Raw genomic sequence first — 517,919 nt, 5'->3', positions numbered from 1 at the left:
CATGCATCCGAGATTCTCGCCTATTCTGGCAGAGTTTACCATTCGGGTTATAACTCTCGCATCCGAAGTCCGATTGAGATGATTCAAAATGATTCGGAAAGCTAACTGAAAGATCTACAACTTTCATGTTTTGAGCGAAGAGATATTCGAAGTGGAACAGTGTCGAAATTGAGCTTTAATTGCATGCACGTGCACAGCCCAATGTCGCGAGATTAGAAGGGTGATCGAGAAGCCGACTTGAAGATCAAGTTATTTAGTTTACTTATTCACGTTTTTAATTTAGGTTTTATTATGTTTTTATTATTTTAGAGTCTTTTATGGTTAGGATTTGCTTATTTATTTATTTCCTTATTATAGTTTAGGTAGGAGTCCTTTTCCTTGTGAAAAAGGAGTCTTTTTAGACCTTATAAATAGGTTGCCAATTTGGCTTATTTTCGAAGACGAATTTTAATGAATATTTGAGTATTTTGAGAGTTAATTCTCCTTCGCTGTTCTACAGCATTCTTCGGGATTTTACAAGTGGATTCTTGTAACTTTCTTAGCAACATAATATTGGTTTCTGGTTCTTTATAATCACGGGGTCAATATTCCACCTTGATAATAATGGTTTCTAGCTCTTTATAGCTATGGGGTCATTGTTCCTTGCTTCCGCCAAACTTGAATCTTTGTTTTTGGGTGTTTTCGATCTTGCTTCCGCGTAGGGTATTGGGTCTCGTAACAAGTTCTACGGGGTTCGTATCAGTTGGTAACCAGAGCCAACATCCAAAACAGGTTTCACCTATCTTTATTTTTTTTGTTGTGTCTTCTAGTATATCTCATCTTTTCTTGAGTTGTGTTATTTAGAGTCTTCGTCAAAAAATACAAAAAAAATCGAATTTTTATTTTTTGTTTAAATTTCTTTTCAGCCAAATTAGGGTTTGTTCGTGTCAAAAAAAAAATAAAAAATTCGAAATTTAATTTTGTTTGAAGCTTCTTAGAGTCTAAGTTAGGTTTTGTCTTGAGTCTTTGTCAAAAAAAAAAAAAATTCGAAATTTATTTTTGTTGAAGCTTCTTAGAGTCTTAGTTGGAGTTTGGTAGTGTCTCAAAAAAAAAAAAAAATATTGCTTTGATCATGTCCGAGAAGGCCGGTTATTACGGAGAAAGAATTGAGCTGCGTAGGACGTCAATGGACAAACGCTTCCAAGAACTCCAAGATCGGATGGAAGGAATTGTTACCCAACTAAAGGAATTACGCAAAGATCAACATGTTCGAGGGCCATACGTACGATGTGATGTTCACCAACCAGTTATACCTTATCCCGATAAAGAGGTAGATCGTGATGAAAATTTTGGTGTGAACGCTACAAAATCAAGGAAGGAGAGTATGGGACGATGGTCTGGATTGGATAGATCGAGCCGAGGATATTTTGGTCGAGAAAGAGATGGAGTTTATCAAAACCGTAGCTCAATGAAATTGATTATACCACCCTTTCAAGGTAAGAGTGATCCCGAGGCGTACATTCACTGGGAAAGAAAGGTTGAGCACGTATTCGATTGTAATTATTATTCCGAAAAGAAGAAAGTGAAGCTCGCCGACGAAGCGTTCATTGACTATGCAATTAGTTGGTGGGACCAATATGTCTTAACTAGACGGCGCTGTGGTGAACCACCAATTGATGATTGGGAGTCCATGAAGGCAGTGATGAGGAAGAGGTTCGTTCCCGCTCTTTATTATAGGGAATTGAAGATGCAAAGCTTGAGGAAAGTTACTAAGTCAGAAGAAAGGAGTTCGCCGAGGTGGGAATCGCAAAGGAGTTCTCCAGCGAGCATGGTGAGGGAATCGTTGCAAAAGCCTAAAAGAGAGAAATCAAAAACCGAGCAGCAATTCAAGACTAAGAGAGGAGAGTGTCCGAGCAAGCAATTCGTGAACTTGTGGTCCAACATTGAGGATGATTCTACAAAGGAGAAAAATATCATTTATGTGTCACCATCTCAGAGGAATGATAACCTTGAAATTCCCATGGAGAAAAATGTTATAGACATCGTTGAAGGCATTGGTGCAAAAATTGAAGGGATGCAAGACGATAATGTTGAGTTGCAGCCCAAGGAGGATGAAAAGTGCAAAACCGCCCCACCACTCGAAGAAGAAATTGAAGATTCGGATTCGAGGACGAATCCTTTTGAAGAGGTGGAGAATGATACGAGCCAGCCATGCATCGAAGTTAAGGATGATGATACAATCCAGCCCTGTGACCAACTTAATGTCGAGCTAACTGGAGCACAAACTTCCGTTATTGAAGTTGATGAAGACGGTTATGCAATACTTGAAGACGGAGACGGTTATAGTAATGTTAGCAATAATTTGGTGGAAAACTTGAGTTTATCGATGTTGGAGTATTCTAAACCATATGAGCTACAATTGGTTGAAGATGATCGTGAGAGATGGCTTCTATATGCTCCTTTTTATATTTGTCCGGATTCGAGGACGAATCCTTTTAAAGAGGGGGAGTATGATACGATCCTCTCGAGATCGAAGACTAAGAATTGGAATATTTGTCCGGATTCGAGGACGAATCCTTTTAAAGAGGGGGAGAATGATACGATCCGCACAAGCTCCAAGACAAAGAATTGGAAGAAGAGAAAGCGAGTGAGATTAATGGAGCTGTTCGTGTTGAAGTTGAAGAGTAAAGGCTTGAATCAGGCCTTTGAAGAGTCTATGGTTTGGAATTGGAAGAAAAGAAAGAGAAGAAGTCGTTGGACAAGTCGAATTCCATGCATCCGAGATTCTCGCCTATTCTGGCAGAGTTTACCATTCGGGTTATAACTCTCGCATCCGAAGTCCGATTGAGATGATTCAAAATGATTCGGAAAGCTAACTGAAAGATCTACAACTTTCATGTTTTGAGCGAAGAGATATTCGAAGTGGAACAGTGTCGAAATTGAGCTTTAATTGCATGCACGTGCACAGCCCAATGTCGCGAGATTAGAAGGGTGATCGAGAAGCCGACTTGAAGATCAAGTTATTTAGTTTACTTATTCACGTTTTTAATTTAGGTTTTATTATGTTTTTATTATTTTAGAGTCTTTTATGGTTAGGATTTGCTTATTTATTTATTTCCTTATTATAGTTTAGGTAGGAGTCCTTTTCCTTGTGAAAAAGGAGTCTTTTTAGACCTTATAAATAGGTTGCCAATTTGGCTTATTTTCGAAGACGAATTTTAATGAATATTTGAGTATTTTGAGAGTTAATTCTCCTTCGCTGTTCTACAGCATTCTTCGGGATTTTACAAGTGGATTCTTGTAACTTTCTTAGCAACATAATATTGGTTTCTGGTTCTTTATAATCACGGGGTCAATATTCCACCTTGATAATAATGGTTTCTAGCTCTTTATAGCTATGGGGTCATTGTTCCTTGCTTCCGCCAAACTTGAATCTTTGTTTTTGGGTGTTTTCGATCTTGCTTCCGCGTAGGGTATTGGGTCTCGTAACAAGTTCTACGGGGTTCGTATCAGTTGGTAACCAGAGCCAACATCCAAAACAGGTTTCACCTATCTTTATTTTTTTTGTTGTGTCTTCTAGTATATCTCATCTTTTCTTGAGTTGTGTTATTTAGAGTCTTCGTCAAAAAATACAAAAAAAATCGAATTTTTATTTTTTGTTTAAATTTCTTTTCAGCCAAATTAGGGTTTGTTCGTGTCAAAAAAAAAATAAAAAATTCGAAATTTAATTTTGTTTGAAGCTTCTTAGAGTCTAAGTTAGGTTTTGTCTTGAGTCTTTGTCAAAAAAAAAAAAAATTCGAAATTTATTTTTGTTGAAGCTTCTTAGAGTCTTAGTTGGAGTTTGGTAGTGTCTCAAAAAAAAAAAAAATATTGCTTTGATCATGTCCGAGAAGGCCGGTTATTACGGAGAAAGAATTGAGCTGCGTAGGACGTCAATGGACAAACGCTTCCAAGAACTCCAAGATCGGATGGAAGGAATTGTTACCCAACTAAAGGAATTACGCAAAGATCAACATGTTCGAGGGCCATACGTACGATGTGATGTTCACCAACCAGTTATACCTTATCCCGATAAAGAGGTAGATCGTGATGAAAATTTTGGTGTGAACGCTACAAAATCAAGGAAGGAGAGTATGGGACGATGGTCTGGATTGGATAGATCGAGCCGAGGATATTTTGGTCGAGAAAGAGATGGAGTTTATCAAAACCGTAGCTCAATGAAATTGATTATACCACCCTTTCAAGGTAAGAGTGATCCCGAGGCGTACATTCACTGGGAAAGAAAGGTTGAGCACGTATTCGATTGTAATTATTATTCCGAAAAGAAGAAAGTGAAGCTCGCCGACGAAGCGTTCATTGACTATGCAATTAGTTGGTGGGACCAATATGTCTTAACTAGACGGCGCTGTGGTGAACCACCAATTGATGATTGGGAGTCCATGAAGGCAGTGATGAGGAAGAGGTTCGTTCCCGCTCTTTATTATAGGGAATTGAAGATGCAAAGCTTGAGGAAAGTTACTAAGTCAGAAGAAAGGAGTTCGCCGAGGTGGGAATCGCAAAGGAGTTCTCCAGCGAGCATGGTGAGGGAATCGTTGCAAAAGCCTAAAAGAGAGAAATCAAAAACCGAGCAGCAATTCAAGACTAAGAGAGGAGAGTGTCCGAGCAAGCAATTCGTGAACTTGTGGTCCAACATTGAGGATGATTCTACAAAGGAGAAAAATATCATTTATGTGTCACCATCTCAGAGGAATGATAACCTTGAAATTCCCATGGAGAAAAATGTTATAGACATCGTTGAAGGCATTGGTGCAAAAATTGAAGGGATGCAAGACGATAATGTTGAGTTGCAGCCCAAGGAGGATGAAAAGTGCAAAACCGCCCCACCACTCGAAGAAGAAATTGAAGATTCGGATTCGAGGACGAATCCTTTTGAAGAGGTGGAGAATGATACGAGCCAGCCATGCATCGAAGTTAAGGATGATGATACAATCCAGCCCTGTGACCAACTTAATGTCGAGCTAACTGGAGCACAAACTTCCGTTATTGAAGTTGATGAAGACGGTTATGCAATACTTGAAGACGGAGACGGTTATAGTAATGTTAGCAATAATTTGGTGGAAAACTTGAGTTTATCGATGTTGGAGTATTCTAAACCATATGAGCTACAATTGGTTGAAGATGATCGTGAGAGATGGCTTCTATATGCTCCTTTTTATATTTGTCCGGATTCGAGGACGAATCCTTTTAAAGAGGGGGAGTATGATACGATCCTCTCGAGATCGAAGACTAAGAATTGGAATATTTGTCCGGATTCGAGGACGAATCCTTTTAAAGAGGGGGAGAATGATACGATCCGCACAAGCTCCAAGACAAAGAATTGGAAGAAGAGAAAGCGAGTGAGATTAATGGAGCTGTTCGTGTTGAAGTTGAAGAGTAAAGGCTTGAATCAGGCCTTTGAAGAGTCTATGGTTTGGAATTGGAAGAAAAGAAAGAGAAGAAGTCGTTGGACAAGTCGAATTCCATGCATCCGAGATTCTCGCCTATTCTGGCAGAGTTTACCATTCGGGTTATAACTCTCGCATCCGAAGTCCGATTGAGATGATTCAAAATGATTCGGAAAGCTAACTGAAAGATCTACAACTTTCATGTTTTGAGCGAAGAGATATTCGAAGTGGAACAGTGTCGAAATTGAGCTTTAATTGCATGCACGTGCACAGCCCAATGTCGCGAGATTAGAAGGGTGATCGAGAAGCCGACTTGAAGATCAAGTTATTTAGTTTACTTATTCACGTTTTTAATTTAGGTTTTATTATGTTTTTATTATTTTAGAGTCTTTTATGGTTAGGATTTGCTTATTTATTTATTTCCTTATTATAGTTTAGGTAGGAGTCCTTTTCCTTGTGAAAAAGGAGTCTTTTTAGACCTTATAAATAGGTTGCCAATTTGGCTTATTTTCGAAGACGAATTTTAATGAATATTTGAGTATTTTGAGAGTTAATTCTCCTTCGCTGTTCTACAGCATTCTTCGGGATTTTACAAGTGGATTCTTGTAACTTTCTTAGCAACATAATATTGGTTTCTGGTTCTTTATAATCACGGGGTCAATATTCCACCTTGATAATAATGGTTTCTAGCTCTTTATAGCTATGGGGTCATTGTTCCTTGCTTCCGCCAAACTTGAATCTTTGTTTTTGGGTGTTTTCGATCTTGCTTCCGCGTAGGGTATTGGGTCTCGTAACAAGTTCTACGGGGTTCGTATCATTTTGTAGTTGTGTAAATTACTGCAAACAGAGTTCAACGAAACAATAAAAAAACGAAGATGAAGAGCACTCAAGATTATGTGGTGACGGACCAGCGTAATCCTACATCCATGTATAGACATGGCCATGGGCCGGTTCCGTTTCCTGAAAAAGTGAACCCACGGGTGAACCATATGGTCTTACAAATTATTTACGCAAATTATTATTTTACCCTAACACAAAAAAACGTAATAGATTAAGATTTTTTTATGCGAAAAAGGCATTTATAATTTCTTCAATAACAACAAAAATGCATGATATATATAATTACTTCCCCATGACCCCTGAACCGCCGGATCGACCAAATGGTTCACCCGCCCGTCAATTCTAACTGGCCCAAAACCGACTAATGCGAGGAGATAATTATAATTCACAAATAAGAAAAAAGATTTTTATAATTTAGGTATATATACCTCAAAGGTTATTTATTATAGTTTACCCAACAAATGATAATTGAGTTGCATCAATATTTTTATATAAATCTTTTAATATAGATGAAATAACGTGAAAAATACAGTTTTTATCCCTTAAGTTTATATAAATTTCACATTTGGTCCTTCATGTTCACAAAAAATACATTTAGTTCCTCATACTTCGTAAATTCAACACATTTGGTCATTTCCGTCAATTTACGGTTAGTCCGCCAGTTAAGGCAGTGAAGGGAACAAACTCGATTCCGTTATTTATTGACATAAAATAGAAGAAAATGGCACGAAAGTAACCCTACTGAATAGATTTTAATTTCAGCCGTTGATTTTATAAGTCGTTTTTTAATAAATTTATTTCCATGCATGTTTGGAGAGAGAGAGAGACCAATTCGAAGTATACATATTGTTAAATCTCACCCAGCCCTCTGCAAGAAAAAAGAAGAAGCTTAAAACATTTGTTGAGAGAGAGAGAGAGAGAGAAATCATTAATGGAAGGGATAAGAGAAATTGCGAGATCCTACTAAGTGAAGAGGAGAAGAAATCCGTAAAAGAGTTCTTCGAAAACATAGTGGTGAACGAACACGGAAAGATAGGCCACGCGGAGTTCAAGAGGTCCGTGAGCGCGTGCTTAGCGGCCAATGCCATCTTCGAAAAACTCGACACGAACGGAGACGGATACCGTGAATAAGTTGAACGTGCCGAGGTGCGCGGGCTGCTACAATTTGCTCATTTCGTGCCTGCTGTGCGTCGGAAAATGCCCGCGCACGTATGATCATGGCTGCGGCTGTTACCGCCGGAGCGGCGAAGATTTATCGCTCCACGGACCACGAGCACTCCTCCAACTACATGATGGACAATCATTCCCTCGTGGCGGTGCTCAAGGATTGAACCGCTGAAGCAGAAGAAAAAAAAATGGAAGGTAGATTATCATTTATCAGTCATTACTCTGTATTCAACAAATAACAAATAGATTGATTTTAAGGTAAATAGCACTTAACTCCTCTATAAAACCATTTTTTTTTGCAGATGACCCCTTGTGCTCGTAATATCAGGGATGACAATTTTTATCCGAGCCGCAGATACCAGCCCCGACCCACCCAGAAATTTACGGGTAATGCCCGCGCCCCGCAAATAAATAGGGAGGGTATGAGTTCTATTTATCCCCCCAAAACGGGTTGGGGGCGGATTTTTCTATACCCGCCCCATAGACCTGCCTCGTATCCGCCCCGCATGTAAATCTATATTATTTTATTATAGTTTTTTATTTTATTTATTATAATATTAATATCTTAAAAAATAAAAAATAAAAAACTTTCAAAATCTTATTTCTTTATTTTTATTTTTTGTTCAAAATTTTCGAGATTCATATTATTGATATTAAACTTGAAGTTTTACAATTTTTTTATTTATAAACATAACTTGTTTCTTAATGGGCGGGTGGGTACCCACAGATTTTTTGCGAGGCAGGTTAATGAAATGTGCACCCGCTGCAGGTTGGGTGCGGGTTTAGTATGGGCGGGTGCGAGGAATGCCAAACTCGCCCCATGGTCATCCCTACGTAATATCAACTCATAACCTCCTTATAGTTTATGGGGTAGTTTTCGTTAGTTTTTTCGTCAAACTTAATCGCGTGTGTCATTTGCAAAAAATATTGCTTTAACATTTGATACATGTGCTTAAGTTTAATGGAAAACTAACAAAAACTACATACATCAACCACAAGGGTTATGTGCTGAGATTACAAGCGCAAAGGTTTGCACCCCGGCCCAATCACACGTGGGTTAAGTGCTATTTACCCTTAATTTTAATATTTGCATAAATATCAAAATAGATTGATTTTAGATGAAACGTTTCATTCAACATTATATCAGAGTCAGACCGAATTCAATATCGTCTATGCACCCATTAAAAAAAAATTTACTTGTAGGGCTTCAAGATCAAATGATTCATCTCACTAAGAGCTTAATTTGTTAATTTTTGATATTATCTATTCGACTAATATTGAAGAAAGAGATGGAGGAGTTGCGCCAAACTGCGAAAGACCATTATCGAACTGGATCTCCAAAAGTGCAGATCTTGGCATTTGATTTCTTCAAATCGATGGATACAAACAAATATTCCACGGTAGATCTTTCTGAGTTCCTAGCGTTCATGAGATCGCACGAGGGTCGTTATTCGAACATGCTCAATCGCTGCTTCTTTGATGATGTGGGTTTGGATTCTAATGGAACCCTAGATTTCTCCGAACTGATGGTGTAGGAATTATTTCAATAATTATGTGGGCTCATATATGTGACGTAAATGTGTATGGCTCTAAAAGAAAATCCAAATTAATTGTCATCTAATAAAGATTATTGGGTTGGACTTATGGGTATTAGACTATAATTATGGGCTTAATGTGTTAAGACAATTAGAGTTTAATTGTGATTTATTGATGGGCTGAATCACAGTCAGGGGCGAGTCCACCCAAGGGCTAGGGTGGACTCAAGCCCCCCCTCACTTCAAAATTTTTCTCTACTATATATATATATATATATATATATATATATATATATATATATATATATAATATGTATTTTTTTTAATTTTAGCCTAATCAATTATATTATTTTATTCGGTAACTTTTACTCTATTTAAGCCAATTTATTCAAAGTTCCCTCAGTTCTCAAAGCCCCCTTCATGTCTGACTTGTCTATATTTTCTATTTCCCAACTTCGTTCTCGTTCTTTGAAAAAGGAAAACAAACTTTGTTTTATTGTATAGTTGTACTAATGGCGGTTAAATAGCTACCCGCAACTGATCAAACGCACACCGGCGATCAATTAACGTTTGACGTCTTTTCTTTCATCTGAATTTTCATAATGAATATTAATTAAAAGTCCATTGTGTAAATTTCATAATCGAGTTGATATTGATGTTTCTTAGAATTTTATAGCAATTTAACTTTTGCGATTCACTTTGGTATTATTTTCAGAATATTGAAAATGGAGGAAAAACAATTCATATCAAATTTTTATCTTACATTTCTTTGATAGCAATGTTTAAGCCCCCCTCACAACTTTTTCTGGCCTCGCCACTGATCACAGTTGTAATATAACTGGACTCTATAGTTATATAAATGGTCGTGGTCTCCAAAGAAACGTAACCATTCCGTCTCTTCTAAAATCCATCGTTAGAGAGATAATTAAGAAACTGCGGATTCTTTGGAAGACCTGTTCCAATTCAAGCGGAGATTCGAAGATTTGACGAATCGATTCCATGATGATGTAAGGTACACTTCCGTGATTATGTTTCTGTATAATTCTCGTTGATTCAAGCATGTTGGTTCTTGGGATTTGTATATGTATGTACGATAAATTTTCTACAGATGGCCCTCTATTACATCATCAAGAGTAGCCGCCCGTTTTGCGACTTTTGTGGGAAATTTATACCGGGAATATTCTTCTCGTGCGTCGAGTGCTTCAACAATTCTCAAGCGACACCATTCGCTCTATGCCCGGGTTGTTACCGGTCTAAAAGATGCAAACACCATTATTAATATATATATATATATATATATGCAAATTGTCAATTATTGATGGTGCAAGTGGCTACTTAATCACCAACATTGTCTTTGCAAAATAGCATCGATCACCACTCTTTGACTCGATCCATATTTCTGTTTTTTTATTTTTATTTTGTCGCGTTCGACACTTCTGTAGTTTTCCCTTTACGATCGAAAATCGAAGGAAAAAATGGAGCTAAAGAAAATGTAATAATACTATTGATAATTAACTATCTCCTTAATATATTTGTGGCAGCTATGGGCTAGTTCTTCATAAAATGCAATAGTTCCTGTACAACCGAGTAATAATCCGACTAATTATTATACGAATATCGTCGATTCTCCAAACTCGGGCCCTAATTATTCGAATGCAATAGTTCCCGCAACATCTAATAATTGCTTTGACTGTATAATGTATGAATTGTATTTGCATAGTGAAAAGTTGTATTTTCAAACGTTTTGTTCGAAAACTCGTAATAAAAGTTTCAAATTAAGTAGTCTACGTAACACTTACCAACTCAACATCAATTATTTTATATTTTCAAATTTAAAAAATAACAAACATAACAATATAATAATTATTGGATCATATCAAATTAAAAAATAATTAAACTTCAATTATTAGAAAATAATTAAAAAGTAGTATATATTGTATAATAATAAGTGAAATATATCTTAAGAAATTAATGAGCTAAAATAAATTCAAATACTTAAGATTACTATTATTATGAATTGATTTCTTAGAATTTATCGATATTCGATTAATTGGTCGAATAACAATTAGATGTTATTTATTTAATATCTACCAAACGCAAGATAATATTTTAAATTTTTATATATTGCATTTTTTAACAGATAATTTAATTATTCTTTTAGTTATGCCTTTCATAAAGAAGAAAATTTTAAGGTTTTAGAATTTAAAATATAATTTTTCTTAGGAGTGTTTGGTTGACGAAGAAACCTCCGCGCATGTTTTGTGTCTTTGTTTAAAACAACTTATTTGAAGGATATTTGGGAATCTGCCTGGTTTCTGCTCAAGCCGACGAAGAGTTGCTACCAATCTTTTGGGTCTTGGTTCGATTTTTTGAGCCGTTGTCTGTTTAAGAAAATTTCTTTTGCCTCTCTTTATTCCGTCACTCCGTTTCTATGATGTCGTTGTTGAGGACTGTCTCTATCTCACAAATTTATTTTCTTCTTGCTCTTTTATTTTTGTTAATCATCAGTGTAATAAACTGGCTCATTCTCTTGTTTCATTGATTGTTAATGACTGTTTGAATGGATGTTCCCACCCTCCGTTTTCGGTCACGTGTGCCTAATCTAATTCATATATTCCCCTAAAAGATGAATTTACAATACTAATTAAATTGTGCTTAGAAGGGCAATCGTTACAAATGATACTTTATGGGGGTAAATACTACATAGTGTATAGTTTAGGGGTGTAAACTGTATTTAATCCTAATTATTATATAATTCCAAAATTTCAATAATCTTATGGCTTGTGGTACTTTCCTGGATTTTGTGTCCGTATTCAATAAAATCAAAAGCGGGCTTCAATTTTGACACAAGTTTCAGCTTCTTTCCGCTTTAGCTTCTGGCGGGAAGCACCACACACGGCGGTGCTCCACCTTTTCGTTTCCCCCTTTCCCCCCTTTGTTTCTCTCACTAAAACTCAGCCACCATGTACTGGCTTACGACCAAAAACGCCGTCGTTCTTATACCCCGTTGGCGCTCGCTCTCCTTCCTCATCAGCCCCCATCTCCACCGTCATTTCTCTCCCTCCGCCCCTTCCCCACTGTAACGAAACCACTCTCTCTCTCTCTCTCTCTCTCTCTCTCTCTCTCTCTCTCTCTCTCTCTCTCTCTCTCTCTCTCTCTCTCTCTCTCTCTCTCTCTCTCTCCTATGTAATAACGCGAAATTGTTGTTTATTTTGTGCTGAAACTTTATTTTAAAATGTGGGTTTATTATTCTGTACTAAATTTTGGATTCCCACTAGGTTAATTATGCAACAATGGTGTAAAAATTGAATCTTGTAAATTGTGTCTGAATTTTAAGGTTTCTATTATCAAGAATTTAATATCTTGCTTGTAGTGTGATCTCATTGGTGAAAGCACTTAGTTTCAGACTTATTGGCAACTGACTTAATATAATTTGGAATCGGTATTAGCTCATTTATGTTAATCCCGTAGTTTAATGGTCTTTCGAAATAATATTTCTCCGGTTTTCGAATTTCTGCTACTCGCATACATATAGTTGTCTCTTAGAACAATATTTTCCTCTCCCGACAGTATAAGGCAGTCGGAGCGCGTTTTTTGCTTCAAAGAGAGAAAGCTTTACACCAAACCTATTAAGAAACACAAACAATCAAAGATTTCCCTTGAAGATAAAGATTACGCTCATGTTATCTGGTGGAAGGAGGTTAGATATTCATATACATATACATATATGATAAATCGCTGTTTCGCTTAATTTTCACACATTACATAATTAGGAAAAAAAAATTCAGCTTATTGTCTTCGTGCGGACCTCTTACGTAATTTCTTGCAAGTCTAAATGGAGCGTGTTTATTCTTGTTACAGAGAATACAGCTGTGCAGAAAGCCTTCTTCTGTTGTGCTTGTTCAGCGGCTTTCGTTTTCTAATTTACTAGGCGTCGATGCCACCTTAAGAAATGGAAGGTAATCTCCAAAACTCTCGTTTTACATCACCGGAAAATATTTATTTTTCTTGGGTTACGATTGAAAATTTATTGGGGCAATAATTATACGAAGCATATTCGGTAACTTTATAGTTGATATATTGTAGCCTCAAAGAAGGAACTCTTAATTGGGAAATATTGCAATTCAAGTCGAAATTTCCCCGCGAAGTTTTGCTATGCAGAGTATGTTTGCATCGTTTATTTCATTTCGGTGCCTTAATTTCTTATTTTCGTACACCTCAACAAACCCAAAATTTCACTAATACGAATGTATTTATGAAGGTTGGAGAGTTTTACGAGGCGATTGGTGTCGATGCGTGCATTCTCGTGGAATATGCTGGATTGAACCCCTTTGGTGGTTTGCGTTCAGATAGTATCCCGAGAGCTGGTTGCCCTGTAGTGGTACTTATTTCCCATATGTATTTTCTTGAGTGCAGTTATTTAAATAATTATTTAAAAATTAACTGATTCAAACAAATTAATTATTATATATTATTGTTTGGTTCTCAATGTGGAATGTAATGAAATTCCCATACGGATAACAGAAATTCAATTCGTGAAAGATCGGGAAAGCCAGAAGAATTTTCACTTGTGCAATTTACGATTCTGTAAAAAAGTATTGACCATGCTTTTCGCTCGCCTGATGACGTTTGACTTTCTTATTCATGCAGAATTTACGACAGACATTGGATGACCTAACACGTAATGGTTTCTCCGTTGTGAGTACCCCGACACTCAATATTTGATGTTTTAGCATTGAAATTTGTGATTTATTTATGGTTTCTCTTACTCGATTATTTTTCTTAAATACTACGTAAAGTAGATAATTTGGAAACATTGTTTTCGTTTTTTTTTACTTTGCAGTGCATAGTGGAAGAAGTTCAGGGTCCGGCTCAAGCTCGCACACGTAAAAGTCGTTTTATATCTGGGTAAATTTCCATATTGAACTAATTTTTAAAATTCACTAGCTCGATTTTTTGTTTGGTGATCATTTTATATCGGTGAATCTAGTCCATTTTTAAACTGGGTTTCGTGAAATTGCGATGCTTATAATACCAAGAAAAATCTGATTTCTTAATTATTGGAGTTATTCAGACATGCACATCCAGGTAGTCCATACGTGTTTGGTCTCGTTGGAGATGATCACGACCTCGATTTTCCCGACCCGATGCCCGTAGTAGGTATGAGCCGAGGGTATTCATTAATTATATTCTGATCTAATTTGCTAATTGATAAAAAAATTTCGCATGGATTAAAACTTGATTTCTTCTACCTCAAGGAATATCTCGTTCGGCGAAGGGGTACTGCATGGTAACGGTGTTTGAGACAATGAAGACCTATTCTGTAGAGGATAATTTGACCGAAGAAGCCTTGGTTACCAAGCTTCGCACTTGTCGGTGCCATCATTTGTTTCTGCATACATCGTTGAGGAACAATTCATCAGGTTATAACTTGTGATGCACTCTACGTAAATCGCTTGTGGTTAAAATAGTTCATATTGTTACAGAAATGACTATTTTTTTGAATATATACTGGCTATTATATTTACCCGTCTTTATGATTTACCCAAATATGATTTATAAAGAAAACGAATATTAATGATTAAGTTTGTAGGAACTTGTCGGTGGGGAGAATATGGTGAAGGTGGGCTGCTATGGGGAGAATGCAGTGCAAGACAATTTGAATGGTTCGATGGTAACGCGGTGGACGAGCTTTTGTACAAGGTTGTAATAAAGTCGTTGATCGCTTTCACATAGATACTATGCTTTGTTTACATCACATTTTTATTACATTACCTTGTGAAAATTCAGGTAAAAGATCTTTACGGCCTTGAAGATGACATCGCATTCAGAAATGTTACAGTCGCCCCAGAAAGTAGGCCGAGTCCGTTACACCTAGGGACAGCCACACAAATAGGTAATACAAAAAAAAAAATTACCGTTTGCATGTTGTTTGAATCTAACCTCCTTTTTGCAGTAGTATTTAAAACAGGGTAAATACTACTGAGGTAAGGTCAAATTACGAAAAAACCCCTCTTGTTTGGGTAATTACAACCACCCCTCAACTATGGATCTTCTTACAAATCCGCCATTTGCGGTGTCAAATTTACTGGAATCTTCTAGATTATGTGAAATATTTTCTCCAGTTTATACATCATAAGATGTGTCTCTTGGCTTGTAAATAGCAGATTGTGGTGCATCAGAAACTGCCTTTTTGCACAGAACGAGTACAAACTAGAGAATATTCCACGGAATCTAGAAGATTCTATTGAATTTGACACGATAAAAGTGGACGCGTACGAAGATTCGTAGTTGATGGGTGGTTGTAATTACCCAAACATGATTTTTTTTTTTGTAATTTGACCTTACCTGAGGGGGGTGACCGTAATTTACCCTATAAAAAATCGATGATTTCAATTCGTGCAATTTAACGTGATATTAATTCCTTCGATGCATGTTCTCAGGTGCTCTTCCAACTGAAGGGATTCCTTGTTTACTGAAGGTGCTGCTTCCGTCAAATTGTACCGGCCTTCCTGTTATGTGAGTGAAAAGTTTGTTATGTATCTATACTTACGAAACATATATTAGATGTGCATGTATACATTCGGTGTCCTACTTATTTCTTTTTCCGGCAGGTTTGTCAGAGATCTTCTTCTGAACCCTCCTGCGTATGAGATTGCATCAACAATTCAAGGTCGATCGTTATATATATGCAGTAAATATTTATACCGTGTTGTATATGATCACTACTATATTTGTGTGATATCTCCCTTGATAGTTTTTAGACAGTAAATGTTTCGTGTCTGCTTATAGTGGTAATTAGAACATATAGTGGTAATTAGAACAGAATTTCCGATTTCCGCCGATTCTGATCCGAAATTTTCCAATTTTGGAACAATATTTTTCAATCTGAACCCCGACTTTCAATTTTTCCAAAAGTATTTGGGTTGGAATTTGAACATTTACAACATTCCGATTCCCGATCCGATTTTAAGTTCCGAAAAACATTCCGATGTCTTCAGAATATTACACTTAAAACTACCAATATTATTGTGTATTATATATTTTAGGTGACCAAAAATTGGAAATTTCCGAATTCCGCCGATTCCGATCCGAAAATTTTACCAATTTGGAACAAGTTTTTTTCGTTTCAATTTCCGAAAACTCCGATTTTCGATTTTTCCAAATTTTTTTTTGGAACGGATTTGGAACTAGTTTTTCACTTCCGAAAAAATTCGATTTTTTCCAAAAAGGCTAATTCCGATCCGATCAGTCCGATTTACAACCCTTAGTGGTACGGAAAATCCTTTGACATTAGATGGCTTAATAGATGTCAATGTGGTGTTATTATGATATTCTAGCAGAGATTGCATAAAGAGAAGATAAATCTACACCTATTTTGTTTTTTAATATATTATTTTATTAACCTTACGGTGCATTTTTTGTGTCTTTTCAGAAGCCTGCAAACGAATGAGCAACATAACATGCTCCATTCCGGATTTTACATGTGTTCCTCCAGCCAAGGTTCAATTCTTGATCGATGACTTTTTAGTTTTATTTATTTATATCTAGGTTCTGTTTTGGAAGCAACCGGCTTCGATTACAACTCATGTTAATGAATTATAATGTAATTTCTAATATCTTTTTGTTTATTTGGTATTATTTCTTCTGAATTACTTACTTCTACTTATACTTTAGTCGTTATATTTTCTATCTGCAGCTCGTGAAGTTGCTAGAGTCGAGGGAGACTAATCACATCGAGTTTTACAAAATAAAAAATGTTCTTGATGATATACTGCAACTGAACTCAAATTCCGAGCTCGACGAAATTCTCAAGTTATTAATGGATCCTACTTGGGTATCAACTGGACTGAAAGTCGAACAAGAGACTTTAGTAAGTCAAAATTTTCTAATGTTGGTTTTATCTTTTGCCGGTGGAATTTACATTTTGGGCAAATTACGGCCCACCCCCCTAAGTTATGGTCGAATTAGGAAACCCCCCCTCATGTTTGGGTAATTACAACCACCCCCCTCAACTATGTATTTTCTTACGGAAATACCCCTCCAGAGGTAAATTTAGGGATGTTAAATCGGTAAAACCGAACCGAAACTTCGGTACGCCGACATTTTATACCATTTACCGAACTGAATATACGATTTGGTTCGGTAAATAACCGAATTACATAATTTTTATGTAAAAATATTTAAAAGGAGGGGGTGGCTGTAATTATCCAAACAAGAGGGTTTTTTTTCGTAATTTGGTCATACCTCAGGGGTGGCTGTAATTTGCCCTTTACATTTAAAATAATATCTTTTTTCTTTTAATTTCAGGTGAATGAATGTAAATCGGTTTCCAATAGAATCGGAGAAATTATCTCGTTGGACGGCGAAAATGATCAGAAGCCTTCTTCATATGCCGTAATCCCGAACGAATTTTTCGAAGACATGGAATCTTCATGGAAAGGCCGTGTGAAGAGAATCCATTTAGAAGAAGAATACACAGAAGTTGATGAAGCTGCAAAGGCCTTATCCACTGCTGTAAGTCTACTCGAGACTAAAATTTTGCACGGCTTTTTAAATTAGATGTACGCATGGATATTCGAAATAAACGTCGAATATTATTTATTTACCAGATTGAAGAAGATTTTCTTCCGATAATATCGAGAATTAGAGCAACGACAGCTCCTCTTGGAGGACCAAAGGGAGAGATACTATATTCCCGGGAGCAAGAAGCTGTGTGGTTCAAGGGAAAACGTTTTACGCCGTCGGTTTGGGCTGGTACAGCTGGCGAAGAACAAATCAAACAGCTCCGACCTGCCTTCGATTCCAAAGGAAAAAAAGTCGGCGAAGAATGGTTCACTACAGTTAAAGTGGACAATGCATTAACCAGGTATTATCTTTTTTTTTTTAAATATAAAAATAAGGGTAAATTACAACCACCCCTGAGGTATGGTCAAATTACGAAACCCCCCCTCATGTTTGGGTAATTACAACCACCCATCAACTATAAATCTTCTTACGCGTCCACCCTTGCGGTTTCAAATTTAGTGGAATCTTCGAGATTATATGGAATATTATCACTTTTGTACCCATTTTATCCCATTCGAACTTCACATTTTAAAGCAAGATGTTCATAATATGTGTTTTTTGGCTTGTATATATCATATTGTGGTGCATCAGAAACTGTATTTTTACACAAAACGAGTACAAACTAGAGCACATTCCACGAAATCTAGATGATTATGTTGAATTTTACATTATAAGGGTGGAGGTGTAAGAAAAAATCATAGTTGAGGGGTAGATGTAATTCTCCAAACAAGAGGGTTTTTTTCGTAAATTGACCATACCTCAGGGGGTGGTTGTAATTTACCCTAAAAATAATATTTCTTCGGTTATTGCTTTGCAATAATTTGTTTATTGTTTCAGGTATCACGAAGCTGGTAGCAAAGCAAGAATGAAAGTTCTAGAACTATTGAGAGGATTATCTACCGAACTTCAAGCAAAGATCAATATTCTAGTGTTTGCTTCCATGTTGCTCGTAATCGCCAAGGCATTATTCGGCCATGTAAGGTTGGTAACACTAACAATTAATATATTTCTTCTCGATCTAATTATTTATCTTTTCTAGATATTTTTAAGAAGCGAGAGTTTTTTTCCGACAATTTATTTTACAAGGAAGTGTCTATCTCCATTTGAACGTTATCCGATTGTTGTTTAGTTTTTCCTCTTTTTCATAGACGAGTTTTCAGGCACCGTCAGTTACATTATTACAGGGAAGTCTCAATCTAATGTTTTGTAATAAGAAAACAAGTTTTCTCAAACACATTATTTTTTTAATTTTTAATTTTATTTTACGGAGATTTTGTATTGATATGCAGTGAAGGAAGAAGAAGAAAATGGGTTTTCCCGACTCTCACTCAAAGCCACAGTTCCGAGGTTTTCGTCCACAAAGCACCAAAATATTATCTAATGTTTCATTTTATTTTGTGTTGATTTAGTTTTTAGTTAATTTATTTACGATTCTTGATGGGATTAATATGCAGGATATAGATATCCTGCGCGGATCGGAAGGGATGAAGATAACTGGTCTATCTCCGTATTGGTTTGACGCGAACCAAGGTGGTGCTGTAGTAAATAATGTTGATATGAAGTCGCTGTTTCTCTTGACGGGGCCAAATGGGGGTGGAAAATCGAGTCTTTTGAGATCAATTTGTGCTGCTGCTTTATTGGGAATATGTGGATTTATGGTCCCTGCTCAATCAGCTACTATTCCACATTTCGACTCGATTATGTTGCACATGAAATCTTATGATAGTCCTGCTGATGGAAAGAGCTCGTTTCAGGTGATTATTTCTCTCTCTCTCTCTCATAATAAGATTCGAACAAGAAAAATCGGAATTAAATGTTACCATCTAATCGAATTGCTAGTTGTACGCATGCGAGACGATTTTATCTCTAAAATAGTACAAATTATGATATCGTTTCCAATTTCACAACAATATCTTTATTCCAAATTTCGAAAGTTTGGATTGCCGATTTTTCAGATATCAATTGGAACGGAATTGGAATACATCTTAGATTCCAATTTTCAATCCGATGTCAATTTTCAAGCTTTTTTTTTTTTACGAAAATTAATCTAATAATATCAGTAAAATATTATTATGTATTTTGTATTAGAGGTGATGAAAAAATTTGGAAATTTTTGAATTCCGCCGACTTCGACCCGATAATTTCCGATTTTGGAACAAGTTTTTTTGTTCCAATTTACGAATTTTTTTTTATACCAGAACTGGTTTTCCACTTCCGGAAAAATTGGATTTTTTCCAAATGAATAATTCTGATCCGATGCGTCCAATTCCCACTCCTAACCTTAGTATAAAAGAATTGATGGATCTCGTATTTTTGCACTCATATTAAAATTTCTCAGGTCGAAATGTCGGAGATTCGTTCCATTATTACAAGAGCCACATCAAAAAGCCTCGTCCTAATCGACGAAATATGCCGAGGCACCGAAACAGCAAAGGGCACATGCATAGCTGGCAGCATAATCGAAACCCTCGACTCAATCAGCTGCCTCGGCATAGTGTCCACACACCTCCACGGAATCTTCGATCTACCCCTTAGAAGAAAAAACACCGTCTTTAAATCCATGGGAGCAGAATTCATCGAAAATCGAACAATGCCAACATGGAAATTAATGGACGGTATTTGCAAAGAGAGCCTCGCTTTCGAAACAGCTCAGAGGGAAGGAGTGCCCGAAGAACTAATCCACAGGGCAGAAGAATTGTACGTCTCGGTTTACGCGAAAGAGTCGAAACTAAACGGCTTCGCTTCTCCTAAAGTGGTTAACAAGTCCGAGAAACAAGTTTGTCTTAACGAAGTGAAAAACGCCGTCATTAGTATTTGTCTGAAACGATTAAGTGATTATTACAAGAAGATTAATGGTAATGTATTGGAGCCTTCGGAAATGAGATTCGTTCTGATTGGTGCTAAAGAGCAGCCTCCTCCATCAACTATCGGAGCTTCGAGTGTTTATATTATTCTCCGACCCGACAGAAAACTTTACGTTGGAGAGGTATTCTTAGTCTTTAACTGAGTTTATTGCATTTAGTACCCCTGTATTATATCGTATTTCTCAAAAAGTCCCCCGTATTATAAATATTAGCAAAAACTCCCCTATGATGGATTTTATTTAGCAATCAACCCCCTAAAATGATGAGATTTAAGTAGAGATTCGTTTTTTTTTTCATTTTTTTTGTCAGACGGATGATCTTCAGGGTCGGGTGCGTGCTCATAGATTGAAGGAGGGAATGCAGAACGCTACGTTTCTATATTTCTTGGTACCGGGGAAGAGCATGGCTTGCCAGCTGGAAACTCTACTGATAAATCAGCTACCTGATGAAGGTTTTCAATTAACTAATTTAGCTGATGGAAAACATAGGAATTTCGGCACTTCTGATTTCGTAGAAACGGAAATGTCGGCTAGATAATAATTATAATATTCGACAGTTTTTTTGAAGGTTGAAAAAAATGTGAAAGAAATGTATGTATGTATGTATGTATGTCTGTAGTGGTTGTGGCAATTTTGGATTGATTTAAGCTGCTCCACTGTGACAGACTATTGGAAGTTCTTAACCCAATTTTTGGACACCCTTTCTTAAACTGTATAATTCTAATATTTATTGGGAAAAATACAGTTTTGGTCCCTCAACTTTGCAATGCTTTCAAATTTGGTCGTCCTTGTTCACAAAAAAATTACATTTTGTCCCCCATATTTTAAAAATTCAACACTTTAGTTATTTCCGTCAATTTTCTGTTAGTACTAACTGAATCAAGTTTGGTGTCCGTCACTGCCTTAAATGACGGAGTAATGGTAAATGATGAAAATGACCGAAAGTGTTAAATTATTAAAATCTAAGGGATATGTGTGTTTTGTGAACATGAGGGACCAAATGTGAAATCAGTACAAACTTGAGGGATGAAAACTGTAATTTTTCTAATATTTAATCTATTTAAGTTATATACATATAAAATAAAAGGGGTCATTAGCATTTAGCCTCTCTTATGGCTAAGAAATGGTGATATGTTATCGTCTTTTAAATCTTCATTTGTGATAACATTTTAGCACTATTTATTCCAATAATACCCTTCACTTACATAATAAACATTAACATTATTTACTGCATTTATTATTTTCCAAGTCTTTTTTTTTTTTAATATTTTTTTTTTTAAATTTCTCTGGTTTTTTTTATAAGTTTACTACGTCGGATATGACAATGTTTGACTACAGTTATCTCTAGTCACGTTTCTTCTTTATATGTACCATTTTTTGACATTTTGAATCCAAAAAATTGTAATATTCGTATTATCACCAATTATGTATAATAAACGAATGTAAAACAATTTCAATTCACGACCACAATATATTCACACATAATCACGTGCATTTCTTCAATAAAAACAATCATCAGTATCATTATACATCAGAAAAAGCTACAGAGCTTATATATGACGACTATATATAATGGTATATGTAACTATTTATATGACTTCGTGATTATAGAGATATAGGGCTATCATAGAATCTTGATCATGTAATCTGGTTACATCAGTTGATGACTGTTGTTGATGCTACTCAAAGCTAAAAGCATTCAAAGAAAACATCAAAAAAAATGGATAAAATGTAAACGGTTGACCGATACACATGCTAAGTGGGCAAAATATATGCAAATGGTGTGAAATATGCAATAAACACATTATATGACTATATGTGATTCTGAGCACAACAGTTTGCAAAATATAACATGCGTAGTTACGCGACTATATGTGACTATTATTGTAGTGATTGTTACGGTATTATACAGTTGAAATCCATAACAACCAAATGATACCTACACATATACATTCTCAGATAAATGAACGGAGTCAAAACAATATGAAACCCGATAAAAGTATAATCATAGAGTGTCAGTGCATACAATCATGCTCTAAGATCCAAAATTTAAAAAAAATCACAAAAAACAATAAAATGCAGAATAATTGAAAATCGATATATGCATTCATAACAAACAAATAATAGGACTGAAAATTCAGATCCATAACGTGTTTTGTTGCTAGTTCGACAATTCGACAAAAAAAGAAAAAGAAAAAAAAAAGAGTAAAATTTACCAATTAATATTGTAGATATTATCAATTAAAATTTACCAATACCGAATATGACAATAGCCTATATTTCTTCAATAACAGTCACTTTAGTGTAACTCCAAACCCTTAAAAAAGATTATTAGAAAAAAAAGCTGATAATCTGTTTGTAACAGCATTTGCAAACACCACCTAATTATGAGATTATCAAGAATAAATTGATTTTTTTTAATAAAATTATTAATTTTGTTATAGCTAAATTTATTTAATAAATCAAACAACGCCTATATAATAAAATAATAAACTGAAATGTTTAATGTCGTTTCAATTTTATTAAGGCAAAATGAGCTTTTTAGTCCTGTAAGTTTGCTAGTTAAGAGTTTTAGTCCACCATGTTTTAAAATCAGAATTTTAGTCCTGTAAGTTACAAAAGTTGAGAATTTTGGTCCTATGACCTGCTATAACAGGTAATGTGATGGTTGGTTGAATGTGTTGGCATTTAAAATATAAAAATAAATAGATTAAAAATAAATTAGGTGATGTGGCTAATGAGTTGGACGATTTTGGAGGGAAATAAAATATACCATCAAATTACTTTTTTTATTTGATGAATGAAATCAACATTTTCGTAGTAACTATTTTTTAATTAATATTTTATAGTTTTCAATTGATAAAAATAGTAATTATATTTTATTACTCGTTATAGATATTTGTTACTCTTGGTTTGATGATGTATTTTATGTTTGGAGGCTCTAGAATACTTTTTTGGTACATTTAATTTAATAGAGTTTTGAATATATTTTATTATTTTTTCGGTTAATTCATAAATGTGTATTTGATCTCTTATACTAATTATGATTGTGCATGTCATTTAACTTTACAACAAGGTTTAATAAAATATTTTTTTTTCGATTTTATGTTGAATTTGATTGTTGGTTCAATTTCATTGTAATCGCTAAGTATAGATTTGTAAAAAAAAATGAAATATTTAGATAAATATGAATTTAATTACTATTTTATCAAATAGAAACTAAGAAATATTAATTAAACATTAGTTAGTCTTATTTCCTTCATAAAAAATATAATTGTAGATTTTATTGAATGGGTTTATTGTGGTTCTTTATTGCAAATATAACAAAAAAATTAAATATATAAATTAATATTTAATATGTTAAAATTTCGTCATTATTTTGGTGAATTTGACATTGAGGATCAATTTTTTCTCCAAAAACATCCAACTCATTAGCTACATCACCTAATTTATTTTTAATCTATTTATTTTTTTATTTTAAATGCCAACTCATTCAACCTACCATCACATTACCTGTTATAGCAGGTCATAGGACCAATATTCTCAACTTTTGTAACTTACAGGACTAAAATTCTGATTTTGAAACATGGTGGACTAAAAGTCTTAACTAGCAAACTTACAGGACTAAAAAACTCATTTTTCCCTTAATATCGTTTTGACTCCGAACCTGATTTTGACATATTTCTATTTTGATTTTGGCAAAATTCGTAACACGAAAACTGTAGTCCTTTGGGTTAGCTTTCTAATCCAACTTAAATCCACTAGATTGGATGCCGTGTGACAAAGTTATGCATGAATGAGCCACATTTTGAATTTTAGATAGCTCAATACATTAAAGTTGTGAGCAATATCCATTAATTCATGTATATCTTTCTCGTCCCATATCTAATTTTGGTGATTCAAGTTGTATTAGAAAACTAACTCAAAATACTACAAATTCTATTTTTCTGATTTTGCAAAATTTGGAATTAAAAATAATCAAAATCACGTTTAAAGTCGAAATAAATATTGAACGAACATTTATCACATCCCAATAATAAAATAATAAATTAGCAAGCACCGAATTGTTTTCGAAAAACAGTGTCGATTTTCGACTAAATTTCATTTGTGTGCGACGCATTCAGTTTATATTCTTCTTCGCGCTGCCATTGATAAATCGTTCGAGTTCCTGCAAATCGTCTACACACAGCTTCGATTTGGCTCAACCAATTTCACCCCGATCCGAAATTCATTTTCCCGAATGGATCAAGTAGCGGAGGAAGTGGAGAGAGTGAAAAAAGATTTCGAAGAAACGTACAATCAGACCCTCAAACACATCGATTCCATCCAAGATTACGGTAAAACTTCCAGAATCGGAATCGAAGAAGCGGAGAAGAAAAAATCGCTCCCCAGATTGAATGGGTTAGCTCAAGATGGGATGAACACGCTGCAATCGCTCCAATTCGATCTCGATCTTCTTGCCCCACAACTCCCCTCTGTTGATGATGTTGAAAATGCCCAATCTTTGGCCCTGTCTTGGAAAAATCAAATCCAGAGGTGCCCCATAATTGATATCCCACTTTTAATTTTTTTATTTTTTTATTTTTTATTATATTTCTTTCAGTTGTATCCAGTAATTTTGAATGTCTGGTTTGTGTTAAATGTTATGCCTGTGAAGTGTTTGTTGATATGCGTGTGTCAATAATAGGATTATAACAGAGAGAGAAAGGGCAATAAACTGGTTAATGGGATGCCTTGATTTTTAATCGAATATGTTCGTAATTGCAAAAAGGAGTCCGTTAATCTGGTCCTTCGTAAATTATGTTTGTATCGAAGATCACTGATTTTGGTGTTAGTTTGGATAAGTTGATCTAAATCTTTCCGTAAGTGGCACAAGCAGTAAACTATATGTTGTCTTTCGTTTTATCTTCGATAATGTCAGGCACGAAAATGATCGATGGGAGGTGAACTCTTTATTTTTCATTACTGCATGTGTAACATATTCAATTAAGTTTCTTTAAATTTACTTACTCATATTAATCTGAATTGAATTATAGTTTGCGGCTGAGTTTAAGGAATGCTAATTTGCAAGCAAAGACAAACATGACAAAAGCTGCTCAACAAGAGGTAACGAGTTTATATCAGCATATATATTTATTGACATGATATACATAAACTCTGCGTGTGCCATTTGGATGGATGCGTGTCGTAATTTTTTTTTTTTTAATTTTTTTTATGTGACTGATTGCAGAGAGAGCTCCTTTTAGGAGGTGGCGAAGAGTCTACAACTCGAAGGCGCAATCTGCAGTACGTACAATGCTTTTTGACTTGTCATTCGGAACATTATTCAATATCAATAGCAAGGAAATATTTCAAGATAACTTGTGATTTTCAAATAATACGACCTACCGTTGAATAAGTTTGTTTCGTAAAATAATTGTCAGGACAAAAGCAGGAATGACTTCTGCTGCTGAGAGCATCACAGAAAGCCTTCGACGTACTCGCCAGCTCATGGTTCAGGTTGTCAAAATTTCGACTTTTTTTTTTAATTTCTGATGTTGATATGCATTTTGGACTTTTATGTAATTTTCGTAATTTTCTTTTTCTTCTGTGTCAATAGGAAGTTGAACGAAGTGGAAGCACTCTCATGACTGTTGGTATGATCCTCGATTTCCTACAACAAGTATATATATATTTTTTTACCGATTTGTTTCCAACTAGCAAAAACGAACAGAGAGAAATTGCTTAAATTACTATTACTATTTGCCTTCAGTGAGTTCGCCTATCGATTTATATTTTGGTCCCTAGTCTTTATTCAATAGAGAAGCATAACTTTTAGCTTATCGTATCGGCAAAAAATTGTGATGCACGAAGAGAAGTTTTTCTTGATATGTTTTTCAATAATGTCAACGAGAGTTAAGTTAGGTAATAATTTTTCATGAGATTTTGTATGTTGGTACAGAGGAATCAACGGGAGTATTAAGGAAAGCCGAAAGCGAATACAAGGGCCACCGCTCGTTATTATCTAGGACCCGTAGCCTTCTCTCCACAATGCAACGTCAAGATGTTCTTGATAGGTATTAATCCTTAAAATAGAGAGTTAATTGCATTCAGCACCCTTTTGTTTACTCTAATTGCTAAAAGAACTCCCCGCGTTATAAATATTAGCAAACCCTCTCTATGATTCACTTTTATTAGCAAATTACCCCCTAAAAACGCATCATTTATTGGTTTTGTGCTAAAATTAATGCATCATAGGGGCGTTTTTGCGGATATTTATAACAAGAGGATTTTTTTAGCAATTTGATACAACACAGGGTGCTGAATGTAATAAACTCTTATAATAGTTGTAGTAGCCCCCCCCCTCTCTCTCTCTCTCTCTCTCTCTCTCTCTCTCTCTCTCTCTCTCTCTCTCTCTCTCTCTCTCTCTCTCTCTCTCTCTCTCTCTCTCTCTCTCTCTCTCTCTCTCTCTCGTCTAAAGTGGAGCTTGTTTTGGCAGAGTAATACTAATTACAGGATTGGTTCTCTTCTCATTGGCTGTACTGTACGTCGTCTCGAAGCGTGTCGGTGTACTAAAGTTGCAGAGAAAGGTAATTGATGCAGTGAAAGCCGGCATGGCAGCACAACAAGAAGAGATAGGTGGCAGAGATGGTATCAACGTTGCTCCCGTTAATCCAGTCGTTGTTCCCGAATTAAATATCCCATTAGAACACCCCATGCACGACGAACTTTGAATAAATTATATCCGTCTTTATAAACAGGCATGGTACATTTTCTTTCATTTTTTTTTTGTTTGTCAAGTGGAATTTATACAGTTAAAATCGGTGGGAAATGTTTTATTACTTACAAGATTGAACTGTGACGTGAAGTAGAAGATGAAACATTGAAAAGGAAATAGATATAAAAGAGAGTGACAAGATTAGATGACTCGTTCGTTTGTTCGTCCCCTACGCGAGGAGCCAGAAGTTTTTATGGGTTTTGCTGGTGAGGAGATAGCCTCCATGTTGGCCCTTTTTCTGCACCGCTACGCATGTACATTTGCTGTTCGTTATTATATGGTCCGTGTCTAGTCCTCTCAGTGAACCCCCTCTTCTCGACCTGCAATTTTCGGATTAATTTATACGGTGATTATCGGAATTATTATGATTTAGTTATTAATTAGTTTGTCATGTTGTTATATATATATATATATATATATATATATATATATATATATATATATATATATATATATATATATATATATATATATATATATATATATATATATAGATCAACACAAATTCTGCAATTTTATATGGACGGAGTAATTATTTTACTAGACTGAAGGTTTTGTTCTTTGGGTGCAATTAGAAAGAAGTATTTGTTGGCAAAGGAATTGATTTTTAAGTGTTTGCCAAAGCTTATTTAAAAGTATAGGTCAGTAAATGTGAGTTAAGTTGATTTTAAGGTGGTGTTTGTAAGAGCTTTTGAATATTTTTTTTGCTTTTAGGTGCTTGCAGAATTAACTTTTACTTTTGTTTCTCTTAAAAATAAGTTGCTATTAAGCTATAGACTTAAAAGCACATATAAACAAATTTTTATTTTATTTTATTTAAGTGGGTTTTTCAAAGCATTTGTAAACACCTCCAACTTTTAAAAATAAACAATCACTAACTTTTACTTTTAAATAAGTTTTTGCAAATATTACCTAAGTGCTTATTTTTAAAAGTTAATGGTATTTACAAATTCACTGGTAAAATTAACTTAAATAGAAAAATCAGGTCTATAAGTACTTATTAAATATAGTTTAAAACAACTTATTTTGAAGAAAACAAAAGTTTATTTTGCAAAAACATAAAAACAGCAAAATCTATTTTCAAAACATTTTGCAAACACCACTCGACAGGTATACAATTTCATGAAAAGGGTTTCTCGCAAACAAAAGCATGAGTTGATTACAATAGAAATTCAAAGAATAATAATTGAAGAATATAATGATGATGCTATATATGCATAAATTTCACAAAATATTAGGAATACTTGAGATGAATGAAAATACTTTTATGCATTATATGGTATTTGTGACACTTTCAAGATTTTCATATGCAATTGTTTGATAATATAATAAAATAGTAAACTCACCCTAAAATTGCATTGGAAAGACTTCTCTTGTGTCCAACAATAAGAAGATCAATCTTAAGCGCTGCGCTTTGCCCAAGAATCACCGAAGCCTTATCCTTTCCGTCGGCCATCTCCGCCCTCGCCACCACCACCGACACCTTCAGCTTCGGTTGTGCCGCCCCGCACGCTTGCTTCATCGCATCCAGAAAATCCACCTCCACCCCTCCTCCGCCACCCTCCGCCGAAGCCGGAGGCAAGGAATTGGACGCGGCGGCACCACCGGCACCGGTGCTCGGCTGCTTTCTAAATAACGCGCCAAAGGGATTCCTCCATGCATTGGGATTCTCGACGTGGAGAAGAACCAAGGTGTCGTTGTCGACGATTGCGTGCGAGAGGGCGTACTGGAGGGCACCCGCGGACTCGCGTGTGGGGTCCGCCACCACCATCACCTTGCGTGCGCCTTCCATGATCATCAATGTACGGCCGCCACCTCACCGGGCCACCACCACCACCACCACCACCTCTTTTTCTTTCTGGCCTTGATGGCATATTAGGATATTTGGAAATGGCAATGGAGAATAACTGGATGTTACAAAAAATATGAGGATGTAATTTACCTTTGATTTTTCATATTAGTTTCATGCTCTTTCCTATATTTAGGAGATTTATTTGTCTTTTTTTTTTTTTTTAAAAAAGTCGCCATGCACAAGAGCAAAATACAGTTTTCATCCCTCAAGTTTGCATTGATTCATATCTGGTCCCTTGTATTAAAAAAAACACATTTGGTCATTCATGTTTCAAAAATTCAACTCTTTAGTCTTCCGCGTAGAGGTGGTAAACGAGCCGAGCCGGCTCGCGAACTCGACGAGCCGGCTCGAAAAAAGCTCGAACTCGAGCTCGGGTTTTTCGAGCTCGAGCCCAAAATTAGTTGTTCGACAGCTCGCGAGCCGGCTCGCGAGCTGCCTTTTTTTTTTTTTTTTCTCTTTTTTTTTTCTTTTTATTCTTATTATTATTATTAACTAATTAGTAAATAGTCTATAATAATAAACATATCTAGTAATTAAATAGAGACAAATCTATATTACTTAAATAATTCATAATAATAGAAAATATTATAATAATAATAATAATAATAATAATAATAATAATAATAATAATAATAGAAAAAATAAAAAAATATATAACTAGAGTTCATTATTTATTTTATAATTTTTTTATTTTCCTATGAATAATTTTTAATAAAAAATAAAATGATTTTAATAAAAAAATTAAATAATAAAAAAAAAAAAAATTAAGCCTAAGCCTGAGCTCGAGCCAAAAAAAATTGGCTCGATGAGCTCGAGCTCGGCATCATGGACTCGAGCTCGAGCTGGCCAAAAGAGCCAAGCTCGGCTCGAGCTCGGCTCGTTCCCACCCCTACTTCCGCGTCAATTTACCGTTAGTACTAACGGAATCAAACTTGTGCCCATGACTTCCTTAACCGACGAACTAACGGTAAATTGACGTAAAAGACCAGAAATGTTAAATAATTGAAACATGAGGGACCAAATTAGTAATCAGTGCAAATATGAGGAAAATTGTATTTTTCGCAAACTTTGAAACGGTACGAAAATAAATAAATAAATAAACAATCAAATCAAAATTTTGGCTATATTTATCATCATTTATTGGTAAAAACCCATTTGTTATATTGAATAGTGAACAAATTATTTTGTATTAAGATAAACCTCTATGTTGTGTTTTCTTTAATTCACAACCCCTAGTCGGCACAAGGACCTTTCTTTTAGCAATTAAGGTAAAAGACAAGGTCCCAAATGCAATAAACCAATTTTTATCGTAGCCAATCGAAAGTCGAAACTGTAAACCTCGACTAAGCCTAAAACAATAAAAATGCATGTGTACTTTACTCCATTTTTCGGATTCCAAGAATAAATATATCATAAGTATTATTCAGTGAAAATATAAATCTAGAGCAAGAAGCTAGTGAAAAAGAAAGCATCAGGCTTTTGCATTCAATTTTTCGAGAAGTATCTTGTTCAAAATCCCCGGGTTTGCTTTCCCTTTCGTTTCTTTCATTATCTGGAAATTGTTCGTAAGAATGTTAGAACGAATCTCTTGTATAACACACAAAAAAATAGAGAAAATAAACGAATGTCGTTTTGGTAAATAATCACACACCTGGCCTGCAAAAAATCCTTGTAGCTTCGTTTTACCCCCTCGATACTGCTCCAACTGCTTCGGATTTTCTGCAAGGACTCTATCCACTATTTTCTCGATCTCAGACAAGTCCGTAATCTGATTAAGGTAATTAAAAAAAAAAAAAAAAAAAAAAAAACGTCAAGCTTTGTGTGAAGGTTCTTATGACAAAATTATAAATACGAAAGAACAACGTGAAACAACTTGCCTGAACCAAATCCTTTTCTTTAATAAGTCCTTTCACAGTTCCACCCTTTGCCATTAGCTCAAACAGTATCTGCACGTTTCATGCAAATAAAAATATAAAATCTCAAAACAGTACCGAAAACGAATCGTAGTACATAACTGTTTTTATTTTTATGCTTGCATTTATTTTTTAATATTAGGTATAAGAGGAAATGTGGATACCTCTTTGCCAATCTTTCCACTAATTGTTCCACCTTTAATCGAGGCTATCAGTTCGCCTAATTCTTGAGGGGTAAGCTTAATCTCGTTAACGGACAATTTCTCGTTTTTCATATAAGCAGCAATATCACCCATTATCCAATTAGCGGCCAGTTTTACATCGGCACCCGACGCTATTGTGGCATCGAAAAATGCAGCTACCTAAGACAGACAGACATTTCACAATAGTTGGATGCCACACTAATTGCACCAAATTGCAGGCAAAAAACTGTAGACAAAAACCAACTTGAAAAGGGCTTACATTTACGTCATTTGCAAGAAAAAGAACGTCCTGCATGCTAAGTCCCATGTTCTCAAATCTCCTACGCTTTGTTTCTGGTAATTCAGGTAACGAATTACGAATTTCATTAACGTATTCCTCACTGAGATTAACTTCCGGAAGATCAGGCTCCGGGAAGTACCGATAGTCAGCAAGTCCTTCCTTTTTTCTCATTGTAACAGTTTTCTGATTTCCCAAGAAATAAAAATTAAAAAAATAAATAAAGCAAGAAAATCATTTACGAGATAGTGTAAATGATAGTACGAAGAGAATGAAATATGACCTGAGCACCTTCCTCCCAGAGACGAGTTTCCAGTACGATTTTCTCAGCCTGGCCTTCATCGATATGTCGGACTTGCCTTAATATCTCAAAATCGATGGCCCTACTTACCGACGAGAACGAGTTCAAATTTTTTATTTCAACCTGTTTTATGCAAATTTCGATTTATTTTATGAAGTTACTACATAATCCGATAAAATCAAGAAAATTAGTGAAGAACAAAAAAAAATATAATAACTATGTGATTCGAGTTCGACTCGATGATATAAAGATAGTTTAGCTGCTATAAATTTACACGTCATTCTTGATAATTAGTTGGTACAAATAGAAATCATAGAAAAAATTAGCAGAAGTTGAACCGATACTCTCAAATTTATTAATATATTACGGTTCCGCATGTAAGCTATATAATAAAGTGAATAAAGCACTAAAAATCACCTTCGTGCCAAACTCCACCTGCCCAATCGGGCGAACCGATATATTAACATCGCATCGAAGAGACCCTTCTTGCATATTTCCGTTACTCACTCCAAGATACCTAACTAATCTCTGTATCTCTGCAGCATATTCTGCCGCTTCGACACCTGTTCTCATATCAGGTTCAGACACAATCTCGAGCAACGGAACTCCTGCCCTATTCAAGTCAACCTGTCAAAGAAACAAACCCGAAACCCTGAAAATCATTAAAAAGCAGAACACAACTGAAATAATGGTTGTAAGTCATCATCAAGAAGCAATTCACAAACGAGAAGATTGGCCAAGATAAAATAGTTACTGTCACACTAAATTCCAGCTTGTTCCAAAGATTAAGGCTCGTTTGGTTGTGGAGATTAGCCATGATTAACTAAATAATTGAACTTTGTTTGATGTTTGGTAAACCCAATAACTTCGTCGAGCCGGGAATATTATTTTATTGTGGCCTATCTTATTTATTGGACATTCCATGGTCCAATAAACCAATCTTAATGAAACAAGCCGTAAAAACAAGAAAATTTGATTGGAGAAAAAATCTCGACCTGAGAAAAATTGCCGTTTCCAGTATGAAGCAACTTTCCGGCATCTTCTTCCATATGAACTCTGGTGATGCCGAATTTTCGATGCCCACCACCAAATTCAATTGGAAGATCGATATCAACGTAACCATCAGCTGCAATCGGGATATCAAATTGTGATATCTGGTACCCTTTTGGAAGGTCCGGATAAAAGTACTGTTTCCTATCGAACTTCGAACTAAGAGAGAGTTTGCAGTTTAGTGCAAGACCAACTTTTACTGCACTCTCTATAACCTTTGAGTTGAGAACCGGCAAGGCTCCAGGCAACCCCATGCAAATCGGACAAACGCTCGTGTTCGGCTGCGCCCCGTAGTTATAAGGGCAGCTGCAAAATGCCTTTGTGAGAGTCGCCAGCTGGACATGGGTCTCGATTCCTATGACTGCCTCGTAACTTTTTAGGACTTCTTCTAATTTTTTCGAAGGTTCTCTCCTTGGCACGTCTTTGAGTTGGGTGTGCTGCTTTTCTTGCGTTGCGGTTTGTCCTTGTGCACTGCTCATGCTACAATGTAATACGCCATGTTTTCTAGTAATACAAAGTGACGGTGGGTACGAACGGAAACAATTTGATCTTAAGCCCCTGAATAATGTCAATGCCATATCATATGCTGTAAACCTGAAGCAAAAATACGTATTAGCATTCGTAATTATTAAGATTGAATTTAAATTCGAGCTAAAAAGTAAAGAACTAATCAAGTTAGTAACAACAGAACAAAGCAATAAAGATTCAGGCTATTGGTGTTCTAATTGTACTGATTTTATATTCCAGCATTCTGTATAAAAGGGAGACAAGGATTCTCAAATGCAAGCAAGAAAAATATAATCTTTATCGAGGAAGAGCACAAAAATAAGACAGACTAGACATTTCTTCAAACACCTGGTGGGCAACCCGATTCAAGAAACATTCAACTTTCAAGAAACCCTCCCCCAAAAAGAAAAAGAAAAAGCAGGCTAAGGGTTCCAGCAAAAATAGGAACATATAAAGGTAAGGCATTTAAACCTGCAGGGATTCTCATACCCAGAAATATTTTTGCAGTCAAATCGTTCAGCAATCAATCGAGAGCATAAAGAATACAGTTCTTAAATGAAACGACAGTAGTTTCAACAATGGCGCAACGTTTTTTAAATAAATGCAAGTAAATATTTTACAGACCTCAAACATGGAATGGGGCTGCAGCAAACTACCACCGAATTGAAGATAAAAGGAGGTAACAAAAGTTACAGGTGGAATTAGATGATTGGACTTAACTTATCAATTGTGGTCGTGCCGGAGTGGTTATCGGGCATGACTAGAAATCATGTGGGCTTTGCCCGCGCAGGTTCGAATCCTGCCGACCACGATTCCTTTTAATTTTTTAATATGGGTAAATTACGGCCAACTTATGTAGAATCTTCTAAATTATGTTGAATATTTTTCATTTTGTACATGTTTTAACCTATTCGAGCTATATATTTTGAAACAAGATAATCATGAGTTGTGTCTCTTGGCTTGTAAATATCATGAGATGAGACTATTGTGTATTAGAAACTGCATTTTTACACAAAACGAGTACAAACCAGAGAACATTCCACGGAATCTAGAAGATTTTATTGAATTTTACACCATAAGGGTGGTCGTGTAAGAAAGATCCATAGTTGAGGGACCTGGTTTTAATTGTCCAAACATCAAGGGTTGCTTTGTAATTTGATCTTGTCTTAGGCGTGGCGGTAATTATAAAAAAATCCATAATGTTTTTGTAATTGCAACTTCGCCCTTCAACTATGAATGTTCTTACATGTCCGTCCCCTTATTGTGTCAAATTTAGTGGAATCTTGTAGATTATGTGGAATATTCTCCAGTTTATACCCATTTTACTCCATTCGAGCTCTACATTTTGAAAAAAAAAATTAATCATAAGATGTGTCTCTTGGATTGTAAAAATCAGATTGTAGTGCACCAGAAACTGCATTTTTGCACAAAATGAGTACAAACTAGAGAACAAACATTCCACGAAATCTAGAAGATTATGTTGAATTTCACACTGTAAGGGTGGACGTATAAGAATGTTCATAGTCGATGGGGTAACTGTAATTATCCAAACACCAAACATAAGGGACTTTTTTGTAATTTGACCTCACCTCAGGGGTGGCCGTAATTGATCCTTTTAATATCTTTTTTCATTTTTTTCTCATGGTACTAAAAACGGCAGCACGATTTATGAAAACGTTGAAGTAGCTACCAAATTGTATTATTCTTTTTCTGGAAATAGCTCAAAACCCATTTTCCTTTATTTCGAAAATGGAGAAAATGCAGGTGCAACAATGGTGGAGGTCGGTCAAATCACGATTATCGTACAAGAACGCCACCATAATTGTCTGCTTATTCAATACTATCACCGTTCTTCTATTGCTTCAAGGCTTCTTCTTCTCTTCTTCTTCTTCAAACATCGCTTCCTCTAATAAAGGTCTCAACTTTACTAATTCTTTTCTTCAATTTTCTTGTATGTACTCTTTTTTATGGGCTTTTGTGAAAAAAAAGGATGAATTTTCAATACTGTAATAAAACTTGAAGCAATTAACAGAGTATTGGAAGATTCAGTGTTAGAATTTGATTTTTTTTTTTTTTTTTTTCTGTTCTTTAGTTTTAGATTTTCTCTCCAAATTTAGGGCCTTGTTTGGCTGGGAGTGATTAGCCATGATTAACTAAATAATTGGACTTTGTTTGATTTTTGGTATCCCTAACAACTTGCCGGGTCGACCCGCAAATATTATGTTGTCATGGGCTTATCTTGACTTCTAGACATGGTTGTTTATTGAATCATCGAATGTCCTATAATATAATTGGGTTTACAGTAGATTATTTAATCTTATCTTGGCTAATCTTATCTTGGCAACCAAACGAGGCCTTAGGGTATGTTTTAGTTTACAGTGTTATTCTTTTGAATTAATCAAGTTGTATAATAGTAATAAAGATCCGTCAACTGTCTGGGTAGAATTTAGAAACAATGACAAGTTTAGCGTTCTAGATTAGTAATTGGAGTGTTTTGAGTTTTGTCGTCTCCGTTTTATTTATGGTGCTTATTGAGGGTTTTTGTTGCTCGATCGGTCTTCAAAATTTTTGAGAATGAACTGATCACCCACGCGTTAATTTGTGCACACTTTCTACTTGTGTAGTTGCAGTGCATAGGGCCAATAGGGGCCATGGCCCCTCAACAATTCTCGAATCCCTATTTTTTATGTAAAGATTTAAAAAAAATCGTGTATAATTAGCATTATCGGGGCCCCTTATAAAAAAATTAATGCATTCGACGCCCACAAACTTAAAATACTGGCTCCGCTAGTGTGTGGTTGTGCATAATCTTCATGGAAGTTTCAAATTTCTTCGTAGTCGAACTTCGTAAAAACTATCATGGTTCGACATTTGTAAAGCAATAGTTTGTGTTGAGCTTAATCAAATAATTTTGAGAATTACTACTCGATCATGGTCCTCGTGGATTCCTTTTTACGACCACTTTCATGATAGGTTCAACATTATTAGATGATTCCACCTATCGTAATTCTTTATGATAAGTGTGTTTGCTTATGAACTTTGTTCCGTTACTTTTTTTTTTCTTTCGTGCACAGCTCTACAAAGACATATAAAGGAATGTGAAGAGATACGACGCGCTATGGTTCCTGTGGATCTAATCAGAAGAGTGAGTATGCCCAAACAAGGCTGATTATTTTGCTTAATTTGTAGGGCAAATTACAGCCACCCCTGAGGTAAGGTCAAATTACGAAAAAAACCCCTCTTGTTTGCATAATTACAGCCACCCCTCAACTATGTGTTGTCTTACGAAAAAACCCTTTTAGTTGGTAAATTTAGAGGTGTTCGTTCGGTAAAATCGTAATTTGGGTGCGCCAAATTTTCTTACCGTTTATCGTACGATTCGGTAAATAACCAAGTTATTGATTTTTTATTAAAAATATTTAAAAAATTGTTTTATTTTTATTTTTTTTAATTAATTTTTGTTTAAATGCTAATATTTCATATATGTATATATATATATATATATATATATATATATATATATATATATATATATATATATATATATATATATATATATATATATATATATATATATATATATATATATATATATATATGAAATATTAGCATTTAAACAAAAAATAATTAAAAGAAATTTAAAAAAAAATTATTAAAAAAAATTAGAAAAAATCAGTTGAGGGGTGACTGTAATCACGCAAACAAGAGGGGTTTTTTCGTAATTTTATCTTACCTCGGGGGTGATCGTAATTTGCCCTGATTGTATTCATCCAAGCTTATTATGATTTTATTAAATCATATCCTATATGATTTTTCGAGCTTGTGCCTTAAAGGTGATTCGTGGTCTCAGTAGATAATTGTAATCTTCTTTTTAGGTTAGAGAAATTACGGAGGATGAATATGTCGGAACAGAAGAAATCGAGGCTAAAGATGTAAAGCAGACAGCTGCAATGGACCTCGTATCTAGGTTGAATAATTACCGTTCTTATTCAGATTCCGGCAGCACTAAAGGTTATTTTCTTATCCGTTTTTCTTTATTGTTTCTTGGTATAATGCACAATATTGCTTGTCATTGGCTTATGTGGCATGTTTGTTTGATTTTGAAAATAAGATTAGACATTAGTCGAGATAAGCTTATGCAATCTTGCGCAGCACAATCCACCGATTAATAAGGTGGAGGTGGTGTTTGCAGAAGCTTTTAGAAATAGATTCTGAGCTTTTTTGACTTATAATATGTATTTTCCAGCCTATTTGCAAGCACCCCAACTTTTAGAAATAAGCACTTCATACTGAATTTAACTCACAATCACTAACTTCTGCTTCTGCATTAGCTTTTGGAAACACAACCTAAGCCAAGCCAAGATAAGAGCCCATTTTTCATAAGTCGGCCTGAAAAGATCTTTGTACTAACCAAACATGAAATAAGACCTGCTTATTTTATTAATCATGAATTATTGAAACGAGACCTTAACAGTTCAAAATGTGACGTTTTTTTTTATAATAAGGTTGTAGTGAAGAAAGTAATATTGTTGAAGGAAAGTTCAAAATGTTAAACCATTTTTTCAACTGTGGAAAATTTTGTAGCTCTGGAAGAATGGCGCAAGCGGAAGATGGAGCGAGCCAGACAACGTTCCGTAGGGAAGAACGGGACATCCAATTCGGAATCATGAAAATGTTTTGATTTTTTTTTTTTATATATATGTTTGATTCCTTCTTGCGCGATCGGTCGATGTTCATAATGCATACTCTGATCATTGCAGTGTTTGTATTTCATGAGATCTTGATATGTTGTAATCATGTAAGTAAGTAATTTTTACGGGTTTATTGCATTCAGCACCCTTGTGTTCACTCTAATTGTTAGAAAACTTTTTCTGTTATTTTATTAGTAACCCCCTCCGTATTTTTTTTTTACCAAACTACCCCTTAAAAACTCACCAAGTTCTGTTAAAAATTATCTACCAAGGGCATTAAAATAGAAACCCTAAATGGTTGTTAAGAGATTATTGAGAATGTAACATTCCAAAATTATAATGAAAAAAAAAAAACTCGAAATAACAAATCAATCTAATATAGTAATGTTTTTTTCAGGCAGGGCAGTTGCCGTACCGTAGCCTCTCTGAAACTATCTTGCAAGAACCTCGACATTGTTAAACAATTTTCAATTTTAAATTATCATAATAAATGTTAAACAATTTTCAATTTTAAATAAGAAAAAGAAAAAAAAAACAAAATGAAATATTAAAGGAAATAAGAGAGGAAAAGCTCTCGATTTGGTGTGATGAAATATTAAAGCTCCATTACATGGGCGGAAAAGGGTGCGGGAAAGCCCTAAAACAAACCAAATTTCGTTGGAGAAAATGTTGGAGTGGTGAGGTTGAACTGGAAGCTGAGGGTATAGAGGGAGGTGAGGCCGGAGAGGTTGTTCTCCGGAAGGAGAGCGGCGGCTCACCTATGTTCAGTGTATTTCTGGAAAATTGCAAATCAGTCACTGACTTAAGGAAGCCGAGGGCCTTTCTGAAAATGAAAGGGACTGAACTGGAAATGGTGAAAACTTCATTTTAGGGCTTATTTATAAAATTTCTAATTTAAAGGGTATTGTAGTATTTTCAAGTCAAAAAATCAACCCTCAGTCGCATTTGTGGCGACTGGCGAGTGTATCGCATCACATAAACCTTGTTGACTTTGACTAACTTTATAAGGGGTCTACGACTCTATGCTATTTTTTTTTAGTACATGGACTTTTGTGACAATTAGAGATTACACGAGGTGGTTAGTGCTAAGAGCTCGAAATAAATACATGAGCCCGAAAATTGTTACAATGGTATTCTCAGTGTTTGGACAGTTTCTTTTGCGTAGAAGATTAAGGTAGCTATTGCAAGCTTCAGCTTTTACGAATTTACTTTATTTACAATTTCTCAATATTTCAGTTAGCAATTTTCGCAATTTCACATTTCACTAACAACTTAAGCTTTTAGTTGAGATGGTCATTCAACAAGGTTCTTATCATTTCACTTTAACTTATAGCGCAAAAGTATAAATGCTCAACAAATAGAGATGACACTTAATAAAATTTGCAATCAATCAAAATAAATAAACACCCTTGGACGAGAAAAAATTACAGGAAAATCCAACTTATTGATACGCGGAAAGTGTAATGCAAAACTCAATAAAGAACACAAGAAATCACACAATGCAATAAAATTAATTAAAACAAGGACACGTAGTCGGTGTTTTTTCAGTAATCGGGGTTGGCATGGAGGTGAGCCTCGATAGCCTTGAACATAGCCATTGCTTTCTCTTTGCCTTCCTTTATTTTGTCTTCGGTTATCTCATGACCATCTCCCTTCACATTGTAAATGCTTCGGTTCTTGCAGATGCAGCCTCCATCTTCGGTCGGAACAATCTTAATATGATAAGTGATCGATTCGACAACTCCCATCAAAGCATCTCCTTCAATTATGCTGTAGCTGTGCGTCATATTCTCCGCATCGAGAGCATCGACACGGTGCTTGACGCTCTTAAATTTGCTGCCTTCTCCAAAATGGATGATCTTGACCGTACCTGCACAAGTACCATCTCCCTCCAATATCTCGACATTTTTTATAGCATGTGGCATTATCTTCGGAATGAGCGTGTCAGCATCAAGAACGATGGCCTTAAACATCTTCGAAGCCGGGATCGAAGAAGGAATCTCCATATCGTAAGTGATGCCACCCATATTATCAAACATTCACAAGTAAATAAACTAGATAAAATTGAAATCAGAGAAAGATTAATTGATCAAATGATCACTTAATTTGTAGTTGTTGTGAGATATGTGAAGCTAGAACAAGGCTGGCATTTATAGTGTTGGCAAATATTCAGATACTAGAAATTATTTCAATATTTGCATGCATGTGATAGCCCAGATTTGTTGACCCAAAATCATTTATTCATGTGAACTTAATTATGATTAATTTGTCTACGTACTAATTTATGTAATAAAGAAACACATTAGATTGTTTAAGGCGTGGCCTAATAGAGACAGTAGGTAGGCATTCCCATATTGACTAGCCAGATTTCTTCTAGAATATATATCACCTGGTGGCTTTCTATTTCTTTATTTTGTATTCATCATATTGTGTTATTATTAACCTAATTACATAAACATGCAACTCCTAATTACAATTGTATAATGAACAAAAATAAATAACATAATAAATAAAAAAAAAAAACCCACATAACCCCATCTTTGTATTACATTCTTGTCTCGAGATTTTGTATATGTAGCCAATGTGGGATAAAATCGCACCTTCTCCACATGCGTAAATTTAATAATGATAGTATGATACTACTAATTTACTATTATACGGTGCGCAGGCGCGGCTTAATTTTATACGGTGCCATCGATGTTGGACGATTCAACTCCAGAGGCATTCGTTTATATCTTAACATCACCAAGGTTTCAACCCTCAACAACTTTGCTCAAGGAAAATTTGTTCTTCCCATTTAATGGCAATGTACATCAACTTTATTCAACTCTGATGATTGTATTCTCATTTTCGTATAGATCTTCTTCGGGTGTAAAGGAATACGCAGAGCTATAATGGATTAATTATCGGACATATTCGAATCAAATTTTACGGTTAAACATTAACTTGTAACAAATCCAATACATATTTTAAGACATAGCCTTCAGTTTCCCTTCCTCTATTTTATCTTCACTTGTCTCATGAGCATCTATCTCCCTTTACATTGTAAATTATTCTGTTTATACTGTTAGCAAATAATCAAATATAGAAAAAAAATATTGAATAATGGCATGTGCTAGCACAAATTGGTTGACCCAAATTCATTTATTCATGTGAAAACTTATGATGTTTTTGTCTTTGTTTAGAGCACTACATCATAGACCGATCTTCTATTTCTAGCAATACTTTCCTCTGTATTTGATATATATAATAAGGGTAAATAGCAGTTTGTTATTTGTATTTTTCCTGTTTTTGCACATTGCCACCTTTTTAAAGAAAAATTGCACGGTCACGTCCAAACTCGTTATTTCGAGCCACTTAACCACTTACGTCTAATTTTCAGGCGAATATTGGAATAGTTCGGCACACGCGCGAGGCACAAGGCTACGTCCATGGGCTTTTCGTCTCTTCAACTTAAAATAACTCGTCGACCTAATTTTTTATTTTTTTTCATTTACATTTTCATTTATTCTCCCTCACAAAGGGAAAATTACAGTTTATGTTCCTAAACTTTACTACTAAAACGATTTATGTCCTCAAACTTTTTCATCCACGAAATATGTCCTCAAACTTGCCCCTTTTTAATAATTTATGTTCTCCCGTCAATTCCGTCAGTCAACCTGGACAGAAATATCACGTGTGGTGCACGTGATGTCGATCTGGTTGACACCTCGAGATGCTGTGGCCGAAAAAAATGACGTGGAGTGACATGTGGTTCTCTCCCTCTATTTCAATTTTAAAATTTCCAATTTGTCATTGAAATCCCCAATTTCTCATTCCCCTATTTCATTGAACTGAATGCAGAAACCTTAACCCCCAAATTCTACTCATATTCTACACTACAACATACAATTTGATTGAAATCGAAACTACCACCTCTCAAATTCCCAAAACGAAGTTCAAAGATATCAACTTTGAAGAAACTTACCAAAATCAATAATTGTTGCTTTATTTTGATGTTCCAGCTCCACAAATGTTTGAAATTTGCGAAATTATGGTTGGGCAATCTTGTTGTTGCGAATTTCATCTCAATTCGATGCTTCGTACGAGGAATTTAGGAGGTAGGGTTTATGCATTCGATTCAATAAAATAGGTGGAATGATAAATTGAGAATTTTAAAATTGAAATAGAGGGAAAGAACCACATATCACTCCATGTGAGATAATTACACTTTTCGTCCCTATAATTTGCCACTTACACAATTTTTGTCCCTAAACAAGATGAGGTTACAATTTTCATCCCTAAACATGTCACTTTTATATTGGTTATGTCCCTCTGTCCACTTCTCCAGTTAGTATGGACGGACGTGCACCGCACGTGACCCACAAAATAAACCCCCCTTAATAACGTTCAGATTTTTACAATAATTTCATAAATATCCAAATTCTCTGCAAAACCCAAAGCCCCAATTTTCGAAATCTCTCAATTCCTTTTGAATTCATCATTGAAAGCACAATTAGAAAGTGGGCAATTCAAATTTTGAAGCTTCTTCAATGTAGGTAGCTAATTCCAGCACTTGCGGTCGCGGATTCGAAGTAAATTTCATTATCTCTTTATTTATCCTAGATTTTTAATTTGAAATCAAAAATTAAGAATTTTTGTTGGGAAATGGAGCATGAAGGACGAGTCAGAACAGTGGTTCTAGCTACAATTCAAGATCTGCTGCTAGAAATGAAGTGTTTAATTGTAAATGCGGAGATGAGATGCAATTGTTGACCTCATGGACTTCTAGTAATCCTGGAAGAAGATTTCGTGCTTGTCCAAACTATGAGGTAATATTTTTTTGTATACACATACACACACACACACACACACACACACACACACACACACACACACACACACACACACACACATATATATATATATATATATATATATATATATATATATATATATATATATATATATATATATATATATATATATATATATATATATATATATATATATATATATATATATATATATATATATTATTGGTCACACACAATTGTGTTTCTTTTGGAACAGAGAGTTAAATACTATGATGTATTCAAATGGCATGATCCTGAGATGTGTGCTAGATCAAAGAATATTATCCCTAGATTCATAAGAAGAAATGACCGTTTGAAGATGAATTGACTATCTATAAGGAAAAAAGAGATATAATGGCAAATGAAGAAGATATGATGGCAAAGGAAAATAAGTCTTATAAAAGAAAAATAAAAAAAATGGAGAATTTAATTGCCCAGTACAACAATAGAATGAATATCTTGAAAGTTTTTTTGGTTCACTTAGGTTGTTTTCATTGTAATGATTAAAATTAGTGGTTAGAATTTTCAATAGTTAGTGGTTAAGCTGTAGTTGTTTGTATTAATGATTAAGATGTATTAATGGTTAAAATTAGTGGTTAGTATTTTGTGTGTCACGTGCGGCGCACGTGCGACTTTCCATCCATACTAATTAGCAAGGTTGTAAAAGGCGGTAATCGGGTCCGAGTCGGTCAGGCACCGACTCACGATTAATCGGTGCGGCGGTGATTAATCGGTGATAAATCGGAAATAAATCAGTTTTTAAAATTTAATATAATATATTTCTAAATATTATTTATAAATACTCCAAACATATATAAAAAGATATTTAAACATAGTTATATCTCCATCATGTATATATCTTAATAACATAATAAAAGTTTAATAATTATAATTAGATCATAATACATAAATATCCTTATATAATATAAATGAAAAAGCAAAATTTTTGAATTAACATTTATTTAGTTCTTTAACAATAATAATTAACATAAACAAAATAAGGCATAAAACCATATTTTATTTTATTAAAATCCAACTTTTATTTTGAATTAAAAAAAAAAACCGATTTTTAACCGATTTTTGACCGGTTTTTAACCGATTTTTGACCCGCCTTAAAGGTTTGACCGCCTCAGAACCGCCTCGGACCGCCTCAGACCGCCTAAAACCGCCTCACAGGCAAAAAACCGATTTTTCAAACCTTTACACTAAAATCGTAAAGGTTTTGGACCGCCTCGGCCGAGTCGGCCGATTAATCGGCCGCCTCGGCCGATTTTTAGAACACTGCTAATTAGAGAAATAGACGGAGGGACATAAACTGCATAAAAGTGATATATTTATGGATGAAAATTGTAACTTTATCTTGTTTAGAGACGAAAATCGTGCAAGTGACAAAGTATAATGACGAAAAGTGTAATTATCCTCACTCCATGTTATTTTTTTTTCCACATCATCTCAGTGTATCAGCCATATCGGCATTTAACGGTCAGATCGACATAACGTGCGCCACACGTGATATTTCCGTTCAAATTGACTGACGGAGTCGGCAACAAAACATAAATTATTGAAAAGTGACAAATTTAAGAACATATTTCGTGGATAACAAAGTTTGAGGACATAAATCATTTTAGTAGTAAAGTATAGGGACATATAGTTAAATTTTCCATCCCTCACAGACACACACAAACGTCCTTCCACTACAAATTCTATGCTCACCCACTCTGCAAATCCTTCTCAAGAAGAATGGACATTGTGGTGGTGGGAACCTTCATCCAAATCCCCAGATTCCTTTTGCGGTCCTGAAATTATCACAAATTACCCCTACGAAAAAGAAAACGACAAAAAGACCCAATATTTTGGGGTTGATATTAGATGGATGCTTGGTTGCTATAGGGTTCTTCTTGATTGGTGAATCGAGTTAAAATCATGTCTTTTGCGCCGCTTCCAGTGGCGGCGGCATCACGGCTTGAATTCGCAGTTTAGCGCTGAATAATGTTGAGCAGATTGCATAACCATATATATCACCGGTAACCGGTATTGGAGATATTAATATTAATATATTTCACTAACAGCTTAAACTTTTGATTAAGATAGTGCTGATAGTATCGTTTTAACTGTTAAGGGTCAATCCGGATGTACAAATTTTCGAAAAATAGAAATCACTCGGTAAAATTTGCAGTCACTCAAAATAATGATACTTTTAAGTACACCAAACTTATAAAATAAAAAAAATGCCCTTGAACGAGAGAAATTACAGCAAAATCCAACTTATTGATACGCAGAAAGTATAACGCAAAATTCAAAAAGCCAAGAAATCACACCATGTCACACAATGTAATAATAATATTAAAACCAAGGCCAAGTAGCTGGTGTTTTAGTAATCGGGATTGGAGTGGAGGTGAGCCTCGATAGCCTTGAACATAGCCATTGCTTTCTCTTTGCCTTCCTTTATTTTGTCTTCGGTAATCTCATGACCATCTCCCTTCACATTGTAAATGCTTCGGTTCTTGCAGATGCAGCCTCCGTCTTCAGTCGGAACAATCTTAATATGATAAGTGATCGATTCGACGACTCCCATTAAAGCATCTCCTTCAATAATGCTGTAGCTGTGCGTCATATTCTCAGTGTCGAGAGCATCGACACGGTGCTTGACGCTCTTAAATTTGCTGCCTTCTCCGAAATGGATGATCTTGACCGTACCAGCACAAGTACCATCTCCCTCCAATATTTCGACATTTTTTATGGCATGTGGCATTATCTTCGGAATGAGCGTGTCAGCATCAAGAACGATGGCTTTAAACATCTTCGAAGCCGGGATCGAAGAAGGAATCTCCATATCGTAAGTGATGGCACCCATATTGTCAAATATTCGAAATAATTACAAAGTAAATAAACTAGGAAAATTGAAATCAGAGAAAGATTAATTGATGGTGTGAGATATTAGAAGCACAAAGGATGGTATTTATAGTGTTACCAAATATCATGAATTATTGAATATTGACATGTGCTAGCACATATTTGTTGACCCTTATAAATCATTATTTATTCATGTGAAGTTGTTTGTGTACTAAATTATTTAATAATGAAACTACTATAGACTGTTGAATGCAAGGCCTAATATAAACATTAGGCATTCCCATATTGACTAGTCAACTTTCTTCTAGAATTTCACTAGCTTGGCGGCTTTCTATTTGTTTATTTATATTCATCATATTGTGTTAGTATTAGCCTTGTCGTTTGGATTAAGATTCTTTTCGAACTGCGCTATCAAGACAAGGTAGCAAGTCGATAAGCACCTTGCATATATCTACGATTATTTGGTGATGGATTCGTTGGATTCGAGACATCAGGAGGGGAGGAGAATTAGGGAACCACTAATCGTCCTCATTTTGTAAGATACAGTAGAATCTCGATAAATTAATAACATCGTTTAAATGATAATTTCTTACGGTCCCAACTCGGTAAAAACGTATTAAATTATTATTTCGAATTTTGGCTAGAATTTTGGGTTTCAATATTTTTTTTATGAGAGGGGAGGGATATTTGTTGTCATCTTTAATTATTTCATCAAGAAATCATCTCACATCCTTGTTTTTTTCTTCTCTATAATATTTCTTCATAAAAAAATAAAAAAAAAAGAAAAGAAAAAAAAGGAGAGAGAGAGAGAGAGAGATACAAATGGAGAGAGATGAGAGATTAAATATATGGTGAGAGAAACGTGAGATTGGAGAGAGAGGGAATAAATGAGATTTTTCTTCTTATTAATTTAAGGTGTTTATGTCTACATACTAATTATTTTAGTTTATTTATATTATTTTTTTGGGTCAAAAGACCTATGCCTATATTCATCTAACAACTGGGATCTCTACCTATATAAATCTAAAATAAGGGATGTTTAGCAAATTTCCCCTTAAAATTATAGGAGTATAACTATAAATATGCTATATAAATCTAGGGCAAATTACGGCCACCTTCCTAAGGTAAGATCAAATTAGGAAACCCCCCTCTTGTTTGGGTAATTGCAACCACCCCCCTTAACTATGTATTGTTTACGAAAAAACACCTCATTCAATATGTAAATTTCTACATTGTGAGGGTGGACGTGTTAGAAAAAACATAATTGAAGGAGTGTTTGTAATTACCGAAACAGAAGGGATTTTTTCTCGTAATTTGATCTTATTTTAGGAGGTGACCGTAATTTGCCCTATAAATATATATAAGTTTTATTTATGTTAACTTCTCTTTGTATTTTTTCATACAAATATATTCAAACAATATTTTACTATCAATTTGCAATTGATCATTAAATGTGCAAATAACTAGAGAAACAAAAAAAAAATATTTGAAAAATTGTTATTCAAAAATGTTTATAACTTAAAGAAACTATAAAAATGGTCCATAAGGTGTTCGGCATGTGTACTCAAATATCCGGAACAAAACTTGTCCAAAACACAAAAACATTAAAAAGTTGAAGTTAATGAACTACATAATTATCATGTCCATTGGAGAATTATTAATGTTCAACACACTCAAGTGTGAAATACATTTATGGAAACATTTTGTGATTGGTATTCATAAAATGATAAACTCCAACTTAAGTGATCAAAAGCAAAGTATAATCTAAAAGGGTGTTTGGCTAAGCTCATAAGATGTTAAAATGAGCTTATAAGATGTTTTAGAGCTTATAAGTTCTTCCAAAGTGTTTGGTAATTTTTTAAAAAAAATATCTTAATTTTTTTAAAAATAAGCTGTTGGAGACAAAATAAGATCTTTTTAAATAAGTACATCTATCCCACCTTTTTATTTAAGATTTTATAATGAGTAAAAGTAGGAAATAAGCTCATTATCCAAACACTCTAAAAATTAATCATAAAAATAAGATATAACAGCTTATCAGCTCTAAAAACATAGGAAATAAGCTCATTATCCAAACACTCTAAAAATTAATCATAAAAATAAGCTTAGCCAAATAAGATGTAACAACTTATCAACTCTAAAAACATCTTATCAGATGTAAGAGCTTATCAGTTGTTTAAAATAAGCTTAGCCAAACACCCTCTAACTTGTAGACCGCATCAAAATTATTTAAACAACAAACAAAATATACGACTAGAATTGGTGGGGTGCGCCAGGCCCGTGCAATAGTGCAACGCATGAGCGACGCGTGAAGGCCCAGGCAGCAAGCTACCTGAGTGGGCCCTCCCCCTAAAAAAATGAATTTAATATCGTGTGAGCCGATGGCTCACATATCAGATATTAAACTGATAAGAACAGATACTACACTTGATCTTAGCCAAAAGGCCGAGAAAGGTATGAGCTTTTCTTTTGCTGATCCTCCCTTTTTTGTACCGCACCATCTATACCAGCTTTTGTATCTTTAACCGATGTGGGATACAATCACACCTCTTTTCTAATAGATGCATTCATTTCTCTTTGCGGGATTATATAAACCTGCAAACAGTTACGGTTTGTTGTAAGAATTTTTGACAGCTTTCAAACTTCAATGCAAACTAAAACTATAAAATTCAGACAAGCTGAGTATGTTATGAATCCAACAGAGTAAGCCTTTTTTTCACGGGAAATGACGAACACATCTTATTACCCTAGTTATTTTATCGGACTCTAGGTCGTCCAACAGTTTAAAACTTATAAGATAAGTCATGATTACATAATATTTACGGGTCGACCCCGGCAAGTAACATCCAACAAAGGACAAATTATTTAGTTAATAATGGCTAATCTCTCCAACCAAACGAGGCCTAAAAGTGTAGTTCGGAATTTTAGAGATAAGAAAAATAAAAAATAAAAGGTTCCAAAATTGAAAAGTTCTGAATTGGAGGCGAAATTTGAAATTACATGCCGATTTTCACCCCCAATCTCGGCATATAACATGTATCACATTATCCTTCTGGCCGTTCTGATCGATAAATTATCGACATAGGTGGTGACAGCGGTAAAGTTTAAACATTGTTTGGACTTGAATAACATTCTACGTATTTTTTTTTTCGTAATGACGAAGGAACCCACAGTCAACCATATAGATGCACCAGGTAAACCTATATTCTTCTATAATAGAACATTTTGCGTGCATTTGAATTGGCACCTTACACCAAGTGGATTTAAGATTACACATAATCTCATACACACTTATGTATTTATACGTTTAATGGATAGTTATTTAATTAAATTTATGGTTCAAATCCACTAAGTTATATATTCAGGTGTAGCATCTAACTTCTCATTGACACCAAGAGACGCATTTGGAGGTGAAAGAGTTTGAGAAGCCACCACGTTTTTGGTGGTGGAAATTTAATAGTCGTTACAAATGTGTTGTACGGTAGTAACAATTATTAAAAGAATTATAAAATAAATAATATTACATGCTACAATTGTGGGTCAACCATAGTGCATATGATAGCTTGATGTCACGGCCCGCTAGTTTTGACCCAACCCCTTGCCGATTTCCTTTGGGTGGGGAGGTTAAAGAGTCTAAGATGTAGCCCAAATAGGGTTAGGCCCAAGTTGGCCCAATTGTATAGTGGTAGGTAGGGATTCTTTGGTAGGTAGAGGTATGTGGTGGTAGGTAGAGACATTTAAGGGATTCTTTGGAGTGTTCCACTCCTAACCGTTAGATCATATCGATCTCCACCGTCCATTGAGGAGGTGGTCTTGTATAAATAGAGGTGGAGTCCTCATTTGTAATCATCCAACACATATCCAACAAATCCAATCAATAAAGTACTTTCATACCTTCTTACTCTCTTGTCTTCTTAATTTCTTTCTTCGTTTCCATCACTTAAGTATTCGCAACACATTCGGGAGAGGCTGACTTAGCTATCGCGAGGGGCGAGAAGGAACCTTCTTACTCTCTTGTCTTCTTAATTTCTTTCTTCGTTTCCATCACTTAAGTATTCGCAACACATTCGGGAGAGGCTGACTTAGCTATCGCGAGGGGCGAAAAGGAGCTAAGGCCGCACGGTTCTTTGTTAAGGGAACAAGTCCGTGACATTAAGGCTGGTGGTTTTGAGCGTGATTCTCGAGATGCTTCTTTTTTTTTCTTTTCTTTTTATTATTATTTATTTAATTTAATTTTTCATTTGTTAATCATTCACTAAGACGGAGATTAATTAGTTTCTGTATGGAAATTAGATGTTACACCTGATTATTTACACTGTGTGTATTTGAACCGTAGATTTAATTAAGTAATTACCCAAGCACACATATACATGCAGGGGCGGTACTACATAGGGGCAGGGGGCAGTTGACCCCCCAAGAAAAAAAAAAGAATTTTTTTTTTGCTGTTTTGGCATAATATTTTTTGAATATTACTTTTGGCCCCCCAAAGGTTTTGTAAATATGTATCTTAACCCTTAATTTTTTTGTTTATTCTCCACAATTTTATATAAATTATAGATATATATTATATTTAATATAAAAATATAAAATAAAATGGTTAAAACTTGTACTATTTTAAATAAAATTTATGAAAATTTACTTATCGATCTTTGATTTTTTATATCAATGTCTCTAAAAAAATAATACGAGACGTGCCATGAATCCCATTAAGTGCAATATATTATTTGAATAATTTAGATTTTTTTGTCATACTTGAAATATGATAAAATTATATATATATACATACATATATATATATATATATATATATATATATATATATATATATATATATATATATATATATATATATATATATGATAAAACCTATTTTTTTAATGTCTTGTGAACCTAAAATTTTTTCGGGGCGCTGCCCCGAACTCTTAAATTTTAGTTAGCCCTCCTACTTTCTAATCCTGGCTCCGCCCCTGTATACATGGATGTGTGTGATTATGTGCAGATTTACTGTTCAAATCCAGTCAGTGTAAATAGCCAGATGTGACATCTAATTTCTCGTTTTTTTTAATGTGATATTATAAAGGGGTGGATCAATTAGTAAGCATTTGCACACCCTTGAGTTAATTACACTTAAAATAAAATACTCTGCATTTTTCTATTCGTGGAAAACCTTTGATTTAGGGTAATATTCCAAGTTGTTTTCTGCATGTTTTAGCAGTAGTATGATAATGCTGCTAATTTTCTTCTTGGCTCTGATAATCATTTCGTTCGTTAGCGTCTTTCTCCGGCGAAGAAGGGCCGCCAATGAATTATGCCGGCATCCGCCGGGCCCACCACGGCTCCCGCTTATCGGCAACATCCACCAAGTTCTCAACTTCAAAAGCCTCCACTTAACCCTACGTCAACTATCAAACAAGTACGGCCCCATCATGTTCTTGATTTCGTCGCCAGAATTAGCCAAACAAGCCCTAAAGAAGAACGACCTAGCGTTTTCGGGCAGGCCATACACAATCGCCTCGTCGAGACTATCTTACAACAACCTCGACATCATCTGCTCTCCCTACGGTTCCAACTGGAGGGAGATGAGGAAAACCATGGTCACTCATCTCTTCTCGCTCAAGCAAGTGCGCTCCTTCCGGAACGTTCGGGAGGATGAAGTCTCCCGCGTGATAAACGAGATACGCGGTAAGGGCGAATCTAATTCGGACAATATTGCGGTCAACCTAAGTGAGGTCATAATCTCTTTCATAAACAACTTCATGTTTAGAGTTGCATTCGGGAGGAGGAACCGGGATGTAGGGTTGGACAAGCTCTTGAGTGATCTTTCGTTGATGGTTGTAGAAGTTTCCGTCGGCGATTATTTCCCTTCGTTGTCATGGATCGATAGGCTTAGTGGTATGAGTTATGAACTAGAAAGGGTTTTAAAGAACTTGGATTGTCTTTACCAAGAAATCATCGACGAGCATCTATGCCCGAATAGACCGAACTCCATGGACGGAGATGTTCTTGATATCTTGATTGAATTGATGGAGTCTTCTTCTGGTAGTGTCACTTGGGACCATGTTAAGGCAACACTCATGGTATATATATATATATATATATATATATATATATATATATATATATATATATATATATATATATATAATATGTTCTTTTTTTTTTTTTGCTTTTTTTTTTGTTGTCGAACGAAAGAATAATAATATTGTCTGGGTTATTATTATTGATGAATCATTTAATATTTATATCTCTAATAATTATATATATGGCTTCTGCACAGAATGTACTGGGTGCTGGAACGGATACAATTGCAGTTTCATTAACTTGGGCAATGACGGCTCTAATGAGGAACCCTAGTGCAATGAAGAAAGTTCAAGAAGAAATCCGGAGTTTGGTTGGAAGTAAAGGAAGAGTAGACGAAGACGATATCGAAAAGCTCAAGTACCTCAGGGCAGTGGTGATGGAGACTGTTAAAACTAATGAACAACGAACATAGTAGAATATTTTATGTGTGTGTATTCTTCTCAATAGAGGTATGAGTATTTATACACAAAATAATTAGCTAAACAAGGAAACCTAATCAAATCAATTCCAAAATTACATTCTAATCAAATCTCATAATTATGGTACCTATATATATTAGTATCTAATCATATCCTATAATTATGGTACTAATATATCTTAACATCCCCCCTCAAACTCAAGTTGGGTCAACACATATCAAATTGAGTTTGGTAACAAGGGTGTTGAACCGACTGGTGAATGCACTTTAGTAAAAAGATCAGCAGTCTGAGCAGCAAAACTTTCACAAACAAAATTTCCTTGATAGAACTCCCCTCAAATTAGAGGAGTATGCAGTAGACAACTCGATAAATCACGATCACAAATGGAAATTTTCACCATTCTCGATAAATTTGCCACAAAGGGCAGAGGAAAAGGCTGCCAACAAAGGTAGAGGAAAAGGCTGGCACCAAGGGCAGAGAAAAAGACTGCCAACGAGGCAGATGACTAGGCTGCCAACAACGACAGAGGCTGCCAACGAGGCAGATGACAAGGCTGCCAACAATGGCAGAGGCTGCCAAGCAAGGGCAAACAAGACTGCCAACAACGGCAGATGACAAGGCTGCCAACAAGGCAAATAAAAAGGCTGCCAACAATGGCAGAGGAAAAGACTGCCAACAATAGCAGAGGCGGATTTGCAGTAGCATGTCAAGCAAAAAAAACACTTTGTAGAGAGAAAAAGTGGAATAAAATCACCAGGAAATCTCAAGCTAACCGAAATAGCAGATTACCAACCACAAGAAGATTTGCAAGAGGCCGGCGCGCGAATTGACGGAGAAAAAGACACCGAAAAAAATGAAGGCCGGAGGAGGCTTAGTTAGGTGGAGGTGGAGGATGGAAATGTCCTCCAGATTAGCGGCGAGCGCAGCCGTGACAAGGAGGAGAAGAACGACACAAGGAGGAGGCTTAGGCGATGGTGCGTGGGTTAACGGTGGCGGAAGGTGGTGGCGCGTGGGTTAACGGCGACGGAAGGTGGTGGCGCGTGGAGTTAACGGCGACGGAAGGTGGTGGCGCGTGGAGCTCACACGCACGATTTTTCGGCAGCAACAAGGACGGATGGCGCAGATCGGCGGCCGACGAAGTGAATGGAAGGGGCGGTGAGAAGAGAGGCGGCTTTGAATGCATTTTTGAGAGAGGAGGTTTTGGACAGAAGGAGAAAAAGCCTAGGATTTTATCCCGGCTCTGATGCCATGTTAAAACTAATGAACAACGAACATAGTAGAATATTTTCTGTGTGTGTATTCTTCTCAATAGAGGTATGAGTATTTATACACAAAATAATTAGCTAAACAAGGAAACCTAATCAAATCAATTCCAAAATTACATTCTAATCAAATCTCATAATTATGGTACCTATATATATTAGTATCTAATCATATCCTATAATTATGGTACTAATATATCTTAACAGACAATGAGATTGTACCCACCGGGTCCAATGTCAGTGCCCAGAGAGACAATAGAGAAATGTACGATAGACGGATACGAAATTCAACCGAAAACGTTTGTTTTGGTCAATCTTTGGGCAATAGGTAGAGATCCAAAGTACTGGGAAAATGCGGAGGAGTTTTTGCCCGAACGATTCTTGAATAGTAATATCGACGTTAAAGGCCAATGTTTTGGGCTACTCCCGTTTGGATCGGGTAGAAGAATGTGCCCTGGAATCACATTAGCTTTAGCATCTGTGGAATTGGCACTCGCGAATCTTCTTTACTCGTTCGACTGGGAATTGCCTCGTGGGATGGGACCAAAGGACATCGACATACAAGCATTACCGGGTGCCACCTTGCGGAAGAAGAATGATCTTTGTCTTGTGGCCAGGAACTATGTCTTTAGTTAATCAATTGTCATGTGTATGTATCAGTTTCATATTTCTTCTGTCTCATATTGTTTGTCTTTTTAGAAAGTTTTTCTTGTCGCATATTATTTCTTGCATAGTTGAGCATTGCGATTAAATCGTAAATCATAACGAATCGTGTATCATAAGAGTTTTATTTTCTTATTGAAAATTGTTATAAATATAAATATATGTGCATATATAAGAGGTAAGAACATTATAAAAAAATCACACACACACACACACACACACACACACACACACATATATATATATATATATATATATAAATTAGATTAGCATTCTAATCTAATTTGAATCGCCGAGATTGGATGTCGGTTGAGAAAGTTATGCATGAATTAATGAACACTGGCCACAACTTTGATATTTTAAATTATGTAAAATTTAAAACGTAACTCATTCATGCATAACTTTGTCACCCGACATTCAATCCAGGTGATTCATGTTGTATTGGAAAGCTATCTCAAAGGACTACGGTTTCTGTCTTTTGAACTTTGCCAAATTCAAAATAGAAAATAGTCAAAATCACTTTCGAAGTCAAAACGGCATTAGTAAAATTAAAACGATATTTATCATTTCATATATATATATATATATATATATATATATATATATATATATATATATATATATATATATATATATATATATATATATATATATATATACACACACTTGGGTTAGAAGTGCAAATACATATTTTTATATTGAGCTTATAAATATTTTTGAACTCCTTTTTTAAACAACTACGTACTTTAGTATCTTATTTTATGTTTCATAATTATTTTTGTTTATTTTATTTTGAACATAGGATACCTAGTATTATATGTTATTATGCGATTAGTATGTCAAATAAAAAAATAAAAAAAATTAAAGAATCTCCATAATACCATTTTGAAAAGGGTCAAGTTGAAATTGTGTGATGATATAAGATAAAATAAATTGGCCTTTTTGATAAATTAAATAATAATTTTGATAATTAAATAATTTGTTTTATGAAATGCTTTTTTACGATTTGAAAATTGATATTTACGGTTTATAACAAAAAACACTTTATCTCTCTAAAACCTCAAAATTTCACAAAAAAATCCAAAAACCCCCCAAACTGCAAATAGCTAAAAAAAATTCGAAATTCGAAATCAAGCTTGAAGAAGAGTTGGGCTTCGATTTTTTGAGGTAATTTCGACTCTTTCATGTGTAATATGCATAGGGTAGGCCGATTACGGAACCAATTTCATGTTAAAAGTCCTACAAATTATTTGTAGGGCTTTTTTTTCGCAAAAACATGTTGGAACGCCCAAGATGGGCGCCCATCTTGGGCGTCAGTTAAAAAAAGAAAATTGCACTGGACGCCCAACTCGGGCGCCCAAATGAAGCTTGCACGTCCAACTTGGGCGTGCACTGCATGAATGCCCAAGTTGCGCTTTTACGCGTTTTGGGTGACTTTTTAATTTTTTTGGAAAATTTTGAGATTTTAAAGAGATAAAATGTTTTTTGTTATAAACCGTAAATAACAATTTTCAAACGGTAAAAAGCAAGTCCCTTTGTTTTTTTAATAATGAGTTAGACTTGATCGCACAATTAAAAGAAAAAAAAAAAAAAGAATATTATTCGATGAAGTATCTTCAAGATCTCGTGGACTATGTTCAAGATCTCCATTTATCCAAGTGACATGGTTAAACACAAAATATAAATTATAATAATCGGATCCAATAATAATTCGATAATTAAATACTGGGACCGACATTAATTAAATCGTTGACCAAGAATATATTACTACTTAATTATGTACTCCATTGTACGTGTAATTAAAATTAAAATCATCGGAATCTCCGAAGCCAACTGTCTCGAGAACATGTTGAACAAGCTTTAAACGATTGCAAAGAGTAATTTTTTAGTTAATTAATTATGTTTATTTAAATGAGCTAACAGCAGAGACCACCCCTGTGTTATTCTTAATTGGCGAAAGTCCCGCTGTATTATAAAAATTAGCAATGACCCACCTATATTGCGTTTGATATAGCACACCACCTATATCTCTATTTGGCGGTTAACTTAGCTAAAATGACTATACTACCATAATACATAAAAAAATACGCCCAAACGTACCTTTCTTCTCCAACTCATATTTTCCACTGCCCCAAATGTATGCCGCAGTTTCTTGATCGGTAGAATGCCGACTTAATCGTTGGAAAACAAAACGGTGCCCTCTTTTTTGGGCTTTTTCTGGAATTTTTGGGCTTTGTTGTATTCCAGGAAAAGGCTTAACGCTCAGATCTTGCATAATATTCGACCTCTTTTTTTTGTTTGATACAGGAAAGAACCTGAAGCTCAGAATGTTAGTTGGTTTATATTTTTTTGGTTTTTTGTTGGAGAAACATGAAGGGAATGGTCAGTCGGAATTTTCCGCCGGAAAAAAAATTATGTCGAAAAAACGGACGGGGGAAAAATATACTGGTCTATGTCCGACAAAGGGGCGCCGTCGAGAAGCATTTTGTGTGATCGGGATGAGATGATTTGTAGAGAGGGAGTTTTTGAAATTGGCAAGGACTGAATTGAAAATTCTGAAAGCTTCATTTTGGGGTTATTAAAATTTGGGGCTAATGCGTAATTTTTGATTTTTTATTTATTTATAGGGTATTTAGGTATTTTCAGGTCAAAACAAGTACCCTTGCTGCACAATTCGCGCGTGCAGAACACAATAAGCCGTTTAGGGCCTTATTGGGTTTGATTAACTTCCATAGGGGTCCTTGCTAATTTTTTAACACGGAATTTTTTTCGACATTTAGAGATTACACATCGATAGTTATTGAAGAAAATCTTATGTGAATACAGAATTTGCCCAAAATAAACTTTTATATATATATATATATATATATATATATATATATATATATATATATATATATATATATATATATATATATATATATATATATATATATATATATATATATTCTCCTATAAAGTGTAATGCACTTTTGTTAAGTTTGTTTGCAAAATCACATTCTTAAGAGCTACTCCACTAGGTGTGCTAAAAATTGTCACTTCTTATCAAATTATACACAGTGAACAATGTTTTAGTACATCACTTTTTCTGACTCATTCGAACAGTGACTGTTTATATTTTAACACATCACTACTCCTTCCAATATACATTTTAATACATAATTTTACATTTTATTATTATATTTTATATATTTGATGATATAATAAAAAAATATTAAAATAATAATAATTTAAATTTCAATTAAATAATTATATTTGAAGTATTATGAGTTGAGAACATGTGCAATTGTACTGTGATTTGATTTTTTGACAAAAGTGATTTTGCCATTTCATCATCTTGGTGTTTCAAATTTGACGAACGGAATTTATAATATGCTATATGGTCTATAATGTAAAAGAGCTGCTAGAGCAATAGAAGTTGTAAAATATGCTAAATATGCCATATAGCACAACTGCTGGAATTGCTCTTAAGTGAATTAGGTCAAGACCTATTTTTTGCTCTTAAGTGAATTGGGTCAAAATGACTCAGTTTGTTTAAGTGGAAGTCTGATTTTGACCGTCCATTTGTTTGAGATAATTTTGACCACTCTTTTTCAGCCACTTAACTACCGGAACCAACTCAAACCTTAATTCCTTTGCCGCTCCTTCTTCTATCTCTCTCCTTCTCTTTATCTCATTATGTTGTACATCTTTACTTTTCCATGTCGTTTTCCAACGAATACTTTTGCAAGTCTCGTCGTACATGGAGAGCATTAATGTGGAGAAAATGCGGAGACAACTTTGTTCCTATACTGTTGCTTCTGTGGCTATATACACAACACTGTGAGAGAGAGAGAAAGATAAAAGTGTTCATTTACTCTTTTATTTTGTGTTTGCGACTAAATTTTGTAGGGGTGTTTTGCTAGTTTATTCATCACAGCACAAGGGGTGGTTTTCTACTATTTTAAGATTACACAGATTTATTTTTTGCAGTTTACTCGAATTTTAAATCTACAATAGTAGAGTCATTGAGTTCCCGGGTGCAACGAAATTTGTCGAATTCTTAAAAATCTAGCCCCCTTTGACCGAGGCCTTAAAAATTCTCATATTTGCAATATCTAATTAGTAGATTTCCTTTATTTTGCTGATGATGAACATGCACTGCTCAATTTCAACAATCTACATTGATATCATAAACAAGTCTTTGTTAATAATGTCCTGAATATTATTGATTTATTGTTTTGCTCGTCTTTCAAACAACAATTTAACGCAATGAATGGATCAATAGTTGAAACCAGGAACAAATTTTACGACTAGATTTGGTGGGGTGCGCCAGGCCCTTGCAGTAGTGCAACACATGGGCGACGCGTAAAAGCCCAGGCAGCAAGCTACCTGAGTGGGCCCTCCCCCTAAAAAAATGAATTTAATATCGTGTGAGCCGATGGCTCACATATCAGATATTAAACTGATAAGAACAGATACTACACTTGATCTTAGCCAAAAGGCCGAGAAAGGTATGAGCTTTCCATTTGTTGCCCCTCTCATTTTTGTAACACTCCTTCTCATGAGATTTTTGTGTATCCAAACGATGTGGGATAAAATCACACTTTCTTTTTCCTATAGGGACATCATTTCTCTTACACGTTCACCATTACGTTGTCATTTTTTACATATGGGTATTCAATCATCAGTCCGCAAACCGACCGAACCAAACCGAACGAAAATTCGGTACATGCCGAGTACCAAATCGGTAATTCGGTTAGATATATATTATATGAAATATTAGTATTTAAACTAAATTTAATTAAAAAAAATTAACGGTATAAAAATTTGGCGTACCAACTGAAAGGATTTTTTCATAGGACAATACAAATTTACCAACTGCAAGGATTTTCTTCATAAGACAATACATAGTTAAGGGGATGGTTGTAACCATGCAAACAAAATAGTTTTTTTTCGTAATTTGACCTTACATCGCTCAGTAATTTGCCCTATATTATTCGCTGGATTCAAGCCTATTTTATTTTACGCACATACATCGAATGTAGCAACAACATGACAAGCTCATACGAACAAAAACCGTCAACTTAATATATGAACTCTGCAGTTCTCTCTTTCAAAATCAAACCCTTTTTGATTCGTATATCTCTCTCTCTCTCGATATCTTGTTAATACAATAATTGTTACTCAACATTCGCGTATCAAAAACGGATACGTGATGTATACATACACGTTAGTTTCGCTAAGTCAGTTTCATCGAAAAGCTTTATCATGTACAGGCGATGGAATTAATTTTCTCCCTTTTGCTCGAATGCTCGAATCAGCTAATGTTGTTCTGCCTTTTGCTCGACTCTCGTTTTTGTGCTCGGCCGATTTTTTATTGCATTCTTGTGAGGGTGCAAAACTCTCGGCAGATACAGATTTTGGGAAAATCTTACACAGCTTGTGTCTGTTGTGATTTGAGGTTTGATTTTTCAGACCTGGAGATAATAGCTCTGTTCTTGCCTGTTTTTTGCTCCCGATTATGCCGTCGTTGTCTGAATTAAATCAACAGAGAAAAACAAAACACTTTTTTTAGTAATAATAACTTTTAAGTTAGTAACTATTGTACTTTATGTAACAACAACTGAAATTAAAAGCTCATGATACAAACGTTTAAGTTAGTTAAAATCCCGATTAAAATCCTAAAATCCTAGAATTTTACGATTTTTTACTACCCTAAATCCTAGTAGAATTTTAGTATTTTTTTTATATTATCAAAAACAAGTGAGGCCAACGATTGTGCTAGAATTTTTTTATGAAATGTTTATTTATGACGGAACAATTGTGCTAGGAGATGTTTCATATATGTTCATACATAAAATTTTGGATGCTATTTAAACTTACAAGATATGTAAAATCCAACGACGATTTTAAATCCCACTTTCAATTACAACATTAAGTAGAACCTCGATAAATTAATAACCTTGTGTAAATAATATTTTTTTCCGATCCCGACTCAAGAACAATATGTTATAAAATATATCGCTAAATTAATAGAATTTGGCCTGTCCCAACTGTATTAATTTATAGAGGTTTAACTGTAATATACTATACTAGTTACTCGTGATATTTTAAATAATGTGTATATTTTTACAACTGCAAATTTAATATCTAAAGGAAGCATAAAAACGCTACAAAAAAAATATTTGAATCCACAAACATAAAAATTAATGGAAACTAATAGTAGGAAATCGATTTACCTGGACTTGATAAAACAGCACGGGGGCGTGGCCGTGGGGCCGAAGTAGCTCTAACGTTTTTTTGGTTCTCTTCCACTACCGCTTTCTTTTTGTCGACTGCTTCTGTTGACAGAATTAGTAGAGTTTCAAATTTTAATTTGTTATAATTAATCGCACAAAGTGGCATTTCAGTAAATAAAATAAATAGAAGTGGTGAAAAATCGAAACCTTTGGATGCATAAAAGCTAGGGGGTGGTGTTTTCGGGGCATACGAGCGAGGAATTCTCGCAACTGATCCTGTCGATTCATCTGCACATTCAAACATCAGAAGACGGATAATCGAAAACTAATAGCCTCTAATTTTAAAAAATGCAAATCGAAGCGGAAAAAAATGATTCGACATTGCAAGAATCCCATAACTTATTTTCGTGGAGATGAACTCGAAATCCGCCACTCGAAAAAAATAAAAATAAACTTAAAATAAGAGCTAAGGGATTCGAAATTAATGTAAAATAAACCAATTCAGACAAGCTCAATGAATTTGTTAATCCTTATATCCAAACACAGCCTTATATGATTACAACCACTTAGTCAAGATGATCAATTAACCCTAGAGAGGAATCTAAATAGAAAAAAAAAAGGGCAGAAATTCAAGAAAAATAAAACAATAAATAAGAAAGTCAATGCATTTGAATTAAAAAAAAAAAACCTAACCTGGAGAAGAAAAATGATGTGGAGAGAGCCAATCAAATGCCTTCAAAGATTGTAAGGAACTCTTCTCATAAGCATATTGATCAGCTTCTTCTCTCTGTACCCTCACCTTCACCTTTGGGTACACTTTAAAAATAAATTAAAAATAAATAAAATAAAAATAAAAAAACCCTTTTCAGAAAACAACAAATTAGAGCAAATAAATGTACAAAAAAAAAAAAAAAAAAAAAAACTTACTGTTTTCTTGAAGATGCTTCCCAGATTTGAGTTATTCAGACAGAGGGTTTTTGTAGGTGTTATGAATATTGGAAACTGAAAAACAATATTAAAAGATGTGAGAGAGTATTTCAACGGTTCAAATGAATGATTCTTCAAACAAGAATGTTTAATAAACCAAAATAATAATAAATAAAAAGAAAAAAGAAAAAAGTGAAAAAAAAGTTGTTTTTTCTGTGTCTTTTGGGAGGTTTGAATAATCACGTCTAATTGAATAATAAGTCAAATGTTAGTAGTAATTAGCATTTTCCTTTTGTTTTATTTAATGAGGATTTTGAGATGGGCACGTGTGCAGCAGCAGTGGGTCCCACAGATGCACACTTTCGGAAAGTTCTATGTGATCAGCTGTCTGAGAAATAATTTTTGTAAGTTTGTTTTAATTATTTATATATTTATTTATTTATTTTTAGATAGTTTTATTTATTTCAATTTGATTTTTCAATAGTATTGGATATGTAATTTGAATGCTTTGCTTTAAAGGGAGTCCAAATCACGTTATTCTCTCATGAACTCTGCAGATTCATATGCCTTTGCCTTGTGGAATAGGAGAAACTAGAAAGTAAGAACCAAAATGCCTTTTTGTATATTAAAATAGTTTATTTTGTTCTTTTAGATTTGTTCGACCCTACACCCGGTGAAAAACACCGGGTGGGTCTTCTGCTGCCACGTGTCTCTTTTTTGTATTTTATAATAGATTCCCCGCTAGGGTTTACCTTTAGGGGTTTTAGAAAAATAAAAAAAAAGAACACGTGGCAGCAGAAGACCCACCCGGTGTTTTTCACCGGGTGTAGCATCGAAGGAACCGTTCTTTTATTAATTTTATGGTAAATTACAAACACCCCCCTGAGGTATGGTCAAATTACAAAACCCCTCTCTTGTTTGGATAATACATCTACCCCCTTCAACTATGATTTTTTCTTAGACCTCCACCTTTATGGTGCCAAATTCAACATAGTCATCTAGATTCCGTGAAATGTGCTCTAGTTTACTCTTTTTGTGTAAAAAATACAGTTTCCGATGCACCACAAACTGATATATACAAGCTAAAAATCACATATTATGGTCATCTTGCTTCATAGTGTAGAGTACCACAAACTGATATATACAAACTAAAAATCACATATTATGGTCATCTTGCTTCATAATGTAGAGTTTGAATGGGATAAAACGGGTACAAAAGTGATAATATTCCATATAATCTCGAAGATTCCACTAAATTTGATGAATTGAGGGGTGGTTGTAATTATCCAAACAAGATGGATGTTTTTGTAATTTGACCATACCTCAGGGGGTGTTTGTAATTTACCCTTAATTTTATGGTAAATTACAATTTGCCTCCTTGAGGTAAGTACCTACGAAAACCCCCATTCTTTTTAAACTGTTGGGAAGTAGACGTAGTGTTTCTAGTAGGGGTGTAAATTGGAACGGAATTTCCGAATTCCGCCAATTCCAATCCGAAAATATCCGAATTTGGAACCCGTTTTTTCATTCCGATTTCCGATATTCCGATTTCCGATTCTTCCGATTATTTTTGGAACGGAATTGGAATTTCATATAAAATTATTGAAAATTCCGATTTCCGATCCGATTTTATTTCCGAAATATATAATGTATGATATATATATATATATATATATATATATATATATATATATATATATATATATATATATATATATTGTATTTCTGAATTGTTTTTCTATTCATGTTTTGCAAGAACTATGTGTTAGATAAAAGGGGCCCAAATGTTTATTTGGCCCAAAAACTGCTAACCCACCTTGTGCAGCCCACTCCCTTGGTGTCGGCCCAGCAGCTCACCTAAAGCCCAAGCAGAGTCAATCTGGACCGTTGATTGATAAGTCTCGATCTCAGCCATCCATGCCACATATATATATATCTTCTCTCTCTCACAAAGCCTCCAAACCCTAACCTAGCAGCTGTACCTCTCTCTTCTCTCTTCTTCTCAACGGCCGAATCTTTCGCCGGTTTCCATGGCGGTCGGAGATTCGGTCGATTCCCTTTCCTTTCTTGCTGCAGCTGCACGAGTATATATACATCTCTTCTTGACGATGAAGAGAACAACGAGAACAACGAAATCTTCCCATCTTCTACCTTCTTGTCTTAAACCTCTCTGTGGTGAGTGGTTTCGTGACCTCTGTGAGTGAGGGTACCAGATCTGGGGAAACACTGTGTGTGTGAGTTCGATTCGTTGGGGTTTTGGGTTGGGTTGAGACTACAGTCGGAGTGAGGCTGAGATCTGAGCACTCGGATGATGTTCTGACTGCTGGGCGTGGATCTGTGAGCTTGACACCGGGAGTGTGCTGGCTGCCGCCGACTGGACTCCGGACGTGGACACGGGAAACGAGGACTGAGCCGTTGCTGTGTCATCTTCTCCACCGGAGCCGAAAACGGGCAGATTTTCGATCTGCCCCAGATTCGTTCTTATTATTATTTATTTATGTAATTTATTTGTTAAGTCTTAATCCCCTTCCCCTTAGGCTTATTAATCTGTGTAATTCATTTGATTAAAGGTCTGTAATATTAATGCTATTTGAACGGCCACCCAACAGTGGTACCAGAGCATCGTCAAGTTGGGGGTGCTCGTTCAAATAGGGCGTACGGAAATCCAACCGGATTCCGCTCAGGTATTTTACCCTAAACCCCCTATGGTTGGGATTTAGTTTTTCTGCTGTGATTGGTACTGCCTTACTTTTAGATTCTGTGGTCTGTGAGCCACTGTGTGTGATTTGTGGTCTGTGTGCCACTCTGTGTGTTCTGTTGTGGTCTGTGTGCCACTCTGTGTGTTCTGTTGTGGTCTGTGTGCCACTATTGCTTCTGTGTGAACATTATTCTTCCGCTGCATATATATAAACTGTTCACTTATATATATAAATATTAAAGGGTGGTATAACCTGGATTCTCGACCTCACTTGACCGGACCGCAAGTGCCCTGGAATCCTGTGAGGGAGGGTCTCCAAGATTGTCTATCCTTGTTGCATATGCACCTGTCCCAATTTTGGCCTATTGTGAAAAATTGGTCTAATATCTTGCTTTGTGCTGAAATTTGTATGGCTGCCATGTCTGTCTATTCTATGGCTCCTTTTGATGGTAAGGGTGATTTTTCTATTTGGAAACAGAAAATGAAAGGTGTGTTAATTCAACAAAGATGCTATGTGGCTATTGATGAATCTTATGCTGCTGAAACTACTGCTTCTAAGAAAATAGAACTTGATGAACTTGCTTACTCTGCCATTATTTTAAATCTTTCTGACTCTGTGATTAGAAAGGTAGGTATGCATGATTCTGCCAAAGGTCTGTGGGAAAAGTTAGATGAGTTGTACACTGAAACCTCTCTGCCCTCAAAATTGTTTTTACTCGAAAAGTTTTTTAGATTCAAATTGGATCTAACCAAAGATATTGATGAGAACATAGATCAGTTTACCAGATTAGTTCAGGATATTAAACTGACGGGAGACAAAAGTATTGATAACTATACTCCCATTGTTTTGTTAAATGCAATCCCTGATTCTTACAACGATTTGAAATTTGCTATTAAGTATGGCAGGGATAATATTTCTCTTGACACTGTCATAAACGGTTTAAAGAGTAAAGAACTGGATTTGAGAGTTAACAAAAGCAATAAGAGTTTTGGTGAGGTAAACTTTGTGAGAGGAAGGCAGCAAAACCGGTTTTCAAATAAGCTTTCCTCCAGTAACCAAAATGTTTCTCAAAATAGTTCTCATCAAAACAATTTTCAAAAGAAAAAGGGCAGGGGCAGGAGTAAGTCAAAAACTCGTGTTAACAGTCGTAAGTGCTATAATTGTGGTGAACCTGGTCATTATGCTCAGAACTGTACTAAGCCTAATAAGCACTCTAATGATCAGCATGCTAATCATGTTTCTGATAATAATCTTGGTGATGTGTTTATGGTTGGTGAACATGCTTGTGTGAATTCTGTGCTATCATCTCTTGGTGAAAATGATTGGCTTTTAGATTCTGCATGCTCACATCATATGACTCCTATGAAACATGTTTTCTCCCATTATGAATCATTGAATAATTGCAATGTGACTATGGCTGATGGCACAAAACGCCAAGTTCATGGAATTGGAACTGTTTGCTTAAAGTTTGAAACTGGTTATGTGTTAACTTTGCAAAATGTGCGGCATGTTCCTAATTTGAGTGAAAATCTGATTTCATGGGCTATCTTAGAAGATGATGGGTTTCATGGTGGTTGGGGAAATGGTTGCATGAAAATTATGAGGCCTTTTGGGGAAATCCAAGAGCAAAACCAGTTGGGCCCGGCCCAATCTGGATAATATCATACCAATGTGGAGTTCGTGCTATCCCGACGGGGCCCAACAGTGGTATCAGAGCAAACTCGTGTATGCAAATTATGAGGGGTAATCTTCTATGTTTTAAGGCCATGAGAATGCAAAATATGTATGTATGTCATTCTGAATCATCTGCTTCTGTGAATGCTGTCCAAAGTGATCATTCTATTCTGTGGCATAATAGACTAGGTCATATTAGTAATAAAGGCCTCAGCATTTTGCATAACAATCACTATTTTGGCAATGATAAAGTGTCTGAGGTTACTATGTGTGACTCTTGCATCGTTGGAAAGCAAACTCGTGTTTCTTTTCAACCAACCCCTTTCCCCAATCCCTCTAAAAGTTCTGATATTCTTGAGTATGTGCATGCTGATGTGTGGGGTCCTGCCAGTATTCCTACACATGGTGGGAACCGTTACTTTATGTCCATAATTGATGATTTTTCTCGTAAGGTGTTTGTCTTCCTGTTGAAACAAAAATCTGATGTTATTGATAAGTTCAAAACATGGAAAGTTTATATTGAGAACCAAACAGGAAAACGGATAAAAACCCTTAGGACAGATAACGGCACAGAATTTTGTAATCAAGAAATGGATGCTATGTGCTCTGAATCTGGTATTAAAAGGCACAAAACTGTTCCTTACTCCCCTCAGCAAAACGGAGTGGTTGAACGTATGAATCGAACTCTTTTAGAGAGGGTTCGAGCCATGCTCGCCACTTCGGGTTTACCCACTATGTTTTGGGGTGAGGCTGTTTTGACTGCCACCTATTTGATTAATAGGTCTCCCTCTGTGCCTTTAAATGGTGATTTGCCTGAATGTGTTTGGTCGGGTAAAAAGGTTGATTTGTCCAACTTACGTGTTTTTTGTTGTGTTGCATTCATGCATCATAAAAGTGATAAGCTTGAACCTCGTTCTGTGAAATGTGTTTTCTTGGGTTATCCTGAAGGGGTTAAAGGTTATAGACTTTGGGTTAAAGGGGAACATGGCTATAAAACTGCTATTAGTCGTGATGTGATTTTTAATGAATCTGTTTTTCCTTGCCTTGTTGTGCATAATGCTGTGAATTCAGAGGCTGCTCCAAATGAGGTGGAGCTGCCTACTGTTGAATCTGAAAATCTGCCTGATATTGAATCTGAAAATCTGCCTGATATTGAATCTGAAATACTTGAAAGTTTGCATGACCAAAATGTTCAACATGACTTGCCTAATGTGGATGACTTGTCTGATTATCAACTTGCTAGAGATCGACCTAGACGTGAAAATGCTAGGCCTCCACAACGTTTTGATAGCTTTCATCTTGCTTCTCATGTTTTCAATGTGTTTGAATCTATAGATAGCAATGAACCTAAAACTGTTAGGGATGCTCTAAAATCTGATAAATCAGCTGAATGGTTAAATGCTATGAAAGAAGAAATGAACTCTTTGCATGTTAACCAAACTTGGACTCTTGTTCCTAAACCTGCTAATTGCTCTTTGGTAGACTGCAAATGGTTGTTTAAGGTTAAGGATGAGGTAGACTCCATTAGGTATAAGGCTCGTCTTGTTGCTAAAGGTTTCACGCAAAAGGAAGGTATAGATTATACTGAAATTTTTGCTCCCGTTGTTAAATTTACCACTGTTCGTATTATGCTTGCATTAGTTGCGCATTTTAATTGGGAATTGAAACAAATGGATGTAAAAACTGCTTTCTTGCATGGTGAATTAGATGAGCATATTTACATGAAACAGCCCGAGGGCTTCGTAGATGCTAAAAGGCCTGAATATGTGTGTTTGCTGAAAAAATCTTTATATGGCTTGAAACAATCACCTAGGCAATGGAATAAGAAATTCGATTCTTGCATGCTTTCATTGAAGTTTAAGAAAAGTGATTATGACCCTTGTCTTTACTTCAAAGATACTCGCTCTGTGCCTATTTTCTTGTTGATCTATGTCGATGATATGCTCATAATCAGCCCTTGTGTGAAATCTGTTGATCATGTGAAAATACGTCTAAGTGAACAATTTGACATGAAATACTTAGGGGATGCTAAGAAAATATTGGGCATGAACATTGATCGCAATCGAGATAATAATTTGCTATTCTTGAATCAAATTTCTTATGTGAGTAAGATCTTAGAAAAATTTGCCATGTCTAATGCTAAACCTGCAAACGTGCCTTTAGCTGCCCATTTTCAATTAAGTAAGGATCAGTCCCCCAAGACTGAAACTGAAATTGACTCTATGCAAAATGTTCCTTATGCCAATGCGATAGGTTCTGTGATGTACTTGATGGTAAGCACTCGTCCTGATATAGCTTATGCGGTAAGTTGTTTGAGTCGCTATATGTCGAACCCAGGTATGCCGCATTGGGAAGCTTTGAAATGGCTTCTTCGTTATTTGAAACATTCTTTGCATATTGGCCTAAATTTTTCTAAATCTGAAACTGAAATTGAATTAATTGGCTATGTTGACTCCAACTTTGCGAATGATAGAGATAGTAGGAAATCATCCACTTCTTATGTTTTCACTTTGTGTGGATCATGCATTAGTTGGAAATCGCAACTGCAGAATATTGTAGCCCTATCTACAACCGAGGCTGAATACATCGCTGCCACCGAGGCAATGAAAGAAGCTATATGGCTTAAAGGCATTCTGCGCGAAATTGGTTTTCTTAAAAAGGATGTCACCGTTTTCTCGGATAGCCAATCAGGAATTCAATTATGTAAAAACCCGGTTTTCCACGATCGTACTAAACACATTGAGATTAAGTATCACTTTATTCGTAATATTGTGGAACAGGGTATTATCAAGCTGGAAAAAATTCCATCACAATTTAATCCAGCAGATATGGGTACTAAGTGTCTACCGCTCGAGAAGTTTCGCTCTTGCTTGAAAAGCTTGAGCCTAATCTCTCAATCCTAATTACTGTGTGTAATTAAAGGGCTGTCTTCGTGACTGCCCCTACTTTTTTAATCTGTGTGATTAATCTTTTAATGTACGGTGCTGACTTTGTGTGTTGTTGTGCAGGTACATTTAAAACGGCAATGATGACCTCATATCCCAATTTTGTCCCGATAGTCCATTTGGGCCCAGGTGGAGATTGTTAGATAAAAGGGGCCCAAATGTTTATTTGGCCCAAAAACTGCTAACCCACCTTGTGCAGCCCACTCCCTTGGTGTCGGCCCAGCAGCTCACATAAAGCCCAAGCAGAGTCAATCTGGACCGTTGATTGATAAGTCTCGATCTCAGCCATCCATGCCACATATATATATCTTCTCTCTCTCACAAAGCCTCCAAACCCTAACCTAGCAGCTGCACCTCTCTCTTCTCTCTTCTTCTCAACGGCCGAATCTTTCGCCGGTTTCCATGGCGGTCGGAGATTCGGTCGATTCCCTTTCCTTTCTTGATGCAGCTGCACGAGTATATATACATCTCTTCTTGACGATGAAGAGAACAACGAGAACAACGAAATCTTCCCATCTTCTACCTTCTTGTCTTAAACCTCTCTGTGGTGAGTGGTTTCGTGACCTCTGTGAGTGAGGGTACCAGATCTGGGGAAACACTGTGTGTGTGAGTTCGATTCGTTGGGGTTTTGGGTTGGGTTGAGACTACAGTCGGAGTGAGGCTGAGATCTGAGCACTCGGATGATGTTCTGACTGCTGGGCGTGGATCTGTGAGCTTGACACCGGGAGTGTGCTGGCTGCCGCCGACTGGACTCCGGACGTGGACACGGGAAACGAGGACTGAGCCGTTGCTGTGTCATCTTCTCCACCGGAGCCGAAAACGGGCAGATTTTCGATCTGCCCCAGATTCGTTCTTATTATTATTTATTTCTGTAATTTATTTGTTAAGTCTTAATCCCCTTCCCCTTAGGCTTATTAATCTGTGTAATTCATTTGATTAAAGGTCTGTAATATTAATGCTATTTGAACGGCCACCCAACACTATGTTTGCTTTGATAAGCTGATTATGTTGTTTTTACAAGTGTTGACATTTCATCTTATTGACCTTTGTTTTGGATTCTTGCATTTTGTCGAAAAATTACGAAAATATTAGGAAATAAAATCTTAAAATTACCATTATTTTCGATTTTGGAACAAAAAATTAAGAATTAATGCAATTTCCGAAAATTCCGAAATTCCGCCGATTCCGAGGTATTCCGAAATTGGAATGGATTTTGAAATTCCGATTTTTTTGGAACGGAAATTGAAACCTATTTTTAACTTCCGAAAAAAATTGGAAAATTTCCGAAAAAGGTATTTCCGATCCATTCCGTCCGATTTCCACCCCTAGTTTCTAGGGTTAATAAATTAAAAAGGGTAAAACTGGGTTATGATAAAATAATTGAGGTATGTCAATTCATAATATCATCGTATGAGGATAATTCAAAATGCAAAAAAAGAGTTGGGCCTGTAATATTAATAAATGTGTTTTGAGGGGTTATCCATAATTAAACATTTTTTTTAAGTTTACCTAGTGCACTTATATGATTGGCTGCGAGTAATTTTTTAAAATGTTATATAAAAATTGACCAATTACATAATCAAAAATATTACGAGTAATTTATTATGAATGAATTTTTTTTAGAAAATCAAAGATGAATTTTGAATGTTTGAAATTGGAAAAAATATGGTTTTCACCACTTAAGGTTGCATCGATTTCACATTTGACCCCATGTTCACAAAAAAAAACACATTTAGTCCCTCATATTTCAAATATGTAATACTTTTAGTCATTTCCGTCAATTTTCGGGCTAAACAGTAAATTAACTGAAATGACAAAAAATGTTAAATTATTGGGATTATTTTGTAGACCCCCTCATTTCCAAATTATATAGAACTAACTACCAAGTGGATTACACTCTAGGTGAAACCCCCCTCATTTCGAAAATATTTTAACATACCCCCCTGGGCTACCCTGAAGTTCCTATAATACCCTTCTAAAATCAGTTTTAACCCTAGCCACTCACGGTCTCTCTCTTCTTCTCCCAGATTCAAAATCCCGCCGCTACAAACCTCTCACCGGCGAAATTGCTTCCCGAAGCCATAACTCTCTCTCCGGTGGTCGGAATTCGATGGTTTAACTACAGTTGGATTCCTCTCGTCAAGCTCTTTCTTTTGGTGGTGATTTCATTCAGTTTCGAGCGCGGATCTGTTTCTGCAATTTTTTTTTCATTCGAGTACGGTGGTCTTGCCGGAGCTTTATTTTGTGTTCCACCCGTCGAAATTTGACGGGTCATCCACCGTTGGATTCCTCTCGTCGGGATTTATATTTTGATGGTAATTTCGTTTATTTTTATCTTTTCAGATTTATTTCTATATTTTTTTGCATTTCCCAGCAATAACCTCTTTCTCTATCTCTCGATCTCTTAATGTTTGGTGATTTTTTAGTGTTTTGATGTTTTTATTCAAATTTGTTGATTTGCACTAAAGTAATTTCTTTTTGTTTTGATTTGCAATTGCAGCTTAATGAAGGTCATTGATCCTTTCCTTGAAGGTGTCAATTTTTTGTTTTTTTAAGTTACATCAGATCTGTTCAACAGACTGTATACATTACTATACATTACTATAGTAACATGTAGTTACACGTAGTTACATATGCGTATATTTATGTATTTTCGATTTGTATTTTATTGGTTCTGATGTGATTTATAATAAAAATATTTAAATTTGTAAATTTTTTGTAGGGGTTTTATGAATTTATTTTGTATAAGTCAGTATTCGTGTGTGTATACAATTGATCGACTAAAAATATGGGGAAAAAACGAACATAACTATGAATTACTATAGGTACTATAGTTACATGTAGTTATTTTCAGTACTGTAAACATATTGTTTTGAAAATAAATAATAAAATATATATATATATATATATATATATATATATATATATATATATATATATTTAACAAAAAGATTTATAAAAAATAAAAAAAATAAAAAAAAAAGAAAATAATAATAAATAAATCAGCGAAAATGATAAATGCAGGACCATAAATGCTGAATGCAGTCTGGCCGAAAATTGCACATAAGGGTAGTATAGTACTTTCACTACCCCAGGGGGTATGTGAAAGGATGATTTGGGCTTGAGTTTATCCCTAGTTTATTTGGTGGCTAGGGGATGTAAAATAACCCCTAAATTATTAGTACATGAGGAGGGACCAAATGTGTTTTATGAATATAGGGGACCAAATGTGAAATCAGTGCAAACTTGAGGGGTGAAAACTGTAATTTTCTTGTTTGAAATTTGTTCACTTCAATTATCAACAGTCAATCATAAGTAGACGATAATTAAAGTATTAACCAAGTCAAAACCTTAAACCCTAATATTTGCTTTCAGCCTGGGCTTTTTGTGTTCAACCAAAACAGTTATTTCAATAAGCTTCTGATTACAGAAATGTTCAATTCGGCGAGGCTCAACCTAAAATCAAGCCTCCGCCGCTACTCGACGGCGATTAATCGCCGCCGTATCGAGGACGAAGGCGACTGGTTTTACTCCTCAGAGTGGTGGGACAGCGGCTCCTCTAACAGCCGCACAGTTTTCCGAGAAGTTTCCGATACCGGAAACGGCGTCGTTTCTGTGCTAGCTCACCCTTCTTCCAAACCGGTGAGTTTATATATGTAGAGTAAAATGCACTGCTTGTTTTTATAATCTGTTTTGACTTTTTTTAATGTTGAATTTTTTATGAACGGTATATTCTTTAGTATGAAGGAATCAACTGCATTTGAATTTGAGTACGATGTTGGTAATATTGATATTTGATAGTGTTAGTGCAGTTGTATGATGTTTGGAATATCTGGTTAAGCTCTGATTTAGCCCAGATTAGTGGTGGAAATTGGACGGAATGGATCGGAAATGGCTTTTTCGGAAATTTTCAATTTTTTTCGGAAGTAAAAAATGGAAAAAAATTGGAATGCAAAAGATCATTCCTATTTTTTATAATCTCTTGTTCCAAATTCGGATATAATGCGAATTTTCACAATATTTTTCTATCTTTTTTGAAATTTTGCAGGAAAATGCAAGAAAATATAAAAGAGGGACAAAACGCAATAATTAAAACCACATTTAGGAACAACAAATTGAAACCGAGATTTTCTGAGAAGGAAAAATGCAACAGTGAGTTTTTGGTACCAATTATATTTCTGAGGTTATAATTTACTTGGCCGTTCGCTATTCATATTTTTCATATAAAATATAACATAAGTTATATTATGGAATTACAAAATATATCAGAAAGTTATATTACATATTTCAAAAAACAATAGAAATATTCAAAACTAAAATCGGACTGGAAATCAGAATTTCTAGTAATTTTATATACAATTCCGATTCCGTTCCAAATAAATTCGGAAAAATCAGAAATCAAAACTTCAAAATCGTAGTAAAAAATACGGTTCCAAATTCGGATATTTTCGGATCGGAATTGGCGGAATTTAGAAATTCCATTCCAATTTCCACCCCTAGCCCTGATTGATTTTAATTCATAAGCTTAGTTTGATTATCAAATTAATGTTACTGTCATCTATCCAGTGTTTAAATCCTCTGGTTTTCATTGCAGAGTAATCTATAACTTGATCTATTATTGCCTTTCATCTCATTTAATTTTTACTTTTAAATAATAGTACTTTTAAGTTTTAATCGAACTTTGAAATTGTTTTGTATTATAATAGTCACTAACCTAGTATAAAATTGATGCAGGACAGATCGTACTGGCCAAAGACTGAAAAATGGCTTAAACAGAGGCATGCAGAGTTATTTCCAGATTCTAAAGACGAAGGAGAATTCCGAGTTATTGGTTACGAGTGGAGAACACTTCACTTTAATGACTATACTCGCGAAAGCACCGTTAAAATTTTGGCTGCACGTAATGAAAAAGAACCTGGCTCGTTGTGCTTTATGCAGCAGGCACACTGTCTAGCTGTACCATGTAATTTCCATCGGACTTTTTCCTTTCACAATTCTTGTTCATAAAATTTTCCCGCAAATGTATAGATGCTTTCGTATATTTTGGAAAAGTTTTCGAAAGAAGGTGTTTATTTCCCGCAATTCATAGAGTTTAATGTCGTTGGATGCCAGCGGCATAATATGAACGAGATTATTTATTTGGACGTTCTCTTTCGAACTTCGAAGACTATACAAATGTTCGGCTCTGTTTTATTGGTTTATATGTTTGTCTGCAGATGTGAAGAGCATGGTATCTGTTGGATTGGCTACCATCTTATTAAGTAGCGGGGATTTAGTCAAGAATGCTGTACGAGGCAAGCAAAATATGAACGTTTTATGCATCGGCCATGGTGGTGGAAGCCTGCCGTTGTTTCTCGCTAGTAAAATTCCAGGTTCGGAAACTAAACAAACTTCTGCATTTGATGATGATGCCATACCTCTGTGATATGGTAAAATTACAAAAACAAAACCCTCATCTTTGGTAATTACAACCACACCCCTCAACTACGAATCTTCTTACACGTTCACCCTCGCAGTGTTAAATTTAGTGGAATCTTCTATATTATGTGGAATATTCTCCAGTTTTATCCCATTCGAGCTCCACAATGTGAAACAAGATAATCATATGATGTGTCTTTTTGCTTGAAAATATCAGATTGTGATGTATCAGAAACTGCATTTTTGCACAAAACAAGTACAAACTAGAGCACATTCAACGGAATGGAAGATTATGTTGAAGTTAACACTATAAGAGTGGACGTATAAGAAGATTCTTAGTTGAGGGAGGTGGTTGTAATTACCCAAACAAGAGGGATTTTTTCGTAATTTGATTTTACCTCAGGTGGCTGGCCGTAATTTACCCTATATATATATATGTGTATATATATATTCTTCTTTCCAAATATTGTAAGATATGGCATATCATTCTTTTGTTAGAAAAACGAATTAACTGGTACAGTTTGCTATCGACTCTTACTGAAGTGGTGGAAATGGAATCGTTTTCAGGTGCTATAGTTCACACAGTTGAAATAGACCCTACTGTAATCTCAGCTTCAATCCAAGCAATGGGGTTTCCTTCTTACTCAGTCGTGACATCATCTGGTAAACGGGCTTATCCAAAACCAAACCCTCTCGACAAGTTACTCTGGAAAGGCACCCACGAAAGGCTACTCTTGTTCAATTCCGATGCCGAGAAGTTCATTCTCGAGAGCACTGATATGTATGACATCATCTTTATCGATGCCTATGACGGCGAAGACATTTTTCCACACAAGTTATGGGAACCCAATTCTCCGTTTTTACGGAATCTGGGTGATAGGCTTCACCCAGATCATGGAACAGTTGTGGTGAATCTGCACACGGATGCTGATTTCGTTGAAGACGACTCACTGAGTCAACCGGGTTTATCCTCTTTGCCGATGGGAAGACACGTGTCGAAAGTGTGCGGTGCTTATAAAGATGCTCTGTTAGGGAAGGGTAGTTCTGGTAATGGTTTTGCTTACACGGTTTCTGTGCCTTGGGTGTGTAATACTTCTCTTGTTGTGTGTAGAGGTTTTGTGGGGCCTGAGGAAAGTTCGATATCGAATTTGGTTTTGAACAGTCTAATGTGCAAAGCTCTTGAAGTTGAGAAACTTGTTGAAATGCCGTTTTCGTGTTTGCAGTATATAAAAGGAGGTTTTACTCTCGTGTGACTAAATCACCCGTGAAAAGTGGCTCTCGAGTATTTGTAGCACATTGCATGCGTGTTGTCGCATCTGTGTTTTGAGAACATGGAAGCATTGGGTTTTGCCGTTTAGGCTGAAATCTAGTATATCTACATAGAGAAATGTTTGATATTATCTATTTATTTCCCTCGTACACTGTGTATATATCAATTATGATAAAGAGAAAAGAAATAAACATTTTGAGGAAAAATTGGGTAAAAAACTCGAAATGTGCACATCAACGTTTGGGGTAAAAAAATCTGGAATGGCATTACATAATGCGTCCGTGCGCATTTTTTTGTCCTAATGTAAAAAAACATTGAAACTAAATATTTCAACACTAAAGTCCGGCAGGCGTCTACACGAAACGTGTCCGGAACATGGATACATTAGAAAGTTGGAGTGTCTGTGTAACATACATGGGAGACAACCTTGTGTGACATACTTAACATATAAATTAAAGCGTCGATAGGGAAATTCAAACTCAGGATATTTGATTTCTGAGGAAAAAAAAAATCGGAGAAGAGGATGTTGAATTTTGATACATAGCTAAATACAGAAAACCATTTACTGTGTAACTGCTAACAACAACAAAAGGCTGAGAAGAACCACCACAAATGGTAAACTATGAATTGTTAACGTTAACTAGGAGGTGGTGGTGGTGGTGGTGGTGGTAGTGGTGGTGCGTTTCGGTGGTGATATTCATAAATCGTATAAAAAGTTTGAAGAAACGTAAGCACGAACATGACGAAGAAGCTGATGACAAAGGTGATGAGGATCTTGAGAGATTTCTTGAGATTCCCCCACACGGCAGGTCTGGAATAGTGTGTCGTGAGCAGCCTCACAGTGTCGAGTTCCGATGTGATAAACCCTTCGCAACCGGTGAGCCGGCCTAGAACTCCAGGCAAGTTATCCTTATGTTTGAGGTCGCACGATGTAATGATTCCTTGCTTCTCCAATAGCTTTACGTCTTCCCGGCCACGAACAAGGTCCTTCATTAGCCGCACGTATGAGGAGACCCCCCATCTATTAATAATCTTGCTGTTCGTCGGAGATGAATTCTTCTGGGTTTTCTCGTAATCTATCAAACTCTGAAACACCAGCTCCGTGTCATCGCCCACCGCGAAAACAGGCAGGCGAAGAGAAGCCCCGTGGAAATTCTCCGAAAACTGGATATCTTTCGCTCCCCGGCCTCTCGTTTGTCTCTTGAAGCTAATGCTAACTTGTTCCATCTCGACAGCACTGGGGAATCTCTGGCCGTCTTCAATCGGAACAATACCGTGTTGGCCCGATTCGAAGTCCACGTTGCTAGTACTTATATTTATCTTCGGTTTCGGTACCGACCCGAGAACCATGCACTGGAGGCCATGGAGTAGGTCAGTTGTGTTCTCTCCAAAAAAATCATCATCGTTATTGTAGATTATTACTCCTCCTTGGCTCGGCGGTAAACCGAGTAACTGGTACAGGGCCAGCCGGAATATACCTCGAGGCTCCTCCCATTTTCCTTGATTATTTCTAACCAGTTGCTGGAAAAAGTTCTGCTTCATCAGTTCCTTGATAACTATGGCCGGAATCTGGTTGCCGACAAATAACATGGCCTTCATCCAGTCGTTGATGTCCTTTGCCTTCTGTCGGCCGCCGAAGATTAAATGGCCGCTAGGGTATCCCAAGTGGTCGGAGGCTCCGAGGAGTAGCAGTGCCAGGTGGAGGAAGAAGCATCCGTCTTTGATCATCATCCAGATGAATTCAGACTGCAGCAGGTTATTCGCGTCGTTTACGTAGCTACCTCTTGCAGCTTTTTCTATGTCTGCTCTCCCCATGATTGTGTAGATATCGTTATTGTTTATGCCTCCCGATTGTTCTACAATGCTCCACGCTTCCTCCTTAAAGCTCCAGTAAGATTCTCTTGTACCTTGGCTGTAAAGCGGGCCGAATCTTGGCAGCGCCTGGAGCTCGCTTGGCGACGGCGGCATCGGAGTGTTGATTAACTGTAGTATCTTCGGTGGCGGGTTATCTTTCTTGGCCGATCCAGCACGTGGAACGGATTGGAGCTTGGCCGGGTCTCGTCTCCGGAATATATTCAGTTTACGATGCATCTCAGAGAATTAGCGGAGATATCTTACATCAATGGCCGGTCGGAAAAGGGACAAAAATGGTAGAAAACAAGGAAAAAAATTATATTCTTCTGATGTGAACAGCTGGGAAAAATAAAACTGAAATTTAAATTTATAAGAACACATTGTATATAGTAATATATTGGTATTAATATGTAGAGTTAATTGCATTTACTACCCCTATGAAATTCGAAACTGCACGATTCCCCCTCTGTCATAAAAAAATTAGCAAATACCCCTATGCTTATTAGTCAGAGGCGAAAACCCCCTTGGAGCTGATCGTGCGGCTCACCGCTCACTCGCCGCATTTGCGATTTTTTCTTCCCTTTTGCTTATGAAAGGACAAAACTACCCCGTGGTTATTTGCAATAAAAAAATTCAGCCCTTAACCATATAATTTTTAAAGGTAAGGAACTAAATTGAATTTTTAAAACAAATCCAAGGGTTAAATTGCAATTTTTCAGAACTTAATTAAAATCCTAAACCTATCCCCTAATTTCTTTCCTCGTTTTCTCTTCTTCCTCTCCAAAATTTCTGAACCTGAAGAATTGCAGAAGGTGGTTTTGCAGCGTTGGAATTGTCGGGTGGAAGGATATGTGTCGGAGGTGAGGAAAAAATCCCTCTTCGTCGAAGATGAACGAAGTGCGGGCAGTAGTGGCGGAGCAAGAGCGGCTGATGGGCAGAAATGGTGGATAAAGGACTGTGGGTTTGAATGGGGAGGGTCGGTTGGGGGGCTCTGCGGGGAAGACGACTGTGTTTGCTGGGAAGGTGGTTTTTTTTTTGGGCAAATTACGGCCACCCCCTTGAGCTATGGTCAAATTACGAAAACCCCCCTCTTGTTTGGGTAATTACAGCCACCCCCCTCAACTATACATTTATCTTACGAAAAGACCCCTCCAGAGGTAAATTTAGGGATGTTAATTCGGTAAAACCGGACCAAAATTTCGGCACGCCAACATTTCATACCGTTTACCGAACAAAATATACGATTTGGTTCGGTAAATAACCGAATTACATAAATTTTACGTAAAAATATTTAAAAGGAGGGGAGTGGCTGTAATTACCCAAACAAGAGGGGTCTTTTCGTAATTTGACCATACATAGGGGGTGGCCGTAATTTGCCCTTTTTTTCTTCCTTTTTATATATTTATATTTAATAATATGTTGTGTATTTTATTTGTTTAAAATAGAAATAAAACATAAAATTTTATTAAATATAATGAAAAAATTTCCAACGTATAATATAACAAACTTACTCAGGGTATTTTGGTCTTTTCACAGCTAGTCAATGGGAATAAAGTATATGGGTCGAATGTGCATTCTAAAAGTACGCATAGGGGGGCATTTACTAATTTTTTTATGCAGGGGATCGTGCAGTTGCGAATTTTACAGGGGTAGTAAATGCAATTTACTCTTAATATGTAAAATATATCCCACAACGTAACCGGTAAATTTTAAGACTATATATTTGGATACATTACGGCCACCCTTTGAGGTAAGGTTAAATTACGAAAACCCTTCATGTTTGGGTAATTACAACCGTCCATCAACAATGAATATTCTTATACGTCCACTCTTGCAGTATCAAATTTAGTGAAATCTTCGAGAGTATATGGAATATTCTCTAGTTTGTGTCCGTTTTACACCATTCGAGCTCCACATTTTAAAGCAAGATGGTCATAAGATGTGTTTTTTGGGTTATAAATATCAGATTGTAGTGCATCAGAAATTGCATTTTTGCACGAAACGAATACAAACTAGAGAAGATTGCACAAACTCTAGAAAATTATGTTGAATTTAAAACATAAAAGTGGACGTATAAGAAGATTTATAGTTGATGGAGAGGAAGAGTTGTGATTACACAAACATAACAGGGCTTTTCGTAATTTGACTGACCTCAAAGGCGTTGTAATTGACCCTTATATATTATGTTGTATGTCAACGAGTAAACAAAGGGAAATGTGTTAAAACCGTACTGTTTCCAACCTGGAAAATACATTAAGAAATGATAATTTCACTTTGCACCTTCAAAATATAGTATTTTGCACTCTGCACCATTGAAAGGTAATAAATTATGACATTACGCTCAATTGATATTTGTTTAGAAACAATTGTGGAGAAAAAAAAATATTTAAATTATTAATTTTCAACCTTTGAACTACTTCTTCACCAAATTACATAAAAATATATATTTTCATTAAAAAAAAAATGAACGAACTTTTTTAATTATCAATTCCAATGAAAAACGTACCGATCCAATAATTTCATGATTTTGTATGAGAATTCTATTTTTGCAATTATATTTGCATACTAAATAAAAAATTATCCTTATTAATCTTGAAACTTCAAATGGGGAGCAATGTGAATTATTTATTACTTTTCGATGGTGCAAAGTGTTATAAAAAAATTTAGAGTGCAAAGTACTTAAATGCTACATTCAAAAAGGTCCACTCTTGCAAATGTTGGATTCATTTGCAAAGACTTCCTTCCTTGGAACATCTACATATACCTGTGTATATATATATATTTTTTATACTTGTATATCTGTTTATTAGTACTTGTATATTTGTTTATCCCACAAATTACGCCACGAAGATATATATATATATATATATATATTTTTTTTTTCCCCTAAAAAAATTGTACTTTTATTCCGAAAAGGCACATAGGAGCCTCGTTAAAAATGTCGACCTAAAACAAGGAAAAGGATACCCCCTATTTAAAATGTTTACCAGCAGACATATTTATATATACAGACACATAATATATAGGCCACTAGATTATGGGACGTCACCTTTTATTCCATTTTTTGGTTTTTTGATGTCATATATTTTGTTTCTTGAGTTTTTCTTTGAACTCTTGATTTCTTATTAGACAAAAATACTTGACGTTTTTAAGACATAATTCATGTTTTTATATTAATTTTTTATTGTTGTATTTCACAATGATGCAACCAGAAAACAATAAAACATGAAAATATAGATCTACGTTATGTTGGTTTTCCAACGCAACTTGAATAAATGCAGGAAGTTTAAAATGCCAGAGTTACAACCAAAATATATATATATATATATATATATATATATATATATATATATATATATATATATATATATATCTTATTTTCTGTTTGTGTTCGGTAAAACTCACAAAATATAAACGTTGTAAATTATTTGTCTCATAAATTATGCGTTATCGTAGTTCATGTGAAAGAGTTATTACCAAAATACCTTATTTTAACTAATGTCTCCATAAATGGGAAAAGTACACGTTTAGTCCCTTAAGTTTACCTCGATTTCATATTTTCTCCTCTTATTAAAAAAGAAATGTATTCAATCCCTCATGTTTCAAAAATTTAATACTTTTGGTCATTTTCATTAATATTCTAGTCATACTAACAGAATTAAGCATGTGTTCATATACTATTTATGGTTTGACTTGGTCAGGTCATAATTGATCCATATTCTATTATTGCGTGACAAAGACACCATATTTTCTTCTTAGGCTTGATTTTAATTTTACTATGTTTTTTTTGTTCAAGTTGCATAATATAAAATTAGAGGATTTGTATGACTTAAAATTGTCAAAAGTATTGTTCTAAAAAAAAATTAAAAAAAAAATTGAAATTGAAATTGTCAAAAGTATCTGTATAGCACACGACCTTTCAATGCTTGAAAACGTATAGGACTTAATGTATGATTGACTTCAAATTATTATTGAGCGTTTACTTATTGTGGTTATTTCAATTAGGCCCTCAAGACTAAGTTTCACTACATATTAGTCCATCCATTCCTTTTCATTTTAAACAACCCCTTATAAATTCATATTTTGAAAACATCCCCTCAATTTTTGATTAGGGAGTCGGTGACAACTGACAACCGAATAATCAACGTCCATTTTGGATGGAAGGATTTGATTTGGGGAAGGAATTTAAAGGAAGTATTTGAAATTAATTCAATTTGGAGTCATTTAAAATCTACCCCAATTGCTCAAAAAACACCAAAAAATGATGGGTGGGGATTTGAAATCCATCCCCAAATCCCTCAATCCAAATTCCAAACAAGTACAAGAGATTAGTTATTATTGATTTAAAATGCACCCATAGTTTTTTTTGCCATAAGTAAAAGGCACATATATTACGCATAATCTATGCCAAATTCTCTTCAAATTGCTTCAAACAAAGTTGATTTTGTGATCGATACGGAAGGAAACGGGGGAAAATTTTCTCACTTTTCTTCTGATATGTTCGAAAAATTGGGCAAGGGACAAAGCAAGAAAATGCCTATTTCTATCAAATAAAAGTAAGGATAAAAAGGTAACAACACTGTACAAATTGACAGTGTTAGATCGCATTTTATAGTACATGCGGTTATATATATCATTTAATATTAATATCTCCAATGAACCCCTCAAGTGCAGTTAAATTACATTTGAAGCCTTGCACTTGAAATATTTAAAACGGGTGACGGCAGTGGCGGAGTCAAGAATTCGAGATAGGGTGGGCTTATATTTACAGGGGTTCGGAGGCAGAGCCCCCGAGATTTTTTTCATTCATTCGTATAAAGTAGAACAAATTTTATTATCTTTAACTAAGAATGCATAATTTTTGGTGGATGGCCTAAACTAAATTACTTGGGTGGACTAAATTAAATTATTTGGGTGGACAAATTACATATAGCTATAGTATTTAGATATATGTAATTAGCTCACCCAAATAAACTTTCCCGTATGGGTATAGCTCAACTGGTTCCGGTTGTCGGCGGTAAGTTGGAGTAATGACCTATGATTGAATTATGGCAGCCGCACTGTGGGAATTTCAACTCCAATGAGGGTTGGTTCCATTTGGGCACCAGGTCAGGTCCGCTTCCCTAACGGGCCATTGAGTCACAATGAATTTACATCCCTCCATCAAATATTTGTCGGACCAAGGAATGGGGGCCCTGGGGCGAGGGATTTCTCCTTTTGGAGTTAGTATTTAGAAGAAACTTTTTTTAATCCACAATGAGTTGGAGCCCACCCTTACCGAAGATGGCTCCGCCACTGAGTGGCGGTGGGATTCGAACTCAGGACCTTTCATTTGGCCTGACTCTAATACCTTGTTGAATGACCATTTCAACCAAAAGCTTAAACTTTTAGTGAAATGTATCATTTAATATTAACTAGCATTTTTTCCCCGTGCGATACTCGGGATATTATTTCAAAAGTGAAAAAAATAATCAATTTAATACAAAATAAGAAAATATAGTACACTAACATGGTAAAATTTAATAATATAGTATTATTCATATTTTATATAACATTAATTTTTTTAAATTTTACATATTGAGATTTATAATTCAAATATATAGATTAAGATTTAACCATTAGGGTATGATTCTTCGCGGTTTAGTTTCAATTTTGATAATTGTTAAAAATTATAGTTAGAAATTAGTAGAGAAAAAATATTAAAAATAAATATTTACAGAAATAACATTAGGGTTTTGTTAGGGTTGCACAACATTTCTTTCTTTTATATATAAGATATCTGCAATATATACAACAATGTTTATTATATTGTCATAGCATTGGGATGCAAATACATGTTATCAAGCAAATTGTTTTCCAACAACAATAGTATTATCATCTTCATTCAGTTGAACCCCATAACAATTTCAATGCAAACCTTTATGCTCCCCGATAGTCAAGGAACCGCCGGCGAATACGCCGAAACGGGCGGCACTGCGAGTGTCGCCTTGTGTGATTGAAATTTTCTCCCAACAAATAGTTACAAATTTTACAAGTCACAACAAATAATTCACATACATTGAATGATAAGACACACTTTGAAACACATCTTCTACATTTATCACAATCAGTAATTTACAACAAAGGGAGAGAATTATAAAAACTTTTATAATACATGAACGATGAAATAAATAATGTAATATTTTACAAAATTATTACAATTTATAGGCTATGCCACTTATTCGGACGCTTTGCTGGATCATATCGATATTTGCCGATGAATTTCAAAATATCTGATGAATATGTTCGGCACAGAGGATCCAAATTCTCCCGTCGCACTTCTCCGATTTCCCACACTTCGGTTGAAATAAAAGAAGGGAAACTAAGAGTTCAAGGGTCCATCATTTATTGCAACCTTACATACTTCACACCCTTAAGAGGAGAAATAAAAAAAAAAAAAAAAAAACAAAAAAACCTTTCTTTTCTTGAAAAACCTTTCTTTTTTTCAAGAAAATATTTTACTGAATATAAATTGGGGCCTCGTTAAAACCTTGTTTGGGCCTAATAAGGAAAGAGTACCCCTAGAGTTCACGAAAATGCTATCAAAAGCTAAGAAAATATATATATTACACGTACTATCATCACTTACTTACGTGGAGCTGACGATGACGATACGAAGAACGTGATTGACCTTGCAAACATCTTCACCTTCTATTCCTTCCACCACTTGTACCCTCTTCTCGAATTCTTTAGGCATCGACACAACCTTCAGCTCTCGTAGTGCATTCAGATATTTTAATCCAACGGGCAACATCGTCAATTTCCCACAATTATTAACCGATAAGCTCATTAGTTGCGGCATCGTTCCTTCTTCAACATCCCACACTTCTAAGTTGCGAAGGTTCTTAAGTTTGAGGGTTCTGAGTTGCGAAAAACCCGTCTCGAGGCAATCCATTTTCTTCCTAACACACGCGTCGTTGCTGAGGGTGAGGCTTCTCAGGTTCGGGATCTCTCCAAATACCGGCATTGGATCATCTTCCAGCTCAGCGCCACTTAGCACGATTTCCGTCAGGTTTTGGATTGATCTCATGTGATGTACCGGCAATTTCTTTATATATCCTTCCAACCGCAACGAGCTGACACGCCGGGAATCCAACAGTTTGGCCAGGACGGACCGTTTCTCCTCGTGAAAACAATTGAAGTTCACAACGTCAATCGAGAAATAACGCAATGCGGTGAAAACCACTTTGGCGAATTCCAAGATTATCTCCAAGTGCTTGTGGTTCTCCTCTACAATAGCACCAACGTGCTGGAGTTTCTTCATCACACCCAAATCGAGAGCATCGCATACGAGCGTATTGAAGTTGACTAGAACTTCGAGATCTTTCAAGCCCCTCAAACTCAACCTGCCGCTCCCAATCTTATCATCGACGACAACTACACACTCAAATCTCGCCGGAAGATAAAGTCGCTTGAGCTCCCTCAGTTTCCACAGGACATTAGGTATGCTCACCACGCAACCTGCCTCCACTCGTAAATCGAGGGTCTTGAGGTGAGTTAACTCACCAATAGACGCAGGCAACTTTCCCAGGTAGCACCTCTTGAAACTCAGGTACCTCAAACATATCAGCTCCCCGCCAATCCCTTTCGGTAGGTCCCACCCGCGGAAGTCAACCCCGTTGAACTCCAAAACCCTCAGCAATTCCAGCTCCCCAATATCCGGTTGTGGCTCGAACGTCCCGAAAACGAACAGAGACCGTAGACGAGGGCTGGCTTTGGCGCATTCTCTGGAGGAAGATCCATCTTCGTAGCTCTTGGTATTTATTGAAAGTCGACGGACCAAAGACCTAACCGATCCAACTCGATTTCCACGACTCGGAATGACCTTATATAGTTCTTCCTTTTCTGCTTCGACAATGCAAAATTCTCGTACAAGGGGATGAAGCTTGCATGATTTGGATCTCCGGCCATCTTCTTCTTCTTCGTCCACCGCTTGGACGAGATTCTTTTGAAATAATTCCTCTAAATAACGTTGTGCAACCTGCATCGGATCCTCGTCACTTTGTGGCGATATCAGTCCTTCGTCGATCCACATGATGTAGAGATCATCGACTTGTATCTCTCGTTCGACGGGGAAATGACCAAGATAAAGAAAACAATCCTGGATTTCGTGGCTTAGCTTAGAGTAACTAAAATCTACTACATCTCGCACGATTTGCTCGAGATCGTTCTCTTCCTCTCTTAGATGAGACTTTAGATCATCAGCAAACTGGCTATCCCAATCGGATAAGCTTATATCGATGCTGTTGAAATATCCCGTGAGAATCGCTATCGCCAGCCTCGAGCCTTTGCATAGACTTACTATGTTCATCATTGTCTTCTTCGTGTTTTCGTCGAATATGATCTCTAGAAAATAACAAAAGTGTCAAACTTAATACGATGCAATGTGAGGGTGTTTGTGATCAAGATGAAATAGTTGAAGTTGTTAGTGAGTGAATCATTTAGATTATATTTCCAAAAGATTTTACATAAGTGCTTATTTTTAAAAGTTGAGCCGTTTGCAAACACTTTCAAAAATAAATTTGAACACTAATCGATTCCCAAAAACAGTTTACAAATATTTAAGAAAATGTAATTGAAGTTCAAATCTTATATACAAAAGAAAGAAACGCTGGGCAACCCTAAAAAATCCTAATGGTATTTCTGTAATTATTTATTTTTAATATTTTTTCTTTACTAATTTCTAACTATAATTTTAACAATTATCAAAATTAAAACTAACCCGTGAAAAATCCTACCTTATTGCTATTTATGTAATTATTTATTTTTAATATTTTTTATGTACTAATTTTTTAATATAATTTTCAACAATTATTGATCTCCTAATTTTCATCAATGTATCTCAAATCTTAAGAGATAAAGCTAGAAATTCAATATAAATAATACTACATTATTAAATTTTACTATATTAGTGTAGTATATTTTCTTATTATGTATTAAATTAATTATTATTTTTTTTACTATTTAAATAATATCACGTGCATCGCACGGGGAAAAAATGCTAGTTAAGGATTATTTAGACTTGCAAAATCTTAAAAACTTAAGATGATTGATTTATTTCACAAATGGTCACTTGTCCCCATTTTTTAACCCATTCGTCTATTGTATCTTAAAAGGCAAATTACGGTCACCCTGAGGTGAGGTCAAATTATTAAAAAAAAAAAACCCTTCTTGTTTGAATAATTACAACTACCTTCAACTATGTATTTTCTAACAAAAAAAACCCTAATTTAGTAGGTAAATTTGAGACTGTAAGAATGGACGTGTAAGACATTACATAATTGACTAGTGGTTGTAATTTCCCAAACATGAGTTTCATAATTTGGCCTAAGGTGGTAGGTAACATATATTTTCAATCATCTAAAACATCGAACCCTTCAATTTTCCTTTATCCTTCGTTAACTTTTGAAGAGATCGAAGAAATAAATGATAAATAGCGTTTAACTCCTTATGATATGAACTTTGTGCACATAACTCACTTATACTTTTAATATGAGCATATAACCCTCTTGTATTTTAATATAAGAATGTAACCCCATTTTACTTTCAAAAATTTCTTCTTCTTAATGAGTATGATTTTCCAATGAACATGATTACTTAATTAGCAAATTGAATACCATATGGGGTTGTGTGTTTATATTAAAAGTACAATGAGGTCATATGCATGATGTTCAAATTACAGGGAGTCATATGTATAAATTGAAATTACAAGGAGGTCATGTGTAGAAAACTCAAACACAAGGGGTTTAAATGTTATTTATGCAAAAATAAATAAAAACAATCTTTAATTTGCATTCAAATTGCAGCCTAAAACAACCACCCCCTGCCAAAAAAAGAAGTGCAGCAGCAACAAATATCAGAGGGATGATAGCACAATTACTGACCTTCAAATAAGAGCCCACAAAATAGACGAAGGTTGTAACGTTCATTATTTTTTCAACTCGATTACCTGATCATCTCGAGTATATTATATAATTAGGAAGGGTAAAATACACTTTCTACCCCTGTACTATAGCCATTGTCGCATTCACCCCTTATAGTACCGTAAAATACAAAATGCCCCCTTGCCGCTAGCAAATCCGTCGGTCAAAGCTCATGTGGTGTGTTGACTACATATGTTTGATTTTTATGACAACCTTACCCTTTTAGTATACTCAACAGGCTTTTTCCTCACCATACAAATGGTAAGGGCAAAAGTGTAATTGCATAGTGATTTTTAACACCGTCAAAATTCTGAGCATTGACTGTTAAAACTAGGGGGCGCTTTGTATTTTCCGGTAGTATAGGTGGTGAATGCGACAATGGCTATAGTACAGGAGTGGAAATTGTACTTTACCCAAAAGAAAATTGTGCCACCGGTTTCCATTCGAATAACCGTAGAAAAGTTTGCAATTCTAGACTGATTAACACCCAAAGCTACAACCGCGTATCTCAGTTTCAGTCTTTTTACACAAAGGAAAACAAAAAGATTGTTGTTGAATGACCATCTCAACTAAGAGTTTAAGCTGTTAGTGAAATGTATCATTTAATAATATTATCTCCAATAATTCTGAAAAAGGAAAAAAAAAAGAAGTCAAGTGTGGAAAACCTGTTTTGCTCATAAATAGTTCCCAGCTTTCTTTCTCGTGCAAGGGTTTAATATGGTGAGCTTCACCAATCTCTTGTGCAAAATCGCGTTGATCGGTCGTCAGCAAAATTTTGCTTTGGGTGCAATGTTCGGCCGTCGGGAAAGCCACGGTCAGCATTCCCCAGTTCTCCTTCCTCTGTACACCGGACAACACAATCAGGCATTTCTTCTGTTTCTGCACGTTGTGGAGTTCCCCAATCAGCTCCACAACCGACATCTCCGCGACCCGTTTCTTTGACATGCTCGGCACTAGCTGCTCTAGTATCGACTGCATGACGTTTCCTGCTTGGAAGTCCTCTGGCATTTCCACCCAAGCGAAACACACAAACTGTCGACGAATTTCAATATCTTCATTGTACAATTTCTTCACAAGACTAGTCTTGCCCATGCCCCCTGGACCCCACACTACAACGATGGGGGGCCCACTACTACTACTGCTACTACTACTACTGCTATCTGAAAGTAGTAGTCGTCGTTTTATTACTTCCTTCTGATCCGGCACCAGGAATTTATTATCTTCTTCCATCAAAACAGTAGTACGACTCGGCGAGACTGCTTTCGGCGAATGAGGAGAAGCCACATCGTGCTGTGCAAGACGCTCGAGAACCGATTGGATTTCCAGTTCTAGTCTCCTCCACCTAGCACGGCCATAGCCAAGGCTCGTGACCTTGAAAGCACCCGATTTCTTAACGCTCCCCTTCCAGATTATGACGTCGATGAAATCATCAATTTCGTAGGGTAGCTCGATTAGGAGGAGTTTCCTTAGTTCGTGATTGGCTTCTTCGACCAGATGAAGCAAGCCGACCGATCGGTCCTTCAGCTGTTGCAGCAGGCTCTCCAGATTAGAGCTATCCCCACTGAAGCTCTCTCTTCTAATCAGTTGCAGATGTTTGTACGTGGCCGCTGGGGCGGCCGCCCAAGGCCACCTCAGCGACCGGGCTTTTCTGACGTACTTCAACTCTGCATCCACCTGCTTCCTGAACGTGTGGATGAGATCTCGAAAACTGTTCTCGAAATCGGTTAGCGTCTCCTCTCTAGTTTGACGAGGAGACGCCATTCTTGCCTTTTTTCGAATGTTTTTTTTTTTTTCTTTTCTTTTTTGGGAACTTGGTACTTTACCTAAAGAGAAGGCGAATGAGATGGAATAAGGGATTATGGTTACAGAGCTCACTTCTTTGTGTTTAGTATTATGGACTAGGACATTTTATAGAGCAATGGTTTTTTTGTGAATTTGACAGGTTCCCAAACACCTTGGTTGCCAATAGTACTACTTTAGTATCGACAAACCTGTGTTTGTAATCAACAATTCAATGAATTTCATTGTAAGTGGTTTTCTGGTAATCAACGTTTGGATTAGCCAGAACGATATGTTTGACTTGTTCTTGTTTGAACTCTTCTCATTGGTTGTGTTTGTCTACGACGAATACTTCTTCGACCCTACACCCGTTGATAAATACAGGGTGGGTCTTTTGCTGTCACGTATTATTTTTTATATTTTATAATATATTTCCCTATTAGGGTTAACCTGTAGGGGTTTTAGAAAATACAAAAAAGGACACGTGCCAGCAGAAGACACACCTAATGTTTATTCATCGAGCGTAGGGTCGAAGGAGCCTAACTCGGTCATTGTCAAAACACTATTTATTTCCTTGTTAGGCTAAATAAAGATTAACTTCCAGTGTTTGAGCTTTGTGCAAAATAAGCTCTTTACATTTTTAATATAAACACATAATCTCCTTATATTTTTATATAAACACATGACCCTATTGTACTTTCAAAAACATCCTCTTGCTAATGAGTATGATTATTTGGCAAGTGAAATACTACAAGGGAAGTATGTATTTATATTAAAAATACAAGGGATTCATATGCTTATATTGTAAATAGAAATGAATCATGTGCAGGGGCGAGTCCACCCTTAGGCAAGGGTGGACTCAAGCCTACCCTCAATTTACAAAATCCCCCCTATATTATATCATATATCTATTTAGTCTACCTAAATTTTATTAATTAGCCCCCTCAAAATCCAAATTAACTCAAAAAAAGTCATAAATTTTGTTAATTAGCCCACCCAAAATTCAAATTAATGCAAAAAAAACTCTAAAATTTGTTTTTATTTTATTTTATTTTTTTCCGTTTCTTCTTTTCCTATTTTCTGATTTTATTAGCAAAAAAACCTTAAAAAAAATTCGGGGGCGCTGCCCCCGAACCCCCAAAAATTTAAGCCCATCCTCTACGCAATTCCTGGACTCGCCACTGATCATGTGTAAAAAGTTCAAATTATAGGGGATTAAGTGTTATTTATCCTTCTTATTATTCAAGGGACGGGAAATTACCGTCAACAGATAACACCTCTAATGACACGACACGATAATCAAAGCCTTGAATAATGTAACGACTCATGAGCAAAAAAAAAATGTAATAACTTATAAGCAAAGTGAGAAAAATGTACTATTTCACGTGTGTGGATTATGTGTAGAGTTATAGTTGAAATTTATTCAGTGTAAATAATTAGATGTAACATCAAATTATCCCAATAACTGGATATTATAATATTTAGTAAAATGTATCATTTAATATTAATATTTCCAATACACCTCTTAAATGTAGCGGAACATTTGAAGCATTGAATTTGAAATATTTGAAATGGGTAGCGGTGGGATTCGAACAGGCCCGTTCCTGAGAGTTCGGGGGCCATAGGCAAGGTTTAAAGAACAACTGAAAACAGGGGCCCTTATTTGATAAAATAATTTTTATAGGGTAAATTACAACTACCCCCTGAGGTATGGTTAATTTACGAAAAATAGCCCTCTTGTTTGGATAATTACATCTACCCCTCAACTATGATTTTTTTCTTACATCTCCACCCTTATGGTGTCAAATTCAACATAATCATCTAGATTTCGTGGAATGTGCTCTAGTTTGTACTCGTTTTGTGTAAAAATACAGATTTCGTGGAATCTGATATATACAAGCAAAAAAACACATATTATGATCATCTTGCTTCAAAATGTGAAGTTCGAATGGGATAAAACGGGTAAAAAAAAGTGATAATATTCCATATAATCTCGAAATTTTCACTAAATTTGAAACCGCAAGGGTGGACGTGTAAGAAGATTTATAGTTGAAGGGGTGGTTGTAATTACCCAAATAAGAGGGGGTGTTTTTATAATTTAACCATACCTCAGGAGGTGGTTGTAATTACCCTTTTTTGTAGTAATGGGTGTTCGAAATTGAATGTATTAAAAACTATAAATAATATTTTCTAAAAATGATGAAATAAAAGATTACGGGGTTCGGGGGCGGTGCCCCCGAAATATGTTTTGAAATGTATGAATATAAAGTAGCTAAAAATATGGAAAAAAAATTCAAAATTAACAATATGATTTGCTGGTTCACTTCCTCCCGTGACGTATAATCTTTATAGCAAATAGACTTCATAAATATTTAAAAACTTGAATACACTAATGAATATTGATTCTGTTTTAGAATAAAAATAAGTAATTGAGATATTATAAATTTAATATTTAGGGGCCCCAAAGTTAAGAAAATTGCAAAAATATTTATTGATTATTTTGCTTAAATTTATTTTAGAACCGATGTTCCAAAATATAATATATATTATTTTTAAAAAAATAAGTACTAATATATAAAGTGTAAATAAAATAATTTGGGGGCCCCAAATTTTCGTAAAAAATCGGGGGCCCTAGGCGACCGCCTACTTCGCCTCCCCTCAGAACCGGCCCTGGATTCGAATTCAGAAACTTTTCATTTTGTCTAACTCTGATACCATGTTGCATGACCATCTCAACAAAAAACTTAAACTGTGAGTGAAATTTATCATTTAATATCAATATCTTCAATATTTAGCTCAATTTCTTTGGTTAAAATTATTATAACTTTGCTTCGACTTTTTTTTTTTTTTTTTTTTTTTTGTGTGAGCACAAGTGTACAGTTTTATAATAATAGTAACAATGGCGTGCAAGTTGCATTCCATATATTTTTATTTCGATATGACTTTTCTCATTAAATTGTGGATGCAGATGGAAGAAAACGCAATTGCCAAAATATCAAAACTAAAAAAGTTTAACCTCACTTTACACTCTTAAAATATATTTAATTAGTATTTTGCATTCTCGAAAAAATCAATTGCACTTTTCACCCTTGAAATACTATAAATCATGCACAATGAACCCCGAATGAATTAGCTTTTTAGTGGTATTTTTCTAGGATGTCAAACTGTCAAATCCAAGTTTCTAATTTTTATATTCATCAATTCTTCGAGCCAATTCTTCTAAAAGATATATTTTTTTATCACAAAAAATATTTAAAAAAAAAAAGGAAAAAATTGTTCAGTTAATCTTATATATAAAAGAAAGAAACGTTGGGCAACCCTAAAAAACCCTAATGGTATTTCTGTAATTATTTACTTTTAATAATTTTTTCTACTAATTTCTAACTACATTAAATCTTAGTAAATTTATTTGGATTATAAATTTTAATATGTAAGATTTAAAAAATTAATATTATATAAAATATGAATAATACTACATTTTTAAATTTTACTATATTAGTATACTATATTTTCTTATTATGTATTAAATTGATTAATTTTTTTCACTATTTAAATAATATCCCGTGCATCGCACGGGAGAAAAATGCTAGTTTATTATTAAGTTATTTGAAAATTATATTCCGCGCAAGTTATGGGAACCCAATTCTCCATTTGTTACGGAATCTGGGTAACAGGCTTCACCTAGATCACGGAATTGTTGTGGTGAACCTGCACATAGATACTGATTTCGTAGAGGATGACTCACTGAGTCAACCGGTTTCTCCTCTTTGCCGATGGGGAAACATGTGTCGAAAGTATGGGTGCTTATAGTTTATAAAGATGGTCTGTTAGGGAACGGTAGCTCTGGTAACGGTTTTGCTTACACGGTTTCTGTGCCTTGGGTGTGTAATACTTCTCTTGTCGTGTGTCGAGGTTTTATGGCGGGTGATGATAGTTTAGGGCCGAACGAGGTTTTGAATAGTCTAATGTGCAAAGGCGTTGAAGTTGAGAAACTTGTTAATATGCCGTTTTCGTGTTTGCAGTATATAAAGGGAGGTTTTACCCTCGAGTGAGACTTACGATGTTCGTACGAGCCTCATTTTGAGGAGTGATTGAATTACGATTGTTAGATAACCACTTCATCTAAAAGCTTAAGATGTTAGTGAATTGAGTGTGAATTATTCAAGATTTATATCTCCAGCACTTTCTTTCGTAAGTGCATATGTGGAAATTTTTAAATGCGTCGAACACAAGACTTTTCATTCGAATTGACTCTGATCTCGATGAACTTCCTAGCTTGAGTTGTTTGTTTGTCAATCTTAGTCCCGATGAAGTGTGGACACTTATTTAATGATAAAAAGAAACCGAAAAAGATGTGATACTTTATTCCAATTGTAAAGAAGCAAAGAACCCTAACAAATAACAACACATTCAAAGTACAGATTGATATCAGAGTTAACTTGTTTGAGGTTTTCATAAAATTGTTTGTTATTATTAATTTGTCTGGGTTTGTTACTACACTAGTTAAATTAGAAGTAAGTTGAAGAATATATTATTCAATGTAGACTATGTAGTACTTAGCGGTTGGAACAAGTCAGCTTGTGTCAATTGACCCAAGTTCGAATTCATTTGCCAATAGTCGGTAGGTCGAGTTTATCATATATGGTTAGTCTAGTGGTTTACGTATCTCGTATGGTTTGTAAGTTATTATACGGGAGTGTAGGTTTACACGATACACCTATATACTGTGGTTCCTTCATTTAAAAAAAAAAAAAAAAAAAAAAAAACTAGTAGCATTATTTTGATAGGAAAATACTTTTTTTTAATTATTATTATTTATACAATTATTAAAGTTATATGACAAATCATGGACGCTAACATAACAATAATAATTATTAAAAAAAAAAAAAAAAAAAAAAGGGAAACAGAGTCATTGTTTTGTTACTTCCACGCAATGCTTTGTTCTTTTCAAATAGAATTAGTAACGAGAACGACAACTGAATAATCATTTAATTTATGTTGAATAAACATAAAACATATAACATGTAACAAGTTTCGTGCTTTCCACGAGGCAATTATCGTGCTGCACAGTTTCTCTCTCTCTCTCTCTCTCTCTACTATTTTTTTGGGGTCAACTAAAAACTGTGGGGGATAATTGTTTAAGAATAAAGCCGTCACAAATAATAAGCGAGGGGCACACGATGCAATAAGTTAAAGGTGCATCTTGCAAATATTACTTTACAATGGAGTGGACGAATAATTTTCCCCTAATTTTAGGTATGCAAAGTCATCTAAACAGGGATTTGTAAATGTTAATAATTCGCATAGATTTATAGTGTAAAACCACCCGATGCTTTTTCATCAGGTGTGCCATCTCATAGACCATTAAACAACAACCGAAAAAGAAATAGTCAACTTAACACAAATTTTATTTATTTATTTTTTAATAAGAAACTGAACACCAAATTAAAATAGAGTAAACTGCAAAAACTACATATGTGTAATCTCAAACTAACAAAAACCCCTTATGTGATAAATAAACTAGCAAAAACCACTGTGTGACTGGACGGTGACCGGACTTTTGGGTGCAACTGTTGGCGGAGGTGGAGTCATGGTGGTGGAGTTGGTGGCATAAATTAGCATAAATTATAATTCAACCTCAAATTTTGTTTTTTTATTCAATTTGGCATGTATTTTATGTTATTCTAATTTATATATTTTTTTATTGAAGAGTATATTTGCCATTTTACATTCGGTCAACTACTGAAATCAAAATAGATCGATTCTGTTATTTTAATAATTGTACAGGGATTTTTGCTAGTTTATTTATCGGAGAATTTTCTGCTAGTTTAAAATTACACAAAGATACTTTTCGCATGTTACTCAATTGAAATAATACATTAGTGTTTTTATAATGTTAGGTTTCGATTACCATTGCTAACTCCAATTATATTATTTAAAATTAGGTCTAATACAAAGAACCGCACATCTTACTAACTCATTAACTAATTATCCAGTAGAGAAATTCCAACTACATGAAAAAACAAATTCCAATTCAAACCATATAACTGAACGAGGTCTTAATTAAAAAGTGTTTGATTAAACTTATAAACTCTTAAAAATAACTTACAAGATATTTAAGAGGTTATAAATTCTTTAAAAGAGGTGGGCAATTGTCTTAAAAAAAATCTTAAAAACCAAAAAAAATAAAAATAAATAAACAGCTAGAGAAATAAGCTGATTAATCAAAAACTTTAAAAATAAGACTGTAACACTTTATCAACTCTTAAAATAGTTAATTAGATTTTTTAAATTAGTTTAACCAAATAATCTCTCAATCATTAAACATAATCATGTGGTGCTTTAATTGGATGAATGATGATACATTTTATATGTTTCTCTACATATAAAAATAAGAGGGAACCGCCATATGCTAACCAAGTAGAAAACTTCAACAATATATATATATATATATATATATATATATATATATATATACATTGTCTTCTCTTTGATTATATTTCTTGTGGTGGGGTTAAGTTGAAACACGCAGGGAGAGATGGCAGAGATAACAAGTAATATTGCTTCGGGCTCAAATAATCCCGCAGACAATCAATCCTTGGAAGAGAAAGCCCGCGTTGTTAATAACAAGAACACGAAGCAGGCGAGTCGATTTTCCATATTCCGAACCGGATCCCTCATGAAGAAGCTGATAAACAATCACAATCTGCAGAAGCAAAAAAGCATGATCAAAAAACAACTAGATATCGAGCAACAGCACGAACACCACGTGGCCGTACAAATACAGCGGCCGCAAAGATCGATGAAACACATTCCACCCACCACATCGCCGCTAGTCGAAGAGGACGAGTTCTTCGGCCCGGAAAAGGAAGAAATTACGAAGAAGCTGCTCCTCCCGGAGAGCGGCGCCCCTGCTTCGGGCTGGGCCCACGTGATCTCCGTGTGGGGCCCGTGGGGTCTCGGCAAGATCAGGCTTCTGAAGAAGCTGTACAACGATTTCGAGATCCGCCGGCAATTCCAGTGCTTCGCGTGGGTTTACATGCCGGCGGATTTCGAAACCAGGAACATCATGCAAACCATAGTGGTGCAGCTTGTGCCGAGCATGAGGAAACGGGTTACGAAGATGTCGTTCCTGGAGCTGGCGGAGGAGCTCATCAGTTTGCAGCTGGAGAACAAGTGTTTGATCGTGTTGTCGGATGTGCGGGATCTGAAGAATTGGAGGATGCTGAGCGTCGCATTCCCCACCGCCGATAAAACGCGGACCCGGATTTTGCTTACGACTCGTGAGAGGGAGTTCGCGGAGAGGATCGGCGGTGATGTACTGGGGATTAGTCCCTTGGATGACAAGCAAAGCTGGAAACTCTTTGAAAGGATAATAGGTGCGTAATTTATGAATCGTCTATGATTTTCATTGTTTTAATCATTTTTCTTAAGATCCGAGAATTCGAAGTGATATGATGAAATGATAAATCCCGAAATTTTGGGATAAGCGCGCAATTCCAGTTGTATTGGAGATATAAATATTAAACGATTCACTGCAACAGCTCAAACTTCTAGACTGTGTTTAAGTTTTTAGATGACGATGTGTTGTCTTTTAGCAAATTCTCCCGTCTTCCTTTTCTAGTACAATTAGTAGAAAATGACTTTTTACTATGAATTTTTTTGTTACCGTAAACAGCAGTAACTTTTATTATTGGACAATCTTGGAATCATAGTGAATGCTAGGATTTACTGTAGTAAAAAAAATATATTTGCTGCAAAGTGTTTGTTACGCCCGTACATGCTGCGGGCCAAATTCGTAGCAAAAACCTTTTTATTACGAATTTGGTACCTTTTACTACGATTGATGGTTCATGATCGTAGTAAAAAGTCATTTTTCTACTAGTGTACTCTGATTTGTATTCATCATATCGGTATATAAGAAATCTTCCATCGTGTTGAAACATTTGCTCGTTTAATTTGCATTGTCATTCTCCAGATATTAGCTTCAACCAACACGCCAAGAAGACGTTGAAGGAAATAGTGACCGGCCGATGCAAAGGGTCGCCGCTGGCAATTGCCATCCTTGCCGGATATCTGAACAACACCGACACTTCAAACTCATCGAACAGTGAAATCGACTCGCTAAAGTCCCATCTACAAGACGAACAACCCGACATTACGCACGCGGTGCAAAAAATAGTATCTATAAGCTACGCACACTTACCGGACAAACTCAAAGAATGCCTACTCTATCTCGCGCATTTGCCTTCGGAAGGAGAGTTACACTTGGACGACCTCTACGTACGCTGGATTTACGAGGACACGATATCGAAAGCCGAACAAAATCCGATGGAGGTCGCGGAGCACTACTTGGAGGAATTAGCTCTAAGAAACCTAGTCCAAATGCTCGAACAAGAGCAAGACGGTCCAAGTATCGGAACTTTCTTGTCGTGCAAACTCCACCCTCTCGTAAGAGAATTCTTCACGAAGATCGGAGATGCGGATAAAGTAAACACCAAGGAATTCATGTCCGTGACGGTTCCTAGACTCCCGTTAAATTCCAGGGCTTACCAATTAATTGACCATCCTAATTTACGCTCCCTCACATTCGCCGGCACATTCGAGCCTCCACCGGAGATATTGACTTCGAAACAGCTCCTTGTTGACTTTACGGAGTTCTATCTGCTAAGGGTGCTCGAGTTCTACGGAATTGACTTCCGTGGGTGGGACCTACCGCGAGGGATCGGTCAACTCATTGAGTTGAGGTACTTGAGTTTCCAGAGATGTTACCTCGAGAAATTGCCATCGTCGATCGGCGAGTTAATCCTACTCGAGACTCTGGATTTACGCGTCGAGCCTAATTGCATAATGGCAATACCGAATGTCCTCTGGAAAATGACGAAACTCGAGCGTCTTTACTTTCCGGCAAGATTCCAATGTGCCGATAGTAATAATAATAAGAAGAATAATCGGTTGAGCCTCAAAAACTTGGGAGAGCTTCAAGTACTAGTCAACTTCGACGCGCAAGTGTGTCATGTTCGACACTTGCAAGCGATGACGAAGCTCGAAGAAATGAGTGCCGTTGTGGTGGAGAGTCACATCGACTTGGACGCGATCTTGGACTACACTCGCTCATCATTAGTACGTCGTTTATCGCTCGACGTACGAAACTTCAACTGTTATTCTGAGAACACACGGACCGTTCTAGCGAAACTATTCGGCTGCGAAGCGCTCGTCTCGTTACACTTGGAAGGGTATATCAAGAAATTGCCGACGGATGTCGCTTTAAGCTATAAACTAGTAGAGATTGTGCTAAGTGGTTCGGAGCTAGAATCCGATCCGATGCCGATATTCGGACAGATTGCGAATCTGAGGAGCCTCGTACTCTGCAAAGACGCGTATGTCGGTACCGGCATGAAGTGCGGTAGGACGAGTTTCGGTGAGCTGAGAAGCCTCAAACTTCGGAGCCTTCGCAACTTGGAGACGTGGGACGTGGAGGAAGGAGCGATGCCGCAGCTAATGATTTTGTCGATCGAAAAATGCGCGAGATTGGAGATGCTGCCAGCTGGATTGGAGTACGTGGCTCGGCTTCGGGAGCTGAAGATCGTATCGATGCCTCCGCGATTCGAAGAAAGGCTGCAAGGAGAAGAAGGTGAAGATGTTAGAAAGGTCAAGCAGTTGCCTCGTATCATAATCTGCAGCTCCGTTTAAGTTAAAGTGACCATGATCACAACACACACACACACACATATATACATATATATATATATATATATATATATATATATATATATATATATATATATATATATATATATATATATATATATATATATATATATGTGTGTGTGTGTGTGTGTTTTATTGTAATGTTTATCATTTACAACTATGTCGATTGTGATTTTTTTTTTTTCGTTTATGAAATTTGACCGTTTTACTAATGTAGTATAAAAACCATATGATAAATTATGGATTAAACTGGATGTAAAATTGAATACGTTGTTTGTGTAATTGATTTATTAATTGACTGTAGTTGATATAAATATTAAAGCGTATATTATATTAGACCTAAAACTAATAAATCGACTGTACAAAAGACATAGTTGATTTGTAAATCAACTATAGTCGATTATGTAACTGTCACGTAACAAATACTAAACTCGATGGCAAAAAAACCGAAGTGTATCGAAGGAATGGGAGAAGCTCTGACATTATAATTGTCTAACTTATATTACTCTAATACTTTCTTCTGAAAATTTTATTATTATATTTACATATTACTTTATTTCAAATAAAAAAATAATACAAAATTATATATTAAATAAACTAAAATATTTTTTTATGTTGATATGGTATTTGACTAATCTTTAAAAATACAATTAAGTGTAAAAATAAATAGAGAATAATTTATTGTATTATTATTATGATATTTTTTATAATTATAATTCGAAGTAGTTATTGATATTAATCTTGATTACAAGTATATATTATTTAAAGAAATTATCTATTGGTATTCATGTAATATAATAAAGTATTTAAGTCTAATTTGGTATTTTTGATTTAGTAAATAACCAAATAAAATTTTAAATAAAAAAGATGGGATGTATGTTTTTTTAAGACAGCTTATAAGAACCCTAACAACTTATTTAAAAAAAAATTAAAATACTTCTTAAAAATTATTTGAAATAATTTTAAAGTTTATAAGTTCTTAAATATTTTATAAGATGTTTTTAGTAGTTTATAAATTTAGCGAAACAGACTCTTAAAATAGCTTAAAACCTCATTATCCAAATACTTTGAAAATTAATTCCAAAAGTAAGACATAACCTTATTAACTCTTAAAATAGATTTCCAAATGAAAATAACTCATTAATTATTTTGTGGAAATTATTTATTAAAATGAATTTTTATATGCCATGGGATACTTTTTTAAATTATTCTAATTTCGTGTACGCAACTGAACCCGCAAAATAATATTGTTATTGGTGCCTACTGAAAGAGATAGTATAGAATCAAATTGTTTTATTTGAAGATAGATAAATCGAGTAGTCGTCCATATTTAAATTGAGACCGTTCTGACTTCTATATGTTTTTTTTTTTTAAATTATGCCGTCCTTCGAATTAAGGTTAAATTATAAAAACTATGAATTTTCTAACATGTCCACTGTTATGGTGTTAAATTTAACTTTTTTAATCTTGTGGAATGTTGACTAGTTTGTAATCAGTGGATGAAAAAACAGTTTCTGATGCACCACAATCTGATATTTACAAATTAAAAAACACATTTTATAATCATCTTGTTGTAAAATATAGAGGTTGGGTGAGATAAAACGGATACAAATTAGAGAATATTCTCCATAATCTAGAGGATTCCAAATTTAAAACCACAACGATGGACGTGTAAGAAGGTTTATAGTTTAAGAGGGTGGTTGTAATTATTAAAACATGAGAGGTTTTCGTAATTTAATCTTATTTCAGGGACCGTCGTAGTTTTCTTTTTCTTTCTTTTTAGGGAAGACCATTCGGTATATTGAGAGATAAGAAGTGGAACGCATGTATATAGCTCGGTTCAATTGACTCCGTAAATAGCTAATTAATTATTTATATTGGAATTTCCACATCAGAAGAGTTGACTTTCCAATCGTGATACAACATTTCTACTATATTAGTGGGATTTTGATACTTCCATTGGAGGAGATTATTTTAATTTTGAGGTATTAGTTTATATGTTTGATAATTCATTTTATACTCTCATTAATAGGATTGAATAAGTACAAGGGTGTTTACTTTTTATACGAAAAGGTCCAGCCAACTTTGATTTATTAATCTATGTTTAGCCATTTAATTTGTTCACTTTTACAAATAAATCCACTATCATCTACTCCCTCCGTTTCGGCTTTTGAGATCCTACACCGGGTGAAATACACCGGGTAGATCTTTACCATTAATATACACACAAACACACACACACCCACATTGGTGTGTGTAGATCAACGGTGAAAAATCACCCGGTGTAACCTTCACCGGGTGTAGGATAGATAAAACCCTCCGTTTCTAAATAAGTGTCTTTTTTTTTTATTTTTCATAAAGATTAAGAAATTCAATAAATATATCTTGATTTTAGAAAATCCATATAGAAATGACTAAAATAACCTTTATTACTTAATGATTTATAAGAAAAAAAATAATGATTAGAGTTTCATTAATAAGGTTAAAACAGGAAAAATGACTTTAATGCAGTATTAAAAATCTAAAGTGACAGGTAATATAGAACAAAAATATTTATAAAAAGAGACAGTTATTGTGGAACAGAGGGAGTATTATAAATAAAGACAACCCTAATGTTCATGTTAAGAGTACCATCAATGCTTTAAATTAGATTCTTGACTTCAGACCCTAGTTTACAAAGTGTTCATGAAAAAAGTCAATCGTGGCAGAAAGAAAATCGAAAGGAGAAAATAGTTATTATCAACGACGGTGGCAGTTAAAATTGGGGTAATTAGTCAAAATCAGTCAGTTTGTGAAATTAGAGTTTTTGGAAATGAAATTGAGCATATCAAAACTTTTAAGGAGATACTTTTGCCTTCCGTGAACCTGTAGCCCCTATCTATTGTTTTATAGGCGGTTATATGCAAGCCCCTTTTATTATTAGTTCAAGACCTTCAATGTAAAAATAATAATTTACCCTTAATAAAATTTAAAATTAAATAAAAAATACAAAATATTAAAAAAATAAGAAAAATCATTTCTTTTATGCAAGACCAAATAAAGAAACCCCTCTTTCTTATTTCGCGATTTAAAAATCACCTCCTTCTTCTCCTTTTTTTTCACAAACCCACCAAGAAATCCTACACACCAAAATTATCAAATACATATCAAACATTCACGATGGAACCAGAAAACAACAATATGGTGGTTTACGAGGGTGGAGAACACAATGAAATATGTTTTAACCGTTTATTTTTGCTTTTTGGTCGTTTTTTCTTTTGGAAAAAAAATTCGACGATACCAAAAATCGGTCTGCAAATACTAACCACATTCCGAATAAAAATCGGTACTTAAATACCGATTTTTGTAGTACAAATCGGCATGACAACACCGATTTATTTTTGTATTATCGGTATTGTCATGCCGACTTGTACTACAAAAATCGGTTTTTAAGTACCGATTTTATTATATGTATTTTTTTAAGACCGTTTTTCCATACTTTCGTGCAGCAACCTAAGGGATTGATGGAGGATTATTCAAATGAATTATCTAACGAATAAATATTTGAGACACGGAAAGCTCTACTCGATTGGGTTAAAGGAGTTGGTAGACGCCACCGAATGGTGATAAACATTTTCGTTTCAAATATTTAAAAAATATCAATTAACCAAATATACAATGTATTATTTAAAAAGAATTTGAAAAATATCGGTATCCGAAAACCGATTTTGTACTCAATAATCGACATTAGAACGCCGATTTTGACTTGTAAAGTCGACATTGTGTCGCCGATTTGGTTAACGAAAATCGGCATTATGACGCCGATTTTCATGTACAAAATCGGTCTGGGTAAACCGATTTGGGAAACCAACGAAAAAAAAAAAAAAAAAAAACCAATTTCAATCTCAATTTTTTTTCCAAAATTGGCCAAAGCATTGCAACCCAACAAGAAATAAGCATAGATTTATGTTCATTCATACATATTTATTATGAATCGATGCTCGATTAGTATTTTCAAATTTACAAACAAAAGTTTAGTAAAAAGGACATCGGTGCTCGATTAATGTTTTCGAATTTACAAACAAATGTTTAGTAAAAAAGACTTACTTGTTGGTGGTGGTGCGGTGGTGGTAACGGTGCGGTGGGTGGGACGCTGGTCATCGCCGGTGTGGTCGAAGTCTCGCTGGTTGGCGTCGCGGCGGTCTGGCGGCAACAGTCGTGATATTTTCTTTTTGTTTTTTTTGTTTTTTTTTTTTGTCTTGAACAAATAAAAAATAGGATTTATTTATATTTGAGTATTATTTGTGGATAAAGGTATATTTGTCCTCTTTGGTCTTGATGTAATAAAATTAGATTAATTTAGGGACTTGAACTAATAAACTCCTTTATGTGGGTTTGAACTAATAAAAAAATGGGCTTGTATATAACCGCCGCCTTTATATAAATGTATTTTTGGGTATATTTATTTGTTAATAAGTAGTCCATTATGAACCTACAGCTACATGTAAATGCCCTCGAAAAATAATAGGGCGAATTGGATATAATCAACTGAAGAGAACTTAAATGCACATATGTTTATAAAAAAATAGTTTCACATATAAACTAATCTGCATTTTTTTTTTCTAAAAATATTCCTTAAGATATAATTTAAATTACTTCCATCCATTAAACTCTAACTTCACCAATATTTTACATTAACCTCATATTTAACAAATATATCACTTTAACCCCATTTTCACATTTTTTTTAAATAATTTTTTTTTCAGAAAATAATTTTGTTTTTCTGAACTTATTTTTCCAGCCGGTCTCTGGCGCTGATTTTTTTTAACGACTAACACAGTAATTTTATTGTCTCACACCGTAAAATCATTGTTCCAGACATTAATATTGCACTGACATAGTAACATAGTAACAGTACAATTACTAAAATTAATGTCCCTCCAACGAAGTATACGGGGAGAGGAGCAGTCCTTCCAGGTTAGGGAAATTAGATGTTATATCTAGTTATTTATATCGGGTGGACTTCATGTTACAACACATCCAAATGGGTGAGTGTGATTGTCGCTAAATCTATGATTACAAACACTAGTAGAAAAATGGCTTTATACTACTATCATTAACCATAGTAAAATGTATCAAATTCGTACTAAAAAGGTTTTTGCTACGAATTTGCCCCGTAGCATATACGGACATAGACAAAAGTTTTGCTACGGTAGATGGCCGTACCAAATATTTTTTTGCTACGGTAAATCCTAGTATTTACTAAAACTTCAAAATTGTTCCGTAGTAAAAAGTACCTTTTTTGTTACGACTTTTTACCGTGGCAAAAACATTTTTAGTAATAAGCAATTTTTTTACTAGTGAAATCCACATGTCACCTATTGAATGGCAATCATATTTTCTACTTTTTTGAATGTTTACTCAGTTTGGAATACTCCTATGTTAGTAACAAACAATATGGTGAAGCACTATCTTTTGGAACTAGCTTCTTCTTTGTCCTCCTCCTCCACCTCTGTTGTACTTGTTCTTCCAAAACAAGAACAAGTACGCACGGTTTGATCGATTTTTTTGTTGTCCTGAAATAAGAATGGGCATCATAAATATATACAAAAGTTTAATTCATAGAAAGCCAATTCAATAGAAGAATATATGGCCAACAACGTGTGCGGTGTCGTCCAATTAGTGGTGGACAAGCTCGGCTTCGAAAAAAGCCGATCATTCAAGGGGGTGTCGGCCTCCACGGTAGAGAACCTCTCGCAGGACCTCATCGTATCATTACGTTTGGTTGCCTCCGCCGAAGCGAAACATTTCACCAACGACGACCAATTCCGCCATTTCCGAGATTTCCTCTTCTACTTTTCCAAAGACCTCGACGATTACATCGAGTTAGTCAAATCCGGCCTTGAACACGTGAACCCGATAAACATCTTAGAGTCGAAGCTCGAGACTTTCATCTCCAAGATCACCGATTCTCTCACCCTGGTTCGCCAGAGCCCTCTGCTCGATCAGGGTTCTCAATCCAGGCCCGAAGAAGAAGAAACGTTCTTGTTCGGGCCGCCAGAGAAAGAAATCAGGGAACTCTTGCTCCAGGAGAGCATAGAGTTCCCTGTCATCTCTTTCCATGGCATGGGTGGCATGGGAAAGACGACTCTGGCGGGCGCGTTGTACAACGACGCGGGTGTACGCCGGAGTTTCCAAGCGTTTGCTTGGGTTAATTGCGCCCGGAAGGAATTCTACGCCATTACGGTGGTGAAGTCTATACTCGGGCAGCTTCTTCCACGCCAGAAAAAAGTGGTCGCGGGGTTGTCATTTTTGGATTCGACGAGAATGCTGTACCGGCTGCAGCAGAAGGTCAAATGCCTGATTGTGATTTGCGATGTGAGGACGAGGGAGAATTGGAGAAACATGCGCGTGGCTTTCCCTATCCGGGACGAGACCCGGACCCAGATCCTGATCACGACCCGGATCGAAGAGGTGGCCGCTGACTGCCGGCAGAATGGCAAATTGTACGGAATGAGACAGCTGGATGCTGACCGGAGCAACCGACTCTTTAACAAAATTGCAGGTTGGGTTCTGTGTTTCTGATCATTTGTTTTAATTTTATTTTCTTACTACACAATTTTCAAAAGTTCGTTTTTATTTGTTTTACTAGTTATCCTAATTTCATATATAAATTAGTGCACATTTTGGAAGATTTAACAAGTACTCCCTCCGTTCCTAAATAAGTGTCGTTTTTCACCTTGGTACAAATCTTAAGAATCTCAATAAATATGTCTTGATTTTAGGAAAATAGATATTGATGGACCAAAATACCCTTGTTTATTAATTAATGCAGGAAGAGTGCTATAGAGTTAATGAGGGCAAAATTTAAAAATAAGCAATTAATGCAACATTGGAATTGTAAAGTGACAGATAATATGAAACAAAAGAAATCCTCAAAAGAGACAGATATTATGGAACAGAGGGAGTATTTGCAAAAACTTTTACAAATAGCTTATGAGCCGATACTTTTTTTTTCTATTTAAGTTTATTTTTATATAAATTGCGAACACTCTTGAACTTTTAGAAAAAAATTCAAAAAACAATCTTGTACTTCCAAAAAAAAAAATCTATAAATCCTTTAAATAGACATGTCTAGTCGATGTGGGAATTTGAATAGTAGATGTTGCACATGGTTATATATACGAGGTGAATTTGAATAGACATGTCTAGTCGATGTGGGAATTTGAATAGTAGATGCTGCACATGGTTATATATACGGGGTGAATTTGAACTGTAAATCTATACAAATCACACACAGCCATGTGTATGTATGGTTACGGGTTAGTTATTTAATCAAATCTACGGTTAATATTATATTCAGCCTGTATAAATATCCAGGTGTAGCATCTAACTTCCCACTCATTCTCCAGGCGGCACTACCAACCTCATCCCGCACTGTGTCGACAAGCTTCGGAAGGAAATACTGAGCCGGTGCGGAGGCTCCCCACTAGCCATTACCATCGCCGCCGGATATTGGAACTCTATTACGAACAAGGACGATACGACTTTCGATCCAAACAAAGCGTTCGACGAAATTAACTTGCATCAAGATGAAACTGCAGACCCGGAGCGTAGCCTTAGAAGTATGCTGCAGTTATGTTACTCCAACTTACCCCTCCGCCTCAAGGCGTGTTTTCTCTACCTAGCACAGCTCACCCGTTCCGACAGATCGGAAATACGAGTGGACGAAATTTACTTACGGTGGATCGCTGAAGGCCTTGTAGTAATATCCGAAGATGAGTCCGCAAACACGACGAAGACGGACATAACCGAAAACTATTTGTTGGAATTGGCTCGGAGAAATATGGTCCGGCTCAATGGGGAAGAATTAGTAAAATCCTGTCAGATTCACCCTCTCGTACGTGATTTCTGCGTCGATCAAGGAGAGAAGGAGAAATTATTCGAGGTCGTCGCGGGCCGGGGATTCGCCACGGCCGTAATACCGAAATCTTTGGCTAGTGGACTAACAATAGAAATGAACGCGTATTGTGAAGATCGAGCTGCCGTACCCGCCGTCGTCCCGCATGGCGGAGGGAATAGCAGATGCTCCTCCCTCTACTTCATGGACACGGTCGAGCCGGTAGTGGATTACGCGGCCGCTGATTGGAGACGCGTGGAGGTATTCGAGGTTAAGGAGTTCATGAAGCGGGTATTAAGAGTGGTGGAATTCGACGGAGTCGATTTCCGGTTATGGAAGCTTCCGAAAGGGATGGGGAACCTTGTGTTCCTCAGGTATTTGAGTTTCAGGAGATGCCACCTGGAGGAGATTCCTTCGTCGTTGGGGAACCTGTCGGAATTGAGGATTCTTGATTTACGCGTACGAGGACACTGCCGAGTTACGATACCGGATTTACTGTGCAAGTTTGCGAAAATCGAGCGTTTGTATTTCCCGGCCAAGTACCGGAGCGGCGCCGATCACGGCAGGCTGAACATGCGTGGGTTGACCGAGGTTGAAATACTCGTCAATTTCGACACGAAAGTTTGCTACACCGACCACCTCGAGGACATGAAAAAGCTGCAACGGTTCGACGTTGTCGTGGAGGACGACCACAAGGCGTTGGACAAGGTCGTCGACTTTGTCGACGATGTTGTATCCACGACGAGTTTCTCACTCGACGTCAGAAACTTCACCTGTTATTCGGACGAAAGAATCTCCGTCCTGAGAAAAATGCTGGTGTGCGAATCTCTTCGTAAATTGCAGCTAGAAGGGCACATCAAGAAGTTTCCGGACAATGTGGTCGGGATAATGTTGGCAAATGTGGAAGAAATCGTGCTCGACGGGTCGGAGCTGAAAGTGGACCCCATGCAGAGATTAGGGAAGCTTTCGAAGCTGAAGAGTCTCGACATGCGCAACGACGCATTTATAGGGAAGGAAATGGTATGCCACGGATCCGATTTTCCCAATCTGAAAAGCTTTAAATTGGTGAACTTTCACTACTTGGAAAAGTGGACTGTGGAACCAGAAGCTATGCCAAAAGTTTCGACTATGTGGATCGAAAAGTGTTCGAAATTAAGCTCGACGCCCGCCGGCCGGTTCGAGTTTGCTCATAATATCAATAATGAATTGAATATCGTCTGCTGATCATGTAAGTTTCTTTTATACATTAGTGAGTGTGTGTGTGTGTGTGTGTGTGTGTGTGTGTGTGTGTGTGTGAATAAATGGTTTCTGTACTATATGTTTGGGATTATTTGTTGATATGTTGTTTTTGAGTTTGCATGCATGCAGTTGTGTATCATATTGAATAATACTGTATTCATTTGAGCAAATGGCTTTGTAATAAATACTTATACTTGATTTGTTTGTTAATAAATAATTTTTGAGGTTGTATTTATTCACAGATTGATGGATATAGGGGTACAAATCCGAATGCAATTTTCGAATTCCGTAAATTCCAATCCGAAAAAATCCGAATTTGAAATTGTATTCTTCATTACAATTTTTCTGAACTTCCAGTTTCCGAATTTTCTCGAATTTGGATGGTATATAAAATTACCGAAAATTATGGGGATGTTTGTTTTTATTTCCAAAACCCATTTCCAATTTTATACTATTTATAAAACTGAGATCATGTTTGTTTGATAATTTTATCCAGAAAATCTTTTTTTTTTTTATCAAATTTCTATTGAAAATACACTATTCATATTTTTTTTCAATTTTCAAACCTACTAAAACCTACTAACTAACCTATATATTTTATTCCACCAACTCATTAATTTCTCTCTCCTTCTATTCATTGCTCCTCATTAATATTTACCAAGGTTGTAAAAATCGGTAATCGGGTCCGAGTCGGTCAGGCACCGACTCACGATTTATAATCGGTGCGGCGGTGATTAATCGGTAATAAATCGGAAATAAATCGGTTTTTAAAATTTAATATAATATATTTCTAAATATTATTTATAAATGCTCCAAACATATATAAAAAGATATTTAAACATAGTTATATCTCCATCATGTATATATCCTAATAACATAATAAAAGTTTAATAATCATAAGATCATAATACATAAATATCCTTATAAAATATAAATAAAAAATATTTTTTTTGAATTTACATTTATTCTTGAACATTCGTGGCATACATCATTAGTTCTTTAACAATAACAATTAACATAAACAAAGTAAGGCATAAACTCGTATTTTCTTTTATTAAAATCCAACTTTTATTTTGAATTATAAAAAAAAAAAAAAAAAAAAAAACTGATTTTTAACCGATTTTTGCCACCGAGTTTGACCCGCCTTGAAGGTTTGACCGCCTCAGACCGCCTCGGACCGACTCAGACCGCCTAAAACCGCCCCACGGGCAAAAAACCGATTTTTCAAACCTTTACACTAAAATCGTAAAGGTTTTGGACCGCCTCCGCCTCGGAGACCGATTAATCGGCCGCCTCGGCCGATTTTTAGAACACTGATATTTACACACTCTCTCTCTTCTCATTTCTCTCTCCTCATTAATATCTACACTTTCTCTCCTCCCAAATTATCTCTCTTCTAATAATAATAATAATAGTAATAATAATAATAATATTAATAATATTAATAATAATAATAATAATAATAATAATAATAATAATAATAATAATAATAATAATAATAATAATAATAATAATAATAATAATAATAATAATAATAATAATAATAATATTATTATTATTATTATTATTATTATTATTATTATTATTATTATTATTATTATTATTATTATTATTATTATTATTATTATTATTATTATTATTATTATTATTATTATTATTGTTATTGTAAAATATAATACTATAAATAATAAAATAATAATAATATTTATAATAATTATAATAATATAAGAATATAAACAACAACAACAACAACAATAATAATAATAATAATAATAATAATAATAATAATAATAATAATAATAATAATAATAATAATAATAATAATAATAATAATAATAATAATAATAATAATAATAATAATAATAATAATAATAATAATAATAATAATAATAATAATAATAATAATAATAATAATAATAATAATAATAATAATAATAATAATAATAATAATAATAATAATAATAATAATAATAATAATAATAATAATAATAATAATAATAATAATAATATTAATAATAAAAATAATAATAATCATCATCACCATCATCATCCTCAATCATTATATTCTACTTTTGCACGTACTTTCGTAGAGAAAATTTACCACAACCAAACATATTCTTATTTCTACACCTACATAAAACTAAAAATACCACTTCATCCAAACATATTCCCATTTCTACACAAAAACCAATACGTCCACTTTTTCCATCAGAAATTTTGAAAACTAGAAATTCTCATTGGAAACATAACCAAACATACCCATAATTCGATCCAATTTTAGTTCCGAATATTTATATGGTTTTTCAAAAATATATAATATAATTTTATGATATATTTTGTACTTCCATAATATAACTTGTATTTATTACAAATAAGTCATCGTGCGCTACTTATTCATAAAGGGGTCAAGACAAAAAACTATTTTACAAAAAAGTCCAGACATTGTCCAGAGGTGGTGTGTAAAAGACTAAAATACCCCCTCAGATTTTAATATGCTCAAATTTCATTATTTATTTCAATTTAACCTTGAACCTAAATCTCACCAATTATTCAATTTTGAGTATAATTTCGCCGGTCACCGCCGTTGACTGCCGGCCGGTCTCCGGCGTTGACTTTTTTTTTCTGTCTGCTTTTTCCGCCGGTTTCCGGCGTTGAGAATATTCTAGTTATATCCGATTGGAACAAGATACTATAAACTAACGAAATTTCCAAAAATTTTTAAATTCCGGCGATTTCTGAGGCATTCCAAAATCGGAATGAATTTTTGTTTCCGATTTTTTTTAATGAAAATTGAAACCACTTTTTACTTCCGTAAAATATTGAAAATTTTCAAAAAAAAAACCATTTCCAATCAATTCCGTATGATTTCCAACCTATATAGATATTGCAAAAATCTAAGCGTCTAGTCCTTAATTAAGCACAAAGATTGAAGGACAATTACGTATAGGCCCATAAGAATTAAAGTCCTAGCCATAGGTTTGGACTATTTATAAAATTAGTTTTACCTAAAGGTCCACTAATGTTCGTTTTGGACTAAATACTCGTAACTTATGTAGCACGTAAATTTCAACTTTTTAATGTTTCGGCGTTTTGCAAATATTTCGTGTCGGAAACTCGAAGACACCTGCAAGTGCCATTTTGCAATTTATAAAAAGTTAGTAACATATTTGAATAGCAAATTAAAAAAAAATGTTGCTTCCCTAATTATTTTCATAATTTAGTGATCAATTGTAAATTGATAGTTGATAATAAAATTTATTTTGAATATGTTTGCATGAAAATATAGAAAAGGAATTTATATATAAACAAAAATATATATATATATATATATATATATATATATATATATATATATATATTTATAAATATACCCCTATACTTATTTACACGTTTTTCGCAAGTTCTTGTATCTCCGTTTTCGGGACATGCATTTTCCCGTGTCCATTTTCCTGTCTCTCTATATCACCGTTTCCGCATCCTATATAGCTCATAGCCCTTTCAATACACCAAATATATCCTCAAACCCTAGTTATACTACAATTTAATTCCTTGACCGTTTGACCGTTGACCGAATCATTGACCCTCGCCTACCAGCGTTGATGGGTTAACACCGGCATTTACTTTTCTTTTCTTTTTGTCCTTTTACATTTTTTTCTTCGGCATGTTGTTGTGTTGACCGACAATAGCATTAACTTTTCCTCATTTTCCTATATCGTCGTTTCCCTGTCCGTGCTATATAGCTTGCAGCCCTTTCAATACACCAAATTTCATATCCTCAAACCCTAGTTATACTACAATTTAATTCCTTGACCGTTTGACCGTTCACCGAACCATTGACCCTTGCTCACCAGCGTTGATGGGTTAACACCGGCATTTACTTTTCTTTTTTTTTTTCCTTTTACATTTTTTTCTTCGGCCATGTTGTTGTGTTGATCGACAGTAGCATTAACTTTTTTTTCCGACAATACTATTGTGTTGACCGACAATGTTAATGTTACACATTAACATATCAACAATTTTATTTTTCAATTATTCTTCTAAAATACATTTTTCCAATCCATATAAACATAATTGAACTACTACAATGCATTTCGTCTCATCTCATAATGTAAACAAACATTGCTTTCATTATCAAATACATTCCCTAAAATAATTATATTTTCCCAAAATAAAACAAAAAAAATAACTCCCAAAACCATCCTAAACATTTTTACTTCCAACAAAATAACTTAAACTTTTTGCTCAAATTTATAGCCACACATTACAAAGTTGCATAAACGACTTCATCCAAACACAAGTGCGCAAATTTATAATGAATTCTTTTTTTTTTTTTAAACAATAGCTACAAATATCCAACATTTAATTACAAATTGACTTACTGTTCCTATTAGTCAATTATTATAGTGGATATATATAAAATGTGGGAGAGTAGGGTGCACGTAATTTCTATTGCATAATTAATTGGTAAATAAATATTATTTTGTTCTAATTAACAATTTGCTGCATATATCACATAATACATGACATGGCATTTAACATTAATTGGAATCATTCAATTGAGCAAATTATTCGAGACCGAGTGACCGTTATATGATATATGTTAGTGGATGATGGTATGAGTTTCGTTAATGTCAAAAGCCATTTTTTTTTGTATTGAAAAATAGAAAAAAGAAAGAGAGAGGAAAAAACGGAAATTTGGAGGAAATAGAGGAGAGAAATCAGAGGGTTGAATAAAAAAAAATGAAAATTGATCGTTTCAAATTGAGCGTGGAATAAAATCGACTACTTTTTCATTTTGTTTTAGGGAAGTTCACGTTCAGCCATGTGTATGTGTGCGTAGTAAGTGATTATTTATGTAGGTCTACCGTTCGAAACTACATAGTGTATTTCACTAGGTGTAGGATCTCATAAATCGTGTCTTAGGTTGTTCAGAGATTTGCATGCCATAAGTAGTGTTGATAGTCGTGAAAAGTTGTGAGAGCCAGCCGTTTGGTCGTCGTATAATTTGAAATAATCGTCAATTTTTTTTATTTTTTGTTTTTCCTCCATCACTAAGTTTTGAAAAACCAACGATTAAATATTGGCCAAATTAAATATGAATGAACGTTGAGGTAATTGTGTTTTTAATTAATTAAAGGGTATTTAAATTCATATATATATATATATATACAAGTATACCTAATAGAGAAATGATGGTGTAATAAGAAATATTGGGAATGAAATAAATATTTGTATATGTAAGTCAAACATCAATGACAATTTTATTTAATTTCCAATAGGAGTATAATTGTAATTTATTCTTGGATGTAGTTCAATCCTATTGGCCTTACAAGAATTCCATATCCATTGTTCTTATTTGTATCATTTGTAAAAATGTCTCATTGCCTCAATCTATCCAAGTTCCGTCGCCGGAGGGAGGCGCCGCCCCAGCTCCACCCCAGCCCACTAGTCCAACTGGCCACCGCGCCGGAAAATCTGCCACCCAAGATACTGAAAAAGCTAAACGACGACAACGGTAGCCCCCCGACGTTCGAATCGCTCCCGAGGTTCGGGCCACTCTACGGCGAAGACGAAAAAATCTTCGCGTCCATGAAGAAGGACGCGTGGAAACTCGTCAAAGAGAAATCAGGAGCCGCCGACAGTTTCGTAACCAAAGAGACCTACTTCTCCGCCATGGGAAGAGTCGAACAGGACGCAAGAAACAGTTACGACGACCCCTCGGTCGACCTAATGACTGGATCCCGGTTCCGGAAGATGATGATCGTCGACGGATGCTTCTTCCTCCACCTGGCGCTGCTGCTCCTAGGAGCCGCCGACCGTTTGGGCTACCCCGTCGGCCACGGCGTCTTCGGCAGAGGCCGAAGCAAAGGCGACGTCAAGCACTGGATCAAGGCGATGACATTCGTCGGTAATCAAATCCCAATTGTAGTACTCAAGGAACTCATGAAGCAGACATTCTTCCAGCAAGTAGTTACAAGCCAACGCAAATGGGACGAGCCGAACGGAATATTCCGACGGGCCTTGTACGATTTTCTCATTTTCCAGGCGCCGTCGCCCAAATCAGGACGACGAATAACAATTGACTTACTCCATAGCCTCCAGGGCCTGGTTCTCGGGCCCGACCTAACAGACGACGACGAAGATATCGACCTGGAATCCGATACTATTACAACTGTGGTGGTGAATATCGACGACGACGGGGGGCAAGGGTTTCTGAGCGCCACCCATATGGAACGTGTTGGCATCCGGCTGAAGAAACAAACACGCGGGGGAACCAAAGGCATCAAATTCACCACAAACATTTTCGGGGCAACGCTTTACCTACCCGGTTTCGTGGTGGACGACGACACGGACCTGGTGTTCCGGAGCCTGATAGACTACGAGAAACGACACGTGTCGTCATCGAACAGGCCGCTTGAGGTGATGTCTTACCTGCGGCTGATGAAAGACCTGGTTCGATCCCCGGAGGACATACGGCTGCTCGAGAAACGAGGGATCGTTACAACGTGCGATCTCAGGCATAAGGAGAAGCTGCTGAGAATACTGGGGTGGAAGCTCCACGGTAACTGCATCACACCGGAACTCGACACCGTCAGGCTGCTTACGAGGCATTACTCCAGCCCCGCGGTGTGGGGGAATCTGATACGATATATATTTAATATATCGTATATTTATTCATTAGTTATTATTTAATTATTTAATATATATTATTTAAGTATTAATTTAGTTAGAGCCGTAGGTTTAATGATTATAGGATAGATATTAAGTATTTTATTAGTTTAGGTAATTATCTTTCCTAGTTAGATTAGGATTCTAGGGTTTTATTCTCTTTAAATAGTCGTACTGTGCTAGGGTTTTAGAATGCAGAGAGAAATATTAAATAATAGATCTTACGTTTCGTAGGAAATATTTATGATACACAAGAGATCGCATCAATTGGTATCAGAGATTATATCAAAGCTAAGCTGGAGCAAAGTTGAGATCACATCAAAACTTTGTGAAAATCATGATGTCCGAAACAAGACGGTTAGAGCGATTGGAGAAATCCGTAGAGAGATTACGGATTGATTTTCAGAAATTGCTCGAACAAAGTCACAGACGACGTCAACACCAACACAAAAGTCGAAGGGACCGCCGCCCATTACCGCCAACGCCACCGCCGCTGCCGCTGCCGAGCCTATCGCCGGAGGAAGAGGAAGAGGACGACGATGAATTTTTCAAAGAGCCACCGCCGCCGCCGCTGCCGAGCCTATCGCCGGAAGAAGAGGAAGAGGACGACGATGACTTTTTCGAAGAACTCCAATTTTTTGTGAGTTCGCCAGAAGAAGAGGAATCAGATTCAACTGAGATGAAGTGGGACGAAGAGCCGAAAGAAGAAGAATCGGAGTCAACCGAGATAAAGTGGGACGAAGACGAGAAATTAACCAGAGAGGAGAGCGAAGAGTTACTATGGATATTGGGAGATTTCCATGGTGTTCAAAAGAAAGGAGAAGAAGAACCGATGGTCAGTTTGGAGGAGACAAAATCTACAAAGACGATTGAAAAAGTTTATTTATCGGGAAAAAGATTGGATATTTTCGCTAAAGTAGCCTTTGGAATTTCGATGGATCAGCATGAACAATGTATTAAAAAGCTCGGTCGTTCATCGTGTTTTTCGGAGTAAATCGTGAAGCAAGTCAATGAAGTCAAACATAGGTGGAAACGCAAAGGAGAGGGATCAAATTGACTCGAACCTTGAGGACAAGGTTCATTTCAAGAGGGGTGGTTTGATACGATATATATTTAATATATCGTATATTTATTCATTAGTTATTATTTAATTATTTAATATATATTATTTAAGTATTAATTTAGTTAGAGCCGTAGGTTTAATGATTATAGGATAGATATTAAGTATTTTATTAGTTTAGGTAATTATCTTTCCTAGTTAGATTAGGATTCTAGGGTTTTATTCTCTTTAAATAGTCGTACTGTGCTAGGGTTTTAGAATGCAGAGAGAAATATTAAATAATAGATCTTACGTTTCGTAGGAAATATTTATGATACACAAGAGATCGCATCAGAATCTCAAGAACTTTCTCGGCATCGTTATCAGCTTCTTCGTCAGCTTCGCGCTCATGTTCGGGCTCACTTCCCTACAAACTTTCTACGCTGCTTACGAACATTATCACAAAAACAGTACCGATCATCATTGATTAATCTGTACGTCCATGTAGGGTTATTAACAAATTTTTTGATTTTTTTTTTTTGGTTCGACCTTAATTTTGTTGTTGTTAATTAAATTAACAATTAATGATTACAAATAAATAAAAACGGCTAGTTATTCGAGCATTAGCGGAGCCAGGGTTTGAAGTCCGGGGGCGAATGCATTAACAAAAGTTTTGAGGGGATCGTTAATGTTATTATACACAAAAAGAAATTATATTTATATATATATTAATAAAGATTTGAGAACTGTTGTGGGGGTATGGCCCCCAGTCCTATGCTGGCTCCTTCACTATGGGCGAGGCCATCAGGAACCTCCTCATCGAAACACATTCTCTTGAAGCGTTACAGTACCGTTTCTCTCGAGGAAGCTGTCGATGTCGTCGCCGGCGGTGGCGGCTATTGGTCCGGTGGGTTCCTCGTTTTGGATATTGGAAAGGATTTGATGTGATGTTGTGGAAGATGTAATTGAGTCAAGAATTATGGTTATCCATTAAGTTTGTGTAGTTGCATTCACATTTTAGTAGTTAATGACATTTGTTGTACCTATTTTTACTCTTCTCAATTCAACCCTTCGAATAAATCATAAATTTTATTTTGGGTAAATTACACCTACACTTCTAAGGTATAATAAAATAATTTTAAGGTCTCTGTACTGTCGGTAATTACAATTACCCTTGAAATATTGTTAGAATCCCTAACATAATAATGCATTGAATAAGTTATTTCGTTATGGTTGTAACGGACTATTAGTTTTATACAGTGGTGGAGGTGATATGGTTCTCCTAACATTTTTTAAATATTTATTATTTTATATTGGGTAAATTACAACCACCCACTAAGGTATGGTCAATTTACGAAAAAACCTCTCTTGTTTGGATAGTTACATCTACCCCTCAACTATGATTTTTTCTTACATCTCCACCCTTATAGTGTCAAATTCAACATAATCATCTAGATTTCGTGAAATGTACTCTAGTTTGTACTCGTTTTGTGTAAAAATACAGTTTCTGATACACCACAATCTGATATATACAAGCCAAAAAACACATATTATGATCATCCTGCTTCAAAATGTGGAGTTCGAATGAGATAAAACGGGTACAAAAGTGATAATATTCCATATAATCTCAAAGATTCCACTAAATTTAAAACCGCAAGGGTGGACGTGTAAGAAGATTTGTAGTTGAGGGGTGGTTGTAATTACCCAAACAAGAGGGGGGTTTTCGTAATTTGACCATACATCATGGGTGGTTGTAATTTACCCTTTTATATAAGATTTATAAATTTTCGTTTATCGTAGCATTAACGGAGGGAAACAAATATAATGCATATCAGTCCCCAGGACATGAACTCTTTGCTCCGGTAATTGTTTCAGGGATGACGATATAGTTACCAATACCACATGGACCTTAACATTATTTTAGCATACCTCATGGTGTAGGTGTAATTTACCCTTTTTAATTTTATAGGTTTTGACTTTTGAGTAAAGATAACGGCGTTTGCCACGGGCCCACATAACGGAATTATGAGGTGTGTTGCAAACACACCTCTCAATCACGAAACATACCAATTAAAGGGTGTTTTTGCGACACACCCCATAATTCAGTGGTGCAAAATAAACTTTGTCCTTTAAAATTTTAAAAGATACTCAAATACAGAGAAATTCATTTCTTCTATCATTACTTCATTAGTTCCTCCAAAACCTGCATTTGTGGGAATAGAGAAAAGAGCCGATGAATCTTGAAATACACTGACACCCCTTTTGTTGACCATTTTGTTAATTGCATTTAAGTCAAATGTTTGACTTAACCAAAGCCCAAAAAATACATACACTATACATACAAAACACACACACGCAGAGGAGTGTGCTTTTCTACCCTCAAAAGCATAAAAAACTTTGAAGAAGATGAAAGAAATATTCCAAGACAAAACTAAAAACAGAGTTCACATGCCAAATAGGACAAACAAAAAAAAAAGAAAGGCTAAAAAATAATTAGGGTTGTATTCTCTACTCAAAACTAGTGGTCATAACTTCTTTCTCTTCTCTAACTTATCTCTACTACCCGAAAAAAAATTAAAAATAAAAAAAGAAAGAAGAAATTGTTCTTGAATTTCCGACCAGTAATAACACGATAAATACATTGTTGTGGTTGAATTCGGAATCGGACAATGCTCGATGTGGAGTTCAGTTGCTCTCGTTCAATAATCTGCAAAAAATCGAAACACATCGTTACAATATGTAGGAAAACGCACGTTGAAGCGGAGGGAATATTAATTACCGTCTTTCTTCTTCAATAAACCTCTTGCAAAGAGAAGGCAAATGACCAAAAACCCAACTCCGGCTGCCCCTCCTAATATTATCGCCACTGTTTTCCCCGTGTTCGGTCCCGACCCTATCGTTTAATCAAAGCACAAGTTACGATTTTTAATAAATTCAAGATTATTAATACAAATAAATCGGGAGAGAAGGCCAAGCAAATCGATCCACCCCAGACAATTATCTTGTTTAAAATGTCGAATCTTAAAAATCGACGTATAAAAACATCTCCCTTATCGAATATGCATTCGTCTAAAGCTAACCAAGAAATAATACTTACTCGCTCCCGTTTCTTGTAAGTGTCGTTTAGGTTAGATGTGAACCAATCAAGAAAGCTAATTTAAACAATCTTGATTTTAAACGGGAAAAACCGTTCTTATTTGACAAAATTACCCGTCATTCTTGTTATCTTCATTGAAATTGTAAAATCAAAGTTGGACAAAACACTCAATTTGTATCAGTATCAGTAGTATTAGTGTTACAAAATTTCAAGAACGAAAAAAAAAATGCATCATAAAGCAAAGCAAAAGAAGTACTAATACCTGAAGAAGAAGAAGGAGCCGAAAACGAGGGAGAAGACGATCTTTTCGGAACCCCATTCGGATAATAAGTGTAACCAATGTAGCACTTGTGGAGATAAATTTGTCCGGCGACGGAGTTCCCGCACTCAACCTGCGCTCTCTGCACCGCACTCTTCACACACTCCACGCAGTCGGCGGCTCCCACATCCCCCTCGCACTGCCCCAGCGCGTAAACCGCCTCGTAGCTCGTCGCGAAGAACCCGCCGGCGGCGCCGCCGATCCCGTTCTCGAGGGTGGACAGGGCGGTGTCCCTCCGCTCCTCGAACCCGGCTCCGGCGGCGGCGTTCGCCCCGCCGCAGCTCTTGTACAGCATTTCCATCCCAGATATCTGGGCGAACCCGGAAACCTCGTACATCATGTAGCAGCCGAGGAGCTGGATTCTCGCGGCGATTTGCTTGCCGCAGAGCTTGTCGGTGAGAACCGGCAACCGGCTGACGCAGGTGTAGCAGTCGACGTTAGTTAGGTCGCCGCGGCATTGGAAGAGGCCGGTGATTGTGGTCTGGCCGCCGCCGGCGGTGGTCTTGAAGAACTTCGCCTTCGACGACTGGGCGACGAGCGTGCCGAAGAGGGAAGACAGCGCCTGCGAGTAAACCCCTGTCGGATCTGATAAGGACTGCTTCGAACAACCCTTGTACACTAATGTAGTGTAGTCTGCTGCAGATGTGGATTTCTTGGGAAGTTCGAAAATGGCGGAAACCAGCAGGAAAACAGACAAGAACCAAATGGGGTTTCTTCTGGGCAAACCCATTGGTCGGAATTCTTGATGAATCAAAGCATTTTTTTTTTTTTTTTTTTTTAAGGATTCTTGATTCTTGATTCTTGATAAGATTTTCTTGATGGTTTTTTTTTTTTTTTTTTCTTGGGAGATGGTTTTTATTGGTGTTGAGATTTAATTTCTTGGTTTCCACCACTTTATTTTTATTTTTTTTTCACTCGAGGAAAATAAAAAATAAAAAATAAAAAATAAAAAATAAAAAGGGGGGTGGGGAGGGGGGCCTCGATTTTAGGTTTTGGTGTGGTACTCCATTTGGGGGAGTTCACTTTATTATGTTGAGAAAGATGAGTGATGTTTGTCTATCTATGGGTTTTTGCTCAGGTGAAGAAGAGGGCATCTTTTCTTCCTCTGTATAAATAGAGCTGTACGAATTACTTTTAAAATATATATATATTTTACTATTTTTCATTTTTCTCTATAAATTTTAGGTTAAATTATGTAAAAAACTGAAGTTAGGTTAAATAACGAGAAAAAAAACACCCCCACCTATCCATAATAACCAAAATCCCCCTCTGGTTAACAGTTGGTCGAGTTTTTTAACAGAGAATGTGTACAGTCTATCTATTATACCTTCCGTTAAATAGGTGAGGGATAAATGAAAATATCTGAAATTGTGTAAAGTCTATTCCCTAGAATCAAAAAGAATCCGTAAAAAGTCACAATGCAAGGGATTGGCGTATGACGGAAACAAACCTCAGGGGATTTTTGGTACTTAGTAACTACAAATATGTGGGGGTATTTTTCGTTATTTAGCCTAAGTTCAGGGAATTTTTGTAATTTACCGTATATTTTATAATATATTTATATTGAAGGTAAATTACGATCACCTTAAGGTAGTGTCAAATTACGAAGAAAAAAAAAAAAAAAAAACTCATGTTTGCTCTCAACTATGCATCTTCTTACACGTTCACCCTTACGGTGTCAATTTTAGTGGAATCTTCTAGATTATGTGGAATATTCTCTAGTTTGTACCCGTTTTACCTCATTCGAGGTACGCATTTTGAAACATGATCAAAAGTTGTATCTCATTGCTTGTAATTATCAGATTGTGCTATATCAGAAACTGCATTTTTGCACAAAATGAGTACAAACTACAGAGCATTCCACGGAATTTAGAAGATTATATTGAATTTAACACCATAAGGGTGGATGTGTAAGAAGATCCATAGTTGAGGGATATGGTCTTAATTATCCAAATATCAAAGATTGTTTCATAATTTAATCTTATCTAATGAGTGGCCATAATTTACCGTAAAATTTAATATTTGAGGAGAATGGGATTTTTTTTAAATAAAAATATTCAAAAGTGGAGGAAAACATTCTTCACTGGCTGTAGCTTGTGGGGAAGAAACTAAATATAAAATTAAAAAAAAAATGGGGAGTTCCTAAGTGGTTTGACCAAAGTACTTAGATTATTACTATTTATAATTGGTACTCAGAATATTTGTCTTATTGATTGTTGTGTTGTATTAAAAAAATCAATAATACATTAATTATAATGAATAAAAAATAGGAAGTGGCCAAAATAATTTTATAGATCATATTAGAGTTGTAGATTGATTAATAATTTAGAACAAAATAATTTCTCAATTAAAGCTAGAAATAATTAATTTGACAGTGAGGGGAGTTGTATTTAATTTGAATAACTGGCACTGTGACAATTAATTAATTAATTAATTTATTATATTTTAGAAGCCACAGTTAAATAAAACTGTACAAAAAATCTTGACTGACACAAACAAGAGAAAGGTGATAGTATTTATTATTTAATTAAGACTAGGAAATAGGAAATTGGAATTTAATATTATTACACATTAAATAGTATTAGATGCCATGGCAAGATTGCTTCATCCAATGAGGCTATTTTAAATTAAGAGCGGGAATTTTAAATTTATTCAACATTATAATGTACTGTAGTACACCTCATTGGACACGTCACCAATTAAATCTTCAATTACCTATCAATCAGGTTGATGAAGCCTGAATGGTCCTAACAATAATAATGAATTGAAATGGGCTTTGGGGATAAAGAGGAGTCCGAAACGAAGGAAAGCTCGATCGAGAAAAAGTTCAGCTGACCTAAAAGACCTGTCAAAAAAGAGTGTCGATGAAGGTTTTTTCGGTGTTAGCACTCAAACGGTCCAATTCAGTCGGGTAAATTGGGAAATGATATATCTCTTAGAGAAGTAAATAATGGTGTATTGAATGCAATATATGAAGAAAAAGAACATATGTTTCACTGTGTTTCACGGTTGTATTTATACATGTCATGTGGATGAGTCTGATGGGACCCCTATCTTATCAAGATACGATGCACGTGCAGGGTGTGTTGACTCCGTTGCGAGTTCATTTTACCTACTGAGACCTGGGTCGCTCCGAGATTGCTCTTTAAATGCCATAAACGTGCTCGTTGTTGGTTAAAGCCTTTTTTCAGTCCACGTCCAAATGCAGACTTTTTGCCCGTGTTTCAAACTTTAAGTTGAATGTAGTCACACTCACAACTTACACATACTCCATATGTGGAACTATTTAGTAGGTTTTAAAAGTTGTAATGGATGAGACGACTACGAGTCTGGGCCGCCCTTACACTTTATGTAGACCTTTGGACAATTCGACCCGTATCTCCTATTTATATTTCTGCTTATTCTTTGTTTAACTTTATTTATATTTTACATCTTAATAGGCGTTTACTTTCAAGATAAATAAAATACGGATATTTTTGAAGAAAGTATATATATTTATTAATCAATTGAATGCATTACGTCTAGAGGAAAAGATCAAATGTCCAAGGGACCAAAACAAAAAGGAAATAGTTGGAAATATGGAGTTCACAAATTTTCTTGTATATTCTTGTTATTAAGTAAATGACATTAGACACTAAAAACAAATAATAATAAAAAATAAAAAAAAGGCCTAGCATTTTTCATATAATGCAGAAATAATTAGTAACACCAGCAAATTATATATATATATATATATATATATGACGAAAACAACTAAAATTCAGATAAATAACCGGAAAAACACTCCGATTCGCCACGGTAGAGCATTAGTTAGTTCCTTAAGTAAGAGCTCGTTAAATAACTAGCTTAAAAAAGTTCATAATTCAAAACAAAGATTTAAAATTCATAATCCAATCAATTAAACAACAAGATCCAGATTTAAATCGAGCACATTACTAATTAATTGCCTTGGGTCGGAGACTTCCCGTTTGAAGTACTTGTTGTTGGGGTTTCTGCTGAAGGACCCGACTCTTTGCTAATCAACGCGTCGAAAGTCGCTGGATCTAAATAAGACTGGTACGGAGGCAACCTATACAAACAATTTGTAAAATTAGGCCTTGTTCGATTTTCAAGATAGTAATAACAGACGAGATCAAATTATGTAATCCTATAAATATAATTAGACTTGGGAGAGGTCCAATAGTTAATAAGATAAGAGCTCGTTTTTCAATAATTGCAAGTCAGCCAGAAAAACAATTATTGCACTAATCGAATAACGATTATGTATCGAAAAATAAAGAAGAGGGTTTTGTAATGTGTAAAGAGACTTATATTGTGTACCTGCTAGCTGTGATAGTTTGTCCGTCTATGTTCATTTTCACATCGAATATATTGCCTGCAAGAGTGGAAAATATAATTAATTATATGATGTAAAAGTTATAGGATAATATTTCCGATATATCAGTTTTTGTCTAGCTTTTTTATGGTGCTAATTAACTAGCTAGGGGTGAAAATCGGACCGATCAGATCGGACTTGGCACTTGCAGAAAAATTCCACTTTTATTGGAAGTGAAAAACTAATACAAATTATGTTCTAAAAAAATCAGAAAAATCGGAGATCGGAATTTCGGAAATTGGAATTAAACTTGTTCAAAAATCGTAAATTTTCGGATCGGATTCGGTGGAATTCGGAATTTCCAAAAATTTTCAGACATCTATAATATAAAATACATAACAAAATTGAATTTTCGGTAGTATTTTTAATTTAAAATCGGATCGGAAATCAGAATCTAGTATGTATGTATTCCAATTCCGTTCCAAATAAAATCGAAAGAATCAGAATCGGGACTTTTGGAATTTGGAATGAAAAAATGTTGTTCCAAAATCGGGAATATTCGGATCAAAATCGGCGGAATTAAAAAATTTAGTTCCGATTTCCACCCCCTAGTTCTAACAGAGGTACAAATAGCAAACGCAGAAGAAGAAAACAAGGAAAGAAAAGTCAAGAACCTGATCTAAAATCAATTATAAAGACTTTTTACCTCCAAAAATATTCTTGTCTGAGAAATACTTTGACATCAGATATTGTCTGAATTCAGCCTCGTATCTCTTGAATTTCTCGATATGTTCTTCACTGTCCATAATGCTGCAGAAAAACCAAGAAGACTGTTAAAAAACATGCTCCACAAAAAAAAAAATCGAAACAATAAGAAACATAAAAGGGTAAATTAGCACGACAATCGAATTAGTAAAAAAACTGATATAGAAGGCACAGAGGACTTCTATAATCAAACATTATACCGATAAATATTATTTTATAAAAACTCATTACAAACTTCGGTTTTTCAGACAGCTTCTTTGATCGGAGAATTTAGAATAGAATGTTTCTAATGCGTTTTTTTTTTCTACAAAAACATCTACAACACCAATCAATATTTAAGATTTGAGTTGATAAATCGCCATTTCTGATTTCAAGCAGAAAAGGAGAAAACTAATAAAAGCAGTCAAATCCAAGACAAACAAGAGCCAAGATTCAAAATCATCTTCAATAATGATTCCTTTTAAGAAACCACCTTTAAAATAAAATTAAAAAAGAGGAAGAAATGCGGCAGAAGATCGAGGAGGAAAATAATTAATCCCTAACGAGTGGCGATAAAAATTCTTCTTGGAAAAATGGAACAGAGAATAGACATAGAAAATTAGATCAATACCCGATTCGGTACATCAAATTAAAAGCAAATATTCGTAACGTTGCATAGAGAAGTTGATGAGTTATTTTACCTGCGGCGGATAGGCAAACGAGAAAACCCTAAAGAACACTAGAATTGCCTAGAAATGAAGAAGAAAGGTGGCGAAAAATAAATTTTATGACTCCACCAAAATACACTTGTACTTCAAATAGTAAGAAACGTGTCACTGCACATTTCTTGCAGAAAGTACAAAAATGACCCTCGTTTTGTGTCAAGTCATAGACGTTCAGTGATGGCATATCCGTCATATATCGACGACTCTCCGTAAAGTCCGGAATTTTCCAATTTTAACTTTTCGGGGATTTTAATAGGGGTGGATTTTCTTTTTCTTTTTCTTTTTTTATTACCAAAATACCCTACTGAGCCATACCGATTTTCTACCGAAATTGATATACAACAACTATTGCTACTATGCCGATATCCTTTTACCCTCGAGAATAAATATCTTACATTGTCCTCAATTCCTAGAAACAACTGCATATTATAACGACTGAGTATAGTTTGTGAACCCAGCTGCTTCCTTCGATTTCAAAGAAATTTCTAGTGTATCTTTCCCATGAAGTATTTCCACTTTTTATCCTTCAACACAAATCTTGAAAACTTTTGTTTACGAAGGAGGAAAGAAAACGTATTTAAAAACAATCAAAAGAAAAAATAAAAATACTATTCATCGTGATCACGAGAGCCTGAAATTTGTTACCAACATTAAGCTTCATTTTATAATCACAAAGAAGTTAAGCAACAAGCCGTAAAATCTTTCGAGATCTTCTAGAAAGAAAAAAAAATGAAACAAACATAATTTACTTTTATTTAATATCACTTCCGATATAGGTCAATTTATTTACAAGCCAATCACCGAGACAATTGCCACATGCACGTATTTAAGCAATAATGATGTGTGCCCCACGCAAAATCCGAAGTCATATTGAAATTATTTAAATCGCATTCAATAAAATACTACCGAAGCAAATGCCACAATCGTATTAAAAGACACAGCCAGAATTTATTTCGTTTCTCTTTCTTTTGTTTATAACAAACAGTTCAGTTATTCACTTACTGCATACACACTAAATGCATCACGAGTAATCATAAACTAAACAACTATTTACGTAAGCTAGTATCCAGTAGTGAAAACATAATCTAACGCAGCTACACATGAACACTAGATTTTGCATAGATTTTCAACCGTTTTTTCTCCGAAAATCATATGCAAAATCATTGCTCAATGCATAAAACTATTTACGTATGTTCAACTCATTACGTTCCTTAGCTACTAACTACAACTTTAACCTTATAGAAACACTTAAACAAATGAGTCATCATTACATTCAACTTTAAAAAAATGCCCTCGGGCATCAAAAAAACTTCCAATTAAAATGCTATTCAATTTCCTAAATCAAGGTTTTTATTGATTTATTTATTTTATTTTTTGGAAAAACATACAAGAAAAACAATCTATCCATCCATTTACGAAAAGCATGCTAATCTTGCACGAAAACAAATTCAAGTCGCGTGAAAGCCCTAGCATGCATCTAATTGAAAGATAAAAAATTGATGCGAGATCATGAAAATAAATGGTATGGAAATAACTCACTCAATTGGTTCTTCCTTGGGTTCTGTTTTCACCTCCTTAGAATCATCCATTGGTTCTGTTTTAACCTCATTCGGCGGCGGCTCCATGATTTCACTTGAAACATCCTAAGAAAAACCCCAAACAAAAGGGGGTGAAAAAGCAAATTTAATCAAAACCCTCATAATTTTCAGTGATCACACAAATCACAATTACCAACTCTAAATAAATAAATAAAAGAGGGAACCTGTGGTTGTTCTTGTTTGACTGCATCAGGGAGACTGGTGGAGCACTGGGAGTTGGTGGCAGAGTTCGGCGATGAAGCGGCGGCCGCCATTGGAGAGGGTTTCCTGATTTTTTTTTTTTTTTTTTTTTGAGGAATTCAGGAGAACGCAATTCGTTGAATGACCTTGTTATATGAAATTCATCGAATAAATTTGTTTCCCTAATTGGAAGAAAATCGTCTGCAATAAATGCAATTTGGGCAAATTTAATCGATAAATAGTTTCCCAAAACAAATAAATTAAGAAGAAATTAATCAGTATTTATAGGCAAGTTTTCTATACTTCCGAAGTGAGGAGCACACTTTTTATGCTGCTGAGTGTTGGTGGGTAGTGGGTACCTGGCGCCAAAGTAGAGACACAACACTATGGTCGAAATCGGACGGATTACATCGGAAATTAAACTTTCAAAAATTAAAATGAAAAATTTTATTCCAAAATTGAAAAAAAAAAATTTGATAGGAATAGGAATAAGCGGGGATTTTGTAGAACCTACACATAGTGAAATACACTATGCAGCAGTTTTACACAATTGATCTATACATAAGAACACACACATATGTGTATTTGTGCTCAGTGGATAGTTATTTATGCAGATCTACGGTTTTAAATCACATTATGTATTTCAATGGGTGTAGGATCTTATAAGCCGAATAGGCGGAGTCGGAATTTGAAAATTCCATCTTTTAAGTCACATATAATATAAATTTCCGATAATTTTGATGAGTGTAATTTTCGAGAAATAAACGAATATTTTCCACAAATAAAATCGTATCGTAAATTGAAATCTAATGTGTATTTCAATACTGTTGTAGAAAGATCAAAAATTGGGACTTCCAAATTCGGATTAAGATAAAAAGTTCCAAAATCAGAAATTTTCTAACAGAAGTCGCAAAATTTCATTCCAGTTTCCACCCCGACAACAGAATATTTACCAACATGCGTTTCCAAAAATAATTTGAAATGAAATTATGTATAATGTTCAAAATACTCCCAACTTCTAAAATAATAACTATCATTATTTCTTGAAGTACTGGCACACACACTTTAAATAGTTTTAGTCGAATTCGACTAACTATTTATTTTTCGCAAATTTTGGTTGGACGATTAAATCTTTTACGTAACTGTGTAAACAGTATAACGCGTATAGATATAGATATATAACTGCATATCACGCTATGAAACTAGTCAAACAAAGTGGTACACATAAACTGGTCTGAACATATAGAAGAATTTGATATTAGCAACTAAAAGCAGAGATCCTACATCAGTAAATACTTCAGGATGGAATTTTCCTACACAAGAACCACGTTTTCTATTGCAAAACCAAGAAAATAAAATGCCGCATCGAGTTGGTGTTATTTTTAGCTCACTAAATAAACCAGGATTTTGTCGATTGAACGAAACTTCGTAGGATTCCAACTATGGCCAACTCCTTTTGAAAACACAACCCAGAAACGGCAAATTGCAGCAGAAAGAATAGACATTAAATAAACCGCAAAATACAGATTCGAGTGTTTTTGCTTTCAAGACTCTGCTGATGGACCAGCATCCTCCTCTGGCAGCCCGAATATTCTGAGATTTCTATCCATTGATCCAGCAGCAACGTATTTTGCGTCGGCACCAAATTTGACACAGTTTACTTTACCTGCATTTCGTGGGAGTGGGCATTATTCACCCTAAAGTTTGAGCAAGTAAAATACTATAGAAGTATTTAAAAAAAATATATAAGCAAAGGCTGTAGTAGTGTCGTGGAAATTAGTGAAAATGCGAGGCGCCGGAAAAAAAAGTCCCAAGTTCAGGGAGAAACATCTCTGTGCAGGCTTGTGAACATACTCAAAGTGCATGTTGGATGAGAGAGAGAAAATTTACCTGTGCCAGACAAGTCGGGTAATATTTTGATGCAATTCCAATCAGATTTGACGTTGGCAACTTGGTAAACTCTGCAATATACCATAAATTAAATGACACCCACTCGCTATAACAAAAGAAGATGAGATGCACACACACACACGCACACACACACACACACACACAGAGACGCAAATCAAAGTCGTAAATGGTACTTCAAGAGAATTAACCTTATATCTGAGCCACCTAGCGCAAGGTAACTTCCACTATGGTCAAATTCCACTGCAAAACAACGTCAATATTATATCAGAAATATATTAGACAGTTCTCCACAAATCAAGGATGATAGAATTTATTTCTCATAACGACTTATTTACTTAAACCAATTAAAGTGCAGTACGGCGAAATTTACAATTGTAAAACGACCCCCTTAAACATGAAATATTTTGGTAGTCTTTCTTTTTTGTATCAAAACTAGCATAAAATCAGTCTGCTTACAGAACCAAGTACTTCAAAAAGTAAGCATCTCAAAATCCCAAAGAACAAAAAATACCAGTCATGATAGAAAAAATTTACCCGACTGCGTAGCAGTATTTTCATCATAAGGAGACAAAGTCCGGAAGTTTCTCAACCTGCGCAGATCCCAAAGCTTAACACCATCGTGAGCTGCAGTCTGAAAATTCAAACAAGATGATTATAACATGGGAACTTATGTGCGTTACATTGATCATTTGCTAAGGAAGGAAAACGTACCGCCAGGAAGTAACCATTCTCCGAAAATGAGATGGCAGTTACTGCCCCTTGATGCCCATCAAACCTCGCGACATTGTTCTGCACATTGTCAGTGAAATTCAAGATTACTTGATGTATCAAAAGTGACAAAAAGGGATAAATTAATTCATAAATTACAATTTAGGATCTGCACCTGACTTTTTACATCCCAAATCTTAACAACAGACCCAGCGGTACCAGTTCCAAGGATGAGACCATCGGGATGAAAAGCAGCAGAAGTGTATCCTCCCTCCGAAGATCCTGAAGCCTCTTCAACCTGCAAAACCCTTATAATTTTTTCAAACCAAGTTCAAAAAAAATAATAAAAAAATTCATTGCATGTAAGATAAAAACTGAGTTGTGACCTGAGCGAGGCATAAACCAGAAGCAAGATCGTAAAAACACCATGTGTTGTCGAGTGAAGCAGTGACAAAGTATTTATTGGTCGCGTGAACCGTAACAGCTTGCACCTATAATGAAAGAGAAGCATGCTAAGAGAATCAGATGCCAAGCATACAAGACTAGAAAGATCCACAACAATTAACAAGCTGAGAAAGAAATTCGTATAATGAGTAGACTTTTTGCAACTGTTTTCATATTTTCTACAATAACATAACAAGTCTCTAGATTTTCTGAATTTGAGTGAATGACTTAAATCTTGAAGATCATTTTTACTTGGTAACTCAGCTCAAATATGCATAAGGAGATGGTTTGACAAACTTAAAAGGCAAGAATAATATTAGCCACATATGTACAAGGTCTTTCTTATAGCCCGTATCTGCTTCCTGCTACTCAATAATTGAGATTGTTATATTGCATTTATTCTTAGAAGCAGCAGAACTAAAGTTCACATATATCACGCACCAACTACTGCATGAAGAAAAAAGAAGAATACAAAATGAAAAAACACATGTGGAGAGATGAAATGAAAATATGAACTGAAGAAGTTGGTTGCTGTATTTCAAAGATCATTATGTAACAACTTGCGGCCATATACTTGACATTTCAAAATTCACCAAGAACTATCATCACAGCATATACTCAGAATATCTCGATAAGAAGAGACAAAAAATGGAAGAGATAGTTTAGGGAATATTTTTTGGTAAAAGAACAACCAAGCCTTCTAACTAATACATATAAGAAATTTCAATAAAATGTTAAAATAGATCAGAAGAAAAAAAAATTCGAAATGTTTCCACAAAATGCATGAACAGGATAAACATGTCTTGGATTAACTGAAAATTGATGTTATGATGCATTTACACCAATTAATTCTTCAACTTTAATCTCTAAGTATCTTTGTTATTACTTATTATGATGCCAATTAAGTTTGATGTGCCAAAGTTTTATTCAACTCTTATTTCAATTACAGATATTCATCAATAACTAGAATACATCACCAACATTCTCCAGTGATGTATAATGCAAAATTTCAGAATCACAAGTTCACTTGACAGTGCCACGATAACACAGTTAACGAAGGTGCTTAATAGAAAAGTATAAGAATCCACGACTAGCAAGTTAATTACCTCAGCAGTATGATCCTTCAAAGTGTGGCTACACTCAAAACCTCCATCTTCGGATCCTCGCCATAGACGAACTGTCTGCAAAAAGCAGAACAATATACTTTCACAAATTCAACTACCTATTGAAAACATTAGTAAAGCAGAATGATATACATAATGTGAAGCAAACAATTAATAGTAAGTTAACTATTAGGCAAACAAAAATTACTGGTTAAAGTGGAACGAAAATAACTTTCAGCAGCAACTAAATTTTTCAAATCAAAGATGACCCCAATTAGTACAAGTTTAAAAAAAATAATATTAAGTTCATTTGACACCCCAACCAAGGAAACACAATATTTATGAACGGGTTGAATTTGCAATATGGCTTGTGAATGAAAAGGTTCCAATTACTATTTAGTATTTCTGAACAAAACAGACGTATTATTCTCGAAGCAAAGCTAAAATAAACCCTGATTCAGTTGAGAACAAATAAAATTTCCAGCTCTCTTGTTACATAAATTTCCAGTTGAGAACCAAAGGTTCATGAATCCAAATCTCCATGTAAGGAGATGTACATAAGAATGAAACAAAACATTCAGGAAAGGTAAATCTTTTTTAACTGAGTGGTCTCCAAAAAGTACTGAAGCACTATCGACAGACTTTAAGATTATAATTAAATTAAATAAGAAACATAGAAAGATACAAAAGCACGCCGCAGTTATGCCAATCTATGATTATATAAGCAAAAGGGGAGGGAAACTTTTAGGAGTATTCATTTACCTTATCAGCAGAGCCAGTAACAACAACTTCACCCTCAGCAGCAAATTTGATACTCGTAACCTACACAGGGGAAGAAAAAGGGATCCAACTTAACAGGGATCGAGTTCAATAAATTTCTCCGAAGGAGACAGGAAGTAAATTATGTAGCACCAGTCTACCTTCTTTGAATGGCCACTAAGAGTAGATACTACTTGGCCTGAAGGTCTATCAAACACAACAGCATTTGAATCAGCCCCAGCAGTCGCAATTATATCCTGAAATAAACATATAAGAGCAACATACTTAATCCAATGAATGATTTATGTTTAGAATCAAATCAATGATTAACAGTTGATTGACCATTATAGACCTATTCTAGAGCCAAATGACGAGCACAACAGAAGAAAACAGGTTAGAAACCAGCTATGAAGTAAAGGAAAATATTAAACTAATATCTAATCATATCATTCATTCTCAATGAGTCCTTTCTTCAAGAAATTATTTTAGATTATTTGTGCTCTTAATATTCTAACAAATCACATACATTGTTTCCTGAATGCTTAAGTTATCTGAAGCAGAGACATCATAATTCAAGAATAGCAGTCATCCACTCTATTAAACTGACTGAAAAATGGAAGAAGGAATCTGATTGAACCAACAAAGAGGCAAAAATCACAATCCACTCCCCAGTAAATGAATGAAACAACCTTGGGATACACTAGTGTTCATCTTCAGCTGAACCTATGTTGCTGAGGATGAAATAAATTTCATTAATGTCAATATATCATGTGGTACTTCATTCCAGATTTAGGTACATCTGAAAACAGTAGTTTATGTTCTAAATGGAAGGATATTTCCCCTTGAAGCTTTTCTACTAATAAAACAAAGGACCTCGTTCAATAAAGCATGTCAGAAAATTGAGCCTTCCATTTTTTTTTTTTTCTCTCTTTTGTTTTTTGGCTTTTTTGGACAGAGCCCAAAAACGCGAGGAAACCCACGTCACTAATAATAGAAGAAGAAACACATCTATGCATGAAAATCAGTTACTAACGTTATAATGCCTGATGTTACAGGTTGAACATACATCCTAAGCCAACATGATAAGTTATGCATTATTGGAACAGTGCTCACAGTTCACCATCAGTACTTAACTTCTCAAATTGAGATGTGCTAAGAGACAATGAAACAACCATAAAGGAAGAATAATAGATAGAATACCAGAGAAACTTCCTATACCTTGGAGTACAGGATGTCCATAGCCAATATGCCAGGTTTGTTGGTTCGATGAAGAGGATTTACAGTGAGCTGAGTGTACCTCTCCACATCCTCAACTGGAGCCAATGTTGAAGGTATCTGGTATTATAAATATATATATATGTTTATTATATATCATAAACACGATAAGCAGAAGAAAAATCTGATGAAAAAATTGGATCCATGGCCAATCCTATGATTCCTATTTCATCTAGAGATGCTATGTTGTTACTGACTTTACCTGTCGCTGCTTCCTTTGTTGTGAAAGAACAGCATTACAATCTGTAAGTTCAGAAATGATACTACTTGAGATTCCTGGGCGACTTCTTTTGCCATCTGGGCCCGTTTCACCATCCTCAATAGCTGCAAGGACAACGGAAACACGAATTGACATCCTGTACAAGAACTAAGAACTTCAAATAGAATGAACTTAAATGTTCAGAAGTCAAGAACCTCTCTTCCCATTGGCCAGAGCAGCAGCATTGACTGCATCAGGCATGGCTTCTGATGCGGGTACATGTCTTTCAGCCTGTGCTAAGAATGCCCATGCCTCATCCCTTTCCTTCTTCAACCTCGCGATTACACGACAAGCAGCATCATGCTGAAAGGAAGAGAAGGAAAATTAGCAATCACAGAATATCATGCCAGAAAATAAAAGATTAACTTACTAAGCATCTAAGTAACTTGAAGCTACCTGATATAGGGCATGGCTTAGCTCTTGCCTGGCAGTATGTAATTGTTGTTCCAATGCAAAATTTGACAGCATTAAGCCATCCCATTCCTGGTTTAGAGAAAAAAAGTTAGAAAAAATTAAACTACAAGTTCTTATTCTACTTTTCCCAAGCTGATGAGACGGATAAGTTAGAGCAAACAGGAAAAATGCAAAAAAAATGAAAAGTGAACCAAATTTTGGTTCAAGCAAAATATTCCTACAGTACCAAAGGACATCAACTAAAGAGACAAAAGGAGAAGATAATCGGAAGGAAGTCAGCTAATTGAGAATTGGCTCTTCCCAGAATAACAAATTCAAAGTTTTGATGATTTACAGATTTACAGCTTTGCAGTGAAAATTCTAAGTCAAAAAAAAGTTACACCATAAAGATTCTCTGAATGCAAAAGGTAAAGATTAAAGATCAAAATATAAACAAATATTTGACATGTTGAATTTGGAGCATTGTATACAATCTAGTTTTTCTATGCAGTTAAATCGGCACCGTTTAAATTTGTATAAGTAACTGATAGGAAAGAAGCAAGGGAACAGGACATACAATCTGAAACATTCCCAGCATCCCAGGAATACTTGCAGCCTGCACCGGTCGGGGCTTCACTATCTGCAAAAAATAATGAAGCTCTTAATTTCTTCGCAATTTTTTTGTGACCCAAAAGGATGTGTAATCCCAGAAATTTACAAAGGGGTCAAATATCAAATCCCAAAATATTAGACATTAGAATAAATTACATACCTTTCCAGTCTTGATTGGGACAATATCATCCACTGTCAAAGGCTCTCCAGTAATTGGACACTTTCCATAATCCTAATTAGATCAGAAAAACATAACAATTCATCTTTTATCACGGAGAGATCCAAAAACATTAAATATTAGATGGATGCTTCAAGTTATTGAAACCATGGACGGGTCTTTTCATCTCATGAAGCAAATAAAAAGAAACTAAAACTATGATAACAATCATTACAAGAGATCAAAGTGTCGCCACTTACAGAAATTCATCGAGATCAACAAAAGAAGCTATATTCCGATACATATTTTCACCATATTACATACTCCTAGTTTACTTTGGAACACAATGATAGATCTAGGAAATCACGTCATGTCATCTAAGCAGTGTAGCTAAAAATACAAACTACTATGCTGCTTCTGAGTTCAATTAGAAGATTATTCTAATTTTATCTTTGTAGACTACAATCCACTAAACATTTTCACAATTCTTATATTTCAACCAAGATTTCGAAACATATAAAAAATGGAAAAATCAAACATCATGCTTGAGAAAACTTTATTTTCTCTTTAAATTCAAGGATTATTCACATACTCTTTAACGGGCAAAATTTCCTATACATACTTTCACCAACTCAAATAGTAATACTAACACTTAATACTACAATGAGAGATTTATGAATCACACCTAATTTCAGCAAAATTTTCCTATAGCTGCCTTAAACCACATTACAGAAAGCTATTTTCACCAATCAATCATTACCACTTAAAATGAAAATATTCAAGAAATCAAACAACCTCTCTTCAGAAAATTTCACCTACTCTTCATACATTACCTCAGAAATCGGCCACAATTCAAAAACAAATAACTCAGCCACATAATGAAATTTACAAGTTCAACCACACACTATACGAAGCAGTATTATTATGCAGTAAAAAGTGACGAACCAAAATGTGGCGCTCAATTAAGCGCTTCTCGAATAGGAGACCGGAAGTTTTCGAGACGACGGGCTCCTCCGGGACCTCGCCGGAAACTGTACGGTCAAGATTCAACATAACAGATCAGATAAGCCAAAACGCCCAATCGAAAAAACACACACACACACACACAAACATACATATACAGAATACTAATTACATTTAAATATGCTGGTAGTAGATGAATGAGAGAGAGAGAGAGAGACTTACTTGAACAATTCATGGTGGTCTCTCACTGTGTGTTCTGTGTGCGCTAGGGTTTATGCTCGAGAGTGAGGATTGGGGAGAAGAGAGAGAAAGAAGAGTGAGAAACGGAGGGAGGGATGAAATATAAAATTGAAAAATAGTAAAAGAAGTAAGACCCGACCCTAAGATTAGGGCAAATTGGTAATGCCAGATCGCTTATCATAACGCCAGAGCAAAAGTCCCATCTTTCCCTTATTTACCCTTTGCTCGTTGACCAGTGACCACTAGTCCACTACTACCTGTACCCCGTAAATTCACTAACATACAGTGTAATTCTCAAATATCCCTCAAATATACCTAAATTACAAAAGTTTCCATCTTATTTCTAAAATTACAATTATCCCATCAAATTAATAAGGGCACCTCCAACAATCTATATTCTATATAAAACTAAGATACACAATCAAAGTTTTCTAATTGAGGAGATTGAGTCCATAATATTTTATAAATTTCAAAATAACCCCACTTACCATATTCACCCATATTAGTATATTACTAATGAATTTATTTCACATTATTAGTTTTTAATTTTTTATCTCTCCTACATGTCAAAATGGTGTCTTTTTATTGGTTATTGATTTTCCTTTTTAATCCATTGCTTCATATTATAAAAAACGTAAATATATAAATGGACATTCCACTTAATTTGGGTTAATTAAATTTTATGCACAATATTATATTAATTGCTAAAAAAAACCCAATTTTCAAATTTCATCTATCCTACATGGCAAAATAGTGTCTTTTTATTGGTTAATGAGTTTTTTTTTATTATAATATTTTCATTAAAAAAATCGTGGGACTGAAATGCAATTATGTTCCACCACATATATCACATATTATTATAAATTTCAAAATAACCCAACTTACCATAGTCACCCATAGTATTAATGAATTAATTTCACAATAATGATTTTTAAATTTTATCTCTCCTACATGTCAAAATGGTGTCTTTTTATTGGTTATTGATTTTCCTTTTTAATCCATTGCTTCATATTAAAAAACGTAAATATATAAATGGACATTCCACTTAATTTGGGTTAATTAAATTTTATGCACAATATTATATTAATTGCCAAAAAAACCCAATTTTCAAATTTCATCTATCCTACGTGGCAAAATAGTGTCTTTTTATTGGTTAATGAGTTTTTTTTTATTATAATATTTTCATTAAAAAAATCGTGGGACTGAAATACAATTATGTTCCACCACATATATCACATATTATTATAAATTTCAAAATAACCCAACTTACCATAGTCACCCATAGTATTAATGAATTAATTTCACAATAATGATTTTTAAATTTTATTTCTCCTACATGTTTATTTTTAAAGTAGTATAGATAAAATAGGTAATTACATCAATTTATATTAATTACTTTTTTTGTTACCTTTTTTATATTCCCTAACTCTACTATAAATTAACATTCAACATGATGTACATTCTTCAACTTTTTCACATACTTTTTTTTTTTTTTTTCTGTTTCGGAGATATGGAGAGAATTCTTGAAAAATAATTGCATTGGTATCACCTACATGCAATGGTATATTCATCATAGTCTTTTTTTTAGTGTAACAATGAGTTATTGTTTTATTTTGTATCTGATTTCTTCATTCAATTTTATATGTAGCCTTTAAAGAATGCTTTTGTTGAGGCTTCTCGGTTGACCGGATTGTCTACTATCAATATTCGATACGAGGAGGGAAATCATTTTCAAGTTGCGGTATCTTCGCGCCAAAAACATGGAAAAATGTATATGTTGTTGACTAAGGGTTGGATAGAGTTTTGTTACGCACATAACATGGTTTGCGGCAACACGTATTCTTTTTTTTTTTAACCAATGGGATGATGTACTTGAGGTGTGGCACGACCCAGCCTTTCCAACGATATGATATGTCTTCGCCCTCCTTAAAGTTTTATTATTAATAATATGAGTTGCATCGATTTATAAATAATTTCCATTTTTTTAGTGTTTTTATTTATCATGTTGAAAGAGCATTGTATACCATTAACATAATTGTGCGCATCCACACGAAAACGAATACCCATAAGATAATTAAATAAATATGTAGAAACGATAAAACAATTATAATATATTACAAAAATAGTCACAATATATATCACGTATTTTTAAATAAAAGAATCCGTTAAATCAATAGAATCAATATACATATTTAAACAATAGATTCCGTTATTTTTATAAGCAATTTTAAATGTTCAAAAAGCATAACCATTATATATAATAGTGTGTAATTAACATGTTTGAAATTTATATTGTTTTTTCCCTAATCCGTTATATATATATATATATATATATATATAATGGTTATGGTTTTTGAACATTTAAAATTGCGTATAAAAATACATACATATATATTTTTGTAATATATATATATATATATATATATATATATATATATATATATATATATATATATATATATATATACTCTCCTATATAGATATAGATATAGATATATAAAATCAATAAAATATGTATACTTATTTTAACAATAGAATCCGTGTATAATATATTTAATTTTTATGGATATATTCAAACAATATAGATTTTATTTCCTTTATACTAATTAATATCGATTTAATCTTTCATATTTATGTAGGTTATCTATAATTAATATAAATTACGCATATAAATATGTTCCTAATCGAAAATTATGCAGCTTATTTATAGGAAATTGCTTATGGATAGTTCATTACATGTAATATGAATAGTTATTAACTATAATATACTCTAATTATAGAACTATTAATTAATTATATTCCATTTACTATTATGATTTACGAAATAATAGAATCCGTATACACAATATATATATATATATATAAATATATATATATCCGTAACAATAGAAACATGTTTTTTTTTATGAAGATGTAATCTTTTATATTTATGTAGGTGATCTAAATTTAATATAGACTAGGCATATAAATATATGCCTAATCGTAATTTATGTATTTTATTAATAGGAAATTGCTTAATTTTAGTTAATTACTTAATTACATGGAATATGAATATTTATTAACTATAATTTACTCTAATTTCGGTACTATTAAATATAATTGTATTTTATTTACTATAATTACGGAACTAAAATTTAGGAATTATAATTTTACTTCCATGATTGTATTTCATTTACTATGATTTAGGAATTATTAAATATCATCATATTATATATACACGGTTCATTTCATTGTTATTCTAAACTGCAGGATAATATTGTTCTCTAGATACTTCATCAGCCGACCATCGTTCTCTTTTTGTGAATCGTGAGTATAATATTATTTTAGAATAATCTTTTACCTTTTTTTATTTTATTTTTTTTCATTCACGATACCCGAGCATATGAATTAATGTAACTTTATCATATAGATTATATATTATACTTTATGCATATTTTGGAATATATATAATTCAAGAGTTGTTATCGTATATTCATCTTTTATTGTTTAATTTAATTCACTAACAAAATTTTAATTACGTGTATTAAACACATATAGATGTCAAGGCAAGTAGATCTCATTAGAAACTTGGGAGGTGAAAAAAAGTCTTGGAATCTCAAAATCCGTGTTTTGCACATTTGGGAACAGCCAAATTATTTTAAGAAAGATCTTCAAGACATGGAGATGGTATTCATTGATGAACAGGTGATTATTTTATTTTAAAACGTCAAATATGATTGTTAGGAAAATATATTTTTCACATTTGTTTTTTAATTACGCAGGGTGATACGGTGCAAGCTTCCATTAAGTATACACTGTTATACAGATTTGAGTCTAAGATCAAAGTGAACAGATGTTATGTAATGTCAAACCTATCTGTTTTTTTTAGTGTCAAGACCTACAAGCATGCCTTGAATGACTATAGAGTAACTTTTGAATATACATCTACTGTGAGAGAAGTTGACGTTCCGTCCATTCCAATGTATTCATTTAAGTTCACACCTTACGCAGATATACAACAAGCGTCAAACAACAATGAGTATACGATAGGTATTAAATTTTTCCATTGATGTTTTTCTTAATATTTAGCATTTATTTACTGGATGTATTCTTACAATTGTTTAATATTAATTGCAGATGTTATTGGTTCGCTTTTGTCGATAGGTTCATTGAATCACCTATCGGGTGGAACAAAACAAAACATTTCATTTGAACTTGAAGATATTGAGTATTTTCAAAAATAACTAAAATATATTTTTTTGGATTTTAAATCATTTATGTTTTCATGTGTTTTACATATCAATTATCATTTTATTTGGTTCGAAGGTCAACTGTTTGTTATGGGGAAAGTTTGCTGAATACATACTTCAACGAATTCAAGATATTGGTGTAGGGCCGTATATTGTTGTAATACAATTTGCAACGACTGAGATAAAGACTGGTATTAGTTTGTTCAATAATTTCTTTTATGCATCATGTATAATTAATGTTAGGGTCATTTATTACATTTCACTATTATTGTTATGTTTTCGTAGGTGAAGTTCAGGTATCTAACCATTGGCATTCATCACGCGTGCTTATAAATGAGGAAATACCTGTAATTAATGAGTTCAAATCGAGGTTACAATTGTATATTTAAATGCATTAATTATGTTTTTTTAAAATTGATTTTTTCGTTACGATTTATTTGCATGTAACTTTTCATTTTAGTCTCATTCGGAGTAAACCAAATAGTGGTCAAGTGATCAGTCAAAAATCGTCGCAGTCTTCTTACTCGATGGAAGATGATTTTATACGTAAGACTGTCAGAAAAATTTTGGACGAACTGAGTGACACAAATGAGGTAATAACGATGTATTTGCTACATTATTTATTCGTACATTTTCAGTAAAATACTAATAGGAATCATTTATCAAAATTGATTATAACTATACTTAACTGATGGTTATTTTCACATTTTAGCCTGGCAAATACGTTGTATTGACCACTATTAAGGGTCTTGTGAAAACATCAAAGTGGTGGTACAATGGTTGCATTAAGTGTAATAGATCTGCTAGACAGGATTCAAAAATGTGGTATTGTCACGTTTGCATAGCTCATTGGCCTACTGCTAAACCAACATATGTACTATTTTTTTTTTCTTTGGGTTAATTATATTACTATTCTACAAATACTTTTCATTCACATTTTGTTATTCTCTTTAGTTATAAAGTTGAAGTCATTGTCATGGACGATACAAATTCAGCTTCGATGATTGTATTTGGGAAAGAAGCTGAAAGGATGCTAGATATTCCTGTAGAAGTATTAATTCAAACAGTCCAAAACAGGGTACATTGATCAACCACTCATCCTTTTTTTTTTATCTAAAATATATATTTTTTTAGAGTAATCAATTAATTTTGTATTTTTATCATTTATTTATTTTTAATGCTATGAAGGGAGAAGAACTTGTGGAGTATCCTATGGAACTTGAGGGGTTAATTGATCGAAGAATGTTATTCAAAATTGCTATCAAGGGTGATAATGTTGCCAATGAAGATCATAAAACTAAAAACGTACAATGTCCAAAAAGTTTGCACAGATGATGCTATCATTGCTTCATTTTTTAAGCATTACGAAATGGATGCGGTATTGATAATTAACTTTAATATAATTCTTTCTTTTTATTTTAATACGTGGTTTTGAATGTGTATGTATCTTATAATATTGCAGAAACATGATAATGGTTCATCGTCGCTGAGTGTCAATTATGACAACGATGGGTGTGTCTTCTCATCAAAGGTTGACAATTTATTTTTGATTAATTGTCCATATGTTGCACTGCACGTAAGAGATGTTTCACAAATACACAAATATTTTACGTAATTCTTTGCTAATTTATAGGACTCTGGAACGTGTTCTAATTTTAACGATGGCGTTGTGGATGGTGATATCACAACTAATGCTATTGTGGATGATGATGTCAACGCTATTACTCCAATGAAGCGATCCAACGATTGTATTTTGGATAGTATTCTCAATGATCCTACCGTCCAGCAATCATCCACCAAATTATTGAAAAAGATCAAACAAGAGAAAATGGAGTAATGTATTATTTAAATTTATTCGTCATTTTTTGTTATTCATTTCGATTTTCTTTGGTATTTCGTATTTAGAGACACAATATGTTTTTCTATTTTGAGACAATGTCCTTAATACTTTTGCATGAAGCTTATTTCAATAAAGTTACTTATGTTTTTTAATGCGGCAAACGTATTTATTCATTTATGCCAAAATGAATTATGCATATTAATAAAATTGTTTATATATTTGAACATTAATTGCGTTACAAAGATTATACATTGACATACGAAAGAGAGTACCCATATAGTCATATAGATAACATTGTTATTTTTACGTAAATATTTGTATTTATAAATATAATAATTTATATTATATTCTACGATCTACGTAATATATTTTATGAAACATTTACGTATGAATCAGATTAATCACCCATGTGTTAATATATTTTCAAATAAAATTGATAAATTAATACCGGTTAAAATACTTTTTATAATTACATGTATTAAATTAACAATAATAAATTATTATAACATGTTTAGTAACCAACTTATTCACACGTAAATGCCTCTTTCAATATGAAAATTAAATATTTTACATTCTACTAAAACCTATTAATATTTATGTTTTTTAATCTCGCGTTGTGTTTATGGTAATATGATCCGATATTTTCAATAAAATATACATTATTTAAGGCAAATATATTAATCATCTATATAAGATTTTTAGTCTTTTTTCTATTAACTTTGACATTAATTATGAAATCCGTGGACTGTAATAATTAAATATTGATATGAATATAGTGTGTGTGTTTTCTAACTTTATTTTAAATACTCATATATTTTGAAATATTTTGATTATAGAAAGAGTATTAATTTATGCAATGTTAACTTAAATCAATTATATTTTTAAAATATCACTATATATCATTTATTCCTAGATTAAAGCTCATTTTAAAATTTGAATTTTTAATTTTTAATCTACTTTCCAAATTATGCGTATATTCCAAACTATATAATCTACCTAACCCAATGTTATTTTCAATAATCAAGCCACATTCTTCAAATTATTTTTTAATACCGTATGTTTACATTTTTTATGCAGATGTATGCACAATAGAATTTCAGAAACGAGGTCTACCGCATGCACATATTTTATTGTGGTTGCATAATGACGACAAGCCCAAGAATCCAGAAGAAATTGACAGGATCATATGTGCTGAAATTCCTGACGAAGAAAACGACAGAAAGATGTACCAGTTGGTGGAGAAGTATATGATACATGGACCGTGCGGTCAGGCGAATTTGAAATCTCCATGTATGAAAGATAGAGTTTGCACGAAGCGATTTCCAAAGCCGTTTGTGCAGCGCACTGAATCAGATGCAGATGGGTTTACAGTGTATAGGAGAAGGGAAGATGGCAGAACAGTTACGAAGAAGAAGACTACTCTTGATAATGGGTTTGTGGTCCCCTACAATCGTATATTGTTGAGTAAATACCGAGCTCACATTAATATCGAGCTATGCAACCAAAACAAGTCAATTAAATATCTGTTCAAATACGTAAACAAGGGGCATGACCGAGTCACAGCGGCATTTTATGAGACACGCAATACAGATGGCGGTGCTGAGATTCGTGATGAGATAAAGATGTACTACGACTGCAGATATCTTTCGGTGTGTGAGGCAATGTGGAGGTTGTTTAACTTTGATATTCATTACAGAGACCCATCCGTAATTAGGCTAAGCTTTCATCTCCCCGATCATCAGCCAATTGTCTTCAATGAAAACCAGTCGTTACAAAGTGTGTTGGATAGGCCATCTGCCAAGCAAACTATGTTCCTGGCGTGGTTTGAGGCCAACAAGAACTATCCACATGCAAGGGACTTGAGGTACGGAGATTTTCCACAACAATTTGTGTATAAAGAGGATTCTCGAACTTGGGTGCCAAGGAAAAAAAGATTTTCTATCGGTAGGATTGCGAATGTTCCCCGTGGAAAGGGGAAAGACTATTACCTTAGGTTGTTACTTAACATTCAAAGGGGATGCACGTTCTACGAGGACATCAGAAAAGTTTTTGACATCGTCTACCCTACGTTCAGGGATGCATGTTATGTGTTGGGTTTGCTAGATGACGACAAAGAATACATAGATGCAATAAAAGAAGTGAATACTTGGGCATCGGGGGATTATATAAGAAGGTTATTTGCGGTTATGCTGCTTTCCAATAGCTTAAGTCGGCCCGAACATGTTTGGCAAAGTTGTTGGTTGGATTTGGCTGATGGTATTGCTTACAAACAATAATGTCTTCATAAAAATCCAGGTATGGCAATTTGTATGGCATTGTATTCAATTAGATTTTACGTATTAATCATTCTTTTAATATTGTCTCTGTACGATTTCAACTAGATGCACATAATTTATCCATTTTTTTATTGTTGAAGATTTACATATATCGGATGAAAGCTTGAAAAACTATACTCTCACCGAAATAGAAAAAATATTGCAAAGCAATGGTAAAAGCCTGAAAAATTACGCGCCTATGCCAGTTCCAATCGAATACTCATATGAGGACACATAAAACATATTGGTGTTAGATGAACTGGATTACGACCGGTTTGAAATGGGTAGAGAACTTCAACAGTGTCTTGCTTCCATTACAGATGAGCAAAGAAAGGTTTATGATGTAGTCATGGATGCAGTAACCAATAACAGTGGTGGAATGTTCTTTCTATATGGCCATGGTGGAACGAGAAAGACGTTTCTATGGAAAACTCTTTCGGCTGCAGTTCGTTCGAATGGAGAGATTGTAATTAACGTTGCATCGAGTGGTATAGCATCGTTATTGCTCCCCGGTGGAAGAACAGCTCATTATCGATTCGGACTACCCATAAATGTACATGAGAGTTCCACCTGCAGCATATCGCAACAAAGTCCACAGGCAGAGTTGCTCATAAGGACAAAGCTTATTATATGGGACGAGGCTCCTATGATGCATAGATACTGTTTTGAAGCCCTTGACAAGACAATGAAGTCAATATTACAGGCTGACAAACCCTTTGGGGGTAAGGTGGTTGTTCTTGGAGGTGATTTTAGGCAGATTTTACCAGTTGTGCTCAAAGCATCAAGGCAGGACATAATACATGCTACGATAAACTCCTCTCCGCTGTGGAATTTCTGTCGTGTCATGAAGTTGACTAAGAACATGAAATTGCAGTCATGTTCTTCTCCATCTAATGTGGATGAGATAAAAGGATTTGGAGACTGGATACTGAATGTTGGTAATGGGGATGTTGGGGAAGACAATGATGGTGAAGCTTCGATAGAGATTCCAGATGACATGTTGATTGGTGATTCAGAAGATCCATTCAGAGACCTACTCGAATTCGTTTACCCGGATTTGTTGAGTAACATGTACGATCGAGATTATTTTCAAGGGAGGACAATTCTTGCACCAACTAATGAATGCGTCGAGTCTGTGAACGATCACTTAATGTCTCTCCTTCCAGGAGAGGATAAGGTGTACCTGAGCTCAGATAGTATGTGTAGGGACGAGCACACAACGGAGGATAATGCAGAAATTTATTCGACTGAATTCCTCAACACAATAAGATGCTCCGGAGTTCCTTCTCATGCGTTGAGGATCAAGGTTGGTGCACCCGTTATGCTAATAAGAAACATCGATCAAGCTAGAGGATTGTGCAACGGTACCAGACTTCAAATTATTAGAACTGGCATTCACGTTATGAGTTGCAAAATTCTTTCCGGAAAAAATATCGGTGACATGGTGTTCATTCCTCGGATGACTTTAATACCATCTAACTCCGGACTGCCAATTAAATTTCAGAGAAGATAATTTCCGTTGATTGTTTCTTTTGCAATGACGATAAATAAAAGCCAAGGCCAAACTCTTTCGCATGTTGGTTTGTATCTTCCTAGGCCTGTCTTCAGCCATAGTCAACTATATGTTGCAGTGTCCAGAGTTAAGAGCAGAGGTGGCATTAAGATATTCATCAAGTCGGATTCGGGTGAACTCACCAATGTTACTAGAAATGTCGTGTACAAGGAAGTATTTCATCGAATTTGAAGGTAGAAAATATTTTCATATTTATCATTTATTCATGTAACATGTTTTTTATTTTATTTTTAAAGAACTTATTCTTTTGCAGGTGTTTCTTATCTATATATTTTCCCCGGTGCGATGTTATTTTCAGTCATTTCCCTATGGTGCTCGGTGCAATTCTTATTATCTTTAAGATTTATTTTTGACGATATACTAATATTTAATAGTATTCTTATATTATAACTATGAAGAACATGACACTTATAACATATTTTTATTATCGTTGGTCGATTACGTTATGTACTTAGATTCAGTGACCGTAATAATTGTTATCTGCTTAAATTTATTTTTGAGACATGTATTTTCATTCAAAAATATGTCGCCCCGTGCATCGCACGGGTGAATACTAGTAAACTATAAAGGGGTTATTTTACATACCCCTAGCCACCAAATAAACTAGGGATAAACTCAAATCCAAATCATCATTTGACATACCCCTGGAGAAGCGAAAGTACTATATTACCCTTATATGCAATTTTCGGCCAAACTGCATCAGCATAATGGTCCTGCATTTATCATTTTCGCTGATTTATTTATTATTATTATTTTCTTTTTTTTTTCTTTTTTAAACCTGTTTGTTAAATATATATATATTTATTTTTTTATTTTTTTTATTTTTTTTAAATTAAAAATAATAATTTTTTTTTTTTAATTTTTTTTTAATTTTTCTTTTTTAATTTTCAAAACAATATGCTTACAGTACTGAAAATAACTACATGTAACTATAGTACCTATAGTAATTCATAGTTATGTTCGTTTTTTTCCCATGTTTTTAGTCGATCAATTGTATACACACACGAATACTGACTTATACAAAATAAATTCATAAAACCCCAACAAAAATTTACATATTTCAATATTTTTATTATAAATCACATCAGAACCAATAAAATACAAATCAAAAATACACAAATATACGCATATATAACTACATGTTACTATAGTAATGTATAGTAATGTACAGTAATGTATACAGTCAGTTGAACAAATCAGATGTAACTTCAAAAAAAAAATTGACACCTTCAAGGAAAAGGATCAATGGCCTTCATTAAGCTGCAATTGCAAAATCAAAACAAAAAGAAATTACTTTAGTGCAAATCAACAAAATTTGAAGAAAAACATCAAAACACCCAAAAATCAACAAACACTAAGAGATCGAGAGATAGAGAGAGAGTTTATTGCTGGGAAATGCTACAGATTTTAAATCAAACAGACAGTGACTCCTCACCCCCTCGCCTCCTACCAAAATCCTAGACGCCGCTAATAACCACCCACGGTTCCGCGCGCCCACAAATGCAAAAAAATATAGAAATAAATCTGAAAATATAAAAATAAACGAAATTACCATCAAAATATAAATCCCGACGAGAGGAATCCAACGGTGGGTGACCCGTCAAATTTCGACGGGTGGAACACAAAATAAAGCTCCGGCAAGACCACCGTCCTCGAATGAAAAAAAATTGCAGAAACAGATCAGCGCTCAAAACTGAATGAAATCACCACCAAAAGAAGGAGCTCTACGAGAGGAATCCAACGGTAGTTAAACCATCGAATTCCGACCACCGGAGAGAGAGTTATGGCTCCGGGAAGCAATTTCGCCGGTGGGAGGTTTGTGGAGGCGGGATTTTGAATATGGGAGAAGAAGAGAGAGACCGTGAGTGGCTAGGGTTTAAAACTGATTTTAGAAGGGTATTATAGGAACTTCAGGGTAGCCCAGGGGGTATGTCAAAATATTTTCGAAATGAGGGGGGTTTCCCCTAGAGTGTAATATACTTGGTAGTTAGTTCTATATAATTTGGAAATGAGGGGGGTCTACAAAATAATCCCAACTATAAAACGTAAGATACTATAAGTTTTTTATCTGTTCAACAGTGTTTTAAACAAGCTATTTTTTACTGCTCCAACCACATCATTTATCCTTTAATATTTTATTTTAGTTTATTATTTTAGTATAAAATGGCGTCGTTTAACAATAGAATAAAAAAAAAAAAAAAAGAGATATGCTTAGAAGCATTTAGACAAAAATGGAGAAAAAGAAAAGAATGGGAAATCTCTCAAGGGCGAGAAAACAATTTCGTCGGTGATATGCCTAATTGGGCCAACCCAATGGGCCTACAATTTCTTTACCTACTGGGCTACGAGCCCAATATCGAAGACCAATATCACCGAGGCCCAAACACCTTCAAGTAAGGCTTGGGCCCAACAAAGCAAACCCAACCCAATAAACGACATATAAATAGAGGTTTTACTCATTTTATTAAGGTACGTCCTATTAACTGAGCAATACAAAAACGCGTATTCTCTGGACTATTTCTATGATCAGCACGTCTGACTTGAGCGTCGGAGGGGTTTCCGCCGGATCAACCCCCGGCTTAGTTCATGTGTTCTATGGTCGCAGGTACCTCAGGATCATCAAGTTGTCAAGCTACTGATCTGCTTTGCTCTCCCAGTTCATTTTCTACACCACCCTAGGTGAGCTATATTTTAGCATCATCATTTTGGCGCCGTCTGTGGGAACGATGCAAACCAGATCACGTAGCCAACAAGATCCTCCTGAGGCGTCTGCTCTGAGAGAAAATGACACAGCTAACGACCTCCCACCTCGCGGAGGCTCTGGCTTGCCACCTCCTCCACATCCCATGGATCCGCCTCGCGAGGTTCAGGTGATCCCCCCTCGGGACCCACCACTCGCCGATCCACCACTCCCTGCTCCTCGAATGGTTCAAATAACCGAGGATGCGCTTCAACGCATGATAGCAGAAGCTTCAACTCGCGCTGTCACAGAGGCCGTGACCCAATATATCGCCACGATGGGAGCAGATGCTCCCAACGCGATACCAACACTTGCTCCACATGTGGAGCCACCTATGGCACCACCGCCATCGACTCCATGAGGGCTTACATCGCCCCCAAAATATTTCTTTCGCCAAGGGTTATCGACTCCCTGGGGGATTACATCTGCCCCCAAAATATTTCGCTCGCCAAGGGTTATCGACTCCCGGGGGCTTACATCTGCCCCCAAAATATTTCGCTCGCCAAAGGTTATCGACTCCCTGGGGCTTACATCGCCCCAAAAATATTTCGTTCGCCAAGGGTTATCGACTCCCTGGGGGCCTACATCTGCCCCCAAAATATTTCGTTCGCCAAGGGTTATCGACTCCCTGGGGGCTTACATCTGCCCCCTAAATATTTCGTTCGCCAAGGGTGATCGACTCCCTGGGGGTTCACATCGCCCCCAAAACATTTCATTTGTCATAGCAGGAGCCAACGCTCCTCCTCGTGAGGCCCCACTGGGTCCTCAACATGATCAATTTCTACTTATTTCTCGAACGGTTCAGATAACCGAAGAAGACCTTCAGCGTATGATCACGGAAGATTCAACTCGTATTGCCACTGAATCAGTGGCACCATATATCGCCAAGGTTGGGCATCTCACCCCAGTGGTTTGTGATCGCCTCATCCTAAATGGGGGCTATCCCATCCTAAAGTTGGGCATCTCGTCTCAAGGGTGGTACATCCACTTACCTTTGAACCCCAAGGGGTTTCACATCCCATCAAGTGTTTCACGTCCCTACTTCAAAAACAGAAAAATGGTCTGACGCACACGCGCGAACCAATAGCATAACCGTGCGCATCCACCTAGAGCGCCTCATCCTACAGTGGGCAGATATCTCCATCCCAAGGTTGAGCATCGTCCATACCTTTCAACCCCAAGTGGGTTCACATCACATCTCAAGAGACGAGTATAATCTCCCTACTAAAAAAAAAAAAAAAAAAAAAAAAAAAATAGAACATCCCCATGGGGGTGCACATCCATCTCAAGGAACGAGGATATCTCCCTACTCAAAAAATAGAACATCCCCAAGGGGGTGCACATCCCATCTCAAGGAACGAGGATAATCCCCCTACTCAAAAAATAGAACATCCTCAAGGGGGTGCACATCCCATCTCAAGGAACGAGAATAATCTCCCTACTCAAAAAATAGAACATCCCCAAGGGGGTGCACATCCCATCTCAAGGAACGAGAATAATCTCCCTACTCAAAAAATAGAACATCCCCAATGGGGTGAACATCAACCACGTAAAAAAAAAAAAAAAAAAAAAAAAAAAAGAGGGTAAAATCGCGCACGCGAGACCCCAGAAGAAGATGAAAAAAGAGAAAAAAAAAGAAGAAGAAGAAAAAAGAAGAAGATGAAAAAGAAGAAGAAGAAAAGAAGAAGAAGAAGAAAAAAGAAGAAGAAGAAAAAAGAAGATGAAAAAATACAAGAACAAGAAAAAAAAAAAGAGTAAAAGAAGAAGAATTAGAAGAAGAAAGAAAGAAGAAAGAAGAAGAATTAGAAGAAAAAAAGAAAAACAACAAAAAAAAAGAGAGGAAAGGAGGCGCGCGTCAGCAAAAGCGCAAAAAAAAAAAAAAAAAAAAAAAAAAGGGAGAAGAGGCGCGCGTGGACGACACGCGCCTGACGCGCGCTAGCTGACGCGCGCCTGCGTCAGCGTCAGAAAAAAAAAAAAAAAAAAAAAAAAAAAAAAAAGGGAGAAGAGGCGCGCGTGCACCGCACGCGCGCGTGGACGACACGCGCTTGCGTCAGCGTCAGGAAAAAAAAAAAAAAAATTTATTGGAGCGCGCGCGCGCACTTTCCAAGGAGCCTTGGACTGCTTGCTCCCATCAAATCGCGCTCAACTTTCACCGTCCTCCACCAAATTGCGCGTAGATTTTGACTCGCTTCTCCAAATCGCTCGAGAATTTCAACACGCTCCACCACATTCCGCGAGCTCTTTAACGCACCTACTAAATACGTTCGTTATCAAATGGAAAATAAAAAAAAAATTATTTCTCCACCCCATGCCAACGATTAACGCAAGACAACAGCACCGATCTACTCTCAATACGATCCGGTACCCCTTTCGACTTGGCTCCCACATCGTCTCGAGAGTGGGGGGCTTGCGAGACAACTCCCACGAGGAGCCAACTCCCTACGAAACCATAGCGAGTTAACTCCCACGAGGAGACTACTCGCTCTGTCCTATAACCCGTTGCGAGACAACTCCCACGAGGAGCCAACTCCCTCGGGTCTCAACGCCATAGCGAGATAACTCCCACGAGGAGCAAACTCGCTCGGCCCTACACACTCGTTGCGAGACAACTCCCACGAGGAACCAACTCGCTCGGAACTACAACCCGTAGCGAGACAACTCCCATGAGGAGATAACTCGCTCCGTCCTACAACCCGCAGCGAGACAACTCCCACGAGGAGCCAACTCCCTCGGATCTACGAAACCATAGCGAGATAACTCCCACGAGGAGACCATTCACTCCGTCCTATAGCCCGTTGTGGGACAACTCCCACGAGGAGCTAACCCCCTCTAGTCTCAAAACTACAGCGAGACAACTCCCACGAGGAGTCCACTCGCTCAATCCTACAGCCCGTTGCGAGGCAACTCCCACGAGGAGCCAACTCGCTCGGTCCTACGAACCCATAGCGAGACAACTCCTACGAGGAGACCACTCGCTCCATCCTACGACCCGCAGCGAGGAAACTCCCACGAGGAGCCAACTCGCTCGGTCCTACGAACCCACAGCGAGATAACTCCTACGAGGAGACCACTCGCTCCATCCTACGACCCGCAGCGAGGAAACTCCCACGAGGAGCCAACTCGCTCGGTCCTACGAACCCACAGCGAGATAACTCCTATGAGGAGACCACTCGCTCCATCCTACGACCCGCAGCGAGGAAACTCCCACGAGGAGCCAACTCGCTCGGTCCTACGAACCCACAGCGAGATAACTCCTACGAGGAGACCACTCGCTCCATCCTATGATCCGCAGCGAGATTACTCCCACGAGGAGCCAACTCGCTCGGTACTACAACCTACAGCGAGATAACTCCCACGAGGAGACAACTCGCTCGGTACCCCAACCCGCAGCGGGACAACTCCCACGAGGAACTAACTCGCTCGATATTACAAATCCGTTGCAAGGCAACTCCCACATGCAACCACCTCGCTCGATAATAAGACTCGCTGCGAAACAACCCCCACGAGGAGACAACTCGCTCAGAGCAACCTCAATCCACACGCGCCTAAATCGCGCATCATCCAATGCTCCTACAACTTCGCTCAAGACAACTCTCTCGAAGAGCAAACTCGCTCGATACTACAACCCGCAGCGAGACAACTCCCACGAGGAGTCAACTCGCTCGACACTACAAATCCGTTGCAAGATAACTCTCACGTGCAACCACCTCGCTCGATAATATTACTCACCGCGAGACAACTCCCATGAGGAGACAACTCGCCCGAAATTCACCATATAATCGCAAGCTCAAGTTAGCACGATTACAACCCTAGAAGCACTTAGAGATATTATGAGAATCTATATAGCCTGGCCAGCTTGATTACTCAAATTTATCTACTTGTTTTCTATGGGTCATTCATTAAAACGTGGCCACGGTCCAAACATACTTAAGACCCACGAGGTCTAACAAGGGGCACGACCCCCATATAAAAAAAAAATCTTGAGAGCCTGATCCCCTCATCAAGTACATCACGCAGAAGACTATATGTAAACACATACGAGCAACGCGTCAAAACATTGAAAATGTCGAAAAATAACAACTCCCACGAGGAGAATACTAGCTCCGTGCTACTACATTATCAGGAGACAACTTCCACGAAGACGTAACTCGATCAACTCGATTACCCCAGAGACAACTCCCACGAGGAAATTACTTGATCCGTGCTACTACATTATCGCGAGACAACTCCCACGAGGAGATAACTCGATCAACACTATTACCCCGCGGCAAGATAACTCCCACGAGGAGATAAATCGCTACTACATCGTCGCGGGACAAAACCGACGACTCAATTAATTTATATCGCGGCAACTTTGTCGCGCTATGCGCCAACGCGCATTCACACCCCTCCGACACACGCTCCAACGCGTTTTCGCATACCATTAGGCCATACGCCAACGATCGACTTCTACAATTTTTACTCTCGACACGATCTGAGACCCATCACAACATGGCCCCCACATCGACTCGAGAGTGGGGGGCTTAATGATATGCCTAATTGGGCCAACCCAATGGGCCTACAATTTCTTTACCTACTGGGCTACGAGCCCAATATCGAAGACCAATATCACCGAGGCCCAAACACCTTCAAGTAAGGCTTGGGCCCAACAAAGCAAACCCAACCCAATAAACGACATATAAATAGAGGTTTTACTCATTTTATTAAGGTACGTCCTATTAACTGAGCAATACAAAAACGCGTATTCTCTGGACTATTTCTATGATCAGCACGTCTGACTTGAGCGTCGGAGGGGTTTCCGCCGGATCAACCCCCGGCTTAGTTCATGTGTTCTATGGTCGCAGGTACCTCAGGATCATCAAGTTGTCAAGCTACTGATCTGCTTTGCTCTCCTAGTTCATTTTCTACACCACCCTAGGTGAGCTATATTTTAGCATCATCAGTCGGCGTTCATTGACGAAGAAGACGATTTCACCTTGGAAAAAAAAATAACAAAATCGAATTGTTATTCACGTAGGAACTTGTTTTATTGTTATTAATATTATTTATTTTCTTGGTTGAAGATTTTTTTATTTCATATTATTATCTATGTTAACCTGGGTTTGGCAGCAATTGTTCACATGGTGGAAGTCCGAGTATGGGCGGCCCACAATCGAATGTCGTGAGTGTTTGTGTGTGTTGAATGCACTATAAGGCTAGGGTTTGCGCCTTTCCTAATACCAATTAGTTGTTTGCGCTTTTCCTAATACCAATTAGTTTTAGGACAACCGGTAGCGCCTGAGGTCCTACAATCTACAATACGATTAATCTCATTACAATTTGAAGGAAAAAATAACCACCTAATTCCATTCCTATCTACGGGGACTACCTTATTAATTTAATATTTTTTAGCGGACGAGTTAAATGATAGATGACATGTTGGAGCGTATTTTTTGGTTTGTAAATAGTAAATTTGACTAACGTTAATTTTTTTTAACACGTAATTGACACTTTACACCTTCAAATTTCATGTCATTGACACTTTTCATTCTTAAATTAAAAAATGGCAGAATGCACCCTCCAATTGCAATTTCTTTGCTTCCAAAATGAAATCAAACTGTAGAAAAAAGGGTGACATCAAATTGAGAATATGAGTAAAATAATGAAAAGATTATTAGGTGATTAAAGATTTTTAAAATTTTGAAAAACTAACCCTTTTCAAATCCCATAAATAGGTAACCGGTCAAACTTCTAGCTAAAGGGGTGAATGATGGTGCAAAGTGTCAAATAAAATATAATTAGAGGATGCATTCTGCAATTTATTTAATTTAGAGGTGTAAAGTGCCAATGCCACGTAATTTAAGAGTGCAAAGTGTCAATCACTTCATTTAAAAAGTCAAAAATAGCAATGGTTGGAGATGCTCTAACGAAAATATGAAATCTCAAAATTGTCCTTAAATAGAAAGAAAATGAACAAAAAATAGATATTTTAACTTACAAATAACCCCTTGAATTATGTTTATATTACAACCCCTCCCCGAATTTGCGAAATTACATTTATCCCCTCAAACTAACAACCAATTATTACAAACTCTACCGAAATTTTTGAAATACCTAAATTGCTCCAAAATAAGAAAATAATATGCAAAAATATTTTAACAATAAACGTATAATATGCAAGTCCCATCATTTTTAGTTCAATTTGTCCATTCTCTTTTATGAATATATATATTTTTTTTTTCATATTCATCATTACCCATATAAAATATTTATGTTTAAAATTTATATTATAACTAAATTCTATAAATATTTTCTATTTTTGGCTTTTTTTATGAATATCTCTAAAAAAATCGGAGGCGATGCCCATAGACACCCAAACCTTTAACCAAAAAAAGAAAAACATTGTCGCCCCTGCTACTGGCCCCATTTCAACAAAATCTATAAAGTTCGCATTGGGCCTCGAAAATCGTAATAACGGGCTTGCACACAATTCGAGCCTTTGCCACGGGAAAATTACAGCCCGAAAAAAGTTTAAACAATATTAGTGCTAACTTTATAATGAAATGACATAAATCAACAAAGTGTTAGTGCATAAAATATTAGGCTAAGTTGGTGGAACTGTATTCCAATTCCATGACAAAATCAATTATATTCCACTAGAAAATAATAATCTTACCTTGTTGGCAAAAGCCAATTAATCCACCTTATTGCCATCATTTCACTGTTTGGAATATGTTTTGTTCTATGTAATAATGGGACAATTAAGGATGGATTTATTGGAGTTCAACAAGAAACAGAACATAATCTTATATTCTTGCTCAGCTGATCTTTCACTATATACGATATAAATTACGGCCAATCCCCAGAGGTAAGATAAAAACCCTATCATATTTGGATAAATACAATCATCACCTCAATTATATGAATATTCTTACACGTCTACCCTTTCGGTGTCAAATTTAGTGAAATCTTATAGATTTGCGAAATATTCTTCAGTTTATACCCGTTTTACTCCACTCGAGCTCCACATTTCGAAACAAGATGATCATAAGATGTGTCTCTTGAGTTGTAAATATCAGATTGTAGTGCATAAGAAACTGCATTTTTATAGAAAACAAGTACAAACTAGAGAACGTCGTTCCACAGAATCTAGAACATTATGTTGAATTTGACATCATAAAGAATGGACGTGTAAGAAGATTCATAGCCAATGGGTGGTTGTAGTTACCCAAACATTAAGGGATTTTTTCGTAATTTGACATTATCTCGTGGGTGGCCGTAACTTACCCGTATATGTATATGTATATGTATATATATTTCTTGGATTCGATTGGTGAGCAAGTGTTTAAGGATAAATGGCATCGTTTGAATGTGGATAACATGAATCAAAAATACCTTTACGAGATTAGGGTTGATTCTTTTTTATATAACGATTTGACCTCTCTTATATAATTGTGTCACAATTAAAGCATGCCTTTAGTGATAATTATAATTATGCTGATGCAGTTTTGAACTAACATGTGTAATAAATAGATTAAGGAATAAAAAAAAAGTTAATTCAGAGAACAGTCAAAAGGTTTGGCCAGGTGTCCGATGCAAGAGAGAACAATTAGACTCCGAAACTCCATAATACTTGTCCGAAACATTTTAGGGTTGTTTTCGTAAATATTAAAAAGTTTTAGGGACGTTTCTGATTATAATAAAAAATGAAAACGTGTTTCCATAAAAACAAATCCAAAATTCATTTTAAACACAAACTCGGAACTACATACGCTTAAAGAACAATGGGTAAATTACACTTATACCCCTGAGGTATGCTAAAATAATTTTAAGATACATGTAACAATCACCCCCTAAAACATTGTTAGAAACCATAATGCAAAAATACATTGGATAAGTTATTCGGTTAGGTTCTAACGGAGTATTACTTCCAGACAACAGTGGAGACAACATAGAGCTAGCGGGTAACATAAAGCTCTCATAACATTTCTTAAATCTTTATTATTTTATATAAGATATATAAATTTTCTTCTCCAAGACATGAAATCTTGGCTCAGGTAGTTGTTTCAGGAGTGTGGTTGTAATTACCAATACGACAAGGATCTTGAAGATATTTTATCATACCTCAGGGGTGTATGTGTAATTTACCAAACAAATTAAATTTCATGTCTCTTTTTCACTTCTAGCGGTGTTCTTATATTTTTTGTAGATGCTAATTCCTTACTAAAATAAATTTATATGCCCCGAATATAATTCGTAGAATGATAATTCAGATTGGAACTTGTAAAATTTATATATTTTTGTACATGTAATTGATGATAAGTATATAAGTTAAATGTTATAATATTTTTTAGAAATTATTAATGTAACCTATATTTTAATTTTTCATGTTTCCCCACATTCTCGTATCCATCTTTTAAAAAAACAAAGTTTTCCGGTGTTCTCGTTCCGGTGATCAGATCAGATGTAATATCTATAAGATTCAATCTTCAATAACAAATGATCCTATTTTCACGTGCAGTAAAGGAAGCTCCACAAACAAGGGAAGCATAGTAGAGTAGAGTAGACAACCGAATTTGAATTTGAATTTGCAGTCAACAAAAGAATCCATCTATCAAATTATCTTTTCAACTAGATTTGACCATTATATCCACTTTATTCTATTCATATCATTTTTTGTTATTTATTCAAATCAATGTTAGAGTAATTTGCTCTATTTTAGCTGTCATTATAAATCGTTTAGAAAAAGTTTCAATTTTGGAACAAAAATATTTAATTTGAATTAAAAAAGAAGAAGTAATTTATGGTATTTTCATATTTTGAACTAAAATTAAAATATGTATGAGATTCAACTTTTCGATCGAATGTTAATTATAAAAAATAATTCAAGAAGTTGCGATTTTTTCCCGTTAAACTTATAATATCAAAATTATGATGTATTTTATATTATAGAGAAGTAAAGAATTGAAATTTATGAATTGCACCGATTTCGATCCATAACTTTTCTCTTAGCAAGTATTTTTCTTTCTGATTTTCGAAATTTCAATTTCTATTTTCTTTCATAGTTTGTTTGGAAAGAAATTAAAATTAGTTTTCACTTCCGAAAAAATTGAATTTTTTTCAAGCTATTTTCGATTCAATCCATTCAATTCGACGCAGTGATGATCATATTTGGAGTTCACTATGTCCTTATATTTGAATAAAATGTGGTGGTATTTAGATCAAGCTCAATAAATACCTAATAAGTAATATATCAGGTGAAAACGTAATTTCACCACTTATTTTTGTATTAAGCAATAGTGTGTGCAATTAGTATCTAGTGTTCCTTCATGTGTACCTAAAAATGAAATATATATAACCTAAATATTAAACAGCTAACCATTTCTGTATATATGACTTGTCTCTACAATATGCCTACAATTTTTTGGTATAACACAATTGATTTTACAAATTGAACTAAATGACTAATACATAACCATTAAGAGAGATAAAACATAATTTCACCTATTAGATTATTTCTATAATACACCCGATGAAGAGTACACCGAGTGAATTTTTATCGTTGATCTACACACAACAATATGAGTGTGTGTTCGTCTGTATATGAATGATAAAGATCTACTCGTTGAGATTTTTTCTATGATACACCCGGTGAAGGATACATCGGGTGAATTTCTGCGGTTGATATGCACACAACAATGTGAGTGAGTGTTCGTCTGTATAGTAAAGATCAACTCGAAGTATTTCACTCGATGTACTGCATAGTATATAAACCAGGTGATGTCAATGGTTGAAACCATCAACATTATCTATTTTGAGTATTTCTTTCGTAAAGTTTTTTTTATTTATAATACCAATTCAATAAATAAAATCGAGAAAATCGACTATCAAGTTACGTCTTGATGGAAGCACTTATAAATTTGAGGGAACAATTTATACGGAAAATATATAAAATCGGAGTTCCATAAACTCGAACGAAAAAACTTGTCCTCAAATTGATTTTTTTTTTAGCAAAATAGGAGGAACTGGAAAATTCAATTTCCACTCGCTTATAATATAAAATACATAATAACATTAATATTATAAATCAACATCTACTATATATATTCCTTTTTACTATAAAAAAAAATCGAAAAAAGTAAATGATTTTTTTTGGAATTTGATTTTTTTTTTAAATTGATATATATCGGCAGAAATCAGAAATTTTGTTCGAATTTCCAACCCAAGTTTAAAAAAAAACAAAGATCCTTGTTGTACACTTACATATCATTAAAATCAAATAAATCCATATTATATAGTACCAAAAATATTGGGAGAGAGTAAGTCATTGGCCCACCGGCAACCTCGGATTGACTCCGATGTACGGACATCCTCCGAGCTTATATATTATAACCAACTTTTATTTTATTTCACTTAATTTCTTAACTTCTAAGCAAGAGAAAATAAATAAAAACATCCACCACATGCTAAATATAGTGAGTTCTTTTTCTTCATCCTCATTCTAATCTCTTCATTCTTCTCATAATTAATTCTCGTTCGATCTAGATCGAAAACAAAAAAATTCTTTCGGTTTGTTTCGTTCGTCAAAATTTTAGCCTCAGAAAAAAAAAATGTGGTGCTTGAGAGAAATGATGTGAGCCGTACGATCGTCTTTTCTTGGCGTGTGAGAGGGATGAAGCCGATCTAGATCGATCCGATCCCTTTTTCGTTCCACGAAAAAGAAAAAAAAAATCGATTTCCATTGTCTTTTTAGAGATTAATGAACAATGTTTCATAACATGGTTCATTCTCATGATCTGCAGCTTTCGATTGTAATTATTTTCGCATTTAACATGCATTCGTGTTATGCGTGTTTGTTCATACATGCATGCATGTTTATTTTGTAGAAAAAACAATCGTGTTATATACAAAAATAACCATGTTTAAAATTATTTTCCATGTGGTGATTTGAATTTATGTTCGATCTTTGAATTTTTTTTTTTTTTTTTTTTTTTTTTAATATTTTGTGGGTTTTTGCCGTTTAAGATGTTTTCGTTTTTTTTTTTTTTTCGGAAATTATTGCCATTTTGTTCTAGTAAAATCTTGTTGTTTTATTGTATGTATTTTTCTTGAGCTATAAGTTTATATCCACAAGTTTGTGTTTTTTTTTGAGCTATTAGCCCATTTAATTCCTAAATGCCTCAAGAAAAATACATACACATATACATACAAGTTCTTATTCCTTACTCCATTTTTTTTTCAGCTTATTTCTCAAGTTTTTACCAATGTTGATTCCTTCATTCAGTTCTGATATATCAAGAACTCTATATATTATAGAATATTATGCTTCAAAAGTTCCCAATGTTTGTCCAAAAATAGATATTATTCCATCTCTTCCCACAAAATTAAAAAACACCATAATTAACTAAATCTCATCCATAGGTATTTGTCATTCACAATTTTGTTCAATTAATTCTACGAAAACAAGAAAAATATTCCGAAATACTTACCCGAAAAACCATATATATATAAATTATTCACTTAAATGTTCATGCATTATATACATTGATCAAGCAATATTTATTTTCTCTATTTTTATTTTCTCGGCGCAGGAAGAAATTTCGAGCCCTCTTGGAGCTCAAATGTTCGATTTCTGCGAATCCGAATTATTCCCCGAGACTTTTCATAGTTCCGAAGTTGTATCGAGTTCCAATAATTGCTACTATAATGAAGACCTTTCCTTTACATCCATTAAAACTACAACAACAGAAGATCATACAAACGATCCGTCGCCACCGCTCGCCACAGCCACCAGCCCGCCGCCGCCGCCCATCGCCGCCACCGGAAACAACCACCTCTCCATAATCTTCGATGAAGATGATCTGGAAAACGACATCTCCGCATCCATAGACTTCACCGCTTCTCCCTCCTTTCCGACCCCTCATGATCACTATTTCAGCAATAACAACAACAACAATAACAACAGCAGCAACGACGACGACAACAACAACAACAATAATAACAATAATAATAACAACAGTAACAATAACAATAATAATAATAACAACAACAATAATAATAATAACAATAATAACAATAATAATAACAACAATCAAGAACCGTTATTCGACCATTTCTCTCTAACCAACCATCTCCCGTTGGGAGACATAGCGATCGGGGCCCACCACCATTACGCTCACGAAAGCTGGCCGATGTTGACGGCGGCACCACCGCCGCAGGCGGTGGTGCCGCTCATGGCTCCGTCGGCTTATAACGAAGATGATTGCTTGCCTTCAATAATGCCATCTACTAATTACCTCCGGTTGAGATCTTCTCAACCGGCGTCGTGCTCTCTTATGGTGGACCCCATGATGGCGGCCGCATATCTGCCGCCCGGCCCGTTTGAAAATTCGGGCTTTTTCACGGGCGGCGGTGGTGGTGGTTTGATGATGGGGGGTGATATTTCACATCAAGATTTGGATTTTCAAGGTGACGGCGGTGGAATCTTTCTGAATGATACCATGGCTAGGGCCTTTAATTGTTCCAATGACCTTCAGGTATATATATACATACACACACACACACATGTTTTAAACATGCAAATTAATCTATGTTATTTAGTTCTTTTTTGTTTTATAATTTTTTTTTATTATTTCTTATTGTTAATATAATGAAGGGAATTAGTGGTGAAAACCAGCATATGGTTCATGGAGGAGTGAGTAATACTAGTTTGTCATCAGAAATTTCAAGTTTGGAAGATCCAACATTTAAAGTGGGAAAACTCTCTGCTGAAGAAAGGAAAAAGAAGATCCATAGATACATGAAGAAGAGGAATGAGAGGAACTTTAGCAAGAAAATCAAGGTTCTCATCTCTCTCTCTCTCTCTCTCTCTCTCTCACACACACACACACATAACAATGTACTTGCATCTCTGCATGGAAGACCATGAACATGCAAATTAAGATGGGAAAATTACAACTACCCCTTGAGGTATGGTCAAATTACGAAAAAACCCCTCATGTTTGGGTACTTACAACCAGCCCCTTCAACTATAAATTTTCTTATAGGTCCGCCAAATTTAGTGGAATCTTTGAGACTATATGGAATATTCTCAATTTTGTACCCGTTTTATCACATTCGAGCTCCACATTAAGATATGTTTTTTGACTTGTATATATCAGATTGTGGTGCATCAAAAACTGTATTTTTTGCACAAAACGAGTACAAACTAGAGAACATGCCATGTAATCTACAAGATTATGTTAAAAATTTGACACCATAAGGGTGGACGTGTAAGAAGATTTATAGTTGAGGAGTAGTTGTAATTATCCAAACAAGAGGGGGTATTTTCGTAATTTGACAATACCTCAGGGGTGGTTGTAATTTACCCAATTAAGATCTTTAGCTAATTTAATGCTCGAAACTTCCAAGGTGCAGTATGCTTGCCGCAAAACACTTGCAGACAGCAGGCCTAGGGTTCGAGGAAGGTTCGCGAAAAACGACGAACTCGGAGAACTTTCTAGAACACACAACCATGATGATGACGTGGATGATGATAGCCTCTTTTCCAATTCAATCTCCGATCACCAAAGAAAGGTATACAAATTGTTCAATATAATATTTTTGAGTTTGTTGCAATTCGTACTCCCTGTGTTATGGAATTGCTGAATTACTATCCTATGTTTAATCTATGGGTAAATTACGAAAAAACCTCTAAACCTAGGAAAATAGTGGAAAACACCCTCTCCTATTTGTAATTACCAAAAATCCCCTAATGTTTGTTTTTATCTTACACCAATCCTTTACAGTGTGACTTTTCACGTATTTTTTTTAATTTTATTTCAGGTAATAGACTTTACACAATTTCATATATTTTCTTTTATTTTTCATCTATTTTAACATAAGGTATAATAGACTGTACACATTTCTGTAAAAAAAACTCGATCAACAGTAAATCAGAGGGGGGTTTTGGTTATTATGGACAGGTGGTGGTGTTTTTCATTATTTAGCCTAAGTTGAGGGGGTTTTCGTAATTTATCCTTAATTTATTGGCAAAAATCTCACTATGATTTTTTAGAGGCAATTAGTACCTTGTTTAGGGGGTTTTGTGCTGAAAAAATCGAATCATCGGGGAGTTTTTGCTAATAAAATAACAAGTGGTAATTTTTTAGCAATTCGATATAATACAGGGATACTAATTGCAATAAACCTTAATTGACATTGTCTTTATATTTATTCTTCTTCCTTTTTGTTTTTTCATTTAAGGTTGGTGTGAAAGAAGAAGATGACATGGAATCAGCAGATATATTAGCACACATAAGTGGTGTGAATTCATTTAAATGCAACTATCCCATCCAATCTTGGATTTGATTGGAGGCAATTTTTTCATCAGATGAAAAATAGTGTTAAAAAAAAGATTAATAGTTATGTATATTTGTAAAAAAAAATAAAAATAAAAAATAAAAGAAGTCCGTTGTATTCGTAGCAATTAAGTCGACCGGGGACGGTTGAATGTCAGTTTTATATAGAAGTTATAATTTTTTCTTTCTTTTTTTGGGAAAATTGGCTGAAAGTCCCTCGATACAAAAGTTAATACACATGCGAATAGTTTTCTTTTTAATAACTAAAAGTCCTCGTATCTTTTGTAGCTCACCATTTAAGGTGTTGCATGCTAACAAAAATGCAAAATAGGGCCTTTTTGCCGGTATTAATAACAACACAGGGACCTTTTTAGCAATTCAATATAATATAGGGCTACTATGTAATAACCTCAAATATGATTATTATTGGTAGAAGGAAAATCATAAGCCCAAATGTGTATTCGTTTGTGAATTGGGCAACTCGCTTCACTTGGGCTCAAATAAATTAAATGCACAACAACAATTTATAGAAACCTATATATGGGTTTCAAAAAGCAAACGGTGGAGGTCGATTTACGCAATACACATTGATGAAGGTCGATTTAACCCGAACCAAAATTGGCTCTTCTCGAACACCTTCATCCGATCCGACTATCGATCGTAGAAAAAATGCTTCGGGTGGACACTTTGACGCTCAAGTTGGCTAGGAAAAACAGTTCAAGAAAGAGTAATTTAATAAGAAAACGAGTAGAGAAGACGATAAGATGTTATGATTTGATCGTGTGTTTTGGTGTGTGTAAGATTACATCGTGTATAAAAGCTTACCTTTTTTGTGGAAGATAAACTTGTATCTGGAGTCTTTTATGAAATTTGACTTAATTTTGAGTCCCTTAACTATAATAAAATAGGGTTACGGTCAAATCTCATGAAAGACTCAGATATTTTTTAGTCCCTCGTGTCAAATATTTACACGAGGCTAATAAAATGTCAAATTGACTCCATCGTATGTATGCATGTTGAATTTATCTAGTGCACATATGTGGTTGCAAGGGCACATTCCTTGTATGATTTGCATCAGTACAAGGAGAATAATTGTAAAGCGCATACTCAAGTGCACATATGTAACTGCGAGTTTCTATCGACAAAAGATATTGTAAAGCGAAATTGCGTTCAAGATAAAATAATTATGCTTTTTTTTCTGCACAAGAAAGTTGTAGAGTAACTCAATTCAACTATCAAAATTATAAAACTAAAATCCCCATTTTCCCATTTATATTTTATTGATAAATTTCCCTTCAAGATTTGATTTTTGAAAATCAAATTTTCAGATCAATCTTTTATGAATTGGTATATGTTGTTCCCCACTTTAGATATTAAAAAAAAAAAATTGCTCCTTGCTATATCTTCTCGTAAGTCGTATATCTTTTCAAATATTAAGAAATAACGGCTCTAATGTTTGAAAATCAGCAAATGGTTGACATATTTTAATGTTAAAATAAAATATTTAAGATAATAATAAAATAATAAAATAATAGTAAAAAAATAATAATTAGACGTAGCTGCAATTATTAGACCATTCAACTTATTTTTGGAATGAACCAAAAATCCAACTCCTTCCAATTATTTTTATCCTTTACAGAAAAGTAAGGATAGAGAAAGAAAAGAACCATCTTCATTTATTTATTTATTTCATTTATTAATTTTAGTTTTTAATTTTTAATTTTGTTCTACATCTTTGCCTACTAGTACATATTGGTCTTCTAGTTTAGTCCATAGATTTCAACATTTGACTTTTGATTAAATATAATTATCATGTACGTATTGTTAATTAAGATTTGTTTGGTCCCACTTTCACAGAAATTTGAATTTTTGAATTTAAGGAGAAAAAAGCATTTAAGACAAGCTAATACGACAAAAACACTAAAATAATAGTATGTGAAATGAAAAACAAGTGGGAACAAGATAGACTAGGAACAAGATAGACTAGGAATATATGTAAAAAAAAAAAATACTAATATTCAGTTGTCACAATATACTCCCTCAGTTTCTAAATAAATGTCGTTTTTTTTTTTTCATTTTTGCACTAATCTTAAAAAAAATGAATATATCTGATTTTAGGAAAATTGATAATATTAGACCAAGCTACTTTTACTTACTAATTAGTAATTACTGCATAGAGGTAGTCATTTTTGCACTAATCTTAAAAAATGAATATATCTTGATTTTAGGAAAATTGATATTATTAGGCCAAAATACTTTATTTACCAATTAATGAGAGAGATAGTCAAGAAGTTAATAAGACTATAATTAAAAAATATGTAAGTAATGCAACATTGTAATTCTAAAGTGACAAATAATATTAAGAAAAGATCTTATTTTTATTATGGAAACATAAAAAGTAATATTCTTGAGTTAAGTAATTTCAAGATAACTGCAATTTTGTAAATACACTTCAAGATTAAGACTTAATATTGTTCTTCACATGTAATGGTTATAACTTATAAGAGTATTTTTTTAGAAAAAGAATGTAATATTTGGAAATTGGAATTAGATCGAGAGTTGGAATTTTCTTATGTATTACAATTACTATATAAGGAAAAAAATTCAATACTTTTGATATTCAAGGTGAAAATATTGGTTAATATATATATATATATATATATATATATATATATATATATATATATATATATATATATATATATATATATATATATAATATGATTCATAAGTTCCATTTCAATTTACCATCCAAGAGATCTAAGTAATGAATGTAGTGAGATATGGATAAGTACATATATAGTGTATATAGTGATCATCACTATCAAAGTGGAATTACAGATAAAACGCAATAAACCATTAATCGTGCAATGAAACTAACATGACCAAATTAAAATAAGTTCCAATTATGCAGCTCCCCCAACAACAAATTAATAATTCTTGCTCTACATCATTGTACTTTCCAATATTAATAATTCATAACCATATGATAAAACTATTCAAAATTTGAATCCCAAATGTAGTAAAAAAATGTCACAATTAAGGAGATAGAATAGAGGCTAAGTAAGTATTATTCACCAACAAATTTAATTATACATGGTTGTTTGATATTATTGTCCCAATTATAATAGCTCATGGTAGATTGTGATTAAGTTTAAATGCCCCTAACAACAATAATAAAGCGCAATGGGCTTTGGGGGGCAAAGAGAAGTCCAAGACGAAGGACAACCTGATCGAGAAAGAGCCCATCTGCCAAAAAAAGAGTGTATGAGAAGGTTTTCTCGGCGTTAACACTCCGACGGTTAATTCAATTGGGTAAAGTCGAAAACGATATATCTGTTAGAGATGTATTGAATGTAATATATGAAGATAAACATGCATTTCCTTGTATTCCACGATTGTATTCATACATGTCATGAGGACGAGTCTGGTGGAACCCATGTCTTATCAAGCTACGATGCGTGTGCAGGGTAATATGACTTGGTGCGAGCTAACTTTATATACTGAAGGCGATCTGTTTCCTCTCTCTACGACTTGAGTCGCTTCGTGGTTGCTCTAACTGGTGTAGACGAGCTCGTTGTTGGTTGGTTTGCCTTTTTTCAGTCAACGTCATTGTGCAGGTTCTTCCCATTGTTTCTAACATTGAGTCGAAGGTGGTCATATCAATTCTATTTAATAGGTTTTGGCAGTTGTAGCAGGTAAGACGACCTTGGACTTGGCCCGCCGTTGGGCTTTGTATGGGGCTTTTAACTAAATATGAACCTTTAAACAATTGGATTTGTATCATATTGCATGTTGTATTTTTTTATGGATAAAAATTAATAGATTATTGGGTAAAAAGGTGAATCGTGAATAACCATAATTATATATGTATTAATTATTATTATCATGTGTTCCTTTGCTCACCAGATATAAATATGCATGTCTTTATAAATAAATAATTAAATAAATACTATACATTCAATATCACTCTCATTCAAATTTATTATCTCCATCACTATAAAAAAAAAGGTAGGTATTAATAGATTTCAAGACAACTGTAACGAATCAATTTAATTTGAGAAATTGGCAGGAGGTATCTGATTCCCATACCACAAAATAAAATAAAATAAAATAATTAAAAAATATAATAATAAAATAAAAATAAAATAATGTAACTACCATCAATTATTATGGCTAGGGATGTATATTAGACTTCATACTTATGGCCCCATGTTATGCAATTTTTATTTCCATTAAATTGAACATTTCATTTTATTACAAGTATCCCCAAATATTTCATTTTACAACACCCCACCCCCACCCCCACCCCCACTCAAATAAAATAAAATAAATAAATCATAGTATTTCATACAAAGATGTGTCATCTTTTAAGAGTCTAATATTTAAATCTTTTTGAGGACTATAGTATAATTTTGTAGTGTATATTTTTCATCATTAAGATAAAATGTTTGCTCCAGCAATATATAAGCATATGTTATAATATAAATTACAATTTTTTTGAATTATTTTTAGAAATTTAAATGCAGTTGGAAGCTAATATATATATTCTAATTTCAATAAAAAAATGTCGAAACTCAAAACTTTCGAATCTTAAAAATGAAAACATCAAATCAATATCGAAAAATTATAATAGAATCGACCGAATTCAGAATTTTGAATTTGACCGTATACATATGTGATTGGTATTTCATCCATGGCCATAATAACACACCTACAGTACCCTTTTCATCCAATACCAAACAAAACTACAAAGTTTATTTGTTCTCCATTTAAATATCTATAAATCAATACAGTCGAGACCAGTAAATTCTATTAATTAAGTCGAATATTTAATCATCTAATTAATAATATAGCATAGTATCACCAAGTCGAGACCTGTAAAAATTATTATTTAGACAAAATTATTAATTTATCGACCATTAATTATCAATGTTCCACTATATAAAAGTCGAAACCCCAAACTAACAAAAACCAAAATGCCGCCACTAAAATCGAGTATCGATAGCTGCAATCTTGGAATTTCAACTCCAATGAGATGAGTTGGTTCCTTGCGGGCACCAAATCCAAATCTACTATCGTTACAGACCGCTGAATCACCATAATTTACATTACTCGATCAAAAACCTGTCGAGTCAGCAAACCGAGGCCCTGAAGACGAGAGATTTCGCTTTTTCAAACAAAATGCCACCACTAAATCTACTAAACATGACAAACATCAATACTACCCACTCCAATTTTGAAAAAAAAAAGTGAAAAAAAGGGGTGTGCCCATTAAATATCACCCCTCATCATCACATTAAATCCCAATGCCACAACAAAAACATAACACTTCCAACATTAATGGTCTTGTGTCCTACAAATAACCGAAAACTACACAATTCAAACATTTAATTTCTCAAAAACCTAATAAACTGAATTTTCTTTTTATTTAAAAAAAAACAATAATAAAAATCCAATCTTTATTAAAATGTCACATGTTTGAGAAAGAAGACAATGGTCCACTTTGCCTTTGGGTTTTGGTCTTCCCCCCTTTTATTTTAATGGCTGATCTGTCTCTCTGTTCATATGCACTTGCCTTTTGCTACTCCATCGTGCATTCCAGCTAATCTACACTTCTTTCTCTCTCTACACTTTCTCTCACCTCCTATACATACACACAAATCACCAGTCTTCTTTTTTTTTTTTTTGAATACCTAAGGTGTATATTACAATCTGTGTATTCGCGGGAATAGGAGGTCAGATGTCTGATTAGACCATGAAAATACAAGATTTTCTGCTACGCGTGGGGCCCACCATGCAATTTTTGGTAATTATACAGTTTTTCCCCCATTTCTCTGTGTATGTATCATGTATGTATATATGCTTGTATTTATTCATGTGGGGTTTCTTCTTTTTTCAAATTTTGCTACTTTTGTTTAAGCTTTTTTGCAAAATCAGTTATTTTGATAAGATTGGAGTGGTGGGTCGGTGAAAAAAAGATTGAATTTTTATCATCCTTTTGAAAGTTGGTAAAGTGGTTTTTTCCCAACCCCATGTGTTCTTGTTTCTGTATGTATATGTGGTATGTGTATATATATATGTATTGATTTTGGAGTGGTTGATTTTTCTTGATGATTTATGGTATGACTTAGAACTGAAATTTGGAGGGTCTTTTTCTTTGATGGGGGTTTGCGGATGAAATCAAGAAGAGGTGTTGCTTCAAATCTTGGATTAAATTGTTTGTTTGTGTTTTAAGGTTAGAGCCCACTTCTTTATGTAATCAGACAATCTGATTTTGTGGATTTTGCAATTGAATTTTAATCTGATTTCTTGTGTCTAATTAATCTCGGAGGCTATTCTAGTTCGTCGGAAAAAAACAAGGTTAATGGCTTTCCGCTTTTGTGATTCCGAATGTTGCGAAAATATTGTTAATTTTGTTGTCGACTATGTTTCATCTTTTATGCTGTAATAATCTAACTGACAATTTTTTTTTTCGTTTTTCTTCTTCTGTGTTTCGTTTCTTTACGATGATTATACACTGGCTAGTCGGCTATTTCGATATTCAGACAAGAATAGTGGATTGGGAAACTTGTAATTAATTAATCTTAACGGCCCTTCTATGTTGCAATGATGATTAAGAAATCATTTCATGTTTTTACTTATTTGTCGAAGTTTCGTATCCGTGGATATTTTTTTCGGTTAAGATTGCATTCTATTTATGATTGCTTTGTTAGTATTCTCCGGTCGAGCTTCTCGTTATTCGGATTTTTTCTCTTTAAAGGAGGGGCCGGCAGTACTGAACTATTCGCAAAAGAACAAATCTTGTCGTAAAATACCATGTTTTCAAGATGTGGCGAGGGGCCATGGCCCCCCTAGCCGAATGCTGGCTCCACCACTTTCCTTGATTCTTACTAATTAATGTTTCAAGTGAACGTTTTTCTCACTCGACTCAAAGAATTTCGTTGTTCTTTAGTACCTTTTCCAATGCAAAGATGATTCAGTTTACTTCTAATTCGCTTTTCGTACGAATTTGTACTAACTTTATATATATATTCCATTCATTTTCTAGATTTGTTCGGAGTAACAGAAGGTGAAAAGAAGCAGCTCCGATTCTGCCATTAACGAAACTCTTCTCCATCAAAGGCGAAAAATCGAGAGTGAGTACAAGTATGAACTTGACAAAAGACGTAAGAGAGGAAGAAAACACACCCGATTTACAATCCGAACAAGAAACTCGAACACCAAACAATTGCCAAGAGTTGTACCTTCGTAACAATATCCACAGTCTTCATAGTACAATCCCGAAGCATATCACAACCGTAGACGAAAAGTACATTCTCCACTGCCTTCAGCTGATACGTAACTGCGCACTAAGAGCGGCCGCTCAAGATTTCGCGTCAAAAGTGCACGTTTTATCAAATGATGTCAGCGTTTTAGCCGAAGGTGACATGACTAGGTTAGCTATCGAATGTCCGAATTCGAGTGATGACTTGGCTAGGTTAACTATAGGCAGCGTTACCTCTAGCCAGAGCATGATGAACATATTGAATAGCCCTTTACTCCAACAGACTCGCCCCGTAGATTTCTTCGAGCCCATTTATTCTCGTAAGAATTCTGCACCCGGGCAGCATAAAAGGGCTGCCTCGATATCGAGCACAAACTCGAGTTTTTCAGACAAGTCGTCTTCCTCGGCATCTAATACCTCGTACCAAGCAATGATGCAGTGCACGTGGAGAGACGGGCTGCCGCATCATGTTTTCAGCGTGGACGATAAACGGGAATCCTATGTGGCGAATTTGGAGCCGTCGGGCGATAAAATTTTTGATTACGTCTACACTTTCCATTCGAGAAAGAAAGAACACGAAATTCAAGAACTCGAGTCGGAAAATCTTGGCACAATGAGAGTGTCCACTTCGATCACGTTGTGTTCGAATAATATGGAAGTGAGAGAGACGAATTTTGTTCTGTCTCTTTCGAGCGACGAAAATCCCACGAAAGATCAGCTGCAAAATTCGAATCTTGCCCTAAAGAAGAACAAGAGATTATTGACAAGAAAGGTGGCAAATGTTTTTAGGTCAAATTACAAAAAAAGACCCTCTTCGAAGTTTACGGGATCGAGTGCTATTCTAGAAGATTCTCCATGGGAACCTTCCGGAAACGAGGACAACAACAACACTGCCGATGAACAGAGAGAATATTCTTCGCCGAATCTTGAATTGGCCGCGGTAATTGTGAAGGACGTACGCAAGAATCCTGAAATCGGAGGATGGGGGTTGAAATTCTTGAAAAAAACAGGGGCAAATGCGTCTTTAGAAGCATCCGCACGTGGGCTTCCGGAATGTTCTAGAAGTAAGGGCGAATGCTCGACGAGCATGGATGTTTTAATACCTGCAGGACTTCACGGTGGGCCCCGAGCGAGGGGGGGCGGTGGCCCCTCGAGCCTTACCGAGAGGTGGATTTCCGGTGGGCAATGCGATTGTGGTGGATGGGATATCGGCTGCCCACTAACAATTCTCAAAACAAAATCGAGCAGTACAGATTCTTCGTTTTCTGCTGATAGTTCGGAGGAATGCAAATCAATTGATCTCTTTATTCAGGTTTGTAGATTTTCGAATGATCTTATTCTTCATACTACTTGTCAAATTTTGTTATGCGTTTATTGCATTTTGTACCCCCTGTATCGAATTGTTAAAAACCTCCTTGTAGTATAGATATTGGCAAAAAACCCCTTTATAGTGCATTTATTAGCAGATAGCCCCCTAAAAAGGGGGTAATTTGCTAAAAAAAATGAATCATACGATTTTTTTGCTAATAAAATAACATGGAGAGTTTTTTAACAATTAGAAAAAACACAGGGGTACCTAATGCAATAAACCCATATTCTATTTTCCCTTTGTTCTTTTCTTTTTAAATTTTAAATTTAAAAAAAAAATGCAAGTCGATTGATCTCGGTATTCAGGTTTGCAGATTTTCGAATGATCTTATTATTCATAGTACTCGTAAAAAAAATTGTATGCAAACACCAAAAGTATATAATTTTAATGAGTTTATTGCATTTAGTACCCCTGTGTTGTATCAAATTACTAAAAAACTCCCCGTACTATAAATATTTAGCACACGAGAAAACAGAAGGGGTACCTAATGCAATAAACCCCTATTCCTAGTACCCCTTTGTTATTAATTTTTTTTTTTTTTTTAATTTTTAATTTAAAAAACAGGGTTCAAAAGAAGAAGATGTGGCAATGTTGAAGATGGTGAAGATACACGAGGGTTTGTACTATATCCACTTCCAATCGACTCTCTCGAGTTTGCAGTCTTTCGCAATTGCTGCTGCGATTTTTCATTCTCGTAGTCCGCTTCTTCGACCAAAAAATATACAGTAGTGGAATTAAATTAGTGTGTATAAAAAAGAACAAAAAAAATCTAGGACATGAAATTTATATGAGTTAAGGTTCATGATTTTTTTTTTTAATAACATGTATCATGTTGGCTTTTTCAGGCATGTTATTTATTCTGTTTGTTATATATATATAAATCTTTTTGAAGGAGGCAAATAAGTTATTGAAATCCTTTAATGAAACTTGAGCTGCAAATATTCTTGTTTGTTTTTTTGTGCACCATATCTTGTTTGATACGCATTGAAATTTATGTGACATTTCTAGGGTGGAAATCGGAACAAAATTTTCGATTTCTGCTGAATTTAATCCAGATTTTTCTGATTTCTGTACTATTTTTCATTCCGAATTCTGAATACTCCGATTCTGGTTTTTTTCCGAATTTATTTGGATCGGGTTTGGAATATATACGAGATTCTGTAACTGATCCGATTTTAAATTTTCGGAAATAGTTTTGAAAATTCCGATGTTTTCGGATATTACACTTATATTTTTTATTAAATAGTATTATGCATTTTATATATTGGTTGATTTAGAAAATCTCCGAATCCCGTCTATTCCGATCTGAAATTTCTCATTTAGGAACTATTTTTTTTTTCAATTTTGTCGATTTTTTTCCTGGAACCGAATTGGAATTAGTTTTTCATTTTCGAGAAAAATCAGAATTTTTCCGTAAATACTAAATTCGATCGACCCTTCATATCATTGCCAAAGAAAAAAACAACATATATTTTGGGTGGGCTTTTTTAGATATCCATATGTTAAGTGGGCTTCTAGGTGAATTATGCATTTTTTATTTTATTTTGGTGTAATGAAATAACTCACAACCAACCATATATGTGCATTGGATAAATATATAATTTCGTTACGAGATATGTAAATTACACTAGGCAATCAATATGTGACAAGGTCGGACTAACAACTATTGGCAAATAATTTCAAAGTTGAGTCAATTAATAGAAGTTCACTTGCTTCAATCGCTAGGTCATCGTTCCGTGACGTCAATTATGCATTTTATATTTGAAATTTGAACCCATAAATTTGAGACATCAAAATGGATATGCTCTTTTTATCGACTCATTAAAATGGAAAAAAATATTAAATTTAGAGCTGAAAATAGTATAACAATTACAGGTTTCATTTAATATCCCCTGAACTTATATTAAATTATGAAAATCACCTCCACCTATTAGTAATTACCAAAAATCCCCTAATATTTGTTCCGTCTTACACCAACCCCTACAGTGTGATTTTTTATGAAATCTTTTTTATTTCAAGGAAACGACTTACACAATTTCGGATACCTTCTTTTATTTCTCATATATTTAACGGAAGATATAATAGACCATACACATTTTCTGTTAAAAAACTTGGTCAACAGTTAGTCAAAGGGGGATTTTGGTAGTTACGGATATGTGCGAGTGTTTTTCGTTATTTAGCTTAAGTTCAGGGTTTTTTTCGTAATTTACCCTTAATATTATAATGCTGCACATATTGAAACATGTATTATGTATATATAATGTGTATATATTGTTGGAGCACAGTGCACAGTTTCCTAAATTGATATTAAAACAAATAAATAATGGAAAAGAAGGCCTGTGCCACATACGCAAACATTAGTCCTGAAATTGACCTTTTGCATTCTCTTTTATTTATGTATGCCAATTTATTTATTCAAATCTTATCCAAAAACCTTTCAAATTTACTTATTTAAAATTGATACTAAATATTTTGAAGGCCAATGAAGTGTGACTGTAAAATAAATAAGGTAAATTACGGCCAACCGTGAGGTAACGATAAATTACGAAAAAATCCCTATTTTTTGGTTAATTATAATTAATCTTCAACTATGAATCTACTTGCATATAATTATTCATTCTTATCATCTCAAATTCAGCGGAATCTTCTAAGTTCCGTGAAATGTTCTCTAGTTTGTACTCGTTCTGTGAAAAAACGCATTTTTTTAATGCACCACAATCTGATTGTTAAAAGTCAAGAGACACATCTTATGATCATCTTGTTTCAAAATATGGAGCTCCAATAGGGTAAAACGGATACAAACTGGAGAATATTCCACATAATCTGAAAGATTTCCACTAAATTTGACACTACAATGGTGAACGTGTAAGAAGATTCATAGTTAAAGGGCTGGTTATAATTACCCAAACAACAGAGGGCATTTTTATAATTTAACATCACCCGAGGATAGCTGTAATTTACCTAATAAAATATATAATGAAACGTGCTAGATTTTCCGTTATTATTATTATTATTATTATTATTATTATTATTATTATTATTATTATTATTATTATTATTATTATTATTATTATTATTATTATTATTATTATTATTATTATTATTATTATTTAAAAAAAATGCCGTTTTAGAATATAACAATTCAAATGAAGTTTTATATCATACTTAATTAAATAAATAGGATTTATTCCTTCCTTTTCCTTTTTTAAATTTTTTTAAATTTATTTATTTTAAAGAAGTGCCTTTTATCACTTGCAGTAGTTAAATCATCTTCTTTACATTTCACCCTTTTCACCATTTCTTTACCTGTAAATTTTCTTGCTTCCTTTCCTTGCAAGAAAACCCTTCATCCATCAACCTTTGACGAATCAAAGGTATATTTCTTTCTGTCCCTTTTTTCTCATTATATTATTTGCAAAAATAAAAATAATAGCACTTGGGATATGTGTAGAATCTGGGGTTCCCACATGAAACCCAGTTAAATATTCATCTCTTTCATTTTTCTATGCAGAGTATTTTTATTTATTTTTTTTTTGAGGTATGAGTATGACGTCATCTAAAATAAGCTCAAGGTTGAATTTTTGAGCAAATGTTTTTTTTTTTCCTGCAACTTTTCTGTGGACAATGATTTTTGGGTTTTGGGTTTTGTTTCTCTTCTTGAAGCTGTTAGTTTCTATACTTGATGATTAATTTTTTTTATTTTTTATTTTTTATTTATGTACGGCGTTTGGTTTTTGTCTGCCAAAAAAAATTAAAAAGGGGGGAAAATGATATAAATATATATTTGTGAGTGTTCTTAGCATTTTTCTGAAAATATTGAGATAACGTTTAATGGCATGTTCGAGTTTAAAGAAATTCCGCGTCTGAATACTGCTGCATGTGAAATTATATATTCTAAATGTTCGTCGAAATTGCAATTTGGTAAAGAAGGTTTTAATTTCCATGGAATCATTTTATGTTTGATAGTATTTATTTGTAACCGCGATTTTCCGTCGAAGCATTTCGAAATGTAATGCTCTGCTCTTATTTTGTTGCCGCTTATCGGTTCTTGATATAGACCTGCACGACGAAATGAATTTAATTACTACATTTTACTAAAAAAAACAGTTGTTTATTGAACGTTGAAGGTACAATCGAGCTTCTACTAAATCCAAATTTTAGCTCTTGAAAAATGGCGCCAAAGCCGACGAAACTCACAAAGGCCTTGAAAGAAATGAAGAAAATGGGATTTTCAGAAAAGATTGTGCGACCGATAGTGAGAAGTCTTCTCAGTACGTACGATAATAACTGGGCTCTCATCGAAGGAGACGAGTATCAAGTTCTTGTTGACGCTATTTTAGATAGCGAGGACAAAAAGGCGAGTTGAGCTGTCTTGTTTTTGTAAATCTCCGATTTTATTTAACTTTATTAATCGCATTATAATCATAACCGACGCTCGATTTTTTTCTGTTCAGACAAAGGATAGTGAGTTGGAACAGCTGATGAATGCTTGGTCTGAAGACGAGGATGAAGAAGAAAACGAACCACTTATCAAAAGACCTAAACGAAGCGACTTGAAAAAGGGTAAATCGACTTTTCTCGAAGAGCACCGTAATAGGGACACTTCTTGTCATGTAAAAGGGAAGGGTATAGTAGTGAAACAAGAAAAGGGTAGTAAAGTAATTTCCGATGATGATGATGAGAGAGATGAGTCGAAGTCGATTGTGCCCCTTGTAGACTTGGGAAGTAGTGGTGATGAATCGTTCAATTGTATTTCGGAGAAAAGAATGATAGTTTACGAAAGAGGTAATTGTAAAAAATTATCTAAAGAGAATGATCTTGCTTTAGTGGAGAAGGTAAATGATGAACACGACGAGGCAGCTTTTGAAGTTCCTCTTGCTGTGGTTACTACTCCAGGTGCACTTTTTATTTCGCGGAATCTTTTTCACGTTAAACGAACAATCGAGTATCGATTCTTTTATCTCTTCATCTATGTTAACGAAATGGTTTGTGTTTTCTGAATAAGTTTTTTTTTGTTTTTGGCTTCCTATGTTGTATGTCCATTAATTGCAAAACCGAAACCGAAAACCGAAAACTGAAACATGATCTTTTTCTTGATCGTTAACTTTTAAAATTTTATTTGAATTCTTGATATTTACCGTTTGTGGTGATTGATATTTTTTTTTTGTACATAGATTCTGTTGTGCTGTTATTGCAAGGAAGTTCACAGGAAAGTTTTTCGACTCCCAAAGAAAATATCTCACCGTTTGCTGAAGTGATGGATCTTGATGCAGAGGATATATGTAAGCTTATATTTTCGGTGCAGAAACGAATTTTTTTTATTGGTCTTTCGAAGAAAGGCAGAATTGTTTATAATGTAAATTAAACTAATTAGTAAATTGATTTTCTTTTTCAGCTCCTTGTCTGCTTCTTAAAGAGCCTTCTTCGGTAGAAAACAGTTCCGATATGGAAGAAAATCATCAAGAAGAATCCACTAACAACGAAAAAATCGAACCGGAGAAAAACGAAAACGGGGTTCAAGATTCGATGAATCTAGACATTGCCTCATCGTCCAAGGGCGAGGTGAAAATCTCTCTTATAATCAGTTCTTCCCTAAAATCGGGGCTTCACATTCCGACTCTAGAGGCATTGTTTGAGCAGGTTGAGGAACATTGCCTAAAGTCGTACAAAATCCCGCGAACAGATTTTTCCATGTCGAAACTAATGGAAGAAGTGTGCGAATCCTTCTTGATTTCCGGTACAACCTCAAAGTACAACGAGGATGTAAGAACCGAAACTGTGCCAGCTGGCGAAATCGACAATCAGCTCAGTCTTCACAGTAAATCGGCCGTTTCGAACGATCCAATCAAGATAATTCAAATTCCGAAATTTGTGGGGTCCATTGGCTTGGATTTGAGCCGTTGTAAGATGTATTTAAGTGAAACAGAGAGAAGTATTTTCGAACTCAGCACTAAAACGATGTTTCTCCAAAATCATTTTACTTCAGACATAACTAACGGTCAAGAATCAAACGAGATTTCTCTGATAAACGAAGTAAATGAGGATCAATGTCCTAAATTTAACTACATTTCCAAGAATGTAATTTACCAAAATGCAAATGTGAGGTTTTCTCTCGCTAATATATCAGAACAAAATTGCTGCTCGAATTGCTTTGGCGACTGTTTGTCTCTACAAGTCCCGTGTAATTGTGCTGGAAAATCCGACTCGGAGTTTGCTTATACGCCAGGTGGCGTATTGAAGGAATCTTTTCTTGATAACTTTGTTTTAGGAAACGATTTTGTGCAAAAACACAATCTTTTCTACTGTCAAGACTGCCCATTAGAGAGGCCGAACGATACAAAATTATCTGTCCCGTGCAACGGCCATATAACGAGGAAATTCATTAAAGAATGCTGGATCAAATGCCGATGCAGCTTTAAGTGCGGAAATCGAGTTGTTCAAAGAGGAATAACTGCAAAACTGCAGGTATAATAATTTTTATTTGAATTTTTTTTAACATGTGCAAGAAATCGAGTAATTAATTCTTTTTGTTGGGAATGGATTTTGGGGCAGGTTTTTATGACGGCGGAGCGAAAGGGATGGGGTGTTAGAACTCTCGAAGAAATACCGAAAGGGGGTTTTGTATGCGAGTACGTCGGAGAAGTCGTCACTACCAAAGAGCAGTTCGGACGAGACGTGCGGAAAAATAGCGGCGACTCGCAAACATACTCGGTTCTGTTAGATGCTGGATGGAGTTGTAAGGGAATCTTGAAAGATGAAGATGCTCTTTGTCTCGATGCTACCGTTTATGGAAATGTCGCAAGGTTTATTAATCACAGGTATGTAAATTTAGTCGGAGTTAGACGTATAGTTCAGCTGTTTGCATGAATAATTCTCGTAAGCAAGAATCTTTGTAATTTTTAGTACATTCAATCCGTATAATATTTCCATCTTGTTCGACAAACATGTTCTCGATATTTGACCGTCGAATTTGACTTTGCTGCTTTGTGACGTAGGTGCTTCGATTCCAATCTGGTCGACATTCCCGTTGAAGTGGAAACTCCAGATCATCATTACTACCGTGTATGTGAAATAAACAGTTACATTTCATTCGGACTATACGTGCCGTAACGATTCTTTTTTAATATTATTATTAATTTTTTTTTTTGACAGCTAGCTTTCTTCACTAAAAGAAAGGTTAATGCTTTGGAAGAGCTAACTTGGGTTAGTTGCTCGCATTTTATACGATGCTTTATATACGTATGATAATAGTTATACGATTCTTTTGCCAAATAATATATGTTTTGGAGGTCGTAAATACTTGGTAAACGCATTGCAGGACTACGGGTTTGACTTCAATGATAACGATTTCGAGTGCCGTTGTGGTAGCAAATTATGCCGGGACCGCAAAACTTCGAAGAGTAAGTTAGTTACCTTCTATACTTTGGTCATATGAATTATGAACAAAATATTAAATTTATGACCCTTTTTTTTTGAATTAAATGCTCAATTTATTTTAAGAGTCGAGATTCGGAACACTTCGTTCTTTCACAAACAGAGGATAATTATTATTTTTTTTTTTTGCCTTTACTGCAGGAAAGTTGATCTCCCTATAAAATCAAAGACAAGCTTTCTGAACATTGAACTTTTGAAGCAAATTATTTTGTGCTATTTTGAACTTCACAATATTTTGGTGCCCATTTTGAAGAACTAGTTAAGATTTTTTTTAATTTTTTTTAATTATCAGATCTGGTTAATATTTCAGTGGTAGAATTTTGTATTTAACGGAATCATGCACGTGTTGGGCACGTGCGACATTTCAATCAATTTAAGGCAAAACCATTGAGGGACTAAAAATATTTTTGTTTAGAACAAGAGGGACTAAAGATGTTTTAGTCATAAATATGAGGGACCAAAAGTGAATTTTTTCAGTCCTCTTTGGCTAGATTTCAACACCAGGGGTGAGTAAGTCGGACCCATCAACTCGTTGAACCCGTTAAATCAGGTAAAAACTATCTTGTTGGGACCGGACAGATAGATCCATCAATAAGACTGAGTCCTGAAATGGAGACGATCCGCGGGTTTGTGTCTTAAATGGGTTCAATCTTTTTTAATACCCGTGAAAACCGTCTAGCCCCGGCATACAAAATGACTTCGTTTTGTTTATATTATGTAGTAAGATGAATTAATATTATATAATCCATGAATAAAATATCTCTTGCATGTCAAAACTTATATATATAACACCAATTTTGTCTCGTTTTGTCTATAGTTATTTATTTTATTTTAAATCTTCTCTTATCAAGCTTTGAGTTTAGTTACTCTTTTCAAAATGGATTTATGGTTAAAACTTATTAATTTTGATCTTACTCTTAACATTTCTCATGAATGTTATTCACGTTGATTTCTTTAGGATTTTACGTTTGGTCTTCATATTACTCCCTCCGTCCCATATTATATTGGGTGGCTGCGCGTATCTTAAGATACTCAATAGATGTGCATAGATTCCAAAAATAACATAGTAAATAATAAAATACACTTGTCATAATTATTCTTTAATTAACTAATTAAGAGTGATAAGGGACATAACTTATAAAAATACAATTAATGTTTTATTAAAACTCTCATATGACAAATAATTTTGAAAAAGGAAAACCTAGAAAAAAATATTAGGTGAGACAAATGGAATATTTTTTAGATAGTTTCGCGTAAAACTTATAAATTATTTATAAAAAAAATTAAATGGACCCATGAAAGCTGGATCCTACTATGAACCCCCATATCCTAAATCCGTTGAAAATCTATAAATTTGATTCCTTAAAATCAAGAATCGTTGTTTGACCCGAGGAGGGTGTGTTTTGCTTGGCACCTGCACATTAGTTACATGCACAACCACCACCCTAACGACTATCAATTTGTATTTATTTATTTATTTATTATTATTATTATAATAATAAATTTAACGTAGAAATTTGATTAAACTTTTATATTCGTTCATCGGCAGTCACAGTTGACCCAAGTGGAATAGTCTTTCTTAACTGCCGTTTACTCATTTCCTTGCATCTCTCTCTCTCTCTCGAATCACACATTCTCTACTGCAATTTTTCTCACCGGCGATTCAAATCCAACAATGCATTCAATCAGATCCATGCAGAAGAAACCAAGCAAATCAGAGCTCGCACCCCTCGTCGAATCCACGCACAAGTTCGCGCGTGGGATACGCAGGATCCCGACCAGCGTAAGCGAATCGGAGGAACGCAGCGGCGGCGGTGGCACTTCCACCGGAGCTACGGAAGAATCCGGCCACTCGACCACCGGAGATCCAACACCAGTTGCAAATGCGGTGAAGGTACTTGTCAAACTGGAAGATTCCCACCCAAGATTCGGCCCTGTGTACAGAGTTGACCAGCCATCGATTGAGGCCACCAAAGTCAAAGCGTGGGAGCACGTGCTCAAGAAGTCGTTGGAGAAAGACTCATCTCTAGATCAAGAAAAGATCAAGGAGATTTACACGTCAGCGATAAGGAACGTCGAGCAAGAAGCTAAAGAAATCTACACCGAGAAACTATCCGGCACGGAGTCTAGTTTCCGATTGATGATGATCAGAGACGGATGCTTCTTCCTCCAGCTGGCACTGCTGATTCTCGGATGCTCGAATCAGCTCGGGTACGCGGACAACGACCCGATTTTCGGTCCGAAGATCAACAAGAAGGATGTCAAGAAGTGGATCGAGGCTATGTTCTACGTCGGCAATCAAATCCCACTTGTGATTCTGAATGAGTTAATGAAGCAAACTTTCTTCCAGGAAGTGATTAAGAACGCGAAATGGGACGCCCCGCGAACGAGTTTGTGCAAGAAAGTATTATACGAGGTTCTCGTCTCGCCCGCGCTTAAAAGAGACCGAGGGTTGTCTCTAGTGGAAAGGGTTATGGGGAAAGGCGATGATGAGCATATCCTGGTGGAGCACCGTCACCAGTCTTCCGATATCCTCCACGGTCTCCAGAACATGGTGATCGGGCTAGCGGAACCGCTCGATCGTCCGTCGAGCGAACGCAAAGTCGTCGACGATGACCAAATCGACCTGGAAGCCAACGACGAGGACGTTGGCGATGACGAAAGGATGTTCCCGATCGAAATTGACGACGGGGATGGGGATGGCGATGGCGATGGCGAAGGGGCTTCCTCAACCGAAGGCCGGATAAGACTTCTACTGGACGCGATTGGCTTGTCGAGTTCCGCCAAGGATAGGAAAAGAATATTCCCAAGTGCCACCGAGCTGTTGCGGGCCGGCATTCGCATCAAGAAACTCAAGAGTGGAGGAGCTAGACGCATTCGCTTCACAAGCTACCATTTGTGGCCGTGGGCGTATCTCTACTTGCCCGTTCTCTTCGCGGACGATAACGCGGAGACGATTCTTGCAAATCTAAAGACTTACGAGCTCTCGCACCAGCAGCAGCAGCAGGTCGGGAAAAACAGGAGAGAAGTGGGATCTTACATCAAGGTTATGAGCGACATAATTCAGACGGCAAGGGACGCGAAACTGCTGGAGAGAGAGGGGATAGTCCGAGCAAATTCGGACAACGATATGGAGAAGCTGCCGAGGATACTTAGCCGGCTGAGTCACGAAGATGTAAGACTCACAAACGAGTTCGTATCTCTGCGGCGCAAGATCAGGGATTACTCAAGCCCATGGGTACATTATAAAGGAGTTGTTAACTTGGTTGTGTTTCTTACTCTGCTTCAGACTTGCTTTGCACTACTAGCCTATTTCAAGCCTCCTAAGTCATAACTTTTTAGTTTTATTACCAAGATATGTGTTTTTTCTTACATTCCTATGTTATTATTATTATTTTTTTTTTGTATTCTTAAACTATTATCATCATCATCATCATCGAGAGTATCAACATTGATTTGTCCTTCGACGCGGAGTTAGATTATACATCTGGTTATTTATGTATATCGGGTGGATTTGAACCGTATATTTAATTACATAACTACTCACTAAGCACACATATACATGAGTGTGCGTGTGATTATGTGTAGATGATGGGTACGCGTTTGAACAATCCATAGATTCTTACACCACCAGAAAAAAGAGTAATCAAAGCCCAAATACAACAAAAATTGATGGATATAGATTTATATAGATATATATAGAGATTGTTAACATATCCAATTTCAATACATGAAATTGTTATCAAACAACAACGGCTCAATCTCCTTCCAATCCAATCCACGTCCAGAATCCAGTTAGTGATGGCACCACTCTTTCTTCTTCTTTCGGGCGACGATGGTGGCAAGAACTCCGACTGACAATGGTAGCAGTAACTTTGTGAAAATAACCTTTCAAATCACATTACCACATCATTTTCTACAAGGGTGATTATTTCTATGCTATACCCGATGAAGACTACACCGGATGAATTTTTACATATATGATAAAAATCTACCTGGTGCATTTCAGCTGGTGTAGCATAGAAGAGCAACTCCAAGAGCATAATCAAACGAGGCATCAAAGGCCTAACTGCCATTTTGATGCCCAAATTTCATTTTTTTCGACAGGGTAATCAAACACAGGGGCTATTTCGGTGCCAATGGTTGGTGGGTGCATTTTTGGCTGCCAGAAATTCAATACTCAAAAAATTCCAACGGTAATTTCACACCCCTACGGTCATTTATTCTAAACCAAAAAGTTGATTCAAAAAATCAGATCCAGCCAACGGTAAGAAATGAGAAAAATTATATAATCAGATTCACCTCATCATATTTCTACAACCCAACCAAATAATTTTCTCAAACCTTCTATTTGACTCCACACTAAAAGGAGAGTAGTTTCTTCCGAGGAAAAAAGAGAGAGCAAGAAAGAGGTGAAACAGAGAACGAGTGAGACCGAAAAGGAGAGGCGAAGCAGAGGCATGTTCTCTGTTTGTTTTTTTTTTTTTTTTTTTTTTTGCAACGGCAGTGTGATGAGAGAGGCGATGTGGAAATTATATTTAGTTTTATGATCTTCATATTGATTTAAGTGGATATGGTTGGGTGGGTTGGGTTGGGCTTAGTTAATTTATTTTAGTTAAAATAGCTTCACTTGATTTTCGTTAGTTAATTAACTTTAGTTAATTTGCTTTGTTAATTTATGTATTTTACTCGTAAATTTTTAATTGTAGTTTTTGTAGAAGAACTTTTATTACTGTGGGACTTTTACAAATCTTCTTAGTGACGATTCGTCGTTGTATGATGAAGGCTATAATTTAAATTCAACCGTAGAAACCGAAAATATTGTTAATGTTGTTGCTCTGCGTAAATAAAAAAGATCGACGAATTTCACAACCGATCAAGATGTTTGTATTACCTCAATATGGCTAAATACAAGCAAAAATGTCATTCACGGAACCGATCAAAATGCAATGACATTTTGGGGGAGGATTTACGATGAATTCATAATTAATATGGGTCAAAGCGAACGCGCCGAGCAAACCTTACAAAATCGTTGGCAAGATATTAATGCTCAGTGTGCAAATTCATTGTTTATCTTAATCAAATTAACAATTGGCATCAATCCGGTCAACGGATCATGATAGGGTAAATTACTTGTTTAGGTTTTTTTTTCATTTATATTTATATTATTATACTTTATATTTGAATCTTTTGGTTGATAGTTGCCAGAAGTTAGAGAACTAACTATATGCTGCTGAGAACGGGAAAAGCCAATTCAAATTTGAACATTGTTTCAATCGTCTAAAGCAGGAGAAGAAGTGGTTTGATACTTCAAATAAGCAAGCAAATGCATAAGATATTCCTATATCTTCAGAAGGTAACAATGAATCTTGTGTCAATAAAGATCGGCATTTAGGTAACAAATCATCAAAATAACAGCTCAAGGGAAAACAAGGAAGACCTGAAGGCGGAACCTCATCTACAGTGCCGATGTCACTTATAAATGAGCGTTTGGAAACAAAGATAGCGATGGAACGCGAAAGATGTGATCAACGCGAGAGACTCATAGCATTACATCAAAAGGCAACAAATGACGACGAAGAGCGTAAATGTATAGACGGACACCGAGTAGAGATTGAGATTGAGATTGAGATTGAGATTGGAAGAGACTGAGGCAACTTATTGGAAAATGAAAAAAAATGAAATATTGAGAATGAATGGTTTAGTATAATCATTTTAGGTATTTCACATTGTTAAATATGATTTTTAATATGTCTCTAGATTTTTAATATGTATTGTATTTTGCGGCTTTATCTATAATAAAAAGTAATTTTGAATCCATTATGTTCTTTTAATTATTCAAAATTGTAAAACATATGAATAAAATGGACAAGAATTAGATAAAATTTGCATCAATACATGAAATTCCATAAAGATTTAGTAGATGATAAAAAGAACTAACTCTTAATAAAATGATACATACCAAATAACATTGTACCAGACTGATGATGCTAGAAATAGATCACCTTAAGTAGTTGAGATAGAGGGAGCTGGGAGAGCAAAGTGGATTAGTGCTTATAGGAAGAATAAAATTTGAGAAAGAGAGAAATAATAATACGTAATATAAACCCCCATTGTGTTATGGGTTGATTTACTACATGGAATATATATAGAGAAATAATACGAGGTAATAGAGTTTCACTAGGTAACTAAATCCTAACTAATTTAGGTAACTGAATCATAATAGAATTCTAATATCCTATAATATCTAATAATATAATATACTCTAACATGCCCCCGCAGTCGAAACGTGACGAACGTGAAGACTGGACAATCACTTGCTAACACGCTCTCGCAGTCGGAACAAATAAACTCCAAAAGTGAAAACTGGGCAGAAACCGCGAAACACAACGCTAGAGAATTCTTCTGTGAAAATACCTGCCCAATTGATAGAAAAAAAAAAGAATAAAAATAATAACAAGAGAGAAAAATAAGCATTTTTTTTTGTATGAATCGAGAGAGATTGGGAGAAGATATGAGAGGGGGAAGAAGAATAATTAAAAGAAGGATAGAGATGAAAAAGAGAGAAAATAAATTAACCGACTAAGAAGAAGATGTCGGAAAATAATATAACTTAAAAAAGAAGAGTAGCACCACCGGGGGAATGAGGAAAATTGGGTGGTGTTCATGGATCTGATAGAAAAAGACTTATAGAGAGAAGAGTACCACCAGTCCACCACCGGGAGGGAGAAAATTGGTTTGGTGGTCGCCGGCCATGGAGAAGAAGAGAGGCGGCGGCTAGGTTTTAGGCCATGGAGAAGAAAAGAGGAAGAAGAAGAACGGAAGGGAGAAAATTCGGGTGGTGTTCATGGAATAGATAGAAAAAGAAAGATATTAAGAGTACCACCACCAGGGAGGGAGAAAATTGGGTGGTCAGTGCCATGGAGAAGAAGGGCGGCTAGGTTAAAAAACCTGGTGCTCTGATACCATATATGAAGAATAGAATAGGAGAAAGAGAGAAATAATAATACGTAATATAAACCCCCATTGTGTTATGGGTTGATTTACATGGAATATATATAGAGAAATAATACGAGGTAATAGAGTTTCACTAGGTAACTAAATCCTAACTGATCTAGGTAGCCGAATCATAATAGAATCCTAATATTCTATAATATCTAATAATATAATATACTCTAACATTGCTCATGTGCCAGATGACCCTGAGATACATGCGAACAGAGAACACGTGAACTAGGCCGGAGTTTGATCCGGCGAAAACCCCTCTGACGCTCAAGTCAGACGTGCGGATTGTATAAATAGTTGAGAGAATATGACTCGTAGTATTATTCAAATAATAGGGCGTACCTTTGATAAATGAATTAAAACGTTATTTATACTTTGAGATTGTTGGGCTCAAACCTTATTTGAAGGTGATTGGGTCTCGGTGGTAGTGGTCTTCAATATTGATCTCGTGACCCAGTAGGTAAATAAATTGTAGGCCCATTGGGTTGGCCCAATTAGACATATCATTAAGCCCCCCACCCACTCTCGAGTCGATGTGGGGGTCATGTCGAAATGGGTTCCCGATCGTGTCGAGAGTAAAAATTGTTCACGATCTGGCACCTCTTTCAACTTAGCTCCCACATCGAACCGAGAGTGGGGGCTTAATGATATGCCTATTGGGCCAGCCCAATGGACCTGCGATTTGATTATCTACTGGGCCACAAGCCCAATTCAGAAGTTATTACTACAAAAGCCTAATCACCTTCGAATAAGGTTTGAGCCCAATAAATTGATATCGACCCAATCAAGGAACTATAAATAGAACTTATATTCCACTCGAATATTTCACGATCCAAATATCTGACTTAATCATTGGAGGGGTTTTCGCCGGATCAACCCCCGGCTTAGTTCACGTTTACTTTCCACACAGGAATCTCCAAATTATTAAGGTGTCCCAAAGCTATCAAGCACGTGATCAGTGACCCGATTCATGTCCTCGAATATATTTAGGTGGTTATTACGTATCATCATAGACACATATTTTAGGTTTATAATGAAATACAACAAAAATAAAATAATAAGAACATTGGTTGCAATTGACAAACATTACTATTTTTTACCGTCCAATTCCACAAATGCTCAACAAGATCATGCTTGAGTCGGGAATGAGTAGTAAGATCCCGAATTTGGTGATGAGTTTGAATAAACTCCGTAAACTCATTTGTATGTTCATGTGATGGTGTAACATTTGGAGTAACATAATCAAAATCAATGCTACCGGGACCTCTTTAATCATCAATGATCATGTTATGCATTATAATGCATGTCTTCATTATATTACGCAATGTCTCCTTATCCTAGAATCGTGTCGGCCCATGCATACATTAAAACGAGCTTGTAGTACCCCAAAGGCCCGCTCTACGTCTTTTCTCGCAACTTCTTGGGATTGTGCAAAATATTTTGCCTTTAAATCTATTGGAGCTGGTATTGTCTTCACGAAAGTAGCCCATGATGGGTAAATTCCATCTGCTAGATAATAGCCCATGCGATAATCATTTCCATTAACTGTAAAATTAACAGGGGGAAAACGACCATTTGCTAATGCCGAAAAGATTGAAGATCTTTCAAGAACAGTAATATCGTTAAGTGAGCCGGGCATTCCAAAAAAGGCATGTCATGTCCAAAGATTGTGTGATGCGACCGCCTCTAATATAATGGTTGGTGTACGAAAATGACCCGAGTACATACTTTGCCATGCGGTTGGACAATTTTTCCATTCCCAGTGTATACAATCGATACTTCCGATCATTCCTGGAAATTCACGTTGCTCGTTGAATTGGAGCAGCCGAGACAGATCGACCGCATTCGGTGCTCTTAAATATGGTTCACAAAAAACGGCAACAATTGCTTTTACAAAATGACGTAAACTCTCAATAGTAGTGCTTTCACCTATGTGTATGGTGCCATCCAGTAAATCGGCAGAAACTCCATAGGCAAGTATTCTATATGCAGCAATTACTTTTTGAAGACTTGATAAACCATAGACCACTGTAGCATTATTTCTTTGGACGAAATAGTGATTGTATGCTTCGATATTAGAAATAACTCTACAAAATAGAGGTTTGGGCATACGAAACCTTCTCCTGAAATAAACATCATGATATACAGGATTATCAGCGAAATAATCACGATAAAATCTATTATGACCTTCAACTCTGTTGCGATGAATAACCCTTCTACCCGGAACTGAACCACGACGACGCTTGCGTTGTCTTTCTCTCTTAACTTCCTCCTCTTCCATTGCTTCTAAGAGCATTTCAAGATCATCTGAATCAGAGTCGGTTAAGAAAGCATTTAGAACGCGGAATCACAATGTATACTGAAATAAATTGAGAAAATATGATAAAAATTGTAAAGGAATGTGAGTTTTTAAAGATACAATAAATATATATATATATATATATATATATATATATATATATATATATATATATATATATATATATATATATATATATATATATATATATAATAAATCTTATTGAAAATCTTGACAATGAATCATAAGTTGACACGTGGCAACAAAAATATTATAGATATGAAATCTTATCAGAGATATATATTTAAATTGGTTAAATTGGATAAATTAATGTATTCAAAAATTGACGGTCCATTGATATTGTATTATTGGAGTGGAAGATCTTTATTCGATAACGAAAACACTGTAGCAATAATCAAAAGACATTTGATTATTCATTTTTTATTACCACCGTTGAATTTGCCCTAATAAACTAGCAAGAGTTTGGTCTAAGACATCTGCTGATTAAAGATCTGTTTTTCTCTAAGATATATATTAATCATATATGTTAATTAATACTTATTGAGGCCAATCACATAATTTTAATTTGTTGATTATAGAAATAGGATTAGATTAGTGGCGCTCAAATCGAACTATTTAGATTTGAACCTGCAAACCACTCAAAAACTAAATTAATTAGGCCTCATTTGCTTACTGCTATTAACCTCTATTAACTAAATAATAGGGGTTAGTAAGATGTTTGGTTTATGAGATTCGTATTTAGTCAAGCCCGCTACTACACTCAAAGTCCGCAATTAAGTGCTATTATTTGGTTAAATTAGTAGCACCTCCCCCATGCGATTAATTTTGTAGGGGTGATTAAAAGAGGAAAATACAATTTTATCCCTAAAACAATATCTTAATTTTTTTAATTAAAATATTTTTCAGACAATTCACATTAAATACCAGAATTTAACAAATTTAATACAAGATTTAGTCTAACGAATGAAACATCTTACTTACTAAATAATTAATTTAGTCAGTGGGGATATTAATCCAATCTCATCTAATCCAATGTAATTCGATATAGGTAAGCAAACGATGAAGTTTTGAAAGGTTATTTCACGAAGACAGGGGTATAATTGGAAACAAAAAAAATAATTGGGGGTATTTTCTTGAGAGAGTAAAAAAGGAGATATTTTAAAATTCAACGAACGGCTCTCTCTCTCTCTCTCTGAGGGGAACCAAAGTCTACCAAAAGTCAACGATGAGCACGTTCTCAGCGGTGTCTTCAACGGCGGAAAGGCTGGACCATTTGCTTCTCGCCGACGGAGCTCCGGCGCCGTGCGAAGGCGATTTGCGCGCCGGAGTTTTGCAGCTTCGGTCAGAGATCAAGCTAATTGAAAACAAATTGATGTCCGACGAAAATGGAAGGATCAAAATCGGCGAAGAGGAGAAGCGAAGAATCACACAGCTAGCGTACGACGTCGAGGATGCCGTGGAGTCTTACGCTTGGAGACAAGCGGCGGCGGCGGCGGATTCGAAATGGAAACTAGGTAGCGTTTTGAAGTACCCTACGGCGAGGAGTCTCCGGAAGGATCTTCACGCCTTTAGTAAGAGGATCGACGAGATCAGAAGTGTAACGGCCGGTGGAGGAGAAGGATCACCTAGATCAGGAGTAAGATCTGTTGTGGTTGTAGAGCCGCCGCCGCCGCCGCAAATCCTCCGAACGGAAGTTCGTTCCGGCGGAGAAGATGTAACGGAGTTGACGGCTCGATTGGTAGGACCGGAGTCAAAGTTATCGGTCGTCGCGGTATGCGGTATGGGCGGCATAGGGAAGACGACTCTCGCGCAATCGGTGTACAACAACCGATTCGTGATCGAACATTTCGATACCCGGGCTTGGGCATACGTTGGCCAGAATTTCCAGGCGAGGGGCATTCTGGAGAGTGTGTTGTCTTCCCTTCGGCCCGAACGGAGTAAGAGTGAGATTGCGGCGATGGAGATGATGGTGTTGATGGATCAGCTTTACAAAGCTCAAAAGGGGAGGAGATACCTTGTTGTTCTGGACGATGTCTTGTCGTTCGAGGCCTGGGACACGATGCGGTTCGCCTTTCCGGACGACAATAACGGAAGCAGAATCGTCATCACCACTCGGGACGAGGAAGTGGCAAAGCAAATGTCCACATCCGTTCTAGAAATGAAGCTGTTGCCCGAGGATCGAAGTTGGGAGATTTTGCAATCGGCATCTGGAGTGATGGATGGTACATTTCCAATTTTTTAATTGATCTTCCAAGCATGACCACTTTTTTGAATCGTTGAATAAATCGTAAATGTGCAAAAATCGGTTAAATCTTACAATTCAAAACTTTTAGGCCTCGTTTGGTTGTTTGGTTGGTGAGATTAGCTATGATTAATTGAATAGTTGGACTTTGTTTGATGTTTGGTATCCCTGATAACTTACCGGGTCGACGATAACTTACCGGGTCGACGCGTAGTATGTTATCATGACTTATGTTGCCTTTTAAGCATGTTTTTTGTTGGACTTTCCAAGGTCCAATAAAACTAGGGGTGAAAGTCAGATGGATCGGATCTCGGATCAGAATTAGCCTTTTCGGAAAAAAATCCAAAAAATTTTGGAAGTACAAGTCAATTCCAATTCCAGTTCCAAAATTCTCGTAATCTAAAAATTCATTCCAATACCAAAAGGCCCGAAAATTTCGGAATTTCGGAAAAAATCAGAAATCCCATAAGCTTTAAAATTTCAAAACTTAGCGGAAATTTTCTTAATTTTCCAAAAATAAGAACATCCACTTCGATAAAAGTGAAACTAATAACTACTCCCTCTGTTCCTCAATAACAGTCTCTTTTTTAAATTATTTTTGTTCCATATTATCTGTCACTTTACATTTCCAATACTGCATTAATTGTATAATTATCAATTTTACCCTTATTAACTATCTACAACATTCTCTCACATTAATTATTGGCAAGGGCATTTTAGTATAAAAACATATATTTTTCTAAAATTAAGCAACATTTATTAAGATCCTTAATCCTTGTGCACAAGCTAAAAACGACAATTATAAAGGAACGGAGGGAGTACTAAATTTGAGTTAAAAAATAAATAAAAATAAACACATCTAGGGGTGCAAGTTGGAACGGATTTTCCAATTTCCGCCGGTTCCGATCCGAAAAGTTCCGATTTTGGAACAACTTTTTTCGTTCCGACTTCCGAAATTCCGATTTCCGAAATTTTCCGATTTTTTTGGATTGGAATTGGAATTATCTAAAATAAATTTGGAATTTCCGATTTCCGATCCGATTTAATTCCGAAATTAATTCCGAAAAATTCCGATTTTTTTCCGTAAAATACACCTATAAATAGTATATATTATATAATACTTATTTTCCGAAAAATACACGTATAAGTTTTGTTTTAGGATTTTGACATAATGAATTGTTGTTAGAAGTTTTATTGGATATTATGCGGTGTTTATTTTTATTTTTATTTTTGAACTGAAATTTAGTAGTTATTAGTTTTACTTTTATCGACGTGGATGCTCTTATTTTCGAAAAAGTATGAACATTTTAGAAAATTTCGGCTAAGTTTTGAAATTTTAAAACTTATGTGATTTCCGATTTTTTTCCGAAATTCCGAAATTTCCGGGCCTTTTGGAATTGGAATGAATTTTTAGATTCCGAAAATTTCGGAATTGGAATTGGAATTGATTTTGTACTTCCGAATTTTTTTGGAAATTTTCCGAAAAGGCTAATTCCGATCCGATCCATCCGACTTTCACCCCTAAACACATCAATAAAACATCTAACAACAATTCAATATGTTAAAATCCTAAAACAAAACTTTAAATCAAATTACTGTTTCTTGAAAATAAATAAAAACTTAAAATAAGTATTATGTAATATATATTATTTATAGGTGTATTTTCCGGAAAAAAATCGGAATTTGTTGGAATTAATGTCAAAAATTAAATCGGATCGGAAATTGGAAATTCCAAATTTATTTTATATAATTCCAATTCCAATCCAAAAAATTGGAAAATTTCGGAAATCGGAATTTCAGAAGTCGGAATGAAAAAGGTTGTTCCAAAATCAGACCTTTTGGGATCGGAACCGGCGGAAATTGCAATTTCCTTTCCAACTTGCACCCCTAAATAAAACAATTGGGTTTCATTAGATTATTTAGTCTTATCTTAGCTAATCTTATCTTGGCAACCAAACGGGGCCTTACGGTTTAAAGATATGAAAAAAAACGACTATTCCAGTCATGAAAACATGCTGATTTAATGTAATTAGTTTACTCAAGTCTTTGGTTTTCGGCAGGGACGGAATTTAACCCGGAGATAGAGATGGTGGGGAAACAAATAGCCAAATATTGTAAAGGGCTCCCATTAGCTATAACTGTGATAGGTGGTATTTTGAGGAAGAAGAATTTGAAAGAATGGAAGGAGGTGCTAGACGTACTGGTTGCAGGAGACGGATGTTCACAAGAAACGGAATCAGTTTTGCCTCTAAGCTACAATCACTTACCGTTACATTTGAAGCCGTGTTTTCTTTATTTGGGACATTTCCCCGAAGACGAAGCTATACCGGTGGAAAAGTTGTACTTACTGTGGATGGCTGAAGGGCTGATATCAACGAGGGCTCTAGACAATCGAACACAAAAGGAAGTTGCTGAAGCTTATTTAAAGCAGCTCGTTGATAGAAGCCTGGTGTTTGTGGTGGAAAACGAGGTGTCTGACCCCACAAGGTTTAAATCGTGCCAGCTTCACGACCTGATACGTAAACTGTGCATATCAAACGGAAAGCAGGAAGAATTTTTCGATGTCATTGATTTTGGAAACGGAGGCAAAATAAGCTCTTCATCTCGCAGGCTTGTCATATACCTGTACAAGTTTAAAGATGTCAACGACGATCCTCTTTTGAACATACGCGATGCCAGAGATATCAGATCGATTATTTTCTATGATAGAGACGAATCTCACGTCAAACCAGCATCGTCTAGCAACTTGCCTAGAGCATTCTCCGACCTCACCGAGTTCCAAGGGGCGAGGGTGTTGCACTTTGACGGGGTTGATTTTCAAGTTAAAAAGCTCCCGAGAGGTATACAGAAACTAGTTTACCTCAGGCACTTGAGCTTCCAAGGATGCCATCTCAAGGTGTTTCCGTCGTCTTTTTGCAGCTTCCCCTTTCTGGAAACGTTGGATTTGCGTGTAATAGATTGTTGTGTAATGACAATACCGAATATCCTGTGGAAGATATCAAGCTTGAGGCATTTGTACTTCCCTCTGGCATTTCGAGTTGATACTAATGATAAGTTGAAGCTGAACACCCTGAAGAAGCTCCAAGTACTCGAAAACTTCAACGCTAGCCTTTGTGAAGCGAGCGACCTCCTACAGCTAGAAAACCTTCAAATCCTGTCAGGGGTTGTGGAGGGCAACGCGGATTTGAAGAACATCATCGGGTGTATGAGTTCGAATAAATTCCTACGCCACTCGTCACTTGATGTTAAGAAATTTGATTCTTACTCAAAAGAAAGGCTCGCGATTGTGGCAGAGTTGCTGGAGTGCGATGGTCTTCATAATTTGGACTTCGAGGGGTATCTGGGAGTGATGCCACCCCATGCGAGCATCGGTTCGAACATCACTTCTGTGGTGTTTATTGGATCCGAATTTGGTGAAGACCCCATGCCGGTATTTGCGAAGTTTCCTAACCTCAGGAGCCTCGTCTTGTGCAAAGACGCGTTTGTGGGGAAGAAGCTGGTGTGTTCCGAGCCAAATCACTTCCTTCGACTACAAAGTCTTAAACTAGCATCTCTACAATATTTGGAGGAATGGGAGGTTGACAAAGCTGCCATGCCAATGCTGGTTGTTATCACTATCGAGCGGTGCAATAAATTGGAAGCTTTCCCTTATGGATTATCAGAAATACAAACTCTTAAAAGATTTATGATCGGATCAATGCCCAAAGAATTTCAGGAAAAAGTTAACCAAATAATCGAAAAGCAGAGAAATAACGGCAATGAAGAGCTGACTGTCACATTTTACGATTGCTGATCCCACGTTTTATTGCGCACGAGGTATTCTTCTGATTTATAGCCATAGTAATAGTGCCCTATTATCTAGATTTGTTCGTATTATTATGTTTTCTCCATTACATACACTTCTGAGGAAATGGTGCATGTCTGAGAATCTTCTCAAACTTATTACTCCTTTTTATTGTGTAGGAATACGAATTTCGGGCGAAGGGCATATAGGTTATATGAATTTGGACTAATAATATGTTTCCGAGAACTGTGAAGCGTTGTTTCGTGAACTACCTACTCTGTATGTAATGGAGTATATATTGTGTGCTTATGTTAAGTTGTGTACTGCAATGTAATTTGTTTCGTGTTTGATTGTTCGTGTGTGTACTGCAGCTGCAGCTTGCCGGTTTGTTTTCATTTTGATTTTCGTTTGGTCTTCATCTAATAAGATGTTGATTCTTGGTTTTGCGTCCTCTTCTGGTTGGAGTTGTGACGATTCCATTTCTCTGTAATTAAACTCAATCAAATAATGTTTTTTTTATCTTTACTAAATGTACCTATGAAGACAATTATTGTTAGAGACAAAATCTAATTGTCATAACTCCATTGTTCTTTCAGACATGCATATTAGATGATAATTTCACCTAAACCAAAACAAATAGTAGATGCTATATTAGGTTCAATTATTCAATATAGGTAAACTATCGGGCTGAGACCACACGTAGTGGTGGAAATTGGACGGATCGAATCGTATTTGACCCGTTTCGGAAATTCCTGATTCTTTTCGGAGTTCCGTAATTGATTATGATTCTGATTTTTTTTGGATATTTCGGAAAATTATAATATTATTAAATTTTTCCGGATTATTTTTGGATTTTTCACGAGTTTTTTTCCAGAAAAAAAAAATATATATATATATATATATATATATATATATATATATATATATATATATATATATATATATATATATATATATATATATATATAATATTCGGAACATGTCGGAAACAATCGAAACTATTTCGAATTGGAATTCAAAAATTTCCAAAAAAAAAATTGATATGTATTTCCGATTTCACTCCGATTTTTTTCAGGGATTTCGGAATTCAAAACTGAAAAATGTTGTTCCAAAATCGTAATTCTTCGGATCGGATTCAGTGGACCCCAAACCGCAATAGTTGAGAGAGTGAGGAAAAACAATAGGTAAATTTATAGACCAACAACTCCAATTAAAAATAAACTACACATCTTCAGTATCTGTCAGGATAACATAATTTATTCCCAAATTGCATTTAAAATTTTGTTAGACAATAGTAACGGTGGTAGGCATGTTCATGCAATTTTTCAATAATACACCTAATCTATCAATAGCTGTATTTAAAAAAAAATTAATAATAATAAACTAAAAAAAACAATAAAATCACAAACTCTTGAGTAATAACTATATAGACTTCAATGTCAAACACCAATAATCCATATACTAATTTCAGGTAAATTACAACCACCCCTCAACTATAATAATCTTACACGTTCACTATTACGGTGTTAAAATTTAGTGAAATCTTTTAGATTATATGGAATATTCTCAATTATGTACAAGTTATATCCCATTCGAATTCCACATAAGAAATTGCATTTTGAACAAAAATAGTACAAACTACAAAATATTCCATGGAATCTAGAAGATTATGCTGAATTTGACACCACAAGGGAGGACGCGTAAGAAGATTCATAATTGAGAGTAAATGTAATAATCCAAACATGATGGGTTTTTTCATAATTTGACCACACCTCGGGGTCGTTGTAATTTACCCGTAATTCCAATTTCAGTTGCCAATTAATATAATAATCTAAATATTAATTTGCCAGCCTCAGTTTGCATGTGTTTTAGTGCATAATCATTCACTCCTTCCCAAAACAAAATTTCCACACCCCATGTGAGAATGAAATTTTAATGGGAAATTTACAGTTTACATCCCTCAAGTTTGGACCAATTTCACATTTGAACCCCTATGTTCAAAAAAACACATTTGGCCCCTCACATTTCAATAATTTGACACTTCGAATCATTTCCATCAACTTACCATTAGTCCGTCGGTTACGGTAGTAATATACTCACGTTACGTTTGATTCTGTTAGTTTTAACGAAAAATTGACAGAAATGACCAAAAGTGTTAAATTTTCGAAACATAAGGAATGAAATGTGCTCTGTTTTTAACATGAGGGGGCAAATGTGAAATATGTACAAACTTGAGGGATGAAAACTGTATCTTTTCAAATTTTAATACACACCAATTTCCTATAAAAACCCAATTAAGATCCAAAATAAACTAAAGAAAAAATATTCAAATTCCACCCTCCTAATTAATTATGGCAAAAAGCAATCATTTTCTCTTGATCTTCATCTATGGCTTTCTCCTAAGCCATTCATCTGCAGATTGGGATATTCTCAACCAGAAGAAATCGAAACACGGCCTCCTAATCACGTTAAAAAACTACTGCGAGAGCTGGAGAGTAAACGTCGAGCTGCACAACATCCGAAACTACGAAACTGTACCCGAAGAATGCGTGGAGTACATTGGCAAGTACATGTCGTCGACTCAATACAAAATCGACTCCCAAACGGCCATCGAAGAATGCACGCTCTATCTCGGCACGAGCTGCGGTCTAAAGAAAGACGGCAAAGATGCGTGGATTTTCGACATCGACGACACTCTCCTTTCCACCTTGCCTTATTACAAGAAGAACGGTTACGGGTAATAATCAAAATAATATATATTTACTTAATTTTTTTTACTATTTTTTTGTTTTTTTATGAATTGATGGTTCGATCGAAAAACAGGGGAAAGAAGGTGAATACGAGTTCGGTCGAGGAGTGGATGAAACAAGGTAAAGGGACTGTGTTGGAGCATTCATTGGGGCTGTTTAACAAGTTGAAAGAGGAAGGAGTACAGATAGTTCTAGTATCTTCTAGAAGGGAGTGTATTAGATCTGCTACTGTTGATAATCTTGTTAGTGTTGGTTACCATGGATGGACAAGTCTCATTCTAAGGTTTCAATTCTCTCTTCATTTTCTCTCTCTAAAATACCTGTTGTAGGGTGGAAATCGGAATGAAATTTTTAAATTTTACTGATTCCAATACGATTCTTTTTCTTTTTTCGTGTTCTAGAACGAATATTATTCATTTTTTATTTTGAAAAAAAATCGTTATCCCATTTTTCGATTTTCTTTTTCTTTTACGGATTTGGGATTCATATTGAATCTTAACTGTCGATTTGACTGCAATTTTCAAAATTATTTCGGGAAATTCTAAATATCGAGTTATTATGTGTCTTTTATACTAAAGTGACTCTGAATAGAGGTCTAGAATTCGAATCATACCACTCAGACCTAATTTATAACAAGATTTGATTTTAGTTATTTAAAAAAAAAGCCGACTAAAAGATGAAATTTTCGAATCATCCAATTCCGACCCGAAAATTTCAATTTTAAAACAAGTGATTCCATCCCCATTTCCGAAATATCCATTCCCGGTTTCACTTCCAAAAAGAAATATTATGAATAAATAAATCGTAAGTGCCAATTCCGATCAAATCCGTACGATTTCGACCCCACCACGTACCCTCTCTAGTTATTTGTTTCCTTAGATATCCCTCAAGAAATTTCATTTCAACTAGGAAATTGGTTCTTGAAAATGAAGGAGTAAGAGTTTTTATCGGAATTTAAATTGCAGGGGTGAAGACGACGAGAGCAAGGATATTCAGAAATACAAGGCCGACGTAAGAGAGAAGTTGATTAGCAACGGCTACCGCATTTGGGGCATATTAGGTGATCAATGGAGCAGCATCGACGGCCTTCCTGCACCTAAAAGAACCTTCAAACTCCCTAATCCTATGTATTATGTTGCTTAATCACTTCCTTAATTAGTCGACACCTTTTTCATTTTCACTGTAATAAAACTCTTACCAGAAAGATCCCGATAAATAAACTGTTTATTCAAATTCAAGAACCAAGGTTTTTCAGACAAGCTAAAAACATTTTATTGTTCATAATAAACAAGAGAGACTCGTACCATAAATATTTACTTCGTCGTCTCTAGAAAGTTAGATACGCACGAAGGTGTATCTATCGCTGTACTGCTCTTTTCGCACTTTACTTCACCTTGTCTTCGGCTCCCCTTTGCATCTTCGCGCAGTACTCGAACAAACTGCCATCATAGCTTCGCCTTATCGCCTCCTTCGACAGAAACCCGTCTTGGTCCCTTGCGAGTACGTACAGTGTGCCCCACTCCACTTTGCTCGCCAGCCTGCAGATCATTATTTATTTATTTATTTTGAATTTTAGATGAAATTACGAAAGTAGCCTTGAAACTGCGATTTACCAGCCGAATAAGTCGAAGGCGTCTCTGTTGGCCTCGGTCATGTTCCACAGCTCTCTTAGTGTGAGCTTGTCGGGATAAGTTCGTGCGTGTTTGCTGAATACATTCTCGAAATTCACCGGCAAATACCTGAAAAAATCCGATTTATATGTTCCCGATATTACTAGAAACTGTGATGCATATATATATATATATATATATATATATATATATATATATATATATATTAATATGTGTGCACCTTCCTTCATTGTCGTAAGTTTTCGTATCACTTCCATGCTTGGCCTTGTGAATGTTGTGAAGGTATATAGGGAGGAGTGGATTCGGAATCCAACCCTGTTTACGAAGAGCAAATTACGAAAAACAATATCACAAAGACAGCAAATTTAGAATGTCTATATATTACTTGTATATAGGGGTAGAAATCGGAGGTATCGGATAGGATTAAGTACTTCCAGAAAAAAAAAAACTAGCGATTTTTTTCCAGAAGGAAAAATTAATTCCAAAATCGAAAAGCTACGGATTGGAATAGCCAGAATTCAAAAATTCCAATTTTCCGTAACAAAAATCATAATTTTCGGAAATCAAAACCAGACCGAAACTAGTAATAGTGCCAAGAAAAAATCGGAATTTTGAAATCGAAAATCTGGATAATTCTGGATCAAAATCAACAAAAATCGGAAAGTTCGTTCCAATTTCCACCCCGACTTGTATATATATATATATGTAATATCATCCCTATATTTTGCAGGCGAGGAAAAAAAACTTGCCGGAAGTGTGGGATAACTCAGCCCCAGATTAATGAAGACGGCTAATACAAGAGAAGCAATGATATTGAACCCCATTTGCCGAAGCCCTGCGAAAATTACATACAATAATTAAATCGAATAGACACGAACCATAATTCTTGAATCTCTCAATAAAAGAAAATTAATTTAATTAAAAATTTTACCAGCATAAGTCTCCCATGGATAAACAATCCCATTATCGTCTTGATCGAAGAAAGCACAATGCTGCTGCAGCACACTCAGATTGTTGTGGTTATGCCCCGGCGTTCCGTTCGGGTGGTCCATATCGGGTGCAACCAACCCCCTAGCCATATCTAATATTAAAAAAAAAAGTCAAGTATGATTTTGTGTATGCCATGCAAAGCTCTCGTTAATTCGGATTAATTCCCGTGAAGATCCCGACTAATCCCCTTGCCATATCTAAGATGGATGATGTATGATCCAACGGTTATTATATCCACGGGAGTGCAATTATGCAAAAAAAACAAAACAAATCCCAATTAGCCCTTACGGAATTTTTCCAATTTTTTTAGAAAGTGAAAAATTAGTTCCAATTCCATTCCGAAAAAAGGGAAAATTGAAAAATCGGAATTTTAGAAATTGAAACAAGTTCCAAAACGGAAAATTACGGATCAGAAACTGCGGAATTCAGAATTTTCCAATTTTCGCTCACCTTGAATATAAAATACATAATAATAATGGTATTTTAATTATAATATTCGTGAAAAAGGAATCAGAATTTTTGGAATTATTTTCGAAACTTTAATCGGTTCGGAAATCAGAATCTCGTATATATTCCAATTCTCATACAAATAATTTAAAAAAAATCAGAAGTTGGAATTTCGGAATCAAATTGAAAAATATCATTCCAAAATCGGAAACTTTCGGATCGAGATCGGTGAAAATCGAAAATCCGGTCGAAATTTGCGCCCCTACTGTAAAAAGTAGAAATGTGCTTGTGATGAAGGTTATGAAGCACCTAAGTATCCCAAAAATTTCCGATGAAATCGCAGAAGCCAAGGAAGGCTAAAGAAAAGTAATTTCGACTAATTCCGACCGAATCTACAATCACAGCCTATATACATTAAAAAATTCAACTCATTTTGTTACAATGGTTCCTATATTCTCCTAATTAAGAACCCTAATTTTTTTTAAATAAGCTAAAAATCCAACAATTCTCTCCCAAACCCAAGCACAAATTCGACATTGAAAAAATTCAAAAAAAAAAAGAAAAACGTGCACCAGTCCTGGAACCCTAATCCCCAAAACATATATATATATATATATATATATATATATATATATATATATATATATATATATATATATATATATATATATATATATATATAACAACTCACATGGCTTTGGAATAGAGGTTTCCAAGTCGGTCCGAACCGGTCGATCCTCAGTCACCGGAGCAAGCGCCGCCTCCGGCGACAACGCCGCATTTCTGTCCACTCCACCTGCCACAATAGTCGCCATCTCTCTCTCTAGAAATCAGTCTGCAAAATTGAAAAGTGATTAACTGAAATTAAGATTGGTGGGTATATATATATATATATATATATATATATATATAGAGAGAGAGAGAGAGAGAGAGAGAGAGGCCGATGGCGAAGCGGTGGGGATGAGAAATCGACGCTTGTTTAAGTGCGTGGCGGGCATGCAGAGAAGCGGCAGCACACGTGTCCATCGAAATACTGATGCTTTGAATCTTTGAATTTGAAATGGTGTTCGAGATTGCAGCAAGTATATATGTGATGGAATCTATTTGGAAAAATTGTTGTTTTGGTCCTCTATATTGGTCTATTTAGAAATTTAATCCTCTAACTTTTTTATTTTTTATTTTTATATGGAAATATAGTATTTTTAATCCTATTTTGCATGACTTATTAAACGACGGCTAAAATTCAAAGTTCGAGTGAAATAAGACTAAAAATATTAATTTTGCATAATTATTACATGTAAAATGAAATATGACAACTTACATGACTAGATCCCCAAAGAAACCAACATGTAGGATCAAAATTACAATTTTCCTTGTCAATTTATAATGGGTCGAGAGATTGTAAACCATACTAGGCTAACCATGTATGAAAGTTCGACATAGCGACCATTTGGCAATAGAATTTGAACTTGAGTCAATTAATATAAGTTCACTTGCTCCAACCGCTAGGTCATTCCTTACGTGACAATATTTGACCTATTAAAAATAATGTGGGTGGGTTAATTAACCCTTAATTTAATCTAATTAAATTTACTTATCATGCTTCATTATTGAAAATATTTCTATTTCATGTTTATTTAATATATGTCTATTTTATATTTTTATATTTTTATTATAAAATTCCATAAGAAACAATATTTAATTAAATTATTATAATTCCTACGAGCATAATAAAACCCAGTTTTGATCAACCCGACCCGCATCGCTTTGTAAAGCGAAAAATCTCTCTCCAGACCAATTTTATTCGGAGATTTGATTTGTTAAGATGTCAATTGAAGTAGCGGCGGCGGCGGCGGCGGCGGCGGTTGAACTTCCGACGGAGGTGGCCGAGAAGCAGCCGCACAGGCTGGAGAGGAAGTGGTCGTTTTGGTTCGACAACCAGTCGAAGCCAAAGCAGGGGGCAACGTGGGGCGCTTCTCTTCGCAAAGTCTACACTTTCGACACTGTAGAAGAATTCTGGTGGTACGTCTTCACGTAAACCCTAAATTATTTTTCGCTTTATGTGATTGAATTTTGTAGCTTAGCTTTATTATTGTGATATTTAATGGATTGTTTAGTTGAAGATATTTTACTCTTTGAATGCTTGTTGCTTTGCCAATGTTTCGTTTGTTCTGCCGTAGTTCGTGTTATTTAATTCACGGACTATGTTCCGATTTCGATAAGGGTGTATGGGGGATTCTAGAGGATATTCGGAGGTGTGTTTCTGGTTTGGGGTGGGATATTTATCCTTTGGATTCGTTGAACTTTAACAGGCATCGATTAGGTTAAGAAATTTGAATTTAGGTGTCAAAATCGATGTTGAAAATCGTAATTTTTGAAGTTGTTTGAAAGAATGTGATCAAGAATGGAGTGGAGAGAGGTAGGGTGAATAACTTCTGACTCTGTTAGAAGAGAGAGATATAAGTAGTCGAACTAAATAAATTCAACTAGAATTAATGTTAAGGCTCCAAGCAAAAAGCTCTTGATTTGGTTGCAAGATTATTTTTACAATGCAATTGAATATTTGAAATACGAAAAAAAAGGTCACGTAGAAAAGTATGGCAAAACATATTACACGGATCTTCCGTTTCCGTACAAGTGTCGCTAAGGGAAATATATATCATATTCCAAAGGATCTGAAACCTCTTTCATTTGAAATCATAGGTTAGACGAAAAGTTAGGTAGTTCGAGCAATTGTGGATGGAGGTAGTATTTATGAATTTCCCTTGATATGATTCACTATATTTTGATTTTGGTGCATTGGTTACAATCTTGAATTTAAAATTATTTTTTAGGTGATAGGATTGTAAATTCCTTTTAAGGTCGATTCACTACTAGAAACTACCTGTCATCTATTTCTTACCGTGTAGAAACATAATTATAGAGGAGTTTAAAGGAATAAAGTTGAGGCTAACACTTGTTTGTTCAAACTTGTTGAATTTTTTTATCGAGCTTTCAAAGTTGTGTTTGAGCTTGGTTTGATAACTAATTGAGTTGAGCACAAACGAACTTTAATCGAGGTGAATATGAATCGAGCTTGAGTAGCTTGATTTTTTGTACATATTTTATTATTTTTCTTCTTATCGAGCTATGTATTCAATGCTTGGTTCGTTATGTCATCAAATCAAGCTCAAATAGGATTTTAAAGAACAACTTGAATCAAGTATCAAATAGTTTGGTTTGATTTTTCAGCCCTATATATGTCACTATATTTTTTCAAGTTAGTACTTTTACAGTTTCAATTAGGCCTTTAAGAATTCTGAGACAGAAAATCGCCATTCAGGGACAGGGTGTGTTTCTGTGGGGACTTGATTTTGTTGTCTTTTTCTTGACTATATTATATTTAATGCTTCAGAATGTATTAGTTTTGGAGTAATATTTACAGTAAGGATTTCCGTCTAAATTTAGCAATTTTACAGACTAAAGATTATGTATAAATACATTTTTAAATTTCTACTGAATTAAACGACCCAAAAAATGAGAACCGTTTTCATAAAAAAACATTGCCTGTTTGTCATGATGGAATGGCTGTGGTGGAATTAATTAATTAATAATTTCTGATTAAGAAGCAATTTGTTATTACTCGGTCATGATTTTTTGGTTTTAAAGCAACTCTGTAGAATTTTGAACTTTTCTTTTGTTTTTTAGAAGGTCAGAAATTTTATAGTTACTTGTTAAATTTTGGTGGGTGGATTATTTGCTTTTAAGGCACAGTTATTATGGTCTTGAATGACTGTGAGATTTATAAAGATGTGTTAGCGTAATTGTGGCAAGAAATAGAGATGCCGTAATAAATCGTAATCTATCTTTCAAATACCAATAATGAGATTTTACGTTTGACTGGATGTAGCACAATGCATTCAATGTGTTATTTGTTGCAAGAACCCTTCGTGCGTGTGTATAAATTCGTGCCCCCTCTCGTAGAAAGCCTCATCCCTTTGTCTTCTCCCCTGTGATTCACTTTGTCTCATGTTTGCAAATTTGATTTTTTTCAAACTCTCTCCTTATTTTTCTCAATTAATCTTACATTGTCAATGGCCCGCTCTTGGAGCGAGTTGAGTGTAGATCATAAACTTGTCTTTTTACTCGAAGGTTTAGCGAGAGAGCAAGATCGTACAACACCAATTGCTTGTCGCATATGTGACCAAGTTTTCTTTAGCAACACACGCCTCGTAAACCACTTCCAGACTCATTTTAATAAGGACAGAACTTTTAATCCAGCATCACTTCTTGGAAGACCTGTGTCACAGAAAAATATTACAAAAAAATTTTCGAGTTCTTCGCAATACACTCATTCTTCGTCGGTGCCAATGAATGTTCATAATAATACTGCTGAAAAAAGCGTAGAGCCATTAATTGCCTCAGAACCTATTGGATCACAAAATTCCCGTTTTCCCATTAGGCCTGTAGTTCCTCCTATCCATGCTTCAGAATCTAGAAAACTATCGAATTCCCAGTTTCCGAAAGCATTCGGTGCTTCTGCTTCACAATCCATTCCAGGTAATAGAGATCTTGCTTTCGGCACAACAAACCGAGGTTTTCCAGAAACAGCTCCGAAAAATTATGTAGAGGGTTCTTTCACAGACTATACAAAGCCATATATCATGCAACTAGAACGTTCCATTGAAGAGGTGATGGGCGGAGGTAATGACGTTAATAACCCTGATGAAACAGACATAGACCTAACCTTGAAGCTTTGATAGCTCTGATTTGTACTGCAGGGGAAAATAAGTGGACTAGATAAAAGATTTTTAACTTGAATGTTGATCTCTTCGTTTTGTTTTCGATATTCGCCACATTTAGACGTTCGTATATCTAAGTATTTGTGATTCAAGTTCTCAATTAATGAGCATTATTTTGAGGGTTTTAATGTCGACAAGAGTTTAGACATATGTAATAAAGTGATTATTTTAGTGAACTTATGAATTTTTCATCAAGAGTAAATGTGTGTAATTCTTATTCTCTCAGGCGTATTTTGTCTGTTCACAAGTTCTAACCCGAGCAAGTATCGTCTTATTTTCACAAGGTTTTTGTTTTTTGTGGAATATCTGAGATTGGGGTTTTCCCTGCTTATTACGTGTATTATAATGTTGTCTGGATTATCTATTATCTATTTATGTTATATTACAACTCAAACGATGACTACAACTTCGCTCCTAATTTTTCAAAAAATAATGAATCTCCGTTCTGTATAATTGGGTTCTGGTTCTTCCTGAGATGATATTTATACTATTTACCTCAAATTAAGGTTCTCTATGGGAATAAAAAGGTTCAACTGGTCTTGGAATATTTAAATTTTTTCTTGGCAATAGGTAGCTTCGTTAAAATTTATCGGGACGTTTTACCACCACCACTATATCTATGTATATTGTGTGTGTATATATATCACTAAAGACAATATGCTATTATAAAGTCTTTTTTGCATTGATACCATTTGAATAATACTACGAGTATTATATACCTAAAATTAGCTCCTAGTTAGTACCTCTTCAATTAAATGTTTGGAATTATATCAAGAAATGTGCATGGTTCTCTCTTTTTTTTTTCTTTCTTTTTTTTTTTTTTTGGGAGAATTTGTCGGTGTGAATGTGATGGAGAAAGTTGTTTTTCTAGGCAAGGTATAATCTATAGAAGATGTAAACATATTTTCTACGATTTTGTCTGGTTTGTAATGTCACGTAATTGTTTTATAATATTATACGATGTCTTTATCTTTAATGTCATATGACTGGAAGATGTAGTAAAACGATGGTCTCAATTTGCAGTTTATACGATCAGATATTCAGACCAAGCAAGTTTACAGGAAATGCCGACTTTCACTTATTCAGAGCTGGAGTGGAGCCTAAATGGGAAGACCCCGAGTGTGCCAATGGAGGAAAGTGGACTGTCAATAGCAACAGAAAGGCTGATATGGACAATATGTGGCTTGAAACTGTAAGGACAACCGTTACTTCACTTGTTACTGAATCTCTTATTCTCGATTTTTTTAATTTTTTTGTTAACGAAGTCATTTATTTGTTAATTAATTTATGGTTGTTTATGGGTAGTTAATGGCTCTAATCGGGGAGCAGTTCGATGAGGGCGATGAGCTTTGTGGAGTGGTTGCTAGTGTGCGCCAAAGGCAAGACAAAGTCTCGTTATGGACCAAGACTGCAGCCAATGAAGCTGTTCAGGTAAAGATCTTACTATTTCACAATTTATTTTTTCAATATTTCATTTTATTTATTTAATTTTTTTTTTTGATTATTTGATTTATGCTTCTGTAGATGGGCATAGGAAGGAAGTGGAAGGAGATTATCGATGTTCCGGACAAAATCTCTTACAGCTTTCACGTACGTTTTTGTTGATACTATAATTAGTGTCTTCTCCGTTAGGCCTTCATTCCTAAGATCATTTTCTTTATTAACTAATTCTTTTTATCCTGGATTTTTGCAGGACGACGCCAGGAGTAAAAAGTCGAGCGGTCGATACAGTGTGTGATGCTCCTCACATGATTTTGTCGACAACTTCTATGTTTTACCGGACCACAATTTTGACGTGAATTTCCGGTATTAGTTTTGTGCTCTTTAACTATTTATTTTGTCTAATCAGATGTATACTGAAGAATTGACAAAAAGTTTTGAACTAATGAATCAAAAATATGCTTCTGAATGTTAATCGGTACAATCTTTAAAAACCTATATATACCGAGATCAAGCAAGAAATCCGAGTTTCTCTCCGTTTTTCTTTGCGAGTCGAATGAGCCCTTGTCGTTGCTTTGAGTCTGCTCCTATCGATTTACAGAACTCCGTGATCACCTGAATTTAGGGTGGGGAAATTAAACAGTTAGATAAATAAGTGATGATTCTATGGGAAAATTAGATAAAATATATGTTAGGTGGAAACATGTACAACTCACAGAGGAATAGTTTTTTCATAGTATATGATAATGTTAGGTGTTGCAGAAAATGTTATCTGTTACTATCATTTATTCCAAATGTACTTTCAAAATATCAAGAATGGGTAAAATAGTCATTTATATGTCTTTCCTACAATCGATATATATCAAAAAGAAAATGGGTAGATTATGGCCACCCCGGTAAGGTCAAATTACGAAAAATTTATCTTGCTTGGGTAATTACAATCACCCCTCAACTATGAATAATTTTACACGTCCGCCCTATATAGTGTCAAATTCGACATAATCTTTTAGATTTTATCGAATGTTCTCTAGTTTGTACTCGTTTAGTACAAAAATGCAGTTTCTGATGCATCAAAATCTGATATTTACAAGCTAAAAGACACATACTATGATCATCTAGTTTCAAAATGTGGAGTTCGAACAAACGGGGTAAAACGGGCACGGACTGGAGAATATTCCACATAATTTAGAAAATTTCACTAAATTTGACACCGTAAGGATGAAACGTATAAAAAGATTCATAGTTGAGGATGGTTGTAATTATCGTACCATAAGAGATTTTTTCATAATTTGACATTTACTCGGGGAGGTGGCCGTAATTTAACAAAAAAATATATATATGTGCATGAAGCCATCAAGAAAAAAATGGCATAAACTAGTATAGTGGAAGTATCATTTATTCTAAATGTAAGTTTTAAACATTAAGGAAAAAGAAAAGTAAACCTAAAACTAAAACTCTCTTGCAACATGCAAATCACACGAGCGATGTAAATCTTGAAAATACGAGTTTGAATTCACACCCCTTGAAAATCTTGTTAAGTACTTTCTAAACGTTTACGCAAAGTTACACTCACCCAACGATAAACACAATTTGATAGGAATTACCGAATTAATTATCACTTATCGAACTAAATTAAAAACAAAATATAATAAAAGATAATAATTAAAAGTGATTTTTTTTTTTTTTTTTTTTTTTTTTTTTTTTTTTTTTGAGTGAAAATGAAAATTAAAGTGGACAAAAAGAATTAAGAGATTATATATGACCTGAGAGTGAAGAGCAATGGCTTTCCCTCTAAGCTGGTTGAACCTCTTCTTCCCAACAATATTGCGCGTGACTACAACCGCCGGAGCGAATATACCTTTCCCTTCATTTACATTCTTCATCATCGGCTGACATCTAACCGCCCTCGCATTCGGCGGCGCCGCCGCCTTTGCCTGCAGCACGGCGTAGTCTTCGCCGGCAATGGAAGTACCCCAGCTCCCAAGAAAAGCAGAAGCAGCCATTGAAATCAAAACTAGCTTATAAGTTGCTGAAGTAGCTTTTATCTTGGAAGAAGAATTCTTGAAGTTGGTTTTTTTATCTTTATATTATTATTATATATTGTTTTTTAATGCTACAAATCTTTGAGACTTGGTGTTAATGTGAGAGCCTCTGGTTTTTTTTTCTTCTTTTCCTCTCCATTTCGTTAGGGTGGTGGAGGAATGCTGAGAGCCACAAATATTATATGTGGTTGGCTTTGATTTATTTTTATTTTTTATTTTTATTTTTTATTTTTATTTTTTATTAAAAGCGTGTTGAATTCTTTAAAATTCCACGTGGAATTGAAAAAATAATAAAAATCTCTGCATTTGAAGAGTGTTCGAGGAACATTCAACTATCATGACTTATATGGGACAAAAGTGTAAATTTTAAAAGAGTTGTGCTTTAAAATTAGTAGAGATTTTCCAGTTAGAAAGAAAATTTCCAGAGTAATTAGAGAAAATCTCTTCCCTTATAAACTAACACTACTCACAAATCTGAATTGTCTAATATTTTCTTGAAGAACCTTAATCTCATAATTATTTCATTATTCCTCTTTTCACATCTGTTTCCTCTCTTTTTCTTTGCTATTTTTTTTTTCTCTTTTTAAGTTCCCATCTAAATCTCTGGTTTTTAATCGCTCGATCAGGAGGCGAAGAACAAGAGTCGCCGGTGCCGCTAGAACGACGCTCCTTCGCTTCTCTTGGAGATGACTTTTTTCGCCGCGTGTTACCGAAACGAGTGCGAGGAAGATGATTTTTTTGTTGATTGTTGCCGGAATCGAATTTTTGATGGATGGTGGTTCTGCTTTGGTTGGTAGTGCGGGTTGTGATTTACTTTATTTGTAATAAAAAAAAAATAAAAAAAAAACCGTCACAATATCAAAGTGGGGTGATGATTGTGCGGTGTACCGGTGGTGTGGTGACGATGGGAGGCAAATCTAAAGTTTTTTGGTACGGCGCAGGTAGAGAAATTCCCGCAGACTGAACCCTTAATCAACTACGTTTTTTGTAGTCGATTAAGTTAACCGCCTACGCTTTGGTAGTCGATTAAAGTGTTAATTGACTGTTTTGGTAGTCGATTAAGATTACTCTACTTCATTTTTAATTCTTTTTTTTTTTTGTGAATTGATTCCAATTTATTATATTATTTGTTTTCTAAGAAAAAAGGTTCATTTTTGCTTTTATGTAGTTGTGTTTTTTTTAGTAGTCAGTTTCATAATCGACTATGCTTTATAGTCGACTAATTTACCTGATAGAGGAACAAAAAAATTAAAAAATGAAAAAACAAATTAAATATTTTTTTTGTAAAAAAATAATAAAAAAATGGCTGATGAGGTAGGTGCATTGCGCGTGATAGTGCTGATGAGGTGGGAGGGGAATAATTGAAAAAATGGTTGGCCGAAATTAAGATTGAATTTTTCTCAAAATTGTGCAAAATAGTTTGGGTCTCTCCCTATTAATGATAAATTTTGAGGGGTTTTTCACAAAATGGCAAAATATACTTGGGGAAAATCCCTAATTTAAGAAAACTACACATAGACTTATGCGTAGGGGTAGAAACCGGATGGAATAGATCCGCATTTTCGGAAGTAAAAAATGGTGTTTCAATTTTATTTCCAAAAAAATCGGAACACAAAATTCATTTCGATTTTGGAATGACTTGGAATTGGCGGAATCTCGAAAATTTTGAAATTTAGATTAGTTTATAATCTCTTGTTCCACATTCGGATAACATAGATTTTCACAATATTTTTCTATATATTTTTATTTTTTTCAGAGAAATGTAAGAAAATCCAAAAGAGCGTTCGACAAAACGCAATAAATAAAAACACATACGTAGGACCAACAAATTGAAACATATATTTTCATAAAAGGAAAAATGCAATATAAAATTTATGATACCAATTGATTTTTCTAATGTTTTATTTTACTTGACCCTTCGTTATTTATGTTTTCATATAAAATCTAACATATATTATATTATCCAATTAAAATTATATTATATATTTCGAAAAATCATAGAATTATTTGGAACTAAAATCGAATCGAAAATTGGAATGTTCGATTAATTTTATATACCATTTTGATGATGCTAAAGTTAGATCACCTTAGATAGTTAAAGTAGGATGAGCTAGAAGAGCAGAGTGGATCACTGGCTCACGAGTTTGATGAATTTGAGATACCTGCGATCATAAAACACTTGAACTAGGCCGGAGGTTGATCCGGCAGAAACCCCTTCGACGCTCAAGTCAGACGTGCGGATGGTAGAAATAGTTCAGAGAATACAAATTGTAGTTTTACTCAGATAATAGGACGTACCTTAAGCAATAAGTTCAAACCTTTATTTATAGGGGTTATTTGAGAAAACTCACTCATTATTTTTTTTAATGGAGAGAGGCCCAAAATATTTCTCTCCATTTGAGAAAAGCCCACAGCCATTTTCAGCCATTATGTTTTCCAGCTTTACCCCCGTCCGCCACCTCATCACTGGGTTACGCGCTCAGCGATTTTTTTTTTTTTTTTCTGTTTTTTTAATCGACTATGAAGCATAGTCGATTAGTCTTAATCGACTATGCTTCATAGTCGATTAAGGAAATTCTTTAACTTTTAATTTTTTTTTGTTTTTTAATTTTTTTTTATATCAGATATATTAATTGACTATGATGAAGCATAGTCGATTAAGAATCTGCTACTAAACATAGTAAATCACAAGTGCGAAAAAATACAAAATCAACTATATTTTACAAAAAAACAAAAAATATACAAACATTATAATTGATTTATATACTTAGAATCAATAAACCAAAAATTCAAAAAAAAAAAAAATAACCTTAATAGACTACCAGAGCATAGTCGATTAAGTTAATCGATTATTGAACATGTACATAGTCGATTAAGCGTCCACATTGAATTATATTTTTTTGTGGTCATCATCATCTTCTTCTTCTCTCACTACCTCTCCTCCTGCCTCTGCGCACAAAATTCAACAAACTCTTCAAATAGTCAAATGACTCAACACACCCCATTCTCCAACCTCGAGTCTCCCACCATCAATTCTCTCTGCCGCCCATTTCCCCCAACCCTCAACTTCACTTTGACTTGCCTTCTTCAAAGCCCATAAAACCCAGCAGATTTTGTATCTAGTCTCTGAAAGGCTCAGTTTTAGATCCGCCCCATTTGGAATTGGCCAGGAATCAGAAGCATGTACTCGTCAAGGTTGCGAGAACTGTTGGTGGAATTATCTTCCGTTAGCACCCCTTCGACTCTCACGCACGACGGATCGCCGTTGGGGATCGGCGTTCGCTTCGCGGTTGACTTAACCGGAACTCCAGGCCTTTGCTTCAACGAGTTTGATACGAGGTTTTCTGTTGATAGGCGCCGACGGTTAGACTCTATGCATTTCTTCATCTTCCGACGGCGGCGGCGGCGGCGAGGAAAAGATTTGTCGGAGAAAACAAAAAAAAAAGAAACAAAGAAGAAAGAACAGAGAATAGAGAAAAAGATAGAAACGAGAAACGAGAAAGGAAAATGGTAAATGAAAAATGAGATTAGGGTTTTGAGAGAGTATATTGAACAATTAAGGGTAGTTTTGGAATTATGAAAATAGTATTTGGGTGGAATATTAACTAAGGAGTTTTCTCTAATTATTTTTAGGAGGGTGTGTATTCTTAACTACATTTACTAGATGATGGGGGTTTTGCTGATAATCTCATATTTATAACTTAGTTGAGATTGTCGGGCTCAAACCTTACTTGAAGGTGGTCTCGGTGGTAGTGGTCTTCAATATTGAGTTTGTGGCCCAGTAGGTAAATGAATTGTAAGTCCATTGGGTTGGCCCAATTATGTATATCATATTCCAACTCCGTTCCAAATAAATTCGGAAGAATCGGAAATCGGAATGAAAAATACTGTCCAAATTGTGATATTTTCATATCGCAATTGGCGGAATTCGAAAATTTCATTCCTATTTCCACCTCTCTTTATACGGGAGTTGATTGTAATTCTCCAATACTAAAGGGGCCAAAACACAAATAACTAAACTTTGCAGGCGCACAACTCGTTTTTCCAATAGTCAACCTCCTTCTCCACAAAATTGCAGGTCACAAAAACCAGAATTTTCATTTTCAATCAACCAAAGTATGAATCATTCAATTCCATCGTAAAATTCTCATCAAGAAAAAAAAAAAAAAAAAATGGCTTCGTTGGCCGCCCATTTGACCGCCTCCCTCCTCCTCTACCCCGTCGGCGTCCGCCGCCTCCTCTGCTCCATCTCCCTCTACCTCAAAAACCCATCTCTCTACAGATCAAGAATCTGGTACTTGTCCGAACCCAAGTGGAGAAACCTCGATCTCTACACCCTCCTCGTACTCCTCCCCATCGCTTCACTCTCCCACATCTCCATCTTCCTCGTACTCTCCGAAAACCCCACCTACAGATTCTCCTTCCTCCACCAATCCCTCGTCGTTTTCATCTTCTGGGCTCTCCTAATCTTCGTCGTCTTGAGAGAAAGCTTCGATCTTTTCTCACTCCCCGAAAATCTCGCCTTTTTATTCGCCGGCATTGCCTTTCTGATCGAGTTCCACCTCACCGGCAGAGGAATCGCCGGCCTCGGCGGCTGGGTGTACCGAATTCTTGGCGGGCTAGCGATCCTCTGCTCCGCGTGCTGCGTCTACTTGTCGATCAGGCCGTCGGCATTTTTCGCCGATTTTATGCTGTCTTCGGGTCTCGTCCTGAAGGGGACGTGGGTTCTGCAAGCGGGGTTGTCGTTGTACACGGACGCGTTCGGTTTGAAAGGGTGCGATAAGATCACCGGGGCGTCGGTGACGAAAGGCGGGGCTGATGTTAGGTGTGAGCTTGATGATGATATGTGGAGGGGTGTGGTGTTGATGAACTTGCTCTTTGTTGGGCATGTTGTTTTCGTTTTTATAACGGGGTTCGTTTCATTTGGAGCTTTGAATCGGTGTACGAACACGGCGAGTGGCCGTTTGTTAGCTGAGATTGGATCGGAGACGATGCTGATGCATCCGCTTCCTGAACTTGAAATGGATTGACGGGGTTTTTTTCGTTTCGTTTTTCGGTTCTTGTGTTGTCTGAATTTCGATCACAACGTTGTAAGAATTGAGTTGTGGTAGATAGTTTATTTATTAGGTGTTTCGTCGTCTTTTCGATCATTATAATGCAGAATACAGAAGTTTTTTTTTTATGCTTCGTTCGAAGTAGATGGCTATGTTTTCGAACTCGATGCATTTGAAAGATTTTTCGGGCAACTCCCCACTAAAAAGATTTTTTGTGTGCTTAAGATTCTTATCTAGAATTTCTTTTATACTGCATAGCTAGAATTATGGCATTTTTTTCTATGGAGATTTTGGATGCTGAGAAGCTTTGATTTTCGATCAAGAACCCGATCTAATTGTTCTTTTTACGATGAAAAAGAAAAATAAATAAAACAACTAACAAATTAGCATATAGCAGAGGGAAAAGAAATAGGCAGATAGCAATTGATGAAACAACTTTTTAGCATTTTGATCTATAAATATCCAAAAGAAGCTTCTATTTCTTGAATGTTTGCAAACTTTGCATTAGAACAGAAAGATATGAACAAAAATAAAAAAATAGGGGACAAGAAATATTTACAAAATAATCATTTGTTACAATTTAAGCACCTTTCGATCGAAGATCTTCAACATCCGTCAGCTGATAATAGTGGGGGGCTAATTCCACCAGCCATTCAGGTTTAAGTTCGGTAATCTGCCGCATGTATCCTTTAGTCGTTAAAACCAACTCGTGGTAAATAACCCATCTCGGAAGCGACTCGGCAAAACCGGAGCTAGGGTGAATATGAACAGTCTGCGGATGTTTGATGGTTCTATAAGACCCGTGCTTTTGTAGCCTTGCAGAGTTCGGGAAAAACCCTGCAGCTATGGATTTCTTTATTGGGTCTAAATCATTACTCGGATTTGCCGTCAACTCAATCTCGACTCTTTCTAGAAGGCCCTCAAGTTGTTCCCGGATATCTCTAGCCCTCTTCATGCTTCTGACCTGGATATAGTTTTCGTAGCACCATTGACTAGAGAAATTGGCTTCCTTCCACGAGGTGTACACCTTGAGCAGGGCAATGTGATCTCCGACGTTTCCCGTGTGAAAATTCATGCGAGCATTGTCCGCGTGGAGTTGCTTGTCCTTTGGGCGGTAAAAGATTGAATTTCCGACAGACAGCATTGCAGCGATAGATATGATCTCGTCGGAGCAATGGTATTTATCGGAAGCAACAATCATCTTCGACAGCATAGGGTCGAGCGGGAACTCGGCCATCCTTCTACCGAGTTTCGTCAACTCACCGTGCTTGTTGAGTGCACTCAGAGCGTAGAGCAGTTCCAATGCCTTCAGAAGAGATTCGGATGGTGGAGGGTCCATAAAGTCAAAGTTAAGCAAGTCATCGATTCCAAGACTCTTGAGAGTAAGCACTACATTGGCCAAGTTGGTCCTCTGTATTTCAGGTACAGTGTTATCGTCCATGTCGTTATGGTAATTATACGCGGTATACAGCCGAAAGCATTTTCCAGGCCCCGTTCTTCCAGAGCGACCCGCCCGCTGTTCGGCAGATGCTTTCGATATCGGAGTGATCAGCAAAGATTCCATACCCGTACGAGGGTTGTAAGACTTCATCTTGGAGAAACCCGGGTCGACGACATATTTTATACCATCAATCGTCAGTGAAGTCTCGGCAATATTTGTTGCAAGGACGACCTTGCGGGCCCCATCGGGGGTGGGTTCGAATATTTTAGCCTGCAGTTCTGTAGGCAAGTTTGCGTAAATAGGACAGATGACGAGTTCTGCTATTTTTGGCCCCAATAAACGAGCCCTGTGCTTAAGAATCTCCTGCACAGTTTCAATCTCCTCTTGCCCAGTCAGGAAAACTAGAATGTCTCCGTCGCCAGGTGGCTGGTTAACGTGAATTTGCAAAATGGTGACAACGGCAGCGTCCAAGTAATCAGCTTCAGGGGCGGTAGTGTAGTTAATTTCGACAGGGAATCTCCTTCCAGGTATCTTGAAAATCGGAGCACAATCAAAATAATCGCTGAACTTTTCGGCGTCAAGAGTAGCACTTGAAATAAGCAATTTGAGATCGGGGCGAAACCGAGCGATATCCTTAAGCAATCCAAACAGAATATCTGTTGACAGTGTTCTTTCATGGGCCTCGTCCACCATCACCACACTGTAACTCGCAAGGTCAGGTTCTCCGAGGAATTCACGCAGCAACATTCCATCCGTCATATACTTTATAACCGTCTTCTCCGAAGTACAGTCTTCAAACCTAATAGAATAGCCGACCTCATGCCCAAGTTTTACTCCCATTTCTCGAGAAACTCGAGCAGAAACACTCATAGCAGCCACACGGCGTGGTTGGGTACATCCAATCTTTCCACGCTCTGTGAATCCTGCCTCGTGGAGGTACTGAGGTATCTGAGTAGTTTTCCCTGAACCCGTCTCTCCAACAATAACAAGAACCTGATGCTCGTTGATAGCTTTAAGCAACTTATCCCTGTATGGATAGATTGGCAGCGTCTTCCTCTCACTCTCGATTTTTTCCATTGCTGTTTTGGCCGTAGATTCCGATTCCTCCAGCACAGAGGCATCCTGCTCGACATTTACACCACCCATAACCGATGCCTTTACGAACGCTATCTGGTCTTCGAAAACAAAGTCGTAATCGTCATGTTTTCGCTTTCTATCCTTTGATCCAAACTTAAGAGTTGCTTTTCCAATCTGGTGTTCCTCCCAAGCTTCTTGTTCGGCGAACGGTTTCATCTTTGCTTCTGCAGCAGGATCCCAACTGTAACGCTGTAACGCCACAGCAAATCTCTTTTCTTGATTCACGACACCATCCCGGTCATAAGCGTCGGGCATCCTATACTCGTTTGCGCAATCAAACTCTTCTGTCCTCCTATTAACAAGCTCGTATACTTCCTTCTTATATCGTTGCCCGCGTTTCTCTGCTTCGGTTAGCTTCACACCCTCGAATAAGTAGGGCTCGTCTTCTATATCATCTCTGAGCTCATCTAGTTTCTTTCGCTCCCTTTTCTTCAAATACTCTCGCCTCGACACTTTCCTTAATGTCTCGATAGCACCACATCTCCGAATCGACTCTTCTTCTTCTTCCTCCTTCTTTGTCAACTTCTGCTCGGTTATCGTATCCCTTTCTCCGAGACGTCGTTCATTCAGAATTAGTATTTCTTCTTCTGACTCAGAGACATGATCTCCATCACGCGAAATCCTTCGTCTCACGCGCCTGTCGTCGTTGCTTCGAGTTTTTTCCTTCTTAGCCAACGGAGCAACAGTCGATTTACCAGAAACCCTAGTCTTCAAATCACCCATGATAAAAAACACCCACGATAAACGGCTAATTCACCGCCGGCGAAGAGATATTCACCGTCGTAAACGGCTTGTTTTTTTTTTCTTTTTTCTGCTGCTGAATAAAAACACTTGATTTGGGGGTTTTACGATTTTCCTATCAATCGACGAAGGTGTTTGTATAAAATTTCTATTTTATCGTTATTAAATTAAGAAAACCTAATTGATAAATTACTGGGATTTACTTACATGAAGGGCGGGGACTCGAATTGCTGGCGGCGGAGATAGAGCATGGGGAGGACGGAGAGGAACAACCGTGTGCGGCGGCGGCGACGGCGGCGGTGTAATGAGAGATGAGTTTTGGGGAGGCGCGTGAGAGGGTTTATCAAAAATTCTTGCTTCTCTTCTTTTTATTAAGCGTTTAGTATTCTATTCGCTCCCCTTTATTACCTATTTATAATAAGGTATGTAAATCTAATTACAATCTAATTGCAATATATTAACATATAAGTCTAATTGCAATCTAGTTAGAACTTTTAATCCATATATAAATCTATATACTAATTTTATAGAAAGAAACGTCGGGAACCCTAAAAATCCTAATAGTATTTCTGTAATTATTTGTTTTTAATATTTTTTCTCTACTGATTTTTAACTATAATTTTCAACAATTATCAAAATTGAAATTAAACTGTGGAGAATCCTACCATAATGGTACATCTGTAATTATTTATTTTTAATATTTTTTTCTCTACTAATTTTAATTATAATTTTCAACAATTATTAATCTCTTATTTTTCATGAATATATCTCAAGTCTTAAAGAGATAAAGATAGAAATTCGATTTGTTCAATTTTAATATGTAATATTTATATACTACATTATTAATTTTTTCTATGTTAGTGTACTACATTTTCTCATTATATATTAAATTGGTTATTTTTTTCACTTTTGAAATAATATCCCGTGCATTGCACCGGGAAAAAAATGCTAGTACACATAATAATCCTATATAATTATTATTATTATTATTATTATTATATAGTTATATTTCAATTTAAGAGTTCTAATTAGAGTGTAATTACTAATTAGACTCATATCCCTTTTTATAAATAGCTACATGGAATAATGCGAAAATCAAATTTATTATGGTATTCTTTTCAAGTATTCTAACTCAAATATATTAAATTATTAATAAACTTTTTTCAAAATTGAAATATTTCGGATCAAATTTGGAAGTTTCATTTTCCTAATCATCTATGAGATTAAAAAAAATATAATAATATTCATATTATAGCCTATAGGTGGAACTTTAGAAAATAATTGGATATTTGTTTAAAATAAAATTGGATAGAAAATTGGACTCTAACATATATACCCACTCAACGAGGAAATAAAAAAATGGAAATATGGAAATCATAGTTTTAAAATTCGAATGAACATATTCTCAAAAAAAATTAAGTACGAAATTCAAAAATTCAATTCCAATTTCAACCGTTTCATCTTGCATAAAGTATGATAGTAAAATATATTTAAAAAAAAAAAAAGGGAAAAATAAAATATAAGACTGTGTTCAGATAAAGTCAACGACCTATCAAATTAAAGTCAAATTTATTAGATCGCATTGGCTCATCCAGTGGACCCCACAACATGCCCATTTTCAGAAACAACTTTACATTAACATTATCATCATCGAAGCACCCAAAGGCCAAAACAGAGTATTTAGAGGCTGAATTACGTTTTGCTCCTCAAACTTACACTATTGATGATTTACACCCTGAAATCTTAAATATTTGCAAAGTTCACCGTCAAATTATGTATCTCGTGCAACATTACATACACCTCACATCTAATTTAAAGTGATTTTCAATCTTCAAGGCATTTTTCATTTCTTATTTGGTACTCTCAAATTATTAATTTTATAACAAATAAAAAAGAATAACTAATAATTTTGTTTTATTAAAATTTTGAATTGAAATCAAGCTTATATATATAAATACATAATTTTTTTACCCTTTCAATTTAAAAAAAAACAATTCAAAACAATCGCATTAAATACAAAACTCCCACTAACTAACTAACTATTTAGTTGGTAAGACATTTAATTCTTTATATTAAATGTTGTACTAAAGTTATTAAAATTCTGATATTAAATATAAATTGTCTAAATTAATAAAATTAAGATATTATTTTAAGGATAAAATATTTTTTTTTTTGCTTTTTCAATCACCCCTAATTGCATGGGGTACTACTAACTTAACTAAATAATAGCAGTTAATTACGGACTTTAAATGTAGTAGCCTTGACTAAACACGAATCTTATCAACAAAATATCTTATTTATCCCTACTATTTAGTTAACAAAGTTTAATAACACTAAGCAAACGCGGCCAAAGTATCTAATTACCTTTTAAAATAAGATTCCATCAAGTATCTCAACTATATTTTTTCATAACAAATTTAAACTTCAAAAAAAAAAAAAATCAACAACTAAAAAGTCAAAATAATTTTTGAAAATTCTACATGTTATAACAAATTAAAAAAAGGTAAAGGACAGCCAAAGAGAAAATCAATCCAAAAATTAAAATATTAGAAACAAATATTGTTTTTTCTTTCTTTTCTAATTCCACAAAAAAAATGGACATTGGGGGGATTTCGCCACGAATTACATCATTTGAGGTAGATTTCGTCAATTGTAAAATACTAAGGTGCCAACTACAAATCAATTTTACAATAAGGTACTAAATTGCAAAACGCAATTTTACAACCTCATTTAAATAATAATAATAATAATCCGACACAAACACGAAATCCAGCCTTCTACAGCAAATCAAAAAAATAAGACAAAACGTAAAACTCACACAAAAACACAAACTTTCTCTCTCTACCACTCTCTCTCTCTTCTTTCTCTCTCTTCCTCAAATATCACCAGTTTCAGGTTTTTTCATCTGAATTTTCATTCCAATCTCTGTAGCCTCTACTGATTATTAGTACATAATATATACACTCGCTGTTCGGTCAAACCCCTAGTTTGACTTTTCATTGTTCTTAATTGCCCAATCAATATATGTTAGATTCCTCGAAATTCACTTCAAAAGATTGGGAAATTCTCTCTTCTTGATAACTCTCCACATAAATACGAGTATAAAGTTTCGATCTTTTTTATTTTTGGGTGGAATAATATATTTTTTTTAATTTTATTTTTATTTTTGGTTTGATGGATATGAATAATGGAAGTTTGAGGAATGATTTAAACACCAAAAAATTGCACAGCTTAGAAATTTCGGAGGTTGTAGTAGTAATTAATGGGGAGTGCGAAGGGGGCGATGAGTCGGAATCGGAATCGGAATCAGAATCACAGTCATTGTTATTGCGGAATTCCCAGGAAAATGGATTGTCTGAAATATCGGAAAAACCTAGGAGAAAAGTTCAATGGTTGGATAAGAATGGCGATCATAACCTCGCAGAAATCTTCGTCTTCGAACCGAGGTAGTTAATTTCGATTCTCCGTTTTCTGTTTATATATTTTTTTTATTATGAGGTTGAAACTTGTACTTCAGAGATTTGACGAAGTTCGATTTTAATATCATGATTAATTAAACGAATCGAAATTTAATTTGGTGTTTGGTTAGTCCGATAACGTTTCTCATATTTCGTCGTTATCTTGCTTGGAATTTTGCGTATTGGACTCGTTGGACTAATCCCATTATGGCAACCAAACGAGGCTTTAGGTAGATTACGATATCGAGATAGATTCCGATTTTGTAAAGAAACATGCCACTGTTGAATTATATTTTTCGACATTCTCTTCTAAAAAAAATATAGTTTTTTGTTTTCGTTTTGCAGTGAATCGGACGAGGAAGAAGAGGATTCTTGTTTCTGTAGAATAATGTAGACCACATATTCGTTACACTTGTTTCTCAGTAACTTACTTACTGATCGAGTATTGAAAAGCCCGGTTTTTTCTCGGAACAGAATCGAGGGTTTCGATTTTTTTCAAAGAAACATATCAAGAAGCAGGTCATGAATAAGGTGATCACAGCTTCTGATACTCTGTAATTAATGATTATTTATGAAATTGACATATAATTAATTGGTTATTATAAGGTTTTTTTAATGATCACAGCTTCACAATTTATGGTGCTAAAAATGCATTATATGGGGGATTTTTGCTAATATCGATAACATGAGGAGCTTTTTTAACAGTTCCATATAATACAGGGTGTCGAATGCGATAAACTCGTATTTACATTATAAACAGAGGAAGAACAGTTACTCAAATAATCAAAGTTAACACTAACAGATAATGAAGCCACAGTTCTTGCATTGCGTGTTTATGACATCAAACGTCAACATTTGTATTCCTCGTTTTTTATTTTTTCGATAATTTTTTTTCTCGATTTGTTGCGCTGCTGTTTTAGCCTTAACTACTTTCCACTACGTAAAATTATCAACTGGATTAAGCACTGAAAGCGCATACTTTCTTGATTCGACTCCCTTTAGCTCTGCAAATCAAGAAAGTTCTCAAAACTTCCGTTTTTACCCTCACAAATTTGATTAACCGTAACTTCACTAAAACCCCATCGCAGATTTTCTTCATTATCGCTTTCATCGCTATAAACATCATTAACTTCTTCATCATTATCAGCAATCTCATAAAAATCCGAGTCTTTTTCCACTAGTTCCAACTCGTCATCTCCATCATCATAGCTTCTCATCTATAGTTTGTGTTACGAGAAACTTTGAATTCCCATTTTGCCCACATATCATCATCGTAGTTGTCGTCTATAGTTTGCCAGGTTTTCGATTTTTTTTCTTACTGTTTTTGATTTAATGAAATTCCCCCCTCAACAAATTTTGAAAAATAAGAACGTTGGGAAAAGAATGAAAAATGTTGGTGTAGTAAATAATAAGGGTAAATTACAAGCACCCACCCCTTAGGTAAGGTCAAATTACGAAAACCTCCCTCATATTTGGATAATTACAACCAACCCCCAACTATGATTCTTCTTACACGTTCACCCTTGCGGTGTCAAATTTAGTGGAATCTTCTAAATCATGTGCAGTATTCTTCAGTTTGTACTCGTTTTATCCCATTCGAGCTCAACATTTTGAAACAAGGTCATCATAAGATGTGTCTTTTCGATTGTAAATATCATATTGTGATGCATAAAAAAACTGCATTTTTACACAAAACGAGTACAAACTAGATAACATCTCACGGAATGTAGAAGATTATGTTGAATTTGACACCATAAATGTGGACGTGTAAGAAGATTCATAGTTGAAGGATGATTGTGATTCCCGAAATATGAGAGGTTTTTTCGTAATTTAACATAATATCAGGGAGCATGGCCGTAATTTATATGATTTTAATTAATGAAAATATTTTTTTGGTAATTAAATCAAACATGAGGGAGATAACCGGTAATTCGGCTACTAATAAGCATCCAGTAATATTCTAGTACCACCAAAACCACGCTGTACCTGTACATGTAGTTTTACTTTCTCTACCAAAAGAACAACGAATCTCAGCCGTCCATTCTCAGCCCCCCAATTTAACTCCTCAAATCCTAGCCATAAAACTCTCTCTCACACACACAAACACACACACTCTCTCTCTCTCTCTCTCTAATCCCCGCCTCAGCCGCCGCCTGGCTTTCTTCAGAAGCGAACAACTCAAACCCTCGTTTTTCCGAAGATTTACGCCCCCAAACCAAACCCCTCCTCCACCTTTTTTCGCGCGCAGGCATCTTCTTCTACTGATATTAATGGATTCAGATCAGGGGAAGCTGTTTATTGGCGGGATTTCATGGGAGACGAACGAGGAGAGGCTGAAGGAGCATTTCCATGGCTACGGAGATGTACTGCAGGCTGTTGTCATGAGAGATAAAATAACCGGCAAGCCTAGAGGCTTCGGATTTGTTGTGTTTGCCGATCCGAGCATTCTCGATAGGGTTCTAGAGGATAGCCATGTTATTGATGGCCGCACGGTATGATTATTGTTAAATTACTGCAATTTTGTTTCTGTACCGCTAGATTTTTGTGTCAATTTGTTTTTTTTTTTTGGATTGTTAGGGTATTATTGTTAGTTTTGCGTAATTGAACTTTTTTTTTTGGGATTTGGGGGTTGAGATTGCAATCCCTGTTTCCTTGCTGCATTTTGCTAGTTTATGATGTATTTGTGTACCTCAGCTTACTTCGTATTAGACTGTGATAAGTTTGTCTTCTTGGGTTTCGGTTTTAGATGTTTGATGTTCTTCTGCTCTGTTCTAATTTTAGCTGTTCAATGTTTGTTTTTTTTTTTTTTTTTTGATATTTTTCTTTCTGGCCCCTCTCTTGAATTATGTTCAATAATTTGTGAGCTTATGTCACATCGATACGTGGTTATAGATGCATATCGGGATTTCATCAAAGGCACCTACACAAGTGACTAATCACCTTTTTTGTTCAGTTCTTGCTTGATTTTGGGTTATTGTGGGCCCCTTATGTGATTTTAGTTATTGTTAAAAATTATGGGTTTCTGATGTCGGGCTCAATTTACTCTGCCTAGCTACATTGTTTTCCCGTGGGTTGATGCTTTTCCTGAATATTTCTTGTTTGGTATCTCTTAGCGTTAGATATTATGTTGTGCGGCTTTAGATGGACTTTAGTTTAAGACTTGTTAACTTCAGATTTTGGTTCATGCTGGTTGTTGTAGAAAATTGGGTAAATATGTTTGCATTTATGTGTCTTACGCAAATCTTATCTTCTTGACATAATTTTTTGGGCTAAAACCTCTGTATGTTAATTCCCATGACCACAATAAGCTGTTAAAATCTGGAAATTCAATGTTTTATGGTCTGTGAATGTTGCTCCCATGTTTCTGCATAACCGCAAGATAATTTTCCATTTCCCACCAAACAGGTTGAGGCCAAAAGAGCTTTATCGAGAGAAGAGCAACAGGTTTCAAAAGTTGGTAACGTTGGTGGTCAAAGAAACTTCGGTGGTAGTGGGAGTACCCGGACCAAGAAGATATTTGTCGGGGGTCTGCCACCGACACTGAGTGAGGATGGTTTTCGCCAGTATTTTGAATCTTACGGCACTGTGACTGATGTAGTAATAATGTACGACCAGCAGACAAACCGACCTCGTGGATTCGGGTTCATTTCTTTCGATTCTGAGGAGGCAGTAGACATGGTTCTACACAAAACCTTCCACGAGTTGAGCGGCAAGCAAGTCGAAGTCAAGCGCGCTCTACCTAAAGATTCCAATACCGGCGGCGGCAGTGGGCGGTCTATGGGCGGTGGTGGTAGCAGTGGAGGATACCAAGGTTATGGATCTTCTATCGGTAATTCAAGCGCTTATGACAGTCGGGGGGAATCCAATAGGTACACACAGTCTCAAACTGCTGGTGCTGGCGGATATCCATCTTATGGTATGTCCGGGTATAATGCACCGGCTTATGGGTATGGTGGTCCCACTAATAACGGTATGGGCTATGGCTATGGAAGTTATGGTGGTGCAAATCCAGGTTACGGAATCCCTAATGCCCTAAATGCTCAAAGAAATTCGTGGGGCCCGCAGGCTCAGTCTGGATATGGCTACGGAAGCTCTCAGTGGGGTGGAGCTGCTAGCGGTGGCATTGGTGGTGGTGCCGCCCTTGCTGGTCAGTCTCCAAACCAAGGTTATGGTTACGGTGGTGGATATGGTGGGACCGATGGTGGGGCCTACGGAAACCAAGCCGCTTATGGTGCAGTTGGTGGTCGTGCTGCAAACGGTGCAGGTCACTCTGACGGTGGTTACGGTGATGGAAGTGGTAATTCGGGGTATGGTAATTCAGGTTGGAGATCAGATCCATCACAAGCTTCTGGTAATAGCTATGGAGGTGGCTATGGTGGCGCTTCGACTTGACAGGCTCAGCACACTTTACCTTGTTGGAGCTTTCTACAGTTCGAAACTCTTCTCGGCTCTCGTGCAGTGTAAGGTGGCTCTTGCTGTAGATGTCACCTATATTTAAGTGACTGGTTTGGATTGCATTTAGTTTGTCAGTACTACCTTTTTCTTTTTGTAAGCCCATAATAATTCGTACTTGAGGAATAGAGTTAGCTCATTCTATCTTCTGTCTGGTCGACTGTAGTTTTAAATTTGGCTTTCTTTATTGCTTTTTTATCTGCTCTAGAGTCTTTCTTTACTCATCGTTGTGCTCGAGAATATAGTGGCTTGTGTTGCTCTTTATGTGAGTTATTAATTGATTAACCCTCCATCCTTACTTTGCAGGGTCGATTTAATATCGAACATATTTGTGATTGTTATTTTCTTGGTACTTCACGAGAGACGACTTGGTTAACCTTTAGTGGAAGGAACTTGACCATGAACTATATATAGATTAGTTCTTTGTATTATTAGGTATTGAAGATCTTGCGGTTAGTGGAAAAATCGTCCAATCATATCCTTTTGTTGTGTAGAAGTGAATTTTAGCAGCGTTGCTAGATGAGGTGTCGTAATGGGTAGAGATAATCTTTAGTGGTAGATAAAATTATGGCAATGGAAATAATCTGTCTCCTCCTCTATTTGGCCTTGTGTTGTACAGGAGTGAAGAAGATATACTCGTGTGCTGAGGTTGGTGAAGTGGGGCCCACTCGAGCTAATAGAGATTGCGATTGCGCACACACGATGAAACATGCAAACTGGTATGTTTGGTCTCTTATAGAAGTCACTTTGCTAATGTTGTTGGAGTTTTAGCATTTCTGGAAAATGTGACTGATAGGGAATAACAGCCGACTTTGATTGCAGTTCGTTCGTTTATTTGGGGAGACTTTTTTTTATTTTTAGACATAATTAGTTTTTAAGGTTAGGTGCATTATAGTTATACCTAGATAAATGTCTAGTTGTTGGCCTTTTTTATGAGAATAATTGCAATAAAGTTATATATCTGGTTCATTTTTGTAGGCATAGATGGATTCATATTAATTTGAATTAATAGTTATATATAGTCAAAATGTTCTTTCATACATAGGGTGATTTAATAAACCAAAGAATGGATAGGCAAATTGGTTATCTTTTGTCAACAATATAGAGCACGTAAAATTTGTTTATATTGATCTTAACAAATTTTCTTTCTATGGTTGTACAGTTATCTATAAATTAATACAGTCGGGATTAATAAAATATATGTTAATTTAATGAAATATTAAATTATCGAACTAGTAATTTAGTCGGGACGAGAAAAGATAATTATTCAAGCAAGGTTATTAATTTATTGAAGTTCTAATGTACGAAAATATATTAAACTAATTATCAGAGTTTGTTCACTAAAAGCATGTTTGAAAACAATTTGTTAATAACTCGAGCTCGATCCAATTGCTTATTAAATTGAGCTCAAAATCAGCTCCCAAAAATCAAATAAGTTTATCAAATTGAGCTCAAACCCAACTTCCAAAATAAAAAATCAAACAATATTTTCAGCTCGATTTGATTAGTTACATCTAATAAATTAGTAGTAGTCAAGAAGTTATTAATTTTCTGGAGAAAATAAAAATGAAACCAAAATCGAACCATACACGACATAATTAAATATATCATCTAATTTCAAAACGAAAAAAGAAAAAGAAAAAAGAAAAAAACTAACCAAAGAGTCTAATTTCCTCTCCCACCAAACCAAAAGAATATCGAATCAGCAAATCTGAACCCTTAATTCCTAATCCCCAGTTTTCGTCCTCAAATCCTAGCCATCCATTTCTCACCCTACATAAAACACTCTCTTCTCTCTCAACCCACCAACCCTCTCTCTCCTCTCTCTCTCCTCAGTCCGTAGTACTAGGCTTTCGCAAAATCAAACCCAAACCCTCATTTCTCTCGGGACTGTCACGGAAAACCTCTGTCTCTCTCTCTCTCTCTCTCTCTCTCTCTCTCTATCTCTCTCTGCGCGGATAAATCGATGGATTCCGATCAGGGGAAACTATTCATCGGAGGAATTTCATGGGAGACCGACGAGGAAAAGCTCAAGGAGTATTTCCATGGCTACGGCGAAGTACTTCAGGCTGTTGTGATGAGAGACAAAATATCTGGCAAGCCCAGAGGATTCGGCTTCGTCGTTTTCTCAGATCCGGACATACTCGATAGGGTTCTCGAGGATAGGCATGTTATCGATGGCCGGACGGTACGATTTGTACAAAAGAGATTCACTTTTTTTTATTTTTTTCTTTTCTTTCATTTTTTGTTGTTTCTATGTTTGGTGTGAGATACAAATTTTAGGTTAAGTAATTTAGTATTCAAAGCTCGAAGCTAACATTTTTTTTTGATCTAGAAATTGATGAGTTGGGATTTTTTTGTCTCGCACTTAGTTTCTTATTGCTGTTTCTGTTTGATCATGCCAAAAAAAAAAAAAATCATGCAAATAGTTATTGTGTTTCTGGATTTGATCTTGGATGTGAGTTAATGTTTTTTAAGTTCGTGCTTATCGCTATAGAATTATGTACTTATTAATGAATTTAAGAATGTCGGTGGACAATGAATTTGGCTAGGTATTGATGGGTTGCGCCTATTTTTCTTGGATGGAAGTTATTTCGAGAACGGTGTGTCGATTAGCTGCATTGCCAGTAGTAATAAATGCTGCTTTTAAGTAAATTTGTTGTATGAGCATTAGCCTGATTTATTTGCAGTTGAGTTGTTGACTTATATAGTTGAATAATCGAATGTTCAGTTTTGACGAATGTCGAAAATGTTTCCTTTTTTTTTTTTTCCCCTTCCGTGTAACCTTTCATTATCTATTTTACGATGTCCCGCTCCTCCCATTATGGAAAGTTGAGGATTTTACAATGTAGAATGTTTCATTTTTTTTGCGTAACCTCATAATTTTTGTTTTCCCTAACAGGTTGAAGCTAAAAGAGCTTTATCTAGAGAGGAGCAACAGGTTACGAAAGTTGGAAATCCTGGTGGTGGTGCGAGAAATTTTGGAGGTGGTGGTGGAAGTACGCGAACCAAGAAGATATTTGTAGGCGGTCTCCCACCAACTCTTAGCGAGGATGGATTTCGTCAGTATTTCGACTCCTATGGTGTGGTAACTGATGTTGTAATAATGTACGATCAGCAGACCAATCGTCCTCGTGGATTTGGGTTCATTTCCTTCGATTCCGAGGATGCAGTAGATAGGGTTTTACACAAGACCTTTCATGATTTAAGTGGTAAGCAAGTGGAAGTGAAGCGTGCTCTTCCTAAAGATGCCAATCCTGGTGGTGGGGGTGGGCGGTCTATGGGCGGTGGTGGGGCGGGGTACGGTTCTTCTGCTGGTAACTCGAGCTCTTATGATGGTCGAATGGAATCCAACCGGTACATGCAGTCACAAAATTCTGGTGGTGGGTTTCCATCTTATGGCTCGTCTGGTTATGGTGCCGCTGGTTACGGTTATGGTCCCACTAATACCAACATGGGTTATGGCTATGGAAACTATGGTGGTGCTAACCCTGGTTATGGCGGAGGAGCTTATGGAAACCCGAATGCACCTAATGCTGGATATGGTGGTCCTCCAAGTGCTCAAAGAAGTTCATTGGGTTATCAGGCGGCATCTGGATATGGCTATGGAAGCTCGCAGTGGGGTGCTCCTAGTGGCGGTATTGCCCCTGGTGGGGGTGGAGCCGCTAGCGGTCAATCTCCGAGTGGTGCGTCTGGGTATGGAAATCAGGGCTATGGTTATGGTGGGTATGGTGGGAGCGATGGAGCTTATGGTAACCAAGCCGCTGCATATGGTGCTGTTGGTGGTCGTGCTGGAAGTGGGCCAAATGGTGGGGCTGTGGCGGGAGATTTGCAATCCGGTGGTGGTGGTGGTTATGCGGGAGGTGGTGGTTATGGTGACGGAGCTAATTCTGGATATGGAAACTCGGGGTGGCGATCCGATCCTTCGCAGGCTTCTGGTAACTACGGCGGGGGCTACGGTGGAGCTTCGGCTCGACAGGCTCAGCAGTGATTATGTATGTTGCGTCGATCGACCTATTTTTGTTTGTTGGAGCTTTTGCAGTTCAACGTGCTCTCGTTTTCTGGTGCTGAACGGGGCTGCTCAAGATGGTACCTGAGTTATGGGACTGGTTGGATTTCGCATTAGTTTGATAAATTATATTAATTTGCCGTACCTTTTTTTTGTCTTTTTGGTAGCTCAAATTCTGGAGTAGCGTTACTCGTTTTACTCTTCTTTGAACTGTTAGCTTTAATTCGGCTTGCTTATAGCTTAGCTGTCTTTGAGTCTTATCGTATCGTTACGTCTTGAAATAAGTAGTCTGTTTGAAATTTGTGTGACTTTTAGCTGTTGGAGCCTGAAAGTTATTTGATATACGATATGTGAAATTACCGATTAACCCTAACCCTTATTTCGCAGGTTTTTATGTGATGTAGAAAGCTGCATGATTATTTTATTTGACAACACTGATTCATTGTCCCTTCTGAATTTATACGATGAATACTGAATGTGAGTTCTTGAAATAGTATAGCAAGTGAACTAGAGACTTGTTCGACTATATCGGAAGGGATTTGGTTTATACTTATCTCGGGTAGTGCAGATCTTAGTAGTAGTAGTGTTAGTTAAATAATCATTTGTTGTGTAGAAGTTTAGCATTAGCAGAATGTGGTAGATCAAATCTGGTAGCGTAAGCGATAATCGTAGCGGTAGATAGATAAAAATTTTGGCAATGGAATAATCTTCCCCGTGTATTTTGGCCTTGTGTTGTGTACAGGCTCGGAGATTATAGAGGTGGGCAATTGGCTGAGTTGAGTTGATGTGACGATTACGCTTTACTCTTTGAAAAGCAGGACGGCCTCTACCTGCAGCTGTGTTGAACTTGGAATATCTCAATCTTGATAAAGAAGAAAGAAGTTTTTTTTAGTACTTTGAATCGAAGATTGAAAGCACGAACTTTGGTATGTTTGTTTTGGAGGGCAGTTAGTTGATAATAGTAGTTCTCGTCATATTTTAGTGAAATGGATATAGAATTAGGCTCTTACGTTTCCGAACAAATATTGACGAATTGTCGTAAAGGACACGGTAATCATTGTCGGAATAAATAGGTGATTCCTTCAAGGAGAACAAAACTGGTTTTTAGTTGCTTGTCATTTATTTTGTTCGAGTTCTTTTTTTCTTCTTGTTTCTTTCTTTTAGGTGGATATATTGCAATTGTTTTTACCTTGTGATTTCTGGTGATCTAATTTTATTATATTGGCTGGCTGGCTAATCTTGATATGGCTACCAAGTATCGGGCCTCTGTCGATTTTCGATTTTTTTTTTCTGCTGCAGTGATCGTTTTATAAGGTTGGTTGTGTTAAAAAATAAGCTCGAGTGGGTTCATATCGATTATCGGACGTTGTTGAGTTTTTGGGCTGATTAAATTAAATTAAAGAATTCAGTGTTAGCACGTAATGATACCACTCTTTGTTTCAACAACAAAGAAACTGAAACCGAATCCGAACTCACGGTACATTCTTTAACGGATCGCTCCAAGCGACGGAACATCTCCAATTCTCGTGAATACAATCTGACAAGAGGGAGAAAGACGACTAAACGTTATATGCATCTCCGTTTATAACTAGTATCCTCAACCGGAAAGTGAAATGATACGGAAGAAAACTTTTTGTCTGGACTTCACGATAAGCTAATTAGAACACAAAGAAGTCGTTTTTTTTACGAAGTTTCTTAATAGACATATCAGATACACGTCGAATTAGGAGAAGATTTTCATGTCGAAATTAGGTTAATTAATCATTCCAGCAAAGGCAAATAACAATCTCTAGTGTTTATTTAATTTTCAGCAACAAAATCACACATAATGAGAATAAAAATTCCATCTTTATTTCAACAGTAAAATTCCATTACAGTAACTTTTCTTTGTCTGAGGTTTCTTTACTACAAAATTGTAATAAAGATGTGATCAACACTTTATTCCAACAACAACAAAATGACATTAAAATAAGTTATATATATAATTATATATATATTTTGGTTACTAGGAAGAATTTAGTGGATCGTGGCCGAATGCAGCAACATCTCCAGGTCGAGTGAATACGATCTGGCAAGACGAAGATTTACGAAATAAATTAAATAATTTTAGCATTAATAATTTCTGATGAATATATAAAAGAGAAATAAACGGCGAGACGAACTAATTAGTACCTGATAATTTCCCATAATAGACATTTTAAAACCAGCAGCAGTGTAGCTAAAATAATATTCCCATGTTCGTATGAACTTCTCATCGAAACCGAGAGCCATGATTTTACTACAAACCGACGAAAGTCGTATTAGTTAGTTCTAGTACACAAAATAAATTAAAATAATGCGCAGAATCGTATTCGAGATGGGAATCAAATAAAGCATATTCTTCCTAGCTTACCGTTGGTTTCGGAGAAAGTTTTCCCTCCAGCATCGGAGCGTTTGATAGTAATGACTTCCTATATCTTCCGCGTGCACCACACTGTATCGTAACAAGAAATTCGACGATCGAGTTTAATATTATTTTTTTATTTTAATAGCAAAATCCCCCCCTATGATTCGATTTTTTTAATTGCACTATAAGTTTTTTATTTTTTTTGCTAATATTAATAATAAGAAAAGTCGAAAACGAGTTATGTATAAGTAAAAAAATAATTTCGACTTTACCAAAGTCTCGATGCACTAGCCATTGTCGATGTTATTCGGCTAAGTGAAGGCAAGAATCCACCGGGGAATATATATTCCTTAATGAAACCGTGGCTGAGACGAAACTCGTCGTACTTCTGATCCACTATCGACGAAGTCTAGAGAAAAAATCGATTTTTAGGATAATTTTTATATATATATATATATATATATATATATATATATATATATATATATATATATATATATATATATTGAAAAATTCGATACTAAAATTAATGATTTTTTTTAATTATAAGTTACTTGAAGAACGAAAAGTCCATTTTCTGCTAATGCAGATTCACAGCACATGAAAAATTCTTCCATGTAATCGTGCCCCACAGCTTCCAACATCTCACTACAAAAATTCGATTCTTCGATTATAAAATAATCTCGTTGCAATAATATCATATGTATGTATATATATATGTATATATAAGCTCGATCACCATGATATTATCCGGTCGTATTTGCATCCGCCGGGCAATTGGCGATAGTCGCATAGAAGAAATTTAATTTGATCCTGAAATTGCAAACGACAACAATTCAACTTTTGAAATGAATACAACCGAAATTTGTATTAATCGAATAAAAAAAAACACGAGCAAATTATAGTATTACCTGCAAACCAGCTTCCTTAACTTTAATTTCGGCATACTGCAATTGTTCGATCGAGAGTGTGATTCCTGTATATTTGCATCCGGTCCTTTTCACTACTTCAATTGCAAAACTTCCCCAACCGCATCCGATTTCTAGAATGTGATGCTTCTTATCGACTTTCGCCTATATTTATCGACAAAAAATTAGCTACAACTATTATTTATTTATTTATTTATTTAAAGACTCGTATATATGTCATGTACACAAAAATGTCACCTTTTTTATCAAAGAATCGAGTTTCCTGATTTGTCCACTCAACAACTCTTCACCCGAATCCTTCGAGTATCGACATTTACACGATAATTAATAGTGAATTCAAGAATTATTTAAAAATAAAAATAAATAAATAAATAAATAATCCGAACCTGGAATAGTGCACACGAGTAGGTCATTGTATCATCCAGAAACAGAGAAAAGAGTTCGTTGCTCTGTAAAGAACAATACGACGAGTTTCGATTTTATTTATCCGTATATTATATTTCATAAATTACATATGTTTTCCTTATTTCAACGAAGAAAAAATACTTACAAGATCGTAGTGCTTCGAAATGTTTCGACGCGCTTGAGTTAGCGTATTCTTCTCCGAAAGAAGCTTACAGAAATTCCTGCCGGATGCTATTATAGAAGTGAAAACCAACGGCGTCCACCATCCCCTAATTATAAATAAGCAAAAATGTATATTAATTTTTCGAATAATGATTAAAAAGACGATTAAGATAACATCGATATCGAAAATTTGATAATGCATCACCTTTTCTTGTTCAACTTCGACGCCGAATCATTCAACTCAATATTGCCTATAAATAACTGCGCATGCATATTCGAAACGACCATTGTTATATATTTATCGTAAAGAACTAAAAAAAATCGTAAAGAAATATTTGATCGATTTACGTACGTACCATAATAAGGTTGACAAGACCTTTGTCCTTATCCACGAACGAGAAATCACCATCGATGTACGCATCGGCGAGTCCTAAGTCACCTTCTATTGCAAGCTGTAACACAGTAGTCCGATTTCGAATCGAAATAATTTTCTCTTACGAAATGAAAAACATTAATTACTTTTATATTAAGGAAAAAATCGGGAATTAATTACCTTCCAATAAAACTGGGGATTGTGTACTCTCAACGAGATTTTTAAATCGCTCGTCTTTCTAGAGCCTTCAAACGTGAATACCGTACCTCCGTCTTCCGCTAAACTGTTTCGCGACGGGTTTAATTAGTTCTTATCGTATAACCAACCGCTTTTGATTTATCGATATTTGATAAATTGTCGAAAGAATTTCGATTTAAAAAAAAATGCATTAGCTTATTCAACGAAATGCATTGGACGCGAAAAAAATAAGTAGCAGCAGCTCAAAATAACATGCACAAACCATAAAAAAAAAAAAAAAAAAAAAAAAAAAAAAAAAAAAAAAAAAAAAAAAAAAGAAGTTAATTTTCGAGAAGAATTAATCTGACATTAAGCAGCCTGCAACGATGAATCGTCGAAGAAACCGAATCACAAAGATCCGTGCCCCTGCTTCGGTCCACGATGGTATCATTTGTTTCGGATTTTTTCGTAAAGTAAATACTTTTTTTCCGAGCAAACTGTTTGCAGCAAGTAAACCTGCCTGTAAGAATCGAACATTTCTTACTACCACCGTAAATAAATAAATAAGAAACAAAATTGCTTCAAACGTAAAGTCAACCGACTACATTTGTTTTTCACATTTTCGTATGCCGATTAAAATGACAGAAAATATGTAATAGTCCACGTGCGAATACGAACGCATGATCTGGAACTCGAATTTTCTTTATTCCCTTTTTTATTCGTTTCGAAATATATAAATAGTTCTGGTGAAACCATGTTAATAGAGACAACATTGGAATTTAACTCGATTCGAAATTATATTACGAGCACTAAAGAAATTAAGAAATTAATTACCTGAAGTCCATCCTCATGGAAGAAATAGTCTGAAAAATACGTAAATACGAGCAAAAAACCGTTAGTAAATTTCATAGACTCGATTTATGATTTTTTTTACCGAGGGTTATAAATTTAATAATTCACCTTGATAAGCTCCACAAAACCATATTCGTCTCTTTCCTTGGATGAGATTAAGCTCGGCTAAAGCTTTCGATGCAGCAAGTGATGGGATCGGTTGACTAGTTGACCACTTTCGCAAAGTATTTTCGGGTTTATGGGGTGGATTAACAGTTAATAAATACGGAAGTCCCGTCTCGCTAATATTCTGAAATATTCACCATTAAAAAAAAAAAAAAAAAAAAAAAAAAACAGAGGAGTTAATAGAAAACAACGATTTAAAACGAAGAATGTCGGTTATTGAACATGCACAAACCTGAACTGCATTGAGCCAATAAGTTATATACACTTTATTTTCGATAGTTCCTAGAAAATTCGACGAGCTCCAAGCTGTTGGATTCTTCGGCATTAAATTTTCGTCACGATGAAGGAAAACGTCGCTGCGATAAATGTTTAAAAAAAAATATCAAGAACAACAACTTTCTTCGTAAAAAAAAAATTTAAAGAAACGAGCGAGACAAATATTAGAACCTGTCTGCGTATTGAAATGCGCCGAGTATTCTTGATTCGTCGTGCGTCGCTTTATTGCCTAATATTTTCAGCGCATTACGAGTATTTGTAGCAATTATGCACCCGTCGTATACTTCTTCCGAGCCATCCTTACAAGTTATAACAACACAACCTACATTTTGTTTTTATAAAATTAAATTACAACTAGACGAAAATAAATACAGAATCGGAAGATGAGAAAATGCTCTCGTTTTACGTATATATGCTCACCCTCGTCATTTGTCAAAACTGAATACACTTCAGAATTGGTTTTTATTAAGCAACCTCTAAGTTCCAGCTCTTTCTTCACCTGGTTTTCGAATTTAATGCAATAAATCAGATCCCGAAACTTTTATATATTATATAGATGGTTGTTAAATCGTAAATCGGATCTAATTGTAAATCGTAATATTTGTAATTCTTTCAAAAATAAAATAGATAATAATTATATACAAGCTCACTTATGGCTAATACAAGCTCACTTATGCTATTAAAATCAGTGTCGTGTGAGAAATTCGAGTAAAAAAAATACAAATGTCTCTTGAGAACTAATTAAAATAAAATAATATTTATTAGAAAAAATAGAATTCAACTCATTCTAATTGATTTTGTGCAACAATAGATGAGGAATATATATAAGCAAAAATAATACTATATTGTGATTTTCTTTTTATATATACTTGATTTAATAGTATTTCGGGTGGATAAAGTGTTGACAATAACGTAATAATCACATTAACTATTTCTAGTTACAGTCTAATGTCTTTTTAATTGAAATTTATTATAAATAATATAATAAAATAAGATTTTCTTGAATCGTAAAAATTGTAAATCGTAAGAATCGAATCATAAATCGTAAGATTTGATCAAATGTTTGACATTTAAGATTTCTTTTAAGATTTGAATGGATTTGGGTATGAATCGAATCGTAAGATTTTAATAACCATGATTATATATATGTATGACGATAGTCGAAAAGTGAAAGTAAAAGAAAATATATCAGAACTTACTATATCTGCGTAATTTTGCGAACGGAGTTTCGGAGTTACCCGTTGAGTGGGACCAAAGAGCTACATTGAAAATCAATATATGAGCTAAATATTTCGTGCGCGCCAAAATATAAAAATAAAAATTACGAGGTATATACCATAATGAATACAAAAACCGTACCTGCAAAGCGTGGTGATTACACAAAAACAAAAGTGCGGAATAAGCGGAGAGGCTCTTTAAGCTTGACGAGCATGACCATATCGAAGCACAAGTCGGAATCTAGAAATTGAAAAATAAATAAAAATTGAACAATAAGTATACGTAAAATGAACAAATGAGCCTACAAATAACTCGGAGTCTCCATTGAATAAGTATATGTAAAATGTCGAATCAAGTATAATTTTTTTTTTCAACAGTCTCACAAGAAAAGCTTTTTGAAATAACTCGGAGTAGCCCCGTGATTGAACAAAGTGATCGAGCGTCTCGTTTCTATCGACGTCTTGATTGTTTTCTAGCTCTGCAATATACCTAGGAAACACAATCGAAAAAATTCTTGAATTTATCGTTCAACAAAAGCATATATATATATATATATATATATATATATATATACTATACTGAATTGTGATCTTACTTACTTTATTGCATCATCGTTGAACTTAGTGATTTCTCTAACCATTTTCCAAAAATACGGATTCAATAGATTCTTCTTTTGTGCAAACAAACTCGAAAACCCGTTCCGATTCCCCCACTCGCATCCTTGCCCGTCGGACAAGCTCACGGAGAATGACGTGTCGGTGGGCCCCATTTCGATTCCGAGACTCTCTAACAACTCAGTCGTGTTAGGATTTGTAACCTGTTCAATGAATCAATGGCATAGCCGTAAATTTGTGTTCACAATTCATACACAAATCTCGATTTCGACAATGCATATTTTAGTAACATAACTTCATGAAGGATAAAAATATACACCACATTTACATTTAAGATCTTATAATATAATGGATTTTTTAAAAATAGCTTATAAGTTCATTATCCAAACACTTTACAAATTTAATTCAAAAATTAAGACGTAACAATTTATCAGCTCTTAAAACAACTTATCAGACGATAGAGCTGATCATCAGCTGTTTAGAACAAATTCAGCCAAACAGGGCCTAAGTGATGAAGATAAACGAACATAAATAAAAAACAAATACTTACATTACAAAAGCCGGTTAATCCAATATCCAACTCAGTACCATCAGTAGCAGTAACAGTATTAGCATGGCCGCCGCCTAAGCGAGTTTCCTTCTCGTACAGCACCACTTTCACCCCTTCTTTCGCCAGAATGTAACCGGAAATCAGCCCGCTAGTGCCGCCACCCACCACCGCCACCCTCATGTTCGACATCTCTTCATAATCAAATCGCATTATTATTAGAATATATATATGCACAAAGGTGATCGACACTAGTAAATTAAGTTCATCTTCATGCAAATGTTCAAAAAACTAAATGCACGTACCTGTAATAAACAAGAATTCCTTTATTTTCACTGTATTTTTATGCTTTGCACAATTGAATGTTTACTTCTTGGCCATATATATACTAGCAAGTTTGGCGCAAAAATTGAAAAAAAATAAAAATTAAAAAATTAAAGAAAAAAGTTTGGCCAAAATTAAAAACTGCAGCATAGAATATAGGGTGGCGGAGTGTTTAATTGAACAGTCACATATGTATCATATATGGTATCATATTGTGTAGAGACTAGAGAATAAATAGCCTTTTCAAATTGGATAATGTCAAATAGGCCCATGACAATGGCACTTAATTAAAAGAGGGACACCCAACTTTTTTGTCTTTCAAATAAATCCAACCCATTTAAACTTATTTGCAAATAAGGAAAATCCTTTTATATATACCAAAATTACCCCCAATTCATTGAAACACAATTTAACTCTAATTTCATGATTTACACCCCAATTTAGCCCAATTTCATCAATTAACCAATTTTAACCCTAATTTCAATTTTGACCCCAATTTTGACCCGCCACCATCGGAGACCGCCGGTCGCCGGCGTTGACTTTTTTATTTTTATTTTTTTTTTTGAATTTTTTTTTTCCTGAAATTTTTTTCCTGAATTTTTTTTGAATTTTTTTTTATTTATAATTTTGTTTTTTCTTAAAAAAATATTTGAATTAATATTACTGTCTTGGCTGCTAAATTACTGTCTCCGGCAGTTATTTAACTGTCGGAGACAGTAATTTAACTGTTAATTGACTCTTTTGTTTTTTTTTCCTTCAAAAATATTTTAATTAATATTACTGTATTCGTTGCTAAATTACTGTCTCCAACAGTTATTTAACTGTCGGAGACAGTAATTTAACTGTTAATTGACTTTTTTATTCTTAAAAAAATATTTTTAATTAATATTACTGTATTCGTTGCTAAATTACTGTCTCCGGCAGTTATTTAACTGTCGGAGATAACTGTTAATTGACTTTTTTTTTTAATTTAATTTTGTTCCTTAAAAAAATTATTTTAATTAATATTACTGCCTTGGATGTTAAATTACTATCTCCAACAGTAATTTAACTGTCTTAGACAATAATATTAATAATATTACTATTCGGAAAAATAATATTCATAATATTACTGTCCCAAACAGTAATATTACTGTCCCAAATAGTAATATTACTGTCTGAGACAGTAATTTAGTAGCCAAGACAGTAATATTAATTAAAATATTTTTTTTTCTAAGAAAAACAATTCAAAAAAAAAAAAAAAATCAACGCCGGAGACCGGAAAAAAAACATTTCAGAAAAAAAATTATTTTCTAAAAAAAAAAGTTTTGGGGGTTAATGTGATATATTTGTTTAAATCCGGGGTCAATGTGTAATATTAAGGAAGTTAGAGCATAATGGGTGGAATTGATAAGAATTATATTATTGAGGGTATTTTAGACTAAAGACATGGGGATGAGCTTAATTGAGAGACTGTTTTTTTTGTGGACCAAAATGCATTTACGTTCCATGTGATGGGCCTTTTTGCCATTTGCCCATATATATATATATATATATATATATATATATATATATATATATATATATATATATATATATATATATATATATATATATATATATATATATATATATATATATATATATATATATATATATATATAAATATAACAAACAAGTTTATTATTATTTAAAAAAAAGAAAAGAAAATAATAATAAATTAATCAGCGAAAATGATAAATGCGGGACTAGAAATGCTGAATGCAGTTTGGCCGAAAATTGCATATAAGGGCAGTATAGTACTGTCGCTTCTCCAGGGGATATGTCAAAGGATGATTTGGGCTTGAGTTTATCCCTAGTTTATTTGGTGGCTAGTGGGTATGTAAAACAACCCCTAAATTAATATGGTGGGTGCTACTAATTTAATGAAACAGTAGCATTTAATAACGGACTTTGATTTAGTAGCGAGTTTGAAGAAGTGTGAATCTTGTCAACTGAAGAATTTGAAATGAATCACAATTTCTCAAAAGCAACTCGAAAGTAAAAACGAGGGGTATTGATTTGAAATTTCTTGTCAAATCGCTCAATTCATACAAGCTCAGTGAATTTTATTAATAGATCTCAAATCCATCCATCAAATAGTTCCATCTAAATGAACCCTAAAAGTATTGGAGTCTTTGGTTGCACCAATTTGGCGTCACCAAGAATGATCTTCTTCCAAACGCGATCTTCCCTCTTATTCTCGAGCTCCTTTCAATTGCAATACCGAAAACACTTCAACACTCAAAATTGGTTGCACGAACGTGTGTAAAATGTGTATGAATCGATATACACGTGTATGATAGAATATACTACGATGAATTCATCGGGTGTATTATAGAATACAATGTAAGAAAGTGGAAACCTAAATATAGTTAGGCATAGAGAATATATATGGAGATAGGTTACTCCATGGGTGGAACCAGGATCAAAATGTAGGGGGTGCTAGCTAAAATAAATTTAGGTTCATAAGACATTGCAAAAATAACTTTATATTGAATTTTTTTAATTAAAATGACATATATATTATAATTTTATCATATTTTAAGCATGATAAAAAATCTAAATTAATCCAAATTATTCTAATAATGTATCGTACTTAATATTTTGGGAATTCATGACATCGTCTCATATTATTTTGTAGAGTCATTGATAAAAAAAATCACAAATAAGTAAATATTCATAAATTTTAAAATAATAGAAGTTTTAACCATTTTAAAAAAAAATTATACTTAATAGTATATATATATATATATATATATATATATATATATATATATATATATATATATATATATATATATATATATATATATGGAGAAGAGAAAAAAAATTAAGGATTAAAACACATATTTACAAAAACTTTGGGGCCAAAAATAATATTAAAAAAATGCAATACCAAAACACCTAATTTTTTTTTTTTTTTTTTTTAAATCTTGGGGGTCAACAGCCCCCAAGCCCCTTAATAGTTCCGCCAATGGCTTACTCCTAATTAAATAGGACTAGCTAGCCAATGAATATTTGATTGCTTTTAGTTTTATTACAATTTTAATTTTTTTATTGATAAAATGGTAAGAAAATTTATTTGTATTAAAACAATTTAAGATACTATCAAATGTTAGGAAAAACAAAATTTTCAACTTAATCCTAGGATTAGATGTCATAAAATAGCTAGAGACATCCTAGTGGACGCATTATATGTGGACAAGAAGAATTATGATAATACATACATACTATCTTGAGTTGAATTTTTTTTTTTGAATAAATATGCTACTTGGCCAATATGGGCACATATGCACCTTACACTATAGCAACTATTGATCTACTATTGCCAAAACATACAACTTGCAAGGGAAAACATGCATTGTTTTACTTTTGTGATTATACATGAAACTGAAAAAAAAAGTTTGAAGTTCAATTCAATCTAAAAAAAATTGATACGAGATTTAACTTTAAAAAGTAGTTAGAGTTATCGATGGAGTAGAATCTGCATCCTCAAGACCTCCCTTTAAACTTAATTCACTTGATCGTTGGAGAGCTCAACCGAAGCCGGATCTAGAACCGGCGGTGATGAACAAGCGATTGGAAAATGTTAATAAGAGAGAGAGAAATTCAAGAAAGTGTGTAAAAGTGTATTATTGATCTTTAATTGTAACCCTACTAGGGTTTTTCATATTCGTTTATGTAAAAGATTATATATAACTATTTCCTAATTAAGTTAAGATCCCTTCGTGATCTCTATATTTACTTTGATTGATCAATTATCGATCCTAATTTACATATTTTTGGTATCTATTTACGAAAATTATGCTAAGGTCTTCCTCCCCAACGGATATCTCCAAGCTCGTCACCTAACATACTTGTGTGATTTGTTGTGTTAACGGGTCTATATGCGGGAATTGCCTATTCAGCGATCTCATTATCCCTAAATCTTCTCTTAGCATCAGTCCGGCTCATCCTAGTGCTTACCCTTTAGGGGTTTCTTCCTCCTCTTCCTCCTCCCTCGTGCTTACCCTAAGATTAATTTTTTTTTTTAATAATTTTGAATAATATTTTTAAGATATAGTTTTTGGATCCCCCAATCTTGTGTAAATATAAGTTTTAACCCTTCAACTTTTTAATTTTTCTCCATTCTTTCATGTAAATTTATACAATTTTTCATATTTATTATTATATAAAATATTATTGTTAAAATTATACCTTTTTACATAAAATAAATAAAATATTACTTTTTTTGCTTCATTATTTTTATGAATTACTCTAAAAAAATTCGGGGACGATGCCCCCAAACACCCATAAAATTTAATCTCCATCTGTTTTGTCATTTCATAAAAGCCTATCCCCGTAATCAAATTTTCTGGTTCCGCCCCTTATCGAAACCATCCTCGTCTTGCAGAGGGCCGGCAAGCTCGAGAAGGTTTTGGTCCAAATGGTTGGTTTGAGGACTTCACCGACTGCGAGGACGGCGGCAAGACGATGGTGAGGAAGATGATTCCGTATGAGGTTGATACCATTACACTCAAATTGCTGAAGCAGTGGATCCAGGAGAAGCTCAAATTGGGGTAGGAGAATCTCCAGCGTGCAAAAGAAACTGAAGTCAGCTTTATTTTTATTTATTTATTTATTTATTTGTTATTATTTAGACAAAATGCACTTCATCCCCTACAATTTTTTTTTCATTTTCGCACTCCCCCATAAACTGGATAATTCCCGTTCAAAATATTATTTTGGTTGCACTTTGCCGAGAAGCAAATTTTTGGTGGGCATTATTCAACGAAAATAACATTTTAAATGGGCAATGTGCAAAAAAAAAAAAATTTTAAGGGATAACATGCAACATAAATAACATATAAAGGAGCTTGCTTGGCAGAATATTGAAAGCACGATATTATCCAAATGTACATTTGTTCGAAGCCACACTAGGTTCAAACGCATCATACCCCAAGAGGAGTTTATGGAGTGCAACCAATATTTGGGGGAACCGGTGGCTGCCAAGAAAAACTACATTCCAGATTATTCCCCCAGAGGAGACCATATAGTGGACATGACACGTGAGCTCATATTGGAAAATGGGATGTAGAATGACGAACTTATCCGTGGATTACTTTTTGAGGAAGATTGTGAGTCTATCATGTCCATTCCATTAGGAAGTGGAAGAAATGAGGATTGATATATCTGACATTGTAATCAGAATGGGAGATTTTCAGTTCCGAGTGCGTATAACATTGAAGAGGTTTACCCTCATCGATCAAAAAAGAAAAAAAAAGAGGTTTATCCTCTGGTGAAAGAAAGTCGGCGGAAGGATGTGGAAAGGAGAAGAAGGAAGTGGAAAGGAGAAGAAGGAAGAGAAATTAAAAGAAAAGGAAAAAAAAACGGAAGGGGCCCACGGGATGTGCACGATTGCGATCGTACAGGGCAAAAAAAAAAAAGGAAAAGAATTTGAACTGTGAAATTGGATAAATACACCCAAACGGCGCCGCTTTACAGCCCGCATTGCTGAAAGAAAAGAGAAAATAAATTGTGGAGAGTAAAATCATAACACACACACGATACTAGTTATTTATCAACAAGAATCTCACATTAGACAGCCTGCAACAATAAACCGTTGAAGAAACCTAGTCACAAGAATGCGCGCCCCAGCTTCAGTCCATGATGGTACCATTTGTTTCGGATTTTTTTGCAAGTAAGTCTGCCTCCACGGACTGGGAGGTTGTTAGCTGTGTCATTTTCTCTCCGAGCAGACGCCTCAGGAGGATCTTGTTGGCTACGTGATCTGGTTTGCATCGTTCCCACAGACGGCGCCAAAATGATGATGCTAATTACTTAGATAACCTGGGGTAGTGTAGAAAACGAACTGGGAGAGCAAAGCGGATCAGTAGCTTGACAACTTGATGATCCTGAGGTACATGCGATCATAGAACACGTGAACTAGGCCGGGGTTGATCCGGCGGAAACCCCTCCGACGCTCAAGTCAGACGTGCTGATCATAGAAATAGTCCAGAGAATACAGTTAATAGTATTGCTCAGTTAATAGGCCGTACCTTAAGGAATGAGTTCAAATCTTTATTTATAGCTTAGTTGACATTGTCGGGCCCAAACCTTACTCGAAGGTGATTGGGCCTCGATGATAGTGGTCTTCGATATTGGGCTAATGACCCAGTAGGTAAATAATTTGTAGGTCCATTGAGTTGGGCCAATTAGGCATATCAAATATCCTATGATCGATTCATGGCAGCCGCAGCGTGTGAATTTCAGGTGCAAAACACTCCTTTAATCGAAAGTTATACAAAACACTCCTTTAATTTTCATTTAAATTATGTATCTAATCAAACTAATAGTAACATATAACTAACAAATTATTTGTGTTATGGTGTAAGAAAAATAAATAAATAAACTCCACCATCAATTAATTAATTAATTATAACCTTATTATTTAATTTGTAATGAATTTAATGATTTTATGAGTGCTCTAACAGCCATTGCCTTTATCGTCTTCTTCGCATTATAGCTTTTAATGGCATAAATCAAAACCAACCATCAATCCTCTCTCTTTCTCTCTCTAAGTTCTCTCTCTTCTTTCTCTGTCATCTTTTCGTTTGGGGAAAAAATAAATAAAAAAAAAAACTGAAATTTGTAAAAAGTTGATCAGAGCTTTTTCTCCGATCCCCTCTCTCTCTCTCTTCTCTCTTCCGTCGTTCTCTTCTCGCCGGAAAAGTGGAGCCTCTACGCTGATGGCCCATCATCATCTCCGCCTATCCACCACCACCACCTCCTCCTCTCCGCGATCCGACCCGCCGCATCCACCGCGGCACGACCTGGTTTCCCCGTTCGGCAAGCTCGACGGACTCGACGACGACGACTTCCGGGAAGCGGCGTACGAGGTTTTCTTCACGGCGTGCCGCTCTTCGCCGGGGTTCGGCAGCCGGAGCGTGGTCGCGTACTACAACGCGGCCTCCTTAGACGATGGAGGCGACGGGTCGTCGAGTTTCGGGTCGGGTCCCGGGTCGCCGCTGAAGCCGCCTGGGGTGGGGATGGCGGTGACTAGCCGGGTGAAGAGGGCGTTGGGGCTGAAGATGATCAAACGGCCGCCGCCGTCGAGGCGGAACAGCTTGTCGAATAGTAATAATAATAATAATAATAACCCGTCATCGCCGGGTGGTGGCGGGAGCCCCAGGGTGGGGTTCACGGTGCCAGGGGCGGCGGAGGCGGGGAGGATGAGGCGGCCGAAGACGTCGGCGGAGATAATGAGGCAGCAGATGGGGGTGACGGAGCAGAGCGACAATAGGCTACGTAAAACTCTCATGCGAACCCTTGTCGGCCAGGTACGTACTCTGCATGCATGCATGGCTGTAACATAAAACTTTATGAAATTATGATAATATATATATATATATATATATATATATATATATATATATATATATATATATATATATATATATATATATATATATATATATATATATATATATCGGTGTTAATTTAATACATTCAATTCTCAAAGAAAAGTTTCTTGAATTTTAAATTTGGAATGAACCGAAAAAAATAGAATTTTAAATATTTCAAAAGCTTGTAATTAAGTTTTGTAAGATTTTATACGTAAAATAAAGAAACGTTAGTACAATCTAAGAAATCCTAATGGCATATTTGTAAAAATAAATTAATTTATATGTCCATATATTATTTTTTTATCTTCTATTTTGCAGTCTTCCTTTTCTAATTATTTTCATACAAAATTTGATCTTCAATTTTCCATTCTATTTTTTTCTTATTTTTCTCTACTTCATTTATTTGATGATCTATTTCATACTATCACAATTAAGATTATATATTTTTTTTTTCCGAAATGAGTTTGTATTATTAAATTTGTATAAATGTTAACGTTATCGATATCACTAATAAATTTTATTACAACTTTAAATGTCATGCATTAAACTAATAATTATTTTAATTTTCAAATACTATCTCGTGAAAATACTAGTGTTTTTTTTTTCTTTTTTCTTTTTATACGTCAAATATTTGCAGATGGGGCGGCGGGCAGAGACGATCATCCTGCCACTAGAGCTCCTCCGCCATTTAAAACCATCAGAATTCAGCGACGCACACGAGTACCATCAATGGCAGAAGCGGCAGCTCAAAATACTCGAAACGGGGCTCATAATCCACCCTTCAATCCCGCTCGACAAATCCGACACGTCAGCCGCAAAGCTGAGGGCCATCCTCAAATCCGCCGAGACAAAGGCGGTGGACACGGGCAAGAACTCCGAGACCATGCGGGCCCTCTGCAACGCCGTGGTTGCACTTGCATGGAGGAGCCCGGATGGCGGGCCCACCGACATCTGTCGGTGGGCCGACGGGTACCCACTCAACGTCGAGATATACCTCTCTTTGGTCCGCTCTATATTTGACACGAAAGACGAGACTTTGGTGCTCGATGAGGTCGACGAGCTGCTCGAGCTTATGAAGAAGACGTGGTCGACTTTGGGGATGAATCGGTCGATGCATAATTTGTGCTTCGCTTGGGTGCTTTTCGAACAGTATGTCGTGACGGGACAGGTAATCAATCATATATGATCGACGCTTTTTCGATCGTGTAACTGTTTTCAATACATAACGAATTTGGAAAGCAGATTCGTTATGTATCTGGAAATTGGACGTAATGGATCGGAAATCAGAGTTCTGAATTCTTTAATTTTTTTTTCGAAAGTGAAAAATATCGTCACTTGTTACGAACATTAATTAACGACAATATCGATATTTTTTCATTGTAACTATGTAACTAACACCATATTTTCCTACGTAAAAGTGCGAGACCGATCTCCTCGGGGCGTCACTTACGATGTTGGCCGAGGTAGGTAATGATGCTAAAAAAGTCGATAGAGAGGAAGTTTATGTGAAGATGCTTGCTTGTGTTTTGAGTGCAATGAAGAAGTGGTGCGAGAAGAGGTTGCTCGATTATCACGGGAATTTCGACAAGGGCACGGTTGGAATTATGGAAAGTATAGTCCCTTTGGTTTTCTCAGCCGGCAAGATACTTGAAGAGGATGTTCCGTGCTATGTTACTTCACCGCAGGAAAAGGGAGACGATTATTCGAGCGGGAACAAAGTCGATTATTACATTCGATCGTCTTCACGAAACGTTTTTGCCAAGGTTCGTCGCTTCCATGCTTTAGTTCTTTTATCTATACCTTTCTTGGTTGCTTGAATTTTTTATACATACAGACTGCAGTAAAACCTCCATAAATTAATAAATTTGTTTAAATAATAGATTCTCACTAGCCCGACTCGGTGAAAATATATATTAAATTATTAGTTCGATAATTTAATATTTTGCTAAATTAATAGAATTTTGCTAGTCCCGACTGTATTAAGTTATATAAAAAAATCCAAAATTCGTTATAAAATCATAAGAAAATGACCGTTTTACCCTCCTTCGTTTTACATCAGATGCTCGAGGACCAAAACGCAAACGGTACGACAATAATCGAGGCGGCGAAGGTGAGCGAGGTGCTGATAAAACTGGCAAGAGAAACCGAAGAGCTGGCCTCGAAGGAGAAGGACATTTTCAGCCCGGTTCTGAAGAAGTGGCACCCGGTCTCCGCCGGCGTCGCCGCCGCGACACTCCACAGCTGCTACGGGACTCTGCTGAAGCAGTACCTGACGGGGGTTTCGTCTTCCTCCTCCTCCTCCCTCATGAACGAAACCATCCTCGTCTTGCAGAGGGCCGGAAAGCTCGAGAAGGTTCTTGTCCAAATGGTCGTGGAGGATTCCGCCGACTGCGAGGACGGCGGCAAGGCGGTGGTGAGGGAGATGATCCCGTACGAGGTTGATACCATTATACTCAAATTGCTGAAGCAGTGGATCCAGGAGAAGCTCAAGTTGGGGAAGGAGAATCTCCAGCGTGCAAAAGAAACCGAAGTAAGCTTTAATATTTTATTGGGAAAATTACAGTTTTCACCCTTAACTTCGCACCGATTTTATATTTGGTCCCCATGTTTCAAGAATTTAAAATTTTACGTGTTTTCCATCAATTTACCATTAGTTTGTTAGTTAAAGTAATGATAGACACACGCTTGATTCCGTTAGAACTAACCGAAAAATTGACGAGAATGGCTGAAAGTGTCGATTTTTTTAAACATGATGGACCAAATGTGTTTTTTTTTTACATGAGGGACCTAATGTGGAATCCATGCAAACTTGAAGGATGAAAACCGTAATTTTCCCAAAACCCCGATTTTTTTTTTTTTTTTTCTTATTCATCCTTTTTCTGATTGTGTGAAATTTTAATTTTCTTTTTCTTTTATGATATAGTAAAATTATCTTGTGTGTGAGAAATTCTAAATTGACGATAATATGTAATTTAAGGAGACATTTAAGAATATGACTGTGATTCATAATTTCAAACAATACCAAATTATTTATTTATTTATATTGAGAGAAAAAAAAAGACCTAATTAATAGGATTACTATAAAGCTTGGGCTAAATGAGTACATATGTTATATATTTGTGAACTCCTTAATTTTTGCAGACATGGAATCCCAAGTCCAAAACAGAGCCTTATGCACATTCAGCTTCAGAGATGGTCAGATTTGCCAAGGAATCTATTGAGAGTTTCTTCGAGATCCCGGTCAACGTTTCCGAGAATTTAGTCTACGACCTCACCGACGGCTTAGAGCATCTCTTCGGAGATTACATCACGTTCATCGCATCGTGCGGTAAGAACTACTAATCTCTTAAAACTAGCATTTTCACTATTTTTACTCATTGTTTTATTTATGGGTCGAAATTGGAACGAAATTTCTGATTTTCTTTTCCGATTTTGAGACGATATTTTTCATTCCGAATTTCTGATTTTTTTTTTATTTTTCCGAAATCTTTTGGATCGCGATTGGAATATAGATAAGAATCCGATTCCGGATCCAATTCTAGTTTACGAAAATTCCGATTTTTCTTTTCTGAAAATTACACTTAACATATAGATATTATTATCATCATATTATGTATTTTTTATTTTACGTGACTATTTGTTTTTTTTGGAATTCTCCAAATTCGGTCGATTCCGATTCGAAAATTTCTGATTTTGGAACATGTTTCTTCGGTTTAATATTTGACATTTTGATTTCCATTTTTTTCTTGGAACGGAATTTCAATTAGTTTTTCACTTCAGAAAAAAAATAGGAAATTTATCCGAAAGTGCTAATTCTTCTCTGATCCGTCCGATTTTCACCAACTTTACTTGATGCAATCACATCCTCAATAACAACTTATCTATTGATTTTTTTCAGGATCGAAACAGAGTTATCTCCCAACGCTTCCTCCACTAACACGTTGCAACCGCGACTCGAAGTTCCTAAAACTATGGAAAAGAGCCGCATGCAAAGTCGGACTAGAGGATCCAAGCCATAGCATGCACGGAGAGTCCGACCAAGCCAACCACCCTCGCCCCTCCACGAGCCGCGGGACCCAACGCCTCTACATCCGCCTCAACACCTTGCACTACATCCTCTCCAAGCTCCACTCCCTCGACAAAACCCTATCCCTCTCTCCGAAAGTGACCCCGCCAAAAACCCGCTTCGGGAACCGGCGGCAGCTCGGCAGTTCCTACTTCGAGCACAGCCGTTCCGCCATAAAGGCCGCCACCCAGCACGTCTCCGAGGTGGCGGCCTACCGGCTAATATTCCTCGACTCGGGCCCCGTTTTCTATAGCAGCTTGTACGTCGGAGACGTAGTGAACACGCGTATAAAGCCCGCCTTGAGAATACTCAAACAAAATTTGACTCTTTTATGCGCAATAGTGACCGATAGGGCTCAACCGTTGGCTTTGAAGGAAGTGATGAGGGCTTCGTTCGAGGCGTATCTAATGGTTTTACTGGCCGGTGGCGGATCAAGGATTTTTTCGAGATTGGACCATGCGATGATCGAGGAGGATTTCGAGAGCTTGAAGAGGGTTTTCTGCGCGTGCGGCGAGGGTTTGATGGGGGAGGATGAGGTGGCGAGGGAGGCGGAGACGGTGGAGGGGGTGGTGGCGTTGATGGGGGAGTCGACGGAGAGGTTGGTGGAGGATTTTACAATCGTGGCTTGCGAGTCGAGCGGGATGGGGGTGGGGGTGGCGGGGTTCGGGCGGAAGCTTCCAATGCCGCCCACAACCGGGCGGTGGAACCGGACGGACCCGAATACGATTTTGAGGGTGCTTTGTCATAGGGATGATAGGGCGGCTAATCACTTCTTGAAGAGGACGTTTCATCTTGCGAAGAGGGGTGGATCTTTAGGGTGATCGATCGGTGGTGATCTAAACGACTGCGTATTGAAAACGAATCGAAAAAAAAGGAAGGGGATTTCTTGATTTATTATATATATGGAGGAAAAATGTGCAACTTATATGTATGTATGGTTTTGTGAAGAAAAGTTTGAAGTGTTTAACACATGTTGATATACATTCTAGTGGTAAAGTCCAAGACAACTATAGAGATTGGGAAGACCACTTGTGCTATATTTTGTGTCTTCTTTTATTTAGAGCTAGGTTATATAGTTGTGTGAATATTGCAATAAAGTGGGATTTTATTTTATTTTGTTTTATTTATTTATTTTTACATGTTGATACATTAGCTTCTTGAAATATAGTATATTTGAAGTGTTTTGTTTTACAAATTGAAGCAATTTGTGTTTGTGTTTATATGCAAATGGATTTTTAGTCCATCTTCGTGCTAATTTTACGAATGTATATGCGGTCGTAGAGGACGGTGGAGGCAAGCATACTTACGGTTAAGGCAAATTCCGAGTATTTATTTTTTTAAATTCGTAATCTACATAAAGCAAGGAACTTAAAAACGTGAAATTTACCTCAGATCTCTTGTTGTATGCATCGGGATTGACTCCAGAAATTTTCGTAAATCAAAGAGTTTGGGAGTATTTGAGAAATTGAAATAATAAATGAGACGTGCCTGCTAGGAGAAATTTACGGTGGAGTTAGATGTTACTCCTGATTATTTACATCGGATGGATTTGAACGGTAAATTTGATTAAATAACTAACCAGTAAGCACACATACACATGAGACTGTGTGTGTAATTATGTGTAGATCTACGGTTCAAATTCAGCCCGTATAAATAATCGGGTGTAACATTTAGTTTCCCGTATGTCTGCACAAATTATTTCATTTCATAATAATACTTGGGAGTAAATTGCAACAATTAATTATCAACCGGGGTAAAGTAGTAAAATCGTGTAAGTTCGGCGGCCAAATTAAATACCACACGATTTTTGCTTCCACTGTCTGCTTGCCTTTTATTATCCTCATTCGTCATCATCGAGAAGCAGCTGACAGCGGAAGAATCCAAAAGCCGGCGAGCCGAAACAGCTATGGAAGCGCCAAGCGGCGGCGGCAGCAGCAGCAGCGGCAAAGCCCGGATCTCGGCTGAACTCCAAGCCGTGAAACGGGAATCGGGGAAGACGTACAGTCAGATAGCCGACGAGACCGGCTTGACCAACGTCTACGTGGCTCAGCTCCTCCGGCGCCAAGCTCCGCTCAAGCCGGAGACTGCCCCTTTACTCCGGTCAGCCCTGCCCGGACTGACCGACGCGCTCCTCCGTGAGATGATGCTGCCCCCTATGCGTTCATATGACCCTAACTTAATTCAAGAACCCACTGTTTACAGGTTATTCTCTTTTTTTTTTCTTTTTTTTTTTCCTTTTTTTTTTCTTTCCTGAATGTTTCCTTCTTTAGTATTGAAATAATTTCTGGGATTTTTATTCATTTTCTTTATTCTTCTCTAATTTTTAATTGGGAAAATTACAGTTTACACACTTCAAGTTTACATCGATTTCACATTTGGTCCCCATATTTACAATAAACACATTTGATCTCTCCTGTTACAATAATTTAACAATTTTGGTCATTTTGGTCAATTACCGTTAATTCATCGATTAAGGTGTGATGGGCACAAGTTTGATTCTGTTAGTACTAACAGAAAATTGACGGAAATGACTAAAAGTGAATTTTTAAAATATGAGGGATCAAATGTGTTTTTTATGAACATTGAGGAGCAAATGTGAAATCAGTGCAAGTTTGATGGATAAAATATTTTCAATTTCTGGGATTGTGTTTGTTTGATGGGTTTAATTTTTTTTAAATATATATTATTTTGCAGGTTGCATGAAGCAATTATGCATTTCGGGGAGAGCATTAAGGAAATTATCAATGAAGAATTTGGCGATGGCATGTAAGTAACTATTGCCAATTTTTTCATAGTAAAGATCCTATCTTTAAGTTTTAGGGTGAATTACGACGATCCGTGAGGCAAGGTTAAATTACCGAAAAAATCCTTCCAGTTTGGTAATTACAACCACCCGCGACTCTGAATCTTCTTACACGTCCATTCTTACGGTGTCAAATTTAGTGTAATCTTCTAGATTATGTGGAATATTCTCAAGTTTGTACCCATTTTACCCCATTTGAGCTCCATATTTTGAAACAAGATGAACATAAAATGTGCATCTTAGCTTGTAAATATCATATTGTGGTGGATCAAGAACTGTATTCTTACACAAAACGAATACAGACTAGAGAACATTCCACGAAATATAGAAGATTATGTTGAATTTGACTCCATAAGAGTGCACGTGTAAGAAAATTCATAGTTGAGGGGTGTGGTTGTAATTACTCAAAAAAAGGGATTTTTTCATAATTTGACTTTACCTCATGGGTGGCCGTAATTTACACTTAAGCTTATTTACTTGGTCTTTGGAGAGCTAGTGATCTTTTTGCTTATTGTCTTCTTAGATTATACAAATCATATGAAAATTAATTTAGGATTTATCTCTTATCATTATTTATGAAATGAAATTTGTTAACTATCATGTGTTTAAGTGGTGTGTGCGCGTTTCCGAGACAAAGCGAAGCATGTTTCGAAAGATATACTCGTGTCCTCGACGAGCTGTATTGTTATGATTCTTTATTCGTGTTCCGTAGGAATTCTTTTGAATTTTCTTCGAACATTTAAAATGGTTTTTTGAAAAGACTCAATTTTTTTCTACAATCTGATTGACCTATATTTTGTTTTCTTTTTCCTTACCTTAGAATGTCGGCCATTGACTTTTATTGCTCAGTCGATAAAGTCAAAGGCGTAGACGGCAAGGATCGTGCTGTTGTGACATTCGACGGTAAATATCTGCCGTACACCGAGCAGGTTAGTACTATAACTCCGTCTTTCATTACAGTTTTTTTTATTATTAAAAACCGATACATTTCTCCGATATTCTGAATTAAAAAAAAAAAAAAAACATTTTAATATGTTATTTGTTCATTTTTTTTTTTTGTAGATTACTGAGCATATGATGTCAAGATTAAAGAAGCAAGATGGCAAACCAGAGTGAACTTAGTTTACCTCTTAAATAAATACCCTAGCATCCTTTGCTTTACTTTCTCCGGGGTTTTGTCGATAATGTTGTACAATGTGATTCTTGTTTATCGTTTTATTGTGTTTATTTGACGATATGAATTGTTTGGAAAAATAAACACATTTGTTATTTAGTGCCGATCGGCCTCGACGGTTAAACAAAAAAAGAAGGTTATTACCAGGTAATTAGCTAGCTTGTGCAGAAGAAGTCACTTACAGACCAGATTTGCCAAATAATTTTGTTAAAATAAAGGGTAAATCACGGTCAACTCCTAAGGTAAGGTTAAATTACGAAAACCCCTCCAGTTTGGGTAATTACAACCATATCGTCAACTATGAATCTTCTTACACATCCACCCTTGCGGTGTTAAATTTAGTGGATATTCTCCAATTTGTTCGTTTTACCTTATTCGAGGTTCACATTTTGAAACAAGATGATAAAGATTTACAATCCTTCGAATTGAGTAGTTATAAAGATTTACAACTTCAATTTTCTGGGAATCAATATTTTTGTAAAGATTTGTGAAGATTTATGTTTGCGATTCTTTCCCGCGAACACAAATTATGTTGCAGTTTTTTTTTTTTTTGATAGGAAAAATTATGTTGCAGTTGGGGAGATAGTTTTTGCGGCAGTTAATGTAGAGGACAGGGACATGTTTTATTTATTCTAAATTAGCTCTAGAACTATCAAAGAATTATAAAAAGTGCCCTAGGGTTTGGAAACCCTAAAGTGCCACGCGTCAGCAAATGAAGCAAGAATTGTCTTTTTATATATATATAGATAATATTTTTTAACTGAACCTATTTAGTAATAAGTAGTCCTAGACTGCCTAACTCAAAAGTCCATTCCAATTGGAGAAAAATACAGTTTTCATCCCATAACTTTGTATTGATTTCACATTTAGTTCCTTGTGTTCAAAAAAATTACATTTGGTCCCTTATGTTTCAACAATTTTACATTTTTAGTCTTTTTCGTCAATTTTCTGTTGGTACTAACGGAATCAAGCGTGTGTCCGTCATTACCTTAACTGACAAACTAAAGGTAATTGACGGAAATGACCAAAACTATTAAATTATTGAAACATGATAGACAAAATGTGTTTTTTTGTAAACATGGGGACCAAATGTAAAATTAGTGCAAAATTAAGTGATGAAAATCTATAATTTTCCCAATTATAGTAGAACCTCGGAAAATTAGTACTCGATAATCCAATAACCTCGCTTAAATAATAAATTTTCCCGGTCCCGACTCGGTATAAACGTACTAAATTATTAGTTGGATAATTTGTACCATTCATAGGGAAAAGTATTTACGGAGGGCAAAAGTGTCATTTAACGAGCAGCAAATATCTTCTCGTTTCTAGGTCTTGTTTTTCAAAAGTTCACTCTCCACGTTCGCTCTTCTGTAAAATATCTCCGACGACGATTCTGTCTCCGGCCACAGCTCCGGCGAATCGCATTTTCAAATACACGTACGCGTATTTACTTTTCTATGCCCACTCCGCCAATTCGAGCGCGATGGCATTCTTTGTATTTAATGATTTTTATATTTTTTTTAACTTTATACATTTAGGTTAGAATGAATTCGATTCAATATCGCTCCACTTTTTCAATGGAGCGGAAATCTATAATTATTTCATTTATTGGAGGTTTATACAATCTTGAATACATTTGACAATTTTCTGCTGATCAGTTGGAATTCAGTGATTGTTTAAACTATTTATACTTGGGAAAGTGAAATTTTGTTGTATCTAAAGCAAGAGATTCTATAAACCCTAGAGTTCAAGCTTTCAGTACTTGCAGAACTTCTTGTTTCAAGCACCTTTATGAATCTAAGTAGGGACCGAATATCGTGAATTAATATGTTGTGCAATAAGGGAATTGAGAAGATAACTCGTTTACTGAATCTTGCATTCGAGTGTGTATTTTGAGTGCTTTTGATATCAATCGTATTTTGTTTTGGGAATCGCATAGAACTAGAAGAGACACCCTTTCTCAAGATTTAGTGCATGTTCGATCGTTTTCTTTCTTGGTAGAGAAATACTAGTGATTGCCGAATTCTATAAGCCATTGCACCATTTCCTTCTATATAGTTCTTTCTGAATGTTGCTATTCTACCAGGCTAGAAGTGTACAAGTGCCATGACCAGATCCCGTCCACACAGAGAACAATCTCGAAGTAATAATCGAGCGTCTCAGGATGATTTCTTGGAGGGAACTTCAGCAAGAACCAGGCCGTTAAGTTTTGATGACATAATGCTTAGAAGAAAAAACAAGGGAAAGACAGCTACAAAAGTTAAAAACGGCACTGAAGTCCCTGATTTTGAATTAGCACAGGAAAACATTGAGAAGGCTTTTGATTATCCAGAACTTCGTAGAGAAACAGAAGAGGGTTCTGAACCTATGGAAATAAGGCATACATCAAATGAGTCTAAGAAGTTACGTTCTCGAAGAAAAGAGGAAGGATCTATGGATCTTGATGCCAAGTCAAAGGGTGTAGGGGATAAGAATGTAAGCAGCAGGAAAACGACAGAAGGAAAAAATGAGAGACGAGATCACAGTGGCAGAAAAAATGATGTTCTTTCAACTGTTGATTCTGGTAATGGATCTAATAAGAGGGATGCCATAGATTCGTATAAAAAGGGTCGAGTTTCTGAAAGAAGTAGAATCAAATCGGAAATTGATACGAAACAGCCTCGTAATGAGAACAGGGAGGTTTACAGAAAGAGGAAACCTGATGGGTGGAAGGGCAGTGATTCTGAGAATGATTATAAGAAAAGAAATGCAAAAGATGTGATGCCAACAGATAAATTAAGTGACAGAAGCAGAGAGAAATCCGAAAAAGACACCAGGCACAGTTGTCATAATGAAGAGTATAAAACTAGAGGATGGGGTACCGGTAAAAAAATTGATTCGGAAAGGAAAAGACAGGAACCTACACGAGTTCATCTTGAAGAATCCAGGCCTAAAAGGAGAAGATCACGGAGCAGAGAGCGTGACAAAGGAAGAAGCAGAAGGTCTGTTTCACATTCACCAAAGGGGCATAAGCACACATCAGATAAAAGGGAGCACGGGGAACCGTCATCTCATCCTGCAAAAGACAGATTGGGAAGAGAACATTCGGATGTCGACAAGAAACGGTTATCCGTTAATGGATCTAGTAGTCACCTCAAGCGAAACGATGGCCCTTTGAGTGGCCTTGGGGGCTATTCACCCAGAAAGAGGAAAACCGATGCTGCTGCTAAAACTCCTTCCCCAACTCATCGTTCTCCAGAGAAAAGATCTGCTGGATGGGATTTACAACCTGTCGAGAAAGAGAATAACGCAGCTAGTTCATCTCTTTCCGGTGTGCCTACTACAAGCCATAATTTATCGTTGAACGTAAAGGAGTTCCCAAGTAGTACTCCTCCGACTCCTGTGGTGGTGAATCCTATTGGAATTCCTCATCATACCTTATCTTCACAGATGCATGCCATTGAGTCTATTCAGCTAACTCAAGCGACACGACCTATGAGGAGGCTCTATGTAGAAAACTTGCCCGATTCAGCGTCTGAGAAAGAGTTGACGGAATGTATTAATAAGTTTTTGCTGTCATCTGGTATTAACTACATTCTAGGAACCCAACCATGTATCAGCTGTATAGTACGTCCCAACCTTTTCGTTTAAATTCTGTCTCGTCTGTTCTCCTTGTGCATATTCGGTAAAGAAATTAACGTGCTTCGACTATTTTTCAACTGCAGATACACAAGGAGAAGAGCCAGGCTCTTCTGGAATTTTTGACCCCTGAGGATGCTTCTGCTGCTATTTCTTTGAACGAGATGTCCTTTTCTGGGTCTACTCTTAAACTCAGGCGCCCTAAGGACTACACTAATGTAGCTGTAAGAATTATTGCCATGCCTTTCTTTTTTCTTATAGTACGTGCATTGTAAATATTTCACTTTGACACAATGGGTGCTTGTTTTGATGAATAGTGTTTGTAAAACTAGAACGACGAACTTCATCTTATAATTTGACCATCATTCATTTCATTTTAGTTTGATTCAATTGCCTTCCTTAATATTGTGTTATTGTGTTCATGGATCACAATTTCCACCATTATTTCCTAAACTTGAGTCCTCTTTGTTATGGAATTTATGACTAAAATAAGGGTACCCTGCTCGTTCAAACAGTAGAGAAACTTGAAATAATATCACGTGATGTCGTATTGTGGGTATATTGTTTAATGTATGAGGAAATGAAAGGAATCAAAGGTGTAGTGCCATTTTCTCTCAAGCTCAGAATTTCATTCAATCTCTGTTATCGGATCACAATTATCCCGTAATTATTTATCACACATGGTTGATTGTTTTTGTTTTAGGTGATAAAATTATGCCAGGGTTATTAGAACTGATTCTTTTTATAGGACAGTGAGCAGGTGGAGGTGATTTTCTTGAGATGATAGACAATTTATAACTGTACCTTAGGTGCGATAGAGCTCACTCATGCGTATCTTAAAAATAAGGCTTTATATTCTTTAAGGGTTTAATTGCTTGTAAATGAACCAGCATTTCACTCTCCTTTTGAAATAATTGTTTAATGTTTCATAAATCTCATCATAGTGTATTGGGTGGAATTATCCTGTCAATTTTATTTTTCATTTTTTCCCCTGAAAAATGAGGGTGACTATCTCACATTAGGCATGACGATTTTTAGAAAAGTAGCTTATTTAATTTGGATATAAATATTTTATTAAGTATTGATATATGTTATGTCTCGTTAGGGCAAACTTTTTTGGTTGACGTTGTTTTTATTGTGTGAAAGACATCTTCACATTCTCGAGATTGTTACAACTTACAAATCGTAGGTGCATTTTGGTTGTAATAGAGCTTGATCTGGATATAAATTAATGTTAGCATTTGTGTTATTTATGTGCTCTTATATTTTTCTTTCAGCATTAGGAAACTGGACTTATTATATTTATCTGCTGAGGTTTGTAGAACTTATTGTAGGTTCATTGTGGAAAACGTAACTCGTTTAATATTTCAAGTAACAGTTGTCAATCTTTATGCCCTTCACCAAACCTTTTTATATCCCGTTCAAACATGAATCTTAGTTCTTTTCTGAGTACTCCCACTGTACATTGACCAATCCAATTATCCGTGTGATCAGGATTACTCTGTAGCGTACCTTTCTCGACATATTGGTTGTTATAGTTGAAATTTCCGTAGATGTAAGAACTAATTAAACGATCATGTTATTCTGCTTTATTTTTCACTACCCCTGCTTATTATTGCACAAACATGATTATCATTGTCTTTGAGCTTTCTAGGAGGTATTGTACTCAGCCAACTACTTTTCCATTGAGACAGTATTTTCTCTGTATAATTTCAATATCTGAGGTATATTGTGGTTATTATTCCATGTAGCAGGTTTTCAGACAGTTGCTATTTTCATGCAGACTGGTCTTTCTGACAAATCAGTGGCTGCTGTTGATTCAATTAGCGACGTTGTAGAGGATTCGCCCCACAAGGTGTGTTTCTTGAATGTTATTCAGTATGTCTGAAATTTTGTTGCTTGATCTTCAGTTGACGATCAACATGACTTTGCACATTTATCATATAAGCTATCCTATGGTTTCTCATTTAGCTGTAATCATGTAAGCTTGTATCTCTGTATTGAGTGCCTCGAGAGAAATGTTTGCCTTCCGGCCTTCTCGCATCTGCTCCTAAAGAAAATTATAGAAAAGGAAATTGGTATATGTTAGCAAATTGGTTAATTCATTTTCTGTTTCTAGTTAAGTCAATTTCCTTTTGCTGAAGTTTCTTCTTTGACGAGCTTTCACCTGAGTTTTCAGATCTTCATTGGTGGGATTTCAAAACTTATTTCTTCCAAAATGGTAAGTTAACTCTTGACTTTGGTTATAAATCAATTGCGATTTGCACCTTTATGTCATATCTTAGTATATCTCCTAATAATGTTTGCCTATCTTCAGCTTTTGGAGATTGCCAAAGTCTTTGGACACGTGAAGGCATTCCACTTTGAATGTATTGCTGAAATTAATGAACCGTATGCATTTCTCGAGGTACAAATTGTAATTTTGAAAAGTTGTTTGGAATGCATATATATAGTTTTCCAGAGAATGATGACTGGACATGCAATATTCTTGTTTGTTGTCTTTTTATTTTATTCTTTTTCAAATAGATGCCCTTTGAATCCACTGTCAGAAACTAATTGTTTATTACCTCAGTATGCTGACCATTCAGTTAGTTCAAAGGCCTGTGCTGGTCTTAACGGTATGAGGCTGGGTGGACAAGTCGTAACTGCAGTATTTGCTACTCGAGAAGCTGCTTTGGAGGTATGTCGTCCCCTTGTGAATTGTTAACTTATTGAACTGAAGGTATTCATTTTTCCAATAAATTTTTCATTAGGAAAATGTTGGAGAAATGCCGTTATATCGGATCCCCAAACATGCCAAGCCACTTCTTGAGAAGCCCACGGTTGTTTTAAAGCTGAAAAACGTGGTATTGCTTCTTTGTTACGCTTTCATTTTGCTTTCTCCACTCTCTAATTCATCTTTTTCGTGTGTAAAGCCACTAACTTATTCGTGTAAATTCAGTTGGATCCTGAAGGGCTTTTGTCAACGTCCGAATCGGATCTTGAAGAAATATTGGAAGACATAAGGCTGGAGTCTTCGAGGTTTGACATCGATAGATTGATCGACTTATTTAATTTCACCGCTGGTTAAATATTTTTCTTATCTCTTCATAAATGCTATAGGTTTGGTACAGTGAAATCTGTCAACGTTGCAAAGCCTACAAACACTATCAGCACCATTGAAGCATATGAAGAAAAGTACACGGGTGCTTCTACTGATGCGTGCGACTTAGGTGATAGTATTATCGACGGGGTCGAAGAATTTGACAGGTCAGAACCGCTAGAAACTCCGAAAGAATCGGAAGATAGTGGTTCTGGTAATAGTCCTATGGAAGATGAATTATGTAAACCGCCTTCGAATAGTGAAGATATTTCTATGGAAGATCCTCCCAACCAGGAAAACTCTGGTGGTCTTACAGAAGAATATGTGGATCAACAAAATGCCTCGGTTCTTGATTCGGAAAGCAATGAAAAAGTTTCCGGTTCTATTTCAATCGATAAAGAAAACATACCCTTAACCGACAAAGAGTTGGAATCAGAAGAAAATCATGCAAAAGCGACGAGTCCCGAGGAAGAATTGAAGTTGGAAGCAAACAATGCAAAAAAGGCGACATCTTTCGAATCGGAAGGCGATAAAGAGGATTTTCACATTGAATTTGAGGGTTTATTTGAGCCGGGCTCGGTTTTTGTAGAGTATAGAAGAGCAGAGGCTGCTTGTATGGCTGCACATTATTTAAACGGACGAATATTCGATGGGCGTGTTGTGACAGTTGGTTACGTTGACCACGATCTTTACCTAACGAGGTTTCGCAGGTAATTAAGAGAGATTAATTAATGTTAATTAGTTGCGGGTATTATTATCGCAGTTAAGGGAGAGTTAGAATGTTGTTGAATGATAATATTATGTGCATTAATAGATGAGATTTCCGAATAGATTATTACAAGTTTGAACAATTTACCGAAAAACCTCTGATTTTGGTAAGATTAGTTTTAGTGTAGCAGCCTTTTCGGCTAATGTGTAGTAGGGATGGATTTTACATCTAAAAACGAGCACGGTATGTTCGTTATCTTGACCTGTAATAGCTCGATTTTTGTTTTTTGTTTTTCGTGCTAGCTGAAATATAGAGCTCCATTTTGTATCTGTAATTTGAAGTTATAAACCATCATTAAATTATTTTCGTATTTTATCAATTAACTCGTCTATCGACTTGTTTGGATCGATTCCTTCGATAAATAATTTCAAATGATTATCTCTCGTCGTTATAAATAGAAATCTATCTATTTCGGAGTAGTTTATTTTATTTTATTTTTTTAATTTATTTAATGGCGGCGGTTATATGCAAGCCCATTTTTTTATTAGTTCAAGACCTCCAACATAAAAATACTAATTTACCCTTAATGAAATTTAAAATCAAATGAAAAACACAAAACATTAAAAAAAAAAAATTCCTTTGTGCAAGACCAAATAAAATACATTAATCGAGAAATCCCTATTTTTCACGACTTAAAACTCTCCTTCACAAACTCACCAAGAAATCCTACACACCAAAATTATCAAATACATACCAAACATTCACGATAGAACCAGAAAACAATGATATGGTGGTTTACGAGGGTGGAGAACACAATGAAATATGTTTTAACCGTTTATTTTTGCTTTTGGGTCGTTTTTTTTTGTTGGGAAAAAAATTCGACGATACCAAAAATCGGTCTGCAAATACCGATTTTTGTTACTAAAGTCGGTAACCACATTCCGATTATTTTAATAAAAATCGGTACTCAAAAACCGATTTTTGTAGTAAAAATCGGCATGATAACACCGATTTGTATTATCGGTATTGTCATGCCGACTTGTACTACAAAAATCGGTTTTTAAATACCGATTTTATTATCTGTGCTTTTTTAAGACCGTTTTCTCATACTTTCGTGCATCAACCTAGAGGATTGATGGAGGATTATTCAAATGAATTATCTAACGAATAAATATTTGAGACACGGAAAGCTCTACTCGATTGGGTTAAAGGAGTGGTAGACTCCACCGAATGGTGATAAACATTTTCGTTTCAAATATTTAAAAAATATCAATTAACCAAATATATAATGTATTATTTAAAAAAAAAAATCCAAAAAATATTGGTATTTGAAAAACGATTTTGTATTCAATAATCGACATTAGAACGCCGATTTTGACTTGTAAAGTCGACGTTGTGTCGCCGATTTGGTTAACAAAAATCGGCATTGTGATGCCGATTTTCGTGTACAAAATCGGTCTGGATAAACCGATTTGGGAAACCAACGAAAAAAAAAAAAAAAAACCAATTTCAATCTCAATTTATTTTCCAAAATTGACCAAATCATTGCAAACCAAACAAGAAATAAGCATAGATTAATGTCCATTCATACATATTTATCAAGAATCGATGTTGAATTAATGTTTTCGAATTTACAAATAAAAATTTAGTAAAAAGGACATCGATGCTCGATTAATATTTTCGAATTTACAAACAAAAGTTTAGTAAAATGAATTTACTTGTTGGTGGTGGTGCGGTGGTGGTAATGGTGCGGTGGATGGGTCGCTGGTCATCGTCGGTGCGGTGAAAGTCTCGCTGGTTGGCAGTCGTGATATTTCTTTTTTGTTTTTGTTTTTTTCTTTTTTTAATTTTTGGTTAAAAATAAAATTTATTTGTATTTGAGTATTATTTGTGGATAAGGGTATATTTGTCATCTTTGGTCTTGATGTAATAAAATTAGATTAATTTACGGGCTTGAACTAATAAACTCCTTTATGTGATTTTGAACTAATAAAAAAATGGCCTTGCATATAACCGCCGCCTTATTTAATTCCGTAATGAAATCCAAAACCCACCTTAAACCTTGCAGTCTCTCTTCTTCAATCATTACCAATTCACTATTTCACTTGCCGAGGGACTCAAATGGCATAAAAGTAAAAATATATAGACCAAACTCTAAAACGTAAAACTTGAAGGGGTGGAAGTTAAAAAAGTAAGGGTAAATTACGAAAATCCCCTAAACTTATATTAAATTACAAAATCCACTTCCACCTATTCGTAATCACCAAAACCCCCTGAGGTCTGTTTCCGTCTTTACAGTATAACTTTTCACGGATTTTATTTTATTCTAGGGAATAGACTTTACACAATTTCAGATAGTCTTTTTTTTTTTTTTCTCACATATTTAACATAATGTATAATAGACTGTACACATTTTCTATTAAAAAACTCGATCAACAATTAATCATAGGGGGATTTTGGTTATTACGGATAGGTAGGGGTATTTTTCATTATTTAGCTTAAGTTCGGGGTTTGTAATTTACCCAAAAAATAATTATAATAAAAATAATAAATAAATAAAGTGTTTCCATTATCCACACTATTTCACTCCCACTCACTTCTCCTCCCCAAAAAAAGAAAAAAGATTATCTGAAATTTCCGCAACAATGGCGACAATCACAGCTACATTAGGGCCGATGATGATGGGTGTTTCAGTTTCAAAATCCCAAAACAATGGCAGATTATCACTCAAAACCTCCAACACTTGTTCGGAGATTGGTTCCGTAGCGTCTCAATTGAGCGGCATGAAGATATCGACGGCCCGTTTTCAGATACGGGCCCCCGCTCCCGTCTCCGCCCCTCTCCGCCCTGCTCTTCAGCCCGTTGCCCGTAAGTTTCTCTATCCTCTACCTCCAATTTTTTTTTTTTTTTTTTTTTTGCTTATAGTGATTTTAGGGTTTCGATATTGGTTTTTATCCTAGTAATTGTATCTAATTTTGTCCATGTGTATGTATCTCTGCAAAGTGTGATGAATTAGTCTGTATTTGATTATTTATTGCCCCTTGTGGGATGTAGTAGTACTTTGGGCTTCTGTTGTTGTACCTTGTTGTACTTTGAAGCTAGTGAATTGATGGAATAAATATATAGTGCTCGTTCGAGAATGTTAATAGGATCTCGTTAGAACATTTAGAATCGATAAGCGATTTGAAGTTGTTGACATATATACATGCATACATACATACACGGAGCTAGTGCCGAGTGGGAGGAAGCAATGTGGAGGGGTATTTCGGTCTTTTTACTTGATGGATGTTAATACTCGAACCCCTTGAATTGGTAATAGGATCTCATTAGAACATTTAGAATCGATAAGCGATTCGAAGTTGTTGACATAGATACATACATACATACATACACGGAGCTAGTTCCGAGTGGGAGGAAGCAATGCATAGGGGTATTTCTGTCTTCTTACTTAATGGATGTTAATACTTGAACCCCTTGAATTTTGCTGCCATATATATATTAAGGGCTCGTTTGGTTAAGCTTGTTTTAAAGATAAGCTCTTAGATAAGATATTTTTAGAGCCGATAAGCTGTTACATCTTAAAGTGCAAACCGATAGATAAATCTTGCTGCATTATTATGTATGGCTTCACTTCAAGGTCTTTAATCATTTGTTCTCTGTATTCGTTTAGTTAAATATCGGCAATAATGTTATAATTTTGCCCACCGTAATGTTTGTATACTCAATGATTCAAGATTAAAGGTGCTTAATTCTTACTTTATTATTTTAATTTTTTTAATCACGAAAATTCATGCTTTCTTGATTCATTAATTTGTATTAAACTTGCATGATTGTTTAATGTTGTATATACTTTTCTTATGTTTTGTTTGTACATTTTTAAGGGAGAGTGTGTCCGTTAACGGGGAAGAAATCGAACAAGGCGAATTTGGTTTCACATTCGAACCACAGGACAATAAAGAGGCAGTTTGTGAATTTGCAGTATAAAAGAATTTGGTGGGAAGCCGGAAAGAGGTTTGTGAAGCTGCGTTTGTCGACAAAAGCTATCAAGACTATCGAGAAGAATGGACTCGATGCTGTAGCCAAGAAAGCTGGTGTGGATCTCAGAAAAAAGTAGTGTCGATAGCAATTTTTCTTTTAAGTTCGAAGGACAAAAAACATAGATGATTCTGAAAATTTCTACTATGTTTTTGTTGTGTTACGATTTTGTAGATTTATTCTCCCCGGTTTTTTCGTTTGTTTGCGACAATTGACAAGTGAATGATTCAATTTCCATTGAAATGCTTATTACCTGCATCTTGGTATAGAATTTAAAAAAAAAAAAAAAAAAATATATATATATATATATATACATTCAGAAAATCGGAGAACGGAATATCCAAAATCGAAATAAAGAGAAATATTATAAAAATGAAAAATTAAAAAAATCTTTACTAATTCCTTAACGATGAGATCATCTTCAAATAAAAAATGAGTCATATGTATGTGTATATATATATATATATATATATATATATATATATATATATATATATATATATATATATATATATATATATATAATTATATATTACAGAGTATATAATATCATCATCTGAAAGGTTCAATTGGCTCAGATTCTTGGAGGAGAGCCGCCGCCTCGAAACACTCTGCCGCCTCAACACCGCTCTCACTCTTGTACACCAAACCAAGATTGTACCACGCTACCGCATTAGTTCGTTCGAGCCTCAATGCATCGGTCAGAAAACTTTTCGCCACCGGCATTGATTTATCACCGAGTTGACTCAGAACAACAGCTGTTGATATTAAACTCGGTACATGATTTGGCTCAATGTACAGCGCCTTCTCGTAACACTTCAATGCTTCCTTCTCAAACCCTTTCGCTTCATACAATAAGCCTACAAAAACGGGGGGGGGGGGGGGGGGGGGGGGGGAATCAGTTTAAAGATGCAATTTTTTTTAGCAAACTACCCCTAAAAACTCGCTATTTAGGAGATGTGTCATGGGGTTTTTTTGCTAATATTAATAACACGAGGAGTTTTTTAGGAATTCGATATAATACAGGGGGGTACTAAATGCAATGAAGTCAATAAAGATACGACGTACCTGCAGAATGTAATCTTGAAGCCGAGTGAGGATTAATAGCTTCCGATTTCGAAAGACATATCTCAGCATCGCGCCACTGAGACAAGCTCGTGTACACATTCGCCAGATCATGCCATATTTCCATTTCCAAATTTCCGTTGCTCTTCGTCTTCCCCTGTGGATTTAAAAATTGGTTAATTTGATTATAAAAATTTAAACAATTCATGAATAAAACTAGCAGTGCTGGAGCCAAGGCAAAAAGGGTATTTTATTGCATTTAGTTTAGCACCCTGTATTTACTCTAATTGTCAAAAAAACTCCCCGTGTCATAAATTTTAGCGAAAATCCCCAAAAAATCAATTTTGTTAGCAAACTACCCCTAAAAACGTGCCATTTTAGCGGGTTGTGTGCTAAAAATATATGCATTATAAGGGTTTTTTTGCAAATATCTATAACACGACGGGTTTGAAAAATTATGAATTTCTATATTCGAGAAATTGTCACAATAATATAGGTTTTATTGCAATTAGTACCCAGTGTTATATCGATTTCCTAAAAAACTACCCGATGTTATTTTATTTGCAAAAACCCCGTGATTCATTTTTTTTAGCACACGACCCCCTAAACATGGATACTAATTGCTAAAAAAAATTAAATCATAGAAGGGTTTTTGCCAATAAAAATAACATGGGGGTAGTCTTTTAGCAATTCGATAAAACACAAGGGTACTAATTGCAATAAACTCCAATAATATATGTAGCACATACTTTGAAGAGATTTTCGTGGACCCCACCGAAACTCTTTCTTCGAACTTGAACAACCGCGAGAATCTTCGTGTACGTTTCGACCGCATCAATTAAACACCCCTGCACAATCTGCAGCTTCGCTTTCATTCTCAACAACTCCCCTTGTTCCCATTTCCCCGATTCCTCCAAAGCAGCATCTATTATATTCTCAGCATCTAAATACCTCTTTTGAGCCGACAAAATACGAGCCAAGAGAATCCACCCTTCCACACTCGAACCGCCTTCCAATCTCAAAAGCTCCTTCGCATAATAAAGCGCATCTTCGAGTTTCCTCTGCTCGGCATTTTCAAGACTTAGAGAATAAAGCACCCTCGAATATTTCCCATTTGTCATTCTTCGAGCATTCTCGAGATATTTCAACGCCTCGGATTGATTCAATATTCTCTCGGAATCTGATCCGACGGCCCTCGATCGAGCCGAGTGTGATAAACCTAGCAAGTAGTTCGCATAACTCACTCTTTCTTGGCATTTTTCCGATTTTTCCCACTCGTTGTTAGCAAGAAGTTTGTGTATATACCTCGTCGCTTCTTCTGAATAATCTCGTTCGGTACAAATCTTCGAAGCAAGCAATAATTCGAAATCGCAGTCACGGTTATTATTCTCTCGATTATTCAAGAAATTCCTCAATAAATTCAACGCGATTACATCGTCGCCTTCCGCATGGTAGCAAAGAGCTAAAGAATTGTACTTTTCTCTACTCCCGACTGTACCTTGCGGCAAATCCTCGATCTGACGAGCGAGCGATTTGCACTCGCCACCTGTCGACAGCGCAAACGCCAGGTGGTCCAATACAGATGGGTCCCACTCAACTCTCTCGAGCACAATTTTCTTCAACACAAGCAGCAGAAGGAGCACAGCTTCCTCCACGTTGTTTTTCGGAACAAAATTGCCCTCGATTTGCGAGCGGAGGTCGGGTGGTGCCGCCTCGTTGCCGCTGTAGAGGAGGAATATCGCAAAGTCTTTTTCAATTTTGGTTCGAGTTTCGATTTCGAGGATCCATTTGTAGAGTAGGGCTCGCCTGTAGGATGAGATTGCTTCTTGAGGGGAGTGCGAGAGTTTGTATAGCTCGGGGAGTAGTTCGACTGCTTTGTTTAGGGTTTCGAGGAGTTTATATTCGGAGGTGAAGTTTTCGGGGAGCCCGTTGGGTATTGCGGTTTCGAATGTTTCCAATATTGCCTTGCATGATTGAGCTGCTTCTGCAAAAATTACAATCGAAAAAATTGATAAATATTATATATAATATATATAGTGAAAGTAGGGGTGGTAATCAAACTGATAGGATTGAAATTAGCGCTTTCGGAGAAATTGCGCAATTGACGGAATTAGGAAATTCCATTTTTCGAAACTTTCGGAAATTGGAATGAAAAAACTTGTTCCGCAATTGACGGAATTAGGAAATTCCATTTCTTTTCTTTTGGAAAAAAAGATGGAATTTTTAAAAATTAATATCCGATCGGAAATCAGAATCTAACATGCATTCTAATTCAGCTCCAAAACATATTGAAAAAAATGATAATCAGAACTTTCGGAAATTGGAATGAAAAAATTTGTTCCGCAATCAGAGGAATTAGGAAATTCCAATTTTTTGGTCACCTATAATACGAAATGCATAATAATATTGATATTATAAGTTTAATTTTTTGAAAACAGACAGAATTTTCGGAAATTAAAATCAGATCGAAAATCGAAATTTAACATGCATTCCAATTCCATAAAAATCGGAAAAAAAAAATCAGAAATAGGAACTCTCGGAATGCGGAAAGAAAAATCTCGTTTCAAAATTGGAATTTTTTTTTATCTAAATCGGCAAAATCCAGAATTTCTGTTTCAGTTTCCACCCCCACGAAAAAATGCTAAATTACACACACACACACACACACACACACAGTATGTATATAAGCTATTATGTATATAAGCGAGAGACATTTTAAAGTACCTGAATATCTACCAAGGGCTTGTAACGATTTTGCTTTGAGAAAAATAGCTTCGACAAGCAAACTAACGGCATGCATCGACATCGGTGGAGTATTTTCACTTTGAGAGTGACGTCTCGAAATCTCGCATCTTCTAACTATAGTTATTTTTATTCTTGGAATAACCGCTGCAGTATCGATTCCTTCGAAAACACGAAGAGCAGCTTCCACATTCCCCTTTTGATATTCGAGTCTTCCCAATAATGCCCTTGCTTCCTATAAGTTAGATAATCATATTTTTTTAAACAAAATTCATTTACCGTTTCTTTGAATATTTTATTATACGTATATTTTTTTACAAATCATACACTTAAAGTCTATTAATTCAACAATATTCAAAAAGAGAGAAATAATCGAACGAACCTCGTAATTCAAAAAGCCACTCTCTCGAAGAGAAGATTCCGCCTCTTCTATATTACTCGTGTCGGCTTTTTCAGTTTCACCTGCTCGAGAGGAATATCCACTCGCCGAATAATCCCGAGTGGCCAACGACTCCGAAGAGTGAATTACTTCGTCTTTTCCCAAGTGCTCGCCCGAGCAGATACATTTCATCATCTTCCTCAATTTCGATTTTTGTTTGTGCAGCCAGTATTTAATGTTCATCACTTCTCATCACAATTCTTGCCCACCTAAATCAAAATCGAAAAAACTTCGATTTTAATTTTTTTTTAAAACAAGAGGAAATAGTGAACGAAAGGAAGACAATTGAACATGGGCATCATAAATATCGATCGCTTTTTTCATTCAAGACATTAACCGAAAATTCGAACAATAAACGAAATACAAGTCCCACACACCAACCAACGAAAATACATCAATTAAACATACATTTAGACATAATTCAAGTAAAAAAAGACACTAACAAATTACCTCTTTTAGGACAAAATCCCCAAAACCCAGTTCAAAGAATCTCAAATTTCATCGAAGAAAACGAAATTGAGAACTACAAACGACAAATTCACAGCAGAAAGCAATTAACTCAGCAGACAATTGAACATGGGCATCATAAATAGTGATCACTTTTCCATTCAAGACTTAACCGAAAAAATTCGAACAATAAACGAGACAAAAGTCCCACACACCAACCAACAAAAATGCATCAATTAAACATAATAAAAAATTAACAATTACCTCTCTTAGAACAAAATATCCCCAAAACCCAGTTCAAAGAACCTCAAATTTCATCCAAGAAAACAAAATTGAGAACCACAAATGAAAAAAAAAATTCAAGTAAAAAATTCACAGCAGAAAGCAATTTACTTAGCACCAGACAAAAAACCCAAGAAATAAAAGTCAAAAGAAAGCAACTTTCCGACAGGTAAAAAGGAGAAGAGGAGAAAAAAAGAAGCAGTCCATCATACCATCATCAAAGTGAAAACAACAGGAAATTAAATATATTATTAAAAAACTAAAAAAATGTAGATTTATAAAAACAAAAAAGAATAAAAAAAAAAAAAGGGAAAATATATGAAATGATTAAAGAAAGGACCTTTTCTTGGTGGCGAAAGCCCACAGCAGGAAGCTCCCACAAGAACCCCATTCTTCATCTCCCACCAAATAATAATTAGGGTTTTTTTTTTGGGGGGGGTTTCTTGATTTTAATTTAATCAAGAATCGAAGAAATGGAGTAGGTGGTTTTGGTGTGAGAGCATTAAATATTATAATAATAATAATATCTAACACAGCAGCAGCTGCAGCATGAATCTTCTCTTTCAGAGCCCTAAATGCAGCTGCAGCAACTATGCATTAATTTAATTTCAAGAGTTTGATGATTTCTATGATATTAAATTTAATTTAAATAAAGAAAGACGAAAAGAAAGCATTTTTGAGACTTTTGGTAGAGTTGAATTTTGTTTATCAAATTCCCACTGTTTGGAATTCACATAGTCTTGGAAGTGGTGTGGGTGGGGGCCACTACTACATAATTAACACTACCATAATATAAGTCTTTTATGAGTTAATATAGATTTTTATGAGTAAATATAGATGTGGAAACGTCCGGAAATTGGAAGGATCGGATCGAAATTAATAATTTCGTAAGTGAAAACACTAATTTTAATTTTGATTCGAATTTTTTTTTTATCTGGATCGAAATCGACAAAATTTTAAAATATCAATTTATTAGTCACCTAGTATATAAGATACTCTCTCCGTTCCTAAATATGTGTCGTTTTTCACCATGCCGCGAGTCTTAAGAATCTCAATAAATGTGTGTTGATTTTAGAAAAATAGATACAAATAGACCAAAATATCCTTGTTTACTAACAGAAATAGTGTTGGAGAGTTAATAAGGATATAATTGAAAAATATGTAATTAATGCAGTATTGGAATTGTAAAGCGATAAATAATATGGAACAAAAAAATTCTTAAAAGAGACATATATTATGGAATGGAGGGAGTACATAATAATATTGTTATTATAGGTACAATTTTCGGGGAAAACAAAATCGGAATTTATGTATGATATGCCTAATTGGCCCAACCCAATGGGCCTACAAATTATTTACCTACTGGGCCACGAGCCCGATATCGAAGACCATTATCACCAAGGCCCAATCACCTTCAAGTAAGGCTTGGGCCCGACAATCTCAACTAAGCTATAAATAAATGTTTGAACTCATTCCTTAAGGTACGTCCTATGAACTGAGCAATACTACAATACGTATTCTCTGGACTAATTCTATGATCAGCACGTCTGACTTGAGCGTCGGAGGGGTTTCCGCCGGATCAACCCCCGGCGTAGTTCACGTGTGTTCATTTCGCAGGTACCTCAGGATCATCAAGTTGTCAAGCTACCGATCCGCTTTGCTCTCCCAATACATTTTCTACACTACCCCAGGTGATCTAAATATTTTAGCATCATCATTTTGGCGCCGTCTGTGGGAACGATGCAAACCAGATCACGTAGCCAACAAGATCCTCCTGAGGCGTCTGCTCGGAGAGAAAATGACACAGCTAACGACCTCCCACCTCGTGGAGGCTCTGGCTTGCCACCTCCTCCACGTCCCATGGATCCGCCTCGCGAGGTTCAGGTGATCCCCCTCGGGACCAACCACTCGCCGATCCACCACTCTCTGCTCCTCGAATGGTTCAAATAACCGAGGATGCGCTTCAACGCATGATAGCAGAAGCTTCAACTCGCGCTGCCATAGAGGCCGTGACCCAATATATCGCCACGATGGGAGAAAATTCTCCCAACGCAATACCAGCACCTGCTCCACATGTGGAGCCACCTATGGCACCACCGCCAAGGGTTATCGACTCCCTGGGGACTTACATCTGCCCCCAAAATATTTCGCTCGCCAAGGGTTATCGACTCCCTGGGGGCTTACTTCTGCCCCCAAAATATCTCGCTCGCCAAGGGTTATCGACTCCCTGGGGTATACAGTGCCCCCAAAACATTTCGCTCGCCAAGGGTTATCGACTCCCTGGGGGCTTACATCTGCCCCCAAAATATTTTGTTCGCCAAGGGTTATCCACTCCCTGGGGGCTTACCTCTGCCCCCAAAATATCTCGCTCGCCAAGGGTTATCGACTCCCTGGGGGTATACAGTGCCCCCAAAACATTCCGCTCGCCAAGGGTTATCGACTCCCTGGGGGCTTACATCTGCCCCCAAAATATTTCGTTCGCCAAGGGTTATCGACTCCCTGGGGGTTTATAGTGCCCCCAAAATATTTTGCTCGCCATGGGTCATCGACTCTCTGGGGGCCTACTTCCGCCCCCCCTCGAACGGTTCAGATAACCGAAGATGACCTTCAGCGTATGATCGCCGAAACTTCAACAATGTCAACTTCTATTTGCTCCTCTAACGGTTCAGATAACCGACAAGGACCTTCAGCATACGACCGCGAAAGCTTCAACTCGTGGTGTCACTGAAGCAACGACACAACCGTGTGCATTCACCTCAGACCATAGGTCTCGAGCGCCTCATCCTACAGTGGGTGGTTAACCCATCCCAAGGTTGGGCACCACCCTTACCTTTCAACCCCAAGTGGGTCCACATCACATCACAAGAGACGAGTATAATCTTCCTACTCAAAAAATAGAACATCCCTAAGGAGTGAACATCAACCACCAAAAAAAATAAAAGGGGGTCAAATTGCGCGAGCGAGACCCAAAAACAAAAAGAAGAAAAAAGAGAGTAAAAGAAGAAGATGAAAAGAAAAAAGAAAAAAAAATGGAGAAGAAGAAGAAAAAAGAAGAAGAAGAAGAAAAGAAAGAAGCAGAAGAAAAGAGATAAGAAAAAAAAAAAAAATATATATATATATATATATATATATATATATATATATATATATATATATATATATATAAACAAAAAAGAAGGGTCAAATCGACCAAAACAAAAAAAAAAAAGACAAAAAAAAAAAAAAAAAAAAAAAAAAAGCTAAAAGCATGTCTGCACAGCAGGCGTGTGACGGCCAAGTGCTGCTGTACTGCGCCCTTCCCAAGGCGTGACTGACGCGCCCCAGCCCACTCCCGCGCGCGCAATACACGCACGCACATTCCCAGCACCTCGGGCGCGTCATCACAGATAAAAAAAAAAAAAAAATTATTAATTCGCGCGCGCAAGCACGCGCGCGCCCCTTGGACCGCGCGCAATTTTAACTACTCTCCACCAAATTGCGCGTAGATTTTGACTCGCTTCACCAAATCGCACGAGAATTTCAACGCGATTCACCAAATTGCGCGAGCTCTCCAACGCGTCTCACCAATTCGCGCGCGCTCTCGAACGGATAAATAAAAAATATTATTTCTCCATACCACACCAACAGTTATCGGTACACCACGACACCGATATACTCTCGATACGATCCGGTACCATTTTTCGACTTGGCTCCAACATTGTATCGAGAGTGGGGAGCTTGCAAGACTACCACGAGGAGCAAACTCGGTCGGTACCCCAACCCGCAGCGGGACAACTCCCACGAGGAGTCAACTCCCTCGAGTCTCAAAACCACAGCGAGACAACTCCCACGAGGAGATAACTCGCTCCGTCCTATAACCCTTTGCGAGGCAACTCCCACGAGGAGCCAACTCCCTCGGGTCTCAAAACACAGCGAGATAACTCCCACGAGGAGACCACTCGTTCGGTACTACAACCCACAGCGAGAAAACTCCCACGAGGAGCCAACTCGCTCGATCCTACAACCCACAGCGAGATAACTCCCATGAGGAGCAAACTCGCTTGGTCCTACAAACCCGTTGCGACACAACTCCAATGAGGAGCCAAATCTATCAGTATTAAGCACCCGCAGCGAGACAACTCCCACGAGGAGCCAACTCGCTTGGAACTACAACCCGTAGTGAGACAACTCCCACGAGGAGATAACTCGCTCGGTCATATAACCCGTTGCGAGACAACTCCCACGAGGAGCCAACTCCCTCGGATCTACAGAACCACAGCAAGATAACTCCCACGAGGAGACCACTCGCTTCGTCCTATAACCAGTTGCGAGGCAACTCCCAGAGGAGCCAACTCGCTCGGCACCACAACCCGTTGCGAGGCAACTCCAACGAGGAGCCAACTCCCTCGGGTCTCAACACCACAGCGAGACAACTCCCACGAGGAGACCACTCGCTCCATCCTATAACCCATTGCGAGACAACTCCCACGAGGAGCCAACTCCCTCGGGTCTACGAACCCGCAGCGAGACAACTCTCACGAGGAGCCAACTCGCTCGATACTACGAACCCGCAGCGAGATAACTCCCACGAGGAGCCAACTCGCTCGGTACTATGAACCCGCAGCGAGACAACTCCCACGAGGAGCCAACTCGCTCGGTACTACGAACCCGCAGCGAGATAACTCCCACGAGGTGCCAACTCGCTCGGCACTACGAACCCGCAGCGACACAACTCCCACGAGGAGCCAACTCGCTCCATACTACAACCCGCAGCGAGACAATTCCCACGAGGAGCCAACTCGCTCGACACTACAAATTCGTTGCAAGACAACTCTCACGTGCAACCACCTCGCTCGATAATATTACTCACCGCGAGACAACTCCCATGAGGAGACAACTCGCCCGAAATTCACCATATAATCGCAAGCTCAAGTTAGCACGATTACAACCCTAGAAGCACTTAGAGATATTATGATTTATGAGAATCTATATAGCCTGGCCAGCTTGATTACTCAAATTTATCTACTTGTTTTCGATGGGTCATTCATTAAAACGTGGCCACGGTCCAAACATACTTAAGACCTACGAGGTCTAACAAGGGGCACGACCCCCATATAAAAAAAATCTTGAGAGTCTGATCCCCTCCTCAAGTACATCATGCACAAGGCTATATGTAAACACATATAAGCAACGCGTCAAAACATTGACAATGTCGAAAAATAACAACTCCCACGAGGAGAATACTAGCTCCGTGCTACTACATTATCGTGAGACAACTTCCACAATGACATAACTCGATCAACTCTATTACCCCAGAGACAACTCCCACGAGGAGATTACTCCTACTACATTATCGCGAGACAACTCCCACGAGGAGATAACTCAATCAACACTATTACCCCGCGACGAGACAACTCCCACGAAGAGATAATTCGCTACTACATCGTCGCGGGACAAAACCGACGACTCAATTAACTTACATCGCGACAACTTGGTCGCGCTACGCGCCAACGCGCATTCACGCCCCTCCAACACACGCTCCAACGCGTTATCACACACCATCGACTACTACAATTTTTACTCTCGACACGATATGTCGTCCATTTCAACATGACCCCCACATCGACTCGAGAGTGGGGGGCTTAATGATATGCCTAATTGGCCCAACCCAATGGGCCTACAAATTATTTACCTACTGGGCCACGAGCCCGATATCGAAGACCATTATCACCAAGGCCCAATCACCTTCAAGTAAGGTTTGGGCCCGACAATCTCAACTAAGCTATAAATAAATGTTTGAACTCATTCCTTAAGGTACGTCCTATGAACTGAGCAATACTACAATACGTATTCTCTGGACTAATTCTATGATCAGCACGTCTGACTTGAGCGTCGGAGGGGTTTCCGCCGGATCAACCCCCGGCGTAGTTCACGTGTGTTCATTTCGCAGGTACCTCAGGATCATCAAGTTGTCAAGCTACCGATCCGCTTTGCTCTCCCAATACATTTTCTACACTACCCCAGGTGATCTAAATATTTTAGCATCATCAATGTATATTAAAATCGGATCAGAAATTGGAATCTCCTATATAATCCAATTCTTAATATATAAGATAGATAATAATATTGTTATTATAAGTGCAATTTTCGAGGAAAACAAGATTGGAATTTTTGAATATCAAGATCGAATCAGAAATTGGAATCTCATGTATAATCCACTAATTCATTTCCGATCTGAAAATAATATAGGAAACTTTCGGAATCAGAGTTTTTTTGATTCAGAATGAAAATATTATTCCATAATCGAAAACTTAGGAATAGAAATCTGCAGAAATTGGAAACATAAATATAAATTAATAATCTTAGTGTCTAAAACACTATGTTTTAATTTTTGCTTGCATAGTTTTCTTTTGTATGTTTGGACCTAGACAAAGCTAAGTTTTTGGCTCTTGCTTGGATTTTCATAGTCTCTTTCAAAGGTGCTACAAAATAAATTGTCCATTGCTATTTTCAATCTCAATTGTTTTTTATTACAAACATATTCATTTTATTTCGTATTTGTAGGATATATTACACATATTCTAAACTTTTACTCTAAAGATAAAAATAATCTAAATCTGATTTGACTCGTTGACCAGTCAATTAGTCAAATAAACTTATATACATATAATTATATTAGACTAGAATATATTTTTTGTGATCGAATTATTCGATTCTGGCCACTAAGTCTCATCGACTGACTCAAAACTGTCTACTAGAATATTTTACTTCGGTCTCTTTCTGAAACCTTACTTTATGCTCTCTCTCTCTCTCTCTCTCTCTCTCTCTCTCTCTCTCTCTCTCTTCTGGCCGTACCATCGCATTGAATGCATCTTGGCATTTATTTTTTGGCGACACACACGTTTGATTGTGACGATGGTTGTACCGTTTATGTTTTCTGCTTTAGAGCCAACTTCTCTTTTCCATCTACATAGTAAACCGTTCTTTCAGAGAGCGAGATAGAGAACACACACAATTTGAATTTCGTCCTAATTTCAAGTTTATGTTCATTGGTGAGCGAGTGAGATAAATATATGAGTGAGTGAAACACGAGTGAGAGTTCAAAACTGGTCAGGCTTGGAGTTGCGGGTGAGAGCATTGACTATACGTAGTGGTTTTTTGTCCGATCTTGGGTTTGTGGTTTATCTGTACTTTATGCTGAGTTGTTGGAGCCACCGCCGATAGAAACTGAACAAGAAAAAGGTGACAAAGAAAATTGAGCCTTAATAGAAAGCTAAACCCTTTCATTTGTTGAAGCGGTGTTGCTCATAACTTCTCGATTTGCGTTCAATTTGTTCACATGGAGGACAAGTGTTATTTACCCTTCTTTGTTATGACATTTTTTCCTCTAAATTTAATATTTCAAGTAAAGCAATAAAAGTGTTGTAAATAAAAAAAAATTAAAAAAAAAAACAAAAAAGGAAAATGAAGTATTGGGCCTAGAAAGTTGAACCATATCGATCTATTTTCAGCTTTCATTAAATAATAATGAAAATTGACTATTCTTTAACATACCAAATTCCCTACTTGCCCCAATATTTAAGTCAACAGTCAATGCGCTCTGTTTCATCATGGACTAATGAAACGGCCAATTTCCCTTTTTACCCTTTCTCTTTTCTTAGTTTTTTTATTATTTATTATTTTTTCAGTCACATTGTTGCAAATTTCTGATTTTATTACAAATATATGTCCAATTAAACACACTAGCCATATCAGAAATATATAAAAAAAAACATTAATTTAAAATAAAACAAATAGAGTCGTATTGACTTATAATACGATAATAATTCACGATTAACTAATTTCGAGAAATCAAAGAACATTAATTAATTCATTATAAAATAATTGTGTAATAATAATAATAATAGAGCTTTGGATTTCAATGCTCATAATAATGTTTTGAGCCACTCCCAAGAGAGAGTAGATTAGTGATGATGTCCAATTCCTCCACCACCGCCACCGCCGCCACCCTTGCCAAAACCACCGCCTTTTCCGATGCCTCCACCAATTCCAAATCCTCCACCTTTGCCAATACCACCACCAAAGCCTCCGCCTTTTCCGATGCCTCCGCCAAGACCACCACCCTTTCCAATACCTCCGCCGAGACCACCACCGCCAACAATACCTCCGCCAATGCCTCCGCCCTTTCCGATGCCTCCGCCAAGCCCACCACCGCCGATAATGCCTCCACCAATAATCCCACCGCCTTTTCCAATGCCTCCGCCAAGACCACCACCGCCGATAATGCCTCCACCAATGCCGCCGCCTTTTCCGATTCCTCCTCCTAAGCCACCCCCTTTTCCAATTCCTCCACCACCACCGCCACCTTTTCCGCCAATTCCTCCTCCCAAGCCACCACCGCCGCCACCTTTTCCGCCAATTCCTCCTCCCAAGCCACCACCTTTACCAAATCCTCCACCAACGCCACCACCTTTTCCAATTCCTCCTCCCAAACCACCACCTTTGCCAATACCTCCACCAACGCCGCCACCTTTTCCAATCCCACCTCCTAAACCACCACCTTTACCGATGCCACCACCAACGCCGCCACCCACTCCACCACCAAGACCACCACCACCACCACCTTTACCAATACCACCTCCAATTATCCCACCACCTTTCCCAAACCCTCCACCAACACCACCTCCAATTATCCCACCACCAAAACCTCCGCCGCCGCCACCCTTTCCGATGGTCAGAAACTTCTCGTCACCACCATCAGCCTCCCTACCAAAAACAACAACACTCACTAAAACAACATTCAAACAAACCAACCACAAAATCCAAACACTTCTCATTTTAATATAATTAATTAATATCATAATAATTGCATGAACCATGCATTAGGGTTATATTTATAATACACAATATACATACATATATATATATTATATTATATATATAGCATGTGTTTAGGTATAATTGCATTAATAAATAATTAATAAATGAGCTCAACTGCCACCTGTTTCGTTACACACTAAAAGAAACAGAACGTGCTCGTTGAAGAAGCTCTTTAATGGCAGCTGATTTATCTTTCCTTTTTAAGTAATTTTCAATCTTCCCGCGCTTTATATTAGGGATTCATCATGCTGCAGCATGTCATAATCTTAACAGCTGGCATGTAATGATTTATTTAAAACGGTAAATTACGTCCAACCCCCTGAGGTAAGGTCAAATTATGGAAAAACCCTTCTTGTTTGGGTAATTACAACCACCTCCCTCAACTATGAATCTTCTTACATGTCCATCATTGCGGTGTCAAATTTAGTGGAATCTTTTAGATTGTGTGGAATATTCTCCATTTTGTACCCATTTTTGTCCATTCAAGCTCCACATTTTGAAAAAGATGATCATAAGTTATCTCTTGGCTTGTAAATATCTGATTGTTGTGTATTAGAAACTGCATTTTTGCACAAAATGAGTACATCTAGAGAACATTCTATGGAATCTATAATATTATGTAGAATTTGATAGTGCAAGGGTGGTCGTGTAAAAACATTCATAGTTGAAGGGTGGTTGTAATTACTCAAACATAAGAGTTTTTTTGTAATTTAACCTTAATTACTTCAAGGGACTGTCTGTAATTTACCCTATATTTAAAACTTAATTTATCTTTCACATTATTACATACCTATACTTGCAGCTGGATATTTAAAGCTGATCAACTGAAAAATAAAAAAATTAAAATGGTTGTTTAATTTGAATATAATAATAATAATTATTATTATTATTATTATTATTATATTTCACACCCTTTAATCTGAAATTTAATTAAGCTCTCCTTGCTAAAACTAATTTTTAATTTCGAAAAATAACTTTACAACTTACAACTTACAAGTCCATTGAAACGTGCCGTTACAATCTTACCATTGATTCCAACTAGTGGGGGCCAAGCTTTTTTCTGAAGACTCCGAAGAAGTTATGGGATGTTTGGTTTCATTTCCAAACCCACTTTCCAGTTTTATACTATTCATAAAACCGAGATCATGTTTGTTTCACAATTTTATCCAGAAATTCCCATTTTTTCTTATCAAATTTCTATTGAAAATACATTATTCATACTTTTTTCAATTTTCAAACCTACTAAAACCTACTACTAACCTATATATTTTATTCCAACAACTCATTTCTCTCTCCTCATTAATATTCACACTCTCTCTCCTCTCTCCTCATTAATATCTACACTCTCTTTCCTCACAATTTCTCTATCTACTACTAAAAATATAATAATAATAATAATAATAATAATAATAATAATAATAATAATAATAATAATAATAATAATAATAATAATAATAATAATAATAATAATAATAATAATAATAATAATAATAATAATAATAATAATAATAATAATAATAATAATAAACAATAATAATAATAATAATATTGTTATTGTTATTCAAAATAATATTCATCGTAGAAGTAGTAATAATAATAATAATAGTAATAGTAATAATAATACTAATAAATAATAAAATAATAATAATTATAATAATATAAGAATATAAACAACAACAACAACAATAATAATAATAATAATAATAATAATAATAATAATAATAATAATAATAATAATAATAATAATAATAATAATAATAATAATAATAATAATAATAATAATAATAATAATAATAATAATAATAATAATAATAATAATAATAATAATTATTATTATTATTATTATTATTATTATTATTATTATTATTATTATTATTATTATTATTATTATAATAATAATAATCATCATCATCATCACTATCATCATCATCAATCATTATATTCTACTTTTGCACGTACTTTCGTAGAGAAAATTCACCACAACCAAACATATTCTCATTTCTACACCTACATAAAACTAAAAATACACCTTCATCCAAACATATTCTCATTTTCTACACAAAAACCAATAATCTACTTTTTCCATTAGAAATTTTGAAAACTAGAAATTCGTTTTGGAAACATAACCAAACATCCCCTATAAGTTTCGGTTTCGCCCAACAACGAATTTTTGGCGCCATTGACTCGAAGAAGTTACAAGTTTCGGGCATTCAATTGTTTTGTTCAACAGGACGAGTACGTTATAAGAGGTTCAAAATTGAACGCTTTGGGTATTTTACTTGTTTGGGTAAATTATAATCAACCCCTGAGGTATGGTCAAATTATAAAAAAAAAAATCCTCTTGTTTGAATAATTACAACCACCCCCTCAACTATAAATCTTTTTACACGTCCACCCTTGCAGTTTCAAATTTCGTGGAATTTTCGAGATTATATGGATTATTATCACTTTTGTACCCGTTTTATCCTTTTCGAACTCCACATTTTAAAGCAAGATGATCATAATATGTGTTTTTTAAGCTTGTATATATCAGATTGTGGTGCATCAAAAACTGTATTCTTACACAAAACAAATTCAAATTAGAGCACATTTCACGAAATCTAGATGATTATGTTTAATTTGACACCATAAGGGTGGAGGTGTAGAAAAAAATCATAGCTGAGGGGTTAAATGTAATTATCCAAACAAGATGAGTTTTTTTTGTAAATTGACCATACCTCAGGGGTGGTTGTAATTTACCCTACTTGTTTTCATTAGTATTTTTCCCCTCATGTTACATATTTCGAATGTGTTCTTACTTTTTTTTTCCATGAAATTTACAATTATATTATTACCCTCATATTACATATTTCGGCATTCCGATATTCTTTTACAAAATATATGTAATTTACAATTCTTTTTAAATATATGTTTATTCTATATTATCTGTCACTTTAAATTTCCAATACTACATTAAAAATATTTTATTTTCTATTTTAACTTTATTAAATCAACGGGGCTCTTTGATATAACCCCCTCAATACTTCTTTTAATAGGGAGAGGCCCAAACTATTTTGCATCATTTGAGAAAAACTCACTCCTAATTTCAACAACTCATTTTTCCAATTATGTCCCCCCTTTTTTGCCACTTCATAATATTATCCGCCCTTTTGCCACTTCATCAACACTATCCGGCCCATGACCCAGCTGTGTCTTTTTTTTTTTATTTTTTTTTTATTACTATTATTATTATTATTATTATTATTATTATTATTATTATTATTATTATTATTATTATTATTATTATTATTATTATTAATAATTTTTTTTAATTCAATTTTTTTTTTCGTTTAAAAAAAAAATCTGCATCAGGTATATTAATCGACTATGAAGCATATTAAATCGACTATGATGAACTATAGTCGATTAAAGAACCGACTACTAAAAATAACAAATCACAACTACAAAAATGCAAACTCAACAATATTTTACAAAAACAAACAATATAAAAATATTATAATTGATTTATACAATTGGAATCAATAAACAAAAATTCCAAAAAAAATTAAAAATTGGAGTCAATGAAGCATATTAATCGACTATGATGTGAACCATAGTCGATTAAGAATCTGCTACTAAACATAACAAATCACAACAACGAAAAAAATGCAAAATCAACTATATATTACAAAAACAAAAAAATATACAAACATTATAAATAATTTATACAATTGGAATCAATAAACAAAAAATCTAAAAAAAATAAAAAAATTGGAGTCGATCAACCTTAATCGACTACCAGAGCATAGTCGATTAGCTTAATCGACTATTGAAAATGTCATAGTCAATTAAGATTACAGTATGCGCGAATTTCTCTACCCGCGCCATCCTCTGTCTGATCCACAAAAACACCCTAGATCCACAAAAAAAACATTAGATCTGCCTCCCCATCGTCATCACACCGCCGCCACACCATACTATTCAACCAATCCTTAACAAGAATTAAACAAAAAACCCAAACAAAAAATTTAAAGATTGGAGTTGTTTAAAAAAATTAAAATTGTCGTAGTGTGAACTGCTTTGTGTGTCGATTGTGAAAGAAAAACGAGTGGTGAAATCTCCAAATTTTTGGGACCCCCAAAGGGGTACCTTTCAATTGTCGATGACTCGGCCAATGCGACATAGATAGCCGGTGTTGGTGAGCTCGATTATGCCGACGGAATTGACGGTGTCGCCCTGCCGACGGAATTGACGGCGTCGCCCTTGAGGAGTACCAGGTTCACGTCGGAGCCGAACCTCAGCAGTTGGAAAAAGCTAAAAAGGCAGGAGAGAAAAAAGTAATAAAGAAGAAGAGAAAGGAGAGATCGATAGGCGTGAAAAGAAAGAAAAGATGCGTGAAAAGAATAAATGGATTAGGGTTCTTTACTTTAAGGGTATATTAGACAATTTAGATTTGTTAGGAGAATTGTTTTAAAGGAGGGGGTTTTCTCTAATTATTTTTAGAGGTGGTGTTTCCTTAACTACATTTCCTAGATTACGGGGTTTTCTCTAATTTTCCCTAATTGAACTCTAAGTAGTACTCTCTTATCACATTATTAAATGTTCAAGGTTATTTTAGTATTTATAATGTATTTTTTTCTAAAATTATGACACATTTATTAAAATCCTTAATATTTGTGGAAAGTTAAAAACGACAACTGATTAGCAACGAAAGGAGTATATTTTCTAAATTACTTTGTGCAATAAAACCAAATATTCTTATTTGACATGATAATGAATGTGACATGGATTGCAATATCTAATCTATCATCTTTTTTAGTACATATCATAATGCATTTGATTTGTGATGGTTAACCAAACATAATTTGTCATTATTTTTCCACCTAAATTAATCAACTCTGAAAAATGTAGGTGTTGCTAAAATCTATAGGTTAAGAGGGTGTTTGCTTAAACTTATAAATTGTAAAATAGCTTATAAAATCTTTAACAACTTATAAGTATTTTGAAAATATTTTTAATTTTTTTTTAGCATAAGTGTTTTATAATTTTTCTAACAAAGATCCTAAAAATTCTAAAAATAAGTTGTTGGAGAGCTTTTAAAATATTTTGTAAGAAGTACCTTCGCTCTACATTATTGTTTAAGATCTTATAATAACTAAAAATAGCTTGTAAGCTCATTATCCAAACATTTTAAAAATTAATTATAAAAAAATATAATAGTTTATTAGCCTAACTCTTAAAACAATTTAAAAAGGGAATACTAGAAAAAAAAAATTAAATAAATTTTGTTGGATAGTTCTGATTAATGTAATTTTCTTAATATGTGTGTGTTTATCGTGTCACATATTAATAATTGATGACTTATTTATTAATTTTAGGAAAATAAAGTGTGAATTATACTCTTTTTAATATTTTAATTGATGATAGTTACTGATTTCGCAAATTATCATCGATCGAATCCATAATGTGGGGCCGGAAAGGTGCAAACCTAAGAATTTTAAAATTTATTCGGCGCCCACGAAAATAAAATTTTGACTCCACTTCTTTAACATGAACTCATACGATTAATTCGACGAGGCTTGTATCAAAATAAGTTCGAATTTATTAGCATATATTATAGCCATAAATCAACATCTTTTAATATAAGATCGTTGTAGAGCTCATGATAATTAATTTCATATCTAAATAGTAAATACAATCAATGATAAAATATAATGATAATAATAATATATTTAATCTAATTCGATATTTAATTGGATTCAGATCTTGCATTTAACAAGCCTGGGCCTGGCCCAATAGATGGAAAATCATTAAATGACTAAAATACCTTCAATATCCTGAAATGCTACCCTACTTAAAACCTCACTATAAGGGTATAACAGACATTTTAGTTTAGCACAACAAAATTCGATGGTCTTTTTGTAAATACCACACAAACCCAAGGGCATTTAAAAAACGACATTTGCTATAAAATCCAGCATCGCACATCTCCACCCCTTCAGTTTCTCATTTTCTATAAAATCTTCTCGCCATTCTATCTTTTGTTTCCCCTTTTATATTTCCGCCACCGTCCACGGCGGCGCCACCCCTCCTACCGCCGTCTAGATCCATCGATTAAACACCAGATTTTTTTAATTTTTTTTTCTCAATAATACCGTCTGTCTGTCTAATCTGCCAATAATATTTTTGTACTTTTGATTCCTTTAAGTTTTTTTTAATACCTTTTTCACTTTATTTTTGTTTTTTGTTTTTATTCAATTAAATTAAAATTTTAAATCGTTTTATTTGAAACATTTATTGTAAAATAATTTTTTATTTATTTAACCGACTGGATTTTAAAGAATATCTCGCTGACGTGGCTTTCAATTTTAATTTTAATTTTTTAATACTAATAAAAAAAATCCAACGGCCAGGATGAGTTATCACTCACGGAGATTACTAACGCCCTGGGAGTCACGGAAGCGGAAGGAGAGAGGGGATTTGTATTCCTCCACGTCACCAAAACCGTTAGTTCCACCAACGGCCGTTAGTCGTGCTGTTAGTGGGTCAGATCCAGCAACGACGTCGTCCAACTTAGCCGAGCAGCCTCTTTCATCCAACCGGCTCTTAGCCGGTTGTATGGCTTACGAGTTTCTGAACAAGGGAACGCTGTTCGGGCAGAAGTTCGACCCGGCTCGAGCCGAGGCGCTGCCGCTGAACTCAGCCGACTGGAAAAGAAATAAGCAGATCCAGAGCCACGCCAAGCAGAGTGAGGAAGCCGAGCCGAGTGGGAAGTCGAAGCCGCATAGCTACACTGAGGTGGCCCACTTGCTAAAGAATGACGTAGCACACATACCCGGAGTGGTCAATCCCACGGAATTAGCCAGGTGGATTCAGATGTAAGACACGTGGAGGATTTTCATTGGCGCGCGATATTGAGCTGTATTTGTATATCGTGTTGCCGTCCTTAGCTTATAGAATTCCCCTCCCTTCTCAGGTGATTTGTATCTCGATAATGCATTGTTGTAGATTTCTCTCTCTTATTTTATTTTATTTTTTTTGTTTGAATAATATATCAGCGAAATTCTGTTAATCTGTGTACGTGCATGGATTTGCATGCATCAACGTTGGGACAAAGTTTTACGTAAAATATTCTCCAAAATTGTCCTGAAAATAGTTGTCTAGTATATATATATATATATATATATATATATAGGCAATGGTGATAAAATTAAACAGATTACTTTTGATGTATTGTAATTTGTAATATATCAATCATAGACCCGACCCGGGTTTAATCTTAAAGGGTCGGGTTCGAGTGGGTGACGCGTACTCAATCTTAAAGTGTACGCTTCGAACCGAAATCAATCTTAAACGGTCTTGTGGTTATAACGGCTGATTAATCGTCGATCGACGGGTTGTTGACCGGGATTTTTAATTGCTCCGTGGGAAGATGTGTGTTGAAGGTTGGATTTTTACCTAAATCAACAAATAATTGTCGGTTCATTACAACATTTTCTTTTAGCTTTTTTTACGGCCAAGAGCGTGTGAAAGTTGGAGATCAACGGTCACTATCAAGTCTTCGTTGAGAACCACCGATTAACCGGAGGTTCAACCGTCTATATTGTAATACAAATAAAAAGTTAAGGATGATCATGCAACGCTCGCTAACAAGATCCAACATAAAAGCCATTCGATTTCGACCCTTGATCGTACCGTGATTGTATATCGAGGTATGTTAGAAATACTTATCCAAACAATATTTGCCTTTTGATTTCTTTCACCAGAAAGAAACCATTAAAATAATTTGTTAGATGAACTAAATAGTAGGACTTAGTAAAATGTTTGATTAGTAGAATTCAACATTACTAAAACTTGCTACTAAAGTTAAAGTCCGCAATTAAGTACTACTACATCATGAAATTAGTAACACCCACCACACCTGCGATTAATTTTGTACGGAGTGACTAAAACAAAAATTTACAATTTTATCCTTAAAACAGTAACTTAATTTTGTTAAATAAAATACTTTACACACAATTCACATGTAATAACAGAATCTAACAAATTTCATACTACTCATAATCTAAATAGCCAAACATATTATTAACAAATTAATTAGTTAACCATTAATAAATTAATCCAATCTAATCTAATCCGGTCTAATCCAATATAGGTAAGCAAAGAGGGCCTAGTAGGTAATTAAATAGTCTCACATAATTTAACTAGAACACCAAAAGATGGTGAAAACTTGTCGCAAAAGTACCTATACAAAATGGAAATTAAAAAATCACCATTTACATAGATTCTCTAATTATTATTATTAAAAGTTATTATATATTCTCAACTTTCGGTATCTTTTTGGTCCTCTTCGGTGGAGTCTTGGCCAAGCCGTCGCATATTTCTCGCCTTTTTTTGTTGTTTCCGTTTTGATTATTTTCACCGTTATTGTTGTTATTAGCTCCCGTGGTCGTTGCATTCTTCATCTGCGTTTGTAATGTATCTTTCACGAAGAACTTCAGTTTCCACAAAGTGGATTCACTCTGCAAAACCGAAAAAAATTCCATCTTTTTTTTAAGTATTTGATTTTGATTATATATAAAATTAATTAAAAAAAAAAATTCAAACCTGAGCGTCGATGTCAACTTCAACGGTTTCTCCAGCTGCTTGGAAAGTAGGGTCATTTTGGGCAACTATTTCCAGAGCTTTGTTGATGTCATCGGGGGACAATCTGGTAATAGCAGTTCCGAGCCGTTTCTTCTCATCGGTTGTCATTTTCCTGATTCGGAAAAAAAAAAAAAGAAAAGAGAAGTGCTTATATTTATGCCCGGAATAAAATAGCGAGGAATTTGATCAAAATCGGTAAAAAATGATGTCGGTTACTAATAAGCATCCACTAAGATTACGACAAATCAGCTTGTAATCACCGGTAATATATTATATTTAATGAACAATAACCTAAGCAGGCAAATTCGAATTAAAATGAAATCCACGTGAATTAATAACTAAGTGTGAAGGAAACACGGGCAAAAGAAAGTGCTTTATAGCACGTTTTGAACGGAGAGGGATGGAAAAATTACTACAAAGTCAACTCACATCCGATATTTTATTTAACGTGCACACAAAAATTAAATGATTAAAATAATCATCCCAAATAGCTTCGATACTATTCTTTCTAACTTACCGTAACATTAATGAAGTGATAAAGAGAAAATAAAAAACCACAAATGGGTAAATATGTCAAATAAGAACCTTTAGAAGGGCATTTTAGTCAATATTATTTCTACGTGTTGAGATATAACAAACCTGCACTTCTGAAGTACCATTTCTCGGAGTTCTTCCAGATTCGTATCGACCTCATCCAGCTGGAAAATAATCATGAACAGCTTTTTTCAGATAATAAATAACTACGTCTACGAGTATCAACGAGTTCATCAAAGTAGATAAAAAACGAGTCTTTTTTATCGAAATTACCTGAAAAGTTAAATCTCGAGCCATTTTAGCATGAGCAGCCTCTTGAGCAAGCTGCATGCCTTGTTTTAACTCAGCTTCTTCTTCTTTCCGCCTTTTTTCCTTTTTATTAAAATAGAAAAATTTACTAAAACACCCTTCAAATCCAAGAAACGAAAAAAAAATAATAATAATAATAATTATTATTATTACCTCTTCATCAACTTTTGGCAAAAGTTGCAGCCATTTCGTCTCGAACTTATCCAACAAACTTTTGGCCATAACATGCACATCGTCCCTTTCGTCGTTATATTTCATTGCGTTTTTAAATATCAGCCGCACATCTGAGCAAATCTCTCGAACATTTTTGTAACCAGTTCCATCTTTGGCCTCCATTTTGCTTTTTATTGTACTGAAATCCATCGGTTTCTCGATAACCTAATAATAACACGTGTCAATAGATTTAGTAAAAATACTACCAACATATTGGCAGATGTAAAAGGACGGAAAAGTCCTTGGGCGACTGATTTTTACTTGATAGTAGTCATGCAAGCCAAGACCTATCACGTCAACGGGCTTCATAAACGGGTCCGCCCACTCGTGTTGAGTTATCTGACAAAGTTAAAAGATCAAGTAAAAAGATAATTATAGAGTACTGATAAATATTTCCGATTTTTCCAAATTCTTTTTTGAACGGAATTGGAGTACATATTAGATTCGATTTCCGATCCAACTTTAATTCCGCAAATTCCGAAAATTACACTTATAATATCAATATCATTTTGTGTTATACACAAATAATTGGAATTTACGAATTCCACCGTTCCGAAAATTTCAAATTTAGGAACAAGTTTTTTCATTCTATTTCCGAAATTCCGATTGCTTCGAACTTTTGTGGAAAACTTTTGTGGAACGGAATTGAAATTAGTTTTTTACTTCCGAAAATAAAATTGGAATTTTTCCAAAAGTTCTAATTCCGATTCGATCCTTCCGATTCCCATCCCTAACAGATAGACATGAAGAAAACGGACCCCACGTTCATTTTACGGTCTGTTAAAAAGCACTAAAGTAGGAGAACATATAGAGGTGTTAAGATGGAATTTTAATAGGAATCCAATGCATAATCATCCAATTCAAGATTTAAAAAAGTTCGCATAAAATTAAAAAAAATTACAATCTTGATTTGAATTACCTGACGCAATAGTGTACCGAACTGGCGCATAAGCTCTTGCATTCTCTTAACGCCAACCGCTTCCCTACGAGCCGAATCTTGTTGCCTCTTTTTGAGGTTCGTAACTAACTTTTCCTTATCTTTCTCTTTCCCGTTGGAGCCGCCTTTTTGAGCATTAGGTTGCTTCGTGTTTGAACTCGAGTAAAATTGTTCCACCTCAGTCAGTTGTTGCTCGAGCTGCAAATGCAACACAAATTTTAAAAAAATCACGTTTGTTATAGTCCATGTGATGTATCGAGTTAAAACTCTAAATCACGATTCGATACGGCTTATCGTAATAAATGTAATAAATTCATGGATTATATATACTACACAACGTAAGTAATCATTTACATTAAATGCTCGATCTCCCTTTGTGAGGAGATATCCACAAACAAATTCCGATTTCCTAATTTCTCTCAAACGAACCTTTTTCACTTAAAATGACGACGTACGTAACATCTTTAGCTCAATAAATTAACCGGGAAACGAGTCAAATTACCAAAATCTTTTAAATCTTCATCTCTCGCTTAAAACTCGATAACCCTTAGAAACGGGACGTTGCGATTAGGGCACAATCCACCATAAGAAATTCCACAAATGCTACTACCCAAAAATAAATTGAACATTCAATAATAAAATTGGAAATTCTTGAAAAGCTTCCAACAAGTTCTACCTGGTCAACTCTTACAAATATTTCATCAACACGTTGATTCAAGCTTTCGACTTCGTTTGTTTCTTGCGGGGCAACAACGGGTACATCAAGAACCGGCGGCCCATTCATTCCATCCATCACCTACTCAATAAAAATCTGTTCATGGACAAAATCAATAAACTATTAATTGAAATTAAAAAAAAAATAAAAAATTAACCCAAAATTTTGAAAAGATACAACAAAGGATCATCTCAATTTTTTTTTATTTCCTCCGAAAAACCCACCATAAGAACCCTAATTTTTTTTACCGTTAAACGATTACAAAATTGGGATAACACAAAATCGAATCACAAATTTTTTTTTTTTCTGCGAATAATCACACCAGAAAAAGATGCCCACTACAGAAAAAATTGATAATTAAAAAAAAAATTAACGCTTACCATTAATAAATTAAAAAAAATATTGGAAATTCGTTCAGTAAAGCAAAATTGAAGAATTAACTTACCTGGGTTTTCTGGAAGATTGAAGAAGAAGCAGCAAAATCACGGGCGAGTTTTTGATTTGATTGCTACTGTATACTTACTACTTGTACCTTTTGCTTTTCTTGCCGGGTGTAGTAATTAATTTCTACCCAAAGTCGCGTTTATGATTAGCGACTTTAATTAATTGTAACAATAAACACGATTTATGGATATGTACTGTAATTTTTAATTTTTTATTTTTAATTTTTCCCCCAAATTGTTGTAAACTTGTAATCAATGTTGAGATATATTAAAACTGAAATATTATTATTTTTTTTTAAAACCCAGGAGACTTTTGTCAAATTCAAGAATATTTTAGCTATTAAATAATAATTATTATAATTATAGAATTGTATGTAAGTAATTATATATATATATTGGAAAATAGTAGTAGTGGTAATTAAAGGAATTCTACCAAGTTGCGAATTCGAGTATTTACTATTAAGGAAAGTGTAAAAAGGATATAAATAAAGTCGATATTTAGCGAACGTGTTTATCGTTTTATTTTCTTATACGAACGTCTGTGGTGGTGGTTAATTACGGAGTGTGAACCGTTTAGTTTTTAAAAATTGATATCGATGGAGTTCGTGGGTTTTCTTTTTTACGATACTTAAATTTTGAATATATGAAAGTGTAAATTGGAAATTTTAAATTATTCGAGAATTTGTTTTTTTTAGAGAATTCATGAAGATGAAATTGTCAAACTTCCATATTAGGTTTTATTCAACACAATGAATAGTTTAGCAAATCTAATTTATTTAGTTAAATATTCAACATGCTTTCTAAAATCTCACAAATATAGATCTAATATGGGATAATCTCTATTTTACTATATGAAATTTTATATTAAAATTGTTAAAATTTGGTATTAAAAAAAATTTCTCCGTAATCTAACAATAATCAAATCCTATTTTATAAATTATAATACTTATAATAATTAAATAAATATATATTAGATACATAAATTAATTAGGGTAAATTCCACTTTACCCCTTGTACTTTGGCTGGATATCATTTTACCCCCTTGTACTCTTAATTGCATCGATTTGCCCCCTTGTACTTTGGTTAGATATCACTTTACCTCCAACTCTCAATTCATCGATTTGCCCCCTTGTACTTTGGCTCGATATCAATTTACCCCCTTTTACTTTCAACTGCATCGATATGACCCCATGTACTTGAAAAGTTATCTCAATATGGCCATCGCCGTTAGTTTTCATACATTTGACCTTAACACCGTTTGATCTAAGTTTAAAATTACAAAAAAACCACCCCACCCAGTTTAAGTAATTATTAATAAAATAAAAAAATTGTGGCTGGCGTCGTGTACTATGTTTTCTCGCTGTCTTGAATTTTTTATTATTTTACTTTTTGTTGTTTTTTATTTTTTATTTTTTTAATTTTTTTTAACAATTATCTAAACTGGAGGGTGACATTTTAGGAATTTTCATACTTTAAATCAAACGGTGTTAAGGTCAAAGGTCTGAAAACTAACGGCGAAGGCCACATTGAGACAATTTTTCAAGTAAGGGGGGCAAATCGATGCAATTGAGAGTAGAAGGGAGTAAAGTGATATCGAGCCAAAGTACAAGGGGGCAAATCGATGAATTGAGAGTAGAAGGGGGTAAAGTGGTATCGAACCAAAGTACAAGGGGGCAAATCGATGCAATTGAGAGTACAAGGGGGTAAAGTGATATCCAGCCAAAGTACAATGGGGTAAAGTGGAATTTACCCAATAAATTATTCCGGCCCAAAGCCAAATTATAAATGGGCCAAATAAATGGGTTCAATCAAAACGGGCTACTCTATATGAAATCAATAGTTATTATATGGAAAATTACAGTTTCCATCCCTCAAGTTTGCACCGTTTTCATATTTGGTCCCTCATGTTACAAAAAAAAACATTTGGTCACTTGTATTTTAATAATTTAACACTTGTTTTCATTTTCGTCAGTTAGGGCAGTCATCGGCACACGCTTGATTCCATTATTACTAACAAAAAAATGACAGGAAGTAATAAAAATGTTGAATTTTTAGAAACACGAGAGACCAAATGTGTTTTTGATAAATATGGGAGATCAATTGTGAAATCGGTTCAAACTTAAGCTATAAAAATTAAAAATTATGTTGTTTCCGAATATTAAAGAAACAACTACAATAAATTAAACAAAGAATTAAAAAAAACTAAGAATATATGCATGTGAGTGAAATTGGTTTTTTTTTTCTGTTTTTTTTTTTATAAAATAATGTTTGTTCATTGATAATTCGTTACTTCATACATATGTTGGGCCAAGAATAATTTCAACCCTTCATTAATTAAAATTATCTCACATTAGTGCTTTGTACTGTGACATTACATTATATTTCTCTTTTCTTTCTTTTTTGTTCAATGGTTGAATCTATAATATTTTTTTTATTTTGATTTTTTATTTTCAATTAATTTTGCATTTAAGTAGAGTCCCTATCGATGTCTCAAAAAGCAACCACTTGAAAATAATAATAGAGATGGCTTTAGCTTTTCTTTATATATATATATATATATTAGTCATTAACACACTAATGCATTTCAATAATACCCCCACTTAAAATTTAGCCTATTTTAGTCTTTTTTATGTGATTTTATTAAAATCAATTCACATTTATTGAGTTTTTTAATACTGCAGATGTGAGCATTCGAGAGTTACTAAACTAAAATCAATTCCCCTTTATTTTTAACTATTCTTGAATTTCGGGATTTAATAAGAAAAAGAAAAGGAAAAAATTGTTTGAAAAAAATCAATCTTTAGATATATATTAAATCCAAAATATTTTCTTCGGATACGAACAAACCCTCGTCAGGAGAATCGGTACATTACCTTGAGTACTATTACTAGGTCAATGTATAAGATCGAATCAATCCCTCCCCTACTTTAATTTCACATGATTTAAATTTCTTAAACTTGAGAAACAAATGTATAGATGCATACACCTCTTAATTGTAACCATACAAATTAAATATTTCTTTATACTTTCCATCAAAATAATCAAACAAAATAATTATGAATAAATTTTTGCATTGTGTGCTTGTGAGCACCAATAGAGTGTATAATAGTGTATTAGTGGGAGAAATAATGGAAAATGTAAATGATTGTAAGAATAAAGTAAAAAAAAAATATAGATGATGTATGCTAAGTTGTCCTCGATTTGGAATATACAGTTCGTCGCATTTAAGCTGTTAGTGAAAAAGACCGTTCAGTAAAAGCTTGAATTCGAGTTTAGTAGCTCAAACTTCTGATGAATCATACAAAGTTCACAAGTTTACTCATGAACTGTAATTAATTATTCATTAATTAAAAGTATAGAATTCATACTAAAAAACACCGACCTTGAGATCAAAGACTGCGGCAGTTATATTATAATCAAGCTCGAGCTTAAAACAAATGTAATTGAAAATTTGCTCGAACTCGAACTCAAATTCAAACTCAATTACGAGCATGGATCGAGTTCGACTTATTTACATTCTACATTTTAAATTCAAACACAATTACGAATACTTTTTTTGTACTTTTTTTTTAATGTATTTACTATTAATTACATTTGTTTTTTTATTGAAATGCGACTTTATCTAACCCACTCCCTAAAAAGCCTATAAGTTGTTGTTTGATGAAACTACACGACTCTTTGGCCAACGTGCATTTATTTATTTATTTATTTATTATTTATTTACTTATTTCTTTTTTTTCCCAATTGTATGCCTATATTTTACGTATAATTACTTAATTAGATACATTTCGATTTACTTCAATTAACATACATAATTGTAAAACCCATTTCACGCGTATCTCGCGTCGAGGTACTGCAGAAGAAAAAACAACAAAATTCGATCCAATTTATCGTAATCAATTAGTTAACATGTTTGGTTAACCGTATTTTGTAACACGAATGAAAAAAATCACTGGCTTATCAAATTATCTATCGAGCCGTGAAAAAAAATCAGCAAAAGACAGAAACAAATCCACTATCTGTTTTACGTCAAGCAATACGTGGAGTAACTCTCGATATGGCAGTAAAAGTTCCCATTGAAATATGATCCACACAAGGAAATGTATTTGACATTCGTTGATTATTAGCTGCATCCCAAAAACCCCCGAGTCGAAATTTCACACTAACTAACGAAATAAATCGGAATATTTTATCAATTTTTATATATTGATGGATCATGTGCGCAATGATTTGGATTAGCATTGGAGATCAAATGAATTAACAATATAATTAAAGAAAAAAGTTTGCTCTAATGCATGCAACACGTATTGAATTATCTCACCTTTAATTTTTTTTATTATTATTTTAAATGCGAAATAATCTAATCATCAACTCACAATCTTAAAATCTAAGTTGTAGTTTTACTTTAGCATACGACTCTAATCAATAAAATTTAATTGTATATTCGGTTTAATTTACGTATAGGGAATTAATTAACCCTTAATTTGACTGCTTTGTGACTAGGAATTGCATTTTATTTATATATATATAAAAACAAACAAATAAATAAATAAATAAAATTATTTCGAATCTTTCGTCATTTGCACTGCACCAAACAGCCCCTTAAACAGCTTCCCCCATAAAATACTAATAATTGGGTTTCTTGTTCTAGAAGTCAAATATAATAATCCGTTTTATTGTTTATAATATAAAGTCAAATTGTAGTCAATTCATGAATAATCTTTTAACTGTTTTTACGACATTGTTTAAATAACTTTTGGCATTTTTTTTTTTATTTTTAAGATAAATTTCTTGAAATAAATTATAGTGGTTGTTTAATTGACTATAAAAATTGATTATTTCGAATGCATATTGTTTATGTAAAGAACTATTGAAAGATCATCTGAGTTAAGGTTTAATTACGAAAAAAAGTCTCATTGTTTGCATAACTACGATCACCATCCTGGTGAGGTATATATTATTCATCTAACGAATTTATCCTCCCAGAGTTAACAATAACAGAATCAAATCGATTTATGGAATATCTATTTTGTAATGACCAAAATAACCTTAGGAGTCTAATTGTAAGGTTTGTAAAATAACTCTAGTTTATTTTTATAATTTTTTTTAAACACTTTTTCTTAAATTGTTATTTGTTAAATGTTAACTAACCTTTATTGTGTCATAAGGAGTTATGTGTAAGGTTTTACATTGCATAGGAGGGCAAATGTAAGAAAATCAGAAAATTGAATATATGAGTGTTTCTTTCTCTTTCATTTAATTATTTTAACACATGGGTATTTCAGACAATTACTACGTTCTGTTAGGGTTCTTCGCAGCCAATCACGTTAGTTTCACGGGCATACTCGTAATTAAGCAAACAATGAGCATTTTCTCGTAATTAATCCTTACCTCAGGGAGTTCCTTGTAATTTTCCCAAATTTTTTAGACGCCCACATTTTCCTTAAAATGAAAAGTAAAAAGGCTTCTATCACGACCTAATTGCATGATCTACGCATATGAACTATTGAAGAAACTATTCTAAAATATCAAAAAATATAAATTATAAAAAGTAAGAAAATAATTCCAACTTTTGGAGAGAGATATTCTTTTTAAATGAAAACAATAGGAGTACATATGAGGTTTTAATTTTCATTGCGATTTTAATTTTGAAAACTCGTGCATAAATCATAATAATTTTCTCAAAAGTTACACTTACGGCATTTTTTTCTCGAAAGTTGCACTAAAAAAAATCGTTTTTTCCTAAAGTGTTAAGTCAGATCTGATCCATTCCGTTCATCTTCCACCTCTCCGTAGGATGTAAATTTTAGATTGTACTAGTGAAGGATGATTGGGTCTCCAATAATATAGTTAAATAAATTTGGTGATTAGCTTAAAAAAAATAAAGTAACCATTTAAATCACGTTTAAGTGCTTTAATCCCTAGAAATATATAGTGGGACTAATTATTGAATTTTTTTCTTTTCTTTCTTTAATTGTTATTTTTAAAGGAGGATTGTTACTGCTTCGTAATTTCCAACGAGTGACTCGAGCGGATGATCGAATAGGTCAATTATTGAGATTTCTAATTAGGCCCGCATGAGTATATATAGGTCAATTGGTTCCGAAGGTTGTAAGTTGGTGTAATGTCGTATGATCGAGTACTGATAGCTGCAGTATGAAAATTTCAACTCAAACGAGGGTTGGTTACTTGTAGACATCAAATCTATGTCCGTTACCCTAACGACGGTTGAATCATCATAATCTACATTCTTCCATCAAAACTAATCGGAATAAAGAATTTGGAATTTGGGACGAGAGATTTCGTCTTTTTTTAGTGCAAGATTTCTTAGTTAGGAATATTCCAATATTCCCATTGTAGACTACTTTTAGATTAAAAGAATGATTCCATTTTTTGATATTGCAGTGGGATCTGTTGCACTGACACGATGTCTGAAATCTCACAAATCACAAAATATAGAATAGATAAATATTTGTTAATAAAATTATTTATTCTCAATAAAAAGATATAAAGCAAAAGTCGATTTATATGTATATATTAATATATTGTAGATTTAATTGAAAAATATATAGATGTATTAATATATTTCAGTCACTTGCAGTTTTATAGCCTTCCACAATTTCTTTTTTTCTCTAAGTTATATTTTCTACAAATGGGAAATTAAAATACCTACCATATCTACGAAATTATCTTTAATTATTGAACCTCAATACAATAGCTCTAACTATAAATGAAATGTAGTAATAATTAATGATTAATTTTCAATAACAAATATTGAACCTAAATAATGAATTGGACTTGGCAGCATATGTGACAAATTATATTGTTAATGTTACACTATATACGGTACAACTTCGATAAATTAATAATTTTGCTTAAATAATAATTTCTCTCGATCCAGACTCAGTGATAATGTGATAAATTATTAACTCGGGAGTTTAATAATTCGTTAAATTAATTTAAAAAATTAGTTACAACTATATTAACTTATCGAAGATTGACCGATTGACCGTAGTTAGCTAGTATAAAAATTGGATAGTCATTGATTAAAGATATTTGTATATCCGAAATAATGTATGATGCGGTTTACCAAAAATGCTTAATTACTTAAACTCGTTTAAATAATTCAATTGTTAGTAGTTACTAGTTATGCACAATAATTAATTTGTGATCAAAATAGATAGATAAATGTGTGTGTGTGTGTGTATATATACATTATTCTTATAGTTAAAAAAAATGATGTTTTTATAGCAAAATACTTTTATAGACACTAATACATGAATTGTACATAATTCCGTGCACCTATGCTTTAATTGGTTAAGTAAGAGAACTCCTAATAATCTGATTTGAGTGCAATTTTTTAAACAATTTCAAAGTTAAGTTCGTCACGTATTTTTTTTGGGGTTTACTGTTCATAGTGCAATTTTTTCCAGTTACAGTGCAAAATAATTCATTTATCAAGAAATCCTTTAACTTTTTTCCAAATTCTCTCGACCTCCGAATTCTTAAACTTTCCAAATCGTCAAAATTTTCCGATAATATCAATTAGAACACAATAATTATCAATATGAAACAAACCTACTTCGATTTTGAGATAACGAACATATTTTTTTATCGAATTTTGACATTTTTTATGCATTTCGTGTTGTATTGCACGAAATGGAACACTGCATTTCGTGCAATACAACACGAAATGCCTTTTTTTTTTTCATAAATTTGTTTTATTTCGTGTAAATTTACACGAAATGCAAGTTTGTATTTCGTGTAAATTTACACGAAATAAAACAAATTTATGAAAAAAGGCATTTCGTGTTGTATTGCACGAAATGCAGTGTTCCATTTCGTGCAATACAACACGAAATGCATAAAAAAACATAAAATTGTGGTTTCGTATATCGTAAAAAAACATTATTGCGTGCTTCTTTACACGAAATGCCTTCATCCATTTCGTGTTAGGGAATACGAAATGTTCACGCACGAAATATAGTTGGGAAAGGGTTTGAGAGCAGGGACGTACCCAAGCTTGTGGCTGGGGTGGCCCCCGCCCCCCCCAAGTAAAAAAAATTAAGCTTTTTCTTTTTGGGTATTTATGTATTAGTTAATGCACTTTCGCCCCCCAAACTTTTAATTTTGTACACTTAAGTCCTAAAAACAAAAAAAAAATTCTTTCTTAAATTACCCCTATATTTCAGCCCCCCAAGAAAACCCCCCTGGGTCCGCCCCTGTTTGAGAGAATTGCGGGTTTTTTCTTTAAAAATTACAAATGAAATAAAGTCGCACTGCAAGGTGGTAAAATTTGTTCTATGAATAGCATTTCAGTTATTTTCTTTAGGTGATTTTTTTTTACTTAATGCACATATACGATCAATTGGAAATTCATTCATTATATAAAAAAACAAAATAATAAAAAAAATACTGATTTTAATTAGAAGTAAATTTAATAAAAATATATATAGGGTAAGTTGCAACCACCTTTGAGATATAATCAAATTACGAAAAAAATCCCTCATGTTTGGATAATTACAACCACCCATCAATTATAAATCGTCTTAACATCCACTATTGCGGTGTCAAATTTAGTGGAATTTTCTAGATTATATAGAATATTCTCAAGTCTGTACCCGTTTTGCCCCATTGAACTCCGCATTTCGAAACAAGATGATCATAAGATTGTGGTGCATCAGAAACTGCATTTTTGCACAAAACGAGTACAAACAGGAGAATACTTTGTAGTAATTTATGGTAATACTTTGTAGTAATTTATTTCAAAAATAAATAAATAAAAACAATTGCAGTAATTAACTAATTATTATCTTATTTTACGCATGTACTAATACACCTCCCTATTTATACAAACCATCTAATACAAAACTCTCACGCTTCCTCTAAAACTCCATTTAACAATTTCTCTTTCCTCCTCCATATCCATAACCGCCACCCTCCGGCCGCCGCCCCTTCCCCGCCACGGCGGCAGCATGGTGAAGTTCTCGAAGGAGCTGGAAGCTCAGCTCATCCCGGAATGGAAAGACGCATTTGTGAATTACTGGCTGCTTAAAAAACATGTCAAAAAGGTTAAGATTTCAAGAAAACCAACTAAGCACGTTCTTCTTACACACGAAAGCAACTACGATTTCGGGCGGTCCATTTTCGACCCGATTCGAGCTCTTATGGGCAGGATATCCAACGGGTCGGGTCATGGTAGTGTGGATAACCGCGAAATCATTCAGGTAGGTTTTTTTAATCAATTACTTCTTGGGGGTTAGTTAATTAATATAATTAACGGGTGTTTAGTTAATTAAATTATTTATTATATTAATAATTGCAGGTGAATAGTAGAATTAGCGGCGGTGGAGAAGATGGAGAAGAAGAAGAGGTTGAAGTTTATGAAACTGAACTTGTTCAGCTCTTCTCCGAAGAAGACGAGGTAATTTAATTAACGAAGATATATATATATATATATATATATAACCTCGTACACGTTTATTGCACTTATATTATCTTGAATTTTGATATATTTATTGTTCTTTCTGCTGAGTTTTTTTTGGTTAGAAGTATACGTAAAAACTAACTCTGATTCTTAATCGGAAATCAGAACTTCAGAAATTGTAGCTTGTTCCAAAATCGGGATTTTTTGGATCGAAATCGGTGGAAATAATTCATTTTATATTTTTGTGATCACCTATAATATAGAATAGGTATAATAATATTGATATCATAGTAAGTGTAATTTTTTGGAGGGAACACAAAAAAAAAAAAATTCAAAATTTAAATTTGGATAAAGACAAGGATCTCATATAATTATATATATTATTCTCAGAAATAAGGTATTTGAGAAGTTAGAATGAAAAATAGTTGTTCCAAAATCAAACTTTATCGATTTTAAATCAGATAAAAAAAAATTATTCCAATTTTCACTTCTGGTATAGTCCATCCCTCCTCTTAGTTGTCCATATATATAATTAAACCTTCATAAATTAATTAATACAGTCGGACTTAGCAAAATTCTATTAATTTAGCGAACTATCAAACTAATATTTTAATACATTTTTCCGAGTCGAGACCAGAAGAAATTATTATTTAAGCGAGGTTATTAATCTATCGAGTATTAATTTATCGAGTTTCTACTGCAATAGGATTTGAATTAATTTTGCAAATAAAAGAAATGAATACTCTAATTATTTTTATTGATTTTACAATTAACTAAATATATTAATTGTGCATGAAAAAAAAAAGGTGAAAGTGTTCTTTGAGATGTTAGATGATGAGCTGAACAAAGTGAACCAATTCTACAAGACAAAAGAAACTGAGTTTCTCCAAAGAGGGGATTTATTAAATAAGCAACTCCAAATATTATTGGACCTCAAGCAAATTCTCAACGACCGTCGTCGGAAAAACCAATCGGCCTCCACGACCGGTGGCGGCATCGCCTCCTCCGGGTTTCTCTCCTCCCGGTCCAACTCATTTCTCGGCCGCAACTCGGATTTCTCCGGTGAGTAAATATTTTATTCATTTAATTATAATAATGGGTTGCTTTATTAAGAACTATAATCTCTAATTAATTATTATTATTATTATTATTATTATTATTATTATTATTATTATTATTATTATTATTATTATTATTATTATTATTATTAGTATTAGTATTATTATTATTATTATTATTATTATTGTTGTTGTTGTTGTTGTTGTTGTTGTTGTTGTTATTATTAGTATTATTATTGTTATTATTATTATTATTATTATTATTATTATTATTATTATTATTTATTTATTTGTTTATTTATTTGTGAGGAGTCCTACACGACATTGCACTAAAAACATAGGAAAATTTGGCTGTCAATAAATATTGGTGACAGATTTAAGTGGCCATAAAACAAGCAATATTAAATTAGTACCAACATAAATGATGGTCTAGAAAGGTCTATCAGAGGCTATATGGACCAAGTATAAATTGGTATAATAAATAAAAGAATTATTCAATAAACTAAAATAGAATTGATACTAAGAAAAGATACATGTCGACCCAAATATTGTTACGTTTATCGATAAATCAGTGGTGAAGTCAGCATAGGTTAGCCGGAGGCCGAGGTTTCTCAAAATCCTAATATGCTATAAAGAGATTTGTTATTTTTTTAGTATTATAGTTTTGCATGGTCCTTAATCACCAAATCTTACATATTTATTTGGAGTGGAAATGGAACAGATTAAAATTAGGATTTTTTTTTTTTAAATTCTAATTTTTAAGAAGTGTAAAAGTAGTTCCTATTTCGTTCACCCCAAAAAAAATGGTAAGATCGAAAATAAAAAATTCTGAGAATTGGAATGAAAAAACTTGTTCCAAAATCTGATTTTTTTTATTTGAGTCTTAGAATTCGAAAACTCCAATTTCTAGGTCACATATAACACAAATTACATAATAATATTGATATTATAAATGTTATCTTCGGACCAAAAGTTGAAATTTCCAGGACAGAAATTAAAATCGGATTAGAAATCGGGAACTAATATATATTGACATTATGTAAATTGAAAAAAAATGGAAAATTCAGGATTTTCGGGATTCATAATGAAAAATTTTGTTCTAAGACCGATAGATCGTAATAAATAAAATTTGAAATTCACGTTCCAATTTCCAGCCCTAATATTTATTATCAACAAAGATAAAATCTTGGTTTCGCCGCCGAACAAAATCATATTTTTTCCTCATCCTCCTCGTGTAGAGAGCCAGAGCGATTATTGTGATAGTCCAACAACAGATTCACAAACAGACGAAGTAATAGCAGCTTTAGAAAAAAATGGAATTAATTTCGTTAATTCGGCGACGAGGGCAAAGACGAAGAAGGGAAAGCCTAAGATGGCGATGAGGATAGATATTCCGGCGACAACTCCGACAAGGACGATAGCCGCCGTGACATCAATGCTTTGGGAGGATTTAGTAAATAACCCAAAGAAGGGGGGTGGAGAATATATTAATAGAAAGAAGATTCAGTGTGCTGAAAAGATGATAAGAGGGGCATTTGTGGAACTTTACAGAGGACTTGGCTTGCTGAAAACATACAGGTACTATGCTTTATTTATTTAAATTATTTACCTTTTTTGGAAATTTATTGGAATCGATTATATAAAATACATAATATAGATTTCTTTAATATTAATATTATAATATGTGTTTTGTTATATAAATTTAAAAAATAAGTGAAATTTATTTTAGAAATTTATAACAATAGAGTCATAAATCAATATTTCTAGAAATTTTATATAATTTTGATTCCGATTTGATCTTTTTATTATTTATTTTTTGAAGTAAGAAATCAAAATTAGAAAAATAAGTATTTCAAAAGAAAAAACTTCCTATCAAAAATCGACGGAACTATGAAATTAGTTCCATTACGATTTCCCGACTAATAGACGACAACACTAATTTAGAACGACACGAAATTTGATACACCAAACTCCGTATCAAACATACTTATCAAACGTAGTTTGAGATATCCGACCTAATATTTGAAATATTTAAAGCTAAACAAAAGGGAAAAAAATATAAATTTCTCAAAATTGAATATACATTTGGACAATATGTATATATAAGTGTCACATGATTTGTCACGCCCCCTAAAACAGCATGTTTGGTACCGAAAAAGTCGTGCTTTTTTCGACATGCTCTCATGCTAACCAGAAAGTGCGAAAACGGAGAAAACATGAATACGTATGATTTTATGTAAAAAAATAGTTCGTTTTAAATGAAATAAATAGAAAGAATTTATGTTTATTTAATGAAATAAATATATATTCAGTTTTCAAGAACTGTCATTTAAACCTACTTTCAGTTTCTCCATGTATGTAATTCTAATGATTTCAGAATATTTTGGCAGCTCACTCAATATGGTGGCCTTCACAAAGATACTCAAGAAATTCGACAAGGTAATTTATATATAATATATTAAAAAAAACTAATATTCATATATATAAATTTATTATTTTTCGAGTATTAATTATAATTATTATTGTTTAAATTTGTTGTGGATTTCGATCAAACAGGTAGCAAACCAAAAGGCATCAACGAGTTACCTCAAAGTAGTGAAGAGATCTAATTTTATTAGCTCCGATAAGGTAAGGATATATAACACGAAATTACAAAATTAAAATAATAATGTATTATTTAATAATATATAGTTTCTGAATTTTATATGAATTTGACACAAATGAAAAATGTTAGACTCCACTTAACAAATTTTCTAATGTTAGTTTCTAATTAATACATAATATTGCATTCAAAGTATTTTGTATATATATAGATATTTATTTATTAATGGGAGGTTATAATGTTTTCGCCCCTTAAGTTTTTTTCAATTTCACATTTGGTCCCTTATGTTCACAAAAAAACACATTTGGCCCCTCATGTTTCAATAATTTGACATTTTTGTCATTTTCATCAATTTATCGTTAGTCCGTCAGTTAGGTAGTGATGAAAACACGTTTTATTCCGTTAGTTTTAACGGAAAATTGATGGAAATGACTAAAAGTGTTGGATTTTTAAAACATGGTGGACCAAATATGTTTTTTGTGAACATTTGGGGACCAAATGTGATATTAAAGAAAACTTGTGTGGTGAAAACCGTATTTTTCTCAGATAAAAATTCACTCGATGTAATCTTTAGCGGATGTAGCATATAAATAACCGTGATCTGCTTTGAGTACATATATTTAATTTGATTAGTACTTGTAGTTAGTATCGATTGATCAACGTATTAGAGATCTGCAGCTTTATTATTCTATATCCGATGAAATACATCGGCTAGATCTTTACCATTTATATATAAAAAAACAAAGAAAAAAACATACACTAGCTTTGTTGTGTACATCAGCATGTAAAAATTCAGTCAGTGTAGCATAGAAATAACCTTGATCACATATATTTAATTTGAAAAATAAGTGTAGTTAGTGGAGTAATTAAGGGGGTAATTAATTAATTAAATAATGGTGTACTTTGTGTAATGGAAAAGGTGGTAAGACTAATGGATGAAGTGGAGTCCTTATTCACACAGCACTTTGCCGGCAATGACAGGAAAAAGGCTATGAAGTTTTTGAAACCCCAACACAACAAAGATTCTCACATGGTCACTTTTTTTGTTGGTACAATTTTTTTTTTTTTTTTAATTATTATTATTATTTTAAATTGAAATTAATTAATTTATTTTATTGTGAAATTTTGGATATTTAGTGGTAATTAATTAGTTTTTTTTTCTTATGTAATGTTGCAGGTTTATTTACAGGTAGTTTTGTGACATTGTTTAGTGTGTATGCAATATTGGCACATCTAAGTGGAATGTTCTCACCTGGAATAGAAGCTTCTTACATGGAAACTGTCTACCCTGTTTTCAGGTTTTTTTTTATTTTATTTTTATTATTTTTTCCCCTAAAAAAAATCTTTTTCTCACACTATTGTCATTTTCACTTTTTTTTTCCCCTCATAAACATGCATTAAAAAAAAAAAAAAAAAGAAGAATTTTTGTATTATATGTATATAACAACACTAGAGATAAATATTTCTCAATAAAATCTTATATATAAAAGAAAGAAACGCTAGGCAACCCTAAAAAACCCTAATGGTATTTCTGTAATTATTTATTTTTAATATTTTTTTCTCTACAAAATTAGCAATCTCCGATTTTTCATCAATATATCTCAAATCTTAAGAGATAAAGATAGAAATACGATTTTTTTAATCTTAATCTATATATTTTGATTATAAATCTTAATATATCAGATTAAAAAATCAATGTTATATAAAATATGAATAATACTACATTATTAAATTTTACTATGTTAGTGTACGATATTTTCTTATTATGTATTAAATTGATTATTTTTTCCACATTTGAAATAATATCCCGTGCATCGCACGGAGAAAAAATGCTAGTACTCATTAATAGTAGGTTAAATTATGGAAAAACCCCTTAGACAAAATAAATCCGTGATTACTAAAAAAAAAAAACCATGACTAACTATTGACCGAGTTTTTAAATAGAAAATATGTAAAGCCCTTTATACCCTTCGGTTAAATACGTGAAAAATAAAAGAAAAAGACTGAAATATGTAAAGTCTACATCGGGATCTCGAGCAAGACCATGAATTTTATGAACAACTTCATTAATGATATCTCCGAGAAAATGATGCAGGAGGTAGAATCGACATTTTTTTGCGAATATCCCTCAAACCAATAAGATTTTGTGAAAAGTCACACCATAGGGGGGGCTTGTGTAAGACATAAACATACGTCATGGGGATTTTGGTAATTACGAATAGGTGGGGGTGATTTTCGTTATTTAGCCTAAGCTCAGGGGAGTTTTCGTAATTTACCCTTAATAATACCAAAAAAAAAATCAAACAAGATTACATACTAGTATACTACTAAAGTTTTAGAATTAATTTTAATAAAATAAATGTTAGAGAAATATATATTAATAATTAATCTAATTAAAGTAAACTATGTGCTGCAGCATGTTTGCATTGTTGAGCTTGCACTTGTTCATGTACGGATGCAACTTGTTCATGTGGAAGAGCACAAGAATCAACTACAACTTCATATTCGAGTTCCAATCTTCAACTTCGCTCAAATACAGAGACGCGTTTCTCATATGCACGTGTTTGATGACTTCCGTCGTCGGTGCTATGGTCATCCACCTCATCTTGCTCTCCACCGGCTTCCCACCTCATCAAGTCGACTTGATTCCCGGGATTCTATTCCTGGTAAATAAATCAGACTCTAATTAGCCATGATTAACTAAATAATGGGACTTTGTTTGATGTTTGGTATCCCAATAACTTGCCTGTTGACCCGCAAATATTATGTTATCATGCTTTAGTCTTTTATTGGATCTTCCAAGGTTCAATAATACAATTTGGTTTCATTAGATTATTTAATTTTATCTAGACTAATCTTATCTTAACAACCAAATGAGGCCTTACTATACATATAAATGCTATATATTATTTAATAATATATATTGATGGTTTCTTGTACTCTCATTTCAGTGTTTTGTCGTGCTTTTGATATGTCCATTGAACATCTTATATCGCCCGACGAGGTTCTCCTTCATCAGAGTCATACGAAACATAGTTTGCTCTCCGTTTTACAAGGTAACATATGATTCTGTAAACTAGTTTAGTACTCCGATCCATCTGTTCCATAATAACTGTTTCTTTTATAAATAAAATTGTTTCATATTATCTGTCGCTTTATATTTTCAATAATACATTTTTTTCCTGTTTTAACCTTATTAATTCAAATCTAAGTATTAAATGATCAAAGTTATTTTAGTCCTTTTAATTTGTTCTTTTTTAAATTAAGACACATTTATTGAGATTCTTTAAACTGTGATTTCAGGTTTTGATGGTTGACTTCTTCATGGCTGACCAACTTACTAGCCAGGTAACTATTTATTTATTTTCATATGACGAAATTACCCTTCTTTCAAATTAATTTATGCCTCACAATTAGGAAATAACACTATTCTTGCACAATTTATTTATTTTATCATCAGATTCCATTGTTGAGGCATATGGAATCAGCGGCATGCTATTTTACCGCCGGAAGTTTCAAAACGCACCGTTACGAGACTTGCAAGTCCGGAAAGATGTACCGCGAGCTCGCCTACGTTATCTCCTTCGCCCCCTACTATTGGCGTGCCATGCAGGTACATACATTATATATATAAATACATTCGTTTAGCCAAATGACGAAAATACCCTCGGATGAAAGCAAAACACGCTCGTAAATCCACAATTCAATATTGTTCGATCTCTTCTTCATAGTTAATTCGCTCGCTTTTTCGACTTACATGCAATCTTCAAAATTCTTTTTACACTAGTGCGCTAGGAGATGGTTCGATGAATCCAACGTGGACCATTTGGCTAACCTAGGAAAGTATGTCTCCGCCATGGTGGCAGCTGGCGCTAGGCTAACGTACGCTAGGCAGCCGTCGCAGTTTTGGATGATCGTAGTTTTGGCCACTTCTCTTTTCGCCACCGTTTACCAATTGTATTGGGATTTCGTTAAAGATTGGGGTCTTTTCAATCCGAAATCGAGAAACCCATGGCTTAGGGACGACCTTATACTAAAAAACCGAGGCATTTACTATGGATCCATCGTGAGTCATTCCTCAATTTTCTCGCAATTTTATTTGTAGTTTTTTTTAACGAAAAGAATAAAAATAAACAAGTATGTGTGTTTGCGTAGGCCTTGAATTTTGTCCTAAGGGTTGTATGGGTGGAGACCGTGATGCGATACAATATCGGGATTTTCGAGTCGCGCTTGATCGATTTTTTGCTTGCTTCGTTGGAGGTCATTCGCCGTGGACATTGGAATTATTATAGGTAAGAATATTAGACAAATATATTCTAATTAAATTCCCAAAGTAAGTAAATTAAATTAATTCAAAAAACATAGTACTAAGTATATGATTTTTTTTTTTTTGGTGATTGAACAGATTGGAAAATGAGCATTTGAACAATGTTGGGAAGTTTAGGGCAGTGAAAACAGTCCCGTTGCCGTTTCGCGAGACGGACTCCGATGGCTGAAATTACGCTAATGCACCTGTGCATTAGCACGAGGAAGGGCTTGAAGGGAGGGGCATTCTAGACTTTTCACGAAGCACGTGCTTGAGGGATTTTGGTGAAGAAGTTTTTGTTTGGAGGAAAAAAAGTTCATTTGATCAACCACTTATTCAGAAGTTAATAACGAAGAAGCTAAGTGAGAGCCACATAAGGTTCGATATAGCTCGACGACACACGGCTATATGTTTAATTTTGTCGTAAAATTCAACGATTTTCTAACGAAGATCTCGTGCATTATTAATGTATCTTCTGCTTCTATATATATTTTTTGGCGAAAATCAATATACCATGCGTAATTACCCAAAACTCCCTCAAATATTCATAATTATCAGAAAACGAAGACTTCTCTGATTAACTTACGCCCAGACCAAATTTCTTAACAGAAAAATATGTAATGTCTAAACTGCCCTTACACAAATACAAATTAATTGAGGGTTCTCTTTTTGTAAATTAGCCTCATTTAAGGAGATGTCTCGTAATTTGCCCGTAAAAGAAATGTAAACTGAGTGAAGAAGCAATTAAGGTGGTGTTTGCAAATGATTATTTAAAAGCAAATGTTATTGATTGTGATTTAAGTTAGTTTTAAGTGCTTATTTCTAAAAGTTGGGGGTGTTTGCAAATATTTCGGAAAATGAACTAAAATTGAAAAAGCAGGGTTAGGGGTGCTTTTAAAAAAATAGCTTAAAGCAGATTATTTTAAGAGAAGCAAAAGCAAAAGTTGATTTTGCAAACACCTAAAAACAGATTATGAGCAAAAAAAACCGCATAATCACTTTCAAAAAACATTTGCAAACACCACCTAAGAAGTCGGATAAAATAATTATAAATTATAGGGTAAATTACAATCACTCCTGAGGTATGGTTAATTTACAAAAAAATCCCTCTTGTTTTAATAATTACATCTACCCCTCAACTATGATTTTTTCTTACACCTCCACCCTTATGGTGTCCAATTCAACACAATCATCTAGATTTCGTGGAATGTGCTCTAGTGTGTACTCGTTTTGTGTAAAAATACAGTTTCTGATGCACCGCAATCTGATATATACAAGCCAAAAAATACATATTATGATCATCTTGCTTCAAAATGTGGAGTTAGAATGGGATAAAACGGGTACAAAATTGATAATATTTCATTAAATTTCGAAGATTCCACTAAATTAGAAACCGCAAGAATGAACGTGTAAACAACAACACCTCCGCCTCCCAACTCTCCTTCCACATATCCACCGCCCCCCACCTCTCGTCAACCGCCATTATGCAACTCCACATCATTTTTCGGCAACCAAACTCATTAAACTTTTTTCTCAACCTCCATTTAACAGAAAAGAAAAAAAAAAAAAACTAAATTAGTATTGCAAGAAATAAAATAAATTAAAAACACACAAGTGTTCGAGTAAAGGTAGGCGAACAAATGTGTACCAAGCTTGTGTGGTTTCACGTGAATTCAGTCCAACTGTTCGCCTTCTATTACACTAACAACCCTAAATCTATAAAATAAAAAACTTGAAAAACACATATGTACAACTCGCCTAGAATCACACGAACACGTGACCAATTGTTTTTTTTTGGTATTCATTTTTAAATTAAAAAAAAATACAAACTCAAGCACTCGCGTGGATCCACACGAAATCAATACTGAGTTTGTGTAGAACCACACGAGCTCTACCAAACATGTTTTTTTCCTTAAATTACGTAACGAAACAATCATAAACATGTAAAAATTACCTCCAATCTATTGTCGTCTCGGTCGTGATACGAGAATGGCCAAAAGCTTGAGAGAATTTGAAAAAAAAAAAATAGGTTCTTGATTTCTAAAAAAAATAGTAAAATACACAAATCATTTCAGTTTTTAAAATGTAATATAACTATTCATTGATAAATCTATCCTACCGTAATTGTTTTTAATATATATGTATTGAACTAATAAATTATCCTGATGATTTTAAATATATTGACCAAAAAAAAAAAAAAAGGCAGCCCATTATTAAGTGTGATGATAAGAAGAGAAATAGGGCCCGGCCCAACAATTAATGGCCCGGCCCATCCACCAGAGCAGCTGCATTTTAGGTCAATTATTTATGTTTAAAAATGCTAATTAGGGTTCCCTTCCTCCATTTTTGATCCGAAAAGCTTCTCCGGTTGACATAAGCCCCTAACAATGGCACCAAAGGTATCGAAGGCCGAGAAGAAGATCGCTTACGACAAGAAGCTCTGCAATTTGCTCGATGAGTACACCCAGGTTTTGGTGGCGGTGGCGGATAACGTGGGCTCCACTCAACTCCAGAACATTCGGAGCGCACTCAGGGGAGATTCGGTTGTTCTGATGGGTAAGAATACTATGATGAAGAGGTCTATCAGAATCCACTCCGACAACACTGGAAACAAGGCTATTCTTGCCCTAATTGATCTCCTTGTTGTAAGTCTCGAGATTGCTTTTCTCTCTGTTTTCTCACCTGTTTTTTTACTGAATGATTATGTATCAGAAAATAGGAAAAGTAAAAAAAAATTAGAGGTCTCGAGATTGCTTCTCTCTCTGTTTTCTCACCTGTTTTTTTACTGAATGATTATGTATCAGAAAATAGGAAAAGTAAAAAAAAATTAGAGCTTTTTTTGGCATTCATTTGAATTTTGGGTGGGCTGGTTAATAAAATTTTGGGGCTTCATTTGCATTAATTTTGATTTTGGGTGGGCTAATTCATAAAAAAAAATGGAGCTTCTTTTGCAATAGTTTGAATTTTGGGTAGGTTAATTAATAAAATTGGGGCTTTTCTTGCATTAATTTGGATTTTGGGTGGGCTAATTAGTAAAAGTTGGGTGGGATAATTAATAAAATTGGGGCTCCTTTTGCATTAATTTGAATTTTGGGTAGGTTAATTAATAAAATTGGGGGCTTTTCTTTCATAATTTTGGATTTTGGGTGGGCTAATTAACAAAAGTTAGGTGGGCCAAATATATATATATATATATATATATATATATATATATTAAGGTAAAAATTATCAATTGACCCTTGCCCAAAGGTGGACTCGTAATATTGTATATTGGTCGTATCAATTTGTATTTAGTCGTATTTAGTCATGTAAAATAATAGATCCAGGAGTTGATGATACGCTCTCACTGTTAATTTTGCGATGATTTGGACAGGGAAATGTTGGATTAATCTTCACAAAAGGCGACTTGAAGGAAGTCACAGAGGAGGTTGCCAAGTTCAAGGTGAAGTTTTTATTCTTACACATTTTTTACTTGTCTGTGCGTTAGCTAGTTATGAGTTCGGTGTGATTGATCGGTTTTAGTGTCTTGGGAATCTGTTTTGTACTGTTATCCAAGAATCTAATTATTCTTGTTATGATGTTTATAGACGTTGAGTTTACGTAGTTGAATATGTCATTGCCGATAACTGCTCGTAAATGTATCAAATGTACATTAATTCTTTGCACTTGTATCTCTTGACTTTATGGAAGGTTGCGCTGGGATTTTGCTTACGAACCTATCTAGTTTACATATCTTCTTGTGTTGTAGTATCGGTGTAATAACGTATTAGCTTTATCGAAACAGGTTGGAGCACCCGCTCGTGTTGGTTTGGTGGCTCCGATTGATGTCATCGTCCCACCTGGAAACACCGGTCTCGATCCGTCGCAAACATCTTTCTTCCAGGTACCTATAGACGACTGTATCACTGCTGTTTTTTTTTTTTTTTTCCTTGTTTTTTTTTCTTTCCGTTCTATAACGTGTACGGTAATATCGAATGCTGTATTCGTGTAGGTTCTAAATATCCCAACCAAGATTAACAAGGGTACAGTCGAAATCGTCACCCCTGTTGAGCTCATCAAGAAGGGTGACAAAGTGGGTTCTTCTGAAGCTGCACTTCTTTCGAAGCTCGGAATCAGGCCATTCTCTTACGGTCTTGTCGTCCTCAAGGTTTACGACAATGGTTCCGTTTTCAGCCCCGAGGTGCTCGACTTGACCGAAGATGACTTGGTTGGCAAGTTTGCCATGGGTGTTTCGATGGTCACTTCGTTGGCACTAGCCATCTCGTACCCAACCCTAGCCGCTGCACCTCACATGTTCATCAACGCGTACAAGAATGTCTTGGCTGTGGCCGTTGCAACTGATTATTCCTTCCCGCTTGCCGATAAAGTGAAGGAGTATCTTGCTGTAAGTACTATTATTATTATTATTATTCTATTACATTTATTATCTACTGTCTGTTTTTTTTTTTTTTTCCGAATTTGTTGTCTGATATTTTGATGGGGTTTATATAAACCAGGACCCGAGCAAGTTTGCTGTTGCAGTCGCTGCCCCATCTGCCGCTGCTGGGTCGGGTGCTGCACCTGCTGCCGCTGCCAAGGAAGAGGAGAAGAAAGAAGAACCTGTTGATGAATCTGATGAGGACCTTGGTTTCAGTCTTTTCGATTAAGTTTAGTTTTGGCTGACGTTAAAAGATTTTGAATACGAACTTCTAGGTTGACTATATGCTGTCGTTGATTTTAGTTTTCAGTTTCCCGACAGCTGTTCAGACCGTATTCCGCAGTTTTTTGTTAGAGATATTATTTCCTTTTTTGCTTATTTTATGCATATGTTTTCGATTAGCGGGGTATAGAAATGCGTTGAATCCTTTTATTTATGCCTTAGCTTGAATTTTGTTTATTTGAAGTTGCTAATAAAAAGTTAGGTAAATAGCACTTAATCCCCCCTGTTGTCACAAGCTTTTGCAGATGACTCCCTTTGTTTTGTGCTCTTAATATCATCACACAACCCCCTTGTGGTTTAGGGGTAGTTTCGGTTAGTTTTTCCCGTCAAAAGACTTAACTTTTTGTGTTAAATTTCAAGGGGGCCATCCGTAAAGATGTAAGTATAAGGGGTCATCTGAAAAAAATTAAAAATACGGTTGATTTTTCTAATTGGATTATTATGGAATAATTTTACACACAAATAATAATCTCTCAATCATTTTAAAGTAAATTAAACAATATATAAATTCTTAATCATCATCACTTCAACTTCTCAGCAATCTTCTTGGAAAGACAATAAGCAGTCGCCTGAACGGTGATCATCGGATTCACCCCGACCGCCCCCGGCAAAACACTAGCGTCGCAAACAAACAGCCCCTCCGCCTCCCAACTCTCCCCCCACGTATCCACCGCCCCGCACCTCTCGTCAACCCCCATTCGGCAGCTCCCCATCTGATGCGCCGAGCAATACGTCGACCACTTCTCCACCATCGATTTCGGCCCCTCGGGGGCCACCACCCCCTTCAGAAACTCCTCCACCCCCTCGCCCCCGGCCCCACATTTCACCCTCTGCCCGTCGCTCTGGTGGGTCCCGACTTCGACCGCCCCCGCGGCTATAAGTATCCTTAACGCTCGAACCAACCCTATTTTCATGTTTTCTTTATCCGAAGAATCGAGCTTGTAGTCGATTCTTCCTTCAGACAATACCGAACCGCTCCCGGTGTCTTTGATCATCGAAAAGAGATGGCAAGTTCTTGAATATTTGATGATTCGATTCTTTAATTCGATGCCGGATTCAAACGGTAATAAAGCGGCAAAAGAACCCGGTCCGAGAATCGGAGACTCTATAATAGCTCTCACTTTATCTTGTTCCACCACTTTATGCACTGAGGTTATTATGCCACCTTCATAAGCTTTTCCCTCGACAATATCGGGCTCTGGAAAATACCCCCACGCCATTAAAACAGGGTGGAGGTGAAGATTCCGGCCAATATTCCGATTCTTGAGTCCGCTATTGATCAACAACGGCGGTGTCAGAAGTGCACCGCATGCAGATATTGTTACTCTGGCCTCGATTCGGAGGGTGATTTTTATGTCTTGATTTGTGAATTTCGCTATGACACCGTGGCATTTTTTCTTCTTTCTTTGGTTTTTGTTGTTTTGGTTAATAACGAACCGTACGGCCTTAGCTCCTGATATGATAACCGCGTCGGAGTTGACTGCATCGACCAGCCAGGTGGTGTCGGTGCCTTTCTTGTCGCCCCTGATGCAGCCGTAGCAGCAGGAGCCGCAGTAGTGGCTTTCGGAGGAGTTTCGTGGGACCGGGTCCGCTTTCAATCCGAGGTTTTCGCAGCCTTGCCGGAGGATTTGATTTTGGAAACCTTCTTTTGTGCACCCGACGGTGACGCCAATTCTGTCACAGACTTTATCCATGGCGTCGAGGTATTCCGGGCCGGAGAAGAGTGGGAGGTTTTGGCCGTGGGCCCACTCGTTGATGACGTGGTCGGGGGTTTTGAAGCAGGCGGACCAGTTGACGGCGGAGCCGCCGCCGACGGTGGATCCGGCAAGGAGCATGGTTTTTCCGTCGAGGGTGGAGAGGATTCCGCCGGATTCGTAGAGGCGGTCCAGCGACGGGCCTTCAAGGGCGGAGTAGTCGCCGCTGGTGAAGTAGTCTCCCTTCTCGAGGACGACGACTTTCAGGCCGGCGGCGGCGAGGACGGCGGCGGCGACTCCGCCGCCGCAGCCGGAGCCGACGATGACGGCGTCGCATTTGACTGTGTAGGTGTCTCTGGAGGCGGGGTTTAGTGTGGGTTTCAGGCCTTTTCCGGCGAGGGCGGCGGCGAGAGAAGAATCGGTTTCGAGTCTGGTTTCGATGATTCCTTTGTCGAGAGGTCTCTCTTTCCTCCTCTCTTCCGGCGAGTTTTCTCCGATGACGTCGACTTTGTAGTCCATGGCTTTCCATGCAGGATTGCTTGAATCTTCTCCTACCTGTTGAAAAAAGTTGGGGAAATTACATTTTTTAACCCCTCAAGTTTGCACCTATTTCACATTTAGTCCCCACGTTCACAAAAATAAACCATTTGGTCCTTCATCTTTCAATAATTTAACACTTTAGGTCATTTTCGTCAATTTACCGTAAGTCCGTTAGTTAAGACAGGCACATGCTTCATTCCGTCAGTTTTAACCGGAAATTGAACATGACTAAAAGTGTTGAATTTTTGCAACTAAATGGACCAAATGTATTTTTTGTGAATATGGGGACCAAATATGAAATCAGTGCAAACTTGATGACAAAAACTTTATTTTTTCCAATAATTTAACACTTTTGGTCATTTCCGTCAATTTATCGTTGGTCCGTTAGTTAAGACTGTGAAGCACACGCTTGATTCAGTTAGTTTTAACGAAAGATTGACGGAAATGACTAAAAGTGTTGAATTTTTTAAACATAATGGATCAAATACGTTTTTTTGTGAACATGAAGGACCAAACTTGGAATCCGTGCAAACTTAAAGGATGAAAAATGTATTTTTCGCATAAAACAATCACACTCAAGATAACATTTGTAAAGTTGTTAATAAATATATAATAAATACAAATTAATAGTAATTATTTATGTACGAAATACACGAATTGTTAGGTAACCTGTTTAATCTAATTAATGTTTACTACTAATTAAAGTAATTAGATAACTATATAATCAAGTGCTAGGCCTAATTAAGGGACACCTAATTAACTTTTAGTGCCTATGTAATTAAAGCCGGTTAGTTGGTGAACTTTGAAGTTAATAATTTGTAAACTCTTAATTTGAATAATTTAGTAAATGTAAAATTTGTACACAATTAAACCTCTATAAGTTAATACAGTCGGATTAGAATATTTCTAGTAATTTAGTTAATATTATATTATTGAACCAAAAATTTAGTATATTTTTATCGAGTCGAAATCGGAAGGAATTAATGTGATATTTATATACTTTAAATTGTCCCTACAATATAATAACAGTTAACATGTCAAAGGTTCAATTAATCTCCAACTAAATGTCAATCCTCCATGACAGCAGATTTTCAACTAAAAAATCTTCTATTATAAACTAATACTCTCTCTGTTCCACAATAACTGTCTCTTTTTAAAAATATTTTTGTTTCATATTATCTGTCACTTTAGATTTCCAATACTGCATTAAATGCATTTTTCCTGTTTTAACCTTATTAATGAAACTTTATTCATTAATTTTCTCTTATAAATCATTAAATAATAAAGGTTGTTTTAGTCATTTTTATATGATTTTTCTAAAATCAATATATATTTATTGAGTTTCTTAATCTTTGTAAAAAGTGAAAAGTAACAATTATTTAGGAACGGAGGGAGTATTATATTACATATTTTATTACTGCATTAATTATATCAATTAATATATGCACAATATAATTAGTAAACAATATGAGATGAAATATTATTTTACAAAAAACATCAACTTTAATTTTGATGCTTCTGTTTCTTATCCTCCATTTCCTTTAAGTGTAGTTTAAGATATATATATATATATATATATATATATATATATATATATATATATATATATATATATATATATATATATATTTATATATGCAAGTAATTAATAATTCTAATTAATTAATAACAATAATTTTAGTAGAAAAGGACAAAAATACCCTTTACACATATTAACAAAGTTATTAAATAATATTTTCTATCCACATAAATTCAAAGGCAAAATTGGTAAAATGAAAAAGAAAAATCTGCTTAAAACTCTAAAACAACACATATAATATGGATTAAGATAAAACAAAAATCCTTTATTCGAATAATTAAAACAGAGTGATCGAATTTATTGATTTTATTTAAAGTTTCTTTTTTTGAGGAATAAATATCAAATTTCAAGAAAAATTGAGACTAAATAATCGTCTTCAAAATTAATTATATTACCTGTGTGAAGAACACCAAAAGAACCAAGAATTTGAGGAACACAAAGGCAAGCCTGACAGGTGTCAGCAGCCAATTCTTGAACCATTTCTGCACAACTATTTCTCTATTTTCCAGTGGAATTTCAGAGAATTTCTTCAAGAAAGGCCACTTTTTGCTAACTCCAGAACTCCCACATATTAATAACGTCCCCACCCTTGTTGACAGGACCCTCACAATTGCTATTACCAATATTTTTGCTTCAAAAAAAGCCCTTTTCATTACAAGCTCAGCCACCTGCAAAATAAATAAATAAAAAAACATCCACAAAAATATAAGGGCAAATTAGACCACAAAAGGTAAGATTAAATTATGAAAAATTCCTTCATATTTGCATAATTACAAGCACCTCCGATTATGTATTATTTTATGAAAAAATCCTTCCAGTTGATAAATTTAGAGGCGTTCATTCCGTAAAAACTGTACAGAGGTACGCCAAAATTTTATATTGTTTAGTGTTTGGTTCGATAAATAACCGAATTACTAAAAATTTATTTAAAATATCGTTTTTTTTTATTTTTTTAATTAAGTTTAGGTTAACTACTAATATTACAAATATATATATATGAAATAAAATACAACTGAATACCACACCGAATTAAAGGTTCGGTAATCGGTACGTACGAATTTTCGTTCAGTTCTATTCGGTCGGTTTACCATTCAGATGAACACACCTAGGTAAATTTAACATTGTAAGGGTGGACGTGTAAGACAATACATACTTGAGAGGAGTGATTGTAATTATGAAAATAAGAGGGGTTGTTTCATAATTATACCTTACCTCAGAGGTGGCCGTAGTTTGGCCGGAATAAAATTGAGGGAAAAAAAATCATGGGTACCTCATCAGGGACTGGATATTGAGAAGCAGAAGCTTTATAGAAAGCCTGTACGACGTCGTTTTGGGGGTTAATGTTTTCATGAGGAATATAATTATTATTAATTAATGGCGTTGGAGGCAATAAAACTTCACAAATACTGGTGAGTGTTTGTATCTGTGATGAAGAAAAGCCATGGCTGTATTTGGTTTCTCTTCTTCCACCTTTCAGTAATGGATGATGACAATCTCCTCTACCCATAGTTTCTCTCTCTAGATCCTTCTTTCTCTCTCTTCTTTGATTTTTTTTCTTTTCTTTTTATCTTTTGGTGGAAGTTATAATGAGATTGTATTTGCATGAGAGAAAATATCATCTAGGCCTCTTCTTATTTTATAGAGGCTTGAAAAAATAAATTGATTAATTAATAAATTTAATTCTTGATGTCATTTATGTAAATTATAGATGTACATGATTATGTAAACTCAACCCCACCCACCCCCCAATCTAGGCCCCCCTCAACTCAACCCCAAATATATGCAAACCCCAAAATAAGTGGGGTTTGACTAACTGCAATTGTATTTACCTTTTAAGTAATCAGTAGCGGAGTTTGAATTTTAAGTTCGCGGGCGCTGAATGTATTAAATTAATTTGGAGAGGGTTAATAATGCTAAAGTACATAAAAAGATATAATTTTTTTATTTTAAAATAGTATGGTTTTGAGAGATGTTGGGGGGTCATGGCCCCCTTGGTTCTATGCTAGTGGAATGGATTGATCAACGACTGTTGATCTACACGCACCAATATTGATGTATGTGTTTGTGTACTTATGAGTGGTAAAGATATGACCTGCGTATTTCATTGTTTGGCAATTGTGAACTTTATTATAAGAAAAGTAATTAGCTAAAAGACATAATCTATATGGTTAGTTAATGGATCGTGTGAATGTATGCGTAAACGAATCAAATCGAATTGAATGCGCAAACTTATTTGAATTTTTATCCATCTTTTAAAAGTTTTATTTGAGTTTGTTTTAATACCCAATTGAATCGAGATTTAATTTGATGAGACGAGCACAGAACGAGCTCCACTAGCTTTATATTTGTACAATTTTTATATATATCATATATTTCTTCAAAATTCAGGTCAAATGACAAAAATACCCCTCTTAGGAATTTTAGGAGAGACCCTTACGTTTTGAGCCTTCCTCGTCCGTCCTTCGGAACATACTACAGTAGAACCTCATTTAAACAATATATTTTCGAGGTCCCGATTTGAAAGCAAAGTGCTAAAACATATTTCGTTAAACTAATACAAAATTAATTTATAAATATTTAACTATAGTACAAATTACATCGTTCATTTAATTCTGATAATTCATCAAGTTGTTTCGTGACCTGTCAAATTTGTGGGCCTTGAAATGTAATTTACATGATATGTAATTGTCATGAAATTAATATATATGTTAAAAAGAAAATTAAATGAAATTTGCAAATAAAATAAGCCAAGCAAAAAAACAAAAGAAAAATCTTCATCATTGTGTAATGTGTATCACGTTTATTATCTCTTCTTTATTCTTTTTTCTTTTTCTTTTTCTTTTTTTTTTTTTGTTTTTTGAGAAGAAGGTTCACTTGGCTTGTCCAATGCATTTTATTTTCTGTAATATCTAATGATTTATTTTAAATATTCGTAAATATGGAATTTGGTCCCCTTCATTTTTCTTCCCATACTCTTATGTAAATTTATATATTATTTTTCATATTTGTCATTACATGTAAAATATATTTAAATCTATAAGAATTTATTTGTTTTTGTAATTTGTTTATAAATATCTCTGGAAAAAGAAATTTTGGTTGGTTTCCAAAATTTTCAACTTACCTATCTATCATTGTATCTTTGGAGATGAATATACATTTTATCCATAAATGCATCTCTTTCAGAAGTCTGAGTTTGTTGTACGTATTAATTCTATAATTTATTGCAGCCATATACTATCAAACAAACTTTTCATCAAAAGCATTGGGAGCGACTAGTGCGGGCTGGTGCCACCCGACGGTTTCGGCCGGACTCTCCTAAGGTGGTCAAACGTCTCGCCATCTAATTAGAATTAGTGACGCTCATGAATTGATTAATTAACGAGATTTCCACTGGTCATGTCTACAATTCGATCGCCCTTTGTTGGGGTAAATAGAGAGCAAACGTCTCGTACCCACTCACTCAAATTTTCCGCATTCGAGAAATCGAGCAAGCTGCAGTGCGCCAAATAAATCACAGTAATATTCATAAGAATATTGTGGTATGCCTTCATTTATCTACTTGCAATTTGCTCAGGTCAATTTATTCATATTAATTGTGTAGTGTAAGTAAAAATTACAACGTCCAAATTTGTTAGAGACAACTTGCCAAATAGTAGTAACACTTTACCTACAAATCTAGTAGGTGTGTATGATTTTTACATAAATAAAATAAAATAAAAATATTTCAACAACTTGTTCATAAGTCTTTGATAGAGATTATTATTTATTAGGAACAACTTGCCAAATAGTAGTAACACTAGACACGGCCACGGGCCGGTTCGGGCCGATTCCGGGCCGGTTCAAACCGGTTCACGGTTCACATTTTCCGGAACCGGAACCGGCCCGTAGTATGGACGGTTCAGCGGGCCGGGTCGGGCCGCCGGTTCGGGCCGGTTCCGGGTCGGCCCGGAAATTTTGAATTTTTTTTTTTTTTTTTTTTTTGAAATATTTGATGAATAAGTAAATTATAGGAAAAATTGGGGTGTAAGGGTATTTATAGGAAAAATTGGGGGGAAAAAACAAATAAAAAAAAAGTAAATAACGGCCGGTTCACCCGGGCCGGTTCACCGGGCCGGTTCACCCGGGCCGGTTCACCCGGGCCGGTTCACTAGCCGTTATTTGCTTTTTTTTTGATTTTTTTTTTTTTTTTTTTTTTTTAAATCCGGGTGAACCGCCGGGCCGGCCCGGCGGTTCACGGTTCACCATTTCTGAGAACCGGGCCCGTCCCGGGTAGGACGGGCCGGTTCACGGGTCCGGGCCGGTTCACTCGGTCAACGGGCCGGTTTGGGCCGTCAACGGGCCGGTTCGGGCCGTCAACGGGCCGGTTCCGGGCCCAAAACCGGCCCGTGGCCGTGTCTAAGTAACACTTTAGTTATAAATCTAGTAGGTGTATATGATTTTTACATAAATTAAAAATAAAAAAATAATAAAAAAAATCAACAACTTGTTCATAAGTCTTTGATAGGAGTTATAAGTTGATGTTGAGATTTGAGAAGTCATATGACTTTCCCTTTCCTATATATTTAGGGGTTCCTTCGACCCTACACCCGGTGATAAACAACGGGTGAGTCTTCTGCTGCCACGTGTTCCTTTTTTTATTTTCTTAAAACCTCTAAAGGCAAATTTACCGGGGACTCTATTATAAAATACAAAAAAGAGACACGTGTCAGCAGAAAACTTACCCGGTGTTTATCACCGGGTGTAGGGTCGAACAAATCATATTTAGGGGCATTTGTTTGACAGTTCTTTTCGGCATAATTTTGTACGTGTTATTTTTCACGTATACTTCTTAAGTTCCCTTTTATCTGACATTTTTAGCATTACACATAGATTATGCAAAAGCTTTTTAAAAGTGATTATGAGCTTTTTTTTGCTCATAATCTGTTTTCAGGTGTGCAAAATCAATTTTTGCTTTTCCTTTTCTTAAAATAATTTGCTTTAAGTTATTTTTTTAAAAGCACTCATAACCATGTTTTTTTCTATTTAAGTTCATTTTCCGGAATATTTGCCAACTTTTAGAAATAAGCACTTAAAACTGACTTAACTCACAATCACTAACTTTTGCTTTTAAATAATCATTTGCAAACACCACCTAAAAAATATAATTAATTTTTAGAAAAATATATATTTTTTGACTAAAATGCCCTTATATTCATTAATTTATCCTCAATACTTATCACACTAATCTCTCTCATCCCATTAATTAGGTGGGGTCCAACAATTGTTATACAAATTTCTTTTTTCTTTTCTTTTTTAACATAACTACACAATCATATTTCCTTTTTATTTTTCTTTTTTGGTGCGAAAGAAACTAATTTCATTAAACAATAAACAAATGAAGATAATCATACGAGAGACGTGATTGATGTAGATTTTATTATTTAATCACTTACAAATAAATGGCAAAGTCCAAAAAAACTACTTAATAAAAACATTGACAATTTATATTATATTCAATACTTATATAGTTTTTCTTCTGACCCTGCTTTTTTTTTTCTTTTGTTTATTTGTTTGGTGGTAGTTGTCAAGATAATTTAATTATTATTAACAGGAAATTAATAAATTGTCACGTCAAGTGGGTTTATTTCAAATACTAATTAAATGCATTTGCATGAGAAAAATATCTTTGTAAAGCTGCGGCATGCGGCTGATGACTACCCAAAGTTGAAGGCATTAAAATTAAATATGCATCCTTATAAATAATAAAATATAAAATACGTCTGCACGGATACGAAAACAGTGATACGGAAAAATATGGAAACGAATATGGGGTACCGCATATTTCAAAAATAAGAATACAGAAGCTCGGAGAAAACGTGTAAATATTAAAATTATAAGAGTATATTTATAAAATATTTTATATATTTTTCATACAAACTTTTATTATCAACTATCAATTTCCAATTGATCATTAAATCGTGTAAATAATTATGAAAGCAACAAAAATATTTGAAAATTTGCTATTCAAACATTTTTATAACTTTTTATATATTGCGAAAATAACCCATAAAGTGTCCAGCAGATGTACTCGAGTGTCCGAAACGAAACGCGTCCGAAATGTACGAATATAATTTATTATTTTAAAGGAAAAATAATATTTTATTAGCAAAAGGACCCCATCATTCAATCTTCTTTTACACACAACCCCCTAAACAGGTTTACTAAATTCTAAAAGAAATCACAAGGGGACTTTTGCTAATAAAATAAGATAAAACAGTTTTTCAGCAATTCGATATAACACAAGGGTATCAGTTGCAACGAAAACGATTAATCCAAGAAAATTTAATGCCACACAATCCGTCGAGAATGCCTATTTTGTTCTAGAAAAGATCAACCGAAATTCGAAAAACATTTTTTTTTCGATATCCATAAGAACAAGAAACTTACATGAGCCAAATTTGAACTTAAGACAAGAACACAACATTTTTCCAAAGGTCCTAAAAACAGCATTTCAGACACTAAACCAAGAAAACAAATTTAGCAGAGCTGTAAAACACTAAGCAATAAGTTACTGCATACCTAAATGTGTGTGTATATATATATATATACACACACATACTATAATAAGTACCTCCAGCAAGCGGGCCCGTCTCTAGATACGATTAGAACCCTCGAATCCAAATAATCAAACGAAGGAGAACACACATCATCCAATCCAATAGCTTCTATCGCCTCATTCTTCAAAGAATCGAAAACGAATAAACCGATGCCACATACTCCCATCACAAGATCCGAATTTCCCCACACTTGTGTCACTGATGTGGATTTATTACGAGCGTCCGATTCTGGCAAAGAATATGTGGCTAAAAGGCTCTGTTTCCTCAATGAGAAGTGATGTATTTGTGACGAAGACTGATTTTTTAGAGAGGAACTTGAATAATTATTGCATCCGATGTATATAGAGTCGCCGCGAGAGAAAACCGATTGTGCGTTTATATTGTGTTTGGGTATTTTGAGACCGATACCGGATGGTTGTCTGAAATCAAGCACGTTGATTGAATCCGGTGTGCAGAAAACACCGTCGTTTCCTTCGGCTTCCGATGAACTAACTCTGTAGAGAATTAAATATGTGTGAATTAGGATTGTAATGTGTTGATACGATTTACTCGGAACAAACTGAGGATTTAGACATATTTATGTCCCGAAGTCGGAAGGATTGGATCGGAATTACTACTTTCGGTAAAATTCTATGTTTTCGGAAGTGCAAAACTAATTCAAATTCCATTCCAACATAAATTTGGGAAAATCGGAAGTTGGAGTTTGGAATAAAAAAATTGTTCCATAATTGGAAATTTTTGGATCGAAATCGGTGCAATTCGAAAACTTTCATGTTTTTGGTTACTTGTAACACAAAATACATAATAATATTGATATCAAAAAGTGTAATCCGAAGAAGAAAAAAAAAGGAATTTTCTGAAATTAAAATCGAATCGCAAATTGGAATCTAACATATATTCCCCAAGTCTTTCCAGAAAACATTGGAAAAATCGGAAATTGGAACGAAAAATTTCTTCCCAAATCAAAAAAATTGGATCGCAGAATTAACATACTTCAATTTTTCGGTAACCTATAATTAAAAAATACACAATCATATTGATCTAATGATGTGTAATTTTCAAAAAGAAAAAAAAAAGAATTTTCAACAATATTTTCGGAAATTAGAATTGGGTCGGAACTCGGAATCTAATATGTATTCCAATTCATTTCCAAAAACAATCAGAATTCAAACCGAAAAATATTGTTCTATACTCGGAAGTTATCGGATCACAATCACAGAATTCGGAATTTCCCGTTCGAATTTCCACCCCTACATACATATATCATAAAAGAGAAATCGTATATTTTTTTAGAATAAGTGAAGACATAATTGGGTTACCTCTGTCGAACACCTCCACCTAGTTCGGCATCAGTGTTGTTCACATGAAGAGCCGATATTTTCTGACCAGACGAAGAAACAGACAACAACGCCTTCGAAGTGAGAGAATTCACATCCCACACAGAAACACCATCCACCTCAGCCACCACCACTTTTCCTCTGTTCCTCCATTGCAAAGGGCTCGAACAATCCATTGCCGAAACGGGCTTTTGCAGCTCCCATTTCATTACACGCTCGCCATCTCGAATATCGTAAATATGGACACTTCTCTGACAGCTGGCGGTCGATGTAATAAGCGGCCCACAGGGTGTGTACCACCTCAGAGGATTTTTTCCATGATGCATGGTGTTGTTGGATAAGGATGCGAAAGCTGTTCTTCTTACACGGGCATTCGTTGCATCCTCGAAATTGAAAGCTTTAACATCTTTCGTGTAGAAATCCCACGAACAGAAACCTGATTCGACGGAATTATTTCCGGCTGATGCTGCCACTACGTATTTTCCCGAGCACCCATCTGCACTAGGGGCGCGTATTATCCAACAATCTCTCCATATGTTCGGTGAGACGACACCTGGCGGCTTGTATTCAGCCTTCTCCTGTAATAACAACAGAAAAAAAAAATCGATCTTTTTTCACTTAACCAAATATATATAAAGTGCAACTTACACGAACCAATTTGAGAAAACAATAACATATACCTCAGAGTTAGTAATATCATAGAAAGAACAAGAACCATCACCATGCGCAAGAAGAACCGATTCGCCTTCCGACACAAACCACCCTCCAGTTGATGACTTCGATCCGATAACATTCAACTGATACGTACAGTTGTCTTCTTCATCAGTCTCAAGCATCACAGCTGGCACTTTTTCTTGATAATCATCAAACTCGTTCAAGTTTTCGTCGGCAAATAGCAAAGATTCAAGATCACATTTGGCATTCGGCGCATTCAGAGAAGAGCCCGCTACAGAAGTTACCTCTTCACCAACATTTGTTTCCTTATTACTCGAAAAAGCCACGATTTCTAAATTCATTGCATTTTTTGATTCTTCATATGCTGTTTTCGATAGCGACCGATCTCGAATCAACTTATGATGAGGAAACAACCTCGCTTCGAGCTCCTCGTCATTCAGACATTTAATCGAACACTTTGCATCCATCGCGTTCTTTTCTTGGCCCTTCTCCTCATTTTCACATTTCGCGGACCCCACATCGGTACCCATTGCCTTCTCGATACCCGAATGATCTTCCTGAATATCGCACAATATTATCGTCGAAGAATCCGGATTGTTGATATCCAATATCTCTTTAGTCCTCTTTATATCGGAGGCTATCCTCTTCACTTTCCCTTCTAAAAACGCAAGCTTTTCGTGTAGCTTACTGGGGTACTTGTTAACACTATTCTCTCTGGCAGAAGTACTCGCATTTTTCACCATCTTCGACTTTCGTTCCTCTGAGGCTTTAACTCTGTTGCCATTGACGGGATTGGATTCCTTTGAATTATTCGAAACCTTGTTTACAGAGATTGAAGTCGAACTCCCAATTTTTTTCCTAATACCACCATTTGGCATAAATTTAGCCCCAATTTTCTCGTTTGATTCTGAGTTTCGATCCAATTTATCCAAAGCTACCCTAGTTTTTACAGTATCTTTTGAAACCCTTTTCTGAAGATTACACCTTCCATCGGTTTTTTCGTTCGAACGAGAAGTATTAACTTTTATCTGCGATGGGCCCATCGAAACCCTAGATTCCTTCCTCAATTCAGAAAAAACCCTAGTAAAATCAGAGGGGCTAGAACTCCTACCTCTGGGCACCGATGAAGTGGACTTCCTGACACGTGGCTCCACCGCCGCGGATTTGTCGATCCGGGCCATGAGAGGGATACTGGGCTTTTGAGTGGCGGCTCGTATGCGAGAAGTGGGCCTCGGATTCTCCTTCCCGGTGGAGGCGGACTTGCCTGAGAGCGGCGTGGTTTTTGCCGCCGCCGCCGTAGCGGCGGGGGCGATTTTCTCCCCTCCGCTGCCGCGTTCTCTGACCTGCCGGGCTGATGTTGTGGACATTTTGTGCGACAAAAATGAAGATAGTTCAGTTTTGTTGATCTCCTAGGATTTATTACAGTGAGGAAATTGCGGTGGTGGGATGGGGGTGGGTGGTGATGAACTTCATAATTCACCCTTCAGATTCTTATTTTTGGTAATTAATTACTACTCTTCTGATTCTTGTGCACAGGCGCGGGAAAATGATTTTCTATTTCGGATTTTGAAATTTTCAAACGACGAAGAAATCGTGACCAAGGGAAATCGAATTAACGTTTTTTTTAGGGTGTTTGCTATTGCAGCGGGTCTTTTACTGAAATTTGCGTATTTGCAGTGGAACTTTTTTCATTTTTTTTTTTTAATTCTCTCTCCTATTCCCAAACTCTCTCAAGGCATTCGAATTTCGGAAATTTTTTCGACTTTGAATCCGTAACAAACGAGGCTCGATTCCGGTATATTTTCAATATTCGTGCTCTGTAGAACAGAGAATTCAAGTTTTTTGAACTTTCCGTTCTGCTGAGCACGGAAACTTGAACTTTCTTCAAGTTTTCGTGCTCTGTGAAACGGAAAGCTCAAAAAACTTTTTAATTTTTTATTTTTTGATATATATATATGAATCCCCGTGCTGAAGAACACATGAACTTGAATAATCTTCATGTTCTCGTGCTCTGCAGAACGGAGGACTCAAAAAACATGAAGTTCCCGTTCTGCAGAACACGGGAACTTGAAGATTATTCAAGTTTCTGTGTTCTGCAGAACGGGAACTTCATATTTTATTTATTTATTTTTTTTTTTTAAATATCGAATTTTGTAATAATTTGATGAACATGATAACACATATTCGAATTATTGTACTCGTTTGTATATTCATCATCAAATTTTTCGTCAAAATCACCCTACCAAATAATACTAAAGGAATAAAGTAAACCAAAAAAAAAAAAAAAAAAAAAAAAAAAAAACTAAACCTATATTCCCTTCCCCTAGAGGACGGGTAATTCAAATTCTTTTTTTTTTATACCCTACGTGCTGCACAGCACGATCTCCCTTCTTCTTCTTCTTCTTTTTTTTTTTTTTTGTACCTTATAAAAGTAATATGAATCGGCCATAAAAAAAATGTTGTGTTTGGTTTCGAATTTGTCGAACGATCTTCAGATTCTAAGTTTTCGACTTTTTTTAGTTGAGAGAGTTTCAATTTTTTAGAAAGTTAGAAAATAGACAAATGAGACTACCGCTGCAAATAAGCCAATTTCAGTAAAAGTCCCGCTACAATTAGCATTTCAGTTTTTTTTTTTATTTAAACCACCCTTTACAATATGATAATAAATTAATCAACGTTAGAGGTAATACGGTACGAGTCCCTCGTATGAAACTTAATTTGAACTAAATGACAATTCTAAATCCAAGTTTTTAATTAAATCCTTAGTTTGAAATAATATAAGACCCACATCCTTAATTTTTTTCTAATCTCTATTTTTCCCTTACACCCTGAATTTTACAACCCACATATTCACGTTTCTCTCGCAGTTCTACTTTTCCTCTTTATTCTTCTCTCTTTGTCTCACTCTCTGGTTCACTCTATCTCTCTCGCTCGTTTTTTTCTCTCATTCTCAAACTCTCTCTCTCTCGCCACCACTCCACTCCATGGTTTAAGGGGAGATGGTGGCTAAGACGATGGAATCGACTATGGCGCTGGAGGCGGCGACATGGGGCGGAGGGATGGCGATGGCGGTGGCAGCGCGGCTCGGGGAGGAAGCGCTGGTGGTGACGCGGTGTTGGGCATGAGGATGGCGTTCGCTGGGGGATGGTGCCGGTGACACAACGATATTGGGGTGGGGGATGGCGACGACAACGTGGGTGAGGTTTGTGATATCTTTAGCGGCGTAGGTGACGTTGGCGTCGCGGATCTATGTTTTGATGGAGGAGATCTAGGGTTTTTGGTGGGGCAGATCTAAATTTTTTTGATTTCATGTCTACAATTGTCTGTGAGTGTCTATGGGTGTCTGGCGGCTAGGGTTCAAAGAAGGAGTTAGAGTTTTGAGAATATGTGACTACGAATTACTACGGTTTCCTACGAGTATCCATATGTGACTACGGACTACTACGATTTCCTACGGATTTCTATAGATGACTACGGCCGAAAGAAATAAAAAAAAAATCATAATTTTCAACACTAGGCGGAAAGAAAAAGGAAAAAAATACCAAAATGAAAAAAAAATGTTCTACGAAAAAAAAATAATAACAAAAATGTGAGATGCAAGAATGAAAATTGTTAAATGCATAATGGTAAAAATAATAAATACTGTTTAAATATTACCTGATGCATGTTTTATTTTTTGTGTGTGGAGGCATTTTTGGAATGAATGTTTTAAAGGATGTGAAGGAAATGTTTAGTTAGACTTGTTATTTAGTTCTAATAAGTTTTGTCACCAGGGACATATATCTTAAGGTCCCTAAACATTATTATGAAGATAAAAAATGATAGCGATGGTTTTTAATTATCTTTAAATATAAAACTCCACATATTTTTTATTTCCGGTCTTTTCGATTTGTTTGATTAATATAGTAATATATAGGGTTTTTGGCACCTTGCACCCTTGAATTACACTATTTTGGCACTTTGCACCCTTAAATTGCAAAATTGGCAGATTGCACCATTTAAACATAAATTGTTTGGCATTTTGCACCCCAAATCACTTTTAGCTTAGAAAAATTACCTGCAACTTGTTGAAAACCTGAAAGATGGGCGAATTCGCAATTCTCTAATTATCTATCTTCTCCCCCCGATTCTTAATCATCGTTCCACCATTTTTATATTTCGTCCTATTAATCAAAAAATCATAAATTCTTCTTAGCCGTTTCTATTTGCCATAATATGTAAATTCTTAACTAAAACTCAAGAATGGTCGGAATATATAGACAAGAGTCCGATAACACACCTTTAGAAAATCAAGTTTTATTCCATGGTAACGCTATTTTTTTTTAATAATTTTGCAGATCCAAACTATTCAATGGGAGCACAAAAATCTTCCCATCATGAAACTAATAGGCACCACCTTTCTACCACCAAATAAACTTCTCAATAGCCTTATTTTGTCATTGACTATTAAAAAAAAAATGAGGGATCAGCCTAAAATTTCCAGTTACATTATTTTTCATACTCAAAAGAAAAAAAGAAGTGATTTACTATTATTGTTTAGTGTTTATATCGATGTTACCATTGAAAGAAATGATTAAAAAGATTTTAGGATTTTCTGATTTTCTGATTAAAAATTGTGGAACGGTGATTAAAAATTGAGGGAAGAGGATAGATAATAAGAAAATTATGAATTTGCCCATCTTCCAAGTTTCCAGCAAGTTGCAGGTAAGTTTTCTAAGCCAAAAGTGATTTGGGGTGCAAAATGCCAAACAATTTATGTTTAAAGGGCAATCTGCCAATCTTGCAATTTAAGGGTGCAAAGTGCCAAAAGGGTGTAATTTACATATATATATATATATATATATATATATATATATATATATATATATATATATATATATATATATATATATATATATATATATATATATATATATGATTTTGATTTTCAATTTGAATTTAATGTTCGGAAAGAATTCTAGAAAATCTAAAAAAAAAATCGAAATTATATTCATATTATCATGTATTTTATAACATTATGTATTTAACTTCAATAATTAATATGGTAATGGTAAAAGTCAGACGGATTGGGTCGTAATTATCACTTTCAAAAATTTCCATTTTTTTAAGTGAAAAACTAATTCCATTTAAATAAAACAATCGAAAATCGGAATTTCGGAAATTGGAATAAAAGATTTTTTTTAAGTGAAAAACTAATTTCAAATTCCGTTTAAAAAAACAATCAAAAATCGGAATTTTAAAAATTGGAATAAAAGAAGTTGTTCCAAAATAGGAAAAAATCGGAATGGGACGGATTAAGCAAATTTTTAGTCACCTTTAATAAGTAAAAAATACATAATAAAATTGATTATGGGTATACTTTTTGAAAATTGATTGGAATATCCAAATTGATTTTAAAAATTAAAATCAGATTGGATATCAAAAACTAGTATATATGTATTCCAATTCTATGAAAGAATTTGGAAATCAAAACTTTCGAAATTCAAAATGAAAAATATTGTTCCAAAATTGAAAATATTCGGATTGGGATCACTCGAATTCGTAAACTCCATTTCAATATCGACGTCAAGAAGAGTGTCCGTCCTAAGACTATCTTAGTCCAGTTATATCATATTTAAAAGTAAACACAATATACTAGTATTAAATTGAAAAAAAAATACAATTTTTATTCTTCAAGTTTGCATTGATTCCACAATTGGTTTCACATGTTAAAAAAAAAACATATTTGGTTCATCGTTTTTCAAAATTCAACACTTTTAGTCTTTACCTTCAATTTTTCGTCAAAACTAACGGAATAAAGTTAAATTATTAAAACATGAGGGACTAAATGTGTTTTTTATAAACATGAGAGACCAAATGTGAAATCGGTACAAATTTAAAGGACAAAAACTACAATTTTTCCAGTACTAAATTGAATGATATATTCTTCAAACTTACTTCCAATTTAACTAGTGTTATAAGTAATAACTAATCCAAACAAATTAATAAGAACAAACAATTTTATAGCTTACATAGATTTTTCTTATTCATTATTCTTTGTTGGGCCCAAACCCGGCCCGAATAGTAGTTATACGAATATAGACGTTACGAAACGTAACGGCTACTTTTGAGTTTTGATTTCAAATCCAAAATCGCTCTCTCTCTCTCTCTCTCTCTCTCTCTCTCCTTTTCTTCTTTCTTTCCTATTTCCAAACAAATCTTCTCAATTTTTTTTTAGCTCTTTTCACAGAAAAAATTCGTATTTCTTTCTCTCTCATCTCTCTCTCTCTCTCTCTAGATCTTCTTCACAATTCATCATCTTGTCCAAACATTCGAAAATTTGTTGCATTAATAAAAATTGATGTTAATGGCTCCTACACCATCATCAAAATCCAACCATTCGACACCTTCGTCGAAATCAAGCGCATCTCACCACCAGCCCAAAACCCCTCATTCCTCCAAGCTCCGCCTGAATTTCCCCAGAGAAACCTCCTCCGCCGCCGCCGCGGCGGCTCCGCCGCCGGATCACCCCGTGGAAGTCGTCGGACGAATCCGAGACCACCCGGAGCACAGAAACAGCAAGCACACCGCGAATCCGCCGTCGGCCCTGCATGCCAACGCCGACGGGAAATCCCTCCGGGTCAGAACGGAAACCGGGTACAGGGATTTCAGTCTGGACGGAGTTTCGCTGTCGGAGGACGACGATCTAGATGGGTTCTACAAGAAATTCGTGGAGTCGAGAATCAACGGTGTTAAGATGGGCCAGAAATGCACAATTATGATGTACGGTCCCACCGGCTCCGGCAAGAGCCACACGATGTTCGGCAGTTCGACTCAGCCTGGAATTGTTTACAGATCGTTGAAGGGGATTTTGGAGGAGGAAGAAGACGATGACGTGGCGAAAGTCGGAATGGGGATGTTTGTGCAGGTTACTGTGTTGGAGGTTTACAACGAAGAAATTTACGATCTTTTGTCGCCGGCTAATAATGGCGGCGGTGGTGGAGGGTTCAGTCTTGGTTGGTCCAAAGGTGGCTCTGCTTCTAAGGTGATAAACTGTTATATTTTTTTATGCCTTGTAAGTGTTTGATTTAATGCCTGAAAGGGAATTGGAATTGGAATTGGAAGGCCTTTATGGATGAGCTTGTTTTAATTCACGTGATGAACTGATTTTTTTACTAGCAACAGGGGAATTAAAATAAATCGATAATTAAAGAATTAATCGGTTGAAATAATACGAGCCTTTTGATTTATTGTTTAAGATTGTATGTTTTCTGTCCATGAAGTATGTGTGATACTTGTAAATCAATACGAAACGTAATAAAAAAAACGATGTTGTTTCATAGTTTCGAGCCATATTTTTCCTGAACCTCGATTTGGAGAAACTATTTCAATTCTTAGTGGTGATTATTATTGACTTCGGTTTCGGTTTCGGTTAGTTAAGGGCTTATGAACTAGAACCGCAGTCTTCTTCATGTAAGATATTTACTCATAAATTTAATTTCATGAATTGCAGGTGAGATTAGAAGTAATGGGAAAGAAGGCGAAAAACGCTACCTTCATCTCAGGAAACGAAGCTGGCAAGATGCTGAAAGAGATTCAGAAAGTGGAGAAGAGGCGAATAGTTAAAAGCACCCTCTGTAATGAAAGAAGTTCGCGAAGTCATTGCATGGTAATATCAATTTCAAAAACTTGCATTTTTTCGATCTTTATTAAATATTATTTTCAATTAAATATATGTTATATCTTCTTCCACACTGTTCTGTTGCAGATAATTCTTGATGTTCCAACGGTCGGAGGAAGGCTAATGCTGGTGGACATGGCCGGTTCCGAAAATATCGAACAAGCCGGTCAAACTGGCTTCGAAGCAAAAATGCAGGTGAGTTTATTTTTCAAGATTTCTTCGATTTAAATCATAATATTTATTTCTCAACCACTTATTATTATTTCTATTGGTGTACAGACTGGAAAAATCAATCAGGGCAACGTAGCACTAAAACGAGTGGTTGAATCTATTGCCAATGGAGATTCTCACGTACCGTTTCGTGATAGCAAGCTCACCATGCTTCTTCAGGTCTGTATAGATGTATATATATATATATATATATATATATATATATATATAGACACATATATGATGTATTATATGCTTTGATGGTATTTCTGAAATTATTCCGACATTTACTTGAACAGGATTCTTTCGAAGACGATAAATCCAAAATTTTAATGATACTTTGTGCAAGCCCAGATCCTAAAGAATTGCACAAAACAATTGCCACCTTAGAATACGGGGCGAAAGCAAAGTGCATAGTTCGTGGACCCCACACACCGATTAAAGAAAAAGACAACGAAGATTCCGTTATTTTGGGATCAAGAATCGCAGCCCTTGATCAGTTCATATGCAAGTTACAGATGGAGAACAAGCTCAGGGAAAAAGAGTGCAACGAGGCACAGAAGGAGCTCAAGAAGAAGGATCTAGAAGTTTCTTCACTAAGGGCCAAACTGGCAAGTAAAGAAGCAAGCGTGGAGGATGTGAACTCGAAAATCAACGAAAGGGTAGAAATCGAGAAGAGGAAAATGGAGGAGAGAGTATTCCAACAGCAGCAGGAGATTGAAATGCTGAGGCGGAGATTGGAAGAGATCGAAACGGAGCTGATTCTCTCTAGGGGTACGAGTGGTAAATCTGCAGAAATTGAAGGGGGCAGTTTCATGAGGAGGCTTTTGGATGTTTGTAACAACGACGATTCGGATATGGTTAAGTCAATGGATTTGGTTCAATCGATCGATATGGAGACGACGAATGTGCTGCCAGGTGGCGGTTTGGGTGGTTACTACACGAACAATAATTTCGGTGAAGGGAGCTTTTCGAGCAAGGCGTTGTGTTTGACCACGGTGTTTGAGGAAGAGGAGTACGAAAACGAGGATGAAGATAGTAAAGAAGAGAGTATTGGTGAAGAAGAGGAAGTGCAGAAGGAAGTTATTGAGGAGAAAAAGTTCGACTTTTTTAAAGATAATATAAGTGAAGAAGAACAAGATGGGAATCCTTTGGACGAAGAGTCGCGTAAAATGCGAATTCGGAATATTTTTACTCTGTGCGGAAACTATCGGGAGCTTCCTCAGCAAAATACCAACGTGTCTGCTGATAATCTTGATGTGAAAGAAAACATTGGAGAACAAAAATTAAGGGGCTCCGATGAAGAAAATCTCGGTTTCCTTGCTCTTGAGGTAATTTTCCGATTTCACACATCTGTAATATTTGTTGTAAATCATTATTCAGTTGGCATTCAATTTTTTTTTATTTTTTTTTTCGTCTGACTTAACGCGTATGATATTTTTATACTAGGATTCTTGTCTGCATAAGGACAACAAGCCGATTAGGATTCAGGCACCCAATCATTTACCGTTCAGCTCGCTGGAGAACAAGATTAACACCAACACTACTCCAAATTCACTGTTGAGAAAGAGCAAAGATGATTATTGCCTGTCGCCTGTTTCGACGCCTTTTATTACTGTCAGAAAAATTAAGTAAGGTGAGTCGATTTTTATATGTTTTGTAGAAGTCGAATTTATAGGTATTAAAAAAAAAATATAGTGCCTTGGATGTTTATGTACTCCTGGTGCATGGTGTTGGTGTAAGTCATTCTGTTAAATACGTTCGAAGCTCGATTTAGTTACATTTTTGAATTTTTATTTGTTGCTTTTTTTCTGTAATGCTATCATCTTGCACTATATTTGTACAAGAAACTTTTGTCGAACTGTTCGAATGTTGTGAAATTACATTTAATTTTTCGTTTAGTTGTCTCGAGAAAAAAAAAAACAAAGAAAAGACAGTTGCACATAATCACAAACGTTTCGAAACCGGGGAAAAACTTCATTAGAAGAATTAAAATGGGAACATCGTTGAGTTAAAAACGGAACATTGTCGGATTAAATACCTACTGTTTAACAATCTACGGAAGATTAAAATAAATAAATAATTGTAAAATCATAAACATGAGATTCAAATGTGAAGAAATTAATGTAGACGAAAGCTAATCGAGAAGTAGAACTGATTCCATCACGAAGATTTCATACTGTCCAATCCAACACTTGCCTGCACCAAAACAATTTATTTGTACATAATTATATATATATATATATATATATATATATATATATATATATATATATATATATATATATATATATATAAACAATTAAAAAAAATCGGAAAAATAAAATAAGTTTCGTTACCAGAAACTTATGAATCTGTACTAGGATCGGAGAAAAATCGGTGCAAAACTTTTGCATATCATCGTAAATGTCGCCATCTTCGATGCCGATAACCTCCATGAACTTCTTCCTATCTGGTGCAAGCTTAATAGCAACCTTTTGTAATACAAATTAAATCCCATTATTATTTCAATAATATTTAATGGTTGAATATATGATTATCTGATATAATTAGAATGCATTATTAAATTAATTATTTTTATTTTACCGCGAAACTCGAACTAGCAAGCCAACCATGCCATTTCTTTAAAGTCTTGCTGTATGCATCGTTACAGACTTGCGACATCGACCAATCATGGTGCTCCGCTAGATTACGGAATAGCTCGACTAAGAAATCCATTGCTCTGCAACATATTATTAATATTAAATCGTCAAATTTGAAAAAAAAAAATCATTTTTCGTATAAATGTGGAATATTTTATATTTAAATACCTGGTCAACCAAAGAAGCCCGTTGGTACAGCTGCACGATGACTTGGCAGTTTTCGTCTCGACTTCAGCTTGTACCAAGTTGTAGAGGTAGTTGAATCTGGAAGGATTTGAATTGAACTTAGATTCCAGCCTCTACAAAAGTTGATCATCAAAACACGAAAAAATATTACACCTCGAAAAATATTTTTAAACAATGTGAAATTAAAAATTGAAAATAAAAAACACGAAAAAAAAACAAGTTCTTAACCAATAAATTCTCAATCCAAGTAGCATAAGAAGTACGAAACTCAAGAATTGAAAAATTAAAAATTAAAAAAAAATATAATAATTCAAGCTTGAACGTAACATATATGTCGAGAACGGAAATCTTACCGATATATTACCGCTGATATCGGATTTTACGATCGTCATAGCAGCCCCAAATTTATCTATTATTAGAAAAAAAAATTATGAATAATATTTAAACACGATACTCTAATTAAAATTAAATAATTACGGAAAAAAAAATCGAAAAAAAAAACCTAATAGGGGCAGAATAAGTTTGCAGACATCCAAGAATGGCTTTGTCAGCATATCGCCTTGTTCGCATTTGATACTCTGTATTCCTTCCAGACAAGCCGTAAACACCGTTTCTCCCATTTTTTTCCGACTTTCTGCAAATACATTAATAAGCACAAATTCATATATACCGACATTTCGATTCTTTTTTTTTTTTTTTTTTGCCATTTATTACTTTCCAATCTCTAATCTTGAAAACGACACTAGAATATCGAAAAACGGGGTTTCGAAATCGCATTTATAATAAAAATGAATGACATGCAGATGATCAATATATATATCTCTATATATATATATATATATATATATATATAATTACAAGAGGATGGTGAAGAAGAACCTGAGATTAGGATGTGGATGGAATTGGATTGGATTGTACCAAGTTCTTACATCAAAATTATGTATGTATATAAGATATATATACGTATGTGTGTGTGTATATATTCATGTCTGTGTGGGTGTGTGATAATTCAGATTCAGGTTTTTTTTTTCTTTTTAGTGTTGAGTGAAAATGAGAAAGAAAGGAAAAAAAGAAGAAAAAAAAATGAAAGTCAACGGGAGATGAAGTAGTGGGTCACCACGTTTAACTGATTTTCAAAATTCCCGCGGATTCTGCGGTCTGTATGATCTAGGATACCATTTCCATCCGATATTTGTACCTTTTATTTATTTAAATAATTCATGTGTAAATATTCCACCAAACATATTATGAAATATTTTCCCCTTTCCTAATTTTTTTTATTGGGTTAATGGCATTTTTTACCCCGAATTTTTACGAAGCAAATATGAAAGTGTCTCAAGTAAATTTGGTGTAGTCGGAGGGGGAGTGAGATAATAAACATGGATATTTACGTTAGGTGGATTTCAACCGTAGATCTGATTAAATAACAACCCACTAAAAACACATACATATGGGTGCTTATGCGTGTGATTATGTGTAGATGTACGGTTGAAATCACCACAGTCGGACTGTATGTAGGTGTGTAATTATGTGTATGTGACTGTATAGTAGAACTTCGATAAATTAATACTCGATAAATTAATAACCTCGATTAAATAATAGTTTATCCCGGTCCTGACTCGGTGAAAATGTGTTAAATTATTAACACGATAATTTAATAATTCGCTAAAGTAATAGAATTCCCTGATCCCGACTGTACTAATTTATAGAGGTTTAACTGTATGTGGTTGTGTGGCAAATGTTCGATGATGGCAGCAGTGGAGAGGGGGGTTGGAGCATATTTGACGGAGCGTAGCGGGGTTTGACGGAATTTGATGGAGAACTGTTGAGGCAGACATAAAATCGTGTGTAAAGAACAAATGACTTTTAACAAACTGCAAAAGTTTGAATTTCTTGCCAACAGTTTTTGTGTGGTTTGTGAGTTGTTGCACCAAGAGCGAACTCAATAGAGTTAAAGTAGTTGCATGTTCTCTTATTAAAAAAAAGGGTCAATAGCACCTAACTCCCATGTGGTTACAAGCTTTAGCAGTTGAGCCCCTTTTGCTCGTAATACCAGCACATAACTCCCTTGTAGTTTGGGGATAGTTTCGTTGCTTTTTCCGTCAAACTTAACAACACGTGTCAAACTTTAAAGTTTTTTTTTTTTTTTTTTTTTTGTAGATGACCCCCTTGTGATTACATTTTCCATTTCATTTTTGCAGATGACCCCCTTGAAGATTGACATATGCGGTTAAGTTTGACGGAAAAATTAACAAAAGGTACCCCTAAATCACAAGGGGGTTATGTGCTGATATTACGAGCAAAAGGGGTTCATCTGCAAAAGCACAGAGGGTTAAGTGCTATTTATCCTAAAAAAATATGATTTTATTTTTGTTTAGGCCTAGTTTTTGGAGTGGAAAAGAATGTTGAATGACTCGAGCTTGAACTCGTTGCACTAGACATTCTATTTGACGAGAGGAGGATTTATCCGGTGCATTGCAGTTCATATCAAATATATAAGATATTATTATATTGAAGATTGAGTTACAGGCTATTTAAGTACGTAAATATAAACGTGATCCAAAATCAACATATATGAATGGATCTAACGTGGATCGGACTTGGACAGATCAAGATCGTATCCACATGGATGATTGCATCTTTAACTCAACTTGGGTGATATTTTCTTCGAGCATGTATATATTAATTTTTTTCGGGGATAATTTTCGACAATTACTGTTGATGCCTAATTGCACCTTGGGAACCATAATTTGTACCATGAGTTTATTGTTTTTCGGACATTCTACGATCCAGCCCTAAAAACGAAGGTAGTTCAAAACGGAACGAATGCTTATTTTAATCGACGAATAATTGACTATTAGTAGTATATTTAGTTAAGGATGTACAATGATCTCTGTTCAGATGAGTTATCGCATTTTAATCATAAAATAGAGTGCATAAATCAACTAGTGTCGTAAATCAGCTGAATTGTCAAGCCTCGATCGACATCTTGAGAATTCTACGATAGTCGTTTCTTTTCCTTTGTTTTGCTCCGAAAAGGCGATAACAAAGAGAAATGGCGAGAAACTGTAGCAAAACAGGCACGAGAACAAAGAGTCATTTTAGCCACATGAACCAAAGAATGTAACGGGGCGCGATCTAGTGTAACCGAAACACTTACTCTTTTGAGAAGAATTACTAGCACTAGAGGTTTCATCCTGCCTGATTAGATTCTTCAATGTGCCAACTGAGAAAAAGCCCAGAAAAAATAAATAAATCAGCAATTTGACGATTTATATTAAATTGACTACCCAATTTCGGAAATGCGTCAACGTAAATGTCACAACAAATACAAGCTAAATACGATTCATTACAGCGTACGGAAAATGTATCTGACCTTGACTTGCATTATCGTCATGGTCAGCGGCATCAACACTCGTACAGTCCGAATCGAAACTTTCATCCACCAATGACGAAGTATGGTTTTTCTTTCCAAACATCAAAAGTCGCCTCAAACCTCTTGATGATTCCTTAGCAGGAGTCTTGTCCGAAGTTGCTGCTTTTTTGTCCGATTTAGGGGTTTTTACGTCAACGACATGAACTTTGACCGATTCCTCGGTGCAAGGGTCTTGATAAGATTTTTCAGCAGTGGTATTGTTAGCAACGCTTGGATTATCCTTCTCTGGGTAGGCGGCTGTCCTAACCTGGTAAGACAACATAGTACGTCACGATCCAACGTAACTATTATTACGTTAATTAATCACTACTTACAAAAAGTTGCAGTGTCAAAATACGCTAAAACCATTTTTTTCGTTTGTATGATACGAACACAGATTCTTGGTCTTATAAATCTTACCTCATTAGAACCCGAATGCTTTTGGAGTTGAGAAGATATGGGAACTCTATCAACTCCATCCACGAGTGAATCGAACATCGCATTCCTTTTTTGTTCTTTATGCAGAATCGGAGGAGAAGGGTTCTCATACTCGAGCATCACTACATTTTTCTCAACGACCGGGTTTTCATCTGCACCAATCTGAAGTGACGTATTAGTTATTATAGTTTACTCACATTCAATTCAGCATTTTCGCAAAATTGTGGATGGCTTTATTCCAGTTACCTTTTGATCATTTACAGCTGATGATGTGTTCTCACCTGCATTTTCGTGCGACTTCGACACTTTGATCTTCAGTTCAGGTAGAGTTGCAGCTTTAATTCTATCAAGGTTTATGATAGCGGATATTTTGTTCATCTCGGGTCCTTCATACAACTTCCTTCTCGGTCCCGCTTCAGCACTTCGAGTCTTCACGGAACTAACAAGAGGATTTTTAACTACTTTGGGCTCTGATAATCTTCTAGTTTGAACCGTGGAAGCCTTCGAATCAGGTTTACGAACATTTCTTTCAATTTTTATCTCGGACAATGATGATGAGGACCTGGTCAACCTATCGCCTGCCATGTGGCTACCCTCGCTTAATTTACTAGCTTTAGAGGCCTTAAGAGGCTCAGTCGATCCTAGTGAAGTTCTGATTTTGGATCTCTGTAAGGGTGACGATGAACCAGGCTCTGAATCACTGAACTTGGAACTTCTATTAGTTGCAGGAGAAAGTTTTGCTGGAATTTGCTTCGTCTGAGGCGAGAGTACAGATGGCTTCACAGAATTGGATCTGCCTCTGGCTGCAATTCTCTTTTGTCTCTCAAGCTTTAATGCTTCAAGGCGCTTTGCATCGGCCTCTTCCTACAAAGAGAAAAATAATGATCCTCAATTAACTAGTGACATTTATATGTTGTACAAACACTGTAACTGTAAACACGTTGTGCAAATGAAATTTAGCATGGAATATGGATACTAGTGTAATGTGAACAAATCGCGTGTCAAGTGCAAAATCATTTGCCATACGAGTGGATTTGGTGCAATGACAACAGGCGACGACAAGATTTTCATGTGTACTATACCTGCTCTTTCTTCATTTTCTGGAGATCAGCTTTGTACGATCTTAACCTCTCAGCACGAACTCGTGCATTTTCTGAGGGACTCATCTTTGATGGTTTTCCCTTTAACGGGCCTCCACTTCTGTGCTTGTGTACAGAGTCTAAAGTAACCTTTGGCTTTCTATCTTTATTCCTTAACCCTTCCTTCATTTCAGTAACATCTTTCCCATCTTTCTGAATCGACCCTTTTGCCGAGACCTGCATTTCATAGTCCAAAGCAGGGTCATATCCAACAGGCCTACTTTCTGTTCCCCGTTCAGGAATCAAGCTTAAAGCATCAGGCTCATAAAATAGTTTGTTTGTATTTCCGTCCGAATCCAACTGAACCTCGGAATCTACATCAATGGCAGCTCTATCGGCTAGTCGAACTTGATCCATGGAGACTGACCTAAATGGTACAATGAAAGTTTCATCGGCCATACCATGTGTGGATTCTCTATCCATCTTACTGGTGGCACCCTCGAACAGATTAACCGCAAACGGATCCGAGGAACTCCTGAAAATTCCCTGGTTCTGTTGACTGCCAATTGTGAAATCTTCATGTGTCGTCCTAGACAAGATCTTCGTTCCATTGGCTTCTGCAAATTGACCATCTGTTTGACCATTGGATCCCCTGAAATCACGATCCCCTCTGTATAGTAAACCATCTTCACCTAATTGATCATTGCTTGCAGTGTTTACGCGTCTCTTTACTATAGCATCGTTCTCCATTGCAAACATGCCCTCATTGCCAGCTTGAGCATCTTCATCACTTCCTCTCAATAAACAATTCTGAAATGCCTGCCAATTTCCATCAAGGGCGTCCTTTCGGGAATTAGATACTCTGTCATTGCTGAAATTCAATTTATCCACAGACTTGACATGATTTCCTTCAATTCTCGAAGAACTATTACTATTACTAACAATTGAGTCCAGATCACCCGCCTTCAAATTTTCATCTTCTGTGTCGAAGTCGGAATCTGAACTCGAGTTGGATTCGCTGTCAGATTTCTTCTCTTTAGAAGTGACGTAATTAACATTCCGTATTACAACCATGCCTGGTTGCTTCTTTTTAGATCCTCCCGCTTTTTTCCGTGGTTTCTCATTGTGTGAAACTTCTGCACCCGTATTAACATCCCTAACATCATAGGTTTGTATCTTTTGTCCTGACTGATCACTAAGATTTGATGGGAAATGGTCGAGCGGGTGGTGAGGTGGCTGAAAGAAAGGACTACTGCCTGCATAAGTTTGATAGTATGGGATTCCCACGGGGTATGGTTGAAATACTGGTTGGGCGCCAGGTGGCGCATGCATAGGCCATGGCGGAAACGCAATATGAGGGAATTTCCCTTGAAAATATTCTTGCTGACTGATTGGAGCTGGATTATCTGCTGGAGACCAAACAAATACACATGATATCTTTACTATTCCATACGGGGGGGAGGGGGGAAGAGAAAGACATTTCGTCATATTTTCAAAAACTGGTATGGATTTTACTTGGAAAACAATATTGAGAAATTCTAGGATACATGATACATAATGAATTAGCAGACATCGACTCAGTGGTTAAAGCAGGATTCTGGGCTAAGGAAAGGTTTAGACAGCTATTTGACGAGCATGCATCGCAAGTAAGTTTAACAAGTGAACTGCGTCATTCTCGGATGCTTTAAGAAACAAGCCTAGCTAATAAGAAAGAATCTAGAAAGCTACTTTGTGATGGCATGATCATATTGCTGACTTTAGATCTCCAAGAAAGGGAAAAATAAATCTTAAATAGATCACATCGAAACCTCGTCAGGTAAGAAAACATGGAAAAAGCCTACCGAGCTGAGTTCCCAGACATTCAAAAATGAAACCATATTCTGCATGATATCTTCACCCTTAAGTGCAAAATTTAAAGATTATGAACCGACGTTGCCGAACAAAGACATGAGTAGCACGACGAACTTGATGAGTTTTTTAAGTAATGCAAATAATGACAAAATGAATAATTTTTGGTTGACCCCGATAGGTATTTTTATTGCAGACGTTCAGAGAGACATGATCTAACCTGCATTATATGTTGAGCCTGAATTGCCATTGTCCTCTGAAGCCTGCTCGTGATTGGACTCGTCATTTTTGTTGTGTGTGGCAGAGAAAATAATACCAGACGTGTTCATGTTTGAGAAGTCTGGTCGCGAGGATAATGCTTCCGATGCTTCAATATCAAGCCATTCCCCAGTTTCATGCTTTTTCTTCGACAGGTCAATGAACCGAAAGCAAGCTTCCCTGTTCAATAGATACAGTCAATTAGAAAACAATCTCGAAAAAGAACCTCTCTATACGTAAGAGAGTCCCAGGTCAGACATCACTTTTCAACGAGAGGGGCATAAGAAGGAGCTTACATTAAACGCAAGGCCCCAAAACACTCAGCAAAAGACACGAGTGATGCCAAGTGATCAATATCGAAACCTGCAGCTGCAGCGCGTGCAAAGGCCATTCCTTGTTCTTTCTGTAGCATTGTCTTGCGGGTTTCAAAGACTTTCAAAAGCTGAACTCTGGTTCACCATTTAAATAAAACACGGTGTTAGCTCTACAAATATTGCTAATAACCAAATTTGTAGCTCAATGGTCAAATATTATTTGTTGTATAAAAGGATTCTTGGTTGAGGATTCACCTAGAAACACAAGAACTTTCTACTGAGACACTCTGAACATTAACTAATGCTAGTAACCAATTTTTAACTCAATCGTCAAATATCATCATTGTTTAAAAGTGCTGTCGGTTGAGTAAGTAAATATGCAAGCAAAAGTAGAGGTGCCAGAAGATCACATATCAGGTCCCTTAAACAAAAGCAAAACACTTGTGTAGGAGGAAACTGCTCATTTTCTTTCAGGTGTGCATTAGGGATCTAAAGAACGAGTGTATTTAGGCATTTTCCTTCTTATGTAATCTTAGGAGTATCTTTTTGAATTTATTAAAATATACAACGTAAGAGGTTGTTTCTGTCAGTAAATGGCCTAAACATTATCTTGGAGGCCTAGAGATATAATCCCATCCCTTCTTGAGAATTTTTCGGAACTCCAGTTGAAAATGGTTTGGTTGCCAAGATAAGCACTTATGTCGAAGGAAAAAAGACCCTCAACAGAAACATAAAAGATGCAACATATTGGCAGCATATGATCACTTTCTTCTAGGCAAGAAACGAAGCCAACAAAACTAACATGCTTAGTTCATCTACACGTATAAAAAGTGCCACCATGAATATCCTCTGTGCATAATATATACTGTTCAGTTAGAATGCACAATTTTTGCCTATTTTAAACAACGGACAACCTCTAAAAAATTGGACTTAATCTACCGGATGAGTCATTTGGGCATAAATACAACGCCCAATAGAACTGAAATTTCAAGTTAATTTAAGAAGACAATGTAAAACATACTTTGAATTTCCCTCCTGCAAGCACAACCCATTAGCTTCAGGCACTGATGCTCCAGGCTGTCAATAAAAAAAACGAGACAGTGTTAAAATACGTAATGAAGTATATCAGAGGAAGAAATGCTGAGGGCTTACTGACCGTGTAAAGGACTATTGCTTTCTCTTCATTATCATTGGGCGGTGATCTGTTAACTGCCCATAGTTCAAAATTATTTAGTGCTTTGTTACTCACACGACAAGATCAAAATGCAGTACCATTTTACACAAATTTATACATCCCTTCTTAAATTAAAAAATGAATTTAGCAGAGCCAAATGAATACAAAATTTTGTCTCTTCAAGTCTCAGTTGAAATTAATTGAAAAAACAATAGGCAAGATAGAACATACAAAAAACAGGACGGAGAAAGCATGGTTAAGGAAAATCATCAGGATTGATTAGAAACGAGACAAATCAGAAGAACAAAATAGCCCCCTTTTCAAGTACACAATTCTGTTCTATGTACCTTCACAGTTTCCGTGAGGTTTTCCTTCATGATCTTCCAACTGTTTAGAAAAAAGGGGGGTGGAAACAACATCAATTATTAAGTAGGCTAACAGATATGGATAAATTATCAATTGCTTAGTCACTTACAATGCTTTGCTCTATATCATTGTTGCTCTGCATGGCAATTGCCTCCTCAATCTGTAAAATCTCGGTTTCTATCGTGTACACACGTTCCAAGATCTCTGGGGTGCTCACAAAACGGACAAACCTGATTACGTAGAAACTATTAGTTACAGAGATATATTTTTTTATCCTTCCAGGTTAGAAGCACAGCTTCTGCTTTAGGAGGATATTCTGGATTTCGTATTGGTCATCTAGCACCCGATATCCCAAATTGAATACCACCATCAATTTTGACATATTACTAAAATAGGGCAAGAACAGGAGCCACTTAAACTGACTTCAATTATAGCATCAGAAATGTGCAAGCACGTAGATTTGATACGAGGTACGACATTATAGATTAGACACACCTTTCTAAAGTGGCCTTGGTGAACCATGCTGCATCAGTGCCATTCTTCGGCTCAAGCAAAATCGAATAACCGCCTTTAGCGATTTGATCTTGAGCAGTCTTCAGGTGGGCAAGAAATGGATTTAGCAATCCCGAAGCGATTTTCTCTTTTTTATCATTTGCTATGATGATTAAATCACACCTGATAATTGGAATACTGTCAGACTAGAAATTCAAAATTTCAGATGGAAACTTAAATTACTACGGGACATTTTGTCTCAACTATGTCGGTGCTTCCGACAACATTAAATGAAGACCATATTCACCATACGTACAGAACATTTTAAAAATAGTCAAAAGAAAAAAAGCAATTTCACATGTCGTCAAGGATATAACCACTATTTTGCGCATTCGTGTTTTTCTATTCATCAACATGTATATAACTTTTCACAAACGATCAACTGATGAAAAGTGAAATCTCGGGAATCCGTCTTTCCGATATTCGAACATTTAAAAGACAAACGAACATTCACTATGTACTTCTATTTATGGTACAAATACAGAATATACTAATACGTAAAAGCGAAGAGAGCTTTAATTAAAGTTCTACATAATGAATGCAAACGCAGGACAAAATTCCCAAACAATACGACACAAAAAAAAAACACTACCCAAACAGCCAAAACCTGAGAATGATTAATTACACGTCATCAACTATCACCAAAAAACTGAAAAACACACACACAGGCATTCAAATCAACTCAAATAAAAGCCAAAACAAATTAGTCCAGCTAAAAAAAAAGTACAAAATTAAGTAGTTCAATCATATACCTAGTTCGAGTTGGAGTGAGCTGAAAAACGGCCGAGCTGAGTCGAGTGCTCCGTTTCATTTTGTGCTTCAGATCTCACCGGAAAAAAAAAATTGCTGACAGAAATTAAATAGACGATTAGAATTCAATTTTGTTTTTCAACGCTAAACAGCTTCAACATACATTATTAGAAAAAAAAACAAAAATGAGAACACAGAAAAGCTTTCTCAGCTGAATGGTGAAGAGCTTACCGGCTTTCTGATTCACGGCCTGCATTCGCATATGTAGAGAGAGAAAGAGAGGAGAGAGAGAGAGAGAGAGAGAGAGAGAGTATCGCCGATTCTGTGGGGAAAAAGTGTTGCAGAGAGTGCAAAGGATATATACATACAAGTTGTTGTATGTATATTTTTGCGACACTTCGGATACTGGGACAGGAGGGAGTGGAGACATATGGGCAAAAATAATAATCATAAATAAATAAATAGTACCTATAATTTTAAAGGTAATTTACCGCGGTCCACGAAGTATGGTCAAATTACGAAATAATACTTCATATTTGGTTAATTACAATTACCCCTCAACTAAGAATTTTCTTACACGTCCACTCTTGCAGTGTCAAATTTAGTGTAATCTTCGAGATTATGTGGAATATTCTCCAGTTTGTACTCGATTTGTTCAAAAATGCAATTTCGGATGCACCACAATCTGATATTTACAAGCCAAGTGTTTCAAAATGTGGAGTTCGAACGGGGTAAAAGGGGTACAAATTAGAGAATATTTCACATAATCTAAAAGATTCCACTAAATTTGACACTGCAAGGATGGACGTGTAAGAAGATTCATCGTTGAAGGGGGTTGTTGTAATTAACCAAGCATGAAGGATTTTTTTTTGTAATTTTAACATTAGCGTAGGGTTGGCGGTAATTTACCCTAATTTTATTTTAGATTGCAAGTAAAGGAAATTAATTAAATGAGAGAAAGATGGGTAGTAGTTTAAGAAGTTCACCCCTCTTTAAAAGTGACAAAAGAAATACTTATATATTTTCAAATTAATTAAAAATATTATCTAAAGTATCAAATGAACATTTATTTTAATATTTATGCATTGAAGTTGATTATTATTTTTTTAAATTTGATAGTCGAGCTCCATTAAACTTTACGGAATTTTCGAATATATATATATATATATATATATATATATATATATATATATATATATATATATATATATATATATATATATATATATATATATAAATTAAAAGTTTATTTATAATCCAAAAAACTATTTGATTGATTAATAGGCTGATTAAAAAGCGGACAAGCAGCATTGGATGCCCAAACGGCTACTTTGTTCCCCCACACAACGGCTACTTTTTTACATGGACTGTGTCAACCGTCTGTTGCGGTAATATTTGTTTATGGCTTCTATTTGCAACAAATAAAATTCAATAAAAAGATTTTTTTTTTTTTTTGTTTTTCAGGATTTTCAATAACCTATGATGCATGGAAACTTATTATGTTCGCACGCCTTTTCACGTATGGGAAACGTTTTGGGGTCGTTTATATATATATTTACAAGTTTCAAGGACATTTCTGGTAATAATGAAATAATGCCACCAACGAAAAAAAAAATCCAAAACTCATTTTAAATAGAGAGTTATCTGCCCTAGAAATAAACTTAAATCTTATTTCTCTTTTTCACTCGGTGTTTTAATATTTTTTGTAGATGTTAATTCAATAATAAAATAAATTTAATAAAATAAATTTATATGCCCATATGTAATTTGTGGGATAACAATTCAGATTGAAATTCGTAAATTATATATAACTTGTGTTATACAAATATGTGACAATAAATAAGTAAAGTTAAACGTTATAATATTTTTTTTCTGAAATTATGGATACACCTCTATATTTTTAATATTTACACATTTCCCACCACATTCCCGTATCCAACTTCTTAGAAAATGGAGTTTCTCAGTGTCTGTTTTTCCGTTTCATCGTATCCGCGTTCCCGTATCCGTGCTGCTGCGTAGCCAATAGGAGTTCAATTGGAGAAGGCTGGCTGACTCTATCTTTATTAGTCAATGTGAAATTAGAGACCAAAGATGTGCCAGAAATGGGCTAGCAATATGTGGGGTTGGAGTTTTGGATTTTTCTACCATCTTTGTTTTCTACCTCATTTTTTTAATAATAAAATAAAAGCTTATCCAATTCATTGAACCTCAATAAACTAATTCTGCGTAAATTAATAACCTCGTTTAAATAATAATTTATTCAGGTCCCGACACGGCGACATCATCGCTAAATTAAGTCGAACCCGACTGTATTAATTTATAGAGGTTTAACTGTATTACCACAAAATCGGCTGAGCCAAGAGGTGCAGCAAGTTCCAAATTTTGTAGGCTTGTGACATATTCAATAGGCTATATTCATTGTATGCAAGAAAGAAAAATAAAATTGATTTAAATGATTTTGAACTATATATGCATAAGTTATGATTTTCGATGCTCCCCATCCCTCGACACGGATCAATCATGCTGCATGTATGGTTTTGTTTCGTAGCCGGTAACTTAAAAAGAAAAGCGGAAAGACCATTTTATCCTTAAAACTATATCGTAATTTTGTTAAGGAAGAGGTTTTATAAAGAAATCACATATATAGTACAAGAATATGTTAATGTAGTATAAGATCTAATCTAAGGAACCGGAAATCTTATTAACTAAATAATTAGTTAATCAGTACTGCTTAACCCAATGTAGTCCAATATTGATAACCGGACGGCCTAATACTGAGACTCCAAACGAGCAAATGTAAACTTCAATCTGTCACCATATGTAAACTCGATATCCATCAAACATGCCACTGAACTTATTTTTGTTCGAAAATAGAAAGAGAAAAAAAAAGGGCCCGAAACTTCCGAAAAATAAAGCAATACCAAAGATTCATAGGAAGTAAGATTTTACCTGTGGATAGTGATGGAAGAAGTCGCCATACGAACCATGCTTTGTACCAGCTTCGTCCAATCGAACAATTTTCTCTACATGTAAGAACATGGAAAAAGAGAGCCTCGATTAATAACCTTCGTACTGTTGTGAACTTTGACGATACATATAGTTTCAAGTAGCCTTTCTGCAAGGTAATTGTTAATTTACAGTAATTAGAGTTTAATTGTTACAAGAACAACGTAACGCAGCTAATCCTAGCAATTAAAGCTGCTGGCTAATCAGCTATTCACTACAAAAGTACAATCCCATACGAAACTATATAGCTCTACCACCATATTTAAAGTGGATTATCCCACAATTTAATGGGACCATGGCTTCCAATTTACAATTAAACCTTTGTAAATTAATATACTTTGGAACTAGCAAAATTTATTTATTTAGCGAATATTAGTTAATGAATACGTCAATATCTATTAAGTGTAGTATTTAGATGAACCGTTAGATAATGAAGGCACTCAAGAAATGGAAATATAATCACATAGTTGTATTATTATAATGACTACATGTCAAATATCTCTTTCACTACCATGAAAATAAATAAAAAAACAAATTTAGCGAAACATTAATCGATCGATAAAATTACTATCTATTAAATGCAGAAATTAGATGAATCATTAGATAACGAAGGTACTCGGAGCACTGCAAAAATATTCAAATAGTTCAATTATCATAATGAAGGAATGTCGATATCTCTCACTACCATAAAAAGCAAAAAAAAATTAATTTACAAAAATATTAATTAATCGAGAACTTAATATCTGTTAAACATAGAATTTAGATGAACCATTAGATACTCAAGGAACTCGAGAACTGAAAAATATTAATTATCATTGATATCTTTACTACCATGACAACAATTAAACAACTGTATTGATGAGTACATAATTGAGAATGTCCATGAAATTTCTTGTCAAATGACTCAATCCAAACAAATATAAAATTCTTTCGTAGCCATATTATCTTATAAATTTAGCAAATTATCAATTTACCATATTGTCCCCAAGTCGGGACCGACCAAAAAATATTATTTAAGCGATGTTAATAATTAATCGAGTATTAAATTAACAAGGTTCTACTATACTCCCCCACACCTATTCCCGAGAAATATATTTAATATGTTGGTCCATTTATTTTGTAGGAAAAAAATACAAATAAATGTGCTTGTAATATGAGCTATTTTCCTACAAATGCAATAAAGTTGGATTCTATTTGTAGAGGCTTTTTCGACATACCAATAAATGGTTTTTATTTCCCACAGACTGTCTGTTTCACACACATTCCACATTTTCTATCTAAGAATTTACTCAAGGAAAGAGAAAAGCAAAAAGCAAAAAGCACAAACAGTCAAAAACTCATAATCCTCCAAAATATTATTTCTGGAAAACCCCAACAACTCATTTAAAGAAAACATGTAAAATCCAGTCGACCGTCACGGTAAGAAAAACATGAAATTAATAGCACAAGACAGTCCAAACTCTAAAAAACCATTACAGCCTAAGGGTCAAGTCCAACATCTCCTTAGGGTTCGACTTGTCATCGCCGTCATCATCACTAATAATGACTACATTAATAGGCCTACACCGCATCGCTAAATGCCTAATCTGCGGTTTCCGGTAATTAAGCCTTCCCTCATTTTTGTTGTTTGACTGAAAAGGTACAACACCTGTCGTTCCATTAGGATTAGCAACCACCCTTCTTGCTCGAGGATAAAACAAAGTCCGGCTCGATGATGAATGCTGCAAAGATTTCATTCGAGCATCAAAAGATGGGCTTAAAGGTGGCATCGAATTCAGCACCGGTATCTCTATAAGACCAGCATCCGTTAGAACAACATCGGTTCTGTTGTCTGAACGAACAGGAAAGGAACGAGGAGGTTTAGAGCGGTTGTTTGTTTTCGGAACTTTATTCCGAGGAGACATCTCTACAGAACGACCATAAATTTTTGGAGGATTTAAAGATTGAGGCTTTTTCTCGTTTTGAATGGATGGTGGTGGGGTATTGGTGTGGGGCCCGGGTTTGTAGAGATCTTCTTCGAGGTGACACTCGAAGTGCAAAACAAGGCTGACGTTGTCGAAAAAGATTCTGTCACAGACACGGCAGGCAATTGGGGTTGAGGGAGAAGTTCTAGGCCTTCTCCTCGGATTTTCAGACCGGTCATTGTTTTTGGAATTCGGCTCGTTTTCAGACATGCCATGAATGAATGTGCAGTAAAAGACGACAAAGAAATTAAAACCTCTAGAAATGAGAGACATGGCTGCCGCTAAGAAAATGAGGAGAGTTAGAGAAGGATTTGGGGTATTGAGAAACGAAGGGGACGCATCACATTTATAGGGGGGGAAACGGGCAAGCCGTTTGGATGCTTAGCTGTGTTTTCGATACAGCACATTATGCGTGCAATCCGCACTGTAATTATTGCAAAGTTCATCGCTGAATAATGGCGTGGGGCGGATTAGTTAGAGACATTTGTATTTATCTCACCTAAACAAGATTCTATTTTAAATTCAAAATTTTCAGTCCGTCTCGGAAATACAATTTATGTGGGAGACTCCAAAATATTTCCGCCATAGTAGAATGTTGTGAAGGCAGAAATTAAATTTCTCCATGATACCACTATTATACCTAAAGTTTGGGAAAATGTGAATGTGGTAAAATCATAGAATAGTTATCACAATTTAGGAGCAATATCAAGCTATGCATGGCTCCCGATATAATTAATGTTCGTTCTATAAAAAGATAGTTTCAATAAATATATCAGGCAATAATTTGGAGCATGCGATATAAGTTTATCAAGTAAAACTGAATTTGGTGAAGCATTTTAATAAAAAGTATACTTACTGTAGAAACTAATTTAAAAAAAATCTCACCAGCCAATAATAATTGTTTGCATGTCAACTATTTAACCCTCATTACAAATACATAAATATAGTAGCTCATCTACAGAATTTAGGCGGCATTTTTACTATTTCAAGAGTATTATTTTTTATTTAAACCCGGATCTTAATAATCGTCAAAAATCCTATCTATTTGATTTAATCGTTTCAACTACTAAGAAATTTTGGCTGGTATTTTTTATTTTTTTTTGAAGATTTTATTCACAATTAACAAGTAAACTTATTTTCAAGAAATACAATAAAGTAATAGTTTTAACTTTTAAGTGAACAACTATTATCAGCTAAAATAATAATTCCTACTAAAGTTTTAACATGTATTATTATCATAACTAGAAACTTGCCGACCACTAAGATATTCTTCTTAAACCTTAAAAACCCATATCTCCTACTCAAATCGACTCGTATCTAAAATATAAATCGAGGCTTCTATTTTGTAGTAAATTGAACATAAACTTCCCAACAAGCGACTGTTAGAAGGAGATTAATCTTGGCTCCTCATCTGATTTCAGACGCAGTTGTAGTTCCTTCACGCTTCAACCAAAAGCATATTCAATCACTAACCGAAATTTAACGTAGAGGAGTTCAACATGCTTCTCCTACTAGGTGACGGAAAATTAAATTTGAGATTAAGGTATAATGGTGAAAGACTACTCCATCGAGAAACTACGAGTTTAAAACTGGCGGCATTTTCTATATCCATAATAAGAGTTAAATACTTCCTAGCTAAGAACTAAGGCATATATTTCGACATAAACTTCGTATCTACATCGAATTTCCTAGGGTTAGTTAAGTACTCAAATCTCCTTGAGTAAATAAACAATAAAAAAATATGGGGAAAAACAAATTCCCAACAGCAAGATCGAGTCTTCGAGTAATATCTCAATGTCGTTAATCGCTAATTCAGTAATTTTTCATACCAATTTCCACCTCCAGGAATGTAATTGTAACATCCAACAAATAAAAACACACACACACAGCACACACTAAATTAGGGTTCATATTCTTGTACACAGACATTTACATTCATAATAAAAATTTCTCCTACCAAAGACTGATTAACTAAAACTACACACAGACACACACACACACACACAACACGTAGGTGTAATCTACTGCTCAACATAACACACAAAAAAAAAATAGCGTAACTTGGATTGAGAATTTTACCTTTTTATTAACGAATTCATCGGCAATCGAAGATCAACAGCACGTAATGATTTACCCAGAAGATGAGCCGCCGTCATTCTGAATTCGATTCACGAAAGTAAAATCCCTCGCTCGTAATTCGCCGAGAGAATTGTGAATTTGATTTGATTGTTCATCCTAACAACTGGCCTTTTTTTCCTCTTTTTTTTTTTTTTTTTTTTTTTTTTTCCTTTTCCGGTTAGGCTTCTGAAATGGTGGGAAGATCAGTATATTGGGAACGCCATGGAGAGGGAGAAAGGGGGGACGTCAGTGGAATCGAGCCGTTACTTGATTAATTATTAGAAGGGTGTTGCTTACTTGCAGCTTTATTCTCAAACTCTTTCAAAAAATTTGAATTCCGAAATTTTTTCGACTTTGAATCCGTAGCAAACGGGCTCGATTCCGGTAAATTTTCAATATCCGTGCTCTGTAGAACGGATAATTTAAGTTTTTTGAACTTCCCATTATGCAGAGCACGGAAACTTGAACTTTCTTCAAGTTTTCGTGCTATGTGGAACGGAAAACTCAAAAAACTTTTTAATTTTTTATTTTCGAAAAAGAAAATTAAAAAATGAATCCCCGTGCTGAAGAATTCGGAGACTTGAATAAAATCTTCAAGTTCCCGTGCTCTGCAGAACGGAGGACTCAAAAAACATGAAGTTCCCGTTCTGCAGAATATGGGAACTTGAAGATTATTCAAGTTCCCGTGTTCTGCAGAACGGGAACTTCATGTTTTAACTATTTTTTTTTAGTTTTTATAAAAAATTTAAATATCAAATTTTGTAATTATTTGATGAACATGATAACACATATTTGGATTATTGTACTCGTTTATATATTCATCGTCAAATTTTTAAAATCACCATCATCACCCTACCAAATAATACTAAAGGAATAAAGTAAACCAAAAAAAAAAGTAAAACCCATATTCCCGTCCTCTAAAGGACGGGAACTTCAAAGTTTTTTCCTTTTTTTCATGCCCTACGTGCTGCACAGCACGATCTACCTTATTTTATTTTATTTTATTTTTTATTTTTTTTTCTTGTAAAATTAATATGGATTGGCCATAAAAAAATGTTGTGTTTGGTTTCTAATTTGTCGAACGATCTTTAGATTCTAAGTTTTCGACTTTTTTTAGTTGAAAGAGTTTCGATTTTTTAGAAAGTTAGAAAATTGACAAATGAGACTACCGCTGCAAATAAACCAATTTCAGTAAAAGTTCCGCTACAATTAGCAATTCAGTTATTTGAAGGCTAAATTACACACACCCCTAACGTATGCTAAAATAATTTTAAGGTCCTTATAGTACCGGTAATTACAATCACCCCTGAAGCATTGTTATAACCTCTAATAGGATGATGCATTGTGATTGGGTACGTTAGAACTCTATCGGAACAACGTCTCCAATGCATTATCTCCGTAGAGTTTCTAACAATGTTCTAGGGGTTGATTGTAAATTGTAATTACCGATACCACATTGACCTTGAAGTTATTTTAGCATATCTAAGTGGTGTAGATGTAATTTACCCTTTTTAGAAAGATGAAAAAATTAAGGTGGTTAATAGCACTTTGCCCCACCCCCCATCCCCCTCCCCCTCCCCCAAACTATCGTCTATTTTGCACGTTACCCCAGAACAAATTTGTTTGACAAACTTTTACCTGAACTTGTTAATCTATTGCGCGATGCCTCAAATTCGCTATTTCCGTTCATTTCTTGTCGGAATCATCGGCACATGCATCGCATGTGAGTTTTCTTAGGGTAGTAACTTGTAAGGTCCATTCACTTCAAGTGTAACCATATCCCCCTCTACTTCTATACCATACCCCCTCTACTTCTATTTTTCCTTCTTTTTAATTTTGCCTTTTTTTCCTCATTTCTTTTTGGCCAACAAACGCCTCATTGTCACCTGCGCCCAAACCGAAACACTGTCCATAAACAACGTCAAAATCTCCAAATTCCCAACTTTCGACTTCAAAGTTCTTATAGTCAACGCAATGGATGACTTCTTCAAATTGAAATTCACCATCGCACTCACTAATTTGACCTAGTACAAACCCTAAATCCAATTTTAAAATGCCTGATTTGGAGACGGCTTCTCCTTTCGCAGATGTGTCTGACATGTTCAAGTCTCGAGACAACTCGAGTATGAAGTGGACTGTTTTTGTGTCTGTGGATGAAGAATTGGTGCAATTTTCTAGGGATTTCCCATAGTGTTTTTCAATGTTCATGAGGAGTATTTTGCTGGCCAACTATGAGGGGAAAAAGAATAAAAAAAAAGGAGAAAAATTTAGAAGTCCAGGGGTAGGGCACATTTAAGTGAATGGACGATTATAGTGCAAACATTTATGGGGAGAAATGAACAGAAATGGCAAATTTAAGGCACCGTGCAACCATTTGACAAGTTGAGGTAAAAGTTTGTAAAACAAAATTGTTCAGTAGGTAACGTGCAAAACGCACGATAGTTTGGGGGAAAAAAGGCAAAGTGCCATTAACCCAAAAAATTATATACATAATAATAAAATTTATATTAAATTGAAACGCTTAAGTATTAAACTAAAAAAGTAAGAAATTATAAGTAATGTTAGATACCAATGTTTTGAAAACCGGACCGGACCGGCCGGTCGGACCGGTTTAACCGGGAACCGGAGCTTGATCCGGTCCGGTTTGGTGCAGAAACCCGAAAGAGCCAAAAACCCGGGTGAAAGGCCAAAACCCGGAAAACTGCTTGGTCGAACCAGGAAACCGGAAACCGCTCACAAACCCGGTTTTCAGAAGAAAAAAATGCATTTTTTTTGCAAAATAGAAAAGGATTTACTGATTCAAGGATGAAAACTTACAAATTCGAGAATTATGAGCAAAACTTGAATATTCACTTGAAGTAATGGAATAAAAAATCTATATTTCATATGGGTTTTGAGAAACATCTCAAACCCAGATCTGATCGGCGGAGTGAAAGGCACGGATTTGGGGGGTGCGGACTGAGTTACGTTGTTTGCCGGAGGAAGATAAAGCAGACGAAGAAGGGGAGGGGAGGCGGCTCTTTGATTTTGCAGAGGATGAATCTATATTTTTACCTTTTCTTATCTTGGTTTTTGTTGCCTAAAGAAGCATAAAACCCCCTGTGTAATTTCGAATTGTCAAAAAACTCCTCGTGTTAAAAATATTAGCAAGGACCCCCTATGTTTTGTTTTACGAAGCACACCGCTCCTTAATTCGAAATTGATGGTTGACTTCCTAATAGTTTTTAGTGATATTTCAATTTTAAACAATAAAAAGAAGAAAAACATATCACACAAATAAGCAAACCTGCATCTTCTCTCCGACAAAGGTGTGCGGAGATTTTTTTGGTTTCTTTCGGATAGAAAGAAAAAAGTGCAGCAAAACAGTTTTCGGTGGACGGAAATTGTGGATTCAGAAACTATAATAGTGGTGGTGGCATTCAACGGCAGCGGCGGCAGTGTGGTGGATCCGGAGAGTCGGCTTCGAGTTTGGGTGGAGTAGCTGTGGAGTGACGGCGAATATTCTTCGAGTTTGACATTCTTCTTCTTCTTCTTCCTCGGTATACGACTCAAGATTCACAAATTAGAAAAAAAATGCTATGGAAATTGGAAGAAAATGCTTTGAAGAATGTTTGTATTTTTCATGGGTTTTGGCAGGGATGTGCCGAAAACGCTTGAGACGCCATTTTTCTTCCCTTTTTTTCTTGGATTTGGAATATGAATGAACATCATGCTCAGATTGGGTTTGGTTGATGGGTTTTGCTGGAAAAAAATCATGGTGAAAAAGTGGAGGGTTGTTCTTGAGGTTGGAGAAGAGGGCTTATTTGAATATATAAAGGACTCAATTGAAAATTTTAAAAACTTCATTTTGGTGCTTATAAAATTTATGGGGGCATTTTGGTATTTTTGTGTCAAAAAAACGAACCCCCACTCGCATTCATGGCAAGTGAAGCACACGGCCAGCCCTCAGGGACCTTATTGCCTTTGATTATTTTTCGTAGGGGGGTATTTGCTAATTGTTTTAACACAAGGTCTTTTTCAGCAATTCGAGATTACACAGGGGTGGTTTTTGCAAAAAACCCAAAAAATAATATTATACCAGTACAGAAGAGTGATGAACTAATTAATTGTTGTTTTATTATTTATTTTAGCAAAACATTATGAATTAAAGTGATATGTTAGGTTTTAGTGATATAATTTTATTTTTATGTTAGTTATGTTTAGTTATTTGATATTTATATTTAGTTTTATAATGAAAATGTTAAAAAAAATAATTAAAATATGTATATATTTTCAACATAGTTATTTTATAACTATTTAAGTATTTTTTAATAATTAAAAATAAAAATAAATCAAAAACCCGGTTCAACCATGGTTCAACCGGTTGAACCGTGACCCAGTTGTCCTTCCGGTTCGATGTCCGGTCCGGTTTTCAAAACATTGTTAGATACAGTTGGACAAAATAATTTTATTTTTTATTAAACTTGTAAAAAAACATTTAATATGAAAGTTCTCAAAAATAAATTGAGGGGTTATTAATGAGAAATTAATAAAAAAATTTACTCAAAAAAAATTAATTAGAAATTTAAAGCGGGTATTAATTATGGATAAGACTTAAGAGCATATTAACTATTGATTGGGCGTTATTAATTATGGACTAATAATTAGAGAATTTTTACGGACTATTGATTAGGGGTTATTAATTAGGGATATTAAATAAAGTTACGAATCTAATACATAGCCGGGGTGAGCAAGTCGGACCCATCAACCCGCTACACCCGTCAAACCCGTGAAAAACCGCCCCGTTGGGACCGGACGGATAGATCCATCCATAGGATTAGGTCCTAAAATGGTGAAGAACCGTGGGTTTGGGTCTTAGACGGGTTCAATTTTTTTTAATACCCGTGAAACCCGTCCTGCCCCGCCATACAAAACGACGTCGTTTTGTTTACATTATATAGTATAATAAATTAATAATATTAATGAATAAATAAAGTATCTCTAGTATATCAAATACATAAATCAACTAAACTATAATTGTGGAAGTAATAGCTATAAAGATTATGAAAATCTCTAAGAAAATGTAGGAAAAAAAACATATATATACAACGGTCAACATACGGCAGAAAAAAAAAGGAAGAAAATGGTGTTGAATGGAGCTGAATAGCGTTGGTTATGCTTGAAAAAACTATATTTATTTTATTTAAATTTTGTCTTTTAAGTTATGAATTAGTTATTTTTAGTTTTATATTAATTTTTATTTACTCTTGACATTTACATTATTTATGTTTGGTTTCAATTTAAAATTTTAGGTTATTCATTTTAGTTTCTAATTATTCTCCCGTAAAACTTATAAATTATATATAAAAAAAATAGTTTAGACGATAACGGGTTTCGACCCGTAAAGGTTGGGTCCTACTATAAACCCGCCATGGACCCGCCTATCATAAACCCGTTAAAAACCCACAAGTTCGGTTCTTCAAAATCAAGAACCGTTGTTTGACGGGACGAGGTCGGGTTTTGATAGAACCCGCGGGTTTATGGCCCGCGCACACCCCTAATAAATAGGGCTCATTTGTTATATATTCTGCAGCAACACTAAACTAGAGAAAAACTTAAATTCTAATTCAACTTTATGGATACCCCATTAAGAGGCAAATTAACTATACTGCTCTCATATGCAATTTTTGTTTACCTATAAGCTATATTCACTATTTCCATAAATTGTACTTATTTAGTATTATGGACCTGCATTTACCTTTTTTTTTTTCTAATAATTAAATATGTTTGTTTATTTTGTTATATTTAATATATATATTTTTTACCGATATGTTTACTATACTAAAAACGACTACAATTTAATATAGTCATTTGTAGTTATGTTCTTTCTTTTTATCCCAAAGTCATAGTAGACCAATTATGTACACATACAAATATCAATGATAAAAAAACTTCACCAAACCAACAACGAAATTAACAATTTTAATATTTATATTATAAATCAACTCGTGATCAACAAATACAAATCTAAAAATACAATCACATGCATATGTTAATACATATAACTATAGTAATGTGTAGTAATGTATAGTATGTATTCGACTATGACTTGAAACATATGTCAAATTCGACAAATTTGTCTATTGTTTCAACCAGTTTTTGACACATTCAAGAAAAGAACAATGACTTCCATTAAATTGCAATTGCAAAACCACACAAAAAAACTAGTTATGTTATTTGGGGAGACAAGACTACATCGAATGCAATGTGTATTTTTCAAATTAAAATTAGTGCAAGTTAACAAAAAATGACTATGCTTCAAAACACCGAAAATCAACAAAAATTAGGAAACAGACAGAGAGGCCATAGTTGCGAATGCTATAAAATTTTAGACCAAACCGCCAAGGACTCCTACTACCAAAACTTTAGCCGCCGTCAACTACCCCAGGTTCAGAGTGCGCAGTGGAAAAATATAGGAGATACTCACTGATGGAGCAAGATTTGCACTCTCAAGACCTCTTTCCAAATCCAACTCCTTCATTCGTTGGAGAGTACATCCGGCACCGGTTTTTTGGCCAGTAAAAGACAAACTAATCGACCTGAAAAAAAGATAAAAACAAAAGAAAGGGAGAATTCGAAAAATGAGTATATTACTAATGTTAAATCGTAACCCTAATAGAGTAATAGGGTTTTACAAATTCGTTTACATTGTATATGGATATTTCATAATTTAAGATCACTTTACTCGTCCGAGATTTACTATGATTGATTAGTCATGGATCTGAATTTACATATTTTCTTTATCTGAAGTTATACTGAATTCTTCTTCTCTAACGGTTGTCTCCGAACTTGCCACCTACCACTCATTTTTCTTCCTCTTTCGCGACATGTTGTATGTTGACGGAGTTTTATATGCACGAACTATCTGCTCGACCATCTTCTTACCGCTAAGTTTTCTCTTAGCATCAGTTACGTTTAGGGGTGTAAACGAGCCGAGCTCGAGCCGAGCTCGCCTCTTTTGGCTGGCTCGAGCTCGAGCTCGAGTTTATTTTGTCGAGCTCGCGAGCTCCTCTTTTTTTGGCTCGAGCTCGAGCTCGTGTCAGTTGTGTCGAGCTCGAGCTCGAGCTCGAGCTCGAGCCCATTGTCTTTTTTTTTTTTTTTTTTTTTTTTTTATTTTAATTATTATTTTATTATTAAAAATTATTTAAAAAAATAAAAAATAAAAACTAAATTGTAATTATATATATTTTTAATATTTGTATTTATTTCTATAATATTTTACATTATTATACATTATTTAAATAAAAATAACATATAAAAAATAAAAAAAATAATAAAAAAATAATAATAAATCCGGCTCGCGAGCTCATGAACAACTGAAAACCGGCTCGAGCTCGGCTCATCAGAAAGCTCGAGCTCGCGAGCTCGAGTTCGAGTTCGAGCTTTTTACGAGCCGGCTCTTCGAGCTCACGAGTCGGCTCGGCTCGTTTACACCCCTAGTTACGTTGGTGCGCTACCATTCATTGGGCCTTGGCTTGATGGGCTTAATTTCTATCGTTCATTGGGCTTTGGCCCAATAATTTCAAATATGGAGAGTTCGGCCCGATGGTGTTGAACTCGGTGCTGAACTAATCCCCATCATTCACTAGTATATATATACACGAGATATACATCACACATGTATATATATATACATGTGCGTGTGAACGTTCGAACAAATCACGACCACTCAATTCGGGGACCTGGACCTTACACACTGTATGTGTGTGACTGTGTGCAGATACATAACTATTTTTTTGCCACAAAATAGAAAAACCCGCGTACACGTAACGCATCATAAGTGTATCTTTACACGACAACATCCTTCAAGACAAAAATAATCGAAACGCAGTCGTTCAAGGAACTAACCATATATTGAGCACCAAAACGTAGCAATACTAGTGCAAAATTACATTTATACCCCAGACAGGGTAAGGCTGGGCAACAAAAAACATACCGTTATTTGCAATTACTATTATACCCCCGACACAGCTTTTGCTTTTTTTTTTTCTTTTTTTTTTTCATTTTCTTTTCCCAGAGCCGATTGTCAAAAGCTCAAAGCTTCTAAGGGTCTCGTCACGTACCCCTCTTGCAGCACCAGCACGAGTCAACGACGACGATGACCTGGACTCGTATCCAGGTGGCAGTCTCTGAGTGGTCGTCGCTACACGACCACTTTCCGGGCCCACCTTAGGATTATGATGATGATGGCGGCGATTCTCACTCGGCTCGCCGGAGGAGCTTGGCCGGCTGCTCGACGGCGGCACCACCCTCTTTGACGTGCTACCGGTCCGAGACGATTTTTGCTGGATTATCGTATTGTATAAAATAAATTGTATTATTTTTATTAACCAAAATAAATTTAAAAAAAAAAATTATAAATAATTATTTATTTGCACACCACGTCTTTAGACGAGGGAGAATCGTCTGTGGATCGGTGCCTCGAGTGATCACCATGCAACGCAGTACTAGAACCGTTTCTTCTTGCGAATGCCTCCACCGCACCGGAGAATCTGTCTCGTACATCTTGCCTACTACCTAAACGAAACAATTATTTGGCGAACCAATTTATCAGATATTGCGTAAATTACATTATCCTCCCCTGAGGTTACGTATAATTACACATAGACCCCTCGCGCCATAAAAAATAAAAACACCATGCATAATAATTGAAGGCAAGTTATTTTAGTTGTACTCAACTTAGATGTAAAAACAAAAATTAATAAAAAAAAATAGATCAGATATTCACGAGGGCAAGCAGACCTGTAGTTTTTTCTACTCGTTCTGCCGATGGTCCGGGATTTAGCGGTATTTTACCAGTTGGCTGCCGAAAAAAACAATCATATAAATTTAATTACTAAAATTGATTTAATATGTCTTATCCACACACCAAAAATAAATATATAATATATAATAAATAAATACTAACTCGTGCTCTAGAACTGGAGCCAACTTGAGGATACTTCAATACAGTCCAGTCAAAAATGAAATCGAACTGATAAGCTGCTCGTTTAAAAAAATGTTACGAAAAAATCGAAATTGATTTCCAATATTAAAAAAAAATTGACATGAAAATGCACAAAAAATAAAGTACGATACGAAGAAAAAAAATGATTATTTACCTTCCCGGATAAACAGGTCTCGGAAAAGTCTCTTCAAGTACGAATAATCAGGCTTGTCGTCAAATCGCAACGACCGGCAATAATGAAAATAAGATATAAATTCAGATGGATATGATTTACAAAGCACCTGTCAAGAAATAAATACAATTTGTCAGTTAATCGACTATTAAAATAAGGGCATTGGGCAAATTACGGCCACCCCCTTGAGTTATGGTCAAATTACGAAAACCTCCCTCCTGTTTGGGTAATTACAGCCACCCCTCAACTATGTATTATATTACGAAAATACCCCTCATGGGGTAAATTTAGAGATGTTAAATCGGTAAAACCGAACCGAAATTTTCGGTATGCCAACATTTCATAACGTTTGCCAAACTGAATATACGATTTGGTTCGGTAAATAACGGAATTACATAAATTTTACGTAAAAATATTTAAAAGGAGGGGGTGACTGTAATTACCCAAACAAGAGGGGTTTTTTCGTAATTTGGCCATACTTCGGGGGGGTTGCCGTAATTTGCCCTTAAAAATAAATATAGCATAGTTTTAGCTGTAGTATAGTAATAGTACTTCTATGGGTGTAAGCATCTTTTTCTCACTGATTCTGTCGTATTTCTGCTTCTTTGTGCCGGCTTTTAGTCCTTGCCACGGAAGGCTACGATAAATTAAAAATTAATAAATAATTAGCAGATTATAAATAAATTAGTAAATAAGTAATCTTTGTAGTCAACCTTCCTCTGAGGAAGTACATAAGAACATAGCCAAGCGATTCTAAATCGTCCCGTCTGCTTTGCTCTGAATCAAGAAATAAAAAAATAAAAAAATTGGTGTTAGTCGAAAAAAGAATTATGTTTTTTAAATTTCTTCAAAAAGAGAAAATAATAAATCAAGAAAAGCATAATTTCCACTCACCAACTCCGAGATGGGTGTTCACACTAGCATAACGAGCTGTCCCCGTTAGATTTTTATTTTCCCTGTAAAATAAAACACGAAACGACGAACAAAACATAAAATAAAATACGTTTCTTATACGGTTCAACAATTCAGCTTCCTTAGCAGCTGAAAGACTTTTCGATAAAATAAAGAAATACGATTTTCCGACGTAAATGACAGTACTAAGTCAAAGGAAGTGAAAAACAAATAAGACGAGTGCAACGAAGCAGAATCGAAACCTGTATGGTATATGCTTGTGCGTTTGAAGATCTCGGTATTTCTTTGCAAGTCCATAGTCGATGATATAAACCTGTTAGAGATTTAATACACAAGGTTAATTTACGGCTTGTAAATTAACAAAATAAATCGTATATTATATATTATATGATAAAACTAAAACAAGATCGGAATCACGTATGTATAATATATCAACCAGTCAAAAATCAAAAAACTAATTGTTAAAGAAATTCATTACATTATCGATATACATTAATTTACTAAGGGTATCGACAAAATATTATGTCTAACGATTCCACAGAAACAAGCCGTAGTTTCTCAGAGAACTGAAGTCAAACAACACTAAAAAAAACCGAAAATACAAAAAACTACGACCGAGACGAGAAAAAAGAAAAAAAAACAAAACACACACCTGGTTCGCTTTTTTTCCCAATCCCATTAAGAAGTTGTCCGGCTTTATATCACGGTGGAGAAAACCTCTTGAATGCATGTATTCCACTCTATTAATCTACATTTTAATATTACAACACTTAGTAAAAAACCACGTAAAAAACGAATCTTGAAAATATCGAGGAATACACATACTAACCAATTGATCGGCTAGCATTAGGACCGTTTTCAAAGTTAACTTCCTATTGCAATAGTTAAATAAATCTTCCAAGCTCGGTCCCAAAAGATCGATAACCATGCAATTGTACTCGCCTTCCACTCCAAACCACTTAAGGTGGGGCACACCGTCTTTCATTAAACGAAATAAATATTAATAAAATATATATAATTTCACAAACTAAATATCGAACACAACGGAAAAAAAAACACTCACTTCCTCCTTGGAGAAGCATGTACAGCTTCGACTCGTAATATAGCTGAGGGTGCTTAGTCTTGACCGGTTCCTAAAAAATGGATTTTTTTCTTTTTAATCGCTTCAATACATTACAAAATATCACTAATGCAGAAAACTATTAGCATAAAGAACCATCTTTTTTCGGTTCCTAAAAAATGGAGTTTTTTTTTCCTTTATTGTTTCAATACATTACAAAATATCACTAATGCAGAAAACAATTAACATAAAGAACCATCTTTTTTTTTCATCTTCTTCTTTTTTTTCGTGTCGATTTGTTAGAACTTACCAGCTTCACAGCAACCTCTTCTCCAGTTTGTATACTTACTCCTGAATTTAAAAAAAAAAAATCATATAAAAAAATTGGTACATAAGACAAATGAAGAAGAACATTCAAAAGATTAAATAAATTATTAAATTTAATAATTAATTACCCAAATAAAGCTCCCCAAAGGATCCACCACCAATTTTCCTCCCCAATTTATACTTGCCTCCAATGACATGATCCATAATTGATATCCCAAATGATTATTGAAACTCAAAAATAAATTAAAAATTCGATCTTTTTTTTTTTTTGAAATATCGCAACGAATCAAGAAAATCTCAATTTGTGTAATAAACAATCAACATCCCTAATTTCCGAGTACCCTCTTCAGATCCATTTCAAACCCATTACAGAAAATTACACAGAAAACCCACCCCCCACCCCCACCCCCCCAACCCCACCCCACCCCCCCCAAAAAATAAAGAAGAAAAAAAAACACAGACACACACAAAGAGGAAGAGATTCTCTACACATTCATTCCATTCACATAGAGAAAGTCAACATCTGGGGCTATGAATATGCTGGAAATGGAAAAAGGCAGAGCTCGTGTTGCATGGTGGGGGCAAAAAGGTAAATGAGAAAAAAATATTATATATTTTCTCTCTCAAGACAAGAAATATGTGACACAATGTGGCCTTTGTGTAATTCTTGTTTGCTATGTTTATATATATATATATATATATATATATATATATATATATATATATATATATATATATATATATATATATATATAGAGAGAGAGAGAGAGAGAGAGAGAGATGGAAATGAAGGGCAAGAATTAAGAGAGAGAAAGGGGAAAGAAATCTGAGTGAACAAAATAAGCTGGGAATTTATTTATTTTATTGGGACTATTAGTGAGAACCCCCTCTAACATTATTTTAATAAGGATGGATCTAGCTCCTTTTCCTTTATTAGTGAGAGACCCATTACTTTTTTATTCTCAAATTTACCCTTCAACTATTCTCTACCAATTATCCACTAGTTTGATGTATTAAAAAAAATATATATTTTAATTTTAATTTTCGATTTTTTTATTTATTTCTTCTTTAAAATATAATAATAATAATTAAATTTTCTTTTTTATTTTTTTAATATTTTTATTTAATTATTTTTTTACTATATATATTTTTTTGTTTTTCAGTTAAACAACTATATTTCAATAAAACAACTATTATTAAAAACAATTGTTATTAAAATAATTGGTATTAAAACAACTATACATTCCAACAACTATTTGTTAAAATAACTATTTATTCAAAACAACTAAAAAGTAATGAAAACAACAATATTGTTTTGCGAAAACAATTATATTGAATCAAATAGAAATTATTAAAACAACTATATTGAATCAAATAGAAATTATTAAAACAACTATGCATTCCAACAACTATTTGTTAAAGTAACTATTTATTCAAAACAACTAAAAAGTAATGAAAACAACAATATTGTTTTGCGAAAACAACTATATTACTATACGAAAACAACTATACTGAATCAACTAGAAATTATTAAAATCAACTAAAACAAAAGCAAAAAAAACACACTAGAACTCCAACAAAAACGACTATTATCGATACCAACTACAACCGTAACAAAAACGACTATTATCGATACCAACTACAACCGTAATGAAAACAACTATATCCTTTTGACTAACATGAACACAGTTTCAACAAAGTAACATACATTCTACAATTAATTGAACGATAATCAGCCTCCCAAACAATACCAAACATAACGGATGAAGCAGATCCGCTTATGTTAAGCGCGAGGTTACGGTTGAGCGTCGGCGTTTGCGATTCTCACATGAAAATGCAGCCCCAGGAGATAAAGTAGAGAGGTAACGAGCAAAGTGTGAATAAAACGGTATAAATTCTGTGCAAAAGGGAAAATTAAAATTAAAATAAAATAAAATAAAATAGGAAAAGAAGAGAATTGAGAACAACAGATTGATGAACAGTACCACGGATTTTAAAAAAAATCTAATCTTTCAAAATTCCATAGAGAAATGGGGAAGAAAGGAAATAACAAAAACAAACCCCCAAAATAAAAATTAAAAAAAAAACAGAGTACACACACAAACACGAAGAAGTGAGAGTAAAAATTACCAGTTCCGATGGAGATATAGATACAAAGGAGAGGATTGTTGAGTGAGAGAGCAGAGCTGCATAAAAGCTATGGTGTGAAAATTGAGAAAAATGAATTTAAAAGCAAAATAATTGGGAGTGTGATCAGCAATGAGAAGAAGAATGAATCAGACGCGAAAAATGAAACAGAATATATATGGCCGTTTGTGATGGACGATGTGATTTCTGAAAAGAAGAGAAAAGATGAGGGGATTAGAGAACGGCGGTTTGTGATGGACGATGTGGCTAGGGTTTGTAAATATAAGATTTGGTAATTAGGGATAATATAGGTATAATATTTAATAATTGTAATATTATTAATTTAATTAAATAATTAAGGGGGTTCTCACTAATATTGTAAAAGGGTATAGATCCGCCTTAATATAACCTAATTAGTTGGGGGGTTTTCACTAATAATCCCTATTTTATTTTAGTGGGGATCTGTTTTAAGGAAAGAGATGGTGAAGTTGAACTAAATGAAATGGGGTTGGGGGTAGCATGTGACCATATATATTTTCATTTTTGGGTACCCTTTTGCAATTATTTATAATTTCTATTGTTTATTTTTTATTTTCTTTTTATAGTGGGAATTTATGTTAAAAGATTTTTTTTAAAAAAAAATCAATTTTCCTTTAATTTATGTATTTTATTAAAAAGATTGCATTGTAACCTGGTTTTATAATGCAAACAAAAAGAAATTCGAACACTCGGACCTCTTATCAGACTCTATCTCGGAAGAGGCTTCATTCAATATTACTCAGGCTAAACTGGTTATTTTTATGCTACACCCGATGAAAATTACACCATGTGAATTTTTACTTTTGGTCTACACACACTAATGTGGGTGTCTGTGTGTATATGAATAATACACGGTGTATGAACAGACCGGCTAAACTTTAGTCACACCATTTGGTTTTTACTATCAATTATCACAGATTATTTTTCAATTCAATAAAAAGAAAATGAATATTTCAAATGTAAAATAACAAGATGTGAATTCCCTCTTGTAGAAAGCAAGTGAGGGATATCAATCGGTTTATACTATGCTACACTGGATAAAATACACAGAATAGATCTTTATCGTTCATACACACAAAAACACACACAAAACCACATTGATGTGTGCAGATCAACGGCAGAAAAACCACTGATAGTAACATTCCCGGGGTGTAGCATATAAATAATCGATATCAATCATATTAGTACATCTCCTCCATGATTTATTACATGCAATTTAAGTAAGTGACAAAGGAAATTGCCTCAAGATATATGTTCAAACATTAGTTGAATTATGGAAAGTTTAAATCCAATTCCCACTCCACAAAGAAAAGATAATATAGCACGTACAAGACAATTATTTCATTTTCTTTTCCATCGACAAAAAAATAGATTATAATATAACCCCACAAAAATATGATAATAAATTTATAATATTTTATTTATTTATCAATGACCTAACGAAATCAGTAAAACAACAAAAGTAAAGATGGTGACAACACCATCTTTCCACTTTAACATATATATATATATATATATATATATATATATATATATATAAACAAACTAAATAGAGGAAAAAACAGCAAGAAACACACACAGATACACACAATACACACACAATGACAACTCAAGGTGTTGTCTATGCTACACATGGTACTATCTCACCATAAATCTACACACAATCTCACATGCATACATATGTGAGTGTGTGTAAAATAGGTAGTTACAAATAGACACACACATATATATACAGATATATTATTGTGAGATCTATACTTGGTGAAATTCACTGGGTCAAGATCAAAAAGTTGTCAATTATGCATATGTAATGTAACTTTCAGACAATAACAAAGCATACACACCGTACCATAAGTCTCGACAACTATATCGCAAAATGCAAATGATAAATTCTTGAGCTAAAATGAAAAGATAATACAACGTTTTGCAAATTGTCGGTAAGGGCACTGTTTTTTCTGCTTCAACAGCGATAATCAGACGAGTTTGCTTCACTCGTCTTCTCTTTCGGGAGGAAGACCACATGGCAAAAGCATTTTCTGCATTACCACAAAAGTAATTATTTCTTTAGATCATAAAATCTCGTAAGCGCGGACAGAAAATACGAGTTCCATATAGATTCTTGATTAGTAGAATGATGGATAGTGTTAAGCAATTTACGATGCGCCATGCTTCTTGACAAGAAACTACGACAAACAGAAGAATTCCTGAAATGAACTTATATTTTTCAAATTTAAAAAAAAAATACGACATTTAACAAACACAACGCAAATTCTGCTCAAATGCATACACCTAATAATGCACTTTGTTGCGTATATTTTGATGCTAACATAAACACTGCAAAATATATCAAGAAAATTATATATTGAAAAATGGAGCACAGACGCAGACTGCGTCCAAATTAACCCAATAAGATCTCCAATTTTGTTTCATTTCTGATATGAAATCGAAGGGTCCAAGCAGTCAATTAGACAAATTTCAATGATCATCAAAATCTTTTGTGCAGCAATTTTTCCGAAGGGATCCAATAAAATCAACTCATCAGAGAAAAAGAAAAACTAAACCTTGTTATATTAGTTCACAAAGCAAAATAGTTATCTTTCCAATAACTCTATAAACGAGACAAGAAGCAGAAAGAAGTCGATAACTCTATATTCACATCACTCCGTATGCAGAAAGCAACTATTAACTGAGGGGTTTGACTCAGCAAAAACAACTGAAAAACTATGCAGTTAGGCCTTCTTCGGCTACATGGATCGGATTAGATTGGATTGCATTACTTACGTAGTAAGTAAAATAACTAAGTAGTTGCATGTTTGGTTCCTCCTATTCAGGGGGTGAGTCCACCCAACTTTTATGAATTAGCCCACCCAAAATCCAAATTAATGCAAGAAAAGCCCCATTTTTATTAATTAACCTACCCAAAATTCAAATTAATGCAAAAGAAGCCCCAATTTTTATTAGTTAGCCCATCCAAAATTCTAACTAATGCACAAAAAAAGCCCCAATTTTATTAATTAGCCCACCCAAAATTCAAATTAATGCAAAAAACAAAAAAGAAAGCTTTAATTTTTTTTACCTTTTCTTTTCCAATTTTCTGATTTTGTCACAAAAAAAATCCTAAACAAATTTCGGGGCGCTGCCCCCGAACACCCGGAAATTTAGACCCACCGTACCAAATTCCTGGGCTCGTTACCGCTTGTACTAGATAAGGTTGGCTATTAAAATTGTTAAAATCTATTATTAGATGCAATTTCACAATTACATAACTAATTTAACACTAATCATATCCTAATTTTGTAGTGATTAAGGGATAATTAAATTGCCGTTTTCTTTTTTCTTCACTACCTACAAAATTAATCGCAGGGTAGGTTCAATTACTAAAGAAATGCAGAAGTAACAACAGATATTAATAAAATTCAAACACACACATAAACAAACATGAGAGAGAGAGAGAGAGAGAGAGAGAGAGAGAGAGAGAGAGAGAGAGAGAGAGAGAGAGAGAGAGAGAGAGAGAGAGAGAGAGAGTAATTACCTGCATAAAATTGTAACGCTCTCTACCAATGGATTCGTTTTCGGCGAGGGCGAAGTAGGACAAAATAGGGTAATGCCCAACGTAGGAAGCGTAACTATCTCGATGAGTGTTCACCGCCCATTCACTGTAAATAAAAAGAAAAAGAGAAGGTTTTTAACAGCACAAAAAAATAAAAATAAAAATCGAAATTGTAGAAATTTATCGGCGAGGTTACGTACAACCGAGTCAAATCGGCGTGGCCTGTGCCGACATATTTAGCCTGTAAATGCTCGAGCTGTGAGTTTATATTAAACCTGTCGCTCGCCTGCATCACAACAAATTGACAACACAGAAAGAAAGAAAATTAAGTAGATTATCGTGTATGAATGTAATTTGACGTGGATAAATGTTAGGGTTTTGAATTGGGGGGTTTTTGGTTACCTGCATCTTGAGCTTTCTGTAGTTGTTTGTTTCAGAGGAGCAAATATGAGGTATATGTTTAATTTTCTAAATTATAGGGGTTTAGTTGTAATTTACCAAATATTGAACAAATGGTCCCTATTTAAAATTTAACGAGTATTTATATAATTAATAATAGAAAAAAGAAATCCATCGGCTCTCGTTGCTTAGTTGGTTAGAGCACCCCGTAAGTAAGCGGGGAGGTCTTGAGTTCAACTATCAACGAAAGCAACTGAATTCATAAAATATTATTTTTTGTTTTTTATTTATTTTTTAAGTCAGTTCATAAAATATTTTTTTCTCAATTCGAAACCATGAAATAAAATACCCAAGTTTCATTTCCTCTATTATATATTATACATTATATTATTGATGAATATAGGTAGTTTACGATTAACTTAGGTTCGATCATCTTTGGTCGAAAATCGAACCTTTAAAGGTTGATTGAAGTCAGATGTTGACTACCCAGAAACTGTCAATTTTTTCAACATCGGAATTTGCTTCATGTTTTTGCTATTTCCTAACGGAAAAAAAACGACAGAATTCGACCTGTAACCCTTTGCAGATAGATGCTTTGAGATCACGCATCAACTACGACAAGATGAAAAACGATAATATGCACACAATCAGGATAATGATTTACATCAAAAGCTAAATCAAGGTGCATATACATGGTACACAAGCTGCCTTCACCATGGATACTTACAGTTTATAAGCAAAACAACCCGATTTTAAAATATTAAAAAAAATAAAAAAATTAAAATCTATTCACTTCAAAAGAACTTAAACCTGGTTTCTAACGCTTTACCACAGTCATTGGATGCTATATAAACAAATTAGTGATTATTACGATTCTCCTGGTTTTGAGATCTCTAATGTGGGAGGTAGTAAACTAAGAAAGCTTCCTCGTTCAGGTTGAATCGATGCTGAATTCGTCGACTCCTCGTCTGTTATATGTCAAGTAAAATTATAAGAAGAAAAAAAAATTACATACAGATATATATTATGGTAAGATTTGTAGCAGAGAGGAGAAAAAGAATCATACTGAAGAGTGACTTCACAGTTGGTCGCTTTGGTCTAGTGCTTTTCTTCTTCAGTTCGGCTATTAGTCGAAAGAAAGCCATTTTGAAGCGTTAGTTACTAAATAAAAAACCGAATAACGTGTCAAGTTTATATTTTGATGAAGATATAAGCTAAGCATGGCTAATCTTCTTCAAGTAAGAGCAAGAGGCAATTACCCATTCCAGGAACTTGGTGATCATTCACAATTTCAAAGTTCTTGTATGTGTAGCCCATAAAGTTGACATCCTTCGACGGGAGCATCTGCATTGTGAAATAACGATATCTCGGATCAATTGCAACTTCGAAAACAATATTTCATTAGTCAAGTGCTTTGCTTCACAAACGATAATGTCCATCTAAAAAAATTCTAATCATTGCCAGCTCAGCAGAAGCATGGAGCGATCAAAGTCGCAGGATTTTTTGGTTCAGCGTCTCGTTTCCCAACAACTACAGAATTATCTTTATTTTTGGTGCTTCCCTATTTGAATGGTAGGTTGATTTAATTGCAACAAAACTCAGGAGTCCCGTTGCCAGGATAAGATAGTCATAGTAATAACACATACAGCTGCATATTGCTAATTAGATCACATGGCCAAATGTCGTGCTCGATTGCGTTGTTTCCAAGGCAAAGAATGTCAATATGTCATGGAGAATTCAAGATTTCAGACAACCAAAACATTTTCATTTTGTTTTTATTTATTTTTTTAATTTTTATCCGACTCAAAGATTGGTATTGAAGCTTCAACATTACTTTCAGGATGACATTTTCTGTTTTCTTCAGACAAGCAAAACATAATGTTTACTAACCTTCCTCCAAGGACCTGATTTTGTGGCTGAGGGGACTTGATTGTCAGACTGCAAAAGATTAGCAGACGAAGATGAGGAAAGAATACCAAAAGGCAAAATTACTAGACGAGGTTTAATTGAGACGGTTAAAACCTCTTCAAACTTTTCAAAGTTTTGAGTGTCCAATTCATCATTAACTTCTGGAATAAACGCTGCTTTCATTTGATACAGCTTATCCCACTCAATGCCTTTGAACCACGGGTGAGCCTGTGAAGACATAAAAAGCTAGTGGGAAAATTTGTTCGGCAGAATCAACCTTTAAAAAAAAACATAAATTCAGACACAACAAAGAACCTTTATTTCATAAGCGCCTCTTGTTCCGAGCCTTTTCTCTACATTACACAAGAGTTTACAGATAAGATCCTTTGCTTCCGCTGATAGTTTCGCCTCTTCGGGAAATTTTAAATGAGTTCTCCAGTTTACTATCTGCGCGAAAGCAAATGAGAAATTGTTTCAAGATATAGGTTCAATAGACAATAAAATCTGATAGTGAAATCCCGTAATTACCTTTCTGCATGTAGACATGGGTTCGTCTGAATAGAAGGGTGGATATCCGACAAGCATCTCATACATGATAGCACCGAGAGACCACCTATTGCACATCCGCATGGTCACGACAGTCTCAACTAGACAAATAATAAAATATTGCAGTGAGATGGAAAATTATAATATAGACGAGTACATACCAATCGCATTCCATTCCATATCCTTTCTTCAGCAGAACTTCTGGAGCAATATAATCAGGCGTACCAACAGTTGAGTAAGCCTGCACCATCGAAATGTTAAGGTGATTCACAATAATTGCCTCCCTTTTTAAATAGTAATATACCAGGAAGGACAAATCTCACGATATTTCTACCATAATATATTCTTCGACCCCAGTCTATTCAGATATTTTTCAAAAATTTTATGCATAGATCTTACGAGAAACATGAAACATTTTGATCGTTGAAAAACTCATAACAACGTGACGAGACATCGATTCTGCTATATTGTGAAAGAAGAGGACGAGTTCAATAGCTTGGAAATATATTTTGCCTCATAGGTACAGAGCCCTTTACATGCAAGACCAACTAAATGACTGTATCACTATTCATTCGGTGAAGTTCACCAAAGATTAAAAATATGATTATCTTAAGCTTTTGGGTAATTAGATTGCAAACGGGGAATTAGGGATGGTAATGAAATCATGTATTGATAGGATGCTTACAAGCATCCTCCTATTCCTCTGCCAGTGCTGCAGTTGCTCCTGCTGAGTACGCTTTGGTGCCGCAGGGCGACCGTCGCTTTGAAGAGATCCACTGTAGTTATTTCCTACTGAAAAATCATTTTCTTGAATATTACTGCAATCCAGTGGTTTACATAACCCAAAATCTGACAACTTCATATGCCCAACTCGGTCAAGAAGCAAGTTATCAGGCTTGATATCTCTACAAAATTATCAAATAAACGCAAATTATATCAGAACACGACGTAAGATGTTATAGTAATAAGTTGTAGCATTCCATCAAAATCACCAGACAATCAAAACACACCTATGGATATAATTATGCTTGTGGATAGATTCGATTGCAAGAACTGTTTCCCCAACATAAAACCTTGCTTCATCTTCCGTTAATATATCTTTACGCATCAGTAGAGTCATCATATCTCCACCAGGCAGATATTCCATTATTAGATATAGATATTCTTCATCTTGGAAAGAACAATAAAGTTTGACAATGCAATTGCTATCAACTTCAGCAAGTAGGTTTCTTTCTGCTTTCACATGTTCAACCTAGATAACAGAGTGAGGATAAGTAAAAGGAATAAGCATAACAAAGCAGCTCGGGCATTTTTTTTATCTATTTAGCATAATAAATTAATTTTAACCTGGCCCCTACGAAGCATTTCCGACTTCTTAAGCTTTTTCATGGCATATACATGGCGAGTTGACTTCTCTCGACATAATCTAACCTGCGACAGGAACATATTTCAAGTTAATTTATGCAGGTAAAAAAAAAATAATAATATAGTAGAAATTAGCATCATCAGCTGCACAAAACTAGAGAACCTCCCCAAATGCACCCTTTCCTATCATCGTTAGTGGCTCAAAATCATCAGCACCCATTTTATGCCTTTGAAGGCGCATGTATTCTGTTTCCTTTTTCTCAAGGTACTTCAAGATGTTGTTTTGCTCTTCTTCAGATACCTCAGCATCAGCCAGTTTTCTCTCTAGCACATTACGCCTACAACAAAACCCCAGAAAATTACGATTTCAAGGTGAAAAATAAAATAGTCTCTCAACACCTCTCCCCTGTAAATATGTTTCTTACATCCCAAAACTACAAAATTTGGGAAGTCAAATTAACCAGAACATATATTAGGAGATAAGATCAGACTAATATGATATTTTCGTTTTTCAGAAATAGTATCTGTTTCTGGAATTATTTTAAAATTTATCTCTGAAGTAAAGGTCATACATACCGCTCCCTTCGCTCTTGCAGGCTCCTCATCTGCTCCTTGTAATGCTTTTCTATATATTGCTTGGCAGCAGCAGCCTTCTGCTTAGTAGCATTTGAAGGAGTTTCCTCATTCACTGGTGTTCGTGAAACTTCTTTCCCATTAGGTGTAGGTTCCTCCTTATCGCTTGAAGTCTTATGTTTCTCTTTCGATCGGAATTTCCCAAAACAACGTTTAGCAACTTCCATCTTACTACCTTACTCTGTTTGTCTTGTCAAACTTCAACACCATTTCCAAATGACATAAACCCGCTGCCTTATAGAGTTCTCTTTCTTCAGCAGCAAGCTACCTATACATGAGTCATACCGTCAAATCCCCAGATCACGGGAATAAAAACATGAATCTTTAATGCTGCATAGAGAAACAAACAAACATAATCAATCAAGAAAGGTCAGCAATCTTCCTTCATAGTCAACAAATCTCTTTTTGGTTGGCTAAAATAAAAATAATTAAAAACTTCCATGATTCGGTAACAGCGTGTTCCTGATTTTTATACTCTCCATAATTTCAAATTCAATTTACGATTTACGTAATAAATGTCACTCACTTCATAAACTCATTGCTCATCAACCACCTCCATTCACCTCTGTAAAAATCTCCAGACTATAACATTAACGGTAGAGTACAATCCAACTAATAAATAGGAATAAAAATGAAAATCGAAGACAAATTGACTAATATAACTCAAATAAAATTGAAATGAGAGGGAAAAAGTTATATTATACATTAATCAATAAATCAAAAAGCAATCAACACAAAAACTCACTCCTCCCATTACTCCGCATACCTCCCAAAAAAAATCAAAACAAAAAATTAAAAAATCAAAAACCTCACAAATAACCACGCGTTCAAAAGCTAAATACTAAGCATAATCAATCAAAATACCGTTCACAATTCCAATAAACCGCCGTTTCAGCAAAACTCAAATCACTAAAAAAAAAAACCGCATCAAAACGGATCCAACAACCAAAGTTTCGCCGGAATCGTGAACTCAAAAAAAAAAAAAAAAAAAAAAAATCAAACACGCACCTGCAAATTCAATCCAGAAAACCTAACACAGCGCAATCCTGTCGAATCGAGCAAGTGAGCAAAATGGAGATGAGAACTATCGAACAATAGGATAGTGGATTTGAAACCCTAAGTTTGTAGAGAGAGAAAGAAGTTCGCTGAAGAAGAAGAAGAATGTGATGGGAAAGCTTTTTATGCAGTGGTGGTGAATGATGGCATCATTCGCCATCAAAAGCTCAACACAGAGAGTGAGAGGGGTGGTGCTTCTTTTTCCTCTCCTTCTTTTCGGTTTATTTTTATTTATTTATATTTCTTGTTTTTGCTTTTTAGGCAACGGGAAATCTTTGTCAAAAATTAAGATTTATTTTCCTTTTTTTTATTGTTGGTGTTATTTATTTAGCAGAGTAATTGCGTTTGTTGCGCTGTAAATATTAATTAATTGAGTTAAAAACGCTGTTGAATTTATCTCCTGGAAAATATGCAACGCGTTTTTACCAGAAAGGTAATAAATAAATAAGTGCAAATTACGACCACCTCCCTAAGGTAAGGTCAAATTACGAAAACAACCATCATGTTTTGCATAATTACAAGCATCCCCCTCGACTATGTAGTTACGCTGATAAATTTAGGAGCGTTCGTACGGTAAAATTGTACATAAATTTCATACCATTTAGCGTTTGGTTCGATAAATAACTGAATTACCAAAATTTTATTACAAATGTTTAAATTTTTTATTTTTGTTTTATTAATTTTAGTTTAAATATTAATATTACATATATACGGGTAAATCACAAACACCCCCTGAGGTATGGTCAATTTACGAAAAAAACCCTCTTGTTTGGATAATTACATCTAGCCCTTAACTATGATTTTTTCTTACACCTCCACCATTATGGTGTCAAATTCAACATAATCATTTAGATTTCGTGGAATGTGCTCTAGTTTGTACTCGTTTTGTGTAAAAATACAGTTTTTGATGCACCACAATCTGATATATACAAGCCAAAAAACACATATTATGATCATCTTGCTTCAAAATGTAGAGTTCGAATGGGATAAAATGGGTTCAAAAGTGATAATATTCCATAAAATCTCGAAGATTCCACTAAATTTGAGGAATTGAGGGGATGGTTGTAATTATCCAAACAAGAGGGGGGTTTTCGTAATTTGACCATATCTTAGGGGTGGTTGTAATTTACCCTATATATAAATATATATTTATAAAATAAAATAAAACTGAATATCACACCGAATTAACGGTTCGGTAATCGACATGTACGAATTTTCGTTCGATTTGATTCGCGACCGGATGAACACCCCTAGGTAAATATTGTAAGGGTGGATTCGTAAGATAATACATAATTGAAGGCTGGTTGTAATTATGCAAACATGAGGGTGTTGGCCGAAAACCTACACGCAAGTGCACGTATCGTACAAGTAATATAGTGGACAATTAAGTCCGGATATCGAACCCACAGGGAATATTTAATTATCTAATCCTAGACGCTAAATTCTACCAATTATTATCAAGCCCACCCTACACAGTCGACTTTAGGGAGAAATAACTAAATTAAACTAAATTAAAAAGCAAATTAAAAAGACAAGAACACGAAAGCAATTAAAAACGAAGATTAATCAAAGTAGACAAGCCTAGGATTTTATTCTTCCCCCTATGTGATTATTATTCCCCCAATTCCTTCAATTATGCAAGCAATTAACCCGGATTATTAACCTGAGATGCTAAAATAATCATAACCCGCTTCCGCGTGTATTACAATTCTAATACTCTAGATTCAATTACTATATTCCTATGCAATTAATTCTAGAACACAGCATTAAGCACAAATCTCAATAATGGCTACCTAAGAGATTAACTATATTCCTATGTTAATACCACAAAGGCTCTTCTACCACAGTTCTAATTATTAACCCGATCTTCCGATTCATGCGATTAACAATAACATAAAAGCACATAAGTTGATCAAGTTCATGCACTTAATAAAACAAGTAGAAGAAATAATCCGGAATTAAAACTTGCATAAAATCATAGAATTGGGTTCATAAATCCCACATAGGGTTCCAAATAAAATCCTAGAAATAAGTAGTTTAGCTACTCATAATTAAATCAAAAACGCAAATAAAATAAATCATAGACGATAAATCTTTGCTTTGAGTCTTCGAATTCTTCGTTATTGCTTTGTTGCTCTTGAAATTGCGTAAAAAGATGGATTCCTAATTGTGTGCTTGGCTTGGTCTTATATAGGGTGAAAAACTTGGGGAAGAAGGCAGTTTCCTTGTACAATTAAGATTCCTTCACTGCGCCAACTCGCCCATCCGGACGGCCGTGTGAGATTTATGCTTAAAATCCGCACGGCCGCGCGGTCTATTCTCCAGAATTCTGCTTTTTTCACTTTTGGCCCATATTTTCTCCAAAATTGCAGTTTTGACCCCATACTTTTCCAATTCTTCAATTTGTACCTAAAATACAATAAATCAACTTTTTAAGCACCAATTATCGTTAAAACACACCAAAAGCTCAAATAAAAAGATACGATAAAGTATAAAAATATACACTTAACACACCCCCAAACTTGAACTTTTGCTTGTCCTCAAGCAAAATCAACCAATAAGCAAATAACACAACTATTACATCTCATCACATAGATCAATGATCAACTTCACGTTTTCAGAACTTGTAATTATAATGACAATTCTTAGGCATTCGCAAGCTCAAAATTCAACAACACTTAGTCACTCACCATTACAAAAAACCACAAATCATACAATTGCTTCAAGTATCCAATATTTGCAAATTAAAGATAGAAAGAATTTATACTTACATGCATATGCTTGACTCCAAATACTCACCAAATTATTCTACTCTACTAATATCGAACATTAAGCTATTGGGATCATTGGGGCTTTGTGGCTTTCAATTGTTAGGCTCTTTGGTTCGAGGTAGGAAAAATGGGTATGTGTGGCTATTCTTCTTGAATTTAGGTGATTACGCCAAAATTTGAAAGACAGGCGTTTGAAACAATGAATTCACCTATACGGACTTTAATAAACTCGATTCTCAAAAGTTCAAAAGTCTCCACTTTTGCTTTTGAGGCAATGGATCGAGTTTTCAAAAAATAATTCAACAACTAGTCCTTATTTCTCCCTTCTAGTCTCTTCTTCTTCTTCTTTTTTTTTTTTTTTTTTTTTTTTTTTTTTTTTTTTTTTTATATATATATATAGAAGCATAGATATTTGTCTTTTTTTTTTTTTTTTTTTTTTTTTTTTTTTTTTTTTTTTTTTTTTTTTTTTTTTTTTCGAAGAAGAAGAAGAAGGACCTTAAGAAAAATTTCGACTGAACTTCCAAGGGGTAATTTTCAAGAATCTCCACCTATTCTACCTTACACATTGGCTAAAAGAAAGAACACCTTTTCTCCGAGGCTCAAATCAAGGTTCTAAGGATAATTTCGATAAAAAGGTCGGCTTGAAAGGCTCAAACGGTTCAAAGAAGGCCCAAATCATATCCCAAATCACTCACTACTCAATACTTCGTATCATAAATTTCCTAGGGTGAGTTCTAAAACCGAACATAGCATGATATAGCACAAATTAATTCCAAATTTAAAATACAAAACATTCAACCAAATCAATGCACAAAATGTGATTCCTAGCAATAATTTGCTTCTAAGTCCCGTTGAATCGAAAGCTAAACAAACATCAAATCCTTATCACACAAAACAAGCAATTTCATCATCAAACATTGATCATCTCTCATCATCACAAATCATCGATGCATTCAACTCAAGCAAATTTTTTTTTTTTTTTTTTTTTTTTTATATTCCGGAAAAAACGGGAAAAACAATAAAAACGAATAAAACCTAATGCATGCAAACTAAAGCAAATAAGCACAAAAAAACATATTTTTCACCCCCAAACTTAAAATTTTCGTTGCCCTCAACGAAATTAGTACAAAGTTTTAAGGATAGAAAACACCTGATTTAGTCGAAGTCGATGTGATCGGGGTGCTCCTCCCTCCTTCTCTCATGCTCATCATCATCGGAAAGCTTGGGCACAGGCTCAAGAATGGGTGCCGGTGGATGCCGGCTCGATGCACTCGGGCTTGACTTGAAAAGATGAGATTTTGAAGAAGTTGGTTCGATGCTCTAGCCTCCCTGTCAATACCAACACAAAATAATAATTTGAGAATGCGTGAGTGAATTATATGTGTGAAATTGAAGAATTTTTGGAAGAGAAATTCAAAAAAAAAAAAAATTCGAAAATTCGTGTGTGGGAGTTAGAAAGAAGGAAAGAGGGGGGTTTAAGAAATAATGGGGGAGAAAATCGAATTTTTAGAATTTAAAACGCTCAGTAATAGCCTCGGACGGCCGTCCCATCTTTTAGCCTATTTCTCGGACGGCCGCACCGTTTCTCGAAATTGGGCAGAAGCGGCTCCGAAACTCGGACGGCCGTCCGTGATTTTAACCCTCATTCCGCACGGCCGCGCCAAGCTGCAATTTCGTCCAGTAGCTGCTCCAAAATTTCACACGGCCGTGTGAGATTCATGCCTTTTTCTTGCACGGCCGTGTGAAGAATTGCAATTGGGTCCCTACTCGACTCTCGACTCACGTTTTCGGCCCTGAAAAATAAAATCCAAAAATAAATAAATTAGAATGCATGCTTATGATACTAAAAACGAAACGAAAAATTAAATAAAAATACGAAAAACAATAAAGCTCGGGTTGCCTCCCGAGAAGCGCTAAGTTTAAAGTCTTCAGCCGGACGTTGCTTCTTTAATTTCAAGCAAAAGTGACCGAGGTCACTTGGCATTCTTCACTCGCTTCCAAATACGGTTTGAGCCGGCTCCGTTTTACGTTGAACGTACGATTTGAATCGCGCTCCTTTATTTTGACCACCTCGTGAGGAAGAATTTCTTGGACAATAAACGGCCGCGACCACTTTGATTTGCGCTTCCTTGGAAATAACCAAAGACGGGATTTGCACAATAACACCAATTGTCCTTTGTGCAATTCCTTTTTGATTTTCTCCTTACGACCACAATAGCTTGACTCATCCTTCTCTCGTGACTTGCTCGAACCTTTGGTTGGCAACATCTTCCTTGCATTCTCATCGTCGTTAAGACCTCGACTCGCATGACTTTCTCTTGGAGGATTTAAAATTGAGTCCATGAAATAAACTTGCTCCGTCCGATTCCCGTTTCCGCCATCATCTCCTGCACTCAAAGATGCTTTCCCATTGTCCAAGATCGAAACATCAAACTTTTCATTATTTGTAAAATCCATAAGCTCAATAGCAAAACAATCATTATTTTCACATGGATTTTTATTAGCACTAAAAACATTGAATTTGATTGTTTGATCATGCACAGTCATTGTAAGATCACCACTAGCACAATCAATGAGAGTTTTCGACGTGGCTAAAAACGGTCTCCCTACGATAAGAGGTATCTCCCTATCCTCATCTATATCAAGTATAACGAAATCAACAGGGAAGATAAATTTATTAACTTTCACTAGCACATTCTCTAAAATACCTTTTGGGTAAACTAAAGATCTATCGGCTAATTGAAGAGTTATAGCCGTCGGTTCAATTTCTCCTAACCCAAGATTTTTAAAAGTAGAGTACGGCATAAGATTAATGCTAGCGCCTAAATCAATGAGCGATCTAAAATTTTTACCTCCTATAGTACAGGGAATAGTAAACTTACCTGGATCGCCGAGTTTTTGTGGAAGAGGCCGAGTAAGAATCGCACTAATTTGCTCCGTGAGTTGGATCATCTCGTTCCCTTGCAATTTCTTACTTTTCTTCACGAGGTCCTTGAGGAACTTCACCCACTTTGGCATCTTTTGTAGTGCTTCAATGAAAGGAATATTTATGCGAATTTCCTTCAACTTGTCCAAAAATCTTTGATATTCGGCATCGAGCTTCTTCTTTATAAACTTTTGAGGATAAGGAATTGGAGGGACTTGTGGAGGCACCGTCGATGGTGGCTCGTCATGAGATGATTTTTTTTCCTCATTCTTTTTCGGCTTCTCGATTACCGTGCTTCTCTTCTCTTTTCGTGGGGCTTCCTCCAATTGCTTACCGTTCTTCAAGGTGACTGCTTGGCATGTCTCGACCTCGATCTTTTTCGTTAGCAATCTTTGTGGATATGGGATCGGCTCGACCCATTCGGCTACAGTGACTTGCGGCTTGATTTGAATTTCTTCCCTTTTTTCGCTCTTGACATCGATAGCTTGGCACGTCTCGAACTTTTGATTTCGAGGATCTTCCGTATTCGATGGCAATGCTCCCGGCGGGCGGTTCTCTTGCTTCAAAGCTAATTGAGCGATTTGGTTCTCCAAATTTCGCAACGAGGCTTGGGTAGCGGTCATGAATTGGGCCAATATCTCATCCGTGTTTGATTTTTGGGCCGGTGGATTGTTGCCTTGATAGCTTTGTTGAGGAGGGGCTTGATTTTGGAATTGACCTTGAGGTCTTTGATATCCTTGGCCTTGTTGATTTCCTCCATATTGCCCTTGTGATCTCCACCCTTGATTTTGGAATTGGCGAGGCGCATTGTTGACGTAGTTGAGCGACTCCACATCTTGTTGGCATTGGAGCGTGTAGTGATTTCCACTGCAAATTTCACAACATGGAGATTCAATTGCTTTGACTTGTTGTGGTGGACTTGCTTTGATGTGCTGCAGAAGGAGTTGATTTTGTTGAGCAATTTGGGTCACTTGAGCTTGAAGGGCCGTAATTGCATCTAACTCCAACACTCCGGGAACTTTCTTGGCTCCACTAACCGTCCTCTCGCTTGACTTGGCAAACCGATTTTGAGCAATTTGATCCAACATGATGAAAGCATCCGGTATCGATTGACTCATAAAATTTCCCCCGGTGGATGCATCTAAGACCGTTCGCGCATTCTCGTTAATCCCTTGGTAGAAGATGTGGATTTGCCGCCATTGTTCGACTCCATGTGTTGGACATTGCCGCAAAAGAGTTTTAAATCTCTCCCATGCCTCGTATAATTGCTCGCCTTGCTCTTGGACAAAATTGTGAATTTCTCGCCGGATTCTCTCGTCCTTCTCGGGTGAGCTATAGACTTTCATGAAAAGGTTGAGGAGTTGAGGCCACGACGAGATAGAGTGGGGGGCTTGGGACATCAACCACTGGCGAGCTCTTCCTTGTAGGGAGTGCTTGAAGAGAATTAATTGAAGCGCCTCTTGGGAAACGCCGTTTTGACGGTGGGAGTTACAGGTATCTAGAAAATTGACAATGTGCAGATGGGGATCTTCACCTGCCAACCCACTAAAGAGCCCGTTATTTTGGAGCATCGTCAAAAGGCCTTGTTTGATCTCAAAATTATGCGCCTCAATGGGTGGATATTGGATGCTCGGCCGGAATCCGTCATGAGTCGGGATTATGTAATCTTGAAGTGCCCGTGGCCTAGCTGCTGGCTGTAATGGAAGTTGAAGGGGTGGGTCTTGGACTTGGTTCCCGTTGGCATTGAGTAAATTACCCTCTGCCCTGCGTTCTTCGTCCTCCATTATATTGTTTGCGCGTTGTCGTCTCCTAGCGGCTCGAAAAGTTCGTTCGATTTCGGGATCAAACGGTTCTCTGGCTAGATCGAGTCTTCTGCGCATACACAGTACCTAAAACAAAAATAAAATAAAACGAAAATTAAATGGGTGAATCGTGAAAATTGTTCAAATATAGAGCTAGAATAAAATAAATAATTAAAATATTCCCCGGCAACGGCGCCAAAAACTTGTTGGCCGAAAACCTACACGCAAGTGCACGTATCGTACAAGTAATATAGTGGACAATTAAGTCCGGATATCGAACCCACAGGGAATATTTAATTATCTAATCCTAGACGCTAAATTCTACCAATTATTATCAAGCCCACCCTACACAGTCGACTTTAGGGAGAAATAACTAAATTAAACTAAATTAAAAAGCAAATTAAAAAGACAAGAACACGAAAGCAATTAAAAACGAAGATTAATCAAAGTAGACAAGCCTAGGATTTTATTCTTCCCCCTATGTGATTATTATTCCCCCAATTCCTTCAATTATGCAAGCAATTAACCCGGATTATTAACCTGAGATGCTAAAATAATCATAACCCGCTTCCGCGTGTATTACAATTCTAATACTCTAGATTCAATTACTATATTCCTATGCAATTAATTCTAGAACACAGCATTAAGCACAAATCTCAATAATGGCTACCTAAGAGATTAACTATATTCCTATGTTAATACCACAAAGGCTCTTCTACCACAGTTCTAATTATTAACCCGATCTTCCGATTCATGCGATTAACAATAACATAAAAGCACATAAGTTGATCAAGTTCATGCACTTAATAAAACAAGTAGAAGAAATAATCCGGAATTAAAACTTGCATAAAATCATAGAATTGGGTTCATAAATCCCACATAGGGTTCCAAATAAAATCCTAGAAATAAGTAGTTTAGCTACTCATAATTAAATCAAAAACGCAAATAAAATAAATCATAGACGATAAATCTTTGCTTTGAGTCTTCGAATTCTTCGTTATTGCTTTGTTGCTCTTGAAATTGCGTAAAAAGATGGATTCCTAATTGTGTGCTTGGCTTGGTCTTATATAGGGTGAAAAACTTGGGGAAGAAGGCAGTTTCCTTGTACAATTAAGATTCCTTCACTGCGCCAACTCGCCCATCCGGACGGCCGTGTGAGATTTATGCTTAAAATCCGCACGGCCGCGCGGTCTATTCTCCAGAATTCTGCTTTTTTCACTTTTGGCCCATATTTTCTCCAAAATTGCAGTTTTGACCCCATACTTTTCCAATTCTTCAATTTGTACCTAAAATACAATAAATCAACTTTTTAAGCACCAATTATCGTTAAAACACACCAAAAGCTCAAATAAAAAGATACGATAAAGTATAAAAATATACACTTAACAGAGGGTTTCGTAATTATACCTATCTTAGGGGTGGCCGTAATTTGCCCCAAAAAGAAACATACATATATGAGTAAAAAAGTAAAATATTTTTTTGTGTAATTGTAATTTTCACCTATGTAGCACGGAAACTTCAACTTCTCTCCGTGTTTGTGTCCGACACTCGATAACACATTTTATGGGTCATTTTGCAATTTATGAATAGAAACATAATTGAATAGTGAATTTTCAAATATTTTTATTGTTTTCCTAATTATTTACATGATTTAATTACCAATTGCAAATTGATAATTGATTACAATATGTATTTTGAATATATCTAAATGAAAATATAAAATTTATTTTATATATAAATAAAACCGTATATACTTTTTATAGCATAATTATAAATACAAGCTTATACTTTTAATGTTTGCACGTTTTCCCCCAAGTTCTCGTATTCCAATTTTCGGGACATGCAGTTTCTCCGTATCGTCGTTTCTGTGTCCGTACTACAAAGATTCTCACTCGATTTTTCCACCAATTGCTGAGCAACTATTATAATTTATATCGATTTGACCGCTATTTTTTTTAAATACAAGTCAATCCTATATTATACACTTAACTCAATTCCGGTCAAAGTTTAATTAGAAATAAAATTTCCCATACTATGACTTTCATGTTCTAAGTTAAATTTTATATTTATCTGCATTTGCCAACTATAAAACCCCCTTTAGATCACACCCTAAAATCATAGCTACTATATATTATATGATTTGAATTTTTATGTGCTTTATTATTATTTTTCAGGGTAAATTACGGTCACCTCCTCAGGTAAGGTCAAATTGTGAAAAAAGTTCTTCCTGTTTGGATAATTACAACCACCGCTCAACTATGAATCTTCTTGCATGTCCACCCTTGCGGTATCAAATTTAGTGGATTAATCTTCTAAATTATGTGAAATATTCTCAAATTTGCACCCATTTTATCCTATTGGAGCTCCACATTTTATAACAAGAAAATCATAAGATGTGTCTCTTGGCTTGTAAATATCAGATTGTAGTGCATCAGAAACTGCATTTTTGCACAAAACGAGTAGAAGCTAAACAACATTCCACGGAATCTAATATGTTGAACTGCACACCGTAAGGGTGAACGCTTAAGAAGATTCATAGCTGGGGAAGATGATTGTAATTATCAAAATATGATGAGTTTTTTTTATAATTTGCCGTGAGATATCTCAATGGTGGGGCCGTAATTTACCCTTTTTTTTATTCAAAACAAAGGCCAAGAATAAAATAAATGGGGAATGACTTATAAATTTGAAAATATAAGGGAATGAAAAGGACAAGACTAGACTAGTTGTAATCTATCAGAAAACGCGTTTGCTGAGTTAAAGGTGTTCTACCCCATTTTTCAATAATCTTGAAAAAAGAAAAAAGAAAAAAAAAAAGTCAATAAATATTTGTTCTTTCATGTGGGATAAAGGCATAAAGTGTGGGATTAAAGGGTACTTCCACTAAAAAGTAATCTTTGTTTAAATGTACTATTGTTTAATGATCTCGCTTGCCTATATCGGAATACATTTGATCAAATGAGATTGTATTAATACCTACTAACTAAAAAATTATTCGGTCAGTAAAATATTTGATTCCTTACATTAAATCTTGTGTTAAGCTTGTTAAGTTCTGATATTAAGTATGAAATGTCCAAAAACTCTCTTAATTAAGAAAGTTAAAATATTGTTTTAAGGATACAATTGTCTTTTCCTTTTTTAATCACTATGTACATAATTAATCACGGGAGAAAAGGGTGCTATTAATTTAATCAAATAGTAGCATTTAATTACGAGCATTAAGTGTAGTAGCGGACTTTAAATGTAGTAGCTGACTCGACCAAACACGAATTTTATCAGCCGAACATCTTTACTAGCCCTTTTTATCTAGTCAATAAAACTTAGCAGAACTAGGCAAACGAGGCCTTAAGTCTAATAGAATATTAGTATATTAGAGTTTCTATGCATTGTCATATTTATTTATTTTATCTAACAAAACACAATTAACATTCCTAAACTTTATACTCCACATGATTTACTCATTAAATTTGTTAACTTAGCTAGTAGCATTACTAAAAATAAGAAATAAAGCTAACTCTACCTCCATAATTTTCATTAATTAGCAATTAGCATATAGAAATAAAGGGAAGCATATTCTAGCTTTGTTGCATTGCCAAAATTGTCACAAAAAGAACAATCAATAATAATAGGACCATAGAAAATATAATAATTAGGTGAAAGAAAATGATACTTTTTTGTCACTTCATCTATTCATATTACAGACAAATAAAATGGCCAAACAAATGAAAAATATTCAGCCAAATTTTCCTTCAAATGGATCATTTTTTCTGTTGTCAAATTGGCCCACAAAGGTTCCCCATAATTAAGGGCATCATGGGACCATGACTATACCTTCTGGGGAGAAAAATAGTTAAAAGAAAAAAAGGCTAAATTACATGTAAGGCCAAATTACGAAAAATCCTTCATGTTTGGATAATTACAACAACCCCGCTTAATTATGTACTATCTTACAGAAATAATATATCCCTCATTCAGTAAATAAATTTGATATCGTAAGGATAAACGTATAAGACAATACATAGTTGAGGGGATTGTTGTAATTACCCAAACATGATTTTTTTTTTTTTTTTTGCAATTTGATCTTACCTCAGGGGAATGACCGTAATTTGCTTGAGAAAAAATCACTTCATGGAGAGATTAGCTTCTGATACATTAATTTCGCTAGATTACTCTAATTGCGGCTGTCCTAAATTTTTTTCTAAATTACTTATTCCCCTACGTACCAAAAAGTTTGTTGCTTTAGAAAATCTAAATTATTTGTTGCTTTAGCGTTCCAATAATCAATAACTGCATCTTATTCCAATTTTGTCATTTGCCACTCTAATTAGGAAACAAAATAGTTGAGAAACAATTAATTATAAGGGCATTTTAGTCAATTTTTTTAAAAAAAAATCACAATAAGCTTTAGGTAATACATTGAACAATAGATCACTACATTTCTTTTCAAGTATCGTTTAAAGCTGATGCACATCAATTGAAAAACTAATTATTAGACAAAATTACCCTTCATCATTTATTGATCTTTCATTAATGTTAGTGTAAAGTTGGACAAAAAAAAAACAAGAAACTTTAAAGTAACACTTAGAGGGTGTTTGGCTAAGCTTATAAGATGTTAAAAGAAGCTTATAAGATGTTTTAGAGCTTATAAGCTCTTCATAAGATCTTATAATGAATAAAAATATGAAATAAGCTTATTACCCAAACATTCTAAAAATTAATCCTAAAAATAAGATGTAACAGCTTATCAGCTCTTAAAACATCTTATCAGACGTAGGAGCTTATCAGCTGTTTAAAATAAGCTTAGTCAAACACCCTCTTAATATCGAGCGGCAATAAATTATTCAACATTTTAGACAGAAAATTAATGTCCCCAACAAAAAATTGACAAAATCAAACAATTAAGAATAAGCCAATAAATAGAAGTTGTCAATTTGCTTTGTCAGCTTAAACTGAAACACTAAAGCATTACAAAGTGTAAAAACACTTAAAAAATTAATAATAATAATAATAATAATAAATAAATAAAAAACTCTTGTCTGTCTACAAAATGATAATAAATTTCACCACAAACTCTTGAGATTTATTACTTAGATCCCAAAAAATTAGTGAAAATTTGAGACCATAATTCTCTACTCTGCATCTCTGAAGCTTTCACTTGTGAGCCACAGTTTCTTTTGAACCACAAACACCACTTCGTCTCCATCTTGGCTCGATTCTGAAATCGAATCGGTGGGGCCCACTGCTTCCCAATGCAGCGCGGATAAATATTTTTTAACAAATTCAATAACGGATTTATTATCACGGATGATAACAAATCCGGAAGGCCTTAGGATTCGGTCCATTTCGAGCAGTAAATCTTCGCCACTGCAACCTTTCTTTTCAATGTCGGAAAATATAGTCCATGCGTGTAGCAAATCGTAAGTCCTAGGGTATGTTGAGAACGCCTCGCACCTGCAAATGTCAAATCGGATTTTTTATTATAAAAAAAATAAACCAGCTTCCGAAAATATCGAATCTTGAGTTTGATATTATTGAGTTGATAGGATATGTATTCCACGTGATTCTGTTATCTATATTTGAAGTTATGCTTACTTTACGTTTTCCAAATTCGTCCATGCATAAGAACTAGGGTGGAAATCGGACATATTGGATTGGATTAGCACTTTCGGAAGTGAAAAACTAATTCCAATTATGTTCCCAAAAAGAAAATCGGAATTTTGGAAATTGGAATGAAAAAACTTGTTACAAAATCGGAAATTTTCGGATCATAATCGGTGGAATTCGGAAAATTCCAAATTTTAGCAACCTAAAATGTATTATAAGAGTTAAAAAAAAAACCGGAATTTTCGGAAATTAAAATCATCTAGGAAATCGGAATGAAAAATATTGTTCCAAAATCGGAAAATTTCGGATTGGAATCACCGGAAATCGGAAATTCCATTTTCACCGCTACTAAGAACTAACGTTACCAAATAGAGGGTTATATTATAGTACATATGCAAATATTTTTTTTTTAGCCTTGATCAGTAAAATACTATATCAAGGCTATCTATCAAACAAGGGCATAATAGTAAAACAATCATCACGTACCAGTTATGAACTGTGCCGATTAAGCCCCTGTCATAAACGATCTTAAGCGTTTTAGGCCCGTCTTCAGGTACAGCATTCATCACCCACACATCCTTATCTTTTAAAGCAGCAGCAAATGAACCCAAATGTGCCTTCATATCCATCACATTCCTTAGAGTATCCGACCTTATTTTTGGACTCAATATATTCCAATAATTATCCACCCTTTGCCTCCAAAGTTCCTGCTCGAAAGTTATTGAAGTTAACATCTTGGTTTTTTAAAAAGAATTAAAAAAAACAAAAGAAAAGTTGCAATTGCTAATATTTTTCTAATTACCGTGTCTTTCTCGAACATTTCGCTTGAATATCCAAAATCAGCAAGGCGTGGGGGAGGAGAAGTTAATCGAGCAGGCCATGGTGCTAGTCCACTTCCTCTCGATTTGTGATCATCTAATTAATGAAGAGAAAAATTATATGTTTGATGAGAATCAAAATAATCATCACAGTACAATTTCAACTGAAAATATTATTCCGGAGCTAATTTAGCAATCTATACGCATTACTGTCTGCAAAGAACACTCTTAAGTGAACAATTAGAGCTAATTAACATTTACGTCTGTGCACTCCATCACAAACTCAACGGGCAAATGTTGAAATATGAGAAACTTTTACATGCTTTCCCGACTTCTTTCCTTTAAAATTTCAAAACTAAAGTAACACACAAGAATTACCTGTTTATTAATAATTTGAAGACAATTTTCAATTTTCCTCGTAACAAGGCGAAACGATACTCTTTTTTTCCCTTTTTTTTTGAAAAAATGTATACCATAATAAAAAAGTACTTACGGTCAGAATAAGGCGTAATGCACGCCTCCATATTCACACCCCACGCAGCATCAGGGTCGTCGTCCGATCGGCACATAGGCGGCAAAACCCCGGCCTCTCTCTCCAAATAACAGTCGTTCGTCAAAGGCTTCTGCCAAATCACCGTCTGATTCTTCTTCGAAGCAATTCTCCAGCACATTCGCTCCACAAGCGCACTCATTTCTCTCCATATTCTCAAATCCTCTTCGTCTTGTGCATAAGCCTCGGGTGAAGAGTAAGCAAAATACCCACCAGGCCTAAGCACTCGATCCAGCTCGAGGAGAAGAATTCCGTCCCTTTGAAGCCAATCGATTCTGCACCGAGAGCAATGGGCTAGTTCGAAAGATCTGCTCGGATATGGGAGCCTTTTTGTACCGAGTACGCCTAGGTATGCGGGAATTCCTCTCTCTAGAGCAAATTGGATCTGGTTTTGGTGCACGTCGTTTGGTGCAAGTGACATCGCCATGATGTCGGACGAGAGGAGGTATCCTCCGAAACTCGCCACACCGCATCCCACGTCGAAGACCGTGCGGAGGTTGCCGTCGTTGTTTAGGTTGCTGTTTGAGAAGTTGAGCATCTGCGTGTTGAAGAATTGTCAGAGATAAAAAGAAAATGGAGGCCTTCTTGAACTTCGGTTATTAGAATACATGTCGATGATAATTTAATAATGTCTTATTTTTGGGATTTGTAGGATTGTGTAATAATAGGGGGCTGAGTTTGGACTAAATATACTTAATAAACTTGATTAAAATCCGGGCCCTTTTTGTTTATCATGTGTTCCATATATTTCCGATAATGAAATAATATTTTCATTTTGAATTCCGAAATTCCATTTTTTTAATCTTTTTGGGAACAGAATTGTAATACATATTAGAATTTGATTTGGAATTAGATTTTCACTCACAAAAAAAGTTGATTTTTTTTCCCCGAAAGTGCTAATTCCGATCCGATCCGATCCGTCCAATTTACACCCCTAATCAAGCCTACTCATAACTCCCAAACAAGGCCCTAGAGAAACATATATAGTTTCGCGTGATTATTACTTGATCTCGAAAGCTAGAGTAGCACAATTATCAACCGAAATCAGGTTTGATGCATGCAGTTGATAATGATTCAAGAGAGCGAAACTTACATCAGCAATTAAAGCAATATATTTATCTGCTCCATAGTGAAAATGAGTGCCTCCTCCAGGAAAATTGATCTTATCACCTTTAACAACCATCCAGTTCTGGTCAGATTTCTCGTGGGCAAGATGAGTGTGAGGAATGTTTGCTTGCCAAACTTCGTCTCTACTTTTCGGCCACTTGATTGGGATCTGTCATTACAAAACACCAAAAAAAAAAAATCAAGTATGAACAAAATATTCACCAGAAATTTAAAAAACAAAATTGCATCCTAGATTTAGGTTTTCAACCTTGTATCCGGGTGGTGGAGGAATTAAGCAATTGAATCGCCTTTCGGGTAATGGGCAGTGTCTTTCGTAGTGCTCCATCACAGACAAATCCAACTTCATTCTAGTTTGGTATATAAGGTTTCTGTCTAAACAAGGGATCAATTCTGAATGACGGTCATCACATACCTTTATCGTTGCAACAACAACAAAAATTATAACAAATCATCAGTTAGAATCTAAACACAAACAACAGATAATGCAGAAAAGATAGTATTTATATTATAAATAAAAAAAGGAAACAGTGAAACTACTTACGGGGAAGCTTTTTGGGGTGATACCATCTTCTCCATCATCTAACCCAAACTTAATCGAAGATTCATCTTGTTTATCTTCTTCGGCACCCAAATATGATGATCCTAGTTTTCTCAAAGAGCGGCTGCCATACTCTATAGCAGACTCTCCGGTATTTTTGGAGCCATAATAGACATAGAGAAACACAAGAAATAGAGCCACAACACACACAGAAGTCAATAACCGCTTCTTCTGTGCTTCATCTGATCTCCCCCTCGTCATTTATATAGCTTCAGTTATTTTTTTTCTTGAAAAATATTCAAATCCGATTAACTTACGATCTCATATTGGGATCTGGCGTCTGGTTGACTGGGTAAAAAAGGTAGAGTAGGAGACAACCTGTGACATTGTTCGAAAAAAAACAACTTAGGTAACTTGTTATGCAGATCGGATTCAGTAATTAGCTATAGGTATAAGAAACCATACAAAATAACTCAAAGAACCCCATAATGTAAATCTGGCTTCTAAAATATATACATCCGATAATCCATGTAACGAAAAAAAAACCCGGTCGATATTTCAAATTAAATATCTTCAATCTCTTATTTTTGCTCTAGAATGAGTTTACATGAAGATAGGTATTACGAGAGAGATATAGCTTAAAAGCATTCAAAAGCTAGACAGCTGAGATATAAACCGAGCAAGTAAACGAGTTAGCTTTGACATTTGGAATTTTATTTCACTATACAATCCAAAGAACTAAAGCAATTTACAATGATAAAGACATCCAATTCTACTGTGACCTACCTAGTCTTTTATGCAAGTGTAATCGAAGTATAGGAAAAACGAGGTACGAAAGTTCCAACGGAATCACGATCAAGGATGAACGTTCTTAGAGAACAAGGCTACCATTAATTTAACCAAAAATTCCACGATCATCTAGCAACCAAGACTCCGATTAGCTTCGACAATAAACGGAGATATCTTTTTAGGTTTTTACCAATTGTAATCTCTCTGGGCTAAGTACCACCAACTTATATGCATGATTACCTAATTAACTGAATAAGCAGAAGTCAACAACCAAATTCCAGGAAGCAACAAATTCAATCTTCTTCGACAAATCAACTAAAAAATCACAGCTCGAATTAATGCAGATCTACAACTCCATATTCTCCACGGAAATCATTGCAATAAATTGTTTTTAAAAAAAAAAAAAAAAACCGAATTGAATCAGCAAATTCAACACAGTAAAACGCAATCAGATCGGGGGTTAGAAAAAGTGCTTACCGAATCGAAGCGTCGATACGGGCAGATCTGAATTAGATTCTCCAGAATAAATTTACAGCGTTCGAAAATTGGAAATGCAATGTGGAAACGCGGAAACAAAAATAAGAAGAAGAAGAAACGAATCAAAAATTGGTTTCTGCACCGAAGTTGGAGAATTTGAAATGAATTAGAGAGAGAAAGGGAGTTATATGCATGGGTTTGGGGGTGGGGGGTAGATCTCAGTTCTCAGTTTCTGAGATTTTTACTGCGTGTGAGTGTGTGTGTGTTTTTTTCTTTTTCTTTTTCTGTTTTCTATTTTGGGAGAAGGAAAAAATGTTTAATGTTGGAGAAGAACTACTTTTACCTTACGTTGCGGTGAAGACTTTCGTCTTCGATTAAAAAAGATAATTAAAAAAAGGCCCATTTAATAAAAGGATTAAATACAAATTTCATCCATGTACTATCATCAGTGTCGCAAATACCCCAAGTACTACAAAATGCGACAGAGTGGCCCCTGTCGTTGAGCCACATTAAAAAATCCCGTCATTTTTCAAAGTTGATCGACCATTGCGACATTGGTGAGTAAGGGAGTGCAATTTTGTATTTAACTCTTTAATAAATAAATTAATTAATTAGAAATTTTCTAAGTAAGATCAAATTACGAAAAAATTCCTCATGTTTGAGTAATTATAACTACCCCTTTAACTATGTTGTACTACATGTTCACTCTTACGGTAACAAATTTATCAGCTGGATGAGGATTTTTTCGTAAGAAAATACATAGTTGAGGGGATAGTTGTAATTACTCAAACATGAGATTTTTTTTCATAATTTGACCTTATATGAGAGGTGGCTGTAATTTACCTCGTTTGAGAGCTGAATTGCTATCTAAACTCTTTCTTTTAGAGTTTAATGTGTGCATGCTGGTATTCTCAAATTGTGAATATTGTATTTCATGTTTTTAGACTATAATAATATAATAAATACGATAAATTACAATAGCCCTCTCAAGTAAAGTCTATTTACGAACAAAAAATCTTATTCTTCCATAATTACATCTACCCTTACAATTTCTAGATTTTTTACATTAACACACCCTTTGTTGTAGGAGGCTGATGTAAGAAATTTATAAATTAAACGGAACTAGATGTAATTTCTAAAAAATAAGGGATCTGTTTCTAATGATACTTTATCTCAAGGGAGATGATTGTAATTTAACCTAATAAATAATTAAATATACAGCTCTTAAAAAGAGTGTGAAATTGTTGTGTCGGTAATGAATCTCTGAGTTGGCATGATTGTGACCTCCGTTTGAGTCAAATATAATAGTTTTGGGTCTAAATTGGGCATGAATTAAATTGTATTGGGCCCAGTTGTAATTACCCCTAATATAAGCCATTCTCCTTCAGCTATTTGGTAGAATGATTTTTTCTTTAATTTATTTATTTATTTAGTTTAATAGTTAGAAAGTGTTAAATTCGTAAATATAATTGCAAACCCTATCGTATATTTATCCATTTATATTTATAATATATGGAAATTAACTACTCCTCCCTGAAAAATATCGGAACTTAGTTATGTTCGGTGGTCATGTACGGTCGAATATTTACCGATTTGCAATCTTTCCATCTCCCGAATTATGTAGCTAAACAAACTAAACTAGCAAAATACGTAGAGTTGATTTTTCAAATGATTATTGTGCGCGAATGTGATTATATGTGTGTGCGTGAGTGTGTGTGCGCGCGCGCACATGTGTGTGTGTGGAAGAGTTTCGGTGATGGCTGCAGCGGGATCATAAGTGAAATTAAATCTAAAGGATTACAGAAAAGATAGATGGAATGGTGGAGACAAAGACGGGCATACAAAACTTTTTAGAAAAATACCAAAAGCTCATGGTCCAACCCAAAATACAAACCAACGCTACTTTTTTCTCGTAACAAAACGGAAAACAAGTCCCGAAAAACCGGGCCGAACATAATGAGACTTGGAACAACAATAGCAATTGAACCATTCAATGTCTCATTTGATACTCTTTATTGAACTTGAGCTTAACAAAAACATTCTCCACAATCCTTTCAACAATATTTACACCACAAACAAGCTACAATATATATATATACACAAATACATACACCATTTAGAGTTTCCGTTGCATTGTTCGATCTCCCACCGCGCTGAAAAAACAAAAAAAGCAATCACTTCCACAGTTATTTGTTTGCTCCTAGCACCAAATACATATCTTGATTTTCCAAAATAACGAGGGCCTTTTTCTTATTATTAATGTTCGTAAAACGAAAAACATTTTCGATGTTCTCAATTCTCATACCAACCAAAATCATACGCAAACAAAAAAAAAAAAAAAAAAAAAAAGAAAGCCCAGATTATTATTATTATTATCATTATTACTATGAACCAAACTCACCAGCAATGTAGCATTTCTCCTTTTCATTAAACAGCATAAATCCTTATAACTTGATCAATCTCTGCACGGCAAACGGGGCAACCCCATTTCTTGGACTTAATCTCGTTCAGACAAGACATGCACCCGGCCAGGTGTCCACACGGCACGCATGCTCCCTCGAGGGGAGCGTCCAGACATATCGTACAAGACGAATTTGTATCACTCTCTTCATTATTTTTTTCGTGGGCCCCACCGAGAGAGCTAGTGTTGACAGCTGGATAGTGAACTTGACCGTCGTCATAGTCCACGTCAGCATTTGCTGCGGGAGGAGCTGATGCAGTAGAGACTACTACAGAAGGATTCTGGGGAGTTGTAATTTGGCTCCGGAAATGCTGAGCTGGACCGCCAGCTGGCTCGGCTTCTAGAACTTCGCACTTGCTTCCGTTTGAGGCGTTGGTTGCAATATTTAGTTCCTCGTTTTCGGAAATTGGTGGTGCAGAAGCAGAAGCAGAAGCAGCATGAACTTGGCTGCTGGGAGGAACAAGTGGGTGCATCGCCTAATTTATTTATTTTAGAAATTAATTAAAATAAAATAACAGAAGTTTTTAAGAATAGAAGTAAGATTAAATAGCGGAAATTGAATTTGTTTCTCATATTTCACCTGAGGAATTCCTTTACAAGCATTGCAAAAACGCTGCAATTGCTGTTTTTCACTTTCGTGCACAGGTGCAAGTCTGATTCGCGTGCCTGCAAAAATCCAGGAAATAAAAAACGAGTCGTATTCATTAACTCAATTTTCACTTCAATTATCCAGAAATTACTGTAATCACTTTTATCCTCTTCATTTGCACACTAACAGAGAGAATTATTTCTGCTAATCAACGATAAGAAAATTAATTATTAAGTTGAATAATGCAAGCTCAAAAATAAAATATACTTACGCCTTGCTTCTTGGCAGGACTTAATCTCCCGTCTTTTCCGCCAGCGTCTCGGAACTAAGCATAAAAATAAATAAATTAATAAATAATACAGAAAGTGGCCACCTACATATATAATACAACACATACAGTATATATAAAACTATGAATTTTAAGAACTTACTTTTTGAAACATCAGATATAATAGCAACTGGATCGGGCTGGTTAAAATTTGGTTCCTCTAGATTAGCCTTCCACAGGGGTATAATTGTCCGTGGTTGCCCATCCTTGTGGAAACAAAAAAGTACGAGTTTTATGTAAATACAATCCCACCATTCGATAATAAAAAAACACTAAAATAAGTAACTAGAATAGCACTCGGTTATCGAAACATATACATATAGGCACCAACACACCTGTGGACCACCATATATGGCAAGCTCCAACCGGAAAGGTTTTCTGGGATTGCGGGATCCACAAGGCAAAATAGCCACCCATCTGCATATAATTTATGTCAAAAAGACCATGCAAGAATATGAGTATAGCTTCAAAAAAGGACAATATGGTCATTCACCCACACTTTTCGAGAAAGAAACTGTGGAGCAAGAAGTTCGAGAATGCTCGGTCCGTGAAGTTCTCGCAGCCAACCGGAGAATAAGCAGAGATGCCCCTGAGAAAATCAACGCGAAGAAGGTTTGAATTTTTCAATAACTGGTTCTACAAAAAGGCAATTTAAAAATTATTTTAAAACTATAGCATCGAAATGGTTGCAAAAAAGAAGGATACCTCGATTGCTCGGACAATATTAGTGTATCCTTTTGATCTAGCAACATCAAGTGGGGTTTGACAATCATCGTTCATTACCATCGCATTTGCTGGAATTATTTCCAATGGAAAGAATTAATTGAAATAAAAATAAAACTGAGACACGAAAAAAGAAACATGATATGTTTTTTTTTCAAGAAACACACACCTCCATGTGAAAGAAGCAACTTGAGAGTCTGCTCGAGGCCTCGTTTTGCAGCATGATGTAGCGGAGTTCCAGCTTGTCGACCTTAAAGAAGGGAACAACGAAAAATAGGGAAAAATTAAACTAGGAAAAATTAATAAGAACTGAAATGCTAAATGCCGTTTCCCGTTTCGACTTCAAATGTGATTTTTGACCATTTTTAGTCCGAATTTGGCGAAATTCAAAGCATCAAATATATAGTTCCTTGAGTTAGTTTTCTTATACGCTAGATTGAATGTCGAGTGAGAGATTAAATATCAGGTGAGAGAGTAATGCATGAATGGGTTACAGTCTAAATCTCAGAATACTCAAAACATCAAATTTGGTGTTCCGAATTTAGTCAAACTCGGACTAAAAATGGTCAAAACCACATTTGAAATCGAAACGGTACCAATAAAATTGAAACCAGCATTTAACACCTCCCCACAACTAATAATAATTTCTTCGATTAATCGAACCAAAAAAGTCATTTTTCCTACCTTCCGAACCACCACAATCAATATTTTTCCAAATTAAGTATGAAAAAAAAAAAAACACAAAAATTGGGTGAACACCGAATTAAATATTACCTGGACGATAAGCATTGACATTGGCACCCAACTCTATCAATGTATTAGCAACATTATAAAGCTGTGGATTCATACAAGCTACGATTAATGGAGTCTTCCCTTCTTTGTCAATCCACTGCGCCACCAAATATCACCATTTCAGAAAGAAAAAAAAATATTAATTTTAATCAGAAATTAAAATTAATATTTGAAGGAATATTACCTCAAGGCCGGCACCATCACGGCGGAGAGATTTAATTTCTTCGACGCTTCCAGAATTTACTTTCTCATACAGCAATTCGTCTTTCGATTGCTGCAGCCCCATTCTTCCAGATTTATTAGGGTAAAATTATTTGCTTCAATTATGGTTGAATCCAAAACCCCTCAAATGAAAATTTTGAATTTTTGGGGTTTCAGAAAATAGAGAGAAATTTCGGGGGTTGCTTAAGAAGGAAGGAAGAGAAAAATGAAATTTGGATGAACTAATTCCGCTGATTTTGTTCTTGGATTTTGTCGTGACGACGACGTTTTACCTATGAAAAAGGTGATGTAAACGCGGGTGTCAAAAATAATTGGGTAAATTACGAAAAACCCCTGAACTTAGGATAAATAACGAAAAATACCCCCATCTATCCGTAATAACCAAAATCCCCCTCTGATTAACTGTTGGTCGAGTTTTTTTAACAGAAAATGTGTACAGTCTATTATACCTTATGTTCAATAGGTGAGAAATAAAAGAAAATATCTGAAATTGTGTAAATTCTATTCACTGGAATAAAAAAAAAATCCGTGAAAAGTCCCATTGTAAGGGGCTGGTGTAAGACGGAAACAAACCTCAGGGGATTTTTTCCAATTACGAATAGGTGGGGGTATTTTTCGTTATTTAGCCTAAGTTCAGGGAGGTTTTAGTAATTTACCCAAAATAATTTCTCATTTAATTGCACCAATATAGTAGTTGTTTGGTATCGGTTGAACTTCTAGATGCTAGTCTTTAAATTCAACTTTTAAACAGCAAAGTCTAATTACACTCTTTAATCGTCTTACATTATGCCATATACTTGTGTTTAGGGTAATTTAAATTGTACCCAATCGCCCAAATTACCGGCATTTGGCAACTATACCCCTCAAAATATTTAAAATTTCGGCATCCACCCCTTCTAGAATATAATATTTGGCGATCCTACCCTTTTTTTTGTTTTTTTTCATTATTATTATTTTATTTTATTTTGTGAAAAATGAACATTTTTTCATTAATGTCACTAATGAAAATAAAAATAAAAATTAGTTTTTCTTGGCGCTATTTAGGTGTGGAAATTAGAAGGATCAAATTAAAATTAATGTTATCGAAATTTTTTAAAGCTTTTTAGAGGAAAAACAAGATATTATTAGGCACTTATGGTCAGAGCCGGCCTTGGGGTAAGCCAAGGAAGCCTTGGCTTAGGGCCCCACCACACAAAGGGGCCCCACAATTGTTTTCATATACCACTATATGGCCCCAATAATTAGTTATATAGCACATTTTAGTCCTTTGATATTTGTTAAAAATGTGTACTAATAACAATATAATTTAGATACTATTTAAAAAAACCAAAGAGATAATGTTAAATTCCGCTTAGGGCCCCCAAATTCTTAGGACCGGCTCTGCTTATGGTCAAAGAAGAAGGGAGAGAAGACCATTCCGAATAGTCCAATACAGACATAGTGCCTAAATCATGAGCAAAGTTTGTCTTGTCTCTTTCACAAACGGAATGAACAAAATGTAAAAAAAAAAAAAAAAAAAAAAAAAAACTCGCTATGTAGTAGCAATCCTCGAGAATGGCTCCAAAAGGTTTAATTATAGTATGTTCCCGGTTGCATAAGGCATCCATCACCTTTTACCATGATGGCATGCCACTTCCTCAATCGAGCAGTTTGAAGTGCAAGAAGTACAGCCTGAGCTTCGCCGCCATATCCGTTGGTCTCAGATTACTCGTTCAGAGAGCTCTCGGACCTTCCACCAAATGCAAATGTGCATCAAAATCTCGAGCTACCAATGAAGTTTTATAAGAGTTTGGTCTCGGTGGAAATGCGACATCAACACTAATCCTAAAGCCCACATTTAGCTATATTATGAGTTCGAAATTGCCCTTCTTCGTTAAAGGCCGTGAGATATGAATTGCACCAGTTTATTACCTCCTCAAGATTAATGTGTTCATCGTTGTGCACTAGGGGTGTAAACAAGCCGAGCTCGCCTTATTTCGTGAGCTCGAGGAGCCTATAATTTTTAGCTCGAGCTCGAGCTCGTTGTGTTTCTAAGGAGCTCGAGCTCGTATACGAAACGAGCCCGAGCTCAAGCTCGGCACAACCAAAAACCCATCCATCAAATTTATTTTTTCAATTAGAAAAGTAATATTATTTTTTTTTTATTTATTATTAATAATATCCATTAAATATTATTAATATGTATTAAAAAATATAGAGAAAAGGTAAAGCTCGCGAGCCTGCTCGCGAGCTGTCGAACAACTGAAATGAAGCTCGAGCTCGACTCGTCGAAAAGCTCGGGCTCGTGAGCTCGAGCTCGAGTACAAGCTTTTTTCGAGCAAGCTCCGGAAGCTCGCGAGCCGGCTCGTCTCATTTACACCCCTATTGTGCACAACCAAAGTGATAGTATTCGGTCAAAAATTCCATTCTTTTAGGGTTCGATTGTAGGTCAATTTATGAGACCATTTTTAAAAAGAACTAACTTGAGTCCCCCACCAGTTTGTCACAAAATTACCGACTCTTGTAAAATCCTTCGGCCTAATAAAAGACAACCCACTTCAATTTCCTTACTAGGCCCAAGTGCCAAGTTCGGCCTACTATGTGGAACTAGCCTCGGCCCATCACTATATATCATTGAATTTGTAGATATAATTAAAAAAGAAAAAAAAACAAAGAAGAATAATAAAGAACACAGGAGAACCTCGATAAATTAATAATTTCACTTAAATAATAGTTTTTTCTGATCCGGACTCGGTAAAAACCTACTAAATTATTAGTTCAATACTTTAATAATTGGCTAAATTAATAGAACTTTACTATTTCCGACTGTATTAATTTATAGAGGTTTAATTGTATTAACTTGATCGGGAGTATTCAAATCAAACAAGTGCACGCACCACCAAAACATCATGCAGGTGGAGAGATGGACACATTGTATAGCTTTATCAGCAACTCACCGCCACGTAAGCAACACCCGGCCATAATCACACGATCTCCCCCATGCAGAACAAAACAAAACACCACCACATGCACAAACACGTAGGCCAAGTGTTGCACCAAATAAATTTACGTGTCAAAACCTAACCCTACTCCCCACTACTATAAAACCCCCCACGCTTTCCATTCGCCACATTCACCAAAAAAACAACCATCATAAATAATAATATAATAATTCCGCCATGGCTAAAGCTTTCGTGCTCTTCTCGCTCTCTCTGTTCTTTTTCCATGCATGTACGGCCCAGCTCGAGCTGCCGCAGCAGCGGTTCTGGCAGGGGATGGAGCAAGGTCAGCAGCACCGCCTCCGCGCCAAGACTCAGTGCCGCATCGACCAACTCACCGCCAGTGAGCCGAGTTACACCTACAACTCGGAGGCCGGCGTCACTGAGTTCTGGGACTCCAACGCCAACGAGTTCGAGTGCGCCGGCATTCAATTCGTCCGCCACGTCATCCAGCCCAAGGGCCTCTTGCTTCCTTACTACACAAATGCCCCTCAACTCGTCTACATTATCAAAGGTTCGATACGTCACCGTTTTCCTTTTTTTTTTCCTTCATTTTTTCATTATTTTATTCTTGATCTCACACAGTGTGTGTGTGTGTGTATGTATAGGAAGTGGAATCCATGGGACTGTGATTCCGGGATGTGCGGAGACATATGAATCGGAATCAAGCTACGAAGAAGGCGGCAGCCAGAGTAAGGGGAGGAGGAGCGACCGCCACCAGAAGCTCCGGCGGTTCCGCAGCGGCGATATCCTCGCGCTGCCGCAGGGCATCACCCACTGGGCTTACAACGACGGCGACACCCCTATTATCAGCGTCTCCATCCTCGACGTGGCCAACGAAGGCAACCAGCTGGATCTGAACTTCAGGGTATATTAGTAATTTCTCATTATTGACCAAACGACGTCGTCTTATTATATAAATTTCCTCAGTCTTATTATATAAATTTCCTCAAATCCCTAAATTGTTAAAAATTGCAGAAATTCTGAAAACGACGCCGTTTTAATGTAAATTTACTCGAATCCCTAAAATTGAGAAAATTTGCAGAAATTCTTCTTGGCGGGAAGCTCACGAGAAGGCGGGCAGAGCGAGGAGGGAGGCCGCCGCCTCCAGGAGGGAGGAAGCCGCCGCGGCCGGGAAGAGGAAGGTGAGCGTGGTCAGCGGATGAGGAACATCTTCAACGGATTCGACGAGGAGATACTGGCGGAGATATTCAACGTGGATTCGGAGATCGTGAGGAAGTTGCAGGCGAAGGAGGACAACAGGGGTTTCATCGTCAGGGCGGAGAAGCTCGATCTGGTGTTGCCGGAGTGGGGGAGAGAGGAGCAGCAGAGAGGAGAGAGAAGGGAAGGCGGCGGATACAACAATGGGATTGAGGAAACTCTGTGCTCGATGAAGATAAGGCAGAACATCGGCCACCCAACTAGGGCCGACGAGTACAACCCACGCGGCGGCCGCCTGACCTCACTCAACAGCCAGACTCTCCCCATACTTAGCTTCCTCCGCCTCAGCGCCGAGAGAGGTGTTCTCTACAAGGTACAAATATCTTAGTTTTAGTCCTCAAGTTTGCACTAATTACACATTTAACCATTCATGTTTACAAAGAACATATTTGAGTTTTAGTTTCTCAAGTTTGCACTAATTTCATATTTGACCATTTTTGTTCATAAAGAACACATTTGGTCCCTCATATTTTGGAAGTTCTAAAGTTCAGCCCTTTTAATCATTTCCGTCAAATTTCCATTAGCACTAATGGAATGTGCCTTGCAACGTACTAAAGATAACAATAAAATGTGTAATGTTTATTATATCTTCTCTATTATATCTATAGGTGAGAAATAAAAAAATATATATATATATGTTAAAAAAAAAAAAAAAAAAAAAGAAGCCTGATACTGTGTAAAGTTTATTGCCTTAAATAAAAAATGGAAATCATGAAAAGTCATATTGTAGGGGGTTTTTGGTAATTATGAATAGGTGACCTCAGGGTTTTTTTGGTAATTATGAATAGGTGGGGGTGTTTTTTGTTACTTAGTCTGAGTTTAGGGAGATTTTTGTAATTTATCCTTAATAATTATTATTATTGAATTTGTTTGTGACACAGAATGCAATAATGGCACCTCACTGGAGCACAAACGCCCACACCGCAATGTACGTGACGAAGGGAAGCGCGAGAATCCAAGTTGTCGGGAACCAAGGCAAGTCCGTGTTCGACGACGAAGTGAACAAGGGCCAGCTTCTGATCATTCCTCAGAACTTTGTGGTCTTAAAGAAAGCAACCGGAGATGAAGGGTTCGAGTGGATCGCATTCAAGACCAACGACAACGCGATGAACAGCCAGCTGGCGGGGCGGCTATCGGCCCTACGTGGCATGCCGGAGGAAGTTCTGATGAACTCGTACGGAATATCGAGGAAGGATGCTAAGAACTTGAAGTACAACAGGGACGAAGCTGCCCTGTTCAGCCCTGGATCTAGGTCTGGAGGAGGATATGCTTGAGAATATGCCTTTTGTAAGCAGTGTTGGTTTTTGGTTTTTGTAAAGGTTTTGTTGTAATAAGAGAAAAAAATGTATGAATGGATCTCCTCGGAGATGGTGTTTCTACGTGTTTTTTGTAATAATAAAACTATTTAAATTTTGTTGAATGATTTCAGGGTTTTAATTTTGTTTGTCTGGTGGATGATGAATTTAATTTCCTGCAAATTAAACAATATTATTTAATTCCATCATTTTTTAAGGTAATTATTATATTTTTATCACTAATTAGGTAGTCTAAAAATTAGTGTTTTGAAATCCGGAATGGATGGGATTGACCAGTTGAACCGGTTAACCGCGCGAACAATTGCCTTGTCCAGTTCACTGATTGAACCGAAATATCGAAATTCGAGTGAAAATCGGGTTTTTTTTTCTCCAAAATTGTGCTTTTTTTTTTGAACAAAAATAAGCAATTAAAAAGGTCAACGGCGTCTTTTACTGCCCGGTTGAAAAATAAAATTAAATCAAAACACTTTTTTTATTGGAAGATGCGCTATCTTTTAAGGTTAACAGCAAAAAAATTCCCTAAACTCAGGATGTTTTTGCACTTATTTACCCCTTGAACGAAAAAAACATGCACGTGTATACATGAACTTGCTAAATTGTTGCACCGGCAACTAAAAAGTCCATTTATAGCCAAATTTCCCCCGGAATTGCAAACGTGCAACTCACACGTGAAAATGGAGGGGTGATTTTGCCAACTCACACGATTTTTAGGAAAAATAAAAGAAAAAAATATGAGGTGTCTCAATGTAATTTGATCCAACTTCGTGGAGTACAATATACTTTTCGGTCTATGAGAAGCTAGAATCTCTGAAATACACGGGGTAATTTTGCACCACAAAATCTATATAAATAATTACCCACGATGCCCATGTACACATGAGTGTGTGTTATTAATATTATGTATGAATCATTGGTGCAAAATCATCAATAGTGCATAATCATCCAATGCATTTCACTAGATGTATCATCTACAAAACCGTAATTTTCTCACTATTTGGTCAAAGGTAAAAATAACATTTTTAAACAGTCAAGGGTTAAATATTTTGGTGTAAGTATATATATTTACCTTTTATTCTATTCAAACGTATTTTTGAATTAGATAAGTTAAAGGGTAAATAGCATTAAACCACTTAAACTTTGTCCATTTTTGCGGATTACAACCTCAACAAGAAAAATTCCACATTCTCTCTTCTTCTTCTTCCTCCTTTTTTAAAATGAAGCCATTTTCTTCACCTAAACTTTACCCCCTTTTTTTTTCAGGTGGTAATCCGCAAAAACAGACAAAGTTTAGACGGATTAATACTATTTAAACTAAGTTAAATAACGTATATCAATAATATAATTTCGAAAAATTTAAACATAACTATCCTTTAAATTGAAGAATAATCCGGTTGTTTATTTGGCGCCTGTGTCAGGGTATTTTGCCAACTAAAGTCACGGAAGATCGTTGCCTCACCATGGTGCGATCGGTGCAATAGAGAAGAAGAATAATGTGCCCCTCATGTTATATGGCGATGCCGATGAATGGAAGTTATTTGGAACTTACCCCTTTTCAATGCTCTGCACCATGTTGACACTTCGTCCATGTGGAATTGGTTTGCTGACGTTCAAAAGCTATTAGAGGCAGACGAGTTTCTTTTTGCAGTAATTTTGACGTGGAAAGCGTGGGATCGACGGAATAAGGAAATCAAAAGAGAAGAAGCTCCCCCACGTGGATGAAATAGTGAGCTGGTGTAAGGTTAATCTTGCCACTTTTAAGAGTGCCCAGTTCCAGCCGAAGTCAAACATGCAAACCTTTCACCCCAGCGAGTGGATTCCGCCGTCGCAAGGTTGTGTCAAGATGAATTTTGACGCAGCCCTACCACGAGGGCAACAAAGGATCGCAGTCTCAGATTTGTGGCAATTTTCAGCCGGCGGAGGGGGAAGCTTTAGCGGCACTCAAAGCCATTTCCATGGCCAAGGATAGAGGCTGGCCTGATATTGTCATCGATGGAGATTGTCTTCGGGGCTGTTGTGTAAGACTGCCGACAAATGGCTCTAGAATTTCAATTTTACTCTTTTAATTTCACAAAGCGTTCTAGTAATAAACTAGCCTAAGCTATTTCTCAAATTCCTTGTACCCGAACAAACTAGCCCAAGCTATTACTCAAATTCCTTGTAATAATGTGTTGGAGGATCTTGTTCTCGGGAAATTCTATGCTACGCCTGGTGAATATAACCAGGCACCCTAATTAATAAGATTCCCACTACGAGTTCAGTTATGGCCCAATGGGTTTTTAGAATATAATTATAAAATAAATAAAAAAGGACACATGTCAAGAAAAGAGCCACCCGGTGAAAATCACCAGGTGTAGCATCGTATTCCCAATAATATAGTGTAATATCCCTATAAATTAATAGATATATGAATATATGTAAATGTAAACCATACCAATTGCAACTTAATTAAATAACCGTAATTTTATTCAAACTCGTGAAGAAAAACAACATTCCATCCGCCACTTACAAGCTCCTAACAGCCATAAAAGGGGGTCACGGCCCCCAAATTATTTCAAACCTCTTAAAACTTACAATTCCGACGGAACATTTATACATACATATTATAAATTTCATTCATTACATCATAGCCTTGATCACATCCAAAGCCAAATCGAACGGCTGAGATCTGCCGTGGGACCTCGATCGCGAAGTCGAACTGAACACACTGGATTCCTCCCTCTTGTACTTCAAGTTCTTCGCGTCCTGTCGGGAAATACCGTACGAGTTCATCAGCACCTCCTCCGGCATAGCCCGGATCGCCGACAGACGGCCGGCGAGTTGGCTGGTGACGGCGTTGTCGTTGGTTTTGAAAGATATCCACTCCAAACCCTCTTCATCGCCTGCTTTCTTTATCACGACGAAGTTTTGCGGCACTATGATCAGCTGACCTTCTCTCACCTTGCCGTCGAAAACCGACTTTCCGGTGTGGCCTACCACCTGGAATCTGCCATTGCCGCGTGTGATGTAGATTACCGAGTGGGCATTCACGTTCCAGTGTGGTGCCATTATTGCGTTCTGCGCGCGTTTTTTTGGGAAATGCACACGGATTAATTTTTTTTAAAATTAAAGGAAATGTACAATTGTGTTTTTAATGTGGTGGAATTGGAGGATCAAATCGAAATTAATACTTTACGATTTTCTTGAAAGTACATAAAATGTACAATTGTGTTTTTAATATGGTGGAATTAGTGGATCAAATTTGGAATTAATACTTTTTCGATTTTCTCGAAGTAACGAAAATGTACAATTGTGTTTTAAATATGGTGGAACTGGAGGACCAAATCGAAATTAATACTTTTGGATTTTTTCGACGTGAAATAGTAATTATAATTGAAAAAAAAATGTAGAAATTTTGAAATTTTGGAATGAAGAAATTTGTTGAAAATTTTATGATCGAAATTGGCAGAATTAAAAAATTCCTATTTTTAGTCACATATGGTATAAAATATGTACTATTATTGATAATTTGATATATTTCAATTCCATCCCAAAAAAAATCTTGGAAAACAAAAATCAAGTATCGATTTTTTTTAAATTTGGATCAAAAAATGAGTTAGTGTAAAATTTATATATATATATATATATATATATATATATATATATATATTTATTTACCCTGTAAAGAGTTCCTTTCTCGGCGCTAAGACGAAGCCAGCTAAGAATGGGGAGCTTCTGGCTGTTGAGGGAGCTGATGCGGCCGCCACGTGGGTTGTACACGTCGGCGCGTGACGGCTGATCCAGATTCTCCCTCAACTTGGCGCTGCAAATAGTTTCCTCCAACCCGTTCGCCGCCGACCACGGCGCTCCTCTCTCCCGCCTCTCCTCCTCCTCTTCCGCCTCCGGCAAGACAATGTTGAACTTCTCAGCCCTCACGATTTGGCCCCTCCGATCATCTTGCCCCTTCAATTTCGCCGCCGTCTCTCGATCGACGTCGAAAACCTCCGCCAGAAGCTCCTCCTCGAACCCGTAGAAAATGTTGTTCTTACGGCCGGCTTGCTCCTCCTCCGCCCCCTCTCGCCGGAAAGAAGTTTGCTGACCGTATTGTGGTGTTCCCGCCAAAAAGAAGTTCTTTGAAAAAAAAGAAAAAAATAATTAATTAATCAACGAACGACGTCGTATTGCTGTTTAATTAAATTTGAATCAAATTTAATTTAATTTAATTTTATTTTATTTACTCTGAATGTTTGATCGAGCTGGTTTGCTTCGTTGCCGGTATCGAGAAGCGCGACGGTGACAAGCTGTTCATCGCCGTTGTTGTACAGCCAGAGAGTGAAACCCGCCGGCAATGCAAGAACATCTCCCTGCTTGAACTGGCGGACCTTCTGGTGGCGGTCGGAGAATCTCCGACGGCGATCAGATTGTGCCTGCTGAGTTTCCGTCTCGAATGTCTCCGCACATCCCGGAATCACAACCCCCAAAACCCCCCTTCCTGCAAAATATATAACATAATTTCAACAAATTAATTAAAGACTGAAAAAATAAATTATTTAAAAGGGAAAATTGCACTTCACCCCTCAAAATACAAAAACGAACCCCAAATGTGTATTTCCGATTTAATTCTTGTCAGATCGGAGTAAATTGGGAGGGTAATTTCGTCTTTTAAGGCTTTAAATGTCATTTAACATTTTCTCACCCTACATTACAATGATTGAGTGGGAGAACAAATAACAAATTTTGTCGAATTGGATACAAATTTCATCAATTTAGAAAGAAAATTTTATTAATTTGTAAACCATATGAAAGTAACTCAGAAAGCAGGATTCTGAAGTGGAAGATGTAAAATGACATATACACCCTTCATTCGGTAACTAAATTCGGTAACTAAAATACATATTTGGAACAAAGTGTACCGAGTTGTATATTTGTATTTTGAAGGGGGAAAAGTGCAAAATAGACATTTTTTAAGGGTGTGAAGTGCAATTTGCCCTTACTTAAATAATGGGTATAAATAAATTCTAATTAATAACTCAATTAACAGTTAATCAAAGGGGATGATTAATAATAACCTCGAACAACGTAGAGGAGTTGAGGTGCGTTGTTGTAGTGGGGGAGTAGTAATCCCCGGCGCTCGATGGTGTTTCTGACGGCGGAAACTCCGGCGCACTGGAACTGCTGGTTGTTCCTATCCCAGAACTCGGTCCGGCCGGCTTCCGAGTCGAGTCGGATGGTGGGTTCCTGGGCAGTGAGCCGGTCGACCCGGCAATCGGTTCTGGCTCTGAGCCGGTGCTGCTGCTGCTGGTGGAGGCTCTGCCACATGGGTTCTTGTTGTTCGCCGAAGATGAGGGCTGAGCCGCCATGGATGAGGAGGAGGAGTGCTGTTGCGACGAAGAAGAAGCTCCTGAGAGCCATTTTTATGACACTGTTTTCTTTTTTTTCTTTTTCTTTTTATTGTTTGATGGTGAGATGTGGAGAATAGAGAAAGTGGGGGTGATTTATATAGCTGGGGTTTGGTGGTTGAGTTTGGACACGTACGCTGTGAGAAGTGACATTTGTCTGTGCATGGTGTGCATGGGGTTTTGTTGTGTAATGAATATGGAGTCTGCATGCATGAGAGTGTTTGCTGGTGTTCTTACACCTAACCCTAATGGTTGTTGATCAGTTGGTGTATGTGGCGATTGTTTGTAATTTGTATGCTTTTTTTTTGAATTAATTGTGCATGTTCTTGGATTCTAGCGCACGTATTACTTGTACCGAAAGGTGAAATCCCTCGTCCCTCAGGCCCCCATTCCTTGTCTCGACAAGTATAAATGTATAATGTATGTATTATCTCAATTCTATTGACCCCATATGATATTTTCAGATGAAAAAACTCATGTGCTCACTACAACAAAATATAGATGTTGCGACATTTGTTTGGAGGCATTTTTTATAAAATGCCTTAAATATAATTTATTGGGACATTTGATAAAATTTTCTTACTTCTAAGAATATAGGGACATTTATTTTTTGGAGACATATTTTTATAAATGCCTCAATCCTAATTTATTACGACACTTAATTTTTTTACCTATTTATGATATTTATGGGGACACTTATCCCTCAAAGCCCAACTTTTAGTTTAGACGGTTCCTATTCTTTTTTCCTTCTATTTTTTATCTTTATTTTATTGTTTTTATTTTTTATTGTTCATTTATTTATTGTGGTCCAGCCCACCACGAATTCAATTAACAGTTCCCATTTAACTTGCACTGAATAAACCTACTACATCAGTCCCTCTTTTTTCAACCACGCAGATCAACACAGAAGGAGGAGAAGAACATACGGTTCGATGTAATTCAGTCAATTTTTTTTTTTCATGAAAATTGTTTTCGTCTTTACGGTAATTGATTCTCACTACACTCATCAATCTTTGTGAAATTTTCCGTCCTAATAATTTAATCCAATTCCTAAACCCCTAATTTTTTAATTATTAAAACGCTACATGTATATGATGTGAAATTAGAATTAGGGATATGTTGGTCTGTGTTTCTCTTGATCGCCCTTGTGAGTGTACGAGTTGAGATTGGAGAATTGTGTGAGAAAAGAAGAAATTTCATAACATGAAGAAGATAAAATTTTATAGGTTTCAATTATAATGGAGCAATATTTATATGGTAAGCAATATTTTATTCGTTCATGTTGAAGAAGGAAAAAATAGTATATAAATCAACTTTTTTCATTCATTGTTTGCTGCCATTGAAGAACAATAATTTGTTTCTCATGTGATTCTCGTTTTTATGTTGATTTGGTTTAATTTAACAGGCAAAAGTATTGTATATTTGGTAACCTAGAAATAAGAAACGGTTCTCTTTATATGATCCAAAGTATACAATGTAAAATCGATTGTTTCTTTTTGCATAACACTGGTATGCTTGCACAACAGATGAGGCATTCAAGCATTGTGTGAATATTATAGTCGCAACAGTGGTATGTTATATTTTTAAGAGGGGTTTTGTCTAATTTCAAGCTAAAGTCTTGTTTTTTGTTTGTTTATTTATTTTAGTGCTTATACGATTTAACTCTTTTCAATCCTTTTAATTCATTCACATTATTAGGTGCCACTTTCGATAGGTCGAAAATGAGCACATACTATTTTTCTATTTTGAGGCTAGAAGTCACTAGGTAGATGGCTTATTCTAACTTGCTCAATTTGAAGGCAATGCCAAAATTGTTTTTTATGTTTAGTTTATTATAGCTTTGATTGGATGTAGATGAATATTCCATGTAGTATGTAGTCAATTGATATTCTCTTAGTGAGATTTGCTTAATGTGGGTTCTGACCATTTGAGTTGTTGATTAGTAATCTAAAATCTTCTACTTAAGTATGTGTCTATGTTTTAACCTTTTTAAATAGTAATACTAATTGAACCTTTTAAATTAAAGAATGTGTTTTTTTCTAGAACTCGCTTGAGTCCTACTGTTAGAATTTTATGCACATCGACTAGATATATTTTGATGGATAAACGAGAGCTATGTTTAATAATACTATTTAGAAAGAGCACTTAGTTGTTCTCAAACATATAACAAGCTTAAGTTAGTGGCCAATGTGTATTTTGTGCTGCTTGTGTCAGTCATTTTTGTAATGTGCCTCCAAGATATTGGTGATTACTATTTATTCCTACTACTATTACATAAAAGAAAACATGTTACGAGTATTAGAGCTAATAGTTGATCATTGCTAGTGATTGTATTGAGTATGTTAAATCTAAATTCAATTTTGTTTTGCGTATAGTTCTCTTGTGTAATATCCATTCGTTTATGCCTCGATCCACATGTTTACTGTAATTGGGATACAAGTATGCTATTCAATTAGAATTTTACAACTTATTTTCTTGTTATTAATTAATGTGTATTTTTGCACTTGTAGGTTGCTTTGATAATGGATTTTATTGGTGATGCAGTCAAACATGTGATGGAGCTAAATCATGCATTTTGAGTTTTTAGTGTTGGAATATTAGAATGATTAGTTAAATAAGATATCCTCTATAATTTTGTAGAAACATAGACATAGTTTTTAATCAAGAAGTTGTAATCAAATATTGAAGTTCATTGTAATATTTGTAAACTTTCATGACCGAATCCAAATGAAATTATGATGATTGATAATTATTGTAATTTTTTTTGGTTTTAATTTATATTTTTTCATTATTAAATTAGGAAATAATATATATATATATATATATATATATATATATATATATATATATATATATATATATATATATATATATATATATATATATATATATATATTATTGACAATTATAAATGTCCCAATTGTAGTGACAGGTACAAATGTCTCAAGATTGTTGTAAATGTCGCAAAAAGGTTCGTAGCAAAAATAGTAACAACCTTATGGGATATATTTATGTGCCTCAAAATAGTCTATCGGGACATATTTAAGTGTCTTGAAAAGAAAATTATATAGGGACATATAATAAGTGCCCCATGAGCTATTGCGACACACAACTACGCGACATTTATTTTATTTGCCCTAATAAGTATAAGTGCCCCAAAATGGTACGTATTAGGGCACTTTTCAATGTCTCTAAAAGACATTTTTGTTGTAGTGGCTTAGAGTCATGTGCATTGCGCGTGCGTCGGAATCTATCGAGATTCGTCTGAAAATCAGTCCTAGCCACACGTATTTTTGTAATTATGTTATAGGGACGGGTTACCTGATCCCGATCGGGCTTTTGTAGTTATGGAACCGGGAATTCGGAATTTCCAAAATCCAGAAAATGAATAACGTACATTAACAAGAAGTGCCCTCGCAATTTTTATTGGATTTTGGGTCCAACTGAATTATTTATTTAGCCCATTAACCCAGATTCTCTTGAGGTGGCCCAACTGTTTAAATATCCAATACTTAAATTCACTTGGATTCGGTCAAAGTTTTCAAATGCTCCACATTCTTAATTTTGGGCATTGAAGTATTTTACCTCCACCTCTCTCTTTCTGATCTTTCTTCTCACTCTCTAATCTAATAGTACATCTGTACACAACCGTTTGACTATGACGGTGGTCGTTCCTTTCTTACTCTATGCTGTAGAGACAACTCTTAACGCATACAATTTGAATCTCACTTAGATTTCTGAAATTCCTGTTATTCGGTGCTCGAGTGAGATTCACTTCTGAGTGAGAAAAATAAGGGAAAGTAACAATCTAGCTAGGCTGGAGGTTTGGGTGAGACTATTGGCAAAAATTCTAAGAGATTTCAGTATGATATAGGGTCTCGATGACTGTGCTTTGTACTAGGCTGTTGGAGCCCCCATCGATGGATACTGGACGAGAAAAGGGGATAAGAAAACTGAGTCGTAACAAAAAGCTTAATTTCTCCATTAGTTAGAATTAAGTTGTTCATGTTTTTTTTTTTTTTTTGTTTTGTTTCTAATTCCTCTTATAATTTTTTTCCTATTTTTTATTTTTAATCTAATCTGTAATCACCTATTCCCTTCCCATAAGTCAAAATTTATAATAGATTAGCCATGATAGTTGTTCAATTTGTAATGGAGTTTTCGAATATTCACCCAACATTTTAAATTCTTAAAACACCAAAACTCTAAGGAAAAGAAAAAAAAAAAAAAACATAACTTTATTCATATAATATTTTATGATCTTATTGAGTTAACTTCAATCAATTGTGCATTATCAGTTATCACAATACATAATTCAATACATCCTGTTATAAACCGGAATTAGTTCACTCCGGCGCCACCGGAAATAAGCAACGGCCTCCGCCCTGGGCGGCAAATACTCGCTCGCGATCAGTTCATGATTGAGAAAATCACTCTGCCACGCAGCCAATGCCGGAAACTTCAAAGCGTCCAAGATTTTGACGGACGCAGCTTCTTCCCAAACAGGGTATAAATACGAAACGAATCCAACCATAAGATCCAAATACCCGATTGTATCCCCTCCGAAGAAAACGCTATTACCCGATTTCAGCTTTTCTTCAAGCTTTTCCAGAGCTTCAATAGCTTCTTTCACCGCTCTCTCTTGTTTCTCGCCTTCTGAGCAGAGAACCATCCATGCTGATTCAAGAACCTGAGGAATATCAACAATTATTATTATTTTTTTTGGAGAAATTCAAATTAAAATAATATTTCGGTCTCCGTCATGAAAATAGGGAATCCACCAGAAAATAGAGAAAAATGTATTTGATTACAAACACTTAAGTGTGTGGGACAACTAGTGGGAGTGCTCATTCGGCAAAACCATAACGAAATTTTGGTTTACACTAGAATTTCGTATTAAATTATCGAACCGAGATATATGTTCCGTTCGGGTAATTAATTACCCATCACAGAAAATATTATGAAAAATTAAAAATCATTCCAAAAAATAATTACAACTCGATTTGTTTTTAAATATAGGCATGTAAATAAAGGGTAACAATCACCCTCCGTGGTAAGGTCAAGTTAAAAAAAAAAAAACTCCTCATGTTTGGATAATTACAACAACCACCCCTCAACTATAAATCTTTTTACATGTCCATCTTTATGGTGTCAAATATTCTCTAATTTGTATTCGCTTTGCGCAAAAAATTGCAGTTTTTGATGCCCATAATCTGATATTTACAAGCCAAGAGACATTTCTTATGATCATCTTGTTTCAAAATGTGGAGTTCGAACGGGTAAAATAGATACAAACTACAAAATATTCACATAATCTAGAAAATTTTACTAAATTTGACACTATAAGGATGAACGTGTAAGAAAATTCATAATTAAGGGAGTGATTGTAATAACCCACACACGAGAGTTTCTACCATAATTTCACCGTACTGCAGCTGGAGGATAACCGTAATTTACCCTTAAGTAAAATATACCAAGATAAATAAAAATAAAATTTTGCGATATTGAATTACAAAAATTTAAGTAATCAAAAAATCGAATACCAAACCGAATCACCGGTTTGGCATTCAGTTTCGGTATGTGTCAAAATTTCGATTCGGCACAGTTCGATCAACTTACTGAACTCATAATCGCACCCCTAAGAGCTACGTGCATTTAAACTAAAACAAAAATTCATTCAAACCTTAAAAGAAACTAAATAAGAAACATAAACAGAAGTATATTAGTTTAATTTATACATTTATATATAATAAAAATGTCAAAAAATAAAATAAAAAAACATTTATACATTTATTATATAATATAATATATACCTTCTGATCAGCAAATTTAGCCCAGAAACGGGCTTGAGCTCTCTGGTAAGGATCCCGAGGCAACAATGGAGGGGCAAAATCGTCATTCCACACATGATCAATGTACTCAAGTATAATGGAAGATTCAGACAGTGGTTTACCGTTATGAACAAGAACAGGTACTTTGCCGTACACAGGGTTCAGCTCAGAAAGAAGAGAGCTTTTGTTGTATATATCTTCTTCTATATATTCATATTTTTTTATTCCCTTCATTTTTAGTGCCCATCGTACCCTCTGAACAAATGGGCTTACCCAAAACCCCACCACTTTTACATTTTCTTTATTATTTTCCATTTTCTTTTATGTGTTCTTTCATTTTTGCAGTGTATTATATATATATATATATATATATATATATATATATATATATATATATATATATTTGGAAAAGTCTAGATTTGTTTTTGTTATTGATTTTGTCAAGCTCGCCGGCTTGGAAAAGTATATTCATTAACGCTGACATGTCAGTTCATTTTAATTCTAATTTGACTCAAATACTGTCGTGTAAGAGATGATCATTTAGCGATTGGAGCAAGCGAATCTGTGTCGATTGATCCAGGTTTGAATCCTCTTAGTAACGGTTGCTAGGTCGAATTTGTCGCACCCGGGACACTTATATGGGTGGCAATGGGTTCTTTACTTCTTTTATCACCGGACAAAATAATTGAGGAAAATACAGTTTTCATCCCTCAAGTTTGTAATAATTTCTCATTTGGTCCCCATGTTAACAAGAAAACACATTTGGTTCTTCATGTTTTAATAGTTAAAAATAATTTTGATAATTTTTGTCCATTCTGTGTTAAAACTAACGGAACCAAATGTGTTTCCACTGCTACTGTAACTGGCGGACTGAGGTCAAATTAACGGAAATGACCAAAATTGTCAAATTATTAAAACATGAGGGACCAAATATGTTTTTTTTTGCGAACATAGATACCAAATGTGTAATTATTACAAAGAGGGGTGAAAACTGTAAATTTTCCAAAAATAATCTGACGCAATAGAGAATATTAGGGAAAAAGTAGGAGTTTAAAAATCAAAAGTATCACTTTTAATTGGTTACAAGTTTCTGCTCATTTACCACTTTGTGTTCGTAATATCAGCATATAACTCTCTCTCGCATATAATTCTCTGATAGAGTAGCTTCGGTTAATTTTTTCTGTCAAAATTAATTGTGTGTGTCAAATATCAAAATACTATAATTAGCAGACAACCACCCGGTGTCTACATTTTCCCTTTAATTTTTACAGATGACCCCTTTGAAGTTTGACATGCACGTTTACATTTGACGAAAAAAACTAACCGACGCTACTTCTGTTAACCACGAGGTGGTTATGTGCTCATAATTTAGATTGTACACCACCATAATTAAACAAAGTAATTGCCCCTTAAAAATCAGATCAAACCCTCTATTTTAGATTGTATTAAATTTCTTATACAAAAAAATTATTGATACAAGTCTCTGTATAAAAAAAATAATATCCTTAACATACATTACAAAAAAAAGAACCATCAGAAATGAATCAGTCCATTATAAATGCCCTTCTCTGCCTCAACTCTTTTCTTCTGAAAACTTACCCTTTCGATTCTTTCGCCGTATACAATGTTTCGTTAGCTTTTCGTTAGCATCGAATCGACCAACAATATATATATAAATATCAAAATTTATTTCATCCCGAGTACGTGGTTCGTCTCTTGGTCTTAAAAGCTTTACCCCGTTTCCTCTGCCCCTTCTGCCTCGAAATCATCATAGCCATCACCACAAAAAAGGAGAGAATCGAGAACCCCCAAAGCCCAATTATCCAAAATCTCATAAAACCGAACGTTTGATTCTCGTTGGTTTCTACCGGCGGCGATATCTCTCGAGATTCGTTCTTCACCGCCACGTCGCCATGCGTCAAACCATCATCCACATCATCGATCTTTCCAATTTTCCTCGAGGCAGTTATTTCACTGGGGGGCCCACGGTCCGGCGGGGGCAAAGACGTAATTTCGGGGGTCTTTTTCCGAATCGGAGGGGATAAGGAAGGAGGATTAGGGGCGGGTTTGGCTTGCTCTCGAACGGGATTGGACAACGTATTCGGGTCGGGGCATTTTCGTCTTTCGTAGTGACTTTTTAAAGCTTCGTTTAAAGAATTTCCGCACTCTATGCTGAGCAAATCGCGTTGGAATGAATCCTCGTCGACCCGTTTTAGCGTCGACGGGTCGGGCGGGTCGGGAAACTTGGCCCAGCATTTGTCGACGATATTCATACGTCTCCACTTAGCTTTGTCGAAGCTCCAATTGCCAACCCTAAATTCCAAGCCGTAGTGAAACACCCGATAGTTGACACCTGGCACGGGAATATACCCTGGGTATATCAGCATATCTTTGCTTATAACGTGCCGCAAATTCATCTGCACGGGAATTTTCGAATACGGTCAAACACTCAAAAGATCACGATCACGATCAGCAACTCTCTTAAATGATAAAACATTATAATAAAAACTCCTCATACACAACTAGTACAAAACGGTCATATTTCACTTTAAAAAAAATATTTGAATTACCCCGAGGGTAAAATTGGTATTTTGTTTTTTTTTGCGACATATTCGATGGAATTAAAAAGATTCCGTCAAAATAAGACGACAGCAAACAATAAAACTCCTCATAAACAATAGCTAGTACAAAAAGTCATATTTTATTAAAAACAAAAATATATTACAATTACCGCTTAGGTTAAATTCGGTAACTTTTAAAGAATATTCCATAGAATAAAAAATATTCCGTGAAAATGTAAGACGGCAACAAACTTCAGGGTTTTTTTTGGTAATTATGGATAGGTAACGGGTTTTTTGTGTAAACTGACCTTAGCTCAAGGGGTTTCTTGTAATTTACCCAAAAGAATTATGATCTGCAATTGAATTACTAAGCAAATCTAACCATTTTTAATTAATGGATGTACAGTAAAACCTCGATAAATTAATAACCTCGATTAAATAATAGTTTCTCTCGGTCCCGACTCGATGAAAACTTGTTAAATTATTAACTCGATAATTTAATAATTCGCTAAATTAATAGAATTCCCCTGGTCCCGACTGTACTAATTTATAGAGGTTTAACTGTGTTAAAAAGAATAAAAAAATTACCTCTGCTGCAGCGAAGGAGTAACCGTACATTTCGCTAATCCAACCAGCTTCGTAAATATCTCCGGTTATGTCTTTGGACCAATGGCCCACATCGGCTCGTACTTCCTCGGTTTTGTGGAGCCAAAGAAGCGCAAATCTCTTGAGATCCCTTACATGCATTATTATCACACCTCCTACTTTGTCACAAGCTTCCGGGTGGCGAGTGTGTGCTTTCGCCAGCTCGTTATCGCACCCAATCAAGTAACTGTCGTAGAATTAATTACACGTAAATTCAAATTAATATCCATGATTAATTAATTAATTAATTAGATCTTATTTGTGTCGGCCCGTAATTATGGAAAATTGAGCTCTTATCCCCCTAGTCCAATCATACAATTGTATTTTCACAAGATTGCATAACTTTTTTATAGATAAGATTAAATAATTTAATGAAAATCCAATAATTTTATCGGACTCCGAAACGTCCAACAAAAAAACTCCCTAAAAGGCAAGATAAGCCATGATAATATAATATTTCTGGGTCGACCCGGCAAGTTATTGAGGATACCAAACATTAAACAAATTCCAATTATTTAGTTAATAATTGCTAATCTCCCCAACCACAACGAGCCCTTAGGCCTTGTTTGGTTGCCAAGATAAGATTAGCCAATATAAAATTAAATAATCTAATGAAACCCAATTATATTATTGAACCTTTGATGATCCAATAAAAAGACATGCCTAAAAGGCAAGATTAACATAATATTTGCGGGTCGACTCGACAAGTTACTGGGGATACCAAACATCAAACAAAGTCCAATTATTTAGTTAACAATGGCTAATCTCCCCAACCAAACGAGGCCAAGTGTATGATTGGACTAGGGGGGTAAAAACCAATTAGTATGATTCGACTAGGAGGACTCATCCAATATTTAATTCGTCGATAAATCAAGAAAACGGCCCATTCTTCCCCAAAACTTTTGTGCCAGCCCCAAAAGTAATTGGATAGTCGAATTATTCAGTTAATCATGGGTTATCTCACCGACCAAAACGAGGACAACAAACTTGAAGCGCTTACGTTGGTCATATACTTCAATACACAATTTAAATGATTTTTTTTAATTATATATATATATATATATATATATATATATATATATATATATATAAAAAAAAACAACGATAGTGTCTTACTCATAGGGAGTGGAAACGGGTCGACCCTTATCCGCATTGAACTCCCATGGCGTAATCGGTCCTCTCATAATCATATCAGCATCCAATATCACTATATATTCTGCGTCGGTTTTCACATGGTTCATCCAATGAAGAACTGCAGCCGGTTTATTGATTGCAGGATACCTGAGAAGCAAATACTCGGCTTACTTACTTTATAATGAAAATATTCACTCTGCAAGTTGATTATAGAGTCTAAGAAAAATTCTTGAAGAATCGAGGAATTAATACCAGTCTCCCGTTAATGGATGTCGACTCATGGACGGTACATAATGAGTCGGGGCTAAATCGTGGCCTTTGTAACTGTTTAAATCCTCGTCTGTACAGCTCAGCAGCCTCGTTATTTCGCCAGGCTGTCCGCTCTTGTGGAAGCTGTGTACAAGCCCCACCGTTTGCCAGTCGAAGTAAGGCGTGCATTCCGTCGAGAAAAGCGTGTGTATTTTCGGGTGCGGCTTTGCCAGCTCAGCAGCTTCTTGCTCCTGCTTCTGCTTCTGCTTTGCCAGCTCAGCAGCTTCTTGCTCCTGCTTCTGCTTCTGCTTCGCCAGCTCAGCAGCTTCTTGCTCTTGCTTCTGCTTCTGCTTCGCCAGCTCAGCAGCTTCTTGCTCCTGCTTCTGCTTATCCAGCTCAGCAGCTTCTTCCTTCTGCTTCCGCACTATAACTTCCATCATTTGACGGCTTTTGGGGGTCAATTTTTTGGGGCGAGTTAACTCAGCGAATTTATTGCTCTTCAAAAAACTCAAATATTTCGACCACTTCGGTTTAGGGCAACCGCGTGCTGCGTGATGTAATAATAGACCTTCGTTTAGAGTGTTCATACATTCTATGTCTAGAAACAGTGCTCTCCTTTTGTTTGGATCGCTTTCTATTGCATTGAGCTGCAAGAAATTAAATTAAAAAAAAAAAAAATTGAATCTTCAATCATAAATTTGCGATAAATTCGATGAAAAATAAATAAAATTAATTTACCTCTCTAGGATAAGGAGGTTCGGGAAAAAGTCGGCCACAATTGTAGACGATATTGTCGTCGTGGTGTTTTAATTTACTGAAGGACCAATTTCCGATGCTAAACGTTAAGCCATAATGCATGAGAATCGGCTCCACGCCCTCTCGTGGGGTATAGCCGGGATATATCATTAAGTTATCGGTTATCTTGTGGCGAAGCCCCACCTGATAAATTATGCAACAAAAAAAAAAAATCGGTAAGAAATTAATCTATTGGATGAGAAATAAAAACACTATATATGCATAACAAAGACTCGTATATAGGGGGTAAAATTGGAACAAACTCCGAATTCCGCCAATTCTGATTCATTTTTTTTTTTTTTTACAATATTTGGTGTTCCGAATTCCAAAAGCTCCGATTCATAATTTTTCCGATTTTTTTTTTTTTTTGGAATGGAAGTGGAATATATATTCAATTCCGATATGGTTTTAATTTCCAAAAATATCGATTATTTTCCAAAACAAAATACAATTATAATATCAATATTATTATGTATTTTGTGTTATAAGTGACTAAACATTTTGGAACAAGTTTTTTCATTCCAATTTCCGAAAACTCGATTTTTCATATTTTTTTCTAGGAACGGAAAATTAAATTATTTTTTCAAATCCGAGAAAATTGGAAATCTCTCCAAGAGTGTTAAGTGTTAATTCCGATCCTATTCGTCCAATTTCCACCCATAGGTATACAACATATACAAACTAAAATTTCAAACTCTCGTTTATCTTCATGTACAATATTCACCGAGTAGCATAATATACTTAAACCCAACCGTCAACTCGTCCAACGAATTTAAATCAACATAAATTAATTGAGTGGGTCCCACTAAATCCACTTAACAAGAGTTGAAATTAAGGAAAAGAAAAGTTACCTCAGCTGCACCAAACGAGTATCCGTACATTTCACTAATCCAGCCCATTCCATATATATCACCGGTGTAATTAGTAGGCCAATGATCTTTATCCGCCCTAACTTCTTCGGTTTTCGATAGCCACATAGGCGCCAGTGCTCGAAGATCGTCGATATGCATTGCTAAAAGCCCACCAACTTTGTCGCATATTTCCGGATGCTTTGTGTGCAGTTTAGCAAGAATATTATCGCAGCCCACCAAGTACCTGTCCATAAAAATCCAATCTTTACGGAATATTCTCCAACGAGAATCTTTTTTATACGTAGTAGTAATTATCAATTAATTATTACTTACCCATAATAAGCAGCAACGGGTTTGCCTTTCTCTGCTCCAAGCTCCCATGGTATGATCGGACCTCGAATAATCATATCCGCATCGAGAATAACTACCCAATCAACGTTCTCGGCATCTTTACTGTGTTTAAGCCAATGCACAATACCGGCCGGTTTATTAATTGCTGGATACCTGCCATAAACCGATCGGAAGTTCAACTTCTTGATCGAAACAAGTGAAAGAAACACAACACGACAAAGAAATCAAATCTCGAACATACTAAAACACGAACACACCTACTATTATAAGGCCTTGTCAACACTAAATCAAGATTTATCAAATGTATGGCTTTCGTGTTTGAAGCCCGTGATTAAAAACGGATAAGCTCCTATTATTACACAATCCTATACGATGAATATTACTACCCAATACGAAAGAGTGTCTAATCGTACATCATAAACATAAGACAATCACATATTACATAATCATAGGGCAATGTAACCGCTCTACGATTCAACCAATCTTACGAAATCCCGTCGATATTCCCAAACAAGGGCTTAATGTAAGTTAATTTCTTGAATCAAATGTCTCATTGTACAATGGGGAAAATCAAAGAGACTTGTATATAAATATATAAAAATATATAAATGTGTGTGTGTGTGTGTGTGTGTGTGTGTGTGTGTGTGTGTGTGTGTGTGTGTGTGTGTGTGTGTGTGTGTGTGTGTGTGTGTGAACTGACCAATCACCAGTCTTGGGGTGCAGACTCATTGAAGGGACCTCGAGCGTTGGCGCCAAATCCATACCCGCGTAATTCTTCCTCTGTTCATCAGTGCAGCTGAGCAGACGGGTAATCGGGCCGGGCTGATGGGCTTTGCGGAAGCTGTGCACGAGGCCCACCGTTTGCCAATCGAAGTAATTCTGACACTCCACCGAGAACAGTGTGTGGATCCTGTACGGCGCCGTTCCAGCCACCGCCTCCGATTCCTGGGCATCTCCGCCGCTCATCGACAGGATCGCCGCCGCCACCGCAACCACCGCCACCAATAAAGATGGAAATTTTAGCGCCGTAGCCATTGTCACATAGCCAAATAACTGAAATGGGGGTTTGTTTCTCTCTCTAAACGGATCTCAATCTTGAAATTCTACCGAAGTCAGCTCTCTCAAATTCAATGATCACTATTTTCATTTTCTAAATTATTGTTTAAATTTTAAATTAATTAATTCCTCAACGATTCACAGAGTTTAATTTTATTTTTATATATAATAAAAGGGGAACAAACATAATCCAGTTGACTTGCGTGAAACGACGTCGTTTAGGTATTTGCTAATTTCAGACAATTTTTCGATGCTGGCAATAAATTAATGGAAATCCCTAACTAGCTAACCTAGTTAAATAAATTTGCTGAACTAACCTTTAAATGAAATAACCGCCTAACCTAGTTATTTAAGTTGACATTTGCTTCATTTTTTTTATTGACATTAATTATTTTAATTGCATTAGATAAATTCCACAATTGTACACTAGCTCGTATACCGGACGAGAGATGTAGACTGGTGTTTGTAAAAGCTTATTTAAAAGCAAAAGTTATAAATTATGTGTTAAGTTGATTTTAAATGCTTATTTATAAAAGTTGGGGATGTTTGCAAATTTACTGGAAAATAAACTTATAGAGAAAAAGTAGGATCATGGGTGCTTAACAAATTATAGCTTAAAGTTACTTAGTTTAAGAGAAGCAAAAGCAAAAGTTCATTTTACAAATACTTAAAAATAGATTATGATTTATGAACATAAAAAGTTCATAATCTATTTATAAAAGTTTTTGCAAACACCACCTAAAGTTGGTTAATAGTGAATACGTCTTTATAATATAAATATATATGATGCAGGATCACTGATCAGTCAAGTTGGTTAGTTCGAGGTTCCCTTGAGATTAAAGAGTTGATCGGGTCGTAAGGGTCATTGTGCACGAACACTGAAGTCGACCGAATGGAGAATACGTGGTCGCCCAACCTACATCACAACAACGTACTAAGGGATAAGTCAGAGTTTTTCCCGTGATAATCTTCTGACGCTCAAATCATATACAACGTGGTAATATATTTTAACGTTAAAAAATAATTAAGTATGTGGTAGTACGTAAATGTACCTTGATGTAGATCATATCTCGAGTTTATAGAATTTTTTAGAACTCTTCATCACTATTCAACCGATATGAGATTGTGAAATTTATAGGAGAAATATATTTGGAGAAAAGAGAGAATAATATCTCTTACGTATATTACTCATATATATAGTTACATGTAGGAAACCCTAACCTACTACACAAGGTAACCTAATATACAAGGAAACCTAATACACAAGGTAAGCTAATAAATAAGAATAATAAAGATACGTAATATATATAAAGATACGCTAATACACCCCCGCAGTCGAAACGGGAAAGGAGAGGACGTGGAGACTGGAGACAAACTGTTGGAACAGTTGAGTAGGGAGTCCTTTCGTGAAGATATCGGCAAACTGGTAGGCGGATGGGACATGAAGGACTCGAACGTGCCCCAAAGCAACTTTGTCTCGGACAAAATGGATATCGATCTCCACATGTTTCGTACGAGAGTGTTGAATAGGATTGCTCGATAGGTAGACGGCACTGACGTTGTCACAGTAGACAATAGTGGCTTTCGAAAGTGGGCAGAGCAACTCAGAAAGTAGGTTGCGTAACCAAGTCGTTTCGGCGACGGCATTTGCGACAGCTCGGTATTCGGCCTCCGCACTCGATCGAGAGGTAGTGACCAGTCGTTTGGAGGACCAAGAAATGAGGTTGTTGCCGAGGAAAACACAATAGCCCGATGTCGAACGACGAGTGTCAGGGCAGCCACCCCAATCGGCGTCGGAGTAGGCGATAAGGGAGAGGTCCGGATTGGGGGAGAGCTGAAGGCCGTGATCGAGAGTCCCACGAATGTAGCGAAGGATACGCTTAAGAGCAGCCATATGAGGTTCCCTCGGATCATGCATGAATAGACATATTTGTTGCACAACATAGCAGATGTCAGGACGAGTAAACGTGAGGTATTGCAGTGCACCGGCAAGGCTGCGATAAAGAGTAGGGTCAGCAACGGGGGGTCCAGTGGTCGAGGACAACTTGCTCTTTGTGTCAGCCGGCGTAAGACAAGGGTTGCAGGAAGCCATGTGTGCACGCTCTAGGATCTCGTCGGCGTACTTGCGTTGAGAGAGAAATAGCCCATTCGACGAGCGAGTGACTGAGATGCCCAGAAAGTAGTGAAGATCGCCAAGATCCTTCATTGCGAACTCTTGATTAAGTGCAGCGATGATGGAGCGGAGCAATTCAGGTGTGGAGGCCGTAAGTACAATGTCATCTACATACAACAGAAGGTAGGCGCATGAACTGTTGCGACAGTCGCGTGAACTGCTGCGACAGTCGCGTGAACTGTTGCGACAGTACACAAAGAGTGAAGTGTCGGACTTGCATTCTCTGAACCCCATGGTAGTAATGTGAGATGCAAAACGCTTGTACCAAGCACGTGGTGCCTGCTTGAGACCGTAGAGTGCTTTGTTGAGACGGCACACGTGAGTGGGGCGAGATGGATCGACGAATCCGGGAGGTTGCTCGCAGTAGACAGTTTCAGAGAGATTGCCATGTAGGAAGGCATTTTTCACGTCAAGCTGGTGGATTGGCCATGATCGCGAGAGAGCAATACTGAGAACTGTTCGAACAGTGGCTGGTTTGACAACTGGGCTGAAAGTCTCGTCAAAGTCGATGCCAGCCTGCTGCTTTCCTCACTGTCGCAACACCCTCTTCTCGCACTCTTTGGCATCGGCGTCTAGGCCATCCCGGCAAACACGTCATGTCTCGTTTATTTTCTAGCACTTTTCTTTCCCATAATAAAGACCCTAGGGAGTCTCTCTGTAATGCCTGTCAATTAGGCAAGCATTTTCGTCTACCATTTTTTTCTCAAAAATCTACTACTGTTGCTCCATTTCAAATTATTCATGCTGATTTATGGACTTCTCCTATTTCTAGTTTTACGGGTTTCAAATATTATCTTGTGTTAGTTGATGATTTTACCCATTATTTATGGACTTTTCCCCTTCGAAATAAATCTGATGTTTTTACAACCTTTGTCAATTTTCATACACTCCTCAAAACTCAATTCCAACATCCCCTGAAAGCCTTACAAAGTGATAATGGTCGTGAATTCAAAAATGCGGATTTTCAAAACTACTTCACTAAACACGGCATCCTAAATCGTTTTTCGTGTCCCCACACCTCCCCTCAAAACGGACACGCAGAACGAATGATCCGCACTATAACTAACATGATTCGATCCCTCATCTTTCAAGCCCATCTTCCTCCTACTTATTGGGTCGAATCCCTTCATATGGCCACACACCTACTCAATATCTTACCTACCAAAACCACACAAAACCGGACTCCTCACGAATCCCTTTACCTCATCAAACCTACATACTCTCATCTTCGAGTATTCGGCTGTCTCTGTTATCCCAACCTCACCGCCACCACACCACATAAACTCGCCCGGGGTAGGGCACGGCTATGCAGAAAAAGAGAAAAAAACGGCTAGGTTAACCTAGTGTCTGATACCATATAGGAGAAATATATTTGGAGAAAAGAGAGAATAATATCTCTTACGTATATTACTCATATATATAGTTACATGTAGGAAACCCTAACCTACTACACAAGGTAACCTAATATACAAGGAAACCTAATACACAAGGTAACCTAATAAATAAGAATAATAAAGATACGTAATATATATAAAGATACGCTAATAAAATTCTTTTATATAAGATTTAGAGATTGAACTAGTTGGTTGGAGTTTAACTTTGAGTCTCTATCCAGTTAGTAAATTCAGTTCGGTCGTTCAGGCCCAAGCCATTTAATTATAATAGTATAGGTACTATAAATGTGTTTTTGCACCAAAAGGCGAATCCCTCGCCCCCAGGGCCCCCATCCCTTGGCTCGACAATGATTGATGGAGGATGTAAATCATGGTAACTCAACGGTCCGTTAAGGTAGCGGACCCGGACCTGGTGCCCACAAGGAACCAACCCTCATTTGGAGTTGAAATTCCCACACTGCGGCTGCCAGGATTCGATCCTAGGACCTTGCACCAACTTACCACCTCCGAAACCAGCTGAGCTACACCCATGCGGGCGAAAATATGTTATATATAATTCGAATTTTGAACCAAAAAACATATCAAAAATCAAAAGTTCAGATATGAAGACGAATACTTATTGCATAAGTAAAATAATTCATATCGAAATCAACGAAGTTACGAATTTTCGTTCATGTTGGTTCCGAAACGGACTTTTTCGTGCTGGTCCTGATCCAACCTTCACTCTTAGCTATAATTTATTTTTGGGCCTTAGTAGATTTTCCTTCGACTAGTCAGGTTGATTGAGGCCCATTAGGACTTAACGACCAACTGATTTTTTTAATAATAAAATTTTGTCATGATTAAATTATAGTTGTAAAAGAAGACAAAAGTAAAAAAAATCAAAATAAAAAGTTATAGACATGTCACATTTCGTATTTCGTATTTCGTATTCCTTTTTATATATTATCTACTTCTTGTATTGATTTAGTAAATATCCTTAATTTTAAGGTAATATATTTTTTTTCCTCAATATTTTGATTTTTTTTTAATACAAATATAATGTCATTGTGTTATTATTAACAAAAAACATTGATTTTTTTAAATAATTAAGTGATGGATAATACCAACCAGTCGACCATTTTACAACTGACAAACTTGACTGTCAACCGACACAAGTCAGAGTCGATAATAATTTCTAATATTTAGCAAAATTAATTAATTGATTTAGTCGATAACTGATCGATAATTACCAAATTTATGCCGAGTAACCTTATGCTGGCTTTGCTACTTCATGGATTTATTTGAAAATTTATATAGCTGTAAAGGAAGCGAAAATGATAAGGAAATGCCATATTTCCTTTTCGCCTTTCAACTTTACAACTTGGAAAGTCATCCGGCTGGCTTGTCCACACATGGTGGCTGCGCAGCCACCGGACTTTATACAACTTTCAATCATATCATAAAATCAATTTTTTTTTTTGTATGACATTTCAAATCAAAGTTAGGTACCTAGATTTATATGAATTCTTCTCCAAAACAAAAGTTTGCTTAAGAATTAGGCAGTCTTAACTATAAAATAATGATAAATCCAATATTGGGCATTTTGGGATAAGTTTGAAAGGTATGGATAGGGGTGTTCATTAGGTATAATCGTACTGAATTGTGCCAGAATTTCCGTTTGCCGAAAATTTGTACTGTTTACCAATTACCGAACCAAACTATTCGATCATGTAAGGTTTTATAACGAATTAATTCGGTTCCTTTGATTGGGTACCAATAAAACTGGAAATATATTTTCTTAATTTAAAAAATGTCAAGAAAAATATTAAACTAATTAATTCTTGAATTTGACATTCAAATTTCAATAATCGGCCATAAATACAAATATATATATATATATATATATATATATATATGATTATTAATGGAGGCTAACCTTGTAAAAATGGAAAACAAATATTAAATATTTCAGTATTCGGTAAGGTATACTAATTACTAATCAGCCATCAATATCGTATACCGTATAACCGTTCTGAATACTGGGATTCAAAAAAAGAATTAATGGATACCAAACATAATTTTCGATTCAGTACAGATGGATCGGTTTACCGACGGAGTGAACACCCCTATCTATTAATTGATAAATATTATTCCTTTATCTCATTTGTTCAAACACTTCAGCATCAAATCAAAGCAAACCCCTCTCAGAATTCTCTGATTAATTTTAATATAAATATCTATCCAAGAAACCCAATTTGCATGTCCAATTTCAATTTGTCAAAAAAGATCCGACCCGCTAAAAGAGCGTGGAAGAGCTTCAAAAGCCATCTCCGATCAAAATTCGCCGCAAAGATTGCAACTTTCCGGCAGCATTTTGCGGCGGCCTTGCGACCCATCTCCCGTTTTCTTCACCGGCGGAAGTTTCTCGCCCCGCCTCATTCCCCCCGCCGCCACTTCCACCGGAGCAGCAACAACCCCGCCGTACACGTGGATGAACTTTTTTCACGGCCTGTCCGCTCGTTAGCAGCTTATCATCATCAACCAAGAAAACCCAAAGAAAAAATGGGCGAACCAAGAAATATTATTGGTGGAAGTGTCGATAAATCCAGGCCTGGATCCAATGCATCAACCGATGATCATAATAATGGCGGAAAGATTCAAATTCAGCATGTAGATAAAGTGTTTGTAAAAATTCCTGTGAGTGATGAAAAGAGCTCAAAAGCTGCTTGGAAAGGAAAAGCAAAAGCTGTTGATGAGAAAACCAAAAGTTCTGATCCAGCTTTTATAAATAAATGGAAAATTCCACAATTTCGAGGTGTGGACGAAAGAGCTGAGGAATTCATAGCTAAGTTTCGCCTCGATATGAAGCTTGAAAGAGAGCGATCGATTGTCGAGTTTGAGGAGATGCTTAAACGAAGTGCTTAAAAAAATTTCAAAAATTAAAAAAAAAATTAAAAATTGCTTTGATTTGCAGAGGTTTGAAGAATTTGATGCAGAGATTAACGGGTTTATTATTATTATTTATATTTTTTTATTTTCTTTTGGATGCCCGATTTTTTGAAGGGTTGATGAATTTCTTCGATTTTAATACACGTGTGGTAAAATAAACGTCGTGTGGGATTTGTTTGTTGGAGTCTAAATTCTTTGTAAGCAAGTTTTATTAAGTGTGTGTATACTATATACTTCAAAACTTGGAATTTGTGATGTTGGGTTCTTGTTGTTTTAATTAAGTTCATCTTATAATAGTTTTAATTAGGGTTGATCGAGATGAACAAGATAATGGGAAGACTGGAAAGAGATAGAATTCGTGAGAAAGTATAAAATGTTTTATCTATTGTATGTATAATGTATGTAACGCCAGTAGGGTTTCTTACATTTGTTTATATAGCGAATTGTATATGGTTATTTCCTTAATCCGTGACCTTTTTTTATTTGTCCGATTTTTACATTTATGAATGTAACTCCCTCCCGACGTATCGACCACTTCATTGGAGCGCTGGAATGCGGAGGTTGTTCCCATCATTGAAGTCTTGCTTTCCTCATTCGTTTATGGAAATTATCCTCAAATCTTCTTTAGACTGCTTTCGAACTCGCCACCGACCGCTCTTTCTCTCTTGCGAGTTCATACTTATTTAGCGAACCTTGTCAATTGGCCATTTAGTTCGTGAAATGATATATATTTACGAACTCCTTACTACTGATCTCTTATCTCATGACCACTCCGTCTTCCTTGTTTATTGGTTTTCTGGCCCACTGTGCAACTTTCGGCCCCCAACAGTTTTTTGAGATGGGTAGTTCAGCCCACTTAGTGCCGACTGCCGGCTGATCCCCATCGTCTGTAATTTTTCTTGAAAATTTTGTTAATTGTTGGCTGACCACTATTCTCGTAAAATAGCTTGCGTATAATAACTCTTTCTTGCATGGGTGTAGCTCAACTGGTTCCGGAGGTAGTAAGTTGGTGCAAGGTCCTAGGATCGAATCCGGGCAGCCGCAGTGTGAGAATTTCAACTCCAATAAGAGTTGGTTCCTTGTGGGCACCAGGTCCGGGTCCACTACCTTAACGGGCCGTTGAGTTACCATGATTTACATTCCTCCATCAATCCTTATCGGGCCAAGGGATAGGGGCCCCGGGGGCGAGGAATTTCCCTTGGTGCAAGGAATTTCCCTTGGTGCAAGCTTGCGTACGATATGATAAGTTGACCACCAATTTTGTGTAGATAGAAGAGAGGCACAATAAAATTTTCTCAACTATTGGGCCCATTAATTTCCAAATGTAGGCTTATTAGGTCTACCGTTGCTTGGCCCTAGTGGGCCAAAAAACATTCAAAACCATGTTAGTGGACTTTTTTGTTAAAATTATTGAATCATTATGAATTAAAATTTATTTCCAATTCAACTAGCAAAATAAAATAAAATAAAGAAAACGAAAGGCTATTTTATATGTGAACCACTCATGAAAGTCACCTTTCATCAACCGTTAGAGGCATTTTAATGTGAGATGAGAATATATCTAATGTATAATAATAAAATAATAATAATAATAATATTTATACAAATAGATAATTTATATGCTTACGAGTTACGACAAAACCCACACGAGAGAGTTATATGATTCATTTTTTTTTTCCTTTCTTATTTCTTAGGGTAAATTACAAACACCCCCTGAGGTATGGTCAATTTACAAAAAAACCCCTCTTGTTTGGATAACTACATATACCCCATCAACTATGATTTTTTCTTACACCTCCACCCTTATGGTGTCATATTCAACATAATCATCTAGATTTTGTGGAATGTGCTCTAGTTTGTACTCGTTTTGTGTAAAAATACAGTTTCTGATGCACCACAATCTGATGTACACAAGCCAAAAAACTCATATTATGATCATCTTGCTTCAAAATGTAGAGTTCGAATGGGATAAAACGGGTGCAAAAGTGATAATATTCCATATAATCTCGAAGATTCCACTAAATTTGAGGAGTTGAGGGGGTGGTTGTAATTATCCAAACAAGTGGGGGGCTTTCGTAATTTGACCATACCTTAGGGGATGGTTGTAATTTACCCTATTTCTCATTTCTCATTTATTTATTCAAATAACAAAACTAACAATATTGCCGAACAAAAACGACACCGTATAGCAGCCTGGCACACGGAAAATTTCCCTGGCAGAAGTCAAATAATCTCAGTGATAAATATCATCACACTCCCCACCATAGCTGAACTACTCCATTTCTCGAAATATTCAAAACAACTCTCTTCGTTTTCATCGATTTTTTTCTTTTCTTCAGATCACAGATCTACTACGCACAAATGGCCAAGGATCCAATCCGCGTTCTCGTCACCGGCGCCGCCGGTACGCCGCTCAATTCACAGCCCTTCTTCTCAGATCTGCTTTTTTTTTTTTTTTTTCGAATTTTTATTTGATATACTTATCATCTGTGTTTAATTGATTGGATCGTGGATATCTGCTATCTAGTTTTTTGATTTCGATGTATTTGGATTGAATATTCCGATGAATCGGTTGCTTGTTCTGCAATAGTTTTGAGTTTATACTTTGTTGATCAATTTAATTCACACCTGAATCTCGGTTATTTTTTACTTTGAAATTTTGCCTTTTTTCCGTGGATGAGTGAAGGGTTTGTAATTTGATTTGCTGAAGTATTAGACTTGACTGGGAATTTTACACTTGATTTGGAAAAGATCTGCGATTTGTTTGAGTTAGTTTACTTCTTATGAAACTCGTATAACTTATAAAAAAAGAAAAAAAAAAAAAAACTTGACGACAGATTTTATGGCTGTGGCGGCTTTTGCTTGCCTCTATTTTCTGAAGATTTTAGGCCTCAGTGCAATATCTATTGTGAGAATTGAGTTAAAAATGGAGTGGAAGTTCTAAATTTGGTCTGCGAAGTTTTTTTCGGTCTTTATTGGATTAGGGATTTACTTTCTTGTTGAAAACCGGAATCTTTTTTTTTCTTTCTCTTTTTATATGTGAACTAAGCTTATGTAATGGCATGCTAATGGGAAAATGTTCCGACCGAGTTTGTTTGATGCCACTACTTCGTTGTTCTAGGAAAAAAAGTATATGTTCAATAAGTTGTTCTAGTTTTTATTTTTGCTGGATTTCTTCGATTACTTAGTGATATTTTATTGGTTTTTCAGGACAAATCGGATATGCTCTGGTTCCTATGGTTGCTAGGGGAGTGATGTTGGGTGCAGACCAGCCTGTGATCCTTCACATGTTGGATATTCCACCAGCTGCAGAAGCGCTTAACGGAGTTAAAATGGAATTGGTTGATGCAGCTTTTCCCCTTCTTAAAGGTCGATACTCTTAATTTTTTGGAGAAATATCATTTCATTTGACTTGTTATATGCTATATGACATTTACGTGGTTTATACAAAAGCTTTTAAATAAGTAGAAGTTGGTGGTTGTGAGTAAAGCTACGAATAATTGCTTATTTCTAAAAGTTGGGGTGTTTGCAAATGTCATGAAAATTAACGACACACATGTATAGTACAAATTTAAGCCCAAAAGAGCTGTTTAAAACAACTTATTTTAAGAGAAACAAAAGTAAAAGTTGCATTTGGAAATACCCTCAAATAGATTATGTGCCAAAAGCCCAACAATTTAAAGCTCGTCTCTTTTGAAAGGCTTATGAAAACACCAACTTAGTCGAAATGTTGTCAACTCACGTCTCGTTTGTGGTGTTTGTATCAGGTGTTGTTGCAACAACTGATGTTGTCGAAGCTTGCACGGGTGTCAATGTTGCCATTATGGTCGGTGGATTCCCGAGGAAAGAAGGTATGGAGAGGAAAGATGTCATGTCCAAGAATGTCTCTATCTACAAGTCCCAAGCTTCTGCTCTCGAGAAGCATGCTGCTGCTAACTGCAAGGTGATTATTCATCAATTTCTCGTTCTTTTTATCGTAAAAAATTGTCCTCTAAAAAGGGAAATGTTGAATGAATTGATCGTCAATTCTGACATTTTACTATATTTTTCCTTTTTTTTTCTTCTAGACAATATATTGATCCTAGAGAAAATGGAATTTCCACAATATCATTGGAGAATATAAATTCTTTCTGTGCGCCCAAAATTTATTTTGATTAGAATCATTAGGATAAATAATAAAATGATTCTGATAAAGAAATTTGGATCCAAAAAGTACGCTTAGGAGAAAAAAGAAGGGGGGAGAAAAAGAAAAAAAAGAAAAATGATTTAGTTTTTTATGAAGTAATTCTGTTTTGGCATTTCCAATATTCATTCTTGTTGCATTTCTTCGCCTCAGGTTCTGGTGGTTGCTAATCCAGCAAACACCAATGCATTGATCCTGAAAGAATTTGCGCCATCCATCCCAGAGAAGAACATTTCTTGTTTGACTAGGTTGGACCACAACAGGGCTCTTGGACAGGTGTCGGAGAGATTGAATGTTCAAGTCTCCGATGTCAAAAACGTAATTATCTGGGGAAATCACTCCTCGTCACAGTACCCTGATGTCAACCATGCTACCGTCAAGACTCCAGCTGGAGAGAAGCCTGTTCGTGAGCTCGTTGCTGATGATGAATGGTACATATATAAGTTTTTGATTTAATTTAAATTTTTCGATTGTCACATTACCCTGTATGTTTTTTATGGAATTAAACTTTATTGACTCCTTTTTGTATTAAATTTTTTGTTAGGTTGAATACAGAATTCATAAGTACTGTACAACAACGTGGTGCTGCTATTATCAAGGCTAGAAAGTTATCCAGTGCACTTTCTGCTGCTAGTTCTGCTTGTGACCATATTCGTGACTGGGTCCTTGGAACTCCAGAGGTAATCTTTTTTTTCTTTTTCTTTTTTGTATATATATATATATATATATATATATATATATATATATATATATATATATATATATACATACATACATACATACATACATATACATATACATGTATATTTTAGTTTTTGGCTGCTTTAGATCGACCAGGGGTGTAAATCGAACGGATTAGATTAGAATTAGCACCGTCAGAAAAAAATCCAATTTTTTTCGGAAGTGAAAACCTTTTTCAAATTCTGTTCAAAAAAAAAATCAGAAAAATCGTGAATCAGAATTTCAGAAATTGTTATGAAAAAACTCGTTCCAAAATTGGAATTTTTGGATTGAAATCGGCTGAGTTCATAATTTCCAAATTTTTAGTCACCTATAATACAAAATACGTAATAATATTGATATTATAAGTGTAATATTCGGAAAAAAATAAATTCGGAAATTAAAATCGAATCAGAAAACAGAATCTAATTATGTTCAAATCCCGTCCCAGAAAGAAAATCTGAAATTGGAATGGAAAATATTGTTCCATAATCAGAAATATTCTGATTCGAATCGGCGGAATTTGGAAATCCCGTTCTAATTTGATGGAACCGTCAAATGTGTTCTATTTGTAATCTTGTTTTGTATTTTTGCAGGGTACTTATGTTTCGATGGGTGTATACTCTGATGGGTCATACAATGTACCAGCTGGACTCATTTACTCCTTCCCAGTTACTTGCAAAAACGGAGAATGGTCCATCGTGCAAGGTCAGTATTTATCTATAAATATATAATTAATTTATCTCAAAAAGAAAAAAACATCCAAATTTCTGAAGCGTTAGACGAATAACGTGTATACATACATGTTTAACTACATTACAGGGCTTCCAATTGACGAATTTTCTCGTAAGAAGTTGGATTTGACAGCCGAAGAGCTCAGTGAGGAGAAAGCTCTGGCATATTCTTGCCTCTCGTAATTTTGATTTAACCGACGCAAAAACAGTTTGCAATTTTCGCCTGGCTGCCCTTTATAGAAAGAAGCTGCAGTTTTTAATAATAAAGACAAATGTTATTTCTTGTCTAAATCATTAATGGTGGAGATTATATTGACTGTGTATGAGAATATTTATCCATTATTAAGAGACTTTGTTTTCATGGGCTTAAATATGTATGGTAAATTATGAATGGTGTGGAGAATTTACAATTGGGGGATAGTTCCTCTTTTTCTCTTCGTCCTTCGATCTTTTTTTCGTCTCTCCACGATTTTGGGGATCGGTTCCTTTGATATTCTCCTGTTCTACTCCGACTGGTTAAGCTAGGCCTATATATATTCTCCCCTGTTTCGAGAATAGTAGCACCAAGAGAAAAGAGCCGTACACGGAGCTAAATCATCGTTATCGTCGAAGAGGGTGTTTGGCTAAGCTTCTAAGTTCTTCAAAACTAGTAATACACCCGTGCGATGCACGGTGTATTCATCGTAAAACAAATATTGAATAATAAAAAAAGTTCTCAAAATAGTGATATTAATTGTTAATAAGTAAAAGAAAGAAGTAGAACATATTCAAAAATAAAAATAATTTGTATGGTGTAAGTTCAAAATAAGCCGAAATAAGTGAAAAAAACTAAATATCGAATGTTTTAATTTTCTCATACAAAAGAACGAATATATAGTTGGTCCCAAACTTGTACAACCATAATGACATGAACGTTGAAAACTTGAATTGTTTGCTACCAACCGCCCTAAACGAATGCAACAAATCCAATACAATGCAACTGACCTGCATATGTTGTAAAATGGTCACACGAAATATGTAAATTGTTACCAAAACAATACCAATATAACTTTTTAATTGCATAAAATTATTGTAAGATTACCTTCATCAAATATAGCGAGCGGAGTCCATAGCAAGTTCCTAGTACAATTAAAATAAACCTACGAATGAGGAATAACCAAACATAAAAATAATAGATAATAAAGGTCGTCAATAAATATTGTAATTTTTTGTATAAATAATTACCTTCATATATGCTGAAAAACTTCCTTGTATACAACATTATTTGTAACATTGGTCGTATCACCAGATTCCGAGTTCATAAAAAATCTTTATGCCACTTCGACTCTTAACCCTTGAGAGTGCGACATAGAGCTGTCCGTGACTGAAAATAGGTCTCGGCAAGTACATGCCTACGTGAGAAAGAGTTTGTCCTTGACTTTTATTGATTGTCATTGCGAATGATACCATCAGCGGAAACTGACGTCGCTGGAATTTAATAGGCAATGCAGAGTTGGACGGTACCAAAGTCATTCTAGGAATGAACACCATATCACCAACATGTTTACCGGACAGGATCCTGCAGTTGAGAACGTGTTTTCCCATATTAATAATCTGTAGCCTTGTTCCATTGCACAATCCTCTGGCCTGATCGATATTTCTGATGAGCATAACGGGAACACCTCTTTTCAATGTCAACTTATGCGGTGGAATTCCGGAACATGATATGGTGTTGAGAAACTACGGTGAGTATATTTCTGCGTTGACATCCGACAACAACTCCTCCTTGCACATACTATCTGAGCTGAAATAGACCTTCTCCTCTCCAGTTATGATCAACAAAAAATGATCGTTCACAAAACCGACACTTTCATTAGTGGGTGCAAGGATTGCTCTGCCTTCGAAATACTCGGGAGTGAAAAGGTTGGTCACCAGATCCGGATAGACAAACTCTATAAGATCCAAAAAGGGATCTGCAGAATTCCGAATCAGCATGTCATCGGGAATTTCAATTGTGGCATTACCGTCATTTATCTCGCCAGCATCACCATTGCCGATTCTCAATATCCAGTCCGCAAATTCTCTTATTTCATCTGCATTGGCGGAAGAGGAGGACGACTCAAGTCTCATGTTCTTGTTTAACTTCATAACCTTGCATTGCCTCCACAACGGTGATGAATTGATTGTAGCATGCACAATGTCTTGTCTCGACGCTTTCAACACAACTGGCAGAATTTGCCGAAAGTCCCCTCCAAGCACTACGACCTTGCCTCCGAATGGCATATATGAATCAAGTATAGATTTCATTGTTTTGTCGAGTGCTTCGAAACAATACATGTGCATCATCGGTGCCTCGTCCCATATGATTAACTTTGCTCTAGACAACAATTCTGCCTGTGGGCTCTGTTGTTTGATGCTGCATGTGGAGCTCTCATGTACAATTATTGGCAGTCCAAATCTAGAATGAGCAGTTCTGCCACCTAGAAGTAGAAGCGAAACAATACCACTGGAAGCAACATTTATAACTATTTCTCCTTTTGAACGGATAACAGCCGATAGAGTTTTCCGTATGAAAGTCTTTCCCGTTCCTCCATGCCCATAAAGAAAGAACAGTCCACCTCTGTCATTTGTAACAGCATCCATGATATCATCGAACACTTTTTTCTGCTCATCAGTAATGGATGAAAGGTATTTCTTAAGTTCTTCACGCATAGCATCAACGTCATAGTCCAACTCGTCGAGAACTAATCTATTTACCGTATTGTCCGTCATCGACCCAATTGGAATCGGCATTGGGGGAAAGTTACTCAGGCTTTTGCTGTTGCTTTGCAATATATTTTCTATTTCGATCAAAGCGTAATTTCTCAGAGTATCGTCTGACACAGGTGGACCTTCAATATAATATAATATGAAAAATTAACATAATGTGGCGATTATAAAAATATATAGTTTTAATTCAAATGTGTGTAGTAAACGGTGTAAGAACGTAAGATGTATTCTCATACCTGAATTGGTACGACGTTGTTGCAGTCTGTACTCAATATCCTCGGCGAATTCTTTCCAGCAACACTCCCACACATGTTCCGGCCTGCTCATATTATTTGCGACCAAAAGTACGATGAATAATCGTCTCACATAGTCACCACTGGCCCACTCGTTTGCCTCATTTATGCCAGCTATGTACTCCTTGTCGTCATCCAGTAGTCCAAGCGCGAAGCACGCATCTTTGAAAGTTGGGTAGACGTGATTCTCGACTTTCCTAAGATCATCGTAACACGTGCAACCTCTTTGAAAGTTCAACAACAGTCTCAAGTAATAGTCTTCACCCCTGCCTGGCGGTACATTCGTAACCCTTCCGATCGAGAATCCTATCTTTCTCGGCATCCAACAGCGAGCTTTTTCCTTATAGACAAATTTCTGTGGAAACTCTCCATACCTCAAATTTCTAGCTTCAGGGTACAACTTATTCTCTTGGAACCAAGCAAGGAACATCGTTTGCTTCGCAGTCGGTCTGTTCAGCACATCAACTAATGAGTCATTATCTGTAAACACAACAGACTGACTGTCTGGAAGATGAAAGCTTAACCTAATCACCGGTGGGTCTCTAAAGTGAATGTCAAAGCTAAATAACCTCCAAGCAGCCTCGCATGACGAAAGATATCTGCAGTCGTAGTACATCTTTATCTCATCGCGATTTTCAGGAGTTGCACCTGGATTATTTGATTGATAAAATGCCGCCGTGACCCGATCGTGTCCTTTGTTGACGTACTTGAATAAATACTTTATCGACTTATTCTGGTTGCACAACTCGACATTAATGTGTGCTCTGTACTTTTTTAGTAGAGCACGGTTATAAAGCACGACGAAACCATTGTCGAGATATGTTTTCTTCTTAACCACGGTCCTCCCATTTTCTCTTCTTCTGTACACCGGATAACCATCTGCATCGGCCTCAGTACGGTTGACAAAACTCTTTAGAAATTGCTTCGTGCAAATCCCGTCCTTCATGCATGGAGAGCTTTGATTGGCCAGACCGCACGGGCCGTGAATCATATACTTCTCAACCAAATCGTACATCTTTCGGTCTGTTACCTTATCTGGAATTTCGGCACATATGATTTTATCTATGTCTTCGGTTTGTCTTCATTGTGAAGCCAAATCAATATGTGCGCATGCGGGAGACCGCGCTTCTGAAACTCAATTGTGCAAACATCTGAACATTTTACATTTTAAACGTATTTGGTTAGCATTAATATACATATATTTTCAATGTTTGACGTAATAAAATATTTATAATATTATAAGAGTAGACAATATATAAAATATATATTATGTTATATTTTTATCTTATCCTTCTTCAAATCTGACATCAGACTGTCGAGCTTCATCTTAAAAACTCGAGCAAGAATATCGGGACGGTCTTCAGGTCTCAAATTAGTACCGTTCAACGCCCTTTGAATTTCCGGCCACTGTGGATTGCAGGTAATAGTGATGAACAACGATGGAAATCCAATCCAGTTGCATATTTGAAGAGCATCGACAAAGTTGTTAAACATGTATCTTGGACCTTGGGTAAAACTGCCTGGTAGAATAACCCTCGTGCCAATGGATCTAGCATCCGTATCTCCCTTCAAAATACTTTCCTCGATACCCTTGTACATGTCAACTCTTAACTTATCCTGGTTAAATCTTATAAATTTCAGTCTTTCCGATTCAACCCTTGAAAATGCGTCGACCATGAATTGCTGGCACAATTATTTTGAGTGCAACAGAACTGCGCTGTTGCCAAATCTTTTTTGGATCCTATACGCAAAATACTGCCGCATTGTTAACTTCTTGCGTGTACGTGTACCACTCACTGATGTTTCCCTCAGTGGTATATCATCCCTATAACCATCCTCGCCGTAAGGAAATATTAGCGGATACTGCAGTGGAAGATATAAAGGGTGCAACTCACTGATTCGCTGGAGTTTTTTCGACCGTGTCTCGACAACTATGTCTCTAACACCCTCCTGGGTGTCAAAATCACCAACAATGAGTCCCGTGATTTCACTGGAGTTCGGGAGATTGTAAGTACGGCCATCCGTACTTCGTTTTTTTATGAGTCTCAATTTGACATCTTCCATTCCAGGCTGCGAGAGCCTGTCCCGGGCAGCTCTGTAAGACTGAGCAAGCATATTTGAGTTGTCGACCATATCCTTGAATGTAGAAACAATCTCAAGATCCAATTCGCTGGAACTGTCTCCGGATCTGCAACGATAAAATGAAACATAAAGTAAATTCCTTGTAATATAAAAAAATAATAACATATAACTGAAAGTGCTTTATACCTGACTGTATCCATTCGATTCGTGACTTCATTCTCCGTGTCAAATATATAAAGTTGAGCAAACTTGGGACGCGATCCTTCATCTGGCAACAAACTACCCATTAAATGGTAGTTTTGTCCATGGAGTAGGAACGTGTACGGACCGGATCCTCTGTTTATCGTAGTCTGTATCTTTCCTCCAATAGATGTGAATGAGAACATCATATTATACGACCGTATGTGTTCTTGGAAATGCTTGCTTCTTCCATCGGTACCAAATAGGAGAATATTTAGGGGATCAGGTGATTCTATTAAATTGGGCAATTCGACTTTTCCTCCATTACATCACATTGAAAACTTAGGATTTGATGTACCCTTTTGCTTATCGATCCTTTCCCCGTTCCACATCATTGCGCCATTGGCATTCGTATGACTGATCACCAAGATCATCGTATTCTGCGTAGGAAAAAGACATCCGTTATTACGATGAAAACGACATGTTATCATACTTAATTAATATTGGAGTACTTACCATCATCGTCGTCGGAATCAATGAATGTTCCGTCATTTGATACATATTCTGATTCTATTTAAATAAATAAAAAAATAATGATATCAATTGATTATTATGAACAATTTATTCAAGACGAATTTTACGTGATAAATGTGATCGAAATTATAACACATGCATCCACTGTCCGAAGTAATTTCCCGTATAGTCTGTAAATCTTCATCGACCAAAGTGACAGGTTTTGAATCCATATCCAAGTCACGTACAACAGAATGTATGGTTTTTTGACTCTTCGATATCATCTTTCCGGTACGAACCGAAGAACTGTAAATTATTCAATGAATAAAAAAATATTATACTTTTACAATGTTGGATATGGTAACATATTAAATACAAATGTGTTATATAATTGTATTAATGTTGTGTTTCATAAATATTACGAAATGTACCTTTTGTTGGTTTCGTAGTATGTATTAGCAGAAATATTTTGCACACTGCCAATGCTATGTAACCCATCTATCTCGACGAATTAGCATCTGTTGGAAATATTATTAAAGACATCCGTAAGAAAATTTTGAATAATTCTTCTAATGATGATAATTAATTAATAGAGTGCAAACCTTCACAATTTGCTGCAACATTGTTATATGTCACCTCACGATTTCTCTTATAGCTTTTTTTGTCATTTGTATCTGTATTTGACATACTGGGCAACTCTCTTTTTGCTGACAGTGTATTCCAAATCTGTTTACATAATATAAAAATGTAATTCTTCATTATAATTTATATATTAAATTACGCCACATTTGTAATGACGAAACTCAAACTATATATATATATATATATATATATATATATATATATATATATATATATATATAATATAACTATAGTTTGAGTTTCGTCATTACAAATGGTAATGTTGTTCGTACCTGTTACTGCGACATCCTTCACAACTCTTCCATTGTTTCTTTCAGTTCTACTTACTGAAACACATCATAGTAATAATTTAAATTCATTTAATACTGATATATTCATATTAAAAAATGTAAGGGGATTAAGTAACATGAAATGTATGTAAACTACGAATATAATAATTAATCATTACCATTTGTAATATCAGATAGAATTAAATTTGTGGGTGTAGTTGGTGATGTCGGGTTATTTGGTGTATATAATTCAAGATCTCTTAATCGAATTCCAGCTCTCTGCCTGGATCGAAACTCCTCTGTGTTGTAAAAGTTTGATTTATCGATTGAAATTCCGCAAGAACCTGCATTTTTTTTCGAAAATTCTTATGTATATTATCGGAATATATATAATAAGGATGCCCAATACTAACTTTTATTAATTGGACATTGTTAAATGATATTTGAAGCAGACATTTGTATTAACCGAACATATAAATGCATAATTTAATTGACCTGAGGGGTCCATTGGCCTTTTTCCCTTGTCATTTCTATTTGTTTGCATATTATGGGTGTAGCCATCATCTCTATGAATAAATTAAAAGTATTATTACATCTAATGGTAAATATATTAATGTATAACAAACGTAATGATACTAACCATTTGTCATAGCAGATAGAATTAAACTGTTTGTTGTGGTTGGTGTTTTCATAATATTAGATGAGCACAATCCCACAGTTTTAGTTCCATTTACGCAGCCATGGTTCGATTGAAACTCCTTCATGGTCTCATTATTTGATTTATCTATCAAGTAAGACCCATATTAGAGTGAAATATTAATAACATGATTAGTAAAATGAAAACTTGTGAATATACACCATAAAGAAACAATTTTCACGAATTTATTTGCAACCAACAAAGTATTTGTTACCTTTCGCCGGTGTTAATGTTCTCTTGTTTCGAATATAATTTATGCGATTTGTCCTTGCAGCTTTTGTATCATGAATGTTGTTCTGGTTAAAAACATTCTGGCGGGGGGGGGGGGGGGGGGGGGGGGGGGGGTTGGGGGGGTTCTTTTATGTTTGATTGTTATATTCGTAAAAAATAAGATTACAATGTGATACAACAAAATGAAGTAGCGTATTTATATAATTGCAATATTGTTATTAAATCTATTTAAGACCATAAAATCTTCAAATATTACGACTAATATAGAATGATTTATTAAGATCTAATTAATTGGCAAGTTCCCGTATTTAGTGGATTGTAATAACAACTAAATATATAATTTGCAAGATATGTAAGGCATGAAATCAATTAGTTAATAATATATCTTATTTATATAAGAATATATTAGGAGTAAATATATTCCTAAATTAGATTTTTAGTGGGACCCGTTTTTAAAAGATTGAATACTCCTAAATTATGAGTATTCATCGTAAATTTTAAATTAGATTTCACATTGTTACTACATCCATAATTTACGTTTGTTCCATTAATACTAAACCATGATTAATTTACTATTCTTAATGTAGACAGTAGTCAGATCACATTAGAATTCCTACTCGTACTTTATGATATGTTAACTATTTTTTATTGCTGATTTTTATTTAGGGTAATAAATTTAGGATTTAAGTATTAAGATATAATTAATTTATTTTTGTTATTAAATTTCAATTCGGACTTATTTTCCGGTTTAATTTTGCTATTATCTTTTTTTCTTATTTTTGTTTTAATTTATTTTTATTATCTTTGCTTTAATTTAATTTTGTTATTAAATTAATGGTAATACATATATTTGCCATTAAATTTTTAGTAGCGTAAATAAAACTGAATTGGGTTAAATAATTAAAAAAAATATATTGTTTTAGTTTTTTTTAGTAAATTTATTTAACTAAATGTATGCTATTTTGTTTGGTTGTTTTCTCTTAAATTATTTGTTTCGAGCACTTCTTTTGATTAATTGTTTAACAGAATTATCCAATTAAAAAAAATATTATTTTATACTATTTAGAATATAATAGTATTTATTATTTTAATAGAACTTTTTATATAAACAACATATAACAGTAGGTAAAAAAACAATTTTTTTACGAAAAAAAAGGGGAAAAAATTAGAGAGGAGATATAGCACTCGTATTTTAACGGATTAAATGGAGTAAAAGACACATTAGTGATTTGAGATAAAAACATTCTGCGAATTATATAAAAGAAATCTAACAAATAGAATTATTGATTATAATATTAAATGTTAATTCAAATAAATAAATAGTGCAAAATACCCAAAAGAACAAAAAGTAAAAGGTTTTAGTGAATAAAACCACGAACTAAGTTCCACAGAAAAAAAAGTATGTCAAAGGAAACAATAAGTAATGCTTAAAACCAAGGTTGTTATTCCACTTTTTCCTGTTTGATCTTCTTCAAGAGAACAGTGGTCGAATGCATTGGGGTATTCTCATCCTCTTGCGAATCAAGACTGAAATCCAAACTTCTCTTTATTGGAGTGATTTCAACTGCCGATGAATCGAAAATTGAATCCTTCGAAACAGTTAAGGACTCGTTTTCCTATATTGAAATGTTACATAATCCATTAATAAAATACAATTGAATGAACTGTAATTAATTAATACTAATGTTTTAGTAAATTGGAATACTACCAACCTTTGATGACAACATACAGACCAAAGAACTATCATCGACACTTGCATGGGGTGAAGTAGTATTAACTTGCTGCATATACACATTAAAATTAAAAATATATTTTAATAGGATATAAGAAATTAAAAATATGTTGGAGAAAACAATATTAAATTTAATACCTCATCCAACTGGTACTTTTTGATGAATGAATCAGTAATAGCACTGTCGTTGCAGACTGTTAGAATACTATAAGTAGAATTTTCAGGGTCATCAATGTTATTGTGCTTGACATTGACTTTGAACAGAAACTTCTTATCAATCAATCCATCGAGTTCAGCAGGATATTCATTAGGATCTTCACCCTAAATAATGGGGCCGAAAAAGTAATACACATCTTAAGAATATATATTTATGGTTCTTTATATATCTCATTAATAGACATGTAAAAATGTGTTATAATTTTTTAGATAGATTTAATTACTTACTCTTTCTTCCATGATACGGATTAAAGCCCCGACATCAACACTGACTAATTTTTCCGCTTGTTTGCCAAAGGCGATGAATGATGCAGCATTTGTGTCATCCATCACGATCATCTCGATTTTGTAACTGAATTAAAATTGGTTAATGTACTAATAACCAACAATGTAAAAAACATGTATAAAGAAATGATTTATGAATAAACACATCGACTTGTTAACTTAGTTAAATATGCACTTATGTTTTTTCCGGTATGAATAAACATATCGACTTGTTAACTTAGTTAAAAAGTGCGGCATTATTTCGATATCAGACTTTTTCATGTCTCCTTGTAGTACCACATCTTGCATTCCTTCATAAATTTCGGAAGATAAATCTTTCCGCAAACGACCTAATTCGAACATCTAATAAAAAATAAAATTAACAATTAAGTATGAAAGATAAAGGAAATTGGTAACTATTAAACGAAAAACCATACAAAATATATATAGGGTATAAACAATCGAAAATTACGGTATAAACTAATCGAATATTAACTAAAATAGTGAAAGAATGGAATTAGAGTATACAACCTTTTTTCTTACCGTGTGCTTTGTTATATGAATGAGAAATAATGGATGTGGAGTGAGGTATTTATACTTACTTTTCTATCAAAAAAAAAGAGGTATTTATACTTATGTTTTACGTAATAAAAGGTAAATAGTATACATATTTAAGGAAATCAATTATATGCATTAAATTGATACAATTAAAATTATTTCATTTTAGAATGTAATAATAATAATTGAATATATTATGGATTGAGAAATATATTGTTACTAAAATAGTGTGATGTTTACAAATTAACCATAGTTAAAGAAATATCATTTAATGATTATCATAATATATATATATATATATATATATATATATAATTACGGAATATGTCATTTATTATAATGTATAATTACATATATATTACGGATTTTAATTGGTATTAGATGACAAAATTAATGATTACCATAATAACCTATATAATATTAAGGAAATATGTAATTGTCATAAAAAATGTCATTTATGTATTATATATTTATGGAAATATATACATATATTTTTAATATATTCTCATATCTGATTATGGAAAGTTATAATTAAATGGACATTATATATGTAATATGTAGTGACACATGGAGCATGATTAGGATGCCTACGTGGATGGTGACATGGATGACACATGTCGTAATTCTAGGCTATGAGGGTTTCAATTTATATATTATATAGATTATTTGTAGGGCAAATTACAACCACCCTTGAGATAAGTCAAATTATGAAAAAACCATTTATGTTTGCATAATTACAAGCACTGCCTCAACTATGTATTATTTTACGAAAAAAAATCCCTCCACTTGATAAATTTAGAGGCGTTCAATTGGGTAAAATTGTACACAATTGCGGTATGCCAAAATTTCATACCGTTTAGCGTTTGGTTCAATAAATAACTGAATTACCAAAATTTTATTAAAAATATTTAAAAATTTTGACTTTTTCTAATTAATTTTAGTTTAAATACTAATATTACATATATAAATATATATATATATATATATATATATATATATATATATATATATATATATATATATATATATATATATATATATATATATATATATATATATAGATACATATATAAAATAAAATAAAACTGAGTATTACACCGAATTAACGACTCGGTAATCGGTATGTACGGATTTTTGTTCCGCTCGATTTGATAGGTTTACCGACCGGATGAGCATCCCTAGGTAAATTTGGCATCGTAAGGGCGGACGTGTAAGACAATACATAGTTGATGAGATGGTTGTTATTATGCAAACAAGAGGGATTTTTTCGTAATTATCCTTACCTCGGTGGAGTGGCTGTAATTTTCCTTAGTTTATAAGATGTTTAAGAGCTTATAAGTTCTTCAAAATTGTTTGGTGATTTTTTATCAAAAAATCTTAAAAAGCTCAAAAAACTAAGCTGCTGGAGAGTTTTTAAGATATTCAAAAAAATATACCTACGATCCTATAAAGACTATAATTGGGTTATAAGTTCATTATTCTAACACTTGAAAAATAATTATAAAAAAGAGTTTATCAACTGTTTAAAATAAGCTTAACTCAAAGCGAAGTCGCACAATTTAAAAGAAAAAATGGGCATTAAAGGCAAATATCAAACTTTTGACTAACAAAACATTGCTAAGCATGACTAGGATTTAGCCAAGAATGACCCTATTTTTCTACCTGGCCCTCCAATCTAAATGTACAAAACCACAATTTCTAAGTCAAACCCTAACTTTTCTGAAATTGTCATATCACCCCCACTCACCTTTTATTTTGTCTTGCACACCCTTGAAAATCTTCACCCCCATGATTTGAATCTTGAAAGGTCAAAGATGCCCCCCCACATGGAAAAATCAAAATTCCAAACTCCCTAATACATAAATGTTTCCAAATTGAAAAAAAAAACCTTCAAAATTCTGGTAAATCTGGCATGTCTCCAGCCCTAATAAAAAGATTGTACCAAAAATCCATGCTATCATCAATTTTCAAATCTTCCATACTTTCCGCCGCAGGAAATTCAACCAAGCTCGAACAATCAGCATCGTCCTTCGACAACTCTTCGCACCAAAAACTCTCGTCGATATGCGGAAAGTACTCGGACGAGTAATCAATCTCTTCATTCTTCACAATAGTTTTCTCCACCGACGAATCCGTCACGGTCGACATCTCGCTCGAGCATTGCTTCGGGCTCCTACTATTATTGGTAACATTATTCTTGTCCAATTTGCAATTTTCCAAAACTTTGGGGTCACATTTGGAAATAGAAATAGTTGATTGCCTCTTGGAGTTCTGAGAAGACTGGTAATTCTTTATTTTTTTCTTCAAATGTGTGTGCCAAACATTTTTAATCTCATTGTCTGTTCTTCCCGGTAATCTTGCTGCAATTGCAGACCACCTGGAAAATAGATTTAAAAATATAATAAATATTTATTTTTTAATTAATAGTAGTTTAATTACACTGGAGGGAAAAACCATTAAATCTTGTGCCTGATTTTAAATTATTTAAATAATAAGACACTGCGTGCATTGTTGTCCTAACCAACATTTAATGATTCTGCAGATCTAAATAAAATTAATAATTTAACTAATTATTTAATTAATGCAATATTAGAGAATCAAATCAGCATTTCTTGATTATTCGATTGCTAAATTCCAACATGCACGGGGTACAGAGAAGGGATCAAGTAGTAATATTATTTTATTATTAATATTAGTTAAATAGTTTTAGACAGAGATATAAAATGACATTGTATTTGTCACATATGTGATCATGAGTTTTTTTTTTTTTTTTTTTAATAGTTTTAATTGGAAGTTGGAAATAATTTAATTACATTTGTCTGCTAGTCTTGTGTGACTGCAAGTTGATTAAGACTTTTAAATAATTTGATGACGTAGTAAAAAAATGTGTTATTTTTAGCTCAAAAATTGCCAAATTGCAAAATAAATAAATAAATAAAAATTATTGATTTATATAATTTAAAATCTTAAACTTCAGCACAACTTAAGTGGTTTACTTTTGCAAATGCTTATTTAAAATCAGAAGTTAAGGATTGTGAGTTCAATTGGTTTTAAATTCTTATTTTTTAAAGTTTGGAGTGTTTTTAAATTTGCTGAAAAATCAGCTTAAATATAAAACAAAAACAAATTATAGCTTAAAACTGCTTATTTGAAGAAAAGCAAAAACAAAAAAATCATTTTGCAAACACGTAAAAGCAGGTTATGGGAGTGAACAAAAACTCATAATCTATTTCTAAAAGTTTTTTCAAACACTACTCTACTCGTTTTTTTAAGTGACATTTCATCAAGATGTTTTTTCTTTTATATATTATGTATCGTTTTACAATTTCAAGTTAGAGCAAAAATTATTTTGTAATAATATATATTTTCATATAATTAATCAATATATTTTATATAATATACTTTTTTAAACCAAAATAATTGGGATGAAATTGAGGAGTCATGCAACATGGGGTGACGAATAATTGCATTGGAAATTAAAGTGGCGTTCCAATTTTCATCATGTGACAATAAGTCTAATAATTGCCAAAGTCATACTTTACTTTTGTACTTTTATACATTACTTTCATATATATGGATTAATCTTTTGTAAAAGAAATATCAAAAGGACTAAAATGCAATTAAATTTGGCGACATGAGAGAATTAAAATGAGTTAAATTGAGAAAAAAATATATAGTAGTAGTAACTAATAATTCATTAAATTACTAGAACTATAGAAAATCGAAAAACATGCAGAAAAACACGCGCACACCTGTTGCCAAGTAATTGATGCAATTCGATAATGGATTCTTCTTCTTCTTCACTGAAATTCCCTCTCTTAATATCCGGCTTCAGATAGTTTGTCCATCGCAGTCTGCAACTTTTCCCACATCTCGAAAGCCCTTCAAATATTTAATTTTTACTAACATCAATATATATTTCAATAATTATTTTAACTTGATCAACTATATATATGCATGTAAGTATATGTGTATGTATATATAGTGTATGGATATATATATATATATATATATATATACCTGCTTGTTTGGGGAGTGCTCGCCAGTTGCCATGGCCATGTTTGTGAATAAAAGAGATCAAAATATGATCTTCTTCAGTTGACCATGGCCCTTTCTTCAGTCCCATCTTTTCGCAGCAAGGAGCTCTCACCATTTTCTCTCTCTCTCTAGCTGATCTCTCCCTCTCTCTCTAGATCATGTTTTGAATTTTCTTAGTTTTGAAGTAGAGAAAGTAGAAACAATATGATCTCTTTGTTTTGGGTGCTATTATTATATATTAGTGTATATATATAGAGTAAAAAGCAGTTTGCCCCCTAAACTATGGGCCGTTTTGCACTTTACCTCCCAAACAAAAAAAATTTGCACGTTTTTACCTGAACTCGTTAATTCGTTGCACGGTGCCCCCTAAACTCAATTTTCCGGCAATTTTAACCGGAATGTTAAAACATGTGCATTGCACGTGAGATTTTGAGGGGTAAATTCGTCCCTTCACTTGCATCTTTAATATTAAATACAAATAAATATATATATATAAAAAAAAAGAATAAATAAATAAAGGAAAAAGAAGCTATCATCCTTCCCTGCAAACGACTTCCGAATCCTCCACGAAACAGCCCGAATTCGAACTGTAGAGCAAAATCGACGAACAATTAAGCAAAATCGACGAGCAACAGAACAAAATCGACGAACAACAGAGCAAAATCGACAAGCAACAGAGCAAAATCGACGAGCAACAGAGCAAAATCGACGAACAACAGAGCAAAGTCGACTAACAATTGAGCGAAATCCATGAATAATTGAGCAAAATCGACGAACAATTGAGCAAAATCGATGAACAATTGAGCAAAATCGACGAACAATTGAGCGCACAAATGAAATTGAGAGAAGAAGAAAAAGGCGAAAGTTGACCTTCGGGTGATGTCGTAGAAGAAAAAGGCGGGTCAAATGAAATCGACGAACAATTGAGCTCATCGAGCCAGCGGGGAACACTGTCGAAAGTTGACCTTCGGGTGATGTCGTAGACGACGAGTGCGCCGAACGCGCCGCGGTAGTAGGCGGAAGTTTATCCTTGAACAACCTCCGGTTTATGGCGGCGAAGATTTGCTCCGCCTCCATCGCCGCCGTCCTCACAATCCCTGGTTGCAGTCATCTGAGACTCTCCATGGCGGCAGCGAATGTGGAGTATTGAAATTTTGGTTGGGATGGGATCTTGGCTGAGCCTTGGGATGGGTTGGATTTTGGGAGGGGGTGGGTTACAGCTCTTTTCTTTTTTTAAAGCTTTAATTTTTTATTTATTTAATTTATTTAAACGATTAATTTATATTTAAAATATAGGATGTATGTGAATGGACAAATTTATCCCTGCAAATATCACGTGCAATGCACATGTTTCAGTATTCCGGTCAAAATTGCCGGAAAAATTAGTTTAGGGAGCACCGTGCAACGAATTAACGAGTTCAGGTAAAAACGTGCAAATTTTTTTTGTTTGGGAGGTAAAGTGCAAAACGGCCCATAGTTTAGGGGGCAAACTGCTTTTTACTCATATATATATGTGTGTGACAAAAGGTTGGGTATTTATCCTCAAACTGATCGACATGTAGTCCACTTCTCTCTCTCTCTCTCTCTCTCTCTCTCTCTCTCTCTCTCTCTCTCTCTCGTGCATGTTAATTAATGTCGACATCAAGTATAAAATAATAGCAAGAAGGACTTAATTTAAACTAGTGTTTAGTTACCACTAAGCCATATTGTGATGAAACGATCGAATTGAAATAAATCAAACGAGAAAAGCTAGGTCCATGCACTAGCCACCAAATTCTTATTATATTTATATAACAAATTAATCTTGAATATTTGCCTTTTTTAGTTCCAATATTTCAAAATGGTGTTACATGATCAATAGCACAACACTTTTGGTGATCTATACAAACTCTCGTTTCTAAGGACATCGTACGCTATCAGTTGTCATAGAATTAATTGGTGATAGGAAATACGCAAATCCTTGTATATATTATGATGCATTTAACATACTCAAGCGTCAACAATATTCGATTGTGGACTGTTCATACCCGATTGAGACTTTTCCATGTGGATAATTGCTGTTAAACTCAGACTAATATATATATATTGTGTTATCATGATCATCTAAATTTATTGTCATTATACTACAAAGAAATGTGAGCAAAAAGAGTTGCTTTAATTTGTAATATTATTATATTCTTGGTCTGAAAATTCACATGGTATATATGAATGTGCCTTTGAATATGCGTTCAACTGGTGTACTCGTGAACATCATATTTTTTCATTGATAAATTTAAGATTAAATTATAATCACCACATAAGATTTATTTACGAAAATTTCCCTATTTTTTTCATAATTACATCCACCCCTGTAATTTGTAGATTTCTTACAGTACTAACACCTTTTTATTGGGAGTGGACGTAAGAAATTTATAAATTGCAGGGGGTTGGATGTAATTTCTCAAAATACGGGTTTTTTTCGTAATTACAATTTACTTCAGAGAGGTAGTTCTCACAAGAGATTTAATTTCTACAATACAATAAGATTAATAAATATATATACATATATCATATTAATCAAATTCACTAATCAATTTTCAACCTTTTATTCGACGTGCTAATTGAATAGTAATTAGTTAGAAGAAATATGCAAAAGGAAGAAACTATTAATCATGATAATCCTAAATAATCAAAATTATGTGATTTCCATTAGTCTTAATTATGATTCATGCAACTAATTATCCTAATTACTTTACTGTGTCGTTGCACGTGCGATCTTGCAGTCAAAACCAGTGAAAACACGTGCAATGGTGTTTTGCATGATTACTCGAGCAGGCAATTAATTAAATTAACAGAGTTCTCTCCACTTTATAAATGATGCTACAATTTAAAAATAATTAGGATCAAATTTTATATTAATTTGTTACGTCCAAGTAGTGGATATAATATTTTATTTACTCAAATCTTTCGTCACGGGAAATTCTAATCTAAAATCGATTTAATTTTTAATTTTAATTTTTATATTAAAAGATTAAGTGCTTAAGAGTTGATATACGTCGGCAGGAAATCTTAACATCTTTAATATCGACATAAAAAAAGGGCCAAAAAGGAAAAGTTCACATTTATTGACTTTTTCGATTTTAAGTACATAAAGACTGAAGATATTATACAAGTTCCTTAAATTGATTATATATTACCTTTATTTTTATTTTTTTTTAATTTTTTTTTAATTTTGATGAACGATCATTTATTTATTAAAAGTTTGTAAATAGAAATGCTTGTATATTTCTGTTTAAACTGATATATGTTCGCTATTATGTGTGGAAATTAGAATGAATTTTTTTTAATTCCGCCGATTTCGATCCTAACAATTTTTGGTTTTCAAATCAATATTTTGAATTTTAAAAATTCCAATTTTCAATTTTTTAATTCTCTTTTTATATCGAAGTTGAAATATATATGAGATTTGAATCCCAAAATAATTCAACATTTCCTTCTGTTCCAAATACACTTATGATATCAATATTATTGTGTATTTTATATTAAAGGTGAAAAAAAATAGAATTTCCTATATCACCGATTCCGATAAAAAAAAAATTCAAGTTTCAAACATTTTTTTCATTCCAATTTTTGAAATAGTATTTTTTTAATATAATTGGAATTGATTTTTCACTTCTAAAATAATTATAAATGTTGTCTCAAATCCGATTGGTCCGATTTCTAATCCTAATTCGATGTATAACCAATAATGTGCGAAAGAAAAAGGTTATGATTGGCTAGATGTTGACTAATCGTTTTAGAGCAAAGTCTAAGTATTGAATATTTTGTATATACTTTTAGAGTGCCAACAAAAGTTAGTGCACGTTGGGACCAATTTCGTCAAATTCAACATTTTTGTGCTCCTTTTATAATTAATATTCGAATACTTTAATTGGAATTATGATAGATATATGAAAAGTCTCCAATATATATATATATATATATATATATATATATATATATATATATATATATATATATATATATATATATATATATATATATATATATATATATATATATATATATATTAGCTGAAGTTTATTAATTTTACTTTTATCCGTTGATTTTCTTATTTTTGGAAAACATGAAATTTTCAAAACGATTCCGCTATGTTTTAAAATTTAAAACTTATGCGACTTCCGAAATTCCATAATTTGGAATTGAAATTGATTTTGTACTTTCGAATATGTCAATTTTCCGAAATGTCTGATTCCGATCCGATCCATCTGATTTTCACCCTTATCAAAGAGTCCCCAAAGTCAATAAAATATCTGTTTCAGTCAATGCTTAAAGTCTCATTTTATTTTTAAGGTTCATTGGCCAGAATTAAAAATTAAATAAATAAATAAATAAGATTTGTCTTCGATTTTGACTCACACTGTTTGAAGTGACATTTTATGTAATTTTTCAGAAGAAAAAACGAGGATACGATAAAACGAAAAACGGACTCATATAAATGACATGTTCCGAAAATAGGGATACGCGAACTTGGGGAAATATATAAATATTAAAAATATAGAGGTATATTTGTAAATATGCGATATAAACATATATAAGTTTTTATTATACATAATTTTCTTTTATGCAAATATATTCAAAATATATTTTACTACCGACTATTAATTTGCAATTAATCATTAAAACATGTAAATAATTAGAGAAAAAAAATTACTATTTCAAACTTGTCTCTAACTTTTTGTAAATTGTAAAATGACCTATAAAGTGTCCGTGTCAGACACGAAACGTTTCCGAAATACATAAACATTAAGAAATTGAAAGTTTCGGAGCTACATAGTATACAACTAAAACAACCTTAAAATATTCCCACATAAAATGCCAAGATTACGTGTTTGTTGTACGTATCACTGTCACTGTTTCTAATAATTTAGATGTTTATGTTTTGCGTCACTAATTTGTTTTAGATATAGCGTCACTAATTATATTAAGTTGTACAATTTTTTATTTTATTTTTCCATTTTGATTAATTAATAGTGTTGGATATTTTTTTAGTTGACATTTTGACGATCTACTATGGTTTAAGTCTTCTCCATTTCATTAATTAATAAATGAAATGGAGCTGCTCACATAGTAAGAAGACAATTATATTTTTTTAAATTGGAAAACTTGATGAATTTTTCTTCTTCTTTATTACTAATAATTTGCAAAGCAGATGGGGAGCAATTTGGTAAGGTTGGACCGAACTCTATAGTAAAATGGGCCCAAGGAGTAATACAGATGGAAGCATAGGCCAACAGGTAACGCTGGAGGTCCAAAAACCATTTTACGTTGGCTTGAAAGATCGTTAGATGAAGAAGGTCGCCAAGACATCTCTTGTTCGTCGGGGAAGAGAGGTCGTTGTCGCGACCTCTGTTCGCATAGATAGAAGGAAAGCGCGTACCATAGGACGAGAGGGTTAGTGAAGACATAGATTTTGAGAGATCTTTCATATGAAAGATAAGGAAAGATAAAGAAAGAAGATAAAGTCGTATAAGAAAAGAAGATCCGATCAAATCCGAAGAGAAGTAGATCGATTTATTCTATGCTACACCGATTGAAATACATCGGGTAGATCATTACTATTCATATACACACAAACATATATGGTGTGTGTAGATCAACAGTAAAAAAAATACCTGGTGTAGCATAGAAATAACAGAAGTAGATCATAGAAGATCGTGGCTAGATACGTGTGTGTGTGTGTATATATATATATATATATATATATATATATATATATATATATATATATATATATATATATATATATATATATATATATATATATATATATATATATATATATATATATATAAAAGCATTTGAAAAAAGTATGCAATTACCTATACTCAAAACTTGATAAGAATAATAATAATGATTTCTGTATATTTATTTTGTGATGACAAAGATCAATATATATATATAGATACATACGGGAATCTATTCTAGGAAGGATATTGACCATAATATTCTATGCTATAATCAAGGTTAATTACATGGCAAATATACAGCAATTAATATATGCATATCACGGCACAAATCGTGGGATTTGTTCCAACACTCCCCCTCAAGTTGGCGAGTGAATATTATGAAGTCCCAACTTGTCTCTTAAGAAGCGGAATTGCTCACTTCCTAAAGGCTTAGTAAAGATATCTGCGAGTTGAGAACGTGATGGTACATAGGATGTAGAGATGACGCCAGTTCGTAGTTTTTCTCGAACAATGTGACAATCGATTTCTATATGTTTAGTTCGTTCGTGGAAGACAGGATTTCTGGCGATGTGGAGAGCTGCTTGATTGTCACAAAATAAGGTAGCTGGCTGATTTTGTATGATCTTCAGGTCTTGCAAGATATATCGTATTCATGTAATCTCCAAGCACGTCGTCTCCATTGCCCGGTATTCTGCTTCTGCGGATGAACGTGCCACACTCGTCTGTTTCTTTGACTTCCATGAAATCAAAGAGTTTCCTAAAAAAATGCAATACCCCGAAACAGATCGTCGAGTCATCGTACACCCTGCCCAATCCGAATCGCAATAGGCTTTTAATGTAAGATCATTGGACGATGAAAAGAGTAGCCCTTGACCAGGATTTCCTTTAAGAAATCTCAATATCCTTAGGGCAGCTTCCCAATGTGGCTTTCGAGGGCTTTGCATAAATTGACTTAGAATTTGTACGGAATACAATATATCAGGCCTCGTCATCGTAAGATAAATCAATTTTCCAACAAGCCTACGGTATTTTGTAGGATCATGTAGTAAATCACCCTCGTCCGAGTTCAACTTCAAATGTTCCTCCATCGGAAATGAATGAGGACGAGATCCTAGCAAACCAACATCCTTTAAAATATCTAATGCGTATTTCCTTTGAGAAATGAATATTCCTTTATGAGATCGAGAGACTTCAATTCCTAGGAAATATTTTAAGTCACCAAGATCTTTGATGCGAAATTGTTGATGGAGAAACTCCTTGAGAGACTTAATGGCTTGCTCATTATTCCCGGTGACAATGATGTCGTCCACGTAAATAAGAACTGCGGTAAATGAGTTCCCTTCAGATTTTGTGAATAAGGAATAATCAGCTTCTGATTGATCAAATCCGGCCTTTTGAATGGCATGAGAAAATTTGGCAAACCAATTACGTGAAGCCTGTTTTAAACCGTAGATGGATTTATTGAGCCGACATACAATATTCTCCCCCTGTCGGCGAAGTCCAAGGGGAACGTCCATATAAACTTCTTCATCGAGATCGCCGTGAAGGAACGCATTTTGGACATCCATTTGATGGATGAACCAATTTCGAGAAGAAGCAACAGCTATGAGGCACCGCATAGTAGTGAGTTTAGCGGTAGGGGAAAAAGTTTCCAAATAGTCTACCCCTTCAATTTGAGTATAACCCTTAGCAACAAGACGAGCCTTGTATCGTTCGATTGATCCATCCGAATTGTATTTGATTTTGTAGACATCTACAACCAATCGGCCGATGTCCATGAGGTAAAGGAACAAGCTGCCATGTATTATTATGAATGAGTGCATCAAGTTCAGACTGCATAGCATCTCTCCATTTTGGATCGAGAATTGCTTGAGAATAGTTAGTGGGCTCACGGTGGCTAGATATGCTTGCAAGGAAAGAAAAATGTGAAGGAGAAATGCGTGAATAAGACAAAGATTGAGAGAGGGGATGTTTTGTACCTTGATGAAGACCAGACAACGGAGATGATAATTGGTTGGAAGTAGTTTGAGCAAAGTTCATAGAATAATCTGCATGCCAGGCCGGCCGTATGCGCGTTCGATCAGAGTGGCGGGTTATGGGTGCAGGTGGTGGTTCAAGTGGCTCAGCTTGGGTTGATGGAATGGTGGAAGATTCGGATAGCTCAACATCCATGGATATGGATTGTTCTGGGCCTGAAAGGTCTGTTACCACTTGTGGTTCGTCAACGGAATGAGGTTCAGTGGTAGATGGGATGGTGTTCAGAGGATAGAGATGGGGAGGACTCGGGTTAGGTAATGGTGGATTATTTGGTTGAAAAGGAAAGGTATTTTCATAAAATTTGACGTCCCGACTAGTAAAAAAATTATTAGTGGATAAATTGAATAATTTATAACCTTTTTGACCAGTAGGATATCCGACAAAAATGCAACGAGTAGCACGTGGTTCGAACTTGGATTTAGATTGGACTATAGTTTCATAACATAGGCATCCAAACACACGAAGATGGTCGTATGACGGAGAACGACCATATAACCGTTCAAATGGAGTAAGATTAGAGAGAAGAGGTGTTGGCAAACGATTAATTAAATAGACAGCGGTTTGAACGCATTCTCCCCAAAAAGTGATTGGCAAATTAGATTGAAAAAGGAGAGCTCGGGCTACTTGTAAAATATGACGATGCTTGCGTTCGACAACCCCGTTTTGTTGTGGAGTGTAAACACAAGATCGTTGAAATTCAATTCCATTTGAGATAAAAAAATTGTTTAAGGAAGTGAATTCCTTACCATTATCACTCCGAAATATTTTTACGTGTGAGTTAAACTGATTTTGAATAAAAGTAAAAAAAGACTTGAGCAAAATGGAAGAATCAGATTTGCTTTTCATAAGGAATGCCCATGTGCAACGAGTAAAATCATCAACAATTGTTAAAAAATAACGAAAACCAGAATGTGTGGGACATTTATGAGGACCCCAAATATCACAATGAATTGTTTGAAATGGCAAACTCGAAGAAATTTGACTAGACGGGAAAGGAAAACGAGTTTATTTAGCAAGATGACAAATATCACAAATATCATTAAAAGGTTCATCAAATGAAGAAATTGACTTAGATACTAGCCGGAGGCATGCAGACGATGGATGGCCAAGACGGTGGTGCCATGTATGCTTGTTGGTGTGGGTATGATGTACGAGCGGCGCATCGGGACCTGGTGACATGAAGTATAGACCTCCACTTTGCTTACCCCAACCAATCATCTTCCCCGTAGCCAAGTCCTGCAAAATACAATAATTTGGAAAAAGGATTACACAACAATTCAAGGTCTTGGTGATTTTACTGGCGGATATCATATTTAATTGAAAAGAAGGCACGTGGAGAACATCCTTTAGAGAAATATCTTTATTGAAGTAAATTGTGCCGGTAGAATGAATAGAGGCAGTAAAGCCGGTGGGTAAATTAACATGAGGTGTGTTTGGTGTGTGTTTGTTGACGAGTAATGAAGAATCAGAGGTGATGTGATCCGTAGCCCCACTATCTAAAATCCAGCAATTCGATGAAACAGAATTAATAGAGGGATAGCTATACAGACCTGCTGCATTTGCATAAATATCACTCTTACTCTGAGACATAGAAGCCATGGCAGTGGTCAATTGCTGAATTTGGTCCTTAGAGAATCCCGAAAAGATGGCTTGTACGTCGGGGTTGAGAGAAGGTGGAACATCAGTTTGATTTTGCTGATTACCCATGTCGTTCGTAGCCATAGAAGTGGTGGTAGCGTGTGCAGCAGCATGCTTTAGTCCAAAAACAGGATTGCCAGATGGCTTAGTATGCTTTGATTTGTATTGAGGATCATATCTTGATTTGAAATTGGGATCATGTCTCGGATGGCCAAGAGGAAATCCGTGAAGTTTGTGACATGTGCCTATATTATGACCATCTTTTTTACAGTAGTGACAAAAATGATCTTCAGGCTTGGAAGAAGAATTGCTGAAAGACTTTGTATGCACTTTGGATGTGCGCATAGCTGCTGCTACAGAAAATAATTTGTTGGCAGCACCATTGCCGACCTCTCGTTGTTTCTCCTCCTGAGTGACCATGTTATATGCCTCTCGAATGTCAGGTACCGGCTTCAAGAGTAATATTTGACCACGAACGTTCTTGTACGAGTCATTGAGTCCCATAAGGAATTGCATGAGGCGATCCTCATTATGATACGCATCTCTGATCTTCTTTTCGTCACATTTGCAACAATCACATGAGCAAGGAGGACGATATGAATCGAGTTCGTCCCAATACCCACGCAATTTTGTAAAATAGTTTGCGACTGACATGGTCCCTTGAACGTGTGAGGCAATAGATTGTTTGATCTCGAAAATTTGGGGCAGATTGCCTTGGGAGAATCGAGCGCGAAAATCCTCCCAAACATGTTGTGCAGTAGGAGCAAAGAGAACATTCGGAATAAGATCCGATGAAACAGAATAGGAGAACCATGAAATCAACATATGATTTGCTCGCTCCCATAGGTGATATTCTTCAGGATGCGTAGCTTTGGAAGGCTTCTTGAATCTGCCATCAATGAAGCCTAATTTGTTACGAACAGAAAGAGCAATCTCGACTGATTTGCTCCATGATGCCCAGTTTTCTCCATTTAATAATTGTGATGAAAGTGAGAGTGATGAATTATCAGAGTGATGAAAATAATAATAACTTGAGGGGTCAAGGTTTTCTTTTGATTTCTCTTTAGATTGAGCATCAGTCATGATGAATATATTATTATATGAGGAATTGATGAGATAGGACAAATAATTATGGATTAATATGGAGTAAGAAGAAAAGAATAAAGTTGGAAGCTTTCATTAATGGTGGGTGTAAATAAATTGATTTGTTGAAGATGGTGGAGAAGAAAGGATCGTTATGTAGGCTGATACCATGATAAGAATAATAATAATGATTTCTGTATATTTATTTTGTGATCACAAAGATCAATATATATATATAGATACATACGGGAATCTATTCTAGGAAGGATATTGACCACAATATTCTATGCTATAATCAAGGTTAATTACATGGCAAATATACAACAATTAATATATGCATATCACGGCACAAATCGTGGGATTTGTTCCAACAAAACTACCTCAACGTAGTCTAAACAAAGCAATTAGCTATAACAATTTATTTTCATACAACTTGTAATAATACATATGATGATATGATACAAATAAGCCTATGATTTAAAAAAAAAAGAGTAGATAAAAGAATATGATTTGAGGATACAGTAAAACTAAAATAAATAAATAAATAAATGATGTTTTATTTCAAATCAAGATCATCGTCTTCATCAGGATCTAAATCGCTCGAGATTCTGATTCTCTTCACTTCCCTTTGTCCTGTTCTTCCCTTCTTCGGCTTTCCCCTAAAAGAAATAAACAACTTGAATTACGCTTCGCATAAGTAAAACAAACTTAAACGAAATAATTAATAAGTTCGAATCGATTATAAACAAACCCTATCGAGTTTTTATAACGATTAACAGTTGAAAGTTCACTTACTGAGCAGCGGCTGCCAAGCTTCCGACTTTCGGCCTACCTTGAACCATATCCGATTTTCCATCTACAATGTTATTAAAACCACGGGGAACTCAAAATTAAAACGCAATCGAAAAATAAAAAATAAATAAAAAACTTTGTAATAACACGACGAAAGAAAGACTAACCTTCTTTGCCAACTCTGAGCTCCTCTGCCTAAACAATGAAATGAGCATCTTTATTCGATTAAGTTGACTCGCGTACACACACACACACATATATATATATATATATATATATATATATATATATATATATATATATATATATATATATATATATATATATATATATATAGGGCTGGGACTGGGTTGGTTTTTACCCACCAACCGACCCATTACTGACCATATTTTCAGGCGGATGATAAATTTTTAACCGACCCACTGGATCGGGTCATATTTTTTTATGGGTAAATAGCACTTAACCCCCTTGTGGTTTGAACATTTTGCAGATGACCCCCTAATGGTATAAATTTAGGCACATAACCCCCTTGTGGTTTTGAGATTTTGCACATGACCCCCTTATGGTAGGAAATTAGGCACATAACTCACTTGTGGTTTTGAGATTTTGCACATGACCCCCTTATGATATGAAATTAGCACATAACCCCCTTGAACAGAAAACTGAAAAAGACTGAATTACCCCTACCAAGACAAAAGTTCTCGTTTTAATTTAAAAATATTATTCTATTAAATGAAAAGCTTAATGTATTTTTTTGTAAAATGAGAAATATAATATATTATTGTGGTTTTTTCTATTTTACCGCACGTATATATTTTTTTAATTTAATTTTCATTTCAACTTTAGAGAAAATATTTTTTTAGATTGTTCCAAAAGAATAAAAAAAATAAAGAGTTTGTTTCTTAAAAAAATTAAAGTTCGATAACAACTATAATATAATATATTATATAGAAAATAGTAATATAATAATCATAATTAATGATAATGTTAAATATTTTCATATTGATTTTTAAAATCGAATAACTTGTCAATCCTACAATAACTAATATTTTATACCTTTTGTGCTGTTAATTAAAAAAACACACAATAATATATTATGTTTCTCATTTTACAAAAAAATACATTAAGCTTTTCATTTTACAGAATAATTATTTTTAAATTAAAACAAGATTTTTTGACTTGATAGGGGTAATTTAGTCTTTTCCAGTTTTCTATTCAAGGGGTTATGTGCTAATTTCATACCATAAGGGGGTTATGTGCAAAATTTCAAAACCACAAGGGGGTTATGTGCCTAATTTCATACCATAAGGGGGTCATGTGCAAAATCTCAAAACCACAAGGGGGTTATGTGCCTAAATTCATACCATAAGGGGGTCATGTGCAAAATGTCCAACCCACAAGGGTGTTAAGTGCTATTTACCCTTTTTTTATCAACCCATTTATAATGGGTCGGTTGATGGTTTCTAACATTTTCAAAATTCTGTTGACCGATAATTATCGGTCAACCAACCAACTATATCATGGAAATCACTCTGCTACAAAGTGATTAGTTATTAATTGCGTAATTAGTAAACTAATTTATTGGGTGATCGTACATACCGCGGGTGAGGTGACTGAGGACAACGAGAACACTCTATCTTCAATCTGGAACTTTCTAGATCTCTTTAAGCTGTACAACACAAATCAAAAAGTGGTATAAGTTGCTCGTTTTTTCGAAATTTTTCGAAACCACAATATTTGAAATTAACGGGAGAGGATATTTGATTAATTTTTTCAACAAAATTAAACCATGCTTAATTAAGGTTCTTACTTAGTTGTGTTCTTCGACGAAGAAAGAAACCCGTCAAAGCCCTTTAACACATTACCGAAAGTATTCGTTTCTTGCATGTAGCTCGTCTCCAGTTCGTATACCTACGATATAGATACACTTCAGACAGTAATACAAACCATAGAAATCCCACCATGTAAAACAAAATCCTTTGTAAGAATATAAGCAATAAATACGAAAAAGCTCAAATTCAATTTCCACAGCATTTAAATTACCAAAATAACCCAAATCTCAGCTTAATTTCACAACAAAAATAAAAATAAAAATAAAAATTTCAAAACATTTAAATTCAACAACAGTATGAAGCACAAAATCGGAACCTGGTTTTCGACACTTCGAAGCTCGTTATGAAGCTTCTCTCTCTTCTTCAGCAGAGAAGAAAGCATCAATTTGGGATTATTTGAGCTTCTGAGCCCTACATATGGAAAATTTATGCAATAAATTAAATTTAAAAAAAATAAATCAAATAGCATTTCTAGGATTTAGGGTTTACCTTGTAAATCCATTTTCGCGCCAATTGCTAAAATTTTGTTGGGTTACCAGATTTGGGGGTAACGGTATTTTGAAACGGATGCCTTAATTGTTTTGTTTTTCCTTTTTGAGGAAATTTGGGGGAAAACTATGAACTGTGAAGAGTGAATGAATGGATAAGGCTGCAGCTTATCGGCCATTTATTTGAGAGGGAAATTAAATTAGTGCTCTTTTCAAGTTTTATTTATTTATTTATTAAATTCTTTATTTATTTTTAGATAATAAGGACTAATAATATATTTGAGCAGTATTTAAACTAATTCAAACTCGTGATAGAATATAAAGTCCTGAAATGCAAATAAAATAAATGTACGTAATTACTTAAAAAGAGAGTGAAAGAGAAAAAAAAAATCACATTTTAACAACATATTTGTACAATCTAACACAAGTAACATTTTTTTAACGAGTAAACTGCAAAAAGAACCCCTGTGTAATCTCTAAATAGCGAAAACCCCCCTATGATAAATAAACTAGCAAAAACCCCCCTGTGAAATTATTTAAATAGCACACTCGGCCAATTTATCATTTGAGTGTTGACTTCATATAAAAAGACACAAATACCCCCGGGATTTTGCAATTAATAAATTCTTATATTTTTTAAATATTTTAATTATTTTATTTTTGTTATATCTTAATTATAAAGGTACAATGGGGTCTTTAATTTATTTTTATTTTTATTATCACATAGTTTTTGTATATATTTTAAATTATCGCTACATCAAAATCTATACTTAATTTGATTAACAAATTTTTAATAATTTTTAAATTTAATTATTTACTATTTTTTAACTATATTTTAATTTCTAAACAATCAAATTAAAAGGAAAATATATATACATATAATATATATATACATATAAATACATTTGTAGGGACAATTTCGTCATTTCACGTCCAAAAACATACTACCAGTCGCGCAACCCGCGAGTGAGCAACACTTAAGTCAACCGGGGGGGTTTTTGCCTTTGACTAAATTTCACAGGGGGGTTTTGGCTAGTTTATTTATCACAGGGGGGTTTTTGCTATTTTGAGATTACACAGGGGTACTTTTTGCAGTTTACTCTTTTTTTAGCTACGTCAATTAGTTAGGCATGTGCAGCAGGTTATTTCTATGCTTCATCCGGTGAAGATTACACAAAGTGATTTTTATCGTTCATCTTCATACACCAATTCGGGTATATGTATTCTGTGTATATATAAATGGTAAAGATCTACACGATGTATTTCATCCAGCGTAGCATAGAATAGACCCATCATGTATATTATATATATTAAGTATTAACTAAATTACTAAATAGGAACATTTTTTTAACATTTGTTCAAAGATCTAAATTAAGTTATATATATTAATAATCTTTTTTTTTGCCTTTTTTTAAAAGGAAGGACCATGATTGGTTCTACAATTACCGATGTATCGAACTTATAACCAAATAGTTCTAGGTGCAATGTACTTATCAATGGCGCCCTTCTCTTGATAGTTATATAGATTAGCTAAATAGAAGTACGGACTAATAACATGTTCGGCTGTTGATAATCAAATTAGTCGAGTTTGCCATAAAAGTTGATGCCCAAGGGGGGAGAGAGGAGGGCTGTAGGGACATTTTTGCTGGCAAAAAGAAGCAAAAACAAGGGAAAATACAAGTACGAGTAAATTTACAGAGAATTGACATTTATACCCTCAAAAAACTCACATGTGATGCACATGCGGATGATTCCTGTGAGAAATGAACGGAATTAGTAAAATTGAGGCACTGTGCAACAATTTAACGAGTCCAGGTAAATTTTTGTAATATTTTTTTTTTTTGTTTAGAAGGGGTAATGTGCAAAAATAGTTTGGGGTCAAAGTGGCATTAATCCTAATTTTTATAGGAATTTGTTTTAGATTTTGGGTCAAGTGAAATTGGGCCTAGGTCGGGCTATCAAAAACACTACCAAAAATTGAAATTGGGCCTAAATTGGGCCCGTCCAAACACCACCGAAAGTGAGAATAGCTGTCATTTTCAAACCAGTAGCAAGCAGACAGAAAATAAAAAGAAAAAAGAAAAAGAAAAAGAAAAAAAGAAAAGCAGCGAATATAAATTGGATTATCTTTTGAAACAGCTGTTACACGTCCAACTTTGCCTCTGCTTTTCCTTCATCATTCTCTCTCTCTCTCTCTCTCTCTAGAACTGGTTTCGCCATGTCTTTCCGCGGTGGAGGGGTCAGTTTTCTCTTTCCTTCTTTTTTTTTTTTTCTTTTTCCTGTACTTCTTATTCCGGTTTTAAATACGATTTTATGATCTTTAGTTGTTTGCCTGATCAGAGTTGATTTCTGTTGGTATTTGATTTAATTGAATTTTTATTATTGTTTTTGCTTTGTAAAAGTGGATTGTGTGAAGAATTAGAGTTCAATCAACTGAAATTAGGTTATTTGATTGAAGCTAAAATTAATTTAATTTAATTTGGGTTTCTTTGGTAATTTGGTTGATGGTGGCATGGAGTTTGCGATTATACGATATACAATAGGGTTTGATTGTGCAATAAATTTCAATTTCTCGTGTCAGTAAAAATCCATGATTTCTTTGTTTTCGGAGTTGATGATTTTTAATATTTAATTCCATACTGTCTGCTTCTTATTATTTCTATTAAATTTGGAATTTAAAAAAATAAATTAAAAAAAATAGCAGTAGCAAAAACCTGAATCATTGCATAAACACCCTCAGTTTTGTTTCTTACAATAGTGTGTGTGTGTGTGTGTGTGTGTGTGTGTGTTAATATCGAAACGAGTTTCTATAAGAAGCATCGTCTTCTTATAAGCTTGTACATTTTTTGTCATGCTGAGTATTGCCGTAATCAATATTATCGAGTTTATTGTATTTAGTCCCTGTGCTATTGTTATTGGCAAAAGCCCCCCTATAATTTGGCACACAAACCACTAAATGGTGAGGTTTAAGATAGTTTGCTAAAAATAATTGTATTATAGGGGTTTTTTTGTTAATATTAAATAACACGAGAGTTTTTTTAACAATTAGAGTAAACACATGGATGCTGAATGCAATAAACCCCATATTATCATGTATATTAGTTATATTGGATAGTCTTGAAATTTTTCTTTATCGGAACGTAGGCTCATTGACCATATATGTATATATATTTGTGAAATATTCCAGACTAATGCATCGTCGGGAATGGGGGTGGCCGATCAGAGCAAAATCACCTACACGGAGCTGCAGCGGAAGAAGGTGCACCGCTATGTGATATTCAAAATCGACGAGAAGAAAAAGGAAGTTGTGGTCGAAAAGACCGGCGGCCCAGCCGCGAGTTACGAAGATTTCACTGCTTCTCTGCCTGAGAGCGACTGCCGATATGCAGTGTACGACTTCGATTATGTCACCTCTGAGAATTGCCAGAAGAGCAAGATCTTCTTCATTGCATGGTCTCTCTCTCTCTCTCTCTCTCTCTCTCTCTCTCTCTCTCTCTCTCTCTCTCTCTCTCTCTCTCTCTCTCTCTCTCTCTCTCTCTCTCTCTATATATATATATATATATATATATATATATATATATATATATATATATATATATATATATATATATATATATATATATATATATATATATATATATATATATATATATATATATATATGGTAAATTACAACCACCCTGAGGTATGGTAAAATTGCGAAAACCCCCCTCCTATTTGGATAATTACATCTATCCCTCAACTATCAACTATGAATCTTCTTACACGTCCATCCTTGCGGTTTCAAATTTAGTGGAATCTTCCATATTATATGAAAACATTATCAATTTCGTACCCGTTTTATCCCATTCGAGCTCCACATATTGAAGTTAGATGATCATAAGATGTGTTTTTTCGTTTGTATATATCTGGTGCATCAGAAACTGTATTTTTGCACAAAACAAGTTCAAACTAGAGAACATTCCACGGAATTTAGATGATTATATCGAATTTGACACTTTAAGGGGGAGATGTTTAAGGGGGAGATGTAAGAAGATTCATAGTTGAGGGAAGATGTAATTATCCAAACATGAGGAGTTTTTTCGTAATTTGACCATACCTCAGGGGTGGTTGTAATTTACCCTTATATATTTAAATCTCTCTCTCTCTCTCTCTCTCTCTCTCTCTCTCTCTCTCTCTCTCTCTCTCTCATGGACTTTACATGTGTATTTTAGGTCTCCTTCGATTTCTCGTATTCGAGCAAAGATGCTATACGCAACATCAAAGGAAAGGTTCAGAAGGGAGCTGCAGGGTATACACTACGAAATTCAGGCCACTGATCCAACAGAGATGGATCTTGAGGTCATTAGAGAGCGTGCAAATTGAACTCTTTCTCGGGCCGCGACTATTTTATATATATGCATGCAAAATCCGTAAGAAATTAAGTCTATATATATATATATATATATATATATATATATATATATATATATAATATATATATATACATACATACAGCTTATAAATAATTTGGGCATGGGGAAGGCTGATTAGGAGCTCTCTCGTATGGGGGGTTTCCTTCTTCCCGTGATGCTTCCTCGATGAAAATGTGTCTCGTTTATCGCTATTAGCAGTTGAAAATACTAATGGAATATACTATTTATCGTATAAACTCGATGATCAGTTGCAATCTTTTTTCTTATCTGATTTTGTACATCTTACCGGGGCTTACCCGTGCCCCAAAGTGTTGGTGTCTCGATGTCGATGCATAGAAACAGAGCCGTAACTATTGCAAGACAGGGGGGGGGGCGGAGGGTGGTTAAAGTATCTTTTGTTTATAATATTATATGCGTTTGCATTTCTTTTACCAAAACAATTACCAAACCATAATGGTTTCGGTAATGAGTTTTAGACGGAGTGCATCGGGGTTTTTTTTTATCCGCACCCCTACAGTCAATTTGTCTGTCTTATGTTTAATATAATTGGGGATTTATAAGATTGAATAAAGCTTTCCAATCATAAGAGTAACTATATAGTCGGTTTATTGTAAAAATATATTAAGAAGAAGAATAAATAAATAAAATAAAAAATAAATCATCGATATAAATGTTATTGGTATACAAGGGATATTATGGGAAAGTCTTTAATTACAAAAAATCAAAAATAGAACATCTTCCGAATTGTCTTCGACAGATATTTTAACTCGGTGAACTTGGGAATAATATTATTTATAACAATTCGTTATGAGATGGAGATATTTATAAATCAAAAAAGGACAAAAAAATATCTATTATTGAAAAAAAAAATAAAAAAAAAAAAAGCATTTTATCCTTGTAATAGAAATGAAATCTATATTATTAGACATGGCATGGATAAGGGAGGACATGGGCCAGTTGTAAGCATTTAGGGGTGCCACTTGATAGGAAGTCATAAAGAAAGGGAATTCTTCTCTACACTACATGTTCCTTTTAACTTGATTTCAATAAATATATGATTTCATTTTAATATCTTTGTACCTTCTGATAAACCCTACACTCTCGTATAATAGCTTGCAAATTATACAAGAGACGTAAATCACTCTAGATTGATTATGTGTGACAAACTCGACCTAGCGACCGTTGGTAAGAGGACTCGAATGAGTCGATCGACATCCCTTACGGGACTTGGATTAAGTTATTTGATTGATGGATACTAATTTATTAGCAGTCATTCTAAATTATTTTTTGAGTAATTGTAGTAGATTTATGTATTTCGAAATCATTTTTTGATTCAGAGATTTCTAGAAATGCGATCGAAAGTTGGATTTTACTTCAAATTTCTTTTTTTTAAATCCGTAAATACTAATTTCGATCTATTATATCCGATTTTCATTATAGTGGCGAGTCCATCATTCGGCAACGGTGGACTCAAGCACCTCCCCTCAATTGCAAAAATATCCTTTTTATTATAGTTATATATTAATTTAGCCCATCCATATTTATTTTGTTATTAACCCACTCAAATCCTAAATTAATGCAAAAGAGGTCCAAAAAAATTACTCCCTCCATTCCATTTTAATTGTCTTTCTAGAGAATTTTTTTCATTTCAAAATAATTGTCACTTTATGATTCCAATGAAATATTTATTGTATTTTCTCAACTATGCCCTTATTACTATTAAGAGAATTAATGACTAAACATTTAATAAAAGTGGTTTTTTAGTCATTTTATCATGATTTTTCTAGAATCTATGCACATTTATTAGTTTTTTTAATATGTGTGAATTAGCCCAAAAAGACAATTAAAATGGCATGGAGGGAGTACTTTCTTTTTTCGGGATTAGAGGCAGCATTTAGCCCACTCTAATCCCGAATTAATGCAAAAAAAAGTCACAAAAAAAATCTTTTTCCTTTACTTTTTCCTTCATAATATTTTTTTGTCCGGAGGCGTTGCTCCTTAATCCCCACAATTTAACTCCACACTGTAACAAAAAATTCATAAACTCGCAACTGCTTATGTATACATATATTTGTATTAACAATTAAAATATATGTTTTCAAGAATTAGTTAGCAAATTTAATTGCAACTTACAAGGTCTTGATTCCTGTGATGTTCGATTCAGTGTAAACCATAATAAAAGGAATATACATTTCTAGATTCTATATATATATATATATATATATATATATATATATATACATATATATATATATATATATATATATATATATATATGGTAAACTTTTGCATTATTTATCTCCATTTAGTGGTCTACTTGGCATAATTATTTATTTATTTAATAATTTTCCTTTTTTGATTGTGGGTAGTTTGTCACTTCTTTGTCTTGTAATCACCCAACTTGTTCACATGAAGTCTAATCTTCATTACTCAGAAATTTGTCCTAAAAATTTGGCTTTCATCAAAACCGTGTCGGCAAAATTTAGTTGGCTCTCTCTCTCTCTTCAGTTTCTTGAATTTCTCTGTCATGGGTTTTCTCTCTCTAAACTTCTCTCTCTCTAAACATGAATAATCTGAAGAACCCATCTGTTTATCACTTTTGGGGTTTCAAGATTAGTTTGTCGGAATACTATTTCAAGAAATTCTTGCACAATTATTGAAGTTTTATTTTGATTAAATTTGATTTCTGGGGTTTTGTGAAATATTAATTTTAAAAAAAAAACAATGGAGAAAAAGTGCACAACAATTGTGTGGTTCAGGAGAGATTTGAGAATAGAAGACAACCCTGCTTTAGCAGCTGCAGCAAAAAACGGCGTCGTATTGCCCGTTTTCATATGGTGCCCGAAAGAAGAGGGTCAATATTATCCGGGTCGGGTTTCCAGGTGGTGGTTGAAGCAATCCCTTATCCATTTGCAGCACTCTTTAAAATCTCTAGGGGCAGAATTGGTATTTATCAAAGCTGAGAGTACTCTCTCTGCTCTATTGGATTGCATTAGTGCAGTTGGTGCAACAAAATTAGTATATAACCATCTTTATGGTATGTTGTTATTATTTTAAAAAAAAAAAAATTAGAATTTTTTTTAATAGTATATATAGAGAAAATTGGTTGTAATTAAATTCTTTTTGCAGATCCGATTTCGCTTGTTCGGGATCACGCTATTAAGCAGAAATTGGTCGAGCTCGGAATTAACGTGCAAAGCTATAATGGCGAGCTATTGCTCGAGCCGTGGGAAGTGTATGATGATAACAATCGAGCTTTTACGACTTTCAATGCGTATTGGGGTAAATGCGTAAATACGCAAAGGGAGCCCGTTTCGCATCTTCCACCGCGGCGTTTGGTGCCGGCCGGAGGTATTTTATTTGCTTATGCTCTTGTTCTTGGTTTTTTCGATGAGTTTAGGTATCATAATGTACAAAGAGTTAGGTAGTGATCATATTATTACTTGAGAGTATTACTCGTAGGAAAATAGATTATTGACGGAATGGATCATTACCGTTGAATACGATCCTAATCGAAATGCATACAATAGTGTAAACGTAACGAACCTTAGGTGGTTCTTGAAAAAACTTTTGGAACTGATTATGAGCTTTTTTTATGGCTTAAAATATTTGCAACACTAGCTTTATTTTCCGCTTCTAATTTATTTAAAAATAAGTAGTTTTAAGATATAATCTATAACCTGAGAAGCACCCTTGAGGTGGTGTTTGCAAAAGCTTTTTGAAAGTGATTATGAGCTTTTCTTTGCTCATAATATGTGTTTAGGTGTTTGTAAAATCAACTTTTGCTTTTGCTTCTCTTAAAATAATCTGGTTTAAGCTATTTTTTTAAAAGCAACCCTGAGCCTGCTTTTTCTATTGAAGTTCATTTTCCGAAATATTTGCAAACACCCTCTACTTTTAGAAATAAGCACTTAAAACCGACTTAACTCACAATCACTAACTTCTGCTTTTAAATAAGTTTTGCAAACACCACATGAGTTGCTTCTCCAATTTAAAAGCACTTTTGCAACTAACTAAAAAGTATATTTGACATTTCCACCCTTCATTTCTCTTATCCAAATTCCAATTGATTAGAAAATTTAGATATTTCATGAAAAATAAGCTTATCCGCAAACACTATAACTTTTCTACCGGTTACTTAAATCTAGATTTTTCATTGTATTTGCAATATCAAACACCTCCAACTTTTTTTTTAGAAACGAGCACTTACTCTAAATGTAACTCAATAGTCATTTAAACTAACTCACAATCATCAACTTCTGTAAAAGCTTTTGCAAATACCACCTAAGTTCGAAAGAAAGAATAATAAAAAAAAAACGAACAAAAAAAAGTAAACGAGCTCTTTTTCCATATTTTTCCGACAGTACTGGCGGAGAGTGCTCCGATCGAGGCATTGGGCCTCGAAAACGAATCGGAAAAATCGAGCAACGCTCTACTCGGACGAGGCTGGTCGCCAGGCTGGCAAAATGCCAACAAAGCATTCTCCGAATTCCTCGAACACAGTCTCCAAAGCTACTCAACCGAAAGCCCTCTCATCAGTGGGGCCCACTCCACTTCCCTCCTATCCCCCTATCTCCACTTCGGCGAACTAAGCATCCGAAAAGTCTACCAATCTCTCCTCATGAAACAAATCGTATGGAAAAACGAGCAAAACACCGTCGGAGAATCTTCCGCCGCCCTTTTCTTAAGGTCGATCGGGCTCAGAGAATATTCCCGTTACATATGCTTCAACTTCCCGTTCACACACGAGCGGCCTTTGCTCGGCGCGCTCAGATTCTTCCCTTGGGATTTCGACCAGGCTCGGTTTAAGGCTTGGAGGCAGGGTCGGACGGGGTATCCGCTTGTTGATGCGGGTATGAGGGAGCTTTGGGCGACGGGGTGGATTCATAATAGGATTAGGATTATTGTTTCGTGTTTCTTTGTGAAGTTTCTTCGTTTGCCTTGGCAATGGGGGATGAAGTATTTTTGGGATACACTTCTTGATGCTGACCTGGAATGTGATATACTCGGTTGGCAGTATATTTCCGGGAGTTTGCCAGACGGGCATGAGCTTGAGCGTATGGATAGTCCACAGGTAACACCGTTATGAATCCTTGCAAATAAATTTATTTAAAAATTATTATTATTTTAGAGTTTTGTTTTTACTGTGTAATTGTCGAAAAAGTCCTCGTAGAATATTAGCAAAAACTACCCCTATGATTCAGTTTTATTAGCAAAGTACCCCTAAAACACGCACCATCTAGGGAGTTGTCTGCTAAAAAAATGCATCATATGGTTTTTTTGCTAAATTTTTTATTACTAGAGGGTTTTTTAGCAATTAGAGGTACTAAAAATGCAATTAACTTTATATGCAATTAGCTTATGAAGATACTTCCGGTAATTGCTCATTTTCTCGAAATGATACATCAGAAGGAATACGTAGCTGAAACATGGATACAATGTAGTCCTAATCCCTCGTTTGCTTGGCAAGATAAGTCGGGATTGATTAAATAATTGAGCCTTCATTTGGTGTTTCATTAGTCCGACAACTTTTCGGTTGGCTCGAAAATTGTTGGGACGGAATTTTTCGGAAATAAATACCTTATAGAGTTTATTGTTGTACTAATATGACTGCTAAAAATCTTTCTTTGTTTAGCTTTAATTCTCCGAGAATCCATTTTACGAGCTTAGAAAGTCTATATATTCATTTTCCAATTGCCAAATAAATCACATTTAATTTCTGTATACTATTTTTTTTAATCCAGATTCAAGGATTCAAATTCGATCCAGAGGGTGAATACGTGAGGCAATGGTTACCCGAGCTAGCACGCGTGCCAACCGAGTGGATCCACCACCCGTGGGACGCTCCACTAACCGTGGTTAAATCTGCAGGAGTTGACCTTGGAGTCAACTACCCCAATCCGATAATCGATGTAGATTTGGCCAAGGAAAGATTAACCGAAGCAATAGCTGTCATGCACATGAGAAACGACGCCGACGGGACGAATTGTGAAGTTGTATTCGATAATTCCGAAACCACCCCCGATTCATCTGCTTCAAAGGTTGTTGTTGTAGTGGAAAACGTGCCTTGTCCGGCTAGTTCTTCTCGTGATCAAAGGGTACCGTCCATGAAAATCTCCGAAAATGATATTATTATTGAAAAAAGAAAAAGACCGAAATTGGGAGAGGGTGGTAGCAATGATAATAATAATAATATTGGATCTGAGGTGTCGAGAATGGATGATGATGTGGCGTCTACGGCCGAATCTTCTTCGAGTAAGAAACGGATGACTGATAGTAGAAATTACTTTTCTGTTCCTCAAAATTACCCTTCAATTTCTGAGGATGAAAAGTATCGGGTTTGCGAGTCTTCCGAAGTCAAACATAAACGGTGTGATGAAATTGCCGACGAAGATATGTCGAACAAAAACGGTAAGACGTGCAATTTTTTTTTTTTTTAATATTCAAAAAAATAGTCCCTGTCATATAAATTAATTAAATTTATGTAACAACAGGAGCAACGACGTTGAAGATTTCCGAAGAGCAGATTATTATCGGGGACGACAGCTCGTCGTTGAATATGTGAATGATGCCGGCATGCTTTGTAGATAAGTACTTCGTTGCTAAACAATTTTTCTTCTTTCTATTTTTCGTATGTTATGTTGGACTTTGGATAAATAGTAGATTGGCTGACTGTCTTATAATTATATTACTGGTATTCTGTTTATATATATAATGTGATGAGTTTATAGCGAGCGGTACCCCTGTGATAAGTTTAATTGCCGGAAAAGCACCCTGTGATAAGTTTAATTGCCGGAAAAGCCCATGTGTTAAAAGTATTAGCATTTACCCCCATTATTAAATATAGTCAAAGACATGAAACCCCCTAGCCCATGATCGTGCAATACACTCGCCAATTATGTGAGTGGGGGTGTGGTTTTTCGGCTTGAAAAGACTTAAATACCCTTTAAATCAGAAATTTCAAAAATTATAGAATCACCCTAGTATTTTTACGAAAAGGCGAATTTCTTCCCACCTTTTTTTTCTTTTCATTTTCTGGTTTTGTGGCTGAAAAGGGGAAAAACGGGGGGTTTGCATTAGAACAAAATTCTGCGCCATTGACAACATCAGGGTCGGCTGCCGTCGTCGGATTCGTCGTTTCTCTTTGATGTTGACCGTGTTGGAGAGCAGAGTAAGAATAAGAAGTAAAAGTTTCAGCCTCACCGGTGGGCAGTGGCGGATCTAGGATTTTTGCCAAGGGGGTGCTAAATTGTAGAATAAAAAATTTAATTATCACTTTATAAAAATAGTGGACCAAAAATTTACAATTTAAAAAGTTTAGGTGAATTGTGTAAATATTTAAAGAGAAAAATGGTGAAAAATGTAAAGATTTGAAAAAAAATCAACTTATTAGAGGCTGGGGTTCGAACCCGGACCAATTAACAAAAAAAAGAACATGTTTACCAACTCAACCAACTGCTTTTCTTGTCAACTTATGTATAACGGTATTATTTGTTTAAAATCAAGGGTGTGCAACTGCACACCCTAGACCATAGCTAGATCCGCCACTGCCGGTGGGATCGGAATAGCGGGTGGTGTTGAGGAAGAAGATGAGTTGCAACACCTTTCTCTCATTATATTATTTTTTGTTTTTTTTACACAAATCGATTTATATTTTACCTATATTATTTTAATTATGGTAGTTTAGTCATTTCATCTAAATCAACAGCAAAATACGATGAAAGGGGCGATAGACTAAATAAAATTCACCATAGGGGGGTCAATGCTAATTTTTTTTTTAACATAAGGACTTTTAAGGCAATTGGACTTTTCACATAGGGTTCCATGCAATTAACTCTAATGTGATGGAATGATGTCATGGTGATGTAATATTCTTTTTATTTTTTAATTTTTTTTATATTTATATATAATCAATCTTAAAAATAACTATTACATCATTCTTCGATATGTAAATAAAGATCAAGAAAGCTCATTCTTAATTAATTAAATACACATTCATCAAACCGGAACGGTCCTAAACTCATTGCCCCTCATTTCGACTTCGTTAGAATCATCATCGTCTTCATTCTCTTTCGACATCTCCTCCAAAGACCTCCCGTTCGATTCCGGCACCAAAAACGTGAAAACCATACCCAAAGCGTTAATACACCCTAACACGATCAACGAATTTCTAATCCCGATTCCCGCCGGGTAACCGGCATCCCTCTTCGTCGGATCCGTCGGCTGCGACGCGTATAGAAACCCGAACGCACCGATCATCGCACCTGCTTTTCCGGCGGCAGCTGATATTCCGTGGCACGTGGACCTCAGTCTAGCTGGAAATATCTCCGCGGGGACCACGAATGTGGTTGCGTTGGGACCGAAGTTGGCGAAGAAGAAAGTCAACGAGTACATTATGACGAACCCTATTCGGTTCTCCTTGTGGGTCCAGTGGTCGTAGGGTATGGCCAGTGCGAACATGAACACGGTCATGAAGAAGAATCCCATAAGCTGGATCGCGAAGCGGCCGATTTTGTCTATGAAGAAGACGGTGAACCAGTATCCTGGCACGGTGCTGCAGAGTGCGATTAGGGTTTGGGCTCTGGCGATTTTGTAGACCTCTTCGAGGGCGTTCATTGTTTTGGGGGCCGGGATCCAACCGATACCGGTGAAGATGTCCTTTTGGAAGAGGTTTTGGCTGTAGAAGGCGATGTCGAGGAGGAACCACGTGCTGGTTGTGCCGAGGAGGTGGAGGCCGTGGCGGTGGAGGAATTTCTTCGAGAAGAGGCCGAAGTCGGTGGTGGTGGTGGAATTGTTGTTTGCGATTATGGTGTTGCTTTCGGATTTGATTTCGACTTGGAGGACTTTGGACATGTCGGAGGCGGCTTGTTTGGCGTTCTTAGCCACGAGGGCGGTGTAGCGGGCGGTTTCCGGCATCTTCATCCGCCAGTAGTAGGTGAGGGCGGCGGGGAGGGCGCCGAACATGACTATGATGCGCCAGACGAAGTCGGCCTGTGGTGGGGTGGAGAGGAGGGGGGCGTCTTGGTAGGCGGGGGTGGGGTAGGCGGACTTGAAGGCGGCGGCGACTATGATGGCGACCATACCGCCGGCGAGAATGCCGAAGCCCTGCATGGCGAAGACGGCGGCGATGAAGGCGCCGCGGGTCTTCTTGTTGGCGTACTCCGACATGATGGTGGCGGAGAGAGGGTAGTCGCCGCCGATGCCGAACCCCAGCCAGAAGCGGAAGAAGCAGAGCGTCGCCATCACCGACGCCGGCTTGTCGCTGAACGAAAGCCCCGACGCGACGGAGCAGATCACCATCAGCATCAGTGTCATCCCGTACACCTTCTTCCGGCCGAGCTTGTCGCCGAGCCAGCCGAAGAAGAGCTGGCCGGCGAGGGTTCCGCAGAAGGCGACGCCGTTGACGGCGGCGGCGACGTTGGGTGGGAGGGTGCCTGGCTTCAACGCGCCGTCGTGGTGGTAGTAGATCCGGCCGAGGAGCTTGGTCACGAGGGAGACGCAGAAGAGATCGTACGCGTCGGTGAAGAACCCCATTCCGGCGATGACTATGGCGGTGAAATGGTACCACTGTGTTTTTGCCACGTCGAGTGCGTTCAGCACTTGCAGCTGCTCCTTCGCCATTGTTGTTTGCTCGAAGCTTTTTTCTTCTTCCTCTTCTGCTCAAAATTCCTTTCTGCAAAATTATTTTAATTATTCTCTGAAATATTAAAAAACAAAAATTTAAAATAAATATTTATTGGGAAAAATTACAGTTTTCACCCCTCAAATTTTCACCAATTACACATTTGGTCCCTTATGTTGCAAAAAAATTCAACACTTTAAGTCATTTCTGTCGGTTTGCCGTTAAAACTAACGGAATCAAACGTGTTTCCATTACTGTCTTAACTAATGGACTAACGATAAATTGACGAAAATGACCAAAAATGTTAAATTATTGGAACATGAAGTAAAGATGTGGCAAATGTGAAATTGATGCAAACTTGAGGGGTGAAAACCGTAATTTCCCCAATATTTATTATTTAATTTCTATAAATTATAATGTGAGAATGAAAACGAGGTATAATAAAAGATCTGAAAATTAGGAGCAGCAAAGAAGTAGTTGAAAAGTCCGAGAATAAGACAAAAAGCAGGCCATGAACCTTTGACTAAAACGAACTGAAAAGGACAAAGCAATAGTGTGAAAGAAACAATTAATAAAATAATACCTAATATGTGATTTTTAGCTTGTATATATCAGTTTGTGGTGCATCGAAAACTGTATTTTTTACACAAAGAGTACAAACTAGAGCACATTTCACGGAATCTAGATGACTATGTTGAATTTGGCACCATAAAGGTAAGAAAAAATCATAGTTGAGGGGGGTAGATGTAATTATCCAAACAAGAGGGGGGTTTTTGTAATTTAACCATACCTCAGGGGGTATTTGTAATTTACCCTAAAAATTAAAATAATACTTACAAGTCAACAAAATAATTAATTTTCTGACCGCTGCATTTGGTTATTTACGTAGGGTATATTGAAGATTTAATATATAACAATTAAGAATATATACATCATAACTGTGTTTGTGTTTGTGATTATGTATAGATTACGGTTCAGATCCAATCATTGTAAATCATAACTGTATTTGTGATTATGTATAGATTTACGGTTCAGATCCAATCAGTGTAAGCAGCCACTAATTTCCCAACTAACTTTGAAAGAATTTCGAAATAATATAATGAAAATATTGAAAGAATAGCAAAAGACAAATAATTTAAAACAAAAGCAGTATCAATATTATAATAATTTGTTGACAAAATATAATTTTTTTTCCAAGGTTACAGGAAATTTATAAAACAGACAAAGAAGACTTTTCAGTAAACAAACAAAAGTAGGTTTTTATTTTCGTAATATTATTAATTTGTAAATACATAAAAAAAAAATCTCCTGTGATTTTTCGAGCTTATAGCACTTTTATAAATAATTAAAATACGTATGTGTGTGTATATATATATATATATATATATATATATATATATATATATTAAAACAAAAACAACAAGAGAGAAACTCAGTAGCAAAATTAGTATGCATACCTACCAAAAGAAATTAAGATATATAATATAATATCGCATTGCAGACAAAACGATTACATTAAAAAAAATGAAAAAGAAAAAAAAGGAGTGAACTAATTAATTGATATACTCACCTGAAAGAAGATGTATGAAGAATTAATATTCAGAGTTTTTACTGAAGAAAGATGAAGTTAACGCAATAGAGAGAGAGAGAGAGAGAGAGTGTGTGTGATGGAGAGAAATGAAGGGGTGTGGTTGGGCGTATTTAAATACAATGTAGCCGCAAAGAAAAAAGGAAGAAAAGGGAATCTTGTGAAGCATATTCTGATCAGTGTGCCCACCACCGCCGTGTTGGGTCGTCCGTTTCGGCTTATGTGATCTTGACGCGTGTCGTATGAGCTCCACCATCTGACTTGGCAAAGATCGAATGGTTATAAAACATTTTGGGTAAATTACAATTGACCCCCTGAGGTAAAGTCTATTTACAAACAAATCTCTTATGTTTTTATAATTACATTTACCGTCTTAATATTTATAGATTTTTTTTTTAACACCCTTTTATAAGGGGTGGATGTAAGAAATTTACAAAATACAGGGGTCTGGGTGTAGTTTATAAAAAATGAGAGTTTTTTGTAAATTAACTCTACCTCGGGGAGGTGATTGTAATTTAACCAAACATTTTTATTTAAGGGTTTAAGAATCCGACTAATAAGATCGGAATTCAGAAATAGTGTTGGAAAAAGAAATATATCGAGATAGTATTTCTATTTTCTTAGTTCAGGTGAAAAAAATTGTTCCAAGATCGATATTCTCCTGACCGAAACCGCCGGAATTATGAAAGTTCATTTCTTTTATTCCCCAATAATATCAGTGTTTTATTCAATTTTTTTAAAAGAAATTTCCTGATAATGCTAAAAATTAATCTCAAATCGGTATGTCACATCTATTCCATTTTTTTATCAACAAAGAATGCGAAAAAGAAATAAAAATTTAAAGAACTGCAGTCCGAATAAAAAAAATCTATTGTTCCCATAAAAATATTGGGTCGGAATCAAAGAAATGTAAATTAATTTCCGTTCCAATTTTTGTCCGTAATTGTATCCTACATTTCGAGGAAAATAATACATGTTATTTGTCGTCAATGCATAATTAATTTTTTATATGGAATTTATATTTTTATGGGAATGGATAAAGGAATATCACAGCTAGTTAACGCTGATAATTTTATTAAAAGAGTAAAGTATTATTTATTATTATTATTATGATTTTAAATATAGACTGTATAATGAGTTTTTAATTTACGTAATATTAGATGGTGATATTATAAAAACAAATATTAGTAACGATGCTAGACTTTGGGTCAACGATTCACTTAGGCGAAAAGAACAATTGAACGGTCAGAAATTTGTGCTAGTTTTTGTGTCGATCTTAATATTTCCTTGTGCGTACGTTTCTAGGCATCAATATTTAATAGTGACAAGTCAAACGAGTCATCAATAGATAGCATAAAAATTACAAGTTTATTTGTTCAGGGGTAATTTAGTCTTTTCAATTTTCTATTAAGAGAGTTATGTGACTAATTTCATACTATTAGGGGTTCATGCGTAAAATGTTAAACCACAAGGGGTTATGTGCCTAATTTCATATCATAAGGGGGTCATGTGCAAAATATCCAAACCACAAAGTAGTTATGTGCCTAATTTCGTATAATAAATGGGTCATGTGCAAAATGTCCAAGCCACAAGAGGGTTAAGTGCTATTTACTCAATCTTGAAAGATCTTATTTTCTTCATTTTGTATGGTCTTTTTTTTTTTTTCTTTCCCTTCGTCTCATTTTCAATTTAATAGTTTATTTTGTATTTTACCTTACAATATTATACTCACACCAAGAACGTAAATAACAGTAACAACAGTACATGCAAAAGCATTAACGGAGTCAAAATTCTAGGTACAGTCTAGGGGCTGAATGCTACGGGAGAATTTCCTTATATAAAATAATAGGAATTTGAGAAACGTTGGGTGATCGCGCCGGAGACCTATGCTGGCTCCGCAAATGTTGAGAAGTCACAGGACTCTAAGTTAGGCTAACACTTTATTTAATTTGATTTGTTGCTAGGGCTATCCAATTGTTTTAGAAAGAAAACATATTGCTATGAGTATAATATATATACAAATTTTGTACATAGATGAAGTTGTTGTGGTGTAACACATTTAACAAACCTAACTAAAGCTAATGGAGTAAAATAAAATGGCAATAATTGTAATTAATTATCATCTGCATGTGAAAGAAGTAAATTACTACTTTGTAACAGTAATCTATAGTCGATAATTGCCAGCTGCTGTCCTTTAAATATAATAATAAATGCCATTTTTGCAGGTCCATTAATTTCTTGGCGTGTACAAACAAAGTCAAAGTCAACTTATCCCATTTTTTTTTTCAATTAATTAATATTTTTAGAAAATTCAATAGAATATACTAACTGGAAGGAAAAAATGGTACGCCAAATTTGACCAATTAATAGTGGCAGTTTTAACTTTTAAGTATGAAATTATATTTTCTGGTGTAAATTTAATGATCATATTTTGGATTAATTTATTATATAATTTAATTAAAATTTTAGAAATACGTACCTATTTTGTGTTAATTTCTTCAAATACCCTGAGAAAAAATCAAGAATGCTGTCTATTGACGTTTGTAAAATTATATATGATTGTTTTCTTGAGTAATTTGAAAAAAAATATAAATAATAAGCAAATGTATATAATATATATTTGAATGAGTATAATTTATCTTCAAACTTAGATATTATATTTGAATTTTTGGATGATAAATTAAATATTTAAGTGAACTAAATGACATAAATTGAATGAATACCTATAGAGAATGTGTAAAACAATTAAGTGAGAATGGACTAGAGTTTACTCTAGGCGTAAGATGAAATCACTCATGTTAGAGTACTTAGAAAAATATCGTAATTAATCTAATTTGTGTATTATTCTATCATAGAAATACCCTATTTATAATAATAAATAGGGTAAATTACAAACACCCCCCTGAGGTATGATCAAATTACAAAAACACCCCTCTTGTTTGGGTAATTACAACCACCCCCTCAACTCCTCAAATTTAGTGGAATCTTCGAGATTATATGGAATATTATCACTTTTGTACCCGTTTTATCCCATTCAAACTCTACATTATGAAGCAAGATGATCATAATATGTGATTTTTAGCTTGTATATATCAGTTTGTGGTGCATCGGAAACTGTATTTTTACACAAAACGAGTACAAACTAGAGCACATTTCACGGAATCTAGATGATTATGTTGAATTTGGCACCATAAGGGTGGAGGTGTAAGAAAAAATCATAGTTGAGGGGGGTAGATGTAATTATCCAAACAAGAGGGGGGTTTCTGTAATTTGACCATACCTCAGGGGGTGTTTGTAATTTACCCTAATAAATAAATGTTCAATTGCAATCTAAATAAAACTCATAATTTAAATATAACTCTATAATAATAAACTCCTGATCATATATTAACAACCGCGACGTTTAAAATCGAATATAACTCCATCAAATTCACTGAATTAACAAACAAACCTATATTTAAAGAATAAACTTTTTCAAAAAAAGTGATTTTGGAAATAATCGTATTTACGTAATTATTTTTGGTCCAAACACATCTTAATCAATGATTTACACATGTATCAATGAAAAGCACCATCATTAAGATGTGTTAGTCAATTTTGTCACATGTCTCAATTAATTAAAGCGGTTTTTCTGATAAAGTCCCCAACCAAGCATGTTTATTATTCTAGGTTTAGGGGACATATCTCTTTCACCAATAAGCCCATCACTTTAATATTTATTATAAGGGTAAATAGCACTTGACCCCCATGTGGTTTCTCTATTTTGCACTTAACCCTCATGTGGTATCAATATAGGCGGATAACCCCCTTGTGGTTTGTGATGAGTAGCTTTCGTAAGATATTCAATAGTGAGTGTAAATCACTCGCCCAATTCGCAAGTGGTGGAGTTTTTCTTAGCTATAAATTTCTAAAAATACCCATGTTGCCCTTCTTGTATGAAACCCATGCTCATTTCTAATTTCTTTAAACTACTAGTTAAACAAATTTTAGTAAGCCAGTTCAAAAAAATATGTGATTTAGTAAAATAAGAAAAATACATAAATTACTAAGATATGTTAACGCACGCACAAGTATTGGGATTGCTTTCGGTAATTAGAAATTATTGTTTTCTTTAATTTTTAAAATTAGTTCGAAACAAAGTCTTTTTATTTTACCGCCAAAATATAATGATAAAAGTAAAATAAAAATTTCGCCTTTATACAATAAATCTTTGGGACATTCAGATGAACAATGACAATAAATAAATAAAAAAGTAAAATATGTATAACAAAAAGATTCAACAAACATATATTAAAATTAAAAACTTATGTTGGAGTTGTCATCACCAGGTTTTGCTTGGATATAATACTCCGCAATCACACATGAAATTTTGTTCATTATGTTATTTTCATATAATAAAATAATGTGAGCCCTAATTGTTTATGAAGTGAAATAAACCTAAACAATACAAGTATGAGATAAATAAAAGGGCAAAACAGACATTTACCTCTTTTGGTTACTGAAATTACCAAAAGCTACTCATCATAAACCACGAGGGGGTTATCCGCCTATATTGATACCACATGGGGGTTAAGTGCAAAATAGTGAAACCACATAGGGGTCAAGTGCTATTTACTCTTATTATAAATAAAGGAAACACTCATGTATATCCCAATATTACCCTCAACCATTTATACCCAATTCTTAATTGTTACCCCAATTTAATCAATTTTGTCCACAAAAATCAGATTTTGACCACAAAAATTCAATTTTGACTTTTTTTTGAGCATATTTTAATATGCTCAAATTTCATCCTTTAACTTAATTTAATCTCAATTTGACCCCAAATTTCACAAATTATTCAATTTTGATCCCAAAACTTTTTTTTTTCAAAAAAAAAATTTTTGCCGCCGGATTCCGGTGTTGACTTTTTCAACTTTTTTTTTTTTTTTCTTTCTTTCTTCCGGATTTTTTCGCCGGATTCCGGTGTTGACCGGCGGTCAACGCCGGTCTCCGGCGTTGACTTTTTTTTTTTTTTTCTTTTCTTCCGGATTGTTTCGCCGGTTTCCGGCGCTCTCCGACGTTGACTTTTTTTTAGTGTTTTTTTAAGTTTTTTTTTTTTTTTTTTTTTTTTTTTTTTTTTTATTTGTTTTGTTTTTCAACGTCCGTCGCTAAACGTTGACCGTAATTGTGCTGTCACTGACAGTAAATTAACGTAATTATACTGTCAATGATAGTTAATTGACGTAATTGTACTGCCGTTGACATTACATTTTATGTAATTGTGCTGCCGTTGACAGTAAATTAATGTAATATTATTATTTTTTATTTTTTATTGTTTTTTTTTTATTTTGTTTGATTTGTTGACAAGTCAACGTAATTATATTACTGTCGTTGACAGTAAAATAACTGTAAACACAATAATATTACTGTCAACAACATCAATATTATTATATTTTTGGGGTTTTTGTTTTGTTTGAGTTATTCACGGAGTAACGTAATAATATTACTGTCTATTATAGTAATATTACTGTAAACACAATAATATTACTGTGGTTGACGGTAATATTACTGTTGTTATAGTAATATTGCTGTCAACCACATCAATATTATTATTTTGTTTGGATTTTTTGTTTGTTTGAGTTATTCACGGAGTAACGTAATAATATTACTGTATATTATTGTAATATTACTGTGGTTGACGGTAATATTACTGTTGCTATAGTAATATTACTGTCACTCACAGTAATATTAATTCTTTTGGTTTTTTTTATTATGTTTACATTTGTTGAACGGTCAACATAGTAATATTACTTTATTAGACAATAATAATGAGTTTTGTTGTGTTAATATTAATGTGCTAGAGATTAATATAGCAATATTACTGTGTTAAACTATAGTTTAGTGAATTTTACCGTGTTTAACAGTAAGATAGTTAATATTACTGTCAATCACAGCAATATTGCTGTTTAAACGGAAAAAAAAAAAAGTTACAGAAAAAAAAAAAAAAAAAAAAAAAAAAAGTCAACGCCGGAGACCGGCGTTGACCGCCGGTCAACACCGGAATCCGGCGAAAAAATCCGGAAGAAAGAAAGAAAGAAAAAAAAAAAAAAGTTGAAAAAGTCAACGCCGGAATCCGGCGGGAAAAAAAAGTTTTTGAAAAAAAAAATATTTGAAAAAAAAAAAGTTTTGGGTCAAAATTGAATAATTTGTGAAATTTGGGGTCAAATTGAAGTTAAATTAAGTTACGGATGAAATTGGAGCATATTAAAGTATGAGGGGTTATTTTAGTCCTTTACACAAATCTGGACCATGTGTGAACTTATTGGTAAAATAGTTTTTTGTCTTGATCTTTTTATAAATAAGTACCCATTGATGGGCTTATTTGTAAAGTCCCCTTAATTAAAAGCCCCCATCAATACAGAAGTCAACTTACTTTGGCTTTTGTTGACTATTGGCAAGTTTCAATTTTCGAACCGTTTTTGTATTTTTTTTTTTTTTGTTAACATAAGTTTTCTGTGTTGAAAATTTGAGTATATATTCGGGCCTATGTCTCTCTTATGGGCTTCAACTGACTAGTAGTTGTATTCTGTAAATTGGGCCCAAGGCCCAAATTCAATCAATTATTTTGAAGATAATACCTATTTAGGTGGTGTTTGCAAACGCTTTTTAAAAGTGATTATGAGCTTTTTTTTGCTCATAATTTGTTTTCAAGTGTTTGCAAAATCAATTTTTGCTTTTGCTTATCTTAAAATAATCTAATTTAAGCTATTTTTTTAAAAGTACCCATAACCCTGCCTTTTCTATTTAAGTTCATTTTCCGGAATATTTACAAACACCCCCAACTTTAAAAAATAGTCACTTAAAACTGACTTAACTCACAATCACTAACTTCTTCTTTTGAATAATCATTTGCAAACACCACCTTAGACCTCATTTTATTTAGGGTAAATTACAACCACCCCCATGAGGTATGGTCAATTTACGAAACCCCCCTCATGTTTGGATAATTACAACCACCCCCTCAACTATAAATCTTCTTACGCGTCCACCTTTGCGGTTTCAAATTTAGTGGAATCTTCGAGATTATATGGAATATTATCACTTCTGTATCCGCTTTATCCCGTTCGAACTCCACATTTTGAAGCAAGATGATCATAATTTGATTTTTTTGGCTTGTTTATATCAGATTGTTGTATATTTTTACACAAAACAAGTACAAACTAGAGCACATTCCACGAAATCTAGCTGATTATGTTGAATTTGACATCATAAGGGTGGAGGTGTATGAAAAAAATATAGTTGAGAGGTAGATGTAATTATTCAAACAAGAGGATTTTTTTCATAAATTAACCATACCTCAGGAGGGTGATTGTAATTTACCCTTTTATTTATATGATATAATGTAAATTACAACCACTCTGAAGTATGATCTATTTACAAAAGAAACCCCCTCATTTGTTATAATTACATACACCTCTATAATTTCTAGATTTTTTACATTAAAACTCTTTTATAGGGGGTGAATATAACAAATTTACAAACTATTGGGGGCTGGATGTAAAAATAAAATTTGTAGCTTTGTTGCTATTAATAATTAATTATATATGCTATATATTGTAAGTATTAAACTGAAGCTGATCATAAGTGGCCAGTCTAAACAATTTGCAAGTCGTCGTGCACCCAATTGATACAAAACAAACATAAACATCACACAATTAAAAGGCATATTATCCTTTTAACTGATAAAAAAACATTATTTTGACCTTTTTATAGACAACTTGATGATTTTAGTTATATTATTTTCCAGTTGACTTTTCTATACGCACAGCCAACTGCGCCTCCTTTTGTTTTTTAAATTAATCATTTTATGTATATAACGCATGCAAAATTAGGGACGGTAAACGAGCTAAGCTGACTCATGAGTGTTGAGTGTATATTTTACACTTAATGTATACTTTCTTACGAGAATTTTTGTATAATTTTATTGATTTGATGATGCTTAATGAGTGGTTTATTGTATTTTAGATACAACTTGACGATTTGGAAGTTCCAAGGACGAAACAAGCAAAAAAATGTCAAAAAACGGGCAAAAACGGAAGAAAACAAAAATGCTGAAAATTGGCTGAAAAATGCCCGCGCGGCCGTGCCAAATTTAGCCTATTTTTGGCACGGCCGTGCCAACTGCAGAAGTTGGGCAGAAGGTTTCGGCGATTCTCGTGCGGCCATGTGAGATTTTGACTGATTTTCGCGCGGCCGCGCCAAAACACGCTGGAGACAATTTTGGACTTTTAATCACACAAGGAAACCTAGAATCATCTACCAAGTTGGGACATCTATTTAATGGCAAACCAAACACGAATTAATGGACTTTTTTTGACACAATCTTGGAGTGAGAGGAGCGAGAGAACGAAGAATCGAAGACGGAGAATTGACAAATCTTGATCACAATTCTTCTTTATTCTATCTTTTCTTAATCTATGTCTTTTTATATTTTTATTATGTTTTCGTAGAGAACATGAGTAGCTAAGTTTTTAATCTAGGATTTTGTTGGAACCCTATGTGGGGATGGTGAACCCGTTTTCTTGAGATTATGCAATTATGATTTTATGATTATTTCTCCTACTTGTTATGATTGTTAGTGCATGAACTTGATCAATTTATGTGCTTTATTTGTGATTATTGGGATTGACTCGACAGAGCTATTTTGATAATTAGACGGTAAGTATAAGAACCTTCGAGTAGTTTCCACCGGATGAGAGTGTCAATTGCATGTGGTGTCGTAGACATACATATATCACCTTAGGTAGCCATTTACGATACTTGTTAGTTAATGCTTTATTCATAATTTGTTTGCATAGACATATAGTGAACCATTTATGAATAATAGACTCATAATACACGCGACAACGGGTTATGAGTAAATTAGTGTCTCGGGTTAATAATCATGAATCATATATTTCATAATTGAGGGGTTTTGGGTGAGCAATTCTTGCATAGGGGAAGATAAAATCCTAGATCCGTTTTATATTGATATTTTCTCGTGATTCTTTACTTTCTTAATTAGTTTAATTTTTTAATTGATTTAATTCGACAAACTTGCGTAGGCAGGATACAAATCGTAGTTGTTAGAATTTGGTACTTAGGATTAGATAATTTGAGTATTCCATGTGGGATCGACATCCGACTCTCACGAGTCTACTTTTACTACTTGTTTGCGATACGTGCACTTGCGTGTTAAGTATTTAGCACCCAACAAGTTTTTGGCGCCGTTGCCGGGGAATACGGCTAAATTATCTATTTATCCTAATATTAAAATTGAGCAATTTTTCTTACTTCAGCCATTTTATTTATTTTATTTAATTATTTTCTTTGCTTATTTTTTTTTAGGTACTTTTTATGCGAAGAGAGCACGACACAAGCTTACTACCTTTTGATCCCGAAATTGAGTGAACGTTTAGGCACGCCAGGAGAAATCAACGGTTAGCGCAATACGTTCCCGCAACAATGGAGGAAGAGAATAATCGTAGGGGGATGACCAAGGGCGCCTACCGAATGCGGCAGGAAATATCGTCAACGAGCAAGAGCTACAACAACTCATTAATCCACCACCTCGTCAACGAGCATTGCATGAGTACACCATTCCGACACTCAATGGGTTTCAATCAAGCATCCAGCTGCCCCCCATTGAAGCCAATAATTTCGAAATTCGAGCGGGACTCCTTACTATGCTCCAAAAAAATGGGTTGTTCAGCGGATTAGCTCATGAAGATCCGCATCTCCACTTGGTCAATTTTCTCGAAACATGTGATTCGCATAAGATGAACGGCGTATCTCATGAAGCACTGCAACTCCGACTGTTCAAGCACTCTTTACAAGGAGCAGCCCGAGAGTGGTTACAAACTCGTGCACCGCACTCCATCTCGTCTTGGCCCCAGCTAGCACAACTCTTCATGAACACATATAACTCCCCAACAAAAACTGAGAGAATCCGGAGAGAAATACAAAACTTCATACAAGAAGTCGGTGAAACATTATTCGAGATGTGTGAGCAGTTCAAACAACTTATTCGGAGATGCCCGAATCACGGTCTTCAAGAGTGGCGGCAACTTCAAATATTTTATGATGGATTGCAAGATAATTCGAGAACGGTGCTCGATTCAGCAGCTGGCGGTATGTACATGAGCTTGACATATGACGAAGCTTACGAACTTTTGGAGCGGATCGCAAGGAACAAATACATGCGGGCATCGGACCGGTCAAATAGCGGAGCCAATAAGACGGGAGGAATTTTAGAGTTAGACGGGGTCACCGCAATCACCGTCCAGTTAGAAAAGCTATCAAAGCAAGTAGCAGCTTTGCAGACTCAGTAAGTCCATGCAGTCCAAGGTCCCGACCGATGCTTAGAAGAAACGGAGTCTCTAAATTATGTGAATGACACCAACCGACAACAGAGGAACTCGTACTCCAACACTTATAATCCGGGATGGAAAGATCACCCCAACTATGGATGGGGAGGAAATCAGCAAGGACAAAGGCCAGCTCCCGGATTCCAAAATCCGCCTCAAGCTCCACCTCAAGGTGGAGATCTCGCAAACATCTTAGCTCAATTCATGACATCCACTCAAGCTTCCATTCGAAATTTGGAGACACAGATGGGGCAACTTGCAACCCAACTAAACGCGAGGCCGTCGGGAGCACTGCCGTCGAATACGGAAGATCCTCGAAAGAGCAACATCGAGCAGTGCAATGCAGTAAGTTTGCGAAATGGGAGGCAATTAGAGGAAGGTCCTAAAAGGTCCGCTGCACCACCGCCTATTGTAGAGGAGCCCAAGGAAAAAACCGAGGTCGGGCCAAGCAACACAAAGATCACAGTAAGTGAACCTACTCCCAAGGTACCTTTCCCTCAACGTTTTCAAAACTCTAAGCTTGATATGCAATTTCTATTATTTTTGGATTATCTTAAAAAGTTGCATGCTAATATTCCTTTTGGTGAGACACTTAAGCATATGCCGAATTGGGTTAAGTTTATAAATGAACTTGTATCGAAGAAGATGAGGCTTCCGGAGTGTGCATCAATCGTAGACCTCAATGAGCAAAGTAGTGCTATCCTTGCAAATAAAATTCCACCGAAGCTTAGAGATCCGGGCAGTTGTACCATTCCATGCACAATAGGTACTAGGTATTTTGAGCGGGCGTTGTGTGATCAAGGGGCGAGCGTAAATTTAATGCCTTTATCAATTTATTTGAAATTGAATTTAGGAGAAATTAAGCCCACTTCCGTGACCTTGCAGCTAGCCGATAGATCTTTTACTCACCCTTTAGGTATAGTGGAGGATGTATTGGTTAAGGTAGATAAGTTTATACTCCCGGCAGATTTTTTGTCTAACCTGTCCAACTAAACCATATATTTTTTAGCCTAATCTGTCTATTTTTCGTCTAAGTTGTGTAACTTAGCTGTATATTTTCAGCCTAAGCTGTCTAACTAAACTATCCAAAAGACTTATAGCAAATTCAAAATATACGACCGACCTGTTAGCTAAACAAAATATTTCTGAAGGACTTTTAACCAATTTTTCCATTTAACAAATATTGAATTAATTCGAGATAGCTGATTGCCTCAATCATCTGACTTATAATTAAATTATCAATTTGTAACCATGATTGATTATTACATGTTCCACCGTTAATTAAGACCCTTTGTAGAAATTAAAATAATTAATAGTCAAAACCTAGCCTAAATCATTTATATATGGTTTAATTTGACAACCCATTGCCTAATTCGCTTCTTGTATACACATTATCATAAGCTATATCAGCATTACTTAAACGACGTGCTTATCCCGTGCATGTTAATTATGAACATAATTAAACTAATGAATTTATTAATTAAAGAGTCGTTAACCGGCCAAAAAACCAAGTATATTAATATTATTACTCTTTATAATCCAAATAATTTTATTCTTAATTGACGAAAATTCATCTCTCCAAGAAAAAAAGAATGAGAAAAAGAAAAGGGAAGTAGTAGTGAAGCACATGTCTTGCAATAATTGCCGGTCCACATTTGATTGCTTCAAAGAATATATAGACATAGTTTACATTTTCTTCATAAACAAATGTCAATTTCCATGATATATATATTATGGTGTTTTTTTCGTAAGTTTCTGACCAATCATCTTTATTATTCTAGGTTTAGGGATTGAATGACTTTCACCAATAAATCATTCCTTTAATATGTTTTATAAATAAAGGAAAAATTAATGTATATGACAAAATTATCTCCAACCTTTTACACCCAATTTTTTATTGTAACCTCAATTTAATCAATTCTGACCACAAAATCCAATTTTGGCTTTTCTTTTTTAAACCTTTTTTTTTTCCTGAAATTATTTTTTTGCCGCCGGTTTCTGGCGTTGAATTTTTCGATTTTTCTTTTTACCCCGCCGTTAAACGTTGACCGTAATTATACTGTCATTAATAGTAATTATACCGTCACTGACAGTACATTAACGTAATTGTACTGTCGTTGACAGTATGTAATTGTATAGTCGTTGACATTACAAGTACACAATGGCGGATCTTTTAAGGGGCAGGGGGGGCTGTTGCCCCCCCAAGATTTAAAAAAAAAATTTATTTTAGGTAGTTTGGCATTTTAATTTTTGAATATTACTTTTGACCCCCCTAAAGTTTTTGTAAATATGTGTCTTAACCCTTAATTTTTTTGTTTCTTCTCCATCTTATATAAATTATACTTGTATACATCATATCTAATTTAAAAATATTTAATAAAATGGTTAAATTTGTATTATTTTATATAATAATATCTATGAATATTTACTTATTTTGGAATTTTTTTATCAGTGTCTCTTAAAAATAATATGAGATGATGCCGTTAATCTCCAAAATATTTAAGTGTAATACATTAAGATTTTTTTGTCATGCTTAAAAGATGATAAAACTATAATATATATGCTATTTTAATTAAAAAATTATCAATATAAACTTATTTTTGCTATATCTTGTAAACCTAAAAAAAAATTTCGGGGCGCTGCCCCGAACCCCGAAATTTTAGTTAGCCTCCCCTATATTTTAATCCTGGTTCCGCCCCTGCAAGTACAGTCAGCGACAATATTATTATTTTTTTGCCCTTTTTTTTTTTTTTTTTGATTTGTTGACAAGTCAATGTAATTATATATATTATTGTCGTTGACGGTAAAATAAGTGTAAACACAATAATATTACTCTCAACCACATCAAGATTATTTTTTTTTGGGTTTTTTTTGTTTGAGTTGTTGACGGATTAATGTAATAATATTACTGTCTTCTATTGTAATATTACTGTGGTTGACGGTAATAATACTGTTGTTACAGTAATATTACTGTGGATGACAGTAATATTACTGTCAACCACATCAATATTAATTCTTTTGGTTTTTTTTTATTAATTTTACCTTTGTTGAACGGTCAATATATTAATATTACTCTATTACACAATAATAATGACTTTTGTTGTGTTAATATTACTTTGCTAGAGATTAATATAGCAATATTATTGTGTTAAACAATATTATAGTTAATATTAATGTGTTTAACAGTAATATAGTTAATATTATTGTCAACTACAACAATATTAATATTGTTGTTTAAACAGGGGCAAAAATATGTTAAAGAAAAAAAAATTCGAAAAAAAAGTCAATGCCACCGGAGACCGGCGTTGACCGTCGGACAGCGACGACAGAAGCATAATTTTTTTTTTGAAAAAGTCAACACTAGAGACCGGCGTTGACCGCCGACACCCGGCGGAAAAATCAGGAAGAAGAAGAGAGAAAAAAAAATTCAAGGGGTGGGGGGTTGAACTTTTGGCGAGCTTGAATATCATATAGTTTCGCCACGACAAAATATTCTCGTAATTTACTTAATATTTAAGAATTTGGAAATATCGCCCTATTTTACAAGCATGATTAGGCGGGAGGGGCCCATTATATTGAAGAGTTGGGACTTAATTCGATTTTTTTTTTTTTTGAAAAATTCAAATTCTGTTATATATTGGGGAAGTAGGGGAGGACAAGGATTGAACTAGGATTTGTTCGATTTATCTACTAGTTTATTTGTGGTGCCTTCTTGTGATCCATCCATTCATTTAATTTGTATGGTCAACGCTTGAACTCATCTAGTAATAGGTTTAAACTCTGCATATGATTTTTTGATTTAGACTTGCAATATATATATATATATATATATATATATATATATATATATATATATATATATATATATATATATATATATATATATAATTGTTGACTTCGAGATAAATTCCAAATCTTGGATAGCTTGAATAATGAATAATACTTGATTTACATAAAAAAATAAAAAAGTTTAATTTCCAATTTTGGATTAGAGATTTCGGAAATGCGGGTAAACAAGGGCCGTTAGAGTTCTTGGCGATTTTGCATGGAGCTAATTGCAAATACCACCCCTGTGTTATCTCTAATTGTCAAATACCCCCTATGAAAAAAAAAATTTACAAATACCCCATTGTGTTAATATTTTCGAAGCACACTGCACCTTTTGTGATTTTAGGCATTGACTAAAGATAAAATGACAAAGATACCCTAAGGAGTTTTTCAGCAATTAATAAATTATATTATAATTTCATAGATATTATATATTTTTTTTATTTTGTAAATATTAAAAATAAAAAATATATTTAAACCAAAATAAAATATAATTGTAATATTAAAAGTTTTTATATGTTTTCTATTTTTTTTTACATTCTATATTAAATAAAGAAAAGAAAAAAGAAGAAATAAAGAAAAGCTTCTTCTCCAGTAGATCCCCTGCCCTCCCACCCAACTCACAGGCCACAACACTCATCCACCGTTTCTCCACCCAGCCGCCGCTTCTGCTCCGACGCTGCTCACCACCATCTCACCCCTCCTTCACCACCACCACCATCTTCTCCAGATCTATCGCCCACAACATCTTTGAAATTTTAGTTTCCATCAATAAACTTTACACGTGCCTCAAACCTTCACACAATGTCCTATTTTGACGGCGGTGGCGGCCACAAGGCGAGCAAGAGAAGAGAAAAGAACAAAAAGATGCAATTGTTGGACTAGCAGGTTCGGCCGTCAAACTCGTCGCCGTTGAGAGAAATCGTTTGGAGATGTTGTAGATAGGCCGTTGCTGTAATTGGGGCTGGGGTTAGCCTCGGGTTGTGCGGATTCGGGTCTGGTATGTGGATTGCAGAAGAGGAGGTGATGGTGCTGGGGTTAGCCTCGGGTTGTGTGGATTCGGGTTTGGGGGGTGGGCAACGGGAAGAAGACAATGATTTTTTTTTCTTTTTTCTTTTTTTTTTTTAATGAATTGGATAATAAATTGAGAAGGAACTGAATTTGATTTATTATTAATATTATTATAATTGGGCGGCGGGAAAAGGAAAGGGTAAACGCCGCTGGAAATTGAGATCGGGAGGAGGAAGAGAATTGAGAGGGCGGAGAAATGGCGGGGCTGGGCGCTGATCACGCTGAATTATTGGAATTTTCAGCTTTTTTCTTTTATTTTTTAACATATTTAACGTGGGGGGATTTTCGTTATTTAGGCTTAGGGGTGAGTTCGGGACGGGATTTCGGGAATTCGGGATTTTCGGGATCGGGATTTCGGGATTCGGGATAGAAATTTTAAATCCCAATCCCGTCCCAAACTATTAAATCCCGGTTATATCGGTATCCCTAAATATTTCGGGAATCGGGATTGAGATCGGGAAATCTCATATTTTGCCTAAAAACTAAGAAATATTGCATCTTTTTTCCATTAGTATTTTATACACTAAACCAACTTGAATATATTATATACATACTATTGTTCTTGCCTTATTTATTTTTACCACAAAACTTGGAACAAATAAAATTTTAAAAATTTAAAAATAAGTTGAAACAATATATTTTATATTGTATTTCTCATCTCCTTGACACCATATATATATATATATATATATATATATATATATATATATATATATATATATATATATATATATATATATATATATATATATATATATATATATATATATATATATATATATATATATATATATATATATATATATATATATATATGTGTGTGTGTGTGTGTGTGTATTTTTTTATTAGTTTTTTTTTCTTTTTTTCCTAATTCGGGATTAAAATATCCCGATCGGTATTGAACCAATTCCCTAATACCGATCCCGTATTTGTTCCTAATCCCAATCCCGAATCCCGTAATCCCGAATTCCCGAAGTTTTAGTCCCAAATAGTAAAATTCCGATCGGGACGGGACGGGATCCCGAATCCCGATCCCAATATGCCCAGCCCTATTTAGGCTTACCTCAGGGGGGTTTTGGTAATTTGCCCTATTTTTTAACATATTTAACAGAAGGATATAATAGACATTTCACATTTTCGGTTAAAAAAATTCGGTCAACCGTTAGTCAAGGGGGGTTTTCGTAATTACGAGAACGTGGGGGGGATTTTCGTTATTTAGGCTTACCTCAGGGGGGTTTTGGTAATTTGCCCTTATTATTTTGAATTCTGGAAATTACAATTTGGTCCTATAAATTTAGGTTATTCATAATTTAACCAACAATGTTATTTTTTATTTTATAAAGGGGTATTTATGATGTTTCACCCTAAAAATACTATTAAAAATCGCACAATCCGCGAGTGAGTGACACGATTTGCCTCTAGGGGTCTCGATGCTCTGACTTCGATAACACAAGGGGGTATTTGAGAGTTTTTTTTTCACAGGGGGTTATTTGACAATTAGAGATAACACATGGGTGGTATTTGCAATTAACTCTTTTGCATGAGTAGTAATTAAGTCATCTAATTATTTTTGTTAATCTCATTGACGTAAATAACAATTTAAATACCGTACGTAAGTGCAGAATTTCATTCAAGTTAAACGGGAACGCGGACACCGGCAAAATGAGGATCGGACACCGGGGAAAAACCCCATTTTTCAAAAAGTTGAATACAGGAACATGGGGAAACGTATAAATATTAAAACTATAGGGGTACATCCATAATTTCTAAAAAATATATATAATAACGTTTAACTTATATACTTATTGGTAATTCATAATTACAAGTTCCAATCCGAATTATCAGTCCACAAATTACATTCGGGGCATATAAATTTATTTTAGTATGGAATGAGCATCTACAAAAAAATATTAAAATTATAAACCACTAAGAAGCGAAAACGAGACATAAGATTTAAGTTTTTTTAGGCGTAGGCAGTTTCGAGTCTTTATTGGATTTCTTTTGGGTGGAACTCCGTCTCCATTTTTTTTATTATTACCAGAAAATTCCACGAAACTTTTAAATATTTACGAAAACGGCCCTAAAACTTTCCGATAGGTGTCACGGCGTTTCGAATTCCGAAACATGGAAACGCGTGTTCATAGAAGTTTCCGTGCATCATATATAGCTTTGAAACTGTTCCTAACTACATTCAAACATAATTTATAACCTCTGGTTTTTATTTTGTTGATGATTAAACAAAACCAGAAGATAATTAATTAATTACCAGGGAATTAAAGATCTACGCTGGCATAATTTCCAGCTAACGTTTGATTGCTTCAAAGTATACAGACATCGTTTGCATTTCTTATAAACAAATAATAATGTCAATTTGCATGTTATTTTAATATAATGTCTTAAAAATTCAGATTAGTTAGCTGGGAAAACAAATTAACAAATAAATAAAATAGAAAGGAGTTGACATTTTAGGGAATATTCCAATATGCCGGATATTATCCTTAGCTGACCTTTTATATATAGTTGCCATAATTCAGTATGCTCTTATCCCACCACAAGCTCATCTCCGACATCGTCGTCCGATTCCCGAACCTACTCTGCAGGTACGAGAGTTTCTCAATCCCGAATATTCATTTAAGATTTACGAAAATGCACTGTTAGAATCTAGTAAATTTGTGTCTCGTTTATTTTCTGTTTTTACAAACTTTTTTACGACACTTTACGCAACAGTAACAAAAAACGACTGAATCTGAAATAAATAATTAATAATTGCACGAAATAAATTCTAACATGCACGTCTCTTTGTTTATTTTTAAATGTCGTTTTAACATGACAAAAAAAAATGTATTTTATATTATATATTGTCGTTTTAGCATTAATTATAGATTATATAAGATAATATAATGATATTATTAGAGTATATTATATTATAATAACTCTTGTAATATTAGGATTCTAGTATGATTGAGTTACCTAGATTAGTTAGGATTGAGTTACCTAGTCAAACTCTATTACCTTGCAATATTTCTCTATATATATTCATGTAAATCAACCCATAACATAATGGGGGTTTCTATTCTAAAAAAAAAAAAAAAAAAAAAAAAATTTTTTTTTTTATCGATATTTTAATAGATATATATTGACAAAAATTGATTGAACCGTATTTGATGACATTGCCCTTGGTATATTTTAATATATGATTGATTATATGACATCTTATGTTTTGAATTCATGATTATTTAATTTTTATATTGGATAATATCTTTCTTATGATTGTGTAATAATAAAGGTTGGAATAATTTTGTAACTTTCAAGAGCTTTAAAATTAAAATAAAAAATAAAAAATAAAAAATAAAATAAAATATTAGTATCTTAGTAATTGTTATGACATGTATGTAGCCACAGTAATTTGTTTTTACCTTTCTTATATATAATTCATGATTAACTTTAGGGATTAATTACGGAAACTCTTATGAATGATGATTAACACTATTTCTTTTTAAATGCATAAAAATCATCAGCCAACAATGGCGCGGGATCAATTGGAAGTGCTCAACGCACTTGATGTAGCGAAAACTCAACTCTACCATTTCACCACAATCGTCATCGCGGGGATGGGCTTCTTTACGGACGCTTACGATCTGTTTAGTATCTCATTGGTCGCTAAGCTATTAGGCCGTCTTTACTACACCAAGCCCGGTGCACCAAAGCCTGGCGTTTTACCTCCGAGCGTTTCCTCCTCGGTCACCGGTGTGGCACTCGTCGGAACCCTAATCGGGCAGCTCTTCTTCGGGTGGCTCGGCGACAAAATGGGCCGCAAAAAAGTCTACGGACTAACGCTCATTATTATGATTATATGCGCAGTTGCCTCCGGCTTTTCCTTCGGCCACACCCCAAAGGGTGTGATGGCGAGTCTCTGCTTCTTCCGATTCTGGCTGGGCTTCGGCATCGGTGGCGACTACCCTCTCTCCGCCACCATCATGGCTGAGTATGCCAATAAGAAGACTCGTGGTGCGTTTATCGCGGCGGTTTTCGCCATGCAAGGTATGGGGATCTTGTTCAGTGGGATTATTTCTCTGGTCGTATCGACAGCGTTTGACCGTCAGTACCCCACCCCGACCTACGAGCAAAATCCGGCTCTCTCCACACCGCCGGAAGCCGACTACGTGTGGCGCATTGTCTTGATGTTTGGCGCTTTACCCGCCGCCTTGACTTTCTACTGGCGCATGAAGATGCCTGAAACCGCCCGTTACACTGCTCTCATTGCGAAGAATGCTAAACAGGCAGCGGCAGACATGGGCAGAGTTCTGAACGTGGACTTGGAAGCCGAAGAAGAGAAGGTGGAGAAGATATCAAAAGGCAAAAGTAACAACTTCGGCTTATTCTCAAGGGAATTCCTCCGCCGCCACGGCCTCCATTTATTCGGAACCACCTCCACTTGGTTTCTTCTCGACATCGCTTTCTACAGCCAAAATCTCTTCCAGAAAGATGTGCTCTCCGCCATCGGATGGATCCCTCCGGCCAAAACCATGAACGGCATCCACGAGGTCTTCAGAATTGCCAAGGCCCAAACACTTATCGCACTCTGCAGTACCGTGCCTGGTTACTGGTTCACGGTGGCGTTTATTGACATCATGGGAAGATTCGCCATCCAACTAATGGGATTCTTCTTCATGACGGTTTTCATGTTTGCTGTGGCCATTCCTTACGAACACTGGAAGACTCATCACATCGGATTTGTGATAATGTACGCCCTTACATTTTTCTTCGCCAATTTTGGGCCCAACGCCACCACATTCGTTGTGCCCGCTGAAATATTCCCAGCCCGATTAAGGTCCACGTGCCACGGAATATCAGCTGCTGCTGGAAAAGCGGGCGCCATTATTGGAGCTTACGGGTTTCTTTATGCCGCACAAAACCAAGACAAAACAAAGACTGACGCCGGTTATCCACCGGGCATTGGTATTAAGAATGCTCTAATTATTCTTGGATGCATCAATGCACTTGGAATGATTTGCACATTTGCTGTTCCCGAGTCCAATGGAAAATCACTGGAAGAGGCATCCCAAGAAACTTTTGGTGACGATGACGACGAACCAGAAGGAGTTTGAAGTGTGAGAAGCTTAATTAAAGCTTGTGTTTTTATTTTTTTTTATTTTTTTGTCTCTCAATATATTATTTATTTTTGTTTGTCAATAATTATATGTTTGACATGTATTTGCTTTGGAATACTCTAAAAATCCAAAGCCTTGTGTGATTTGCTTTGATTCACTTTTATAAACTTTTTTTTCTTTAGGACAATTTGAAATCTTATTATGTCTCATTTTTTGTGTTTTATTTTTGAGACATATTTGCTCTTAAGTGCTTATATCCTTTTCATTTTTCACTTCTTGTACACTTCACTTCAAAAGGTATCGGAACTCTATTAAAATCTTCGTTTCGAAATGTATCATTCAAACAACAACTATAAAGTGTAAATTTGTACCCGGTTGTATTGTAAAGATCAAGTGCCTTCTCTTTTCAGTACTATCTCTTCTCAAGAGACTTAGGTTTTCACCGTGGTTATTTGATTAGATCTCGTACTTCCGATACAGAACTCGAATTGTAATTCTCTTATAGCTGCCATTTATTTTCGGAGCTCAATTGTTACGAATTTTTAATTCGGACAATCTATTTGAAGTCGAATTTGCAAATCAATTATTTATGTGTGAGTTTCCATGTTACGCTATTTTGCATTTTTATTAGGGTTAAATACAATTTGCACCTGATCTGTACTATGATCACTGTCGCATTTACCCGCTGAACTATGAAACGGGACGAAATGGCCCCTTATGTTACCGGTCAACGATCATAATTTTGACACCGTTAGCTTGTGCAGTGTAATTACCTTTTTACCCTCGCTTTAATACAGAAAAAAGACACTTTCAAGCCATTTTTTCGAGACATAATCCGATAGTGAGAAATTATATCCCATTTTTCGGCTCCTTCGACCATACACCCAGTGATAAACACTTGGTGGGTTTTCTGCTGACACGTGTATTTTTTTATATTTTTCTAAACCCCCTACAGGTTAACCTAAGTGGGGGAATATATAATAAATAATTAAATATATCATGTGACAGCAGAAGACCTACTGGTTATAGGGTCGAAAGAACACCATTTTTCCTTTCTTCTCATTTTCAAGAAAGTTTAGATATAATAAAATATTATCGAATTTTTCATTGAAAAGTATTATTTTTGAGGAAAAAGAAAAAGTATATTATGAGGATGACATAAATGATCTTAAATTTTTAGATCAAGAATTAAAAAAAAAATCATGTATTTTATATATTAATGAAATTTGTAATAAAGTACTTTTATTTTTCTTTAATTATTTTGCTATTTTTATGAATTAATAGAACTTATTTCATTTACTTGGTTTTTTTTTTCTTATATTCTAATGGAAAGGTAAAATTGTCACAAAAGTATCAAAAAATTTGTTCAAAGTGCCACATCATCCATGTGTGACGGAAATACTAACAAATGCTAACAACCGGGCCATTTTGAATCGGAGTTTGAAGAAGGAGAGGGGGAAGGAGCCCTTGATCCGCAACAGATAGAGGTCGTATTTCATAGTTCGGGGGTAAATACGACAGTGGTCATTGTACATAGGTGCAAACTGTATTTAATCCTTTTTATTATTTGTGAATTTAAGCCTCTTGACATAATATGCAATCTTGAAGGTGAGGTTGTTACAGTTAAGATCCATGAATTAATATGCCTATTGTGATCAGAGCAACTCCATTGAAGGAATCAAATGAAAAATTAATTAAATAGTAAAAGTTCTACTTTGATATTCAAAAACTCAACTTTTCATCTTCAATGGAAGAATTAAATTGATAGTTATCATATTCAACTTCCGGTCCTGTGAAAAGAGTTATAAAAAAAAAGAGGTTTTAAAAAAAAAAAGAAAAGAGGTATCAAAAAATTAATATAGCGAAATATTAGATTATCGAACTAAAGCAACTGCAATGGGTGGCATTAAAATGGATTATCAAACATTCAATTGATGCTTGAAATAATACTTTAATAATTCCAAATTTTTTTTGTGTTCCAACCCATAAGTACAAAATAAATTATGATGTAGATAAAATTGAATTAAAAACAAATTAATAGATATATTTATTCTCTATTATATAGGAATTTGTTGAGACTTTAATTTTTGTCCCTGAAATTGTGGTTGCTAAAATTAAGGAATATTTGATTATTTTCTTTTTGATGTGCATATTTGCAACTCCATGAGGTGAAGTATCCAAAAAAAAAACTACCAATTTAATGCCTCCATTGGAGTGGTATTTTTGTGTTTTGAAGTATGAAAATGGTAGTTTTATTATTTGATACTCCATTTAATTCCTCCATCGGAGTTGCTCTAATAAATTGTTATTCAAGTGAGGTTATTAAATCATCGAGGTTCCACTGCATATTATTATATATAGATGGCAAACATTAATACCCTAATTTTGTTTTGGGCAAAAACCACCCCTATGAAATCTCTAATTGTTGAAAACACCCTAGTGTTAAAATAATTAGCAAATACCCTGTGAAAATTTGTCAAAGTTAAAAGGCCCATGACAGCTTATCGTGCACTACACTAGCCATATATGTGCGTTTTTTGACCTAAAAAGACTAAAATACCTTACAAATTATAAATTTCAAAAATTACAGATTCACCCTAAAAGTTTCAGCACCAAAGTGAAATTTTAAAATTTTCAATTCAGTCCTTCATACTTACAAAAAAGCCATCTTCTCAGCCCTGATTTTTCCAGCAAAAACCAGTCGGAGAAACCGAAGGATGGCCGAATCCTTGATTGAATCGCGACGGAGAAAATACAGAAAAATTATAAAAACCTCTTCGTTTTCATTTTTTTGATTTGTTGTTGATTATGACGAGGTGATTTTCCCCAATCTCTTTTCCAGTTTCTCTTATTCCATGTCAGCAATTCGTGCACCCAAATGGTAGAGTTATTCTAGTATTGGCAGTTTTCAAGTGGTGATGCGGCGGCGGATATGGTGGTGCGGCGGCGGAATTTGTATAACAGTTTGGGTATTAGCACTTACCACCCCTGTGTAATCTTGAATTGTCAAAAAAACCAATGCGTTAAAAAAATTAGCAAGGACCCCCTGTAAAAATTAGTCAGAGCCAAAAAACCCCTGACAACTTATCGTACGCTACACTCGCCATATGCGACTGGGGTGCTTTTTTGATGTAAAAAGACCTAAATACCCTTTAATTAGAAAGTTTTGAAATTACAGATTCACCTCAAAAGTTTCAGATCCAAAGTGAAGTTTTCAAAATTCTGAATTCAGTCCTTCATGTTTCCAAAAACCGAAAGACCGCCAATTCCTTGCTTGAATTGCGACGGAGAAATGAAACAGAAATTATTAAACCCCTTCCCTTTCATTTTTTTTGATTCTTCCCAATCCCGTTTCCCAATCTCTCTTATTCAATGTTTGAGATTTGTGCACTCAATTGATGGAGATTTCCGAGTACGTACTGGCATCTTAGTGGTGCGGTGAATGCGGTGGTGTGGCAGCGGATGGGATGATGCGGCAGCGGAAGTTGTATAAAAAAAGGTTGGCGGGTTTGGATTATGTGCTGATATTATGAGTACATGGAGTCATCTGCTAAAGCTCGTAATCACAGGGTTAAGTGCTATTTACCCTATTTTTAACATGATGATTTTTTCGTCAGTTAGAAAAAAACACAGAGGGGTCTGTGCTATTAGCTCTTAATACCCCACATAATCAACTTCGACTTAAAAGATAAATGCAATCAATTGTCGAAATTGTTCTTACATAATCAAACGTAACCTGAACGGTTTTGGTTTTGTTCTTGTTGATGCTTAAACCAAACCAGCTGTGTACTAATCACTAATGAAAATCAAGAATCTGGTTTGCTAGTGTAAACCGCAGAATTCGGGAAAAATAAATAAATTTACTGCTATATCTATATCTTTGAGCTTATTTATTTACTACTACTGTGAAATTTGCAACTGTACGATTTTCCCATGTAGTAAAAAAATTAGTAAATACCCTCTTGTGCTTATTTTTAGACAGCACACTCGACACATTTACATTTTTCCCGTTGACCAGTTGTGAAATGTCAAAAATACCCTAGGAGGTTTTTGCAAACAGAAAAGTCCAGCACTCAAACAGGTGATTTTCAAAAGTAAAAGGAGCAAATTGAATTTTTGAAAACTTCAAGAAACTTAAACAGGTTTAGATTGCAATTTGTATAACTTAATTACAGGTAAAAAGAGGACCAGTTGTGAAATGACAAAAATACCCTAGGAGGTTTTTGCAAAAAGAGAAGTCCTGAACTCAAATAGGTGATTTTCAAAAGTAAAAGGAGCAAATTGAAGTTTTGAAAACTTCAAGAAACTTAAAGAGGTTTAAATTGCAAATTTTTAAACTTAATTACAGAAAAAGAAAGGACCAGTTGTGAAATGACAAAAATACCCTAGGAGGTTTTTGCAAAAAAGAAAAGTCCAGCATTCAAACAGGTGATTTTCAAAAGTAAAAGGACCAAATTGAATTTGTAAAAAAATCAAGAAACTTAAAGAAGGTTAATTGCAATTTTCTAAAACTTAATACAGAAAAAAAAAAAAAAAAAGTTTCATCATCATCGTCTCCACATGAAGTCAGGAACAATGGAGCTTTTGGTGCTTCTTCACTCCGGCGGTGACTGGACCCATCTCCGCCGCCATCTTCTTCAATGATCTTTCATTTAAGACATTCAGTAAAATCGCTGCTCTCCACATCCATAAATGCCCTCCAGTTTTGCCGCTGGAAATGGCGGAATCCCACTCGGCGAGAAATAACCCTCGTCGGAAATGGCGGAATCCGTTTGTACTGCCATATCCCTCTTCACTCTCCTCTTCGTAAAGATGTCGATTCTATACGTTCCAATTCCGAATTCGAGAGCAGCGACATCAAATTTAATGAGCTTCCATTGAAAGAAGGGGCTAGATTTCAGGTTCAATTGTGTGTGTTTTGGCCTGTATTATACATGTGAGAGAGAAAGTAGCAAGAAGTTGAAGAAGACGAAGAAGACATAGAGAGAGGAGAGAGGAAGAGGAGAAAGAGGTGAGAGAGATGATGACGCAGGCTAGGGCAATTCTGTCACTTCATAGGCAAAAGGAAGAGAAAATCGCACATCGTGAGTGTGATACACAATCTGTTTTGATTAGGGGTGTGAACGAGCCGAGCTCGCCTGTTTTGGCAGGGTTGAGCTCGAGCTCGATTTCATTTTGTCGAGTTCGAACTCGCCGAGTTTTTTTTTTTTTTTGGCTCGAGCTCGAGTCCATTTTGTCATGCTAGAGCCCAAACTCATTTTGAATTTTTTTTAATTATCATTTTTTATTATTTAGATTAGGGAAAAGTACAGTTTGCACCCCTAAACTATGGGTCATGTCACAAACACCCCCTAAACTACAAAATGTAACAAATCAACCCTTCCATTTCAAATCCGTTTGTATATGCTGATGGGCCTGTTGACTTTTACTTTTTAATAACTTTTATTGTTGTTGAATTTCTTTTGACTATTTTACCCCTTGGTATCATGTGCTTGTATGTATGTGTATACCTATATATACCTGTTTGATTTCCGTTTTGACTTTAAAAACTAAATAAAACCATTAACAATGAAAAACCGATTGTATTCTAATTTTCGCCCAAATTCAAAAAAAAAAAAAAAAAATCAAAAACAAAAACTTCTGAAAATTATTGGGCTAATTTCGCCAGCAGTACAATTGAACAGATTCACAATTAATCTTAGGCAATGGTGAATGAGGAGAGAGAGAGGACTGGTGTAGGAACTTTATTGGGTGAAGACAGTGATTCCATGCTTGACGAGTGTGTAGTCGATTTGGCAGTTGGAGATGGGGATGCGGAGTTACGATGTGATTGAACAGTCGGCGCGTGTGACGGAGTTTTGGCTGCTACGGCAGGGGCCGACTATGGTGTGTAATCGGACATATGGATGGAGAACGAGACATCAACAGCCTCAAATCCTTGCTTGCACAATTAATTGAGGGATAATTTCTGTTCTTTTGGCCAATTAATTGAGGTATGTGGTTTTGCTCTTCTGATTTTTACAAAGTAGATTATAAAGATTTGTTTTTTAGGAGAGAGGGAGAACGGTAAATGACTTAATTTGCTGAACAAAAAATCATAAATGACTCAAAACTTAACGGTGTCATTGTTTTTAACGTTGACCCAAAATATCAGGGGCTATTTCGTTACGTTTTGTAGTTCAAGGGGTGTTTGAGACAAGCCCTATAGTTCAGGGGTGCAAACTGTACTTTCCCCTTTAGATTATAATAAAAGAATTACAAAATAACAATAAAATAATTTATATATGTATTTTTAATATCTATATGTTCTTTTTTTGTTATTTCTATAATATTTTATGTTATTATACATTATTTAAACAAAAAATATATATATAAAAAATAAAAATAAATAAGGCTCGTGAGCCGGCTCGTGAGCTCACTCACGAACCACTAAAAAAAGGATCGAGCTCCCGAGCTCCAGCTCAACGAACTCGAGTTAAATTTTTTTTCCGACACGGCTCAGAGCTCACGAGTCGGCTCAGCTAGCTTACCACCCCTAGCTCCGATGGGGGTTGTCGCCTTTGACTAATAAGCACAAGGGTGTTTTCGCTACATTTTTATGATATGGGGGCGGAATCGCACAGTTTCAAATTTCACAGGAGTTGCTCGGTGTAAGGTGGTGTTTGACGGTGGGAAGATGACGAGCGATTGTAACACCCCGCCTTTCCAAAACCCGAAAACCCTAAAACCCGAAATTTATATTCCTAACTCGAGAATCCTTAGGTAATATTATTACGTGATGATATTTATATGACTTACGTGAATTTAATTATGTGAATTATTTATGTGCTATTTTAATTGGTAGATTTATTTTTCTAACAGATTTATGGGAATTATGTGAATTAGACTACTATATGCTATATTGGATTAATTATATACACTACCATATACATACCCTATATATGTGACTTTACTTGATAGCATACATACATACATACATACATGGATTTTACATGCATTACTTGATGTTATAATATCTTATATATAAAAGAAAGAAACGCTAGGGCAACCCTAAGAAACCCTAATGTCATATTTGTAATTTTTTTTTCAATTTTTATCAAACTTTTATCTCCTTAATATTATTTTAAATATTATTTTCGAATTTTATCATATTTGTATCCCCTAAATATTATTTTAAATATTATTTTTTAGTTTTATCAGATTTTTGTCTCCTAAATATTATTTTTTTATTTTTATCAAATTTTTATCTCCTAAATATTATTATAAATAATATTTTTTAATTTTATCAAATTTATATCTCCTAAATATAATTTTAAATATAATTTTCAACTTTTAGCAGATTTTTATCTCTTACATATTATTTTCGAATTTTATCAAATTTTTATCTCCTAAATAATATTATAAATATTTTTTCGAGTTTTATCATGTTTTTATTAGTTTTTTATCTCCTCAATATTATTTTCAATTTTTATCTGATTTTTGTCTCCTAAATATTATTTTCGATTTTTATCTCCTAAATATTATTTTAAATAATAATTTTGATTTTAATCATATTTTATCTCCTAAATATTATTCTAATTATTATTTTCGTATTTTATCAACTTTAATCTCATTAACATTATTTTAAATATTATTTTCGATTTTTATCAAATTTTTATCTCCTAACTATCATTTTAAATTTTATTTTCGATTTTTATCAGATTTTTATCTCCAAAATATTATTTTTTGATTTTTTTATCAAATTTTTATCTCCTAAATATTATTTTAAATATTATTATCGATTTTCATCAAATTTTTATCTCCTAGATATTATTTATAATAATCTGATTTTCGATTTTTACAGAAAAGGGTAAATAAATCTGATTTTCATACCTAGCGGATTTTGAGACATCGTTTTACAGAATGTCTGCAACATTTGAATTTTATTTCTTCCCTACCTAAGGCTTCTTTTTTTGGTAACCCGACTTAAGATTTTGTTTCTTATCTTCTTCTTCATCCTATTGACTGTGTGGTAATTAGTTTACATCTTTTTCCATCATGGCTTATAGGTAATTTCATTTTGTTAAATTATGTGTTTCATTAATTTATACCAAAGATTTCAAATTTTATGTATAACAATTATTTCATTTTATATGTTATTGGACATGTTATTGAAAGGGATGATTTGAGAGAATTAACCAAAAATGGGCGGAGCCACAAGCTATTGGAAGTCGACATTCAAGACTTATTGTTTGTATGCGATATTTAATTTATAGTTTATATTTATTTTTGTTTCTTAATTTTCCAATTGTTAATTCCAGTGGCAAAACAGCCTTAAAATGAGGCAGTGGAGAAGGGCTTAGTTCCGATGCAAGATGTATAGATGGTCTTTTACGATGGTATGTTGTCGATAGTTTAGTTTTGATTATGTTAACTAAGTTATTTAATCTAATTACTTTTAAGTTCAACATGAAAGACATAGTTGATGATTTTTTTCCTGGTTCAAATTTTCAATCTACTGGTATTAGCTGATTCAATTCATTTGGAAAATTATTCAACAGCAAAGTTTTTTTTTTTTTTTTTGTGTGTGTAGTATACTTAATAATGTTCCACTGATGAATTATTAATGAATGATTATAAAAGAATTTTGATCATACGATACATCAAACGTTTGTTTATATTCTTACAACATCAAAACAATGCAATTTGTTGTCCCGTGCATCGCACGGGTACAATTACTAGTTATATTATATATGTATATGTATCTAGCGTATGTGTGTGTGTTTGTTAGTCAAAGAAGGTGGCAAATTAAATTATTATTTAATAAACTTCACATGGCACTTAGTTGAGTTTTACACTCTTCCTTCTCCTTCTTCTTCCAACACCTAACCCCCTTCTTGTCTTCCTCTCTCCATTCCACCGAAACCTCATGATCACCACCACCTCCATTCTTCATCTTCTTCCACATCAACTCCTATTTTTCAAAGAAAATGAAAAATAAATTTCAAAGTCATCTATTTAACCATGAACTTGTAGTAGCCTAGAACACCATTCTCCAAATAAAAGTATACATCTCACTTGAAAATCAACCTTTGAAGCACTTCCCGTCGATTTTTCCTTCATTTTCTTTCGGTTTTAAGGTAAGAAATTCTGATTTCTTGCTGCAATTAAATGGCATCAATAGTATTAAAATGGTTTTCAAAATTACTTAAAAGATTGGGGAAGATTTTGAAGAAATTAGTACTTTTGTGGAAAAATGGAAAATATGTGTTAATTGTTGATTTCTTGTTCTTGCATGCATCATCTATGTTGATAGTGGGTAGATACAAGTTTTATTGGCCAACATCATAAAAAAATTCGAATTTCAAAAAGGGTTTTCAAGAAAAATGAATTTTTGAACTTTATGGGGTTGCATGTATAGATCTTCAAAAGTTTTGGGTCAAATCTATAATTTTTGAGAAGTCAGTCCTAAATGTGTTTTCAAAACTGTTCTCCAGCATTTATTGAACAAGAATTTCGGATTTAGGTGGTGTTTGCAAATGATTATTTAAGTGATTATGCGGTTTTTTTTTTGCTCATAATCTGTTTTTAAGTGTTTGCAAAATCAACTTTTGCTTCTGCTTCTCTTAAAATAATCTGCTTTAAGCTATTTTTTTAAAAGCACCCATAACCCTGCTTTTTCAATTTTAGTTCATTTTCCGAAATATTTGCAAACACCCCCAACTTTTAGAACTAAGCACTTAAAACTAACTTAAATCACAATCACTAACTTCTGCTTTTAAATAATCATTTGCAAACACCACCTTAAAGGTGTTTTGTAAGAAAAAGTGATTTTTGAACTTCTAGTGGCCTTGCATGTATTGATCTAGAAATTTTGGGGTAAAATTTGTAATTTTCGAAATTTCTGCATAAAGTGACTTTCTAACTTTGTTTTCTACATATATTGAATCAAAATTTCAGATTGTTATGGAATTTTCATGAAAAAGTGGATTTTGAACTTCTAGTGTGGTTGCATGTGTAAATTTTGAAACTTTGGGGTCAAAACTATAATTTCCGAAAAATCTGTCATTTTTAATTTTTTTGAAATCTATTTTCCAGTAGGTATTAAATGAGGAAAGAATTTTCTTTACAAAGTTTTCAAAGTAATTAAGGTCACATGAGAGTTTTAGATTTTTAAAAGAAAAATGGAATTTTTGAGTTTTTAAGTTCAAGAAAATTCGAAACTTTGTGAAAATTTAAAATAATTTCAGAGTCTGAAATTTGGGTCTGTTAGGAGTTCTAGGATTTAATTTGGGAATTTTTGGAATTAGTTTGCTATTATTTCAAAATTAGGATAAATTGCATGTCATTTATTATGTTTTGTGCTTTTATTTCCATATCTTTGAATTAATAATTGTGAGTAATGAACTTTGGGATTTTGTACTTTTAATTGCTGCCTGGATGTGGATTAATTGCTGTGAGAATTTATTGGAATGAATTATTACCTAGAAGTGGTAATAAGTTCGTTAGATGAAAGATGAGAAAGGGGTGCATGGTTTGAATGTTACATGGTGATGTTTTAATGTGTTGGCTGCATGTGTGTGCATGTGTGTGTGCTGATTGTGCATGTGGTGTGTGCCGTTTGTGGTTGTGTGTTATATGTGTGAATTTGGGGATTTTTGCCCAAATTATAAATATGTGGTGAATTGTGATATTTGTGTGATTTTGTGGCACTTGATTGATATTTGTGATGTTACGTGTGGGTCATAAGCATAATTTTGAAAAGATGCATTTCACGGTTTTTTTTAAATTGGAAGGTTAATGGAATACCGGGTAATAAACAACTATAGAGGGCCGGTATCCAACTAGGATGAAATGATGTGGTTTGATCCCACTTAGTGAAAACGGGCTCGTAACAGGTTTATTATCCAGGTACAGAAATTAATCTTTCACGGATCCGATAAAACGAAAAATGTGTTTTTCATGATTTTCATAAAAAGGGCATTTTAGTCATTTTGCATAAGTACGTGATTTTGTGTGAATGATGTGTTTTCGTGAGTTAGGTGAGTTGATCGTTTGTCTTATGTTGTTGTGCGGAACGTGGGTAAGAATGGGTATATAATATTATATATTATGTATAACGTATTTTCAAAGTTCGATATTTCATCGAATTTCTTACTGAGCTTTATAGCTCATATAGGTGTCTTTTAATTGCAGGTAATAGCGTTAGAAATCCTCAATCGGAATGGATCGAGTAGTGGATCGAGGTCTTGCCCGGGTGTTTTGGAAGTTGTACGAGGACCTATGAACGATGCTAAAGTGTTTTGGTTATTCTCTTTTGGTGATGTAATAATAAACCTAACTACTTTCCTTTTCGTACCTTTTAAACTCACTACCGGTATGAATCGTACTAAACTCCTATTATAAAATAGTCTGTTTCGTAATTTTTGCTATTTTCATGCCTCCGTTAGAAATTTCTGAATTATTCACCAAAATAACCTTTCCAAACTCTGATTTCTTGTCGAACCGAAAGCCGATAGTGATAATGTAGCACTCGAACGAAAAACCTCCCCTCGAAACTTATTTCCAAACGAAACCTTTATTTGGCTAAAGTAACCTAAGAGAGTTTTCGAAAAATGCAAAGTTTTAATAATTGCATTTTGGTCCCATTCCAAAGTTTTAAAAATTACAAAGCGATCCTTTGCTTCCGCTAGTTTAATGAACATTCCGATAAACCGGTTCGATTTATCGCCCGACTTGAAGGAGGGTGCTACAGCGATAGTTAGGGGTGCAAGTTGGAACGGATTTTCCAATTTCCGCCGGTTCCGATCCGAAAAGTTCCGATTTTGGAACAACTTTTTTCATTCCGACTTCCGAAATTCCGATTTCCGAAATTTTCCGATTTTTTTGGATTGGAATTGGAATTATATAAAATAAATTTGGAATTTCCGATTTCCGATCCGATTTAGTTCCGAAATTAATTCCGAAAAATTCCGATTTTTTTCCGAAAATACACCTATAAATAGTATATATTATATAATACTTATTTTCCGAAAAATACACCTATAAGTTTTGTTTTAGGATTTTGACATAATGAATTGTTATTAGAAGTTTTATTGGATATTATGTTTTGTTTATTTTTATTTATTTTTTTTGAACTGAATTTAGTAGTTATTAGTTTTACTTTATCGACGTGGATGCTCTTATTTTCGAAAAATTGTGAAAATTTTAGAAAATTTCGGCTAAGTTTTAAAATTTTAGAGCTTATGTGATTTCCGATTTTTTTCCGAAATTCCGAAATTTCCGGGCTTTTTGGAATTGTAATGAATTTTTAGATTCCGAAAATTTTGGAATTGGAATTGGAATTGATTTTGTACTTCCGATTTTTTTTGGAAATTTTCCGAAAAGGCTAATTCCGATCCGATCCATCCGACTTTCAGCCCTAGCGATAGTATTACTTAAACTGTATTATTTAACCAAAGACTTAAGCTGTTAGTGAAATGTATTATTTAATATTAATATCTCCAAGCCTGTTGAATGACCATCTCACCCAAAGACTTAAGCTGTTAGAGCTGTTAGTGAAATGTATTATTTAATATTAATATCTCCAATACGCCCCCTCAAGTGCAGGGGAATTATGTTTGAAGCCTTGCACTTGAAATATTTTAAATGGGTGACTGTGGGAATCGAACTCAGGACCTTTTCATTTGGCTTGACACTGATACCATGTTGAATGACCATCTCATTCAAAAGCTTAAGCTTTTGGGTGAAATGTATCATTTAATATTAATATCTCCAATAGAGCCAACGGCTGCAAGTAGAGGCAGCGTATGTGTCAACTGCCAGTGAAACGGGGAGGTTGGCATAAATCGGAAATCGGAGCGTCCTAAAGCTGGCAAATTACGGATGGGTCCGCCAAGGAGGAGAAGTGTACTGGTGGTGGTATTACTCGTGATTCCCCGGAGGTAACATTATTGCCGGTTTCTCGACTTCTCTTTGGCTCTAGGTCGGACAACTTTGCTGAGCTTTTGATCATAGTGCATGGGCTTCGTTTATGTAAGTTGTTGGGGCTTGCTTCGATCATTTGGGAATTGCAAATTTTTCGTATTTGATGAGTTTATTCTGGGCTGGTTTTATGAAGATTTATTTGTTGATTTCCAATTAATTTTGAAAAAATGAAGTTATTGCTCAATTTAGTTAATCAAATTTTGGTTTCTCGCTGGTGGTGTATTGCACTTTTGCCCTTAAAGGGGCCGTTTCTGCAATATACAGAAATTAAGAAGCAAGGTGCTGGGCTGCAGGGCTGGGGCCGTTTCTGCAATTTACAGAAAAAAGTTTTGCTGGGCTGCCCTTGCAGATTCGGCTAAATTGCATTTTCACCCCCACATTGGGGCCTTCCTGCAATTATCGAGAATTACTCTACTTATAAGCAGTGTTCTAAAAATCGGCCGAGGCGGCCGATTAATCGGTCGCCGAGGCGGAGGCGGTCCAAAACCTTTACGATTTTAGTGTAAAGGTTTGAAAAATCGGTTTTTTGCCTGTGAGGCGGTCCGAGGCGGTCAAACCTTTAAGGCGGGTCAAACTTCGATGGCAAAAATCGGCAAAAAATCGGTCAAAAATTGGTTTTTTTTTTTTTTTTTTTTTTTTTTTTTTTTTTTTTTTTTTATAAATCAAAATAAAAGTTGGGATCTTGATAAAAAAAAAAAAAGGAGTTTTATGCTTTATTTTGCTTATGTTAATTATTATTGTTAAAGAACTAATGATGTATGCCAATAATGTATGTAAATTCAAAAAAAAAATTGCCTTTTTATTTATATTTTATAAGGATATTTATGTATTATGATCATATTATTATTAAACTTTTATTATGTTATTAGAATATATACATGATGGAGATATAACTATGTTTAAATATTTTTTATCTATGTTTTGAGTATTTATAAATAATATTAATAAATATATTATATTAAATTTTAAAAACCGATTTATTTCCGATTTATCACCGATTAATCACCGCCGCACCGATTAATCGTGAGTCGGTGCCTGACCGACTCGGACCCGATTACCGCTTTTTACAACCTTGCTTATAAGGCATAGTAGTCTTATAGGACTATATATGCTTGTCCCGTTTTTATTCCTTTCGTTTGTACGGATACTCTTTTCCTTGTGTAGGCCCACAAGGTTTTTAACGAGGCCTCCTGTACTTTGTACTCTGATAAGTATTTAATGTAATAAAAAAAGGGAAAGTACCGTTTGCACCCCTGAACTATAGGGTTTTTCACAAACACTCCCATGAACCACAAACGTAACAAAATGACCCCTCTTTTTTCAAACCGTTTGTAGAATGCTTATGTGGCAAGTTGACTTTCTCCAATTAAATTGTTTTCACAATTTTACCCCTCAGTTTGCTCTCTCTCTCTCTCTCTCTCTCTCTCTCTCTCTCTCTCTATTGTGGTGAACTCGCCGGAGTTAGCGAATGAAAGACAAAGATCAACAGTTGGCCAATCAGACTCGGACGCCTCTGAATAACAAGTCCCTGATGCAACCTCCCTAAAATTTCTAAAATTTTACAAACCCACTACTCCTTCTAGATCCAAGAGAACAAACAGAGTCGGGAAAGGACAGTGAGCACATGCAACAGAGATTGTCGGAGATGACGAAGTAACAGAGGTTTAGAATTTTATTTGAGATTAAAATGTTCTATTTTGAGTGAAGAGATATATCAATTAGAAAGTGAAATTCCAAACTACCCATCATCTTCTAATTCAACCCATCGAAACCTACATCACAAAAAACGGATTTTACTCTTAAAAGGAAAAAAATGGATGAAGAAGAAAGGAGAGAGAGAATAGTGGGGTAAAATTCATTTTAGTCCCTGAGCTTTGAAGTCAAAATCAACTTCATCCCTCAGTTTTTCAATTTGTTTAATGTCATCCCTGAAACATAATTTCACCGCCAAAATCAATCATTTTTCACAAAATGCCCACATTACCCCTTACAAAACCTGGGGGACTGAAATGAAATTCAGCCATAATTCCCATTTTTAGTTTTTTACTGAATACCTCGAATTAAATTTAGGATATTCAACTTTCCTCCCTTATACTTTGGTTCGATATCACTTTACCCCATTCTACTCTCGATTACATCGATTTGCCCCTTGTACTTGAAAAATATATATAAATGTGGCCCTCGCCGTTAGTTTTCGGACGTTTTACCTTAACACCGTTTGATCTAAGTTTGAAAATTACAAAAAAAAATCACCCTTCCTAGTTTAAAATATTATTAAAAAAATTAAAAGTAAATAAAAAATAAATTGCGGCTAGCGTGGTGGACTATATTTTCTCGTTGTCCTGAATTTATTTATTAATTTATTTATTGTTTTTAATAATTATTTAAACTGTGATGGTAGCGTTTTTGTAAATATCAGAGCTCAGATCAAATGATGTTAAAGTCAAATGTCTAACAACTAACAGCAATGAGGTAAATCGATGCAATCGAGAGTAGAAGAAGGTAAAGTGATACCGAACTAAAGTACAAGGGGGGAAAATGGAATTTACCCTTTAAATTATATTTAATAATATTTTCAAGATCTTAAAACTTATTTTCACTCATTGATCCAAACAATATAAAAAATACACACAAATATTATTTTATTTTTCAAATTCTTGTTGCAAAGTATTTTTTCCAAATCTTTAAAAATCTATTATTTAAAATACTAATTAAAATCTATTATTTAAATATTATTCTACTAAAGAATTTTTCCAGAATTAAATAAAATCAGTTTTTACTGTATAATATATTGGTACCATTAAATTTTGACTTGAAAATTGTTTTTTGACCATCGTTGAAAATTAAAAAAAATCATCAAATATTAAAAGATGCTCCTACATCTTTGATATACAGATTTTTTTTCGATATGAGAAAAATAAAATTAAAGCAAAATACAACTTTACACGACGAAACTCCTCTCTCAATGTAATAATTTTCAGTGTCGGCAAAAACAAAACCAAAAAATAATTGTCAATTTCCATCAAAAAAATTTGGCAACAAATTTGACATGAAAAAAAAACATATAGATAATTTCGTAACATCCAATTATACATAATTTTTGTTGGAATGTTTTTCTTCGCATAAGTTCTTGAAAATATTATTAAATATAATTTTAGTTCGATATGTTTTGTAGAGAAAAAAAGGGACACTTGGGGCTGAATTTCATTTAAGTCCCCCAAGTTTTAAAAGGGTAATGTAGGTATTTTGGGAGGAGGGGATGAATTTTGGCGGTAAAATTGTTTTCCAAGGATGACATTGAACCCAATTAAAACCACAGGGATGAATTTGATTTTGATTGCAAAGCTCAGGGACTAAAATGAATTTTACCCGAGAATAGTGGTATTCGCTGATTTTCAAATATATTTTGAAAAGGGTAAATAAGTAAATGCACCTAAAAATTGAGAAGGTTAGTTTTTTCTAACGTTGACCATAAACGTCAGGGGCCATTTTGGTACATTTTGTAGTTCGGGGGTGTTTGGGATAAACCCCATACTTCAAGGGTGTAAACTGTACTTTCCCATAAAAAAAATTCGCCAAAAAAATAAAATAAAATAAAAATATTCATAGGGGTAGTAAATGCAATAAAGCTCATTTGTTTTATATATCTTAAACACATTTCCTAATTCAAAATATTTAACAAGTCTACACAAAAACCTATAGCTCGACAACTGCAGTACCACAACTGTTAAGGAGTTACGTAATTTCCAGCTAACGTTTTGATTGCTTCAAAGAATACAGACATGATTTCGTTTGCATTTCTTAATTAAAACCAAATGTCAATTTGGATGTTGTTTTAATGTTTTAAAAATTCATATTAGTTAATTAGCTGGGAAAACAAATAAATAAAATCAAAAGGAGTTGACATTTTAGGGTATATGCCAATATGCTGGATAATATTCTTGGGCGCTTGATCAAGTAACCTATATATATAGTTGCCAATCCATACTTCATTATCATCTTATCCCATCATCACCTCACTTCCGAGATCATCGTTCGATTCCTGAACCTGCTCTACGGGTACGAGTTTCTCAATCTCAAGTATTTATTCGTTCCATAATATCTGTGTCTTTTGAGAATTTGTTTTGTTCTATTTTATCTGTCACTTTACAATTCCAATACTGCGTTAGTTGCGTATTTCCCAATTATATCCTCATTAAATTTCCAATACTCTTTTTGCATTAATAGTAAAACAAGGGTATATATTTAATATCTTATGTTTACAGGGTTAATAGCATAGAACTGCCCTGTGTTAAAGAAAAACTGCATCAAATCTCTCTGGATTTTTTCCTTGCGTAAAACCCTCATGCGTTTCATTTTACTTTGCACGAAATCCCATTTGTTAAAAGTTAACGCCGTTAACTATAGAGGGGATTTTATGCATTTTTTTTCATAACAAAGGCGAATTTAGTGCATATTTTCTACAATATAAGGGGATTGTAAGCAAAATTAATTAATTTGTTTAAATTTCATATTATTTTCTTAAATTCATTCGAACACATTTATTCAGTTACAATATGAAAAAATAGAAATTTAATAGGTGTGGTGAATGTTTTTTTTAATATCAATTTTTATATGATATAATTGATTAATCTATTTAAAAATTTTGATTTTTTAAAATATATAATTATCTTATTAGAATTATTATATATTTTATTATTTATTCTGGATTAATTATATGTGAAAAAAACATAAATAAATTGAGAATTCGTTCCAATTATAGTTTTCATATTTTAAATTAATAGATGTAGACTTAATATAAGAAAATAATTGAATTTTAAATAAATTAATTAATTTTGCATAGACCCTTGTGTTGCAAAACCATGCACCAAATCCCCTTATGTTACAAAACGAATTTCATAAAATCTCCTTTATAGTTAACGGTGTCAACTATTACCGAAAATGGGATTTAATGCAAGAGAAAATGAAACACAGGGGTGTTTTTACGCAATAAAAAGAACACAAGGGGATTTGGTGCAGATTTGTCATAACACAGGGAGTTTTATGCTGTTTACCCCAATTTATGATTATATAATTTTTATACTGGATAATATTTTTTCTTATGATTGTGTAATAATATGGTTTGGATGTTGGTGTAAATTTCAAGAGGTTTCTTTTTACAGAAACTTATAAACTAAAAGAATATTATTTTAGTAATGGTTATAATGATTAATTAACACTAATGTTTAAAAAAATGCAGAGAATTCTTTAGCCAACGATGGCTCGGGATCAATTGGAAGTGCTCAACGCACTTGATGTAGCGAAAACTCAACTCTACCATTTCACCACCATCGTCATCGCCGGGATGGGTTTCTTTACGGACGCTTACGATCTGTTTAGTATCTCATTGGTCGCTAAGCTATTAGGCCGTCTTTACTACACCAAGCCCGGTGCACCAAAGCCTGGCGTTTTACCTCCAAGCGTTTCCTCCTCGGTCACCGGTGTGGCACTCGTCGGAACCCTAATCGGGCAGCTCTTCTTCGGGTGGCTCGGCGACAAAATGGGCCGCAAAAAGGTCTACGGACTAACGCTCATTATTATGATTATATGCGCAGTCGCCTCCGGTTTTTCTTTCGGCCACACACCAAAGGGTGTGATGGCTAGTCTCTGCTTCTTCCGATTCTGGCTCGGATTCGGCATCGGCGGCGACTACCCTCTCTCCGCAACCATCATGGCTGAATACGCCAACAAGAAGACTCGTGGTGCTTTTATCGCAGCAGTTTTCGCCATGCAAGGTATGGGGATCTTGTTCAGTGGGATTATTTCTCTGATCGTATCGACAGCTTTCGACCGTCAGTACCCCACCCCGACCTACGAGCAAAATCCGGCTCTCTCCACTCCGCCAGAAGCCGACTATGTGTGGCGCATTGTCTTGATGTTCGGCGCTTTACCCGCTGCCTTGACTTTCTACTGGCGCATGAAGATGCCGGAAACTGCCCGTTATACCGCCCTCATCGCGAAAAACGCTAAACAAGCGGCGGCAGACATGGGCAAAGTTCTGAACGTGGACTTTGAAGCCGAAGAAGAGAAGGTGGAGAAGATATCAAAAGGCAAAAGTAACAACTTCGGTTTATTCTCAAGGGAATTCCTCCGCCGCCACGGCCTCCATTTATTCGGAACCACCTCCACTTGGTTTCTTCTTGACATCGCCTTCTACAGCCAAAATCTCTTTCAGAAAGATGTCCTGTCCGCCATCGGATGGATCCCTCCGGCCAAAACCATGAACGGCATCCACGAAGTCTTCAGAATTGCCAAGGCCCAAACACTTATCGCACTCTGCAGTACCGTGCCTGGTTACTGGTTCACGGTGGCGTTCATTGACATCATGGGAAGATTTGCAATCCAACTAATGGGATTCTTCTTCATGACGGTTTTCATGTTTGCTGTGGCCATTCCTTACGAACACTGGAAGACTCATCACCTCGGATTCGTGATGATGTACGCCCTTACATTCTTCTTCGCCAATTTTGGTCCCAACGCCACCACATTCGTTGTGCCAGCTGAAATATTCCCAGCCCGATTAAGGTCCACGTGCCACGGAATATCAGCAGCTGCTGGAAAAGCGGGCGCCATTATTGGAGCTTACGGGTTTCTTTATGCTGCACAAAACCAAGACAAAACAAAGACTGACGCGGGTTATCCACCGGGCATTGGTATTAAGAATGCACTAATTATTCTTGGATGCATCAATGCACTTGGAATGATTTGCACTTTCGCTGTTCCCGAGTCCAATGGGAAATCGCTGGAAGAGGCATCCCAAGAAACTTTCGGTGACGATGACGCCGAACCAGAAGGAGTTTGAAGAAGTGTGAGAAGCTTAATTAAAGCTTGTTTTTGTTTTTCTCTCTCAATATTTAATTTAATGTTGTTTGTCAATAATTATATATGTTTTGACATGTATTTGCTTTGGAATACTCTAAAAATCCAAAGCCTTGTGTGATTTGCTTTGATTCGCTTGTATAAGTTTGTATTCTTTTGCAGTGGTTATTGAAAATTTTATTTAATTTTTATATTTTATGAGACTGTTTTATTTTTTCATAAAATTTGCAGTTACATGCTTAAATGTTCATTTTTCACTTTTTGTACACTTCACTATTCACTTCCAAGGAAAAAAACTTATCGATATCTGAAATCCATCACCACCCAAATCTACTCATCAGCAATCATTCTCTACCATCACGGGCAATCCCAGCCGTCGTCAGCTAGCGCCGCCACCACCAACCACCGCCGTCAGCTGTGGTTAGGGCTAAACGTATGCAGACGTTAAGCCGAGTTGGCCTTGCGCGCGCAAATAGGATTTTAAACTCGCATCAGTTTGGGAAATTCTATGCTACACCTGGTGAATATAACCA

At 35.1% G+C, this 517,919-nt stretch overlaps 60 protein-coding genes, 4 long non-coding RNA genes, 4 other non-coding genes and 4 pseudogenes across 99 annotated transcripts; 36 read left to right on the top strand and 36 right to left on the bottom strand.

The window, feature by feature from the left end:
• The first annotated feature begins 7,172 nt into the window (after window positions 1–7,172).
• Window positions 7,173–10,244, top strand: LOC148768989 (uncharacterized; annotated as a pseudogene).
• Window positions 10,245–11,618: 1,374 nt separating this feature from the next.
• Window positions 11,619–21,155, top strand: MSH1 (MUTL protein homolog 1). Its single transcript, XM_012973416.2, has 22 exons — window positions 11,619–12,044; window positions 12,536–12,665; window positions 12,827–12,924; window positions 13,052–13,127; window positions 13,227–13,346; window positions 13,616–13,663; window positions 13,809–13,873; window positions 14,040–14,125; window positions 14,224–14,388; window positions 14,559–14,668; window positions 14,756–14,861; window positions 15,409–15,484; window positions 15,580–15,638; window positions 16,401–16,468; window positions 16,665–16,838; window positions 17,276–17,482; window positions 17,578–17,834; window positions 18,371–18,514; window positions 18,823–18,880; window positions 18,988–19,287; window positions 19,872–20,519; window positions 20,707–21,155. The coding sequence occupies exons 1-22, from the start codon at window positions 11,929–11,931 to the stop codon at window positions 20,932–20,934; spliced, it is 3,339 nt and encodes a 1,112-aa protein (XP_012828870.2). The 5' UTR covers window positions 11,619–11,928; the 3' UTR covers window positions 20,935–21,155.
• A 3,263-nt stretch (window positions 21,156–24,418) lies between these two features.
• ATSEC20 (Sec20 family protein) lies at window positions 24,419–27,196 on the top strand. Its single transcript, XM_012973404.2, has 7 exons — window positions 24,419–24,932; window positions 25,433–25,502; window positions 25,627–25,682; window positions 25,820–25,895; window positions 25,996–26,032; window positions 26,338–26,452; window positions 26,875–27,196. Exons 1-7 carry the CDS (start codon window positions 24,637–24,639, stop codon window positions 27,107–27,109), a joined length of 885 nt encoding a protein of 294 aa, XP_012828858.2. The 5' UTR covers window positions 24,419–24,636; the 3' UTR covers window positions 27,110–27,196.
• LOC105950076 (Adenine nucleotide alpha hydrolases-like superfamily protein) lies at window positions 27,105–29,086 on the bottom strand. The gene is made up of 2 exons (XM_012973394.2): window positions 28,500–29,086; window positions 27,105–27,473 (listed from the first exon to the last, which is right to left on the bottom strand). The coding sequence occupies exons 1-2, from the start codon at window positions 28,949–28,951 to the stop codon at window positions 27,323–27,325; spliced, it is 603 nt and encodes a 200-aa protein (XP_012828848.2). The 5' UTR covers window positions 28,952–29,086; the 3' UTR covers window positions 27,105–27,322.
• Window positions 29,087–30,291: 1,205 nt separating this feature from the next.
• On the bottom strand, window positions 30,292–34,044 carry GATB (GLU-ADT subunit B). 3 transcript variants are annotated; one of them, XM_088820737.1, is made up of 9 exons: window positions 33,881–34,044; window positions 32,695–33,343; window positions 32,117–32,326; window positions 31,682–31,822; window positions 31,381–31,584; window positions 31,083–31,280; window positions 30,883–30,951; window positions 30,657–30,773; window positions 30,292–30,557 (listed from the first exon to the last, which is right to left on the bottom strand). In XM_088820737.1, exons 2-9 carry the CDS (start codon window positions 33,325–33,327, stop codon window positions 30,477–30,479), a joined length of 1,653 nt encoding a protein of 550 aa, XP_088676863.1. In that variant the 5' UTR covers window positions 33,328–33,343; window positions 33,881–34,044; the 3' UTR covers window positions 30,292–30,476. The 3 variants fall into 3 exon arrangements, with proteins under 3 accessions (XP_088676863.1, XP_088676861.1, XP_012828843.2); XM_088820735.1 differs by having other exon boundaries at window positions 33,728–33,900; XM_012973389.2 differs by having other exon boundaries at window positions 33,746–33,900.
• TRNAS-AGA (transfer RNA serine (anticodon AGA)) lies at window positions 33,986–34,067 on the top strand. Its single transcript has one exon. It is a non-coding gene; the product is annotated as a tRNA-Ser (tRNA).
• An 895-nt stretch (window positions 34,068–34,962) lies between these two features.
• LOC105950776 (uncharacterized) lies at window positions 34,963–38,138 on the top strand. Its single transcript, XM_012974143.2, has 4 exons — window positions 34,963–35,171; window positions 36,331–36,401; window positions 37,132–37,267; window positions 37,841–38,138. Exons 1-4 carry the CDS (start codon window positions 35,006–35,008, stop codon window positions 37,924–37,926), a joined length of 459 nt encoding a protein of 152 aa, XP_012829597.2. The 5' UTR covers window positions 34,963–35,005; the 3' UTR covers window positions 37,927–38,138.
• Window positions 38,139–39,317: 1,179 nt separating this feature from the next.
• LOC105950765 (major allergen Pru ar 1) lies at window positions 39,318–40,065 on the bottom strand. The gene has a single exon (XM_012974131.2). It carries the CDS (start codon window positions 39,984–39,986, stop codon window positions 39,492–39,494), a length of 495 nt encoding a protein of 164 aa, XP_012829585.2. The 5' UTR covers window positions 39,987–40,065; the 3' UTR covers window positions 39,318–39,491.
• A 4,929-nt stretch (window positions 40,066–44,994) lies between these two features.
• Window positions 44,995–45,802, bottom strand: LOC105950754 (major allergen Pru ar 1). The gene has a single exon (XM_012974124.2). It carries the CDS (start codon window positions 45,634–45,636, stop codon window positions 45,154–45,156), a length of 483 nt encoding a protein of 160 aa, XP_012829578.2. The 5' UTR covers window positions 45,637–45,802; the 3' UTR covers window positions 44,995–45,153.
• Window positions 45,803–47,897: 2,095 nt separating this feature from the next.
• LOC148768987 (U2 spliceosomal RNA) lies at window positions 47,898–48,093 on the bottom strand. Its single transcript, XR_016032819.1, has one exon. It is a non-coding gene; the product is annotated as a U2 spliceosomal RNA (small nuclear RNA).
• Window positions 48,094–50,647: 2,554 nt separating this feature from the next.
• On the top strand, window positions 50,648–54,033 carry LOC148768986 (5-OH-xanthotoxin synthase pseudogene; annotated as a pseudogene).
• A 4,328-nt stretch (window positions 54,034–58,361) lies between these two features.
• LOC148768985 (U2 spliceosomal RNA) lies at window positions 58,362–58,557 on the bottom strand. The gene has a single exon (XR_016032820.1). It is a non-coding gene; the product is annotated as a U2 spliceosomal RNA (small nuclear RNA).
• A 553-nt stretch (window positions 58,558–59,110) lies between these two features.
• LOC105950743 (uncharacterized) lies at window positions 59,111–61,471 on the bottom strand. Its single transcript, XM_088820734.1, has 5 exons — window positions 61,209–61,471; window positions 60,975–61,097; window positions 60,489–60,569; window positions 60,282–60,383; window positions 59,111–59,576 (listed from the first exon to the last, which is right to left on the bottom strand). Coding segments are annotated over exons 1-5 (591 nt in total). The 5' UTR covers window positions 61,210–61,471; the 3' UTR covers window positions 59,111–59,292.
• Window positions 61,472–71,857: 10,386 nt separating this feature from the next.
• LOC105950731 (S-adenosyl-L-methionine-dependent methyltransferases superfamily protein) lies at window positions 71,858–75,420 on the top strand. The gene is made up of 4 exons (XM_012974101.2): window positions 71,858–72,168; window positions 73,261–73,489; window positions 73,743–73,898; window positions 74,512–75,420. The coding sequence occupies exons 1-4, from the start codon at window positions 71,959–71,961 to the stop codon at window positions 75,195–75,197; spliced, it is 1,281 nt and encodes a 426-aa protein (XP_012829555.1). The 5' UTR covers window positions 71,858–71,958; the 3' UTR covers window positions 75,198–75,420.
• A 7,781-nt stretch (window positions 75,421–83,201) lies between these two features.
• LOC105950552 (putative disease resistance RPP8-like protein 2) lies at window positions 83,202–89,043 on the bottom strand. Its single transcript, XM_012973922.2, has 2 exons — window positions 87,696–89,043; window positions 83,202–85,453 (listed from the first exon to the last, which is right to left on the bottom strand). Exons 1-2 carry the CDS (start codon window positions 88,789–88,791, stop codon window positions 83,697–83,699), a joined length of 2,853 nt encoding a protein of 950 aa, XP_012829376.2. The 5' UTR covers window positions 88,792–89,043; the 3' UTR covers window positions 83,202–83,696.
• A 6,274-nt stretch (window positions 89,044–95,317) lies between these two features.
• On the top strand, window positions 95,318–98,534 carry LOC105950542 (disease resistance RPP8-like protein 3). The gene is made up of 2 exons (XM_012973912.2): window positions 95,318–96,188; window positions 96,788–98,534. Exons 1-2 carry the CDS (start codon window positions 95,348–95,350, stop codon window positions 98,500–98,502), a joined length of 2,556 nt encoding a protein of 851 aa, XP_012829366.1. The 5' UTR covers window positions 95,318–95,347; the 3' UTR covers window positions 98,503–98,534.
• A 5,388-nt stretch (window positions 98,535–103,922) lies between these two features.
• LOC105950534 (putative inactive disease susceptibility protein LOV1) lies at window positions 103,923–107,879 on the top strand. Its single transcript, XM_012973904.2, has 2 exons — window positions 103,923–105,064; window positions 105,912–107,879. The coding sequence occupies exons 1-2, from the start codon at window positions 104,149–104,151 to the stop codon at window positions 107,621–107,623; spliced, it is 2,628 nt and encodes an 875-aa protein (XP_012829358.1). The 5' UTR covers window positions 103,923–104,148; the 3' UTR covers window positions 107,624–107,879.
• Window positions 107,880–117,749: 9,870 nt separating this feature from the next.
• PDLP2 (plasmodesmata-located protein 2) lies at window positions 117,750–119,842 on the bottom strand. 2 transcript variants are annotated; one of them, XM_012973372.2, is made up of 3 exons: window positions 118,706–119,842; window positions 118,126–118,239; window positions 117,750–118,053 (listed from the first exon to the last, which is right to left on the bottom strand). In XM_012973372.2, the coding sequence occupies exons 1-3, from the start codon at window positions 119,490–119,492 to the stop codon at window positions 118,046–118,048; spliced, it is 909 nt and encodes a 302-aa protein (XP_012828826.2). In that variant the 5' UTR covers window positions 119,493–119,842; the 3' UTR covers window positions 117,750–118,045. The 2 variants fall into 2 exon arrangements, with proteins under 2 accessions (XP_012828826.2, XP_088676858.1); XM_088820732.1 differs by lacking the exon at window positions 117,750–118,053 and having other exon boundaries at window positions 118,118–118,239; window positions 118,706–119,629.
• A 2,709-nt stretch (window positions 119,843–122,551) lies between these two features.
• LOC105950056 (uncharacterized) lies at window positions 122,552–126,849 on the bottom strand. Its single transcript, XM_012973380.2, has 5 exons — window positions 126,309–126,849; window positions 126,086–126,189; window positions 123,784–123,887; window positions 123,083–123,137; window positions 122,552–122,831 (listed from the first exon to the last, which is right to left on the bottom strand). Exons 1-5 carry the CDS (start codon window positions 126,396–126,398, stop codon window positions 122,702–122,704), a joined length of 483 nt encoding a protein of 160 aa, XP_012828834.1. The 5' UTR covers window positions 126,399–126,849; the 3' UTR covers window positions 122,552–122,701.
• Window positions 126,850–127,554: 705 nt separating this feature from the next.
• LOC105950039 (pre-mRNA-processing factor 19 homolog 1) lies at window positions 127,555–135,324 on the bottom strand. The gene is made up of 18 exons (XM_012973364.2): window positions 135,131–135,324; window positions 134,891–134,976; window positions 133,949–134,020; window positions 133,754–133,816; window positions 133,180–133,266; window positions 132,939–133,086; window positions 132,727–132,848; window positions 132,468–132,584; window positions 131,411–131,506; window positions 131,253–131,312; window positions 130,494–130,568; window positions 129,330–129,434; window positions 129,119–129,241; window positions 128,947–129,024; window positions 128,770–128,866; window positions 128,424–128,475; window positions 128,215–128,285; window positions 127,555–127,990 (listed from the first exon to the last, which is right to left on the bottom strand). Exons 1-18 carry the CDS (start codon window positions 135,141–135,143, stop codon window positions 127,869–127,871), a joined length of 1,587 nt encoding a protein of 528 aa, XP_012828818.1. The 5' UTR covers window positions 135,144–135,324; the 3' UTR covers window positions 127,555–127,868.
• A 9,130-nt stretch (window positions 135,325–144,454) lies between these two features.
• On the top strand, window positions 144,455–145,620 carry LOC105951499 (uncharacterized; annotated as a pseudogene).
• Window positions 145,621–158,241: 12,621 nt separating this feature from the next.
• LOC105950524 (uncharacterized) lies at window positions 158,242–162,350 on the top strand. Of its 5 annotated transcripts, none has more exons than XM_088820731.1 (5): window positions 158,242–158,299; window positions 159,416–160,360; window positions 160,480–160,665; window positions 161,241–161,399; window positions 162,069–162,350. In XM_088820731.1, exons 1-5 carry the CDS (start codon window positions 158,288–158,290, stop codon window positions 162,171–162,173), a joined length of 1,407 nt encoding a protein of 468 aa, XP_088676857.1. In that variant the 5' UTR covers window positions 158,242–158,287; the 3' UTR covers window positions 162,174–162,350. The 5 variants fall into 5 exon arrangements, with proteins under 5 accessions (XP_088676857.1, XP_088676856.1, XP_088676853.1 ...); XM_088820730.1 differs by having other exon boundaries at window positions 161,235–161,399; XM_088820727.1 differs by lacking the exon at window positions 158,242–158,299 and adding an exon at window positions 158,337–158,635.
• A 5,280-nt stretch (window positions 162,351–167,630) lies between these two features.
• LOC105950022 (uncharacterized) lies at window positions 167,631–171,567 on the top strand. Of its 4 annotated transcripts, none has more exons than XM_088820724.1 (3): window positions 167,631–167,972; window positions 169,215–170,742; window positions 171,364–171,567. In XM_088820724.1, exons 2-3 carry the CDS (start codon window positions 169,315–169,317, stop codon window positions 171,526–171,528), a joined length of 1,593 nt encoding a protein of 530 aa, XP_088676850.1. In that variant the 5' UTR covers window positions 167,631–167,972; window positions 169,215–169,314; the 3' UTR covers window positions 171,529–171,567. The 4 variants fall into 4 exon arrangements, with proteins under 4 accessions (XP_088676850.1, XP_088676852.1, XP_088676849.1 ...); XM_088820726.1 differs by lacking the exon at window positions 167,631–167,972 and adding an exon at window positions 168,014–168,174; XM_088820723.1 differs by lacking the exon at window positions 167,631–167,972 and adding an exon at window positions 168,234–168,401.
• A 2,393-nt stretch (window positions 171,568–173,960) lies between these two features.
• On the top strand, window positions 173,961–178,635 carry LOC105949832 (putative inactive histone-lysine N-methyltransferase SUVR2). 3 transcript variants are annotated; one of them, XM_088820719.1, is made up of 10 exons: window positions 173,961–174,173; window positions 174,927–175,156; window positions 175,254–175,695; window positions 175,974–176,081; window positions 176,195–177,264; window positions 177,352–177,617; window positions 177,795–177,861; window positions 177,952–178,002; window positions 178,118–178,199; window positions 178,375–178,635. In XM_088820719.1, exons 2-10 carry the CDS (start codon window positions 174,971–174,973, stop codon window positions 178,392–178,394), a joined length of 2,292 nt encoding a protein of 763 aa, XP_088676845.1. In that variant the 5' UTR covers window positions 173,961–174,173; window positions 174,927–174,970; the 3' UTR covers window positions 178,395–178,635. The 3 variants fall into 3 exon arrangements, with proteins under 3 accessions (XP_088676845.1, XP_088676846.1, XP_088676847.1); XM_088820720.1 differs by lacking the exon at window positions 173,961–174,173 and adding an exon at window positions 174,176–174,276; XM_088820721.1 differs by lacking the exon at window positions 173,961–174,173 and adding an exon at window positions 174,188–174,337 and having other exon boundaries at window positions 174,907–175,156.
• Window positions 178,636–183,505: 4,870 nt separating this feature from the next.
• Window positions 183,506–187,519, bottom strand: LOC105949785 (uncharacterized). Its single transcript, XM_088820886.1, has 3 exons — window positions 186,967–187,519; window positions 186,623–186,783; window positions 183,506–183,574 (listed from the first exon to the last, which is right to left on the bottom strand). Exons 1-3 carry the CDS (start codon window positions 187,517–187,519, stop codon window positions 183,506–183,508), a joined length of 783 nt encoding a protein of 260 aa, XP_088677012.1.
• A 1,102-nt stretch (window positions 187,520–188,621) lies between these two features.
• Window positions 188,622–194,149, top strand: LOC105949835 (putative disease resistance RPP8-like protein 2). The gene is made up of 3 exons (XM_012973146.2): window positions 188,622–189,780; window positions 191,861–193,616; window positions 193,764–194,149. The coding sequence occupies exons 1-2, from the start codon at window positions 188,784–188,786 to the stop codon at window positions 193,591–193,593; spliced, it is 2,730 nt and encodes a 909-aa protein (XP_012828600.2). The 5' UTR covers window positions 188,622–188,783; the 3' UTR covers window positions 193,594–193,616; window positions 193,764–194,149.
• A 1,732-nt stretch (window positions 194,150–195,881) lies between these two features.
• On the top strand, window positions 195,882–197,575 carry LOC148768984 (acid phosphatase 1-like). Its single transcript, XM_088820717.1, has 3 exons — window positions 195,882–196,321; window positions 196,408–196,617; window positions 197,300–197,575. Exons 1-3 carry the CDS (start codon window positions 195,936–195,938, stop codon window positions 197,475–197,477), a joined length of 774 nt encoding a protein of 257 aa, XP_088676843.1. The 5' UTR covers window positions 195,882–195,935; the 3' UTR covers window positions 197,478–197,575.
• LOC105949772 (peroxygenase) lies at window positions 197,541–200,280 on the bottom strand. Its single transcript, XM_088820718.1, has 6 exons — window positions 200,094–200,280; window positions 198,897–199,046; window positions 198,715–198,800; window positions 198,186–198,280; window positions 197,948–198,073; window positions 197,541–197,872 (listed from the first exon to the last, which is right to left on the bottom strand). Exons 1-6 carry the CDS (start codon window positions 200,215–200,217, stop codon window positions 197,719–197,721), a joined length of 735 nt encoding a protein of 244 aa, XP_088676844.1. The 5' UTR covers window positions 200,218–200,280; the 3' UTR covers window positions 197,541–197,718.
• Window positions 200,281–201,034: 754 nt separating this feature from the next.
• On the top strand, window positions 201,035–206,098 carry LOC105949840 (eukaryotic translation initiation factor). The gene is made up of 5 exons (XM_012973152.2): window positions 201,035–201,424; window positions 205,207–205,375; window positions 205,489–205,614; window positions 205,708–205,773; window positions 205,877–206,098. The coding sequence occupies exons 1-5, from the start codon at window positions 201,228–201,230 to the stop codon at window positions 205,919–205,921; spliced, it is 603 nt and encodes a 200-aa protein (XP_012828606.2). The 5' UTR covers window positions 201,035–201,227; the 3' UTR covers window positions 205,922–206,098.
• On the bottom strand, window positions 206,048–207,838 carry LOC105949842 (protein PROTON GRADIENT REGULATION 5, chloroplastic). The gene is made up of 2 exons (XM_012973153.2): window positions 207,387–207,838; window positions 206,048–206,238 (listed from the first exon to the last, which is right to left on the bottom strand). The coding sequence occupies exons 1-2, from the start codon at window positions 207,624–207,626 to the stop codon at window positions 206,134–206,136; spliced, it is 345 nt and encodes a 114-aa protein (XP_012828607.1). The 5' UTR covers window positions 207,627–207,838; the 3' UTR covers window positions 206,048–206,133.
• Window positions 207,839–211,696: 3,858 nt separating this feature from the next.
• Window positions 211,697–212,847, top strand: LOC105949786 (uncharacterized). The gene has a single exon (XM_012973100.2). The coding sequence runs from the start codon at window positions 211,838–211,840 to the stop codon at window positions 212,693–212,695; it is 858 nt and encodes a 285-aa protein (XP_012828554.2). The 5' UTR covers window positions 211,697–211,837; the 3' UTR covers window positions 212,696–212,847.
• A 295-nt stretch (window positions 212,848–213,142) lies between these two features.
• LOC105949831 (pre-mRNA-splicing factor ATP-dependent RNA helicase DEAH1 pseudogene) lies at window positions 213,143–216,464 on the bottom strand (annotated as a pseudogene). Its single transcript, XR_016032139.1, has 2 exons — window positions 216,246–216,464; window positions 213,143–216,153 (listed from the first exon to the last, which is right to left on the bottom strand). The product of XR_016032139.1 is annotated as a pre-mRNA-splicing factor ATP-dependent RNA helicase DEAH1 pseudogene (transcript).
• A 2,371-nt stretch (window positions 216,465–218,835) lies between these two features.
• LOC105949815 (uncharacterized) lies at window positions 218,836–220,118 on the top strand. The gene is made up of 2 exons (XR_016032144.1): window positions 218,836–219,484; window positions 219,842–220,118. It is a non-coding gene; the product is annotated as an uncharacterized LOC105949815 (transcript).
• Window positions 220,119–221,490: 1,372 nt separating this feature from the next.
• LOC105949787 (heterogeneous nuclear ribonucleoprotein 1) lies at window positions 221,491–224,931 on the top strand. Of its 3 annotated transcripts, none has more exons than XR_016032142.1 (3): window positions 221,491–221,988; window positions 222,902–223,956; window positions 224,568–224,931. XR_016032142.1 is itself a non-coding variant. In XM_088820715.1 (2 exons), the coding sequence occupies exons 1-2, from the start codon at window positions 221,767–221,769 to the stop codon at window positions 223,886–223,888; spliced, it is 1,209 nt and encodes a 402-aa protein (XP_088676841.1). In that variant the 5' UTR covers window positions 221,614–221,766; the 3' UTR covers window positions 223,889–224,155. The 3 variants fall into 3 exon arrangements, 1 of the variants encoding a protein (XP_088676841.1); XR_016032143.1 differs by having other exon boundaries at window positions 221,596–221,988; window positions 222,902–223,961; XM_088820715.1 differs by lacking the exon at window positions 224,568–224,931 and having other exon boundaries at window positions 221,614–221,988; window positions 222,902–224,155.
• Window positions 224,932–225,755: 824 nt separating this feature from the next.
• LOC105949816 (heterogeneous nuclear ribonucleoprotein 1) lies at window positions 225,756–229,153 on the top strand. Of its 3 annotated transcripts, none has more exons than XR_016032141.1 (3): window positions 225,756–226,136; window positions 226,851–228,037; window positions 228,700–229,153. XR_016032141.1 is itself a non-coding variant. In XM_012973128.2 (2 exons), the coding sequence occupies exons 1-2, from the start codon at window positions 225,915–225,917 to the stop codon at window positions 227,937–227,939; spliced, it is 1,311 nt and encodes a 436-aa protein (XP_012828582.2). In that variant the 5' UTR covers window positions 225,774–225,914; the 3' UTR covers window positions 227,940–228,330. The 3 variants fall into 3 exon arrangements, 1 of the variants encoding a protein (XP_012828582.2); XR_016032140.1 differs by having other exon boundaries at window positions 225,774–226,136; window positions 226,851–228,057; XM_012973128.2 differs by lacking the exon at window positions 228,700–229,153 and having other exon boundaries at window positions 225,774–226,136; window positions 226,851–228,330.
• A 633-nt stretch (window positions 229,154–229,786) lies between these two features.
• Window positions 229,787–236,411, bottom strand: LOC105949788 (uncharacterized). The gene is made up of 25 exons (XM_088820714.1): window positions 236,367–236,411; window positions 236,065–236,255; window positions 235,500–235,717; window positions 235,284–235,389; window positions 235,042–235,140; window positions 234,882–234,941; window positions 234,103–234,181; window positions 233,854–234,004; window positions 233,639–233,762; window positions 233,350–233,530; window positions 233,224–233,252; window positions 232,758–232,909; window positions 232,393–232,495; window positions 232,196–232,291; window positions 232,045–232,100; window positions 231,823–231,946; window positions 231,659–231,721; window positions 231,510–231,569; window positions 231,255–231,416; window positions 231,083–231,156; window positions 230,898–230,991; window positions 230,616–230,752; window positions 230,350–230,430; window positions 230,130–230,235; window positions 229,787–230,025 (listed from the first exon to the last, which is right to left on the bottom strand). Exons 2-25 carry the CDS (start codon window positions 236,251–236,253, stop codon window positions 229,963–229,965), a joined length of 2,607 nt encoding a protein of 868 aa, XP_088676840.1. The 5' UTR covers window positions 236,254–236,255; window positions 236,367–236,411; the 3' UTR covers window positions 229,787–229,962.
• A 6,506-nt stretch (window positions 236,412–242,917) lies between these two features.
• LOC105949774 (protein unc-13 homolog) lies at window positions 242,918–249,052 on the top strand. The gene is made up of 6 exons (XM_088820713.1): window positions 242,918–243,725; window positions 244,429–244,959; window positions 245,210–245,554; window positions 245,851–246,321; window positions 246,933–247,119; window positions 247,690–249,052. The coding sequence occupies exons 1-6, from the start codon at window positions 243,135–243,137 to the stop codon at window positions 248,676–248,678; spliced, it is 3,114 nt and encodes a 1,037-aa protein (XP_088676839.1). The 5' UTR covers window positions 242,918–243,134; the 3' UTR covers window positions 248,679–249,052.
• Window positions 249,053–249,657: 605 nt separating this feature from the next.
• CYN (cyanase) lies at window positions 249,658–251,933 on the top strand. The gene is made up of 4 exons (XM_012973160.2): window positions 249,658–250,059; window positions 250,552–250,623; window positions 251,481–251,589; window positions 251,723–251,933. Exons 1-4 carry the CDS (start codon window positions 249,764–249,766, stop codon window positions 251,774–251,776), a joined length of 531 nt encoding a protein of 176 aa, XP_012828614.2. The 5' UTR covers window positions 249,658–249,763; the 3' UTR covers window positions 251,777–251,933.
• Window positions 251,934–253,124: 1,191 nt separating this feature from the next.
• LOC105949836 (RNA-binding (RRM/RBD/RNP motifs) family protein) lies at window positions 253,125–259,622 on the top strand. Its single transcript, XM_012973147.2, has 10 exons — window positions 253,125–253,271; window positions 253,921–255,440; window positions 255,539–255,676; window positions 257,236–257,307; window positions 257,632–257,673; window positions 257,770–257,859; window positions 258,025–258,132; window positions 258,206–258,298; window positions 258,394–258,473; window positions 258,555–259,622. Exons 2-10 carry the CDS (start codon window positions 253,941–253,943, stop codon window positions 259,246–259,248), a joined length of 2,817 nt encoding a protein of 938 aa, XP_012828601.1. The 5' UTR covers window positions 253,125–253,271; window positions 253,921–253,940; the 3' UTR covers window positions 259,249–259,622.
• Window positions 259,623–261,794: 2,172 nt separating this feature from the next.
• PRPL28 (Ribosomal L28 family) lies at window positions 261,795–263,527 on the top strand. Its single transcript, XM_012973161.2, has 2 exons — window positions 261,795–262,111; window positions 263,125–263,527. Exons 1-2 carry the CDS (start codon window positions 261,889–261,891, stop codon window positions 263,355–263,357), a joined length of 456 nt encoding a protein of 151 aa, XP_012828615.1. The 5' UTR covers window positions 261,795–261,888; the 3' UTR covers window positions 263,358–263,527.
• Window positions 263,528–263,656: 129 nt separating this feature from the next.
• LOC105949839 (protein NPGR2) lies at window positions 263,657–269,037 on the bottom strand. Of its 2 annotated transcripts, none has more exons than XM_088820712.1 (7): window positions 268,594–269,037; window positions 267,468–267,733; window positions 267,068–267,320; window positions 265,093–266,327; window positions 264,347–264,500; window positions 263,792–264,138; window positions 263,657–263,727 (listed from the first exon to the last, which is right to left on the bottom strand). In XM_088820712.1, exons 2-6 carry the CDS (start codon window positions 267,705–267,707, stop codon window positions 263,831–263,833), a joined length of 2,190 nt encoding a protein of 729 aa, XP_088676838.1. In that variant the 5' UTR covers window positions 267,708–267,733; window positions 268,594–269,037; the 3' UTR covers window positions 263,657–263,727; window positions 263,792–263,830. The 2 variants fall into 2 exon arrangements, with proteins under 2 accessions (XP_088676838.1, XP_088676837.1); XM_088820711.1 differs by lacking the exon at window positions 268,594–269,037 and adding an exon at window positions 268,236–268,463 and having other exon boundaries at window positions 263,790–264,138.
• A 6,973-nt stretch (window positions 269,038–276,010) lies between these two features.
• On the bottom strand, window positions 276,011–276,551 carry LOC148768983 (uncharacterized). Its single transcript, XR_016031990.1, has 2 exons — window positions 276,349–276,551; window positions 276,011–276,318 (listed from the first exon to the last, which is right to left on the bottom strand). It is a non-coding gene; the product is annotated as an uncharacterized LOC148768983 (long non-coding RNA).
• A 6,533-nt stretch (window positions 276,552–283,084) lies between these two features.
• On the top strand, window positions 283,085–284,244 carry LOC148768982 (uncharacterized). Its single transcript, XM_088820710.1, has one exon. The coding sequence runs from the start codon at window positions 283,506–283,508 to the stop codon at window positions 283,971–283,973; it is 468 nt and encodes a 155-aa protein (XP_088676836.1). The 5' UTR covers window positions 283,085–283,505; the 3' UTR covers window positions 283,974–284,244.
• Window positions 284,245–285,152: 908 nt separating this feature from the next.
• LOC105965895 (transcription factor GTE6) lies at window positions 285,153–288,979 on the bottom strand. The gene is made up of 9 exons (XM_088820709.1): window positions 288,891–288,979; window positions 288,407–288,541; window positions 287,713–287,928; window positions 287,055–287,132; window positions 286,734–286,958; window positions 286,545–286,643; window positions 286,377–286,435; window positions 285,699–285,849; window positions 285,153–285,613 (listed from the first exon to the last, which is right to left on the bottom strand). The coding sequence occupies exons 2-9, from the start codon at window positions 288,521–288,523 to the stop codon at window positions 285,404–285,406; spliced, it is 1,155 nt and encodes a 384-aa protein (XP_088676835.1). The 5' UTR covers window positions 288,524–288,541; window positions 288,891–288,979; the 3' UTR covers window positions 285,153–285,403.
• Window positions 288,980–297,717: 8,738 nt separating this feature from the next.
• On the top strand, window positions 297,718–306,813 carry LOC105949791 (phosphate transporter PHO1-like). Its single transcript, XM_088820708.1, has 15 exons — window positions 297,718–298,115; window positions 298,214–298,312; window positions 299,122–299,377; window positions 300,612–300,951; window positions 301,764–301,812; window positions 301,930–302,001; window positions 302,895–303,024; window positions 303,153–303,273; window positions 304,392–304,641; window positions 304,927–305,031; window positions 305,279–305,323; window positions 305,436–305,588; window positions 305,763–306,041; window positions 306,131–306,267; window positions 306,381–306,813. The coding sequence occupies exons 1-15, from the start codon at window positions 297,864–297,866 to the stop codon at window positions 306,469–306,471; spliced, it is 2,379 nt and encodes a 792-aa protein (XP_088676834.1). The 5' UTR covers window positions 297,718–297,863; the 3' UTR covers window positions 306,472–306,813.
• A 1,788-nt stretch (window positions 306,814–308,601) lies between these two features.
• Window positions 308,602–311,076, top strand: LOC105949821 (large ribosomal subunit protein uL10). The gene is made up of 5 exons (XM_012973131.2): window positions 308,602–308,926; window positions 309,655–309,723; window positions 310,066–310,164; window positions 310,273–310,665; window positions 310,778–311,076. Exons 1-5 carry the CDS (start codon window positions 308,669–308,671, stop codon window positions 310,925–310,927), a joined length of 969 nt encoding a protein of 322 aa, XP_012828585.1. The 5' UTR covers window positions 308,602–308,668; the 3' UTR covers window positions 310,928–311,076.
• Window positions 311,077–311,143: 67 nt separating this feature from the next.
• On the bottom strand, window positions 311,144–316,419 carry FAO3 (fatty alcohol oxidase 3). Of its 2 annotated transcripts, XR_016032138.1 has the most exons (4): window positions 316,064–316,419; window positions 315,189–315,461; window positions 311,441–313,229; window positions 311,144–311,247 (listed from the first exon to the last, which is right to left on the bottom strand). XR_016032138.1 is itself a non-coding variant. In XM_012973130.2 (3 exons), the coding sequence occupies exons 1-3, from the start codon at window positions 316,298–316,300 to the stop codon at window positions 311,502–311,504; spliced, it is 2,238 nt and encodes a 745-aa protein (XP_012828584.2). In that variant the 5' UTR covers window positions 316,301–316,419; the 3' UTR covers window positions 311,431–311,501. The 2 variants fall into 2 exon arrangements, 1 of the variants encoding a protein (XP_012828584.2); XM_012973130.2 differs by lacking the exon at window positions 311,144–311,247 and having other exon boundaries at window positions 311,431–313,229.
• A 4,753-nt stretch (window positions 316,420–321,172) lies between these two features.
• On the bottom strand, window positions 321,173–325,015 carry LOC105949846 (KIN14B-interacting protein At4g14310). The gene is made up of 3 exons (XM_012973156.2): window positions 323,407–325,015; window positions 322,709–323,304; window positions 321,173–321,883 (listed from the first exon to the last, which is right to left on the bottom strand). Exons 1-3 carry the CDS (start codon window positions 324,766–324,768, stop codon window positions 321,391–321,393), a joined length of 2,451 nt encoding a protein of 816 aa, XP_012828610.2. The 5' UTR covers window positions 324,769–325,015; the 3' UTR covers window positions 321,173–321,390.
• Window positions 325,016–329,375: 4,360 nt separating this feature from the next.
• On the top strand, window positions 329,376–333,172 carry LOC105949843 (P-loop containing nucleoside triphosphate hydrolases superfamily protein). The gene is made up of 6 exons (XM_012973154.2): window positions 329,376–330,425; window positions 330,894–331,049; window positions 331,149–331,256; window positions 331,341–331,451; window positions 331,571–332,602; window positions 332,721–333,172. The coding sequence occupies exons 1-6, from the start codon at window positions 329,742–329,744 to the stop codon at window positions 332,904–332,906; spliced, it is 2,277 nt and encodes a 758-aa protein (XP_012828608.2). The 5' UTR covers window positions 329,376–329,741; the 3' UTR covers window positions 332,907–333,172.
• A 55-nt stretch (window positions 333,173–333,227) lies between these two features.
• GLTP1 (glycolipid transfer protein 1) lies at window positions 333,228–335,191 on the bottom strand. The gene is made up of 7 exons (XM_012973094.2): window positions 334,979–335,191; window positions 334,602–334,733; window positions 334,453–334,508; window positions 334,082–334,212; window positions 333,858–333,993; window positions 333,611–333,745; window positions 333,228–333,470 (listed from the first exon to the last, which is right to left on the bottom strand). The coding sequence occupies exons 2-7, from the start codon at window positions 334,717–334,719 to the stop codon at window positions 333,435–333,437; spliced, it is 612 nt and encodes a 203-aa protein (XP_012828548.1). The 5' UTR covers window positions 334,720–334,733; window positions 334,979–335,191; the 3' UTR covers window positions 333,228–333,434.
• A 1,719-nt stretch (window positions 335,192–336,910) lies between these two features.
• On the bottom strand, window positions 336,911–344,751 carry LOC105949827 (COP1-interacting protein 7). Of its 4 annotated transcripts, none has more exons than XR_016032136.1 (15): window positions 344,525–344,751; window positions 344,296–344,389; window positions 343,487–343,666; window positions 343,101–343,221; window positions 342,973–343,012; window positions 342,608–342,660; window positions 342,473–342,528; window positions 341,434–341,586; window positions 341,100–341,317; window positions 339,035–340,440; window positions 338,234–338,816; window positions 337,935–338,114; window positions 337,476–337,782; window positions 337,260–337,325; window positions 336,911–337,165 (listed from the first exon to the last, which is right to left on the bottom strand). XR_016032136.1 is itself a non-coding variant. In XM_012973138.2 (15 exons), exons 2-15 carry the CDS (start codon window positions 344,352–344,354, stop codon window positions 337,098–337,100), a joined length of 3,525 nt encoding a protein of 1,174 aa, XP_012828592.2. In that variant the 5' UTR covers window positions 344,355–344,389; window positions 344,525–344,751; the 3' UTR covers window positions 336,911–337,097. The 4 variants fall into 4 exon arrangements, 2 of the variants coding, with proteins under 2 accessions (XP_012828592.2, XP_012828593.2); XR_016032137.1 differs by having other exon boundaries at window positions 339,035–340,437; XM_012973138.2 differs by having other exon boundaries at window positions 338,199–338,816.
• A 1,985-nt stretch (window positions 344,752–346,736) lies between these two features.
• LOC105949872 (uncharacterized) lies at window positions 346,737–352,889 on the bottom strand. 2 transcript variants are annotated; one of them, XR_016032135.1, is made up of 3 exons: window positions 351,343–352,889; window positions 347,243–347,408; window positions 346,737–347,101 (listed from the first exon to the last, which is right to left on the bottom strand). It is a non-coding gene; the product is annotated as an uncharacterized LOC105949872 (long non-coding RNA). The 2 variants fall into 2 exon arrangements; XR_001172143.2 differs by having other exon boundaries at window positions 347,243–347,316; window positions 351,343–352,147.
• A 6,365-nt stretch (window positions 352,890–359,254) lies between these two features.
• On the bottom strand, window positions 359,255–363,500 carry LOC105949792 (casein kinase 1-like protein 10). Its single transcript, XM_088820701.1, has 14 exons — window positions 362,967–363,500; window positions 362,822–362,862; window positions 362,515–362,584; window positions 362,281–362,429; window positions 362,104–362,199; window positions 361,694–361,764; window positions 361,434–361,495; window positions 361,253–361,316; window positions 361,092–361,176; window positions 360,522–360,648; window positions 360,329–360,402; window positions 360,163–360,223; window positions 359,801–359,937; window positions 359,255–359,705 (listed from the first exon to the last, which is right to left on the bottom strand). The coding sequence occupies exons 1-14, from the start codon at window positions 363,040–363,042 to the stop codon at window positions 359,421–359,423; spliced, it is 1,398 nt and encodes a 465-aa protein (XP_088676827.1). The 5' UTR covers window positions 363,043–363,500; the 3' UTR covers window positions 359,255–359,420.
• Window positions 363,501–366,780: 3,280 nt separating this feature from the next.
• LOC105949866 (uncharacterized protein At4g14342) lies at window positions 366,781–369,049 on the bottom strand. Of its 2 annotated transcripts, XM_012973171.2 has the most exons (4): window positions 368,957–369,049; window positions 368,755–368,840; window positions 368,537–368,660; window positions 366,781–367,040 (listed from the first exon to the last, which is right to left on the bottom strand). In XM_012973171.2, the coding sequence occupies exons 1-4, from the start codon at window positions 368,960–368,962 to the stop codon at window positions 366,993–366,995; spliced, it is 264 nt and encodes an 87-aa protein (XP_012828625.1). In that variant the 5' UTR covers window positions 368,963–369,049; the 3' UTR covers window positions 366,781–366,992. The 2 variants fall into 2 exon arrangements, with proteins under 2 accessions (XP_012828625.1, XP_012828624.1); XM_012973170.2 differs by lacking the exon at window positions 368,957–369,049 and having other exon boundaries at window positions 368,755–368,948.
• A 545-nt stretch (window positions 369,050–369,594) lies between these two features.
• On the bottom strand, window positions 369,595–374,782 carry LOC105949838 (uncharacterized). Of its 4 annotated transcripts, none has more exons than XM_088820707.1 (16): window positions 374,414–374,741; window positions 374,270–374,314; window positions 373,932–373,987; window positions 373,349–373,673; window positions 372,936–373,110; window positions 372,755–372,838; window positions 372,418–372,659; window positions 372,093–372,312; window positions 371,569–371,648; window positions 371,390–371,474; window positions 371,177–371,308; window positions 370,976–371,089; window positions 370,844–370,891; window positions 370,213–370,297; window positions 370,020–370,076; window positions 369,595–369,921 (listed from the first exon to the last, which is right to left on the bottom strand). In XM_088820707.1, exons 4-16 carry the CDS (start codon window positions 373,570–373,572, stop codon window positions 369,821–369,823), a joined length of 1,647 nt encoding a protein of 548 aa, XP_088676833.1. In that variant the 5' UTR covers window positions 373,573–373,673; window positions 373,932–373,987; window positions 374,270–374,314; window positions 374,414–374,741; the 3' UTR covers window positions 369,595–369,820. The 4 variants fall into 4 exon arrangements, with proteins under 4 accessions (XP_088676833.1, XP_088676832.1, XP_088676830.1 ...); XM_088820706.1 differs by having other exon boundaries at window positions 373,932–373,970; XM_088820704.1 differs by lacking the exons at window positions 373,932–373,987; window positions 374,270–374,314 and having other exon boundaries at window positions 374,414–374,782.
• Window positions 374,783–386,841: 12,059 nt separating this feature from the next.
• LOC105949811 (S-adenosyl-L-methionine-dependent methyltransferases superfamily protein) lies at window positions 386,842–397,182 on the bottom strand. Of its 2 annotated transcripts, XM_088820699.1 has the most exons (17): window positions 396,942–397,182; window positions 396,740–396,854; window positions 396,135–396,215; window positions 395,948–396,036; window positions 395,740–395,831; window positions 395,578–395,659; window positions 395,346–395,448; window positions 395,186–395,239; window positions 394,906–394,991; window positions 394,316–394,801; window positions 390,602–390,823; window positions 390,308–390,472; window positions 390,026–390,208; window positions 388,876–389,470; window positions 388,367–388,479; window positions 388,051–388,271; window positions 386,859–387,411 (listed from the first exon to the last, which is right to left on the bottom strand). In XM_088820699.1, the coding sequence occupies exons 1-17, from the start codon at window positions 397,041–397,043 to the stop codon at window positions 387,090–387,092; spliced, it is 3,111 nt and encodes a 1,036-aa protein (XP_088676825.1). In that variant the 5' UTR covers window positions 397,044–397,182; the 3' UTR covers window positions 386,859–387,089. The 2 variants fall into 2 exon arrangements, with proteins under 2 accessions (XP_012828575.1, XP_088676825.1); XM_012973121.2 differs by lacking the exons at window positions 394,316–394,801; window positions 394,906–394,991; window positions 395,186–395,239; ... (5 more) ...; window positions 396,740–396,854; window positions 396,942–397,182 and adding an exon at window positions 391,865–392,227 and having other exon boundaries at window positions 386,842–387,411; window positions 390,602–390,976.
• Window positions 397,183–400,080: 2,898 nt separating this feature from the next.
• On the top strand, window positions 400,081–402,598 carry LOC105949812 (cocosin 1). Its single transcript, XM_012973124.2, has 4 exons — window positions 400,081–400,471; window positions 400,566–400,825; window positions 401,003–401,491; window positions 402,060–402,598. Exons 1-4 carry the CDS (start codon window positions 400,138–400,140, stop codon window positions 402,450–402,452), a joined length of 1,476 nt encoding a protein of 491 aa, XP_012828578.2. The 5' UTR covers window positions 400,081–400,137; the 3' UTR covers window positions 402,453–402,598.
• A 2,341-nt stretch (window positions 402,599–404,939) lies between these two features.
• Window positions 404,940–407,956, bottom strand: LOC105949796 (cocosin 1). Its single transcript, XM_012973110.2, has 4 exons — window positions 407,540–407,956; window positions 406,709–406,962; window positions 406,149–406,601; window positions 404,940–405,548 (listed from the first exon to the last, which is right to left on the bottom strand). Exons 1-4 carry the CDS (start codon window positions 407,880–407,882, stop codon window positions 405,111–405,113), a joined length of 1,488 nt encoding a protein of 495 aa, XP_012828564.2. The 5' UTR covers window positions 407,883–407,956; the 3' UTR covers window positions 404,940–405,110.
• A 639-nt stretch (window positions 407,957–408,595) lies between these two features.
• On the top strand, window positions 408,596–410,643 carry LOC148768981 (uncharacterized). Its single transcript, XR_016032134.1, has 2 exons — window positions 408,596–408,852; window positions 410,380–410,643. It is a non-coding gene; the product is annotated as an uncharacterized LOC148768981 (long non-coding RNA).
• Window positions 410,644–412,090: 1,447 nt separating this feature from the next.
• Window positions 412,091–414,028, bottom strand: LOC105949782 (glutathione transferase GST 23-like). Its single transcript, XM_088820698.1, has 2 exons — window positions 413,683–414,028; window positions 412,091–412,559 (listed from the first exon to the last, which is right to left on the bottom strand). Exons 1-2 carry the CDS (start codon window positions 414,013–414,015, stop codon window positions 412,185–412,187), a joined length of 708 nt encoding a protein of 235 aa, XP_088676824.1. The 5' UTR covers window positions 414,016–414,028; the 3' UTR covers window positions 412,091–412,184.
• Window positions 414,029–415,102: 1,074 nt separating this feature from the next.
• Window positions 415,103–421,835, bottom strand: LOC105949797 (peptidyl serine alpha-galactosyltransferase). Its single transcript, XM_088820697.1, has 8 exons — window positions 420,987–421,835; window positions 420,269–420,439; window positions 419,936–420,179; window positions 419,028–419,228; window positions 418,293–418,936; window positions 418,023–418,187; window positions 416,850–417,093; window positions 415,103–416,117 (listed from the first exon to the last, which is right to left on the bottom strand). The coding sequence occupies exons 1-8, from the start codon at window positions 421,319–421,321 to the stop codon at window positions 415,392–415,394; spliced, it is 2,730 nt and encodes a 909-aa protein (XP_088676823.1). The 5' UTR covers window positions 421,322–421,835; the 3' UTR covers window positions 415,103–415,391.
• Window positions 421,836–429,956: 8,121 nt separating this feature from the next.
• On the top strand, window positions 429,957–433,848 carry LOC105949824 (malate dehydrogenase). 2 transcript variants are annotated; one of them, XM_012973135.2, is made up of 7 exons: window positions 429,957–430,244; window positions 431,051–431,209; window positions 431,608–431,783; window positions 432,177–432,454; window positions 432,568–432,703; window positions 433,340–433,451; window positions 433,566–433,848. In XM_012973135.2, exons 1-7 carry the CDS (start codon window positions 430,202–430,204, stop codon window positions 433,658–433,660), a joined length of 999 nt encoding a protein of 332 aa, XP_012828589.2. In that variant the 5' UTR covers window positions 429,957–430,201; the 3' UTR covers window positions 433,661–433,848. The 2 variants fall into 2 exon arrangements, with proteins under 2 accessions (XP_012828589.2, XP_088676828.1); XM_088820702.1 differs by lacking the exons at window positions 433,340–433,451; window positions 433,566–433,848 and adding an exon at window positions 432,825–432,850 and having other exon boundaries at window positions 430,081–430,244; window positions 432,568–432,740.
• A 1,348-nt stretch (window positions 433,849–435,196) lies between these two features.
• LOC105956889 (uncharacterized) lies at window positions 435,197–437,533 on the bottom strand. The gene is made up of 2 exons (XM_088820885.1): window positions 436,462–437,533; window positions 435,197–436,347 (listed from the first exon to the last, which is right to left on the bottom strand). The coding sequence occupies exons 1-2, from the start codon at window positions 437,531–437,533 to the stop codon at window positions 435,197–435,199; spliced, it is 2,223 nt and encodes a 740-aa protein (XP_088677011.1).
• A 7,927-nt stretch (window positions 437,534–445,460) lies between these two features.
• Window positions 445,461–448,173, bottom strand: LOC105949798 (transcription factor MYB15-like). The gene is made up of 3 exons (XM_088820703.1): window positions 447,923–448,173; window positions 447,655–447,784; window positions 445,461–446,279 (listed from the first exon to the last, which is right to left on the bottom strand). The coding sequence occupies exons 1-3, from the start codon at window positions 448,053–448,055 to the stop codon at window positions 445,793–445,795; spliced, it is 750 nt and encodes a 249-aa protein (XP_088676829.1). The 5' UTR covers window positions 448,056–448,173; the 3' UTR covers window positions 445,461–445,792.
• Window positions 448,174–456,711: 8,538 nt separating this feature from the next.
• Window positions 456,712–458,427, bottom strand: LOC105950068 (uncharacterized). Its single transcript, XM_012973387.2, has 3 exons — window positions 457,257–458,427; window positions 457,048–457,202; window positions 456,712–456,942 (listed from the first exon to the last, which is right to left on the bottom strand). Exons 1-3 carry the CDS (start codon window positions 458,425–458,427, stop codon window positions 456,712–456,714), a joined length of 1,557 nt encoding a protein of 518 aa, XP_012828841.2.
• A 371-nt stretch (window positions 458,428–458,798) lies between these two features.
• LOC105949766 (histone acetyltransferase subunit NuA4-domain protein) lies at window positions 458,799–461,709 on the bottom strand. 2 transcript variants are annotated; one of them, XM_012973085.2, is made up of 7 exons: window positions 461,541–461,709; window positions 461,368–461,462; window positions 461,030–461,130; window positions 460,819–460,888; window positions 459,387–459,414; window positions 459,223–459,283; window positions 458,835–459,086 (listed from the first exon to the last, which is right to left on the bottom strand). In XM_012973085.2, the coding sequence occupies exons 1-7, from the start codon at window positions 461,551–461,553 to the stop codon at window positions 458,984–458,986; spliced, it is 471 nt and encodes a 156-aa protein (XP_012828539.2). In that variant the 5' UTR covers window positions 461,554–461,709; the 3' UTR covers window positions 458,835–458,983. The 2 variants fall into 2 exon arrangements, with proteins under 2 accessions (XP_088676822.1, XP_012828539.2); XM_088820696.1 differs by lacking the exon at window positions 459,387–459,414 and having other exon boundaries at window positions 458,799–459,086; window positions 461,541–461,695.
• A 1,974-nt stretch (window positions 461,710–463,683) lies between these two features.
• On the top strand, window positions 463,684–466,190 carry ADF6 (actin depolymerizing factor 6). The gene is made up of 3 exons (XM_012973167.2): window positions 463,684–463,778; window positions 464,727–464,992; window positions 465,754–466,190. The coding sequence occupies exons 1-3, from the start codon at window positions 463,758–463,760 to the stop codon at window positions 465,902–465,904; spliced, it is 438 nt and encodes a 145-aa protein (XP_012828621.2). The 5' UTR covers window positions 463,684–463,757; the 3' UTR covers window positions 465,905–466,190.
• Window positions 466,191–468,227: 2,037 nt separating this feature from the next.
• CRY2 (cryptochrome 2) lies at window positions 468,228–472,686 on the top strand. Its single transcript, XM_012973132.2, has 5 exons — window positions 468,228–468,991; window positions 469,084–469,305; window positions 470,319–471,028; window positions 471,699–472,365; window positions 472,449–472,686. Exons 1-5 carry the CDS (start codon window positions 468,679–468,681, stop codon window positions 472,517–472,519), a joined length of 1,983 nt encoding a protein of 660 aa, XP_012828586.2. The 5' UTR covers window positions 468,228–468,678; the 3' UTR covers window positions 472,520–472,686.
• A 1,126-nt stretch (window positions 472,687–473,812) lies between these two features.
• LOC105949823 (low affinity inorganic phosphate transporter 1) lies at window positions 473,813–477,269 on the bottom strand. Its single transcript, XM_012973134.2, has 2 exons — window positions 477,147–477,269; window positions 473,813–475,627 (listed from the first exon to the last, which is right to left on the bottom strand). The coding sequence occupies exon 2, from the start codon at window positions 475,573–475,575 to the stop codon at window positions 473,953–473,955; it is 1,623 nt and encodes a 540-aa protein (XP_012828588.2). The 5' UTR covers window positions 475,576–475,627; window positions 477,147–477,269; the 3' UTR covers window positions 473,813–473,952.
• A 17,721-nt stretch (window positions 477,270–494,990) lies between these two features.
• On the top strand, window positions 494,991–497,749 carry LOC105949764 (putative inorganic phosphate transporter 1-3). 2 transcript variants are annotated; one of them, XM_012973083.2, is made up of 2 exons: window positions 494,991–495,051; window positions 495,970–497,749. In XM_012973083.2, the coding sequence occupies exon 2, from the start codon at window positions 495,976–495,978 to the stop codon at window positions 497,557–497,559; it is 1,584 nt and encodes a 527-aa protein (XP_012828537.1). In that variant the 5' UTR covers window positions 494,991–495,051; window positions 495,970–495,975; the 3' UTR covers window positions 497,560–497,749. The 2 variants fall into 2 exon arrangements, with proteins under 2 accessions (XP_012828537.1, XP_088676820.1); XM_088820694.1 differs by having other exon boundaries at window positions 495,010–495,051; window positions 495,958–497,749.
• Window positions 497,750–503,574: 5,825 nt separating this feature from the next.
• Window positions 503,575–508,949, top strand: LOC148768980 (uncharacterized). Its single transcript, XR_016032133.1, has 2 exons — window positions 503,575–506,681; window positions 508,738–508,949. It is a non-coding gene; the product is annotated as an uncharacterized LOC148768980 (long non-coding RNA).
• Window positions 508,950–514,525: 5,576 nt separating this feature from the next.
• On the top strand, window positions 514,526–517,577 carry LOC105949771 (putative inorganic phosphate transporter 1-3). The gene is made up of 2 exons (XM_012973088.2): window positions 514,526–514,587; window positions 515,768–517,577. The coding sequence occupies exon 2, from the start codon at window positions 515,786–515,788 to the stop codon at window positions 517,367–517,369; it is 1,584 nt and encodes a 527-aa protein (XP_012828542.1). The 5' UTR covers window positions 514,526–514,587; window positions 515,768–515,785; the 3' UTR covers window positions 517,370–517,577.
• The last annotated feature ends 342 nt before the right edge of the window (window positions 517,578–517,919 follow it).

This window comes from Erythranthe guttata, chromosome 7 (assembly GCF_056151865.1).
Source record: "Erythranthe guttata isolate IM_541 chromosome 7, IM_541, whole genome shotgun sequence".
In the NCBI taxonomy this organism is placed as follows: domain Eukaryota; kingdom Viridiplantae; phylum Streptophyta; class Magnoliopsida; order Lamiales; family Phrymaceae; genus Erythranthe; species Erythranthe guttata.
This window is presented reverse-complemented; position numbering and strand designations above follow the sequence as displayed.

What these genes read in the sequence shown, in the direction of transcription:
- MSH1 (XM_012973416.2), top strand. Translation starts at nt 11,929, where the DNA reads ATGTACTGGCTTACGACCAAAAACGCCGTCGTTCTTATACCCCGTTGG. An exon ending in GCCACCTTAAGAAATGGAAG is followed by an intron (nt 12,925 to 13,051) that starts GTAATCTCCAAA and finishes GATATATTGTAG; the next exon opens with CCTCAAAGAAGGAACTCTTA. An exon ending in TGGACGAGCTTTTGTACAAG is followed by an intron (nt 14,669 to 14,755) that starts GTTGTAATAAAG and finishes GTGAAAATTCAG; the next exon opens with GTAAAAGATCTTTACGGCCT.
- ATSEC20 (XM_012973404.2), top strand. Translation starts at nt 24,637, where the DNA reads ATGGATCAAGTAGCGGAGGAAGTGGAGAGAGTGAAAAAAGATTTCGAA. An exon ending in CAAAAGCTGCTCAACAAGAG is followed by an intron (nt 25,503 to 25,626) that starts GTAACGAGTTTA and finishes GACTGATTGCAG; the next exon opens with AGAGAGCTCCTTTTAGGAGG. An exon ending in CGTCAAGATGTTCTTGATAG is followed by an intron (nt 26,453 to 26,874) that starts GTATTAATCCTT and finishes TTGTTTTGGCAG; the next exon opens with AGTAATACTAATTACAGGAT.
- LOC105950076 (XM_012973394.2), bottom strand. Translation starts at nt 28,951, where the DNA reads ATGATCATGGAAGGCGCACGCAAGGTGATGGTGGTGGCGGACCCCACA. An exon ending in CTTTCCAATGCAATTTTAGG is followed by an intron (nt 27,474 to 28,499) that starts GTGAGTTTACTA and finishes CGAAAATTGCAG; the next exon opens with GTCGAGAAGAGGGGGTTCAC.
- GATB (XM_088820737.1), bottom strand. Translation starts at nt 33,327, where the DNA reads ATGGCATTGACATTATTCAGGGGCTTAAGATCAAATTGTTTCCGTTCG. An exon ending in AGGTGGAGTTTGGCACGAAG is followed by an intron (nt 31,823 to 32,116) that starts GTGATTTTTAGT and finishes TGCATAAAACAG; the next exon opens with GTTGAAATAAAAAATTTGAA. An exon ending in AAGAAAAGGATTTGGTTCAG is followed by an intron (nt 30,774 to 30,882) that starts GCAAGTTGTTTC and finishes TACCTTAATCAG; the next exon opens with ATTACGGACTTGTCTGAGAT.
- LOC105950776 (XM_012974143.2), top strand. Translation starts at nt 35,006, where the DNA reads ATGGAGAAAATGCAGGTGCAACAATGGTGGAGGTCGGTCAAATCACGA. An exon ending in CTGTGGATCTAATCAGAAGA is followed by an intron (nt 36,402 to 37,131) that starts GTGAGTATGCCC and finishes TCTTCTTTTTAG; the next exon opens with GTTAGAGAAATTACGGAGGA. An exon ending in AGATTCCGGCAGCACTAAAG is followed by an intron (nt 37,268 to 37,840) that starts GTTATTTTCTTA and finishes AAAATTTTGTAG; the next exon opens with CTCTGGAAGAATGGCGCAAG.
- LOC105950765 (XM_012974131.2), bottom strand. Translation starts at nt 39,986, where the DNA reads ATGTTTGATAATATGGGTGGCATCACTTACGATATGGAGATTCCTTCT.
- LOC105950754 (XM_012974124.2), bottom strand. Translation starts at nt 45,636, where the DNA reads ATGGGTGCCATCACTTACGATATGGAGATTCCTTCTTCGATCCCGGCT.
- LOC105950743 (XM_088820734.1), bottom strand. An exon ending in TAGCTTTTATGCATCCAAAG is followed by an intron (nt 60,384 to 60,488) that starts GTTTCGATTTTT and finishes TTCTGTCAACAG; the next exon opens with AAGCAGTCGACAAAAAGAAA. An exon ending in TGCTGTTTTATCAAGTCCAG is followed by an intron (nt 59,577 to 60,281) that starts GTAAATCGATTT and finishes GATTTAATTCAG; the next exon opens with ACAACGACGGCATAATCGGG.
- LOC105950731 (XM_012974101.2), top strand. Translation starts at nt 71,959, where the DNA reads ATGTTCAATTCGGCGAGGCTCAACCTAAAATCAAGCCTCCGCCGCTAC. An exon ending in CTCACCCTTCTTCCAAACCG is followed by an intron (nt 72,169 to 73,260) that starts GTGAGTTTATAT and finishes AAATTGATGCAG; the next exon opens with GACAGATCGTACTGGCCAAA. An exon ending in ACACTGTCTAGCTGTACCAT is followed by an intron (nt 73,490 to 73,742) that starts GTAATTTCCATC and finishes GTTTGTCTGCAG; the next exon opens with ATGTGAAGAGCATGGTATCT.
- LOC105950552 (XM_012973922.2), bottom strand. Translation starts at nt 88,791, where the DNA reads ATGGCGTCTCCTCGTCAAACTAGAGAGGAGACGCTAACCGATTTCGAG. An exon ending in ACTATTTATGAGCAAAACAG is followed by an intron (nt 85,454 to 87,695) that starts GTTTTCCACACT and finishes GTTATTTTCTAG; the next exon opens with AGATCATATTCGACGAAAAC.
- LOC105950542 (XM_012973912.2), top strand. Translation starts at nt 95,348, where the DNA reads ATGGCAGAGATAACAAGTAATATTGCTTCGGGCTCAAATAATCCCGCA. An exon ending in ACTCTTTGAAAGGATAATAG is followed by an intron (nt 96,189 to 96,787) that starts GTGCGTAATTTA and finishes GTCATTCTCCAG; the next exon opens with ATATTAGCTTCAACCAACAC.
- LOC105950534 (XM_012973904.2), top strand. Translation starts at nt 104,149, where the DNA reads ATGGCCAACAACGTGTGCGGTGTCGTCCAATTAGTGGTGGACAAGCTC. An exon ending in ACTCTTTAACAAAATTGCAG is followed by an intron (nt 105,065 to 105,911) that starts GTTGGGTTCTGT and finishes CTCATTCTCCAG; the next exon opens with GCGGCACTACCAACCTCATC.
- PDLP2 (XM_012973372.2), bottom strand. Translation starts at nt 119,492, where the DNA reads ATGGGTTTGCCCAGAAGAAACCCCATTTGGTTCTTGTCTGTTTTCCTG. An exon ending in GGCTCCTTCTTCTTCTTCAG is followed by an intron (nt 118,240 to 118,705) that starts GTATTAGTACTT and finishes ATTAAACGATAG; the next exon opens with GGTCGGGACCGAACACGGGG.
- LOC105950056 (XM_012973380.2), bottom strand. Translation starts at nt 126,398, where the DNA reads ATGGCGGCCGCCGCTTCATCGCCGAACTCTGCCACCAACTCCCAGTGC. An exon ending in TCAAACAAGAACAACCACAG is followed by an intron (nt 126,190 to 126,308) that starts GTTCCCTCTTTT and finishes GGTTTTTCTTAG; the next exon opens with GATGTTTCAAGTGAAATCAT. An exon ending in CCCAAGGAAGAACCAATTGA is followed by an intron (nt 123,888 to 126,085) that starts GTGAGTTATTTC and finishes GTTTTTCTGCAG; the next exon opens with CATTATGGACAGTGAAGAAC.
- LOC105950039 (XM_012973364.2), bottom strand. An exon ending in TCCCAATCAAGACTGGAAAG is followed by an intron (nt 133,817 to 133,948) that starts GTATGTAATTTA and finishes TATTTTTTGCAG; the next exon opens with ATAGTGAAGCCCCGACCGGT. An exon ending in CTAGGTGGCTCAGATATAAG is followed by an intron (nt 128,286 to 128,423) that starts GTTAATTCTCTT and finishes GGTATATTGCAG; the next exon opens with AGTTTACCAAGTTGCCAACG.
- LOC105950524 (XM_088820728.1), top strand. Translation starts at nt 158,591, where the DNA reads ATGTTTCATAACATGGTTCATTCTCATGATCTGCAGCTTTCGATT. An exon ending in ATGATCTGCAGCTTTCGATT is followed by an intron (nt 158,636 to 159,415) that starts GTAATTATTTTC and finishes TTCTCGGCGCAG; the next exon opens with GAAGAAATTTCGAGCCCTCT. An exon ending in ACTTTAGCAAGAAAATCAAG is followed by an intron (nt 160,666 to 161,234) that starts GTTCTCATCTCT and finishes GAAACTTCCAAG; the next exon opens with GTGCAGTATGCTTGCCGCAA.
- LOC105950022 (XM_088820724.1), top strand. Translation starts at nt 169,315, where the DNA reads ATGAACTTGACAAAAGACGTAAGAGAGGAAGAAAACACACCCGATTTA. An exon ending in CAATTGATCTCTTTATTCAG is followed by an intron (nt 170,743 to 171,363) that starts GTTTGTAGATTT and finishes TTTAAAAAACAG; the next exon opens with GGTTCAAAAGAAGAAGATGT.
- LOC105949832 (XM_088820719.1), top strand. Translation starts at nt 174,971, where the DNA reads ATGGCGCCAAAGCCGACGAAACTCACAAAGGCCTTGAAAGAAATGAAG. An exon ending in TGCTGTGGTTACTACTCCAG is followed by an intron (nt 175,696 to 175,973) that starts GTGCACTTTTTA and finishes TTTTGTACATAG; the next exon opens with ATTCTGTTGTGCTGTTATTG. An exon ending in GAATAACTGCAAAACTGCAG is followed by an intron (nt 177,265 to 177,351) that starts GTATAATAATTT and finishes ATTTTGGGGCAG; the next exon opens with GTTTTTATGACGGCGGAGCG.
- LOC105949785 (XM_088820886.1), bottom strand. Translation starts at nt 187,519, where the DNA reads ATGGAAGAGGAGGAAGTTAAGAGAGAAAGACAACGCAAGCGTCGTCGT. An exon ending in TTGTCCAACCGCATGGCAAA is followed by an intron (nt 186,784 to 186,966) that starts GTATGTACTCGG and finishes TTAATTTTACAG; the next exon opens with TTAATGGAAATGATTATCGC. An exon ending in ACGTAGAGCGGGCCTTTGGG is followed by an intron (nt 183,575 to 186,622) that starts GTACTACAAGCT and finishes CTGAAGATATAG; the next exon opens with GAATATCTTATGCATTTGCT.
- LOC105949835 (XM_012973146.2), top strand. Translation starts at nt 188,784, where the DNA reads ATGAGCACGTTCTCAGCGGTGTCTTCAACGGCGGAAAGGCTGGACCAT. An exon ending in GGCATCTGGAGTGATGGATG is followed by an intron (nt 189,781 to 191,860) that starts GTACATTTCCAA and finishes GGTTTTCGGCAG; the next exon opens with GGACGGAATTTAACCCGGAG.
- LOC148768984 (XM_088820717.1), top strand. Translation starts at nt 195,936, where the DNA reads ATGGCAAAAAGCAATCATTTTCTCTTGATCTTCATCTATGGCTTTCTC. An exon ending in TACAAGAAGAACGGTTACGG is followed by an intron (nt 196,322 to 196,407) that starts GTAATAATCAAA and finishes ATCGAAAAACAG; the next exon opens with GGGAAAGAAGGTGAATACGA. An exon ending in TGGACAAGTCTCATTCTAAG is followed by an intron (nt 196,618 to 197,299) that starts GTTTCAATTCTC and finishes TTTAAATTGCAG; the next exon opens with GGGTGAAGACGACGAGAGCA.
- LOC105949772 (XM_088820718.1), bottom strand. Translation starts at nt 200,217, where the DNA reads ATGGCGACTATTGTGGCAGGTGGAGTGGACAGAAATGCGGCGTTGTCG. An exon ending in TCCATGGGAGACTTATGCTG is followed by an intron (nt 198,801 to 198,896) that starts GTAAAATTTTTA and finishes TAATTTTCGCAG; the next exon opens with GGCTTCGGCAAATGGGGTTC. An exon ending in GCCTTCGACTTATTCGGCTG is followed by an intron (nt 197,873 to 197,947) that starts GTAAATCGCAGT and finishes AATGATCTGCAG; the next exon opens with GCTGGCGAGCAAAGTGGAGT.
- LOC105949840 (XM_012973152.2), top strand. Translation starts at nt 201,228, where the DNA reads ATGTCAATTGAAGTAGCGGCGGCGGCGGCGGCGGCGGCGGTTGAACTT. An exon ending in CAGCCAATGAAGCTGTTCAG is followed by an intron (nt 205,615 to 205,707) that starts GTAAAGATCTTA and finishes ATGCTTCTGTAG; the next exon opens with ATGGGCATAGGAAGGAAGTG. An exon ending in AAATCTCTTACAGCTTTCAC is followed by an intron (nt 205,774 to 205,876) that starts GTACGTTTTTGT and finishes GGATTTTTGCAG; the next exon opens with GACGACGCCAGGAGTAAAAA.
- LOC105949842 (XM_012973153.2), bottom strand. Translation starts at nt 207,626, where the DNA reads ATGGCTGCTTCTGCTTTTCTTGGGAGCTGGGGTACTTCCATTGCCGGC. An exon ending in CCATTGCTCTTCACTCTCAG is followed by an intron (nt 206,239 to 207,386) that starts GTCATATATAAT and finishes CCCTAAATTCAG; the next exon opens with GTGATCACGGAGTTCTGTAA.
- LOC105949786 (XM_012973100.2), top strand. Translation starts at nt 211,838, where the DNA reads ATGGCTTCGTTGGCCGCCCATTTGACCGCCTCCCTCCTCCTCTACCCC.
- LOC105949787 (XM_088820715.1), top strand. Translation starts at nt 221,767, where the DNA reads ATGGATTCAGATCAGGGGAAGCTGTTTATTGGCGGGATTTCATGGGAG. An exon ending in ATGTTATTGATGGCCGCACG is followed by an intron (nt 221,989 to 222,901) that starts GTATGATTATTG and finishes CCCACCAAACAG; the next exon opens with GTTGAGGCCAAAAGAGCTTT.
- LOC105949816 (XM_012973128.2), top strand. Translation starts at nt 225,915, where the DNA reads ATGGATTCCGATCAGGGGAAACTATTCATCGGAGGAATTTCATGGGAG. An exon ending in ATGTTATCGATGGCCGGACG is followed by an intron (nt 226,137 to 226,850) that starts GTACGATTTGTA and finishes TTTCCCTAACAG; the next exon opens with GTTGAAGCTAAAAGAGCTTT.
- LOC105949788 (XM_088820714.1), bottom strand. Translation starts at nt 236,253, where the DNA reads ATGTCGAACATGAGGGTGGCGGTGGTGGGTGGCGGCACTAGCGGGCTG. An exon ending in TTCAACGATGATGCAATAAA is followed by an intron (nt 235,390 to 235,499) that starts GTAAGTAAGATC and finishes TGTGTTTCCTAG; the next exon opens with GTATATTGCAGAGCTAGAAA. An exon ending in AACTTTCTCCGAAACCAACG is followed by an intron (nt 230,236 to 230,349) that starts GTAAGCTAGGAA and finishes GTCGGTTTGTAG; the next exon opens with TAAAATCATGGCTCTCGGTT.
- LOC105949774 (XM_088820713.1), top strand. Translation starts at nt 243,135, where the DNA reads ATGGCCCATCATCATCTCCGCCTATCCACCACCACCACCTCCTCCTCT. An exon ending in CACGAAACGTTTTTGCCAAG is followed by an intron (nt 245,555 to 245,850) that starts GTTCGTCGCTTC and finishes GTTTTACATCAG; the next exon opens with ATGCTCGAGGACCAAAACGC. An exon ending in CACGTTCATCGCATCGTGCG is followed by an intron (nt 247,120 to 247,689) that starts GTAAGAACTACT and finishes GATTTTTTTCAG; the next exon opens with GATCGAAACAGAGTTATCTC.
- CYN (XM_012973160.2), top strand. Translation starts at nt 249,764, where the DNA reads ATGGAAGCGCCAAGCGGCGGCGGCAGCAGCAGCAGCGGCAAAGCCCGG. An exon ending in CAAGAACCCACTGTTTACAG is followed by an intron (nt 250,060 to 250,551) that starts GTTATTCTCTTT and finishes ATTATTTTGCAG; the next exon opens with GTTGCATGAAGCAATTATGC. An exon ending in ATCTGCCGTACACCGAGCAG is followed by an intron (nt 251,590 to 251,722) that starts GTTAGTACTATA and finishes TTTTTTTTGTAG; the next exon opens with ATTACTGAGCATATGATGTC.
- LOC105949836 (XM_012973147.2), top strand. Translation starts at nt 253,941, where the DNA reads ATGACCAGATCCCGTCCACACAGAGAACAATCTCGAAGTAATAATCGA. An exon ending in AACCGTATGCATTTCTCGAG is followed by an intron (nt 257,860 to 258,024) that starts GTACAAATTGTA and finishes TTATTACCTCAG; the next exon opens with TATGCTGACCATTCAGTTAG. An exon ending in CTCGAGAAGCTGCTTTGGAG is followed by an intron (nt 258,133 to 258,205) that starts GTATGTCGTCCC and finishes ATTTTTCATTAG; the next exon opens with GAAAATGTTGGAGAAATGCC.
- PRPL28 (XM_012973161.2), top strand. Translation starts at nt 261,889, where the DNA reads ATGGCGACAATCACAGCTACATTAGGGCCGATGATGATGGGTGTTTCA. An exon ending in TGCTCTTCAGCCCGTTGCCC is followed by an intron (nt 262,112 to 263,124) that starts GTAAGTTTCTCT and finishes TACATTTTTAAG; the next exon opens with GGAGAGTGTGTCCGTTAACG.
- LOC105949839 (XM_088820712.1), bottom strand. Translation starts at nt 267,707, where the DNA reads ATGAACATTAAATACTGGCTGCACAAACAAAAATCGAAATTGAGGAAG. An exon ending in GTGGCTTTTTGAATTACGAG is followed by an intron (nt 267,321 to 267,467) that starts GTTCGTTCGATT and finishes TCTAACTTATAG; the next exon opens with GAAGCAAGGGCATTATTGGG. An exon ending in TCCACGAAAATCTCTTCAAA is followed by an intron (nt 264,501 to 265,092) that starts GTATGTGCTACA and finishes TTAAATCCACAG; the next exon opens with GGGAAGACGAAGAGCAACGG.
- LOC148768982 (XM_088820710.1), top strand. Translation starts at nt 283,506, where the DNA reads ATGAGTTATCACTCACGGAGATTACTAACGCCCTGGGAGTCACGGAAG.
- LOC105965895 (XM_088820709.1), bottom strand. Translation starts at nt 288,523, where the DNA reads ATGGATGGAATGAATGGGCCGCCGGTTCTTGATGTACCCGTTGTTGCC. An exon ending in TCGGTACACTATTGCGTCAG is followed by an intron (nt 287,133 to 287,712) that starts GTAATTCAAATC and finishes TAACTTTGTCAG; the next exon opens with ATAACTCAACACGAGTGGGC. An exon ending in CTCGAGATTTAACTTTTCAG is followed by an intron (nt 286,436 to 286,544) that starts GTAATTTCGATA and finishes ATTATTTTCCAG; the next exon opens with CTGGATGAGGTCGATACGAA.
- LOC105949791 (XM_088820708.1), top strand. Translation starts at nt 297,864, where the DNA reads ATGGTGAAGTTCTCGAAGGAGCTGGAAGCTCAGCTCATCCCGGAATGG. An exon ending in TTTGCTCTCCGTTTTACAAG is followed by an intron (nt 305,032 to 305,278) that starts GTAACATATGAT and finishes CTGTGATTTCAG; the next exon opens with GTTTTGATGGTTGACTTCTT. An exon ending in ACTATTGGCGTGCCATGCAG is followed by an intron (nt 305,589 to 305,762) that starts GTACATACATTA and finishes TTTTTACACTAG; the next exon opens with TGCGCTAGGAGATGGTTCGA.
- LOC105949821 (XM_012973131.2), top strand. Translation starts at nt 308,669, where the DNA reads ATGGCACCAAAGGTATCGAAGGCCGAGAAGAAGATCGCTTACGACAAG. An exon ending in CCCTAATTGATCTCCTTGTT is followed by an intron (nt 308,927 to 309,654) that starts GTAAGTCTCGAG and finishes TGATTTGGACAG; the next exon opens with GGAAATGTTGGATTAATCTT. An exon ending in CGCAAACATCTTTCTTCCAG is followed by an intron (nt 310,165 to 310,272) that starts GTACCTATAGAC and finishes GTATTCGTGTAG; the next exon opens with GTTCTAAATATCCCAACCAA.
- FAO3 (XM_012973130.2), bottom strand. Translation starts at nt 316,300, where the DNA reads ATGGGTAGAGGAGATTGTCATCATCCATTACTGAAAGGTGGAAGAAGA. An exon ending in AATATCCAGTCCCTGATGAG is followed by an intron (nt 315,462 to 316,063) that starts GTACCCATGATT and finishes TTTATTTTGCAG; the next exon opens with GTGGCTGAGCTTGTAATGAA. An exon ending in TTTTGGTGTTCTTCACACAG is followed by an intron (nt 313,230 to 315,188) that starts GTAATATAATTA and finishes TTTTTTCAACAG; the next exon opens with GTAGGAGAAGATTCAAGCAA.
- LOC105949846 (XM_012973156.2), bottom strand. Translation starts at nt 324,768, where the DNA reads ATGTCCACAACATCAGCCCGGCAGGTCAGAGAACGCGGCAGCGGAGGG. An exon ending in ATGATATTACTAACTCTGAG is followed by an intron (nt 323,305 to 323,406) that starts GTATATGTTATT and finishes TTGTTATTACAG; the next exon opens with GAGAAGGCTGAATACAAGCC. An exon ending in GGTGGAGGTGTTCGACAGAG is followed by an intron (nt 321,884 to 322,708) that starts GTAACCCAATTA and finishes AATTCTCTACAG; the next exon opens with AGTTAGTTCATCGGAAGCCG.
- LOC105949843 (XM_012973154.2), top strand. Translation starts at nt 329,742, where the DNA reads ATGTTAATGGCTCCTACACCATCATCAAAATCCAACCATTCGACACCT. An exon ending in GTTCGCGAAGTCATTGCATG is followed by an intron (nt 331,050 to 331,148) that starts GTAATATCAATT and finishes GTTCTGTTGCAG; the next exon opens with ATAATTCTTGATGTTCCAAC. An exon ending in AGCTCACCATGCTTCTTCAG is followed by an intron (nt 331,452 to 331,570) that starts GTCTGTATAGAT and finishes TTACTTGAACAG; the next exon opens with GATTCTTTCGAAGACGATAA.
- GLTP1 (XM_012973094.2), bottom strand. Translation starts at nt 334,719, where the DNA reads ATGGGAGAAACGGTGTTTACGGCTTGTCTGGAAGGAATACAGAGTATC. An exon ending in GGGCTTCTTTGGTTGACCAG is followed by an intron (nt 333,994 to 334,081) that starts GTATTTAAATAT and finishes AATATGTTGCAG; the next exon opens with AGCAATGGATTTCTTAGTCG. An exon ending in TTGCTAGTTCGAGTTTCGCG is followed by an intron (nt 333,746 to 333,857) that starts GTAAAATAAAAA and finishes GTATTACAAAAG; the next exon opens with GTTGCTATTAAGCTTGCACC.
- LOC105949827 (XM_012973138.2), bottom strand. Translation starts at nt 344,354, where the DNA reads ATGAAACGGAGCACTCGACTCAGCTCGGCCGTTTTTCAGCTCACTCCA. An exon ending in ATGATATAGAGCAAAGCATT is followed by an intron (nt 343,013 to 343,100) that starts GTAAGTGACTAA and finishes TTTTCTAAACAG; the next exon opens with TTGGAAGATCATGAAGGAAA. An exon ending in TAGTAATTCTTCTCAAAAGA is followed by an intron (nt 337,166 to 337,259) that starts GTAAGTGTTTCG and finishes GTTTTGCTACAG; the next exon opens with TTTCTCGCCATTTCTCTTTG.
- LOC105949792 (XM_088820701.1), bottom strand. Translation starts at nt 363,042, where the DNA reads ATGGATCATGTCATTGGAGGCAAGTATAAATTGGGGAGGAAAATTGGT. An exon ending in CTTTGGGGAGCTTTATTTGG is followed by an intron (nt 362,863 to 362,966) that starts GTAATTAATTAT and finishes TTTTAAATTCAG; the next exon opens with GAGTAAGTATACAAACTGGA. An exon ending in TAATGCTAGCCGATCAATTG is followed by an intron (nt 362,200 to 362,280) that starts GTTAGTATGTGT and finishes ATTAAAATGTAG; the next exon opens with ATTAATAGAGTGGAATACAT.
- LOC105949866 (XM_012973171.2), bottom strand. An exon ending in CACGCCGATTTGACTCGGTT is followed by an intron (nt 368,661 to 368,754) that starts GTACGTAACCTC and finishes TTTTATTTACAG; the next exon opens with TGAATGGGCGGTGAACACTC. An exon ending in AGCGTTACAATTTTATGCAG is followed by an intron (nt 367,041 to 368,536) that starts GTAATTACTCTC and finishes GTGGTAATGCAG; the next exon opens with AAAATGCTTTTGCCATGTGG.
- LOC105949838 (XM_088820704.1), bottom strand. Translation starts at nt 373,572, where the DNA reads ATGGAAGTTGCTAAACGTTGTTTTGGGAAATTCCGATCGAAAGAGAAA. An exon ending in GAAAGGGTGCATTTGGGGAG is followed by an intron (nt 372,839 to 372,935) that starts GTTCTCTAGTTT and finishes TTCCTGTCGCAG; the next exon opens with GTTAGATTATGTCGAGAGAA. An exon ending in AACTGTGAAGTCACTCTTCA is followed by an intron (nt 369,922 to 370,019) that starts GTATGATTCTTT and finishes GACATATAACAG; the next exon opens with ACGAGGAGTCGACGAATTCA.
- LOC105949811 (XM_088820699.1), bottom strand. Translation starts at nt 397,043, where the DNA reads ATGGGGCTGCAGCAATCGAAAGACGAATTGCTGTATGAGAAAGTAAAT. An exon ending in TGTCAATGCTTATCGTCCAG is followed by an intron (nt 396,216 to 396,739) that starts GTAATATTTAAT and finishes CCCTTCTTTAAG; the next exon opens with GTCGACAAGCTGGAACTCCG. An exon ending in AAATGTTCGAGAAAGACACG is followed by an intron (nt 388,272 to 388,366) that starts GTAATTAGAAAA and finishes ACTTTCGAGCAG; the next exon opens with GAACTTTGGAGGCAAAGGGT.
- LOC105949812 (XM_012973124.2), top strand. Translation starts at nt 400,138, where the DNA reads ATGGCTAAAGCTTTCGTGCTCTTCTCGCTCTCTCTGTTCTTTTTCCAT. An exon ending in ACTCGTCTACATTATCAAAG is followed by an intron (nt 400,472 to 400,565) that starts GTTCGATACGTC and finishes GTGTATGTATAG; the next exon opens with GAAGTGGAATCCATGGGACT. An exon ending in AGCTGGATCTGAACTTCAGG is followed by an intron (nt 400,826 to 401,002) that starts GTATATTAGTAA and finishes GAAAATTTGCAG; the next exon opens with AAATTCTTCTTGGCGGGAAG.
- LOC105949796 (XM_012973110.2), bottom strand. Translation starts at nt 407,882, where the DNA reads ATGGCTCTCAGGAGCTTCTTCTTCGTCGCAACAGCACTCCTCCTCCTC. An exon ending in ACTCCTCTACGTTGTTCGAG is followed by an intron (nt 406,963 to 407,539) that starts GTTATTATTAAT and finishes TATATTTTGCAG; the next exon opens with GAAGGGGGGTTTTGGGGGTT. An exon ending in AGCTCGATCAAACATTCAGA is followed by an intron (nt 406,602 to 406,708) that starts GTAAATAAAATA and finishes TTTTTTTCAAAG; the next exon opens with AACTTCTTTTTGGCGGGAAC.
- LOC105949782 (XM_088820698.1), bottom strand. Translation starts at nt 414,015, where the DNA reads ATGGAAAATAATAAAGAAAATGTAAAAGTGGTGGGGTTTTGGGTAAGC. An exon ending in CTAAATTTGCTGATCAGAAG is followed by an intron (nt 412,560 to 413,682) that starts GTATATATTATA and finishes GATATTCCTCAG; the next exon opens with GTTCTTGAATCAGCATGGAT.
- LOC105949797 (XM_088820697.1), bottom strand. Translation starts at nt 421,321, where the DNA reads ATGGCTACGGCGCTAAAATTTCCATCTTTATTGGTGGCGGTGGTTGCG. An exon ending in CATCCATTAACGGGAGACTG is followed by an intron (nt 418,188 to 418,292) that starts GTATTAATTCCT and finishes TTTGCTTCTCAG; the next exon opens with GTATCCTGCAATCAATAAAC. An exon ending in CCCGTTTCCACTCCCTATGA is followed by an intron (nt 417,094 to 418,022) that starts GTAAGACACTAT and finishes ATTCTACGACAG; the next exon opens with TTACTTGATTGGGTGCGATA.
- LOC105949824 (XM_012973135.2), top strand. Translation starts at nt 430,202, where the DNA reads ATGGCCAAGGATCCAATCCGCGTTCTCGTCACCGGCGCCGCCG. An exon ending in AGCTTTTCCCCTTCTTAAAG is followed by an intron (nt 431,210 to 431,607) that starts GTCGATACTCTT and finishes TGTTTGTATCAG; the next exon opens with GTGTTGTTGCAACAACTGAT. An exon ending in AGAATGGTCCATCGTGCAAG is followed by an intron (nt 433,452 to 433,565) that starts GTCAGTATTTAT and finishes ACTACATTACAG; the next exon opens with GGCTTCCAATTGACGAATTT.
- LOC105956889 (XM_088820885.1), bottom strand. Translation starts at nt 437,533, where the DNA reads ATGTACGATTTGGTTGAGAAGTATATGATTCACGGCCCGTGCGGTCTG. An exon ending in ACAACGTCGTACCAATTCAG is followed by an intron (nt 436,348 to 436,461) that starts GTATGAGAATAC and finishes ATTATATTGAAG; the next exon opens with GTCCACCTGTGTCAGACGAT.
- LOC105949798 (XM_088820703.1), bottom strand. Translation starts at nt 448,055, where the DNA reads ATGGTGAGAGCTCCTTGCTGCGAAAAGATGGGACTGAAGAAAGGGCCA. An exon ending in AGCACTCCCCAAACAAGCAG is followed by an intron (nt 447,785 to 447,922) that starts GTATATATATAT and finishes AAATATTTGAAG; the next exon opens with GGCTTTCGAGATGTGGGAAA. An exon ending in CATCAATTACTTGGCAACAG is followed by an intron (nt 446,280 to 447,654) that starts GTGTGCGCGTGT and finishes TCTATTTTCCAG; the next exon opens with GTGGTCTGCAATTGCAGCAA.
- LOC105950068 (XM_012973387.2), bottom strand. Translation starts at nt 458,427, where the DNA reads ATGACTGATGCTCAATCTAAAGAGAAATCAAAAGAAAACCTTGACCCC. An exon ending in TATTTATGCAAATGCAGCAG is followed by an intron (nt 457,203 to 457,256) that starts GTCTGTATAGCT and finishes GCTGGATTTTAG; the next exon opens with ATAGTGGGGCTACGGATCAC. An exon ending in AAGATATTTCTCTAAAGGAT is followed by an intron (nt 456,943 to 457,047) that starts GTTCTCCACGTG and finishes TGTATTTTGCAG; the next exon opens with GACTTGGCTACGGGGAAGAT.
- LOC105949766 (XM_012973085.2), bottom strand. An exon ending in TTCGAAGTGTCGAAAACCAG is followed by an intron (nt 461,131 to 461,367) that starts GTTCCGATTTTG and finishes TCTATATCGTAG; the next exon opens with GTATACGAACTGGAGACGAG. An exon ending in GCTCAGAGTTGGCAAAGAAG is followed by an intron (nt 459,284 to 459,386) that starts GTTAGTCTTTCT and finishes ATAACATTGTAG; the next exon opens with ATGGAAAATCGGATATGGTT.
- ADF6 (XM_012973167.2), top strand. Translation starts at nt 463,758, where the DNA reads ATGTCTTTCCGCGGTGGAGGG. An exon ending in TGTCTTTCCGCGGTGGAGGG is followed by an intron (nt 463,779 to 464,726) that starts GTCAGTTTTCTC and finishes GAAATATTCCAG; the next exon opens with ACTAATGCATCGTCGGGAAT. An exon ending in AAGATCTTCTTCATTGCATG is followed by an intron (nt 464,993 to 465,753) that starts GTCTCTCTCTCT and finishes TGTGTATTTTAG; the next exon opens with GTCTCCTTCGATTTCTCGTA.
- CRY2 (XM_012973132.2), top strand. Translation starts at nt 468,679, where the DNA reads ATGGAGAAAAAGTGCACAACAATTGTGTGGTTCAGGAGAGATTTGAGA. An exon ending in AGCGTATGGATAGTCCACAG is followed by an intron (nt 471,029 to 471,698) that starts GTAACACCGTTA and finishes TTTTTAATCCAG; the next exon opens with ATTCAAGGATTCAAATTCGA. An exon ending in AGATATGTCGAACAAAAACG is followed by an intron (nt 472,366 to 472,448) that starts GTAAGACGTGCA and finishes ATGTAACAACAG; the next exon opens with GAGCAACGACGTTGAAGATT.
- LOC105949823 (XM_012973134.2), bottom strand. Translation starts at nt 475,575, where the DNA reads ATGGCGAAGGAGCAGCTGCAAGTGCTGAACGCACTCGACGTGGCAAAA.
- LOC105949764 (XM_012973083.2), top strand. Translation starts at nt 495,976, where the DNA reads ATGGCGCGGGATCAATTGGAAGTGCTCAACGCACTTGATGTAGCGAAA.
- LOC105949771 (XM_012973088.2), top strand. Translation starts at nt 515,786, where the DNA reads ATGGCTCGGGATCAATTGGAAGTGCTCAACGCACTTGATGTAGCGAAA.